General features: G+C 37.7%; 3 protein-coding genes across 7 annotated transcripts in view; 1 reads left to right on the top strand and 2 right to left on the bottom strand.

The window, feature by feature from the left end:
• LOC150086917 (VWFA and cache domain-containing protein 1) overlaps positions 1–56,700 on the top strand; it is a 464,860-nt gene extending 408,160 nt beyond the window's left edge. For all 3 annotated transcript variants that reach the window (XM_090372820.1, XM_090372822.1, XM_090372821.1), the window contains 4 exons: positions 2,683–2,799; positions 17,222–17,367; positions 53,293–53,526; positions 55,568–56,700. In XM_090372820.1, the coding sequence (XP_090228946.1) occupies positions 2,683–2,799; positions 17,222–17,367; positions 53,293–53,526; positions 55,568–56,010 (940 nt within the window). In that variant the 3' untranslated portion in view covers positions 56,011–56,700. The remainder of the gene's footprint in view (positions 1–2,682; positions 2,800–17,221; positions 17,368–53,292; positions 53,527–55,567) is intronic.
• A 35,040-nt stretch (positions 56,701–91,740) lies between these two features.
• LOC150086918 (uncharacterized) lies at positions 91,741–121,838 on the bottom strand. 3 transcript variants are annotated; one of them, XM_090371679.1, is made up of 3 exons: positions 118,575–118,593; positions 104,384–104,513; positions 91,741–91,839 (listed from the first exon to the last, which is right to left on the bottom strand). In XM_090371679.1, exons 1-3 carry the CDS (start codon positions 118,589–118,591, stop codon positions 91,816–91,818), a joined length of 171 nt encoding a protein of 56 aa, XP_090227805.1. In that variant the 5' UTR covers positions 118,592–118,593; the 3' UTR covers positions 91,741–91,815. The 3 variants fall into 3 exon arrangements, with proteins under 3 accessions (XP_090227805.1, XP_090227804.1, XP_090227803.1); XM_090371678.1 differs by lacking the exons at positions 91,741–91,839; positions 118,575–118,593 and adding exons at positions 93,519–93,779; positions 121,797–121,838; XM_090371677.1 differs by lacking the exon at positions 91,741–91,839 and adding an exon at positions 93,519–93,779.
• Positions 121,839–178,073: 56,235 nt separating this feature from the next.
• LOC150086919 (uncharacterized) lies at positions 178,074–468,513 on the bottom strand. Its single transcript, XM_090372322.1, has 14 exons — positions 468,274–468,513; positions 427,183–427,249; positions 371,897–372,118; positions 363,801–364,048; positions 355,756–355,938; positions 331,173–331,272; positions 314,366–314,550; positions 279,858–279,947; positions 254,487–254,582; positions 247,607–247,699; positions 229,039–229,143; positions 214,791–215,639; positions 194,001–194,033; positions 178,074–178,308 (listed from the first exon to the last, which is right to left on the bottom strand). Exons 1-14 carry the CDS (start codon positions 468,511–468,513, stop codon positions 178,138–178,140), a joined length of 2,682 nt encoding a protein of 893 aa, XP_090228448.1. The 3' UTR covers positions 178,074–178,137.
• Between the last annotated feature and the right edge of the window lie 85,316 nt (positions 468,514–553,829).

The raw sequence follows: 553,829 nt of genomic DNA on the forward strand, positions 1-553,829 counted from the left end.
ATTAGAATTTGATATTCTCTTTTGCTGGATCGCCACCTGTATTGGGATCAATGGAAATGATTTGGCAGACTCCGCAGCCAAATCACTGATCCGTTCTAACTGTTGTCTGTAGTCCCCTACACAGACTACAGGCAAGTAATGCAAAAGAAACTGGTTTCCAAACGGCAACACTCTTGGCATGGACAGGCTGAAAATAAGTTATATGAGATTAATCCTGTATTCGCTCTTTGGCCATCTAGTCTGCACAGGGACTGCAAAGAGGAAGGTGTTTTAGCTGTGCTCCGCATAGGACAGTCATCTGTCACATGCTTTTCTGCTGAGGGCTGATGACTGTCCTATGTGTGAGCATTGTGAAGCTATTTTAACGTTGAAATATATCGTTATTGGCTGTCCAAGATTTTTAAAAGCACGGCGTTTGTTTTAGCGCTTTTAACCATCTGACTGAGTCTTATACACGCATTCAGATTTAACTGACAAAGACGATATGTCTGCAATTTTAACTTTTTCAAAATTATAAATCTTAATACACATATGAATGTTTTTATTAGGCGCCAGTGTATTTATTTTTTACCTGATTTTATCTTGGTCCAAATTAGCTTGTTTTTAGCTATTTATAAATATTGATTTAGCAACGTATTTTAACTTATATTTTATCATTGGACTTGGTGCATTATAGCCTTAGCTGCTCAGGCGGCAAAAAAAACCTGAAACTGAAGCAAATTTTATGTGGACAAAAATTTTAAATAATTTTTTAAAATGTTTGACTTTTTTTGTTTTATTTGTTGTGACCTTTTTTTTTTTTTTTTTTTCTTTCCCCTCTGCTAAATCTCTCAAGTTCCTTAATAATATCAATTTGATTGTATAGTTTTCTTTCCATTTCAGTGCTGTTTCTTTTCGTTGATCATTGAAAGTAATAAATCGTACAGTTTCAGGTCGACATTATTCTTACCAAATCTGGAACCAAACTAAACATAATATGAAATGAAAAGAACAAAATGTGTCGTGGAAAATTGGGTTCATGGAAGCAAATGACTAAACTCTATCACTCATGGTTTCTGAGAAAACCCATTAGTCCTAATCTAACACTTCATGAGATATAAGAGAAATAATTACAGATAGAAATACTCTCGTAGCATGATAAACATATGTCTCAAATGCTATCATTAATAAAAAGAAGAAAAATCAGCCTTTCATTCAAATTATTCAGGATAACTGACATTCTACTGTATCTGTACCAGTAAAATTAAATATATTTAGTAAGAAATGCTTAATTTTCTCATGTTCTAGTTTCCCCTTTAAATTTCACATGACTAGCCAATAGTAATAATTTTTTTTTGTTTCTTTGTCAATGTTTGTTTAATATTATACTGGAAAATTGGGAAAAAAATCAACATAATCTTATATATTCGTTTTTGAGATCTTTCTTTGGAGGAGGAGGGGCGTTATGTAAACAGATCATTTTCGAAGTGTGTTCAAGTTATAAGGTCTCCAGATTTATTTCTCATAAAGTACACATGATAGAGAGTTTGACATTTACCTCGCTTTTCAACCCAGTCTCCTAGAAGCTGCACATATTTTTAACACCTGTTCTTCCAAGCTGTGAAGTTTGCTGCAAAGCTTTCTTTGGTAGTAAGTTTGGCTCACTGGTAAATGGCAGAAGCCACTGCTTATTGGCTAGGAAATCTGCCACAAAGAGCATCCTTCATCGTTGGAAACAACCAAAAGTCACTGGGTGCAAGATCAGGTGAGTATGGAGGATGTGGAATAACCTTAATGTTGTTTTCTTTAAAAAAATTTTTTGTACATTTCCAGGTCGATGGGGTGAAGTGTTGTCCAGATGGAAATGAATATGATTCAGTCTGTGTAGATGATTTTTCTGAAGTGCTGGGCAGAACCTTTTCATCAGAACTGCTTCATAATAGTTTCTTATCATCGTAGTGCCCTTAGTTACACAATGTGTAAGGGTTATTCTATCAATATCCCAGAAAACAGGAACCATAATTTTCTCTGCACATACAGCAACATGGAACAGTTTTGGGTGATGGTGAATCAGTGTGCTTCCATTGGGCAGACTGACATTTCATTTGTGGATTGAAGAGTGGAATCCATCTCTCATACATTGTTGACAATCAAGGTAAAGAAAGATCCATTCAACAACTTTACCTACTGTTGATCTTTTGTCAACCACAATCATTTCCTCGACCTGGCAGATGCTGGTCTCGGAGCAAATGGTTTGATCTCTTGGTTCGCATGCTTCATTATCGCAAAACTCCTCTCTTTCACGATACTTACGTACGCAGCTGTGAACATTTTTCATAATCATAAGGCCTATGGGAGACACCTCTGACATTTCCTGATGAATTTCAATTGGACTTTTCGCGGTGAGATGCAAAAATCGGATAAAATTTGGAGACCTTAACTTGAACACACCTCATAAAAAAATTTCATCAGTAAATAAGTCAGATGTTAATTTTACTTTTAGGAAAATTAACATCTGAGTATATACAAAAAATAACAAATTGAGCACATTTAAAAAAAAAAAAAAATTAATATGTTGATCCTTGTTAACTAGTTCCTTGAAATAAATGGAGCAGACTATAATGCGAGAATGATATATGCTTCTCTTCTAAAAAAAAAAAAAAAAAAAAAAAAACAGATTAATTTAATTTATTTGCATTAAAGGAATCCTAGCTGTCCATATTTCCCAGAAGATTCTCATTTACCTATAGTGGAGGCTTCATTAATGGAGTCATTGGAGCCATGCTTCGAAAGCCGTTGTCATTCCCGAGCTACAGAAAGGTTTTGTTTTTTATATCAGTATTATAGATTTTCAGTTATTATGATAATTATACAGGGTGTTCGTTTTAAACGTAAACCAAAAAATGATCAGAAAAGTATAATTTATTATCAGAATAATTAAGAAATAATATTTTATAAACAATTCTGAAGTGTCCTCTGCTGTTAGCAATTTAAATCCACAATTTTTAGTGTGGATTTATAAATTGTGATCATCAGTGAAATAAATTTTATCAAAAATTTCAATACTTTCCCAGTGAATTAAACTTTTAAACTAGTGGTTGTACTGTAATCTTTTAACATTATCTTGAAATTGAAACTCATGCATACAGTGGATTTGGTATAGAAAACGTTTTAGGTGTTTACTTACAGTGAAATGAGCAGCTGGACCAATTGATCTCCACCCTTTTAAATGCTGATTTTCAATAGAGATTTGTTTGGAAATTACAAAATTGTTTGTCTAGTGTTATCTGAAATCTTTTTTGTAAGAAGACTCCTTCTTTCACATTCCTTATATCAAACTGATCTACACTTATGAAACTTCTTTGTTATTTTGCAAATTGCAACTTTGTGTGAACAATTACTGTTAGGGACTTTTTCAACAGTTTTTGTTGACATTCACTGCAAAACTTCATTTCCAGATAAAATTCCACTAAAAAAAAAGGTGAATGATCCACAACATGATGTTTATTCGGCAGCACCAACATGCACAACTTCGAACAAGGATTGAGACAAACTGAACACTTGAAATGCAAAGCTCTCACATCCTCCAGTTAAATGACATTCTCTACTAGTGCTCACACAATTACACCAATGATCGTTACTTGATGGCATTATACTTAATATATATAACATTAGTATTAGTAGTGGCAAATGATGCAAGAAAGCAGCATCAGCCAACAAAAAAAAAATAAAAAACTTTCCATATTACCCTCCATTAGTTTGTCTAGTTCTTCCTTGAATTTATTTAAGCTGTCCTCTTCCACAGCAAAAAAGGGAAGTTTGTTCCAGCAATCAACCACCGCTCGCTACAGGAAAACCTCAGTTTTAATTTATGTCCCTCATGTACTCTGAGCAAGAGGAAGAATCCCATCAACATTGAGTTTGCTAAATCCATTCAAAACCTTAAACACCTCATTCTGGTCACTTGGCAGGTGTCTACTCTCCAGGTTCTGCAATCTGAAGCCTTTCTTGGTAACAGTGTGCTCACCCCCCCAATATCGTTGTCTTTCCAGCAGCTCTACATCCTTCCTAAAATGAGGCCTCCAGACCTGTATCTGGGATAATAAAATGGGATAATCACTCCTTATTCCTGTTTGACAAAACCCCATGAGCTATCCTGGCAGCTTATCTGCACTGCTAAGAAAACTTCATATCTCACTGCACAATTACCTCCAGGTCACTTTCATTTTCCACTACCCTGGGTACCACACAGTCAGTACAATACTCTATGGTTATTGCTACCCATACGCAGTAATTTGCTTCTAAGCCCATCAGCCTGATTTTTCTAGATCCTGTTGCAGTGGCATACTGTCATTATTGTCATTAAACACCCTGCCAGATTATGTATAATCTGCAGACTTGGACGTTAAGCATGATATACCTTCATCGATATAATTAATAAATATACACTGTGCTGCCACTTTATTAGGTACACCCCTTCTGTGCACATAAATTGCTTGTCCCATAATGTTGCAAGTCACATGACCACAGTTGTGGATATAAATGCAGCAGAACAACCTTTCTAGTATCAGTTAAGCGTACAAACCGTAGCAAGAATGGGGGAAAGGAGTGATCTAACAGACTTCGAACATGGCATGGTAGTAGGTGCAAGACGTGCTGGACAAAGCATCTCTGAAACGGCAGCACCTCTGTAGCCAGGTGGGCAGGAGCAGCAGTGCATAGCACACGCTTCTTGATTAGACTGGAGTTCGAGCCCATGACCACCAAATACGGAGGATGTGGAAAGGTCAGGGAATGACCACCGCATATCCCCGGAGCAATATGGCCTTAGTTGCTAATGCTCCTAAAAACCAAACAACAACAACTCTGAAACTGCAGTTCTCCTGAACTTTCACTCACCACAGTTTCAAGGGTGTATCGAGAATGGTGCAACGAACAGAAAACATCCTCTCAATGGCACTCCTGTGGAAGAAAATTGCTTGTTGATGAGAGAGGTCGGAGGAGGATGGCTAGAATTGTGCAAGCAAACAGACGGCCACAATGTCATATATCAAGTCAGAATACAATCTTGGTGCGCAGAACAAAATATCTCAACGGACCACCTAGTCACACTTTGTCGCAACTGGGCTGCAACAGCCGACGGCCACATCGTGTACCTTTGTTATCAATGAAGAACAACAGAGCATGCCTCCTGTGGGCACAGCAACACCAGCACTGGACTATCAAAGATTGGAAAACAGTTGCTTGGTCTGACGAGTCGAAGTTCCTGGTGCATCATGTTGATGAAGGCTCAGAATTTGGCGAAAACAACATGAATCCATGGACCCGTCATGTCTGATGACTACTGTGCAAGGTGGTTGGGGAAGTGTTATGGTGTGGGGAATGTTTTCTTGGCACACGTTGGGTCCATTGATACCCATAGATTCACGTCCGAATGTCATTGTACCTAAACAGCGTTGCTGACCAAGTGCATGAGTTCATGTTGACAGTTTATCTTCAGTCATATGGTTACTTCCAGCAGGATAATGCACTGGTGCACAAAGCCCAAATTACTATGGAATGATTCCAGGAACGTGACAATGGCTTTTCTTTGCTGCAGTGGCCCACTCAGTCTCTGGATCTTAATCCTATTGAACACCTTTGGGATGAGTGGAAAAGGGTTGTTCGCTGCAGGCCTACACCTCTGTTGAATCTCGAGGAACTGCGTGGCACACTCATGTCTGCATGGTACTCCATTCCTGCACAACGTTTTCAGCATCTTTTTCAATCCATGGCTGGCCGAATTCAGGCTGTTTTTGAAGACTGAAGGAGGCTCAACATGCTACTAGGTAGGTGTACCTAATAAAGTGGTAGCACAGTGTAGAAAACAACGAGCCGAACAGCGTCCATTGATAACCACTCTGTCTTCTCCAACTCAACTTTTCTTTTATCTGTAACAGTAACTTGCTCTTAATATTACATGGAACCAATTTGTACAGCAGTATTTTATTTTGCAACAGTAGCAAAAATATTCCAGAAGTCCAAGTATGTGATATTTCCATCCAGTTCCTTTGTGACTGCATCGTAGTATCCAATTAAATTAGTCAGACAAGACTTCCCCTTAACAAACCTGTATAAAGTGGGTTATATTATATAACCCATGTTATACAGGGTTATATAATATAACCCATATTATATAATAATATTAAAATGAACACCCTATATTTCATCACCAGTTTTATATTTCACTATAACTATATCATTAAAAGTGTGTGTTAAAAGGCACATTTCACTGGGAAGAATTAACAACTTCATGAAAGCTCTGTTTGCAGACTTTGTGTCTGAATGTGTTAAAGAAAATTAAATGTAAAATTCATTCAGATCACAAACAGATTATCAATTTCAAGAACATATTTATTAGTTGATGCTCTCACCATTGCCTGATGAAATTCAGCATACTACCTCTATAGCCCAGAAGTATATGATGTAAATCTTTGATGAAGCACTCTGAATAGGATATAAATTTTTTTGAAGTGAAATTTTTCTTTTTTATATATAATTTGAAAAATTTTTGATGAAAACTGATCAAAATAACTAGTTAGCACAATCCAGTACACTAGAGATTACAAATATCTTTGGGGGGTTGAAAACTTTCTTGAAAGAATCATTGGATCATAGCCAAGCATTTCAGATAAAGGACCCTTTGATCTCATAGATAAAAGAGGAGTCTATTTGATCAACAGGTAAACTGACATGTCAGTTTCTTTAAAAAAAATAATAATTTTCTTCAATATGACTATATAAATTTTTTAGTGGTTTCGTATAATAAAGCATTTTGGGGTAATTTAATATAATTTTGTATAATTAGTGCAAAGCATCAATTTCTCTATAGGTGTAATGAAAACTAAAACCAAAATTTTGCAAAGATGGCATTATTATGTCTCATATTTTGAATCTCTCAGTGCTATCACTAAGACAGTATCATTTCAGGGATTGTTCCTTCATCATGGCTGGTAGGTATCCTGAGTATAGCTGAAAACCCAGTTGTAACTTCAATAAACAATATGAGAATTTCAAAAGGTGTAAAACATTTAAATTCTAAACCAATTTAGAGTAGATGCTTCAGGTTATAGAAAATATACAGCTATCCACAGTTAGTGCAAAACATCAAATTATATGTAGCTGTAATAAAAGGAAGCAAAGTTGCATAAATTGCACCATTATACAGCAACTCATAATTGTTAATCTCATGAGTTGCCCTAATTCATTCTAGTTCATACATCCCGTAAGTAGCCCTTCCCAAAAAATAAGTGTATTGTTACCTTATTCTCTTATTTATACAAACTTTTATTGGATTTCATTACCAGTTCATTTAGTTTACTATGCATTAACCATGTAATATTATAGTTGTATAGTTTTTCAATAGTTTTAAGCAGTCTCTCTAAATAGGTTCAGAATTTAAATGTCTTGCACATTTTGGCATCTCATATAGATTAATCATGTCACAACTCAGTTGTCGACTCCTGTATTTAGGGCAGCTGCCTGCCCTCCGTTGAAGCAGCGACAATCCCTGATACAGTGCTGTGTGAGGTGGCATTCAACAGAAGTAACAGTAGACCAACTCATTGGGAAAGGATTTGCAATACGAGGTGTTCCTATAATGATGCTTTTAATGCAAACTTTGGTGTGCTTTCATTACAGCTACATACAATTTGATGCTTTGTATTACCCATATGATAGTTGTATATTTTTTTCTACAGCCTGAAATGTTTGTTGTAAATTGGCTTGGAATTTGCTATATTTAATTATGTAATGAAATTGTATAAATCAAAACTTTTTTTTTTTTCTAAAACAAAAACTTTAAATAATTTAATAAACAATGTTTCCAATGCATTATATGAAAGGACTACTTATAAAAATGCACAAGTATGGCAATGACTCCAAACTTCATAAATTAAAAGTTTATATTTTGAGCATATGCCTCTACATATGAGATCTACTAATAAACATAAGGAACACCAAAATTTTCCAGGCACTTAAAGAATTGGCTATTTTCCAATTATGAAGATTATTGCCTTCCTATATGGACATTTCAGTGGTAATTGGCACACCATCAGTGGCTAACTAGAGATAAAGATGAATTGGGCTTTCACATTTATATTATGCTGAAGGAATTCATTCAGACTTCAACCAGGAAACTTCATTGAAAGTTTGAGGGGGGGGTTAATTAAAACCAGACTTAATTATGTGAAGATAAAACAAAAAAATAAGAACATAAAAAAATCTCCCCCACTCAGGTACTCTTTAAGATTATAATTTCACTCTATTCCTACTATTGAGGACCTTGCAGAAACAACAAAACTTTAACACTGTTTTCGGCGGCAGCAGCATGTTCAAGAGACAACCAGAGAGGATAATACTCTTGATCTGGTTATCAGCACTGATTATTCATGGATTAAGAAGTTGCAGATAAAGGAACCACTAGGTGACAGTGATCACAGTGTATTGATGTGGTATTTACTTAAAGATATAATCACCATTACCATCAGGGGTAAAGGGAAGGGTTTATGTTTTCGTAAAGTGAGTACAGTGATCTCAAACAGTTTTTAAATTCTGTACAGTGGGACCAACTGATGTTGCCAACAGCAAATTCTAAATGGGAAGCATTCAAGGAATTAATCATAGAAGCCACTGGGCCCTTCATACCAATTAAGAAATATTGCTCAAGGTTTAGGCTAAATGGATGTCAAATGAACTAATGAAACTTGTGGCAGAGAAGAAATATGCAAGGGATGCATATAAATTATCAGGCGACACAGAAGCCTATAGCAGATATAAACTGGTCCATAATCAAGTCACAAAGGGCATTGGGCAAGCGAAGGCAGATTACGAGAAATCTTTGGTAAAGGATGCTAAGAAAAACAGCTAGGACTTATTTACTTATGTAAACAATAGAAAGAAGGGGCTGAATCAGATTGGTCCACTTGATATCGATGGTTCAACTGTTGATGATCTTGCTCAGACAGCTGACAAACTTAATGAGTATTTTGCATCTACATTCACACATAAGGAATTCTTTAGGGAAGTGAAGGACAGAAGCTTATTAAACTTTAACAGGGAGATTAATGATTTTGTAATAGCTGAGAGCAGCAAAGTGGGGGAGAAATTGTTGAAGTTAAACATAAAAAAGCACCCTGGGTGGATGGGATCTATCCAGTTATATTAAAGGAGGCAGGAAAAGAAGTAAGCAAACCCTTAGCCATAATTATGAGAGTATCCTTAGACTCAGGAGAAGTCCCCATGGACTGGAGATGTGCAAATCTATCTCCAATTCACAAAGGGGGACAAAAGGTGACATGAGTAATTACAGATATGTTAGTTTAACTTCTGTTCACTATATTTCTTTAGTTAAAAAGTACAATTCAATTGACATATGTGGTATCCCACATCTGCACCATATGTAGCGCCACCTGTGGTATCCCACATCTGCACCATATGTACACTGTGAAGAAATACAGAACACTGTAAATGCCAGAAAAAGTGTAGTGTGTTGAATGTGTAGTATTGTGTTGGGTTCTGTTGTGTGTCCTGGCATTTGGCCGCAGGACCCCAGATGGGACCCCACGTTGCCCGCACACACCACTTGGAGGTAGCCATGCTGGCCATTATTCTCTGGCAGGTCTCCCCGTCAGGGTCGCCTGAGCTTCCTGAACGGAGACCAATATAAAAAAATAATAATAAAAAATAAATAAAATAAATAAATAAAAAAATAATAATAAAAAATAAATAAATAAATAAAAATAATAATAATAAAAAAATAAATAAAAAAAATATATAAAAAATAAAAAAACGATGATAATAATAAATAAAAAATAAGGTAGAGTGCAGCAGAACAGGGTGTACGGAAGAAGATGGGGATGAAGGTAAGAGTAAGGTGATGTAGGTGAAGGCATCCCCTAAATTGACAGTGGAGCATATGCCCCACCAGGAGAAAAGGTGGGAGGGGATAACTCCAGAAGGGTAGAAAAGCCACTCAGCAAGAGTGCTGAGTGTGACTTATATTTTGCGGTGGAGTGGTCAAGACCACTGGAGCCTACCCAACCATATGGGAAGTTAGCAGGTAATCCTACTCTGGATGTTCCAGGGTTAGCAAGTCGATGCTGGTAAAACAGTCAAGTACAGATTTTTTATTTCAAGTTTGAGTAAGTCCTTTACAGGTTTCTATCCCTGGCTTGAGTTGGTTGTAGAGTCCTGCGCCTAGAAAAGAGGTTCTGTGCATACTCCGTTAATGATTTGTAATATTGTTCTTCAGAAATTAGCAGGGGCTCCTGTCCTTGAGGTATGTGTTGGAGTCTGGTGTACAGTGTTCCTCGAAGATCGTTATAAATTGGGCAGTTATAAAGAAGATGGTCCCAATCTTCAATTTCTCCACATGTACAGTAGGGGTTATTGATGATTCCCAAGGTAGTCAACTTATGATTTATAGAGCCGTGTCCAGTTATAATATATGTACAGTAGAGGCCAGGAGAGAACCAAGGCGGTGACTTGGGATAAACTAGTTTGACATCCGGGATGAATTTCTTAGTAGCATGGCAGCTAGTTTTTTCTTTTCTTGCTTACAGTCAGTGCGGGTGTCGATGGTATGTCCAAAGATGGTAGCTGGGATTCCCCGTGACAGGCAGTAGTGCAATCCTCGACGGATAACCTCCAAGTCAAGGGGGAGGACACCTGCAAGAACCTGGAGGGCCGGAGAACTTACTGTGCAACAGGCCCTGGTAATGGCAAGCAGTGTACTTCGCTGAATTGTTTCCAGTTTGCATTTATTGCGAACAATTATTGCTCTATGGTACCAAATCCCGGATCCGTATGTAATAACAGGGAGGAATATAGCGTTATACAGGAGTTCGAGTGTTCTCCGGTTCAGACCCCAGTCACACCTGCTTACTCGGACGATTAAGGCTGCATAATTTCTGATTTTTTCTTGAAGGTATGAGAGGTGCGGGAAGAAGGAGAGCTTTGAATCCAGGATGATGCCCAGGTGTGTTAGGCAAGTTACCAGCTTGATCTGAGGAGGCCTTGATATTTGTAGGGTGCCTTTGAGAAGTATGGATTGTGTCTTCTGTGGAGAAATCCGGAGCTTGTGTAGAGTCGCCCAGTCCTGTAAGATCTGTAGTGCTTGATTTCCAGTGGCCTCGAGAGCTGCTCTGGTGTCCACTGCGATGGAAAACGGTAATATCATCTGCGAGTGCTTGGATAGTAACAGGGCCCAGATCCAGACTAAGTAACTCATCAAGGACGATGTTCCAGAGGAACGGGCCGAGGGCCGAACCCTGCGGGCAGCCTCTGTAGATAGATTTGGTGAGCTTCTGGTATGGTGAGGAGATGGTGATCTTCCTGTTGGAAAGGTAACTTTCTATACACCTGTATAAGTTGGCTGGTATGCGTGCCAATCTTAGCCTGCGAAGAATGCTTGGCCACCAGAGCATGTCAAAGGCCCCGGCAAAGTCAATGGTTATGAGGAGAAAGTACTTGTAATTAGTGTTGGCTCTTGGGTTATTTGGTAGAGAGCATCCTCTGTGCAGCGTCCTGGGCGAAATCCATACTGTGAATTGGATTGTAGGCCAGCTTCTGTGTAGTGTGTTAGGAGTCTGGTACGGAGGAGGCGTTCAAGTAGTTTGCTCAGTGTGGACAAGAGGGCAATGGGTCGGTATGAGTTAGGCTGTTCTGGAGGCTTCGATGGAATTTTCAGTATTAACTTTAATTCAGCTATTTTCCAGCTTTCTGGGAAGGATCCCTGGGTTAGGCATTTATTGAACAAGTTAAGCAGAAATTGGGGATTTACCTGGGCGACCTTTTTTAGTAGTTCTGGTTCAATGCGATCTAGTCCTGGGGATTTTTTATCCTTCATTTTGCCAAGGGCTTGCTGCAGTTCTTCAGTGTTAAATTCTTCCTCCACAGAGGCAATGTGGTAATTGTCATTATCTGGACAAATTTGCTGCTGTTGTGTTGTGAGATGATCGGCGTCGCTGATAAAGAGAGTATCCAAGATATTCATCATGGATTGCTCCCATGACGTTGTCATGATTCCTCGTGGTGTTATTGTGGAATGGACTACTTCTCCCCTTGGCAGTTTGCTGGTAGTAACTCGGTACACCACTCCCCAAGGGTCCGAGTTACCAGTGGTGGTAACCAGCCACTCCCATGTAATTCTTTTTCGCTGCCTAATCATGGAAGTGTATTGATTCCTGGTCCTCTTGTAGTCTCCACGAAGGGCTTCCACATCAGTAGCTGGCCAAGAGGTGCGAGCTCTCTGAAAAGCTTTTCTCTTGTTATGAACAGTCCAGCGTAGACGTTCGAGTTCCTGAGACCACCATGGTACAGCACTTGGAAGAGGTTTTTTCTTGGGCATAGATTGATTGCAGGAGAGGGTGATGATGTTAGTTACAAGCTTTTGATGCTGCTTGGGATTCAGGGAGAGGATATCAGAAGGGTGATCCATGATTGTTGACTGGAGAGAAGTGGTGAACAGCTCCCATTTGGCTTTGCTGATGGCATAGCGGTTGATATCGTAGTGTGGAGTAGGAGTTGATTCTATATTTCTTGCGAGGCTGTATGTAATTGCTCTATGGTCGGAGGTGGTCCAGGCTTCATTTACCTGCCACCCCGACACCTTACTTGAGATTGATCTATTAGCAGTTATGTCTATTGTAGACTCCCACATAGTACTGGAGAATGTTGGGAGGTTATTGGGCCTGTTTATTATATTAAATGGTGAGGTGGCTAGAAAGTCTTCCAAAAGCCGCCCATTATGGCAACCAGGTCAGTCAGCTGTGAGGCTGTGCCAAGCAGGAGAACGGCAGTTAACATCTGCCCCCAGGATTATTTTAGCATTAGGTAGAGTAGTGGTAACAGTTCTTAGGTAGTCAATAGCTGGGCCGATGTTTTGACTGGGTCTACAATAGAGTGATATTAAATAGAAGGCACCTAAGGGGCCAATTACATGGGCACACACTGCCCAACCTGTGCAGAGAGAAGAGATTTTTTGGTGACCATTATGTTCGGGTTCCAGATGACTATGGCAGCCCAGGGAGTATCTTCATCTGCTTGAATTATTTTATATGTGAGAGGATAGCCTCTAACTTTCTTGGAGTGGGTGTATGGTTCTTGCAGTAGTAATATATCAATGTTTTCTTCATCTGCCTTTTTCCTTATTTCCGCCGCTACTGCACGTGCTCGCTGAGCATTAAGTTGTATAAATTTAATAACACTGTTATTGAATGACTTAGGCCTCACTACCATAGTCGGTCTTCAGTTGTTGGTTTCGCTTTGCCTTGATGTAAATAGGACATTTGCTGTCCCTGATTGAATGGGATGCATCCAGTTTTACTGCTTTGCAGTTTGCGCACGTCGGAGCAGATGATTTGTTTGGGCAACTGCTATAATTATGCCCTTTTTGGGAACAATGCCCACAGGTAGGATCCGTCTGTGCGCATGTGTGGGTGGTGTGCCCAAAACGACAGCATCTGAAGCATTTAGGAACAGCCACATGTTCCTTGAAGCGGTGGCTGCTCCAACCAATAAAGATCCTGTCTTGAAGTTTTAGCTGGTTCCACACTTGTGGAGAGAGATATCCACTACCCAATTGCAAAGGTTGGGAGACTTTGACGTGGTGCAGTATTTTGGTTTTATGTGCTTCTTGTCTCTTTTTTTCTTGGGTCGAGTCTCGAATGTTCCTGTGTAAAATTTCTTCAGCGATGCTGTCTGGAGTAATTTCCCTGTCCAAGTCAAAAATAAGAATTTATGGGCATTTCTTCTTGGGGTATTCTGCTGTTAGACCGAGGGAACTAATTCTAGGATTAGAAATTATTGCCTGGGCAATAATTTCTTTGTTGCAGTCTCAATTATGACACCAGTGTTTCTAGTTTTCCTGATGGATTTTATTTTAGTTGTTTTTAAATTGTGAGCAAGCTGCTGAACCACAAGAGTTTTAACTGATTCGCTCGAGTCTAGCGATGAGTTGTTTGTAGCTTTCAATAGGACAAGGTGAGGTTCTTTGAGAAGCATTTTCTTTTGATGATGATCCGTTAGTTTGTTGGTGGTAGTTGTATCTGGTGGAATCATCCTCAGCGCTTGGGCGTATGTAAGGGGTGCTGTAGTATTTTCATTCACCCTTTTATCTAGGAAGGCATAAAGTTTTGCTTTGGTTCTCTCGTGTTCCACGTTCAAATTTGATAGCACATGCTCCATTTTCGACCACACACGGATAATTTCTTCTCTAACTGCAGCAGTGATTTGATTATCCTTTTGGAGCATGATATCCTCCAGGTCCAGGCGCAATGACAATACCTGGTCCGTGATGGTTCCATTTGGTAGTTGGGTAGTAGTTTGGTAGTCATTGTTGGTTGTAATTATCTCTTCATTTTGGCCCATTCCTGAGTTTCTGCTTCGCGTGAGGGCTACAGAGCTCTCACCCTCAACGAATTGTTCCTCAAAGTCAGACATAGTTGGTGTGTGAATATAACTTGGTAATTATGGCTTCCGATTTGCGAGAGTTCGGATTAGCGGGGTTTTTCCTACACAGGTGGTAAGTATACTTCGCAAGGGATAAAGTGGTAGTTCAATTATCTCTTCCAATGTTTAGAAGCCAAGATATGCAGCATAATGAGAGTCAGCACATAGTAGAAAAATTAAAAAGGACACTGTTTTTCTGCAATATGACAGACTGGAATATTTTAACGCGTTCAAATGTTACACATGGGTTGGGGGAAATAAGTCAGATGCAAGAAAACTTCAGTTAAAGCAGCTTGCCGGTCTGCGGTAATTAGCAGTCTTTGCTCCCGTTCATTCGCAGCGGTAACTCACTCCCCTCAGTAGTAAGATTGCATTGACCATGACTGACACATCTAGCTGTTTGGATGTCGTAACTGTACCACTAATAAATACACTGATGAGCCAAAACAATATGATGTTGGTCCTCCACATGCAGCCAAAGCAGCTTGTACCCAGCGAAGCATGGATGCTACAAGATTTCTAAATGTGCCTTGTGGTCATCATCAGCCATTTTCAATCCACTGCAGGATGAAGGCCTCTCCAGCAACTTTCCAGTTCCTTCTGTTTTGTGCAATGGCCATCCATTTACTACCCACAACCTCATGAATTTCAGCTGTCCATCTCCGTTGTTGTCTTCCAGGTTTTCTCTTAGCTCCTCTTGGGTACCATTCTGTTATTTTCTTAGTCCATCTGTCATCATGTCTTCAAGCTACGTGTCCTGCCCAAGACCATTTTAGTTCTTTAGTTTTGATAAGAATGTCCTTTACTTGAGTTTGCTGCCTGATCCATGTGTTTCTCTTCTTATCTAACAGGCTGATTCCCAGTATAATTCGTTCCATTCTTCGCTGTGTAGTTCTCAGCTTCTCTTCCATTCTTTTGGTGAGTGCCCAAGTTTCACTTGTATAAGTCAAGGTGGGGAGTATATGTTGGTGCATTATTTTATGTTTCAGACAAATTGGGATATTGATCCTCAGTATGTGATTATATTTCCTGAATGCTATCCATCCAAAATTTATTCTTCTCTTGACTTCCAGCCATTTATCATTATTACAGCTGATGACTTGCCCCAAATAAGTATGACTCCACCTTTTCAATTAGTGCTCCTTCAATCATTATATCCCTTTATATGGCATACTTATTCATCATTACTTTTGTTTTAGCCATATTTGTCTTTAGTCCAATATCCTTACTAACTCTGCATAACTGATTAAGATTTTCCTCTAATTCTTTGGGATCGTGGCTTATTACCACAATGTCATCTGCAAATCGTAAATGGTTTAGGTACTCTCCATTCACATTGACTCTTTTCTCCTTTCTGTCTTGTGGTATCTGGTACCAACACATAACCAGCAGATCCTTTAACTCCTGTATGGTCTGTGGTTGAGACGCTGCAGATTAGAGTTGCTGTTCCAACACAAACCACATATTCTCAATGGGATTGATGTCTGCGGAATTTGGAGGCTAGGGCAATACCTGGAAGTCTTCCTCATGTTCCGTGAACCAGTCTCAAACAATCCGGGCGGTGTGAAATGAGGCATTATCCTGCTGAAAGACGACACCACCTGACGGGAAGACTGTTGGCACAAAAGGGTACCTGGTCAGCAATGATGTTTAGGTAGGTGGTAGACGTCAGAGTGCCCAGCACATGGATGACTGGACCCAGTGTATCCCAGCAGAACATCGCCCAAACGTGACACCGCCGCCACCAGCTTGTTTTCATCCCACGGTGCATCCAGGCACCATCACTTCCCCAGGTAAACGACACACATGTACCTGGCCATCCACATGGTGCACCAGGAAACGTGATTCATCAGACCAGGCGACCTTCTTCCAATCACTCAAGGTCCAGTTTCAATGTTCACTTGCCCACTAAGTGCTGTTGTCGGTGAACTGTGGTTAGCATGGGCACTCGGAGCAGCCTGTGACTACGCAGTGCTATTTTCAGCAGGGTTTGATGTACTGTGTGTTGTGACATTACTCCTGTCACGAGCATTCCAATTACTAGTAAGTTGTGCGACACAGTTGCCCTTTTGTTGCCACGTACCATCCGGGAGAGCCTTCACTCACCTCGAGCATCGATGAGCCGTGGTTGTCCAACACCTCGCCAGCAATTTGTGGGTTTCCCCTTCTCGGACCATTTTCAGTAGGTACTAACCAGGGCTGATCATGAGCATTCCACCAGCTGTGCCGTTTCAGATATGCTCTGACCCAGTCTTCTGGCCATTACATTTGGCCTTTGTCAAATTCGCTTAAGTATCCGCTGCCTTTTCCATCTGAAGAACAAGAGCAACACTGATTAACGGAGCTCAGTATCGGGTGTTTTTTATACTGTGTGCCGACCTGCGCACGTGCCGTATTTCACCTGCAGTTGCTTCGATTTGTATAACGACTTGCTGGTCGTAATGTTTTGGCTCATCAGTGTAACAGTAAAGTTTCTGCTTAGACTGGTGTGTAATCAGACATTTAACCCTTGTGTCATTTTTAGGAATAAATCCACTTCACTGAAAGTTGAACATAAAAAATAACTTTGCAGGACTTAAATTGGAATGTATGCATAGTCCTAGTAGAATAAGAAGCTTTACAGTCAACTTCCTGCAGGTTTTATTTTAATACAAATAATTTAAAGGCACATTTTTGATTTATTTAATTTTTATTATTGTCGTAGAAATTGTTTTCAGTTTTAGTATAAATCCATAATTCTTATAATTTCTAGTGAATGCTTTGGTGTGTTGGGATGTGAATGGTGCCAATTAGATTCTGATGGTTTAATACCACTGAAGAAAAAATTTTGCACTGATCAAAGAAAGTGTTTTGGAGGTGTTTTAGGTTCAAGGACGCCTTATGCCGATGAAATTATAGGTAAGCAGTATATTCAGTTTTGAATGCAAGTGATAATTTAATATATTTATTCTAACATGGTACTTTTATTGTATCATTAGCATTTTACCTCTGGTAAAGAGAAAAAAAAAAAAAACCTGTATTCAACAAGTGATGTGTATAAGCATTGCAACCTGTCTTCCAGAGATCCCAGTGAATTTTTTCATGGTGTAAATGCAGGATGTAACTTGTAAGGCATGTCTCTAGTGCTTGGAAAGACCTCTCCTAGGATTAGTTAATTCAGATTACAATAAATGCCTTCTGCCCCTGTTTCAGATACAATTTATACTGTAATGAAGTTTTAGCAATAAACTGAAGCAGTATACTTCAGTTTATTATCAAAAACTTTACAGCATGATAAAATAATCCAAACTCTTACCACAAACACATTATTTTACTTACATTTTATACTTGTACTTAGTTGTATGTGCGCACACAGTAAAAATATACCATAAGTAAAACACAACAGTTATTGCATATATGGTGAATGGGGCATATAATATAAACAGTGGAAACAACATAAATCAGATGATTTTATGTTGTTTCCACTGCTTACATTCCCCATTATCTGGTCATTTTTGCATGTCTTGCCAGGGTGTTGTGCCCTTACAGTATTGGATGTGAGCAGCTATCTGGAAGGAGATTACAGTTGATGTTGTCGAAAGTGAAATAGACTGTTCCACTATTGCGTTGTGCAAATGTGGTTTATCATATTACTTGCCCGGATTGTGGGGTTTGTTATATATGTGTGTCAGAACATAGATTATGTGATCATGTCTCTGAACATGAGGAGGTTGATTTTGCGGAATCGGCCATTTCAGAGCGTTATTGGTGTGAGCAACATTTCGATTACAATCTGTGACCCAATGTTGAAATATTAGACCGTGCCCGTGATTCTCTCCATCTTTCATGGTTGGAGATCCTCCATATAGCTGTGGCAGGTTAACAACCATGCCAATGTATACCGCACCATTCCCATGGAGTCTGATGGTTGAGTACTTTTTGTTTCCCTTACCTTCACTGTGCACAATCCATGCTTCTTCTTAATGCATGCAAAAGCTTATACTATATAGTATAAGGCTATACCCCTATACTATACCTGCATAATATAAGTACTTGTTATTGTGTATCTTGTGTACGTTGATAAAGAGGCTCATAGCCTTAAAAGGTTCTTCGTGCTTGTTTTATCACTTTTATTCACTTTATATTAACAGTTTTTCTTTTATTATATATTGGCTGTATATAAGTTTGGTTTTAATTTGTACACAGTGTGTTTATTTTATATTTTTGTCTATCAGCATCCGTGTATTAATTTATTTTTAATAAACTGCTTATTTTGGTTTCATCAGCAGAAGCAATATCTATTTCATTATGACTATTCCTGGCATTCAAAGCCTCTTCTCTAATATAAATCAGATGTTTTTTAAGTGAGATGCATTCCCGTGATCCAGTTTTTTGACTAGACATAATTTAAGTGGATGACAGCTTGTTTAAAAATTAATAATAAATAATATTAAAATTTTAAAAATCAGCATTAAAGCAGTATGAAATAAAAATACACATGTAGTATACCTAATACATAAACATTATTTCCATATTGTATAACTCATATCAAATTATTCACATTTTAAGAAGCTAAAAATAGAAGTCTGAACAGAATTTTTCTGCTGCTTCTCCTGATACAACTCATTATAGCAGTGCAAAAGTTCACTTAATTCCCAAAAAAACTAGCTGCTCTGTTCCACATCTGAGTCATCTTCAATGAGATTGGTGATCTTTGGGGTTGGGGGGGAACAGTGCTCGGTCATCCTTAATTTCATGAACTGTTTTACTTGCAGTGCTGGCTGCATTTCTTCTCTCCCTTCTGCTCCCTTGCCCTTTGTTTGGCAGTGTGCAGTTGAAGCAATCCCACCACATAGCTCTCATACATTGTCCACTGGAGGCTTTGAATTTCATTGTCACTGTATAGTCTGTCAGTTTCAACAAAGATTATATTTGTTGGCATGAAAATGGCTTGTATGTTGTTTTCCAATATTCAGTGTCATTAAGAGGATGGTCAGGCTCATTGTCAAAAACAAGAGATTTTTTTTTCACAATACTTCCTGGCACATAGAGATTAAAATTTTAAAATTAAAAACATTATATCAAAGCAATGTAATTCAGAACAATGTAAATTGCCAACTTGTATTTGAGATAAAGCAGTGAAAAATAAGAGATAAGACAGTGGGAAGCACTAATAAATAAACTAGCATTTATACTGCTTTCCGGATTAATCTCCAAAATATATTTTCAGCAAAAGGTGATGATACATGGAAATTGTCAGGTTAGTGTTGTAACTATAATTTGACATTCCTTGACATTTGCCCGCACTAGTTCTTAATATCAAACTGTTGAAATGTTTTTATGGCAGTTTTTAGCCGATTTTTCTGTGTTACGCCATCTCCAAATACACTGCATTTGGAGATAGCACCACTGATTCATTATAAGCTAGAATCTTTAACCAAAAGAATCTAAAATACTGCACCATTCCAGATAAAGCATCAATTGATATGAAAACAAGTGGTATCTGGCACCACTTTTTTTTTTTTTTTTTTTTTTGTGTGTGTGTGAAAAACTCCATGTTGTGCTGCTTGTCTCATTTATGCTGTGTTCATTTCTCTAGTTGATATTAGTTTGTGAAGTCGCATAGTGTACTATAAATAGTAATTATGAACTTATAAAGAAAAACAAGGTAATTACAGTGTGAGATAATATTTGAGCTACCCTGGCCACCTACTTTGAACCATCCATATGACATTGATGGCCATAAGAGTTCAATATACCAAATAGCAAGTGAGATGTTTGACAGGCTTCTGTAATGAATATAAATCAAAAAACAAGTAATTTTTTGGGGTAAACTTGTTTTTTTTTTTTTTTTTTTTTTTTTTAATTTGCTAATGTAAAAATTTATACGAACAACCAGAATTTGAGTATTTAGTTGGGAGTATATTTTTATAAATTTTAAAATTTTCTATTTGTTAAATGTTTTTTTTTTTATTTCAAAATTGTCATAGTTTACCCGGTTCTGTCTTTTTTCAAAAAAAAAAAAAAAAGTGGCTACTGCTCTTTGTGCCCATCTTTAACACTGGTTTTATAAACAAGATCACAAATCTTTAATGGAATAAACCTTGTCTTATTATAACTTTTCTTAGTATAAGCTTTGTAACAAATATTGCTAACTCTGAATTAGATAAACCAGGTTTTCTCTTTCGCTGTCAGTGTTACTTTTCGTCAAAACTTCAAATTGTATAAATAAAAATCTGCCCTATACACCTGGCGTGGTGCCAATAAAAATTGTTAAACTCTTATATTTTATCCAAAAGACAGCATTCAGTTTAATTGATTCCTCACAAATTCATATTTAAAGGGCACTGTTATTCTAAATTGGCAATTGTAAAACCACCTTTTTTTTTTTTTCTCTTCCCTCCTCTTCTTCTTCCATACTACACTGAAAACATGGCTCAATTAGTCAACATTTTTTCACAATTCATCTCCAGACTCATTGAAATAATTTTTTGTTGTTCTCTTTTATACCTTTAATTACCTTCTATTCTTTGGAGAAATCTCATATATTTCCCAAAAATTACAATATACTGAAATTTAAGGCCTGCATTAACAACAGTGAATGAGGTTATAGATTTACATACATTTCATGCAAAATGTAGATCTTCTGGAAAAGTAAATATCGACAAGGTTAGTTATTGATGAGGTATTCCTATAGAGAATTCAGTTTTGTCAGTTGCAAAGTCTCAATACCAGACATCCATGTGGGGATTTCATAAAGTCACCTATACAGGTGACAAAACTATAGAACATGCTCAAGAATTAAGGAAGCAGAACTGTGGTCTGGATATAAAAACATTCTCTTTTAGCCAAAGGGTTATTAGTATAGTTGTGGCATCCACATTACACGGAGGAATGCCTTTTGCATTTTGCTTATTGGGGGCTTGTAGTGGTCATATGTCACCAGAGTCAAAGCACAGTCAAACCATATCTTCCATCATATGCAGTATTATTGATGTTTTTTGAGGTTATGATAGGCATCATGGTAAGATTCACTATTCTTTACATTTCGAGGGTATAGCTCAAAAATGGTTTTTTGAGCTATAGGCCACCCACCAACCCAATTGATAACTCTCTAGGAGGCATCCAGATCAGGGGGCATTGCTGAAGCAACATTACATCAAGGTGCTCAGTGTATTCTTGCTATATGTACACATATTCAAAAATTTCATTAATTCATACATTCCTCCCACTTTTACTTTATCGGCTGAATGCATCATGAATAGTCAAACTGATAGACAAGCTTTTCTGGAAAAAGATATAAACCTCCCAAAAACCTTTTTCATTTCACAAATATATGTTGAATCAGTTGCAGTTTCAGTGATGCCAAGCCCTACTTATTTTTTTATAGAAAAAATTTTTTTTCCCTTTATTGGAATATTGTTGCTATATCTAGGTTGGGCCAATAAAAATTCTCTTAAACTTATTCATCCAAAATAAAAGGACAGTTGAGTTAATCAATGAATCCTCACAAGTTTACTCTATCCCAATTATTAGTTACTTCAACTACTGCTCATATCAGTTTCCCTAATCATTTGCTTTACAGTTATTTCACTTCAAAGGTGGGACTTGTGCATATGACAGTTCTAATGTTCCTTATCAAAGACTTCCTAATGTGGAATCTCCTCTTCTAGCTTAAAATCTCTACACCATTCTGTCAATTTCATCTGTTGCCTCTATCATTCTCCCAGCTCCAGTAACCAATCTGAACTCTGACTTTTCTTTGAAATTCGACTTCCTCTAATGTAACTACCTAACAACGAGGTAATTTTTTATGGTGATTTTAATGTTTTCACAGCTCCAGATGGCTTCTGTTTTCTATTTTCATAGACCCAGCTGGTTGAAATGTTGAGACTTTTGTAATTAACAATTCCCTTGACCAATAAGGTGAAGTGCACCTTATTGGTCAAGTAAAGTGTCAACAGACAACTAATACACATTTTTTCTAAAACACCTTTAAGAATCTAAATACAGTACATAACAAAATAATATTTAAAAAATATATATGTAAGAAATACAGTAGCCCAAAAAAGTCTGAAATGTTCAGAAATAACAATTCATTATGATTATTTGTACCTGACTCTGAACATCTTTCGTGTTACTCGGGCCGGGCCAGGCCCATGTCCGTGCAGACCTCTACTGCATCCTAATCTCCAGGTTCATTTTCTGCCTACACCAAAGCTCACAATAAATGCAAAACAGTTGTTAATCAATTCAAACTTGGGAACAAGATATAAGAGTAGAAAACTTGCTTCTTATCTAAATGGTTGTCAAGCATTCTGGTCTATTGTCAAAGCTATTGAACACAACTTCTGCCCATCTGTGCTCCCTGTTAAAAACTGATGGCTCTATTGCATTCTCGGCTCGTGGCAAATCCAACTTACTAACATCCCACTTTTCTTTTAATTCTAACTCTTTTCTTTTCTTTTAATTGTTGATCTTGATTAAACACCCTCCTACGGTACCCAGTACACTCTACTCATTGGCTCCTTTGGTTTTCCATCAGAAGGATGTTAGAATCCTGAACAATCTTAATGCTGAGAGAACTCCAGGTCCTGATGGGATTTCTCCATTTGTTCGCAAACATGTGCTTGCTCCTTTTCTGTGTTATCTTTTTACTCTTTCTTATTGTGCTGGTGTTTTGCTTTCTGCTTGAAAAATTGCTGATATCCAGCCAGTCCCTAAAAAGGGTAACATATTTCTCTTATATAGTTATCACCCTATTGCATTTCCTCTACTCTTTTCAAAGTAATCAGAAATCCAACAACTGCTAACTCTTAAACTATCAAAACATTTCATCTGATCGATGATTACCAATATGGATTCCAGCAATCTACAGGTGATCTATTAGTCTAAATTCAATGGAAAAGTTTGTTGAAACTCAAGCAGTTGCTTTTGACATTTCTACAGCTTTTGATTGCGTTTGGAATATATGTTTTCTAAACAACCTCCCATCTTATGGATTGCTGATTGTTTTTTGCAGTTGAATATCCAGTTTATACTCTGCAACCTGCAAGGGATTGTAGATGGCTTCCTGTCTTCTAACTTTTCTGCTAAAGCTGGTGTTTCCCAATGTTCAATTCTTTTTCTCATTCTTTTCTTCTTGTATATTAATGATTCCACTCATTGGAAATCCTGTCCATAGTTTTGCTGATGATAGCACAGTACACTCCACTTTCCAATTTGCAAAGCCTTTTCCTGCACAAAAAACTTCAACTTTTTTAATATCCTCTGCCAAGTTCTTAAATGCTGATCTCCAGGTAATTCTTCAATGTGGCAAAGAAAACTTATAACTTTAATCTGCCTAAAATTGAGTCCTCTCTTATTTCACGCCAAAAAAGTTGGCTGCTCCTTTGTTCTTCCTTGATGACACCCAGATTTTTAGACAAGATCAGTATCTCTATTACTCCGACCTCTAATCTCCCTTGATATAAACACATCACAAATGTTGCTTCGTCTGCATTCACAAAACTTTTTTTTTTCTCTTCTCTCAGCATTACTTTTCTTCCAGACAACTACTGGTCTATCCTGCTGTGGAATATTGTTCCACAGTTGGGTGGTGTTCCCAAAACCACTCTCAGACTTCTAGTCAAAGGAGGACAATCAGGCTAATTAATGACTCATCTCTTACAAAAATCTCTCCACTATAGATAGACAATTTATGCTACATGCCTTTTCTTTAGGTACTTTCATGGATCTGAACACATGCCACACCCAGTTAGCCATATATATCCTGAAAATTACAATATATAGCAATGAAGTCTAATGTCAACAAGTACCTTCTGTCTACTCTACTTCCGAAACATGCACAGTACTAAGTACAGAATTAGTGTAGACAGTAAGATCCAAGGAAACTAGGTTTTTTTACTTATCCAGCTGTCCCTTTAACTTTACCAGGTCATCAAAAACACAGAAACAAATTTCCTAAGTCTATTCATTCTCCCTAGTAGTTTATATTTATGTCTTGTGTTTTTTTTTTTTTTTTTTTTTTTTTTGTCCCATTTCAGTGTGAGAATTCTACCATAATTCAATTTGCTCTATCCATCTTAATGCCCTATACACCTCAGTACCTTCTGCTGAGATGCCTTGTCTAAGCTCTAAACTCTCACTCTTGTAATCTCTCCTTATATGCTATTTTCACTATTTGGGGCATTGGTCTTTGGACTCTTTCAAGATCAGCCATTTTTTCAAATGAAGCCTCCAAACCTGAACACAGTATTCCAAACATAGTCTCATCATTAACTAGTATAATGAAACTATAACTTTTTTCTTAGATGAAAGGTATAATGAATCATTGAAAAAATACTGTATACCTTTCTAGCCACCTACTTTTATTGCATACTAGACTTCATGCTTGACTCCAAAATACCCAAGTCTCTTTCCTCACATACATTTGGGCAATAAAACATGTGTCATTTTTCCAAGCCATTCTGATGACAATCAGCCTTATTTAACTACCTTCTCACTTTTATATCATCTGAAAATTTCAACTTTGCAGATGATATTTTTCCTTCATCTTTGTCATTCAAAAAAAGCAGAAACAAGAATGGCACTAGCAACCGATCTTTACAGACCTCACTTATATAACCCTAGCCTACCCTGAAGAATGACCATTTTATAACTACCCTATTCTTCAGCATTCCTGAATCCACCACAGTATCTTGCCCACGACCACAACAGATTCTAGTTTGTACAGTAACCGCCCCCCCCCCATGTGGAAAGTGTAAAATGCTTTGCTGAAGTCCAATTATATAATGTCAAACTATTTATTACATCCAGCTCCTGTAAGACCAGATCACAGTAATTTGTTTGGTTAGTCAAACAATTTTTCCATTTCCAAACCATGTTTTGGTCCAATTGGTGTTTACCTCTCAATTCACCTTATAATGCATCTATGATTATAAACTTTGAAGTTCATTAGACTTGAACTTCTGTAGATTGTAATTTTCAGGTAATACGTATGAGGGTTCCAGAAAATAGTAGTAGTAGTGGCATGTGATGCAAGAAAGCAAGTGTATGAGCTTATGCAGCATCAGACAAAAAAAAAAAAAAAAAAAAAAAAAAAAACACACACCATTCCCTCCAAATGCCTGTCCCAGCCAAAAAAAAAAAAAAAAAAAAAAAAACACACACCATTCCCTCCAAATGCCTGTCCAGTTCCTCCTTAAATTTATTCAAGCTATCAACTTCCACAACGACAGATGGAAGTTTGTTCCAGCAATTAACCACTCGCTGGCTAAAGGCAAATTTCCGTACATCTATTCTACACCTGTCCTTTCTTAATTTGAATTTATGCCCAGTTAGGTTCGTAATCTGAACAAGTGGAAGGATCCCATCAGAATTCAACGTGCTCAACCCATTCAAGGCCTTATACACCTCAATCAGATCACTGCACAGGTGCCTAGTCTCCAGCCACTGCAATTTGCAGAACTTAAGCCTCTCTTGGTAAGAGGATCCCTTCATTCCCCTCACCAATCTTGTTGCCCTTCTCTGTACACGCTCAAGTAAATCTACGTCCTTCCTAAAATGAGGCCTCCAGACCTGTACGCAGTACTCAAGTCGTGGCCTGACCATTGCCTTATACAGAGGTATAATCACCTCCTTTTCCTTGCTAGCAAAATTCCTATATATCATTGACAAAACCCCATGACCTGCCCTGGCAGCCTGTCTGCATTGCTCAGAAAACTTCATATCTGACTGCACAATTACTCCCAGGTCTTTTTCATTTTCTGCCACCTTAAGTGTAGTACCACACAGTTGGTACGTTTCTCTGGGGTTACTTCTACCCATATGCAGTACTTTGCATTTGTCAAGGTTAAACTTCAGTTGCCACTTCTTAGCCCATTGCCCAAATTATCTAGATCCTGTTGCAGTAGCACACTACCATTACTGTCATTAACAACCCTGCCAACCTTTGTATCATTTGCAAACTTTGACATTAAGCCTGATATACCTTCATTAATATCATTGATAAATATACAAAACAACAGAGGAACCAACACCGAACCCTGTAGGACTCCACTAATAACATTAGTCCAAGAAGAGCAGCACCCATTGATTACCACCCTCTGTCTTCTCCCACTTAACCATCCTTTTATCCATTGTAGCAACTTACCCTTAATACCATTCTGCTCCAATTTGTACAATAGTCTTCCATGCGCAACAGTGTCAAAAGCTTTCCTGAATCCAAATATATGATATCAAAATTATTTTTTGCATCCAGTTCCTTTGTAACCACATCATAATATCCTATCAAATTTGTCAGACAAGACTTTCCCTTAACAAACCCATGCTGTGTCTGAATTATTGCTGCAGTCTTGTCTAGATGATCCTGCAATGCATCTTTAACCAGTGACTCCATTATTTTACCCTGAACAGAAGTTAAACTAACTGGTCTGTAATTACTCGTGTCACCCTTCGATCCCCCCTTTGTGAATTAGGGATACATTTGCACATCTCCAGTCCGTGGGAACCTTCCCTGAGTCCAAGGACGCTCTCATAATTATGGCTAAGGGTTTTCTTAGTTGCTTTGCTGCCACCTTTAATATAACTGGATAGATCCCATCCACTCCAGGTGTTTTTCTTATGTTTAACTTCAACAATTATTCCTCCACTTTGCTTTCAGTTATTCCAAAATCATTAAGTATCCTGCTACAATTTGATAACCTTCTGCCATTTTCAAAACGGCAGTTGAATGAATAAACGAAAAAGATGAAAAGTTGGTTCTGTGAGTTTGAAGTTGGATAGTAAATGGATGTTGGCTCGTGGCGGCACATGTTCAGGCTGTTTTGAAAGAGAGAGAGCGGGAACTATAGAAGCCAATTCAGAGGAACATTGCCCACGGAAGTAGCTGTAGAAAAGGCATTCAGCAGAAACAGAACATCTATCAGACAGAGAGCGGAGAGAGTCTGTTCAAAATGAGTCATTAATTAACCTAACTGCCCTCTTCTGAATAGAATCTAGAAGCCTGAGAGAAGTTTTGGAGGCACCGCCCCCAGATGTGGGAACAAGACAACCCGAGGGGCTCACATTTGGTGAGTATGGGCTTGGCACACCCAGGGTCCTGAGCTGGATATCAATATCATCATTCTTCTTTTCTTGGTGATTTCCTTCTACTTCTGACCATTCTCTCTCTCTCTCTCTCTCTCTCTCTCTCTCTCTCTCTCTCTCTCTCTCTCTCTCTCTCTCTCTCACTCTCTCAAGGGCGCCTCCGTAGCCAGGTGGGAAGGAGCAGCAGTGCGTAGCACACGCTTCTTGATTAGACCGGGGTTCGAGCCCGTCATCACCAAATACGGAGGATGCAGAAAGGTCAAGGGAATGAATGACCACCGCATATTCCCGGAGAAATATGGCCTTAGTTGCTAATGCTCCTAAAAACCAAATAACAAACAACAAACTCTCTCTCTCTCTCTCTCTCTCTCTCTCTCTCTCTCTCTCTCTCTCTCAGGGTAATTCTGAAAATTTTTTTTTTTTTTTTTCCAGTGCAGCATAAACCTCAGGCTTCCTTGCTCCATATGGCTAATAATAATAATATTCCAATGGACATCAGATTTCCAATTTGTACGGAGTGAATAGCTGTTTGAAAGAAAAGTAATGCTGATATTTGTAATGTGCTTGTGCCAAGAGAGATTAGATGTTAGGGTAATCCCGAAAAGAGATATATCATCTTGCTCCTTTTTTTGTGAGATATACTACCACAGGACTGAGTTTTAGAAGGAGTGAAATCAGCTAAGTTGTCTTTGACCCACTGGAGAATTATCTGGGGGTCGGCATTTAAGTAATTTGTAACAGATATTTGAGAGGTTGAAGCTGATTGAGCATGGCGAGGTTTCTCAAACTGGAAAGTGGAATGCAATGTGCTATCATCAGCAAAACTATGGATAGGATTTTCAATCAATGGAAGAAGGTCATTAACATACAAGAGGAAAAGAGTGGGGGGGAAGAACTGAACCTTGGGGGACACCAGCATTAGTTGAGAAGTTAGAAGACAGAGAGCCATCTACCATCACCCTCAGTGAGCAATCAGAGAGAAAACTGGATAACCAATTACAAAAAACAGTTGGTAAACCATAAGATGAAAGCTTGTTTAGAAGCCCTTTAGGCCAAACACAATCGAAAGACTTTGAGATGTCAAGAGCAACTGCTTGTGTTTCACCGAACTTTTCCATTGAATTTGTCCATAAATGGGTAGCATGAGCCAGAATATCACCAGTGGATCGACACTGATGGAATCCATACTGGCAATTGTTGATCAGGTGGAAGGTTTCTAGATAGTTTAAGAGTTGGTGGCTGATTGATTTCTCCATTACTTTAGAAAGAGTAGAAGTAATTGCAATGGGATGATAATTGGATGGGAGGGATTTGTCACCCTTTTTAGGAACTGGCTGGATATGAGCAAATTTCCAAGCAGATGGAAAAACACCTTTGGAATAAGAAAGTGAAAAAAGGCGGCAAAGAATAGGAGTAAGTTCAGGAGCACAGGTTTTGAGAACAAGTGGAGAAATACCATCGGGACCTGGAGCTTTCTTGGCATCAAGATTCGTCAAAATCCTTTTGACGGAAGACCACAGGAGGCATTGAATGGAGCTTGTTGGGAATGGTGGGAGGTGTTTTACCAAGATCATTAATACATGAGTTGGAAGAAAAATGGGATGATAGCAGGTCAGCTTTATCCTTGGCTGAAGTGACAACAGAACCATCTGATTTGGACAGAGTTGGGAGCAGAGATGGACAAAAGTTGGGGCCAATAGCTTTGGTTAGAGACCAGAATGCTTGGCTACCATTAGAGCAAGAAGCAAGTTTTCTACTCTAGTTTGGACTGATTAATAGAGTTTTCCTGGCTACCTGTTTACACTGCTTAGAAAACTTCATATCTGTTCATATCGTAACTCTCAGATCTCTTTCTCCTCTGCCGTTTTAAATTCAACCCCATGAAATGTATAATAAATTTTATGATTGTTGTTCGCCAAGTGCAAGACCTTGCATTTTGCTTTATTTAATACATACCTGCCACTTTTCTGAGCATTTCTGAAGTCTATTCAAACCATTCTGGAGCAACACTGCTTTGCACTGATCATAAACGACTCTAGCAATCTTTGTCTTCTGCAAATTTTGACAGTACAGCTTTCAACCCTTTATCAATGTCGTTTATGAAAATCAAAAACAACATGGTCCTTGGGGGACCCCCTCCTCATATTTATACCAATCTGAAGAATATCCATTATTGACAACCTTCTACCCTGCAGTCCATCTCAGACGACCAACATGTTCCAGTTTGTACAGCAACTTTTCATGAGGGACTGAGTAAAATGGTTTGCTAAAATCCAAAATTGTTCCCTACATCCATCTCATGAGGAAACTGTGTCAAAATAGCCTAATAAGTTAGTTAAACATGATTTTTCCCTTAAAAAACCATGTTGTGTATCCTTCAAAATACCACATCTATATAAATGTCCCTGTATTGCACTCTTAACCATTGCCTCTAAGATCTTCCCTACTTGTGAAGTCAGACTAATCGGTCTGTAGTTACCAACTTCACTCTCTGAATCACCTTGATAAGTTGGTACTTTTTGAGTCTAAAGATGCCCTCAGTGGTTCAATACACTCCCTGGCAGCCTCCCTCAGAATTCCTGGGTATATATTGCCATCAATTCCTGGAGCCTTACTTTGCCTTTAAGCTTGAAAGTTTTTCTAATAAACAGTGATCTTTAATTTCTAAATCACTAATTTTATATGGCTCGGCCTCGCTTGCACAGCGTCTTCTCAGCATAAAGGGTCATCAGTAAAGACAGATGCAAAGTACTTATTCAATTCATCAGCAGGTTATCTAAGCCTTTCCTACACCCAGTGCACAAGGGTTCAATCTCTTCATCATTGTATTCACATGAAAAATTCCTTGTCCCCATTCTTTGCTCTCTTAGCCATGCTTTCTCATATTCAGTCCTGGCCTCCCTAACCTTATTTGTGGTACTATTACAGATCTTCATGCACCTGTTATATGCTTCAACACTTTTTGGCACTCTGTAACTATCCCATGCTATCTTTTTTCTGCTTTATTTGACCGCCCAGCTCTGCATTCATCCATTGCTTCTATGATTTTTGTTTTAAAGGTATTCCATAATTCAAATGTATTTGCCCTTGCTCTGTGGTATGACCAATTAATAGATGCCAAAAAGCCCCTTAAACTGACAAAGTTCCCTCTTCTGAAATTAAACCCAGGTTCCAGGCGTACATCAATGGAATCCGGCGTGTTTGCCGTGCGCTGCGACCCGTGGAAATTCGGAAAGGGGGATCCTGGTGGTTGAGGGGCCCAGCTTCAATACACCACTTTGGCCCCTGCTTCGACAAGACGGGTGGTCCTGGAAGGCCCGGCTAGGATCAATCGGCTAGTAGGCTCGCCTGCGAGGGTCAGCCGTGTCAATGCCATGCCCCTACCCTCATGGTCCGAGGGACAGGATTCAGGCTGGCAGCGGTGCGGGTATAGTGTCTGGGTAGCCCTGGCGTTCCACTCCCGAGCGCATTTATTGCATGCCGGGTAGTGGGCGTCCCTTTGGGCTCCGTGGTGGGTGGGGAGCCCGGGCACTGAACAGTTTAAAAATCTCCATGAATCCTGATAAACTTATTTCTTCAGGGGCCCCAACCCGGTCCCTATCTGAAAATATAGACAATGACAGCACTATTGCGTCAAAGAGGCAGCGGACTGAACTACCATCAGGGCCTATCCCACGGTTTTTAATCATGCACTCCACCAATGAAAAACCGATTGGTAAAATATCACCTTTCTTTATACAGAAAGGGTTAGATGGGTTAGCTGGTTCACCCAAATCAGTTAAGAGGCTTCGTTCTGGGGATCTCTTGATTGAAACTAAAAATGACAGGCAATCTGAACACCTACTCCGAGTAACATCAATCGGAGGAATCCCTGTAACCGTGACACCACACAGAACACTAAATTCATCGAGAGGTGTAATTTCAGAGTGGGACCTTCTCGACGTTACCGAGGAGGAAATCTGCTCGGAATTGAAGTCCCAGGGAGTTATTGCCGTCAAAAGAATTAGTGCACATAGGGATGGGAAACTGGTTAAAACCAGAAATATTATCCTGACATTCAATTCACCTAAATCTCCTGATGAGATTAAAGCTGGATACATAAACTGCCCCGTGCGTCCATATGTTCCAAACCCTTTATGGTGTTTCAAATGCCAGAAATATGGACACTCGCAAATGGCCTGCCGTGGTTCCCTTGCATGCGCTCGATGTGGTGCAAAGGACCACGAAATAACTGGATGTTCAGCTACAAAAGCCGCATGTGTTAACTGCAATGGAGAACACCCTGCATATTCAAGAGCTTGCCAGCGGTGGAAGGAAGAAAAGGAAATACAATGACTAAAGGTAGAACTTAACATCTCATACCAAGAGGCCAGGAAAGCAGTTAAACCAGTAAGTAGCGGCAAAGCAACATACGCCGAAAAGGTATCCAATAAATGCTCGATTGGCACCCAAACGGATATGACTGTGCCACCAAAAGAGTCATTCACGCCCATCGCCCGCTATCTATTAAGTTAAGTAAAACCAGCACAGAAATCTCAGTCAGCTGCCACTCCAATATCGGTACCTCCCAGTGCTCAAGCACTATCAAAAGCGAGCACTAAAGTAACAGTACAAAAAAATCAAGAGCCCATGCCAGGACAGGAAAAAATGGATGTCGAAACCAAGGAGGTACATGATGATTCAGTCTTGGAAGTCTTTACGGAGGAAGAGATGGACACAGGACAGCGCCCTTTCTTCCCCAAAAAAGACAAATCCAAGACTGATAAAAGTAAGCCCTCAGCACCTCGAAAGCCGCCTGATGGACCCACCAAGCCAAAATAATGGCTAAAATCCTACAGTGGAACTGTTGTGGATTCCGACGAAACATTAATGACATCAAGGCACTTCTGCAAAAGTACAAGCCATCGTGCTTTTGTGTACAGGAAACCTATTTAAAGGCGAATGATGACCCCACCATACGTAACATTACGATCATTCGTAAAGACAGAATTGGGGACGGTCCTGCTCATGGAGGAGTTGCAATCCTCGTGAGCAACCAGATTCCCTTTCAGCCTTTGCAACTTACAACCAACGTAGAGGCTGTAGCAATTCGCCTTAAAGTGGGGTTCTTATTAACTGTTTGCTCTCTTTATTTACCACCTGGTATTGACATCCTCCAGGAAGACCTTGATGATCTCGTCATGCAATTGCCTCCCCCTTTATTATTTCTTGGGGACTTTAATGGACATAACACTCTGTGGGGTAGTACTAACATTAACGGAAGGGGACGAGTCATAGAGCGTATGCTCACTGACAATGACCTCTCCCTTCTCAATGTGGGAACACACTTTCTTCCACATGCCTACCCGTACTTTTTCTGCCATTGATCTTTCTATCTGCTCCCCTTCCCTCCTTCCTTCAGCTATATGGGAGGTGGAAGAAAACCCATATGGAAGTGATCACTTCCCCGTGATAACCACCTTAACTAGTGGTAGACCGTGTCAGCCATTTAGTTTACCGCGGTGGAAGATTGATCAGGCTGACTGGAATGCCTTTCAACATCTGGCAAATATTGACATCGCTACAGTCAGTCGGGAACATATCAATGATGCAGTCGCGTACGTTACAGAAAGTATTGTCCAGTCAGCTGCAATTGCAATCCCAAAAACATCCAGCCGATTTCCACTATTTCCTAAACCTTGGTGGAATTCAGAATGCACAACAGCAAAAAAGGCACAAAACAAAGCCTGGGGGATATTCTGTCGATATCCCACGACCGATAATCTAATATCATTTAAACGTGCACGTGCAAAAGCACGTTATATCCAATGTCAGAGCCAAAGGAAATCTTGGATCCGTTTTACATCATCCATAACCCAGACTGCCAACTCAAAAGTAGTTGGGACAAGATCCAGAAAATGAAGGGCAAATACCCACCGTGCCCTTCGGTGATTCTCGAGCACAATGGATGTCTAATTGCAAACCGAACTGCAGTTGTAAATACTCTAGGGGAAACATTTGCGAAAATATCTTCAACAACATCATTCCCTTCAGAGTTCTTGGCCTTGAAAGAAAAACGTGAGAAACATCCATTAAACTTCTCTTCAAAAGGGCTCGAACCTTATAACAAGCCCTTTACACAGGAAGAGTTAAATGCAGCACTCTTTCTTACGCATGCAAGTGCTGTCGGGCCCGATGACATCCACTACGAAATGATAAAACATCTGTCACCACATTCTAAAAATCACTTATTAATTTTATTTAACAGAATTTTTCTTGATAAACAATTTCCGGATTCCTGGCGGAAAGCAATCGTTCTTGTCTTCCCAAAACCAGGAAAGGATCCTAGATATCCAAGTAACTATCGTCCTATTGCTCTGACAAGCTGTTTGTGCAAGGTCCTGGAAAGAATGGTTAATGCCCGCCTTGTGTGGTATTTGGAAACAAATGATCTGCTTTCCAGGACTCAGTGCGGCTTCCGAAGAGACAGAACCACTTTGGATCGTTTAATCCGACTTGAAACATACATTCGTGACTCTTTTATTAAATCCGAGCATCTGGTAGCAGTTTTCTTTGATATTGAAAAAGCGTACGACACAGCCTGGCGATTTGGAATATTAAAAGACCTCTACAACTTTGGTCTTAGGGGTAACCTTCCTCTCTTTATCAAAAACTTCCTTTCGAATCGTCATTTTCAAGTGCGTTTAGGATCTACTCTCTCTCGAGATTTCTGTCAGGAAGAGGGAGTCCCACAAGGATCCGTTCTAAGTGTCACGCTTTTTACAATCAAAATAAACTATCACGGAACAACTTTCGCCCACAATAAACAATGCCCTCTATGTTGACGACTTTACTATATTTTGTCACTCATGCAATATGAGGGTCATTGAAAGGCAACTGCAGAAAGCCATTGACCACCTTACATCTTGGTCATTGGCTAATGGGTTCAGATTTTCATCACAGAAGACTGTTTGTGTACACTTCTCTCGCAAACGTAATCTTCATCCTGAACCGGATTTAAGGCTTGGGCAAAACAACATCCCAGTCGTAGCAGAAGTCAAATTCCTTGGACTTATCTTCGACAAAAAGTTGACATTTCTTCAACATATTCATCAGCTTAGGACAAGGTGTGTTAAAGGGCTTAACATCCTTCATGCCCTTTCGTCAACATCATGGGGCGCAGATCGCTCTACTCTTTTTTGTCTCTACCGAGCCCTTGTCCGTTCTAAACTCGATTATGGGTCCCGGGTATATGGTTCTGCTAGAGATAGTGTACTTCGGTGGTTAGATCCAGTTCACCATCAGGCCATTCGGATAGCCACAGGAGCATTTCGCATATCTCCAGTCCAAAGCCTTTACATCGAAGCAAATGAACCATCCCTATCTTTTCGACGTAAGCAGTTGTCTTTACATTACCCCTTTAAATTGAAAGCCCTGCCTGATCATCCCAGGGCGCCTCCGTAGCCAGGTGGGAAGGAGCAGCAGTGCGTAGCACATGCTTCTTGATTAGACCGGGGTTCGAGCCCGTCACCACCAAATACGGAGTATGCGGAAAGGTCAAGGAATGACCACCGCATATCCCGGAGCAATATGGCCTTAGTTGCTAATGCTCCTAAAAAAAAAAAAAAAAAAAACCAAACCTGATCATCCCACATGGGCATCAGTTTTTGAGCCACGTTGGGAAAATCTCTATAACACCCGTCGGACTGCCAACAGACCTTTTGGTATTCGGATGCAAGGGCTATTAAATGAACTAAACATGACAGTAAACAATGTTGCCCAGTCACCAAGGCAACTCCTTCCACCCTGGTATGCACATTTGCCAATGTGTGACTTCTCCCTCAAGATCATGGAGAAGGCTAATACACCGGCGGCCGTCTATCAGCAACTCTTTGCATCACATAGAGAGCAGTACTCTGACTTTCTGCCAGTCTATACAGATGGCTCAAAGTCAGAATCTTATGTGGGATCTGCTGTTGTATTTCCTCAGAAGACATTATCATTCAATATCCCACAAGAAGCTAGCATTTATACTGCAGAGTTGCATGCAATTGAAATAGCCCTTGAGTTCATTATAAATAGCGATTACCAAAGGTACATGATTTACTGTGATTCATTGAGCGTGTTACAGGCTCTAGTATCGATGAGGTACAACTCTCATCCGGTTCTGTCCCGGATCCGGCAGATGCTTTGTTCTGCCTTTGAATCAGAATTTGACATTCACTTCTGCTGGATCCCAAGCCACATTGGGATCCGGGGAAATGAATTAGCTGATACCGCTGCCAAATCAGCCATTTCCCTGGATAGTCATTGCCTGTCGGTCCCCTATACAGACTACAGGCAAATAATACGATGTAAATTATACTCCCAATGGCAAGACTCTTGGCACGGACAGACCGCGAATAAACTACAGCATATTAAGCCTGTAATTATGCAATGGCAGTCCTGTCTACGCAGGGTCCGAAAAGAGGAAGTTGTTCTTGCTCGGCTCCACATAGTCATGGTCATAGCCATCTAACACACTCCTTTTTGCTGAGGGCGGATGGCCCACCTATGTGTGAAACGTGTAACGTCATTTTAACTGTTTCTCACGTTTTTATTGAATGTCCTGTCTTTAGACAATCTTTTCTTAGAACTTTTAATAATCTGGCTGAACCATTTACACTCAGTCAGATTTTAGGTGACAGAGACAACATGTCTGACGTTTTTAATTTTTTACACTCGATCAATTTATACACAAAGATTTAAGTTTATATTTTATACCTTTCATATAACCTTTAACCACAGTATCATTTTTACTTTTTTGACACGGTAGCCTGTTCTAAGGCTGACCAATATTTTTGTATTAGTTTTATTTCTTGATTTGGCGCATTATGGCCATAGCTGCCAATGCGCCATTAAAAACCAAACCAAATCTGAAATTAAAACCCATGCCTTTATTTTTAACTATTGTTTAATCACTACCTGACAGTGGTTCCTGTACTTTAAGCCCTGTGGAGTCATCTGTTTCATTAGTAATGATGAAGTCAAGAATATTCTCACCCCTAGTATTTTCTGTAACTTGCTGGTAAATAATAATCATCTTGTTTATTTAAAAAAAACTTTTTCTCCATGGTGAGTTTCCTTACCACTTATTCCAATCAATCTGGGGCAGACTGAAGTCACCCATAATGACATTTGTGCTTGCTTGCCCATTCTATCTGCATGTAGAGACTTGCATCATACTCTCCACAATCTTCTGGTCTATAGATTACTCCCACTCTCATTATATCTTTGCTTCCAACTAACTTGCACCACACAGATTCTGTTCTGGCAGACAATACTTGAGACTCAGCAAAAGCTACTTTTGCACTCAGGCTGCTTCTGATAAGCATGATCCCAACACCCTGTGTATATTCCCTATCTTTTCTAAATACATTATACATACCATAGTGGAACTCATCATCCCCAATTTCCTGGTGGCACTACGTTTCTGTTAGCCTTATGTAAGCATTAGTTGTCCTAATCAGAAGTTCACGTTCAGCGATTTTATTGACAGCACTTCTGACTTAACTGTAAACACAGTTAAGACAGTATTATTCTATAGTTTACTACCCTGACACATCCTTTGAAGTAATTTAGGCTTGTTTTCCTAGCTTCATATTCCTGCTCATTTGAAATGTTGCTACCCTCAGAACATCTTGCCAACAGCAGCTAATTGTGCCATGCAGCCTTTTTTTTGCTATACTGAACTTGCTGAATCCTTTTTTCATCCATCTCAACATCCTTCTTGTGTATCTCCTTTATGGAATGAATGCACTGGTGGCTTTGATGATGACTGTCTTCAGAGTACCCCATAGTTTCACTGTACTTTCATTCTTATATATTTCATCTCAAGTGATTAAGCCCAAGAACCTTTTTAGGCTACAGTAATCCTCTTTCTTGAAATTAAAACTCTTGCCTTTACCTTAACTACTGAAACCTCATTAGTTATTTGTAGCACTATGATCATTCACTGCTAATGATTTCTGTGCCATCATGTTTGTGATTAACTATTTGGAATAAACTACCACCTAAACTTATAAAGTTGATGGTTATATTAATTTATGGAAGGGTTGTAAAAATACTTGGATGAAATCATGTAAGTTTTAATGCTTATGCAACATGAATTATAATATTAATACACTCAATGCCCATTTGAGCAATCTAAGGACCCAGGCATGAGCACAATGTTGAGGTACTGAATTATTTTGAATTTTTTAATTTGTGAATTTATCATGCAGCAGGCAAATAAATTTTTTTTTTTTCCCTTCATAGCAATGACAACTGGTTTAAACTGAAAACATTGACATTAACGTGTACAATTTTCTCCGAACAGTATAATGAACTTTTCTCATTTAAAAATATATTTTTAAAAATGTGACAGTTTCTTACACTTGACACTTTTCTTAGCTCTTTCAGACAAATTGAATTAATTTCTGAAAATTCTAAACTTGTAATATCCTCTTCTGAAGATAAAAACACAGTCAGATTATTTTCCAAGATAACTTTTAAAATGACCTTTTGCTCCCCATTGAAAATAGATAGCATCAGGTATAATATTATTGCAGACAAATTTTCATTTCAGAATCTTGCCAAATCATTTAAGATTCTGAGTTACATGTCCAGCTGGTATTGCTTAGTGTCATCGTAAATGTTGTTGTCATCACTGGATATTAAACCTGCCTTGAGCATTTCCAATGTGTGTGGTGATATTATAAACGAAAAAATTAGGGGGGGGGGGAGTTACAGTTCAAACCTGAAATCCTGTTATTACCAGTTCTTACTAGTGAAAACTAGAAGCTCCTAACAACATTCGACAAAACTGTGCCTGCTGGTAAAAACCTGAATCCAAAGTAGAACACCTAGTATTTACTGATATTTTTAATAAAAATTAGTTCCTTCAAGATTTCAGTTAGCAGAAACCACAAGAATACTGTAAAATGTGACAGAGAGGAAGGTTAAACTTTAGAAAAAAAAAAAAAGTCTCTTACCCATGGATCTTTTCAACAGAAAATTATGGCCAGATCTAGCTCTGCCCACTGCTTCATGCTGTTTGGCTACTAATCAGCATGATTTTGTGTTAAGAGTGAATGCTGTTCCATGAGTAGAGCCAGCAGGAATACAATAGGAAACCTCACCTTCGTGGTGATAGTGGTGAACGCTGGCTCTCTCGTTTTTTTTTTGTGAGCTGATGGTTGGAAAACAGTGGAACAGCTTACCATGGCCTGTAACCAGGGGACAACCAGTAGTGTTTCCAAGGCCACATTTAAAACGGATCAGATCAGACCCTTCTATGGTAGGTGTGGTAACATCTTAGATAACTCAGCTGATGAATTGAATAGGTACTTTGCATCACTAATGAAAGATCCTTCATGCTGAGAAGACGCCATATGAAATGTATAATTACAACATTAGTGATGTATAATTACAACAGATGATTTTTTATTAGAAAAACTTTTGACTGTAAAGGCAAGTAAGTCTCCCAGAGTTGATGGCATATACCCTGTAGTTTTGAGGCAGAGCGTGAGGGAGTGTATTAAACCATTGAGGTTAGTTATGGGGAAACTTTGGACACAGGAGATTCCTTTGGATTGCAGAAGTGCCAATGTAATGCCAATAAATAAAAGTGATTCTAAGAGTGAAGTTGGTAACTACAGACTGGTTAGTTTGACTTCAGTGGTAGGAAAAGAGAAATTAAGAGTGTAATCCTGCTACATATAGATAGATATGGCATTTTGAAGGACACACAAAATGGTTTTGTTAAGGGAAAATCATGTTTAACTAACTTATTAGGCTAGTTTGACACAGTTACTCATGAGCTAGATGTAGGGAACAATTTTGACATCATTTATTTAGATTTTACCAAGGCATTTGCATGAGAGGTCACTGTATAAGCTGGAACATGTTGGGATTACTGGAAGGATTCTAAAATGGATTGCAGGGAAACCGAAGGCAGAGGGTTGTGATTAATGGATATTCTTCAGATATTTGCAAAGTCAGAAGTGGGATTATTTTTAGCCCATGACAACAGTGAAATTTTTCAGAATCTCCTGCAATACTAATCAGGTAGAATGATTAAGTGTCAGCTGTTTGTGGTTATTTAAATCTGATTTCAAACTTTTATTAAATTTTGATAATGATAAATATGCTATCTTAAAAATCAGTCTTATTTTAAAATGCTTTAATCAAACATATGATGTACTACATAAATTTTATTTTCTTATAAATGTTTACCACTTAGAGTTTTCTTACAGTCCAATTTGCTTTCCCTCTTAAGAAACCAGCAGTATCCTGGCAACCTTGATACCACTTTTCATCCTGGATATGTCCTGATGAAAACATTAATCTTGCTCATCAGTTGCATCTTGCAAGTTTCGATTAAAAAAAAAATAAATAAATAAAAAATAAAACACTAAGATGGGAATGAAGGAAATGAATTTTCAAAGACATTTTTATAAAATTGCAATGAAGGCAACACCAGAGATTCATAATTGTCTTCTTTCCTTCTTCCAAGAAATCCATATACAACTGCTTCAAATAATCACCCAAGCTTTTAATTCAATATCCTGTAGTTTTGTTGCAGATATGTCATCTTTGAAGAGCTTCTTTATTTGAGGCTTACTGAAAATTCCTTCTTTACCCAGACTTTTAACAAAATTCTTCATTAATCCAAGCTTTATATGCAAAGGTGGAACGTATTTTATATTACTTCTCTCTGGTAAAAATTCCTCCCTCTTTTCCCATTACTGTACAATACAATGTTTCTATTGTGCAACTGTACCAAAAACATAGAAAAACAACAGTGTTTTGTGAAATCTCTAACCAATGAGTAATACAATTATAGTCGATTCTGATTATTTGGGACACATTGGGACTAGTGCATTTTGGCCCTTTAAGCAGCTGCCCCAATTATCTGAAGTTTCACGTAAATAGTTAAAAAATACAATGGACCCCCGATTTACAATTGGTTCACTGTACAACCAAATCACGTTAGTTTGGACTCACAATAGTAAAGTACCGTTCACTATACGATGTGTAGTACGGTCATTGTGAGCACGTTTGTGAATTGAATTTTAATTCTATTAAACAGCGATTCTAATTAGTGAAATAGGAGGAATATTATCCACAGGCTATAAAAGTAAAGTTATATTAGGCACAGATTTACCCTTTATTACCTTACCAATTAAAAAATTAAATGATATGTGAAAATCGGAAGAATGCACATGATAATCGGAATAATTAATACATACTGTAATATGTACATACAAACTAGTTGACATTTCTGTTCACTGACATTTGTGGGTGGGGGTTAAAATTTAAAACAGTAAAAAGATAAGCAATCAATAACAAAGAACACGGCACACACAAATTGCAAGTAACACGGTATGCACAAGTGAGAATGGAGTAACAAGTTACTAAGCTTTAAAAATAAGAATGAAGAGAAGATTCTGAAAATTAATTTTTTTATATGATTGAAGATGTCATGGAAGTGTAAACACATTTCACCATAATAACCCACAGAATTCCAGCTGTCTGTATTATCGCAAATTCAATAAGATAGAGTTTACTATCCGTTTATGATAGATTGCACTAACAGAAAAGCCCAATAAACAAAGACTGCTAATTGTTTTATGATTGTCACCTCCAGAAATCCGGCCAAACCACGTGGTATAGTCGGAGACAATTGTAGGGTAATCTCCGGTGCTGTGGTCTCCTGCCCCGATTAAACGCCATGTTTTCCCAATTAAGCGAAGTAAACCCTGTCTATTTTCTCGATTGGGTTCTGTTTTTTAAGATTTGCCCCAAATAAACGGCTGCTCCGATTAACCGGTGGTCCAGATAACTGGAATCCACTATACTTAAGATCATCTCAGGCATTCCAACCAAAGTTGTGTTACTTTATTGCATTTGGGAACTTCGATATCTTTCAAGCCAGCAGCGGAACTGATGGGATTGTATTTCCATTGTGTAGTAAAACTGCTTTTAAACTTAATTGAGGAATTCATAAATATACACCATTCATTAGAAATGTGTACAATGTCCAGTTCATTCAGAAGACCACACTTATCTTTACAGAAACATATACTGTCTTCCATAATGAAATATTTTGACATTTTCAATTAGCTTCCACCATTATAACCAAGGAGTTCTGCTTGCTTTTTTTACCTAAGTTAAATCACTAACTAAATTGTTTTACTCTTGCTTAAGTGCACCACTAAGGATGCACCGATTAATCTGTAATCGGCTCCTTGGCCGATTAATTGTTAATCAGATTTTTTGTTGATTAATCGGTTTTATTAATCAGCCATTTCCTGCTAACTTTAAGCCAGTTAATCATTGCCAAGAAATTCTTCAGACAGCTTTGACTGAAATGGATTAAGTAAACATTTTTTGAGTTTGGCTGCTACAGCCAAACTCTGGAAATGCTGAAGCTGCTGTTATAGCCAATTTATTTTTATTAATACAGAGAATAGCATTAGCATTAGCTCGCGGGTTCGATTCCCGCTTCGGGCTTGGATCAAAGTACTGCAAAAACCTTGGGAGGTGCAATATGGCCACAGAAGCCGATGCGCCAACAACTACCAAATCAAAAAAAAAAAAAAAAAAAATTAGCATTAGCATTAGTAGAGGCATTTGATGCAAGAAAGCAAGCTTATGCAGCATCAGCCAAAAAAAAAAAAAAAACCCACTTCCACTTCACCCCTCTGTTCGTTCAAAATACCTGTCCAGCTGAGCCTTAAACTTATTTAGGCTATCAACTTCCACTACAAGGGATGGAAGTCTGTTCCACCAACCAACCACCCGCTGGCTAAAGGCAAATTTCCGCACGTCTATCCTACATCTGTCTTTCCTCAATTTGAATTTATCCCCTCTCAGGTGATTATTCTGAGCTAGAGGAAGAATCCCATCAGCATTGAGCATGCTCAAACCATTCAAGGCTTTATACACCTCTATCAGATCACCTCGCTGGTGCCTAGCCTCCAGACACTGTAATTTGCAAAACTTAAGCCTTTCTTCATAAGAGCACCCCTTTGTTCCATTCACTAATCTTGTTGCCCTTCTCTGTACTCGTTCCAGCAGCTTTACATCCTTCTTGAAATGAGGCCTCCAGACCTGTATACAGTACTCTAGGTGTGGCCTGACCATTGCCTTATACAAGGGAATAATCACCTCCTTATCCCTGCTGGAAAAATTCCTGTATATCATTGACAATACTCCATGAGCTACTCTTGCAGGCCATCTGCACTGCTCAGAGAACTTCATATCTGCCTGCACAACCACCCCCAAGTCCCTTTCATTCTCTACCACTGTCAGTGTAGTACCACAGAGTTGATACGTTGCTCTGGGGTTGCTGTTTCCCATGTGTAGTACTTTACATTTGTCAATGTTAAACTTCATTTGCCACCTCTCAGCCCATCTGCTCAACCTTTCCAGATCCTGTTGCAGCAGCATAGTGTCAGTAGTGGCCTTGACAACCCTGCCAACCTTTGTATCATCTGCAAACTTGGACATTAAGCTTGATATACCATCATCAATATTTATAAATACAGAAAACAATAATGGACCTCAGGGCTCACCCTGAGGGACTCCACTAATAACATTAGTCCACGATGAGCAATGTCCATTGATTACCACTCTCTGTCTTCTCCCCTTCAACCACCCCTTTATCCATAGCAGCAACTTGCCGCCAATGTCACACTGCTCCAATTTGTGTAGCAGTCTTCCATGTGCAACAGTATCAAAAGCCTTTCTAAGATCCAAGTATATAATATCCAAGTTATTCCGTGCATCCAGTTCTTTTGTGACTGCATCATAGTACTCAATCAAATTGGTCAGGCAAGACTTCCCCTTAACAAAACCATGCTGTGTCCGAGCTATAACTGAAGTCTTGTCTAAATGATCCTGCAGTGCTTCTTTAACCAATGCCTCCATTATTTTCCTGGAACAGAAGTTAAGCTCACAGGTCTATAATTACTTGTGTCAGCCTTTGATCCTCCTTTGTGAATTGGGGTCACATTTGCACATCTCCAGTCTATGGGTACCTCCTCTGAGTCCAAGGAAGCTCTCATAATTATGGCTAAGGGTTTGCTTACTTCCTTTGCTGCCTCCTTGGCAGTGTTAGGTGGGTCAGAAAACTGCTAGCTTGGGGGGAGACAAAGACCAATAGATTGACAGTAGCCACTGGCAGAGGTGAAAGAGATTCTTGCACTGCTTCTATTAGAATGAGCAGAAGCCTGAAAAACAAGATGCATGGTATTTCAGAGACTGCTGGGAGCCATTGGCGGTACAAGTAAACACATGGGTTGTGTTAGGGTAGCTAAGAATAGAAACAGGTGCAGGTATACTTGCGTGTACACCAATGCTAGGAGTTTAGTAAATAAATTTGATGAATTTGAGGTATTGCTCAAAACATCAAAGGCAGATATTGTTGGGATATCAGAGACGTGGTGTCACACAGATATAAGGGATGCAGAACTGCAATTTGGGGAGTACAACGTCTACAGAAAGGATAGACAGGATAGGAAGGGTGGAGGGGTTATGCTATTAGTTAAGAAACACATAAAAACCAAGGAAGTGAAGCCAGTCGACATCACTGGACAGTGCAGTGTTGAGTCAGTTTGGTGTGACATAAGCATTGGGAGATCAAAATTGAGAGTAGGAGTGTGCTATAGGCCTAATGACTCTGATGATTATAATAAGAAACTGTACAGGGAAATAGAGTGGGCCAGTAAATCAGAGAGTCTTATAATGGGAAATTTTAATTTCCCAGATATTGACTGGAATTTGGGGGCTGGTCACTCACACACTAGCAAGGCTTTTGTGGATTTATTGGATGATTGTTTTCTACATCAGCATGTTCGGGAGGCAACTAGAGGGACTAATACTCTTGATTTGATTATCTGCAGATAAATGAACCACTAGGTGGCAGTGATCACAGTGTGCTGAAGTGGGATTTACTCAAAGAGGTAACTACCATTAGGGGTAAAGGGAAGGGTTATTGCTTCCGGAAAGGCGACTACGATGGACTGAGACAGTATTTAAATTCTATACAGTGGGACCAACTGATGATGTTACCAACAGCAAATTCAAAATGGGAAGCATTCAAAGAACTTATCTTGGAAGCTACTAGGCTTTACATACCAACTAAGAAATATTGTTCAAGGTTTAGGCCAAAATGGATGTCAGATGAGCTAATGAGGCATATGGCAGAGAAGAAAAATGCATGGGATACTTACAAATTAACACATGACACAGAAGCCTATGATAGATACAAGTTGATATGCAACCAAGTTACAAAGGAGGTTAGGCAGGCGAAGGCAGATTACGAGAAATCCTTGGCAAGGGATGCAAAGAAAAACAGCAAAGAGTTCTTTACTTATGTAAACTCTAGAAGGAAGGGGATGAATCAGATTGGTCCACTTGATATTGATGGGTCAACTGTTGATGATCCTGCTCAGGTAGCTAACAAACTAAATGAATATTTTGCATCGACATTCACACATGAGGAGTTATTCAGCAAGGGGAATGCCAGAGGTGTATTCACCTCTAGCAGTAAGCTACAGAATCTTGAAATAACTGGGAGTAAAGTGGAGGAGAAACTGTTGAAGATAAACACAAGAAAGGCACCCGGGGTGGATGGGATCTATCCAGTTATATTAAAGGAGGCAGCAAAGGAAGTAAGCAAACCCTTAGCCATAATTATGAGAGCTTCCTTGGACTCAGGGGAGGTACCCATAGACTGGAAATGTGCAAATGTGACCCCAATTCACAAAGGAGGATCAAAGGTTGACACAAGTAATTATAGACCTGTGAGCTTAACTTCTGTTCCAGGAAAATTAATGGAGGCACTGGTTAAAGAAGCACTGCAGGATCATTTAGACAAGACTTCAGTTATAGTTCAGACACAGCATGGTTTTGTTAAGGGGAAGTCTTGCCTGACCAACTTGATTGGATACTATGATGCAGTCACAAAAGAACTGGATGCATAATGGGAATTATGCATCCAGTTGTACGCCATATCCAAAAATTTCATTACTTCATACAGCATGTCCCATCCACTTTTTCTTACTATTGAATACACCCTGAATTGTCAAACTAATAGAGCAAGCTTATCTGCGAAAATATCTAAACCTCCCAAACACTTCCTAATTCATTTCACAAATATACATGGTCTCAATTCTAATCTCAACAATGTCCATTTCCACTTGCAGTCTGCCAAACCCCGTACTTTTTCTAATAGAATCGGTTATCGGTTGTTTCAACTACTGTTCATCTCAGTTGCCCAAATTGTTTGCTTTATGATTCCTTTCGCCTCAAAGGTGGTACTTGTGCATATGTCCATTCCGATATTCCCTGTCAGAGACTTGGCAATTTGGAATCTCCTCTCTTTGATTTTCTCTGGCTTAAAATCTCTCTACCTCATTGTGTCAAATTCATCTGTTGTCTCTACCGTTCTCCCAACTCCACTAATCACGTGGAGCTCTTTGACTTCCTCTCTTTGCAACTTGACTTTCTCCAGTCCAACTTTCCTAACAGTGTGGTAATTTTCCTTGGTGATTTTAATGTTCACAACTCCAGCTGGCTTCCATTTTCTAGTCACACTCACCCAGCTGTTGGAGATGCTGAGGCTTTTGCAATTAATAATGACCTTGCACAGATTGTTCATTTACCTACAAGAATACCGGACAATCCTAACCATACAGCCAACACGCTTGATCTTTTTCTCACAAACAATCCTTCTAAGGACACGGTCGAAGTGAGAAGTCCTCTAGGCACTTCAGATCACAACTTGGTGATTGTCTCTTCTCCAATGGAGCCTTTATCTCATGGCTATTCCCAACCTCGTGTTGTTTGGCATTACAAGAATGCAAAATGGGATGACCTGTGAGATTTCTTTTCTTTTCCTTGGTTGGATTACTGTTTCAAAATTTCTGATGTCAATGTCTGCTCAGATCGTGTCAGTGAAATTATTCTTGCAGGAATGGAATCCTTTATCCCACACTCCACTTTAAAATCTCGTCCTTTATCTAAACCTTGGTTTTCCAATAAATGTGCTAAGGCTGTTCAAGAGAAGAATGTTGCATATCGTAATTGTCTTGTTTCTAATTCTTCAGTTTCATTTTCTGCCTACACCAAAGCTCGCAACAATTGCAAAGCAGTTATTAATCAGTCCAAACTAGAGTAGAAAACTTGCTTCTTGCCCTAATGGTAGCCGAGCATTCTGGTCTCTTACCAAAGCTATTGGCCCCAACTTTTGCCCATCTCTACTCCCAACTCTGTCCAAATCAGATGGTTCTGTTGTCACTTCAGCCAAGGATAAAGCTGACCTGCTATCATCCCATTTTTCTTCCAACTCACGTATTAATGATCTTGGTAAAACACCTCCCACCATTCCCAACATGCTCCATTCAATGCCTCCTGTGGTCTTCCGTCAAAAGGATTTTGACGAATCTTGATGCCAAGAAAGCTCCAGGTCCCGGTGGTATTTCTCCACTTGTTCTCAAAACTTGTGCTCCTGAACTTACTCCTATTCTTTGCTGCCTTTTTTCACTTTCCTACTCCAAAGGTGTTTTTCCTTCTGCTTGGAAATTTGCTCATATCCAGCCAGTTCCTAAAAAGGGTGACAAATCCCTCCCATCCAATTATCATCCCATTGCAATTACTTCTACTCTTTCTAAAGTAATGGAGAAATCAATTCACCGCCAACTTTTAAACTACTTAGAAACCTTCCATCTGATCAACAATCACTAGTATGGATTCCGTCAGTGTGGATCCACTGGTGATATTCTAACTTATGTTACCCATTTATGGACTAATTCAATGGAAAGGTTCGGTGAAACCCAAGTAGTTGCTCTTGACCTCTCAAAGGCTTTCGATTGTGTTTGGCATAAAGGTGTTCTAAACTTTGCCCTGCTCAATCAGCTTCAACTTCTCGAAAATCTGCTACCAATTCCTTAAATGCCGATATTCAGTTAATTCTCCAGTGGAGCAAAGATAACTTAGTTGAGTTCAACCCTTCTAAAACTCAGTCTTGTCTTATATCTCGCAAAAAAGGATTCTTCTGCTGCTATGCTTATCTTTGGTGACACTCCGATTTCTAGGCAAAATGATATATCTCTTTTGGGGATTACCCTGACTTCTAATCTCTCTTGGCACAAGCACGTTACAAATATTGCTTCCTCTGCATCTAAAAAACTTGGTTTTCTCTTTTGCTCTCAGCGTTACTTTTCTTCCAAACAACTGCTCACTCTGTATAAATCAAAAATCCACCCTTCCATGGAATATTGTTCCCACATCTGGGGTGGTACCCCCAAAACCTCTCTCAGGCTTCTTGATTCCATTCAGAAGAGGGCAGTTAGGTTAATTAATGATTCATCTCTAACAGAGTCTCTCCACTCGCTGTCTCATAGACGTACTGTTTCTGCTGTATGCCTTTTTTACAGATACTTCCATGGGCACTGTTCTCCTGAATTGTCTTCTATAATTCCTGCTCTCTCTTTCAAAACAGTCCGAACACGTGCCGCCACCAGCCAACATCCATTTACTGTCCAACTTCAAACTCACAGAACCAACTTTTCATCTTCCTCGTTTATTCATTCAACTGCCGTTTTCTGGAACAACCTTCCTTCATACTTATTTCCTGAAAATTACAGTCTACAGAAGTTCAAGTCCAATGTCAACAAATATCTTCTTTCATCTTCTTAATCGCCAACCCAAGCACAGTACTAATTACTATAGGTTCTAATACCTCTCGTGTTTGGGGTTTGCATAAAAAATAAAAAATAAGAGTCAAAATTGTAAGAATTATCATTGAAGTAGTAGATTCTCTTTTACTAGCTTCGTTGGTGATTTCTTCAAATGGATCTAGGAGTTGGACAATTTTTTTCTATAGGACCCCATTGGTATGACCTGAATGTCGGGAGAACCTTTCGCTGTTCTGTGTTTCTTTCCAGCATATAATACATTGAATTCCAACGAAGCATATATTAATCTTGAATTAATTTATGCTTCTTTAAATTTAGTTGCTCCTGTATTTCCATTAATTTGTTAACTGCTGAAGCAGAATGACTGAAGTATTTTACAATATTCCTAGCCGACCGGGTAAAGTACCTGCCCGGCAACCCAAAGGTCGCGGGTTCGATTCCCGCCTCGGGCTTGGATCAAAGTACTGCAAAAACCTTGGGAGGTGCAATATGGCCACAGAAGCCGATGCGCCACCAACTACCAAATAAAAAAAAAAAAAAAGAAAAAAACAATATTCCTATTGACAACAGTCCTTACAGCCTGCTGGGAAAATATGGAGTCATTTATTGAAAGCTGTAATGTGTGTATGAAACATGATTGTGACTCTAAACCCTACCAAATGACACCAGCTGCCATATTTGCTCCATAATCGCACAGTATGAGGAAGACTTTGCTTTTTGAGATCTTATATTATTCTAGCACATTGTTCAACTTTTTGCTGATCCGTATCCCTGTATGAAATCACGAAAAAGGCAGAATTCTTAGGACAGCCCTATGTTGTTCAAACTGATTTGAAAGCCAGTGGCTTGTAATACTCAGAAATGGAGAATTCTTGAGAAGATTTAAATTATTTGTATTAGCTGTTCAAATATCAGTGGTTAAAGAAATGTTGGTGGTTTTATCCAGGAATGTTTGAAGTTTTGTTTTTACCTCCTGAAATGTATCTGGAATGATTTCATCAGTGAAATATTTCTTCTTGGAATATTGTAATATGGAAATTTTTTTTTTTTTTTTTAATATCCTTTGGAGTCCAATGTCATGTTATGGAATATGGTTGAAGGTCAAGAGCTATTTCTGCAATTAAATAATGGATCCCTTTGGCCTTTTGGTCATTAATATCCCAAAGCTTTCTTCTTTGTTAAAACTGCTTCTGTAGTAGTTTCCACTTTAGCAGGAGGTTCAATGGTGCTGAATATTCAGCATATGTCCTTTTCAACTTATCCGATGCTTCTGTTTCTGTTGACATTTTTTCTGGATGGAACTTTTTGAGATGATTCATCATATTTATGGTTGTAAATGTTTTGGCTCTTTTACCACCTCTTGGTTTTATCCTTTGGATTTATCGTAAAATTCTTCCATGCAATACTTGATGCCATAATGGTCACCTTGACAATTACTTAAACGTGGCTGTAGTGGAGGGTATACCCTTTGAATTTTTTTAAGTGAATAGCATATACCTTCTAGTTTTTGAATGACTTGAAAAAAACAAATATTAAAATATTTACTGAAAATTAAAAAATAAATTTATTAGAATTTGATTCTTAGGCAATATTTATAGTTTTATGCAACCGAAGCGAATTCAGTTAATAAGCCTGATATGCACAGTATATTCTGCGTTTTGTAACATTCATAGAGTATACCTTCTGCTAATTTTACATCTACAGTACTGCTTAAATCTTAATAAAATTTAATCTGAAAAAATATTAAGAGGATTAGAAACACATTATGGATTAATAAGATATACAAACAAACTGAATACTAATATGGGGCGATGGTAAAGAAAGCCAACACGAGAACTATGGGAAACTAACTGATAACACGCATTATCTGTTTACCGAGAATGCAGTGAGAAACTGCGGTAGTGGCAAAGCAATTTGCTGGGTAAGTTTCCCATAATTTGCTGTGGTTCTCGTGTTGGCTTTCGTTTCAAATTTCCAGCATCCCCCTCGTAAACAACTTTTTCAAGTCCTGTGTTTGACAAAAATAACCATCAGTATTGTATTCTAACATCATTATTAATACTGCAAATAATAAAATATCACGGGGGGGGGGGGGGTGTTTTGTCCACAAGTTGCAATTCTTCCTAACGGATTTAAGTGAGATGGGCAGACTATCAACAGAGGAGTCGCGTGACTGGCATTTGTCCATGTGTATCAGGGAAGTGCCTTTGAAATGCAAATGATATATTGGTGTCACCCGGTGCAAAAAATGCCCACCAGAAGAGAAGGTGGTCTAAAAACTAGTTACAGATATGTAACTAATTCTGTAATTGAACACTCTTAGACACAATCATTGTAATATTCCTTATATTAGTATTATTTAGTTGATATTTGACTGTATGTACTGTAATTAAGCAATAGGCAATTTTTTCAGTGGGCTGCTGGCTATTAAAGTGGGAAATCATTGTAATGATTAATCGGTGATCGGGAAATTTTCTTATCGATGCAACTCTATGCACCACATTATAAATTTCTGGTTTTTAGTCCAAATCTGTTGAGGTGGATAGTCCAGCAAAGTCTGCAACATTAGAATCCTCACTATATTCATCACTGCCTCCTTTATCCCGTGATTTTAGGGGACTGGTGTCAGCAAATCTTCATTACATGGAACAAGCCTTATTGCAGATGATATGGTAGGATATATAAATGCTGTACATTGCTTTCCTGGAATTGCTGATATTTTTGTCATGCAAAAATAGCAATCATCAGAATGGTTGCATGGGTCTTTCCCCACTATAGGAACAGCAGAAGACATACTTTTAATTTTCTCAGTTAGCCACATGCTCAGATTTGTCGCACAGGTAATACCACACATATGTGGAGCCCACGTTTTGATCAAATCACCAATTTTGTAACCAAAGTTTTGACCCAGTCAACAATTTTGCAACCAAAGTTTTGACCCAATCAACAATTTTGCAACCAAAATATAAAGAATTTGCATATTTAGTAATACTGTAGATTTTCTTCCTCAGTTTTTACTGAAAACGATCCACACACTGAGCTGAAATTGTCTGAGTGAGTCAGACACTTCCTTTGCATCTGCTTAAGCATTTTAACAATATGCAGATAAACCGTACACATACTGCAAATGCATCCCCAATTCACAAAGGGGAATCGAAGGGTGACACGAGTAATTACAGACCAGTTAGTTTAACTTCTGTTCTGGGTAAAATAATGGAGTCACTGGTTAAAGATGCATTGCAGGATCATCTAGACAAGACTGCAGCAATAATTTAGACACAGCATGGGTTTGTTAAGGGAAAGTCTTGTCTGACAAATTTGATAGGATATTATGATGTGGTTACAAAGGAACTGGATGCAAAAAATAATTTTGATATCATATATATTTGGATTTCAGGAAAGCTTTTGACACTGTTGCGCATGGAAGACTATTGTACAAATTGGAGCAGAATGGTATTAAGGGTAAGTTGCTACAATGGATAAAAGGATGGTTAAGTGGGAGAAGACAGAGGGTGGTAATCAATGGGTGCTGCTCTTCTTGGACTAATGTTATTAGTGGAGTCCCACAGGGTTCGGTGTTAGGTCCACTGTTGTTTTGTATATTTATCAATGATATTGATGAAGGTATATCAGGCTTAATGTCAAAGTTTGCAGATGATACAAAGGTTGGCAGGGTTGTTAATGACAGTAATGGCAGTGTGCTACTGCAACAGGATCTAGATAATTTGGGCAGATGGGCTAAGAAGTGGCAACTGAAGTTTAACCTTGACAAATGCAAAGTACTGCATGTGGGTAGAAGTAACCCCAGAGAAACGTACCAACTGTGGTACTACACTTAAGGTGGTAGAAAATGAAAAAGACCTGGGAGTAATTGTGCAGTCAGATATGAAGTTTTCTGAGCAATGCAGACAGGCTGCCAGGGCAGGTCATGGGGTTTTGTCAAAATGATATATAGGAATTTTGCTAGCAGGGAAAAGGAGGTGATTATCCCTCTGTATAAGGCAATGGTCAGGCCACGACTTGAGTACTGCATACAGGTCTGGAGGCCTCATTTTAGGAAGGATGTAGATTTACTTGAGCGTGTACAGAGAAGGGCAACAAGATTGGTGAGGGGAATGAAGGGATCCTCTTACCAAGAGAGGCTTAAGTTCTGCAAATTGCAGTGGCTGGAGACTAGGCACCTGTGCGGTGATCTGATTGAGGTATATAAGGTCTTGAATGGGTTGAGCACGCTGAATTCTGATGGCATCCTTCCACTTGTTCAGATTACAAACCTAAGGGGGCATAAATTCAAATTAAGAAAAGACAGATGTAGAATAGATGTGCGGAAATTTGCCTTTAGCCAGCGGGTGGTTAATTGCTGGAACAAACTTCCATCTGTCGTTGTGGAAGTTGATAGCTTGAATAAATTTAAGGAGGAACTGGACAGGCATTTGGAGGGAATAGTGTGATTTTTTTTTTTTTTTTGGCTGATGCTGCATAAGCTCATACATTTGCTTTCTTGCTTCACATGCCACTGCTCCTACTATTACTACTACTCGCACTACAACTGGCTTTCCATTAACTTAAAGATAGGTGGGAGGCAGATAGGCAAGGTTTAACATGTTAACCCTCCCCAACATTACTGCCATCTATAAGCACATGCAAACATTATTATTTTCAGGTAATACAACAGATCAGTGTCATGTCTGCTTCCTTAAATTCACCCATACATATTATGGGTAAACACGAAAACCTGCATATGTAGAAATTGTGATGTGAATTTTTAAGAATTATTTTTGAAATCTATGAATAAAAACTGACTGCAAACAGCAGATAAAGTAGAGATAAAAATTATATTGGCCAGTGTGGTATTAAAAGGCCAACTTACTCTATCACAGATAATATGCGATGATTTGAGGGAGGGGTGACTACATATATTTTTTGTTAGCAAATATTAAAAAAACATTGCATAGCTTTTTTATATGTAACTACCTTTTGATCTTAACATAGAAATGAAAAATTGTTTTGTAATATTTCAGCGTATTAAAAATTTTATTTCTATAATTAGGTCTACCAGCAGAAGAATTCCTTACTATTAAAAGTACTCCTGTTGGTCCAGTAGCAGGAGGTATTATGGCATGTTTTGTGGTGCTGGCACTTGGTGTTTATTGTTATCGTAACCATGTTCGTAGAGGAACTTCAGCACATTTTGTGTCGAGTGCACCTGATACTATGGTTAGGTTGTCTCAGTTAGATAATGAACCAGATGATGTGGAGCGACATGAAGAACCAGTAAACACAGGTAAGAGAAACTGCTTTACTTGAGAGAAATTGTAATTTCAGTGATTATATGACAGAACCATTCTTGGTTACGAAACCCATCCTTGATACAAAATGCTTAAAATGAAAGCAGAAATTTAAATCTCACTTATTTAAATGGCTTTTGAAATAAGCTTGACTTGACTGTATGGTATTGTGCGCTTACATATGTGATTCTGAAAAGGCATAATTGTAATACTTTTAGGTCAAAGTAAGTGGGTGTAAGGCCATTTTTAATTTTTTTTTTTATAGGGAGTTTCAAAAATAAAACTGATTGTCTAGAATAATGCTGGTTGTTGACTGACTGGACATCGTTATATATTTTTAAGAAGTTTTTAAAAAGGCATCACCAAAATGGCTAAAAAAAAACATTAAATATTTACTAGCATATATGTACACATTTGCCAATAAAAAATACATAAGTATATATATACACACACACAGAAAAACTTCATATAATTGTCTATAATTAGTCAATATAGTAAAAGGTGTGCAATTTTTTATGCAAAAATATTAAACTTTGGAGAAATGAAATTCATTAAATGAACTTTATTTTACTCTGATAAATTTATAGTCAGACTTAAAATTAATTTATTATTTTTAATAACTGAATATTATTTCAGTAGTACATGCAAGAGAAAGAGGGGACATTTAAGTGCTTAAAACATTAAAAGAAAGAACGTAGAGGGGGTTCTAAATGCAGATTTTAATGTAATACACTACTATGATAGGTAAAAAAAAAAGAGAGAGGTCAACTTATTATAGTTAAAATGTGATTAAGGGTGAATTTTCAATATAAAAAATAGATTATATTAGTATCAGTCATACAGTGCAAAAAAGCCATAAGCTTTAAATACACTGGCCAAAAAATAAAAAATTAAAAATAAACATAAAATTGAAAAACAACCTGAGTTTCTCTCCTCACATAATGTAACTTATTCCAGTAATTAACAACTGATTAGCTGAAAGAAAGCCTTCTTACAATCCCAGTCTAAATCTCTTTCCCTGTAATTAGAACTTATGCCCCCCCCCCCCCCCATTCTGGAATCATTTACACAGTGAAACTTTTGCCTTCACTTTGATTCCTTCTTAGAGCTTTATAGACCTCAGTGGGGTTCCTTTTAAAGTCCCTGGTTGCCAAACTGTGCAGCCCACATATTGCAAGTCTTTCCTTATACCGATGCCCTTTTGCAGATCTCATCAAGAAAGCTGCCCATTTAACATTTAACCAGTCTGAAGAATAACCATTAATCACACCTGCTCCATCTAGAATCTTACCTATGATTCAACCCTGTTCCAGCTTATACAGTAACCTCTCATTAGCAATTGAACCAAATGTTTTTTTCTAAAACCTAAATAATGTCAATTAGTTTCTACGTCCAGTTTGTGAGTAACCATGTCAAAATATCTAACCAGATTATTTAAATAATTTTCCCTTAAACAAAATTATTTAGCCTGCAGAATCATTTCCTCCATGATTTTCTTTACCATTAAAGTCAGACCGACCAGTCTGTAGTTACCCACTTCACTCTTAGTATCAACTTTACATATTGGTAATACATTATAAGTACTTCTCCAACCCAGAACCAAATCCATTGATGCCCTCGTACTAACCTTAATGGTTCATTGCACTCTCTCACTGGCTCCATCATTATGTCAGAATATATAGTATATAAACCAACAAAAGGCCTAAAAATAAATTTGGATCATGAAGCTTTTGCTATTTAAAATTTGCCATGAAAGATTTCATGTTCGCTATTTATTTTCTTAAGTGCTTGTAGTTTCTAGTTTATATTTTCTGTTAAATGCATTAATAACATTGAATTCTTATTTATTTTTATATATATATATTTATTTTAATCCTCATAAGAAAAAAAAATACAGGATATGATATATAGCCTTGTATGGATATTTAAGTAACTTTTAAAGCACAGGTAACAGGAAGAATAATGCAGTTAGGAAATTTAGGCTGTGTATAATTTTAAATTTTTAGTATCATTAACAAGTTACTTTTTTTCTTTTAGTGGGACATTCCAACATGATGCTACCTACTTTTGAGAACATTTCTGTTTCTCCTTATCGAGTGAACACAGCGTACCGAAGGCCACCAGGAGGAGACAGTGATCATGGATATAGTACTATGACTCCACATGATGATTCTGAGCATATGCCATATATTGAACCTTTGTTAATAGGCAAGGACCGCCACCATATTCCTACCTCTCAGCAATCAGTGAGTAGCTGTAGCAGAGCTTCATCACCTGTGCCACATCCTCATCCCCACAGTGTAACACCACCCATTAATTACCTTACCCAAAGTGCAACCCCTTATCCAAGTGCAGCACTGATAAGTGGAATTCCACCATGGGGTTTAACCTCACATAGAGACTTATCGCAGACTGCTGTTCCTGAGCTTCCACGACACATTTTAGCTCCTGTTCAAGTTCACATGGTGGACACTCACTGATACGTGCATTTTTGTGTATATAGTTTGTACAGTATATGAAGTGTTCAGTTGTATTTGTAAACTCCATAAAAGCACCTGTTAGGCTGCACTTCAGTAGGGTTTGTTATTTATTTATTTACATGTTGTAGAGAAGAAAAATGTCTTGACCTGTAAACTTAATATCATTTTTAGGAAAGTAGAGCATAGATTTATTTGTTCAAAAGTGAATAGAGGAAAGTTGAAACAAAATATTTTGTACTACTCTTTTGATAGTAATCAGTGGCATGTAATATAGATATGATAAAGTAGGTGAGTATAGTTTATATTACTTTGGTTTATAATTCTCAGGTCTACCCAGTAACCATTTTTCGTGAGGATTACTAATGGGTAACATCACTTTTAAGGTACATATCTACTGTCAGTGAATTTCATTAGTGGCTTTATTTTAGTCAAACTGATTTCTCCTAAATCATCAAGAATTTTTTTTGCTTCCTTTTACATGGTGTGTTTTCCTGTGCATTTAAATGTAATACCTTGTTACTTTTATACATATTTTATACTTACTAATATAAATTCAGTGTTTCAGAAGAAGGGGAAGAAACCTTCTGGTATACTGCACCTATACAATATCCTTTAATCAGAGGAAGAAGGTACATTTCTTATAAGCAACAATATCATAATGCATCAAGAGTTTAGTCTGCTGCAGTAGAGTCATGGCCTACTGTCATATATGATGTGTATATTTAATTATATTGCATGTATATTGCAGGTTGTGATATTATATCATGTTATGCATGTTTAATTAGCATTAAACATACATAATAGTATAATGAAATAAATTATTTGTATTTAGTTTCATAAAAACTACATTGAAATTTCTTCCATAAAGGCAGTAAATTTTAAATAAGAAATAATTTTAGATTATCACAATTAATGAAAACTTATTACATTTATAAAAAAAAAAAAAAAAAAAAAACTGTATTTCAAAGAGCTGCAAATGTTTCTGTTACAATCAACAAAAAGAAATTGAGCACTATATGTTAATAAGTTTTCATTTGTTTAGTGAAATACAAGTGTACATTTTCTTTAATACCTTTCTTTAATAATTCTGCTCAGATTTAATGTATAGGCATCCTTATATTGACTATGTAGTGATTCAAAAATATATTTTTCCACCACACTAGTCTTGAGAATAAATTTTGAAATATATTTGTTATAGAAAAAAAATATATATTTCACTGTTAACTGACTGTAGATAGTCATTATTAAACCAACAGTGGTGGGCACCCAACAAACACAGTTGGAAAAGCCTTGACAGGCACACCAATTTATTTTTTAAAATTCTACTTGCAGTATATCAATTTTCTAAATCTGTTATTTTCAAAGTAGCAATATTTTTATCTTAATTCTGTTGCAAAATAAATTATTCACCTCATTATGAAGCTATTAAAATTTTATTGTTATTGGGTATTGTAAAACGGTTTGCTATTTAATGAAGCAACTCAAAGAATTGATCACACCACACTTCAGTAAACCTCCATATGGCTGGCTACTTTTGGTAGTGTATAGAATGTCAAAATAGTAGTTGAATTCATTCCAAGTGTCTTTAAGCATCCCTTGAGAAATGGAAGTCACTGCCTGTTCAATCCAGTCATTTAACTCTGTGATGTTGTTACTTTTGTTTGCATACACCTTGTCCTTTATGTGGCCCCATACAAGGAAATTCATAGGTGATACCTGGTAAAATGAGGAAGTCATGGAATGGGACCATCCAGGCCAGTCCATCAGTTAAGAAATTATGCCCATGCAGCTCCAGTATGGTGATGCCCCGTCTTGCTGATAGAACATGTGGGTGCATATCTTCTAGCTGAGGTGCAGCATGCAATTTGAGCGTATCTAGGTAATTTGCAAAGTTCACAGTGGCCCAATCATCTGCTGAAGGATCGTGCATACCACGCATTTACCTTGGGACTATCACCACTCATATTCACAAATTAAGTGGGGATTTTCAGATCAGCATGTGCAACAACTTTATATGTGAACTTTACCAGACAGGTAAAATGTTGCTTCATTACTGAAAACATTTTCTAGAAAGTGCTCCTCTTGTGGTTTGTCATGAGGCTTATTTGCCTGGACAATTTGCCCAGGCAAATAAGCCTCATGTAAGCATAACAGACACACTTCGTCAGGGCTCCTCAGTTAAGTGGATTGGATTATTTTGTTATAGGTTTTACTGTAACAGTTTGATTTTTATAATATTATAGATATCATTTTTTAAAGTTAATTTTCATTGATATTTAGGTAATTTTATAATGGTAATTACGAGATCTGCCTTAAACACGTCACACGGTATCGTGACTCACACGGAAATAGCCGATGGCGATTTACGGGTGAGTCATGATTTAATCTGTTGCAGAACCTGTGGAATGTTTTCCAGGGTCGATCTGGTGGCTAATCATAGCTCACCTGGGGATTCTTTTCTTTGTGATCGATGTAAGGAGTGCACCAATCTTAAATTACAATTTGGTGCACTGATGGGACAATTTGAGTCACTGAAAAAACGGGTGCTTGTCCTCGAGAATAATGCATCTGGGAGCTTGTCAGGGACTCAAGACTCCAGTAATCTACCAAATGATGCACTCCTGATTCAGGCCTCAAAACAGAAAAACCAAGTGCAAACCACTCTGATTCAAAAGCACCTTGTTTTATTAGGAGACTCTATTGTCAGTGAAACAGGGAATATTTTTTGTAATAAGGATAGGCGGAGTGGAACCACGGTATGTCTGCGGGGAGCAGCTATTAATGATGTCACCAACAGATTGTCAGATTTTAAGGGGGATAAAGAGAATATTATTATTCATGTGGGGACTAATGGCATTAAACGTACATGATCTGACGATTTGTTGGAAAAATACAGGACCATGCAGAGGAAATGCTGCGAGCTAGGCCACAATGTCTATGTGTCTGCAATTCTGCCCAGACACAATAGGAGGGATTATATGTTAAAAGCCTTGTGGATTAACTCAAGACTTGAAGGACTTTGCAAGGCTTTTGGGGAGAAATTTCTATTAGCTTGGCCGACACTTGTAGGTAGAAGGAATTTGTTTTGTAGAGATGGGATACACTTAAACAAAGGTGGTGCAAAAGTTTTTGCCAGTGTTATTGAGGATACCTTAAAGGTTCAGGGAAACTGCTAGTTGGGGGGGCGGGATGTGGGTAATAATGACATGCATTTATCTGATAATATTGGTCAAAGTAACTCTTGCACATACCTCAAGAGTTCTTATCTGTTACTCCAACTGGACACATTATCTAGATGTTCTGGGGACAAACTTTTCAAGTGAGCGGGTAGCTAATGCCAGGGAAGAAAGCCTAAAAAACTTCAAAGGTTGTTAAATATACAAGTCTTAATTGTTTATATAGTAATGTTAGAAGTGTCATCAATAAAATGAGTGAATTCAAACTGCTGGTTAAAACAAGTAACGTGGACATAATAGGGCTTACAGAAATGTGGTGCCACCCGGAAATGGAGGATGATGAGTTTCAGTATGGCTTGTACAGTGTATTTAGGAAGAATAGGGTAGATAGAAGGGGTGGTGAGGTAATGCTTCTTATCAGAATCAGCCTGAGTGCGACGATAGCTTTCTCAGATTCAGACGTTTCACGTGCTAGTATAGAATCTGTATGGTGTGAGATAGTTGGAAACAAAGGTATAATGCGAGTAGGAGTAATCTACAGACCAGGTGATTGTAGGCGCCTCCGTAGCCAGGTGGGAAGGAGCAGCAGTGCGTAGCACACGCTTCTTGATTAGACCGGGGTTCGAGCCCGTCACCACCAAATACGGAAGATGCGGAAAGGTCAGGAATGACCAACGCATATCCCGGAGCAATATGGCCTTAGTTGCTAATGCTCCTAAAAACCAAATAACAAACAAACAAACCAGGTGATTGTGAAGATTATGACGAAAGCCTCTACATGCAAATGGAATGGGCAAGTAAGCATCAATGTCTTATTATGGGTGATTTCAATTTGCCTCTAATTGATTGGAGTAAATGGGAAGGAAACTCAACATGGGGAACAAAATTTTTAAATCAACTAGATGACTGTTATTTGTATCAACATGTCAGGGAAAGTACTAGAGAAAAGAATATCCTAGACCTCATCATCACCCATGAATCAGATGACATAACAGGGCTGACAGTAGAGGAACCAGTAGCAGGAAGTGATCACGGAGTTCTATGGTGGATGATGAAGAGAGAGGTAGCAGTAGTAAAAGGCAAAGGAATGGGTTATAATTTCAGAAAAGGAAATTACAATGCCTTAAGGTACTACATGGCCTCTGGCCTCTATTAACTGGGTAGATATCACACAGAGAATGAATACAATTGAACTGTGGTATGCTTTTAAAACATTAATCACAGACAACTTGATTGTGTGTTTACCATTAAAAAAATACTCCACGAGGAGGGTTCCAAGTTGGATGAATAGTGGCATGGAAAAGTTACAGAACAATAAAAAGTACTGAAGCCTATAACAGCTACAAGATGATCTGTAATAGAGCCATAGAAAAGGTTCGTCAGGCAAAGGCAATTTATGAGAAATCGCTAGAAAACAGAGCAAAAAGGGGAGATAAGGAATTCTTTGCATATATAAATGCCAAGAAGAGCAGGACAAACCAGATCGGACCTTTACGTAGGGAAAGGGGATAGTATTAAATACACCAGCTGCCATTGCAGATGAACTCAACAGTTATTTTGCATCAATATTTACAGATGAAAAACCTTTTGTGACAATGGGAAATTGTGGGAGCGAAGTTAAAAAATATGTAATTAATGATATTGAAATTTTGCAAGATTATTTAATGAAAGAACTTTTGAGCCTACAGGCCAGTAAGGCTCCAGGAGTTGATGGAATATACCCTATAATTTTAAGGGAGGCGGCAAGTGAGTGCATTGAACCATTGAGGCTAATTATGCAAGCATCACTAGACTCGGGGAGATACCGTTGGATTGGAAAAGTGCCAATGTATCTCCCACACATAAGGGTGGTTCTGAGAGTGAAGTGGGAAATTATCGACCTGTCAGTCTGACTTCAGTGGTAGGGAAAATCATGGAGGCAATGATCAAGGGTCATGATTCAGGATCATTTGGATAGAATTGAAATTCTCAAGGATACTCAGCATGGTTTTGTAAAGGGAAAATCTTGTTTACCAAATCTGGTTTGCTATTTTGAAAGGGTCACTCATGAGCTGGATTTGCGGGAATAATTTTGACATTGTTTATTTGGATTTCAGCAAAGCTTTTGACTCAGTCCCACATGAACGGTTGCTTTATAAGCTGTAACAGGTTGGAATCACTGGGAAAATCCTTAGATGGAGAGCAGTATGGCTTCAGGACAGAAGGCAGAGGGTTGTGATAAATGGCTGTTCCTCAGATTGGGCTGATATAAGAAGTGGGGTTCCCCAAGGATCAGTATTAGGACCACTGCTGTTTTTAATTTTCATAAACGACATTGATGAAGATAGAGGGCGTGATGTCTAAATTTGCAGATGATGTTAAAATTGGTAGAGTAGTTAATGATCACTGTCAAGCTGAGCTCGGTGCCTCTGTAGCCAGGTGGGCAGGAGCAGCAGTGCATAGCACACGCTTCTTGATTAGATCGGGGTTCGAGCCCGTGACCACCAAATACGGAGGATGCAGAAAGATCAGGGAATGACCACCGTATATCCAAGGTGCAATATGGCCTTAGTTGCTAATGCTCCTAAAAACCAAATAACAACAAGCTGAGCTTCTTCAGAGAGACCTAGATAGACTTCAGGAATGGTCAGAAAAATGGCAGCTATGCTTTAATCCAACAAAGTGTAATAAATTACACCTGGGAAACAGTAATCCCAAAATAACTTATTCACTTGGTGGAGTTCAACTAAACCCAGTACTGGAGGAAAGGGACTTGGGTGTTACGATACGGTCAGACATGAAATTCTCTAAGCATGTAAACAGGTTGCAAGGAAGGCCAATGGTGTCCTATCGATGATCTATTGAACTTTTGCAAGTAGAGATAGGGACGTGATAATCCCATTATATAAGGCTTTTGTAGACCACACTTGGAATACTGTGCTCAAGTATGGAGACCGCACCTAAAGAAAGACATTGAGCTTCTTGAAAGGTGCAAAGACGAGTAACTCGCCTGGTGAGATCAGCAAAAGGGCATCCTTATAAAGAAAGACTTTGAATATGTCTGTTGCAGAGTTTGGAAACTAGATACCTTAGAGGAGATTTGATTGAGGTGTTTAAGGCTCTGAGAGGCATCAGTAAAATGAATGAGGATGAAATTTTCAAGATTATAAATGTTGCTAGAACTAGGGGAATAGGGGAACATAAATTCAAGTTATGGGGGGGGAGATGTTTAGATTGGACTGCAGGAAGTTGCCTACATGGGTGGTAGAGGCTGACAGTTTGGGGAAATTCAAAGGTCATCTGGATAGTACCTTCAGGTGAGGGAAATGCATAGGATGATAGGTTTAATTTCCTTTTCTTTTATTAATTATTAGTTTTTTTTTGTTGTCATTGTTTTATTCGTTTTTTTACAGCATAAGCCATAGGCTTTCTTGCACCATGCGGACATTACTAATAAAGTTTCAATTTCTTGCAAACCACCTTATGCCAATGCTGCTTGTGGTATATCCACCAGTCAAGTCTGCAGTTGCGGGCTTTCTTGGCAGATAGATTTTGTAGGACTTTGGGTAAATACTTCCTGAATTTCCAAAACTTTATATGCAAATTCTCTAGGCCTACCTGCTTCTTTCTGGTATTGTTCTTGAATACCCATTGAAAACATCTCTTTACAGTCACTGGAGATTTGGTACCAGACAGCCACAACACATACACTACTTTCTCCTGTACTGTCACCATTTTAATGCTGTACTGTTGTGATGCTTGCTGGGATTAAGGCTGCCAACTGCATGAGAAAACAACTCATTGAGTTGCTTGGATAATTGCAGCAAACCATTTTAAGATGCCTATTACAATAAAATTTTAATTTAGTTTCATAATCAGGTGAATAATTTATAGACACCCTGTAAATGTGAAATTATTATCACTTCTTTTTCAAGTTCATGAAAACATTATGAAAATTCAAACTAACACATCTGCATATTAAATAAATAGATAATAAGCAAGATGAGAAACATAGCCAATAATAGTAATAATAAAGACAGAAAAATCATTATTATGCAATAATTAAACATCCAACTACTAATGTACAAGTTAGTGCATTTGCATCATTAAGTATATAACGTTGTGAATACCTTCACAACGAGTTGCCATGATATTGTACTACCTCGAATAAGTAATGCTTCACCATAGGAGAAGACTATTGTTACTTATTCTCAGTGGATACCATCACCCAATAAGCTCCGAAACGGCACCGTTTCGGAGCTTATTGACTCCTCATCAGTGGGTGTGAGGTACCCTGGTGTTGCAGTGATGACAACCCAGTTGCGAAACATAAATACACAATATCAGAGATGCCTGACAGTGTGGAGTAATTTAGATTATGGTATAGTACATATAAAATACCTAATTTTTATAGTGATAGCACAGCTACTGGCGAAAAGCATATTTGTTTACATTAGCCAAAACTGAAAATAACACTTTGTGGAAGGCAACAGTAGAAATGCATTATGGAGTGACTCATCTATCAGGATATTTCACTTAACTTTGCATAAACAAAATCTGGACGAGAAAAGCTACTAACTGCCATTTAAAGCTCAACAGATTTTTTCAGGTGGGTCTGTTAAGCTTAATGGAACTCTTGCAGGGTTAAGTAAATATTTGGCTTTGCTTAAACTATGCCGTCATGATGGTTAGAAACAATCTAAAGTTTGTACTACTTTTCTTAGCTTTCAAGATGGATAAATATATACTTTAACATTCTTTTCTTTTAACAAGTTCTGCTTGTAGAAGTACCAGAAATAGCCTTATTTGTGCAGAAGTTTTGCACTTTAAATCAACAGTTTTTTTACATTTGTCGTGGTTCTTCAACTTAAAAATATACCAGGCGATAAAACTTTATTATGTTGTAAAGAGCTTATAATGAAGTGCCCTCTGATGGTACTATGCCTGGTTATTTTGGAGGTTCCCTAAACAAGTCATTATGCAGAATGCTTTGCATGCACACATATTGGTTATGAATAAATGTGTGTTATAAATTCTAAGCATATTATATGAAAATTGATATTAAATTTTAAATAAGTACACTTAATACTGTAGTTACCTGTAAATCCATGATTTCCACCATCAAAATAATTCAGATATATGGAGAACAAAATGGCATATCTGATTATATGAATAGCAACTTCATGTATTGCTAACATATAACTTCAGCAAAGCCAATTCCAAGGTTAGTCGACACTGATAATATTATGCATAGCTACCAGCTTTCTTGGATTTATGATATACAGTCGATTCCTGTTATTTGGGACACATCGGGACTAGTGCATTTTGGCCCGATTAAGCGGCAATACAATGTACTCCCCCACCCCTTTACAATTGATTCACTGTTCAATCAAATCATGTTACGATGGAGTCACCATTGTAAAATACCGTTCACTATATAATGTGTAATAAGCGCCGGTTATTGTGATCACATTTGTGAATTGAATTTTAATTCTATTAAACAGCGATTCTAATTAGCGAAAATAGGAGGAATATTATCCATAGGCTATAAAAGTAAAGATATATTACATATTTACATTATATATGTACATATTTACCCTTTATTACCTTACCAAATTAAAAAATTAAATGATACGTGAAATTCGGAAGAATATACGTGATAATCTGAATAATTAATACGTACTGTAATATGTACATACTAACTAAACTAGTTGACATTTCTGTTCAATGTCATTTGTGGGTGGGGGGTTAATATTTAAAACAGTAAAAAGATAAGCAATCAATAACAAAGAATACCACACGCACACAAATTGCAAGTAACATGATACAGGCAAATGAGAACGGAGTAACAAATTACGAAGCTTTAAAAATAGGAATGAAGAGAAGAGCCTGAAAATTATTTTTTTATATATGATTGAAGATTCCATAGAAGTGTAAACACATTTCACCATAATAACCAACAGAATTCCAGCTGTCAGTATTATCGCAAATTCAATAAGATCAAGTTTACTAACAGTTTATGATAGATTAACTAACACAAAAGCCCAATAAACAGGTGACTGCTAATTGCTTTATGGTTGTGACCTCCAGAAATTTGACCGAGAACTATGTGGTACGGTTGGGGACAGTCGTAGGGTAATCTTGAGTGCTACAGTCTTCTGCCCCGATTAAACAGCATTTTGTCCCAATTAAGCGAAGTAAATCCTGGCTATTTTCTCGATTGGGTTCTGTTTTTTAAGATTTGCCCCAAATAACCGGAATCCGCTGTAATTTCTTTTTTGACTTATTGTCCTGCTCACCATGCCAACAGTTTTTCTCCATCTTTTTCCGATAATATTATTAAAGCTCCATTTAAAAAATTCTGCATTTTTTAAAAAATTGTTAATTTCTGCTTAATTTTTTTTTTTTTTTTTTTTCTTCTCATATCTAGGGAATGAATTGGATGTCAGATATGCTAGTGTGCAGAGTATAAGTTTTATTCTGTTTTAAATATTATCATAAACTTTAAGCTTGCGTGTGTGTGTGTGTGTGGGGTGCAAAGCTAAATTTAATTTCACAATATCGATCAGTAAGATATTGATCTTACTGATCGCTAAGAAATATGAAATAGCATTTAAAAATAAACAGATTTTCTGTGTATTATAAAATCTGTAAAAAATTTGTTTTGTATAATGTATGTAGATGTGATTTTAAGCAGTGGGAAGTGCAATATAACCATGTAAAATAAGCATAATAATAATGTGCAGTGGGTAAAAAAAGTTCTGGAATGCACTCTCTTGATCCCTTTAGGATTCAATAAAATATATAAAAATTTAATTTTTTTATTAAAAATGTTGGCAAATTAATGATGCCAAATTGAACATTGGCTGTTTTGAGAAGTCACTGTTTTTAATCATCAGGCCTACATAGAGTGGGTTAAAGTGGGTAAAAATAATAGCCCAAGTTAGAAATTAATTACAATTAGTGTAATTACATTAATATCACTGAATTACTGTGTTTTTTTTTGGGGGGGGGTTGTAGTGCTGAAAAAGAAGGTAAATCACATTTATCAACTAAGAACCAGAAAGGTTGGAATAAAGTACTCTCAGTTCTTATTGAAATTACAGGGAATGAATTGCAGTAAATAACTACAAAAAAGCAGCAATTTACAGGAGGGAGGTATAGCTAACCTCAAAAAAATGGAAAAGATCAGCCTTCTATTTTTTATTTTCTGAGGTGGTAAATGTACTTTATACTGTAAACTGCCACTTTTCTCTAGTTATTTACTGCATTTGCTTCCTTGATATTTCAATAAGAACCAAGAGTATCTCATCTAATCCCTCCAGCTCTTACAAGTATAATATAGTGGTCAAATGTTATGTGTAATCTTTTTAATCCCCTCTTTCCCCAACAAGAGTAACTCATTGATTTCAGTAATCTGACCTTGAAAAACAGTGACTCCATGAAACATGAGCGAAATGTTTCTGTTGAAAAATATGTGCTTCTGTTAAGGTGCATTAAATTAACTTTGTAACACTTTCAATAAAACAGATTCATCTTTACACATGTCTAATTACAGTTAGTAACATTATTATTATGGTAAATCAGTATCTCTTATTACATTCATATACGTGAGATGGATAGCCACATAAAGCCTCAAGTCCAGTCTGGACGTTTAAAATATCTGCTTTTATCTGATAAAAGTTACAAAACCTCCAGCTTTCCAAAAGTCAGAGGCTGGTAGCTATTTGCATTCCTACAAAAATAAATTCTATTAAGATGACTTTGGTGATTAAGTCTTTCATAATCCTTGATTATGTTATCAATAGTCAGATGAATCTAAAAAAAAGGTGCAGTAAGTTAATAATTAAAAGTATTAAAAACATAAAATCAGATATCTTAACTTTCAGAAAAAGAATTATTCCATAAAGCTATGTAAAATTAAGTCCTGCCTGAGTTATTTAAATTGCCACAAAAACAGCAGGGCATGACTCCTGTAATTCCTTACAAGATATGTTTCTTGGGAAGAGTGGTGAATATTGTTGATAGCCTGCATCTTCCTTGATTTGATACATTCAGATAGCATCTTTTATCTGGTTTTTTGATAAATAATGATACATTCAGATAGCATCTTTTATCTGGTTTTTTGATAAATAATGATACATTCAGATAGCATCTTTTATCTGGTTTTTTGATAAATAATGATATATTCAGATAGCATCTTTTATCTGGTTTTTTGATAAATAATGATTAAAATTATATTAATAAAACAAAGAACATACATGGGTACCATGCCAAGTACCCATCTTTTAGTTCTATATTTTATTCCACTCACTCACCAAGACTGGGTGTATTTTGATGGTAGAAATGTTTGATTTACAGGTAATCAGTGTTGTATGTAAATTTAATTATTCATTCATATTTTACAAATAATAGGTACATGTAGATAGTTTCTGCAACAAGTAGGACATGACCGGGGAAAGGACAGTTAGTGTTTATTTTATCAGGGATACTACATTACAAATAAATAACATTGTCTTTAAGAAGTACTGTTTATTTAGAGTGAAATACTGAGGCAAGTCATGAGAAATCAGTACCATTTGAAGACTTCCTTCATAAAGTAAGATTTGCTTTTTCATATCCATAGCCATATTCTGTAGTATTTTGTAAGATGGCTGACCTAGAAACCATTAATTCTTGAAAATTTCACCTACGCTCAACCAATGCCAATTGCACTGACATTTCAATGCAAATCTGTTGAAGAGACTCACTTTTAAAACACAACAGCACCAGCACCTGTGAAAATTTCTTTGATTTTTTTTTATGTGATAACTAATACTCTGTAGTTTTTGACACTATAAAATGTCTTATTTATAATCTTAATTAGTTACTTAGTAGTTGTGTAAAAAAAAAAAATCTCTTATTCTACTTGGTTTTTACACTACTTTTTGGAAGTTTTTATAATGATCATCAATAAACATTTTTCTGTTAGATTTTGTTACTAGATAAAATATAGCCCCAAGAAAGAGAATTTTCAAAAAACTTAGTAGCATGCATGATTTTACTTGGTTGCAGTGTAAGACAGACACATTTTTATATTCTGTATGATTTTTGACAGCTTATATTGTGATTTACTGTTGTCAAAAAATATATATTTCTTTTGGTAAAATAATTTTCTAATAGACAAAATACTCATCCAAAATGTTTCAGTGATATCTTTCAAAAACTATTCATTATAAGTAGTGTACTCCCCAGTTAAGACAAGTTATATGTATTGTTCATAATGCTGGAGGACTCTGGGAGATTGATAAAAATGCAGGGTCTGGGTCAGACTGAATTTTCAGTAACCCCCCCCCCCTGATTTTAGGGCAGTTGATCTGGCAGTCAGAAAAGGCTTTTTTCCCATGAGCTGGAAAGTTATATGTCAAACACAGAAAAAACAAAAATCTAAAATCCTTTATTTTATTCCTATATGCAGATCTTCTTGGATTGTTGGCAAAAAATTCCATGTACAATTTGTTTTCCTTGTTCATATTTTTTTTAAACATTATGAAACAATTTTATGGGTAATTTCTTCAATAACTTCACCGCATTTGAGTTTCTCATTTCCAAATCTTTACAAATGATCCAAGGGGAGAAAAATAATAAATAAAATAATAAGTAAATCACATAGAGAAATTGGCAAAAGACACCAGTATGTTCTCCATTTATCTCTGCTCAGAATTTGCTATTTATCTTGATAATTCATACTTCATTGGATTTACTGTCCAAAAAACTGGCAATCTGAGGTTGTTGGATTTCAGATGTTGCACTTCTGCTATGTATTGAACCAGGCAAAAAAAAAAAAAATAAATAAATAAATAATAAACAATGCAAAAAAGCTTTAAAATATAGTTTGTTGTATATTTCATGGTAACATGCATTAATTAATCCCATTAATCTGGGAGAAAAGAGTGTTCTGGAGTGAGTCAGTGTTCTGGCTGGAACTCTATTAAAAATTTTCAATTTTTAAAAGCTTGCAACTATGTATATATGTTTCCAATGTAAAAGATATTATAGATGGCAGTAAGAAAATATCCTTGAAAGAGGGAAAAATTGGTCCCTATTAGCAGTAGTTATCTGATTTTTGGGAACACAAAAGCTAAAATTGAACAAATTCTCTGGAATTCTGATCTGTAACTAAATCATGCAGTGTATAAACAGATATGGAGGGAATTACAGCATCCCCCCCCCACAAAAAATTGATTTGATTTTCAACAGTTTCAATCTTTTCATGCTGTACAGTCAACTCAAACACAGACGTTTAAAAACTTTTATTTGTAAAATAATTAATGTATAGTGAAAGAATAAGTGGATGGAGGTAAGAAATGAAATACAATAGCAATTTTCACTGTTCCTTGTGCCTCATTTTAGCATATTTCTTTTCCTAACTATTAATTTGTCTGGGGTGAAAATCTGTTGCAACTGGTTTTTTAAGATTTTTCTCAACTGCATTATTACAGATTACTTTTCTCTAAAGCAGGGGTGGCCAACTTAATTTGTGATGGAGTTGACTTTTTTCCTTCAAAATGTGCCGCAATCTACCATCTCAAGAAGTTCATTGCACATGGTTAAAAAGGTTAATCAACACATATTGAAAAACGTTGTTTATAAATTTTAAAATTAAATACAACTCAGAATTCTTATTTTAAATTCATACATATTTAAATTTTTAATTTATGTGAAGTTTGTGTCTTAATGTCATCTGCCAAGCTTTCAGAATCAGAGATTTTGTGATTTGTGATAAGGCCAACCATAAAGAATCTTCTGTATGCAAGTCCATAAGAGTAGAGCGATTCTTCGTCTTTTTTTTTTGTTTGTTTCAACTACGAAAAGGCTGATTCACATAGATATGTGGAACAAAACAGTAATTTAAAAGTTCACTGCATTTTTTTACAGAACTTTTCTCGGCAAACATATTTTCAAAAGTCTTTCTGATGACCTGGCTTTTAGGAAGATATCGTTTCGCAATGTAATAATTTCATTTTCAAGTAATATTTTCTCCATGTGAAAAATCTCAGCGATTTTTTTTCTGCAGTTTGTTTCGTATCTAAGTCGACCTTAAATGGACAAGAAATATATTGAACAATGTCTTCAATTGTTTTAAAATCACTGAATCTGGTTTCAAAATCATCCACAACTTTCTCAATTTCAAAAACATATTTCTCACTATTAAATTCAAAAACAGGACATTTTTGTAAAATGATCGAATTTTTTTCTTTGAGATCCTTAGCATTGCCAAAAATTGATATTTATATGCAGAAATACTACTAATCATGTCACCCACATTTTTATATTTTTCCTTGCAATTCCAAATTCAGATCACTTAATTTACTGGTAAAATCTGTCAAAAAAAGCCAGCTCACACAACCACACCGTATCTTGCAGCTGCTGATAATCATCTCTCCTTTGATCAACAAATTTTTAATTTCATTCAGCAACTTTCGAAATCTGTAGAAACTTACTCTGACTCAGCCACCTCACATCTGTGTGTAATATCAGATCTGTTTAATTTTCATCGAGGTGCATTTTGAAAAGTCTCCTTTTAAGAGATTGTCTCTGATGGAATTCACGATTTTGAAAGCTATGTCCATAATACTTTTAGTATTTAATCTTTTGCTGGCTAACACATTTTGGTGGATGATATGGTGGTAATTAAAAAAATCTGGGAACTCGTCATCCTTTTGGCACAATGCGATGAATCCGTTAAGATGTCCCGTCATTGCTTTAGCTCCATCTGTTGTTATTGATACGAGCTTAAATAGTGGTAATTTATTTTTTTCAATAAAATTTTTGAATGCGTTAATATATCCAGACCTCTAGTTCTTTCTTTAACGAAACCATACCCAGCAGTTCTTCTCTAATTGCAGAATCATCGAAAACCATATGAATAACAACGAACAATTGAGCTATATCACTGACGTCTGTAGATTCATCCAGTTGTAAAGAAAAGGACACACAATTACCAATATGAGCAGGCAATTGTTCATTCACATTTTTACTATTTTCGATGCTTCACATCATAGTATTTCGAGATAATTACAGATCTTGAAGAGCACTTTTAATTTCATTTTTGTTCTTAACATTTTCGAAAAGAGAATCTGTTATTCCTAAAAATGCACCTTTGATGAATTTTTGATGACTATCAGAAAATGGTTTGCATATTTTGTAAAAGTTGAAAAAAATTTTGAAAAAGCATCATTTTACTTTGAACGACGCTACAGTTACTGCTTTACATTGTAAATTAGATGTCATGAAGAAATTATGTTGTGCGAATAATCTGGGTTTAAGCTCTTTTAATTTATTTTTTCTAAGGTCACTATTAGACGAAAAATCCGATTAGTATTTACCATAGAGTGCTTTGAAGTGCCTTTCTACATTTCCTTTTTTGGGTATAGCCACAGAAGCATTGCAAATCAAATAACAACATTTTTCTTTTATCATTACAAAAAAGTATTCTAGTTCCCTCTTGATGAAAATGATACATTTTACCCTTTTTCGTAGAATTTATTTTACATAAAAGGGTATTAAATTAACATATAAGCACTGCCCAGTTATTAATATTAAGTAAGCTAAATAAGAATTCGACACATATGCTATGCTTTCCTCAACGTAACTGCGTGAATTTTCACTAGACAAGCCTAGCGGCTGTGCAGCAACGTTCAACGGATTTGTAATAAGCGTATGCATTGGGGCACATAACAATAATAACATTTAGATTTTGACTAATCTATTTTTATATATATTTAAAATCCATCGTGAGCAACCAAAATTAAAGCTGCGATCGACTTGTTGGCCACCCTGCTCTAAAGTACATCAGTACCAGAAGAATATAGAATTAAACTAGCTACTGTGATGAAGATTCTGCTGACTGCCAGCAGTTTGTAAGAAATCATCCAGTACAGCACACAGTGTTCTAATTAAAACTGTGCACTGAATACTGCTCTCAACAATGAAAAAATTAAATTTCTGTATAGTGTTTAATTAATCAAATTAATGTTATTAATAATTAGCACACTATTTTTTATTAGAAGAAATATATATTTTTCCCCTTCGGGTATATTTTCACAAATAGTAATTTTTCTTCAGTAAAGTCTTCCAGAATTATTTATATATACTATCTTATAGAGAATAAAACTTTTATTACTGAGTCCTGTTATCTTTTCTGAAATTCATTGTGATTATTTAAGTCAAGTAAGTTTTACTTTGCCAAAGTATATGATGCAAGAAAGCAAGCTTATAAAGCATCAAGAGAAAATAAATAAAAAAAAAATAAAAAATCCCACATCGCCTATCCATCCCCTCCAATAATTTGTCTAGTTCTTCCTTGAATTTATTCAAACTATCTACGTCTACAACAACAAATGGAAATTTCTTCCAACAATCAGTCACCTTCTGAGCTTACCCAATCCATTCAAAGCCATAAACGCCTCAATCAGATCACTTTGCGCATGCCTAATCTCCAGACACTGCAATTTGTGGGACTGAAGCCTGTCTTAAGACCACCCTTTCATTCCCTTCTCTGCAGTACTCAAGATTGTACCAATTGCCTTGTACAATGGGATAATAACCTCCTTGTTCCTGTTAGCAAAGTTGCTGTTATTGACAAATGATACACAGCAATTGACCCCATGAGCTGTCCTGGCAGCCTGTCTGTATTGATCAGAGAACTTCGTAACTGACTGCACAATTCTCACAAGGTCTTTTTCATTTCCCACTACACTGAGTGTAGTGCCACACAGTTGTAACATTGACAAATACAAGGTTAAACTTCAACTGGCATTTCTCAGTCCATCTGCCTAATTTTTTTAGGTCTTGTTATAGTAGCTCATTACTGTCATTAACAACCCTGCTAACCTTTGTATCATATGCAAACTGAGACATTAAGCCTAATATACTTTCATCAGTATCATTAATAAATGAAGAAAACAATAAGGGGCCCCTGCACAGAGTGTGGTGGGGGAGGCAACTCCAGTAATAACATTAGTCCATGAAGAGCAGCGTCCAATAACCACTCTGTCTTCTTCCACTCAACCATCCCTTTATCTGTAACAGTAACGCCTTAATGCCGCACTGCACCAATTTTTACAGCAGTATTTTATGTGCAACAGTTATCAAAAACTTTCCGGAAGTTCAAGTATATGATATCAAAATAATTTTTTGCATCCAATTTCTTTGTTACTACATCTTAGTATCCAATCAGATTGATCAGGCAGAATTGCCCCTCAACAAATCTATTTTATAACTGCATTCCTGTCTAGATGCTCTTGAATTCCTTCTGTAACCATAGACTGCATTATTTTCTCTGGAACAGAAATTAAGCTAATGGGTCTATAATTACTCGTGTCACCTTTTTTGATCCCTCTTTGTGAATTGGGGATATATTCACACATCTCCAGTCCATAGGGGACTTCCCTGAATCCAATATACTCTCATAATTGTGGTTAAGGGTTTATCTTTTGCTGCTCCCCTTTACTATAATTGGATAGATCCCATCCATTCACCCCAGGTGCCTTTTTTATGTTAAGCTTCAACAATTTCTCTTCCACTTCCCTCTCAGTTAACACAAAATAATTTAGCTTCGTTAGATTTTGATGAACTTTGCATTCCACTCCCCAAAGAATTCATGCATGAATTGCAACTCAGCTTTTCAGCATCCTGAGCAGGATCATCAGTAGTTAAACCATTGACATAAAATGGTCTGATGTGATTCAACGGCTTTGTTTTAATGTTAATTACACTTGAAAGAGCAATGAAGCCCAATATGTCCTATTATTATTAATCTTAAATTATAAGAGAAAACCTCATACCTTTTTCAGTAGGACTGTAATTCTCTCGACACTCAATTGCAGATGAATATATTATTATATGAACCCACGCCACATGCTTAGTGTTAAATAAATCAAATTAAAAATAGCTACTAATTAAAACAGTTTGTGTTATTTCGTGTTTTTAAGATTTTTGCAACACTTGTTTTTCAATTCTCGTGGTAGCATGCGATATTGATTGGTTTTTGGGGGTTGGTGTTAACCGACTTTCCATGGCATCTTCTCGATGTGCTAGGTGTGATATGAGAATTGAATACATGATGATTTTAATTCATGTATTAATTTAACCATAGCTTGCCTAATTTCCTTTGTGACTTGAATACAGACTAGTCTATATTTATTGTGGGCTTCTGTATCACCTGATAATTAATATGCATCCCATGCATTTTTCTTCTCTGCCACAGATCAATTCATCCGACATCCATTTATGTATTAAGCCTAGAATGGTATTACTTAGTTGGTATTCAAAGTCTAGTAGCTTCTTTGATTACTTTCCTGAATGTTTCCCATTTAGAATTTGATGTTTGCAACATCAGATGGTTCCACTGTATAGAATTTGAGAACTGTCTGAAATCACTGTAGTCACCCTTACAAAAGCAAAAGCCTTTCCCTTTACCCTTGATAGTAGTTACATCTTTAAGTAAATCCCGCATCAGCACACTCTGATAATTGCCACCCAGAGGGACTTTTGCCTGCAGATTTTTAATGCATAAAGAATCACTGCTGATAATCAGATCAAGGGTATTGTTTCCTCTGTTTGTCTCTCTGATGTGCTGCTGCTGTAGAAAATAATCATCCAGTAAATCTACTCAAGTCTTGCTAGCATGTGAGTGACTAACCCACAAGTTCCAATCAATATGTGGAAAGTTAAAATCTCCCATTATAAGACATTCTGATTTATTAGCCCATTCTATTTCTCTGTATGGTTATTTGTTATGTTATCACAGTTATTAGGCATATAACATACTCCTACTTTCATATTTATATTCCCAGTCCATATGTCACACCAGACTGATCCAACATTGCAATGGCCACCCATGCTGACTGGATGCACTGCCTTAGATTTCATATACTTCTTAACTAAGAGCATAACCTTTCCCCCCCCATGTCCTGTCCTCTCTGTGCGCATTATACTCACGACATTCAAATTTTGCATCCCTTGTATCTGGGTGACACGATGTTTCTGGTATCTTCACAATGTCTGCATTTGATGACTTAACCAGTACTTCAAATTCATCAAATTTATTTACTGTGCTCCTAGAATTAGTGTACAAGCAAGTATACATGCACCTGTTCTTACTCTTAGTTGCCCCAACCCAGCCATGTAGTTACTTGTTGCATGATGACCCAGAGCAGAGCTTTCCAGAGTGCTACATGTTCTGATAAAAACAGAAAGCTATCAGTTTTCCAACACACCTAGCACTGGCTTAATAGCATCAGCAAATATTCTTGCAACCCTTCTATTTAAATATATTCTATCCCTGGTAAAACAGTCTCCCCTGTTATTTTATATCTAGCATGAATGCATATTTTATTAGATTTGCATTAAAAAGCTCTCTTACATTGTAAAAAGTTTTTACACACATACACACACACACTCTAAGAAACTTAAATCTTGTGCTTCTGACTTCAATTTTTGAAATGAAATAGGCCTATAAAAAAAAAGTACAGTATTTGTAATTGTTAGACTTATGCAGCTCTTGTTTTTCTTAGTTCTTGCTCCTTTCCATCCTGTATTCTTAATAGATTATTGAAATATCTATTACCATAATTTCTGACATCATTAATTATTTTATGTTGCTACTAGCTGTTCGCTGACTTCTTACTATTGACAAAAAAGTTGACATTGCTCTTCGTTTGCAGCATCAAAGTGTACCAACTAAAAAAGTAATTAATACTGGCATGAAATTTGCTTTATTTCTGTTAGAGAATTCTGCAATGTGATACTGAATTTTGTAATCGGTATTCAAAGAATGGTGTACTTGTTAATGCTATATTTTTACAAAATCTTCATTTGTTTTAACGAGCATTATATAAAAACCTTTTTAAAATAGTTTATCATTAATTTTCCTATGCACATACATTGAACTATGCACGTTTTTTGTGACTTACACATCTCAGAGGATTACTTTTTTATTTGAATACAAATATATATGAATTATGTATATTCTGTATGCATTCATTATCAGAAACTACCATCCTTGCCTTGTGCAGTGCAGCAAAGATAGAATGCGATGTAAGCATATATTCATATTCTGCTTATTCATTTTGTTTATAAAATTTGGCTATAGGTTAACAAGTAAATGTCTAACTATTTTGCTGAATGAAGGTAAAATTAGGTAAAGATTTTAGGATAAAACAGACTCGGGTACCCTAACAGCCAAGAGCATTAATTAAATGATCAGCAGAAAGTTAGATATACGAATAAGAATACACTGAGTGATCAATGAATTATGACCATCTACCTAATACTTCGTAGGTCCTCCTTTTGCCCTCAGTACAGCATCTATCCAATGTGGCGTTGATTCAACAAGATGTTGTAAGCGTTTGGGAGGTATGGCCAACCAAGCTGTGCGTAATGCAGGTATGGAGGTGTTTGGTGTATCCAGACGCATGATATGCCTTTCTCTAGTGTTCCACAAGTGCTCTATGGGATTGGTATCGGGAGAGTTCGGAAGCCAATCAATATGCTGGAAGTCAGAACTGTGTTCCTCAAACCATACCTGCACATCAAGTGCCTGATGGCTTGGCACATTTATCATCTTGGAAGACACCATCGCCATTCGGGAAAAAGTGTAACATAGCAGGGTGTACACTGTCGGCAAGCAGTTGACAATAGCAGAGACCACTGATACGTTGTTCCACATGTACCAGGGGTCCAAGTTCCTGCCAGTGAAACATGCCCCACACCATGCAACCCCTTCCACCAGCCTGCACTTTTGATACTATGCATGATGGATGAAGAGCCTCATGTTGTTGACGCCAAATCCATACATGACCAGCACACCTTCTTCCAATCTTCTAATGTCCAACTTGCATGCTCTTTGCACCAGGCGAGTCTTTTAACGCTGATGAACCTTGGTTAGGAGAGGATGCGCGGAGGTTGTCTGCTGGTATAGCCCATACGTGTGAGCACACAATGCATGGTCATGCCATATATTGTTCTGGGTTGGCCATTGTTGTATTGGGTAGTCAACTTTTCAACAGTGCTGTGCCTTTCGCCTGCACGAGTCATCGGACCTAGCACCCACCTCTAACATCAGCCTTTGCAGTTTTGCCGTCGGGTCGTTGTTTGACCATTTTTATGCCAGTCCTGGTACACTTTAACAGCGGTGGCTCTTGAACACCCCACCAGTTCAGCTGTTTGGGAAATTGAGAAACCAGCTCATTGAGCTCCCACAATCTGTCCTTTATCAAAGTCCGATAAACCTTTTACCCATCACACTTGGAATTTTACTACCTACTGAACCACTGACACCTTATCTATGCTACATAGGTCGACTAACTGTGCACTCTCATACCTCATGTGGTCAACATGGGTCACATTCAGTTTCCATGTGGGTGGTCATAATTCAGTGATCACTCAGTGTATAATACAAGCGACAGTCCTGCCTGGAAATTCTAGTTGATAAGGATAGACACTAAAATCTCATTAATTTGTAGGTCACTAAGGCTAACTGCTAAACCAGAAATAGAAGGTAAATGTCAACTGAAGCTAAGAAAGGTTGAAAAAAAAATATAAAATAATATTTTCAATAGAAGTAGAAATAACCACTGAAACAACTCCATTCCTAAAGATTAGACTTCTCTAATCTTTAAGAATGTTGAAGATAAGGTATCAGCAAGTAAAAAGCATTAGAAGTAGTTTATGCAGTATAATGTAGCTTTTACTATTTTTATATTAGGCTATCCAGTTTAGAAAACATATTCAAAATTGTCTGTAAAGAGGAGGAAAAAAGAAGTTACTATATATACAGTATATATATATATACACACACACACACACACACACACACACACCACCAAATACGGAGGATGCGGAACGGTCAGGGAATGACCACCGCATATTCCCAGAGCAATATGCTAATGCTCCTAAAAACCAAATAACAAACAAATATATATACATATATATATATTTTTATGCTAATTGTACTCTATAACTCGTTATATAGAATACAATTAACTTTTAAAAAACATATATATATATATATATAGGCACAGTAAACCCTCGATTTAACAGACCCCGATATAGCGGATTTCGGATTTAACAGACTGGACAAATAATAATACAGTAATGTACATATTAATCTCGACCATATTTTTTTTAGGTATTAATAATAATTACCTATTTCCATTATTGTTTTGATAAATACCTACTTTTATTTTTATAATCAAATTCAGGAAATTGTTTTTTATTCTTTCTGAAAATGTGTTCAAATAGCTGTTTTCCCAGATAACAGATGGCAGTGATTTGTGAGCTGAACATGACTCAGGACACTAAACTGCAGGTCTACCGACTCGCTTTGTTTAGGTCTCAGTCTGCCTCAAGTTATCGTGCAGTTGGATTGTATATAGAGTGTTTCTGTGATTTCTGAATTGTGACTTTATTTATTAAATAATTTTGCAGTTCTTACAATTTAAAATGGCATCAAGCGATAGAGGAGTTAAAATAAAGTGTGTGAACTTAAATGTGGCACAGAAATTAAGAGCTAATATTGAGAAATTAAAACAAGGCATCTCAGTAGCATATGTTTGTGAAATTTACGGCATAAAAAAACAACTGTTTCTGATATCCGTAAATCAAAGGCCAAACTGCAACATAATTTTATATTGTACAGTACTGTATATTGTATTAAAGCTTTTTTTTTTTTTTTTTTTACATTAAAGAACAATAAAAAATGCCCCCACCCTAGGTTACATTCGATTTAACGGATGCCCCTTCTCCCCTATTAGTCCGTTAAATCGAGGGTTTACTGTATTAAGATAAGTTTCTGTCCCCTTCCCATAAACAATTTCTGTGAAGTTGTTTTCCAATTAGTATGGTCTAGTATAGCATTTCCCAAACTGTGTCCGTGGACCCCCGAGGGTCCGTATACCAGTCCTAGGGGGTCCACGAAACGGACCCTCTGCAACTGGTCAAATTATTCGTTCTATGTATAGCAGATTGATGATGAAGTTATTATATATTTATGTAAAAATAAGAATAAAGTTGAGTTGTTTTAAACATAAAACTTTGAATTTTCTTTTCAGAAAACCCAATATTCATACATAGGGGTCCGCAAACTTTTTTTTTTGAAGGGGTCTGTAGATCTCAGTAGTTCGGGAACCACTGGTCTAGTACACTATCTAAAACCCACATGTTATACTGAAAACTACTTTCCAATGTTTTTTGACTTGCTACCACCTTATCTTTAAGCTGATGTTACCCTCTCTTTCTGGTTAAGCAATTAGCTTTGGTGACCTACAAGTGATTTAAGATTATAGTGTCTAACCAAATTCAACTATTTTCCTTATATATTTCCATAACTATAATTTCCAGCACTGTCACTACTGCATACAGGAAATTATATTTCTGTAAAACAAAGTATTCTTCACTCATATATTTTTAACTTTCTGTTGATTATTTATTTCAAAAATTGGTAAATTAAATCACCTGAGGACAAGGGTGTCTGTTGCTATCCTAAAATTTTTACCTAATTTTGCCTTCATTCAGTGAAACTACCTTTTACCTCACAATTTTATAGACAAAATGTATAAATAAATAACCTAGATATGGGATTTTTTTTATGTTTCCTAATAATAGTTCTTTAATACAAGTTATAAGAGAATAAAGTAATAGACAGGTTTTCTTTAAATAAAGTGTTAATAGTAGAATTCAACATCGAGCCATGATGTTGGTTGCACCAACATCGAGCCATGATGATGAAGAGGTTGAAGAAATGTACACCGAAATTGAGAGTCTTCTAGATGAGCAGAAAACCCACTACACTATTATTATGGGGGACTTCAATGCTAAGGTTGGAAAAAGGCAAAACAGCGCAGAAAGAGGAACTATAGGAAATTTTGGAATTGGTGAAAGAAATAAAAGAGGTGAAAGACTTGTGGAATTTGCAGAATCTCAAGGAATGTCAGTAATGAACACTTTTTTCAAGAAAAGGGGGCTTAGAGGGGAACAGGTATCCTGTGTGTTATCAGACACTCAGCCTGAAACACTGATGGATCCAATATCTCTCTATTACAGAAGATTTAGGAGAAGTCCGGTTGGCCTGCCTCCCTAAAATCCACTCATGCACACCTTCTCGATGGTAAGCCCTGTTACGTCACTTAGGTGGCAACGAACGTGTAGAGTGGTTCTCTTCAAGACGCCTGGTCAGCGTGAAGAGGAAAAGACCAAACCCTCCAGCAATGAGAGCACAACAATACAAATGGCCCTCAGTCCCCAGCAGCTTTCACTCTCCCTCTTACGGCAGCGAGAGGATCAGAGTGGAAGCAGAGGGTGCTAAGAATCTCTGGGTACGACCAGGCTGCCATGCACGGAAATTGAACCTGGCATGTTATAACGTACGATCACTCATCGGTGAAGACAGGATATTAGAGCTGGAAAAGGAATTAGAAAATGTGAATTGGAATATCATTGGTTTGGCTGAAACAAGAAGAAGAAATGAATCACTTATAAGTTTATCAAGTGGAAATCTCCTGTACACTAATGGAAACAGTGAAAGGAGTGAAGGTGGAGTTGGGTTTCTGGTTCATAAAGATCTTAAAAACAACATTTTGGAATTCAAAAGTACATCACCAAGGGTGTCAAGACTAATACTCAAGATTTCTAAGAGGTACAATCTAAAGATTATAATGATTTATGCACCAACATCGAGCCATGATGATGAAGAGGTTGAAGAAATGTACACCGAAATTGAGAGTCTTCTAGATGAGCAGAAAACCCACTACACTATTATTATGGGCGACTTCAATGCTAAGGTTGGAAAAAGGCAAAACAGCGCAGAAAGAGGAACTATAGGAAATTTTGGAATTGGTGAAAGAAATAAAGAGGTGAAAGACTTGTGGAATTTGCAGAATCTCAAGGAATGTCAGTAATGAACACTTTTTTCAAGAAAAGGGTGAACAGAAAGTGGACATGGAAGAGTCCAAATGGATTAACAACTAATGAAATCGACTTCATCCTCACTAACAGAAGATATATTGTGAATGATGTTACCGTCCTGAATAAGGTAAATGTTGGAAGTGATCACAGAATGGTAAGATGTACACTTGATATAGATGTAGGAAAGGAAAGGAAAAAACTGACTCGAGTAAATAATACAAAGGTCTTTGAAATAACAGAGGAGGAGAAAAAGCAGTATGTACTGGAACTTAAGAACAAGTTTGAGCTTCTGCAGACTGCTCAGGACCAAGATATCGACGAGGAATATTACAACTTTCTGAAAGTGATAAAGCCCAAGAAACCTATAGGGAAACAGAAATCCAAAGAAGAAAAAATTAGTCAAGAAACACTTGTCATGATGAACCAAAGACGACAAATGAAGAGCAAGAAAAACACTGACAGGGAGAAAATTGAGTATACTGAGTTATGCACAGCCATTAGAAAGAGACTCAGAGAGGACATAAGAAGATTTAACACAAGAAAAGTAGAACAAGCATTAAGGGAAAACAAAGGATTTAAATCAGCAGCCATGAGCAGTAATACAGAAAGACAAATGATACTGAAACTGAAGAATAGCGATGGTGTACTTATAAACAGCAGAGAAGGCATAATTCAAATAGCAGAAGACTACTATAGAGAATTATACAAGGAGCGAGGGAATGATACCAGCAGTGAGGAAGATGGATTGCAAAGTAGCAACACATACGACATACCCGATATTCTTCCTGATGAGGTAGAACATGCATTGAAGAAAATGAAGAATCGGAAAGCCCCGGGGGAAGATGAAGTTACTGTAGAGTTGTTAAAATTGGGAGGAAGAGACATAACACAAAAACTGGCAAGGCTCTTCACAAAGTGCATTAGAAAAGGTGTGATGCCTAAGCAGTGGAATAATGCAATCATAGTTTTGCTGCATAAGAAAGGAGATAAATCAGAAATTGGAAATTATAGACCAATTAGCTTGTTATCCCATATCTACAAGTTGTTCACAAGGGTCATTACTAACAGATTAGAAAGAATACTTGATGAGAATCAACCGAAAGAGCAAGCTGGCTTTAGGACAGGATTCTCAACTATGGATCACCTTCACGTAATATCACAGCTAATGGAGAAAGCAAATGAATATAAAACACCATTATGCCTGGCATTTGTGGATTATGAAAAGGCATTTGACTCTATACAGCATAAGGCAATGTTTCAGGCACTGGAAAGACAAGGCATAGATACTCCATATATTATGATTTTGAAGAAAATATATGAGAGTGCTACATCCTTTATTAGACTAGACAAAGACAGTAGCAAATTTAAAATCGAGAAAGGAGTTCGACAAGGAGACACAATATCTCCGAAGCTGTTTACTGCTGCCCTTGAGGAAGCTTTCAGAAGATTAGACTGGTCGCAGAAAGGAGTCAATGTGAACGGAGAGTACCTAAACCATTTACGATTTGCAGATGACATTGTGGTCATAAGCCACGATCCCAAAGAATTAGAGGAAAATCTTAATCAGTTATGCACAGTTAGTAAGGATTTTGGACTAAAGATGAATATGGCTAAAACAAAAGTAATGATGAACAAGTATGCCACGGAAAGGGAAATAATGATTGAAGGAGCAGTAATTGAAAAGGTGGAGTCATATACTTATCTGGGACAAGTTATTAGCTGGAATAATGATAAATGGCTGGAAGTCAAGAGAAGAATAAATTTTGGATGGATAGCATTCAGGAAATATAGTCACATACTGAAGAGCAATATCCCAGTTTGTCTGAAACGTAAAATAATGAATCAATGTATACTCCCCACCATGACTTATGGAAGTGAAACTTGGGCACTCACCAAAAGAATGGAAGAGAAGCTACGAACTACACAGCGAAGAATAGAACGAATTATATTGGGAATCAGACTGTTAGATAAGAAGAGAAACACATGGATTAGGCAGCAAACTCAAGTAAAGGACATTCTTATCAAAACTAAAGAACTAAAATGGTCTTGGGCAGGACACATAGCTCGAAGACATGATGACAGATGGACTAAGAAAATAACAGAATGGTACCCAAGAGGAGCTAGAAGAAAACCTGGAAGACAAAGGCGGAGATGGATAGATGAAATTCATGAGTTTTTGAGTAGTAAATGGATGGCCAGTGCTCAAAACAGAAAGAACTGGAAAGTTGCTGGAGAGGCCTTCATCCTGCAGTGGATTGAAAATGGCTGATGATGATGATGAGTAGAATTCTGTTCATTCTCTTTAGCATATCTATACATCACCTCAGGTGCATTCAGACAGTAGCTTATATTAAGCCACAATAACTTTATAATTCTTAAATACTTATTTTGACCTATGTAGGTTGTGCTAAATATTCATCTTCTTTGTATGTTAGTTCTAGAACTTAATTGTTACACTTATTTTTTTATAAAATGAATGAAAAATGTGCCACCATAAGGCTACAGTCACATTGTATGCAATTTTTGTCAATCTTCTTATCTCAACATCACATGAAAATGAGATGGTACACTGCAAGTGACTGATCATTATTTTTGTCATGCCTCAAAGAGTCATTCCCACCTGGTTAATGGCCTTGAACTGACAACTTTTAGCAGTCAGTTTGCAATGGAAATGGTGGAAGAAATGTGCTTAACAGAGAATAGTTTATTATTTTAATAATGAAGGTTTCATTACACTGTCAACACGTAAAATGTTACAAAAACTGAAATACCCAATTTTGACTAATTTTATACTGCTGAACATGAAAATCACATTCAAATTTGGTGATTGACCCTTGTTTTTGAATTACAGTTGGGGTCTCATATTAGCAAGTTACTCTACATTATCAACTACAGCTCTATAGCTCAAAACACATGGCAACACAGCAGTCTCAGTACCACCATGCTCTTACCATGTAATCGCCTTGCTTTGTGTCATGTGATAAGTTGTCGCATCAAATGCATTTTCAACTCTCTTGCAGTAATCCTCAAATGTGGCTAAGTACTGGGTGATTTGTTCTCAGTTAACAGTTGTCCTCTGTGAGATTCCTACTTTTTGCACAGTATTTGTGTCGTGTAAGATTAATATGCCCCATAATTGTGTGAATAGCCTGGGTGACTTCTGTTACGTATATGGAGAAATCACATTAGCTTCAAGAAAGCGTCTTTTAACTCGAGCCTTAAAAAAAAGGCCTACTTCTTGTACTTTGGGCGTAAAGTAGGCGACCAGGACAAGAACTGGGCTCCACACATATGCTGCACTACCTGTTCATCAAAACTCAATGCATGGGTGAATTGAAATAGACATTTTATGCCTTTTGCAGTGCCCATTATACAGAAGGAGCCAACAAATCACATCACAGGCTGTTACTTCTGTATGGTGCTTCCTATTAGAAAAGGGATGACAATGGAGAAAAAGTGTACAATGAAGTACTATCTATTCCTGAACCACCTGACCGTTTTTCTGTACACTCTGATGAAGACACTGATGAACATCAACTTGATATACACAAAGAAGTACAGCAGCCATCTATGTCAAGGGATTCACCATTTTGTCCAAACCTTTATCCTTCTAAACTACATAAGATCACAGAAAGTGAGTTTAATGACCTCATCAGGGATCTCAAACTGCCAAAGAATAAGGCAGAGCTTTTTGCCTCAAGGCTACCACAGTGGAATCTTCTAGATCGTTCTGTGAAAGTGACAATGTTTCGTTCTCAAAATAAAGACCATGATAAATTCTATCAAACAAGGTGAACTCGCTGTTCTAATGATGTTGATAGTCTAATGGCATCAATGAACATGAGCCATGTTCCCAAAGAATGGTGACTATTTATAGACGCTTCTAAGGTTAGCCTTAAGGCTGTGTTATTACGGAAATATGCTATGTTATTACAGAATGGAAACATACACAAACATGGAGAACCTCCCCTTAGGTGTACACTATCAGAAGTATGAGTGGCAGATATGTGATAATTTGAAATTGGCATTTTATTAGGACTACAAATGGATCACATTAAGTATTGCTGCTTTCTCTGCAAGTGGGATAGTCATGCCAAGGATATGCACTATGAGAAGAGGAGTTGGCCTCAATGAAAATCATTAATGCCTGGAATGAAGAACGTATTTGAACCTCTGGTAAATCCAAATAAAGTTTTGCTTCCACCACTACACATCAAAATTGAGCTCATGAAAAAAAAAAAAAAAAAATCGTGAAGGTTTTGGAAGTAAACAGTCCTGCATTCACATACTTGCAAGAGAAATTCTCAAGACAGTACAAAGAAGATTAAGGCAGGTGTTTTCATTGGTCCTTTTCAAAGAGAACAGTTCAAATGTGTCCTTAGTGATAGAGAGAAATCAGCGTGGAGAGCCTTTTGAAATGTTTCGGCTGTTTTCTAGGAAATGTTAAAGCTGGCAACTATAGGCAGCTTGTGGAAGATCTCATTACTTACGAAAAACTGGGGTGCACCATGTCATTGAAGATGCATTTCTTGCACTCGCACCTGGATTTTTTCCCACCAAACTGTGATGCTGTCAGTGACGAATGTGGCAGGTGCTTCCATCGAGACCGATGGGACAAAGATACAAAAGTAAATGGAGTACCGCCATGTTAGCCGATTATTGTTGGATGGTGAAAAGGAATGCTCCCGAAGCTGAATACAAGTGAAAGGTGAACAGGTCCTGTGTTTGATACAGGTATATTTGTAGCTACATCTTACTGCCACAAATAAAAAATACCCTTTTATAAATATAAAAAACTACTTTTTTTTTTGAAAACAAGAGCCAACCTGCCATTTTAAGCACTATTTTCATATTTAGCACCCCAAAACCTATAAAGTAAAATTACTTTCATGCCCGTAGCAAGATATGACCCAAAATTTGTTGTTCAGTGTTATTCGGCAAATTTGTGTTCCCTAATGATGTATTCCAATAAAAGCTAGCTACTCATAATACACTGCTATATTACAGTTATCTTTGTTAACATCACCACATTACAGAACTTTTGCAAGTCCCTTGGTCATATTCACTAAGTGATTGATGAAATCAGACTGTGTGTGGTTAAAGTGAATGTGACTAAAGGACTCACAGAAGTTCCACAATGCAGTGCTGTTAACAAAGATAATAATCATTCTGTAAAAGTGTATTAATTGATAGTTCTGTTAACGGAAATTACCCATGAAGGGAAAAAAAACTCTTAAAAATCATGATTATAGAGAAGTATACCAAATTTAGTTCTCTTTATATATACAGTAGAGCATCAATAATCCAAACGAGTCAGCATTTATTTTTTTTTTTTTTTATGCTGGTGCCATAAAATAATTACAGCAAGTGCTGCTGTTTATTGTGTTCAATTTTGTATTTTTGAATTTTTTTTTTTTCCAGTTTTCCACATTTCACATGATTTAGAAAAGGCTGGGTTGGGACAAACGGGAATTGGGCCTGAACAGTCTGCTTGTGTATGGTCTTTCGATCCACAAATGACATCACCTCTGCATGCCTGCCAAGAGTAGCCATATTTCTAGCATTTAAAACAATGGATGAGGTTCAGAATATAAAGGTGGATTCAGAAATTTAAATAGCCAGCCTTTATTGTGGATGGCAATTCTGGAGTGCTAAATGTCAAAATGATGGATCTAGTAGGAATGGTCATTATTCATTTGTCACATTACTTTTTCACTGCTAAGTTCTTTTGCTAATTCTTCCTCAGAGAGACTGTAAGTAGGTCCCACTCTGTGATAATGGAATTTGATGAATTTAAGGTATTATGGGGAGTAACGGATATTGGCAGCCCAACAAATGTTGTTGTTTTTAGCAGCCATTCAGAATGTTTGAGGTAGCTGTTTCGATCAGGAGGTCTCTGGATTGTAGTCATTTCACCATTTTCGGAAAACCAAACAATGGATTCCAAATATCTTTGAATTAGAAATGGTGATAACTTACAGGCTGGGTGGATAGGGAGTGTATTACCAGAAAGTTTGGCAAGTTGTGGCACTGTGCCTTCAAAGCCTTTTAGGTTTGTTCAAGTCATCATTGGATGTTTCATTTAAATCCATGGTTGCTCCTTTTTACCCTGTAGGATAACTTTTGCCCCAGGTTACCGGCCCCACCACATGGAGGCAGGAGCAGTGCCTCCGTGTGGCCCAGCAGCTGTAGAAGTTCGTTTGTTAGTGAAAAAAATAAATATGTTAAGAAAAGAAAGGTGATTTTCCTTTCTGGGTTCTTACTCAAAATCTGTTAAGTACTGAACCACTTACAATGAACTGAGGATTAGAAAGGCACCAGAAATTAATGAAATAATCACTTAGAAAGATTACTCAAGAAAAATCGCTTGGCACTCAGGGCCTATTATGCCATGTTAACCATCCATAAAGTTATTCAATCTATGATTGTCACCCATACAAGATCCACATGGGTACAACAAATTGGTGTAAAGTCTTTGTACTTTGGTTTCTGGCAAGGCTAGAGGGTGATGGCACATATCCAATTTACAGCCTGTGGACCAATGAGGCTCATATCCAGTTAAGAGGCAATATGAATAACCATATGAATAATATGAATAATCGTGCAAGGATTATGGACAAAGAGCCTCTCCATTATCCAAATGTTACTGTTGGGTGTGGATTTACTGTGAATCTTGCAACTGAACTACTTTTTCTTAGAGGAGGTTTAACCCATGTATCACTGCACCCCTGAGCTTACTGTGATTCCTGCACTTCAGAAGAGAGGCAACTCTTTTAATGCAGAATATGGCTCCTCCAGGCATTGTCAGCCAGTAATTCAGCTGCTTCATGACATTTAACATTCACATTTAACCATTAACTTTCTACCATTAATGGTTTTCCACCTACAGCCAGCTGAACTGATGCACTGTAATTTAATAACCTGTATACAACCAACCAAACATACAGATTTTATTCCATTAATAACCATATTGTTCCAACCCAGGACAAGAGTCTTTGTCTCATAGTTAGGGCATCAACATCCAAAAACTCTTAAGGAAAGAATTTGGAGTCTCATCAAATCAGTTCAGACCAAACATCCCTCGTGTGCCACCTTGATATGACTGTGAGACCAACAAAACTGATCTAGATCCAGGCTCATGCCCCCCCCCCCAAAAGCATTAATCAAGGCAAGAGACTGCATCCATACAAATAACATAGGTTATTTGTAGATATGCAAGTGTCTGCATATCTACAAATAACCTTTATTTACAGGAAAACTAATAATGTGCACTGAGACCTTTAGCTTTTAAGACCGCTTCTAGTCTCTGTGGAACACTCTTCACTAGTTTTTGTAAATTTCCTCCAATATTTTTTGCCATTCAACCTTCAAACTAGTTCAGTTCAGTTTTTGGATGGTCTCCTCACATGTACCTGATGAGCCAATTCATCCAAGAGGTTCTCTATACAATTGACATCAGGGCTCTGAATTGGCCCTGATGAGAGCATAAGCATTTTGATGCTTATGCTCTCAAACCAATCCATCAACAACATGAGCTGTATGACATGGAGCACAGTCCTGCTGGTACAGGTATGGGTCTTCTCTAGCATGCTACCACAATGTACAATAATTGTACGTTATTGTCCATTATAGTCCAGGACATGAGGAAATTTACAAAAACTACTAATGGTCCAAAACAACCCAAGGTCCCAGGCCAAACAATGGTCAAAACAATCCCAAACCATCATGCTGCCTCTGCCTTCATTATCAGGACAACACAGTCTCACAGGTAGCTTTTACTGGGCATCCACCACACCCAGGCATGACCATCAGGCAGATGTACTGTGACTTGTAACTCCAAAGCACAGCTTTCCATTGATCTATGGTCTAAGTATGGCAGACCTTCAGCCAAACTAGACAGTGTCTAGCATTAGGTGAGATTGATTAGTAGCTTGCAGACAGCTGCACAACCATTGTAACCCATATAATGCAGTATCTCATACTCTGTACTGGTAGCAATGTGTCCCAATTATTTCAATGAGGGCCTGTGTGTGATGCAAGGCCACCTGAGTGGGCAATTCTCTGCAGAACTCTCCTGTCACATTCCATCAGCTGCAGAGCTTTTTGGTTAATTTCATGAAGGTTGCAGCAATCTTCTTCCATTTGCAGATCACTTCACCGATCACTAGAGATCTTCAGTGCCTCTGAAATGTCACATGCTTATTTGGCACCCTATTATCACTCCATTATCATTCTGCACTGGTCTCAACTCCATTGTGAATTTACAATTGTACTATTGTCTCCCTGAAGGCTTATGAGCATATTTATATGTGTCTGACCTGTGGTGCCAATGCCGGCCCAAAAGAGAAAATGGTGATAACTTGCCAGCCAAAGGTCCCTATTGTAAAAAATTATCACTATGAAATAAACAAAGATAAGAAACAAGATGCATTTGGTTTAATGAGGCATAAAGTTTTCATGTTGACTGTTTCAGTTTATAGCATTTTCTGCTGATGGCTCTGAAAAGAAAGCTGAATTTTACTAGCAGTCAGCAAGCATCGTGTGTCTAGTAGTTGAAGGTCAGTCTTTTATGCACCCCTTCCCCTTCATGGGTAATGAAATGCACAGGGAATTTTAATTGAATTTATTTTTAAGCTTTAAAACTGCAATAACATAATGAACTGTAATTGAACAATATACTACTTTCAATGCATATTCTACCTCATCTTTATTTATTTACTGATCAGAATGTGATTATAAAAATATCAGTAATATTATAATAACATACTCCAATACACACAATCTAATTATTTCCAAGAAGAGAATACAATACACATTTCGATATACTTATTAAAACTATCGACCTCATAATTTAAATGAACATGAAATTTTAATACAACACAATTGAATCATTAATTAATCTTTTCATTAATTAATGCTTTAATCAACTGAAATCAATAACATTTCTCTTAATATATCTTCTTCCTGACTACGCAGGCTGCGCAAACTTCACTGAAACATAATTGCAGATGACTGGAGCGAGAAACAGTTCTAACGGCAACACTACCTTATACGGTAGGCTTTCTGGAAGGAATACTAAACCTCGTAAGATAAGCCACGTTTCTGATATTTCTGAGAAGCACCGTGCCTGGCATACTCTGACAGGACACACCAGTTCATGTGTTAATTTTCAGACAACGAATCGAACAGTCATATAACGCCCCCAAAATTTGCCACCCTGGGTGACCGCTATGTGCTTGGGTCAGTACTGTGTAGTGCTTGTGTAAGACATGACCAACTATCAGTGGAGGGGTGTCAGGATATTAATGGATGGACAGTGTATCTAACCTGAGACAGATAACATACAAACTTGAAGGACAGCAATCAAGTTGTAGTGCAGACTCCTCTTCAAGAAGTCTCGTGCAAAAACCCAACCTTTTGCTGCACCAGCCAAAAATTAATATAATAAAATAAAATATACATACAGGATGATTCTAAGTTAGGTCCCTATTGTAAAAAAATTATCACTATGAAATGAACAAAGATAAGAAAAAAGATGTATTCAGTTTAGTGAGGCATAAAATTTTCATATTGATTATTTTCAGTTTACAGCATTTCCTGCTGATGGCTCTGAAAAGTAAAGATGGTTAATTTTAGTGGCAGTGAGCAAGCATCATGTATGTGAAGGTCAGTCTGCAACCACTATATGGCGACATTCATTGAGAATATAGAAAATAATCACCTGAGTGCAAGACTATTGTATCCTGATATGCATGTTTTGTTGCAACTGGGTGCATGTTACATCTTCAACAAGGCCACCAATCTATTTCTGATGTAACTGTGTTACAAAATTATGAGAGGAGTCCAAGGAAGTCTGCTAGATGTGCAAGCAGGGAGCTACAAGTCCCTCATAACTAGCGTGACCATATGTCCTACTTTAGCTGGGACAGTTCTGGAAACTTGTCCCGGAAAGTTTAGTATATGTCCTGGTTAAAAATATTTTTATTTCAACAGTAAATTTTTTATTAATAGATTAATTAATACCAACTTCCTAAATTTATGGCTTCCGCGTTACTTAATAATAGAATTATTCACAAATGTAGAATCTTGCCCAAACAATAAACATGGAATAAATAAATTATCATGCATACTGAATCAAACTAAGTAGAAACAAATTGTGGTACTCTCTGAATAGAACTGGAAGCTTTAGTTGTAAAAATCTATAAATATTTTCACATATATACAGTTAGTTTAACAGAACTGCGAAGAGGCTGATGGTGATCCTTGCTACCAGCAATAAACAGAATTTTGGAAATATTTGTGCCTTTGAAAAATTACTTTTGAATAAAAGTAATTTTTATTCAAAAATTTAAAGATGAAAATGTTAAATTTTGGTTATTATATGTTCAGAGTTAGCACCATTCATGAGAAACATTGAGAACTTTCCGGTGTGATGTGGTTTTTATATCAAGACAATGCAATAACTTGTCTCCATTTACAATTTTTTTATATTGAATACTGTCTTGTAAAAAAAGTTTGTGGAGGAAAAATTACCAGAATAGAGACAAAATAGTTCTTTTAAAAATGTTTAGTTGGAAATATTTACATTTCAAATACAAGCTAATTTTCTATTGACAATAACAGTATCCCCTGATTTGTGAGTTGGTTATTAAGTTCCGGGAAAACACCGCGCAATCCAAATCCGCACAATGCGAAACATAGTTTATATGACATAATGAGGGTAAACCTGTACACACAAAAAAAAAAAAAAGTGCAAAAAAAAAAGTAAATTGAAAAATAATTATCTTCATTTGGTAAGAAAAAAATTAGAAACATGCCCATAAAATTAATCTTACTTACCTCTAGATTTTTAATCTAAATTCATTGCTTCTTTGTCACTGATTTTCTGTGATAAACCTGCAACAGTATCTGGTACTTTTTTGAAAAAAATTTTTTGCTTAGGAGCATGCTGTTTTTCTCTATAAATTTCTTCATAAGGAACTAAAGCTAATGATAAAGTTCTGTGAAAGTTTAAACTCTTTTCCAAATTAGGATCCATATCCAGAGCTTCTTGATTAAGCTGATTTGCAAGTCTTAAAAACTCAGCTAGTCTCTTCGCAGTGAAATTTTTGTGTGCATCTTCTTCACATTGTGAAAAAAATAGTGTCCACTGATAACTGTTCTCTATGAGATTCAAGGCCTTCTGTGATATCTGCTGGTTCCAGTTCTTCAAATCCCTTTCTCTAACATCTTGCCAATTCTCACAATCTCAACTACCACCGGCATTTCGACTGTGGCTTCTTTAGTGCAGCTTAGTAGCCACAGCTTTTTCCACACTGCATTCATTGTTGAGTTCTTAACTTCACCCCCATGCAAGTTCAATATTTTTTACAGCATCATGAATGTTATAATTCAGCCAATAATCTTGAATTGAAAGACTGCCTACTCCATCAGTAGCTTCAACCAATTGTAAAAAAAAGTTCTTACGTAATAAAGTTTAAATGAAGCTATAACACCTTGGTCCATCGGCCGAATTAATGAACTTGTATTCACTGTGAGAACGGTAACTTTCACAGTTGGGTGCAGATCAGACAAATATGCAAGATGACTGAGTACACTGTCAAGAATGCACAAGATTTTGAATGTTTATGTTCTTCTTCAGGCAATATCTTTTTGTTTTGACGCAAAAGCAATTTAAAAACCAATCCTTGAAGATTTTAGTTGATGATAATATTCTATGCTTCATACTCTAACTACTTTTTATATATGCATAAATAGTTCTGCTAGGATTAGAGTTTGCCTCTACATCACCATATACATAAATATATATATACCTAGTGTTCTTGTTCCATTATGATACTGAATATCCTATTATTTTTAATTTATTTATTTATTATGAAGTAGAATAATAAATAATTCCTTTGAATACTAATTAACTAGCTTTGCACAGTTATTTTACACTCAGTCTTGAAAAATCTGAATACTCCTTCAGTGTTTCAATCTGTATGAAATAATTTTACATGTAGCACAGCCTTTTAATTCAAACAAGACATTTACTACATTCGATTTAACCACTTTATTATGGTAAAATCTGTCTTCAAATCCTATTTGAATTTTTTAGCCTCCCTGTCCCTGTCCCTGGTGGTATTGTTGGAAGACTTACTGCTGTTTTGTTCCCCATGCATTCTTTGAAAAATGCAGACAGCAAATTTAGATACAATCTAACCATTAGTCCAAAATACTTCTGAACAGAGAAAACTTATTATAGATATCTCATATTACCTGAAATATTGTCACTTTATAAACAACTATCACTGATATATGCTCACTTATTTTAATTTGAAAGGAACTAAGGACAAAGTACTTACAAAGAAAATTATATTTATTTCAAACAGTGAAAGAACATAACAGTATTTTGGCGTAGCTTAATGCTTTTAAATTCAGAGTAGTCAAAAATGCTACAGCACTATGACACATGTGGCAGGTAAATCTGACTGTTTAGGCTGCTTTGACTGTGCTCTTTCTCTTAAGTACCTGCTTGCCTTCAAAGTTCTCACGCAGAGTAGCTCTTATGTGGTGGCTGTTTTGTCCTAAATATAGCCATTCCTGTCGTTTGCTATTATTTTCTGTAAGTAATCGTTCTGGTTTGTAGCAAGCTGCTGGCTGGATCTTTTCATTATTGGATTTCTAAAAACAGAATTTGCAAATTCATCATCAGCCAAGCTGAGGTACAAGTAAACTTCAAAATATGGTACATGCACTGGCTTTCAACATACAATGTGTGACCAATGTGAAGTAAGGAAACTACTGCTATTTATAAAAAGGCAAGTCTTTGTTTTTGGCAATGCTTAAGCAATGTCCTCATTTTTGGTAAACAAAGTTTTGGGTACTTCATGTAGTTTCATTTATTTAGTTATGATTAGGATGTAATTAGGATTTTTCATTATAAATTGTCAAAAAAAATAGCTTTCTCCTAATTATGAAAAATAATGTAGTGAAGGCAGTAAGTTCCCCCCACCATTATTTATTCTGGGTTTTTTCAGCCAGCACAACATGCAAATCAGCCCATAAACATGCACTTCTACAAACATAACAGGTCATACGAAATGATGTACTAAACTGGTTGATGTGCTAAAACTCTCCAGCAAGCAAGCCAGGCATAAAGCTTCTACAGATGGCTTTAAACTATATTTTATTTTATTTATTAAAAACTATTCAAATATAGTCAAAGTATAACCTACAGTCAGGCACTGTGTGACTTCTCATAATGCAGTGTTCAAACAACATTGGAATTGCCTATTTCAATATTTGAACCTCTGAATAAAGCTATTTTTAGTTCTGTACAATTAGCAAGTTTCGTCCAACAATATTAACAATGATACTATAAAGGAGTTTAATTATGCATAGGTAATGCACACACATCATTTCTACTACCAAGGTAATTTTAATGCATTGTTTTAATTATATCTCATACTATGTATACCTTCACAATTAGTTTCCATGGCATCGCACTACCTTGAATACGTAACGCTTCACCTATGGAGAAGACTATTGTTACTTATTCTCGGTAGATACCACCACCCAGACGGCACAATTTTGAAGCTTATTGACTTCTCATCGATGGGTGGGCAGATACCCTGTTGTTGCAACAGTGACAACCCAGTTATGAAGTATAACTCCACAATATGAGAGATGCCTGATGGTGTGCATGGTTCTATCTAAAAGATATTTCTTGGCTAAATGCCTAAGGTTATGAAGGAGTTTAATTATGCACAGGTAATGCACACACATATCATTTTTACTACCAAGGTAGTTTTTTTAATGCATCATTTTAATTATATCTCACATTGTGAATACCTTCACAACACAGATGACAACATATTGCAACACAGTTGTGAATACCTTCACAACTGTGCTGGAATAGTGACAACCCATAACTGGGTTGTCACTATTCAACAACAGGGTACCTGCCCACCCACAAATGAGAAGCCAATAAGCTTTGAAACAATGCCATCTGGGTGATGGTCTCCGCCGAGAATAAACAACAATAGTCTTCTCCAGTGCTGTAGTCGAAAATTAGCAGAAGATATACTCTCTGAATGTTACGAAAAGCAGAGAGCATACTGTGCTTATTAATCGAATTCCAGAGGGTATACGGCATATACCTGTGTCTGCATGCACACACACACACTATATTTACTTACTTGTATATATGACATATACATTAAAAATAATAAAACTATAGGTATTGCCTAAGAATCAAATTCTAATAAGTTTTTTTAATTTTCAGTAAATATTTTAATAATATTTGTTTTTTTAAGTCTTTCAAAAACTAGAAGGTATACACTATTCACCTAAAAAAAATCCAGAGGGAATACTGCATATACCCTCCGCTACCGCCCTAGTGTTCTCCATAAGTGAAGCGTTACTTATTCAAGTGTGCAATACCATGGCAACTCGTGAAGGCATTCACAATATGAGATATAATCAAAATGATGCATTAAAACTACCTTGGTAGTGGAAATGATGTACAGTTGAAGAGGTATACTTTATTATACCTTATACTTTATTAGTATAAGGAACCCTCTTGTTTCGGGTTCCTTATACTAATAAAGTAAATGTATTGTCCACCTGGAAAACTGTGACAAAGGTTTATTGAAAACTAAAAATGGGGTAATACAGGCAAAATACAGTAAAATAAAATAAGCCAGACAAACAAAAAGCGTGCACAAGGTTGGTGCACATAATGCTAGGAGCATTCATTGGGTAGAACCAGGTAATTGTATTTCTGAATGTAGGGTGCGTGCATGAGGTGTATGCCAACACTTGTCACATTGTAAGACAACTGCCTCCATGATTGGGATGCATGCACACACCTCTGTGGTGATTGAGGACACTATGGCAACTGGATATATGAAGTGACTTGAGCCACAACCACTGGTGGTAGCAATGTGAGGGGTCCATGACTTCAGTATCACGCTGTGGGTTTAGGTCATACCACATGGACCAATAGTGTTCTTCAACAGCAGAGTACTCAGAGTCAGCAGTCCGGGTGGCCCTCTCACATTCTGAGAGGCAGTCATGGAATCTCCTGGCAGTTTCCCTCACATAGAAGCTGCCACAATCATGGCACGTGATGCAGTATATCGAGCCACGTCATAAAAAGGAGGGGATGGGTGTTTTTACCCTCCAAACAAGAGATCGTAATTTTCAACCAGGAAGCTGCAAGCACTTTATCGGGTACCCACGTAGGATCTTAGAAAGGCATTCTGAAACGCCTGGATAATATGCGTTGTAGGCGGTAGAGATCGTCTCTACAGGGAGGAAGCCCTAGGGTGTGTGGTAAGCTCACGAGCCTGCAATGTGCATTTTTCTAGGGCATAAGCAGGATAGCCACAATTTGTAAGGTCAGCCTTTATTTTCAAAACTTCACTATGTCTGTCATCCATGGAGCTGAAATGGGTCCAGGCACAGGTGAATAGTGCATGTGCGGTATTGAGTAAGTGGCATGGGGCATGCACTGACCTGTAGTTAGTAAACTAGCCAGTGCATATGGGTTTTCGGTAGGCAGAAGTTTTCAAATGTGAGCCTGCACGTTGCACCAGAAAGGAGAGGGTGTTGTTTGATTCCAATTCATTTGTAAACTGGATAAAGGATTAAACTGGATAATTTGCGAAGACATTGTCTACGTACTGACACCAGAGGGTGACGGGGACTGGTAGGCTTAAAAATATGCAGTCCTCCAGTTCTTCCATCACAATGTTTGCTATGACAGAGCTGACTGGTGCACCCATGGCTGTGCCATGAATTTGCTTAACGAGGGAGTTGCCAAACATGACCACGCTGCTGGACAAGCACAGCACAAACATCCTCCATTGATAGTGAGGTTCTGTTAGGTAAGGTGGTATAGCTACTCAAAATGTTGTTGCACCAGAACTGATGTAAACAAGGAGATGACGTCAAAGGAGGTCATGATCTGGTCTTCAGAGATGATGTCTTTCACAAGGTGCAAGAATTCCTCACTGTTGGAAATGGTGCAGATATTTCCTACAAGGGGTGTCAAACAATCGTAGAGGCATACAATGCAAGAAAGTAAGCTTATGCAGCATCAACCAAAAAAAACAGACTAAAAAAAACAGTGGGGCGATATACTTTGATAGCTCGTATGTCGGCAAGTTGCAGCAAGAGACCATGGGCCTTAGAGGGATGCCTGGCTTGTGTACCTTATTAGGAGCCCGTAAAATTGGGGAAGCTGACAGCCTGTCACGTGCAGCTGCCGTGTGGTTTTCGAGATCTTTTTAGATTTGAACTAGCCATTAACCAACTTATTGACCCTAGATTCCAACCACTCCAAGACTTTGATAGGACTCCGGTCATGCACTGGTTCATAAACGTCAGGATCAAGAAGAAGGGAGAAGGCCCTATTCAGATCGATTCATAACTATGGTGCAATGTCCTTTGTCAACGGGCAGAATGACTATGATATCATCTCTTCTAAGTGAACTAAGAGATGCGGGCTGATGCCAGTTTAGGTTAGAGCCAATGGGGCAGGCACATTGTAGGATGGAAGTGGTCTTAAAGCAAATCATGTTCACGGTTTCTTCAAGAAGACGGGTCAGAGATGCCTCTACACTCATGGCGAGCTCCATGATGGGAGGTTTTCATGGTAGGATGGCAAACTTCATTTCAAAAGTTGGAAGTTTGATTTGCTCACTAGATAAGTGTTTACTGCTTAAGTTTAAGATGAAATGAGAGTTACTCTCAGGAGGGTTTCTGTGAGTGTTGTTCGCAGTGTGAGAATCTCAGAATAAGCCATCGAATTTATTTTGTTGGCGCAAGCGGTATAATTCAGTCTCATGGATGACTTGCAAACAGAGTATGAATGACATTAGAGAAGGTTAAGTAAGAAACTAAACCTCTGTGAGTTCCTAGATATGTCTGGACTTATTGATGGTGGCTCATCATAGTTCTTGGTGCAAATAGCCAATCCGAATCTGCAAGGTTCTTCAGGCCGAAATTGAGATAGGCACGTTTCATTTGGCCATGACTGAAGGGTTCCTTGTAATGAAAGCCTTTAGGGATTATACCGCAAGACTTGCATCGGTGGGCAAACCGGAAGTTCTGCCTGTTAAGAAAACTTTCATATCAATGGCCCGCAACAGGCAGCACCTCCAGTTTGCCCACCGACGCAATTCTCACGGTATAATCCCTAAAGGCTTTCGTTACAAGGAAACCTTCAGTCACGCCAAATGAAGCATGTGCATTACCCATACATAATTAAACTACTTCATACTCTTAGGCATTTAGCCAAGAAAAATCTTTTAGAATGATACTATAATTCAACAAAAATTATTTAAGGTTTGTCACACATTAATCTTCTTAATCCAGTATTTTCTAAAATTCCTGTCACAGGATCAGTGAGAGGCAGTTAAAATTGCATATTTCAGGGTTTCTTTTAAAGGTGATCAGAACATGAAAATTGTTCTGATATTGGAGCCTACAGTACTCTAGCAGAGTGTGTGAACTGAAAGTTGTTAAGACGGAAGATAATTTCTGATGCTGAAACTTTGTAGATTGTAATTTTCAGAAAATATGCAGAGGGGAATTCTATTCCAAAGAAAGAGCTTTTATAGTTTGAAGTGCATATGTACTTATGGCAGTTTAAAGTGCTGGCTGACAAACATAAAGGCGCCTGCCTTTATGTTTGTCAGCTAGCACTTTAAAGCTGCCAATAGAATTTTCAGAAGTGCTAACATGAAATATTATTTAACTTCAATATAATGAATTTGGAGAACCAATTTGTCAGTGCTATTCAGAGAATAAGTATTGCATCAAATTGAAATGGCTCAGTTTCACAAAATAAAAAAATATTAGGCAGCCTAATTTTTAACATTCTAGTTGTAACACTCTTGTCTGGGTTAACTTCATAATGGTAGAGGTAAAGGTCTGCACATTGGTCACCACCATTGCTGTTTCCCTATTTTCAATTATTAAAGAACAATCTATAAGCTGTTGTGGCTGATTGGTCAAATGCAATGTTACAGAAGTACACACTACTTCTATAACTTCCATCTTGTGAACTGTTTTGATATTATGTGGTTGTGCCAGATTTAAAACAGAGTATTTATTTAATTATTATAGACAATTACTGAAAAGACATGGTTGTTGTTTTTTTTTCATATTTTAAAACCTTATAAAAATCATTATTAACATTTAAATATTTTTTTATTATCATGTGATATAGGTAAACAGATTATTAAAGTAACATATGCCAAATATGGTAAATACCATTACAAAGAGACTGACCAGCCCTAATACTGGAGGGTTAGGTCCAGTATTTAGGATAATTCAGTCCTCTTCCTTCTAAACACTAAAAGGATGGGGATGAATCAAATTGGCCAACTATCGATGGTTTAACTGTTGATGATCCTGCTCAGGTTGCTGAAAAACTGAATAAGTATTTTATATCTACATTCACAAATGAGAAATATGACAGAAATTTATCAACTTCTAACACAGAGTGAAATTATTTTGTGATATTTGAGATGAAAGTGGAAGGGAAATTGTTAAAGCTAAACATAAAAAAGGCACCTGGGGTGGATGGGACCTATTCAGTTATATTAACAGAGACAGCAAAGAAGGTAAGCAAACCCGGAACCATAATTTTGAGAACATCTCTGGATTTAGGGGAGAACCCTGTGGAGATATGTAAATGTATCCCCAAACTCACAAACAGGGATGAAAGGATGACATGAGTAATTGCAGAACTTCTCTTCAAGGAAAAATAACTGAATCACTGGTTAAAGAAGTAATGCAGGACCATCTGGACTGGGGTGCATTTATACTGCAGTCAGCATGGATTTGTTAAGGTGTGATACTATCTGACCAATTTGATTGGATACTACGATGCAGGAACTGGATGTAAAAAATAATTTGAATATCAGGAAAGCTTTCACTACTGTTGCACATAAAAGACTGCTGTCTGTCTGTGCTGCTCATCATGGACTAATGTTATTAGCATAATTCACTAGGGTTCAATGCTGTTGTTTTCTATATTTATTAATGATATTATTGAAGGTATATTAGGCTTAATATCTAGGTTCACAGATGATACAAAGGCAGAGTGGTTAATGACAAGCATGAGGGTAAGCTACTGCAACAAGATCTAAAAAAATTAGGCAGATAGGCTTAAGTTTAATGCATTAACATTAGGCAGCTGAAGTTTAATGCATTAACAAATGAAAGATACTGCATATGAGTACCAGCAATCCCGGAATAACTTACTGTGTGGTGCCACAAGTACTTAGTGGAAAATGAAAAAGATCAGGAGTAATTGTTTAGTCTGATATGAAGTTCTCTGAGCAGACAGGCTGCCAGGACAGCTAATGGGGTCAATAATATATGGCAAATTTGGTAGCAGGGATAAAAAGATGATTAGCCCAGTGTAGAAGGCACTAGTTAGGTCAAATCTTGAGTACTACATACAGGTCTGCAGGCCTAATTTTAGAAAGGGATGTGGATCTTTTGGAACAGGTGTAGAGATGCAGAGAAGAGCACAAGATTGCTGATGACACTCTAGTAAGAGCACCAAAAGGTGCTCTTATCAAGAAAGGCCTCAGTTCTGCACAGTGTCTGGAGACTGGGTAACTATGAGATAATCTGATTGAGGTGTTTAAGGCTTTGAATGGATTGAGCAGGCTCAATACTGATGTCATTATTCCTCTTGCACAAACTACACATGAGGGGCATAAATTCAAAATTGAAGAAAGATGGTTGCAAGATAGATATTATTATATTATTTCTCCCTGATTGGAGGATCCACCTTGTGATGGGTATTGCTACCAAGTACACAGGGTGGTTGTTGTTATGTCTGGTGTTACTGTTGGTCAAGGAACTCTAACTATCCTACAAGTGTTTAGGATTGCGACTTTCTGGAGTTCCTTGTAGGTGTTTGCTGAGACCTATTGCTGCTAGGCTGTTATGTAGGCTGTCTTTGGCACCATACCAGTGGTTGACACAATGATCATTATTGTTGCATATGCAACAATAATGATCAACAATCTTTGATCTCTTGTCTTAGGTTCATGTACTCCCTGATTTTTTCTCCATGGATTTTCTGCATGTTGCCAGTGTTGGGTACCACTATGTCAATCAGGTAGCCTTTTCCTTCTTGTCTACAAGGGTTAAGTCCGGTCAGTTGTGCTGGACTGTCCTATCCATTATTATGGTGCGGTCCTGTAGGTTGGGGTCTCTAGTACTACCTGGTGTTCGTACTTGTAGTATGGTACACTTTCTTCGGTCAACTGGTATTTCCTGATGGTAGCTTCTGATGTATTATCCTGGCTACCTGGTTGTGTCTATGAGTATACTCAGTCTGGGTGATCACCTTGCACCCCGCGATGATGTGTTGGATCGTTTCTGAGGCCAGGGGGCATCGTCAACATGTGTCATTGAACACTCCAGGCTCCTTGGCGATGTATTTTCTATAGTTCCTGGTGTTGATTACCTGGTCTTGGATGGCAAGCATGAATCCTTCAGTCTCAGGGAAGACATCCCGTTCATGAGCCATGCATTGGAAGCAATTTTATCTATGTGATCTTGATGGAGAATTGTAGTGTCTTCTCTTCCCATCTTTCTAGTTTTGTTTGTACCTCCTGGTTGCGGGGGGGGACTCCTCGGTTAGGTTGAGTGGGGATATACCGCTTGTCTATCTTTCTTATGGCCTGGTGGAGTGCTGCTGTGTGTTTCTGGAAGTAATCCTTCAGGTTAACTATCGCTGTCTTCTGTTGCTCAATGAGGTCTCTCAGGCCCCTTCCTCCTCCTTCCTGGGCAATTGTCAGTCTCTCCACAGCAGATTGCAGGTGGTGTTGGCAGCTCTTGGTCATTATTGTCCTTGTCTTTCTCATGATATCCTCCTGCTCAGTGTTAGTCCAATCTATGACCCCGAAAGAGTGTTAGCACTGGAACTGCAGTTTATGGGTCTAATTGTGTTCCCTCCGTTCAGCTTTGCTTTCAGCAAGTTTCTGTGTCTCTGAATGGTATTTTTCGGTCAGGCAGGCCTTAATTTCCTTGTGCTGTAACTGCTGAGCCTGCATCATCCCCAAGTATTTGTAGGTCTCTCCCTCTGCCATGGCTTCAATCTCTTTACCAGTCTGCAGCTGGTAGTTTCAGTTGACTAATTTTGCTTGGTGCAATCTGTGGGTCTTGCATTTGTCTAGACCAAATTCCATCCTAATATCATTGCTAAATTATTCTGTGATCTGGAGGAGTTGCTGGAGGTACTTCTCGGTTCCCGTGTAGAGCTTGATGTCATCCATGTACACCAGGTGAGTGAGGGTGTACAGGTTCTTCCTTCCTTCTTTGAGGTTATATCCGTACTTGCTACTGTTGGGCATGGTGGATAGCGGGTTAAGTGCTAGACAGAACCACAATGTGCTCAGGGCATCTCCCTGAAAGATTCCTCTCCTGACGGGGATTGGCCCATTATTATTATTATTAGCCATATGATGCAAGGAAGCATGAGGTTTTTGCTGCACCAGCCAAAAAAATTTTTATATTACCTTGGGGGGGGGGGAAGAGAGTTAGAAGTAGAAGGGAATGATGATATCCTTGTAGAAGTTTGCCTTCAGATATGCTATATAAGCTTATGTTTGTGCATAATTTGCCAATATCGATACTAATAATTGTTGATAAAGCTACCATCTATTATTGATGATAACATTGAATAGGTGTTTTTATGTAACTATCCCTACAAGAAATAGAAGGCCTAAATTCACAAGAGGTTTATGAAATTTTTTATTTAGTTGTATATAAATGGGAATTTAATGTTTTATGTTATTTAATTTTTTTATAAGTCGTGTTTAGTAACCACCCACCTCGAAAATAAAGTCTAATATATAAATACCTTTATTAAATAATTATTATTAGTGAGTCAATCATTTAAAGAAAATTAATTTGGAAAACATGAATAATAAAGAAAAAAACAAAAAATTCATTAACTATGCTCATATCTTACACTCAAAATGGCAATATGCATACAGTTATTAAGACTAGATGCCCTTGGCCTTAGCTTTCTTGCAACTTATTGTAAGTAACCAATCATTTACAAAGCTGGTCCTTAGTAAATTGTAACTATTCCAAACCACAAAAATAATAACAATATAATTATTACAATCAATTCTGGGTTGTCAATATCAGAAATTTTATTTTCATCTATTACAACATTGTGAATTCCAAATTTACTCCCACTATAACCATTTTAGAAGCAAACTGATATTGAAGCAGCAGCACTCATTGCTGCCTCTGTTTATAATACTTGTTGAAGTTTTAACCTTTATAGCTTCCCGCCAAATTAACAGGTTCCCTGAACACTTTAAAACTGATGCAACCACTTTTGCAAAAATCCTTGCACCCCTCCTATTCAAGTGGACTCCTATTCTTTGCTAGAGATACTCCTTCCGACATGCATGGGCCAGATGAAAATTCCATGCCATAATCTTTTCCAGACATAAATCTAGAGCTGATAGACAAGACTTTTTCCATATATTCTTATACTTGCAACAGCATTATTTCTCAGCTTAAGGTCCAGGATCAGCGTACAACTGAGCCATGCAATTTTAACCTGTTAATTTGGCAGGGAGCTATAAAGGTTAAAACTTCAACAAGTATTATAAACAGAGGCAGCAATGAGTGCCGCTGCTTCAATATCAGTTTGCTTCTAAAATGGTTATAGTGGGAGTAAATTTGGAATTCACAATGTTGTAATAGATGAAAATAAAATTTCTGATATTGACAACCCAGAATTGATTGTAATAATTATATTGTTATTATTTTTGTGGTTTGGAATAGTTACAATTTACATGCACTAAGGACCAGCTCTATAAATGATTGGTTACTTAAATAAGTTGCAAGAAAGCTAAGGCCAAGGGCATCTAGTCTTAGTAACTGCATGCATATTGCCATTTTGAGTGTAAGATATGAGCATAGTTAATGAATTTTGTTTTTTCTTTATTATTCTTGTTTTCCAAATTAATTTTCTTTAATGATTTACTCACTAATAATAATTATTTAATAAAGGTATTTATATATTAGACTTTATTTTCGAGGTGGGTGAGAAAGCTCTTGCACGGTTAGTCTTGGCTGTGTGAGAGAGAGATAGATAGAATCCAAACTTCATTACTAAACACGACTTACGAGAATGATCATCCAAACAGGCAGCGTCTACCTTTGCAATTTGTCATTCAATTTTTTTTTTTTACAAAATAAAAACATATACAAGGAATTATACTTACTATTGCTGTGACTCGTGGATGACCACACTTGGAAAGTTTTTCCACCATTTTACATATGTTCCACTTCTTCTTCTGAGCTAACTGAGTCAGAAACAGGATATAATCATAGATGGTGAGTACAAGTCTTTTCCTGCAAAAAGAGGAGGGCACAGTTCATTAGTAAAAAAAATATTCTACACCTTACTGTAGAATCTAGATAACATAAGTTTAGATTTTATCAGGTTTGACAAAAATTATGTGGAAACCAGAAAGCAATTATCTGTCAGTGCACTCTGAAAGTATAAGTGACTGAATCAGTTAATGCCTAGAAAGTGTGAAACACAGTCCAGTAAAATAGTGAAAAGTGACAAATAAATGGCTTTCCGATTATAGTTATTCAAACATTTTTACATTACATGTATAAACTGGGCATGAATTCTACACAACAATCAGCTCATAAGGTATGCACAACATTTGGAGAAGAAGATACACAGCCCAAAAATAATTCAAAAAATTGAATTCAGCAGATGAGTCAACTGATGATATAGCATGTGAGGGTCGACTGACCACCAGTGATGACAATGAACTGGTCTCCCAATGAATCAGATCCAAGCTAAATACCCCAGTTGCTTGCAAAAAGATTCAATGTGGATGATGAAGCTATTCATATGGAACAACTGAGTAAGATATATAAACTTAGTTCCATGTAAATTCACAGTCAACAACAAACCAATTTTACTTGCTAGTAATTGCTTGTTTACAGCAACACCAAACAACTGCATCATTGGTGATCATCCTGTAAACCTGTGCCACACACACACACACACTGAAGCTCCCACATCATCAACAGAAGATTTTACTGTGTTTCTGGTGAAATACAACTGGTTATGTCCATTATGAGCTTCTACACATGGCCAAACGATCACAGTGTACAAAGTGTTTTTGTTCATTTCTTTAATATATGTTTTAATTAATTTTAATTTATCCTAAAAATCTGCACAAACTTTTTGATAACCCAATAATTTAGTAGCTTTCAATATGGTAGTTACTAACTAATTAAAATCAAACTTAATCTATTTATGTAGAAATATAAAGAAAGTGTAGTGAAAACATGTTTTGACTGTCTATATTAAAATTACATGATTTAGGGATTGGTACTAATGCTTCTACTGAAGAGTGGGACATGTTGCTATCCTGTATGCATGGAGAGTGATACACAGCAGCAGGGACAACATGATATTAATGGTCACTGGCACATCTACAATAGCTCAATGCAGTGACATTCAGTTTCTTACTCTATGAAGGTATCTCTCCTGCAGAAACTCACTGGTGTATGTTATTGTACCAATGGGCAAATCATTACTATGAAGGAATAATGATTTGCCTACTGGTACTGTCACACTATATCGACAGTCCTAGATACAGTACAGTAACCAGATACAGTAAACCCTTGCTAATCTGGTTAAGGTTAATCTGGATGTTGGATAATACGGATCCAAATATGAAAAATTCTGTTCACATTTGAGTACTTTGAAAGACACATGAGGTTTAGGATGGCAGATAAGTCACTCTGACTGTGCAGAGAGAGAGAGATGGAACATACATTACATTGTCTTCTTGTGTGTGTTGTTCATTTGCGTACTCCTTTCTATGTATATATGTACATAAATTAACATATTTTATATATTTTTTGGTCCTAAAGAATTGAAAAGTGGAATAAAAAGAAAACACGTTATTTTAACTATCATTAACAAGCTCAAAGTAATAGAACAACTTGAAAATTGTGTTCCTGCAAAAAAATTGCTTAAGAATTTGGTATTGGCCAACAGACTGTGTCAGATATTAAAAAACAAAAAAGAATCTATAAAGACATTTGCTTTAAAATTCGATGTGGGAAGTGATAAAAGCAGTGTATCAAATAGACAGACATTAAAAAAGCCAAAAGAAGTGTTGCTGGAAGAAGCTGTATTTAAGTGGTATTCAGAGCAACGATCAAGTGTCATTGGAGTACAACACCAGCGCCACCTGGAAATGTATAAAAAGATAATACATTTGTCCATCTATCGATGAATAAATGTATTGTCTTTTTATAGTTTTTAAGTAAAGGCTTTACACAGTGATATTTTATTTATTTATTTACTTTCATCAGCACTACCTATATTTTATTTATTAAATTTTCCATTTATTTGTGTTCTAAATTTTTGTTCTTTTAAGGCTACCTTTTGCTTCACTAATCCAGGTGACCTCTCCCCCCAGTTAATCCAGATTAGCGAGAGTTTACTGTAGTCTCATCAGAGCAGATCAGTGAACAGTAGATGATGCAAATAGGAAGCCAGATATCATCTTGGGATAAAATGTCTTCACATGTAGTCTACCAAGACGATGTTTTCTTCACTGCCCTGGAAGAAACATCTTCATGGAGAATTAGTGTACGTTGATGTGGCTGGATCAACCTACACCCATAATTCATGAAAAATTATAGTACAGGAAGGTCTGTGGCAAAGTAGATCCCCAAGGATCTCAACAATGAATAGAAAATTTACAAATGAGGTCCTAACACAATATGAAGAGAAAAAAATGCCTTCTTGGGTTGCACAGTGACTATGCAGGAACTTCCAAAGAGCAGGCAAAGCAGCGTACAAGGGCAAAGTCATCACTACGGCCAGAGAGCTTCAAGACTTAAAATTTGTGGGAAGGTTATGCTCATATTGGTCAACTCACAGGCACTGCAGCTATGGAATTTCAAGTACAGAAGTAACAAAGAAAACTGCCAACTCACAAAATTACATAGAAATCCTCAGTGATGATCTGTGATATGCCACAAAATCAAGAGATCCAGACATTTTCCTGATTTTGTCACTTTGCTGCACAACATGGATGAACACAACTGTGTCAACTATCCAGAAACTGTACCAGGAATCGGACTGATCTGGCAGTCAATTGCACACAAACACTGACCTGAAAGAAGTTGACAAAAAAATGGCATAAACAGCAAGCAAAGGACTTTTAAGAGTAAGATATACAAAAATTTTGGTGGAAAGATGGGATAAGTTCTAAACCTGTATTTTAAGTACCAAGAGCAGCTAAGATTATTGTGTTTGTAAATGTGCATATTCTTCAATCAGTTTGCATGTTTACTAGACTTATAACCTGAGTTTTTTTTTTTTTTTTTTTTGGGGGGGGGGGAATTGCAACCATGCCCAAGACCAACTAACTCATTCACTCTGAGAAAAAAAAAAGCCCATAAATATTCTTTGCTTCATTGACAGGATTCAAACACAGATCATTTCCCTCTAGACTGACTGGGAAGGCAGTATTTATAAAAATTGGGCTACCCAAAAGGGATAACAATAGAGGATATTTTTTGAAATATTAAGTATCAGTTATTGGAAATATATATTTTTTTTTCCTTTTAATGTTAGCAATATGATGCAAGGAAGCAAAGGCTTATACAGCATCTTAAAAAAATAAAATAAAATTACTCTTTCCTTCCAACAATTCACTACACTTTTATTTAAATTTATTCAAACTACCCACCTCAACAACACTATAGGGAAATTTATTCCAATAATTTTTTATGCTTTAGCTACAAGCAAATTTCCACACATCTATTCTATGCTTTTCCCAACTTAAATTTATGCCCCTTCTATGTTTAATCTGAGAAAAAGCACAGATGCCATCAACATTTAATTTACTTAGCCTTTTTAAAGCCTTATAAACTTGAGTTAGGTCATCATGCAGATGCCTAGTTCACAGACTGCAATTAACAAAACCAGTCTTTCTTGGTAAGCATATCCTTTTGTGTGCCCTCCCAATTAATCTTGTCCCTCATCTTTACCTTCTTTTCAAAAGAGATATATCCTTCTTAGAATGAGATTTCAAAACCTGTATTCCAGATGTGGCCTAACCTTATACAATGGAATAATCAACTCTTTGTCCCTGTTGGCAAATTTCCTGTATATCATTGACAAAAAAAAAACAAAAAAACTCCATGAATTGTTCTAGCACAGTGGTTTGCAACCGGGGTGCCGCAACAACCATCTTGGGATGCCGTGTAATTTGGGTTTAAGTTACTTAAAGTTATTATTGTTATAATTTTGAAATTTATATATTTATTTCATTATAAAAAAGGTACAATATAAAGGGTACAGTACAATATCCATTGTACCGTATCTTTTTAATTTTGTGGTTATCTATAATTGATCTTTATTTAGTACCTTTATATAAAGAATAAAATTATTATATAGGTATATATATTAAAAGGTTGAAACCCACTATATTAGGTATTTCTTTTGGCCTAGGGGTGCCCTGAAAATATTACTGGGACACTAAGGGTGCCGTGAACCGAGAAAGGTTGGGAACCTCTGTTATAGCAGCTTGCTCACAGTGCATAGAGAATTTCATATCGGGCAAATGATCTTCTCATTTGGCATTTATATTTTTTAGCATCAGTTGGTTCCGCTTATAACTCCACTCCTATCAAGATGACCTTGCATTACTTCTTTAAACTAATGATTCAATAATACATTTAGGGCTAATGCCTCAGGCTGTCAGGAGTTACTGCACCTTTCATTCTTCCACACCGTTTATTTTCCTCTTCCACTCTTACTATTACTTTCCCTCTACTTTTTTGCTTTTCTAAGTCTAATAGGGACAATTGGATAATAGAGTTATTATCCCACACATATACAAAATACCCCTAAAATGGTGCCGTCTGGGTGGTGGTATCCACTGAGAATAAGTAACATTAGTCTTCTCCTTTAGGTGCGTTACTTATTCGAAGTAGTGCAATATCATGGGAACTCTTGAAGGTATTCACAATATGAGATATAACTTAAAACAATGCCACCTTTGCAGATATTTTGCTAATTTAGAATTGGCTGTGTATTAATGATGCATTTGCACTTAACTTATACATAGACTAATGATTTAATTATTTTTATTGTCAGACTGTACAATTACCATCTAAGACCAAGATGATGGTATTTGAGGGCTTCTTCAATATTGGGAGACACCCAAAGCTTTAATTCTAAGTAAGCAGATTCAGTATGTCAAATCTTTTAAATATCTCGGAATTTGGTTAGATAATAAATTAAATTATACAGTTCATTTAGATAATTTATCTGAGAAAATTAAAGCTTTTAGCTTTGTTCTAATTCGAGTTTCTATGTGTAAACAATGGATACCAATTAGTATGTATTGAAAGTTTATGCTACGCTGTAGCTCTCACTCATGCCCATGTTGTAGGACATGAGTGAGGGCTTGAATTTCCACACAGTGTATGTGTATAAGAATTACATTCTCACTTGAGAATGTAAATCACCACCCCCAAAATTACTGTGTCCCCATACCTCAATGTGACAGAATATGTAAATGTCAATTACTATATTGAATGTAAAAATGTATCTTTATCTCCTTGCATATTTGTATATTTGTGTAAATTAATGTATCCCGATTTACTTATATAAGCTATATATTTACATGAGTATGTGCATATGAGGATATGACTGTTCATAGGTATGTGTGTTTTTTTTTCTTTTTTTTTTTGGTAGTAGTTGGCGCATTGGCTGCTGTGGCCATAATGCATCTCCCAAGGTTTTTGCAGTACTTTGATCCAAGCCCGAGGTGGGATTCGAACCCGCGACCTTTGGGTTGCCAGGCAGACACTTTACCCACCCGACGGTATGTATGTATAAAAGTGTATGAGTATCCAGAAGGGTGTGTGAGTGTTAAGTACAAATGTGTGCGAGTATGTGTATATATGATCATTTGCGTGTTTGTGCTGGGTGGGAAATGAGTCCACTTAACCTGCAACAAAAAAAAAAGTTGTCTGTTCCTATCCTATTCAGGGTACTGTTGTACTGAGTGGAATAAATGTGTGAGCATGGGGAGTGTATGAGAATGTCCAACGTTTAATGTGTTAAATTGTACCCTGAATATCTATATATCCATTTATATACAGGTAACCCTTGTATAACTTGGGTTACCTGTATATAAGGTATACTTGCGTGTACACCAATGCTAGGAGTTTAGTAAATAAATTTGATGAATTTGAGGTATTGCTCAAAACATCGAAGGCAGATATTGTTGGGATATCAGAGACGTGGTGTCACACAGATATAAGGGATGCAGAACTGCAATTTGGGGAGTACAACATCTACAGAAAGGATAGACAGGGTAGGAAGGGAGGAGGGGTTATGCTATTAGTTAAGAAATACATAAAATCCAAGGAAGTGAAGCCAGTTGACATTGCTGGACAGTGCAGTGTCGAGTCAGTTTGGTGTGACATAAACATTGGGAGATCAAAATTGAGAGTAGGAGTGTGCTATAGGCCTAATGACTCTGATGAGTATAATAAGGAACTGTACAGGGAAATAGAGTGGGCCAGTAAATCAGAGTGTCTTATAATGGGAGATTTTAATTTCCCAGATATTGACTGGAATTTGGGGGCTGGTTACTCACACACTAGCAGGGCTTTTGTGGATTTATTGGATGATTGTTTTCTACATCAGCATGTTCGGGAGGCAACTAGAGGGAGTAATACTCTTGATTTGATTATCAGCAGTGATTCGTCATGCATTAAGAATCTGCAGATAAATGAACCACTAGGTGGCAGTGATCACAGTGTGCTGAAGTGGGTTTACTCAAAGAGGTAACTACCATTAGGGGTAAAGGGAAGGGTTATTGCTTCCGTAAAGGCGACTACGATGGACTGAGACAGTATTTAAATTCTATACAGTGGGAAAAACTGATGATGTTACCAACAGCAAATTCAAAATGGGAAGCATTCAAAGAACTTATCTTGGAAACTACTGGGCTTTACATACCAACTAAGAAATATTGTTCAAGGTTTAGGCCAAAATGGATGTCAGATGAACTAATGAGGCATATGGCAGAGAAGAAAAATGCATGGGATACATACAAATTAACACATGACACAGAAGCCTATGATAGATACAAGTTGATATGCAACCAAGTTACAAAGGAGGTTAGGCAGGCGAAGGCAGATTACGAGAAATCCTTGGCAAGGGATGCAAAGAAAAACAGCAAAGAGTTCTTTACTTATGTAAACTCTAGAAGGAAGGGGATGAATCAGATTGGTCCACTTGATATTGATGGGTCAAGTGTTGATGATCCTGCTCAGGTAGCTAACAAACTAAATGAATATTTTGCATCGACATTCACACATGAGGAGTTATTCAGCGAGGGGAATGCCAGAGGTGTATTCAACTCTAGCAGTAAGCTACAGAATCTTGAAATAACTGGGAGTAAAGTGGAGGAGAAACTGTTGAAGATAAACACAAGAAAGGCACCCGGGGTGGATGGGATCTATCCAGTTATATTAAAGGAGGCAGCAAAGGAAGTAAGCAAACCCTTAGCCATAATTATGAGAGCTTCCTTGGACTCAGGGGAGGTACCCATAGACTGGAAATGTGCAAATGTGACCCCAATTCACAAAGGAGGATCAAAGGCTGACACAAGTAATTATAGACCTGTGAGCTTAACTTCTGTTCCAGGAAAATTAATGGAGGCACTGGTTAAAGAAGCACTGCAGGATCATTTAGACAAGACTTCAGTTATAGCTCAGACACAGCATGGTTTTGTTAAGGGGAAGTCTTGCCTGACCAACTTGATTGGATACTATGATGCAGTCACAAAAAACTGGATGCAGGGAATAACTTTGATATTATATACTTGGATCTGAGAAAGGCTTTTGATACTGTTGCACATGGAAGACTGCTACACAAATTGGAGCAGTGTGACATTGGAGGCAAATTGCTGCTATGGATAAAGGGGTGGTGGGGGGGAGAAGACAGAGAGTGGTAATCAATGGACACTGCTCATCGTGGACTGATGTTATTAGCGGAGTCCCTCAGGGCTCAGTGTTGGGTCCATTATTGTTTTCTGTATTTATAAATGATATTGATGATGGTATATCGGGCTTAATGTCCAAGTTTGCAGACGATACAAAGGTTGGCAGGGTTGTCAAGGACACTACTGACACTATGCTGCTGCAACAGGATCTGGAAAGGTTGAGCAGATGGGCTGAGAGGTGGCAAATGAAGTTTAACATTGATAAATGTAAAGTACTACACATGGGAAACAGCAACCCCAGAGCAACGTATCAACTCTGTGGTACAACACTGACAGTGGTAGAGAATGAAAGGGACTTGGGGGTGGTTGTGCAGGCAGATATGAAGTTCTCTGAGCAGTGCAGATGGGCTGCAAGAGTAGCTCCTGGAGTATTGTCAATGATATACAGGAATTTTTCCAGCAGGGATAAGGAGGTGATTATTCCATTGTATAAGGTGATGGTCAGGCCACACCTAGAGTACTGTATACAGGTCTGGAGGCCTCATTTCAAGAAGGATGTAGAGCTGCTGGAACGAGTACAGAGAAGGGCAACAAGATTAGTGAATGGAACAAAGGGGTGCTCTTACGAAGAAAGGCTTAAGTTTTGCAAATTACAGTGTCTGGAGACTAGGCACCAGCGAGGTGATCTGATAGAGGTGTATAAAGCCTTGAATGGTTTAAGCATGCTCAATGCTGATGGGATTCTTCCTCTAGCTCAGAAAAATCACCTGAGAGGGCATAAATTCAAATTGAGGAAACACAGATGTAGGATAGACGTGCGGAAATTTGCCTTTAGCCAGCGGGTGGTTGGTTGGTGGAACAGACTTCGATCCCTTGTGGTGGAGGTTGACAGCCTAAATAAGTTTAAGGCTCAGCTGGACAGGTATTTTGAATGAACAGAGGGGTGAAGTGGAAGTGGGTTTTTTTTTTTTTTTTTTGGCTGATGCTACATAAGCTTGCTTTCTTGCATCAAATGCCTCTACTAATGCTAATGCTAATAACACGGTAGTTAGGTTCTATAAAATCTCATGTAGTGCAAAACCATGTTATACAGGACTAAGAGCCAGTGAAAACTTGGGGATTACGTTCCAAGAATCAACAAAAATACATCATTTTGTTAACAAGAGTGACAAAAGTACACCATTCTAGATTTCGTGTATCTTCTGCTCTCTTTAAAAAATCTTTAATCTGGGTTTGTTTGCTTTTGCTTGATAGATCTTTCAAATTTTGTTGTATGGAACTAAGCATTATTGAAGCTCCCTTTCGAACTCTGGGCTCCTTTCAGTCGAAGAATATGAATTCAAAAAATAAGATTCTAATTGCTAGGCTAACTTTATGCCTTTCTGTATACTTTTCAGTGTAAAATTTGGAAGACCAGCATTTTCATCTGTGCTATCATTCTCTGAATTGATTTGCCTCCAATGCCATTTCCACCAAATCCGCTTTGCCAGCCTCTTTTTCTACCACTAATTCTTGAATGTCTTCAGTAATCATATCTTTTTTTTTTTTTAGGAGCATTGGGTGATATGTTACTCTGTGTGTTCTGTGGCCGATTTTCTATTTTTCTGGACGAAAAACCAGAGTTTCCTGGAGGAAAAAACCATGCTACCCTTGCCTGAGACCAATTAACTCAGCCATGTTGTGAAAAAGACCTGTAAAAATTCCTCCTGGCATCGATAGGATTCGACCGGTGTAGGGATGACGACAATTCTACCAACAGTGCTACCCATGAGGGCTTCAGTAGTGATATCATCAAAACCTTCCCCTCCTACCGACTTAGAAAGTTCTACTATCTCATGGATTTCATTTTCTGTCAGTTCAACCATATTTCCTGAATTAACTGACTCTGGCCATACATTTTTCCAAAATGCATTTAATGTTGACAGTTTTACTTCTTTGAGCAATAAAGCTATGATTCTGATACAGTCCACAATTGAAAAATGTTTCCATGCCTTCCATAACTACAATTTTCCATAAATTCAATTTGGAATCAATTTTTTCCAAAATCCATTGTAACGATTTTCTGATGTAGAGTTTCAAAGGTAGATAAGGTAGCCTTGATCTCATTAAAGAAGTTGTATTAGGTGGTAGGAACATTACTTCAACATTTGGATGGCTTGGCACGTTATCCAATAGTAATAAAACTTTAAAATCTAGATTTTTCCACAAGTTCAATAGCACAGAACCTAACATGAGGATTTCCCAATATTTTTTTTTTTGCATAACAATTAGTGAGTCAAAAGCAGGAATTCACAAAAGAGAATGGAAATGTTGAAAAATTGCATCCAACATAATAGCAGAGTTTTCCTGCACAAAAATACTGTGTTGTGCAAGGATTGCTGCACTTTATCTATCGCGTCAGAGCACAGGGCCACCGCAAGGTAAGTGTCGCTTACGGGCGGCAGTTCTTGAGGGCACCAAATTTTATTTTGACATATACAAGTCGAACCTCTGTTTAACGAATTTATTTATAGTGAAATTTTCTATTTGACGATATTTTTGGAATTCCCCTTGGTAATTACATTTAAAATAGTTCCGTAGAATGAAGAAAATTTCACATAATGAACGGATTACGAGAGCCTTAAATGAAAATGCATTGTTCGAACCTCTGGTCTTCAGGCAATTACTCTTATTCATGCTACTAAGCAAGAATTAGAAGAATTTTTTTTTTTTTATGAGAACCCCAAACACAAGAGGCATTAGAACCTATAGTACTTAGTAACGTGCATGGGTTGGAGGTTGAGAAGACAAAAGAAGATATTTGTTGACATTAGACTTCAACTTCTGTTGACTGTAATCTACAGAAAATAGGTATGAAGAAAGGTTTTTCAAGAAAATGGCAGTTGAATGAATAAACGACGAAAATGGCTCTGTGAGTTTGAAGTTGGACAGTGAATGGATGTTGGCGGCACGTGTTCGGACTGTTTTGAAAGAGAGAGCAGGAATAATAGAAGTCAATTCAGAAGAACAGTGCCCATGGAATTATCTGTAGAAAAGGCATGCAGCAGAAACAGTACATCTATGAGGCACAGAGTGGAGAGACTGTTAGAAATGAGTCATTAATTAACCTAATTACTCTTCTGAATGGAATCTAGAAGCCTGAGAGAGAGGTTTTCGAGGCACTGCCCCAAATGTGGGAACAATATTCCATGATAGGGTGGATTTGCAATTTGTACAGAGTGAACAGCTGTTTAGAAGAAAAGTAACGCCGAGAGCAAAAGAGAAAACCAAGTTTTTACGATGCAGTGGAAGCAATATTTGTAATGTGCTTATGCCAAGACAGATTAGAAGTCAGGGTAATCCCCAAAAGAGATATATCATCTTGCCGAGACATCGGAGTGTCACCAAATATAAGCATAGGAGCAGAAGAATCCTTTATGAGAGATATAAGACAGGACTGAGTTTTAGAAGGATTGAAATTAAATAAGTTATCTTTGCCCCACTACAGAATTACACAGAGATCAGAGAAAAGATGAAGCTGTTTTGCACGGAAAGGTTTCTCAAATTGAAAGGTGGAATGCAATGTGCTATCAACAGCAAAGCTTTTGGACAGGATTTCCGTCAATGGAAGAAGGTCATTAATCTACAAGAGGAAATGAGTGGGAGAAAGAACCGAACCCTGGGGAATACCAGCATTAGTGGAGAAGTTAGAAGACAGAGAGCCATCTATCATCACTTACAGTGAGCAATCACTGAGAGAGAAAACTGGATGCCCAATTACAAAAACAGTTGGCAAGCCATAATATGCAAGCTTATTTAGAAGATATTTATGCCAGACATCATCAACAGCCTTTCAAATGTCAAGAGCAGCTGCTTGAGTTTCACCAAACTTTTCCATTGAATTTGTCCATAGATGGGTGACATAAGCAAGAATATCACCAGTGGATCGACACTGACGGAATCCATACTGGCGATCGTTGATCAGATGGAAGGCTTCTAGGTAGTTTAAGACTTGGCATTTAATTGATTTCTCCGTTACTTTAGAAAGAGTAGAAGTAATTGCAATGGGATGATAATTGGATGGGAAGGATTTGTCACCCTTTTTAGCAACTGGCTGGATATGAGCAAATTTCCAAGCAGAAGGAAAAACATCTTTGGAATAAGAAAGTGAAAAAAGCAAAAAAGAACAGGAGTAAGTTCAAGAGCGCAGGTTTCGAGAACAAGTGGAGAAATACCATCAGGACCTGGAGCTTTCTTAGCATCAAGATTCGTCAAAATCCTTCTGACGGAAGACCACAGGAGGAATTGAATGGAGCTTGCTGGGAATGGTGGGAGGTATTTTACCAAGATCATTAATACATGAGTTGGAAGAAACATGGGATGATAGCAGGTGAGCTTTATCCTTGGTTGAACTGACAATAGAACCATCTGATTTTGAGAGAGGTGGAAGCAGAGATGGGCAAAAGTTGTGGCCAATAGCTTTGGCAAGAGACCAGAATGCTCGGCTACCATTAGGGCAAGAAGCAAGTTTTCTAAACTTAGCCTGTTCAAAATCTGGTTACAATTGTTGCGAGCTCTGGTGCAAGCAGAAAATGAAATGGAAGGATTGGAAACAAGCCAATTATGATATTATAATTAGTAGCCATATGGTGCAAGGAAGCCTGAGGCTTATGCAGCATTGGCCAAAAAAAAAAAAAATTCCCTATTACCCGGAGAGAGAAGTAGAAAGGAATCACCGAGAAAAAGAAGAATGATGATATCCAGCTCAGGACCCTGGGTGTGTCAAGCCCATACTCACCAGATGTGAGCAACATTCTTCTCTTGAACAGCCTTAGCACATTTATTGGAAAGCCAAGGTTTAGATAAAAGACAAGATTTTAAGGTGAAGTGTGGAATAAAAGTTTCCATTTCTACAAGAATAAAAATTCACTGACACGATCGAAGCAAATGTTGACATCAGACATTTTGAAACAGTAATCCAACCGAGAAAAAGAAGAAGAAAAATCTCGCGGGTAATCCCATTTTCCATTCTTGTAATGCCAAACAACATGAGGTTGGGAATAGCCATGAGATACAGGCTCCATTGGAGAAGAGACAATCACCAAGTTGTGATCTAAGGTGCCTAAAGGATCACTCACTTCGATCATGTACTTAGAAGGGTTGTTTGTGAGAAAAAGATCAAGCGTGTTGGCTGTATGGTTAAGACTGTCCGGTATTCTGGTAGGTAAATGAACAATCTCTGCGAGGTCATTAGTAATTTCAAAAGTCTCCACATCTTGACCAGCTGGGTCTGTGTGACTAGAAAACGGAAGCCAGCTAGAGTTGTGAACAATAAAAATCACCAAGGAAAATTACCTCACTGTTAGGAAAGTTGGACTGGAGAAAGTCAAGTTGCAAAGAGAGGAAGTCAAAGAGTTCCAATGATTAGTGGAGTTGGGAGAACGGTAGAGACAATAGATGAATTTAACAGAATGAGGTAGAGAGATTTTAAGCCAGAGAAGATCAAAAAGAGAAAATTCCAAATTACCAATCTCCGAAAGGGAATATTGGAACGGACATAAGTACAAGTACCGGCTTTGAGGCGAAAGGAATCATACAGCGAATAATTTGGGCAACTGAGATGAGCAGTGGTTGAATCAACCGATAACTGAGATTCTGTCAGAAAAGGTACATGGGATTTAGCAGACTGTAAGTAGAAATGAACATCATTAAGATTAGAACTGAAACCACGAATATCTGTGAAATGAACAAGGAAGTGTTTGGAAGGTTTAGATCTTTTCGCCGATAAGTTTGCTCTATTAGTTTGACAATTCATAGTGTATTCAATAGTAAGAAATTTTGGGGTGGGCGAGGATTCTGTATCAAGTAATGAATTTTTTGGATATGGCATACACATGGTAAGAATATACCCTGATTCCTGACATAATGTGGACTCGACAATACCCCATTGCATACACACTACTTGGACTCCTTCTAGTCACTATCTGGCAGAGTAGAGGCAGCAAGATTATACACTAGTTGCTTCAGAAGCCTCCTAGAAAGTTACCAACAGGTTCGGTCCGGTGTACTAACCAGCGGCCAGCCTGCGAAAGTTTTAGAGCTGTACCCTCGAAATGTAAGGCAGTTTGGATATCACCATGGTGTTCATCATAACCTCAAAAGACATCAATCATACTAATGGGAAAGAAATTGGAAAACAGCATTCTTCTTGCCCGCCCATGTGCATTAACAACGAGAATTGCTCATGCACGTCAACAGAAATCCTTTTCTTTCATTTTTTTTTTTTTATGTTTTAGGGGCTGCTGTCCCCACACCCTGCTAATAAAAAGAGAACCTGATACTAACAACTCGTACAATTACTGCAAAAAAAAATCAATTGGTTAAGAAATAACTTGAAAACAAACAAAAAAAAACTCACCTCATCAGCCCTCGCATGCCAGCTGCTACACTTCATCACACATCCATACTGAAAACATTTGTACTCCAAAGCTATCAGATTCACACTCATACACCATTCAATTACACTCTTACATCCATCCTTTTGCAAATGGAATAACACGCAATAACTGAGGTAGCGGAGCGGTGTGACGACGACTAAACAACAACATGATAATTTCACATTTGACAGTAAAATCAGAAGCGAATTTGCAACCAATCAAGCAATCGGAAATGCAAAATGAGGTAAATTACGCATTCTCAGTAATCAGCCAATCACAGAACTCCACCGAACAATCACTCCATTCTTCGGCCACACCCGCAAAGGATGAATACCGTAATCGTCAACGGAGTGGAAACAACTGATTGGATTACAACAGTGCAGGCAATAACATCGGAGTTGTTTCGTCGTGAGGAAGAAGGGGGGGGACAACAGAGCAAGAAGGCATCAAGGACTCTAATGTAACATACCTTGGGTCTGTTGATATTAGCTTATGTACTTTAGAGGAATTGAGAGCCGTTTCTAAGAAAATTAACATTTCCAAAGCCCCAGGAATCGATTTAGTAGAGAATATCGCTGTTCTTAAAGTGATTGAGCTTTATCCTAACATCTTGTTAAACTTATATAATAAATGCTTACTTCGAGGTACCTTTCCTGGGATCTGGAAAGTTGGTTTGATCAAGCTGTTAGTTAAGCCGGGTAAAAAACCAAATGACCCAAGAGGGTATAGACCAATTTCGTTATTGGCCAATCTTGGCAAAGTTTTTGAAAGATTGTTATTTTTAAGATTGAACCAAGTCATGGATAAAAATGGTTTGACCCTGCCTTATCAGTATGGTTTCAAGAGAGGGCATTCTACGGAGGATGCCATTAATGATCTCATGAATTTCACCAACCAGGCAGAGGATAAGTATGTGTTAGCCATCTTTATAGATTTTACTGGAGCTTTTGACATGGTGTGGCATGAGAGTGTTCTGTCTGCATTAAGGGGTATGCAATGTCCAGACTTATTGTATAGGACGATACAGAGTTATTTGTATTGTAGGAAAATTATACTGAAAGCTAAGCATCTACAGTTTAATAGGAATCTTTCAAGAGGGTGTCCTCAGGGGTCTGTATTGGGCCCACTTTTTTGGAACCTAGTACTTAATTTATGGCTAGAACAATCAATTGAAAATCTGCATAAGATTGCTTATGCAGATGATTTGGTTTTATGTATTACTGGTAAATCCAGGGCTGTGCTTGAAATAAGAGTGGCTCAGGTATTAGAAAGTCTAGTGTCGTGGACTGATCTGCACAAACTATTGATATCTACAACTAAAACTGTTATGATGCTTCTTAAGGGAAAACTAAATTATGCGCGACTGCCAAAAGCTTTAAGTAAGGGGAGGCAGATTCCCCTAGTATCTGAGGTGAAATATCTAGGTATAAGAATTGACGATAGATTATCATTTTTCCCACATTTAAATTACTTACACGAAAAAATTAAAAAATTTAGTGCAGCAATAATTCGATTAACACGGTCAGATTGGGGTTTGAAAAGGAAAGTTTTAAATTTATACTACAAGGCAGTCTTCTTACCCATAGTTGCGTACGGAGCATCAGTGTGGTACTTCAGAGTTACTAACGTTAAATTTAAACAGAAATTGTTATCGATTCAGCGCTGAATGCTTTATGTTATTTCTAATTTGTGCAGAACAGTCTCAACGAATGCTATGCAGGTTTTGGCCGGACATTTGCCTCTAGACTTGTACATTGTGTATCGGGCCCTTTGTTATTATTTAAAAAAAGGCATAGGAGTTTCTTTTATGAATATTACATCTGATGTCACTACAGAGATAGCTAAAGCTAAGAAAAATGTTCTAACACAGTTGATTGGTATGTGGCAACAGAGATGGGATCTTAGTGTAACTGGGGAGGTGACTAGATTGTTTATTCCAACAGTTAAATTTACTTATGATAGTAACAACAAATGGTTTTTTCCTTCTATGGTAACATCGTTTATTTTAACTGGCCATGGCTCATTAAATTTTAAACTACATTACTTTGGTCTAATCAGCTCTCCTTTATGCACTTGCGGTCAACCTGAGACTTGGAGTCATTTATTATATGATTGTAGTTTGTATGTTCAACTTAGAGAAAGGCTAAAAGTGAAGATTGGTAATTTAGTTAGAGGCTGTGAAAGTGATCTTATTGCTAATCAGGATAAATTTCAAGCACTGTAAGAGTTCTGTGTAACTTTTTCAACGGAGAAAACATTGGAATAATCTAATGATTACTAATTAAGATTTGGTTATATACATTTTGATTATTTGTGTTTTTTTTTTTTTTTCTTTTAGTTTGTTTATATTATGTGTGTGTGTATATATGTATTTTATTTATTTTTCTTTTTTTTTTTTTTTTTTTTTTGCTGGCTCTCAGGTGTGGGCGGCCTGGGAGCGGGATTGCCGGCACCCACCGGTATAGCACTACTTCCGGTGGGTGCGGGATTTTTGTGCATGAGGCACTTAAAATAGAAGACCAGGCCCAGCATCAAGTGAATATGGGCGGCTATTAGGGTCTATTCGCCAACGGGGAGCGGCTGTGCAAGTGACAGCTTCTCCCTGATGTCGAAGAGACCTTCCATACAGGTCTATTTTGCAGAGGTTCTCCACAAAGTCAACTTGATCAGGTGGAGATAGACGGAAGTCTAGGTGCCACCTTAGACATAATAAAAAAAAAAAAAAAAAATCGGAAATGCAAAATGAGGTAAATTACGCATTCTCAGTAATCAGCCAATCACAGAACTCCACCGAACAATCACTCCATTCTTCGGCCACACCCGCAAAGGAGGTACCACGTGCTGTAATTCAGCCAGAATAATATATATGATACTGTTTTTAGCAAGGCAATGTATAGCGTTCAGGGGATCTTCAAAATAATTATATGAAAATGACAATGGTAAATTTTTAAAACTTACTGAAACAATTGCTAAATTTCATAATTGATGCCGCCATCTCTGACCAATCATAACTTTATAAACATAATTAAAATAAAATTACAAATAAAACATATAAAATATATAAAATACAAAGAATCGACTGTGAAATATAATATAATTTAAAATACAATAGATGATATAAATTTCCTAAGAATATAAAATATATATATTGTATTAAAAAAACGTTAAACCCGTATTACTATAAAAACCTTAAAATACCATACATTAAACTCATACTACTGTAAAACTGAAGCTTTCGGCAGCATCTGCTGCCTTCCTCAACAGATGGCAAGGCAGCGGAAATATGAGTTTAACGCTTTTAATGTATAGTATTTTAAAGTTTTTATAGTAATACGGGTTTAACGTGTTTTTAATACAATATATATATATTTTATATTCTTAGTAATTTTATATCATCTATTGTATTTTATATTATATTTTACAGTCAATTTTATTTATTTATTTTTATCTGTGTATTTTATTTATTTTATATGTTTTATTTGTAATTTTATTTTAATTATGTTTATAAAGTTATAATTGGTCAGAGCTGGCGGCATCAATTATGGATAGACTTCCTGACTACAGAGGCCTTTTTAGTGAATTGCTAAATTTGATTCAGTTATGGCAGAACATATTCCCCGTATTCAGAAATCTGAATGGAAAAAATATCGTGCATTATTTGGATGATCAAATATAAAATGAAATTATCGAAATAATTTCACAAAATATAGAAGATAAAATACTAGAAATGACTAAAGAAGCTAAATATTTTGCTATGATTTTACTATAATCACTGAAGACGAAAATAAAGATATAAGGAATCGTTCAAAATCAATAGACTTAAAAATAACATCTTATAAGTTTCTTCGTTCAATTATAATTTGGCATGATGTTTTAAATAAAATTAATCCGGTAGGTAAAATGCTCAAAAAAAAAAAAAGAAAAGGTTTCTGATACTCATGAATGTATATAAAATATCACGGAATATTGAAAATAGAACAGAGGAAGCAGTCCAAACAATTCTTGATTCGTCTAATAATATCGCTATTATCCAGTGGTGAGCTGTGAATATTTTAACAATGAGCTCTCAGTTTTTCCGACTTTCTACCGAGTAAATTTGATCGGTCATTTCAGTGACGTCATCCATGGCTTCCACCAGAGGCGCTTCCCACGTCTCAGTACTAGTGTGATTAGAGCGCGTGACACATTTTTCGTGAACGGTATGATATATCTAGTCAGGAGTGGATTTAGGGGGTGGACAGATGCGGCTTATTACCCCCTTAACCATGCGTATAAGTGAATGTGTAAAACGTTCCTACTTCTATCTAAAAAAAAAAAAAAGTCGTCATGCCTCGCCTTTCGATGATAACTGGATACGACAGTGTCTGGAGCTCTAACTTTTTAGAATTTTTGAATAGTATGACGTCACAATCATGCTTCCTGAAACTACTACTGCAGTAAGTACGATTGCAACAATACAAATCTTTGTCAACAATTTCTTTATTCGTCTCGCATTTTCGTTGCATTCCATCGTTAGGTTCCCCTAACAGCTGCGTATGTCGCTTCACTACAAGATCGGTGCTATTTTACAAAGATATTTAGATACGTTGCACTCGCAAGTATACGTCTCTTACTTTAGTTATCATAAATCTATTGTACCTTATCTTCCAGAAATTATGAAAATGTGTTAATGATCAATAAAATATTTACAATAGAAAAGCTCTTTTATTTCGTAATCGATATATACAAATCAAAATACCTAAAAGAAACGGGAAGAATATTTCCCATAAACCATCTACAACGAGTGCTCGGCACACGCGCAACCATTTTAATCGTCTTTTTTTTTTTTTTAACAACTATGGAAATATAATGGATACTTTTTTTTTCATGATAAAATTTTAAAATTGCGAATAAAAAATAGCATGAAATATTTCCCATATCACAAATAACATTAACTATCACAAAACATTCCACAATATAAAAACAAACTTTCTAGAAAAAGTACACAAAAAATCAGATTACATGAAAAAAAAATTATTTCCCAAATATTCAAGAAAATTTTATTCTAAAAATTGCCATATCTTCTTTATTAATATTTGTTATCGATCTTCTGCTTTGTTCAATAGCTGAGCGATGATTACAGAGGAATGATTTGACGTAGCGATCCGGATCAAACTGAAGCGATGGTTTTCCATTTAGATGTATGATCATCATAATGGAAGTATAATAGAGGAAAAAGAGTGCTCAGCTTCAGCACCGCTAATCGCAATGGTTTTAAAGATATTTCTGGCTTTCTTAATTGAAAAGAGAATTTCACTGGATTTTAAAGATAAACTGTCTTCGAGAAAATCTCTAAAATCGTTAATTTTTATACATTTTATCAGAAAACAAATTTTTTATTCGGTTGCCACCGAGACGAAAGTTCTTTCATATGTTTTCTTTCAATGGTATCATTATTTTCTTTATTTAATTTAAAATCACCTGTTGCATTAATAACTTATCCTTTAAGGATAAAACAATGCATTTAATAACTTGTCACGAGGTAATTTTTTTACTTTCGAATTTGATTCTTCAAATTCTTTCCACCTCAACATGCTCTCAATTTTAGCTTCATAATTTCCTGAAATTCATAATTTTTCAAATTATCAATAGCATTGATAGTTCGAATAATTAATTTATATGCTTTTACCATTGTGATTCTGTAAAGCTTCTGAAAGATAAGAGAGCTCCTGCAGGATGTCGATCATTAGTGCTAAATGGTTAAGAAATTCCAGATTTAAAAGTCGATTTAATAATCCCGAATATTTAACTTCTGATTCAAAATGTTTGCACAAAGCGGGACAATTCCTCCAACCCGCAATTGCCATCCGCAAGCTGCCCATCGTGGCCCGAACATACGACCGATCTTTACAGTTTCCACATCAAGTTTTTTAGCAGTCATCCTTAATTCGCGCTAGTTTTTTGGAGATTGGTAATACAGTTTTGTTTTGTTTGTAATTATTGCATTTTCTGCACAGATAGGCAAGACAAAGTTTCAAAATCTGCCAACATTTCATCTTTGTAAAGTTTATATAATATCTTAGTTGCCTCAATCCCCCCCCTACGTTACTACTCTCACTAGTTCTTTGAATACAGTGCAAAATGTCAGAATCACACGGATATATAGCTACTGTGACCATAGACAGGAGAAATTTACTGGAAGGCGTGGATGACTCACTTCTCCGAAAAACATGACTTCTTGTAGGGGTAAAGGGGAATCACAATACAGGTTGCCCAGAGGCTGTTATTCGTGTCGGGAATCTTCTTAATCCACTGGCTATGGAAAGCAGATTGTCGAGCTTGACTTCTCGGTAGTGACTGCATAGGTTTTATGGACACCACTAACCTTGTGAAACGGTATATACAAATATATTAATTCGCGCTTTCTAATTGTCTAAAGGCCAGAGGTGAGAACAGTGCATACAAAGTTGTCTCTCCTAACCCGTTCGTTATACGTAAATTTTCTTCGTTCAACTGAAACTATTTTAAATGTAATTACCAAGTGGAATAAAAAAATACGCTATCAAGAAGTTCGTTAAACAGAGGTCCGACTGTAATTAAGTCACAAATGAAGCAATTTTAAAATACATAACCGATCGATTGCGCCATTAAAATGCTGGGAATGAGGCACCGCTCGCCCCACCGTAGTTTCGGATCTGGATACTCAATAACTGCATTCAGGATTTCATTTATAAAATAAATAATCGTCTCAACAATGGGCTCGCAAATTTTCAAAAAAAAAATAATAAATAAATAACATTAGGCTCTAGCGAGCCCACTATAGCTTACCACTGGTTATATATAGCCTTACTAGAAGTAAAATTTCTTAGCTAAAAACGAAAAGCTACATGGTAACGTACGTTAGATCCTTTTCGCCAGCAAACAGAGAAAGCAAAGAATACACCACAGAGTAATAAGATATATATTTTTTTTGTACTGGAACAATAATTAATTGTGAATATTTCATACTAATAATCGGTGAATTGATATATTGTCCATCGCAATTACAAAGCTATAGAAAATTCTCCACGAACTTTTCGCAATGTTCCGGCCTGTTTCTTAGGTCCGCAATTGGTGGAGCCACTTTCTATGCGTTTTAACGTGTAACTGGAATTAACATTATCGCTTATGGGATTGGACACTGTATTTTACTACCCTGTTGTACGCCATATCCAAAAATTTCATTACTTCATACAGCATGTCCCACCCAATTTTTCTTACTATTGAAACACCATGAATTGTCAAACTAATAGAGCAAGCTTATCTGCGAAAAGATCTAAACCTCCCAAGCACTTCCTAATTCATTCCACAAATATACGTGGTCCCAATTCTAATCTCAACGATGTCCATTTCCACTTGCAGTCTGCCAAACCCCATGTACTTTTTCTTACAGAATCTCAGTTATCGGTTGATTCAACTACTGCTCATCTCAGGTGCCCAAATTATTCGCTGTATGATTCCTTTCGCCTCAAAGGTGAAATATGTGCATATGTCCGTTCTGATATTCCCTGTCAAAGACTTGGCAATTTGGAATCTCCTCTCTTTGATCTTCTCTGGCTTAAAATCTCACTACCTCATTGTGTCAAATTCATCTGTTGTCTCTACCATTCTCCCAACTCCACTAATCACTTGGAGATCTTTGACTTCCTCTCTTCGCAACTTGATTTTCTTCAGTCCAACTTTCCTAACAGTGAGGTAATTTTCCTTGGTTATTTTAATGTTCACAACTCCAGCTGGCTTCCATTTTCTAGTCACACCGACCCGGCTGGTCGAGATGCTGAGGCTTTTGCAATTACTAATGACCTTGCTCAGATTATTCATTTTCCTACAAGAATACCGGACAATCCTAATCATACAGCCAATAAGCTTGATCTTTTTCTCACAAACAACCCTTCTAAGTACACGGTCAAAGTGAGAGGTCCTTTAGGCACTTCAGATCACAACTTGGTGATTGTCTCTTCTCCAATGGAGCCTGTATCTCATGGCTATTCCCAACCTCGCGTTGTTTGGCATTACAAGAATGTAAAATGGGATGACTTGCGAGACTTCTTTTCCTTGGTCGGATTACTGTTTCAAAACTTCTGATGTCAACGTTTGCTCAGATCGTGTCAGTGAAATTCCCACACTCCACTTTAAAATCTCGTCCTTTATCTAAACCTTGGTTTTCCAATAAATGTGCTAAGGCTGTCCAAGAGAAGAAGGTTGCATATCGTAAATGGCTTGTTTCTAATTCTTCAGTTTCATTTTCTGCCTACACCAAAGCTCGCAACAATTGTAAAGCAGTTATTAATCAGTCCAAACTAGAGTTTGAACAGGCTAAGAGTAGAAAACTTGCTTCTTGTCGTAATGGTAGCCGAGAATTCTGGTCTCTTGCCAAAGCTATTGGGCACAACTTTTGCCCATCTCTGCTCCCACCTCTGACCAAAGCAGATGGTTCTGTTGTCACTTCAGCCAAGGATAAAGCTGACCTGCTAGCATCCCATTTTTCTTCCAGCTCATGTATTAATGATCTTGGTAAAACACCTCCCACCATTCCCAACATGCTCCATTCAATGCCTCCTATGGTCTTCCGTCAAAAGAATATTAGAAGGATTTTGATGAATCTGGATGCTAAGAAAGCTCCAGGTCCCGATGGTATTTCTCCACTTGTTCTCAAAACTTGTGCTCCTGAACTTACTCCTATTCTTTGCCGCTTTTTTCACTTTCTTATTCCAAAGGTGTTTTTCCTTCTGCTTGGAAATTTGCTCATATCCAGCCAGTTCCTAAAAAGGGTGACAAATCCCTCCCACCCAATTATCGTCCCGTTGCAATTACTTCTACTCTTTCTAAAGTAATGGAGAAATCAATTAACCGCAAACTCTTAAACCACCTAGAAACCTTCCGTCTGATCAACGATCGCCAGTATGGATTCCGTCAGTGTCGATCCAATGGTGATATTCTGGCTTATGTTACCCATTTATGGACTAATTCAATGGAAAGGTTCGGTGAAACACAAGTAGTTGCTCTTGACATCTCAAAGGCTTTTGATCGTGTTTGGCATAAAGGTCTTCTAAACAAGCTTCCATCTTATGGGTTGCCAACTGCTTTTAGTAATTGGTTATCCAGTTTTTTCTCTGATCGCTCACTGAGGGTGATGGTAGATGGCTCTCTGTCTTCTAACTTCTCCACTAATGCCGGTATCCCCCAAGGTTCAGTTCTTTCCCCCACTCTTTTCCTCTTGTATATTAACGACCTTCTTCCATTGACTGGAAATCCTATCCATAGTTTTTACGATGATAGCACATTGCATTCCACTTTCCATTTTGAGAAACCTTGTCCCACTCAATCAGCTTCAACTTCTCGAAAATCTGCTACAAATTCCTTAAATGCCGATCCTCAGGTAATTCTCCAGTGGGGCAAAGATATCTTAGTTGTTTTCAACCCTTCTAAAACCCAGTCTTGTCTTATATCTCGCAAAAAGGATTCTTCTGCTCCTATGCTTATCTTTAGTGACACTCCGATTTCTAATCTCTCTCTTGGCACAAGCACATTACAAATATTGCTTCCTCTGCATCTAAAAAAACTTTGTTTTCTCTTTCGCTCTCGGCGTTACTTTTCTTCAAAACAGCTGCTCACTCTGTATAAATCGCAAATCCGCCCTGCCATGGAATATTGTTCCCACATCTGAGGTGGTGCCCCCAAAACCTCTCTCAGCTTCTTGATTCCATTCAGAAGAGGGCAGTTAGGTTCATTAATGATTCATCTCTAACAGTCTCTCCACTCGCTTTCTCATAGATGTACTGTTTCTGCTGCATGCCTCTTCTACAGATACTTCCGTGGGCACTGTTCCTCTGAATTGGCTTCTATAATTCCCGCTCTCTCTTTGAAAACAGTCCGAACACGTGCAGCCACCAGCCAACATCCATTTATTGTCCAACTTCAAACTCACAGAACCAACTTTTCTTGTTCTTCGTTTATTCATTCAACTGCCGTTTTCTGGAACAACCTTCCTTCATACGGATTTCCTGAAAATTACAATCTACAGAAGTTCAAGTCCAATGTCAGCAAATACCTTCTTTCGTCTTCTCAACCTCCCGCCCAAGCACGGTACTAAGTACTATAGGTTTTAATACCTCTCGTGTTTGGGGTTCACATAAAAAAAAATAATACGTTAAGAGTAAGAGTTTAATATCTATATAATACGAGGCAGGTACCCTCGTATAATATCGGTGTTGATGCACCATAGATAACTCTTAAGAAACTACGATGGTAGTGTGGGAGGCATCATTTGCTCTGTATCTCATATTGTGCTCTTCCTTCACAACGAGTTGCCATGGTATTGCGCTACCTCGAATAAGTAACGTTTCACTAATAGAGACGACTACTGTTGCTTATTCTCAGTGAGTAACACCACCCAGATGGCACCGGTTCAAAGCTATTGGCCTATCATCGATGGGTGGGCAGGTACCCTCATATTGCAGACATGACAACCCAGTTGTGAAGATAATCACACAATTTAAAAATAACTAAATGCACGTTAAGAGTAATAGTTTAATATCTATATTGAGTGAGTGCTCTTCCTTCACAAGTGAGTGATATCTGTACTCAGTGTAAGTGAGTAAATGATAATATCTGTACTCACTGAGAATAAGCAACAATAGTCTTCTTTATTAGTGAAGCGTTACTTATTCGAGGTAGTGCAATACCATGGAAACTCGTGATGAAGGAAAAGCACAATATGAGATATAGAGCAAATGATGCTTGCCACACTACCATCGTAGTTTCTTAAGAGTTATCTATGATGTATTTGCACCGATATTATATACATATTTACTAGTCTGTGGAATACACTAAGAAAAATACAATCTACCAAACACGTATGGCCTTATTTTCTTGTCATTTAAAGCGCGCGCGCGCACACACATTGAGCCATTAATGTTTATGCAACAAATAATATTACCCCAAAAGAAGTCATTCCGAAAAGTTCCAAAAAGAAACAGGAAGGAAAAAAAAGAGGAGGAAAATTCATGAGAAAAATTGTAAAATGATATACTTACTTGGCGATCTGAGTAAACGTCACATCGGTATCATACATACATAAATGTATTCCAATTAAACCTGCTTGCCTCAGCCAAATGTCGCTGCATTTCTTCGTAATGACAACGCCCGATTTCTTGGAATTTCCTATTTTCGCAAACATCCGAAACTGTTTCTCAAATGAAGGGGTAATAAGATGAACTGGTACAAGAACAGTAGGACTCAAGCAGGTAACTGAGGAAGACCTCCCTGAATTTCTAATATCTTTGATATTCATTATCGAAGGATTTCGGCATTCCCTTGTGCTCTCAAAATGATGGACCTTGTTTTCGGGAGTGTACATATCAGAAATTTTAGTATCATAATCACATCCTCCCTTTTCACCGCTGGGAAGTGGTCCATTTTCGCTCCTTTTCAAGCTTGAAATTTGGATAACACCGTTTCCTGATGAGCTGCCGTCAACTAATGCGGGTTCCGCGAAAGACATAGAAGAGTGCAAATAGTTTGTAGAAGTTTGAAGATAACCAACGGATGAATCATTTCCCTTACGATCTACCTTCTGGAAAGGTTCTGCTAAAGTTAAATCGAAGGCAGTATAGAATTCTTCGTTTTCTTCCTGATTTCTACTGGAACTTCTAGAATTATCGTATGATGCTTCTGCTAGGTTAACAGTTGTCACAAACCCTTCATCAGTGAAAACACCCATAATCTCGAAAGTATCAGACCCTGATTCAGTCCTCTTATGTTTATCTTTTAAACGTGAGTTACAGGTACTGTTTGGTGTTATGTTATTATACGTGCAACATGTACCCAGTCTTTCACCATCTACAGGCTGGATATTTTCTCTGTTTTTTATTTTCTTGGCTGATTCAGTAGTGATAGCCGGGCTAAAGCATTTGCTAAAACTTACTTCTTGATGTTTTTGTGTTAGTACTGATGGGGCTCGGCGATTTCCAGATAAAGTTGTAAGATGCATATCTGACTCATCCAGCAACTTGCCACAGAGTTGCACAGCTGGAATGTCCTCCATGCAATAGAAATCTTCTCAGGAATCTCCTATTCTGCCTGGAATTTATTAAAAAAAAATTAAATAAACTATATAGTTTAAATGATATATATATATATCATAAAAGGCTAAATTAATTAATATAATTAGGAACTTTGGTTAAATATTTAAATTCAACAGTGCCATAAGAACCGATGGCCAATTTTGGAAGCCTCCAAATGATGTTCCAGTTGGCTAGTGGCAGAACTAGGGAGATGCAGCTGGGATTTAACTCGGGATCTGGGAAGGGGTAGAGAAGAGAATCAATAGTGTCGGAGCGAAGGATAGAACGAGCTATTGTGCTTATTATTTTACCACAGAGAGGTCAACAGTTATAATAAAGGAAACGACATATATGAAGTATATTGCACGCTTCAAGTGGTGAAATCATTATTAGGAGTCATGCATCCCAAATCCATCTGTTGCTCACTATTGTTCCTGTGCTCACTTCAGTTTCTTCTATTCAAAGAAATTTTTACCAAACCTGTGCGGAAATTTCTTCAACCACTAGTAATCCTCCATAAAAATACAGTGAAAACCCACTTTATTTCCGAATTTCTCATTGCAAAAATTTTCGAGAAATTTTATTCTATTTTGAATGAAATTTTATTTCATTTGACTCAGTACAAATTACGAATGGGTTCTTTCTATCTCAAAAAGTTTGTTCGTTAAGTCAACTGTTAATGCATTTCTTCTACAGGTTATAAATAGGCATTAGTCAATGTTATAAATAGTTGTTGTTTGTTATTTGGTTTTTAGGAGTATTAGCAACTAAGGCCATATTGTTATAAATAGTGATTAGTCCTTAGCAGATCACAAGAACCTAATTCGTAATGCAACTAAAATCAGGGCTTATTTAAACAGTATTTTGTAGTCTTTAAATACCTCCGAATATACAGTATACGTAAATTTTGCAGCTCTAATATACTTTTTAGCAGGGGGTATTTGTTTTAAATAAACAAGTGTACCTGAGTATAATACTGCATATTGCAGTAAATATATGCAGTATTATACACAGTTTTCATTTATTTTTATTTCCTTGAATGAGGTGTGTGGGTAGAGATTTCATTGCAGAGCCATAAAGCACGGAAACGCAGAGTTAGTAGGTCTCTGGCGAGGACGTGCGTTTTTCTCCAGGAAACCCCGGTTTTGCTTCCAGCAAAATAGACAGACCGACTACAGAACACACGCAACTTATTGAAATGGGAGAATAAGGGTTGTTTTCGGTAACCCTCATATATGACTCTCTTCTTGTTTTTTTTTAACAGATCGGGTAAGAATCAATTAATCTCACAATAATATGCAAGCAAACGTAGTGGACGGACATGCTACAAATGCAGAGCCAGTCATGGGGTTTGCGAAGCTGTGTGCGAAAATAAATGCGGGGCCGAAAAAAATAAACTTTTTTTTACTCATTAAAGATACATGTTTTTTCAAATCTAAAAATAATTATTAAAATAAAATCACAGAACGTTTTATAGCAAAAGTAACAAAAACAATTTCTATACCTCTAAACAAAACAATTTCTATACTTCTAAACAAATAACAAAATAATATATACTTTTTATTTCAAACTAATTCTACGTGCTTTTTTCGCTGCAAAATCATCTATAATTTGTGAAAAATCCATCCCATTGCAAATGTTTCTTTCAATTGCAACTAGCGATAGCCAACTAGTCTCTGCTACAGGCCTGACGTAGCCTAGTAGTCAGGAGCGAGAGTGCATAGCACGCCCTCCTTGAGTGGACCAGGGTTCAAACCCGTGACTACTAAATACGATAAATATTTGTATTGACGATTTATTGTAAACTCTACTAACTTGGTTGTCGTGCTGGAGTATAAACAGAAAATATACTCGAGCGTAAATATTTTTTTATTTATAAGTTTTAATTTCGAAAAACTACGCTCTGCGGAAGCAACAGTTACTGGAAGGGTAAGAAGAATTCTTACAGCAATGTATGTAGTAGTAGTGGTATGTGATGCAAGAAAGCAAGTGTATGAGCTTATGCAGCATCAGCCAAAAAAAAAAAAAATCACGCCATTCCTTCCAAATACCTGTCCAGTTCCTCCTTAAATTTATTTAACCTATCGACTTCCGCAACGACAGGTGGAATTTTGTTCCAGCAATTAACCACTCGCTGGCTAAAGGCAAATTTCCGCAAATCTATTCTACATCTGTCTTTTCTTAATTTGAATTTATGTCCCCTTAGGTTCATAACCTGAACAAGTGGAAGGATCCCATCACAATTCAGCATGCTCAACCCATTCAAGGCTTTATACACCTCAATCAGATCACCGCGCAGGTGCCTAGTCTCCAGCCACTGCAATTTGCAGAACTTAAGCCTCTTTTGGTAAGAGGATCCTTTCATTCCCCTCACCAATCTTGTTGCCCTTCTCTGTACACGCTCAAGTAAATCTACATCCTTCCTAAAATGAGGCCTCCAGACCTGTATGCAGTACTCTAGGCGTGGCCTGACCTGACCATTGCCTTATACAGAGCGATAATCACCTCCTTTTCCCTACTAGCAAAATTCCTATATATCATTGACAAAACTCCATGACCTGCCCTGGCAGCCTGTCTGCATTGCTCAGAAAACTTCATATCTAACTGCACAATTACTCCCAGGTCTTTTTCATTTTCTACCACCTTAAGTGTAGTACCACAGTTGGTACGTTTCTCTGGGGTTATTTCTACCCATATGCAGTACTTTGCATTTGTCAAGGTTAAACTTCAGTTGCCACTTCTTAGCCCATCTGCCCAAATTATCTAGATCCTGTTGCAGTAGCACACTGCCATTACTGTCATTAACAACCCTGCCAACCTTTGTATCATCTGCAAACTTCGACACTAAGCTTGATATACCTTCATCAATGTCATTGATAAATATACAAAACAACAGAGGAACCAACACCGAACCCTGTAGGACTCCACTAATAACATTAGTCCACGAAGAGCAGCACCCATTAATTACCACCCTCTCTCTTCTCCCACTCAACCATCCTTTTATCCATTGTAGCAACTTACCCTTAATACCATTCTGCTCTAATTTGTACAATAGTCTTCCATGCGCAACAGTGTCAAAAGCTTTCCTGAAATCCAAATATATGATATCAAAATTATTTTTTGCATCCAGTTCCTTTGTAACCACATCATAATATCCTATCAAATTTGTCAGACAAGACTTTCCCTTAACAAACCCATGCTGTGTCTGAATTATTGCTGCAGTCTTGTCTAGATGATCCTGCAATGCATCTTTAAACAGTGACTCCATTATTTTACCCTGAACAGAAGTTAAACTAACTGGTCTGTAATTACTCGTGTCACCCTTCGATCCCACCTTTGTGAATTGGGGATACATTTGCACATCTCCAGTCCGTGGGGACCTCCCCTGAGTCCAAGGATGCTCTCATGATTAGGGCTAAGGGTTTGCTTAGTTGCTTTGCTGCCTCCTTTAATATAACTGGATAGATCCCATCCACTCCAGGTGCCTTTCTTATGTTTAACTTCAACAATTTCTTCTCCACTTTGCTCTCAGTTATTACAAAATCATTAAGCACCCTGCTACAATTTGATAACCTTCTGCCATTTTCAAACCTTAATAACTCCTCATGTGTGAATGTAGATGCAAAATACTCATTCAGTTTGTTTGCTATCTGACAGGATCATCAACAGTCGAACCATCGATATGAAGTGTACCAATCAGATCCATCCCCTTCCATTTAGAGTTTATATAAGTAAAGAAATCCTTGCTGTTTTTCTTAGCATCTTTTGCCAAAGGTTTCTCGTAATCTGACTTCGCCTGCCTAACCTCCTTTGTGACTTGATTACAGACTAGCTTATATCTGCCATAGGCTTCTGAGTCGCTTGATAATTTATAAGCATCCCATGCATTTTTCTTCTCTGCCACGATTCTCATCAATTAATGTAACGTCCGCTGTGGCATATACCTTCAAGAGTATATCTTAGTTGGTATGAAAAGTCTTGTAATCTTCTATTATTAATTCCTTGATTGCTTCCCATTTAGAATTTGCTAATTGGTCAAGATCGACAATACAGGAAAAGAATATTCCGTGGTGTGTGGCCAAGGCCACCACTATTGTAACCTGATCCTGATTAATGCACTCTATTATTCCATTCACTCCAATGTACACGATTAGCCAAAACATTATGACCACCTACCTAATATGATGTTGGTCCTGCACGTACAGCCAAAATAGCTCGTACCCGGTGAGGCATGGACGCTACAAGATTTCTAAATGTGTCTTGTGGTATCTGGTACCAACACGTAACCAGCAGATCCTTTAACTCCTGTGAGGACTGTGGTTGAGATGCCGCAGATCGGAATTGCTGTTCCAACACAAACCATAGATGCTCGATGGGATTGATGTCTGGGGAATTTGGAGGCCAAGACAATACCTGAAAGTCTTGCTCATGTTCCGCGAACCAATCTCGAACAATCCGGGCGGTGTGGCATGGTGCATTATCCTGCTGAAAGATGGCACTGCTAGAGGGGAAGACCATTAACATGAATGGGTGTACCTGGTCAGCAATGATGTTTAGGTAGGTGATAGACGTCAGAGTGCCCAGCACATGCATGACGAACCCAGGGTGTCCCAGCAGAACATCACCCAAAGCATGACACCGGCTTGTTTTCGTCCCACGGTGCATCCAGGCACCATCGCTTCCCCAGGTAAACGACGCACATGTACCCGCCGTCCACATGGTGCAAAAGGAAATGTGATTCATCGGACCAGACGACCTTCATCCAATCACTCCAGGTCCAATTTCGATGCTTGCGTGTCCATTATAGGCGCTGTCACCGGTGAACCGTGGTTAGCATGGGCACTCTGAGCGGACTGCAAAGTAATTTTGTATGTTACTAAAAAATTACTTTGCAGTCCGCTCAGAGTGCCCAGGCTAACCACGGTTCACCGGCGACAGCGCCTATAATGGACACGCAAGCATCGAAATTGGACCTGGAGTGATTGGAAGAAGGTCGTCTGGTCCGATGAATCTCTGAGCGGACTGCGGCTATGCAACCTCATTTTCATCAGGGTTCGATGTACTGTGTGTTGTGACACGTTACTCCCATTCCAATTACCGGAGAGTTGCGCCACAGTCGCCCTGCTGTTGCCAAGTACCATCCGGGAGAGGACTTCGCTCACCTCGAGCCGTGGTCGTCTAACACTTCGCTGGCAGTTCGTGGGTTCCCCCTCCTCGGACCACTTTCCGTAGGTACTAACCAAGGCTGACCGTAAGCATCCCTCCAGCCTTGTCGTTTCGGATATGCTCTCTGCGTGGTAATAAACTAGGTTCATTATTCAACTCGTATAAAGACAAACACAATTACCACATTAGTGACATGAATAATATTGTCTACTTAATAAAATGTCAACATAACTGCAATGCTTGCTACATTGGTAACACCACCACAAAATACGGTTCCATCAAAACATCAACACACGTGCGTACTACCACTACAATAGCTTTAGGACGGGACAGTCCAATTCCGAATTAGCAGCACAAGTTCAATCCCATAACCACACCCCCTTAGTAGATTCGGCCTTTCCTATTATCAAATTAAAATCCAGTTTTAAAATTTTCCAATACGAAGAGGCGCCTCCGTATCCAGGTGGGCAAGAGCAGCAGTGCGTAGCACACGCTCCTTGATTAGACCGGGGTTCGAGCCCGTGACCACCAAATACGGAGGATGCGGAAAGGTTGGGGAATGACCACCGCATATCCCCGGAGCAATATGGCCTTAGTTGCTAATGCTCATAAAAAAAATAAAAAATAAAAATAATCCAATACGAAGCCCCAGTTATAGAATGGTTTCGCCGCCATTCCACTCTTCAAGTATTAAATTCCAAACTACCCTATAACATAGCACCGGCCTGGAATCTCATGGACCTGAGATATCCAGGAGCATCAAGGGAACTTAGTCTTTTTAAATACACGCGTTCATTCTCATTCTACCATTGCCAAGTGAAGACGTGTAAAACGAAAGCTACTTGTTTTGGCATTCTGTTTCCAACCACATAACTTCAATTGTTCCAATTTCAACATTGACAACCAAGGACCAAGACGTGCACTTCTACTTCCTTGCGCATATTTTAATTCTGTATTTAAATCCTAACTTATTCATGCTAACTTAAATTTAAAATTATCATCCATTTTATTCTAACATCAATGCAGATTATAAAAAGGTGAGTACCATAATAAATTAAATTAAGTTACGCTATTATATTGTTTCATTTATTGTTAATTGCAGATGGAAAAACTTAGATTAATTAGGAAATATGAAACCGTTGAGTGTTAGCACTCTTTTTCAAGCCATGCTTTAAAATATTAATGCATTTTTTCTGCACCGCGCAGGCTGAAATTTGTTGTAGAAGGCAAAACAGTAAGAAACGTTTAAAAAAAGCATTTATTTACAAAAAAAAAAAAAAAAAAAAATCAAGAATAATAAATGAATTTTCAGAAACAGAGTAAGTATAAATCTGAAAACTGGAGTAATAAAAAGTTGAATTTTACATATTCCAAAAAATTTTCTTCGGTCATACTGATAAATTTTTGATTTTTTTTTCTCAAGATTTGAAAACAATAAGGAACTGATGGGTATACCCCATCCCAGTACGTTATAATTGAGAAAATTTTGGATATCACAATTTATGTAATGAATTGGAAGGTTATGAAGGGCAATTTTAAATATAGCAGAATGAATCGAGAATCTTATGTTTTAAATTCGATTAATAAAAGCACGGACTTAACGGGCTAATTCTACTTATTTATTAAAAATGTATTATTTATTTACTACTTATTTAGTGCTACTTATTTATTAGCACTTTACAGAAAAATATCAGAAAAAAGAACCATGGTATTCCTGTTTGAATGCAGTTTGACATTTTTGTCCCATATTGTGCATTTTACATAAATCCATAAATAATTAAATTTTCAGTATCCATGCTTAAAACTTTGTAAAGTATTACAAATTTTATTTTCTTCCCATTAATTTTTGCTTTCTGTAGCAAACGCAGTTCTTATAATTGCCAAAAGGCCAGACGTTCGGGCAGTGGAGTAGCCAGGATTTTTGTCAGCAGGTACATTCACAAGAAAAAAAAAAAAAAAAAAAAGGAGCGCCACAATACCAGATTTCGGCGTCAGGGGGGGTACAATGTACCTGCCGATTCTACCCTGGCTACGGCACTGGATACGAGGAATGCGTACCCAGTTGAGTGACATCTGTACTTCCGCTGGCAACCAGCAAGCTTAATTTGTTGAAGTAACTGGTGGATTAAACAAAAAAACGGTAGCCAGTGGCCACACGCTCTTATTATACGCATCCCATTAATTTAAATTATTCATTTAGTTTTAGCAGCCACCTGCGTTCTACGTGTAATCTCCCATATGCTGGAAGGAATTCAAGTTTTCGGGGGGGGGGGGGAATCATGTGACTCATCTCAGCCACGTTGTCAAAATGGTCCATAAAAATTGCTCCCGTAACTGAGGCAATTCAAACCCAAACCTTTTGCATCCGATGGCGAGAGAACGTGATTATATCGTACTATCGCGGGGGTCGAAGTTTAGCAATTCTGTTAGCTGTTGTTGGTGCCAAGACATCGGAAATACTGTGTTACTCACTCATGTGACTCATCTCAGCCACGTTGTCAAAATGGTCCATAAAAATTGCTCCCGTAACTGAGGCAATTCAAACCCAAACCTTTTGCATCCGATGGCGAGAGAACGTGATTATATCGTACTATCGCGGGGGTCGAAGTTTAGCAATTCTGTTAGCTGTTGTTGGTGCCAAGACATCGGAAATACTGTGTTACTCACTAATGTGACTCATCTCAGCCACGTTGTCAAAATGGTCCATAAAAATTGCTCCCGTAACTGAGGCAATTCAAACCCAAACCTTTTGCATCCGATGGCGAGAGGACGTGATTATATCGTACTATCGCGGGGGTCGAAGTTTAGCAATTCTGTTAGCTGTTGTTGGTGCCAAGACATCGGAAATACTGTGTTACTAGCTGGTCTGACTTTGGTCAAAGTTGAAAAACGCTGTGCAGTTTGTTTACCGGCGATGGCGTGCGAGTGTGCGTACGTTTAAGCGCCAAAAAAATTAAAGCTATAAATCGTCAGTGTATTGTCTGTTGACTGCATGTATTCACGGTCGATTGGTGGGCGAAAAAACTCCAGCTTCCAGGAGATAAATCTATGCAATCTCCTGAACAACTAAGTTATGAAAACAAGCGCATGAAAATTCCTCACGTCATTTAAGGGATTGGAATCCATGCCTTTTCTACCCAGTGTGAGGTGGACAGTGGATTCCACCCACTTGCTACCTGAGAAGGCGTGATGGCTCTCGCTATTCAAGAAAAACAACTCCAGAGGCTCCATCCGATGAGTATGGGCTTGGCCCACCCAGCGTCCTCAGCTGGATATCATCATTCTTCTCTTTCTTGGTGAGTCCTTTCTACTTCTGACTCTTTCTTTCTCTCTCAGGGTAATTTTTTTTTTGGCTGGTGCAGCATAAGCCTTAGGCTTCCTTGCATCATATGGCTAATAATAATAATAAAGGTTTTTATTGTTAAACATTACTTCTGTTCATAAGGAGTAGCCAAGCAGGTGAGAGAAGTGTGAAAATTGTACACGAACGTCTTCAAGCGAGAACAGTCTAAGCAGATGGGTTCAATTTTTTCCAGCGTAAAAACAGAAGTGGAAGAAATCGGAAACTCCACAGACAACATGAATGTGGGGGTTGTCTTTAACAAAATTGAACGGTCATGCGGGAGAAACCAGCGACGTCTAGCCAAAGAACTCGGTATGGAAAGAACGTCTGGTCAGTGAATGATTTATCTGTTAGCAGCTTTATCGTATCGTATGCAGGTGAGTCACAAGGTTCCAGTTCGGGATTTGGAAAATAACGTTTGTTCTGTGCTCGCACCCTGGCAAATGTTATGAAAGTGAACATTTATCAGCAATTTTGGTTTCGTGATGAGATTAATGTCGAGAGGACATTATGTGAACATCCGAGAAACCATTCAGGTTTCTCGGATTTGAAAGACCAGTTGAGTGTGTCATGCATTCTCTACACGCGACAAAATTGTCTGGTGTACAGGTTAATTTTTCTGCTGTCACCATGATATTATATTGCTGGGACGCATGATGTGGGAAATGTGTGGTTTGTGTGAGTAGAGGATCATTGTGTTGCTCATCTGACTTCTTTGCCTAGTGGGTCAGTGGACCACCACCGACCCCTAGTTACAGTCCACCAGCACGGGCAGCTGGGCCATGAACGTAGGGCCAACAGCGGAGTAGCCAGGGCTCTCTGGGGAGAAACCGTTGGGGAAAATAAATCATGGTTAGCGCAAGGAGGATAGACAAAGAGTTGGGTGGTAACAGGTGAAGAGTAAAGTGGCAGATGTAAGTTGGATGTATTTGCCAGAGAGAGAGTAAGAAAGGTGTCTGGTGTGCCCATTTCCATGGTTTCATCGGACCTTATTTTGTGGAAGATAATCAGAGAAGGCAAGTTCCTGCGAACCAAGAAAGATATCGCTAGCTGACTGTCTTACCCTTTATTCAAGATGTGCGATTTTTTTTCGCGCTAGTAATGTTTTTCATTGCACAACAGTTCTAACAAGACGGCGCTACACCAAACACTGTTAGGGAAACGCTTAAGCTTCTCGAATGGCTCTTCCAGGGCACGTAATCTCATGGAAAAGGACCGAGTTCGAATCCCGTCAATGACGGGAAGAATTTGAATTTTTATGGTTTTTTTTTTTTTTATGCTTTTTTTCCCCCCACTGCATAGTTAAGTTAGTCGATCTTAGGTGCGGATATCAAAGTTTTCCCCTCACTGGAAACTTTGATTTTTCGTCCAGCAAAATAACAAATCGTCAAGAGAACACGCAATTTGTGGACACATGACAACATATGAGTTGGTTCTAGGATAGCCGTAGCCGAGTGGTCATGCGAGTGGGTACACGTGCCTTGAGTGACCCGGGTTCAAGCCCGTGACTGCTGAATACGGTGCTGTTTCTTGTGTTCTCTCTACCTTGTGAACTCTTTTGACCGTGTGGTCGTTCCGGAGTATAAGCAGAAAATTTATATTTTATTTTAATATGACACTTTACTTTTATCTGTTTTCTTCCGAATTCGCCTGAACAAATACTCCCAAAGCATATTTATGGGACACACTAAAGAAACTCAGTGCTTTGTAATATCATGCAGCTGAGACATCAGAGATGTGCTCCAGTCAATTTCAAGCCTCCATTAAGAAAATGTTTAAAACCTATGTCGATATGAAACATGCTTGGTGCGTAACGGTGCATATTTATACGTACGTTAGAAACTTGTGATATAATGTGTTCTGTATAAAATTATTTAGAAATAAATAAGTAAACTCTCTCTATTCAATTCAGGTAAACTTTATTTTGAGCCATGTTGTACGTGTAGCTAGTTTTCCAGTTTTCGCTCTGTACGCAAGTTTCCGTATGAAAAGTCGCCTCAACTCATATTTGCCGGTAGCCATTTCTCTGTAACCCATAGCTACATCACTGAACAGAGGTAAAATGTTCTTGTTCTTCACTAAAGACTACTGCTAGTTAAGAAACTACTATAGTTCCCCCAAACCTTTCGCGAGGTAGACATAAATAGAGATTCCTCTACCACTGGAATATGCACTCCATGGTCAACAAAATATTAAGCCAGTTAATTTTGATAGAAGCGTAAGAATGAACTACTTACAAGAAAACAGCAGATTCTCTTTGAATTTTCGATTTTTGACAGTCTTCTACTTTCCCCACCCAAAGTAACAATGAAGGTATAATTATTGTTGAAAGCAGTTTCAACAATACATGTTTGCGATGAATCATTTCTGGGACATCAAGCAATAAAATAATCATAAATTACTCTTTGTTTTGTGTTTAAATATAGTAGGCCTACAGTGATTTGGAGATCCACTTAATCCTGAGGACAAATGGTAATATCCCATTAAAATATCAATTTTTACTGTTTACGTATTTATTATATATTTATTCTCTTAACACAGTTAATTATTTTTTTTTCGTTTATATATATATATATATATATATATATATATATATAGAGTCAAGGATAATGATATAGAGAAGCTATATGATATGGGAGGAAAATTTAAGTTTAAAATTAGATAAGTCTGAATTACAATAACATAACTTATGGATCAGGGACACTGCTATAGCAAAACATACCCTACAGCCATAATGTGTACATGTATATATAAAATATTGTAGGTAGAATATGTTAACGAGCTTTATGTAAAAATTAAAACTGATGAATATACAGTATACCCTGGGAGCGATATGTTGTGAAATAAAACGATAAGATTTGCACCGATTGAAACAATACCAAATGAATTAAGATTTTGAACGAACAATCAAGGTGGAAATAACATTGCAAATCTTTCAAGTTATTTTAAATTTTTCAAAATTTATTTGGTATTGTTTCAATCGGTGCAAATCTTATCGTTTATTTTCCTGTTCATTTCACCCCCCCCCCCCCCCCTTTATTTCACAACATATCGCTCCCAGGGTATACTGTATATTCATCAGTTTTAATTTTACATAAAGCTCGTTAACATGTTCTACCTACAATTTTTTATTTATATATATATATATATAGATAATGATAGCTTTATATTTATTTATTTTTATTACTCTTGTCTAACTTTTATATTACATCATATAATTAGTGGCAGTAGTGGGTTGATATGCTAATAAGCAGCGCCTGTGCTGCCATCTATTCTTTTCTTTCTATTATATAAGCTGGTTAAGCTTACATTATGTCAGTGGTGTGGCTCTGATCTAGAGTGCTGTCTGTTCTATAGATTATTTCTCGCTGCATAAGGACCACCGCCATGCAAATCCTTTGCATTGGTTGATCTATCGGAGAATGGTAGGGTGGTATGGTCCTTCGATATTTCCGCCTTTGCGATGGTTTGTATGACGATTGAAATGCAGCGATTCCATGACCATTCCTCGTGGTCCTCTGTCGATATGGGGCATGATGGTCAGTCTATCATTTCGATATTTTAATTTTTTGTAGTTTCTTTAACCCCCATTTTTGGTGATATTTCACGTCTTTTGGAACTGGTACCTTCTGGGGAGGAACCGCTAAATTATTTATAATTGGCATTAATTTAAAATTATATCGTTTTTATTAATTGGGTTTAATGACTAAATTATACAGGGGATTATCGACTACTTTTTTGTCTTATTATTACTTACTTTCCCTTCCCTGTTTGTTTATTTTATATTATTTTACGTTGTTTTTCGCTCTACTTTTTTGCCGTACTACTGGCTGATGTTTTTATTTTATTTTAAATATCAGATTTATTTTAATTATCAGATATAATTAAGCTTCATGTGGAGGATTTGCATTTGCTGCCTCTAATGATAGCTTTATATTTATTTATTTTTATTACTCTTGTCTAACTTTTATATTACATCATATATATATATATAAAATTAAGGATAATGGAAATGTGTGGTTTGTGTGAGTAGAGGATCATGTGCTGCTCATCTGGCTTCTTTATATATATATATACACGCACACTGTATATTTATTTATTATACTGTATATAGTACAGCAATCTCTCGCTGCTCGAGGGGGTTCGGTTCCCAAGAAATGTCGCTAATAGGGAAACCGAGAATAACAAGGTTCGGCGCCCATATGAAATCAGGGATTACATTCTAAAATAAGAATTTAAGAGGGAAACTAGTACAGTGAAATACGGATCATAAATATGTGCAGTTCCTAATTAAAAAAATAAATAATAAGTCAAATATAATTTATTGTAATGTATTGAAATTGTCAAAAGATACATGATGATCGACTAAGCATTCCTGGCATTGAAGAGACTAAGATTTTTGATGCATAATTGTTTTTTTTTTTTCCTTCTTTTCAAGTTCTTTATTAACCCCAGGGGCTCACATCTAGTGAGTATGGACTTGGCACACCCAGGGTCCTGAGCTGGACATCATCATTCTTCTCTTCCATCTCTCTCTCACTCCCTCTCTTGGGGTAGTTCAGAAATTTTTTTTTTTTTTATTTTGGCTGGTGCAGCATAAGCCTCAGGCTTCCTTGCACCATATGGCTAATAACAATAATAAGAGCAACAATAATAATAAGGTGCAAGCACGTATCAAGTTCTCTCCTAAACTTGATTATCCTGTCCATATTTGGACCCAACTCGAACACTTTATCAGAAAGTTGTCCGGATAGCGTCAAAATTTCATTTAACGATTTGATGTTAAATTCCGGTCTAACAACGTCAAGCACTTGATCTTCAAGATCATTTTGGTTCTCACTGGACATTGCGACAATAATGGGCAGCCTGGCTACCTCCTAGTGGTGTGTGCGGGCAACGTGGGGTCCTATCAGGGGGCCTGTGGCCAAATGCCAGGACACACAACAGAACCAAACATAATACTACGCATTCAACATATCACTTTTCTGGAATTTAGTGTTCTGTATTTCTTCACAGCGTACATATGGCGCAGATGTGGAAAACCACAGGTGGCACCCGACCCTAACACTATGGACATTGCAATCATTTCATCTAACTTTTCTATGATGAGCTTTTTCAGCGTGAGTCTCAATCAGTTCCTGAACGTCTTCAAATCTTTTGCCTTCTATTCCTTTTGAGATCGTTAAAATCTCTGCTACTACATCGTCATATTGGAGATTCGTCTGTCATTAATCGCTACTGGCCATAAATTCCGCCAATACGCATTATTGGTAAATTCATTTACTAATTCAACCGACTCCTTTATGTTGATCAGGCAATCAGCATTGTTATAATTTTTGCGTGGTTAAGCGCGCCAAATTTGCAAAAATTTGGATCTGCGCGGTAGAATCCTCCATTTTAGGTAGCAAGGCAATGAATGTTCTTCTGACATAGGTTTTAAAAGCCGTAATCACACCTTGGTCTATCCACACTTGTCATACTTGGCTAAAAAAGTCCAAAACTGTGCCGAATGATTGCCAGAATCAGTCGAGCCGATTGGGGTCTCAAGAGCAGAACCCTGGCACTCATTTACAGAACAGTGTTTTTTACCTGTAATCTCCTATGGTGCTGGCGTATGATTCCATCGCACAGCCATAGTTAGAAACAGAGCAAAATTAAATAGCATTCAAAGAACAGTCTTATTAACAATAACTAGAGCATGCGGTACAGTTAGTATCCCGGCCCTGCAAGTTTTGGATAGTACCCTACCACTGCACCTTGCAATTGTGAAAAAAAGCTATATTAGATTTAAAAAAGGAATCCCCAGGGGTTTCCTAAGTGTAATCCCAAACTTTGCCAATGACATCAAGGCAGAGAAACGACAAATTGCCACACGACTACATCATATATGGCAAACTGAATGGGAGCAAGAGACCAAAGGTGCTACTACCAAGAAGTTTTTTCCACAGGTGGCTATGGTTAGCCCAAAACCACCTAAGTGGTATGCTCCAGGACTTTATACCACATTTCTATTGACGGGTCCTGGATTCCTTAAAGCTAAATTGCACTCGTTGGGACTGGCCGATGACCCTCACTGTACCAGTGGCGAAAGTGAGGATTGGGCACACGTTCTATATGACTGTGTAATCTATGAAAATCAACGTAGACAGTTAATCACAGAAATTGGACCCCTTCCTAGGGGGGGGGGGCAAGAACACCAATTCATCATGGAGGTCTTTTACAAGGGCTTCACCAAGTATGCTCAAACCATTTTTGAAATCCGCCGAACCTTGCAGAGACAGGCTCTTCAACCAGTGCCTGTAGCAAATTAATAGACCAAATATATAATAAGCCCATTTCCTTTCCCATGCCCAGTGAATTAAAAAATCTCTACATGACTGAACATACCTGAATTAACTCAGAAATTACCGGAACTTTACCAAAGTTGACGCCCTGCTCCTGGGGACTCCTTTGGCTCATTGCCGGTGGACCATAGAGGTAGGAAAGTAACTAAATGTTACTGATGGGAATAAAGGCAAGCTGGTACTGCCCTCATCATAGCATACATCCAACCAAAAACAGACTGAGTTCCCAAACATGACAACACTCACGAAAAGGACTTTAAAGAGACTAGTATAGACATGCAGCCAGGGTTAGCTGTCAGCTGAAAAAAACTAGTAAGCTGCAGGTTTCTGAAGTATGCTAGTATGAATGAGGATTGAATGAATGAGAATTGTAGTGAATGTAAAGGCGACAGTATGAAAGGAAATGCTAGGAACGGTGAGTGAATGATAATTTATTCCTCTGGGTGTGTGAGGGATGAATGTGTGAGAAGGAGTGAGTGCTGAAAGAGTAAATGTGGAAATTGAGTAAAATTAGCAAATGACTAGGAGTCTGAGTGAAATGGGCTGTGTGAAGGTAAGGGTGTAAAAACCTGGATGAGTGAATGAATGCGAGAAATAGTGTTGAATGTATAAATGTCAAAAGCAGAATATTCAAGTATGACAGGAAGTTTGTTTAAAAAAGAAAAGGAAAAAAAAAAGGAAAAACTTAGCCATTAGTATAATTGTTATATAAATGTGTGTGTTTTTTATTATTATTTGTATGTCATTTAATTGTGTGAGCTTTCTTTAAATTATTGCTTGTTTAAATTGTTGCTTTGTCTTTAAAGCAATGGTTAAACAAGCATTAAATCATTTTAAATCAATAATTTGGACAGGCGAGATTGCAGCTTGGTGTCAGTTTTGTTTGTTTATTAAGTCACCCCTCCCTGGTGAGAATGATCGATGAATGAAAAAAAAAAAACAAAGTATAAAAAAGTTGTGTAAATGTAAAAACTATAAAAATGTTGCCTAGAAATGTAGGAAAAAAAAAAAAAACAAACTATAAAATGCAAAGGCAAAAAAAAAAAAAAACTATAAAATGTGAAAAAATTTTTTTTTTTGCGTGTGAGCGAATAAAATAAATTGCATGTTCTGTTCCAGCCTCTTCACCAGATGGATGGATGGCCATGGGAACCTTATGGACCACAAGGTCATCCAACGCTGTTGGCTGGTCCTAGCTGGCATGCTGTCCCAGGTGGGATACAACCATCAGCTCAGCTGCTGCCATTAGGCATTCCTAGACACGCTCCCTTACCTTGTCCTTTTCCCCCACTCCCCGGGCGGGAGGGGGAGGCAACCTCTGGTCTCCCCCTCTTGCCGCTCTGGTGGGGCAGGCCTGCTCCATTGATTTGGAGTCATCTTCTCTATGGACCCCATATGTCTTTCTCCCCCCTAACTTACAACTACTAGCGTTCAAATCATTGTTAAATTGCTTGAGCCCTACCCCCAAAAACTTAATGACATCAAATCGCTTAACTAGTACTTCTTTTGGCTGACCCCTGTCTATAGCGGTTTTTATTTTATTTTGTTTTTTATATATATTTTTAAGGTCCTAGCCACTGAAATTTCAGGAAATTAGGTGGCAGGACCTGCCAGAGTAAATAATTGTAATACTCGTGTACCTGGTCTGCCTCCACGGGGCGGAGTGTGAGCAATGTTGGATCTCATTAGGGGCCCAGTGGCCAAATGCCAAATTTTTTATATATATTTTTAAGGTCCTAGCCACTGAAATTTCAGGAAATTAGGTGGCAGGACCTGCCAGAGTAAATAATTGTAATACTAGTGTACCTGGTCTGCCTCCACGGGGCGGAGTGTGAGCAACGTTGGATCTCATTAGGGGCCCAGTGGCCAAATGATCAGAGGAACAACGGTACATGACACTACACATATACAAGATCCATACACTTTTAAACCTCTGGCATTGACAGTGTTCTGTTTCACACCTACAATGTATACTATGCAGACATGGGCCCCTGGTGCCGTTTGACACTAAACATAATCTACACACACACTTGGTCCTAGCAGTTGCAAAAGTAATGATGTATTTGGTGGCAAGAATAAAAAAATTTTGAAGGTCGGGTGATCAAACATTAGATTCTCTAGATGTCCTGGAACATTATCAATTATAAGAACTTTAAATGGCAATGATTTCGAAGCTAAGTAAAGTTTTACTTCATGTAGAAAGCAATCACGGAACCCTTCTGTAAAAAGGAAGCTGTTCTCCAGGCCTTTTGATTTTGTTTCCAATAAGTTGAAAGCTGTTGTTCATTTTTCCCCTTTAATGCACATAGATTCAGCAATTTGTACTCGACCATCGGTTTGATCATGTGGCCTCCCACACCAATGGAAGGAATACCTAGTCAAACAAAGGCCAAAAATTTGAGTTCCACTTGTGAAACACTACAGACCGATCTCAAACTCATCCTGCCTATTGAAACTGCTAGAAAAAACTGAGCAAATCCTGCCAGACAATCCTCCACAAATCCACTATGCACTCCCACACAGATAAACTGTGACCAACCTTCTAGCAACAACTAACAGAATCCTCACAGCCTTTGAGAACAGAGATGAGCTGGCAGCCACCTATGTAGACATTGAATCTGCATTCGAGGCCGTGCACATCTTGTCTCTCCTAAAACTACTAGAAAATCACTATAAGATAGGAGGCGACATTAGCTACCCTCACATCTCTGCTGAATAACCGAATAAGAGAGGAGGACAGTGATATCTGTCTTCCTCTTCACCGCCCTTATTGCTCCACTGGTAATCCAAAAGTTAAATGTCCTAGTATATGCTGACGATCTAAAGGTACTCACGCCAATAAAGGCAAACAAAGACCCTCAACAAATCTCAGAAGAGCTAACTTCCACTCTCTCCTCAATTTGTATCTACCTCAAACAATTTGGTCTGCGTATCAATCCTGACAAGTCAGAAATCATGGTATTCTTGTTAAAGAAACGGCCAACAAAAATCTATACAACCTCAATAGCCTCCATCCGTCTTTTGTCCAACATCACATCGACCCAAAGCTTCTTTTCGGCCAGCATGTAGATGTACTCCTCACAAAAGCTGCCAGACTGAGATGGATATGTAAGGAACATCTGCACCATGTAACAGACCAATCCACCATGTTGAGATACATTTCAACAATAGTGTATCTGCCACTCTTCTATGCTGCAGAGATTTGGGCATCTGCATCTCCCTCTACCACAAAACCAGTTTTCTCATCTGAGTATTGGCTTCTCAAATGGGCGTGCCACAAACTTAGCCTGCCTCCCCAGCTCTGGACCACCGATATGGCCAATGCACTTCACATCCCAACTTGTGACCGGTCTAATCTCCTCCCCTCCTTCTGGGGAAAACTGTGTTGGACCGGTTGCTTCCTCAGCAGATGCTATCTCGATGCGTGCACACACACACACACACACACACACAGAAAACTTATTTAAGTGGAGGTATACCGTGAAATTTAAACAGTGGCAAGAAGATGAAGTATCAGTGCCCATTCAATGCAAAAGGGAAGTGCGAAGCAGCAGAGGGGGGGGGGCTGCTCGAAACGAAGGAAGACAATATTAGTGCCAGTTTAAAGGAGTTCATGTTGACTGTAAGTAGGGGCGTGAGGAAAGTGGATCTGGAGGTCCCGAGGAAAGTTCTAGAAACCTCTGAACATCCGGATGTACGAAAGAAATTTCTGGACACTGGAAGTCCTCGTTACACCGGAAGGAGTGCGACTTACCAGCCGTGGGTTGAGACAATGGGATGTGAAAGGCGCAAATGAGATTGGTGAATTGGAAATTGGTTGGATCATGGGGAAAAAGGGGACGGCTTTAAGAATTTAATATCGTATAACACAAGGGGAAGTTTAAGGTAGTGGAAAAGAGTGGTTAAAGTCCCGATCAAGGGCAGGCCAGCGAAGATGGGTGGTGTGAAATTTCGATGAACAAAAAGGGAGAACGCATGAGAAAAGAGACGGTCAGTCAGTTGAGCAAGTGTTGACAAGATTAAGATGGATTAGTAAGTTGAATAACTTTTGATAAGTTTTAAAAGTCAGAGTCAGACAGTTGAGCAAGTGCTGAAATGGCTACGACAGAGTAATCAGTTGAGAAAATTCCGGTAAAGTTTAAGACAGCTCGGTCTGTCAGTCAGTCGAAAGTTTAAATATGTTTTAAGACAGTCAGTCAGTTGAACGAGTGTTGACAAGCTTAATATGTAATAGTAAGTTGAATAAATTTTGTTAAATTTTAATTGTCGGCAGTCAGTTGAGCAAGTGTTGACAAGTTTAAGATGGAACAGTAAGTTGAATAAATTTTGATGTTTTAAAAGTCAGTCAGTCAGTTGAGCAAGTGTTGATTAAGATGCAGAAATCAGTTGAGTAAGTCCTGATAGAGGTTGAGAATGCAGCCTGTTAGTTGAGTGAGTCCTGACAAAATTTAAGATGGTAGTAGCAACCCCTGAGCCGACTGGAAAGCAGCCACCGGAATTGATGGAGAAACGCTGAGAGTGGGAAAGCAGCCACCGGAATAGATGTGGCAAGGTCGTAAGAGAAATTTGTAGCCCGGATAGACGGAGCCAGCTGCAAATGGCGGAGCAGCAGCCCGAATGGACGGAGAAAAGCCGTAGATGAAACATAGTAGCCCCTTAACCGACGGAGCGGAACCGTGCAAGCAAGGTAACGGCCCGAACCAGACGAAGGCAGTTCCGGAATCGAAGAAGAGTGTTTTCTGATTGATGGTGACCCCCGATGATGAGCCGGAAGTCACAGGCCAAACATTGTATTAGGGGGAGGATTCAAATCCCCAGAAGTAAGTGATTAACCAACGTATGTACCTTTATGTAATTGCAAAGGACTGCAGGGAAGATTAGATAATTATTAAGTGGGATGTTAGGGAAACATACAGTTAATTCAATGCATATTCTATAGATAAGCAAAGAAATATCGTAGAAATAGTTTAACGAAGGAATGTTCATAGTTATGGTTTATTTACTGATCAATTAATGCAGGGGAAAATAATTTTGGACAGGTTAATCTATAGAGCAGGTAGAGTTGTATGTTAACTTGTATAATGTTACTGAAGTAGGGAAGTGGCGCAATTAGTCACTAGATGCTGAAATTTACCTGAGAAAATCAAGAAATAATCAAACAATGTACATTTCATTAACGAGTAATTTGGTTGTGTTAAGGTGAGACTAGCCTAGAATAATTGTGTAAAGTGGACATTTAATCCTAGAAGAAGAATTGTATTAACCATCAAGAAGAATATAGGATTGTGCTAGATAAGTATGAATAATAATGTCAATTGTATTTAAGAAAGAGTTCGGTTAAACTGATCGGGGGAGAGTGTTAGTGGCCCAATAGTAAAAAGGTGCTGTATAGGAAATCCAAGACCTGGAACAAGGTCCATGCCATGTATTTAATACTTGATGACCAAGGTATTATGATTTTTTTCTAAATTATTTTTATTTCCTTGTAAGTATGTATATAATAAACTAATTATATATATTGTAGAGAAACTGTTTGTCATTCTAACAACCAGTCTGAACAAACAGAGGGGGACATAACCACTGCTATTCCCTCTGAGCCAGTTTCTTCTGTGAGACAAGTCAGATGCAAAGTGGGGATAAACTTAAGGGGAAAGTAAACTAGAGATTTCAAAGGGAATACAAGAATAGAATTTAACATTATAAAGATCCAGAGGGAAATTATATAATGGTATAGAGTGAAAAGGATAAAGAACAAAGTTAGATTGTAAGATATACAAAGACAAGGCATAATAAAATAAATAAATAAATAAAAGATAATAACATCGAATACAACCCCCACAATATGAACATTAATTTCAAAAAATGAATGTTAAACATTCATAAATACCGCTTTACGATATTATTCAGTTCCAGAGACATAACATCGTAATATGAACCCAATAACACTGTTTTTTTTGGTAATGTAATTCGTTTCAAATTCTCAAAGTTGAAATTTTCACTGTATAATTAAATTTCAAAGTATACTTATAAAATGTCATTTTTAAAGTCACGAGCGTGACCTTAAGGCCATATATACACTTTCATCGTTATCATATGTTCCCGTTATAAGAACCTATTTTAAACGCCTTTTGTGATATTTTTCGAAGGCACATTTCTAGAGGTCACGACTATAAAATAATTTGCACTTTCTGGTTTATTAGGCTTTTCTGTTACTGCAAGCAATTATAAACGGGTAGTAAACTCGATGTTATTGCATTTGTGAAAATACCGATAGCTGGATTATGTGGTTTTTTTTGTGTTATGGCGAAATGTTTCCCCTTCACTGAAATCTTCAATCGTATAAAAAAACATAAATACATTTTCAGAATCTTCTCTTCATTCCTTTTTTTTTTCCCAAGCTTCGTAAACAAACTCCACACGAATCGTGTTAGTTGCAATTTGTGTGCGCCGTAAAAAATGCTTATCATGCAATTGTGAAATTTATAATTAAAAGAGAAGATTATCTTGGAAACAAACGCCCCTTGAAACAAAGCATTTCTGAAGAAGACTACTCCTTGTGCAACAAACCAGTGAGTGCCGAGTCAATAAGTGATCAACGAGTGTGCATTTAGTCGATGATGATGACGAAGAAAAAATTCTTTATCATTTGTATGTCATAAATAATTTATTATTATTATTTGCTTGATTTTACAGGCTACGTTTAAATTTCTTTACATAAATCAATCATTGTTTAAACAAAAACTAATTATCTAACTAATTTCATTGTTGAGAACGTAACATTATTTTTAACTTAAATTCCCATAGGCTTATGCCTATGGGAATTTATTTTATTTCCCATAGGCATAAGCCTATGGGAAATAAATTCCCGCTTTACGAGTTTTCACTTTACGAGCGAGCGCTAGGAACGAATTAACTCGTAAAGTCGAGAACTACCTGTATATTCTTAATCCAACCAACTATGTACATATTTATGCACTACAACATATATCCTTATAGTATGTATTTCGAAACAAATGGTTGTAGTATACTCAAGTCATTTCTCCATTTTCCTGTACTTTATTTCTCTTATTTATCATTCTATTATTTATTAATGTATGGCTTTTGAGGCAATAATGTCTCTGTAGTACATTATTAACCCCTGGCCACTGTGCCGTGCAGGCTGTTGCAACTACTATTATATAAATTATCATTCTAAGCATTGCAATACAGATTTTTCTTCTCTTGCGTTAACACAAAACGAGGGAGTAAGCCTGTCTTTGGCGTCCAGGAGCAGATTTTTTTGTTTTGCTAGGTAAGTTCTGGAAGGCATTCTCTTCCAAAACAAGCCACTTTCATCTGCATTAAACACTAGCTCGGGTAGATATCCTTTATCCATAATTAACTTCCTTAATTTGTCCGGAAAACTTTCCGGTGCCTCAAAATCTGCCGACGTGCAGTTTTAAACGTATTTTTATTATTATTTTTTTTATTATCCAACCAGCGTTTACTGGCTAAAAAACTTGTGGCACTAAAGATTCGCCAACGTATTCATATAGTTTATTTATTATTAATAGCTACACGGTGCAAGGAAGCCTGAGGCTTATGCTGCACTAGCCAAAAAAAATTCCCGTGTTACCCTGAGAGAGAGAGATGATATCCAGGACCCTAGGTGTGCCAAGCCCATACTCACCAGATGTGAGCCCCTTTTTTTGCATTTTCACGTATGATAAACGAGCTCAACAGAATTATTTTATGCAATATATTTAACGCCTTTTCCATTTTTTTAATTTTAACCGCATGTTATGGTACATATTTTTGCTGCAATAGGCACACTCTCAGAAACACTGCATTGTATTTTTTATTCCGAATTTTTAATGGATCAGACAGTGGATTCATTATTTTATAATGGTTTCAACTGAAACTAAACTCTCACCTTTTCAAAGTTTATCAACTTTATCTAACATGAAAAAGCCACCACCTTCTTCAATCTTTTAACAATTTCCTTTTTGATAAAACTAATGAACGGTAAAAACGAGATAGACGCGCATTTCTGCTACAAATGCAGACTGACAATTCATACTTGATCAACATTAGTTTCATACATGAATCGCATCAGTTACACCCACACTTTGTAGTGACTGTAAGTCACGACGCTTTAAGAATAGAGGGATGGCTGTATATTTATATATATTTCATTTGTTATATCTATAATTTAAATTAAAAGTAAACTTAAGAAAAAAAATAAATAGAGGTAAACATAAGAGGGAGCATTAGAATGTCCGAATTATTGCCTAGAACATAAAGCAAATTAAATTAAAGTAAGCCAGTAAAAAGGAAAAATGCTGCAAAAAGCGAATACAACTAAAACCAATTAACAAAAGAAAGGGGAAAAAATTAAGGAAAAGAATAATGCAGAAAGAATACGCACCAAAAATTTTGAATATTTTAAATGAAAGGCAAATGTACCATAAATTTAAAGCCAAAGGAATAAATTTAGACTAGCGGCCTATTAATAACATCAAAGTCAAATAATGCGAAATATCAAAATAACTTAATGTAAACCATTCACGAAAAACAATAAATGAAACAACCAAAACTAGAGAACAGACGATCATTGAGTCTCTTATCATCAGGCCACAAGACAATAATGGTGTACCATTACAGATTCCACTGAAATAGACTAGGTGAGACATTTTCTAACATCTCAGCAGCATCAACTTACTCCGGACAGTTTCTGGTTTTTAAACACAAGACTCAAAAAGAGGCCTTGAATTTTACATCCAAAGGTAATTGAATTTTACATCCATCCTTGAATTTTAGATCCATCTACCTATATAATGGGCCAATTACCATCCACAAGATGAAAATAGGTCTCGCCCTTAATAAGACTACCGCCGTTAAACCAGTCGCTATCCATTATGAAATGATCAAACACATTTCACCAAAATTCACGGACCACATAATCTTCTGTACAATAGCATCTTCCTTAAAGAGCAGTTTCCAGAAGCCTTGAGCAAGGTAATTATTCTTGCTTTTGGTATGCCAGGCAAGGATTCTAAACTTCAAACAAATTACTGCCAAATTGCTCAGACTACCTGATCATGCAAATTATTGGACAGAATGGTCAATGCTTGTCTTTTATGGTACTTAGAATCAAATTATATTTTCTCACACATTCAATGAGGCTTCCAAAGGAACAGATCCACTCTGGACCATTTAATTAGAATGGAGACATCCATTCGAGATGCTTTCTTAAAAAGAGAGAACCCTGCTATCCATCTTTTTTGATATGGAAAAAGTGTATGACAACTTGGATATTTGGGATTTAAAAAATCTTTATAACCTTAATCTAAGAGGTCACCTTCCCGTTTTTGTAAAACACTTCTTATCCCGTCGCTTCTTCCAAGTTGGAGTAGAATCTTGGACCTTGCCTTGATCCTTTTTGCCAATAGGAGGGAGTATTGCAAGGATCTGTTTTAAGTGTTATGCTTTTTGCCATTACTTTAAATTTCAGTACCGAGCAACTTCCTCCAACTGTAAACAGTGCATGTTGATGACTTCAGCATACTTTCCCAGTCATGCACCATGAGCAGGGCTAGATTTTGCAGTTCGTGAGCCCTAGGCACTTTTATTCCAAAAAGTGCTAAAAAAGGTAAAATGTTTCTTCTATTTTAGCACTTTGACTGCAAATCACGTTAAAGGTGTTTCTAGAAACTAGCCTATTGAATTTTGAAACTGCTAGAGTCGATTGAGTGCATGTTGTCTCAGCTCGTTTTTCATTAGTCACTAACCAGGGTTCTGAGCTGGATATCATCATTCTTCTCTTTCTTGGTGATTCCCTTCTACTTCTGACACTCTCTCTCTCTCTTTCTGGGTAACTCAGGGTTTTTTTTTTTTTTGTGGGTGCAGCCAAAGCCTGAGGCTTTCTTGCACCTTATTATTATTAGCCATATGGTTAATAATAATAGTGCAGCAAAAGCCTGAGGCTTTTGCTGCACCAGCCAAAAGAAAATTTCTTAGTCACACACACACACGAGAGAGAGAGAGAGAGAGAGAGAGAGAGAGACCAGTTATTCAAACCACTACACTGGTTGTTATCCTGATATATTACTCCTACCTCTTGATGCATTTGTTTCAGCATAGAAAATCTTAATTTGTCATTAGCGGAGTTAGAAATCAAATGTTGGCTTAAGCTACTCTGTGGACCCAGGCCAGTCTCCCATGAGCTGGTGAGTCGTACGTTGTGAGCGCGGGAGTACGGTGGGTGGGGGTTAGCTTCACTCAGTCTGCCGCGAGCCACTACAGTGTGAGGTTATTGCAGGCATTTTGTTTCTAATCACTCAATGTTTGAGGTTTTGTTTGTGGCTATTTCAAAGTGAAATACTGTGTCATTTTGCTTTCTAATTTTATACTGCTGCCCAGTTTGTGTTAATGATGGTGTCTACAGGCAAAATAAACCACAATGTGTTGTCAATAGAAGACAAGATAACAATTATTTATAGAGTGGAAAAGGGTGAAACCAGTGTATCTCTTGCTAAGATTTTTAATGCTGGTAAAGCAACTATATATCTGACATAGAGCAGAAAATATGAAATTTTGAATTTTGCTTCAAAGTTAGACAACACAGATGGATCTTAAAAAAAGGAAAACTATGAAAAAACTAGTGATGAAAAATTAGAAGATGCTGTTTATTTTTGGCAAAATTATTGACAAAATAGAAGTCAAGGCGAACCTATTTCTGAACCTATTTTATGCAAAAAAGCATTACAGTTGAATCAAAAGTTTAAAAGCCCATCTGAATTTAAAGCCAGTACAGGAGGCTAAAAATTTTCCAAATCTTGCCATGGTATACGGAGCTTTAAATTCAAGAAGCTTTATCAGGTGATGTTCAGGAAGCAGAAGCTTTTAAAGTCTTTTCTGAAAATGGCAGAGAATGGTGTTTCCAAGGATGAAGTTTACAATGCAGATGAAACTGATCTTAATTGGAAGTCGCTTCCTCGTAAATCACGACACGAAAAGACTGCTCCTGGTTTCAAAGCTAACAAACAACGTGTTAGTTATGGTGCACCATTGAGAATAATAGCAATAACAGCTTAATTGACAGTACTCACCTCAAACACCATACACCCATGCAGATTATTTGAGGCGAGTACCGTCAATTAAGCTGTTATTGCTATTATTCTCATTTAGTCGAATTTCAAATAACGGTATATTAAGAAGCTCTATCAATCAACTAAGTTATGGTGTGTACAAATGCAAGTGCACAGCATGTTTTACCATTGCTGGTGATTGGGAAATCCGAGTTGCTTTAAAGGTGTAAAATGCCTACCAGTACAAAATAAGACAGAAAAAAATGCTTGGATACCAACTTTTTTTTGGATTAGTTTAGCCAAGATTTTTATTCCAAGTGTGAAGAGGAATCAAGAAAATTAGGGTAAAGCCAGTCAAGTTTCACTTATTATCAGTAATTCACCATCCCGCTCACCTCTTGAAAAACTGAATTCAATTGACGAGAACTTCACTGTCAGGTTTTTACCACCAAATGTTACACCCCTGCTGCAGCCATTGGATCAAGATGTTAAAGAAAACCTAAAAAAGATGTACAAAAAACAAGTCTTGTCTCTTGCTGCTACCAGAGGGAGATGAAGAGAGCATGGTTGAGTTTTCAAAGAAGCTGAACATCAAGGATTGTTGCTACATGTTAGCAGATGGCTGGAACATGTTGTTGGAGAGAAATCTGAAAAAGGCATGGTATAAATTTTGGGGTGCTGCTGAAGAGATGTGGAAGATATGAAAGACATTGGTGAGATTGTAATTTATTTCAAGGTATTCCCGGGGTTTTCCGGGAATTCCTTGAAACAAGGTGATCCCAGATCCCTTTATTTCAAGGTTACAAAATAAAGGATCCCTGATGATCCTATTTTAACTGAAGAAATTGTTGCATTAGTCCAGGATGAAGAATGTACTGACTTTAACCAAGGTGATTCTGATGACGAAGACGAAGCAGGTCGATTCATTAGCATTAGTAGAGGCATACGATGCAAGAATGCAAGCTTGTGCATCAGCCAAACCCCCCCTTCAATTTCACCCCTCCATTCGTTCCAAATGCCCGTCCAGTTGCCTTAAATTTATTTAGGCTATTAGCTTCCACAACAAAAGATGGAAGCCTGTTCCACCTATCATGCGGAGGCCTTCACTGGCTAGAAACTGCAATGTCATGGTATGAGCAAGTCTGACTGCAGTTCTACAGAGATACTGCTATTAAAAAGGATGAAAGACCTCTCTGTGGAAAAAAAATACAATCTCCCATGTTTTAAATAAAAATTCAAGATTACATATTTTAAAAAACAAACCTTCCCAAGATTCGTTACTCTTGTGTACAATTTTCTGTTTATGTAAAAAAAAAAAAAAACAAGTGTGATTTATAGTTGGAACTATGTAAAACTATTGTTTGTTTGTTTAGGAGCATTAGCAACTAAGGCCAGTAAAACAATTAGTTTATTTTAAAATAAATGTAATATACAATTTCTTCAAAACGTTTTGGTTATTTACAAACCATTCCCTAAATCAATTCTTCATATTTCAAAATACAGTAGTAATAACCTTGTGTACAATAATTTAATTGTAGGGCTAATTACACTTTGTTTCATATAAACTGGTATTCTTTGTGGTGAATCCACCCCAAACACATGTTTGGGATGGATTCGCCCCTCTCCTGAAAACTACAAGAGATTTGTGGGTGCACTGATAAGCACGGCTAAAAAGCACATCCCCAGAGGGTACCAAAAGGAATACATTCCAGGATGGAATGAGACCAGTGAGAATCTGTATAGGGACTTTCTTGAAAGTGGTGATCAAGAAATAGCGGATAAGCTGTTACACAGCCTTGATGCCAGCCATCGAGAAAAATGGATACAGACGGTTGAAACCATTGATTTTAAGAGGGTCCAGCCAGAAAGCATGGTCTCTTCTATGCAAGTTGGGAAACAGCAACCCTACGGCTCGTGATAATATTCCAATTACACCAAATGTCATTGCAATACATATTGTATCCACCTCTACAGCTCCAAACGACCGAGAACACACAATCCAAGTGAAACAGAAACTCAAGACCCTTAAACATGTAAGTGCTCCAGAATCTGAGCACTCCAGACCGTTTTCTGATGATGAGATCACAGCTGCATTTAAGGATATAAGAGTGGGCAAAGCCATGGATTTGATGGCATCCATCCAGAATTTCTACTTACTATAGAAAATATGCAAGAATATGGTTAGCACGCTTCCTCTCTAGCATACTACAAATGGGTGATATTCCAAAACCTCCCAAACATGTGAAAATTGTCATCTTTGAAGCCAGGAAAGCCAGCCCACCTCCCTCCAAGTTATCGTCTTATTGCTTTACTAAGCGTAACTTATAAACTACTTGAAAGGCTACTCTACAAATCAGCTCCAAAATACTTGAAAATATTCCTATCGAGCAAGCAGGATTCCACCCAAACTGAAACCATGTAGATCAAGTCCTCGCTTTAACAACACACTTCGAGGCAGGGTTTAAAAAACAACTGAAAACCTCAGTGAAACTGTGGAAACACAGCATAATATATAAAATACTCTGTACAATACCCTGCAAAACAACTGCCACTTATTGATAACATGCTCACAAATAGAACTTTCCAGGTGATAATGGGACACACAATGAGCAATAAAAAGAATTCAGCAATGGCCTACCCAAAGGCTCTGTCCTTGCTTCATTACTTTTCAGTTTGCTTCGACCTTACGTTCGTCACAGCTCTTGTCTATGCAGCTGCTGAGTACTGTGCTCCAGTTTGGCTTAACAGTAACCACATAAAAAAGGTGGATGTACAGCTAAATAATACCATGCGCATCATAACCGGAACAATCAGGAACACCACCTGGTTTTGACCTGCCTCGCAGGATAGGGCTAGCATTAAACAGGGCACGAAAATGCCATGGTAGATGTGCAGACCTTCTCTATAAGTGAGGCAAAATTCCTTCCCTGACATGTGACTGCAGAGCTGATAAGACAGACCATCCAATACATAATTAACCCCAGGGGCTTACATCTGGTGAGTATGGGCTTGGCACACCCAGGGTCTTGAGCTGGATATCATCATTCTTCTCTTTCTTGGTGATTCCCTTCTACTTTTAACTCTCTCTCTCTCTCTCTCTCAGGGTAACTAGAATTTTTTTTTTGGCTGGTGCAGCATAAGCCTCAGGCTTCTTTGTAGCTAATAATAATAAAGGACTGTGCCTTGTGAGCCTACGAAGGTAACTCTGGAGACTTCCTGATGGTGACCGATGCGGCAATGGACTATTTAAATAAGTTAAATGTTCATCTGTGAGTCTTGTTCTATATAATTTAACTTTATACTTAATTTTATATCAATCATTCTTGAGTCATGTAATTTGATTCCATATGTACTGTATAAATCGTGATATGTAGGCGTCTTTAAAGATAATGACAAAAATTAACAGGGTCTAATTCTGTTTTGATAAATTATTTGAATGAATATTTTAGGGTTGTTTTTTTTTTTTTTTTTTTTTGTAGAATTTGTATTGTTTCAATAAATTAATGAAAATTGTATTACTTCGACATCCAAAGGTAACACCATGCTGCCGGCACCCAAGAGTGTGCCACATTTTAAAAGTACAGGCTCCATTTTAAATTTGATTCTATTATTTACTTTGTTGACCGAACTTGATTTTTTTGATGGCTATAAGTGAAAATTCGAATCAGGTTATATCAAAAGGAAAAAGATGATTTGAGTAAAATTAAAAGGTTATTGCTGAAATATATATATGTTCCACAGCAGTCTAGCAGTATCATTTGTCAATCAGATTTCAGTGATGGCATTCTTAGGCCTAGCTCTACCGATGAAGGAGCAAGCAAAGATCAAGTTAATACAGAATTAGAATCAAACTGGACAGATTCATCCTGATTTGCATTGGATATAAATGCAAATCAGAATGAATCAGATCCTGTGAGTGATCTAAATCCCCCAAAAAAACATCTCTTACTGTTTCACTAGCAGGTTTCAGCACTGATCCAGCTAAATGAAAAATAAATGCAGATCTCAATCATTACTTTGCACAAAATGTGCCACCTAAAAATTTGGAATGCAATTTGAAATTAAAATCTAAACATTTTGGAGAAAAAGTAAGAGATTCACAAAAATAATTTTCTATAGAAAAACAAGTAATTGCAAGGTCGTTAAAAGACAGACTAATTATTCTCAGAATCTGCAGGAAAAGTGCATTGCTATGTGTGTATGTTATTTGTGGGGGGGGGGGGTTAGTTATCTCATCAATTTCAAACTGGATTTGGCAACTGGAAAAATGTACATGCAAAAATCATTTTGTTTGAAAAATCAAAAGAACATTTCACCTTCCATATCTACTATGCTACAATTCCAAAAGTCTGCCTGAATTGCAAATTGAGAAGAAAAAGAAAGTAAATACTGGACGGAAGTGTTAAGAAGAGTAGTTGTGATACTTAAATTGCTGGCAGAGAAAGAGGTATGACTCCTCGTGGTGAAAACGAAATATACAATAATCTTAACAATGACAACTTCCCCGGATACTTCTGTCCGATTTTGTTCTTTTTCTAAAAGAACATATAAGGAATTCCAGGAAGCGGAAATGTTTCTTACCTTTCTTCAATCACATATGAAGATTTATCAATTTATTCGGCTCAAAAGTGCTGGCACAGATCACGTCTGAAATTAAAAGAGCCAAATATTATGGGATCAGCAGAGATTCAACCCTTTATGTAAGTCACACAGATCAGTTGTCAGTCATCATTCATTATGTACCAAAAGAAGTACAGGGGCATTTCTTACTGTTTGTTCTCATCGAAAAGCACAATGCAAAATATCTTTTTGACACAGTAGCATCATTTCTTGACAAACGTGGAATAAAAGCAAATTGCAGATCTGTCATACGACAATGCTACTAATACGGGCGGGAATTCTGGAGCCCAAGCCTGATTTAAAGAAATCAACAAACTGACAGTATGGGTTCCATGTATTGAACACAGCCTTAATTTAGTAGGGAGTATGCAGAAAGCTGCTTGGCTGCCATTAAATATTTTTTTGTCATTTTACGATCGCTTAAGATTCTTTGCAGCCTCACCACAAAGATGGTCTCAACTGAGTATCATGGAAAATAGTCTCAGTCAAAAGTCTATAAGACACAAAATGTTACAATGATGCAAGATCAAGGAATTATCAAGTTAATACAGAATTAGAATCAAACTGGACAGATTCATCCTGATTTGCATTGGATATGCAAATCAGGATGAATTGCAATGAAATCTGTGCAACACTGGTATATAAGTCAGAATGTAACAAACAAAAATTAATAGCAGTTCATGAAGTAAAAGCCTTGATTAAAAAAAAACTGAACAACATAGAAAGGGCAATGACAGTAATTTAGGAAGAGCTTCTGAAAAACATGCACAGAGTAAATAAGTACTCAAAGAATCTGGAGTTGAGTTGTGGTTAACTGCAAAATTATGCACAACTGAATTCCAGGTTCTTAAAGTGCTCTTCTGGATTATTTGGTTAATGTTTAAGATGAAGACCAATTTGATGATTTTGAAAACATGGCAAAAAACTTTGTTCCAAATTCTGATTCCAGACAATGTGAAGACTGAAAGCAAAAAAGGAAGAGACCCTGAGGAATTGGTACCAGAATGAAGTGCAAAACATGCATTTTGAATTCAGGTTTTTTTTTTTATTGCATTGTAGATGCATTACGATAAGTATCAATTTGTACAGTAGTCTTCAATGTGCAACAGTATCAAAAGCTCTCCTGAAATCCAAGTATATCACCTTTTTTTTTTTGCAATCAGTTCCTTTGTAACCACATGATAGTATCCAATCAAACTGGTCAGACAAGATTTCCTCCATTAATAAACCCATGCTGTGTCTGAACTATAACTGCAGTCTTGTCTAGATGATCCTGCAGTGCCAGGGTATGTCTGCAAGGTGAAAAAGTTGGCGATGTTGTAGAGCATAAGATACATCATGTGTATCTTAAAAGATACACATGATGTTGTGTAGATACATCATGTGTATCTTTTAAGAGCACAAAAGGTGACATTGTTGCACTAATGACATTAAGAGTAAGAGATCTGCAGATTTACTAAACAAGTACAGGTCAATGTTGAAAAAAAGTCACGAGGTAGGGTTGAATTTGAAAGTGTATGCAATTCTGACGAGACACGATAGTAGAGAGTATATGGAGAGACTTGTCAATCAATTTGGCCCTGGAGAGATTGTGCAAAGCTCATGAGGTAGAATTTTTTTTTTTTTCAACATGGTCTGTGCTTGTTGACAGGAGAGACTGCTTCTACAGGGATAGGGTACACTTAAATAGAAAGGGTGCAAGAATATTTGCTGATGCTATCAAGGCAGTCAGACCAAAAGGTTAACAGTGGCCGCAGGTATAGGCAAAAGTTGTTGTTGTTATTATTTGGTTTTTTAGGAGCATTAGCAACTAAGGCCATATTGCTCTGGGATATGCGGTGGTTATTCCCTGACCTTTCCGCATCCTCAGTATTTGGTGGTGACTGGCTCGAACCCCGGTCTAATCAAGAAGCGTGTGCTACGCACTGCTGCTCCTTCCCACATGGCTACAGAGGCACCATATTCAAAAGTGAATCTTGCACTGCTTCTATTAGAATGAGCAGCAGCCTGGAAAGCATGGCAATGGAGATTGCCAGACTGCTGGGAGTCATCGTAGAACAAGGAAATACGTGAGCTGTGTTAGGATAAATAAGCGTAGGAACAGATACATGTATACTTGCATGTACACCAATGATAGAAATATACACTGGTGTGCAAAACTTAAGGATCAACACTATTTCTAAAGATTACACCCACAAAATCAAATGAAACATCCTGTGGCAATTTGCATAACTGTGGCTGTTCAAGTAGAAAGCTGGTGCACAGGCAAAAATTTGAATCGTAATTAGAGGACTCATATAAATAGATTAAAAGTAGCAGTTCAGCAGTTATGTGCAAATTACTGAATGGTGATTGTTACAGACGTTCGATTGGTTTCATACAGTACTACAGACAAAGAAATGGCCAATAGACAACATCTGGATGACTTTACCTGGGGTCGAATAATTGGGAAGCTCAAGGAAGGTCGAAGTGCGAGGAGTGTGGCTGCAGAGTTTCCGTATCACCCATAGCATCGTCTCACGTGCGTAGTCGGCCTTCAGAATGACAGGTACAGCTGTTTGAAGGACTAGTGGTGGTCGTCCACGAAAAACAATGCCCAATGATGACTGCTAATACTACTACAGGTGAAGAGGAACCGACACCAGACAGCGGGATCCATTGCAAACCAGCTACGCAGGATATTGGTTTACTGTGCCAGGCAACTCCACAAAGGTGGACTGTTTGCCCAATGGCCAGTACGCTGTTTCCCTTGAACACTGCCCATTGGAGACACCATTTACAGTGGTGCATCGAACACAAGGGCTGGACAGCAGTGCAATGGGGTAAGGTACTGTTTACTGATGACAGTAGATTCAGTCTCAGAAGCGATGCTGGACGTCAGCTAATCTGGCGAGAGGCTGGCACACAGTATCACCCCACAAACATCGCTGAAAGGGATCAATATGGCAGTCGAGGTGTTCTCGTCTGGGGGAAGTGTCATCTTGGATGGACGTACACAACTCCAGATACTGGAAGGCGTAACTGGTGCACGCTACTGTACAGAGGTAATCCTTTCTCATGTGCATCTGTTCTGAGGTGCCACTGGCCCCAAGTTCGTGTTTATGGATGATAATGCCACACCCCATTGCACTGCAGCTGTTGATATGCTTTTGGAAAGTGAGGACATTGTTCGTATGGATTGGCCTGCCCGTTCCGCCGATCTAAATCCATTGAACACATATGGGACGCTCTGGGGAGATGCCTAGTGGCACATCCACACCCACCAGAAAATCCATCACCAGCTGAAGATGGCACTGACAGAGAAATGGACAACAATACTGCAAGAACTTATCAACAACATTGTTCTAAGTATGGACAGGCAGTGCAAAGCTTGCATCGACATTAGGGGTGGCCATATCTCCTACTGAGGATCACCTCTTCCCTTTGTTCCATCTTTGGCAGTGATGCATCTGTATCATGGCAGCCAGTGCTATGTTGCCATTTTTGAATAAAGTCCTCTGTACCGTTTTGTTTCTATTGTTGTCGGTGTTGTTTCCTTAATCATTTATGTACCTCATGAGGTTCTTTTGGTATGCTTTTCCCATATCCAGGCCACTCCTATGAAAACCTACCAGTCAGGTTTTCCTACAGGTGAAAACCTGACGTCTTTAAGTTTTGCACGCCAGTGTAGTTAATAAATTTGAGTTGGAAGTGCTGGTCAAGACATCAAAGGTGGATATTGTTTGGATATCAGAGACAGTGGTGTAACACTGGAAGGATAGACAGGACAGGAAGGGAGAAGGGGTTACACAGTTAGTTAAGAAACAAAAAATCTAAGGAAGTGCATCCAATTGACATTGGTGGACAATGCAATGTTTTTAGTCAGTGTGGAGTGACATAAGCACTGGGAAAGGGAAAATGAAAGAAAAAAACTGTGTTATAGGCCTAATGACTCTGAGTATAATGAACAGTTGTGCAGAGAAATAGTGGGCAAGTAAATCAGAATGTCCTATAATGGGGTTTTTAACTTTCCAGATATTGACTGGAACTTGTGGGTTGGTCACTCGCACACTAGCAAGACTTTTGTGGGTTTATTAGATGATTGTTTTCTGCAGCAGCATGTTTGAGAGGCAACTAGAAAGAATCTGGTTATTAGCAGTGATTTATCAGCAGTTATCAAGATCTGCTGATAACCAGATCTTCATTTGGTTATCAGCAGTGATTATTCATGTATAAAGAATTTGCAGATAAAGGAACCACTGTGTGACAGTGATCACAATGTACTGATGTGGGAATTAAAGATGTAACTACCATCAAGGCTAAAGGGAAGGGCTATTGCTTTTGTAAAGTTGACTACAGTGGTCTCAGACTGTTTTTAAATTCTATACAGTGGGATCAACTGATGATATTACCAATAGTGAATTCTAAATGGGAAGCCTTCAGGGACCTAATCTTGGAAGGTGCTAGGCTTTTCATACATATTAAGGAATATTGTTCAAGGTTTAGGCCTAAATGGTTGTCAAATGAACTAATGAGACGTGTGGCAGAGAAGAAAATGCACGGGATGCATATAAATTATCAGGCAACACAGAAGCCTATGGCAGATATAAGCTAGTGTGTAATCAAGTCACAAAGGAGGTTAGGCAGCGAAGGCAGATTATAAGAAATGTTTGGCAAAGGATGGAAAGAAAAACAGCAAAGAATTCTTTACTTATGTAACCTCTAGAAGGAAAGGGATGAATCAGATCAGTCCACTTGACAGATGGTTTGAAGGCGCCTCCGTAGCCAGGTGGGAAGGAGCAGCAGTGCGTAGCACACGCTTCTTGATTAGACCGGGGTTCGAGCCCGTCACCACCAAATCTTGCCCAGAAAGGCTTAAGTTCTGCAAATTTCAGTGCCTGGAGACTAGGCACATGCAAGGTGATCTGATTGAGGTGTAAAAGGCCTTAAACAGGTTGAGCAAGCTCAATGCTGATGAGTTTCTTCCTCTTGTTCAGATTAAGAACTCAAGGGGACATAGAATCAAATTGAGGAAAGACAGTTGTAGAATAGATGTGCAGAAATTTGCCTTTAGCCAGCAGGTAGTTGATTGCTGGAACAGAGTTCCATTTCTTGTTGTGGAATTTGATAGCTTAAATAAATTTAAGGCTAAGCTGGACAGGCATTTGGAGTGAATGGATGGGTGAAATGGGAAGGTTTTTTTGGCTGATGCTGCATAAGTTTGCTTTCTTCCATTGTATGCCTCAATTAATGCTAATTAATTAAAACAATATTATATTATTATAACAGTAAAATCCAACAACACATTTTACAAGGTGCATTGAAAGTCTCCAAATTTACTTTTCATGTGCCGACTGGGCTAGCCAGGTGGGAAAAGTGCCTGCCTGGCAACCCAAAGGTCACGGGTTCGAATCCCGCCTCAGGCATGGATCAAAGTACTGCAAAAACCTTGGTAGGTGCATTATGGCCACAGAAGCCCATGCACCAACAACTACCAAAAAAAAAACTTCATGTAACTGCCAATTAGTTCTGAATGTTTTTAGACAATGGCAGCACAATGCAGTATACTGTTTAGGGCACTGATTGTAGTGCCCTAAACAGTATACTATTATACTTAAAATGGTGTCCTTCATACTGTATGAACGTGTCGTTATCCAATTTTTGTATCTCCCTAGTAAAAATCTAATTGAAATCCATTGGAAAATGGCAGAAGTGTGTCCCATAGACCTTATGTATGCGAAAAATGTTCATAGCTGGGTCTGTAAGTTTCATGAAAATGGGAGTCATGCAAGAATGCAAACCAAGACCGAACCTGTTGTTCCAAGGTCAACATCTGGGTTGAGGAAATGATTTTGGATGACAGAAGATCAACAGTTGATAAAATTGCAACAGCTACAGCCATTCCTGTTGGGTCCATGCATACTTACTCCATGAAGAGTAAAGTATGACAAGAAATTATTATGAACAAAGACAAGATATTCATATGAAGATGTCCAAAAAAAAGTTCCTCCCAGCACTTCAGAAAAAATCATCTATATAACTGAATCACATTCATTTCCATCAGGATAATGTCTCACCCCATTGTTCTGGAAATGTGCAAAATTTTTTTAAAGAAAACAATGAGGTTATCCAACATCTTCCATACTTACCTGATCTCCTACCTAGTGACTTTTGGTTTTTCCTAACAACGAAAGATGCTCTTTGTGGCAGAAGATTTCTTAGCCAACAAGTAGCTGCTTCTGCCATTTACCAGTGGGCCAAAGAAACTTTGCCACGGCCTTCACAGCTTGAAAGAATAGGTGCAAAAAATTTGTGCAGCTTCTAGGAGACTGTTGAAAAGTGAGACAAGTGTCATCTCCGTATCTTGTGTAATTAATGAGAAATAAATTTGGAGACCTTATAACTTGAATACCCCTCGTACAAACCCAAAATATTAAGAAAGCAATCTGACTCATATCAATCACATTTGACTTTAAGGATCCATACTACATGGAGCAACATTTCTTTTTTTTTATAAGATTCTCGTGGAACTAGCATTATCCTTTAATGCTTCTGCAGTTTAAATCCTGAGACTAGCAGGATTTAAACTGCAGTTGGGTCTCCATATTTGCAGGATCTGTATTTGTGGATTCATGTTTTCACGTTGCAATTTGCAAAATTTATCACACTAAAAATCTGGCTGCTGCTCATTGCATTCAGCCTGGGTGATGGTGAGCATGTGCATCTTCAGTCTCGCAGTGAGCATCATCCAAGTAGGATGGCTTGTGACCTTTGTGGGTTATGTGTCTGCGTAGGCTACTTGTGCATAAAATGTTACTGTGCTTATGTGAATACCCATGGGTTCTAAACGAAGTGCATCTAATGATGGACAAAAGCCTAAAAGGGCCAAGAAATTGATCACTTTGAATGAGAACGTGAATTCTAGATAAATGTAAAAAAGGGCTCACACATATGCAGCCATAGGCTGCATGTTTGGCCTTAACAAAATTATCATATGAGACCAGAGTGTCAGTGCAAACTGGTGGAATTATTACTGCTAAATATGCGGCTTATGTACATGATAAAATGTGTTAAAAATGGAGAAATGCACTGTTCATTTAGATCAAAGACCAGCACAAGAAATCTTGCCTGTGAATATTGGTATGATTTCTGCTAAGGCCTTGTTTTTTACAACAGATTTAAGCAGGGCTCCTATGTACTAGCACCACTGCAGAAAGCACTTTCATTGACAGCAAAGGCTGATTCCAGAAATTCAAGAGGTGTTATTTACTCCAAAATGAAAGATTATGGGCAAGTCTGCTTCAGCTGATCATGAGGCTGTTAAGGTCTACATTGTGCAACTCCAGAAGCTCATCAAGGAGGATATAAACCTGAACAGGTTTTCAATGCCAATGAGATGGCATTATTCTGGAAGAAGATGCCTCAGTGCACCTTGTTACAGATTGATACTTAATGATTTTGTAATAATTGAGAGCAAAGTGGAGGAGAAATTGTTGAAGTTAAACATAAGAAAAGCACCTGGGATGGATGGGATCTATCCAGTTATATTAAAGGAGGTGGCAAAGCAACTAAGCAAATCCTTAGCCATAATTATGAGGGCATCCTTGGACTCGGGAGGTTCCCACAGACCGGAGATGTGCAAATTATCCCCAATTCACAAAGGGGGATCAAAGGGTGACACGAGTAATTACAGACCAGTTAGTTTAACTTCTGTTCAGGGTAAAATAATGGAGTCACTGGTTAAAGATGCATTGCAGGATCATCTAGACAAGACTGCAGCAATAATTCAGACACAGCATGGGTTTGTTAAGGGAAAGTCTTGTCTGACAAATTTGATAGGATATTATGATGTGGTTACAAAGGAACTGGATGCAAAAATTAATTTTGATGTCATATATTTGGATTTCAGGAAAGCTTTTGACACTGTTGCGCTTGAAAGACTATTGTACAAATTGGAGCAGAATGGTATTAAGGGTAAGTTGCTACAATGGATAAAAGGATGGTTTAGTGGGAGAAGACAGAGGGTGGTAATCAATGGGTGCTGCTCTTCGTGGACTAATGTTATTAGTGGAATCCCACAGGGTTCGGTGTTGGTCCACTGTTGTTTTGTATATTTATCAATGATATCGATGAAGGTATATCAGGCTTAATGTCGAAGTTTGCAGATGATACAAAGGTTGGCAGGGTTGTTAACGACAGTAATGGCAGTGTTGCTACTGCAACAGGATCTAGATAATTTGGGCAGATGGGCTAAGAAGTGGCAACTGAAGTTTAACCTTGACAAATGCAAAGTACTGCATATGGGTAGAAGTAACCCCAGAGAAACGTACCAACTGTGTGGTACTACACTTAAGGTGGCAGACAATGAAAAAGACCTGGGAGTAATTGTGCAGTCAGATATGAAGTTTTCTGAGCAATGTAGACAGGCTGCCAGGGTAGGTCATGGGGTGTTATCAATGATATACAGGAATTTTACTAGCAGGGGGAGTTGATTGTCCCTCTGTATAAGGCAATGGTCAGGCCATGCCTTCAGTACTGCGTACAGGTCTGGGGGCCTCATTTTAGGAAGGGTGTAGATTTATTGAGCATGTACAGAGAAAGGCAACAAGATTGGTGAGGGGAAGGAAGGGATCCTCTTACCAAGAGAGGCTTAAGTACTGCAAATTGCAGTGGCTGGAGACTAGGCACCTGTGCGGTGATCTGATTGAGGTGTATAAAGCCTTGAATGGGTTGAGCACGCTGAATTCTGATGGGATCCTTCCACTTGTTCAGATTACGAACCTAAAGGGGCATAAATTCAAATTAAGAAAGGACAGATGTAGAATAGATTTGCGGAAATTTGCCTTTAGCCAGCGGTTGGTTAATTGCTGGAACAAACTTCCATCTGTCGTTGTGGAAGTTGATAGGTTGAATAAATTTAAGGAGGAACTGGACAGGCATTTGGAGGGAATGGTGTGCGTGTGTGTTTTTTTTTTTTTTTTTGGCTGATGCTGCATAAGCTCATATACTTGCTTTCTTGCATCATACTACTACCTATATAACTGTAGAGAGAAGGCCTAAGGATTCAAGGTGGCATGAGATCTGGTTACGCTGCTAGTTTGCAGCAGGCCATATGACAAAGCCTGGCCTAATTTTCCACATGGAGTACCCAAGAGCTCTTAGTGGGCGTAACAAGAATATACTGCCTGTGTACTGGATGTGGAATTAGCATTAGTAGAGGCATTTGATGCAAGAAAGCAAGCTTATGCAGCATCAGCCAAAAAAAATAAAATAAAAAATAAATAAATAAAAAAAAAACCACTTCCACTTCACCCCTCTGTTTGTTCGAAATACCTGTCCAGCTAAGCCTTAAACTTATTTAGGCCATCAACTTTCACGACAAGGGATGGAAGTCTGTTCCACCAACCACCTGCTGGCTAAAGGCAAATTTCCGCACGTCCATCCTACATCTGTCTTTCCTCAATTTGAATTTATGCCCTCTCAGGTGATTATTCTGAGCAAGAGGCAGTATCCCATCAGCATTGAGCATGCTCAAACCATTCAAGGCTTTACACACCTCTATCAGATCACCTCGCTGGTGCCTAGTCTCCAGACACTGTAATTTGCAAAACTTAAGCCTTTCTTCGTAAGAGCACCCCTTTGTTGCATTCACTACGCTTGTTGCCCTTCTCTGTACTCGTTCCAGCAGCTCTACATCCTTCTTGAAATGAGGCCTCCAGGCCTGTATACAGTACTCTAGTTGTGATCTGACCATTGCCTTATACAAGGGAATAATCACCTCCTTATCCCTGCTAGAAAAATTCCTATATATATCATTGACAATACACCACGAACTACTCTTGCAGCCTGTCTGCACTGCTCAGAGAACTTCATATCTGCCTGCACAACCACCCCCAGGTCTTTTTCATTCTCTACCACTGTCTGTGTAGTACCACAGAGTTGATACGTTGCTCTGGGGTTGCTGTTTCCCATGTGTAGTACTTTACATTTGTCAATATTAAACTTCATTTGCCACCTCTCAGCCCATCTGCTCAACCTTTCCAGATCCTGTTGCAGCAGCATAGTGTCAGTAGTGTCCTTGACAACCCTGCCAACCTTTGTATCGTCTGCAAACTTGGACATTAAGCTTGATACACCATCATCAATATCATTTATAAATACAGAAAACAATAATGGACCCAATACTGAACCATGAGACTCCACATAACATTAGTCCACGATGAGCAGTGTCCATTGATTACCACTCTGTCTTCTCCCCTTCAACCACCCCTTTATCCATAGCAGCAATTTGCCTCCAATGCCACACTGCTCCAATTTGTGCAACAGTATCAAAAGCCTTTCTAAGATCCAAGTATATATTATCAAAGTTATTCCCTGCATCCAGTTCTTTTGTGACTGCATCATAGTATCCAATCAAATTGGTCAGGCAAGACTTCCCCTTAACAAAACCATGCTGTGTCCGAGCTATAACTGAAGTCTTGTCTAGATGATCCTGCAGTGCTTCTTTAACCAGTGCCTCCATTAATTTTCCGGGAACAGAAGTTACACTTGCAGGTCTATAATTACTTGTGTCAGCCTTTGATCCTCCTTTGTGAATTGGGGTCACATTTGCAGAACTCCAGTCCATGGGTACCTCCCCTAAGTCCAAGGAAGCTCTCATAATTATGGCTAAGGGTTTGCTTACTTCCTTTGCTGCTTCCTTTAATATAACTGGATAGATCCCATCCACCCTAGGTGCCTGTCTTGTGTTTATCTTCAACAATTTGTCCTCCACTTTACTCTCAGAGATTATAAGATTCTCTAGCTTACTGCCAGAGTTGAATCTCTGGCATTCCCCTCACTGAATAACTCCTCATGTGTGAATGTCGATGCAAAATATTAATTTAGTTTGTTAGCTACCTGAGCAGGATCATCAACAGTTGACCCATCGATCTCAAGTGGACCAATCTGATTCATCCCCTTCATTCTAGAGTTTACATAAGTAAAGAACTCTTTGCTGTTTTTCTTTGCATCCCTTGCCAAAGATTTCTCGTAATCTGCCTTCGCCTGCCTAACCTCCTTTGTAACTTGGTTACAGATCAACTTATATCTATCATAGGCTTCTGTGTTACGTGTTAATTTGTATGTATCCCATGCATTTTTCTTCTCTGCCATATGTCTCATTAGTTCATCTGACATCCATTTAAGCCTAAAGCTTGAACAATTTCTTAATTGGTACGTAAAGCCTAGTAGCTTCCAAGATAAGTTCTGTGAATGCTTCCCATTTTGAATTTGCCGTTAGTAACATCATCAGTTGGTCCCCACTGTATAGAATTTAAATACTGTCTCAGTCCATCGTAGTCGCCTTTACGGAAGCAATAACCCTTCCTTTTACCCCTAATGGTAGTTACCTCTTTGAGTAAATCCCATTTCAGCACACTGTGATCACTGCCACCTAGTGGTTCATTTATCTGCAGATTCTTAATGCATGAAGAATCACTACTGATAATCAAATCGAGAGTATTACTCCCTCTAGTTGCCTTCCGAACATGCTGATGTAGAAAACAATCATCCAATAAATCCACAAAAGCCTTGCTAGTGTGTGAGTGACCAGCCCCCAAATTCCAGTCAATATCTGGGAAATTAAAATCCCCCATTATAAGACTCTCTGATTTACTGGCCCACTATTTCCCTGTACAGTTTCTTATTATACTCATCAGAGTCATTAGGCCTATAGCACACTCCTACTCAATTTTGATCTCCCAATGCTTATGTCACACCAAAGTGACTCGACACTGCACTGTCGAGCGATGTTGACTGGCTTCACTTCCTTGGATTTTATGTATTTCTTAACTAATAGCATAACCCCTCCTCCCTTCCTATCCTGTCTATCCTTTCTGTAGACATTTTTCTCCCCAAATTCCAGTTCTGCATTCCTTATATCTGTGTGACACCATGTCTCTGAAATCCCAACAATATGCAAAAGCTTGAACGATGAAAAATCTCTTCCTGAACTGGTTCCACCATTGCTTCATTCCCGAAGTCGAGGAATACCTGGAGGAAAAGGAGCTTCCATTTAGAGTACTCCTCGTGCTGGACAATGTCCCAGGACACCCAAGTGATGCACAAGACTATGCAAATGAAGACGTACAGGTGGTCTTTCTACCCCTTAACACTACCTCCCTTATTCAGCCGCTCGACCAGGGGGTAATCAAGGCCTTTAAGGCCAACTAAACAAGGAGTTTTGTACTGACCGAATTGTTGAATAAAACATGCTGGTAGACATCAAGGACAAGTCTGTAAATGCCTGTTGGAAGAACTTGTGGCCTGAGGTTGTGCAGGGCTTCAGTCCAGACGAACAGCACAAGAAAACCAATGCAGAAAGAAAGGAGTTGGCCAGGAGAATAGGGGGCATAGGTTTTGAGGACTTAGAGGAAGAGCACATATACCAATTTAATTGGTGGACAGGTGGGCAAACAACACAAACAGATGAACTAGAGGAGCTTGTTTGTTCCAACTCTAATGATGGAGACGACATTGAGGAAGAACAATGCCAAAAGAAGTTTGACTTGGAAAACCTAACTCAGGCAATGCATGATGCCAAAAGCCTTGCGGACTTCTTCTATGAATAAGACAACGTGATCCATGCAATGAAGTTCAGGGAAAGCCTCTGATATTTTAACACCATACACAGCCATGTTCGATGAGTTCAAACAAAAGAATCAGCTTCCCATCACAATGTTCCTGAAAAGGACAACGTCTACATCGATGCCTAAAACTCCTCGTACCCCCAAACTGGAAGTCTCGACATCAGCCAACCCTGCTTCTTCTCCAGCTTCTGAGATCCCTACTACTGAGGAGTACTGAATCCTGTGGTGAATACCCTGGTACATGCCTTGTTTGTTCTTAACTATGTAATAGAGTTTTGATACAGTAGTTTCAAAACATGGGTCTAAAGTGTTACTCATTATTGTAAAACACAATTAAAACCTTCTAAACATTTAAACATTTTTATGTTAATTGTAAATGGTTGCATAAGTGTTTAGGCATACGCAGAAAACATCTGGGGCTATTTGGGCGAGAGTACAGATTTTTGCGGAATTTCACGTTTTTTCAGAAAGTGTTGACATGTAACTCCCACAAACATGGAGACCTAACTGTACATCATAGATAATGCAATGGTCTTAATTCTCATAATTGAATGAACTTGCTTCTGCAACAAGTTGCCATAATGTGATAGTACACTACTTTCAAGTAGATGGCCACACAAAGAGGTTAACTGGCCATTTATTTAAAAGATGAAACTGATATGACAGCGTTAGAACTGACTGGTCCTGTTAGATAGCAGAGTTTCTGGAGACACTATGCAAACAAAATAGTTAATCTATCAGTTGTTTGATGTGAGTTGCCATGTGGTATACAAAAAATCAATTTTCAAAGTTGTAGTTAAAGTCTAATTACCCTGAACTGCAATGCTTTCAACAGATGGCTAAAGTATCTGTTGAAAGTAGTGCAATTCAGGGTAATTAGTTACAAAGGAAAGTTTATTCTGTGTGAGGTGAGAATTGAGATCACTGCATTATATCCATACAGTTTAAATCCTACTGTCTGCAGAAACATATGAAAGGAAAGACAGTCATAAATATTTACAGATATAAATAAGTTCAGTTGTTTGTGCTTAATATTGATTGAAACATTTTCCTCTAAAACTGCTAAACCACTGGATATATCTCTTTAAAATCTGAAAAATTTTAAATTTAAATGTGGTACCTCTATGCCAAGATTTTAGAATTTACTGTATCAATTTTTATCAATCCATTATTTAATAATTAAATAAGTTATGTTAAGTTATTAAATAATAATTTAGTAAAAATGAATGAAAACCAAAGGGGCATTTTTGATATTTGGTCATCAGTGTCAAAAATCCTAGTCATGCCTCTGGATATAATAACAGGTTCTAGCCTACATTGGCAAACATTAAATCAAACTTAAAAGAGTAGCATTGCTCCTGTCATCTCTTTTTGTGACCTTGAGAGTTGATTTACAGAATCTACAAAATAAACAGATGATCTGACCATTGAGTGAAGTCCATTTGAAGCAGCTGTATAACTCATTTATTATATTAGTTAACTCTAAATGCTTCCAAATTTAAATTAAGCCATCAGAATTGGAATCATTAGTTAGTAAGATTTAGCCATATGGATTAAATACTGTGTGAATTTCAGATGACTACCATGTTGGACCATGATGTAGTGGATGCAGCATGTTCCAAGTGGAAATGCAACCCTTGGACAATACATCCTTTATGATATTGTTATAATGAAGTGGTACTGATATTATAATGTAATATATGAATTGCTGTTATTGTAAAAATTAACAAAATTATTATTGAAACATTACCAGGTATCACTGTTACAATTTCCATACCTGAATTATATGGGAATTTGTTTGGTCAACATGTGGTTTACCAGGAGTACACTGCATATGTTAGTTGGAAGTTAGGTGCATTCCTATTACACCAGCATTAGTTGATTGAACCAGTACCTGGAATTCAAAATTTATTAACTGTACTCCTAAGCACTATTATACAAAGATGTGAGTTTTTCATTTTATGTCAAGGTTTGGCATTGACATTACTATTGATATATTTACTATATTACATTGAAGATAGCAGCTTTTGCAGTGTGACAACAGGTGCCTCCGTAGCCAGGCGGGCAGGAGCAGCATTGCGTAGCACATGCTTCTTGATTAGACTGGGGTTTGACCAGTTACCACTAAATACGGAGGATGCAGAAAGGTCAGGGAATGACCACTGCATATCCCCGGAGCAATATGGCCTTAGTTGCTAATGCTCCTAAAAACCAAATAACAACAACAGCAGTGTGACAACACACTGCAAAAGCTGCTATCTTCAAGTATTTGTTCCTAGTAAAACTGCTGAATCGCAATGTTTCTAGTAATAGAACTGATGAGTCACAAAGGATTCACTCTGATCTTCTACTATGTAAGAAGATCAAGCCTGCATTAGTTGCTTGAAAAAGTCTTGCTAAGTTGTCCTTTGAGTTCAAGGGACCACTAAGTTGAATTAGTGGAATGCAGAGAAAGAGTCAATTCATAAAATTAGCCAAATAGAAACCAATTTGTGCAGGGTCATTGGAAACATGGGCAAAGGTTTCTTGATGGAGGAAACAATTCCTTTATGATAGTGGCAAGTCCATTATCATAAGGAATTGATAACTAAGATCAAACAAATTTGTATGCGTGCTGGAATGACCAACAAGGTCTAAGAACATGTCACCTAGCTATTTCTGAACATCATTAATGATAGCTGAGATGCTATTCAGCTGAACAAAAATCAATGTTTCAAGTTGTCAATAGATACATTTTGATTTTCTACTATGCAAAAAAAAAGGTCACACCTGCATTAACTGCTTGAAAAAGTCTTGTAAATGCTGTTTTTTGCCTGCAAGGGACCACTTTGTTGAATTTCTGGAATGCAGCAAGCCAATGCACAATGTTATTCAAATATAAAGAAATTTGCACAAGGCTATTAGAAACATGGGAAAAGGTTTCTTGACAGAGGGGACAATTTCTTATGATAATGGCAAGCCCTGTACAGCACTAATGACACCCCAGATTTAAAAAACTGGGATGAATGTTGAAATGATCACCATAATTCAAGAATCTGTCACCTTGTTATCTCCAAATGTTATAACTGCAATTACAGAATACAACTATGGCCACTGAAATATTTCTAAGAACATAATGAACAGACTCATAAAAGTGGTATTAATGCAGATGGAATGAATTTTTAAAGAAACAATAGTATAGAAGTCAAATTAACTGAAACACAATGTCCGTAATTAAGTGGTGATTTATGAATTTCAGCATACAAATAGAAATTAAACTAGGTTTTATATTTAAAAATATTGCAAATAATTTGCACACCCGCAAGAAAAGTGACACAGCCAAAAATTTTCGATTTTCAGATTTTCTCGTAAATCTGAAGATTATGTGTTGGACTTATAACAGGAAAAATGTCACAACAATAATACTAAAATCTGCTAGATTGCACAATGTGTCACTTTGGCATTACTGATAATGCAATGGAGACAAATGGAAATAGTGTCGTAGCAGTTTTTGAGTTGTGTTCCTTTTCTTGTGGGGGGTGCGATATAACGTGAGTTTTAAAGGACACCATGAAACCTACTATATTAGTCACACCAATTTTTAGACTAAGCAAGCAAATTTATCTTTTGTTCTTATGCATGTCTTGCAACTGTATCATATTAAACTTCAAACATATGGATTGGATTTCTTTAATATAAACAAATCCATATATTAATATCAAGAGCAAAATTGTTATGATTAACAACAATTTTGCTACTATTCCAGCTAGAGCAGTGTACACTGGTAATTTAACTTTATTTCATTTTATTTTATGTTTACGTCAGTATTAAGAGAGGAACAATAATGAACTTTTCAAAATTTTATTTAAAAACTGATTTACAACGAAAGATATACTGATATTCAAATATATTTCATCTTATTTTTATGAATAATTTAATGAAAATACCTATTTAAATACATACAGCCCAGTTTACAGGGAAAAACTTTAAAATTTTTGACAATAAAATTCTGCATGGACAACAATGGTGAAAAAATATTAAAAACAATAACAAGAAAATCCTTGTCTTTTGTTATAAAATCATGCAAAAATATAGAAAGTTTATAGTTAAATGACTGATTATGGCATGTTAAATAATCAGTTAACTTTAGTACTGGCTTATAAGGAAATATAGTTCATAAATACCAATAGTAAATAATTCCAGGGATATGTTCCATATTTGTTTTATTCATTTATTATTTTTTTTTTACATTTAGGGGGTGGGGAGGAAAAGTAAACTAAAAACAGTTAACTCTTATATAACAATCTTCATATATATTTACAGGAACAGGATTTATTCCATGCATGACTTGTGTTTTTTATTTAGTATATATGAATCTGCATAATGACCTCCAATGCCCTGGGAATGCTGGCCAACATAATCGCTTTCTGGACTTGCCTCTGGGGAGGGTAAAAATGTGTGCAACTTACGCTTCTGGCAAACAGGTGTGTTTAAATTTTCTTGCTGAAAATAAATCCCATTTTAGTCATAGCATAACAGTTTAACATTTCTACTTGCATTTAATAACAAACTGATATACAGATTTCTTTTCATAATCTTATATGGCCCCCAGGGGTGAAAGGCATTTACACCTTTAATGTAACTGCTTATGGCAGGGGTGGGCCAATCCTTTCCTGACATATGCTACATAATATGCTGATATAATATTGGTGTAAATACACCATAGTTTATCCATAAATTTAACTACATAATAGCAACATTGTTTGTTTATATCTTATATTGTGACTACCTTCACAACTTGATACCAGGTATTGCACTACTTCGAAAAAATAATGCTTCTCTAGTAGAGGAGACTACTGTTATTTATTCTTAGTGGGCACCATCCAGACGTGTTTTGGAGCTTGTTGGCTCATTCATCGGTGGGCAGACAGGTACCCTGATAATGTAGACATGCCATCACGGTTGCGAAGTTAATTCCACAATATGAGAGATGCCAAATGATAATGATGATAATATTATTAATGCCCACCAATGAGTGAGCCAACAAGCTCCGAGACACGTCTGGGTGGTGGTGCCCACTGAGAATAAATAACAGTAGTCTTCTCTATTAGAGAAGCGTTATTTATTCGAAGTAGTGCAATACCTGGTATCTCGTTGTGAAGGCAGCCACAATATGACATAATCAAATGATGCTGTTACTCTACTCATGTAGTTAAATTTATGGGTAAACTATGGTGTATTTACACCAATATTATGTAGTTAATTTCAACCCATAACATATGGGTTGAAATTATGCCTTGTGCATTTAATCTTCAATAATATGCTGAAAATGAATCACATGCTGAGGGTGAGTCTAGAAGCTACCAAAATCAAATACCTCCCCAAACGATACACACCAGTGACATCAAATGTGTTTGCTAATTAATAAAGGAATTTTATGCTACGCACTTGTAATAAAAGAATGAAGACAATTTTATAAAATAAATTTAATATAGATTAAGGAAAAAACTTTCATCCAAATAGAATCAATGCCATCAGAAGCCCACTAGTGACCCCACAATGTACCTGCACAAAATTAAAGTAGAAAGACAGTAAATGCAAGCCAATAAATAAGGTCCCATTCAAGCTGAAACCTGGGTCTTGCAATTTCTGGTAATAGCATTAGTAGAGGCATTTGATGCAAGCTTATGCAGCATCAGCCAAAAAAAAAAAATAAATAAAAAATAACCACTTCCACTTCATCCCACTGTTCGTTCGAAATACCTGTCCAGCTGAGCCTTAAACTTATTTAGGCTATCAACTTCCATGACAAGGGATGGAAGTCTGTTCCACCAACCAACCACCCACTGGCTAAAGGCAAATTTCTGCACATCTATCCTACATCTCTTTCCTCAATTTGAATTTATGCCCTCTCAGGTGATTATTCTGAGCAAGAGGAAGAATCCCATCAGCATTGAGCATGCTCAAACCATTCAAGGCTTTATACACCTCTATCAGATCACCTCGCTGGTGCTTTGTCTCCAGACACTGTAATTTGCAAAACTTAAGCCTTTCTTCGTAAGAGCACCCCTTTGTTCCATTCACCAATCTTGTTGCCCTTCTCTGTACTCGTTCCAGCAGCTCTACATCCTTCTTGAAATGAGGCCTCCAGGCTTGTATACAGTACTCTAGGTGTGGCCTGACCATTGCCTTATACAAGGGAATAATCACTGCTAGAAAAATTCCTATATATCATTGACTATACACCATGAGCTACTCTTGCAGCCTGTCTGCACTGCTCAGAGAACTTCATATCTGCCTGCACAACCACCCCCAGGTCCCTTTCATTCTCTTCCACTGTCAGTGTAGTACCACAGAGTTGATACGTTGCTCTGGGGTTGCTGCTTCCCATATGTAGTACTTTGAGAAATGTAATGTTAAACTTCATTTGCCACCTCTCAGTCCATCTGCTCAACCTTTCCAGATCCTGTTACAGCAGCGGAGTGTCCTTGACAACCCTGCCAACCTTCGTATCGTCTGCAAACTTGGACATTAAGCTTGATATACCATCATCAATATCATTTATAAATACAGAAAACAATAATGGACCCAATACTGAACCCTGAAAGACTCCACTAATAATATTAGTCCACGATGAGCAGTGTCCATTGATTACCACTCTGTCTTCTCCCCCTCAACCACCCCTTTATCTATAGCAGCAATTTGCCTCCAATCCACACTGCTCTAATTTGTGCAGCAATCTTCCATGTGCAACAGTATCAAAAGCCTTTCTAAGATCCAAGTATATAATATCAAAGTTATTCCCTGCATCCAGTTCTTTTGTGACTGCATCATAGTATCCAATCAAATTGGTCAGGCAAGACTTCCCCTTAACAAAACCATGCTGTGTCCGAGCTATAACTGAAGTCTTGTCTAGATGATCCTGCAGTGCTCCTTTAACCAGTGCCTCCATTAATTTTCCGGGAACAGAAGTTACACTCGCAGGTCTATAATTACTTGTCAGCCTTTGATCCTCCTTTGTGAATTGGGGTCACATTTGCACAACTCCAGTCTATGGGTACCTCCCCTGAGTCCAAGGAAGCTCTCATAATTATGGCTAAGGGTTTGCTTACTTCCTTTGCTGCTTCCTTTAATATAACTGGATAGATCCCATCCACCCTAGGTGCCTGTCTTGTGTTTATCTTCAACAATTTGTCCTCCACTTTACTCTCAGAGATTACAAGATTCTCTAGCTTACTGCCAGAGTTGAATCTCTGGCATTCCCCTCACTGAATAACTCCTCATGTGTGAATGTCGATGCAAAATATTAATTTAGTTTGTTAGCTACCTGAGCAGGATCATCAACAGTTGACCCATCGATCTCAAGTGGACCAATCTGATTCATCCTAGATGAAAACAGTAAAGACCTCTTTGCTGTTTTTCTTTGCATCCCTTGCCAAAGATTTCTCGTAATCTGCCTTCGCCTGCCTAACCTCCTTTGTAACTTGGTTACAGATCAACTTGTATCTATCATAGGCTTCTGTGTCACGTGTTAATTTGTATGTATCCCATGCATTTTTCTTCTCTGCCATATGTCTCATTAGTTCATCTGACATCCATTTAAGCCTAAAGCTTGAACAATTTCTTAATTGGTACGTAAAGCCTAGTAGCTTCCAAGATAAGTTCTGTGAATGCTTCCCATTTTGAATTTGCTGTTGGTAACATCATCAGTTGGTCCCACTGTATAGAATTTAAATACTGTCTCAGTCCATTGTAGTCGCCTTTACAAAAGCAATAACCCTTCCCTTTACCCCTAATGGTAGTTACCTCTTTGAGTAAATCCCACTTCAGCACACTGTGATCACTGCCACCTTGTGGTTCATTTATCTGCAGATTCTTAATGCATGAAGAATCACTACTGATAATCAAATCAAGAATATTACTCCCTCTAGTTGCCTCCCGAATATGCTGATGTAGAAAACAATCATCCAATAAATCCACAAAAGCCTTGCTAGTGTGTGAGTGACCAGCCCCCAAATTCCAGTCAATATCTGGGAAATTAAAATCCCCCCCTCATTATAAGACTCTCTGATTTACTGGCACACTCTATTTCCCTGTACAGTTTCTTATTATACTCATCAGAGTCATTAGGCCTATAGCACACTCCTACTCTCAATTTTGATCTCCCAATGCTTATGTCATACCAAACTGACTCGACACTGCACTGTCCAGCAATTTCGACTGGCTTCACTTCCTTGGATTTTATGTATTTCTTAACTAATAGCATAACCCCTCCTCCCTTCCTATCCTTTCTGTAGATATTGTACTCCCCAAATTCCAGTTCTGCATTACTTATATCTGTGTGACACCACGTCTCTGATATCCCAACAATATCCGCCTTTGACGCTTTGAGCAATACCTCAAATTCATCAAATTTATTTACCAAACTCCTAGCATTGGTGTACACGCAAGTATACATGCACCTGTTCTTTTTCTTAGCTACCCTAACACAACCCATGTGTTTACTTGTACCCCAATGACTCCCAGCAGTCTCTGAAATATCCTGCATCTTATTTTCCAAGCTGCTACTCATTCCAATAGAAGCAGTGCAAGAATCACTTTCACCTCTGCCAGTGGCTACTATTAATCTATTAGTCCTTGTATCCCCCCCAATCTAGCAGTTTTCCGACCCACCTAACACTGCCTCGATAGTATCAGCAAACATTCTTGTACCCTTTCTATTTAAGTGTGTCCCATCCCTATAGAAGCAGTCTCTCCTGTTAACAAGTACAGACCAGGCTGAAAAAAAATTCTACCCCTTGAGCCTTGCACAATCTTTCCAGGGCTGAACTGATAGACAGGGCTCTCATCATATATTCCTTCCTATCATGTCTGGGCAGAATTGCAGACACTTTCAAATTCAACCCTAATTCACAGCTTTTTTTTTTCAACAGTGACCTGTACTTGTTAAGTAATTCCCCCGGTCTCCTACTCTTAATATCATTAGTGCCAACATGTACAACTATATCACCTTTTGTGCCCTTAAAAGATGATATATGCTCTACAACGTCATCAACCTTTGCCCATGGCAGACATACCCTGGTCCTGTTCCACCTATCCTTTTTACAAAGCATGTTTCCCTGACAATAGTCACCAACAGCTACTAGTTCCTTTGGGACCAGCGCATTCTGCCTTGGGGGCTGCTGCTGTGTTGCGTGATGACCAAGTGCAAGCTCTGGCATTGGTGGGGGTAGCTGAGAGCTTGATGTGCCCCTCACATTTAATCCTTCGAGGGCATCCACCCTGTCCTCCAATAAAAATGGAATGTAAGTTGGTAAGCTGTACATCAATACTTTTAAACTTTTTGGATGTGCTAATGCACTATGCATGTGCCAAAAAACAATTCAATACCTGCTCTTGTTCCTTATTTTTAAGTTGGCAGTAAACTGGATTTTCTTTTACTTAGAAGTCTTACTGACTTCTAAGTATGAAATATGTAAAAAAATGAATGTTGTATATATTTTAAAATTATATCAATACACAGTGAAAAGAAATAAGAAGGAAAATAATGCTGATACGATGCTAAATTTTGGTGACACCCTTTTGGACATGTCGTGGCATTCACCTTGGAAAGCTTTACTGTGTTTAGCTTATTTTTGCCTTTTAAACTGGTTGAATAATGTGGGTTTTTTTTTATATATATATATATATATATATATATATATATATAGATCAAGAGAAGTGGGCCACTCGCAACAGCTGCACAGGCCACAAGTGGCACACATGCATTGGACCAGCCACCACTACCTTATGGCAGTTAAATTAGTGCCACAGGTAACAATACAGTAACATGCAGTTTTTGTAGAAATCTGCAGATTCAATAGTAGATTAAGCACACTACCAAGCACACATGTTACTAAAGAACAAGAGAAATATTTGTTTCAAAAAAAATTTTTGGGTAATAAAATTTCATATTTTTAATAAAAGTTCAAATTTTGTTCATGAACAAAATATTGTCACACTATCATATACTTTGGTTGATACTGACTGAAGAAAACCCTAATTTAATCATGGATGTATTATTACTAATGGAAATAATAAAAGTAACTGATGGCAATTTTTAAAAGTTTTGCTATTCACCTAAAAATATATATTTAATATTTTATCAGATATACAGGATCTGTATTTCTTAGATAAACAGCAGCTTTAAATGTTTTACATACCTTTTTTTTTAATGTTACTGCAAAATGGTTCTTGGGTCAAAACAAGTAAAAAAATAAGATTTTTTTCTGAGTCAAAACAAGCTGTTTGTTTGTTTGTTATTTTGTTTTTAGGAGCATTAGCAACTAAGGCCATATTGCTCCAGGAATATGCAGTGGTCATTCCCTGACCTTTCCGTATTTGGTGGTGACGGGCTCGAACCCTGGTCTAATCAAGAAGCGTGTGCTACACACTGCTGCTCCTTCCCACCTGGCTACGGAGGCACCTCTGTCAAAACAAGCAAAAACAAAAGTTCTTTTTTGGAAAAAACAGATTTTTTAGTCCACACTGCACTAGAAATTGTATTTCCTTAGAAAAATACAGCCATCATAGGATTGTTTACCAGTACAGTATAATTTTAAAAATTAGCTTACATAACATTTTTCTGTCTGTGGATTTCTGTTTGGATATTCTGTTAGACATCAACTGATTCTGACGACTTCAAAAAAAAAAAAAAAAAAATGTTGAATCAAACTTTTGTTCATAATAATGCCTCTGCTTGTCCAGACTTGACTGTTAAAGTATTTCTGAATTTTCACCATAAAAAAGTCAACTCAGTTTTTGGTTTTCTAACCTGGCCAAATACACTCTCTCACATTCAGCACTGCTATGATGCATTGTTAATATGCCAAGCATGACTTTAGATAATTTGTTATTTTTCAAACTTCACTGCACTTGCCAGCAACTCAATCAAGGACCACTGTAGTCTTTCTTCATTGATAACCGTGTCTAGTGGGTTCTCACTGTTTCATGTGACAGCAGAAATAATGCTACAAAACATCTACTGCTTCATCTATTTCCATATCTTTATTGAGACAAGTACTGAAAACTTGTCCACAGAAAACTTCAAATTTGAAAATTAAGCACTGCCAACTGATGAAATTTGTGCTACCTCATCATTTATAAAAACATTATTTTTCAATGGGAATTCATGAACCTTGTAGTCACATGCAGTCATAAAGTACTTCCTTAGTGAGATAAAGAACAGAATCTTCTCCTATAAAATTAGACTCTCCATGACTGTAACAAGTAGAAAGCTGTACCAGAAGAATGAGCCTAAGTCAGGCTCATTCTTCTGGTACAGCTTGCTATGTAAACATTTTCCAAAGTGGAAGTGTAAAATATGAAAACTGTTGGTAAAATATATTTACACATAACATTCTTCAACATGTCTGGGAGTAATGACTTCAATATTATGTTGGCTTGAACAGCTATGTTTGAATTTTCAAACAATGGCATAATATTTAAAAGAAACAAGCAAATTACTTTATTTAAGCCAGAGGAGAGAAACATGAAACAAGAATTATCAGCTTGCTTTGTCTGTTGGATTGCTTTCACCAAAAGTTTGAATTTCAGAAATTCTTTTTAAGTTAATCAATTTGTCTTTCAAAACTTTTCGATTATAAACTGGATTTCAACCTGAGTCGGTGTCAATTACTAGTAATCACTTGTTGCACTTTTCAATTTGTTACTTCTGAAAAGTTCTCATATGGTTTTTCTGACCACTCCTAACCTTTTCTTTAGCCTTGTCAAAGGTTACAGTGTTTTACCACTCTAGTTGCACATTTAATAAAAGACAGCCAAAGTGCACATGCATTACTTGAAATTGCTCAAATCCATCTTTCCTTTAAGCATGTCTTTCTAGATAGTAAATTTCCACCAAGTATTCCTCTACTTTCACTGGAAGGCATGCACATAAATTAATAAGGTGCCACCATTACCACCAAGTGCTCACTCAATCTCCTCTTTTATTAGTTTTACTACTCCAGAGTTTTGGCCTACCATAACATGTGCATTACCAACACTAAGTGCCAGGCAGTGTTTTTTTTTTTTTTTTTGAAGAAATCCCATATTGGTGTTCAGAATCAAACCCTGTACCTTCCAATGCTGGCACAGAGCAGCTGCTTTCAACTTATTGATTATTATTACAATAGGTCACCACAATGGGGAAATAGGAGCTTAGAAGGGAACAGGCATTCTGTGTGTATCAGACACTCAGTCTAAAACGCTGATAGATCCAGTATCTTTCTATTTTAGAAGATTTAGGAGAATGGCGGTTGGCTTGCCTCCCTAAACTCCACTCGTGCACACCTTCTCGATGGTAAGCTCTGTCACACCACTTTGGTGGCAACGAACATGTATGGTGGTTCTCTTCAAGAAGCCTGGTCACGTGAAGAGGAAAAGACCAAACCCTTTAGCACATGACAACACGACGAAACAAATAGCCCTCAGTGGCCAGCAGCTTTCACTTCCCCTCTTGGCACCTCCATAGCCAGGTGGGCAGGAGCAGCAGTGCGTAGCACACACTTCTTGATTAGACCGGGGTTCGAGCCTGTGACCACCAAATACGGAGGATACAGAAAGGTCAGGGAATGACCACCACATATCCCCGGAGCAATATGGCCTTAGTTGATAATGCTCCTAAAATCCAAATAACAATAACTTCCCCTCTTAAGGCAGTGAGAGGATTGGAGTGGAAACAAAGGTGCTAAGAATCTCTGGGTATGACCAGGCTGCCGTGCATGGAAACTGGACTTGGCCTGTTATAATGTAAGATCGCTCACCAGTGAAGATAGGATATTAGAGCTGGAAAAGGAATTTGAAAAAGTAAATTAGAATATCATTGGCTTGGCTGAAACAACAAGAAGAAATGATTCGCTTATAAGTTTATCAGGTGGAAATCTCTTGTACACCAATGGACACAGTGAAAAGAGTGGAGGTGGCTTTCTGGTCCATAAAGATATAAAAAAAAAACAACTATTTGGAATTCAAAAGTATATCACCAAGGGTGTCAAGACTACTACTCAGGATTTCTAAGAAGTACAAACTGAAGGTTATAATGATATATGCACCAACATCAAGCCATGATGACGAAGAGGTTGAAGAAATGTACACTGAAATTGAGAGAGTTATTGATGAATAGAAACTCACTACACCATCATTATGGGGAACTTCAATGCTAAGATTGGAAAGAGACAAAACAGTGCAGAAAAGGAAACTAAAGGAAATTTTGTAATTGGTGAAAGAGGTGAAAGACTTGTGGAATTTGCAGAATCTCAAGGAATGTCAGTAATGAACCCTTTTTTCAAGAAAAGTGGACATGGAAAAGCCCAAAATGGATTAATAACTAATGAAATTGACTTCATCCTCACTAACAGAAGATATATTGTGAATGATGTTACTGTCCTGAACAAGGTAAATGTTGGAAGTGATGACAGAATGGTAAGAGGCACACCTGATGTAGATGTAAAAAAAGAAAGGAAAAAACTGGCTTGAGTAAATAATACGAAGGCTTTGAGATAACAGAAGAGGAGAAAAGCAGTATGTACTGGAACTTTAGAACAAGTTTGAGCTACTGCAGACTGCTCGTGACCAAGATATTGACGAGGAATACAACTTTCTGAAAGTGACAAAACCTGAGGCCTATAGGTAAAAAGAAAAAATTAGTCAAGGAACACTCGTCACAATGAACTGAGGATGACAAATGAAGAGAAAGATACACTAACAAGGACAGAATTGAGCATACTGAGTAATGCAAAGTCATGAGAAAGTGACTCAGAGAGGACATAAGATTTAACACAAGAAAAGGAGAACAAGCATTAAGGGAAAACAAAGGACTTAAATCAGCAGCCATGAGAAGTAATACAGAAAGACAAATGATACTGAATCTGAAGAATAGTGATGGTGTACTTATAAATAGCAGAGAAGGCATAATTCAAATACAGAAGAATACTATAGAGAATTATACAAGGAACAAGAGAATGATGACAGCAGTGGAGAAGATAGATCACAAATTAGTAACACATACAACTTACCCGACATTCTTCCTGATGAGGTAGAAAATGCGTTGAAGAAAATGAAGAATCAGAAAGCCCCAGGGAAGATGAAGTTACTGTAGAGTTGTTAAAATTGGGAGGAAGAGACATGACACAAAAACTGGCAAGACTTCACAAAATGCATTAGAAAAGGTGTGATACTTAAGGGGTGGAATAATGCAATCATAGTTTTGCTGCATAAGAAAGGAGATAAATTGGAAATTATAGACCAATTAGCTTGTTATACACATTTACAAGTTGTTCACAAGGGTCATTACTAAATATTAGAAAGAATACTTGATGAGAATCAACCGAAAAAGCAAGCTGGCTTTAGGACAGGATTCTCAATTATATATCACCTTCACATAATATCACAGCTAATGGAGAAAGCAAATGAATATAAAACACCATTATGCCTGGCATTTGTAGATTATGAAAAGGCATTTGACTCCATTCAGCATAAGGCAATGTTTTGGGCACTGGAAAGATAAGGCATAGATACCTCATATATTATGATTTTGAAGAAAATATATGAGAATGCTACCTCCTTTATTAGACTAGACAAACACAGTACGAAATTTAAAATTGAGAAAGGAGTCTGACAAGGAGACACTATCTCTGAAGTTGTTTACTGCTGCCCTTGAGGAAGCTTTCAGAAGATTGGACTGGTTGCAGAAAGGAGTCAAAGTGAATGGAGAGTACCTATACAATTTGCAGATGACATTGTGATCATAAGCCACGATCTCAAAAAATTAGAGAAAAATCTTAATCGGTTATGCAGAGTTAGTAAGGATTTTGGTCTAAAGAGGAATATGGCTAAAACAAAAGTAATGATTAACAAGTATGCCACGGAAAGGGAAATAATGATTGAAGGAGCAGTAATTGAAAAGGTTGAGTCATATACTTATCTGGGACAAGTTATTAGCTGTAATAATGATAAATGGCTGGAAGTCAAGAGAAGAATAAATTTTGGATGGATAGCATTCAGGAAATATAGTCACATACTGAAGAGCAATATCCCAGTTTGTCTAAAACGTAAAATAATGAATCAATGTATACTCCCCACCATGACTTATGGAAGTGAAACTTGGGCACTCACCAAAAGAATGGAAGAGAAGCTAAGAACTACACAGCGAAGAATGGAACGAATTATATTGGGAATCAGACTGTTAGATAAGAAGAGAAACACATGGATTAGGCAGCAAACTCAAGTAAAGGACATTCTTATCAAAACTAAAGAACTAAAATGGTCTTGGGCAGGACACATAGCTCGAAGACATGATGACAGATGGACTAAGAAAATAACAGAATGGTACCCAAGAGGAGCTAGAAGAAAACCTGGAAGACAAAGGCGGAGATGGATAGATGAAATTCATGAGTTTTTGGGTAGTAAATGGATGGCCAGTGCTCAAAACAGAAGGAACTGGAAAGTTGCTGGAGAGGCCTTCATCCTGCAGTGGATTGAAAAATCTTAATCGGTTATGCAGAGTTAGTAAGGATTTTGGTCTAAAGAGGAATATGGCTAAAACAAAAGTAATGATTAACAAGTATGCCACAGAAAGGAATATAATCACTGGAGGAGCAGCAATTAAAAAGGCAGATTCATATACTTATCTTGGACAAGTCATTGGCTGTAATAATGATAAATGGCTGGAAGTCAACAGAAGAATGAATTTCGGATGGTTAGCATCCAGTAAATATAGTCACATACTGAGGAGCAATATCCCAATTTGTCTGAAACTTAAAATAATGAACCAATGTATACTCCCCACCATGACTTATGGAAATGAAACTTGGCACTCAGGCGCTGAAAACTACACAGCGATGAATGGAACAAATTATATTAGGAATCAGACTGTTAGATAACAAGAGAAACACATGAATTAGGCAGGAAATGCAAATAAAGGACATTCTTATCCAAACTAAAGAACTGAAATTGACTAGGGCAGGACATAGTTCAAAGATATAATGACAGATGGACTAAGAAAATAACAGAATGGATGATGGACAGATGAAATTCACAAGTCCGTGGGTAGTAAATGGATGGCTATTACACAAAACAGAAGGAACTGGAAAGTTGCTGGAGGGGCCTTCATCCTGCAATGGATTGAAAATGGGCTGATGATGATGAATGGGAAATAGCTTGGAAAACATCTATAAGGAGTTTCAGCTGTGTGGATAGAGCAGATAAAGAGAGAATTTGTTATCTGCACTAAATTAAAGCAGAAAGCATCCTAGTAAATAAAATTCCAGTCAAGATGAAACCTGGATCGTGTAATTTCTGGTAATAAAAATGGAATGAAAACTGTACGCAAGTACTTTTCACTTTTTGGATGTGCAAATGCAATGCGTGTGCCAAAAACAATTCGTGACCATGTGTGCTACAAGACTTGGGGTTAAACTTCAACTGTCATTTCTCAGCCCATCTGCCTAATTTTTCTGGATCTTGTTGCAGTAGCATGTCCTGATTACTGTCAGTAACCATCTTGCCAACCTTTGTATCATCTGAAAACTTATACCTTAAGCCTAATATGCCTTTCTCATTTTCATTAATAAATACAACCGTGAAAATTTCATTCTCATTCATTTTCCTTTTGCCTCTCAGAGCCTTAAACACTTCAATCAAGTCTCCTCTGAGGTGCCTAGTTTCCAAGCTGTGCAACCCACATATTCAAAGTCTTTCTTTATATGAACACTCTTCTGCTGATCTCACCAGGCAAGCTACCCATCTTTGGACTCTTTCAAGAAGCTCTCTTTTTTTGGGTGTAATCTCCATACTTAACTACAGTATTCCAAGTGTGGTATAACAATAGCCTTATATAATGGAATTATGACATCCTAATCTCTACTAGCAAATGTTCGATAAATCAAGGCTTCTGAGGACACCATGGGCCTTCCTTGCAACCTGTCTACAATGCTCGGAGAACTTCATGTCTGACTGTATAATAACTCCCAAGTTCTTTTCTTCCACTACTGACCTTAGTTCAACTCCATGTGTATAAACTATTTTGGGATTGCTGTCCCCCAGGTGTAAGACCTTGCATTTTGCTGAATTAAAGATTAGCTTCCACTTTTCTGACCATCTCTGAAGTCTATCTAACTCATTCTAAGAAGCTCTGCTTGGCAGTGATCATTAACTTCTCTACCGATCATTACATCATCTGCAAATTTAGACATTGTCTTCTATCCCTTCATCGATGTCACTTAAAAAAATCAAAAACAACAGTGGTCACAATACTGAACCTTGGGAACCCCACTTCTTACATTAACCCAATCTGAAGAATAACCATTTATCATAACCCTCAACCTTCTGACCTGAACCCATCCTACTATCCATCTAATGATTTTCCCTAAGATTCCAACCTGTTTCAGCTTATAAAGTAACTGCTCAAGTGGGACTGAGTCAAATGCTTTGCTGAAATCTAAATAAACAATGTTGAAAATTATTCTCTAACTCCAGCTCATGAGTAAAACAAAAAAAAAAAAAAAAGTAAACTGCAGCCATTATCAACCCACTGCAGAATGGAAGGCTCCTCAACAATTCATTGCTGAGGGAAATGGACAATAATCTGCCACGCTGGTCCAGTGCGGGTTGGCAGATTGACCATATTTAGCAATTAAGAGCTTGAACCCCGGTCTACTCAAAGAGCGTGTGCTACTACACTCCCACTCCTGACCACTCGGATACGGAGGCCAGTGAGTGACCCTGTCAAAATAGCTAACCAGATTTGTTAAACATGGTTTACCCTTAACCATTGCCTCCATGATTTTCCCTACTACTAAAGTTATACTGATCCGTCGGTAATTTCCCACTACACTCTCAGAACTACCTTTATGTATTAGCAATACATTGGCATTTTTCCAATCCAATGGAATCACTCCTGATTCCAGTGATGCTCTCATAATTAGCCTAAATGGTTCAATGCACTCACTTGCCACCACCCTTAAAATTATAGCGTATATGCCATCAACCCCAGGAGCAGAGCCAGAACCAGGGTGGGGCAAGCGGGGCACAAGCCCCAGGTGCAGCATTTTAAGGGTGCATTCGACTAGTTATATATTTTAAAATTGCTTCATTTTTGATTTAATTACAGTGGGGCCTGTGTTTAATGAACTTCTTTATAGTGAATTTTTTTAATTCCTTTTGCTAATTACATTTAAGTTTCTGTAGAATGAAGAAAATTTCCATATAACAAATGGATTACGAGAGACTTTACCTTGTATGCTTTGTTTCCACTTCTTGCCTTTAGGTAATTTAAGCAATTAGAAAGTGCAAATTAAGGGATTACCATTCCAAAATATAAGTGGATCGTAAAACATATGCAGCCACCTATTCCACATACCAAGAAGTCATGCTAGTCAACTGCTTTCTATAGCCAGTCAAAAGATTAAAGCGTATTCCCGACATGGATAATAGCTTCTGGTCAACTTGTGTTCTTTGTTTAAAATAAAAATTTTATTAAAAGAAATACTGCATTATCTTTGTACATGCTACTTATGATTTTCTTTTTTTTTTTTTTGTGAGAGTGAAAAAAAAATTGTAAATTCGGGATTTATAATCATTTACAGAAAAAAATATCAGGGAGGAACAGTGTTTTACAAATTTTGAAAATAACAGAGAAACTAAACTCCAATTACAAACTTCTATAAAGTATGGCTTTTTCTCTGACGTCACACCACTGAGCTTTTTGGTTTGTCCTCCAATGCTAATCACTGGAGGACAAACAATTTTCAAATATCTGTTGATATTTCAGCATACAAAGGGTACTAGGAAAGTTTTGCAATACAGCTTTGTTTACTTAATTTTTTCAAAGTAATTTCCTCTACATTCAATACACCTCTCCATCCTCCGAAACCAATCTTTAAACCAGTTCTGCAAAGTTTCACTAGGGAGTAAAGCACACTCGTTGTCCCAAGCCCGTAGAAGGTCCTCATCACTGGAAAACCGCCTCCCTTTTAGCTTCATTTTCACATGCAGGAACAGTGCAAAGTCGCAGGGAGCAAGGTCTGGACTGTAGGGAGGGTGCTCGAGAAGTTTCAGTCCTGTTGTGGTCAAATATTTGGTGCAGGCTTTGGCGGGGTGAGCTGGAGCATTTTCGTGATGGAGGTACCAGGTGTCCATTCTTGACTTTGGCCGCAGGTTCTTCATAGATCCAATGACTTTAGGCAGGCATTGTTCAGTATACCACTTAGCTGTGACTGTCTTCTGCGTGTCCAAAACGACACGTTCCACAATTCCACTCGATTTGAAAAATACAGCTATCATTTTCTTCTTTACAGATCGGGATTTTCTGACAATTACGGGTGTGTCGTCATCATCAAAGACCCAAACTTTGTTTTGAGCCTTGGTCGGCAGATCGTAATAGTACAGCCAAGTCTCGTCACCTGTCACTATGTTGTTCACATACCGAGATTGTCCCTTATCAAACTTTTTTAACATCTCCCGGCACCAAGTCACACGTCGTGTCATCTGCTCTTCAGTCAGTTGATGCGGCACCCAGAGAGAACAAAGTTTCTTCACGTGCAAATGATCTTGCAGAATTGAACGAATTGCTGGTGCATATAGGCCCAAAGTATCCTCTATCTGTTGGTAGGTCACTCGCCTGTTTTCGTCAAGCGTTTTCCTCCGTAACTGACGTTCGTGGACTTCCCGGCCTCTCAGAACCCTCCAGAGTGAAATTTCCCCTTTGGAATTCTCTATACCACCTGAATATCATTGTACGATGTGGACAATCATCATCTAGTGCAAGAGTCATTTCTTCTAAGCACTGGTCTATGGTTAAACCACGCACGAAATTATACCGCAAAACTGTCCTTATCTCATTTCGTGACCACGATGCCATCGGAAGCACTTTACACTCTCACTACTAATGAATAACTGAGCCCATCGACTTGGCGCGGCGGCTACTATGCACGTATGAACATGTCTCAACATGCAGCAACAAGCAGCTTCCTGTGATTCATTGTTGCGTCATATTGCAAAACTTTCCTAGTACCCTTTGTATATTTGAAAAATCATGTTTTATCAATTCTGAAGGATATAAAATCTGCAACCCCTTTAGAACTTCTCCAATTCGTTCATGAGTATTGTCTAATAGAATCTTATCTAAATATAGAAATAGTACTATGAGCTTTTCTTACCCTGCCTGTAACAGTAGCTTCTTGTGGAAGGTCCTTCAAAGCAAGAAAAATTCAATTAAAATAATACACCTTTATTGCATATTTTTAGTTTATGTTATAATGTTAAAAGTACATCCTATATTTTGCAATATTTTGTTTCTATGATTTTTATACTAGATATATAAACATAAACTATCTGGTTTTCTAATTTATTTGTAGTATATTTGTAGTTTATATAGAATTAAATTCTCTGTAGATGTAATTGAATATTTAAGTTTCTTTTACTTTGCTATTTTTGTTTTGTTATATTCATTGTATTATTTTATTAATAAATATATGCAAATTGTAGACCGTTGTAATAGTAATTTTTATAAATTCATAAAGATTACAGAGGCGTAGCAAGGGGGGAAGGTTCAGAGAGGGGGGATTTTCCCCAGACACAAAGATTCAGGTGTATAAACTGAAGGAATTATCTATCACAATCAGGGACGCCAGGAAGACGTCACCCCTGAGCACCGGCAGCCCTAGCTATGCTACTGAAAGATTGACTACTTGCATATAATGGGGGTGTACTTATAACACTTTTGCCCCAGGCATAGAATTGCCTAGTTCCGGCTCTGTCCAGGAGCCTTACTTGCCTGCAGGTTAGAAAGTTTTTTTTTTTTTCATTAAATAATCACGTGAAATTTCAATATTATTAATTACATATTTTTCAACTTCATTCCCATAATTTCTCATTGACATAAAGGGTTTTTCTTCTGTAAATATCTATGGCAAAGTAACCATTGAGTTCATCTGCAACATCAGCTGGGGTATCTAATACTATCCTACATCTATTACATAAGGGTCCGATCTGATTTGTCCTTCTCTTCTTTGCATTTATATGTGAAGAATATGCCAGAGATCTCTCGTAATCTGCCTTTCCCAGCATAACCTTTTCTGTGGCACCATTACAGATCAATTTGTAGCTGTTACAGGCTTTGGTACTATTTATTACTCTAACTTTTCCATGCCGTCTTTTTCTGCTCAAGTAATCTGGCTTTTGTTATTTGGTTTTTAGGAACATTAGCAACTAAGGCCATATTGCTCCGGGGATATGCAGTGGTCATTCCCTGACCTTTCCGCATCCTCCATATTTGGTGGTCATGGGCTTGAACCCGGGTCTAATCAAGAAGCATGTGCTACACACTGCTGCTCCCGCAGCAATCTGGCAACTTCATTATTCGTCCAACTTGGAATCCTCCTCACGGAGTATTTTTTTAAAGGTATATACGCATTCAAGGCTTCTGTGATTAATGTTTTAAAGGTATACCATAATTCAATTGTATTTTCTTTCGGTGAGATATCTACCCAGTTTTAACAGGGGCACTTAAGCCATCATAATTTTCTTTCCTGAAATTATAACCCATTCCTTTGCCTTTAACTACTGCTACTTCTGTCTTCATCATCCACTGTAGAACTCTGTGGTCACTTCCTTCTATTGGTTCTTGTATTGTCAGCCCTATTATGTCATGGGCTGATGATCACGTCTAGAATATTCTTTTTTCCCTAGTACTTTCCCTGACATGTTGATACAAATAAAAATCTAGTAATTTAAAAATTTGTCCCCCGTGTAAAGTTTTCTTCCCATTTACTCCAATTAGAGGCAAATTAAAATCACCTATAATAAGACATTCATGTTTACTTGTCCATTCCATCTGCATATAGAGGCTCTCATCATGATCTTCACAATCACCTGGCCTGTAGTTTACTCCCACCCGCATTATACCTTTGCTTCCAACTATCTCACACCATACAGATTCTATACTAGCATGTAAAAAGTCTGAATCTGGGAAAGCTTTCATTGCACTCAGGCTGCTTTTGATAAGAAGCATGACCCCCATCAACCCTTCTGCCCTATCCTTCCTAAATACATTGTACACACCATACTGAAACTCATCATCACCTATCTCTGGGTGGCACCAGGTTTCCGTAAGCCCTATTACAGCAGCATTACTTGTCCTAACCAGCAGTTCAAATTCACTCATTTTATTGACGACACTTCGGACATTACTTGTAAACAATTAAGACTTAGTGTTCTTGTATAGTTAACTACCCTGACACACCCCTTAAAGTTATTTAAGCTCACTTCCCTGACATTAGCTACCCACTCATTTGAAACGTTTCTGCCCCCAGAACATCTTGCTAATACAATCTGTTGCAGTAACAAACAAGAGCTCTCGAGGTATGTGTTTACTTCGACCAATATCATCAGATAAATGCATATATATATTATCCTTGAACCCCCAAAATAGCAGTCCCCCTGAATATCTGATTTATAAAATTTATAATTAGTGAATTGTAAATAAAAAAAAAAATAAAATCCACATAACTGAATCAACTGGTTAATTGAACAAAATTTCAATATCCCAATGTAATTCTAATAAGCAGAACCCAATTTATATTTCGCAGGAATTCCATGCTGTTCTGTGTGCACAATAATGTAGCCTGAGAACCTCCTGAGAGCTATTTGTGTAGTCCACAAGCACTTCTCAAGTTTGACAACCCTGTTCTAGTTCATACAGTTTGACAAGTATTATTTCTGTACAAATGCATACGTTCATAGGTCGACTTTGATGTTATGTAGGCTGAAAACCCAGAATAACTAATCAGGAAGTTATTAATATCAAATAAACTGAGCCAGGTTCCTATCAGTTGAATTTTCTGTGTAAGGCATCTTGTATTCTGGCTGATCCTATGAGGTGCTTATTTTTTATTTTTTAATGTATATAGGTGGCTCCCAGAATATTCATTCAAATCTACCTCATTTAGTTGTAAATTATACAGACTCTGCAAAACACACCAGGCTTGAAGTAGTATAATGTTCGTGTGATTAATGTATGTTGTGTTGGCCTCTTGGCTACCCAGAAGCAGCTATCACCAGGAAGGCTGCTTCCAGATACTCTTCCACACCATAGGAAGGTGGGCCAATTCCAGAAGATGGGATGCCTAAGGTCTCAGATAATGAGAAGAAGAACAACAACAAGAAGAAAAAACAACACTCCTTCACATTCACTCAAAAGCATCCAGAACCAATCGGGTATATGTTGACCTAAGACTCAACTATCTATACAGAGATCTTCTATGTTGAAATACTGCTTTCAAGAACATTTGAAAAGCATCAAATTTATGATGCTCAGAGAGAAATAAAACTTCCTGCCCAGGTATCAAGGATCCAATAATACCACAGTGCCATCCTGTAGGTCTCATAGATAGGACAATCATACAAAATGTGATAGTGTATGTTTAGTGTCAAACAGCACCAGAGGTTTCCTCCATCTCTGCATAGTATACATTGTGGGTGTAAAACAGAACACTGTCAATGCCAGAGGTTTAAAGGTGTGTGGATTTCAAAATGTGATATCAGTCCTCATTAGTGCCACACAGACACGTATCAGTCAGTACAAGTGAAAAAAATATCCCATTCAGAGCTCCAAGAACAGTGCTTCCAAGCCAGGAGTAGACCAACTCGTAAGATGCCTATTAATTTCAGGGATAAATTGCCGCGTAACTCTTCCTGCAGCTCCAGTGTCCCATCGCATTTGCCATTTGTTTATGATTTCATCAAGACACTTCTTTCTCTCACTATTAATACTAGTAAAATTATTAAGCTCAATATCTAAAATTGTAGTGGGTATGTCTCTTTATACAATAACACAATCTCTGGTATAAAAGAAACAAGTCCAACAGAATTGCTCCAGCCAAGCTTGCACAGCAGCTGTTGAAACTGTTCAACATACTCTCAAAATACTAAGGAGCATTAAGTGTTGATTTGAACTTAACTTAGTTTGTATCCTGACAATCGTAGTTGGTAAAACCAGGCTCCAGCAGCATACATTGTCAAGGGGAGGAAAACTGCTGTATAATACAGAAAAAGAGCCTTCTGCAACAAATCACAATCTGCTTTAGACACCCTAACAATTGCACTGGAGAATTTTCCTACTTTATTACTAAGAAATTGTAAATGTGGAGAAAAGTATAACATATAATCAATTAACAAGCCCAAATATTTAGTTTCCTTCACAAGTGGCATTTGTTGTTCGTTAAGCTTGATTTGCTGAGGTCAGTTGAAATCCAGACTATTTCTAAAAAGCATATTAGTCTTAGTAGGACTTATAGTAAGCTTGTAATTTTTTGCCCAGGAGTACAAATTATTCAATACTACATTAGCCTTATTCTCCAAATAAACCCTTGATCTACCAGCAATTATTATTGTTAAGTCATCTGCAACAGCAATTATTTTTGTGTTTGGGAAAGATTGAACTAACCAATTCTGTGGAACCGAACTGTGGAATCCCTTGCAATAACTGCTTTTCAACATAATCATATTGTGATTTTGCCACCAACATATCTGTTTTGTGAAATAACTTCTAAAAACTTATATAGTTTTAAGGGGCAATCAGCAACTCTTAAATTGTTCAAGGGTAAACTCCCACCATAGAGAGTCAAAAGCCCATCAAAATCTATGTAAGTCACTAGTTTGTACTTAGACGTAGAACCTCTAATATGTTATAAAGTCGACCAGAGCATCCTCACATGATCTGTCAGGTGTAAATCCATACTGACATGCAGAAACCATATCACAAGCTGTCATTAACTCAGAAACACGAACTGCCATAAGCCGTTCTAAAACCTTACCAAAATTAACTAAAAGAGCAATTGGTCGATACAACCTAGGTTCAGTCACTGGTTTTGTAATTAACTTCGATAGGTCAACTTTCCATTCATCAGAGAAATAACCCTAAACTAAACACTTATTATACACTGCCAGAAGCAAATGTGGAAACATGAAACCCAAGTATGAAAGTGTTTTCAATGAGATCCATACCAGGACATTTAGTAATGTTAACTAACTTCAAAATGTTTGTTAATTCCTTAGAGGTAAACTGAGCAGCAACTGTTTGAGTTGGATATATTTCATTATCCATCTAACAACAGAAGATATTGGGAAAGGTAGGTATGACCAGCTGACTTGGTCATACCTATCTTTCCCAATATCTTCTGTTGGAAACAATTTAGTCAATATTGCATCAACTGTATCTTCCCAGCCTGTCATCTTGTGAGAATCAACTGTAACTGACCCAAATAAATTCCAGGAAATTTTATAAGACACCCCCCCCCCATTGGTTTGATTGCCTGATTCTTTGACGAATTCCCTCCAAGTTTCTCGTTTACGTGCCGTTATGGTTGTGCAAGTGTTTAACTGTTAAATACGTTTCATGCAACCTATTTACCCCCTCAGGCCTCCAATCACAATGATGCTGATATTGTTGTCATGCACAATACACAGTATGACAAAGGGCAGTCAATTCACTTGACCACCAAGGACAGGATTTGACCAGAACTTCTTCTTAGCTGATTTATTTGCAGCTAAGAAGTAGTTCTGGATTCCTGTAGTTAATACCATACAGGAATAATGGATTCCTGTATGGTATTAACTATAATCATTGCAGATCTTGGTTATAGTTAATACCTGTTATACCCATGGTTGTAGTTTATACATATACCAGTATGATATTAACTATAACCATGGCTGATCTTATGAGGTACTATTCTACCTAATTTTTGGATTGTGGTCAAATGATGGGTTTACAGCCTGGTGACACGTATACTGAGGAATTACCAGCCAAAAAATAAAATAACCTGAGTTTTCTTCCTCAAGCAGGTTACTATCCAAATACAGACTGTCCAAGCTGGCACAGCCTCAACTATCCACAGAGGTAACACATTCTAGCAATAAACTTACTGGCTAAAAGAAAAACTTATTACAATTCGGTTTAAATCTATTTCCCTGTACTTTGAATTTACAGCCTCTGGTTCTGAAATCATAACACTGAAAATTTATTTACTTTACTATTCCTCTTACAGATCTCAAATCAATTTCCCTCAAGAGTGCCTGGTTGCCAAGCTCTATAGCCCACACATTTTCTTAATAATAGGTGATATTTTGCAGATTTCATGAAGTGGGTTACCCATCTTTGGACTCCTTCAGAAAGAATGATATCCATACTTGGACATCTTATCCATGTGTTCTTACAATTGCCACTTTACAGTGGGATAATGATCTCCCTATCTCTATCAGAAAATGTTCAATAAATCATCGATGGACCTTCCTTACCACCTGTCAACACTGTTCAGAGAACTTGATGTCTGCTTGTATTGTAAACTCCCAAATCCCTTTTCTTTCTCTACTCTTTTTAATACAGACCCACCAAATGTATATTATTTTGGGAATGCTTTTCCCCAAGTGTAACATTATAACATAGTCCACTTTTCTGATGAAGACTGTCCAAGTCAGCATAAAGGAGTGCTGCCTTGTGCTGATCATTTACCACTCTCCCAATCTTCACATCATCTGCAAATTCTGAGACCATACTCTCTATCCCTTCATCAGTGTCATTTATAAAAATCAGACCAGGTCTTTAGGGTCACACTTCTAACATTAGACCAGTTTGAGGAGTAACTATTATTCACAACCCTCTGTTTCTTGCTTTGCAATCCACCTTAGAATCTTATCTGCAATTCCAATGCATTCCTGTGCACAGGGTGTGTGGGGAAAGCCATGATCTTAAGTCAAAACTTGTCTTACTAATGGGCAGGACTGTTAAATTTGGGCACTCCTCAATTACTCAATTGTCTGCTATTAAGCTAAGGGGCTCTGCTGAAGGACCAGAATCAGGAATGAATTATCAGATGGAAAATATTCTCTTCCCAAATGAGGTAATTTTAGTGGGTGATTTCATTGTTAAGAAAACTGGGAATATATATGGTAAATGAGACAGAAGGAACAGAACCACTGTATGTCTACAGGTGCTAAAATTTGCAGTGTTAATAACCAGTTGTCAGTTCTTAAGGCAACTAAAGGGCATAATACGGTTATACATGAGAACTAATGACTTAAAACAAAAATGAGCTGACAAACTGGTCAAGAAACATCAGATCATATTAAAAAATGCTGCAAGATGGAGCAAAATATTACTGTGTCTGCAATTGTGCCCACACATGACAGGAAGTACTATACTATTTTATGGGAGAGAAGTTTTTCACAACTTGGCCTGCCCTAGTTAATTGAAGGGATTTATTCTGTAAGGATGGAATTCACTTGAACAGGAGAGTGCAAAGGTCTTTGCTGATGCCATAAGGAGGCCTTAAAGGTTAGGTTCAGAGAACTGCTAATTTTGAGAGTTAGGGAGGTCTCTGGTCAGATTAAGAATATCAATCAAAGTTACACTTGCACCCTCTTCAAGAGTACTTATGGGATACTTTTGTAATTCTATATACATAGAAAGACCTGATGAATTAGACACAATCTCCAGCAATTACACGCCACAGAGAAATTATTTAGGTAAATAACTATAAGGGATGTTATGAGGGTGGTAAAAAGTAAAAAAAATACAAAATTCAACCTGTCTATACAGTAATGCTAATTGTTGTAAATAAAACTAGTACCTGGCATAACATAAGCCATCTTTCTGATTATGGCTTAAATAGTTTAATCTAGATCCTTCAGTCTTCACCATTCTTGTTTAGCGGTGATATAATTCTATAGCAGTCGCCTATGGGATATATGCATATGTCTCTATTTGCAGATGGTTCCCCATCTCCAACAAATATTGCAACAACCTCCATTTTGGATGTAGGTGCATTATATCATCTTTTATCTAAGTCAGGGTCTTCTATAAATGCCATGAGCACATTCATTGTTGGATTGGCCTGGGTTATTTGATGCATTTGTTTATATGACTCAGAAAATGGGTTAACTTGTCGCAGCTGTTTGTTTGTTTGTTAATTTGGTTTTTAGGAGCATTAGCAACTAAGGCCATATTGCTCCGGGAATATGCGGTGGTCATTCCCTGACCTTTCCGCATCCTCCGTATTTGGTGGCGACAGGCTCGAACCCCGGTCTAATCAAGAAGTGTGTGCTACCGCACTGCTGCTCCTTCCCACCTGGCTACGGAGGCGCCTCACTTGTCGCAGCATCTTGTCCAATTGTTACATTACTTCGGCCATGTACCCTTGATTTGATTGTTTTCCAAGCCGTTTTGTTGTGGCTTCAGCAGAATTAAAAATATAAAATTGTCCATATCCTGGCTTATTTGCCTCGTTTGAATATAGTGGTGAGACCAAATGGTAAATCTGGCTGTGTATTATAAAATAGTATGGACCATTTCCAGGCGGTGATTTAATCTCTGCACCCATTGATGCATTGTATCCCCTGTAAGCAGCTCTCGTAATAGAGTAGATGTCTCAGACAGTGGATCGAGTGAAATCTTTCCATCATGACAGCATTTAGTGTATTTATTCAAAGTGTTTAACTCATGTCCCCAATATCTTGCATTGCAATACTCACAGTTGTAACACATTTCCTATGTCATGCTCTTCCACATTAATTACAGCTTGATTATTCGTATCCAGTATTTCTATTTGATTAGTCCTATGGCATTTCATCCATCTTCTTATTTCCAATCTTGATTCCTTCTTCAATGTTTACTGTCCGTCTTCATAGTTTTAGAGCCTCGTTTCAGTCTATTAGATCTCTCCTCTAATGTTTCATTAGCATTTCTTCTACATTTTCTCAAAATTCTTACACACTGTTCAGCCATTTTTACACTTAAAACTTAGAATGGTTTATTAAACTTGAAAACAGATAAAATAAACATACATCAATAGTTTTCAGGCATAGGTCGCCTTTCTTCAGTTGAAAAATATTAGTACAAAAATTAATAAAGAATGCCCAGTGGTCGTGCGAGGTGAACTACATGAACAGGTGCTGGCAACAATTAGCAGTTGGAAAATTTGGGCAGAATACCTAAGTATTTTATATATGAATAAAATGAGTGAACTTGAGCCTCTGGTCAGATAAACTAATGAGGATATGGTGAGAATAACAAACATGGTGCCATCCCAAGATAGAGAATGATAAATCCCATTTTGGTGAGTACAGTGTCTCCGGGAAAATGAGGAGTTAAGGGTGGGGGGTGAATATGTTGCTTATCAAAAGCCTTACGAAGTCCAGGCAGATACTGTGTGGTGTGAGATAAATAGCAGTAAAGTAAAGATAATAGTGAGAGTGCATTATTGGCCAAGCAACTGCATAATTACGAGTGACTTTAATTTCCTCTTACAGTTGGAAATTGCAGACGTGCAGTACACATAGTGAGAATAGTTTCTCAAATAGCAATCATATAGTTTCTCAACTATATGACTGCTATTTATTTCAACATGTTGGAGAAAGTACAAGGAGGGGTCAAATATTCATTTCCTAGTCCACACACCATGGAACCAAGCAGTATCAATAATATGAAAGTTTAAGAAACAATAGCAGGGAGTAATCATGTATTTTTTTTGAGTTATACTAACTGGAGTTATTACTATATGCTATTTTGATACTATGCACTATGGGATATATTTAACAGTTTTAAGCCACAAACACATTCATTCCAGAAAAGTACCACAAAAGGAAGATAACAAAATGAATGATTACAGCTTAAAGATTTAAATTAACAAAAGAAAGAGCATATGGGATAATTACAGGATATCGTGTGACACTGCTTCATATGATAACTATAAGCAAATTTGAGTATGAAAAAGTCTTACTCATATATAAATGTAAGGAAGCAGAAAGTAAATTTGAAAGGCTCCTTGCAAGATAAAAGTAATGGTATAATCAACAATCCAGCTAAAATGGCAGCTGAGTGAATAGGTATTTTGTAACTATTTTACTATTGAAACTACATTAGTGCCAAGGGGAAAGTGAAGTTGAGTTGAAATGTAAAATAAATGACACAATGATATCAGAGAAATGCTTATCTGAAATCTACTTCAGCTGAGGGAAGTATGAAGCTTCAGAGTACATTGGATACATCCAATTCGTTGGATGTATCCAATGTAGAGCGGATATCATCTTTTACGTGCAGGGCGGATATCATATTTTAAGGGCATAAAAGGTGATATAGTTGTACCAGTTGGCACTAATGATATTAAGAGTAGGAGACCAGCGGAATTACTCAAAAAGTACAAGTCACTGTTGAAAAAAAGCCGTGAATTATGGTTGAATTTGAAAGTGTCTGCAATTCTGCCCAGGCTCGATAGGAGGGAGTATATGATTAGAGCCTTGTCGATAAATTCGGCCCTGGAAAGATTGTGCAAGGCTCAAGGGGTAGAATTTTTTTTTTTTTTAGCCTGGTCTGTACTTTTTAACAGGAGAGACTGCTTCTACAGGGATGGGATACACTTAAATAGAAAGGGTGCAAGAATGTTTGCTGATGCTATCAAGGCAATGTTAGGTGGGTCGGAAAACTGCTAGCTTGGGGGGGATAAAAGGACTAATAGATTAACAGTAGCCATTGCAGAGGTGAAAGTGATCCTTGCACTGCTTCTATTGGAATGAGCAGCAGCCTGGAAAACAAGATGCACGGTATTTCAGAGACTGCTGGGAGTCATTGCGGTACAAGTAAACATATGGGTTGTGTTAGGGTAGCTAAGAATAGGAACAGGTGCATGTATACTAGTGTGTACACCAATGCTAGGAGTTTGGTAAATGAATTTGAGGTATTGCTCAAAACATCAAAGGCAGATATTGTTGGGATATCAGAGACGTGGTGTCACATAGATATAAGGAATGTAGAACTGGAATTTGGGGAGTACAATGTGTACAGAAAGGATAGGAAGGGAGGAGGGGTTATGCTATTAGTTAAGAAACACATAAAATCCAAAGGAATTGAAGCCAGTCGACATCGCTGGACAGTGCAGTGTCGAGTCAGTTTATTGTGACACAAGCATTGGGAGATCAAAATTGAGAGTAGGAGTGTGCTATAGGCCTAATGACTCTCAGTATAATAAACTGTACAGGGAAATAGTGGGCTAGTAAATCAGAGAGTCTTATAATGGGGGATTTAATTTCCCAGATATTGACTGGAATTTGTGGGTTGGTCACTCACACACTAGCAAGGCTTTTTTGTGGATTTATTGGATGATTGTTTTCTACATCAGCATGTTCGGGGGGCGACTAGAGGGAGTAATACTCTTGGTCTGATTATCAGTAGTGATTCTTCATGCATTAAGAATCTGCAGATAAAGGAACCACAAGGTGGCAGTGATCACAGTGGGCTGAAATGGGATTTACTCAAGGAGGTAACTACATCAGGGGTAAAGGGAAGGGTTTTTGCTTTCGTAAAGGTGACTACGATGGTCTGAGACAGTATTTAAATTCTATATGGTGGGACCAACTGATGATGTTACCAACAGCAAATTCAAAATGGGAAGCATTCAAAGAACTTATCTTGGAAGCTACTAGGCTTTACATACCAACTAAGAAATATTGTTTTATATTCTAAGAAATATAGGCCTAAATGGATGTCAGATGAACTAATGAGACATATGGCAGAGAAGAAAAATACATGGGATACATATAAATTAATGGGTGACATTAGCATTAGTAGAGGAATATGATGCAAAAAAAAAAAAAAAAAAAACCCCTTCCACTTCACCTCTCTGTTCATTTGAAATACCTGTCCAGCTGAGCCTTAAATTTATTTAGGCTATCAACTTCCACAACAAGGGATGGAAGTCTGTACCACCAACCAACTACCTGCTGGCTAAAGGCAAATTTCTGCACATCTATCCTACATCTGTCTTTCCTGAATTTGAATTTATGCCCTCTCAGGTGATTATCTGAGCAAGAGGATGAATCCCATCAGCATTGAGCATGCTCAAACCATTCAAGGCTTTATACACCTCTATCAGATCAGATCACCTCACCGGTGCCTAGTCTCCAGACACTGTAATTTGCAAAACTTAAGCCTTTCTTTGTAAGAGCAACCCTTTGTTCCGTTCACTAACCTTGTTGCTCTTCTCTGTACTCGTTCCAGCAGCTCTACATCCTTCTTGAAATGAGGCCTCCAGACCTGTATACAGTACTCAAGGTGCGGCCTGACCATTGCCTTATACAAGGGAATAATCACCTCCCTATTCCTGCTAGAAACATTCCTGTATATCATTGATAAGACACCATGAGCTACTCTTGCAGCCCATCTGCACTGCTCAGAGAACTTCATATCTGCCTGCACAATTACCCCCAGGTCCTTTTCATTCTCTACCACCGTCAGTGTAGTACCACAGATTTGATACGTTGCTCTGGGGTTGCAGTTTTCCATATGTAGTACTTTACATTTGTCAATGTTAAACTTCATTTGCTCAACCAACCACCTCTCAGCCCATTTGCTCAACCTTTCCAGATCCTGTTGCAGCAGCATAGCGTCAATAGCGTCTTTAACAACCCTGCCAACCTTTGTATCGTCTGCAAACTTGGACATTAAGCTTGATATACCATCATCAATATTATTTATAAATACAGAAAACAACAATGGTCTGAACCCTGAGACTCCACTAATAACATTAGTCTACGATGAGCAGAGTCCATTAATTACCACTCTGTCTTCTGCCACTCAACCATCCCTTTATCTGTAGCAACAATTTGCCACCAATGCCACACTGCTCCAATTTGTGCAGCAGTCTTCCATGTGCAACAGTATCAAAAGCCTTTCTAAGATCCAAATATATAATATCAAAGTTATTCCCTGCATCCAATTCTTTTGTGACTACATCATAGTATCCAATCAAATTTCTTCAGGCAAGACATTCCCTTAACAAAACCATGCTGTGTCTGAATAATAACTGAATTCTTGTCAAGATGATCCTGCAGTGCTTCTTTAACCAGTGCTTCCATTAATTTTCCTGGAACAGAAGTTAAACTCACAGGTCTATAATTACTTGTGTCAGCCTTTGATCCTCCTTTGTGAATTGGGGTTACATTTGCACTTCTCCAGTCTGTGGGTATCTCTCCTGCGTCCAAGGAAGCTCTCATAATTATGGCTAACGGATTGCTTACTTCCTTTGCTGCCTCCTTTAATATAACTGGATGGATCCCATCCACCCCAGGTGCCTTTCTTGTATTTATCTTCAACAATTTCTCCTCCACTTTACTCTCAATTATTACAAGATCCTCTAGCTCACTGCCAGTGTTTACTTCATCTATAGCATTCCCCTTCCTGAATAACTCATGTGCGAATGTAGATGGAAAATATTAATTTGTTAGCTAACTGAGCAGGATCATGAACAGTTGAACCATTGATATCAACTGGACCAATCTGATTCATCCCCTTCCTTCTAGAGTTTACATAAGTAAAGAACTCCTTGCTGTTTTTCTTTGCATCCTTTGCCAAAGATTTCTTGCAATATGCCTTCACCTGCCTAACCTCCTTTGTAACTTGGTTACAGATCAACTTATATCTATCATAGGCTTCTGTGTCATATGTTAATTTATATGTATCCCGTGCATTTTTCTTCTCTGCCATATGTCTCATTAGTTCATCTGACATCCATTCAGGCCTGAACCTTGAACAATATTTCTTAGTTGGTATGTAAAGCCTAGTAGCTTCCAAGATAAGTTCTTTGAATGCTTCCCATTTTGAGTTTGCTGTTGGTAACATCATCAGTTGGTCTCACTGTATAGAATTTAAATACTGTCTCAGAACATCGTAGTTGTCTTTACGAAAGCAATAACCCTTCCCTTTACCCCTGATGGTAGTTACCTCCTTGAGTAAATCCCACTTCAGCACACTTTGATCACTGCCACCTAATGGTTCCTGTATCTGCAGATTCTTAATGCATGAAGAATCACTACTGATAATCAAATCAAGAGTATTGCTTCCTCTAGTCCTCCCGAACATGCTAATTTAGAAAACAATCATCCAATAAATCCACAAAAGCCTTACTAGTGTGTGAGTGACCAACCCACAAATTCGAGTCAATATCTGGGAAATTAAAATCCCCCATTATAAGACTCTCTGATTTACTGGCCCACTCTATTTCCCTATACAGTTTCTTATTATACTCATCAGAGTCATTAGGCCTATAGCACACTCGTACTCTCAATTTTGATCTCCCAATGCTTATGTCCCACCAAACTGACTCGACACTGCACTGTCAAGCGATGTCGACTGGCTTCACTTCCTTGGATTTTATGTGTTTCTTAACTAATAGCATAACCCCTCGTCCCTTCCTGTCCTGTCTATCCTTTCTGTACACATTGTACTCCCCAAATTCCAGTTCTGCATTCCTTATATCTGTGTGACACCACGTCTCTGAAATCCCAACAATATCTGCCTTTGATGTTTTGAGCAATACCTCAAATTTATTTACTAAACTCCTAGCATTGGTGTACACGCAAGTATACATGCACTTGTTCTTTTTCTTAGCTACCCTAACACTACCCATGTGTTTACTTGTATCCCAATGATTCCCAGCAGTCTCTGAAATATCCTGCATCTTATTTTCCAGGCTGCTGCTCATTCCAATAGAAGCAGTGCAAGAATCACTTTCACCTCTGCCAGTGGCTACTATTAATCTATTAGTCCTTGTATCCCCCCAATCTAGCAGTTTTCCGACCCACCTAACACTGCCTCAATAGCATCAGCAAACATTCTTGCACCCTTTCTATTTAAGTGTATCCCATCCCTGTAGAAGCAGTCTCTCCTGTTAACAAGTACAGACCAGGCTGGAAAAAATTCTACCCCTTGAGCCTTGCACAATCTTTCCAGGGCTGAATTGATCGACAGGGCTCTCATCATATACTCCCTTCTATCGTGTCTGGGCAGAATTGCAGACACTTTCAAATTCAACCCTAATTCACGGCTTTTTTTTCAACAGTGACCTGTACTTGTTAAGTAATTCCGCCGGTCTCCTACTCTTAATATCATTAGTGCCAACGTGTACAACTATATCACCTTTTGTGCCCTTAAAAGATGATATCCGCTCTACAACGATATCAACCTTTGCCCCTGGCAGACATACCCTGGTCCTGTTCCACCTATCCTTTTTACAAAGCATGTTTCCCTGACAATAGTCACCAACAACTACTAGTTCCTTTGGGACCAGCGCATTCTGCCTTGGGGGCTGCCGCTGTGTTGCGTGATGACCAAGTGCAAGCTCTGGCATTGGTGTGGGCAGCTGAGAGCTTGATGGGGCCCCTCACTTTTAATCCTTCGAAGGCATCCACCCTGTCCTTGAAGCTCTCATATAGGCCCATAACAACGCTGAGTTGTCGCCTGACTTCCTTACACTCTTTGCATCGCGCACACACACAAAGACATCCCCACGGCAGTATCATGTCCCGTACTCGACTGGTCATGATATGGAAGTGTATGGACTTGAACCTCCTTGTGGCATTACATTTTCTAGAAGTTTCAACCCATAATGTCCATTGTTAATTATTTTATGATTTGGAAGTTATTCATAGACATAATGCATTATTTGCTTTGTGCGTGTATATTACAGCATATGAGTTTACTTCAAGTATGGTGATTTCGGAAATACAGTAGAATCTCATTAATATGTAATGCATAACTGTCTAGGATGCCCAGATAGACCTCAATATTCATGGTTTTGTCCAAAACAATCAATGGTGGCAGTCCTAACCATGAAAAACAGTCACAGATCATCACATCCTACTACCTCCATCAAACTTCACTGTCATGATAGTGCAGTTCAACAGGTAGCTTTCTCCAAGTATGTGCCACATTTAGGCATGGCTGTCAGACTAATAGACCGTGTACAGGTTCTTGTCACTTGAAAGCACAGCTTTCCATCAGTCTATGCTCCAAGAGCAGTAGACCGTACACCAAGCTACACAGTATCCAGCATTAATCAGGGTGATATTAGTGGCTTGTGGACAGCTGCATGACTGCAGTAATCCATATCGTGTAGTGTCCTCTACACTATACTAGTGCTAACATGTGTCATAATCTTCTCAGCATGTGTGTGCACGTGCACATGCCCTGCAGCAATGTTGACCCAAGTTCTGAGCATAAAATTCTTTGCAGGCCTCTCCTGTCATGTTTTCTGTCAGAAAATATAGGTTTTTCTGGGTCATTTTGTGACCATTTCAGTACCAGTTTGCTTCCATTTGCAGGTCACATCAATTTTCAACCTAGGGATCTTTGGTGCTGTTGAAATTTCACATCATATCAACTACTTACGTGACACTATCATTCCACACTGCTAACTTCATACTGAAACTCAACTCCATTGACCACAGTGTCTTGCATTCCCAATTGCAGTACTGTCTTCTTGAAGGCCAACAAGCATATTTATAGTTTGGTCTGTATTTGCACATTAGACCTAGATGATTTTATCTGTTCTCTTGTGGCAAAGCTCAAAAATCTTGCTGGATACTGTTCTCTAATTCATAGGAGCATGCATACATTTGTTTTTTGGCCTATCTCCATAAAAAAAAAAAAAAAATGGACCCAAATCAGGATTTCTGGTTGACTATTCTACTGGGCCATTGAATTGTCATTCAATCAATCTGTGTACAAAGTGTATGTCTAACCAGTCCTGAACATCAGTTTTAATGGGGATGAGAGTGAAGGGGGTGGAGGATTATCCTACTGCCATAGTTGGGATCAAATGAATGTGTTAAGCATGTTTATGTACTTTTTCCATTCATTCTATCACAATGCAAATATGGGCCAATGAGTTGTTTTTATTCACAGGTGAAACAGCTCTTTTTTTATTTGTATTATTTTTATTTTTTATCTTTTGAATCTGTCCAAATATCACTCCATACTACAGTCAACAGATGTTATGCCTATTCATAAAGAAACTGAAACACTCCCTTATCTGAACAAATAATGTTTTCTAACAAACTGGGTCACTTTTTTGAGCAACTGTAGAAAATTCCATTTAGTGGGTTAGTGTTAGTTTCTGCTGCCCTCCACAAAGGGGAAGGGGAGAGCAGAAAATAATACCAATCCTCAATAAACTAATAGTTTACACAATCTACTAATCCTGCTGCCACCCTTCTATCTTTTGGTGTGGGAATGACTTTCCCTCACCATACAGCGCCAGGACTACTAACCTCCTCTCTAATCACCACCAAATTTGTTACTAACCACACCCCTACCCAACCTAAAAAGATTAATTGTATGAAGGGGGAAGAAGAAGAAGATAGTGTTTTTTCCCCCTCTTTGGTAGTTATTGGCGCATCAGCTTCTGCGGCCATAATGCACCTCCCAAGGTTTTTGCGGTACTTTGATCGAAGCCCGAGGTGGGATTCGAACCCGCAACCTTTGGGTTTCCAGGCAGGCACTTCACCCACCCGGCTAGGCCAGTCGGCAGAAGATAAAGTGCAAATATACATACATTCCCTCACCCAATTAATGTATCCTTATGAAGAGGCAAGCTATAACCCAACCATCCACACACAGACACACAAGAAATGAATGCATTAATGGTACATGTGACTGTGAATGAGTGAGAGGGAGGGTAAAAGTAACAGATATGAATGCATGAGTGAAAGATCTTTGTCTGAGACTGAATGGATGGTTCCATCCCCAAATGCTAACTTTCTCTCTGTTTCCCTGAATAAATGAAATGGCCACAAGGACAAACTAGAAATGATCACCAAATGGTAGCTGTCTTTTCACATGTAATATTTAAGAACTAACAAAAAAAAACTAAAGGTAAGATAAAAAGAAAACAGACTTAGAACATAAAAAAATTAATATCTTAAAACACAGATCATGCCAGAAGCACCCAGCCAGGTTGGGATGTACACAACAGAATACCTGAATGTGGTACAGGTCTGACAGGGAAGATGAGTATGACTCTCTAGTGGTCATCACTTACCTGTGTTAATACCTGTCCAGCAGTGGCTGTCAAACAGCTGGTGACTGGTAACAGAGAAGCAGCAATATTCTAACACCACAATTCCCTCCCTCTGCTGTTCTACTTGAGCTTGCTAGGCTGAAGATGTCACACAATGGGGATGCTGGCTAACTTAAATCCTGAGTCTCCCATCACTGCCTTCTCTAATCCTAATCATAATTCTCCTTACATCCTAGCATTTTTAAATCTTAATTTTTAAACAGAGATCATCTCTTGGACCTCAATCTCTAGAAGCTCAGTAGAGAGTCTCAACAAAAGATGCACACAGCCTGCCTCCTCATGGTAAGGAACAGAAACTAGTCAGCAAAATTCCAGGTGGCAAAATTTTACAAGTGGCCATTTGCACAACACAACAAATTGACAAACATACAAACCTACACAACAAGCATGGCTAGCTATGGAGATGCTACAGCACAAATGACAATGGCGGATTGTATGATGATCCTTGGGGACCATCTAGACAGAAACATATACTTTCATATTCCCTCGGTATCTGATTGACACATGACTGTCTCTGATAGAGTAGTTGATACCATGGATGACAGGTATTTCCTAATGAACTGGTCACACAGTCTGTATATCCTTGTACACATTTATATAATTCATATTTTATTTATTATTATTATTATTATTTTAAATGAGTGCTGAAAAAATACAGTATAAAATAAAAGTGAAACCTGAATTTAATTTAAATTTCACATAAAAACAGCTGGTTGTTAATGAACTCCTACCTACACGACTGGCTATGGAGATGCTACAGATGATAATAACAATTTTTTTTTTTTTTTTTTTTTTTTTTTTTTTTTAATTAATACAAATCATATCTGTAGAAAATCAGTAACATCTAATAAAAATAAAATTTTTAAAATGTATTCTCAGACCACTTCGGCATCTGTCACTTACATGATGGTAGTTATTAAAACCCTCAAATTAAAATGATCAGTTACAAAATTTACTCTTGGCAGTAGAGGACTGTTGACTCTTTTTAAAGAGATCTGAATATCCTTTACTGCCATCACCAAGTTTTTGAATACTCTTTTAGTTCAGTATATGTATCTGTTTCTAATGCACAAAATGTATGGTCACTTTTGATTTTTTGAATTTCTATAAAAATAAAAAATGTATATAATAATAAATAAATAAAATAAATCATTTATTTAAAAATGTAATTTTTACCAAATTCCTGTATCAATGAAACCTTGAGAGAGTCAAAGCATTGCATTTGAATTTTTTTTTTTAAAGCCACTACTAACCATGGATGTTGTATTTCAAATAAACAAATCTTTATGGGAATATATTCTATATGACCAAAAGAATTTGGACATATACTGGTAATTGCAAAAAGGCTTTTAATTTAAATACCCATTTAAATACCATCTTTGCCTGTATGCCCACAATATATATGATAATTTTTTAAAAGTAGAAATTATATCAAAATCTTACCTGAAGTTATAGTGATCTCATTCTAGAACTGTAAATTATTTTCAGAACTAACATTATTTTTCTATAAAACCTGTGCAGTATCATCTGTGGCACTGTAGAAATCTTGTCTGATACTAGAGAACGACACTTCCTTAGACACCCCCCTCCCAATCCTCATGGGGATACTTTCTACTACTTTTGATATGTGTACGCTGGAATTTGCCTCCATTCCTCTTGGAAAACAGCTGCTACAGCATTTGGAAGGAGGCCATTTTGGCTCCACTTAATCTATCTCCACCTGTTCCAACTTCACAATGTCTGTTCACAAACAGTCCTGTATGACCCTCACTGTATCATATAGAGCACTGTTATGCTGACATGAACTGTTTTCATAGTACAGTGTTGGCGGTGCTCACTGTCATAGAGAAAGACACTTCCTTAGACCCCCTCCCAACCCTCATGGGAATACTTTCTACTACTTCTATGTGTCAGCTGGAATTTGCCTCCATTCCTCTTGGAAAACAGCTGCTACAGCATTTGGAAGAAGGCCTCATGGGGATACTTTCCCCATCCAAGCAGATCAGAGACATCATGGTTTCAGACACTACCACTAATGTATCAAGTCCAAACCAACTGGAACAGCCCCATCAGAATGCCTTAAAAAATCAACTTAATAGTTGAGTAAAATGAAGTGATGCAGGTAGGCAACTTACAGTATAGATAATGTATAATTGTAAAAACATTCAAAGTAGGTCATGCAATGGTTTCAGACACTATCACCAACAGCTTGAGTTGGACCAAATGAAAGAGTCCCATACCATCAGAATGTCTCTCACCACAGTTGAGGTGAAACACTAACAGAAAATTCTCTCCGGGCAATATCTATTGTAATGAAACACTATGTGGCAAGATTTGTCACATGACTCCACAGCTTTTCTACAGTTGAATCTAAGACAATGCATCTCTCTCTAAATGATTTTTATACTAATGTGTGTTCCTCTGGCTTCTGCAATCTAAACCAGGTGTTTTCCATGGTCAGCATGCGTGAGGCATGAACTTTTTATGGTTTGCTGACCATATTCTATGAGTTTGTGTCCAGACCTCTTTCTGTCGAGCAGTGGCATATCCAGGATTTTGTCAGCAGGTATATTCACAAAAAAAAAGGTGGCAACTGCCTAATGCTAAAAAGCACCACAATACCAGACTTTGCCGTGAGGGGGTACAATGTACCTGTTGACCCTACCCTAGCTATGCCACTGCTGTTGAGGCTCCACTTAATAACTAAACCTACAATTTTCTTTAATAATATTTTAATATTTTTAAAGAAAATATGAGACAAGTTGCATGCACAGAAATGTTACTTATGTGACATGGAATCATCATCCATCCCATGATGGAAGTTCTATGAATTCCAATCCATGACCCATATACTAGGCAGGCCCATAAGATTTATATTGACATATCTGGGCATGTCAGTATACACATGTGCAGGAACCTTCTGGAATGGTATATGCAATATTTGGAAGGATGCCCATATACTTTTATTATTATATGGTGTATATGTGCACACAATATATAGGATAATTTTTAAAAGTAGAAAGTATATCTATACCAAAATCTTACCTGTGTTATGGTGCTCTCATTCTGGAACTGTAAATTATTTTCAGACCTAACATTACTTTCCAATAAAATCTGTGTAGTACCATCTGTGGCTCTGGAGAAATCTTGTCTGATACTGGAGAAAGACTTTTCCTTAGACCCTGAATTTGAAGACTCACAATTTGTATTTACTGGTGAAATATTTTTGGTTAGGGAGAAATTTCTGTCACTGGACACAAGTGTTCTCTCCACTTTCATATTCACAGTATTATAATCATCACACTTATTTTCTGATAAAATGCTATCTGTAGTTTTAGAGAAATTTGGAAGAACAGGTGCCAATGGCAGTGCTTCTTCAACATGTGTTATCATATAATCTTTAGATGTTCCTTGGCTTTCAAATATGTTTTTTGACAACTCAGAAGTTATAGTGTTATTTCGAGTTTTGAAGAAATGTGGTCTGACAACTGGCAAAGAAAGGGATTTTTCCTCATTTTCTATAGTCCAAGTCCTATAATGTTTGCATTTATCTTTATCTTCAATACCAGTAAAATTTATATCACAGTGTTTACTACCTGCAAGCTCACAAAACCTTTTGCTACTATTCTGCTTTACGTTCTCATCTTGCACATTTTGACATAGTTCAGTGTATGTTTTATCTACTACTGATTCAATCAAACTCTGAACAACATCATAAGCCTGACTCTCATTTTCACAATTATATGGAATATTGGATGTCCTATCTGAATTTAACATGGGAGTCCTATTAGTATCTCTAGGACAAATTACCTTGCCATTTGTATTTAGTGCTGAAGACGCTATGTCTTTGTTCTCAGTAAAACCATCATCATCATCGTGCTTAGTCTTGGGAACCTGGACAATACAGAAATATTTTTTTATTAATGTTATGAATTTTTACTACACAGGATCAACACTAAACAGAATTATTAAAAATGATCTTTCAAATCTGAAACATTATGAAAATAGTATGATACATACCCAATTGCGTAAATAATGAAACATACAATTTCATCTCAATATGGCTATGTAACTAGCATTCAATTAAAATTTGTCATTATACAACCACTGGACTGAAACTGTTCCCATTACTGGGATAATGCAGAATCTCATGATTAGGGTAATGCAGAATGATTCCCTATAATTGCAACGATGCAAGATGATCCATGATTGACAATATAATACTTTATTGTGTTTGATTTTTAATAATGGGGGTTATTCTTTTTCAGTGAAGACAAAGGCCAAGTACTAATCTTGGGCTAATGTTCAACTTGGAGACAAATAACATATGGTCTGGCTGTAGCCCAGTGGTAGGGTGCTTGGCTACAAGTAAGGAGGTGGGGGTTTTAAACCAGTAGGCTGACATAAAAAAAAAATGCATGGCCAGATTGTCAACGCCACATACATGCAGTCACAATGAATTTATAAACTCTTCTAGCCTCAGCCATCTAGAGAATTAATAAAAATTTATTTATCTACAGTTCTGCTTTTTAAACTGTATAGCATCACCTGAATAAGTGAATCAACTATATATTTAAAAATCTGAGACACTTCCAGCTGTTTTCAGGCGTCTGGCTTCTTATCTGCTGGTAGATGTCTATTAATAAACCTAAGCCAAATTGTGGATTTTGTCTAATTTTGTCTAAGTGAACAGCCAAGTGGTGTACAGAAGTTAAAACTAAAATTTAAACACATAACCATTATATCTACTTTTAGCCCCTATAATTCAGTGGTTCCAAAACTGTGTGAACAATTCCCAAGGGATCCGTGAATACTTTTCTGTAACATCTATTTTGAATTTTAATTAAAGGAATAATTTTGTTAAAAATAATTACAAAACTTCTTTAATTGAAACTCCGTAGCCAGGTGGGAAGGAGCAGCAGTGCGTAGCACATGCTTCTTGATTAGACTGGGGTTAGAGCCCGTCACCACCAAATACAGAGGATGCGGAAAAGGTCAGGGAATGACCACCGCATATTCTCGGAGCAATATGGCCTTAGTTGTTAATGCTCCTAAAAATCAAAATAACAAAACTTTTTAATTGAAAAAATATTTATTTTTCATGATCATCAGAACATCTAGTTAAGAAACCCCTGTACCCATGAAGACAGCAACAATCAGTTTAATTAAGGTGACATCATGCAATGCATTATGTATGCTATTGATATATATTCGTAGCTATCTGATTACAAAGTACGTTGCATGTGGACCCAGAAATATATGTGCGTTAAATTAACAAACTTGCATTGTTGCACCTGCTACAGATTTTAGTAATCTCTAGTTGTGACTTCCACCACCACTGATCACCAGTTCAGTTTAGTCATTCATATAGTGTAACATAATTACAAGGGAAGTGAAGTAATTATTTTTATTAGCTACAGTAGTGTCAGTTAAATAATGTGCAGTAACATTAATGTCAATTTGTTTTTTATTTATCACGGATCAGAAGCTAAAAAGAGGTAGTTTAAACAAACAATTGAGTCCTACTACAGTAAGTACAGATCTAACCAACATTGTAAGTGAATCTCAATGTTTTACATTTCCATCCAGTATCTGCAGTACTAGAACTGCAGAAAGTGATAAAAAAACATCTCTGCGGTTTATGTATACAGGTGATGAATTTGCCCTTGATATTCCATGCATCTTGTGCAACAATGTGTTATCAAACAGTCCTATGTTGCATGCCAAACTTCATAGACATCATGATTCTTGCTACCTCTACTCTGCCAGATAGTGACTGGAGGGAGTCAGAGTAGTGTGTATGCGGGGAGCATTGTCGAGGCCATGTTATGTCAAGGATCTGGGTATATTCTTACCACATGTACGCCATATCCAAAAATTTCATTACTTCATACAGCATGTCCCACCCACTTTTTCTTACTATTGAATACACAATGAATTGTCAAACTAATAGAGCAAGCTTATCTGCGAAAAGATCTAAACCTCCCAAGGACTTCCTAATTCATTTCACAAATATACGTGGTCTCAATTCTAATCTCAACGATGTCCATTTCCACTTGCAGTCTGCCAAACCCCATGTACTTTTTCTGACAGAATCTCAGTTATCAGTTGATTCAACTACTGCTCATCTCGAATGCCCAAATTATTCGCTGTATGATTCCTTTCACCTCAAAGGTGGTACTTGTACTGTCCTTTCTGATATTCCCTGTCAGAGACTTGGCAATTTGGAATCTCCTCTCTTTGATCTTCTCTGGCTTAAAATCTCTCTACCTCATTGTGTCAAATTCATCTGTTGTCTCTACCATTCTCCCAACTCCACTAATCACTTGGAGCTCTTTGACTTCCTCTCTTTGCAACTTGACTTTCTCCAGTCCAACATTCCTAACAGTGAGGTAATTTTCCTTGGTGATTTTAATGTTCACAACTCCAGCTGGCTTCCATTTTCTAGTCACACCGACCCAGCAGGTTGAGATGCTGAGGCTTTTGCAATTACTAATGACCTAGCACAGATTGTTCATTTACCTACAAAAATACCAGACAATACTAATCATACAGCCAATACGCTTGATCTTTTTCTCACAAACAACCCTTCTAAGTACACGGTCGAAGTGAGAGGTCCTTTAGGCATTTCAGATCACAACTTGGTGATTGTCTCTTCTCTAATGGAACCTTTATCTCATGGCTATTCCCAACCTCATGTTGTTTGGCATTACAAGAATACAAAATGGGATGACCTGCGTGACTTCTTTTCTTCTTTTCCTTGGTTGGATTACTGTTTCAAAACTTCTGATGTCAACATTTGCTCAGATCGTGTCAGTGAAATTATTCTTGCAGGAATGGAATCCTTTATCCCACACTCCACTTTAAAATCTCGTCCTTTATCTAAACCTTGGTTTTCCAATAAATGTGCTAAGGCTGTCCAAGAGAAGAAGGTTGCATATCGTAAATGGCTTGTTTCTAATTCTTCAGTTTCATTTTCTGCCTACACCAAAGCTCGCAACAATTGTAAAGCAGTTATTAATCAGTCCAAACTAGAGTTTGAACAGGCTAAGAGTAGAAAACTTGCTTCTTGCCCTAATGGTAGCCGAGCATTCTGGTCTCTTGCCAAAGCTATTGGCCACAACTTTTGCCCATCTCTGCTCCCACCTCTGACCAAAGCAGATGGTTCTGTTGTCACTTCAGCCAAGGATAAAGCTGAGCTGCTAGCATCCCATTTTTCTTCCAGCTCATGTATTAATGATCTTGGTAAAACACCTCCCACCATTCCCAACATGCTCCATTCAATGCCTCCTATGGTCTTCCGTCAAAAGAATATTAGAAGGATTTTGATGAATCTTGATGCTAAGAAAGCTCCAGGTCCCGATGGTATTTCTCCACTTGTTCTCAAAATTTGTGCTCACTCAAATTCTTTGCTGCTTTTTTCACTTTCTTATTCCAAAGGTGTTTTTCCTTCTGCTTGGAAATTTGCTCATATCCAGCCAGTTCCTAAAAAGGGTGACAAATTCCTCCCATCCAATTATCGTCCCATTGCAATTACTTCTACTCTTTCTAAAGTAATGGAGAAATCAATTAACCGCAAACTCTTAAACCACCTAGAAACCTTCCGTCTGATCAACGATCGCCAGTATGGATTCCGTCAGTGTCGATCCACTGGTGATATTCTGGCTTATGTTACTCATTTATGGACTAATTCAATGGAAAGGTTCTGTGAAACACAAGTAGTTGCTCTTGACATTTCAAAGGCTTTTGATCGTGTTTGGCATAAAGGTCTTCTAAACAAGCTTCCATCTTATGGTTTGCCAACTGTTTTTAGTAATTGGTTATCCAGTTTTCTCTCTGATCACTCACTGAGGGTGATGGTAGATGGCTCTCTGTCTTCTAACTTCTCCACTAATGCCGGTGTCCCCCAAGGTTCAGTTCTTTCCCCCACTCTTTTCCTCTTGTATATCAATGACCTTCTTCCATTGACTGGAAATCCTATCCATAGTTTTGCCGATGATAGCACATTACATTCAACTTTACATTTTGAGAAACCTTGTCCTGCTCAATCAGCTTCAACTTCTCAAATCTGCTACCAATTTCTTAAATGCCGATCTTCAGGTAATTCTCTAGTGGGGCAAAGACAACTTAGTTGATTTCAACCCTTCTAAAACTCAGTCTTGTCTTATCTCACAAAAAAGGATTCTTCTGCTCCTATGCTTATCTTTAGTGACACTCCGATTTCTAGGCAAAATGATATATCTCTTTTGGGGATTACCCTGACTTCTAATCTCTCTTGGCAGAAGCACATTACAAATATTGCTTCCTCTGCATCTAAAAAACTTGGTTTTCTCTTTCGCTCTAAGCGTTACTTTTCTTCCGAACAGCTGCTCACTCTGTATAAATTGCAAATCCGCCCTGCCATGGAATATTGTTCCAACATCTGGGGTGGTGCCCCCAAAACCTCTCTCAGGCTTCTTGATTCCATTCAGAAGAGGGCAGTTAGGTTAATTAATGATTCATCTCTAACAGAGTTCCTCCACTTGCTTTCTCATAGACGCACTGTTTCTGCTGCATGCCTCTTCTACAGATACTTCCATGGGCACTGTTCTTCTGAATTGGCCTCTATAATTCCCACTCTCTTTCAAAACAGTCCGAACACGTGCCGCCACCAGCCAACATCCATTTACTGTCCAACTTCAAACCCACAGAACCAACTTTTCATCTTCCTCATTTATTCATTCAACTGCCGTTTTCTGGAACAACCTTCCTTCATATGAATTTCCTGAAAATTACAATCTACAGAAGTTCAAGTCCAATGTCAAACAAATATCTTTTTTCGTCTTCTCAACCTCCAACCCAAGCACGGTACTAAGTACTATAGGTTCTAATACCTCTCGTGTTTGGGTTCACATAAAAAAAAAAAAAAATATAAAGACAAAGATATTAGTTTTCAAGCCTAAGCTTGAGGCATTAACAAACTGTCAGAGCCTTATGGTGAAAAATTCAAAACCTGATAACGAAAATGCTACTGAGGCCTCCTACAGGATAAGTTACCATATTGCACTTGCAAGAGAAGCCCATACAATTGCAGAAAACCTAATTAAGCCATGTGCAGCAATGGTAACTTTTGTGCTTGGCGACCGGTTGGAAAAGAAACTTGAAACAGTTCAGTTATCTAATAATACTGTTAAACATTGCATTCAAGATCTGTCAGCAGATATACAAAAACAATTGGTGTCACAATGTAAATCAAGCTTTGCTTTTCCATTGCAACTTGACAAATCAACAGACATCTCACAGCTAGCAGTATTAGTTGTATTTGTATGCTACTTTTTACAGAACAAAATCAAGTAAGATTTACTGCTCTGTGAATATCTTGAAAGTCACACGACTGGAGAAGAAATGTTTAATGTCATAAATAGTTATGATAGAACATGAAACCAGCTAGGAAAAGTATATTGATGAGTGCACTAATGGGGCCAGGACAATGATGGTAAAAACAGCTGGTATGGTGGCAAATATCCAAGAGTTGGCAGCGTCATGTTTGAGTAGTTACTGTCTGCTCCATTGACAAGTGCTTGTCGCCAAAACAATGTAAAGAGACCTAAAAACTGTGTTGGATGATGCTGTAAAGACAGTGAACCACATTAAATCTAGGCCACTTTTGAAGAAATTTTCGCTGCCCATTTCTTCATAAAGAAATGGGCAGCGAACACAAAACGTAGTTGCCTCATACAGAAATAAGGTAGCTTTCCAGGGAAAAAGTTCTAGTTAGAGTTTTGAACTTTGCTCAGAAATGATCACCCATTTTATCTTTCTCACTGTTTGGTAGATACATCTTGGCTGCAGAAATTGGCATACTTAAGACATTTTTACAAGAATTAATGAAATAAATCTCTCGTGTCAAGGGAAGAGTTTGCTGATATTCACATGGGACAGAATTGCATCTTTTCAACATAAACTTGAATTTTGGAAGATGTGTGCAGAAAAAAGGCAGTATGAAAGCTTTCCTACTCTGAATGACTTGTTGATATAAACAAAATTGAGCCTGGAAGAAACTATTTATGGTAGCAATGTCCAACATTTTAAATGGTTTGCAACAGACATTTCAGAAATACATCCCATCTTCTAATGATGAAGCTACCTGGGTCTGAAATCCATTTTGTGTTTCAGAGAAACTGGATGGCATGTCTGTGCAAAACTACAAATTTGATACTAGCTTGAAACAAAAATTCAACGAGCTTCCTCTGGTTGAATTCTGGTATAGTCTTCTTCAAGAATATCTGCAAATGTCTAAATATGCAGTGCTCAACCTTCTTCCATTTCCCACAAATTATCTGTGCGAAGCTGGATTTTCAAGGTATGTGGCAACAAAATCTAAATATCGTTATAATATCATTGATTACTCCTAACTTTGTGAGATGAAGAAACAACACCATTCTTCACACTAGTAGCCAAAGAGGTACAATTGATTGTATACTCAAATAGTTTCAGTTTATTATTTAGTTATGTTTTGTTAGTCTGAAAAAGGTAGACTGTAAACATATAATAAATCAGTTCTGAGATATAATTTTTAATTTCAGATACATATCATCCAGCCACATTATATTTAAGTGAGCAAGGATCTATGGTTATTTTTTTTTTTAAGCCAAAAGGGGTCTGGAAGCAAAAACGTTTTGGAAACACTGCCCCCTAAGTGATACTGAATGATTGCAGGGGAATATTTCAACACAATATATAAAAATCAAATGAAATCTAATATTTTATGTGTAAAGCATACAAATTTCATTTGAATTAGTATTCAATTTTATAGGACTGAACATTTGTTCAATATTATAATACTGAATTATTTTTGCATAAAGTGCACAGGAGTCACATGAAAATAACGCTGTATTTAAAAGGAAAATTTAGGAAGTTTATGACCTGACAACATTAAGTTCCAATGTCACGAAACAAAACCTATGTATATGAAAACAGAGGATGGCACCATGGTCCCTAAAAATATTTATTCTATGCTAAAAACTGTACAGACTGTGCTCATTCATCCATATTATGAAATTTCCCTCTAATTAATAGTTAAGAAAAACCACGGAATAAGTATTTTTAAGCAATATGACGTTGAAATATCTATCAATGTCCGAGTTAATACAGGCCTGCATAGCAAAGGTGAGATTAAAAGTATCTATCATATATCTATATTAAGTGTATATTGTAAGGGCATATGACAGTTAGTATTGGCAACATGATGCAAAGTGTATATAGCACCAGCAAGAAAACAAAAAAAGCCACACACTCTCTTCCAGTGCTTATTCCCTCCAGTAGTTTGTCTAACTCTTCTTTTAATTTATTCAAACTACCCACTTCACAACAAAAAGTGGAAGTTTATTCAAATAATCAATTACCCTTCAGCTGAATTTCATCTGAATTACATTTCAGCTGAATTACACATTTCATCTGTAACCATAATTTTTCAGTTTAAATTTGTCCTCTTTTTCCTGGGCGACATCTAAGAAAGAGTAAAGATGATACCAGCATTTAGTTTACTTAACCCTTTTAAAGCCATATTATATACTTCAATTAGGTCAACACACAGATGCCTAGTTTCCACATACTGCAATTTACAAACACCTCAGTCTTTCTTAGAAAGAATATCCTTCTATGCCCTGACTAATTTTGTTGCTTTTCTCTGTACCTTTTCTGACAGATCATGTTCTTCCTAAAATCAGGTTTCTGAAACTGTATGGAGTATTCCAAAAGTGGCATAACCACTGCCTTATACAACAGGATAATCACCTCTTTGTCCCTGCTGACAAATTTCAGTATTTCATTGACATAACCCCATGAGCTGTTTGAGCAGCCTGCCCCAGAGAATTTCATGTCAGACTGTACAATTATCCCTACCTTTTTCATACTCCACTAGTTCAAGTTTGGTACCACCCACATGGAATGTTATTCTGGGATTACTACTATCTAAATACAGAACTTTGAAATTATCAATGTTCAGCCCATCTACTTAGTTTATACAGATCTTGAAGTATCATACCCTGATTACTGTCATTAACTACTGTGCCCACCTCTGCATCACCATACCTAAACATCAAAACTGAAATGCCTACGTAACACTATTATCAATAAATATTAAAAACAGTAATAAATAAGTTAGCCCATGAAAAGCAGTACCCATAAGTTGTTGTTATTTGGTTTTTAGGAGCATTAGCAACTAAGGCCATATTGCTCCGGGATATGCGGTGGTCATTCCCTGACCTTTCCGCCTTTGATGGTAACGGGCTCGAACCAAGGAATAATCAAGAAGCGTGTGCTACGCACTGCTGCTCCTTCCCACCTGGCTACAGATGCGCCCTTATACATAAGTAACTTTATTCTAATACTACTCTGGTCTAAATATACAAACAATCATAGACATAGTACAGTATCAAAAGCTTTAGTGAAATTCAACTCCATCTTGATAATCTAGAGTAATATTGATGAGTGAAATTTTATGGTTTCAAGCCTATCAAGATGTTCTTGCACTACTTCCTTAACTATTGACTCCATTATTTTCCTCTAGCACAGAGTCAAACTTATAGGTCTGTGGTTACTTGCTTCACCCTTTGAACTACCCTTATAAACAGAAGACACATTATCTCCTATTTGCAATTCTTCATGCCGAGCAGTATCCAACCATCATTAATAGCAGTGCCATTCATATCATGTAATTCGTCCCTTTTCTTCTAGTGTTAACATATGCAAAGAATTCCTTGTTGCCTTTTTTTGCACCCTTAGCCAAAGCTTCTCATGATCTGCCTTAGCTATCTTAACCACCTAGAAATTTATAATCATCCAATGCGTTTTTCTTCTCTGTCACTAAGTTCATCTAGCATCTCTTAATAGGTATAAAACATTTAGTGTCCTTTATGTTCAAATTGAGTTCTGATGCAACCATTCTAATGCTTAAACCATAGCCATTAGCATTAGTAGAGGCTCATGATACAAGAAAGCAAGCTTATGCAGAGTCAGCCAAAAAAAAAAAAAAAAAAACAATTTCACCTCTCCATTTGTTCCAAATACCTGTCCAGCTCAGCCTTAAATTTATTTAGGCTATCAACTTCCACAACAAAAGATGGAAGTCTGTTCCACCAATCAACTACCCGCTGGCTAAAGGCAAACTTCCACACATCTGTCTACAACTGTCTTTCCTCAATTTGAATTTATGCCCTATCAGGTGATTATTCTGAGCATGAGGAAGAATCCCATCAGTATTGAGCATGTTCAAACCATTCAAGACTTTATACACCTCAATCAGATAACCTCACAGGTGCCTAGTCTCCAAACACTGTAATCTGCAAAACTTAAGCCTTTCTTCGTAAGAACAACCCTTTGTTCCATTCACTAATCTTGTTGACCTTCTCTGTACTTGTTCCAACAGCTCTACATCCTCTTAAAATGAGGCCTCCAGACCTGTATGTGGCTTGACCATTGTCTTATACAAGGGAATAATCACCTCCTTATTGTGTACATAATTCTTTACACAATTATTTACTAGAATAAGTTATCCAAAAACTAAAATCTATGAATTCCTTAACTGTTTGCTATGTTATGATTTCCCAAATGAAATCATGATGCTGACAGCAAGGAAGAATTTGTTCTCTGACATTGCCAACTATTTTGGATACATTACCTATTTCATAAAACCTGATTACTGAATGGGAATAATTTTATAAATGCAAGATTAATTCATTATAAAACTGCTACCCTTCTTTTATACACCTGGCCTATTTAACACCTAGCTTTGTTCCAGTCATATAATCATATTATGGGGCTTTTTTATGGTTATAATTATTTCTAGTACTAATAATTTCAAATAGATATTTACAGTATACCCAGTTATAAAATATAAGTACAAATTCAGTAGCTTTCAGAACACGTGTCCCTTTATCAACTGACAAATTTGAATACATTACAAGCAAAGTGTGGCACGTTACTCATGCGTCATTGTTGTAGCACGGACGTGTGCTGCCTTACGCCAGTGATCATCCATCAATAAAACGGTTGTCTCTAGGATGGGATGTATACGCATGCCTTTCTGGCGATTTAATGCCTTAGGGTTGTTTATTATGTTTAGTGACTCTAGCCATAGGCGGTGGCGAAAGTGTCGTGCGTGGTCCACTATCTCAAAGTCGCGTTTGGGGTCAAGATCGTGGTTGGTAGCCCAAAAATGTTCTGCAAGCACGGACTGGTCAGTTTCGGCAAGCCGGATTGCTCTGTCGTGTTCCGTGAGGCGATCCTGGAGACGTCTCGATGTCTCACCTACGTAGCAACTGTTACAGGCCCTACAGGTGATACGGTACACTACATTGCTGCGTAAGACAGGTGTGACAGGGGTCTTCACACTGGAGACAAGTGAACGTAGGTTCCTACCGGGTAATTGCACACATTTGATGTTGTAACTTCTCAGGATCTTCGAGATACGTCCTGACACTCCTGGATAGTACGGAATGTAGGCGGACGATATGCCGACTTGCTTCGGAGGTCTTGGGTTGGAAGTAAGTTCTTGTGCCTGTAACAAGCATCTGTTTAGTACATGGGATGGATAACCGCATCTGGTTAGGTCCGCCTTCACACGGGAGATCTCGTTACGTCTAATTGTGTCGGTGCTGGAATGGCTCCAGGCCCTGGAGAACAGGGTGCGGGCAGTGCTATTGAGATGGCTTGGAGCGTGGCCGGACCCGTAGTTGGTGAATTGACCGGAATACCGACCGCGACTCACCATCTTCTACGTACTACTGGCTGCCAACTACCGCAATTCTACGGATTACCAAAGATCCATAAACCGGGTATTCCTCTCAGACCTATAGTGTCTTGCTGCAGTGCCCCAACGTATGAACTGTCCAAACACATCGCGAGCCTCCTCTCGCCTCTTATAGGTAATACATCTCACACCGTTAAAAACAGCAGTGAATTCATTAACATCATTAAGGACATTTCAATCCCTGATAACTCTGTCATGGCATCATTTGACGTGGTTTCTTTATTCACCTCGATTCCCGTCCAACAGGCCGTGCACTGCGCCAGAAGGCTCCTTGAGAGCGACTTAAGCCTCCAATCCAGGACGTCACTATCCACTGATGACACCTGTACCGCCCTCAACCTATGCCTCTCTAGCAGCATCTTCACCTTTGAAGACTCACTCTACAAACAAGTACATGGCACTGCTATGGGTGCCCCTGTCAGTTCCATAGTAGCTAACATCGCCGTGGAAGATCTGGAGGAGCAGATACACCAGAACCCACCTACACCTATTACAACTTGGTGTAGATACGTCGACGATATTTTTACCATAATACCACGTGGTTCTGAAACGGTACTACTAGAACACCTAAACTCTCTATCCAATTTCATCAAGTTTACCGTAGAATCAGAGGTGGACGGTTCGCTCCCGTTTCTGGACGTGCTAGTGCATCGCGTAGGCCCACGTCTAGAGACCTCAGTATACCGCAAACCCATGTGGTGCGGTCAATTCACCAACTACGGGTCCGGCCACGCTCCAAGCCATCTCAATAGCACTGCCCGCACCCTGTTCTCCAGGGCCTGGAGCCATTCCAGCACCGACACAATTAGACGTAACGAGATCTCCCGTGTGAAGGCGGACCTAACCAGATGCGGTTATCCATCCCATGTACTAAACAGATGCTTGTTACAGGCACAAGAACTTACTTCCAACCCAAGACCTCCGAAGCAAGTCAGCATATCGTCCGCCTACATTCCATACTATCCAGGAGTGTCAGGACGTATCTCGAAGATCCTGAGAAGTTACAACATCAAATGTGTGCAATTACCCGGTAGGAACCTACGTTCACTTGTCTCCAGTGTGAAGACCCCTGTCACACCTGTCTTACGCAGCAATGTAGTGTACCGTATCACCTGTAGGGCCTGTAACAGTTGCTACGTAGGTGAGACATCGAGACGTCTCCAGGATCGCCTCACGGAACACGACAGAGCAATCCGGCTTGCCGAAACTGACCAGTCCGTGCTTGCAGAACATTTTTGGGCTACCAACCACGATCTTGACCCCAAACGCGACTTTGAGATAGTGGACCACGCACGACACTTTCGCCACCGCCTATGGCTAGAGTCACTAAACATAATAAACAACCCTAAGGCATTAAATCGCCAGAAAGGCATGCGTATACATCCCATCCTAGAGACAACCGTTTTATTGATGGATGATCACTGGCGTAAGGCAGCACACGTCCGTGCTACAACAATGACGCATGAGTAACGTGCCACACTTTGCTTGTAATGTATTCAAATTTGTCAGTTGATAAAGGGACACGTGTTCCGAAAGCTACTGAATTTGTACTTATATTTTATAACTGGGTATACTGTAAATATCTATTTGAAATTATTAAACTATGGACCCCAGTACTCCAGGCCCATTTGTCACTATTTCTAGTACTGTTATATTTATTCTATACTAAGTTCTTCTGTGGAAATTTTGTGCTTATCTGATTCCATCAAAGTCATATGATGGGAACATTACAAAATATTAAGAAATAAATGCATGACTAACATTAAATTATTTTTATTGAATAGCAATAACATCACTGTCACCATTGCTAGATAATTTTATTACGAAGGAATTACTAGCTATACAGAATAAAAAACAACTTGAACTGTTGAAATACCCAATTCTGCTGTTACTTGAGTGAACGTTCAAGTTCTATTCACAGTGCTATTACATAATTTTTTTTAGTGTGAAATCACATCCCATCTAATGATAAATTACTGCTGAATTATGCAATAATTTTAAATGAATTCTTGCAATGCAAAATAAAATAATGCAAAAGGTTATTTGCAGAGACTTTCTGTGTAATGGGACTGTACACATGTGATAAAACTGTTTATTTACAAATTCTATACAAAAGTAAATTACAGTTAATGTAATCTTACTGCATGTTTTATGCAGCAAGAGTCAGTTTTGAATGACTCTTACTGCATATATAAAATTTTTATAAATGCTATATTTTAATCATAAATAACCTTTAGAAGGAGCTATATATCTCTGAAGATGTGAATCTACTTTAAAAATCTCATTTGTTTTCTAGTTTTCAGAATAAGGGAAAATTATGCGTTTTATGATAGTTTAATAATAATAAAAAAAAAGATGCTTCTTGGATAATCCAGGAATGAATAAATATATGTAATTTTTTAAGATATCTACAATTTTTTTTTTCACAGATAAGTAGAGCAATTATGCTTAAAGAAAGGGGAGGTAAATATAGGAAAATAAATTAGGAAAGAACCAACTTACCTGTGAAACACTTGGGAGAGCTACAGTTACATTATCTTGGTGAAATGAATTCTTAGGCAGAATTTTCTGCACATTATTCCGATTATAATTAATTCTCTGTTTATTCTGGGAAAGGGAAAAATAATAATAAAGATGTGCTTCACATGTTAAATGTTTACAATTTTAAATGCCATAACCTAATCATCTGAGGTAATAATGTTAAAAATAAAATTAAGACTAAACAAATGAAGTTCTGAATTTGTTTTAAAGAAGAAATATGTCAGGCAAAACACATCAGTATGAAACTGATGACAAGAATAGCTCTTAAAGCACACACATACAGGAAGGGCTGTAGTGGAGGATATACGCTGTATATCCTCTGGATTTTTTTAAGTGACTAGCATATACCTTTTGGTTTTTGAAAGACTTGAAAAAGCAAATACAGGAACTCCCAGACTTATGTAATACTCAACTTATGGAAATTCGACTTTATGTAAATTTTTGCCGGCTGGTGCAAACTTAAAAAAATCGTGGAAACATATTTTGCATTCCATAGGAATAAATGGAGGTATCGTGAAAATATCATAATGTGAACCCAATAACACATTGTTTTTTTTTTTTTTTTTGGAATTCGTTCCAAAAGGTTATTTTTATAATGGAAATTGCACTACCCTTTCATCGCTATCATATGTTCTGTTACAAGAATCAATTTTGAACCCCTTTGTAATTAATATTTTTCTAAAGCACGTTTCTGGAGGTCATGACCATAAAACAAAAACAATTTGCACTTTCCGGTTTATTGGGCTTTTCTGTTAGTGCACCTAATTATAAACGGGTAGTAAACTCGATATTATTGCATTTGCTATAATACCGATAACTGGAATTCTGTGGTTTTTATGTTATGGTATTATGGTGAAATCTGTTCCCCTTCACTGAAATCTTCATTCTTATTTACTTATTACAATGGTGAAGGGAAAGCGACCAATGGAAAGTGCAACTGCTGGTAGTGCTAAGAATACATACAAAATTGATTTAGAGATGAAAATGATTAAGAAGTATGAAGCAGGACAAAGTTTATCATCTATTATACGGAATTAGGTCTCGCTGCTTCAACAGTGAATACTATTTTAAAGGACAGTGCGTTTTAAAAGAACATGTCAAAGGACAAACTCACTTGAGATCAACAGTGATCACAAAACAGCATTCAGGTGTTATATCGAAGATGGAACAGCTGTTAATAATATGGATGGAAAATCAGGTTCAGAAGCGAGTGCCCCCGAGTCCAAAGGCCATTTAAGCAAAAGCAAGAAGTATTTATAAAGATGTTAAGGATAAGTATGGCAAACCCCAAGTCAAGTTCGTAGCAAGAAACGGATGGTTTAATAGGTTCAAGCATCACGCTGGTTTCCACAATGTTAAAGTATGCGGTGAAGTCACTAGTGCTGATTCTGCAGCTGCAGAGAAATTTTGTGATGTGTTGGAAAAAATTATTGATGAAGGCGGCTATTCAACGCAACAAATATTTAACGTTGACGGAACTGCTCTGCATTGGAAAAAAATGCTGGATCGAACATACAATGCCAGGTTTCAAGGCTTCAAAAGATAGGCTCTTGCTAAGAATATGTTACGGTATTATGGTGAAATCTGTTCCCCTTCACTGAAATCTTCATTCATATAAAAAACAATGGGGGCTAAAGCAGTGGGAGATTACAGATTAAAACCACTGCTTGTGTACCATTCTAGAAATCCTCATGCATTTATCAGCATCAATAAAGCCACCCCACCCGGGCATTTCCGATCAAACCAGAGAGCATGGATAATGATATCTCTCTTTGAGGATTGGTTTAAATGCTGCTTCATTCCAGAGGTTAAAAAATATTGTAAAGACAACGAATGTTGTCTTTACAATATTTTGATAGAAGAAAATTTAACATTAGATAGAAGCAAAATCGTGAAATTTTCTTTCACGATTTTGCTTCTATCAGATAATGTCCCTAGACATCCTACACATCTAGATGATTTAAATTTGAACATGAAAGTCATATTCCTACCGCCAAACAAGACTTCACTCATCCAACCTATGGATCAGGGTGTTATTTCGAATTTAAAAGCATTTACACACAACATTTGCTCAGGCATTGTCTGCAGCAGATGATGAGAAAAATTTTACGTTAAGAGACTTTTGGAAATCTTACAATATTTACCAAGCCATCTTAAACATTAATAAGGCCTGGGCGGAAATTACTAAAAGTAGTTTAAATGGCGCATAGAAGAAAATATGCCCACGGCACGTAAGATGCTTCGAAGAGTTTGAAAAGGATGAATCATATGAAGGGGTTACAGATAAGATTGTAAAGGTTGCAGAGCTACTTCACTTGGAGGTTGATGCCAAAGACATGGAGGAGTTAATAGAGGAAGAAAACAAGGAATTATCTAACGAAGAACTTATTGACTTGCAGGCAGCAATAGTGAAAGAAGAAAATGCTGACGAAGCTCAAAACGAACTAAATGAGGAGCCGAGATGCTTCATCACCAGAGAGATGGCAATGGCATTTTGTGAAATTGCATTGGCAATGGCAAGGTTTGAGAAGATGGATTCTCACAGCGAATGATTCTTAAAAGTTAACAGAAGGGTGAATGATATGCTTGCTTGCTTGTTACAAAGAAATCTATGATGAAAAGAAAAAAGCTACCATCGAGTCATCCATTAATATGTTCCTTCGTAAGGTTAAGTGGCCAACCCCTTCTAAATCTCCACAGCGGCTTACCTATCAGCTGAAGATATCGATTCTGGCAACGATGCTCGAGAGATGAAACTTACTGACATTATGTCTGTCTCTCTTTTTTTGTAATTTTATAATTTTGAAATTTTTTTTAAATTGCATGCTTTTGTAATTTTTCCCGAGAATGAGATAAAAAAATTGAATAAATACAATAAATAATTCTATTTACATGTTCGCCAAACATTTCTTTTTTGATTCAATCAATCCAGCGAGCACAGTTAAGAGTGCTGCACAAGCATGGGGGAAATTCTCCGACTTACGTAGTGCTCCGCAGAACATAACCCTTATGTAAGTCAGGGAGTTCCTATATTATTAAAATATTTACATAAAATTAAAAAATAAATTTATTAGAATTTGATTCTTAGGCAATACTTAGTTTTATTATTTTTAATATATGTGCAGTATATATAAGTAAATATTCCGTGTGTACACACACCATATGTTCTCTAAAATTTGAGTAATAAGACTGATATGCACAGCATACTCTCTGGTTTTTGTAACATTTGTAGAGTATACCTTCTAATTTTACAACTACAGCACTATACACAGGTGTTAAAATTTTTAAGAAACAGAACCAGTTCACTTCCTATGCTTGACAGACGTGGAGTCAAGCATAGGAATTGCCAAGGAAATTTAATGACCTTAAAGAGCACAGAGCATGCATAACTGGTACCTGCAACCAGTGGTGAATAAAACTTTTTCAGGACTCTGAGCTAAAATAATTTTCCAGGTTGTTCAAAATACAATTAATATTTTATACGCTCACTTGCACAAAACACAATTGAAGTTTTTGAATGAGTGAATGAATTAACATTGTTGGCTAACTGTCATAACATATTTTATAAATATATATAATCCTTTCTTTTCTTTTTCTGCAGTAACAAATTTTTCTCTTTCTTCCTGTAATTCTATTATGAACAAATGAAGTAGATTTACTTGACATTTAAGGCGCCTCCATAGCCAGGTGGGAAGGAGCAGCAGTGTGTAGCACATGCTTCTTGATTAGACCGGGGTTCGAGCCCATCACCACCAAATACGGAGGATGCAGAACGGTCAGGGAATGACCACCGCATATCCCGGAGCAATATGGCCTTAGTTGCTAATGCTCCTAAAAACCAAATAACAAACAAACAAACAAACAACACCTTAACATTTAAAAGAACATTATGGTTTATCACTTTTTTTACTCTTTAATTATTGAAAACAATTTTTTTTTTTTTTTTTTTTTTATTGAAAACAAAAACAAGTACATAAGTGCCACACTTGAACAAACACAGGATAAAAAATAAAAACATTCTTTGGTCAGTCAGCAGAACTGAATTGAATTTTAACTTCAGTGTTCTGACTAAATGCTGGTTGCAACTAGCTGAGGTAATACTTTAAACTATTATACCATTATAATATACTATCCATTCAAAACGTTATGATTATCAGCCTCAGAAATTGTCCATTCCACCTTACTTGGTGGCATATGTGTCACAGTGAGAACCAGTAAATGTAATATTGCAGGTTCATGGCATGTGGTCCATACAAACTACTTGATAAACTTGAACAAGAACTTTGAAAAAGGGATGATTGTTGGATAATGGTTGAAAAGTGGCAGTATTACAGACACAGTGAACCTTGTGGACTGTTCGCAGAGTGCTGTAGTTAAGCTGCTGCAAGAGCGGATGGACAGTGGGCCCATGCTTCAACAGAAAATAGTGGAATGGCTGACCAACCAGGGAATAATCTGTGTATTTCCAAGACCACAATCCAACAAACCCTCCTCCTCTGTATGGGTCCTCTGGTAGGCATCCAGTTAATTCTTATGGCCACCCATCACCAACGATGCCTAAAATTTGCACCTGAATAAGACATTGGACCACTGATCCCTGGGAAAAAAAAAAGTTGCCTTTTCCAATGAATCAAATTTCTTGCTGTGTTGTGTGAATGATAGATGGAGGGTACTGGTGACAAACTGCATAGAAATCGCTCCAATGTCCTGGTCCAAGAGAAATTGGCAGTGTTTTGGTATTGGGGGGAATGTTTTCAGAGAATTTCTTGGAGCACCTCTACATTCCTAGACTGCACTCTGAATGCTAAAAACTACCTTCCATTGTGACTGATCAGGTACACCCCTTCATGGTAACTGCCCACGTGACACACTGTATTCCTGCAAGATAATGTGCTCTGTCACACTACGCATTGTCTGGGAGTGACCAGCTGAACTTGAGGGCAACTACCAGGTGCTACCTTGGCCACCAAATTCACTAGACATTAATCCCATAGAACAACTCTCAGATTACATGGATTAACAGATCCAGCACTTGGACCTTGCACCACGAACTATCGCTGATCTACAGGATGCAATCATGGAAACATGGTATAGTATAGCTCCTTGAGAGAACATACCTGATTCCAGAATAAAATCTCATCAGCAGTATTGCTTTTTATGTCATTGCATAATGCATAACATGACACTCCACTACACTTTGTTTTTAATGCATAATACATAATGTATGATGGATATAAAATAAAGTACAATGTATGCATTAATTAAACAATGCACCGGTGATACCTTAAAAGAAGACAAAAAAATTTGGACACACATTCTTGATTTACAAATGAATTCTGAGAACTGTGCAGTGTTCATAAATCATGAGATCGCTGTACTAAGATTCAAAAACAATGTGCTTAAAAGTGTGAAAAAATAATCACTGCTAAACATCAGATAATGTGCCCTAAAAAATAGGCAATATATGCATGCACATATATGAAAATATGCACCAAAACACTATTATATGCAATAATATTTTTACCAGTTTAACACAATTAACTGAACTACAGTAGAACCCAGATAAGAAATTCCTGCATAAGTTTTCCCCAGTTAATTCCCAATTTTTACTCTATATATTGTAATGTATTATTTTCCAGGTTAAGAAGTTTTCCCACATAAAAAGTATATGATAAAGAATACACAGATACTGATGTTTTCCCATTTAATGTTTTTTAAATATAGAAATTCTTTATTTTTATATTAAAAAATATTAAACAATATAATAATTTTGGTAATTAAACAAGTTAGTGCATAGCATAATTTTAGTTTGTATTAAACCACTGAAGTAGGTGAAAAGTGCAATATCAGGGCAACTTGTTGTGAATGCCTTCTCAACAAATTACCCTGATATTGCTCTACCTCCAATAAACAATGCTTCATCAGTGGAGAAGACTAATGTTACTTATTCTCGACAGGTACCACTGAAAATCCACTGGCGAAGCATTGCTTATTCGAGAATTCACTTGCAAAGTGCTTATTCAAGGTAGTGCAATATTGTTATTATTATTATTAGCCATATAAAATGCACCAGCCAAAAAAAAAAATTTTCTGAATTACCCTGAGAGTCGGGACCCTGCTCTAGTGATGTGCCAAGCCCATACTCACCAGATGTGAGCCCCTGCAGTTAAATATATGAGGGAAAGTTGTGAAGGCATTCACAATATAAGATGTAACAAAAACAATGCCATTTCGCCTACTTTGGTGATTTACTATGAACTAAAATGATACTACACACTAACTTGTTTGATTAGTGAATTTCCCGTACTCAGAGGCTTCCAGTGTTAAAACCTTTTTTAGTATAAACGTTTTGATATAATGGAAGTGACATATTGCAATTATTTCCATCAATATCCATAATTGAAGAGTTGACCAATTGAAGCATTTGCCGTTAAGTTCTGATGGTTCTGAATGATTTAATTAAATAATTACTGTATTTCCCCATGTATAAGATGCACCTTAATTTTGGGGCCCGAAATTTGAAAAAAATGTATTACATAAAGTTATTGAACTCAAGTTTTATTCATACAACTCATCACTGTCAAAACTCCCATCCATTAGCTTGTCCTCATCTGTGTCTGATGACGAATTACTGTCTTCATATATTGCCTCGTCCTCAGTTCCATCTATGGCATTTGAAATGCCACACTTCTTAAATGACTTGTCAACGATCTCAATCTTGATATTATCCCAGGATCTTTTCACCCAGGTACAAACTTCTCCTATAGTTGGTTTCTTCACTCTTCCTGCTGGTGTCAAATTGTTCCCAGAAGACTTCATCCATTGGTTCCATTCGTCTCTCATGGCAACTTTGAAGGGTTTGTTAATGCTGACATCAAGTGGTTGGAGCTGGGATATCAAGCCTCCAGGTATGACGGCAAGTTTTGTTTTTTGCTCTGCAGCAATCTTCTTTGTATTTTTTGTTATGTGTGCCCTGAATTGATCAAGCACCAATAGGGCAGATTTGCGTAAGAGCACACCTGGTCGCCTGCACCAAACTTTCTCAAACCAGATCTTCATCCCATCCTGATCCATCCAACCCTTGTCATGAACGTGGACAATCATCGAGGAATGTCTTTTTTTGGCATTGTTTTGCGTTTGAAAATCAGCATAGGAGGCAGCTTGGTTCCGTCGGCACAACAAGCTAGAACAACTGTATAATGGCTCTTTTCGTGTCCACTTGTCTTCACAGTTACAGTTTTCACCCCTTTCTTATCAACAGTTCCGTTACTTGGGACATCAAATTGAAGGGGACTTCGTCCATATTTGCAATCTGTTCTAACTCAAATTGATGTGTCTTCCGACATTGAATGACAAAACGATGAAATTCAAGGACCTTCTGCTCATAGCTTTCAGGCATCTTTTGGGCAAGTCTGGTGCATTTACGCATGCTTAGTCCATTCCGTTTCATGAACCTGAAGCACCAATTGTGTCCTCCTTTGAAATCAGTAACTTCTTTTTCATCAGCAATTCTTCTTGCCTCATGCTGAACCATCTTTGTGGACACAGGAATTCCAATTGCCCTTTGCTCCTCAATCCATATCATCAATTCCCTCTCTAAATCAGGCCATTTTGCTGACTTGCCTCTAATGGCCTTCTTCTGCCGTGGCATTTTCAGTAGGGTTTCTTCTTCCCGTAGCCAGTCTCAGATTGTTTTCTCAGTTGGAGGAGGACCAAACTTACGTTCAGCAGCACGATTTCCATTCACTTTTGCAAACTGGATCACTTTTAACTTGAATTCAGCACTGTACGAAAATCTTTTCTGAGCCATTTCTGGGCAGAACGTGGCAAAATATAACGTAATATACCGGTAACAAGTGCAAAACAATGAGCGCAAAGACAACAAGCGCGAAAAAGTGGGAAATGCAAGTAAAAAAAAAAAAATCTACAACCACTGTATAAGACGCACCCAGTTTTTAGACCCCAAATTTTTCGAAAAAAGGTGCATCTTATACATGGGGAAATACGGTACGTAGTAATTAAATAATTACCCAAGGGTGGTAGTATTTGCCAAAAATCCACTGGCGAAGCATTGCTTATTCGAGGTAGTGCAATATCAGGGCAACTCATTGTGAAGGCATTCACAATATGAGGTGTAACAAAAACGATGCCATTTCACCTACTTCGGTGATTTACTACGAACTAAAATGATACTATGCACTAATTGTGAATTTTAGTGAATTTTCTTGTGAGATTAGTGAATTTTCTGTACTCAGAGGCTTTCAACGCTAAAATCTTTTTAGTATAAATATTTTGATGCAATGGAAGTGACATATTACAATTGTTTTCATCGATATCCATAATTGGATAGCGTTGACCATGTCAAGCATTTGCCGTTAGGTTCTGAACAGTTCTGAATTACTTAGTGGATTTGCTGTGTCTTGTTGTAATTGTGACCTTTTAAGGCATATTGAAAGCTGAATTTATAATACTTTAAAGAATAACCATATTTTTGTCTATCTACAGTATTGGCCCTAATTATTCGTTCCTCCTTGGCAGTTTTGTTTTAACACTACAAATATTAATTTTTAATTATATTATACTGATTATATGAGTATCATAATTATTGATTAGATTTATTATACTAATTATAATTATATTATTTTTTTCAAATTTGAAGGGTTATAGTTGGAAGGATGAACTCCAAAGGAGTTCATCCTTCCAACTTAGTAATGAGTATAATAAACAGAATGTTAAGCAATTAGAAATCATCAGTTTAAAAATGTTTCCCCATAGGCAGAGTAAACTATTTATAAATTCTGAAATAGTACTTAAAAATGATCTTTAACTTATGTATGTGTTTTCCCTCCTAAGAAGTTCTAAACCTCCACTCCCTTGGAAAACTTATCTGGGTTCTATTGTATTTTATTGTATTCAGTATTTAAAAGTAACAAACTGAAATAAAAATTTTAGATTATGGATAATTTACAACTCGCATTTTTACTTACTGTAACCTTTGTTACAGTAAGTAAAAATGTACTTATATTTTTCAAAGTGTTCCATTGTTAATTTATGACATTTATTACCCAGAATCATTTTAAAAGCAGAAAACAATCTTTCATTGAAAGATTGTTGTTTTCCACTTTTAAAATTGAGAGCTTTCAAAGCCTGTACTTGAGATGGAAGTTCCTATTCCTTTCCATTAACAAAGTCATCTATTTTCCTTAAAATACAAAATTAAGTTTTTTAAAACATTAACAAACTTATTCATTTATTTTATTTTTTGTCTCCTCTCCAAGGATGGTTAAAATTTGTAACTGAACTTTCTCTACCTCTTCAACCACACTGTTCAAAGAATGTCTCTTATGCTTCAAGTTCAAATCCCGAGAATTGATTTAGCTCCCAGTGAAACTAACTTGTCATTTACTTTGAAGAGAAGACAATTTCTTAGCTTTTTTTTCATCACAATCAACAAATCTCAGGGTTAGACTTTTTGATCATGGGCAAACCTGTAGCAGTTTCAAGGTCAAGATCAATTTTGTGCAATAACTGCAATTTTTTTAAACGTAGATATATGATTAAAGAAGCCTGTGTGCTCTGGATTCATTATTAATATCAAATTACTGTTGCTCAGAGCGAAACGGATACAAAAATAGATTGTGACAAGTTTAATAATAGGAAAATATACATATATTAGATTAGATACATACAAATAAAAGCTTTCGGTTGTTTTGTCAACCTTCCTCAGTTAAACTGACAGTTAAGAATGGAGCATGAGGGCGTATTGGGTGTACTGCCAATCTTGTACGTAAAGTGCGTGATTGATTGTTGGATGTTGAAGCCTGTGACTGTGATGTATGCGGACGTTGCCAGCGTTTGTCAATGGACAGGATTGCTGTTTCGGTGATAGGGTGGACTTGACATCCACTGTTCCTGTTCACTGAGGTATTGGAGCATTTTATGTTTAACGACTCTAACCAGGCACGTCGCCGATAGTGGCGGGACTTATCCACAATCACGACATAGCGTTGTGGGTCAATGTCATGGTGGGTTGCCCAAACGTGTTCGGCAATAGCTGAGTGCTCCACATCCGCTAAGCGGATTGCGCTTTTGTGTTCAGAAAGGCGTTTTTCAAGCTGTCTCCCAGTTTCCCCAATGTGGCAGCTAGTGCAGTCACGGCAAGAGATGCAGTAGACCAATCCGCTTTGTAGTATGGTGGGGACAGGTGTTTTTCCCTTAGAGATGAGGGATCGTAATTTTCTGCCTGGGAGTTGTACGCATTTTATCCCATGCGATTTTAAGATTCTACAAACCTGTTGTGATAGGTTTGGGTAGTATGGGATAAAGGCGTTCGTGGCTGAGTCATCACCTTGGATGTTTCTGTTGGTATACGTGGATATAGTCATACAGGTTATGACTATATCACACAGGTTATGACAATACAGGAAAATTATCAAATTGCATTTGGACCTGATCCTTATTTTAGTTAGCAGTGAAAGGAGCCGAAGGAAAAGCTTTTGTAATTACTTTGATATTAATCTTTACTTCTGAAATAGTTTTGGCAAAATATTCATCACAGATACTTCTGATCTGGTTCCTTTTGCAACAGGTTTTATTTAGCAGTAAAACTGAGAATTTCCATTAAAATTTTCCAAAATATTTTCTGACTAATTTTCAAAATTTCTGTTATTTTATTTTTTTTAATTTTTACAAAACAGAAAATATCAGGAGAAACTGTTTCTCAAAAAATGTCTCCAACAAGCTCAAGAACAAAAGAAGCAGTACAGAGTTCAGCAGAGTGATGAAAAACCAGCTGAAAGTAAAGCAAACATGCAAACAATTGCAAGACAGGAAGAAAGAGATAGATGAAGTGAGATTGAGAAGAAAGATTTGCAAATAGAGTGGCTAATAAAACTGGTGAGCAAATCAAATTAGACTTCAAAGTAATGCTGAAAGCCATACAAGAAAGAGTGAATCACAGATAAGAACAACAAGAAGTGTCCATAGTTGACAACAATTATCAAATTGCATATTTAGTCATTTTATTACCTGAGTCTGTCCACTGACACCTTAGCTAGATGAATAAGCCAAGGAAAAGGTTTTTGTAATTACTTTGATATTACTCTTTACTTCTTCTCTAAAACAGTTTTGGAGAAATAAGTTTTTTTAGAAAGCAAAGGAGACAGTAGTAGTAGTGGCATGTGATGGAAGAAAGCAAGTGTATGAGCTTATGCAGCATCAGCCAAAAAAAAAAAAAAAAAAACAATCACACCATTCCCTCCAAATGCCTGTCCAGTTCCTCCTTAAATTTATTCAACCTATCAACTTCCACAACGACAGATTGAAGTTTGTTCCAGCAATTAACCACCCGCTGGCTAAAGGCAAATTTCCGCACATTTATTCTACATCTGTACTTTCTTAATTTGAATTTATGCCCCCTTAGGTTTGTAATCTGAACAAGTGGAAGGACCCCATCAGAAGATCAAGCAAACACAAAAACAACATATACTATATGGCTTGGATTTTTCGAAAACTTAATGAAGTATCACTTAAACTTCAAGAGAAATTAATTACGGTGATAAACTGCAAATGTGTATTAAAAGCCTTCACTGAAAAAGTGGAAATATTTGAAAGCAATTTAATGAGAAAACAACTTCATGGTATGAAAGAGTTAGCTGAAATCAATGAATCTCTCACTGAGAATGATCTTAAGAATTATTCAGATCATTTGTGTTCTTTAAAAGGTGAAATGAAAAACAGATTTTCAAATTTATTTTATTTTGAAGTGAAGTCATGGATGTTGGATCCAATTGGATGCGATGCCGGGTCTGCTAGTGAAGAAATTCAAGAACTCACTGAATTAAAATGTAACAAAGAATGCAAATATAAATTCGAAAAGGTGGAATGGCTGAGTTGTGGGGATCAAAAACAACAAAACTTCTTTAACCAACAATGTGGTCTGAAATGGCCAAAGTACTTCTTTGTTTTCCAACATCTTATATGGTTGAAAGTGGTTGTAGTTCAGTAAATAAAATATTAACAAAGGAAAGAAACAGAATTGATATGTTCAAGAGAAGAAATTAGAATTAAACTTACTAACATCATACCAAACATTGAACTTTTAGCTAAGAAGCATCAGGCTCTGGGATCTCATTGAATAAAGAGTAAGTATAAAGTATTTTCTTATTTAAAATTTTCAGGTGGAGATTAGGGAAAAAAAATTGTCTAAAAAAGCCTTTAGGGGGTGATAATTAAAAAAAAAGGTTGAAAAACACTGATGTAGTGTAACGTATAAAATTGTGTAACATATATAATACTTGGTGTAAGGTATGATGTAAAACTTGACAGAGTAAGATGTATCGCTGCATTTAGGAATCTATTAGTTTAGTGTACCACTGTCAATTAATCAAGTAATTTTCAATGATGACAAATTAAATTGTATTTAAATGGAAAACATGCCCCAGAGTAGAGCAGCAAAGTAGCAGGAGTGCTGTGGCTCGGGAGAGAACCGAAGAGGATGATTCTCCTACGAATCATAGCCTAACAATATGTGCAACTTGTGCTACATTTGCCAATCTTTCTGGAAAAGGACATGATACAGTCAAGGGTGATTGATGTCTTTATGTGTATTCAGAGATCGTGAAGAAATTAGGCACCAACTCAGCATTCTGATGGGCATTTATGACAGTTTGAAGAGTAGAGCAGAGTAGGGTAGATGCCTTTGAAGGAATTAAAATGGGGCTCATCACAGTCTGAACTGCCCACTCAATGCCAGAGCTCACACTGGTGCATCAGGCAACACAGCGGCAATCTCCAAGGCAGAATGCACTGGACCCACAGGAGGTGGTTATTGTTGGCAACTCTACTGTCAGGGAAAACCGGAAATATATTGTGCAAGAAAGACTGGTGGAATAGGACCAGGGTATATTAGTATTAGCATTAGTTGATGCATGTGATGCAAGAAAGCAAGCTTATACAGCATCGATCAAAAAAAAAACCTTCCCATTTCACCCATCCAGTCACTACAAATGTTTGTCTAGTTCAGCCTTAAATTTATTTATGTAATCAACTTCCACAACAACAGATGGAAGTCTGTTCCAGCAATCAACTACCCGCTGGCTAAAGGCAAACTTCTGCACATCTATTCTACAACTGTCTTTCCTCATGTTCATAATCTGAGCAAGCAGAAGAATCCCATCAGCATTGAGCCTGCTCAAACCATTCAAGGCCTTATACACCTCAATCAGATCACCTCGCAGGTGCCTACTCTCCAGACACCACAACTTGCAGAACTTAAGTCATTCTTCGTAAGAGCGCCCCTTTATTCCTCTTACCAATTTTGTTGCCCCACTTTGTACTTGTTCTAGCAACTCTACATCTTTCTTAAAATGAGGCCTCCAGACCTGTACGCAGTACTCAAGGTGTTGCCTGACCATTACCTTTTACCAAGGGATAATCACCTCCTTGTCTCTGCTAGCAAAATTACTATATATATCAGTGACAAGACTCCATGATCTGGTCTGGCAATCTCTCTGCACTGCTCAGAGTACTTCATATCTGACTGCACAATTACCCCCAGATCTTTTTCATTCTCCAGTTTCCTGAGTGTAGTACCACACAGTTGGTACATTTCTTTTGGGTTATTGCTACCCATATGCAGTATTTTGCATTTATCAATGTTAAACTTCAGTTGATACTTCTCAGCCCATCTGCATAACTTTTCTAGATCCTGCTCAGTAGCATACTGTCTTTACTGTAGTTAACAACTCTGCCAACCTTTATATCATATGCAAACTTGGACATTAAGCCTGATATACCTTTATCGATATCATTGATAATTACCAAAACAACAATGGGCACAGCACCGAACCCTGGGGGACTCCACTAATAACATTAGTTCACGAAGAGCAGTATCCATTTATTACCACTCTCTGTCGTCTCCCACTCAACCATCCCTTTATCCATTGTAGTAACTTGCCTTTTAATGTCATACTGCTTCAATCTCCCCCACCGAATATCTGCAAGGGGCAAAAGTAGATGACGTTGTAGAGCAGATATCATCTTTTAAGGGCACAAAAGGTGATACTATTCTACACATTGGTACTAATGATATTAAGAGGAGGTGAACAGAGGATTTACGGAACAAGTACAGCAGGCCCCCGTTATAACGCAGTTCGCTTTACGCTGATTCACTATAACGCTGTTCATATATTATAATCCGTATCTGACTATAACGCTGTCACAAATCACTATAACGCTCATTTACAGATTGCATTTTTGGCATATTTAACGAAATCGTTTCATTTGATTGAGTCAATAGCTTGAAAATGAATAGCAAAACAGCATTAAAACGTTTCCCATGCCGACTTGAGAAATTTTCCCACGCTCAGTGAAATTTTCTCGCACGCTAATTTAATTGCAGTACAGTCACTTGTTACGTAGTTCTGAGATCAACATTTTAAAAAATGATCAAGTATATTGCTTGTAATATTTGCGTTATATGCATTTATCCGAAGTCCAGTCATCACTCAGTACAGTATTAAGACATCGTGCATAACAGACAGTTTACTTGAAAATTGTATCATAATTAATGCAACCAATGCAGTTACATTTTCGAAGAGTTAATAATGGCCAGTAAGAATGAAAAAGTAACAACGTCTGGATGCAGTATGAAGACTATAAATGTAAGAAAAAGACTGAATTTGAAAATTAAATTAGACATTTTGAAGCGAATCGATTCCGGTAAAATTATGGCACACATCCGATTCCGGATGTGTGCCATAATTTAGGACTTGCAAGTTTAACTACAAGATCAATTATAAAATAAAGAATTAATTTTAGCAGCCGGAAAGATAGCTGTTCCACTGCAAGCAACTAGGGCTAGGCCGGCTATTAGGATTGAAATGGAAAGACTTAACTAATTTTATTGAAGATAATATCCAGTGCAGAATTCAGTTAAGTTAAATATTATAAAAAAAAAAAAAAAGAGAGAGAGAGAGAGATTAGCCAATATAATGATCTGAAGAAAACTCATCTTAAAAAAAAAAAAAAATGTGGAACCATTTAAAACTAGTAAGAGCTGGTTGAATAGATTTAAAATCCAGGGAAAAGCCGCAAGTGCAGATCAAGGAGCCGAAACTTTCAAAAAAGAACTTGTTAAAATTATTGAAGATGGGTATTATGTGTTATACTTATCAACAAGTTTTTAGCATAGATGAAGCAGGACTTTTGTGGAAACGAATGCCTAAAAGAAGTTTCATATTGAAAGAAGAAAAAACATGCAAATTTTCAAAGAGGCAAAGGATCGGTTGACTTTATTGTTGGGTGGTAACGCTGCGGGGGATTTAAAATTAATACCCCTTTTAGTTTATTTGGAAGAGGGCCAAAGTTCAACCCAAAATCGACACATTTTTCATGATTAAATTTATCAATTAAATTAAATTAATTAAATTCATGATTTTAATTGGAATTTTAAGTTTAATTTTGATACGTATGTAGTTACCACATAATTATATACGTATGTAATGCAGATTATTTTATATGTACAAATATTTGAATATTAAATATTTTGACCGACATTTGTGCATCTTTTCACTACCGTTTATTATTGATTAGGAAATATCCTATGGCACCGACCACAACTCACAAATACATATGTTACCTTATGAGAATGCGGCGCTCGCTTAGCGCGGATTCACTTAGCCCTCTGTTTTTCAGGAACGAATTATCAGCGTTAAGTGGGGGCCGCCTGTACAAGGCAATGTTGGGAAAAGATGCGAGATAGGTTTGAATTTGAAAGTGTCTGCAATTCTGTCCAAACACAAGAGGAGGGAAAGATGTTGAGAACCTTGTCAATCAGTTTGGCCCTGGAGAGAATATGCAAGCCACATGGGGTAGAATTTTCTCCTGTTAACAAGTTTATGCTTGTTAACAGGAGAGACTGTTTTTACAAAGATGGGATACACTTAAATAGAAGGGGGTGCCAGAATATTTGCTGATGCTATTGAGGCGGTGTTAGGTGGTTCAGAAAACTGCTAGCTTGGGGGGGATTCACAGACTAAAAGATTAACAGTAGCTGCAGGCAGAAGCAAAAGCAATTCTTGCACTGCTTCTATTGTAACAAGCAGCAGCCTGGAAAGCAAGGTACTGTGGATTTCAAGGACTGCTGGGAGTCATCATTGAACAAATAAATACATGGGCTGTGTTAGGGTAACTAAGAGTAAAAAAAGGTACATGTATACCAGGGGTGGCCAACTTAATTTGTGATGCAATCTACTTTTTCCCTTCAAAATGTACTGCGATCTACCATCTTAAAAATTTCATTGCACATTGTTAAAAAAGTTAATCAACACTAAAAATGTTGTTTATTAATTTTAAAATTAAATACAATTCAGAATTATTTTAAATTTGCACGTATTTAAATTTTTAATTTATGTGATGTTTGTGTCTTCGTGTCATCTGCCAAGCTTTCAAAATCAGGAATATACTGTGATAAAGCCAACCGTAAAGAATCTGCTGTAGAGCAATTCTTCGTCTTTTTTTGTTTCAAATACGAAAAGGCCGATTCACATAGATATGTGGAACCAAAACAAGAATTTAAAAGTTCACTGCACTTTTTTACAATTGGATATTTTTCTTGGCAAACATATTTCTAAAAGTCTTTTTCATGTCTTTTTCAGTCTCAAACATGTTGCTATAGAAAACAGTCATCCAATAAACCCACAAATGTCTTGCTAGTGTGCAAGTGACCAATCCACAATTTCCAGTCAATATCTGGAAAGTTAAAATCCCCCATTATAAGACATTCGGATTTACTGGCCCACTCTATTTCTCTGCACAATTGCTCATTATACTCATCAGATTCATTAGGCCTATAACACACACCTACCCTCATTTTTCCTTTGCCAGTGCTTATTTCACACCAAACAGACTCAACACTGCATTGTCCACTAACATCAATTGGATGCACTTCCTTTGATTTTATGTGTTTCTTAACTAACAGCATAACCCCTCCTCCCTTCCTGTCCTGTCTATCCTTCCTGTAAACATTGTACTCCCCAAATTCCAGTTCTGCACTGCTTACATCTGTGTGACACCATGTCTCTGATATCCCAACAATATCTGCCTTTGATGTCTTGACTTGCACTTCAAGCTCAAGCTTCTTTACCAAATTTATTACCTCTACTCCTAGCATTGGTGTATATGCAGCTGTTCTTACTCTTAGTTACCCTAACACAGCCCATGTATTTACTTGTTCCACTACGACTCTCAGCAGTCCTGGAAATCTCCATTGCCTTGCTTTCCAGGCTGCTGCTCATTCTAATAGAAGCAGTCCAAGAATCACTTTTACCTCTGCCTGTAGCCACTGTTAACCTTTTAGTCTGTGTATTCCACCCAAGCTAGCAGTTTTCCAACTCACCTAACACTGCCTCGATAACATCAGCAAATATTCTTGCACCCTCTCTATTTAAGTGTACCCCATCCCTGTAGAAGCAGTCTCTCCTGTCAACAAGCACAGACCAGGCTGAAAAAAATTCTACCCCTTGAGCCTTGCACAATCTCTCCAGGGCCGAATTGATTGACAAGGCTCTCATCATATACTCCCTCCTATCGTGTCTGGGCAGAATTGCAGACACTTTCACATTCAACCCTAACTCACGACTTTTTTTGAACGTTGACCTGTACTTGTTGAGTAAATCTGCAGATCTCTTATTCTTAATGTCATTGGTTCCAACATGTACAACAAGATCACCTTTTGTGCCCTTAAAATATGATATCTGCTCTACATCATCAACTTTTGCCCCCGGCAGACATACCCTCTGCCATATCCTGGCAGACATATCCTAGTAATGATGTAAATACACTAACTAATGTCATAGTTTAAATTTTACAGTTTGAGGCTTGCCCTAAAATATTATTGATACAGCAATATTTAAATATGTAAATCATTATTTGATTACACCATGTTTAAATTATATTTTAGTGAACTGCAATTATAGGATGGTTGTTTAATTGTCAACAGAGAAACAAAAGGTCAGATTATCTTGTGAAGTACTGCTGTTGAGTCATAAGTTGCCTAAACATGCTGAAGACCAGGAAAAAGTTTTATATCAATGTTATGACTAATTTTCTCTGGGTTATTTTTAATTATTAATTGCAACATATACGTTTTGTTACCAAAAGAAATTTGCACTGAACCGTTTTGTGGGAACAAGAATAATTTTCATATCAAGCAATATTTTTCTGTGTCATCCATTTCTTGTTAAATGAATAACCATATGCAGCAGAACAAATATGGACTTTTTATTAACCAGTATTTCATTTCTGTATCCACTGTCATATTAACTGGTTTCATATGTAATAAATGACTAAAAGGCTACATTATAATTTTCAACAACAGTAACAGTGCCAGGCTTGGAAAATAAACTATAATAGTTTCTTAACTAATTGATTAAAATATAACCAAGATTATTCAAATTTATTAATAACAATAATTTTATGAAAAGTTAATACTATAGAAATTTATATAAGTTACAAAACATATACAAACCTGAAACTGGCATAATAAACCAGATGCAGTCCTAGACAGTAGTTTTTGTCTTTTAGCATTCCACAAATTGGAATTATATAACTGTTTGCTTAACTAAACAGAATAATAAATTAAATCAGCTACTAATTCACTATGTAATAAAAATATGCTAATTCAACAAAAAAAAAACAGAAAAAAGAACAGTTACACAGTGACTATAAGTATCATAAAGGAACAAGGATATATTTGATTTTCCACTTGAAAATATATTATTCTAAAATAACAGTTACATAACAAGAAATACCAACCAATATGGTCATTAAAAGGCATAAAACTAATACAAGTAGCTAAGATCTGAAATTACAAGTATTTGAGAACAATGAAATTACAAGTATTAAAGAACAATGGACTACACAATATACCTAGAAATTATAAATTTTAATAATAGAAACGACATACCTGACTTATTTTTTTCTAAAGTACTTCTAAAATTTGAAGTTGTGCACAATTAAAATTTCTTACAAAGCTATGAATTTTTATGCACTGAGAATTACTACATCTCCTTCCTTCAATTTATAAAACATACTGGTACCCTACTGTCGTATACTTCAGAATATAAAATGCAATAATAATACCAAACAAGATTAAAAGACAAGCTAAAATTTTAAATTTTACTATCTAGACTGAAGCCAGATATGACTTTGACTAAATGTCATTTTCATGGACTGGCTAAACTTCAAACAAATGAAAGGAAACTTTAAAATGACATCAGATGAGAGATTATCATGCATGAACTCATGTGACCAAAAGTCCAATAGTAAGTATACATATTTTGCATTGGTAGACCACAATGTATTTTCACTTTTCCTGCAGTAGTTGCACTCCTAATTGTAACAAAAATGGTGGTACTACACCTGACAGATCTAAACTTTGTTTTTAATCTCTGGAAAAAGTTTATGGGTTTTTTGAATTCTGCTTGGAGTATACCAATATTTCATCATTTCTTAATGGATTTCAAATACTTATTGCATGCTTTTTTTTTAATAAAAAATTGTTTTTTACATCCTTTATTTAAAAAAAAAAACATCTTTTGTTTCCAAAACAAACAAAAATTAAAAAAAAAAAAATTCTCTTGAAAATTTAAAAGTAATAAGCATAAAATAAAGATGAAGCTATTAGCCTCTTCCACTTACCAGCTGTTATTTGGTTTTTAGGAGCTAATGCTCCTAAAAACCAAATAACTAAGGCCATATTGCTCCGAGAATATGCGGTGGTCATTCCCTGACCTTTCCGCATCCTCCACTTACCAGCTTAAAATATGTGAAATGCATGAAATTTAAAACATGCACATATATTTCCGCTTATTATATACATAAATAGTTTTAAAAAATTTTAAAAATATACGTATATTAGATGATATTATTGACTTCAATTTTTTTTTTTTTTTCAAAATTAATTTCAAATTTGGCATGCCATGAGACGCATGAAATCTGATTATTGTGCATGTCACTAACTCTCTATCCCAAGTGATTATCACTTTCAATTTTTTGTTTATTATCCAAAAATAATAACAAATATATCAAATAAATCTTTCAAAAAGATGCAGGTTATGATTGTTAGAAACCATTAATAAACAGAATTATTGAACGAGAATAATTATGTAGTAGTAGTAGTAGTGGCATGTGATGCAAGAAAGAAAGTGTATGAGCTTATGCAGCATCAGCGAAAAAAAAAATTACAAAACAATCCCCTCTAAATATTTGTCCAGTTCCTCCTTAAATTTATTTAACCTATCAACTTCCACAATGACAGATGGAAGTTTGTTCCAGCAATTAACCATCCGCTGCCTAAAGGCAAATTTCCGCACATCTATTCTACACCTGTCCTTCCTCAATTTCAATTTATGCCCCCTAATGGGATTCTTCCACTCGTTCAGAGGGAATTCAGCATGCTCAACCCATTCAAGGCTTTATACACCTCAATCAGATCACCTCGCAGGTGCCTAGTCTCCAGCTGCTGCAATTTGCAGAACTTAAGCCTCTCCTGGCAAGAGGATCCCTTCATTGCCCTAACCAATCTTGTTGCCCTTCTCTGTACACGCTCAAGAAAATCTACATCCTTCCTAAAATGAGGTACTCAAGGCATGGACTGACCATTGCCTTATACAGAGGGCCAATCAACTCCTTTTCCCTGCTAGCAAAATTCCTGTATATCATTGACAACACCCCATGACCTGCCCTGGCAGCCTGTCTACATTGCTCAGAAAACTTCATATCTGACTGCACATTACTCCCAGGTCTTTTTCATTTTCTACCATCTTAAGTGTAGTACCACACAGTTGGTACGTTTCTCTGGGGTTACTTCTACCCATATGCAGTACTTTGCATTTTTCAATGTTAAACTTCAGTTGCCACTTCTTAGCCCATCTACCCAAATTTGCTAGATCCTGTTACAGTAACACACTGCCATTACTGTCATTAACAACCCTGCCAACCTTTTATATCATCTGCAAACTTCAACACTAAGCCTGATATACCTTCATCAATATCATTGATAAATATCCAAAACAACAACAGTGGACCCAACACCGAACTCTGTGGGACTCCACTAATAACATTGGTCCACGTAGAGCAGCACCCATTGATTACCACCCTCTGTCTTCTCCCACTCAACCATCCTTTTATCCATTGTAGTAACTTAACCTTAATACCATTCTGTTCCAATTTTTACAGTAGTCTTCCATGCCCAACAATGTCAAAAGCTTTCCTGAAATCCAAGTGTATGATATCAAAATTATTTTTTGCATCCAGTTCCTTTGTAACCACATCATAATATCCTATCAAATTTGTCAGACAAGACTTTCCCTTAACAAACCCATGCTGTGTCTGAATTATTGCTGCAGTCTTGTCTAGATGATCCTGCAATGCATCTTTAACCAGTGACTCCATTATTTTACCCGGAACAGAAGTTAAACTAACTGGTCTGTAATTACTCATGTCACCCTTCATCACCCTTTGTGAATTGGGGACACATTTGCACATCTCCAGTCCGTGGGGACCTTCCCTGAGTCCAAGGATGCTCTCATAATTATGGCTAAGGGTTTGCTTACTTCCTTTGCCGTTTCCTTTAATATAACTGGATAGATCCCATCCACCCAAGATGCCTTTCTTATGTTTAACTTCAACAATTTCTCCTCCACTTTGTTCTCAGTTATTACAAAATCATTAAGCACCCTGTTACAATTTGATAACCTTGTGGCATTTTCAAAATTTAATAACTCCTCATGTGTGAATGTAGATGCAAAATACTCATTCAGTTTGTTTGCTATCTGGGAAGGATCATCAACAGTCGAACCACCGATATCAAGTGGCCCAATCAGATTCATCTCCTTCCTTTTAGAGTTTATATAAGCAAAGAAATCCTTGCTGTTTTTCTTAGCATCTTTTGCCAAGGATTTCTCGTAATCTGCCTTCGCCTGCCTAACCTCCTTTGTGACCTGATTGCAGAATAGCTTATATCCATAGGCTTCTGAGTCGCTTGATAATTTATATGCATCCCATGCATTTTTCTTCTCTGTCATGAGTCTCATTAGTTCAGTTGATAACCATTTAGGCCTAAACCTTCAACAATATTTCTTAATAGGTATGAAACTTTTAGTAACTTCCATGATTAATTCCTTGAATGCTCTTCACTTAGAATTTACTGTTGGTAACATCGTCAGTTGATCCCACTGTACAGAATTTAAAAACTGTCTGAGACCACTGTACTTACTTAAAGATATAATTACCATCAGGGGTAAAGGAAAGGGTTAATGGAAGCAAAAACCCTTTCCTTTACCCCTGATGGTAATTATATCTTTAAGTAAATCCCACATCAGTACACTGTGATCACTGTGATGTGTCTCGTATTGGTTGTGTCTAATGAGCATTGACAACTGCAGCCATCAAACTGTATGAGCATATTTTCTCATTTAATGAGCATGACATTTTTTGATTATATTTTATTTTTCAGAAACAATAAACCCACAATTGTTACACGAATATTGTTATGCATGTATTCCTTGATTGCAGTTGGTTGTTAAACAGATTTTTGGCAAAACTTTATTTTGCCAGAGTACCTTTAGTTTTGCACTAGAAACATCGTTCTCTGGAAAGCTAGAACAAAGTTTCTTATGGATGTGTATATTTTCCAGCTGGCTTTGAATCATTATAAAATTGCTATAGCAGTCATGACAAGTAACAAATTTAACGAGCAATTTTTATTGGACCTTTGGGTTTCATTTTAACAAAATTCAAACATTTTAAAGTAAAGCAAATACAGTAAACCCCCACTATTCGTGGGGAGTTACGTTCCTGAGAAATGCCGCGAATACCGAAAACTGAGTTATGGCTCCCATAGTAATAAAGGGGTTTCGTTCCAAAGTATGAAATATATAAGAAAAACTAGTCTAAAATTTTGTCTATGTATATAGGTATTATATGTACCTTCATGATATGATTATGTATACATAGACAGTACATAGTGAAATGCAAGCATATGGCATCGAAATGAAAATAAGAAACAATTTAATATTAAATGTAATATTTATTAGAAATTTCAAACAAATCTTTTAAACCAGCGCCTTTGCTAGCTAAAAAACTTATCCCGCCAGTGCTATCACCAGTTTCGCTAAAGTGTTGATAAAGGAGTTTTGCCTTTTCACGAATGATGAGTGAATTTAATGGAATTTTATTTTGAGTTCGGTTTTCTATCCACAGATTTAAAGCTTTTTCCATTTTTTCTAATTTAACATCACAAGTTACAGAGCAAATTTTTGAAGCAATTAGCGCGTTTTCACGGCCACTATGGTGGATTTTTTCTTCCGATTTCTTGATTGATTGTACAGTTGACTCAATGATTTTATAATGTTTTGCCACTGAGGAGACACTTTCACCATTAGAAATTTTGTCTAATAACTCAATTTTATTCGCCAATGTCATCACCTTCTTTGATATTTTCACATTTCCCTTGTTATTCGTAGCCATATTTTTGTAAGGGTTAGAAAGAACCTGTCCACAATAAAGTCACTTTCTTCCATTAACACACTCAAAAAAGTCTGTTTTACACTGCAAAATGGTAGATTTATCACTTATGCAAGCATATCAATTTATAAATTGATAAATTTATTTAATTTATAAGCATATAAATTAAAAGCAAACGACAAAACCTCTCTGACAAGCGCATAACACATACTGAACAAGGATTAGCAAGAAACATCCACGCTTGAGATTTTTTCACCCCTCTCCCCCACTCACTGAGCACTGTTTTGACCAGGAAAGATAATTTTAGCCACGCCCATGTTTTTTTAGGGCAGAAAATGTTCACAGCGCTTTAAAATTCACATTTTTTTAGGTTTCATTTTATATTAAATCAGCGACTGCGAATACGCGAAACCACGAATACAGATACCGCGAATAGCGGAAGTTTACTGTATATATCTTTATTCAAGACAGAAAAAAAAAAACAAGTTGGGCGAAGGTAAAGAAAGCCAACACGAGAACAACGAGAAACGTAACTTACGCGGAAAATTTGTTTCCCGATACAGCACTCTAGTGCTGCTCACTCGGTAAACAGACAGTATGTGTTATCGGTCTGGAGCAAAGTCGAGAATGACTTTGATCCAGATATATTGATTGACAGGTAGGCGTGGCAAACGATGTGCTGATTGGTGCACGAACAAAACGCACGGTAACATTGGCTAGTATCATTTTAGTAGAACTCTGAAGCACTAATGGTAACTAGCCCTAATGAACGCTTTCCATAATGGTGAAAAAAGGTCAGGTTATCTCCACTTGAATCTCATGGGAGCTTGAGCCCCTCCTGAAGTGGAGGGGGTAACCTAACCTTTTTTCTTTAGAATCACAGTCATATTTAGAAATACATTCATAAAAAAATAAATTTTTTTATGACTTTTTTTATTTTCTTGTTCAATAATATGCCCTAATGGTGAAAAAAGGTCAGGTTACCTCTACTTGAATCCCATGGGAGCTTGAACCCCTCCCGAAATGGAGAGGTAACCTAACCTTTTTTCTTTAGAATCATGTGGACTAGCGCATAAATTGTTTATTAACAAAATATTATTTTTTTATTACCGTACTTTTATTTTTAAAGACACTCATGTGGATACACATGTATCATAACATCAATCAACACCTCAACAGCTATTCACTATATACAGAATCTTTATTTCTGTTCTTATATTATATCCTAACCTAACGTTTAAGGTTAGGTAACTAAAAATAAGGAAACCGTTTCTATTATTTCCTAACCTACCCATTTAAGGTCAAGTTATGAAATATAACGAAAAATAAAGAAACCATTTCCTTTTTTTTGTAACTAAACCTAAATCAACAGTATAGTAAAAACACTCATGAACTCCAAAAATCTGCTTTTAATAATGAGAAAAAAACATAATGAAGAACATAAAAATGAACAGAACGAAACTTTTATTAATTTAGTTTTCATCAAAAAATCAACCATATTATTTATTATTATTTTCCTTACAAATTTCTTCCATCTTTAAAAGATTCATCGCTACCTGTTTACCATTCATTACAAAACTATTATGCACCATTCTTTACTCATAAATACATTATAATGCCAACTAATGACTACACAGTAGCTTGTCCTCTGTCATGCCCACCACCAATCATTTCATCGTTTGTCACGCCTACCTATCAATCAATATATCCTTCTCAATTTCTGCTCCAGACCGATAACACCTACCGTCTGTTTACCGAGCGAGCAGCGCTAGAGTCCAGTGTCAGGAAACTAATTTTCCGCATAAGTTATCCGACATTTCTCGTTCTCGTGTTGGCTTTCTTTACCTTAGCCAAAAGTTGCGCTTGTTTAAATAGCTCACCTTTACTGAGAGAGATAAAAGATCCTGCTGCTGCTGTAGATTACCAATATTGGGCTGCAAGTTCAGAAATGGCAGTGGCTTACATAACTGTTGCATCTGTGAAATCGGTAAAACTTTTATTATTACAAAAGTAAAATATTAAACCATCTCATTTTCATAATTTTAAAATGTTAAACTGAGTATAATATAATACTGATATACACAGAGTAACACATAGATAATGCAATATACTGCACATTATTATTTAACTTTTTAATGATTAACTTTGTGTTTTCCTCATATTAATTATATTCTAATAACCACATCAAAAGGAAATAATATTAATATATTGATTTTTTTTTCTTTATGAAAATCTCAAGCACGAGAGGTATTAGAACCTATAGTACTTAGTACTGTACATAGGTTGAAGGTTGAGAAGATGAAAAAAAATACCTGTTAACATTAGACTTGAATTCTTGTAATTTTCAGGAAATATGTATGAAGGGAGGTTGCTCCAAAAAAACAGAAATTGAAGGACTAAATCAGGAAGAAGAAAAGTTGGTTCTGTGAGTTGGAAGTTGGACAGTAAAAGGATGCTGACTGGTTTCAGCACGTGTTCAGACTGGTTTGGAAGAGAGAAAAAGTGGGAATTATAGAAGCCAATTCAGAAGAACAGTGCCATGGAAGTATCTATAGAAAAGGCATGCAGAAGAAAGAGAATGTCTATGAGATAGAGGGTGGAGAGATTTTTTTAGGGATGGATCATTAATTGACCTAACTGTCCTCTTATGAATGGAATCTAGAAGCCTGAGAGAGGTTTTGGGAGCAATATTATATTCCCAGTATGGCAAATTTACAATTTGTAAAGTGAACAGCTGTTTGGAAGAAAAGTAATGCTGAGATAAAAAGAAAAACCCAGTTTTTTAGATGAAGAGGAAGCAATATTTGTGATGTGCTTATGCCAAAGAGATTAGAAGTCAGAGTAAGCCTTAATAGAGACCTAATAGAGGTATTTGGTCCTTGAGGCTGTCGTAGACATTCTCTCAGGTAAGTCAAGTTGGGTTACCTGGGCTACCTGGGAGTATATTAATTCAAAATATACATTTCCAATATAAAAAAATCTATTATTCACAGATGTTTCATAAGAACTGATATTCAGGTGAAAATCAAGTCAAGTGGACCAAATTTTGGTGAAGCCCAGTCATTCTATGACAGCCTAATCCTTTTCACGATGTTATTGTTAGTAACCATGGGTATAACCCCCATGTGCATGTTGGTTGGTTGGTTAGTTGCCATTTTATGGCACATTGACAACTAAGGCCATAATGTGCCAAGTCAAAAAAAAAAAAAAAAAAAAAAAAACATCAAAAATATATTTGGTAACCTAAACAAGTTACCATGTCAAAAGATGGAAATGTATATCAAAATATAAATTAATATAAGTGTATATAAATTCGCAGACTGTAAAAAAATATAAAAGTTAAGACACATCATCTGTCATTTAAAATCTAGCTGAGTGTAAACAGTTCAGCCAGAATAATAAAATGTGTAAAATATAAATGGTGAACACTGGTAAAAAGCAGACATTCAGTAAAATTATGAATACCGGTTAAAACAGTTTTACAGTTCTCACATATAGGTGGATCATCTGCCCTCAGAAAATAGGTGTGTTTCAGATGACTGTGACATATGCGGAGAGCTGAGCAAGAACAACTTCCTCTTTTCAGACCCTGCACAGACTGGACTGCTATTGCATGATTACAGGCTTAACCTGATATGGTTTATTTATGGCCTGTCTGTGCCAATGAGCTTGCCGTTAGGAATATAATCTGGTGTGTTATTCGTTGCCTATAGTCTGTTTGGGGGGAGGGACTGACAAGCAACGGTTATCAAGATGAATGGCTGATTTGGCAGCAGTATCAGCTAATTCATTTCCCCTGATTCCAATGTGGCTTGGGATCCAGCAGAAGTGAATGTCATATTCTCACTCAAGGAGAGAAAAAAGTATCTGCCAAATCCAGGACTGGATGAGGGTTAAACCTCACCGATAAAAGAGCCTGTACCGTGCTCAACAAAGCACTATATATTATATACCTTTGGTAATAGCTATTTTTAATGTGATCAAGGACATTTTCTATTGCATGCAACTCTGCAGTATATATATATACTACATTCTTTTGGAATCTTGTTGCATACTGTTTTGTTTGGAAGGACCATAGCTGATCTTGCATATGACTGACTTTGAGCTGTGTAGGCTGGCAAAGAGTCAGAATACTATGCTCAACGTGATACAAAAAGTTGCTCAACGTGATACAAAAAGCAGCTGGTGGCGTGTTTCTTTCTCCCACATCTTGAAAGAGAAGTCAAAAGTTGGAAGATGGGCATGCCAGGGAAAGGCATTGTTTGGTGAATGGACAACATTGTCTACTGTTGTGTTTAGTTCACTTAATGGTCCTGGATTTCGAATACAAAAAGGTTGGTTGGCAGTCCAATGGGTGTTGTAGAGATTTTTCTATTGTTGTTCAAAATTGCATGCTTACATTGAATAGACCAAGATGGCTAATTTGTTTAAAATTAGAGGCTTTGGACAGGAGAAGTGTTAAATGCTTCAGTGGCAGCCGGAATGGCCTGGTGGTGGATTGGATCTAACCATTGGGGTGCACTGTTTCTAGCAGAAACAAAAACCCAAGGACCATAGTCAAGTTTACAATGGACAACAGCCAGGTAGAGCCAAAGTAGGATACAGCAATCTGCACTCCACAAAGTTGATGAAAGGGACTACAGAATATTAAACCTCTTGGTGCACCTTGTCCTTAGCTGACTAATATGTTGTAGAAATGTCAGCTTCTTGTCAAAAATTAGTCCTGGAAATTTGGCTTCTACCACTGGGATTTTTCTTTGGCCAAGCCTTAATTCTGGGTCAGGATGAAGATTGTTTGTGACAGAAGAGTACACAAACAGTCTTCTGTGATGAAAAGCTGAACCCATTAGCCAAAGACCAAGATGTAAGATGATCTGTGGCTTTTTACAGTCTTCTTTCAATGAACCTCATATTGCATGAATGGCAAAATATCAAAAAATCATCAACGTAGAGGACACTATTTACTGTTTGTGGAATTAGTTCTGTGATAGTTTATTTTCATTGCAAAAAGCGTAACACTTAGATCCTTGTGGGACTCTCTCCTCTTGGCAAACACTTCAGACAGTACAGATCCTAAATGAACTTGAAATCGGCGATCAGAAAGAAAGTTTTTAATGCAAACAAGGAGATCACCCCTGACCAAAATTGTGTATGTCTTGCAATATGCCAAATCATCAGGCTGTGTCATATGCTTTTTCTATATCAAAGAAAACTGATACCAGATGCTCAGATTTAATAAAAGCATCATGAATGTATGTTTCAAGTTGGACCAGATGATTCAAAGTGGATCTGTTTTGTTGGAAGCTGCACTGTCCTGGAAAGCAGACCATTTGATTCCAAATACCATATAAAGCAATCGGATGATAGTTATTCGAATTTCTAGGATCCTTTTCAGTCTTTGCAAAGGCAAAGAATCTGGAAATTTTCTATTAAAAAGATTCTATTAAATAATTTTATTTAAAATTAAATAATTTTATTAAATAATTTTATTTAAATTTTATTTAAAAGGTGATCCTTAGATTGTGGTGAGAGGTATTTTATCATTTCGTAATAGGCGTCATCTGGCCCCAAATAGAAGACAGTCTCCCACTAATTACAGTAGTTATCACAGGAAAGTGATCACTTCCATAGGGTTTCTCCTCAACCTCCCAATTAAGAGAAGGGAGGAGAGCGGGAGAGCAGATGGAAAGATCAATGTCAAAAAACGTATGGGTAGCCGTGTGAAAGAGTTGTTCTATGAATCAGTCCCTTCCATTGATACTGGGCTACCCCCTCAGGGTATTACGTCCATTAAAATTCCCAAGAAGTAAGAAAGGGTTTTTTTGATTTGGTAGTTGTTGGCGCATCGGCTTCTGTGGCCATATTGCACCTCCCAAGGTTTTTGCAGTACTTTGATCCAAGCCCGAGGCGGGAATTGAACCCGCGACCTTTGGGTTGCCGGGCAGGTACTTTACCCACTCGGCTAGCCCGGTCGGCTGTAGTAAGAAAGGGGGAGGAAATCATAATAAGATTATCAGGATCTTTCTGGGGGATTTCAACCCCAGGTGGCAAATAAATAGAGCAGACAGTTAATAAAACCCAATGTAAGATGAATTGCTATAGCCTCTAGGCTGGTTGTAAGTCACATAAGCTCAAAGGAGGTATGGTCTTGTTGCCCATAAGGAATGCAACTTCTCCATGAACAGGGCCATCCACAATTCTATCCTTAAGAATAATAGTAACATTACACGTGCTGGGGTCATCATTTTCCCTTAGGTAAGTCTTCTGTAAGCAAAAGAAGAATGGTTCATGCTTTTGTGGGAGTTCCTTTTTGTCTTCTGCATTTTATTGTAATCTGCTACAATTCTACTGTAGGAATTTAGCCAGAATTTAGGTTTGGTGGATCCATCACTTAGCTTCTCAAGTGCTAAGGGATTATTTTTATCAGTCTTGGATTTACCTCTTTTGGGAAAGTATAGATGCTGTCCTGTGTCCATTTCCTCCTCTGTAATGAGTTCCAAGACTGAGTCATCAGGCTCATCCTTCGTTTCAACACCCATTTTTTCTTGTACCACCATTGGCAGTTGAGTTTTCAGTACTGTTACTTTAATGCTCAATTTTTGTGAAACTGGAGCACTAGGAGGTACCAATATTGGAGTGGCAGCTGACTGATATTTCTATGCTGGTTTTTCTGAACTCAGAAGCAGCAGACAATAGGCATGAATATTTTTCAGTGGAACAGTCATTTCCATTTGGATCTCAATCGAACATTCCTCAACAACTTTTTCAGCACATGTTGCTTTATTGATATTTACTGGTTTAACTGCTTTTCTGACGTCCTGGTATGAGATATTAGTCTTTAGTCATTGTATTTCCGTTTCTTCCTTCTACCTTTTGGCATGCTCAAGAGTATGCAAGGTACTCTCCTTGGTAATTAACGCATTTGAGTTTTGCAGCTTTACATGATAAATAAATTTTCTGTTTATACTCCGGGAAGACCAAATGATCAGAGGAGTTCACAAGATACACAGAATACAAGAAACAGCACCGTATTCAGCAGTCACGGGCTTGAACCCCGGTCACTCAAGGCACGTGTACTTATGCACCAGCATGCCTGACCACTAGGCTACGGCAGCCTCATGGTCCTTTGCACCAAATTTTGCACAAGCAAGGGCACCATAGCAGGCCATTTGTGAATGCCTATATTTTTGGCACTTGAAGCACCTTAACGAGTTTAGGACATAGGGATGTATTGTGCAGTTCAGATAACTAGCCTTAATCTTGTTGGGAGATACTGGCATATTAAAAGTATGGATGAGGTTTCTAGTTGGGACTAGATTCCCATTTTAGCCCAGGGGCTCACATCTGGTGAATATGGGCTTGGCACACCTAGGGTCCTGAGCTGGATATCACCATCCTTCTCTTTCTTGGGGATTCCCTTTTTATTTTTACTCTTGTTTCTCTCTCTCTCTCACAGGGTAACTTTTTTTTTTTTTTTTTTTGTGGTTGGTGCAGCTAAAGCCTCAGGCTACCTTGCACCTTATGGCTAAATATAATATAACATAATATAATCCTACATACAAACATTCTCTTTGCAGCTGTCATTCCTTTGCTCTTTAGTTCTGAACAGATTTCCTCCGCAGACACTTTGAGAAGATCCCATTCCAAGATTACACCTCAGGATGAGTTTAATGTCTTGTGGATGTGTAACTACAATTGGTATTCCCAAAAGATGTTGCTCAGAGGAGTTGTTCAGAGTGCCTATCAACGTTAGTCTCAACTAGCGTGTCACTAGAACAAAGGCATTTCACCAATTTGGGTGAGCCTGCTAGCCCTTCCTAACTCTTCTGGATCTGGATGAAGAAAGTTGATATTTTTCCCAAAGACTTTTCATTGGTGGAATGAACAATCAGGTATCAAGGTGTTGGAACTAACGTATCTTCGGTTCTGGGTATTTTTGCTGACATAGCATTTTCTGGTTCATTTGTATATTTTTCTGGTAGGAGCCTTGTTGAGGTTCTACAGGAAGAAATTTGAGTATCAGGATTCATAGTGGTTTTTTTTTTTATTTTTTTATTAGTTCAGCATCAGGGCTCCCAACCCACAATGGAACCCAAATGGGATGACCACTACCCGACAAGCAATAAATGAGCTCAGGAGAGGGATGCCGGGGTTACTCCCTCCACCAGCCTGAATCCTGTCTCTTGGACCCTGAAAGTAGGAGCATAGAATCAACACAGTTGACCCTTGTAGGCAAACCCAATAGCTGACTGATCCTGGGCCAAGCCATCCAGGAAAACCCATCTTGTTGAAGCTCTTTTCTCACTAGAGAGTTGAAATTTTCTGAATCTGGGCTCTCACTCATAAAGATTGGACACCCCTGATTTAGATAAAGGATGAAATTTTAAGGTGGAGTCTGGAATAAACGATTTCATCCAACAAGAATAATTTCACTGACACGATATGAGCAAAAGTTAACATTAGAAGATTTGAATGATGTATTCTGATCAAGGAAAAGAAGAATAGAAATCTCGCAGACCATCCATTTTGCCTTCTTGTAATGCCGAACAACACAAGGTGGACAATGATCATGAGAAAAAGGCTTCATCGGAGAAGAGACCATCACCAAGTTGTGATCTGGGATGATAAAGGACCACTCACTTGACCGTGTACTTTGAATGGTTGTTCGTGAAAAAAAAATCAAGAGTGTTGGTATTCTGGTAGGTAAATGAACAGTCTGTGCAACATTGTTAGTAGTTGCAAAAGCCTCAGCATCTCGATCAGCTGGGTCCTTGTGACTAGAAAATAGAAACCAGCGGAAGTTATGAACATTAAAATCACCAAGGAAAATTATCTCACTGTTAGGAAAGTTGGACTGGAGAAAGTCAAGTTTCAAAGTGAGGAAGTCAAAGAGTTCCAAGTGATTAGTGGAGTTAGGAAAACAACAGAGGCAATAGATGAATTTGGCAGAATGTGGTAGAGAGAGATTTTAAGACAGAGAAGATCTAAAAGAGGAGATTCCAAATTTATTAAGTATCTTATAGGGAATATCAAAATGACATACACACAAATACCACCTTTGAAGCGAAAAGAATCATTCAGCAAATAAGTTGGACAACTGAGATGAGCAGTGGTTGAATCAACCGATAACTGGAAGTCTGTCAGAAAAGATACATGGGGTTTGGCAGACTGTAATTGGAAATGGACATCATCAAGATTGGAACTGACATCATGTATATTTGTGAAATTAACAAGGAAGTGTTTGGGAGGTTTAGATCTTTTTGTACATAAGTTTGTTCCAGTAGTTTGTATTAATTAAGTATTCGGTAGTAAGAAAGGGGGGGGATGGGTATGTTGTATGAAGTAATGAAATTTTTGGATATGGCACACACATGGCATGACATACCCAGCTTCTTGACATGAAATAACCTCAACAATGCACCCCCCTCTCTCTCTCCCCCACATACATACATACATACATACTACTTGGACTCTCTCCAGTTCCTATCAGGCAGAGTAGAGCCAGTGAAATTATACACTAGCTGATCCAGAAGTGTCTAGAGAGTTATCAATAGGTTTGGCCCGGTGGACTATCTACAGGATGGGCCAAATACTGTTTTAGAGCAGTATCCTCAAAATGTAAGGAAGACTGGATCAATGTGGTGTCGATACTGGATCTAACCACGATGACCATCATAAACTCAAACAACATCAATCATACTGCATGATGGAAGAGATGGGGGGAAGCTTTACTCAGGAGACTAAACATGGGTTCCACTTTGAGCCTCATAAGCAAAGTGGTGGTATTACACCGGCTGATGAGTCTTCTACCACCTAATATTGCCTGGTAACACAGAGGGGTGGCATTCCTCAATGTGGTGTGTGGGTGCTACACCTTGACCCCTGCTTACATTGGTTTGCACATGGGTGGTCGTCTCCAGTACACCAGGTGTTGTATTTCAGGACTTGCACATGGGGATTTTACCCAGGGTTAGTAACAATCCCCTCATCATAAAAAGGCAAGCAGAGGATACGGTTGTCATAGACCGACTGGACTTTGCCGAAGCTGCCACTTGACTTGAGTGTTACCCAATTATCAGTTTTCTCAGAATTTCAGATACCCAGGTAGGAAGCCCAGCTTGACATATCAAAGAGAATGTCAGTGACAATATACATATACACCAATGAGCCAAAACATTATGATTAGCAAGTTGTTATGCAAATTGAAGCAACTGCAGGTGAACTACAACAGTATGAAAAAACACCTGATACTGAGTTCCATTAATCAGTGTTACTCTTGTTCTTCAGATGGGAAAGCAGCGGACTTAAGCAAGTTTGGCAAAGGCCAAATTATAATGGCCAGACGACTGGGTCAGAGCATATCTGAAACGGCATGGCTGGTGGGATGCTCATGGTCAGCCGTGGTTAGTACCTACCAAAAGTGGTCTGAGGAGGGGGAACCCCGAAGCGGTGGCAAGGTGTTGGATGGCCACTGCTCATCGACGCTCGAGGTGAGCGAAGGTCTCTCCCAGATGGTACATTGCAACAGAAGGGCGACTGTGGCGCAACTCGCTGGTAATTTGATTGCTAGTGACAGGAGTAATGTGTCACAACACACAGTACATCGAACCCTGCTGAAAATGGGGCTGCGTAACCACGGTTCACTGATTACAGCGCCTACAATGGGCACACGAGCATTGAAACTGGACCTTGGAAGAAGGTTGTCTGATCCGATGAATCACGTTTCTTGTTGCACCATGTGGACGGCTGGGTACTTGTGCATCATTTACCTGGGCAAATGAAGGCGCCTGGATGCACAATGGGACGAAAACAAGCCGGTGGCAGCGGTGTCAGGCTTTGGGCGACATTCTGCTGGGTTACCCTGGGACCTATCGCTATGTGCTGGGCACTCTGATGTCTTGCCCTTTCATGGCAAAGGTCTTCCCGTCTGGTGGTGCCATCTTTTAACAAGATAATGCGCCATGCCACACTGCCCAGATTGTTCTAGACTGGTTCACGGAACATGAGGAAGACTTCCAGGTATTGCCCTGGCCTCCAAATTCCCCAGACATCAATCCCATTGAGCATCTGTGGTTTGTGTTGGAACAGCAACATCGATCTGTGGCGTCTCAACCACGGACCTTACAGGAGTTAAAGGATCTGCTGGTTACATGTTGGTACCAGGTACCACAAAACACATTTAGAAATCTTGTAGTGTCCATGCCTCGCCAGGTACAAGCTGTTTTGGCTGCACGTGGAGAACCAAACATCATATTAGGTAGGTGGTCATAATGTTTTGGCTCATCAGTGTACATTAATATCACCACGAATAGAATAATATTATACAAACTGTTTGTTTGTTGTTATTTGGTTTTTAGGAGCATTAGCAACTAAGGCCATATTGCTCCGTGAATATGCGGTGGTCATTCCCTGACCTTTCCGCATCCTCCGTATTTGGTGGTGATGGGCTTGAACCCCGATCTGATCAAGAAGTGTGTGCTACACACTGCTGCTCCTTCCCACCTGGCTACGGAAGCGCCTTATATGAACTGTGTTCTCTTCTTATTCGCTAATTCATTATATTAAATAATACTGAGTCACCTACAAGAGTACAGGGACACTATCATGGTAAGGAGAATCTGAGGTTTGTAAAGCGCTAACAGCAATTAAGAAGAAAAATTATGAGGCCACAAAAGACAAAGAGTCGTTCAATTGAAAAGAAGTTGTGCCTAAGGCAGCAATATTTTAAATGATAGGAACCTAATGCAAGTACAGCATGCTTCAATAACTTTAAGGGACATCTCAAAGTACAGTGGATTCTGGTTATTTGGGGCACCGGTTAATCGGGGAAGCCGTTTATTTGGGGCAAATCTTAAAAAACAGAACCCAATCAAGAAAATAGCCAGGGTTTACTTTGCTTAATTGGGACAACATACCATTTAATCAGGGCAGGAGAACACACCACTGGAGATTACCCTACAATTGTCTCCAACCGTACTATGTGATTCGGTTGGAATTCTGGAGGTCACAACCATAAAACAATTAGCAGTCACTTGTTTATTGGGCTTTTCTGTTAGTGCAATCTATCATAAATGGACAGTAAACTCGATCTTATTGAATTTGCAATAACACCGACAGCTGGAATTCTGTAGGTTATTATGGTGAAATGTGTTTAAATTTCCATGAAATCTTCAATCATATAAAAAAATTAATTTTCAGAATCTTCTCTTCATTCCTATTTTTAAAGGTTCATAACTTATTACTTTGTTCTCGCTTGCACATGTCTTGTTACTTGCAATTTGTGTGTGCTGTGTTCTTTGTTATTGATTGCTTATCTTTTTACTGTATTAAATTTTAACCCCCACCCACAAATGTCAGTGAACAGAAATGTCAACTAGTTATTATGTACATATTACAGTATGTATTAATTATTCCGATTATCAAGTATATTCTTCCAATTTTCACGTATCATTTAATTTTTTAATTGGTAAGGTAATAAAGGGTAAATTTGTGCTTAATATATCTTTACTTTTATAGCCTGTGGATAATATTCTTCCGATTTTCGATAATTAGAATCGCTGTTTAATAGAATTAAAATTCAATTCACAAACATGATCACAATGACCGCCGCTTACTACACATCGTATAGCGAACGGTACTTTACTATGGTGACTCCATCGTAACGTGATTTGATTGTAGATTGAACCAATTGTAAAGCGGGAATCCATTGTATTTTTAACAATTTATGTGAAATTTCGGTAATTAGGGCAGCCGCTTAATCGGGCCAAAATGCACTAGTAGTCCCAATGTGTCCCAAATAACCGGAATCGACTGTATTAAGTAATAGAAGAGCACCCCATCTGAACTGTATGTATCTAGAGCAATGGTGGGGGCAGGAGGATGCTGTCAATGAAATGGGTAAATTTGAACTCATGGTTAAGACAACTAGCAGGAGAACTAACAGAAACTCTGTCATCCAGAAAATGTACAAAAAGCAGCATGTGTGACAAGAGTACTCTCAGATTCAGAAGTGATATGTGCCAGAGCTGAGTCTATGTGTTGTAATGTAGTAGGAAGCAAAAGATAAATGAGAGTAGGGTCAATTCATACAATGGATGGCTATGGTAAGAGAATCTATATGCAGATGGATGTAGTAAGTACATGTGAGTGCCTCACTGTGGAAAATTTCAATCTGCCTTTCATTTAATGGAGTAACTGAGAAGGAAACTCACTAGGGGAGACAAAATTTTTATCCATAACAATATGTTAGGGAAAGTACTAAAGGGAAGTATATATTGGACCTGATTATCAAGGGCTAAGGTGGATGATGACGAGTGAAGTCTTAAAGGTAAGGGCAGGGTTTTAATTTTACAAAGGGGATTATGACAGTTTAACATGCTGCATAGCCTCTAAGAAACTGAAAAGACAGTATAGGAAGGAAGGATAAATGCAAATTACGGAATACCTTTAAAGCAATCATAACAGAAACTGCAAATGCATTAGCATTAGTAGAGGCATATGATGCAAGAAAGCAAGCTTATGCAGCATCAGCCAAAAAAAAAAAAAAAACTTCCACTTCACCCCTCCATTCGTTTGAAATACCTGTCTGTCCAGCTGAGCCTTAAATTTATTTAGGCTATCAACTTCCATGACAAGGGATGGAAGTCTGTTCCACCAAACAACTACCAGCTGGCTAAAGACAAATTTCCACACATCTATCCTACATCGGTCTTTCCTCAATTTGAATTTATGCCCTCTCAGGTGATTATCTGAGCAAAAGGATGAATCCCATCAGCATTGAGCATGCTCAAACCATTCAAGGCTTTATACATCTCTATCAGATCACCTCGCCGGTGACTAGTCTCTAGACACTGTAATTTGCAAAACTTAACCCTTTGTTCCATTCACTAATCTTGTTGCCCTTCTCTGTACTCATTCCAGCAGCTCTACACTCTTCTTGAAATGAGGCCTCCAGACTTGTATACAGTACTCAAGGTGTGGCCTGACCATTGCCTTATACAAGGGAATAATCACATCCTTATCCCTGCTAGAAAAATTCCTGTATATCATTGACAAGACACCATGAGCTACTCTTGCAGCCCGTCTGCACTGCTCAGAGAACTTCATATCTGCCTGCACAATTACCCCCAGGTCCTTTCCATTCTCTACCACTGTCAGTGTAGTACCACAGAGTTGATACGTTGCTCTGGGGTTGCTGTTTACCATATGTAGTACTTTACATTTGTCAATGTTAAACTTCATTTGCCACCTCTCAGCCCATCTGCTCAACATTTTCAGATCCTGTTGCAGCAGCAGCAGCATAGCATCAGTAGTGTCCTTAACAACCCTGCCAACCTTTGTATATTCTGCAAACGTGGACATTAAGCTTGATATACCATCATCAATATTATTTATAAATACAGAAAACAATAATGGACCCAACACTGAACCCTGAAGGACTCCACTAATAACATTAGTCCATGATGAGCAGTGTCCATTGATTACCACTCTCTGACTTCTCCCCCTCAACCACCCCTTTATCCATAGCAGCAATTTGCCTCTAATGCCACACTGCTCCAATTTGTGCAGCAGTCTTCCATGTGCAACAGTATCAAAAGCCTTTCTAAGATCCAAGTATATAATATCAAAGTTATTCCCTGCATCCAGTTCTTTTGTGACTGCATCATAGTATCCAATCAAATTTCTTCAGGCAAGACATTCCCTTAACAAAACTATGCTGTGTCTGAATAATAACTGAATTCTTGTCAAGATGATCCTGCAGTGCTTCTTTAACCAGTGCTTCCATTAATTTTCCTGGAACCGAAGTTAAACTAACAGGTCTATAATTACTTGTGTCAGCCTTTGATCCTCCTTTGTGAATTGGGGTCACATTTGCACATTTCCAGTCTATGGGTACCTCCCCTGAGTCCAAGGAAGTTCTCATAATTATGGCTAAGGGTTTGCTTACTTCCTTTGCTGCCTCCTTTAATATAACTGGATAGATCCCATCCACCCCAGGTGCCTTTCTTGAGTTTATCTTCAACAATTTCTCCTCCACTTTACTCTCAGTTATTAGCATTAGCATTAGCATTAGCATTAGTAGAGGCATTTGATGCAAGAAAGCAAGCTTATGCAGCATCAGCCAAAAAAAAAAAAAAAAAAAAAAAAAGTAACATAAATAAATAAAAATAACCACTTCCACTTCACCCCTCTGTTCGTTCGAAATACCTGTCCAGCTGAGCCTTAAACTTATTTAGGCTATCAACTTCCACGACAAGGGATGGAAGTCTGTTCCACCCACCAACCACCCGCTGGCTAAAGGCAAATTTCCGCACATCTATCCTACATCTGTCTTTCCTCAATTTGAATTTATGCCCTCTCAGGTGATTTTTCTGAGCTAGAGGAAGAATCCCATCAGCATTGAGCATGCTCAAACCATGCAAGGCTTTGTACACCTCTATCAGATCACCCCGCTGGTGCCTAGTTTCCAGACACTGTAATTTGCAAAACTTAAGCCTTTCTTCGTAAGAGAACCCCTTTGTCCCATTCACCAATCTAGTTGCCCTTCTCTGTACTCGTTCCAGCAGCTCTACATCCTTCCTGAAATGAGGCCTCCAGGCCTGTATACAGTACTCTAGGTGTGGCCTGACCATTGCCTTATACAAGGGAATAATCACCTCCTTATCCCTGCTAGAAAAATTCCTATATATCATTGACAATACACCATGAGCTACTCTTGCAGCTCGTCTGCACTGCTCAGAGAACTTCATATCTGCCTGCACCACCACCCCCAGGTCCCTTTCATTCTCTACCACTGTCAGTGTAGTACCACAGAGTTGATACGTTGCTCTGGGGTTGCTGTTTCCCATATGTAGTACTTTACATTTGTCAATGTTAAACTTCATTTGCCACCTCGAAGCCCATCTGCTCAACCTTTCCAAATCCTGTTGCAGCAGCATAGTGTCAGTAGTGTCTTTGACAACCCTGCCAACCTTCGTATCGTCTGCAAACTTGGACATTAAGCCTGATATACCATCATCAATATCATTTATAAATACAGAAAACAATAAAGGCCCCAATACTGAACCCTGAGGGACTCCACTAATAACATTAGTCCACGATGAGCAGTGTCCATTGATTACCACTCTCTGTCTTCTCCCCCTCAACCACCCCTTTATCCATAGCAGCAACTTGCCTCCAATGCCACACTGCTCCAATTTGTGCAGCAGTCTTCCATGTGCAACAGTATCAAAAGCCTTTCTAAGATCCAAGTATATAATATCAAAGTTATTCCCTGCATCCAGTTCTTTTGTGACTGCATCATAGTATCCAATCAAATTGGTCAGGCAAGACTTCCCCTTAACAAAACCATGCTGTGTCCTAGCTATAACTGAAGTCTTGTCTAGATGATCCTGCAGTGCTTCTTTCACCAGTGCCTCCATTAATTTTCCGGGAACAGAAGTTAAACTCACAGGTCTATAATTACTTGTGTCAGCCTTTGATCCCCCTTTGTGAATTGGGGTCACATTTGCACATCTCCAGTCAATGGGTACCTCCCCTGAGTCCAAGGAAGCTCTCATAATTATGGCTAAGGGTTTGCTTACCTCCTTTGCTGCCTCCTTTAATATAACTGGATAGATCCCATCCACCCCAGGTGCCTTTCTTGTGTTTATCTTCAACAATTTCTCCTCCACTTTGCTCTCAGTTATTACAAGATTCTCTAGCTTACTGCTAGAGTTGAATACACCTCTGGCATTCCCCTCGCTGAATAACTCCTCATGTGTGAATGTCGATGCAAAATATTCATTTAGTTTGTTAGCTACCCGAGCAGGGTCATCAACAGTTGACCCATCGATCTCAAGTGGACCAATCTGATTCATCCCCTTCCTTCTAGAGTTTACATAAGTAAAGAACTCTTTGCTGTTTTTCTTCGCATCCCTTGCCAAGGATCTCTCGTAATCTGCCTTCGCCTGCCTAACCTCCTTTGTAACTTGGTTACAGATCAACTTGTATCTATCATAGGCGTCCGTGTCACGTGTTAATTTGTATGTATCCCATGCATTTTTCTTCTCTGCCATATGCCTCATTAGTTCATCTGACAACCATTTAGGCCTAAACCTTGAACAATATTTCTTAGTTGGTATGTAAAGCCTAGTAGCTTCCACGATAAGTTCTTTGAATGCTTCCCATTTTGAATTTGCTGTTGGCAATATCATCAGTTGATCCCACTGTATAGAATTTAAATACTGTCTCAGTCCATTGTAGTCCCCTTTACGAAAGCAATACCCCTTCCCTTTACCCCTAATGGTAGTTACCTCTTTGAGTAACTCCCACTTCAGCACACTGTGATCACTGCCACCAAGTGGTTCATTTATCTGCAGATTCTTAATGCATGAAGAATCACTACTGATAATCAAATCAAGAGTATTACTCCCTCTAGTTGCCTCCCGAACATGCTGATGTAGAAAACAATCATCCAATAAATCCACAAAAGCCTTGCTACTGTGTGAGTGACCAGCCCCCAAATTCCAGTCAATATCTGGGAAATTAAAATCCCCCATTATAAGACTCTCTGATTTACTGGCCCACTCTATTTCTCCGAACAGTTTCTTATTATACTCATCAGAGTCATTAGGCCTATAGCACACTCCTACTCTCAATTTTGATCTCCCAATGCTTATGTCACACCAAACTGACTCGACACTGCACTGTCCAGCGATGTCGACTGGCTTCACTTCCTTGGATTTTATGTGTTTTTTAACTAATAGCATAACCCCTCCTCCCTTCCTATCCTGTCTATCCTTTCTGTAGACATTGTACTCCCCAAATTCCAGTTCTGCATTTCTTATATCTGTGTGACACCACGTCTCTGAAATCCCCACAATATCTGCCTTTGATGTTTTGAGCAACACCTCAAATTCATCAAATTTATTTACTAAACTCCTAGCATTGGTGTACACACAAGTATACATGCACCTGTTCTTTTTCTTAGCTACCCTAACACAACCCATGTGTTTACTTGTACCCCAATGATTCCCAGCAGTCTCTGAAATATCCTGCATCTTATTTTCCAGTCTGCGGCTCATTCCAATAGAAGCAGTGCAAGAATCACTTTCACCTCTGCCAGTGGCTACTGTTAATCTATTAGTCCTTGTATCCCCCCAATCTAGCAGTTTTCCGACCCACCTAACATTGCCTCGATAGCATCAGCAAACATTCTTGCACCCTTTCTATTTAAGTGTATCCCATCCCTGTAGAAGCAGTCTCTCCTGTTAACAAGTACAGACCAGGCTGAAAAAAATTCTACCCCTTGAGCCCTGCACAATCTTTCCAGGGCCGAATTGATTGACAGGGCTCTCATCATATACTCCCTCCTATCGTGTCTGGGCAGAATTGCAGACACTTTCAATTTCAACCCTAATTCACGGCTTTTTTTCATCAGTGACCTGTACTTGTCAAGTAATTCCGCCGGTCTCCTACTCTTAATGTCATTAGTGCCAACGTGTACAACTATATCACCTTTTGTGCCCTTAAAGGATGATATCCGCTCTACAACGTCATCAACTTTTGCCCCTGGCAGACATACCCTGGTCCTATTCCACCTATCCTTTTTACAAAGCATGTTTCCCGTTTCCCTGACAATAGAGTCTCCAACAACTACTAGTTCCTTTGGGACCAGCGCATTCTGCCTTGGGGGTTGCCGCTGTGTTCCGCGATGACCAAGTGCAAGCTCTGGCATTGGTGTGGGCAGCTGAGAGCTTGATGGGCCCCTCACTTGTAATCCTTCGAGGGCATCCACCCTATCCTTCAAGCTCTCATATAGGCCCATAACAATGCTGAGTTGTCGCCTTATCTCCTTACACTCCTTGCATCGCACACACACAAAGACATCCCCCATGGCAGTATCATGTCCCATACTTGACTGCTCCGCAAACATCAAGCAAATAGTGCATCTTACAAGGCTGTGATTCAAAGGACAACTGCCCCCCGCAGTTCTCCCCTGGGCCACAGCACTCCCATTAGCTTGAGCCCTCTGCTTTGCTGCTCTGGTTTGAGTCATGATTTAGATTTACTTTCAATAAAATTTCAATTTCTGTACAAAATTAAATCCTAAACTTGTATCCAAACACAGTTATAACGCTATATTTACGTTTCAGTAACGAGTGTTATCTACGAAATATTTACGTTTCAGTAACGAGTGTTATCTGCGAAATCCCTTTATATAACTTTCGTATCAAGTTATGTATTAATTATTTGTTTTTACTAATTATTTATGTTACGTAACCTAAGTGGTTATATGTATAATTAATTATGTTAAATATAATTAATTATATTACGTTTGTAATCTAAGTCGTTATATGTATTTATTTAAACGTACAATTTAACTGCTAACGAAGTTCAACTAACGCTATCTAGTACGGTATATCGTATCACAAAGGCGGGAAAATTACGAACGGTTAGCGGAGTTGAAACACGTGGAACCTTTACCGATACTTTTATGCAATTACAAGGCCGAGTAAAGAATAAATACACCAAATTAATCAGAAAATCACAAAATAATGTTATACTACTAAATTTAAATCAAAAGTTTTAGAAAAACAATAATTTCAAATCAATAAATAAGAAAAATCCACTTAGCGGCTTTGAAAAACGACCGTCTCTAGTAGCCTCGTCAGCAGACTCAAGATTATCTAGCTTACTGCCAGAGTTGAATACACCTCTGGCATTCCCCTCGCTGAATAACTCCTTATGTGTGAATATCGATGCAAAATATTCATTTAGTTTGTTAGCTACCTGAGCAGGATCATCAACAGGTGAACCATCGATGCCAAGTGGACCAATCTGATTTATCCCCTTCCTTCTAGAGTTTACGTAAATAAAGAACTCTTTGCTGTTTTTCTTTGCATCCTTTGCCAAAGATTTCTCGTAATCTGCCTTCGCCTGCCTAACCTCCTTTGTAACTTGGTTAGAGATCAACTTATATCTGTCATAGGCTTCTATGTCACATGTTAATTTATATGTATCCCATGCATTTTTCTTCTCTGCAATACGTCTCATTAGTTCATCTGACATCCATTTAGGCCTATATTTCTTAGAATATAAAACAATATTTCTTAGTTGGTATGTAAAGCCTAGTAGCTTCCAAGATAAGTTCTTTGAATGCTTCCCATTTTGAATTTGCTGTTGGTAACATCATCGGTTGGTCCCACTGTATAGAATTAATGTATGATTAGGATTGTCCGGTATTCTTGTAGGTAAATGAACAATCTGTGCAAGGTCATTAGTAATTGCAAAAGCCTCAGCATCTCGACCTGCTGGGTCGGTGTGACTAGAAAACAGAAGCCAGCTGGAGTTGTGAACATTAAAATCACCTAGGAAAATTACCTCACTGTTAGGAAAGTTGGACTGGAGAAAGTCAAGTTGCAAAGAGAGGAAGTCAAAGAGCTCCAAGTGATTAGTGGATTTGGGAGAATGGTAGAGACAACAGATGAATTTGACACAATGAGGTTGAGAGATTTTAAGCCAGAGAAAATCAAAGAGAGGAGATTCCAAATTGCCAAGTCTCTGATAGGGAATATCAGAATGGACATATGCACAAGTACCACCTTTGAGGCGAAAGGAATCATACAGCGAATAATTTGGGCATCTGAGATGAGCAGTAGTTGAATCAACCGATAACTGAGATTCTGTCAGAAAAAGTACATGGGGTTTGGCAGACTGCAAGTGGAAATGGACATCGTTGAGATTAGAATTGAGACCATGTATATTTGTGAAATGAATTAGGAAATGCTTGGGAGGTTTAGATCTTTTCGCAGATAAGCTTGCTCTATTAGTTTGACAATTCATGGTGTATTCAATAGTAAGAAAAATGGGTGGGACTTGCTGTATGAAGTAATGAAATTTTTGGATACGGTGTACACATGGTAAGAATATACCCAGATCCTTGACATAACGTGGCCTCGACAATGCTCCCCGCATTCACACTACTCGGACTCCCTCCAGTCACTATCTGGCAGAGTAGAGGTAGCAAGATAATACACTAGCTGATCCGGAAGCCTCCAAGAGAGTTACCAATAGGGTCGGTCTGGTGTACTAACTAGCGGCTGGCCTGCAAACACCGTTTTAGAGCTGTACCCTCAAAATGTAAGGAATATTGGATCTCGCCACGATGTTCATCATAACCTCAAAAGTCATCAATCATACTGCATGATGGAAGAGATAGGGAAGGGTTGACCGAAACTTAGCTCTAGAGGCTAAACATGGGTTCCACCACTTCAAGCCTCCAATAAGCAAAGTGGTGGTATTGCACTGGTTGATGAGAGTCATCTACCACCTAGTACTGCCTGGTAACATAGAGGGGCGGCATTCCTCCATGTGGTGTGGACGCCACACCTCGACTCCTGCTTACGTTGGTTCACACCTGGGTGGTCACCCACCACGTACTTGTGCATGGAAGTTATACCCAGCATTACTAACAGTCCCACCATCGTGAAGGTGCAAGCAGAAGATTTTGCTGTCACAGACCGTCCGGACTTCGCCGAAATTGGGTCCACTTGACTTGAGTGTCACCCAAATATCAGTTCCATCAGCGTTTTAGACTCCCAGGTAGCAAGTGCAGCTTGTCTGGCATATCTGAGAGAATGTCCGTGACAACCTCAAGGACCAGCTCAGCCTTAAATTTATTTAAGCTATCAACTTCCACAAGAAAATATGGAAGTCTGTTCCACCAATCAATTATCCGCTGGCTAAAGGCAAACTTCCGCACATCTATCCTACAACTGTCTTTCCTCAATTTGAATTTATGCCCTCTCAGGTGATTATTCTGAGCAAGAGGAAGAATCCCATCAGCACTGAGCATGCTCAAACCATTCAAGGCTTTATACATCTCAATCAGATCACCTCGCAGGTGCCTAGTCTCCAGATACTATTATCTGCAAAACTTAAGCCTTTCTTCGTACGAGCAACCCTTTGTTCCATTCACTAATGTTGTTGTTCTTATCTCACAAAGCAACCACGATGAGTTTTACTGCATGTCATACTACACTGTTTGTTTGAAGGAGGAATAACACTGAATTTGTAAATCATCGACATTATAACAAAAACATGATATGTAACTGCTGATTAATTTCCTTAAAGAATAGCAGAATTTAATGAGTGTTTCTACAGGCTGAGAACATCGAATGAAAGAAAACTAAAGTGAAACTCCAGAATTTCAGCATATACTCTGAAGTGTTCAAGGTGTTCCTACATACATCAGTGTGTTGCAATGACTTTATTAGACAGTGAGACATTATTCCATCATTCAAAGTACAGTGCTGTATACTTTTGAAAGTATACACACTGTACATTGGAACTCCGAAGTCACAGAAAACAGAAAGTTTACTATTTAGTAAGCACACATTTTGTGAATTAATGCAAGTTACTTTGATAAGTAGTGAGTAAAGATGACTATATGAACCATCATCTTTCATTTATTTGCCATGATGGACAAATTTCTGGAGAACTGATGTCACTGCAATGCAAGATTGTTTATATATCCCAGCACATCAGCTAGTAGAATAGTCTGAGTAGCTACAAAAGGAACCAAAGGATGTTGAAGTTGATCTGATTGCTGAAAATATCGTGGAACTTGCTCAGCAGTGAACTCTTTACATGAAAGTTCAGTTATGGATTTTGGAATGATATATATAAACTAACAGGGTAATAAACTTATTTTGGTTTTAATTCTCTAGAACAATCAAGGATACTTAAGCCTTTGCAGTTATTGCCTCATTTTCCAGGAAAGGCATCATTAATGCTGGGAAAAGTGGATGCATATCAGCAAGCTGGCAGACTTGATGACAACATAGGATTTTTTTGGTGTGTGGGGGAGGGGGGAAACGAGGAACAGAGCTACTGCTTTGACTTATAAAAAATATTCAGTTATTTTTGTGTTTTTATTTAGATATGGTATCTACTACTACTTGTGAAATGCATGTGTAACATAAAATTTTTATATAAATTCTAAATAAAATACAGCAGAGCATCAGTTATCCAGAATAATTAATATCTGATCATTTCCGAATAACCAAACGTAAGGTAAAATTAAATTAATTCTGTTATAATGTATTAAGGTAAAAGAAAAAGACTAAATAGCATGAAAAAACCTAATTTATTTAATTAAAAAAATAAATAAATAACAATAACTTACACATAACAATTCGCACATTTACATATGTATTATTTTATTAGATATTTTACTGCAAATTTTATGTGGAAAAGAAATATAAAGTAATTTTTTAAATTTTTTTCTTTCTGCAAAATCTCTCGTTCCTTAATAATATCAATTTGATTATATCTATCACATTCTTCCTAGTTTTCTACCCATTTCAGTGATGTTTCTTTTCATTGACATTTTACCGTAAAAAAACCGAGGAAAATAATAAATCGCACAGTTTCGGGCTGATATTATTCTTATTGAATCTGGAGCTAAGCTAAACATAATATGAAATGAAGAGAACAAAATGTCACGGAAAATTGGGTTAACGGAAGTAAATGACTAAACTATCACTCGTGGTTTCGAAGAAAACCTATTAGTCCTAATCCAACATTTCACCAGATATACAACGTAAAAAAAACAGACAGGAATATTTTCATAGCTTAATAAACATTTGTCTCAAGTACTATCATTAATAAAAAAAAAAAAAAAAATCAGCCTTTCTAATTATTCTGGATAACTGACGTTCTACTGTAGTACCATTGGAATAAACAGACTCTTTGGTATCCCGTTTCATCTTTGCTGGGATAACAGGATACCTAACTCAGAAATGGGACATCTGATCACCCTAAATGTAGAGTATGAAATACCAGGTGGTTATAAAATAACTTTCCCTATTCAGGAGACCCTAGTGTCAAAACGGTTAGAGATAGCGCTCTGAAAATTAGTGGGTATGTCATTTAGGGTATGGAGAAGTGATCTGTAGAAGAAAAAAAAATTAGTTCAAATTTTTGCCACCAGAGGAGAAATTGGCACTGTAAACATCAGATGGAATACTTAACTTAGGATTAGATTTTAATATTGTTCTATGTGCTTTTCTTCACTTGAGATGACATTCTGAAAACAGAGGACTGCGTGCGGACACAAGTTCACATAGCATCTCATCGAGGATGTTGGCTACATGCTGTTTAATGCTTGCTTTCAAATTGACAAGCGTCTGTATGCCACCATGGTAAATTCTGTCTTTCAGGTATCCCCATAGCCAGACATCACGGGGATTGAGATCTGCTGATTGGGCTGGCTAGAACTGCAGAAATTCTCTAGAAATGATGCAATTATTTCCGAACATTGAACGGAGCAGTTCCTTCACTTGTCAACCAAAATGCGGGGAGGGGCACCATCTTGCATGAACACTACAGTCTCCAAGCATTGCCTTTCTTGCAGAGCAGGAATAATGTGATCTCTTAGAAGAGCGCAGTACTGTGCACTAGTTACCACACACCTTACGGGGCCACGAGGTGTAGACTCTTCAAAGAAAAATGGTCCAATTATAAACTCTGCCATGAATCCACACCACACTGTAACGTATGGACTTGGTAGTGGTCTTTCATGCACAGCAGATGAATTTCCCCATATTCAGCAGTTTTGTACATTTACAGCCCCATGAAGAGTGAAATGTACCTCATCAGACCACATGATCATTCGAGCCCGAAATCGTAGAGCAAAGTCAATTCGTTGTTGCTGATCACAAGACTTTAGTTCTTGCACTAAGTGAATCATGTTCAGGAACCAGCATAAAATTATTCGAAGCACTTTACATACAGTATACCAAGGTTCAAGTCTCTGACACACCTCTGGCAGGCACTACTGACTGGTAGTGTTTTGCATTTTGACCATTGCAACCACAACTTCATCCACTGCCTCGATTCCGATACGTGGTTGTCCCCTGCCTGGAATTACACCTAACTCCTCGGTTGCTTCAAATTTCTTTATTAGTTTTCGAAGCTCCACTTACATCAAAGGTCCTTTATGCAAACCTTTAAGTTTCCAATATTCAAGTAGTGCTGCATTAGCATTACTATTATTCTGGTAGAACACGTTACTAAACAAAGAGCACGTTCCTTTTTTGTAAGAGCCATAATGGTTATTGATGGTGGTGTTGCCCTTTCTGCTTTTATCTAAGAGGATGTCATTTGCATAAGCAGTGTCTTGAAGTAAATAACAACTTTTACATACGTGCAGCGCCGTTTCCCCCCTGGTGGCAGAAATTTGAACTAATTTTTCTTCTCTACAAATTGCTTCCCTATACCCTAAAAGACATACCCACTGATTTTCACAGTGCTAACTCTAACTGTTTTGACACTAATGTCTCCTGAATAGGGAAACTTATTTTATAACCACTTGGTATATATATACATCATATTGCCGAAAGTCTTACATGAATGGACCAATATTGGCTTAAAATCTTATTCAAATTATGTAGTTTATTTGTCACAGATAACAGATTTGTGTGACAGTACGGTTTTTTTGCATTTTGAAAATAAAAGTAATTTATGTAGATTTTTCCCCCCCTTGCAGCTCTTATCAATCTACTGCAGAATGGAAGCCTCCACAACGATTCATGTTGAGGGAAATGGACCGTAATCTGCCACGTTGGTCCAGTGCTGGTTGGCAGATCGACCAAATTTAGCAGTCGGGGGCTTGATCCCCCAGTCTACTTGGAGAGTGTGTGCTACGGCACTCCCGCCTCTGACCACTCGGCTACAAAGGCCTCTGTAGAATTTTATTTATCTTTAAAAATGTTTAAGAAAAACACTATAAAATTAGCAATTGCAATTTTATATAAAATTAATTAATAATTTGAAATTATAATAACAACTGATTTCATATTAAAATATTGTACTGTATTAATTTACATTAAAATTATATATTAAAAATTTTTATATTTAATATTCTGTTGAAATTTGGGAGCCATCAAAACCAACTGTGTTATTTGTTATTTGGTTTTTAGGAGCATTAACAACTAAGGCCATATTGCCCCGGGGATATGCGGTGGTCATTCCCTGCCCTTTTCCGCATCCTCCGTATTTGGTGGCTCACGGGCTCGAACCCCAGTCTAATCAAGAAGCATGTGAACCAACTGTGTGCTTGGGCCCCAAGACACCCTTGCGCTGCCCTAGACTGATAATGGGATGGCTACGTGATAGGAGGTAAAGGGTTAGAAATGGGGTTCCACAGGTAGCCCACTTCTAACCCTTGCTTGGACTGTTCCTGTTTCTGATTTTCTCAAATGACATCGATGAAGGATTGCAGAGCATGATGTCAAAATTTGAAGATGTGAAAATAGTTAATGACCAACAGTAAGCAGTGCTCATCCATGATGATTTATATAGACTTTGGGAAGACCTGATAAGTGGAAACTGTTTTAATGCTGAAAAATATTTATTTCACTGAGACATAACAATCCAATGATATGGAGATTACACCTAAATAAGCCAGATATTTGGACTATTAAAAGTGCAAAAAAAGGAAATAAACCTTGGTGAGATTGAAAAAAGGGCTCGTGTGTTCAGAATCCCTCCTCATTTAAGATATTTTGAACATGTGGGCTGGCTACAGCACTTGGTAAATAGATATCTCAGAGGAGATCTGACTGAAGTGATAGTGTGAAATGAATGAAAGTTTCAATGTGATAAGTAACACTAAAACAAGGAAGGTTTATTTTTTAATCACTAGAATAAGTCATCTCTGTGGCCAGTTGAGTCTGACAGCTTTTGGAAATTCAAAGGTCTGCTGGTAGGTATTTACAAGAGGGAAAACATTTTTTTTAAAATTCTATATCACTAGCACAACAAAAGCCTCTTAATTCTTTGTACTGTACAGCCAATACCAAGACTAATATTAAATGTGTGGAAAGTGCAGTATATATAATATAATAAAACAAGCTTCGTCAAGTTGCCAAAAGTTGTGTTATAAGTTTAAGTTGCGACGTCACCTATAACCATAGAAAATTAATATATTTTTAAAAGGACTATTAAAAATATGACTATTACTTTATTTAAAAAAAAATAATAATAAATAAATAAAAGAACAATTAAATTTTGAGGTCAAATTTGAATCCCTCTTCCCCTAATGACAACTCATGAAAAGTTTTGTCACAACAGATTTTCAGGGAGCAAAATAATTTTCATACCCATACTGCTTTAATGCATTCTTTTCACCTGTATAAAAGAGGTAACCTTGAACTATATAATGTCATCTCAAATAGACATCTCAAAGTGTTTTCGACACTCACTTGATTTGACAACATCTGATTTTTGGATGTTTCTGGTGATGAAAACTCTAACGGTTGAGTGAAATTTCCAAACTTCAGAGGATATGAAATCTGCAATTATGAAATTTGTGTAAATCCAATAGACAGAAATGAAAAATTAATTCCTAGAAACTCTATTATCATTTACTAAAAAAAAAAAAATAATATTAATTGTGTGAAAGGGAGAGGGGGGGGGATACGTGGTTAGCCATTAACTATGATTTAAAGGAAAATTAAAAACACTGTAACACCCTATGACAGTTTTAAATGTTTACTGAAGTGAATAATCATTTTACACTTAATACTTTGGTGACATTTCGAGGCTCAACTGAACTCTGTCATTGAGACTATAAGGGAAAGTTAAAACATGAAAGAAATCAAATTAGAATTGTAGGGTTACAACAGGATTGCATTACAAAGTTACATTAATGAATATAAATAAAATATTGGCATTAAGGCATTACGTTAAGATAAATTACATTCTTTATAAAATTATAAAGAATATTTTATGAGAAATTGTCCATAAGGAAACTTGAATTTAAATTGGGAAAATACAAGGTCTACCTGTTGTTGGAAAAAGGAAGTGCACAAAAAAACTTACAGAACTCTTTGGCGTGGAAGTAAAATCAAAAGAAGGATTACAAAATAAGTCAGATTATGGAAAAGCTTGAAGTAAACTGCTAGACTGGGATAGCTGAACTGGCAAGGCACAACTCTTTTCATAGTACAGGAGAGAGAGTGTGATAACCAGAATTAAGAATTATGGACTAGCAGGGTTGACTTCAACCAAAGGGAAGAGGATTAGCTAGATGAAAAGAGCTACAGGATAAGATGGGCAGTACCCACTTGATAAACAGCCTAAAGTGTTTTAGTTTCAAGATTATATGGAGATGAAGCCTGATAATTAGAGAACAAACCAAATTTCAGGAAATTGAGAAAATTAGAAATAAAGAATTAAGGATGTATTTATATGGATTATAGAGAAACATTCGGATCAAAAAGGAGTAGACAGGTTATATATCAAAGACTGTAGCTGTTTCTTTTCTTTTCTATTCTATTATTGCTTCTTGGAACATGATGTAGCAAAGAAGCCTTCTTTATCCAAATGACACTCAAAAACACTGGATAAAGAAGGCATCTTTGAAGGTTCTCCTCGAATGTGACTTGTCTATAGAAAGAATCAAACAGTTTGGTACTCCCACATGCCTATAAGACAGAGCATGAGCTGCTGTTTCAGTTTTGTTGATTCTACCAAACATTATGTCCTTTCTATGTTCTGCAATTCTAGTATGTAATCTTCTGTAGGATTCAGTAATGCAAGTAGAGTTGCATGAACAGTGTAAGAAGTATATGGGGCCTCTTGGGTTGCATGAAAATTCTTTTTTTGTCAGATGCTGTTCTATTGTGGCTAGAACCTAACACTATGGCATCTCTCAATGTTGCACAGAAGGTTCGGATAAAAGAGCAATTAAAGTTCTAGCTGTTTTTACAATCACTCTGATGATTCCCTGCTGTGATGAATCCCTGGAAGATTTCCGGATTCCTCATACTAATTATGGTCTTCTCCATGATTCTTTGTGGGTAACTTAAGTTTTGTGATGGCTCTGATGTTATTCAATTCTTGTGGGAGGTGCTCCTGATAACATACCTGTAGGGCTATCCTAACCATAATATTTGAGGACACCTATTTTTGATATAAATGGGTGAGAGGATGTAAAGTGCAGTATTTTTTCTGTAGATAGACCTTGAGATTCTGTCTTGAGTTCTTAGGAAAAAAACATCTAGGAATGGAAGTTGCTTATTTTCTTAAATTTCAAGTTTGAAGGAAATTTTGTAGTGGCAAACGTTTAGATTAGCGTAGAATTCTATGACAGTTTACTTGCTGTGGCTCCAGACTAGGAGAATGTCGCTGACATCCCTTATTCAGAATTTTTGAAGTTCCTACTTCAACCCCTGAGACTTGTTTGAAATAGGAACTGTTAAAACAGAAGTAGGGCTGTCCTATTAACAAGTCTATGAGTTCCAATATATCTCTTGAGGACAGTGGCTTCGGATATCCAATAGGGATCTGGTGGCAAAGTTGCTCACAATTATTGATATTGTTCATCTAATGGGATGGTAGTGTATATGAGTGCCAAAAGAAATTAGGGGGTCTTCTGGCTGATAGTTCAGGTTCTTGATTTTTTTTTTTTTTTTTTTTTTTGTACAATTTCTGCCACATTCTTGATAGAGTGAGGTCTTCTGGGTATTAGGAATGATAGGTCATTCAGCCACACTGAGATCTGTCCACTTCGGTCGAAATGCACATTGACTATGGGCATTATTGGAAAACCACTTTTATGTACTTTGACACTAGCAAAAAAAGTTGGAGCTTTGGAACTATTAGCATTAGCTGAGGCATATGATGCAAGAAAGCAAGCTTATAACAGCATCAGCCAAAAAAAAAACCTTCCCATTTCACCCATCCAGTCACTCCAAATGTTTGTCCAGTTCAGCCTTAAATTTATTTAAGCTATCAACCTCCAAAACAACAGATGTAGTCTGTTCCAGCAATCAACTATCCGTTGGCTAAAGGCACATCTGCACATCTATTCCACAACTGCCTTTCCTCAATTTTAATCTATGCCCCCTCAGGTTCTTAATCTGAGCAACTGACTGCACAATTACCTGCAGGTCTTTTTAATTCTCCATCTCCCTAAGTACAGCTCCACACATTTGGTACGTTTCTTTTGGGTTACTGCTACCCATATGGAGTATTTTGCATTTGTCACTGTTAAGCTTCAGTTGCCACTTCTCAGCCCATTTACCTAACTTTTCTAGATCCTGTTGCAGTACATATTGTCTTTACTGTCATTAACAACCCTGCCAACCTTTGTATCATCTGCAAACTTGGATATTAAGCCTCATATACCTTAATTGATATAATTGATAAATACACAAAACAAAAATGGGCCCAGCATTGAACCCCGGGGGACTCTGCTAATAACATTAGTCCACGTAGAGCAGTGTCCATTTATTACCACTCTCTACCATCGCTCACTCAATCATCCCTTTATCCATTGCAGTAACTTGCCCTTAATGCCATACCACTCCAATTTGTAGAGCATGTGCAACAGTATCAGAAGCTTTTCTGAAATCCAAGTATATGATATCAAAATTATTTTTTGCATTAAGTTCCTTTATGACCACATCATAGTATCTAATCAAATTGGTCAGACAAGACTTCCCCTTTATAAATCCATACTGTGTCTGAACCATTACTGCTGTCTTGTCTAGGTGATCCTGTATCACCTCCTTAACCAGTGACTTCATTATTTTCCCCGGAACAGAAGTTAAACTAACAGGTCTATAATTATTTGTATCACCCTTTGAACCCCCTTTGTGAATTGGGGACCATCCCTGACTCTAAGAACGCTCTTCTAATTATGGATAAGGGTTTGCTTACTTCCCTTGATGCCTGCTCCATTATAACTGGATAGATTCCATCTGTCCCGGTGCCTTTTTTATTTTTAACTTCAACAATTTCTTCTCCACTTTGCTCTCAGTTATTACAAAAACACTTATCTCCCTGTTAGAGTTTGATAAACTTCTGGCATTCCCCTGCTTGAATAACTGCTCATGTGTGAATGTAAATGCGAAATACTCATTAAGTTTATCAGCTACTTGAGCAGGATCATCAATAGTCAAACCATCTATGTTAATTGGACCAATCTGATTCATCCCCTTTTTTTCTAGAGTTAACATAAGTAAAGAACTCTTTGTTTTTTTTGCGTCCTTTGCCAAAGATTTCTCGTAATCAGTTTTCGCCTGCCTAACCTCCTTTGTGACATGATTAAAGACTAGCTTATATCTGCCAAAGGCTTCAGTGTTGCCTGATAATTTATATGCATCCCATGCATTTTTCTTCTTTGCCATGAGCCTCATTAATTCATCCAACATCCATTTAGGCCAGAACCTTGAACAGCATTTCTTTGTTGGTATGAAAAGCCTAGTAGCCTCCAAGATTAAGTCTCTGATGGCTTCCCATTTGGACTTCACCATTGGTAACATCATCAGTTGATTCGACTGTATAGAATTTAAAAACTGTCTGAGACCACTCTAGTCACCTTTACGAAAACAAAAGCCCTTTCCTTTACCCTTGATGGTAGTTGCATCAAGTAAATAGCACATCAGTACACTGTGATCACTGTCACCTAGTGGTTCCTTTATCTGCAAATTCTTAATTCATGAATAATCACTGCTGATAATCAGATCAAGGGTATTACTCCATCTGGTTGCCCCTCAAACATGTTGCTGTAGAAAACAATTCTCCAATAAATCCACAAAAGTCTTGCTAGCGTGCAAGTGACCAACCCACATGTTCCAGTCAATATCTGGAAAGTTAAAATCTCCCATTACAAGGCATTCTGATTTACTGGCTCATTCTATTTCTCTCCACAACTGTTCATTGTACTCATTAGACCTATAACATACTCCTACTCTCATTTTCCCTTTCCCAGAGTTTATGTCACACCAAAAAAACTCAACATTGCACTGTCCACCCGTGTCAACTGGATGCACTTCCTTAGATTTTGTGTGTTTCTTAACTAACAGCATAACCCCTCCTCCCTTCCTACCCTTTCTGTACACATTGTACGCCCCTAATTCTAATTCTGTACTGCTTATATCTGTGTGACACCCTGTCTCTGATATCCCAACAATATCTGCCTTTGATGTTTTGATCAGCACTTCAAACTAATCAATTTTAGTTACTATACTTCTAGCTTTAGTGTACATGCAAATATACATGCACTTGTTCTTACTCTTAGTTACCCTAACACAGTCCATGTATTTACTTGTTCCATGATGACTCCCAGCAGCTCCCGAAGTCCCTAGCAACCTGTTCTCTGGGCTGCTGCTCATTACAATAGAAGCAGTGCAAGAGTCACTTTTGCCTCTGCCTGTGGCTACTGTTAATCTTTTAGTCTATGTCACAATCTAGCAGTTTTTTGACCCATCTAACACTGGCTCGATAGCATCAGCATTAGGGTCGAGTTCCTTGAATAGGTCTTCATCTATTTTCTTCTGTTCTAGGAGAGATTTGGATTTCTCTTTTCTTTGTTTTCTAGAGAACTTGCAGGGTCCCTTCTTAATAGTTGGTAGATGTGCTGGTCTGTTGGGTGTTCTTTAATTTTGTGACAATATTAATTTTTGTTTATAATCAACAATGAAATTTCCACTTGTTGGACTTGGAAATATGGATTGTAAGATCTTCTTTGAGGGCTTTCTGTGCTGCTGTTTATTCTCTTGTCATGTTGTTTTTCTTGTTCAGGATCTCTTTTATATAATCTGTGTTCTTTAGAGTCTACGTTGCTACCTACAAGGATAATGTGCTCTTTTGCTGCTGGACTTAATTTTCTTCATACTTTCCTCTAGATGTGCCAAAGATATTAAGTGTGGGAACTAATGTGAGGGTGGATCTGAAGTTTAAGCCTTTCTCAAGTACTTTTATTTTTGTTGGCTAAAGTTCTTTGTTGCTTAAGTGAGCTGCAAATCTGCAATGCAGATTTGCAGCTCAAGTTTGCAGCACAAACTTGAGCTGCAAACTAGGGGTATTACAGTTGGTATTGGTTGGGCTGGGGGTTGTGTTGTTTTCAGCTGTTACTCTTGAAGGTGGGTCAGAAGCTGTCGCCCAATGGATTGTGGTTCTCTGGTTGTTATCTAGGGACCGATTTAGGAAGGAATTAAATTTATTGTTTAGTGCTGCAGTCTTACATAGATGAATACTGTTTAGTTTAATCTTGAACTTAATATTAAAGTAAAGTGTTCATAAACAACTGCCTCAATTCATTTTCCAACCAAAGGGAAGTGCTTCTGTTGAAAAAGATATTTTCTTAGTTGGCGGAGCAGCAGAGCTATGAGTTTCTGTTGTGCAGATTGGAGGATTTTGTAAAAATGGGGGTTTTTGATAGGATCTTTTAGGGCAAGTCCTTTCAGGGTGACATAGTTCTGCTAACACAGGTTAAAAAAAATTAAAATGTGTTTTGCAATTGATTTCTCTTATAAGGCTACGTTCTAATTAATGAAAAAGATTGACTGTGCTTTGTCCACATCTAATGCTATGTGAAAAGAAGAAAAGGTGGACAATGTGGTTAGCCACTAATTATGATTTAAAGGAAAATTTAAAACACTGTTACACAATGTGATAGAGTTTTAAATGTTTATTGAAGTGAATCACATCAATTTATACTTAATATTTCGGCAGCATTTTAAGGCTCAACTGAAAGCTGTCATCAGGTCTATCAGGAGAAGTTAAAATGTGAACGTAACCAAATTATCAATTGCATTGTACGGTTACAAGACTGCATTAAAATTGCATTAATGAAACCTAATGCAATATTGGCATTAAGTTAAGATAAATTATGCCATGCAATTCAGCTATCCCAGTCTAGAAGCCCATTTCAAGTGCAATCTCTCTCTCTCTCTCTCTCTCTCTCTCTCTCTCTCTCTCTCTCTCTCTCTCTCTCTCTCTCTCTCTCTCCCCTCCCCTCCAGATAAGCCTTTCTACAATCTTACTTCTTTGATAATCCTAGTTTAAATTTTAATCTTAATTTCAAATTTCCTTGTGGACAATTTCTCATAAAATATTCTTTGTAATTTTGTAAATAAGTTAATTTAAAGTAATTTATCTTAACTTAATGCCAAAATTGTATTAAAATTCTTTAATGTTTAGTTTAGCCTTGTAACGTTGGCAAAGTATTAAGTGTAAATTGATGTGATTCACTTCAATGAACATTCAAAACCCTATCGTGATGTAAAAGTGTTTTTAATTTTCCTTTAAACCATAATATGTTATAAATGGAGATTAAATATGATTCAAACTATTAATTATCTCATTTCTGAATTTAGGCTGATTTTCAGTTTCAGATTTGAAAAATTTTTTTCACTGCATTCAACCCAGCTGTACTGGCACCCAAAATTGCAAAAAAAGCTGTAGTGCTGGCTCTCACAGGTTGAAACTTCTTTGTTAATTTCTAGAATAAGCATTTATTTATTTTTTAAATTCTTTAATTATTGGAGTATACCAATATTTCATCATTTCTTAATAGATTGCAGTATTTATTGTATGTAATGTTTTATTTTTAAATTTAAATATTTAAAATTGCTGTTTTAGACCAATTATTAATCCTACTGAAAATTAAATAAAACATTAAAGACAAAATATAAATACGAATCTTTTAGTCTCTTCCATTTTTGTTAAAAAAAACCATTAAGCATGCAAAAATATTTCTTGAAATATTTAAAAAAAAAGTAAGTGTCTTTATATTTAGGAAGGTAGAAAACATTTCAGATTTTAATCATTAACAAATGTTTAATACAGGATCAATATTTTTGAACAGAACCCCACAGATCCAATATCACCACCAAGTTAAGAGTGTTATTATGAATTATAGAAATTTCCTTAGGAACTTATGCAACATGCTTTTACATTAGATATTTTGAGAATGAGGGTAGCCTGTGCAGGCGTGGCTTTTTTGCCACTCCTGGAACAGAGAAGTTTTTCTGATTTATTTTCTGTTTTATTAGCTTAAATTAGCATATTAACTTATTTTTTAGAGTAGCTTTATATTCTTATTTACGATACTTAGTTTAAAGTAACTTAGATAGAGATTTTGTAGGTATTACTTAGTATCGGTAAGGGTATCAAATCCACGTGTTTACTGTTCGTAACTTGCCGCCATTGTTACGCGATACAAAATATCTCAAACTAGATAGCATAAACTTAATATAGTATAGTATATAATATTGTCAATTAATCAGTAAAATCTATTAATCTTGTTGAACTTCATTGTCAATTAATTTGTACATTTAACTATACATATAACGACTTAGGTTACGTAACATAAATAATTAGTAAAAATAAATAATTAATACTTAACTTGATACGGAAGTTATATAAAGGGATTTCGTAGATAACACTCGATACTGAAACATAAATATAGCGTTATAACTGTGTTGGGATACAAGTTTAGGGTTTTAATTTTGTACTGAAATTGAAATTTTATTGAAATTAAATCAAAATCATGACTCAGACCAGAGCAGCAAAGCAAAAGGTTCAAGCTAATGGGAGTGCTGTGGCTCAGGGGAGAACTGAGGGGGGACAGTTGTCCTCTGAATCACAGCCTTTTAAAATGCATTACTTGCTTGATATTTATGGGGCAGTCGGGTACGGGACATGATACTGCCATGGGGGATGTCTTTGTGTGTGTGTGCGATGCAAGGAGTGTAAGGAAATCAGGCAACAACTCAGCATTGTTATGGGCCTATATGACAGCTTGAAGGACAAGGTTGAATGACCTCGAAGGATTAAAAGTGAGGGCCCATCAAGCTCTCAGCTGCCAACACCAATGCCAGCGCTTGCACTTGGTCATCACGCAACACAGCGGCAGCCCCCAAGGCAGAATGCGCTGGTCCCAAAGGAACTAGTAGTTGTTGGTGACTCTATTGTCAGGGAAACAGGAAACATACTTTGTAAAAAGGATAGGTGGAACAGGACCAGGGTGATGACGTTGTAGAGCGGATATCATCTTTTAAGGGCACAAAAGGTGATATAGTTGTACACGTTGGCACTAATGATATTAAGAGTAGAAGACCAGCAGAATTACTTAACAAGTACAGGTCACTGTTGAAAAAAAGCCGTGAATTAGGGTTGAATTTGAAAATGTCTGCAATTCTGCCCAGACACGATAGGAGGGAGTATATGATGAGAGCCATGTTGATCAATTCGGCCTGGAAAGATTGTGCAAGGCTCAAGGGGGTAGAATTTTTTTCAGCCTGGTCTGTACTTGTTAACAGGAGAGACTGCTTCTACAGGGATGGGATACACTTAAATAGAAAGGGTGCAAGAATGTTTGCTGATGCTATCGAGGCAGTGTTAGGTAGGTCGGAAAACTGCTAGATTGGAGGGATACAAGGATTAATAGATTAACAGTAGCCACTAGCAGAGGTGAAAGTGATTCTTGCACTGCTTCTATTGGAATGAGCCGCAGCCTGGAAAATAAGATGCAGGATATTTCAGAAACTGCTGGGAATCATTGGGGTACAAGTAAACACATGGGTTGTGTTAGGGTAGCTAAGAAAGAGAACAGGTGCATGTATACTTGCGTGTACATCAATGCTAGGAGTTTGGTAAATAAATTTGATGAATTTGAGGTATTGCTCAAAGCATCAAAGGCGGATATTGTTGGGATATCAGAGACGTGGTGTCACACAGATATAAGTAATGCAGAACTGGAATTTGGGGAGTACAATATCTACAGAAAGGACAGGAAGGGAGGAGGGGTTATGCTATTAGTTAAGAAATACATAAAATCCAAGGAAGTGAAGCCAGTCGAAATTGCTGGACAGTGCAGTGTCGAGTCAGTTTGGTATGACATAAGCATTGGGAGATCAAAATTGAGAGTAGGAGTGTGCTATAGGCCTAATGACTCTGATGAGTATAATAAGAAACTGTACAGGGAAATAGAGTGGGCCAGTAAATCAGAGAGTCTTATAATGGGGGGATTTTAATTTCTCAGATATTGACTGGAATTTGGGAGCTGGTCACACACACACTAGCAAGGCTTTTGCGGATTTATTGGATGATTGTTTTCTACATCAGCATGTTCGGGAGGCAACTAGAGGGAGTAATACTCTTGATTTGATTCTCAGTAGTGATTCTTCATGCATTAAGAATCTGCGGATAAATGAACCACTAGGTGGCAGTGATCACAGTGTGCTGAAGTAGGATTTACTCAAAGAGGTAACTACCATTAGGGGTAAAGGGAAGGGTTATTGCTTTAGTAAAGGCGACTACGATGGACTGAGACAGTATTTAAATTCTATACAGTGGGACCAACTGATGACGTTACCAACAGCAAATTCAAAATGGGAAGCATTCAAAGAACTTATCTTGGAAGCTACTAGGCTTTACATACCAACTAAGAAATATTGTTCAAGGTTTAGGCCTAAGTGGATGTCAGATGAATTAATGAGATATATGGCAGAGAAGAAAAATGCATGGGATACATTCAAATTAACACAGAAGCCTATGATAGATACAAGTTGATCTGTAACCAAGTTACAAAGGAGGTTAGGCAGGCGAAGGCAGATTACGAGAAATCTTTGGCAAGGGATGCAAAGAAAAACAGCAAAGAGTTCTTTACTTAAGTAAACTCTAGAAGGTAGGGGATGAATCAGATTGGTCCACTTGATATGGATGGGTCAACTGTTGATGATCCTGCTCGGGTAGCTAACAAACTAAATGAATATTTTGCATCGACATTCACACATGAGGAGTTATTCAGCGAGGGGAATGCCAGAGGTGTATTCAATTCTGGCAGTAAGCTAGAGAATCTTGTAATAACTGAGAGTAAAGTGGAGGAGAAATTGTTGAAGATAAACATAAGAAAGGCACCTGGGGTGGATGGGATCTATCCAGTTATATTAAAGGAGGCAGCAAAGGAAGTAAGCAAACCCTTAGCCATAATTATGAGAACTTCCTTGGACTCAGGGGAGGTACCCATAGACTGGAGATGTGCAAATTTGACCTCAATTCACAAAGGAGGATTAAAGGCTAACACAAGTAATTATCGACCTGTGAGTTTAACTTCTGTTCCCGGAAAATTAATGGAGGCTCTGGTTAAAGAAGCACTGCAGGATCATCTAGACAAGAATTCAGTTATAGCTCGGACACAGCATGGTTTTGTTAAGGGGAAGTCTTGCCTGACCAATTTGATTGGATACTATGATGCAGTCACAAAAGAACTGGATGCAGGGAATAACTTTGATATTATATACTTGGATCTTAGAAAGGCTTTTGATACTGTTGCACATGGAAGACTGCTGCACAAATTGGAGCAGTGTGGCATTGGAGGCAAATTGCTGCTATGGATAAAGGGGTGGTTGAGGGAGAGCAGACAGAGAGTGGTAATCAATGGACACTGCTCATCGTGGACTAATGTTATTAGTGGACTCCCTCAGGTTTCAGTATTGGGTCCATTATTGTTTTCTGTATTTATAAATGATACTGATGATGGTATATCAAGCTTAATGTCCAAGTTTGCAGATGATACGAAGGTTGGCGGGGTTGTCAAGGACACTACTGACACTATGCTGCTGCAACAGGATCTGGAAAAGGTTGAGTAGATGGGCTGAGAGGTAGCAAATGAAGTTTAACATTGACAAATGTAAAGTACAGTAATACCCCGACTTACGCTACCCCGACTTACGCGAACTCGGAGTTACGCGGTTCTTGATTTTTTTCGTTTGGCAACGCTGCCGCCCACTATCTTCAAGGTCGTTTTTCATATGTTATCGATATACGGTACGACGGCGGAGAATGAGAGCGAAAGATGAACAAAATTCAACTTTGCTGCTTTTATGTTTTTTATATCAGTGAAGGGGAAACACATTTCACCATAATAACGTAAAAACCAACACAATTCCAGCTATCGGTATAATCGCAAATGCAATTAGATCGAGTTTACTACCAGTTTAAAACAGATTTCACTAGCAGAAACACAACTGGATTTTTATTGTTTTATGATAGTAACCCCTAGAAATGTGAGGTGTTAATAGTGTATCTCTGCCTTTATGGTGTTGTTTATTCAGTTGCTACATGCGCGCAGCTTTGTTTATGCGTATCCAGCGTGCCTCCTCGTTTTGTAATTGTGCTTTATTCCCTAAAAATGAGTAAAATACTTAATTAAAAGGTGTGAAAAGGAAGCGTCCTGGTGAAGACACTGCACATTCAGAGAGAAAAAGAAAAGCAATTATCGATAAACAGAGGCGGACTGGGTCAAAAATTCTTACCCTGGAAAATTTATAGTGGCCTCATACTATGGTTTATGGCCAAAATCACACTGGCCCACCGGGGTTTCCCCGGTAAGGCTTATGGCCAGTCCACCTCTGTCGATAGAGAAAAAATATGAAATTGTCAAATGCTTTGAGCGAAATGAAAGACCATGTGATATTGCACGTGCTACAGGCCTAAATGAAGCAACGGCGAAAAGCACATGACAATTGCAAACTTGACAGGTTGAAAATTGAAAAGGGCTCAATTGTAAAGGGCTTAAAAATTTTAGAAAACATAGACTCCAACGAAGAACGCGTTATAGCTACAAAGCAAGGAATAAAAAAATTATTAGCTTGCTACGAAGAAATTCTGCGTGAAAAAAAGAACGCGCTGTGTCGTCAGACGAATTTGTTAGATTTTATGAAGCCATCGACATCGAAATAACTTTTTACGTAAGTCATTTGTTTTTTTTTAATACATATTTTGTATTAATATGTATAAAGAACTGCAATTTTATTAATATTTTTCTTCTAAACTAGTGTTTTTGTTAGTCCTTGGTCCAAATTAAGCAAAATTTATATGTATTTATATGCAAAGTTGTACCCCGACTTACGCGAATTCGACTTACGCGATTTTCGTCGGACCCACCTATCGCGTAACTTCGGGGTATTACTGTACTACATATGGGAAACAGCAACCCCAGAGCAACGTATGAACTCTGTGGTACTACACTGACAGTGGTAGAGAATGAAAGGGACCTGGGGGTGGTTGTGCAGGCAGATATGAAGTTCTCTGAGCAGTGCAGATGGGCTGCAAGAGTAGCTCATGGTGTATTATCAATGATATATAGGAATTTTTCTAGCAGGGATAAGGAGGTGATTATTCCCTTGTATAAGGCAATGGTCAGGCCACACCTAGAGTACTGTATACAGGCCTGGAGGCCTCATTTCAAGAAGGATGTAGAGCTGCTGGAGCAAGTAAAGAGAAGGGCAACAAGATTAGTGAATGAAACAAAGGGGTGCTCCTATGAAGAAAGGCTTAAGTTTTGCAAATTACAGTGTCTGGAGACTAGGCACCAGCGAGGTGATCTGATAGAGGTGTATAATGCCTTGAATGGTTTGAGCATGCTCAATGCTGATGGGATTCTTCCTCTTGCTCAGAATAATCACTTGAGAGGGCATAAATTCAAATTGAGGAAAGACAGATGTAGGACAGACGTGCAGAAATTTGCCTTTAGCCAGCTGGTGGTTTGTTGGTGGAACAGATTTCCATCCCTTGTCATGGAAGTTGATAGCCTAAATAAGTTTAAGGCTCAGCTGGACAGGTATTTCGAACGAACAGAGGGGTGAAGTGGAAGTGGTTATTTTTTATTTTTTATTTTTTTTTTTTTGGCTGATGCTGCATAAGCTTGCTTTCTTGCATCAAATGCTTGTACTAATGCTAATATCTTTATATGATCTCAAAGGTAATATTTTTGATATTAAGTTGAATTTAAACCAGCAGCAGTCGTCATGTGGAACCTAACAAATGATCTTCAAAAATACTGAATGCACATTAATTATTGGTTCAAGATTAATTAAGGCTGATTTGTTATTTGTTATTTTTTTAGGAGCATTAGCAACTAAGGCCATATTGCTCTGGGGATATGCGGTGGTCATTCCGCATCCTCCGTATATGGTGGTCACAGGCTCGAACCTTGGTTTAATCAAGAAGCATGTGCTATGCAGTGACGCTCCTGCCCAACTGTCTATGGAGGCACCAATTAAGGCTGATACTTTCAATATCTTCCTAAATACAGATAAAGTTCTATTTGATGCGTTTTATTGCTCATTTGGGATTATCTGTGCAAAGAACCTGTTAGAAACTGTGCTTCATCTGCTACACCTGTTGTACGTTCAATTGTCATACAAAATGCATTTGTCTCAATTATTATTATTGATGTAAAATGATTTCTTCTGTTGATTGATATGTTTTATCTGTTTATTTCATTTATTTATTAGATGCTTAAGCACATGCTTAAGTCTTAATTTTCATGACCTTAACAGTTTACTGAACTGAAAAATGGAAGTGAGTAGTAGTTTCATGTTTATATTTCATGACTGTAACAAGTTTTTTTTTTTTTTTTTTTCAGCAGTATTAATAAGTTTTGCTTCCTTAAAAATAATGTGTATAATATAACAAATTTTTAAATTTTAGAATTTAAAAAAAACGTTTAAAAATTTAAAAATATATAAAAAATCATAGTAAGTATTGCAATCGGTTTTTTTTTTTTTTAAATGAAAACCCCAAACACGAAAGGTATCAAAACCTATAGTACTTAGTACCGTGCATGGGTTGAAGAAGTATGGGGGGAGGGGGATGCCGGAAACTTTGCTCGAGAGACTAAACATGGGTTTCACCACTTCAAGCCTCCAATAAGCAAAGTGGTGGTATTTCACCGGTTGATAAAAGTCATCTACCACCTTAGTTCTTGGTAAAAGATTATGCTTTGGCATACTTAAAACAAAATTTTAAAAAATTAAAAATGTGTTTCAAAAATATACAACTTTGGTCACCTGTCAGATGGCACATGACTGTCTGTTACAATCATGGGTGAAACTGCTGATGGCTTAATAATTTTAAGATATCAAACTCATTTTTATTTTCACTCTTTTTTGGTATGAAAACCTCTTTGGCAGCTCCTACTGAATTTCAGACTGAAGTAAAACCAATTTGCCACAAAAATTACGCAAATAACGTCACTTCTTGATGTGAAAACATCTATGGCAGCATCTACTAAATTTCGGTCCGGCAGTCAGTTCAGTCCTTTGGTGAAAATGTGAAATTGAAATGGCGATAACAACTCAGTGACTAACCTGGATTCAGTAGAGTAAGTAGCAGGCGTGAGCATAAAACATTACATCGTTCATAACTCAGTCTGATTTTAAAATGGTTCTGATTTTCATCAAAGTTGTTTTCACATAAAACATCTTTCGTGTGTACAGGGTACACATGCTCTTTTTTTATTATTATTATGACTTTTTCTCCTTATGGGAGAAAAAGTAATATAATGTAGTACAGTATGCTTTCAAGGATTAGTTTGCCTTAGACTGGCTGCACATCCTGGTTTCCAATGTTTTGTCACAGCATCCAGGAATTTTTTTTTGGGACTCATAAAAGTCCCAGTTTTCCAAAATTAGAACAATGATTTACACAGCAGCTCTTATCATTTCTGTTAACATGAATTCATTTTAAATCTCAAGCTAGATCTATCAAATACAACTTCATAAAAGGAATTTGCATATATAGTACTAGAAAAACCATTTATGTACATAAATTCATTAAGAGCTGATTCTAAGAAAATATTGAGACAGGTGGGCATATCTCCTCCTCTTTCTATCCATAAATTATATAAGTGCAATTATAGTGTCTAAGTGTGCATAAGTGTCTATTAGTTGTGCACATTTTGATTGCATTGTTGCCAGCACCCTCCTGCAGATAAAAAGGAGGAATTCCAAACACTGGAAATATTTGTTGAATTAATTTGGAGTACAAGTAAAATTTTAGTTTTACAACCTGGACAATCAGCTTGCACTCTCCATTGATCTAACTCAAGGATATGATACTATTTTCATTTCCAGTTTGTTGAAGTTTACATTTTTGAAAATGCTGTTCAGCAGATAAAATCAACACATTAGAAGATGCATAAGATGTTATCAACACATTCAAAAACTTGCTGGTTAAGTATGCACTAAGCAACTGATTGAATATTAAAATTTCTTTTAAGTATTCAAACATTTGCTTGCAGAAGAAAACCTGCCAAAATTTACTATAAAAATTTGACTCATCATTAGTAACTGAAGCTTACTTCCATGTTATGCACAGTGCTTTTGGAATATTCAATAAGCAAATACTGAAAAACTGATCATCTTACATATTGAAGAAAAATTTAATTGATCACAATAATCAACAATGAAGAAAAATTTAACTGATCACAATAATCACAATGAAGAAAAATTTAACTGATCACAATAATCGCAATGAAGAAATTAAATCATTTAAATATGAAAATTTTGATATGTAATAAGCGAGTTGTAAATACTTAAAAAAATGAGCTGAACTATTCAATGAATTCAAAGTTATGTACTGAATGCTTTTTAAAAAGTACACCAGTTTGGAAGGAACTGCAAAAATATTATTAATGTGGAATTTAAAACTGACAAAGTAATTTATATAGTCAGCTTTCTTTACTTAAAATTTTCATTTTACAAGAGATGAAAGAGGAGAGGAATGATAACCAAATTATTAAAAAATCTTACTAATAATTGTGTCCAGCAGTCAGTGTTTTTTTTTTTTTTTGTGTGTGTTTCAAAATTTGTATTTCAAGAGGCAGACATCGGAAACTGAAACGTTGAAGAATATTTTCAGTAATAAATGCTTGATAGTCAAATGAATAAAACTGCCATTAATGTAAAAATGCATTAATTCTATTACATTATGGAGATTTAATGTGTATAAAATATTTTTGTAATATGATCAGAATATTAGCATTAGCATTAGTAGAGGCATATGATGCAAGAAAGCAAGCTTATTCAGCATCAGCCAAAAAAAAAAAAAAAACCCACTCCCATTTCACCCCTCCGTTCGTTCGAAATACCTGTCCAGTTGAGCTTTAAATTTGTTTAGGCTATCAACTTCAACAACAAGTGATGGAAGTCGGTTCCACCAACCAACCACCCGCTGGCCAAAGGCAAATTTCCGCACATCTATCCGACATCCGTCCTTCCTCAATTTGAATTTATGCCCTCTGAGGTGATTATTCTGAGCAAGATGAAGAATCCCATTGGCATTGAGCATGCTCAAACCATTCAAAGCCTTATAAACCTCTATCAGATCACCTCGCCGGTGCCTAGTCTCCAGACTCTGTAATTTGCAAAACTTAAGCCTTTCTTCGTAAGAGCAACCCTTTGTTCCATTTATAATCTTGTTGCCCTTCTCTGTACCCGTTCCAGCAGCTCTACATCCTTCTTGAAATGAGGCCTCCAGACCTGTATACAGTACTCAAGATGTGGCCTAACCATTGCCTTATACAAGGGAATAATCACCTCCTTATCCCTGCTAGAAAAATTCCTGTATATCATTGACAAGACACCATGAGCTACACTTGCAGCTCGTCTGCACTGCTCAGAGAACTTCATATCTGCCTGCACAATTACCCCCAGGTCCTTTTCATTCTCCACCACTGTCAGTGTAGTACCGCAGAGTTGATACGTTGCTCTGGGGTTACTGTATCCCATATGTAGTACTTTACATTTGTTAATGTTAAACTTCATTTGCCACCTCTCAGCCCATCCGTTCAACCTTTCCAGATCCTGTTGCAGCAGCATAGCGTCAGTAGTGTCCTTAACGACCCTACCAACCTTTGTATCATCTGCAAACTTGGACATTAAACTTGATATCCCATCATCAATATCATTCATAAACACCGAAAACAACAACGGACCCAACACTGAACCTTGAGGAACTCCACTAATAACATTAGTAGATATGATTAGGACTGGAAAAGTTCACCGAAAATTTTAAAAACTTATTCAATAAACATTCTTCAATAAAACCTCTAGCTCCTGATTTATTCCATTGCAATACTGCTTAATTATTTTTTGATATATTAAACCATGCAAAAAAAAAAAAAAAAACGTACATAAACAATAAAAGAGAGAGAGTATGTTTATCTTTTATACATACAGTCAAATTCAGTTATAACAAGGTATATCTGAATACCTCCAAGTAAAAATAATTTCACATGTACAACAAGCAATCTTCATGGATATATCAAGCAAACCTTGTTCCACTTGTTTCCAAAGTACACACCATTGAATTACTGTTCTCTCTTTCTGTGGTATATTCCCTCAATTCTTAGATAGGAAGCTACAATTGATAAATGATACCATTGTCAAGGTTAATAACAGAATTAATAACCCACGTCAACGTAACAATCATCATGATGGGAAACTAGGAACCCAAGTCATTCTCCCTTACCACAGGCAATTTGTGAAACGTCTTCGGCAAGTCTTTGCAAACACAAGTATAACCATAGTTTTTTTGCCATATAATATACTAGGTTCCAAATTCAATGCATGTAGAACAACACACAAATACAATACACAGGATTTTAATAATATTATATATCTAATTCAATACCAAATTTACTGTAATGCCTGTTATATTGGGAGCACCACGGCTAAATTTGGCACTTCCAAAATCTCTAATATGTGTGCATATTTTCATTTAAATAGTTTTAAGTCTAACCTATCTAGTATGGAGTTAACACAACATGTCCATTTCCACAATCATAATCCACTGATTGATTCAGCTATTACTATAATTAAATTGGAATCTAATTATAAAATTCTCCAAAATGAAGCTTTAGTTGTTTGTTATTTGGTTTTTAGGAGCATTAGCAACTAAGGCCATATTGCTCCGGGAATATGCGGTGGTCATTCCCTGACCTTTCCGCATCCTCCGTATTTGGTGGTGATGGGCTCGAACCCCGGTCTAATCAAGAAGCGTGTGCTATGCACTGCTACTCCTTCCCACCTGGCTACGGAGGCGCCCGAAGCTTTAGTTATTGAATGGTTTCGTTGACACACGTCACTGAACATGTTAAACACAAAACTCCCAATCAACCTCTCCCCTATTTGGGACTTGGCACAAATAAAGTTCCCATGTGCTCTGAATTGCATCTCGGGTAATAGCTCTTCTTATTAATAATGTTCACATTCCTCTTCTCACAAAACTAACTGAAGACGAATATCAAAAGTTGCTTGTGCATAACCATTGGCTTTTTATTAATAATTAATCTATTCGAAGTTATCTCCACCTTTACGATTTTAATTAACAACCGTGGAATGGAATGTGCATTCCCTTCTTATGAGCATATTTTAATGGGTTTAAATTAATTTCATGTTTAATTTTTTTTATTTAAATTGAACCACGACTTCAGTAATGATTTAGTACAAGTAAGTCTCTCACTCTTATTAACTATGTGTCTTCACATCCAAGTGGATTCTTGTTATTAATGATGGTAGCACTATTCAAGACATTTTATACTCATTTAATAATATTCATCCTAGATTCAATTTTACACTAAAAAGGGAAAATACGGATATTAAGTCATTAAATTTTCTAAATTTCATGCTTACTCAAGACACGAATAAAATTCTATTGAACATCTATCGTAAACCAACAAACATTGGTATGCTTCTGCATTATAACAGCTATCGCCTATTCATCTACAAAAGGTCTACCTTTAATTAATTTCTCAATGCATATAATTATGCATTGCATATATATAGCTGGTTCTTAAACGGGTTATCCCCTTGCTACAATAAACTGAATTAGGGTACAAGCTAAGGATAGGATACAAAAAACTACACCAGCCAACAATAGTAACATCAAAAAATACTTTATTTCAGTCCCATACGTTGAACAGTGGAACAAACAGCTTAACATATTCTTTAAAGATACCAAATTTAAGATAGTGGTCAGACCAATATGGAAATTACACGCTATACTGAAAAATCACTCAGTCCTTTCCTCTTTCGTAATACAAATAAATGACCTAGTATGCAATTCTTGCAGTGATTTCGACTCGTCTTATCAAGGATTGACGTGATTTCCACTGAATTTTAGAGTTAAACAGCATGCATCTTCAGGTCGTGCTTCTTGTTCAGCAGCATCAGAATTAGCATTTCATGCCATTAATGAGTCATACATTTTTATTCAACGAGGCCAAAATACTTAGTGTCCAACATAATTAGACGAGATTATTAATTGCGGAAGCCATCAAAATAAAGTTACATGAGACTTCTATTAACGTTCGCCATCCATATCTAATCTCTCTAATTCATGGTCTTTTACACACACATGCGAAAAGACAAATAAAATCTCTATTTAAGAGTCATGCTAAAACGTACTCAGTATTTTCCCTTCCTGTGATCACGACATAAGGTTGAAAAAGCTCTGTCAGTTTCAGGAAGGAAAATTGTTTTTCCAAATTCGCAGTAAACTTTTTTTAATTTTTTAATTGTTTTTTGATTGTGTTAAATTTTTTTTTTTTTTTAATTATTTTCAATTTATTATTTTTTACTGTAATCATTTTGCGTTAATATTACATTCATTTTAATTTCTGGAGAGTAGCATAGGGAAGTGTTCTATGTATCATATTGAGGTAAATTTCTCTTACTCTTATACAAATATTGAAATCAATGTAGAACGTATTGAGCATGGTAGCTCTGGTTTATAATATCAAATTTTGTAAAAAGGGAGAAAACAAAGAAGTTTTTTATGTGAATGTGAAAGAAAGTGCAAAAAAATTATTTGGAGAAACAGAAATATAGATTTACATGTAAAGAGTCTTATGGAAATTAAAGGGAAAAAGATACACAAAAAAAGTCAAAGAAAAAACTGTTTTGCAATTTCCAAAATATTCAAGGGTTGAAAGATGGTAGATGACTTTCATCAACCGGTGAAATACCACCACTTTGCTTATTGGAGGCTTGAAGTGGTGAAACCCATCTCTAGAGCAAAGTTTCCGGCATCCCCCTCTCCCCATACTTCTCCTTCAACCCATGCACGGTACTAAGTACTATAGGTTTTGATACCTTTTGTGTTTGGGGTTCTCATAAAAAAAAAAAAAAAAAAAAAAAGATATCATACAGGATGTAAGCAATGTGCAAAAAATTAGCTCATTAACAAGAATAATTATGTCACAGATTGTGAAGGTGGAACGAAAGTTCATAAATTAAGTACAGTCAGTCCTCATATAACACGTGTTTACACTACATGAATTTGATCATACACGATTAATAAATAGGGGAATGATGTCGTATATAATACGAACCAAATTCGCTTATGCATGATTCGCCTTTGTGTTTACAAGAAATGGCAGTCCAATGGGGAATCACCCCCAACTGAACGCAACACGATAAGAATGAAGAGAAGATTCTGAAAATGTATTTTTGTTTTTTATATCAGTGAAGGGGAAACACATTTCACCATTATAATGTAAAAACCGACAATTCCAGCTATCGGTATTATCACAAATGCAATTAGATCGAGTTTACTACCAGTTTATAACAGATTTCACTAGCAGAAACGCAACTGGGAATTGTTTTATTGTTTTATGGTAGTGACCTCCAGAAATGTGAGATGTTAATAGTGTATCTCTGCCTTTATGGTACTGTTTATTTAGTTGCTACATGCGTCAGCTTTGTTTATGTGTATCAAGCGTGCCTCCTCATTTTGTAATTGTGCTTTATTCCCTAAAAATGAGTAAAATACTTAAAAGGTGTGAAAAGTAAGCGTCCTGGTGAAGACACTACAGATTCAGAGAGAAAAAGAAAAGCAATATGGATAGACAGAGGTGGACTAGGTCAAAATTCTTACCAGGAAAAATTCGTAGCAGCCTCATACTAGCGTTTATGGCCAAAATCACGTCGGCCTCCGGCATTTCCTCGTTAAGGCTTATGGAGAAAAATGAAAGAACATGTGATACAGGCCTAAATGAGGCAATGCCGAGAATTAAAAAGAATGCAGAGAAAATAAAAACACTTTCATAGCAGGAACAACTCAAAGTGTAATAAAATCCATTAGATCAAGATACAAAGAATCGGAAAGATGGAACGGCTGTATCTAGGGATAGAAAATAAAATATCTAAGTATTTTATTACGATTATTTATTGTGTTTGGTAATGTTTTCGTTACAAATGTGTGTTCGAGCTTGGGTAGTCGGCACCTAACCCTATTTTTCCCACAAGGCCTGTTATTTATATTGCACAATTTTGCACTACACGAGGGTTTCTAGGAACATAACTACCGTTTTATATGAGGACTGACTGTATTAGTTAATTGAAAAAATATTGTGATGAAAATCAACTTTGTGGCTATAAAAGAATAAGAAATAGAGAAGCTTTAACTGAATTTATAATGAGTGAAATTGAAAAACAAAAAAGGGGAAAACATGACAGAAGAGAAAGACAAATATTTGCTATAATATTTCGTATACTTGATGCTAATGAACTTTTCTTAAAAGAAAAAATTTTACACAATTCATAAAATGTTAAACTGGTGAAACATATTATAATCCTAATAAAAGTGAACACAACAAATATTTTACTCATAAATCTTCAGTTAATGATTTTATTGAAATTCAAAAAATAGAATCAGTTTATGAAGTAGATTAAAAACTTATTATAAATTCAATAAGTGAATTAGATCCTATGATATTCTTAGAAAATAAAAAAAAAAAGACATTATTATCAAAAAATATAAAAGCAATTTCGCAGCAAATGAGTTCTAATGTTAATATAAACTTAACAGATGAAATCTGTAAACAAGACAAATATGATGTATATTAATTTCAAAATAAAAATCATAGAATTCTGCCAGGAACTAAATTAGGTGACTATTATAATTTACTTTTGAATAAAATGCAAAAGAAAATGATGCGAGTTAACATTTCACAATTCTGGTTGGGTTATATCCAGTGTTGCATATGAAAATATTATATCGTAATATTAATGTACATAATCCTTTAAGAGGAAATTCTTACATTGATTTACCTCAAAAATGAAAAAAGTAAAAAATCTATTGTTAATGTGAAAAATGAAGATAATCAGAGTTTTAAATGGTGTGTATTATCTGCTTTACATTCAGTAGAAAGAAATCTTCAAAGAATTTCAAATTATAAAAAATATGAAAATGAATTAAATTTTAAAGTAATTTCATTTCCCATTTCAACAGATAGCATTACTAAATTTCCAAATCAAAACAATAATTCTATTAATGTTTATCATTATGTGAAAAGTTCAGGTTGTCCTTTACAGTTAACTAAAAATAAACTAGATAAGCATATGAATCTATTCTATATGAAGAAACAAGTTGCAGATGAAAACAACATTATTGCTGGATAAAAAATATGTCAAGGTAAATAGCATTACAACTGACAAAACATGAAGAAAAAATGTATGTACACTATAAAAAATGTATGTAAACTTTCAGATTTTGAAAGTAATACTGAAAAAATACATACTACTAGGCCAAATCCTAAAGCTTCTTATACAGTGAAATATCAAAATAATAAACTTCTGAGTTTCTGTTATTATATAAAATACATTAATGAAATTGAATATGAATATAAAGCACCTAGATTATACAGAGGTGTAGATGCTCCTAAAATATTAGCATTAGCATCAGTAGAGGCATATGATGCAAGAAAGCAAGCTTATACAGAATCAGCCAAAAAAAAAAAAAAAAAACCCTTCCCATTTCACTGATCCATTCATTCCAAATGTTTGTCTAATTTTTCCTGGAATTTATTGGACAGATGGAAGTTTGTTGCAGCAATCAACTACCCACTGGCTAAAGGCAAACTTCCATACATCTATTCTACAACTATCTTTTCTCAGTTTCAATCTATGCCCACCTCAGGTTTGTAATCTGAGCAAGCCCTCAGCATTAAGCCTGCTCAATCCATTCAAGGCCTTAACACTTCAATCACATTGCCTCACTGGAGCCTAGTCTCCAGAAGCTGCAATTTGCAGAATTCAAGCCTTTCTTCATAAGAGCATCCCTTTGTTCCCTTCACCAGTCTTGTTACCCTTCTCTGTACTCATTCTAGCAACTCTACATTCTTCCTAAAATGAAGCTTCCAAACCTGTACACAGTATTCAAGGTGTGGACTGACCATTGCTTTATACAAGGGGATAACCACCTCCTTATCCCTGCTCTCAAAATTTCTGTATATCATTGACAAGACCCCCATGACTTACTCTCGCAGCCTGTCTGCACTGCTCAGAAAACTTCATATCTGATTGCACAATTATCCCAAGGCCTCTTTCATTCTCCAACTACCCTGAGTGTAACACCACATAGTTGGTACATTTCTCTGGGGTTACTGCTACCCATATGCAGTACTCTGCATTTGTCAATGTTAAACTTCAGTTGTCACTTCTCAGCCCAATCTACCCAACTTTTCCAGATCCTGTTGCAGCAGCATACTGTCATTACTGTTATTAACAACCCTGTCACCTTTGTATCATCTGCAAACTTTGAATACACAAAACAACAATGGGCCCAACACCCTGAGGGACACCACTAATAGCATTAGTCCACATAGAGTAGTACCCATTGATCACCACTCTGTCTTCTCCCACTCAACCATCCTTTTATCCATTGTAGCAACTTGCCCTTAATGCCATACTGCTCCAATTTGTACAGTAGTCTTCCATGTGCAACAGTATCAAAAGCTTTCCTGAAATCCAAGTATATGATATCAAATTTATTTTTTGCATCCAGTTCCTTTGTGATCACATCATAATATCCAATCAAATTGGTCAGGCAAGACTCCCCTTGATAAACCTATGCTGTGTCTGAATTATTGCTGCAGTCTTGTCTAAACGATCCTGCAATGTTTCTTCAAACAGTAGTCAAACTAACAGGTCTGTAATTACTTTTTGATTCCCATTTGTGAATTGGAAATATATTTGCACATCTCCAGTCTGTGGGGGACTTCCCCCTAAAATATATTTATAGAATGGTTAGTTGAAGATGAAAAAACAATATTTAGAATCTATAATATTGAAGAAGATATGATACCCCTTTTAGATAAAGAAGGGTTAAACTATGATAGTGAAAAAGTATGTAATATTTGTCACATAGAAATTCCATGTGAATTTAAAAACAAAGAACAAAGACAGTTATTAAAAAAAAAAAAAAAAAAAAAAAAAGTTAGAGATCAGTTTAACCAAAAAATTTAGAGGTACAACTCACAGTTACTGTAATTTGAAGTATAAAAATCCAGATTTTATTCCAGTAATTATGCATAATTTAAGTAATTACAACTCATACACTTATTTATTAAGGAATTAGAAATTAATAATGATAATATTAAAGTTATTGCAAAAATGTAAAAAAACATATCAGTTTTGACAGGGAAATTAAAATTGAAGAAATGAATATTTCATAGATGATGAAGAAAACTCTAAGCAAGACTATCAAAATGTTATATGAGATATATAGATTCATTCAGATGTATGGGAAATAGTGTAGATAAGCTTTCTAGTAATCTTAAAAAAGATCAGTTCAAAAACTATTTCCCATCGTTTCAGAAGAAAAGTTAGATTTAGTGATAAGAAAAGGTGTATACCCCTATGATCATATGAACTCGTTAGAAATATCTGAAGAAACTAAATTACTTGAAAAAGCTAAATTTTATAGCATATTAAACGAAAGTGATATGTCTGAAGAACATTACACATGCACAAAAAGTTTGGAAGGAATTTAACATAAAAAAAACATGGGTGAATATTCTGATTTGTATTTAAAAACTGATTTGGAAAATTAAATGCACTAGGCATAATCCTTATGGGTTTTGATAATTAACTATATAATATCGGTGTAAATACACCATAGTTAACCCATATATTTGAGCTACGATTGTAGCGTAGAAGGCATCGTTTTAAATGTATCTCATAATGTGGTTGCCTTCACAACAAGATAGCTACTATTGAATTACTTCAAATAAATAACGCTTCTCTAGTAGAGAAGACTACTGTTATTTATTTTCAGCAGTACCACCACCCACACGATCGTTTCGAAGCTTTTTGGCTTCGTCATCAGTGGGCGGGCAGGTACCCAGGTAATACAACAAGCCATCTCAGTTGCGAAGTTATATCCACATTATGAGAGATGCCAGAAGGGTGTGGTGGTAATGTATTTGGAAAATTAAATGCACTAGGCATAATCCTTATGGGTTTTGATAATTAACTATATAATATCGGTGTAAATACACCATAGTTAACCCATATATTTGAGCTACGATTGTAGCGTAGAAGGCATCGTTTTAAATGTATCTCATAATGTGGTTGCCTTCACAACAAGATAGCTACTATTGAATTACTTCAAATAAATAACGCTTCTCTAGTAGAGAAGACTACTGTTATTTATTTTCAGCAGTACCACCACCCAGACGATCGTTTCGAAGCTTTTTGGCTTCGTCATCAGTGGGCGGGCAGGTACCCAGGTAATACAACAAGCCATCTCAGCTGCGAAGTTATATCCACAGTTATATCTACGCTACAATCGTAGCTCAAATATATGGGTTAACTATGGTGTATTTACACCGATATTATATAGTTAATTATCAAAACCCATAAGGATTATGCCTAGTGCATTTAATTTTCCAAATACATTACCACCACACCCTTCTGGCATCTCTCATAATGTGGATATAACTTCGCAACTGAGATGGCTTGTTGTATTACCTGGGTACCTGCCCGCCCACTGATGACGAAGCCAAAAAGCTTCGAAACGATCGTCTGGGTGGTGGTACTGCTGAAAATAAATAACAGTAGTCTTCTCTACTAGAGAAGCGTTATTTATTTGAAGTAATTCAATAGTAGCTATCTTGTTGTGAAGGCAACCACATTATGAGATACATTTAAAACGATGCCTTCTACGCTACAATCGTAGCTCAAATATATGGGTTAACTATGGTGTATTTACACCGATATTATATAGTTAATTATCAAAACCCATAAGGATTATGCCTAGTGCATTTAATTTTCCAAATACATTACCACCACACCCTTCTGGCATCTCTCATAATGTGGATATAACTTCGCAACTGAGATGGCTTGTTGTATTACCTGGGTACCTGCCCGCCCACTGATGACGAAGCCAAAAAGCTTCGAAACGATCGTCTGGGTGGTGGTACTGCTGAAAATAAATAACAGTAGTCTTCTCTACTAGAGAAGCGTTATTTATTTGAAGTAATTCAATAGTAGCTATCTTGTTGTGAAGGCAACCACATTATGAGATACATTTAAAACGATGCCTTCTACGCTACAATCGTAGCTCAAATATATGGGTTAACTATGGTGTATTTACACCGATATTATATAGTTAATTATCAAAACCCATAAGGATTATGCCTAGTGCATTTAATTTTCCAAATACATTACCACCACACCCTTCTGGCATCTCTCATAATGTGGATATAACTTCGCAACTGAGATGGCTTGTTGTATTACCTGGGTACCTGCCCGCCCACTGATGACGAAGCCAAAAAGCTTCGAAACGATCGTCTGGGTGGTGGTACTGCTGAAAATAAATAACAGTAGTCTTCTCTACTAGAGAAGCGTTATTTATTTGAAGTAATTCAATAGTAGCTATCTTGTTGTGAAGGCATCCACATTATGAGATACATTTAAAACGATGCCTTCTACGCTACAATCGTAGCTCAAATATATGGGTTAACTATGGTGTATTTACACCGATATTATATAGTTAAAAACTGATGCGTTGTTATTAGCTGATATATTTGAAAATTTCAGAGATGTTTGTCTAGATGCCTATAACTTAGATCCTGCTTGGTATTATACAGCTCTTAGTTTATCCTGAAATGCAATGTTAAAAATGACAAATATTGAATTACATTTACTAACTATATCGAAGTGTACTTAGTGGTAGAAAGAGGAATTAGAAGTGGAATTAATCAATGTTGCACTAGACATGCAAAAGCAAGTAATAAATACCTAAAAATAAAGATTTTAATAATAATGAATTATCAACATTCTTAATGTACTTCGATGCAAATAGCTTATATGGATAGGAGATGAGTGAAATTTACATTATGAAGGATTTAAATGGGAAGATACATGTATAGATGCATCTCAAATACCTGATGATTATAAAATTAGATACATTTGAGAAGCAGACTTGCAACATCCTAAAGAATTAACAATTTACAAAATGTATTTACCTGATACAGTATTTACCTTTATCTCCTGGACATGCAAGTATAAATGAAAAATATTCAAAAAAATGACTACATTATATAATAAAGAAAGTATTACATAACGGAAACTTGAAGTATTCAGCACTATGGCTAAAACCAACAAAAATACATTAGAGTATTAGAATTCAAGCAATCTAATTGGTGAAAATCATACACAGATTTTCATACAGATAAAGGAACTAAAGCTAATAACACATTTGAGAAAGATTTCTACAAGATAATGAATAATTCTGTTTATGGAAAGACTATAGAAAATGTAAGAAAACCAGTTGATGTTAGATTATGTTGTGATGGAAATAAAGTTGAAAAATTAATAGCTAAACCTAACTTCAAGAAACAAGATATATCTGATGAAAAATTATGTCCGGATCATATGAAAAAAAAACATTAGTAACTATAGAAGAACCTATTTACGTTGGAATGTGTATTTTAGATATATCTAAGTTGTTAATGCATACTTTTCATTATGAAGTGATGAACCTTGTGTATACAGGTTTAGATTTTTACGGAAAGTATTATGTTTGACATTAAGACTGATGACTTTTACAAAGATATGAAAGAAATGATACAGTATTTTGATACATCAGATTATCTACAAAATAATAAATATAACATATCTAGATTAAATAAGAAAATAATTGGAAAAATGAAAGATGAATGTAATGGAAAAATTATGAATGAGTTCATAGGTTATAAAGCATTTAGGGCTGAAGCCTCAAGCTATGGAAAAGTCTAGACTATGTATAAGTATAGTGCAAAAGCATCAATAATACATAGCCAAATCTGAATTAACAGCATGTTAGCAAAATGGCATCGTTTTAAGTTATATCTCATATTGTGAATACCTTCACAACGAGTTGCCATGATATTGCACTACTTCGAATAAGTAGCTCTTCATCTGAGGAGAAGTTATATCTCATATTGTGAAGGTATTCACAATATGAGATATAACTTAAAACGATGCCGTTTTGCTAACATTCTGTTAATTCAGATTTGGCTATGTATTATTGATGCTTTTGCACTATACTTATACATAGTCTAGACTTTTTCCATAGCTTGAGGCTTCAGCCCTAAACGCTTTATAGTCTAAACACATCATACACCATCAGACATCTCTCGTATTGTGGAGTTATACTTCATAACTATTCTGCCATCATTGCATCACTTGGGTACCTACCCACCCACTGAAGAAGGGCCAAAAAGCCCTGAAACGGCACCAGGGGAGCCTGATGATGTCCGGAGTTTCCAAGAATAGGTAACAACAGCCTTCTCCACTGGGGAAGTGTTGCCTATTTGAGGAGTTTATGAGTTTTTGAATGGTGTGAGTTGAAGGAGTTACTGTCCCTTTCATTCTTCGACACCGTTTCTTTTCCTCTTCCACTCCTACTATTACTTTCCCCTCTACCTTTTTGCTTTTCTAAGTCTAACAGGGACAACTGGATAGTCGAGTTATTATCCCACACAAAAATACAAAATAGCCCTGAAACGGTGCTATCCACCTGAGAATAAGTAACATTAGTCTTCTTCTCAGGTGAAGCATTACTTATTTGAAGTAGTGCAATATCATGACAACTCACTGTGAAGGTATTCACAATATGAGATATAACTTAAAATGATGCCGTTTTGCTAACATTCTGTTAATTCAGATTTGGCTATGTATTATTGATGCTTTTGCACTATACTTATACATGAGTTCATAGGTTTAAGGTCAAAAGTGTATGCATATAAAATTGATCAGAAAGTGGGGGGAAAAAGCAAAAAGAAATAAAAAAAAGAATAACATTTGATGAATATAAAGAGTGCTTATTTGAGGAAAAAAAACAACAAAGAACTATGAATCTAATATGAAGCAAAAAGCATGAAGTTTATTCGGTAAAAGTAAACAAAAAGCTATAAGCCCTTTTGATGATAAGAGATATACACTTAGTCAATAAAATTAATACATTAGCATGGGAACATTATTCAATTTAAAATTAGACCATCTCTTACAAAGCCTCTCCATTCTCTGTCTCATAGACATTCTGTTTCTACAGAATGTCTTTTCTATAGATACTTCCATGGGCATTATGCTTCTGAATTTGCTTCTATAATTCCTGCTCTCTCTCTCTTTCAAACTAGTCTGAGCATGTGCTGCAACCAGTCAGCATCCTTTTCTGTCCAACTTCCAACTCACAGTAAATTAATCTACAGAAATTCAAGTCTAATGTCACACAGCATCTTCTTTCATCTTCTCAAGCTTCAACCCATGCACAGTACTAAGTACTACAGGTTCCAATACCTCTCATGCTTGGGCTTTTCATTAAGATAAAAATAAAAAATAAAATAAACATTGCAACCTTGTCAATATCCTTTCATTTTTAAAGTCAGAAAACTAACACGTCTTTTTCTTCCTCATACTTCATTCCTTCTACTTCAGTTCTTTGTAATAACCTTCTTTCATGTGTATTTGCTGAAAATTACAGAAACTCAAGCTCAGTATCTTCTGTCTTCTCAACCTTCAATGCATACAAGATATGGGTTGAAAGTTGTAATACTATAGGATCAAATACCATTTACATTTGGGTACACCATAAAAAATAATAACTAAATAAATAATCACTCTGGCAATCAGTTTGCTAATCACACACCATTGTCTTCAACAAGGTTAAACATAGTTAAACTGCCAATTTTTTAAAAAATGTGTATCACCAATGTTCATTTTAAATGGAACATACAATGTTCAATTTAAACAGTGAAAGATAAGTTCCCATTTTACAAAAATGTAATTTTAAAAGACTACATATTCATTGTATTGGGTGTTCATAACTTTGGAGGTTCAAAAACAAAATATTTATAAGAAAGTAAATAAAGTTAAAAGTTCTTTACACATAAAATGTGAAAAGCAAAAAATGCAGGTAGTGAGGTTTAATGCTATGAGGGGTAGATTTTTAGTTACGTATAACTTAATCCTTCCAAACACTCTGTCAGCAAGGTACTTCTCTGCTATGTATTCACCGGTCTTTTGTTCATGTTAGGCACATTGCTAAAATGCACCTAACTGAAGTCCATATGCGCTAATAACTTTCAATTTAGAATTTGTTCATCCCAAGCTTAATAAGTTAACCAATATATATATAATAAAATAAATAATAAATATTAACATAAAATGCTATATAAAATTTTACATATTCACTCAACCAGCTGAATGAATTATTTACAATATATTTAAAATTAAATTATACATTATAAAACCAAATAAATCTAAAACAAAACAATAATAATAATAAAAAAAAAAAATTTGAACCAATGAAGTACATCTCATGAACAGCAAAGAAGAGCTATGGCAATTTAGCCTGAAGGCAATGAACAGTGCACTACACTGTAGTAGTAGTAGTGGCATGTGATGCAAGAAAGCAAATGTATGAGCTTATGCAGCATCAGCCAAAAAAAAAAAAAAAAAAAAATCACACCATTCCCTCCAAATGCCTGTCCAGTTCCTCCTTAAATTTATTCAACCTATCAACTTCCACAACGACAGATGGAAGTTTGTTCCAGCAATTAACCACCCGCTGGCTAAAGGCAAATTTCCGCACATCTATTCTACATCTGTCTTTTCTTAATTTGAATTTATGCCCCCTTAGGTTCATAATCTGAACAAGTGGAAGGATCCCATCAGAAATCAGAATTCAGCATGCTGAACCCATTCAAGGCTTTATACACCTCAATCAGATCACCGCACTGGTGCCTAGTCTCCAGCCACTGCAATTTGCAGAACTTAAGCCTCTCTTGATAAGAGGATCCCTTCATTCCCCTCACCAATCTTGTTGCCCTTCTCTGTACACGCTCAAGTAAATCTACATCCTTCCTAAAATGAGGCCTCCAGACCTGTACGCAGTACTCAAGGCGTGGCCTGACCATTGCCTTATACAGAGGGATAATCACCTCCTTTTCCCTGCTAGCAAAATTCCTATATATCATTGACAAAACCCCATGACCTGCCCTGGCAGCCTGTCTACATTGCTCAGAGAACTTCATATCTGACTGCACAATTACTCCCAGGTCTTTTTCATTTTCTACCACCTTAAGTGTAGTACCACACAGTTGGTACGTTTCTCTGGGATTACTTCTACCCATATGCAGTACTTTGCATTTGTCAAGGTTAAACTTCAGTTGCCACTTCTTAGCCCATCTGCCCAAATTATCTAGATCCTGTTGCAGTAGCACACTGCCATTACTGTCATTAACAACCCTGCCAACCTTTGTATCATCTGCAAACTTCGACATTAAGCCTGATAAACCTTCATCAATATCATTGATAAATATACAAAACAACAGTGGACCTAACACCGAACCCTGTGGGACTCCACTAATAACATTAGTCCAAGAAGAGCAGCACCCATTGATTACCACCCTCTGTCTTCTCTCACTTAACCATCCTTTTATCCATTGTAGCAACTTACCTTGAATACCATTCTGCTCCAATTTGTACAGTAGTCTTCCATGCGCAACAGTGTCAAAAGCTTTCCTGAAATCCAAATATATGATATCAAAATTATTTTTTGCATCCAGTTCCTTTGTAACCACATCATAATATCCTATCAAATTTGTTAGACAAGACTTTCCCTTAACAAACCTATGCCGTGTCTGAATTATTGCTGCAGTCTTGTCTAGATGATCCTGCAATGCATCTTTAACCAGCGACTCCATTATTTTACCCGGAACAGAAGTTAAACTAACTGGTCTGTAATTACTGTCCAAGGCATTCAGTTACTGTGCCAAACCTCGTGGAAGTATGACATTCATAGATAGAATTCTAGTTCTTCTTTTAAAAAACATTATATATAAAATCTGAAAGTAATTTATATAAAATTTTATCCAAAAAGAACTCTGGAAGAGAATCCTCATAAAGTACAAAGGTGCTTCTTTTTAACTTGGATCTAATGTCCTCATAATTGGACAATACAGGGCAACATGAAGACCCGTCTCCAAGTTGCCGGTTCAGCCTGGACCTCAAGCCATGTCCCGTGAGAAGAAAGCACACATTCATACTAAATTGTAGCCAAGGCCATGATTTAAAATTTACTATTGAGACGGAGGACAGAAATACTAACATCTCCCTGCCTTTCTCAGAACAATTCCATCTGTCTTGCAAAATTTTCATAAGTTCATTCAGTATTCTCCGCCTCTCAGCAGACATCTGATGAGAATTTAGTGTGCTCCCCCCCCACACACACACACACCGGGCATGACTGGACACCCAAAATCTCAGTGGAAATGCCTCTTCACAGACAATATATTAATCCTGCTCTTATTACCAACAGGTCAGCCGGCAATGATCTGCAGGGTGTCTGTTGCTACTGTGTAGCAGGCCCTGGTCACCCTCAGAAGAGGGAATCACTGAGTGGACAACAAATGCCTTTTTTATTACAACATTCACTACCCGTTCAAACCAAGCTGAGGAGGCATACATCAGAATGGGCACAAAAACACATTCACATAACATATTTAGAGCATGTCCCTTTATGCCCCACTTAACCCTGATGACTCTCCAAAGCTTGGCATATAATAATTTAATTTGACTTCAAATATTTAATATGATACCTGACATGAGAAACATTCCTTAAGGAGACACCACTTCTAAAACAGGTGGCCTAGTATGACTTAGCCTACCCTTCAATAACATGGTAACTGTTTTTACTTTAGAAATGGCAAGTTTGTGAAGGGCACTCCACTCTAATAACTAGAGTCACCTGACACAATTAAAACCAAATCCGCATAAGCGATGGCTACAGGGTCTCCCAAGTCACCCTCAAGAAACTCATCCAGAACCATTGTCCACATATATGGGCCGAGTATGAATTCCAAGGATAACAACAACGCTGAACTTCATAAATTACTTGCTCGAATTTCGATCTCACTACAACACTGCGGTCTGAAAAGTAATCCTTTAAGATGTTATATAGATCTCCGAGACGTAGAGTGGCTCTAGCCCTGCAGAGAATACTCCACAGGGCTAGAGACAGGTGCTTCTAGACCAGTATTCACTGGTCTAGAAGCACCTGTTAATCAGTTACTTTCAAGGGTCATTTACTACATGTCCACCTGTCAATAAGTTTGATGCATAATCTTATGCTGCCACAATATATAGCATTCTGCAGTTTAACAGCTATTGCCTGTGAGTGTGTAAATTACCGAATCAAGCTAAATGTAAATTCCCATATGTAATTTAAGAAAATGTAAATTACACATGGGAAATTATGACAAAAAACTAAGTTTCATGAATAAATGTATCACAGTTTTTAATCTCTGGAGTGACTATTTATTCGCATTAAATTTAGTTAATACAATTCCAAATTTTAACCAATAGCCAGAACTAACATCCCACAATGTTAATCCTTTGTGTTGTATATATAAAACTGACAGCAACTAAAATCAATGCAAAAAAAAAAAAAATAAATAAATAAAAAAATATTATTTTTATAAATAATCAAACTGCAAAGGAGAAAATACATTGGTATGTTTTTTTTTTTTATTCAGAATATAGTGTAACATGCATTTTCCATTTGTTTTAGCTTAAATGAAAGTGATCATGTAGTTCTGCCAATGGGCACATAGCAGAGAAGCAATGTGTAAACAGTTTTTAAAAATAGCTGGTTTTTGAGTTTTTCAGTAGAGGATCAGGATCTTACAATTTCTCCAGTACAAGATAAAGATCTTATACCTGTATTAAATGGATGAAATCCTATTCACAATAAATTGTCTGCTGTAACATAATTTAAAATTATGTTTGCAGTTGGAACAGAGTACTCAACTTTTATCCCCCTCATATATATATTTTATAATGTAAATTAATATTACCTGATTTGAAAGTAAAAGTGAATTTGGCACTGTGGTATTTATGTGGAATCTTGATGGAGTTACAAGGGGATGCTGTGCAAGTCCACGCGGGAAACAGAAACCATTATTTGGCTGCAAATTTATAGGTTGAGAAAGTCTATTTGGCAAATAGAGGTTGGGAAAATGATTTTGTATTGGCTGTAATACTGTAAAGGAAAAAAGTATCAAAAAAGTTCAATTATTAATGCATTAAATTATTTATATATTAACAGCTACTGAAATAATATTTTCACAATGATAAATTAAAAATTAGCATACCTGTTTCAAATAAGTATATCTGATTTTTAACTACAATGAGTGCTTTAATGCCCAAACACACACGGAGAGTAAAAGAAAAAACATATCACAGTGGCCGTATAATGTGAGTACATGTGTCATACTGTTACTATTTAAGAGTTAAAGAGTTTTAGAAAATATTTATAATAAAATGGCAGCGATTAGAAAATGAAAAAGTTCACCTGATCTCTCTCTCTCTCTCTTTCACCCCATTCCCAATCTTTTTCCCCCCCTCTCCTTCAACCCTCTAACTTCTGCTTCTCATTCACTCTCTTTCTCGACTATTCCTCTCCCTTCTGCCACTTCAAAACTCTTGTCACTCTCCTCCCTGCTTATTGAAAATGAAAAAATTTTAGTTTCTGATTATCTCTAAAAATGAAATGAAACAAAATTTGAAATGAGTTGTAATAAACTGTTTAAATTGAGTACTTTCCCTTTACAAGCCAAAAATTAGAAGAAAAAAACACATACCATTTTTTATATAACTGTTTGTCAGACCAGCATTTCTCAAACTTTTCAAAAGAGACTATAAAATTCATCAAAACCAGGTAATAAAAAGACAGAACGAAGATTTCGGTGACATATAAGTAATAAGTAATTTTGTCAAATGTATCTATATATACAATGGAATATAGGGGTAAAATCGAACAAAAATTAAAAAGTATATTTTAAATAAATCTAAAGTTCAAGAATTTCAAACAAAAAACACCTAAAACACGATAATCACTGGATAAAATCTGATTGAGCATATAAGGCATAGTCAGACAGCCAAAAGCAATAAAAGATATATGGTGTTAAACTGTAAAAAGTGGACACTCAGAACAAATGGTTAAAATGGTATTGTGTTTCTCACACACACAGAACTCAGCCCTCATCAGTAAAGAATGCATAAAGATAACCGTGTCCTATGTAGAGCTGAGCAAGAACTTCCTTTCTGAAGCTGCCCTGCAGACTAGACTGTTGAAATTTTATTACAGGTTTTATCTTAAAACCTGTTTGTGGCTTGTCCTTGCCATGATTCCTGCCATAGAGAGTTTAACCTGTTATATATTGTCTGACTATTGTCTGTATAGGGAACTAGCAGGCTGCGTTTACAATGGAGTACTGCTGATCTGGCTACAGCATCAGCCAATTCACTAACCCAGCTCCCAATGTGGCTTGGGATCCAGCAGAAGCAGATTTTAAATGAAGATTCAGAAAGGGAATATTGCACCTACTGAACCTGGAGCGGACTGGATGAGAATTGTAAGATGAGGTATTTTGTGACTGTACTGCTGTACAGCAATCTTTTTTAACTGCTGCCTCAATATTTTTGCTGCAGATCTTATGCGACTGACAATGTGGCACAGCTGATGTTACCTCTCATTGGCTTTCACTAATCACAGGTATTAGCAAAAAATTTCCTGCTCTTTCTGCATGTTCAAGATGATACACTTTGCTGAAAATCAATGTTTTTACCATGAAATTTAAGGGGAACAAATTCACTGAATGGCTTTTAAAATATCTTCTAAATCCTTACCAAAATTCCTATACACTTTAATATCCAGTATCAAATTAAAACGGGAGCAATAGCAAGAATCAATAATCTTTCTGATTTTTGACTTTAATATCAAACAAAAATAACAATAACAAAAGCCAAACCCTGTATCTATCAAAGTATGATCCGGTATATAAAGTTTGCCAAAAGGCATTTGCTACCAATGTGTTCTACATACTGCCAATTCTACCAATGTGTTCTACATACTGCCAATTCTACCAATGTGTTCTACATACTGCCAATTCTACCAATGTGTTCTACATACTGCCAATTCTGCCAATGAGTTGTCCATTTCCTCTTATTTCTTACTTTCCCTAAATAGCTTATTTTAACAAAACCTATGTCCAGTTAGTTTAGGAAAAAGGGGATCAATTAATAAAATGTTTATTTTGAATTTGCAGCTAAAAGTAGATAGTAATTACTACAATTACACTCAGAACATCCTAAAAGTTTATAAATACATGCTCAACATTCGACTTGTTTTGCTAACCAGCTTTCAAAAATAACATAAAGGTAAAACTGTATATCCAAAAGCCACATTGCATCATGGGACAAATCAACATGTATCGTGCCAATGCACAATCATTCAACCCACTGCAGATTCCTGCTGGACTATCACTGTGACAAATCATGACTTGGTAATCACCAAGCTCAATCACCTCTTTACAACCCATGCTGATTCTGCCCAAGTAGCAAGACCCCTCTGGCTCCCTCAACATCCTCTCTATCTACTGCCAACACAGCCAGGATTTTCAGCCATCCATTAATCCTTTCAGGAATGAGTTCCCTGAACATGTCTGGGCCCTGAACAGTTTTCCACTAGTGGAACTTTGAAAATTCATAAAATGGAAACTTTGTATATAATGCTTTTAAATATTAAGTTTTTCTTACTTTGTTGTCCAATATTAGAGAAAATTAATTCAAAATCCAATCAAATTTCTAAAAATATTGCAAAAAAATCTTAAAAAGACATTGTTAGGGTAATACTATCTTTTATATATTTATGCACCACTTGATTCAATTTTATCAACTTCTGGATCTGAATTTAAGAGAACTGACTTTTGTTAACCAAAATCAGACAATACCAGCTAACAAGCGTGATCCTCCAATCTGAAATCTATTTTCATGCTGCCATCTATTAGAAACCATGTTAAACAATTACTCAGGGACATGGGTAAGAGATGGCAACAATTACTGGAAAATTTTGTTTATAATTCATACATAAATGGGCATATTATTCAACACATATTTGAAAGGCCTTGAAAAATGTACATACACTCAGTCACTATTTTATTTTATACACCTAAGCTTTTTATGAAACAGAATACTTCATTATCCCCTGGCATTTACTGTTGTGAAGGGAATTTGTCACTCACCAATGTAACACTTTATTTATTCTTCAGTAATAGCATCATTTCTTTGTACTTTGTGATATAAAGAGAGTGGGAAAATACATAGAGATGCTGTATTTGCACAATTCAGTGCAAATACAGCAGCGAAATAGGAAAGATAAAAGATTCAAGTGACTGTGAACGTGGCACGGTAGTCGTTGCTAGACACATCAGTCTGAGTATCTTGCAAACTGCAACCCTGCCTTACAACTTTATCTCAAATGTATTGAGATTAGCATTAGCAGAAGCATATGATGCAAGAAAGCAAGCTTATGCAGCATCAGCCAAAAAAAAAAAAAAAAACGCTTCCATTTCACCCCTCTGTTTGATCCAAATACCTGTCCAGCTCAGCCTTAAAGATTGGTTGAATAACCAAACAACAAATGGATCTTGTGGTTGGAAACAGCTCACTGAAGTGACAGGCCAGAGTCTGAGATTTATACAAAGTAACAGAAAGGCTACAGTCAGTCAAATAACAACCCAGTACAACAGTAATAACCAAAGAGGCACTTTAGAACTCATAACACCTTATCACAGATAGAGTACACAAACTAACGGCTGAACCAGGTTCCACTCCTATCAGCAAAAAACAACAAAAATATAGTTACAGTGGGCTCAGGAATGTTTCATGTAGATGAGGAGAGCAGAATATGCCCAAAACAACATCAGTCCGTGGCCACATCCTGCAAGTCGATAATGCAGACTGGTGGTGGCAGTACAACAATGTGGGGAATGTTTTCACTGGGTCTCCCCTTGATACCAGTTGAATAACATCTGAACACCAGAGGCAATGAGAGAAAGCAATAACTCTTGATCTGATTATCAGCAGCAACAATTAATGCAATAAAAATCTGCAAATAAAAGATCCGCTAAGTGAACACAATGCAGTGATATGGGATTTATTTAAAGATGGAACTACTTTCAACAGTGAAGGTATGTGATTTTGCTTTCAGAAAGGTGTCTACAATGGTCTCTGACAGTTTTATAATTCTATGAAGTGGGACCAACTGATGAAATTTACAATAGTAAATTCTAAGTAAGGAGCATGCAGAGATGTAATGTAGAAGCTACTAGGCTTTTTATACCAACTAATAGATACTGCTCAAGGCTTAGACCTAAATGGATATCAGATGGACTGATGAGACTTGTGACAGAGAAAAAAAATGTATGGAGTTCATATAAATTATCAGATGATCCAGATGCCTTCAATAGCCATAAACTAGTCTGCAATTAGGTCACAAAGTAGTTAGGTAAGCTAAGGCAGATTAAGAGAAGTCTCTCGCAAAGAATGCAAATATAAGCAGCAAAGACTATTTTTTACTCATGAACAGTTGAAGGAAGGGGAGATGAATCACATTGGTCCACAAGATATGGCTTAATTGTTGATCTTGCCCAGATTGGACAAAATGAATAAGTATTTTGCATCTACATTAATGCACGAGGTATTTAAGGGATGGGTATGCCAGAAGTGTATCAAATTTTAACAGGGAGCTGAATGATATGATTTTGTGATAACTGAAAGGAAAGTGAAAAAGAAATTGTTGAAGCTAAACATAAAGCATTAATGGCAAGTTATTGCTATGTATAAAGGGATAGTTGAGTGGAAAAAGACAGTGGTTATCAGTGGGCACTGCATTTCTTGGCTAACATTATTAGCGGAATCGCCCAGGGTTCAGTGATGGGCTTGTTGTTATTTTCTAGATTTATTAATGATATTGATGAATGCATATCAGGCTTAACTAATGTCTAAATTTACAGATAATACAAAGGTTGGCAGGGTAGTTAATCACAGTAATCAGGGTCTGCAACAAGATCTAAACAAACCGAGTAGATGGGCTGAGATGTGGCATTTGAAATTTAATATCAACAAATGAAAAGGTACTTCACGTAGCTAACAGTTGGTTGGTTGGTTGGTTTGGATTTTATTGGCGCATTAGCAACTAAGGCTATAATGCGCCAAGACCAGGTACGGGGCTAACAATAATCCCAGATCAGCATACCAACTGTGTGGTACCACACTCAGATAGTGGAGAATGAGAAATACTTGGAAATAATTGTGCAGTTAGATATGAAATTCTCTGAGCAGTGCAGACAGGTTGCCACGACAGCTCACCGGGTTTTGTAAATGATACACAGGAATTTTGCCAGCAGGGATAAGGAGGTGATTATCCCATTATATAATGCAATGGTTAGGCAACCTTGAATACTGCACACAGGTATGGAAGCCTCATTTTAGTAAGGATGTGGATCTATTGGTATGAGATTAGTGAGGGATGCAAAAGGGAGCTCGTAACATCAAATGCTTCAGTTCTGCAAATTGTAGCATCTGGAGACTAGGCACCTGTAAGGAGATCTAATTGAGGTGCTTCAGACTTTGAATAGACTGAGTAAGTCCAATGCTGATGGAATTCTTCCTCTTGTTCAGACTACACACAATTGGACAAATTCAAATTGAGAAAGTATGGTTGCAGGATAGATGTGCAGAAATTTGCCTTCAACCAATGGATAATTGATTTTTGGAGCAAACTCCCATCTAGGGTTGTAGACATGGATAGTTTAAATAAATTTAATAACTAGACAAGATGCTAGAGGGGATAAATGGATGATATGGGAAGTGTTGCTTTTTTTTTTTTTTGGCTGATGCTGTATAAGCTTGCTTTCTTGCATCATTTGATACTACTAATACTAATGTGATCAGCTACTATGACATAGTTACAAAAGAATTGGATGAAAAAATAATCTTGATGTCACATACTTCAATTTCAGTAATTCTTTTGATACTGTTCCATACGAAAAGTACAAACTGGAATAGTATGTCATAATGGAAAGGTTACTGTCATGGATAAATGGATGGTTGAGAGACAGGACACAAGGAGAGTGGTTACTAAACATTAGGCCCCTTATTGTTTTCAATATATAGGGAGTCTCATAAGTTCACTCCTTAATTTTAAATAATCATAAATTCTTTGTTTGAACCGATTTTAAAGAACCAATGTTAACTGATTCATAATCTATTGAGATTTTTGACACTACATTTTAAAATTCGTGTGCTACAGCATATTCCAAAAATTTAATTGGAATGTCCGTGAATGTTTGTAAGCACATTGGTGATAGTTGCTTCCAGTTCATTCAAGTTGCCTGGATTTTTCACAATAACCTGGATTTTTTTTACAGTAACCTCTTTCTTAGCCCACCACCACACAAAAAAATCAGTGTCAGATCCGGGAATTCATGCACACACTGACTGCGATGCCAATCCATTGCAGTCAGAAAGATTATACAGCCACGTATGGATATTGTTTTAAAAATGAGGGTTGCTTCATCCCCATAAAATTAAGAGTTTTAATGCTGTCCCACTATGAAAAAACTGACCACACAAGATCGTGCAACAATTCAAGGTATCTTCTGGTATTCACTGTATCAGCAAAATGAAAAGTCCAACGACTATGGATGATAGGATACTACATCACACTGTTACCTTTAGATTACCCTCAGCTTTTTCAAAACACATCTGGATTTTCTGCTGCCCAATAATGGCAATTTGATTAACAAACCATTTCCCATCATTATAAAGTCCCTGTCTCCCCATATTTATTTTCTATATGTGCAAATTTAAATTTGATACGAGTGTCCTTCAGTAAGATGCCAAAGAAATATGATGTGGTATTTAGGAAGACATATATACAAGATTCTCCATGCATTATAAAAATGAGGAAAAGGTGCATGTGAGAAACATGATGTAATCAGACAACTGCAAAAAAATAAACACAAAATGACAATACACAGTGCATAGAAATAAATGTGAATATAGCTTTATAACATTTCAGAGTGAAGATAATGCGCAGTGATCTTTCTGTAAATAAAAAAGTTTTGTGTGTACCCTGTATGCACAAAAGATGTTTTATGTGAAAACATCTTTGATGAAAATCAGAACTGTTTTAAAAATCAAACAAATCTAGAACCGAAGTCATGAATGGAGTCACAAAGTCAGTGTTTGGCCCATTGGCGATATATGTACAGCGGAGTGCTTGTTAACCAACGGCCAAAGTGATACAACGGTTGTCTATATTTCTCCTAACAGTGATATACACGATATAATTGATTTCATCCCTTTCGTTTTGCTACCATACTCAATTCAAGATGCATCGCTGTTAAAGAAAGATTTATATAAAATACCTATGATCATGAATGGCAATTTCAATGTTGACTTCGGACTAGAAGAAAGTAAAGCATCAATTACTTTCCTGAAAGAAACATTGGATTTCACAATAAATACTAATCCCAATTTCCACTACAAGATCAGGTACATCAATCGACACTGTTTTTAAGAGGTTTTAGATACGTTGCAGTCACAAGTATACATCTCTTAATTCAGTTATCATAAACCCATTGTATCTTGTCTTCCAGCTGAAATTATGGAAATTTGTGAATGATGAATAAAATATTTACAATACAAAAGCTCTTATTTCATAACCAAGGTATACAAATCAAAATACCTAAAAGAAATGTGAAGATTAGTAACCTTAACGGAAGTGACATAAAATGATGTCATTTCCGCATCGCAAAATCGTGACAAATTGGTTTACTACAGTCCGAAATTTAGCAAGTGCTGCCAAAGATGTTTTCACATAAAAAAAAAAAAAAAGAAGAAGAGAGGTGCCAAAATGAACACTTCCAATCCCCCCCCCCCTCATTTTATTTGAACTAGTATCCCTTATACTCCCAATGCGCCAAATGACCAGTTAACAGTACCCATAGATGTACTAGGAAAAAATTTGAATAAAAATTCTTTTTACACTGCATATAGTTGTACTAACCATCAATAAAAAATCTGTATTCACAGTTGCATTATTATTTCCTAAAAATGGACTTCTGTGATAAAGTTAAGTAAAAATTTAAAAAAAAAAAAAAAAAAACATATATAAACATTTATTTTACAATGAAGTTTTTTACTTTATAATGCATATAGCGGTATATGCCTATAAAAATAATAAGAATAATAAAAATCTATTGATATTTGTGCTTAAGGTACTAAATTAGAAAAAATAAAGTTGGAAATATAAATGTTTTATTTATTTATTATTTATTTTTTTTACACTAAACCATTGTAGATATGAATATAATTATTATTAGCAGTGTTGTAGAACAACAAAAATAATAATTTAGTAAGAAATAATGATGCACAACTATATCATTATTTCTCTTTAAATCTTGTGCAAAAACCGTTTAATAAATTTTATAAACTTTATTTATTATTATTTTTTTTTTTTATGAAAACCCCAAACACGAGAGGTATTAGAACCTACAGTACTTAGTACCGTGCTTGGGTTGGAGGTTGAGAAGATGAAAGAAGATATTTGTTGACATTGGACTTGAACTTCTGTTGACTGTAATTTTTAGGAAAGACATACAAAGGAAGGTTGTTCCAGAAAACGGCAGTTGAATGAATAAACGAGGAAGAGGAAAAGTTGGTTCTGTGAGTTTGAAGTTGGACAGTAAATGGATGTTGGCTGTTGGCAGTACGTGTTCAGACTGTTTTGAAAGAGAGCGGGAATTATAGAAGCCAATTCAGAAGAACAGTGCCCATGGAAGTATCTGTAGAAGAGGCATGAGTTCTATGAGACAGCGAGTGGAGAGACTCTGTTAGACAGGAGTCATTAATTCACTTAACTGCCTTCTTTTGAATGGAATCTAGAAGCCTGAGGGAGAGAGAGAGAGAGAGAGAGGTTTGGGGGGCACTGCCCAAGATGTGGGAACAATATTCCATGGTACGGCGGATTTGCGATTTGTACAGCTGTTTGGAAGAAAAGTAACGCCAAGAGCGAAAGAGAAAACCAAGTTTTTTAGATGCAGAGGTAACAATATTTGTAATGTGCTTGTTTTTTTTTTTTGGTAGTTGTTGGCGCATAAGCTTCTGTGGCCATAATGCACCTCCCAAGGTTTTTGCAGTACTTTGATCCAAGCCCGAGGCGGGAATCAAACCCGCGACCTTTGGGTTGCCAGGTAGGCACTTTACCCACCCAGCTAGCCCGGTCAGCGTAATGTGCTTGTGCTTGTTTGTTTGTTATTTGGTTTTTAGGAGCATTAGCAACTAAGGCCATATTGCTCCGGGGATATGCGGTGGTCACTCCCTGACCTTTCCGCATCCTCCGTATTTGGTGGTGACGAGCTCGAACCCCGGTCTAATCAAGAAGCGTGTGCTACGCACTGCTGCTCCTTCCCACCAGGCTACGGAGACGCCATGTGCTTGTGCCAAGAGAGATTAGAAGTCAGAGTAATCCCCAAAAGAGATATCATTTTGCCTAGAAATTGGAGTGTCGCCAAAGATAAGCATAGGAGCAGAAGAATCATTTTTGCGAGATATAAGACAAGACTGAGTTTTAGAAGGATTGAAATCAACTAAGTTGTCTTTGCCCCACTGGAGAATTACCTGGAGATCGGAATTTTAAGGAATTGGAGTTGAAGCTGACTGAGCAGGGCAAGGTTTCTCAAAATGGAAAGTGGAAGGCAATGTGCTATTATCGGCAAAACTATGGATAGGATTTCCTATCCTATTTGCGATATAGGATAGGATTTGCGATTTATACAGAGTGAGCAGCTGTTTGGAAGAAAAGTAACACCGAGAGCAAAAGAGAAAACCAAGTTTTTTAGATGCAGAAGAAGCAATATTTGTAATGTGCTTGTGCCAAGAGAGATTAGAAGTCAGGGTAATCCCCAAAAGAGATATATCATTTTGCCTAGAAATCGGAGTGTCATTAAAGATAAGGACAGGAGCAGAAGAATCCTTTTTATGAGACATAAGACAAGACTGAGTTTTAGAAGGGTTGAAATCAACTAAGTTGTCTTTGCCCCACTGGAGAATTACCTGAAGATCGGCATAATTGGTAGCAGATTTTCGAGAAGTTGAAGATGATTGGGCAGGACAAGATTTCTCAAAATGGAAAGTGGAATGCAATGTGCTATCATTGGCAAAACTATGGATAGGATTTCCAGTCAATGGAAGAAGGTCATTAATATACAAGAGGAAAAGAGTGGGGGAAAGAACTGAACCTTGGGGGACACTGGCATTAGCGGAGAAGTTAGAAGACAGAGAGCCATGTATCATCACCCTCAGTGAGTGATCAGAGAGAAAACTGGATAACCAATCACAAAAAACAGTTGGCAAACCATAAGATGGAAGCTTGTTTAGACTTTATGCCAAACACGATCGAAAGCCTTTGAGATGTCAAGAGCAACTACTTGTGTGTCATCAAACTTTTCCATTGAATTTGTCCATAAATGAGTAACATAAGTCAGAATATCACCAGTGGATCGACACTGACGAATCTATACTGGCAATCATTGATCAGATGGAAGGTTTCTAGGTAGTTTAGGAGTTAGCAGTTAATTGATTTCTCCATTACTTTAGAAAGAGTAGAAGTAATTGCAACAGGATGATAATTGGATGGAAGGGATTTGTCACCCTTTTTAGGAACTGGCTGGATACGAGCAAATTTCCAAGCAGAAGGAAAAACACCTTTGGAATAAGAAAGTGATAAAGGGCAGCAAAGAACAGGAGCGAGCACAGGAACACAATAAAATACTTAGAAGCGCTTTCGACACTATGTGTGTCTCTTCCTCAGCTATGAATACATAAATATGTTATTAAAAATAAAACTAAAAAAATTATTTGCAATATAAAAATATTTTAATTTTATAATGGGTATAGTATTGTCCAGTGCTTTTTTTGTAAAAGAATAGGTGCCGGTACTCATTTTTTTGCTTTCAGGAAAAATTGAAAATTAAAATTGTTTGTTTAAGGGTTTTACGGTGCAGGGACAGCAAGGCCATAATGCGCAGAAAAATAAAAGGACATGAAAATTACAGTACTCTAAAAAATTATTTCCTGATATTGTTACTTTAGTAGTAATGTTTTTGGAATAAGAACAACAAATTAAGTATATTAATACAGTTTATTAAGCATTTATTATAAGTATACTAGGGGGCTGTGCTCACTTCTTTTGATAAAATAAAATACTTAACAGAAGTATTTTACTTCTGTTAAGTATACTCGACACTATGTGTGTCTCTCCCTTAGCTATGAATACATAAATATGTTACATATGGAAATCAAGAATGGTACTGCATGGTCATGTTGGATAAACAAAGCACGTGCATGGGGTTTATCTAGCATAAACACACTTAAACAGAAGCTTGTTTTACCACATAAAACAAGCTTCCGTTACATATTTTAGTATTTGTTGTGTATTACCATGTGCCTGCATCTCTCTTTTCCCATTGGCTAAATAAATATCACTAGGAGGAAAATTATTTTAATGTATAGAAAGATTAAAAAATAAGTAAAATGTGTTTAAAAATAAGTAATAGGTAAAAAATAATAAGTAAAAATTAGTAAACAAAATTTCGTAAAGTTTTTATAGGATATTCCAAATTTTTATTGAGTTGTCATCTAACACACTATGCCAACTTCTTTTCTTGTTTGTGTCTCTTGCTGAATGACATTTCCGAAGCAGCCACGAATCAACATATTTGCCAGATCGAAGTGTGTTAGCAGTGGGTCTACAATTTTAAGAAATAGTAGTGAAAAAATTGTTTTTGTCATCAATGAAGCTCTGATTGCGCTGACAATTAGATTCATTTATGAAAATCCTTGTTCACATTCACTTGATGAAATTGATATCGTACTCAGAGCGCTCATCAAATGCTCTTTAATTTTTCCAAAATTGTCTTTTCGATTTGGTATTCTTGAAATCCACGAATTGTATCTCTTTCATTTAACTGAAGCCTAATTGACAATTTTCTCACTTCATTCTCACCGAATGCCAACATTTCATGTTTAGAAGGTTTAATACCATTGTTGTCCTCGTTTTCCTTCTGTTGTCATTGATATTGTCACTGGTTCTTAAATTTAAACTAGGTCACTGGTTCTTAAATTTGAATTTTTTTTTTTTTCTTTTCTTTTCTTTTTTTTAACTGTCCAAAATGTCATTGTCATTTGGATATTCAGCTACTGTGACCATGTAAACAGAGATAGGGAAAATTTATGGAAAAATGTGGATAACACACTTCTGCGAAACAACAGATGATTTCTGTATTTGTCGGGGTAAAAGTAAATCACTCTCTCCTAATTCTCAAACAGGGCGCTTACAGTTGATTCACAGCGGTGTCCAACCTACAGCCGGAGCAGAAAATCAATTAAAACAGCATTTTAAATTTTGTTAATTATCAAATAGTATGAATCAGAGCTGTAATACTCAATATGTTCTACGTTGATAATAATATTAGTAATTTAATAAGAGGAGTTTACCTCAATATAGTACGTGGAACACTTCCGTATGATACCCTCCAGAAATTAAAACGGAAAAAACGAAAAAATCGACAACTTACCGGTACATTAAAGTAAAATATAAATAATTAAAGGAAATATAAATAATTAAATAATCAATTTAACACAATTCAAAATCAATTCAAAACAATTAAAATTCAAATTAACGCAATTAAAAGAATCTAACGAAAATATTCAAAACGATTTTCCTTCCTGAAAGAAATATGGTAACTTTGGGCCGAGTACCTTAGTGTAGATTTAATGTAATTTTGTACCAAGCCATTCAAAAAATCTCCCATAATTGTGTGTATCGATTGTATACTACTGGAGAGACAGGAAGTGAATGAAATAGTCAATAAGAGTTTGAAAATTAATTAGATAGTATGAATCAGAGCTGTAATACTCAATATGTTCTACGTTGATAATAATATTAGTAATTTAATAAGAGGAGTTAAAATCAAAATAGGTTTTATCAGGTCGAATAGGTTTTATCAGGTACCTGTAAGTTGTAGGATGGTAATCCCTTTAACCCTCTCAATTCTTGCTTGCTTCTTAGCAGCAGCACTATTTCCTAAATGGCCTGAAGGCCAGAAGTGCAAACAGTGCATACCCAGTTAAGTCTCTCCTAAGCCGTTCACATTATATGAAAATTTTCTTCACTCAATGGAGTTATTATCAAAAAAATTTTCTCATTAAATGTTTTGTTTAGTAAATACAATCGTGTATTGTACTTAATAAAATTTTCGAATATTTTCAATTTTAGGTGTATCATTATTTTTATTTATTCCCCTTATATTCATCTTAAGCAATGATCCTTTCAAGTTGTAAATTTTATAGTGAGCATTTAAAGGCATTTTTTTGTAAGGTATTTTTCTGAAAAACAAAAGAAAGTCATATTTTTATAATTTTAATAAAATCTAAAAAGTAAATTAGTGACATAGATTTGTTACACATAAAAGTATTGGGAATTTGCATTTTTTTATATATAGCCTGAAAATAAAAAATGGTAACATGAAAAAAGAAACTTCCTTTTACATGTAACAAGATAGGGAAAATGTAACACACTAAATTTTTCTCAAATCACTCAGTGTGGCCCCCGAAAGAAACCTAACTTTGAATATGGAACCTATACGGGTAAAGGTTGGACACTACTGCAGTAGAAGGCGGCCAGGGCCCATTGGGAATACCCCTTGATCTGCTCACTGTTGACCAGCACAACTTCTCCGTATGTGGGACGTGGTCGAATAGGTTTTATCAGGTACCTGTAAGTTGTAGGATGGTAATCCCTTTAACCCTCTCAATTCTTGCTTGCTTCTTAGCAGCAGCACTATTTCCTAAATGGCCTGAAGGCCAGAAGTGCAAACAGTGCATACCCAGTTAAGTCTCTCCTAAGCCGTTCACATTATATGAAAATTTTCTTCACTCAATGGAAACTATTTTAAATGTAATTTCCAAGGGGAATTAAAAAAAAATTGCTATAAAAGGAGTTCTTTAAACAGAAGTCCGACTGAGTAATTTAGAATTCTAAAAATGGTTATAAAGTTTTATATAGAAAATATCTTAACAATAGTGAAATAATTTATGGAATATTACAAATTTCGGAAGTGTGCTGCATACAAATGTCACAAGCCACTGTTATGGAAGGTGCTGGTATGCCATACCATTGCATATTGCCCCAAAAAAAGCACAGCTATTGTTGATCAAAAAAAAATTAAAGACAAAGCATTTGTATGCAGCCAAATTATAAAATGCTAAATATTACAAATATAAAAGTATTGATTGATCCTGAGATTTCTCCCTGAGGCTTGTCACATGCATTTTCTCAGGTATGAAACTTGCTACCTGAGAGTCTAAAATGCTGATGGAACTGATATCTATGTGACACTTGTGAGTCAAGAAGACTGAATTTCAGCAAGGTCCAGTTCTCCTACAACAACCAAATACTCTGCTTGCACCTTCACAATGGTGGGACTGTTAGTATCCCTTGGTATACGCCATGTGCACAAGTTCTGAAATACTGCACCTAATATAGTGGAGGTGACCACCCAAGTGCGCACCGATGCAAGAAGGGGGGGGGTCGCAGTGTGGTGTCCACACTGTATAGAGAAATGCTGCCCATCTGTCATCAGGTGGTAAATGACTCTCATCAACCAGTGAAATATTGTGCCTGTTCATCATTAACGTATGACTAAATATTTTATATTATAGTTATCAGAGACGATTATATTTCAAAGCATGCAGCACTGCTACTGATTGATGGAGCTTTAAGTTTCAGATCATCATAAATCTGAAAAAAATCGTACAAGTGATGTTCCGCATGCCACGTGTTGAACAATAATGCTGTTGAACAATAACAAAGATACTAATTGGTTGAGAATAATCGTACAAGTGATGTTCCATGCGCCACGCGTCTGAAAATTTCCACTCATATCAGTACAGCTATATCGGAAAGCCATTGGTACCTGCAAATATCATTGGTCCTTAAAATAAAAGATCATATGGAAGGTGTGTTGGTTCCTCACAATATCAGATTTCGATGTAATCATAAGTAGAGGCCCACTGAATTGTCAGTAAAATTCAATCTAAAATTTGAAGTTCAGATTTTAAATCTCCTGTTCTGCCGGCTTTTTTGCTGATAAAAATTATGAAATCACTTGCTTTTCAAAGGTTAGAGGTTTCCAGCTTAATTTCAGACTAAGCATTCATTTGTATTTAATAACCTGGCACATCCCTTGGAATTATGTAAGTTTGTTTCCTAGTATTAGTTTTCTTTTCATTTAGAACACTGCTACTCTCAGCTCTCAGTATATCTTTAATGTCAGCAGACTCTGGCTTCCATTAGTTACCTTGGACAAGGATCTTCTGAATATTATCAGATTCTAGCTTCTGTGACCTTATACAAAAACCCTTGAGATGTAGAAGCATTACTCCTGGCTTCCTTAATTAGAAGTTCCCATGAATCCTTACCAGCACAACTTTCTGGATGCAACAGTTCTTGCACCACAAATCCCTCAATAAACCAACCAATCCCGTGAATCCTTTGTTTCACATGTATTCCACCTCTACCAAACAGACTCTGACTAAAGCAGGCCACACTTATAAATACTCCTGAGTTAATCCACAAAGATTTCACAGCATATAGTCCTTCCTATCGTGCTTGTAGAATTGCAACACAACCACATTCTGATCTGACTCATGGCAATTTTTCTGCATATCCCTATATTTCTTTCCTCAAGAACATTATACTGTAATAAATCTATATTTAATGTAATGAATCTATTTGTATGAAACTGTAATAGATAATATTCTAATTAATTGAGATAATAAGCAGCATCTTATTTAGGCTTGCACAAATGTTTTTGTCAGGATAATATAAGTAAAACAGGCCTCCGTAGCCGAGTGGTCAGGAGCGGGAGTGCAGTAGCACTCACTCTTTGAGTAGACCGGGGTTCAAGCTCCTGACTGCTGAATACGGTCGATCTGCCAACCCGCACTGGACCAGCGTGGCAGATTATGGTCCATTTTCCCTCAGCATGAATCGTTGAGGAGGCTTCCATCCTGCCGTGGGTTGATAATGGCTGCACTTTATCTTTTTACTCCGGGGCTCACATCTGATGAGTATGGGCTTGGCAAACCCAGGGTCCTGAGCTGGATATCATCATTCTTCTCTTTCTTGGTGATGCCTTCTACTTCTCTCTCTCTCTCTCTCTCTCTCTCTCTCTCTCGCTCTCACACACACACACACACACACACACACACACACACACACACACACACACACACACACACACAGGGGGTAACTCGGGAATTTTTTTTTTTGGCTGGTGCGGCATAAGCCTCAGGCTTCCTTGTACCGTATGGCTAATAATAATAAAACTAGTTGATTTTCTTTGACACAAATGCAAACAGAATATTTCCTACAACCATTACTGCCCTTGGCCTTTTATTCACTGTTTCTTTTTATATTGTTTCAATTTGTGTTTTTGCCATTTTTTATACCTCTGTTGCTTTTCCACAATAATTAATATACTGCTATCCCACTCATCTAAATTTCTATGAATGCAGATGACTGGAGGAGCATATTCAAATAATAATCACAATGTGAACACAATTATTCAATTTAGAAGTACTGAAATTACAAATAAACTATACAAAACTGACACTGACTAAAATATCCTCTAATATTCTGAAATGGTACTTTCATTACAAAGTGTAAATTAGACTACTTTAATGGCATACCTTGATTATTTAAAAGAGAGTTGAGCTGCAGCTGCTGTAACAATAGTGGAGTCAGTAGTGGATTAAAGAAAAAGCCTTGCTGGCTTGATTTTTTATTCTGCTGAAAAGAGATCTCTGATCAATTCATTATACAAAAGTAGAGCTACAAACATCCAATGGTAAACAGATAGATATTTTTTTTTTTTTTTTTTTTAGTATTAAAAAAAATTTAAGGTTCAGTTAAAATATGTAATTTAAATCGAAGGTTGCACATGTTGAAAATATTTAAAAACTGATCAATTTTAAAACTAGGAATAAGCAACAACTGAAAATTCATTCTGAAATGTTATATTTATTTTGGAAAATTATATTTTTTTCCAGTAAATAATAATAATTTTCCAACAGAATATCATAACCAATATTAAATTTTTAAATATATCTTTATTGTAATCCACAGAAATAGAAATTAATATATGGTGTTACATAGAAGCCTGATGCAATATCAATAACAGCAAAAAAGCTAGCTGTTACTTTAAGTGTAATACAGTAAAACTCTCCTTGTAGAAATTTACATACTAATGGCATACTGACTTTTTGTATGAATTACTACATCTTTAATCTGACAGTAGTACCATCCCCTTTTGTAAAATGAGTGATGTCAGTCCTGACAGATTTTAACTTTAATATTTGAAAATTTGATTAAATAATATCGGTGTAAATACACCATAGTTTACCCATAAGTTTAACTACATAAACTATATACATATAACTACATACTACATATAACTACATACGTGTAACGGCATCATTTAGATTTTATCTCATATTGTGGCTACCTCCACAACGAGATACCAGGTATTGCACTACTTCAAATAAATAATGCTTCTCTAGTAGAGGAGACTACTGTTATTTATTCTCAGTGGGCACCACCACCACCCAGATGTGTTTTGGAGCTTGTTGGCTCACTCATCAATGGGCAGGCAGGTACCCTGGTAATGCAGACATGCCATCACGGTTGGGAAGTTAATTCCACAATATGAGAGATGCCAAATGGTGAAGATAATGATAATATTTTGTAAGACTAAATGCTCAGGGCATAACATGTTATGGGTAGTAGTCTCCTCTACTAGAGAAGCATTATTTATTTGAAGTAGTGCAATACCTGGTATCTTGTTTTGAAGGTAGCCACAATATGAGATAAAATCTAAATGACGCTGTTACACTACGTATGTAGTTAAACTTATGGGTAAACTATGGTGCATTTACACCGATATTATATAGTTAATTTCAACCCATAACGTATTATGCCTTGAGCATTTAATCTTCAAAATATTATCATTATCTTCACTATTTGGCATCTCTCATATTGTGGAATTAACTTCGCAACCGCGATGGCATGTCTGGTCTGCATTACCACAGTATCTGCATGCCCACTGATGAGTGAGCCAACAAGCTCTGAAACACGTCTGGGTGGTGGTGCCCACTGAGAATAAATAACAGTAGTCTCCTCTACTAGAGAACCATTATTTATTTAAAGTAGTGCAATACCAGGTATCTCGTTGTGAAGGTAGCCACAATATGTGATAAAACCTAAATGATGCCGTTATACTACGTATGTAGTTAAACTTATGGGTAAACTATGGTGTATTTACACTGATATTATATAGTTAATTTCAACCCATAACGTATTATGCCTTGAGCATTTAGTCTTCAAAACTGAAAATTTGACATACAAATACAGTGACATCTTCAATGATGATGAAACTGGACTCTTTTTTTTTTTTTTTTTTTTTTTTTTTTTTTTTTAAATTGCTACTGGATAAAACACTTACATTTAAAGGCGAGAAATGTAGTGGCAGAAAAAAGGCCAAACAATGGATTACCGTTCTCCTAGCAGAAAACACGTCAGGCACAGAGAACCTTCCACTTTTAATCATTGGGAAAGCTCAGAAGCCTCAATGCTTTAAAGGTTTGAAGACATTACCAACTATGTATCGAGCAAACCAAAAGGCATGGATGACATCACAAATCCACAAAGATCAGACTTAGATTGCAGGATGAGTGAGAAGAACAGAAAAATTTTGCTGTTTGTGGATAACTGCATCCCTCATTGTCAAGTAAACAACCTACATGCAATCACTGTCGAGTACCTACCATCACGTGTGATGTCAGTTCTTCAGCCACTTGATCACTTTCAAGTGGCTGAAGAGCCTAATCCAGATGTGATCTAATCAAGCCTAATCCAGGTGTGATCCTAATCAAGCTTAATCCAGGTATAATCCAAATGTTTTAAGAAAAACTACCAAAAAAATGCTATTAAATAAAATTGTGCTGTTTGAAAGAAAAATTCAATGCAAAATCCTGCAAGCAATACATTTGTTTGTTTCAGCATTGGATCAAGTTGATGAAAAAGTGATCACCAACTGCTTTAAACATGATTTACTGCCTTGAATAATGCAATGTGTGAAGTTTCACATGCTTCTTCCTCTATTAATTGCAAAGAACAGTCCAATTATAGGGAAGAAATATTTGCGCATATGCATCATCATCATCAAAGAGGGTGCTGACTCTCTTTAAAAATTACAGCTGTGAATTACAGGCTCAGAAAAAGCGATTCAGTGTTTGCCTTTTTATTTACATAATTGTTATTTTATATTGTACTTTATACGTAGTCTTATAGTTATTGTTACACTGGTTATTTTTAATTTAGATAAAGATTTTTTGTAGATTACTACTTAATATATGTAAAACCGTTATTTCGTTCGAAACTTGCAGCCATTGTTTTTGTATAGAGTAGTAGGAATTCAAATTTTTAATTGTGGTAACTAGGAAGCTATAACGTATAATTATATAGCGTAATACGCATCACTGCATTTAGGATTCTATTAGATAGCGTAGTATTGACAATTAATTAATTAAATTTATTGATCTTAAATTTAAAATATCATGCCCCAGACTAGAGCAGCAAAGCAACGGGCACAAAGTGGCAGGAGTGCTGTGACTCAGGGGAGAACTGAGGGGGACAATTCTCCAACGCATCACAGCCTAAAAAAAATGTGCAACTTGTGAAATGTTTGCCGAACTCTTTGGAACAGAACATGATCTAGCCAAGGAGGATGTCTTTGTGTGTGCCAGGTGCAGAGTGTGTCTAGAAATTAGGCATCAACTCAGCGTTCTATTTGGCATCTATGAGAACTTGAGGTGTAGGGTAGATGCCTTCGAAGAAATTAATATGAGGGGCCTGTCAAGCTCTCAGCTGCCTAACTCAACGCCAGAGCTCACTCCTGGGCATCAGGCAACACAGCGGCAATCTCCAAGGCAGAATGCGCTGATCCCAAAGGAACTAGTTATTGTTGGTGACTCTATTGTCAGGGATATGGGGAATATATTGTGTAAAAAGGATAGATGGAACAGAACTGGGGTATGTCTGCCAGGGGCAAAAGTTGATGACGTTGTAAAGCAGTTTTAACCCTGCTTTATAACGCTTTATATATCATCTTTTAAGGGTTGTTGTTGTTTTGTTCTTGTTTGGTTTTTAGGAGCATTAGCAACTAAGGCCATATTGCTCCAGGATATGCGGTGGTCATTCCCTGACCTTTCAACATCCTCCTTATTTGGTGGTCATGGGCTCGAACCCCGGTCTAATCAAGAAGCCTGTGCTACGCACTGCTGCTCCTGCCCACCTGGCTACGGAGGCGCCACCTTTTAAGGGCACAAAAGGTGATATTGTTGTACACGTTGGCACCAATGACATTAAGAGTAGGAGATCTGCAGATTTACATACTTAACAAGTACAGGTCAATGTTGCAAAAAAAGTCGTGAGGCAGGGTTAAATTTCTGCAATTCTGCCCAGACACGATAGGAGGGAATACATGATGAGAGCCTTGTCGATCAATTTGGCTCTGGAGAGAATGTGCAAGGCTCAAGAGGTAGAATTTTTTTCAGTGTGGTCTGTGCTTGTTAACAGGAGAGACTGCTTCTACAGGGATGGTATACACTTAAATAGAAAGGGTGCAAGAATATTTGCTGATGCTATCGAGGCAGTGTTAGGTGGGTCGGAAAACTGCTAGCTTGGGGAGATATAAGGATTAATAGTTTAACAGTAGCTGCAGGCAGAGGTGAAGGTAATTGTTGCACAACTTCTATTAGAATAAGTAGCGACCTGGAGCGAGGGGTGCTGGGGGTTTCAGGGACTTATGGCAGTCATCGTGAAACAGGTGGGTATATGGGATGTGTTAGGGTAACTAATAATAAGGATAGGTACATGTATACTTGCATGTATACCAATGCTAGAAGTATAGTAAATAAATTTGATGAATTTGAAGTGTTGGTCAAGACATCAAAGGCAGATATTGTTGGGATAGCAGAGACGTGGTGTCACACAGACATAAGGAATGCAGAACTGGAATTTGGGAAGTACAATGTGTACAAAAAGGATAGACAGGATAGGAAGGGAGTAGGTGTTATGCTGGTAATTAAGAAAAACATAAAATCAAAAGTGCATCCAGTTGATATAGATGAACAGTTGACTCAACAGATGACACTGTTGAGTCAGTTTGGTGTGACATAAGCACTGGGAAAGCGAAAATAAGAGTAGGAGAGTGTTATAGGCCTAATGACTCGAATGAGTACAATGAACAATTGTACAGAGAAATAGGGTGGGCTAGTAAATCAGAATGCCTTATAATGGGGGATTTTAACTTTCCATATAGTGACTGGAACTTGTGGGTTGGTCACTCACACACTAGTAAGACTTTTGTGGATTTTTTGGATGATTGTTTTCTGCAGCAGCAGCATGTTCGAGAGGCAACCAGAGAAGGTAATACTCTTGATCTGGTTATCAGCAGTGATCATTTGTGTATTAAGAATTTGCAGATAAAGGAACCACTAGGTGACAGCAATCACAGTGTACTGATGTGGGATTTACTTAAAGATATAATTACCATCAGGGGTAAAGGAAAGGGTTTTTGCTTCCGTAAAGGTGAGTACAGTGGACTCAGACAGTTTTTAAATTCTGTACAGTGGGATCAACTGACGATGTTATCAACAGTAAATTCTAAGTGGGAAGCATTCAAGGAATTAATTATGGATGCTACTAAAAGTTTTATACCTATTAAGAAATATTGTTCAAAGTTTAGGCCTAAATGGTTATCAAATGAACTAATGAGACTCGTAACAGAGAAGAAAAATGCATGGGATGCATATAAATTATCAAGCGACTCAGATGCCTATGACAGATATAAGCTAGTCTGTAATCAGGTCACAAAGGAGGTTAGGTAGGGTGAAGGCAGATTACAAGAAATCTTTGGCAAAAGATGCTAAGAAAAACAGCAAGGATTTTTTTACTTATATAAACTCTAAAAGGAAAGGGATGAATCTGATTGGTCCACTTGATATCGATGGTGTCGACTGTTGATGATCCTGCTCAGATAGCAAACAAACTGAATGAGTATTTTGCATCTACATTCACACATGATTAGTTATTAAGGTTTGAAAATGGCAAAAGGTTATCAAATTGTAGCAGGATACTTAATGATTTTGTAATAACTGAGAGCAAAGTGCAGGAGAAATTGTTGAAGTTAAACATAAAAAAGACACCTGGGGTGGATGGGATCTATCCAGTTGTATTAAAGGAGGCGGCAAAGCAACTAAGCAAACCCTTAGCCATAATTATGAGAGCATCCTTGGACTCATTGGAGGTCCCCACGGACTGGAGATGTGCAACTGTATCCCCAATTCACAAAGGGGGGATCGATGGGTGACACGAGTAATTACAAACCAGTTAGTTTAACTTCTTTTCTGTTCCGGGTAAAATAATGGAGTCACTGGTTAAAGATGCATTGCAGGATCATCTAGACAAGATTGCAGCAATAATTCAGACACAGTATGGGTTTGTTAGGGGAAAGTCTTGTCTGACAAATTTTATAGGATATTATGATGTGGTTACAAAGGAACTGGATGCAAAAAATAATTTTGATATCATATATTTGGATTTCAGGAAAGATTTTGACACTGTTGCCCATGGAAGACTATTGTACAAATTGGAGCAGAATGGTATTAAGGATAAGTTGCTACAATGGATAAAAGGATAGTTGAGTGGGACAAGACAGAGGGTGGTAATTAATGGGTGCTGCTCTTTGTGTACTAAGTGGAGATGTGGACTGTTATTATTGGAGTCCCACAGGGTTCGGTGTTGGGTCCTCTGTTGTTTTGTATATTTATCAATGATATTGATGAAGGTACATCAGGCTTAGTATCGAAGTTTGCAGATTATTATTATTATTATTAGCCATATGGTGCAAGGAAGCCTGAAGCTTATGCTGCACCAGGCAAAAAAAAATTTCCCTATTACCCTGAGAGAGAGAGAGAGAGAGAGAGAGAGAGAGAGAGAGAGAGAGAGAGAGAGAGAGAGAGAGAGAGAGAGAGAGACGATACAAAAGTTGGCAGGGTTGTTAATGACAGTAATGGCAGTGTGCTACTGCAACAGGATCTAGATAATTTGGGCAGATGGGCTAAGAAGTGGCAACTGACGTTTAACCTTAACAAATGCAAAGTACTGCATATGGGTAGAAGTAATCCCAGAGAAACGTACCAACTGTGTGGTTCTATACTTAAGGTGGTAGAAAATGAAAAAGACCTGAGAGGAATTGTGTAGTCAGATATGAAGTTTTCTGAGCAATGCAGACAGGCTGCCAGGGCAGGTTATGGGGTTTTGTCAATGATATATAGGAATTTTGCTAGCAGGGAAAAGGAGGTGATTGTCCCTCTGTATAAGGCAATAGTCAGGCCACACCTTGAGTACTGCGTACAGGTCTGGAGGCCTTATTTTAGGAAGGATGTACATTTACTTGAGTGTGGACAGAGAAGGGCAACGAGATTGGTGAGGGGAATGAAGGGATGCTCTTACCAAGAGAGGCTTAAGTTCTGCAAATTGCAGTGGCTGGAGACTAGGCACCTGCGCAGTGATCTGATTGAGGTGTATAAGGCCTTGAATGAGTTGAGCATGCTGAATTCTGATGGGATCCTTCCACTTGTTCAGATTACTAACCTAAGGGAGCATAAATTCAAATTAAGAAAAGACAGGTGTAGAATAGATGTGCGGAAATTTGCCTTTAGCCAGCGGGCAGTTAATTGCTGGAACAAACTTCCATCTGTCATTGTGGAAGTTGATAGGTTAAAAAATTTAAGGAGGAACTGGACAGGCATTTGGAGGGAATGGTGTGATATATTTTTTTTTTGCTGATGCTGCATAAGCTCATACACTTGCTTTCTTGCATCACATGCCACTACTACTGCTACCTAAACTTACAGGAAAACTTGTTTCAAAAATTATGCAGAAGTGGATGCAGACATTGAATATTTCAGGATATGCACGAATGAAGAACTCATTGTAGACATAATGGAATCTTCTGAAATTTGTGGTGATGGAGATGAGGAACTTATTGTGGTTGAACAAGAAACTTCAGCGAAAAATGCTCATCAAGGATTAGAAATTGTACATCAATTTTTTTTCAAGCACAGACTAACAGTGAAAGTGAAATAAATGCTATCATGCACTTCACAATTCTCTTTTAAAATATGCTCTACCATTGAAACAGTGTGTTTTGACACATTATTTTAAAATATGAAACTTTTCTCTTGTCAGGTCTTGATAAGTACGTAGCCTATGCAGTGAAATTTACAATTTAATTGTAACCTTACTGCACTCTACAATCAATGCAAAATTTACAATCATAATTTTCTTGTTTAATTCTGTAGTATATATTATAAATAAGATTATACTATATTACAATATTAGTATAATTACATTAAATATTTAAACTTTTACTTGTTTCATCACTGATTTTATGAATGATCGATATAACGACCATTTTTTTTCATTCTCCTAGAGGGTCAATTATATAGAGCTTCAACTGTATAATCATCAAAAGAGATGACTTAAGGATCATAATATTTGCCTAACATATCCAAAAGAGTTACGATTTAATACTTATTTGTAGAGCTTTTGTTTTGTTGATTTGGCACTAATATCACATGTAACTAGTTAACATAGTGCATGGTAGTGGAAATGTAGTTATAGGGACAGATGAATTCTTGCTATAACAATATAAATTCTGAATTTGAATGAATTTGGTTATAACAATAGTTATAGGGACAGATGAATTTTTGATATTCATTCCACAAATAAACAGCCACACTAATAAAAGTGCTACTGCATTTATGTTAGGACAGTGGTTCTCAAACTTTTTTAGCTGAGGTACTTCCTGGAAGTTCAGCTTGATAAGATTATTGTAGATTATTGTATCCTAAGATTATTGTGGGCATAGAATGCTAAGAAAGGGGCATTTTTAGATTTTTTGCATATGTGTACTGCTATAGGGGAATCAAAAAATAATCGCTACTCTTAAAATAAAATTAAAAAAAAGTAAGTATTACTTTTTAAAATAATAAAATAAACTTACTCAGCGAATCTAATGAAAGATCTGCTGTGACAGATTTTCTGTGATTTTGATGAAATTAGGAATCAAAACCGATAATTCACAACAAATGTCTGTTGAAGCATCAAGTCTGTTTTTTTTTTTTTTTTTTGATTTTGTGTAACAATATTTGGCAAACCCATGTTCACATAAAAAAATCTTCCCAAATGGTAAAAGTTTAGGAACTGCTTTGTCTGCTATATTAGGGAAAGACTCCAACAAACTAGGACAGAACGAAGATGGTGGAACACTAAAAATATTTTCTTGGAGTGCTATGTCACAAGAGATATCAATCAGTTCTTCTGTTGTGGATAGAGCAGAAAAGTTTTGGTTTTTAAAGAAGGGGGCTCACTATCCACCTGTAATTTTCAATGTCTGTATTCAGAGGAAAATATTCTTCAAAAGAATAATTCAGCAACTTAAATAAGTTCCAGGCAGAACTAGTCTGGAACTTATTTCACCCGCCCATTCACTCCAATATTTGGAGTGAATGGATGGGTGAAATGGGAAGGTTGTGTTTTTTTTTTCTTCCCTTCTTTTGGCTGATACTATATAAGCTTGCTTTCTTGCATCATATGTCCCTACTAATGCTAAGAGATCGACAGCTATGTGTGGTCACTTATTTCTTTCTGTAAATCTGCCTCTGCAGATATTTTTTTCAACAAGACATGTAATAAAAGTATCGAAGGTATCATATTGTCCTGCTTCAGCTCTCTTTCTCCAAAAAATGATTTTTCTTTGAATTCAGAGATTGTTTTATTTTTGCTGATTCGTTGGGTTAAAATATTATCTCACACAGGTCAATAGTATATGGCATTATAAAATTTTCACCAATAGTGTGGGCCTCTCCTTGACAAGCAATGCGACAGTTCACTTTCAGTAAGGTGTTCAATAATTTTTTTTACGACTCACAAACATAGATTTCACCAATGAAGTCTTTTTTATGTAATATGTCCTTTTCTCCTTGAAATAAGCAAGCAACTTACCATTCAAGTCTTGATTCAAGAGACTCTCAAAATGTCTCATCAATAGAGAGGGATATAATTTTTATTTATAGACAGACTTGGTAAATAGTCATGATTACATTCACCACTTGGTCTGTCATACTGAGGTGTTCTCAACTCGCCTTCATATCTTTTCTCAGGATTTTCTGTTCTCTCCATAGAATCTAACTTTCTCTTTCTAAAAATTTGTCCATGATTGGAGGGTGTTGTGAAATAAAAATTTAAAATAGTTATGCAGAAAAACCACCATGTCACTCCAGCATAAATTTGAAACCCTACAAAGAGTTTCTGGGACTCTTATCTACTGTACATCCATATTTCAAAGAGGGGAAAGTAGCTAAAAATTGCTGTATATTCACTTCAATATATTCAGTATTCAGTTGCCTAGTAATTTTTGTAACAAAAGGACTCATTAGTGAATAATTAGTGTAAACAGACAGTTTCTCCCCTCAGCTGGAGATGCAATAAAAGAGTATTTCAGTAGTAGCTATTTGTAATTAGTGAGACTAATTACAACCAGCTACCTCTGGGTGAGAATACAGCGAACATTTGTCATGTTGGGCAAATGGGCTGAAAAGTAGCAACTGAAGTATAACATTGACAAATGCAAAGTACTGTATATGGGTAGCAGTAACCCAAGAGAAACTTACCAACTGTGTGGTACTACACTGACGGAAGTGGAGAATGAAAAAGACCCAGTGGTAAATGTGCAGTCAGATATGAAGTTCACTGAGTAGTGCAGACAGGCTGCCAGAACAGGTCACAGAGTCTTGTCAATGATATATAGGAATTTTGCTAGCAAGGACAAGGAGGTGATTATGCCGTTGTGCAAGGCAATGGTTAGGCCACACCTTGAGTACTGTGTACAAGCTGGAGGCTTCATTTCAGGAAGGATGTAGAGTTGCTAGAACAAGTACAAAGAAGGGCAAGAAGATTGGTGAGGAGAACAAAGGGGTGCTCTTACCAAGAAAGGCTTAAGTTCTGCAAATTGCAGCGTGTGGAGACTAGGCACATGTGAGGTGATCTGAATGCGGTGTATAAGGCCTTGAACGGGTTGAGCAAGCTCAATGCTGATGGAATTCTTCCTCTTGCTCAGATTAAGAACCAATGTTAATGCTAAGTGTGGTACATTAGTTATAAAGTAAATTTTTGTAAACACTAGACATTACCTCCTTCCTTCAACTAAGTTAAACTTAGTATAGCAAAAACTGCTAAGGGCTAAACTAGCCAAAAATATACATGAAATGACAAGTGATTTATGGGGAAATCATGTGACTTCACTTTGGTACTACTTTTTATAGTACCAAAGTGAAGGCTGGACAGTTTGGTTTCAATTTAGTTTTTTCAAAACAAGAATAAAAAAATCTGCAATTTTGGATGCAATGCACAAAGTATCCCTTGGTGCCGCTCGAGGTACCCCCAGAAGTATGGGTTGAGAACCACAATGTTAGGAGATTCTCCAAGGAGGGGAACATTCCAAACATCCAAAGCTGGTATAATGTAATGCCAATCCCCAGACATCCAAAAGTTTCAAAACCCATTTCAACAGAAAGCACATTACTATAATTGTTTGAGATGACCTGACTATCAACACTTAAAACTCAGTTTTTCTCACTGACCTCCTCACATTCGTTCAACTACATCTGGTTGATCCCCCACTGCCAATTTACTGTAAACCCTTTTTTAGGATTCAAATCCCCAAACAAATGAGCAAAGCTGCTTATGACAACATTTTAACCTCAGCACTTTCACAAATACTGGAATGAATCTTATTTTGGCATTAATGGCAGCTTACTTCACATTATTCCAAAACACATTAACAGTTAGCATTTAACCAATTATTAAATGCTACAACTATCAATTCAGTTCAACATTACCTGAGAAGTGCCCCAGAGAAGTATGTTGGCAGCATTGTTTTTCAATGTGGCCTTGGAGCTCTTCCTCCAACAATAACCTAAGTACATATTTTATACTGATATTAATTTGTGTTGTTTTTTTCCCATAGCAGAACATATCCAAAAAATTGCATTTAACATAGTGACAAAATCTGTTAAATCATATTGGCTTAACATATTCACACACAGCAAGACAGTCTTTCTTTTGAGATTTTTTAAATGCTATACTTTTCAACTTTGAAACTGCCATTTCATCTGGAAGGTGATCTAAAAAATAGTCCTATTTCACCACAGTTAAAAATGTCTGCTTTGTTATATAACACACAGATGCTAACTAACTTCTGATATCACTCTGTAACTTGTTTACTCCAAAAGCTTTTTGTTTTTCATTTACAGCTTTAAATGAAATGTCATACTGTTTTTAAATTTCTCAAGCCATCCACTGGAAGCTTTGTAGTCATTCATTTTAAGTCTCTCCTGGCCTACAATACCCTTTGTTAAATTAATTATCCACTTACTGGGTTGTTCTTTGATCAAATAGAGCAAAACCAGTCAAACCTGATCATGCATCAAAAGCAACTGCCTGTTTTTCTCACCTTAATCACCTTAGTAATTTTGTTACCATTTAAAGCCCATCCTATAAATTGTATCCTTATTTCAAATTAAATGGTTAACTTTTGTTTATTCACACTAAATCTTTCAGAAAGTGCATGGACACTTAATTTTTCCTTCTTTTCTAATTCAATACTTTACATCTTTTCTTTAGAGAACATTAAATAAAATAGATACACACTGAAAATAAACTGTAGAATTGAAAAATGATTTTGGCAATGCACAATGAAACTATGTTTAACAGCGCGCATGCAAGCGCGAGCGCAATTTATATGTGGAAACTCTGATTCCCATTTAAACTCAGTGTTCATGGGAACTTTGCCACTTCACGACTTGGCACCAGTATATGTGATCTTGAAATTTGCACATGGCACTACAGCTCCTTTTCACTGTTTTTATAAACATTGGCAAATGTGCTTTCTGCCGCAACTTTTATTATGTTGTTGTGCAAATGTGAGTTTCAACCAAGAGTGACAATCTTTTTTTACAGTTTTATTCCCTTTTTTGTGCAATTGGAAAGTATAGTTTTAAATTATACTTTCCAATTGCACAATATTGGAAAGTACAGCCAAAACTATACTGGGTGCAGTATAGTTTTGGCTGTTATTTCATAAACATTTCCTGCATTGGCCAACAAAAGAAAGAAATTAATCATAATCACATAAACATAGGTTTCACTGCATAGAGAGTATTTTCATATACTTTTGTTTTTAAATTAGCATTAGTTGAGGCATATGATGCAAGAAAGCATCAGCCAAAAAAAAAAACCCTTCCCATTTTACCCATCTGGTCACTCCATATGTTTGTCTAGTTCAGCCTTAAATTTATTTAAGATATCAACTTCCACAACAACAGATGGAAGTCTGTTCCATCAATCAACTACCTGCTGGCTAAAGGCAAACTTCCGCACATCTATTCTACAACTGTCTTTTCTCAATTTGAATCTATGCCCCCTAAGGTTCTTAATCTGAGAAAGCAGATTTCCAGCATTGGCCAACAAAAGAAAGGAAGATATTAATCATATCACATAAACATAGGTTTCACTGTATAGAGAGTATTTTCATATACTTTTGTTTTTAAATTAAATTAGTGTGGCTGAATGTGCCAACTACAGAGAGTGTCCATTAAAAAGAGGTAAATGCATTAAAAAAACCCTATCTTGGGACTGGGGAAAATAAGGCTGGCCACTATTCAGAGCTGTTTATTAATAGAGGCTTCACTATGTTATCCCTTTTTGCCATATATCCTTCTCCCCCTTAAGATCATTTAGAAAGAGCACTCAAAATTAACTACAGTAAACCCCCGCTATTCGCGGGGGTTACGTTCTTGAGAAATGCTGCGAATACTGAGTTATGGCTCCCATAGTAATAAAGGGGTTCAGTTCCAAAGTATGAAATATATAACAAAAACTAGTCTAAAATTTTGTCTATGTATGTATTATATGTACCTTCATAATATGACTATGTACATAGACAGTACATAGTGAAATGCAAGCATATGGCATCGAAATGAAAATAAGAAACAATTTAATATTAAATGTAATATTTATTAGAAATTTCAAACAAATCTTTCAAACCAGCGTCTTTGCTAGCTAAAAAACTTATCCCACCAGTGCTACACCAGTTTCACTAAAGTGTTGATAGAGGAGTTTTGCCTTTTCACGAATGATGAGTGAATTTAACGGAATTTTATTTTGAGTTCGGTCTTCTACCCACAGATTTAAAGCCTTTTCCATTTTTTCTAATTTAACATCACGAGTTACAGAGCAAATTTTTGAAGCAATTAGCGCGTTTTCACGGACACTACGGCGGATTTTTTCTTCCGATTTCTTGATTGATCATACCGTTGACTCATTGATTTTATAATGTTTTGCCACTGAAGAGACACTTTCACCATTAGAAATTTTGTCTAATAACTCAATTTTATTCGTTAATGTCATCACCTTCTTTGATATTTTCACATTTCCCTTGTTATTCGTAGCCATATTTTTGTACGGGTTAGAAAGAACTTGTCCAAATAAAGTCACTTTCTTCTGTTAACACACTGGAAAAAGTCTGTTTTACACTGCAAAATGGTAGATTTATCACTTTTGTAAGCATATCAATTTATGAATTTATTCAATTTATAAGCATATAAATTAAAAGCAAATGATGAAACCTTCTATGACAAGCACATAACACATACTGAACAAGGATTAGCGAGAAACATCCACGCTCGCGATTTTGTCACCCCTCTCCCCCACCCACTGAGCGCTATTTTGACCGGGAAAGATAATTTTAGCCACACCCATGTTTTTTTTATGGTGGAAAATGTTCACAGCGCTTTAAATTCACATTTTTTCAGGTTTCATTTTATATTAAATCAGCAACCGCGAATACAGATACCGCGAATAGTGGGGGTTTACTGTACTTCAAGAGCAGAAACTAGGCCATACAGTAATCAAAGCAATAACATCCGCAGACTTATAGGAAAGACTGCTGTGAAAGCCATGCAACAATTAACAGGTTCAAAAAATTCAAGAACATAATAAAAACTTTTACAATAGAGCCTGCTCTGGATGCCACTCTACACTGATTCTGAGGCACTACAAGAAGTCATGGAAACTGTTCTGGCCACAAGCACCCAGAGATTGTTGGCTGAACAAGGCAATCTAAACTATACATCGTCATTTTCACTGGCTTGGCAAAGTCAACAGAAGCTACTGAAATATTCTGCATGAACTGATAGCCAAACAAGTTCAGCATCACCTACATACAGGTGACCCCCGCTTAACGCTGATAATTCGTTCCGTAAAAACAGAGCGCTAAGCGAGCACCATATTCCCATAATGTAACATATATATTTGTGAGTTGCGGTCAGTGCCATAGGATATTTCATAATCAATAATAAACGGTAGTGAAAAGATGCACAAATGTCGGTCAAAATATTTAGTATTCAAATATTTGTACATATAAATATTCTGCATTACATACATATATAATTATGTGGTAGCTACTTACGTATCAAAATTAAACTTAAAATTCCAATCAAATCATGAATTTAATTGATCTAAATTGATTTAATTGATGAATTTAATCATGAAAAATGTGTCGATTTTGGGTTGAACTTTGGCCCTCTTCCAAATAAAATAAAAGGGGTATTAATTTTAAATCCCCCACAGCGTTACCACCCAACAATAAAGTCAACCGATCCTTCGCCGCTTTGAAACCTGGCATGTTTTTTTCTTCTTTCAATATGAAACTTCTTTTAGGCATTCGTTTCCACAAAAGTCCTGCTTCATCTATGTTAAAAACTTGTAGAGAAGTATAACACACAATATCCCTCTTTAATAATTTTAACAAGTTCTTTTTTGAAAGTTTCGGCTCCTTAATTTGCACTTGCGGCTTCTCCCTGGATTTTAAACCTACTCAACCAGCCCTTACTAGTTTTAAATGGTTCCACATTTTTTTTTTTTAGGTGAGTTTTCTTCAGATCATCACTTAACTGAATTCTGCATCGGATATTATTTTCAATAAAATTAGTTAGTCTTTCCATTTCAATCCTAATAGCCGACCTAGCCCTAGTTGCTTGCAGTGGAACAGCTACCTTTCCTGCTGCTAAAATTAATTCTTTATTTTTTTTTATAATTGTTCTTACAGTTAAACTTGCAAGTTCTAAATTATGGCACACATCCGCTTGTCTTTGACCGGAATCGATTCGCTTCAAAACTTCTAATTTAATTTTCAAATTCAGTCTTTTTCTTACATTTATAGTCTTCGTATTGCGCTCAGACATTGTTGTTGTTGCTTTTTCATTCTTATCCTCCATTATTAACTCTTCGAAAATGTAACTGCGTTGGTTGCATTAATTATGATACAATGTTCGAGTAAACTGTCCGTTTCGCACGATGTCTAATATGTACTGTACTGAGTGTGACTAGACTTCGGATAAATGTATATCACGCAAATATTACAAGCAATATACTGGATCATTTTTTAAAATGTTGATCTCGGAACTACGTAACAAGTCACTCTACTGCAATTAAATTAGCGTGCGAGAAAATTTCACTGAGCGTGGGAAAATTTCTCAAGTCGGCGTGAGAAACGTTTTAATGTTGTTTTGCTATTCATTTTCAAGCTTTCGACTCCATCAAATGAAACGATTTCGTTAAATATGCCAAAAATGCAATCTGTAAAAGAGCGTTATAGTGATCTGTGACAGCGTTATAATCACATACGGATTATAATATAAGAACAGTGTTATAGCGAATCAGCGCAAAGCGAACCGCATTATAACGGGGGCCTGCTGTATTTGTAAAGAAGTGATGGCAATTCTCAGGGTAAATGTTTCATCAATCAAATTGCTAGGTATAATGTAAAGTGGGTCTTCTTCAAAAATCGGAACCAGAAAAATGAAGAGGGGGGTAATTCAAACAAAGCCCCAATTCCAATCCCAATGAGACATCGTTCAAGAACAGGATGTGAAATCCTGATGCATTGGATTTCAAGGGCATAGAACACTGAGTTAGTTACAGATGAGAATGCTACTGAAACAATGCAAAGACAATGACAGACATGCCTTCTTTGCAATGTGAACAAGAGAAAAACATACAGCCCAGACCTGGCACCACTGGACAACCACTTATTTCAGCAAATGGCTTACTTGCTGTGCAAACAGCAGTTCATCAACGTTCATGAAGTCAAAAATGGATGGTGCGAGTTTTCTGAATCCAAGGTTTGTTTGTTATTTGGTTTTTAAGAGCATTAGCAACTAAGGCCATATTGCTCCTGGATATGCGGTGGTCATTTCCTGACCTTTCCGCATCCTCCGTATTTGGTGGTGATGGGCTCGAACCCCGGTCTAATCCAGAAGCGTGTACTACGCACTGCTGCTCCTGCCCACCTGGCTACGAAGGCGCCTCCTGAATCCAAGGAACAAGCCCAATACCACAAAATACTTCTTGTTGTTGTTATTTGGTTTTTAGCAGCATTTTAAACTATGGCCATTTTGCTACAGGGATATGCGGTGGTCGTTCCCTGACCTTTCCACATCCTTCGTATTTGGTGGTCAAGGGCTCGAACCCCAGTCTAACCAAGAAGCGTGTGCTATGTACTGCTGCTCCTACCCACCTGGCTATGGAAGCGCCCACAAAATACTTGTGAAATGATGGATAAAGACCATACATTCAGCATGACAGCTTACAATCTGTTGATTGTTATTGTTGTTTGGTTTTCAGGAGCATTAGCAACTAAGGCTATATTGCTCCGGGGATATGCGGTGGTCATTCTCTGACCTTTCCGCATCCTCCATATTTGGTGGGCATGGGCTCGAACCCCAGTCTAATCAAGAAGCGTGTGCTACGCACTGCTGCTCCTGCCCACCTGGCTACGGAGGCGCCATACAATCTGCTGAATAATGTTCATTATTTGTATGCTATGTTAAAGTAAAGGATGTATTTCATCCAGACAAAAATTGGCATCATTTAACTATATCTCATATTGTGAATGCCTTCACAAGTTAGCATTAGTGGGGGCACATGATGCAAGAAAGCAATTTTTGGTTGATGTTATATATAACATCGGCCAAAAAAAAAAAAAAAAACACACCCTTCCCATTTCACCCATCCATTCACTCCAAATGTTTGTCTAGTTCTGCCTTGAACATATTTAAGTTCCTGACCTCCACTACAACAGATGGCCGTTTCTTCTAACTATCAACCAAACCAACCACCTGCTGGCTAAAAGTGAATTTCCACACATCTACTCTACAACTGTCTTTCCTCAATTTGAATTTGTGCCCCTTCAGGTGAGTAATCTGAGCAAGAGGAAGAATCCCATTAGCACTGAGCTTACTCAATCTTCAAGACCTGATACACCTCAATTAGATCGCCTCAGAGGTGCCTAGTCTCAAGAAGCTGCAATTTTCAGAACTTAAGCCTTTATTGGTAACACCAACCCTTTGTTCTCCTCAACAATCTCATTGCCCTTCTCTGTACTCATTCCAGCAGCTCTACATCTTTCCTAAAATTAGGCCTCCAGACCTCAATACAGTACTCAAGGTGCGGCCCGACCATTGCTTTATAAAAGGGGACAATCACCTCCTTATTCCCTAGCGAAATTTGTGTATATAATTGAGAAGGCACCATGAGCTACTCTTGAAGATTTTTGCACTGCTCAGAAAACTTCATATCTGACTGCACAATTACCCCCAGGTCCTTTTCATTCTCCACTGCACCTGAGTGTAGTACCACCCAGTTGATACGTTACTCTGGGGCTACTGCTACCCACATGCAATACTTTATAATTGTCAATGTTAAACTTCAGTTGACACCTCTCAGCCCATCTGCTCAACTTTTTCAGCTCCTGTTGCAGTAGCATACTATCATTACTGTCATTAACTCCGCCAACCTTCATATCATATGCAAACTTAAAGACATTAAGCCTGATACAACTTCAGCAATATCATTCATATATAGGCAACCCCCGTATAACAGTACTTCTACAACACGGTTTTGCTCTAACATGATTGATAAATTGCGGCAATTGTTGCACAACACAGTACTTATATAACACAGTTTCACTCACACAGTTTGAGAATTGCAGAAAATCTCACATAACACAGTATTTTTTGAGCTTTTGTGCTGAGAAAACCCTACTATTATGTTAGATGTCATTTTCAACATTTTCGTTGCTTTTTTGTGAATCCCTGCTGTTGACTCGGTAGTCTTTATTGCCTTCATGGTATTTTTCTAAAACACATTTCTGGAGATCACTACCATAAAACAATAAAAACAATTTGCAGTTCCCAGTTTATTGGACTTTTCTGTTAGTGTACTCAATTATAAATGGGTAGTAAACTCGATCTTCTTGCATTTGCTATAGTACCGACAGCTGAAATTCTGTGGGTTTTCACGTTATTATAGTGAAATGTGTTTCCCTTTCCATGAAATACAGGAACTCCCTGACTTATGGAAATTAAACTTTACGTAAGTTTTTGCCAGCCGGTGCAAACTTAAAAAAAAGTGGAAACATATTTTGCATCCCGGAATAAATGGAAGTATCATGAAAATATCATAATGTGAATCCAATAACACTTTTTTTTTTTTTTTTTTTTGTAATTCGTTCCAAGTCCTTGGAAGTTGAAAATTTTGCTATATTACTAAGTTATTTATCTCTCTAAAAGATCATATTTATAATGGAAATTGCACTACCCTTTCATCGTAATCATATGTTCTCTGTTATAAGAATCATTGAACGCCTTTGTGATATTTTTCGAAAGCACATTTCTGGTGGTCGTGACCAAATAACAATAAAAACAATTTGCACTTTCCGGTTTATTGGGCTTTTCTGTTAGTGCATCTAATTATAAACAAGTAGTAAACTCGATCTTATTGCATTTACAATAATACCGATAACTGCAATTTCGTGGATTTTTACGTTATTATGGTGAAATGTTTTCCCCTTCACTGAAATCTTCAATCATGTAAAAAACAAAATTATTTATCTTTAAAGTTTTTAAAGAAAATTTCAAATTTTTATTAAGTTCTCATTTGACACAATATGCCCACTTGTTTTCTTACTGTTTGTGTCTGTTAATGAATGATCAAGCAGCCCCAAATAGACATATTTTGTTGAATCGAAGCATGTCAGCGGTGGGCCTACAATTTTAAGAAATAGTAGTGAAGAACTTGTTTTTGTCATCGACAAAGCTCTGGTTGGGCTGACAATCTTCTTTGTGAAAATCCTCACTCACATTCACTTGATGAAATTGGTATCATACTCAGAGCGTTCATCAAATGCTTCAATTCTTCCGAAATCGTCTTTCAATTAGGTATTCCCGAAATCCACAAATTACATCTCTTTCATTTAACTGAAACTGAATTGACAATTTTCTAACTTCATTCTCTCCCAGAGTCAGTCCCAAAACATGCAGGACCCTGTTCAAGAATTACTTGCGGAGTCCTAGGGTTCTGTGCAAAACTTATGCGGGGTGTTTTTGTAATAGTGATTTTTTTTTAATTTTTCAAATTTTACTGTAACTAAAACAATAAAATAATTTTATATTACACTGAACAAAAATTTTAAATACAAATAATATTTAATACATTAATCAACAATACTGTTTTGACCATTTGAGTGCTGGGCCCTGTTCGACAGAACCAGTTGAACGTGATTGTGGTCAGAACTGGTCTCACCAAATATCACTTGAGAGTTGATATCTTCAGGCCAATGTTTCCTATCAAGAAGGAAAAATAAAATCACCCTCTCCTAATTCTCGAACAGGGCGCTTACAGTAGATGGTTGACCAGAGCCCATTGTCCGCATCAGGAATACCCCTTGATCTGCTCACTGCTGACCAGCACGACTTCTCGGTATGTGGGACAGGTGGTTGGATAGGTTTTACGAGTACCACTAACTTGTAGAATGGTAATCCCTTTAGTTCTCTTAATTCATGCTTAGGAGCAGCACTAATTGCCTAAATTGCCAGAAGTAAGAACAGTGCATACCCAGTTAAGTCTCTTCTAATCCATTGGTTATATAAAATTTTTTCTCTCAACGGCAACTATTTCAAAAGTACTAAGGGGAATTCAAAAAAATTGTCTATAAAGGAGTTTGTTAAAAAGAAGTCCGAGTGAGTAATTAAAGTTCTAAAAATGGTTATAAAGTCTTATACAGCAAATATCTTAATGATAGACAGTGCAAAATGCAAATTTAGTTTAATAATTAAGTTCATTTGAATAGAAGGTAAACAGATGAAAAAAATTTACTGAATATTACAAATTTCGAAATGTACTACATCCAAATGTCACACGTCACTATTAATAAAGGTGCTGATATGCCATACCGCTGCATACCGTCCCAAAAAAAGGACTGGGTACATCTACTATCTATGATTTGAGGAAATAAAAAAGAAAAACTGATAAAATTTTCTGGTAATAGTGATTTACCCAAGTTAATGGAACAACACAGGATGACAATACACCAAACGAAGAACACAGAAATAGACAAGGTATTGTTAATGGTATTCATAGCTCTGCCAAAGAAACCAGGGGCTATTGATTGTGAACTAAACACCATTAGCTTAATGAGTAATATTACTAAAATTCTTCTAAGAATAATATTGATGAGGATAAGGAATAAAATAAGGTCGGAGATAGGAGAACAATGCAGATTTATGCAAAATGCTGGAACAAGAAATGCTATCTTCATGATAAGGATAATGTCGGAGAGGGCTACTGAAATGCAGAGAGACCTGTTTATGTTTCATTGATCTTACGAAGGCATTCGACAGGGTGAAACACGAAGAACTCTTCAACATTCTAGATTGTTTAGACATAGATGGGAAAGACATAAGGATACTCAGGAACTTATACTGGGAACAAACAGCCAGCCTGAGAACTGGAAAAGACAGGGATGAGAACATAAGAATTCTGAGGGGAGTAAGACAGGGCTGTGTTTGTTCTCTGGACCTATTCAACCGCTACAGCGAACACATGGAATTGGAGGATTTGCATTTGGCGGACAGAATGTAAACAACATCAGATATGCAGACGATATCCTCTCATTGCCGAGACAGAAGAACTACAGGAACTTCTAGACAAAGTAGTGGAACAAGGTAGAAGGAAAGGCTTAACAATAAACATTAAAAAAACAGTGTGCATAGTTTTCAGCAAAAAGAAAGTGTGCCCAAATGGATACTGAAAATAGGGAACAACATCATAAGACAAGTAGAGAAATACAATTATCTAGGGAGTTGTGTTACACAAGATGCATGATCAGATAATGAAATCAAAAGACGGATTGGTATGGCCAAGGCCACATTTCAGAAACTGGGCAACATACTAAAAGATAGGAAATTGTCATTGAAAACGAAAAACAGATTTTGAACTGTTATGTTATACCTGTCCTTACATATGGTAGTGAATGCTGGACAATCTCCCAAGAAATGGCAAAGCGTTTGGAGGCAACAGAAATATGGTTTTATAGACAGATGCTCAGAATATCCTGTACTGAACATACCATGAATATAGAGGTACTATAAAGAGCAGGAATGCAAAGATTATTACTGAGGAACATAAGGGAAAAGCAGCTGAAATTTTTTTTTTTTTTTTGGGCACATCATGAGAAGGAAGGTTTGGAGGAGATCATCATGACAGGCAAGGTGAATGGAAAGCGAAGCAGAGGAAGACAAAGAATAAACTATATTAGTAGTCTGACCAATTGGATGAACGTACAGAGTCTAGACCTGCTGAGAACAGCAAAAGGTCGAGAGCTGTGGAAGACCATGATCACCAACGTCCTTAACGGACACTGTACATAGAGAGAGAGAGAGAGAGAGAGAGAGAGAGAGAGAGAGAGAGAGAGAGAGAGAGAGAGATTGTTAATGGAATGGATATAACAGCGTCAAAGCAAATGATACCCACTTATTCTCACTCTTTCATCGTGGCCCAAGCAAGCAAAAAATTTTCATAATCAATTAGGCTGAACAACATCATGTGAGTATATATCAGACTGGTAAGAAAAATTTTAAAAGTGGTCATATAGTGGTCTTCGTATCTTGGCAGTTGCCAGTGAAAAAACATCTGCTGTTTATAAAGTGGCAGGAGCATAATTTGAGTGAATTTGCAAAATTAATTGATGAGGCAAAGTTGACTGCAGAGCAGGTGTATAATGCTAGCAATACTTCTATATATTTGAGGTATATTCCTAGAAAACCTGTTTTGCACCAGAGAATCGGCACCCACTAGGTTCAAGGAATCCAAAGGCAGGTTAACAGTGCTAGTGCATGCAAATGATGCAGGAGATCACATAAAAATAAAGTTGCTTAAAAGCCTGATGGAAAAAACAAAAATCCAACAGTTTTCAAAGGAGTTAAAGTCTTCCCATTTATTTAGAGGACAAACAAAGAAGAATAGGTAACCAAGGAAATCTTCCCTGACTGGTTTGAAAACTATTCTGTTCCAGAGGATAAGGTACATTGTGTCTGCTGGGCTTCCGAGTAACAGCAAGATAATGTATTTGCTTTGTATTTGCCACCTAACTATACAAGTCTGATTCAGCCAATGGATCAAGGAATACTGAGGTCATTCCAGTGCATCTATAAGATACACTGTTAAAGGTTACCTGATGCATATCTTGTTATTAATAAAATAAAATAAGGATAAAATGCACATGGAATGCAATAAAGGTGTCGGAATAATAAAATATCAAAGAGATTTTAATATCAAGAATGCAATCTGGATTGCTGCAAAAGCCTGGGACAGGATTACTGAAGACACTTTGAAACATGGTTGGCCTTATCTGCAGACAGCATCAATGTTCTTGGATGAAGATAAAGAAGAACCTGATTTTATTGGATTTAGGATATTTAAAGGGAAGAAAATTGTTAGTGACAATGAATTATGCTACAAATTCCCATTTTGTAGTGAATGACTTGGATGAAAATGCAGTGGAAGAGTGCCTCTATACTGATGATCATGCTCCAGTTATCCTTCAGCTAACAGACAGTGAAATCTGTGTTATGGTAATAAACAAAAATAAAGATAATGAGAGTGATGATGATGATAATGAAACAGTGCTACATTTGAAGAAAGAATCTCTACTGATAGATAAGACTTACAGAAGCATTGATTTGGGGAATGGAGCAGAGCTTTGCTATAGAGCATCACATGTCATCACAGGAATTGCTTATAAAAGAAAGATCAAAACATTTAAAACAACTTAGCTTACTGAAACTGGCTTCGTAGCAACCTCTACAGGCAAAATGTACAGCATTTAATCCTTTAGCCCCAGTCATCAACTTCTGATGTGACTATCACATCAAATCCATCTTTTTCAATCAGTCAAGATATTTCTGAAGATATTCCCTCTGATGATGATGCCATATAACTGATGTGAATCACTTAGGATACATTCATTTTGGAAGCAGAACAATGGAATAAAAATGTTACGGGGGGGGGGGGGAGTCCTTGTTATCTGAAGATAATTGGTTCCAGAAAATTCCACTTAAAACGGGGACCAAATTTTCGTAATGTGTATTATGTATTTGTACATAGTAAAAAATGGATTGAAGGGACTGAAAAATGAGACAATTATTTTATTAGACATTTTTTTATTATAATATGTCGAACAATGTAAGGTTAAAATTAACTGAAGTTCCACTATTTTTCAGTTTTTCGGATAAAGAATGAATCCATAGTTTTTTTTTTTTTTTTTGCCGTATTTTTTTAGATAGTCAACTTCGTACTTAACTTTTGCTGCAAGATCATGAGAGGGTCGTTCTCACAAAAATACTCAAGTGCCTGGTCAATTTTTTCAAGGACTTCCTTTAATTCTTTAATTTTTAAATCCTTGTAACTGTGGGGACTTGGATAATGAGTATTCAGATACTGAGGACCTCCTGTAGTTATAAATATTTATTTTTTATTTACCTGAATTTTTTCATGTGTTTTTTTGTTTTTTTGGCTAACTAAAAATTGAAAAACCCCATATCCGGCACCCTCAGGTCCCAAGAATGTTGGTTAAATAGTTCTATAGTATATATATTTATAAAAATTCAAAATGGAATATAAAAATTCGTAAAATGTGATAACAATAAAACAAAACCGTACAATAATTTTTTAAAAAATCGGTCTTACTAAGTCTCTGATGAGTCTATCATGAAGTTTTACAGCCGAAATACCAGGAATTGCAAGGCATACTCTAATTTTACTGGTTTCAATTTGGAATCCATTTAACTGTTCCTGAGTTAATGAAGCTTCTTTTTCTGAGGCATACTCTAACACACCAAATCCTGCTGGCTGTCCACTGGCAATAGCTAACTACAGAAATCATATCAAAATATAGATCATATATAGTGTGAGTTAATTTTGGCATTAAACTCTTCAGTAAATATATCTAGATTCTAAATATTATATCATATGATATTACAGCACATTTATATATAAAACCCAATTAACCTACTTGGCCACTTCATAAAGATCATGGAGGTTTCACCTATATGTAGCTATCTATGCAAAATTATGTAAGTGAGATCGTGTGTGTGTGTGTGTGTGTGTGTGTGTGTGTGTGTGTGTGTGTGTGTGTGTGTGTGTGTGTGTGTGTGTGTGTGTGTGTGTATGTGTGTGTGTGTGAGAGAGAGAGAGAGAGAGAGAGAGAGAGAGAGAGAGAGAGAGAGAGAGATGCAGTTGTTTGTTTGTTATTTGGTTTTTAGGAACATTAGCAACTAAGGCCATATTGCTCCGGGATATGCAGTGGTCATTCCCTGACCTTTCCGCATCCTCCATATTTGGCAGTGACGGGCTCGAACCCCAGTTGAATCAAGAAGCATGTGCTACGCACTGCTGCCCCTTCCCACCTGGCTACGGAGGCGCCTGAGAGAGAGAGATGCAGTATTGATTTGTTCACTGGCAAAATGTAAATTTGCATCAAAACGTGCCTTGATGCAAAAATGCGTCCATACAATTGCAGTCAATGAATGAGTGCTGTAAAAGGAAAGGCACATGAACTGAGAAATATCAGTGCACTGACTGAACCATGGTCTACTGCATTATGGTGGGATTTGCTGTGTCAATCAAACTATTAATGCTGCAGAGACAGCATTAATAGTTTTAATATATAAAATTTAATGGTAAAATTAAACAAAATACTTAAATTTCAGAAGTATTTGAGTAAATTAAATACCACAATATGTTCAAGATGGATATTCAAACATGAAACACATTTTTTAATAGTCTTCATATTTTATAATAATGAAAGTTTTCTAAATTATTTTTTTCATAAAAACAAATAATTAAATGGAAGTCTAAATATATTTGGCATTAATAAGGAAAAATGATGTAAGGAAGTGGAATTTTCCTTCACAAGTCAAAAAATTTATTATTATTATAAAAAAAAACCTATTTTCTCTTTTTATGGGATTTTGTTCTGCCCCATGACAGGTACTGGTACCAAGTGCATGGGATGGTTTGGTTGTGCCCTGTTACTATTACTATTATTATGTTGGTCGAGGAACTCTCTCACAAGTGTTCAGGTTTGCGACTTTCTGGAGTTCCATGTAATTGTTCTCTGGGAGGCCTATTGCTGCTAGGTTCTTATGAAGCCTCTTTGGCACCATGCTGATGGTTGACACAGTGATCATTACTTGTTTCATATGCCACATATCTTTGACTTCCTGTCTTTAGATTTGAGCACTTCCTTGTATGTTTTCTGGAGGTTGCTGGTGTTGGGCACCACTATGTCAATCAGATGGTAGCCATTTCCTTCCTGCTGATGAGGGTTATGTCTGTTCTACTAAGTGGGATCATCTTGTCCATTATTATGGAACAGTCCCAGAATAGTCCATGAGTAGAGGTCCCTAGTACGGCCTGAGGCTCGTATTGTAATACGGTAAACTTTCTTTGATCGGCTGGTATCTTTGTGCTAGCTTCTGATGTATTATCCTGGCCACCTGGTTGTGTCTGTGAATGTACTCTATCTGAGTGATCACCCTGAATCCTGAAGTGATGTGCTGGATTATTTCTGAGGTGAGGTGGCATTAACAACATGTCTTCTGTTACTCCAGGATCCTTGGCAATGTATTTCCTGTAGTTCCTAGTACTGATTACCTGATCTTGGATAGTGAGCAGGAATCCTTTGGTCTCAGGAAGGAGCCTCCCTTTTGTGAGCCAAGCATTGGAAGCCTATGTAGTCTTGATGGAGGTCATTGTAGTGTTTGCCATGGAATGTATTCTTCACCCGTCTTTCTGCCTGTGTGAGTGTGGTCCCCTTGTTGAGGTTGAGTGCCATTGTCTATCTTTCTTATGGCTCGATAGATTGGTGCTGTGTTTTCTTGGAAGTAATCGCGCAGGCTCTTGTGGGACTTTCTGATTGACTGTTGTACTTCTATTCTGTCATTTCTTGTATGTTCTTGGTTTTCTTCCTTTCTAGATCTATCCAGGGTGCACAGCCATTATAGCTAACTTTACTGCTCCACAGGTTGCTCCAGAACTTCAAGTGTCTTCTAATTGGGGGGGGGGGGTCTGTCGCTTTACTTCTCATCTTGTCCAATTTTCCTGCAGAAGGCTCTCTGGTTTCATCAAATATCCTGTTGTCTGGTTTCCTCTGAGCATTCTACCTGTAATGGCAAAGTGTCTTTCTGAGTGCAAAGAGTTTCTACTTGTGGATGTCAAGGTATTCTTCGATCCTCTGATTATAGGTCTCGTGTTTGCTGTGAATGTTGTCTTTCTTGAGGATGGCCTTCACTTTTCTAATCGGATTCTTACTTCTGTTACTCCATTGGTACTGGGCCAGTTGGCCTATCTTCACTCATCTCTTCTATCTTCTGCTGTAGCCTTCTTTCCCATGCTGGTAGTTCCTTGTCTTTGCATTTTGTGTTATGTTGTTCTCTGTTTCCCTTCTGTTCATCCTGGTGGCTGCTACAGTGGCATAGTAAATGGGTTCTAGTATTAATGTGTTGTTGTTGAGATAATCCAGTATTATTCGCCTACTGAGGTGGTCTGTGACTTGCCATAGGATTCTGCTAGGTCTCTGCTTTGATATGGTATGAGTCTTTGTGGGGTCCATTCCCTTGAATTCTGCCAGGGCTTTCTTCTGCTCTTCTATTCTGGATATCGCAATCTCATCTGTTTCCACTTTGGCTACTCCTGGTTGTAGTTCTTGTATTTGCTGTTCCTCCTCCAGTTCTGGTTCCATTGTGTCCATGTTCGTTGTTTATAGTTGGTCACTCACATCCTGATTGATTTTTCCAATATTGCAGGAGCTACCAGGTCCTTTTTGATGGACCATCTCTGGTCTACTATTTGCTGTTGATGACCTGAATGGTCAGGAACCATTCCAACCACTTGGTGTGTAGTTTCGTCCTGTACATTGTCATGTCTATATCTAACTTTGTTACTTCATAGCATGCTTGCATAATTAATATATATTTGTATCGATGCTACATTAAATGAGTTGGCTTTTTCGTTTCGGGGTGATCAGTAGCATAGTTGTACAGGAGGCACTTCCAGTTGGTTGGGCTGGGTGGTCTTGCCCTTCAGTTGTGGTAGCCATACGGGAGACAGTGCCACTCACTCCACTGTTGTCCATGGGAAACTGTCTCGGACTTTTTTTTTTTGAACTGACCACTCTGCCTAAGGCCTGAACGTGAGTGACTTTATCCCATGCCACACTCAACACAGTATGTTCAATTTTTCTACTTCTCATCTTCATCCAGCTATGTAGGTGAATCTGTTTTAGCTTTGGCTTTTACATCCAGTGGTAGTTATGGAAGCAACACCAGATGGCAACACTCTCTGCTTCAGCTGTCACTTTGACCTTGGGGAAGGTAGGTCACAAAAGTCCAATGAATGGACTTTTGTGATTTTTCCCCCTGCAAATCCCCCCCCATGGTGGGATTTGGACTGGGTTCATGATATTGGTGTCTAGCATTGTAACCACTGGGCTAATCATGCTCCCTTTATTATTATTATTATAAATAAATAAAATAAAACAAAAAATTCATACTATTCCCATTCCAACAAGGTACTCAATCTAATTCTGCTTTAAATTTAGTCAGGATCACTGCCCCTACTATGTTGGGAGGCAATTTATTTCAGTGTTATTACCGAAAATGTTATATTTGTGGCCCATGGTTTTCATCTCACCATGAGGGAAAACAACCTTCCTTATTCATTTTACTCAATCCCTTCAGTGCCTTATACACTTCAATGAGATCTTCCCTTATATGTCATCTATCAAACTTTGCCATCCACACCTTCTAAACCATTCTTTATGTGCCTAATGCATATGCTACATCTCTTTGACTTCAAAGAGATGTGGCATGTGCAACACGTAACAACTATCCCGATCATCATGTCAACCACTGATATGGAGCCAAAGACCCTACATAACAGCCTAGCAGCAATAGGTCTTCCAGATAACACTTACAAGGAACTCAAAAAGTCGTAATGCTGAACACCTGTAGAATAGTCAGAGTTCCTCGACCAACAGTAACACCAGACATAACAACCACCCTGTGTACTTGGTAGTGAACCCCCCTCCCCCAATCAGGAAAAAATAATATAAGAGCAACAATAATAATAATAAACATCTATGCAGCCCCAGTGCTAACATACTCTTTTGGGGTCATAGATTGGACTAACACCGAGCTAAAGAATATCATAAGAAAGACAAGAACAATGATGACCAATAGCCACCTACACCACCCGAAGTCAGACACAGAGAGAGACTGACAATAGCTCAGAAAGAGAGAGGAAGGGGCCTGATAGACTTCATCAAAGTAACAGAAAACAGCAACTGCTAACCTGAAGGATTAATTCCAGAAAAACACAGCAGCACTCTACCAGGCCGTAAAGAAGATAGACAAGCAGTATACCCCACTCAACCTAAGTGAAGAGTCCTCTCCCATCTAGACGGCACAATCAAAGCTAGAAAGATGGGCAAAGAAGACATTCCATGGCAGACACTACAATGACCATCAAGATCACATAATTAAAACTGCACACAAGCATGACGCTCTTCCCCGAGACTGAAAGATTCATGCTCGGCATCCAAGACCAGGTAATCAACACCGGAAATTATAGAAAATACATCACCAAGAAGCCTGGAGTGTCAGATGATACATGTCAACGATGCCATCTGGTCTCAGAAACAATCTAACACATCACCATGGGATGCAAGGTGATCATCCACACTGAGTACATTCATAGACACAACCAGGTAGCCATGACAATATATCAGAAGCTAGCGAGGAAATACCAGTTGATCAAAGAAAGTGTACTGTACTACAAGTACAAACCCCAGGCAGTACTAGAGACACCAACCCACAGGCTGTACTGGGAGACCACGCCATAATAACAGATAAGACAATCTTGCACAACAGACTGGACATAACCCTTGTGAACAAGAAGGAAAAACTACCTATCTAATTGACATAGCAGTGCCTAACACTTGCAACTTCCAGAAAACCCATGAAGAAAAAATCAAGTACACAAAACTAAGACAGGAGATCAAAGAGATGTGGCATATAACACAAGTAACGACCAGCCCAATCATCGTGTCAACCACTGGTATTGTGCCAAAGATCCTGCATAACAGCCTATCAGCAACAGGTCTCGCAAAGAACACCTACAAGGAACTCCAGAAAGTCGCAATCCTGAATACCTGTAGGATAGTTCCTTGACCAACAGTAACACAAGACATAACAACCACCCTGTGTACTTGGCAGCAATACCCGTCATAAGGTGGAACCCCTAATCAGGGAGAAATAATATAAGAACAACAATAAAAAAAAAATAATAATAATAATAAATCTGCATATTTGAAAAAAATGCACAAACATGACCAAAATCTGGACAAAACCCAAACTAATGGGAAAACAGGAAAAGAGATGCCGAATTATCAAAAAACCTCTAAATCAGAAGAGTTGTCAGGTATGCAGAAGAGTTTCAGAAGATGCAGTTATGGTGGTCTTAAAAATGTGAAATAACCTGGTTAACTTTCTCATTTTGCAATCCATGCTGCCAAGCCATATTCTTGTCAAGAGCCTCTGTGAGTTATGCTGCCGAGAAGCGTTGTTCCTAGTGTGTTGGGATTGGCTTAAGCCCTCTTCACTTGAATGTAAAAATTTCAAGGATAAAATGGATACCTTGGTTTCTGTGCAACATATAGTCATGTTTCCATTTTTTATTTATTATTTATTTTTTTTCCAGATTTTCCTGAGAAACCTTATCTCTGAACTCAACCTTTAGTTCAAATTTGACTGATGAAACATGACTGTATCCAAACAAGTTTTACAAGCAGTAACTAAAAAGTTCTGAGTTTGATTATCAAAAAAGCAAGAAAGATAGATAAATACCTGTTTTTTGTTGTTGTTTTAATGATCTCCCTCCTTATTGATACAATTTTGCCATTGTTTCTTTAAGGTTTAATTCAATTCTCAAAGAATGATTTTATCCAAATTCTCCAAAAAATTATCAATAGTGGCCATGAGACTTGCATCCATGTGAAATTGAATCGTGGCCAAATATTTTTTTCATGTTGGAGAAAGGTGGAAGGCTGATAAAACAGGTGACTATAGCAGATGTTCAAAATTCAAACCCAAATTCAGTAACTTGTTCCCACTGCAACACAGACCAGTGTACTATGAGCTTTCCACATTGCTTAGAAATGAGGTTAGTAACCTATGGCACTGGTGTCAATGATAATACCAGAAACCAATTTGAACAGTATAACAAAACAATTTAATTTAATCATTTCAAAAAGGCATTATTAAGCATGGACACTATTAAGCAATAGTAAAATTTTCAAATAAAAATTAACTTGTATAAACAAAGACAAATTACAATTGCAACAATATATTCCCACTCATCAAGTAATCATGAGCCTGACGTAGTCGAGTTGTCAGGAGCATGAGTGCAGTAGCATGCACTACTTGAGTGGACTAGGGTTCAAGCACATGACTGCTAAATATGATTAACATCTGTATTGACAATTTATTGTAAACTCCACTGACCTGGTGGTCATGCCGGAGTATAAACAAATTAAATTTATACCCACCTCACAAAACCTTATAGATGTCTGCAGCCAGAGATACTACTTACAGCTTTGTTGTAACTGTTCAACTGTGGCCAATATACCAGCATATACAAGAGTTAACCTGGTAGTGGTGGCACCCTCATTTATAGCAAAGATGGTGGCAGTACCTGACACATGTCCATTTTCTTATTATAGAAAGGGTTTGGGTTTTTTTTTTTTTTTTTTTTAACTGTGTGCATATGGAAGATACCTTTTATTTTCAGAAAAAACCAAAAAAATATATTCATTTTGCTAAAAATTACAAACCAACATATTAGACATAAAATAGAAACATCAGCCTCTTCCATTTCCAATTTAGAAGACCATTAATTAAGTGTATGAAATTTCAAGCTGTGCAATGCACATATATTTCTACTTTATTACGTATATAAATATTAAAAGAATTAAAACAACATAATAGATTCATTTGATACTATTAATTACTTAAATTTTCAGACTTATCAAATTCAGTGCCCTTCACAACACACTAAATTTGAAACTACATTGAGACTATGTTGATCCCTCAGAGTAGTGGCCATTTTGAAAGAATACTGGTCATATTTCTAGTTGGAGAGGAAAAAAAAGTGACCTGAAACTATAAACAAACACAGCATTGGCACTTATCCAATACCATATAATTCTTCAAGCAAATCCAAATGGTGGTTGGGTGCGTGAGGGTTCTTGCACCCAATTCCTTGAAAACCATAAGAAAATCATTTCATAAACTATTGCAGTAAAAGTTTGACTATATTCAGGAAGGTAGAAAAACTTCAGATTTTTAATCACTGATTAGCAGTTAATAGGAACATTATTTGAAGAGCACCTGTGTGGCATGCCACTGGCATCACCACCAGGTTAACAATAGGCCATGGATTTTTTGGATCAATGTATGGCTCAAATGCTGCAAAATGTTTTCCCACGTCCAAGCACATTACTCCAAGACCACAGCCAGTCCCTGACTTCTCAGAAAAGAAAGAGTCAGGGGCTGACTAAAGAAATAAATAAGAATGTATGTTATTGCCTGTGTTTTCATAGTTCGTGTTAACATGATAACAGAAAAATAAAAACATGCAACAAAGGTTTCTTAAGCACAAAAAAAACTACTAACCTGACAGTAAAGAGGTGTACCTTTACAGCTGAATATTTGTCTAAAGCTGCCCAAGTCTCGATAATTAAAAGGCAAACAATCTACAAAAAGACACTTGGAATAGAGACTAGAATAAGTGGTCAACTTATGATCAAGCCAGTCACAGTGAATTGTGCCAGATGGAAGTTGTTTACCATGCATAAGATTTTTTGCTTGACAGGCTACAGCTCTGCTACAATATTCCACCAAACCATAGCCTTTACTGCTGTCTGTAAACAGAATAATATATTTAGTATCTAATCTTTTCACTATAAGATTTCATAAGAAATTTTCACTATAAGATTTCATAAGTGCCTTAACAAGTTCTTCTTATTAAAAAAAAAAAAAAAAAAGGTGCAGTTCATGACACTCTAACAAAGTGTTCATGAACTACACCTGTATAGTCCAAACAACAAAATGTGGTATTTCCTAATTTAACACATTCTCCTGGGGAGTAGAGGTTTGGGAACCTAAGGACTAGTCTGGGTCAAAAATGCCCAATTAAATGACACATTAAATGCACTAGTTCTTGATATGGGCCCAAAGTCAGGATTCATGTAAGAAGTGAAAAATATGTCATATGTTGTCAATAACGAGGGTAATATCTTTTATAATAAGCAATCAGAATGGGGACCAAATGCATCAACTCATTTCAAAAGAGATACCTCACTTGCTTCAATTCTCCTGGAACAATTATGATGTTCTACTCTGCACTCACTGCCAAACGCTGTCCAGTAAGCATTTCTTGATGCTCTCCCAACAGTCATACAGGTAGATTCCATATGATTTGGATCAGGTAGACAACACCTGCGGTTTGGTTTGAATTTTCTGGTGCATCAGCAAATTAGGCTATAATGTGCAAAAACCAGGTCATATAAAACAAATAAAAGAAATATAAATGGGCAAGGTTTCGGTGACCTCCAATGATAAGTCACTATGCTTGATTTTTTGATTTGGTAGTTATTGGCGCATCGGCTTCTGTGGCCATATTGCACCTCCCAAGGTTTTTGCAGTACTTTGATCCAAGCCCGAGGCGGGAATCGAACCCGCGACCTTTGGGTTGCCGGGCAGGTACTTTACCCACTCGGCTAGCCCGGTCGGCTGGTCACTATGCCTAAAGGAATTTATGATGTGTATAAAAGTAAAACTAAATGAATAAATATAAAAGGTACATGAACATGCATGAATGTTACTAATATGCACTTAATATGGTGAGTTATATCACTTTTCCCAGCACATAATAGTGTAACATCACATCAGCATGAACTGCAAAATGCAAAGTTTTTTCTGACCTAAAAATATAGAGAACATACCAGTATATACACCACTTATATATCCCCTGTATATGCATCCCTAAATTTTTGAAAATGATAACTGCTTTTCTCTAGTGTTTGTATTTCAATTAATGAACCTTTTCTCATTAAATCATGATGGTTATAAGCTAGACCTAGCTTCTTTCACAAACAGGCAAAATATAGTCTAGTCATGATTTAGATGGTCTTATTTGGCAAGATTTTGAAATAAATAACACAAGCTTACAATATATTTAATAATAATAATCTTATTATATGATTAAAAATACATTTTATCATACATTTTTTACATTAATTCTTTATTTTGTTTTTTATGTTCACATTTTTTTTTACTGTACTATATAGGCAGCGGCGTTCAAGTGAATTTATGAAAATAATTTTTCTCATACAATATATGTAAATTCTTATTACAAATTTCACTGAATTTTACATTAATTATGATAATTATAAAAAAAATTGCTATTGATTTTAAATTTATTAGGATAAAATAAGACAAAAAACTGTTACATTGGTGATTTTATGCATCCATGAAATACAATCCCCCCCAAATTTTAATGTATTTATATGGGATAATGGGTCTTAATTTGTGCAAATATTTGTTTATGCGTGCATTCCATAAATGCAATCCATGCTTAAATCGCAACCACCCTGTATTGATAGCAATGAACAAATGGTAGGGCATTATGTGACTAAGAAGACCCATCTTCCTGTCCAGTATTAGGCCTAGTCACCTGTTATGGTCTCTCTCCATCTTTGCAGGGGTCTGCTTCTGTATCTCCTGATAATTATAAAAAAAATTGCTATTGATTTTAAATTTATTAGGATAAAATAAGACAAAAAACTGACTTTATGCATCCATGAAATACAATCCCCTCCCCCCAAATTTTAATGTATTTATATGGGATAATGGGTCTTATTTTGTGCAAATATTGATTTATGCATGCATTCCATGAATGCAATCCACGCTTAAATCACAACCACCCTGTATTGATAACAATGAACAAATGGTAGGGCATTATGTGACTAAGAAGACCCATCTTCCTGTCCAGTATTAGGCCTAGTCACCTGTTATGATCTTTCTCTCCATCTTTGCAGGGGGTCTGCTTCTGTATCTCCTTCCCCAGGGTTTGCAGTTTAGAATCTCTTTCGGATAGCACCCATCCTCCATTCTCTTTACATGCTGGATCCATCTGTTTCTGTATGAGTCAATAAAATTTGGTACTGAAGTTGTCTCCAGTTCTGATAGGATGTCTTGATTTCTTTTCATGTCAAGTCTGGTATAGCCTGCGGCTCTGCACATGAAGTGCATTTCTGCACCAGTCAACCTCCTCCTATCCTCTTTGCTCATTGTCCATGCCTCAGAGCCATAGGTTAAGATAAGGTCTAGCAAGGGTCTTATGTATTTGTGTCCTTGTTTTCTTATGCACGAGATTAGATTTGAAAATATGATTTATAGTTTTAGTTATTCCTATGTAATTGTTTATTTTTTGCTCAATATCTTTTTCTTAGGACAAGTCGTATCCTAGGTATTTGTAAGTATATTAATTTGTTCAATAATATTATTGTCAATGCACATCTTGCTTCTTATTGGATCTCTTCCTTTAAATGCCATTACTTTTGTCTTTGAAGTTAAAATTTCCATATGAAACTAAGAAAATTTTGAATGAAAAATAAATAATGCATTCTCCACACAGAAAAATTAAGAATTTTTTTTTATTCCCAAGTAAATGACAATATTAACAGAGCATCATGCACTGTAACTGTCCAGCAATGACAAAAAAATACAACACACATACGTCTTTATGCCCAAGATAAACATCAGCATAAAGCCTTTATCGAAGGAACTTAACCTAACCATTTTAATGCCACCTATATAACACCCACGCATAAAATAACCAAAGCTTGATGTTCAAAATTACCAACTAGTAACTATTCAGTTTCCAAAATATTTAACACAATTATTCACACTAAACTGTCCTTTTTCAATCCATTATTGGGAATAGAACTACATGTGCTATATAGAAAAATAAATAAATGTTCTATTCCAAATTAACTGTAACAAATAATACTGTATTCAAAAAATATAATAAACTTCATCCCTTTTCCTTTGTTTCATAAACAATATAACAGAAAATTTTCATTATACATTGAAAAAAACTAATGAAGAAAAAGACGTTTGAAAGTTTATGAGAAGAGCACTTGTGAAAAAATTACAAACTATAAGAATATAAAAACCAAACTGTATTCTTAAATGAAAAAGTACTTAAATGTTTCACCATAAGAATTCATGCCACCTATAAAACAATTATTATTAAATTGTTATATAGGTTATTAAACAATTATTAAACACACTGCATTTAAAGTTATACTGCCGCCATGTGATGAAAACACAAACTACTTGTTAGGCTTTGTTATACAGAGGCAGTGATGTGATGCACATTTGATAAAAGAGCTATATTCAGATTTTCAGACCCTGGCATAATGTTTAAAAGAAACAAATAAAATGCTTTATTAAAACCAGAAGAGAGAAACAAGAACAGACTTTCTGCATGCCTGAGATAACCTGCCTAGATTGCATGGACTTAACCAATATGCATGGACTTAACCTTTCACAAGATTTTTTAATGGAATATACCTGCATATATGTCTTCCTAAACATTATACAGTGTATCACTGATATCTTACTGAAGTCCATCATTAAATCAAATTTATTTTTGCAAGATACATGCAAAAAAAAAAAAAGTAACCATTACATCAAACACAGAATATACATGTTCTGTGGGTTCTACATATTTTATGCTATTTAGACTGGCATGTCCAGTGACCAATTCATTAAACTAAAGGCAGAAAACAAAATTTAAAGCAAAAATTCTTCCCAATTTAATGGTGAATTCATGGTTTACTATTGTAATTTTTTTTTTTTTTTTTTTTTTTTTGTGATGAGGAATGCTGCCTTTCTTTCTCAAATCTCAAGAGAGTTAGCAGCTATATACAGGGTGGTTATAATTAAAATGTGTCACTTTATCTGGCTGCTGCAGGCAGGAAAAACTTTTAATAATAGAAAGATGAAATTTGTAATGGATACTATCCAATGCATCAGAAATGAAAAGTCCAAATAAAAAGCTTCAAAAACTGACCAGGAGACAATGGAGATGTGTGTAACTGATAGAGTACTGTCTGGATGAAATGCTAAGTATGAAGATTGAGACGGTCAATGTGGTGGCTGTTTGTGTTCACAGTATGCCGAAATGCAGTATTGCATGATCAACTGTTGCTAAAGCATATCACGGGGAATGTTAAAAAAACATGCCTTTCATTTAAATCAGCCATAGGATGGATATATCCCTAATACACTCTGTCTTTTATATATATCCCATAACCAAGTCGCAAGGATTGAGTGTCCAACATTACTAAAGTAGCAGGATACAATGTGATCATCATTGAATGTTTATGAAGTAGTTGAGTTACTAGCTGACCAATGTGCAGAGGAGTCCTTCCTGCATTAAAACAGTTCTTTCCAAACATCCTCACACCTGAAGAGCACGAATCACAAGATCCACTGCTACCAAGGAACAAGTCACTGAATGCTGAGCTCAAACTTCCTTGAAGAAAAGTGGCCCAATTAAAAAATATGTTGTAAACTCACAACAAACAATGAAGTGGCTCTCCATTGTACATTGCACAACGGAGAGCCACTACCACCTGCAGATGAGATCTCCATGCTGCATAATATATCCAAACTGCCACTGAACTAGAAATAAACCTCATCAGTTCATAAGATGTTCCTCGGCCACATGTCATTGACTTCCATCCTTGCCAAAAAATATAGAGCAAATTCATTATATTATGTGGATCAGTTCTCATTAGCTGTTGCACCACATGGATCTTGTACAGGCACCAATGAATGATGTGTCGAAAAACTTTACAGATTGAATGTTAAGCTGTTGTGATACTGCCCTAGTATGAACAGACAAACATTGATTTTGCTGTACCATCAGGCACAGTAAGAGCACTCTTCAAACAACAGCTGCTTTGACTAGAGTGGGGTGGCAGAGTTAACATCCTCTAATATATGAGTTACAGGTAAACAACCCATTTCATTAGTTTTCTCATCATTTTGAGCAGCCCATTCTGGGAAAGAACTTTTCTCCTTAATCTCTTTAAATGCCAGTATTTTCTAAATGCCGTTTTTCTGATAAAACAACTTTACCAACAAAGCACAATCCTTCTTTTGTAGTACCATTTCAAAATGTGTTAACTGCATTTCCCATTCCAGTTTTTAAAACGGCTCATAAATGGCAGCAACAGTCATGTCATGTCATGAGATAGACAGGAATTATGGCAGACAGTGCCAATTCCTTCCCCACCCCTGGGTGTTTCTGAAACAAATTTTTTTTGCACTTTCCATTTCTTTATGTGCTGGATAGTACCTATTTCCAATTTCATCTTTTATCATTTAACAGTTTCCACCTGACAACCGGGTGAACTGATGCACTTTAATTATAACCACCTTGTATATTATACATATTTTTCATTTTGATGATAATTGAGACAGATATTTGGAAGAAATGTTCAAGAAAAAAAAATTTTGTTTATATACATACAAGCTCATTGCGATGGACTCTTAGCTATATTTGTAATAATGAACTTTTATTTGATCATACAGCACCCTCACTTTTATAGGTTTCTATAACTGCTGCTGTAATGGGACACTTTCTTCAATGAAATGGAATCAATTTTTCTTAAAAAGTGAACTAAATTCAAAATTACATCAGCAAAAACAGCACACATTCTAAGTCTTGTCTTGATATCACAAGTTACAGCACCAGGTCTGGTATGGTATAATGATGTACCCAGTATAATTGTTTGAAGTATATGCTAATTGAGAATGTTAGCGTGGATGCTGTTATTGGTTTTTAAGCACACTAGAGACTCAGGCCATATTCCACAACTGTGTACCATATCCATATAAGTGCGATTGTGGGCAGACTTAAATGTTGTGCAGGCTGAAACAAAGAATAACACAACCCTATTCCCTTCATGTGAGATTTTCTAACTACAGCCACACCCTGACTTACGTAAGGGTTGCGTTCCATGAAACTCTATGTAAGTTGAATGTTTACATGTCGGAATTTCCCTAAATGCTTATGTAGCACTTGCAAATTTGATTGAAGCAAAAAATAAATGTTTGATGAACATGTAAATAGAATTATTTATAAATTTTTTTTTATCTCATGTGTAGGAAAAATTACAAACGTGTACAAAATTACAAAAATTTCAAAATTATACAATTACAAAAAGAGAGAGGAGACAGGCATAATGTCAGCAAGTTATCTTTCGAGCATCGTTCCCAGAATTAACTCTCCAGCTGATAAGTACGCCGCTGAGGAAGTTGAAGGCTGTGAAGATTTAGAAGGGTTTTTTTCCAACACATCACAAAATTTCTCTGCAGCTGCAGAATTGGCACTAGCGACTTCACTGCATACTTTTAATGTTTTGGAAACCAGCATGATGCTTGAACCTATTAAACCACCCGTTGCTTGCCATGAACCTGGCTTTTGGTTTGCCGTATTTATTCTTAATATTTTCATAAATACTTCTTGCTTTTGCTTGAATGGCCATTGGACTCAAGGGTACTTGCTTCTGAATCTGATTTTCCATCCATATTATTAATAGCTTTTCCATCTTCGATATAGCACCTGAACGCTGTTTTGTGATCACCGTTGATCTTAAATGCATTGATCCTTTAAGAAGTTATTTTATATGCACACTGTCCCTTAAAATAGTATGCAATAGATGACTAACTTTGTCTTGCTTCGTACTTCTTAATCATTTTCATCATGTCTACATCAATTTTGTTTTGTTTCCTAGCAAAGCCAGCACTTGCACTTTCCATTGGTCTTTCCCTTCACCATTGTAATAAGTAAATAGGAATGAAGAGAAGATTCTGAAAATTTATTTATGTTTTTATATGATTGAAGATTTCAGTGAAGGGGAACTCATTTCACTATAACACCATAACGTAAAAACCCACAGAATTCCAGTTATCAGTATTATCGAAAATGCAATAAGATCAAGTTTACCACCCGTTTATAATTGATTGCACTAACAGAAAAGCTCAATAAACCAGACAGTGCAAATTGTTTTTATTGTTTTATGGTATTGACCTCCAGAAATGTGTTTTAGAAAAATATCACAAAGGAGTTCAAAATTGATTCTTATAATGGAACATATGAAAACAATGAAAGTGTAGTGCAATTTACATTATAAAAATGACCTTTTAGAGAGATAAATAGCTTAGTTACATAGCGAAAATTTCAACTTCCGAGGTCTTGGAAGGAATTACCAAAAAAAAAAAAAAACAATGTGTGTTAGTGGGTTCACATTACGATATTTTCACAATACCTCCATTTATTCCTACAGAATGCAAAATATGTTTCCCCGATTTTTTTAAGTTTGCACCAGCCAGCAAAAACTTACATAAAGTTGAATTTCCGTAAGCCAAGTATTACATAAACCGGGGAGTGCCTGCACAGCTTCAATTGAAGACTTTGAAAATCCTCCAGTCTACAAAGGGACTTGAACAAAAACCTCTCCAAATGAGTTACAAATAATAAAACTACTAAACTCTCACAGAGGACATGGTGTAGATACAATGCCATTATGTTACCCCTGTATGCTAATAAACACACATTTTATTTATTGATAAGATACATATTAATTTACAAAATTCACAGTTCTTTCCATGATTACTACATTGCATACCTGAATTGTGATCATAAATAAGTAAACTTCTTTCAACTGGCCCAAATTTTTGCACCAAGTTACTAAAATCTTCTTCAGAAAATGTTTTTGATAAATTAGAAACACAAAGAAATGTTTCTGAACTTGAAATGTTTATATTAATTGCTTTGCCATTCACTTTGGTTGGTAAAGGTAAGGACAGCAAAGGATCACAAGATTCTGGTTCATTGAAAAGTATTCTGGCTAAAATTAAACAAAAACAAATTTTTAAATAACTGAATTTGAAAATAATCAATCAGACATTATTTTACTATAAATTAATAACAATAGATAGTGGAGAAAGCGTTAAAACTTTTTTAAACATAAACAGATCAATAATATTATATAGGATATATAATTTTCCTAACTGCATACTTTTGTCAATATACGAGTAATAAAATACATATCAATACAATCAGTAATCACTAAATTATGATCACCCATCCATAATGGACTGCACAGCTGACAGTATAAAAAGCTGAACAGCTTCCTATGCTAGAACAGTGGTAATTTACATCTGATCATGCAACTCAAAGTGATAAAATAGCAGATATGGGATGTAGTACAGATAACACAGTTTTGAAAGGGTATGATTGTGGGAGCACATGCATCAGTTGCTTCCATATCAGAAAAATGGCATGTCATGTCAGTTGCTCACGGCTCTCTGTGGTTAAGGGTACAAATAATGGTGTCAAACATGTCAAACCACCTCCCGCTGACAGAACTGTAAAGGATTATGCAAGGTGGACATTCATGGCGAGGGAAGGGCACAGCACATTATATGGGCTCAATGGCAGGTCACTCTGCAACAGATAACATCGCAATACAATAGGGGGAATGCAAGAACGATATTCCATATAACAATGTGCTACACACTCTCCTGTATGGGGTTTCACAGCAGATGACCCAAGAGACACCCTCTCCTCACTGCTGACCATCATCGACAGCAAATGCTGTGGTATCAACAACACGCTGGTTGGGCACTTGGGCTGGTTGGGCTGGAGGACTTGAAACAAGTGTGCAGGTTGGATGGGTCCAAATAACTAGTGCAACATGTTGCCGGATGCCTTCGTGTGCATGCGTGTGTAGTTCAAGCAACAACAGTCCATGACCCATTGTGCATGGTGCTCGCCCACTATCCAAGCAGGTGGCAGTGGTTGCTTAATATGGGGCATATTTTACTGACAAGAACTACGACCCCTGATGCATATGAACCAATGTTTCACTACGTTTCATTTGAGGTCTACCAGCAGCTATTAGGAGACCATGTGATGCATATGAACCAATGTTTCACTACGTTTCATTTCAGGTCTACCAGCAGCTATTAGGAGACCATGTGCACCTGCCACGTTGCATATTTTCCCAGACAGAAATGGGATCATCCAAGGTGATAATGCGGCTTGTCGTCAGGCCGGCACTGTGCACAAGTGGTTTGAGGAACACAGTAAAAATATCACCCATCTTGATTCGCCTCCAAATTTGCCAGACCTCATTCCAACTGGACACATGTGAGATGTTTTGGAATGGGAAGCGAGGTGTATGAACAGGCTGCAGATCCCTAACAGATGTCTTTAAATATCTGGTGGAATCAATGCCTAGGCAAATAGCAGCTGTTATCCCTGCAAACGGGGCATGACATGGTATTAAGTAGGTGGTCATAATTCAGTGATCACAGTGTATATTGTTATGAAAGTTAATATAAAATAATGAGAACAAGTTTCAAGTGTGGCATGTGAAGTACAGGTGCAATCATAACAGGATATGTTGATGCATATTTCTACAATATTCTGAAGGGTGGCCTGTCAGTTTTGAACTAACAGCAATGCCAAACAGAAGTTATTGTTATTGTTATTATTTGGTTTTAGGAGCATTAGCAACTAAGGCCATATTGTTCCGGGGATATGCGGTGGTCATTCCCTCACCTTTCTGCATCTTCCGTATTTGGTGGTCACGGGCTCGAACCCCAGTCTAATCAAGAAGCGAGTGCTACGCACTGCTGCTCCTGCCCACCTGGCTACGGAGGCCCAAATAGAAGTACTTGTATCTTTCAACAAAAAAATGACCAGCTGTTATCAAAAATCAAGAATTAATATCGAATTATATGTAAAAGTTAAACAAATCTGCAAGGAGACATTCCTTGCAGATTTGTCCAAGGAGACATTAAAAACTGTCGGAGACCACTGTCTCCGACAGTTTTTAAATTCTGTACAGTGGGATAAACTGACGATGTTACCAACAGTAAATTCTAAGTGGGAAGCATTCAAGGAATTAATCGTGGAAGCTACTAAAAGTTTCATACCTATTAAGAAATATTGTTCAAGGTTTAGGCCTAAATGGTTATCTAATGAACTAATGAGACTCGTAATAGAGAAGAAAAATGTACGGGATGCATATAAATTATCAAGCGACTCAGAAGCCTATGGCAGATATAAGCTAGTCTGTAATCAGGTGACAAAGGAGGTTAGGCAGGCAAAGGCAGATTACGAGAAATCCTTGGCAAAAGATGCTAAGAAAAACAGCAAGGATTTCTTTGCTTATATAAACTCTAAAAGGAAGGGGATGAATTTGATTGGTCCACTTGACATCGATAGTTCGACTGTTGATGATCCTTCTCAGATAGCAAACAAACTGAATGAGTATTTTGCATCTACATTCACACATGAGGAATTATTAAGGTTTGAAAATGGCAGAAGGTTATCAAATTGTAGCAGGATACTTAATGATTTTGTAATAACTGAAAGCAAAGTGGAGAAGAAATTGTTGAAGTTAAACATAAGAAAGCACATGGGGTGGATGGGATCTATTCAGTTGTATTAAAGGAGGCGGCAAAGCAACTAAGCAAACCCTTAGCCATAATTATGAGAGTGTCCTTGGACTCAGGGGAGGTTCCCACAGACTGGAGATGTGCAAATGTATCCCCAATTCACAAAGGGGGATCGAAGGGTGACACGAGTAATTACAGACCAGTTAGTTTAACTTCAGTTCCGGGTAAAATAATGGAGTCACTGGTTAAAGATGCATTGCAGGATCATCTAGACAAGACTGCAGCAATAATTCAGACACAGCATGGGTTTGTTAAGGGAAAGTCTTGTCTGACAAATTTGATAGGATATTATGATGTGGTTACAAAGGAACTGGATGCAAAAAATAATTTTGATATCATATATTTGGATTTCAGGAAAGCTTTTGACACTGTTGCGCATGGAAGACTATTGTACAAATTGGAGTAGAATGGTATTAAGGGTAAGTTGCTACAATGGATAAAAGGATGGTTAAGTGGGAGAAGACAGAGGGTGGTAATCAATGGGTGCTGCTCTTCTTGGACTAATGTTATTAGTGGAGTCTCACAGGGTTCGGTGTTAGGTCCACTGTTGTTTTGTATATTTATCAATGATATTGATGAAGGTATATCAGGATTAATGTCGAAGTTTGCAGATGATACAAAGGTTGGCAGGGTTGTTAATGACAGTAACGGCAGTGTGCTATTGCAACAGGATCTAGATAATTTGGGCAGATGGGCTAAGAAGTGGCAACTGAAGTTTAACCTTGACAAATGCAAAGTACTGCATATGAGTAGAAGTAACCCCAGAGAAACGTACCAACTGTATGGTACTACACTTAAGGTGGTAGAAAATGAAAAAGACCTGGGAGTAATTGTGCAGTCAGATATGAAGTTTTCTGAGCAATGCAGGCAGGCTGCCAGGGCAGGTCATGGGGTTTTGTCAATGATATATAGGAATTTTGCTAGCAGGGAAAAGGAGGTGATTATCCCTCTGTATAAGGCAATGGTCAGCCACGCCTTGAGTACTGCGTACAGGTCTGGAGGCCTCATTTTAGGAAGGATGTAGATTTACTTGAGCGTGTACAGAGAAGGGCAACAAGATTGGTCAGGGGAATGAAGGGATCCTCTTACCAAGAGCGGCTTAAGTTCTGCAAATTGCAGTGGCTGGAGACTAGGCACCTGTGCGGTGATCTGATTGAGGTGTATAAGGCCTTGAATGGGTTGAGCATGCTGAATTCTGATGGGATCCTTCCACTTGTTCAGATTACGAACCTAAGGGGACATAAATTCAAATTAAGAAAAGACAGATGTAGATTAGATATGTGGAAATTTGCCTTTAGCCAGCGGGTGGTTAATTGCTGGAACAAACTTCCATCTGTCGTTGTGGAAGTTGATAGGTTGAATAAATTTAAGGAGAAACTGGACAGGCATTTGGAGGGAATGGTGTGATTTTTTTTTTTTTATTTTGGCTGATGCTGCATAAGCTCATACACTTGCTTTCTTGCATCAAATGTCACTGCTACTACTACTACTACTACATTTTCAGGTCATGGTTCTTTAAAAAAAAAGAAAATTTCATGAAAGCCTTGATATTTAAAAATATAACACAGAGTTCAAATCAAATAGAACAAAAGTAATATAATTTTTTAAACAAATATTTTAGTGCTGAAAGCCTCAAACTATATAAAATTCAAACTACAACGTTACTTAGTGCATTTGCATCATTGCTACATAGTTTTGTGCCTCCGTAGCCAGGTGGGAAGGAGCAGCAGTGCATAGCACACGCTTCTTGATTAGACCGGTTCGAGCCTGTCACCACCAAATACGGAGGATGCGGAAAGGTCAGGGAATGACTACCGCATATCCAGGAGCAATATGGCCTTAGTTGATAATGCTCCAAATAACAAACCCAAACAAACAGCTACATAGTTGAATTTTTTAGACAAACCGAAGTTTGTACATTGGCATCATTATTGTAACATCTCATATTCCAAAATCCTTCGCAAGTTGCCTGTCTTATTCTGCAAGTAACGCTTCCCTATTAGAGAAGATTACTGTTACTTATAGTTTCAGCTGAATATCATCATGCAGATAGGACAAGTTGGAAATGTGTTGGGATAATAAACACTCTTATCCACATCTTTGTTCCTATTAGACATAGAAAAGCAAAAATTTGGAGTAAAATGACAGGAGAGAAAGAAGATATGCCATTGAAAAAGGATAGGGGCAGTTACTCCTCAAACTCACACTCACTCAAGTGGGAGTGCTGTCTCGAATAGGCAGCACTTCCCCAGTACTGAAGACTGTTGTTACCTATTCTCTGTGAAGCATACCATCAGGCTCCCCCAGACAGCACTGTTTCAAGGCTGGTTGGTTCTCAACAGTGAGTAGGTAGGTACTCAGAGGTATAAGGGATGTTTGTTTGTTATTTGGTTTTTAGGAGCATTAGCAACTAAGGCCATATTGCTCCGGGATGTGCAGTGGTCATTCCCTGACCTTTCCGCATCCTCCGTATTTGGTGATCACGGGCTCGAACCCCGGTCTAATCAAGAAGCGTGTGCTATGCACTGCTGCTCCTGCCCACCCGGCTAAGGAGGCGCCATGGTATAAGGGATAACAACCCAGTTATGACTTATTTACATAATATGAGACATACCAAAAGGTGTGATTCTTAGATTAATATTTTAGGGCAGAAAGACTCAAATTATGTAAAATTCAAACTATGACATTACTTAGTGCATTTGCATCATTACTACATAGTTGAATTTTATAGACAAACCACAGTTTGTACAATTGAATCATTATTGTAACTTCTCATATTGTGAAATCCTTCACACTCTATAATAATGACAGAACTGCAATAGCTAATGTCATACTTGGAGGCTTTCTTCCATAAAATATTATTAGTCTAAGAAGCACGCACACCTTTAGGCATCTCTCATATCATGTAAATAAGTATCAACTAGGTTATCACCCCTTATACCTCTGAGTACCTATCTAAACACTGATGAGAAGCCAAATAGCTTTGAAACGGTGCTGTTTGCATGGTGATACTCAACTGAAAATAAATAACAGTCATCTTCCCTAATGGGGAATGAAGTATAAGAAGGGCTGTTGTTGTTGATTAATGGTTTTAAGACACAAGGGCATCAACGGCCAAGATGTGTCTTTCCAAGTTTTTAATGTAAATCAAACATTTTTTTTTTTTTTTAGATTTGTTTATCAAATCTGATTTGCCGAATAAAATTAAACAATTCATGTATATTCGCATTATTGTCTAAGATCTGTTGAAGGGTAACTGGATTCTGGTTATTGTATGAACTCTGAAAACAAAGGAATCTGGAATTTCTGAATCGAGGGCATACCAAAAGAATGTGTTTTACTGAAAGCTGGACTTGACATTGAACACAGAGTGGGGGATTTTTGTTTGTCAATAGATGAAAATGAGTAAGATGAGTATGGCCAATTCTCAGCCTGGCAAGTATTACTTCTTCTCTGCAACTCTCTCTGATGCGGGAGTTCCATATTTCTGGATTAGGTTTTATTTCCTGTAGTTTATTGTTGACTTCATTTTTCCATATTTGGGCCCATTCATTTTCACTTTCTCTAATAATGATTGGACTAAAATCAGTGTGTGGAACTATCCTTGTTCTGTTTGGCAGTTCTGATGCTGACTTAGCTGCAATGTCTGCTTTTTCATTGCCTTCTATTCCACAGTGTCCTGGGATCCAGCAAAGAGTTATTTCAGAGTGTTTCTTTTGACAGCGGTTGATTAAAAAGTCAATTTCTTGTAGAAGAGGATGACGAGAATGTCGTTTACCCTGTATGGCTGAAATAGCGCTGAGTGAATCCGAGTATATTAAGACAGAGAGGGACGACTGTTGACATATTTCACTTAATGCATTAACTTAATGCAACTTAACTGTATAGCATACAGTTCTGCAGATAGAATGCTGCACTCAACTGGAAGAGATTTGGAAATTACATGCGAAGGGAACACGACTGCTGCACCTACATGTGACTGGGTCTTAGATCCATCCATATAGATTATGAGTTTTCCAGTGTGTTGTGACGTATAGTTGGCATGCAACTGTTGGATATTACATAGTGGAATGGTATTTTTTGGCCACTGAGCGAAGTAAAGATCAATGTTTATATGATGTCTATTCCATGGAGGTAAAGGCATATTTGCACTTTCCGCAATTTTGTTGAGATCGAGTTTCCACTTTTTTATTACTTCTTGAAGACGAATCCCAGCAAGTCTGGATTCATTAGGCTTGGATTCATAAAGTGTTGGCCATAAAGGTTGGATTCATAAAGTGTTGGCCATAAAGGTTGGTTGAGATATACCCAACAGGGGTGAGTTGGAAAGCTTCTTATTTTGGCAGCGTATTGGCAGAGTAGGCATTGTCTTCTAAGATAAAGGGGAGGGTCGTGTGCTTCTATATACAAGCTTTGTACTGGCAAGGTTCTGTAGGCGCCTAGTGCTGATCAAAGGGCACTGCGTTGAATGGTGTTCACAGACCGTAAGATGCTGTTTTTAGCTGATGCATATACTATATCTCCATAGTCTAATCGTGACCGGATTGAGAACAATATAAATTCAGCAATGACTGTCTGTCAGCACCCCAAGATGTTGAGGACACTGCACGAAGGATGTTTAGTTTCTGGAGGCACGTAGTTCGTAGTAGATAGGTTACATGTTTACGGAAATTTAATTTGGTGTCTAAGTTCAGCCCCAATAATCTTATGGAATCTGTCATCGGTATTTCTCTGCCTTTCAGTTTTAATACAGGTCCGGATGAAGCAATCGTAATTTACAGAAGTGTATTGCTGCTGTTTTCCCCTGGGTTAATTGATAACCATTGCTTTTTGTCCAAGTTTCAATTTTGTTTATTGCTATCTGTAGTTGTCTTTCAATGGTAGCCATGTTCGATGATTGACAGGAAATACTTGGTCATCGCGCAACACAGCGGCAACCCCCAAGGCGGAATGCGCTGGTCCCAAAGGAACTAGTAGTTGTTGGTGACTCTATTGTCAGGGAAACGGGAAACATGCTTTGTAAAAAGGATAGGTGGAACAGGACCAGGGTATGTCTGCCAGGGGCAATGGTTGATGACGTTGTAGAGATGATATCATCTTTTAAGGGCACAAAAGGTGATATAGTTGTACACGTTGGCACTAATGATATTAAGAGTAGGAGACCAGGGGAATTACTTAACAAGTACAGGTCACTGATGAAAAAAAGCCGTGAATTAGGGTTGAATTTGAAAGTGTCTGCAATTCTGCCCAGACACGATAGGAGGGAGTATATGATGAGAGCCCTGTCGATCAATTCGGCCCTGGAAAGATTGTGCAGGGCTGAAGGGGTAGAATTTTTTTCAGCCTGGTCTGTATTTGTTAACAGGAGAGACTGCTTCTACAGGGATGGGATACACTTAAATAGAAAGGGTGCAAGAATGTTTGCTGATGCTATCGAGGCAGTGTTAGGTGGGTCGGAAAACTGCTAGATTGGGGGGATACAAGGACTAATAGATTAACAGTAGCCACTGGCAGATGAGAAAGTGATTCTTGCACTGCTTCTATTGGAATGAGCAGCAGCCTGGAAAATAAGATGCAGGATATTTCAGAGACTGCTGGGAATCATGGGGGTACAAGTAAACACATGGGTTGTGTTAGGGTGGCTAAGAGGAAGAGCAGGTGCATGTATACTTGCGTGTACACCAATGCTAGGAGTTTAGTAAATAAATTTGATGAATTTGAGGTATTGCTCAAAACATCAAAGGCAGATATTGTTGGGATTTCAGAGACGTGGTGTCACACAGATATAAGGAATGCAGAACTGGAATTTGGGGAGTACAATGTCTACAGAAAGGATAGACAGGATAGGAAGGGAGGAGGGGCTATGCTATTAGTTAAGAAACACATAAAATCCAAGGAAGTGAAGCCAGTCAACATCGCTGGACAGTGCAGTGTCGAGTCAGTTTGGTGTGACATAAGAATTGGGAGATCAAAATTGAGAGTAGGAGAGTGCTATAGGCCTAATGACTCTGATAAGTATAATAAGAAACTGTACAGAGAAATAGAGTGGGCCAGTAAATCAGAGAGTCTTATAATGGGGGATTTTAATTTCCCAGATATTGACTGGAATTTGGAGCTGGTCACTCACACACTAGCAAGGCTTTTGTGGATTTATTGGATGATTGTTTTCTACATCAGCATGTTCGGGAGGCAAATAGTGGGAGTAATACTCTTGATTTGATTATCAGTAGTGATTCTTCATGCATTAAGAATCTGCAGATAAATGAACCACTAGGTGGCAGTGATCAGAGTGTTCTGAAGTGGGAGTTACTCAAAGAGGTAACTACCATTAGGGGTAAAGGGAAGAGGTATTGCTTTCGTAAAGGCGACTACGATGGACTGAGACAGTATTTAAATTCTATACAGTGGGATCAACTGATGATATTACCAACAGCAAATTCAAAATGGGAAGCATTCAAAGAACTTATCTTGGAAGCTACTAGGCTTTACATACCAACTAAGAAATATTATTCAAGGTTTAGGCCTAAATGGATGTCAGATGAACTAATGAGGCATATGGCAGAGAAGAAAAATGATTGGGATACATACAAATTAACACGTGACACAGAAGCCTATGATAGATACAAGTTGATCTGTAACCAAGTTACAAAGGAGGTTAGGCAGGCGAAGGCAGATTACGAGAAATCTTTGGCAAGGGATGCAAAGAAAAACAGCAAAGAGTTCTTTACTTATGTAAACTCTAGAAGGAAGGGATGAATCAGATTGGTCCACTTGATATCGATGGGTCAACTGTTGATGACCCTGCTCAGGTAGCTAACAAACTAAATGAATATTTTGCATCGACATTCACACATGAGGAGTTATTCAGCGAGGGAAATGCCAGAGGTGTATTCAACTCTAGCAGTAAGCTAGAGAATCTTGTAATAACTGAGAGTAAAGTGGAGGAGAAATTGTTGAAGAAAAACACCAGAAAGGCACCTGGGGTGGATGGGATCTATCCAGTTATATTAAAGGAGGCAGCAAAGGAAGTAAGCAAACCCTTAGCCATAATTATGAGAGCTTCCTTGGACTCAGGGGAGGTACCCATGGATTGGAGATGTGCAAATGTGACCCCAATTCACAAGGGAGGATCAAAGGCTGACACAAGTAATTATCGACCTGTGAGTTTAACTTCTGTTCCCGGAAAATTAATGGAGACACTGGTTAAAGAAGCACTGCAGGATCATCTAGACAAGACTTCAGTTATAGCTCGGACACAGCATGGTTTTTTTAAGGGGAAGTGTTGCCTGACCAATTTGATTGGATACTATGATGCAGTCACAAAAGAACTGGATGCAAGGAATAACTTTGATATCATATACTTGGATCTTAGAAAGGCTTTTGATACTGTTGCACATGGAAGACTGCTGCACAAATTGGAGCAGTGTGGCATTGGAGGCAAATTGCTGCTATGGATAAAAGGGTGGTTGAGGGGGAGAAGACAGAGAGTGGTAATGAATGGACACTGCTCATCGTGGACTAATGTTATTAGTGGAGTCCCTCAGGGTTCAGTATTGGGTCCTTTATTGTTCTCTGTATTTATAAATGATATTGATGATGGTATATCAAGCTTAATGTCCAAGTTTGCAGACAATACGAAGGTTAGCAGGGTTGTCAAGGACACTACTGACACTATGCTGCTGCAACAGGATCTGGAAAGGTTGAGCAGATGGGCTGAGAGGTGGCAAATGAAGTTTAACATTGACAAATGTAAAGTACTACATATGGGAAACAGCAACCCCAGAGCAACGTATCAACTCTGTGGTACTACACTGGCAGTGGTAGAGAATGAAAGGGACCTGGGGGTGGTTGTGCAGGCAGATATGAAGTTCTCTGAGCAGTGCAGACGGGCTGCAAGAGTAGCTCATGGAGTATTGTCAATGATATACAGGAATTTTTCCAGCAGGGATAAGGAGGTGATTATTCCATTGTACAAGGCAATGGTCAGGCCACACCTAGAGTACTGTATACAGGTCTGGAGGCCTCATTTCAAGAAGGATGTAGAGCTGCTGGAACGAGTACAGAGAAGGGCAACAAGATTAGTGAATGGAACAAATAGGTGCTCTTATGAAGAAAGGCTTAAGTCTTGCAAATTACAGTGTCTGGAGACTGGGCACCAGCGAGGTGATCTGATAGAGGTGTACAAAGCCTTGAATGGTTTGAGCATGCTCAATACTGATGGGATTCTTCCTCTTGCTCAGAATAATCACCTGAGAGGGCATAAATTCAAATTGAGGAAAGACAGATGTAGGATAGATGTGCGGAAATTTGCCTTTAGCTAGCGGGTGGTTGGTAGGTGTTACAGACTTCCATCCCTTGTCGTGGAAGTTGATAGCCTAAATAAGTTTAAGGCTCAGCTGGACAGGTATTTCGAACAAACAGAGGGGTGAAGTGGAAGTGGTTATTTTTTATTTATTTATTTTACTTTATTTTTTTTTTGGCTGATGCTGCATAAGCTTGCTTTCTTGCATCAAATGCCTCTACTAATGCTAATGCTAATAGCAAGATCGTCTGCATACATATAAACTTCTACCGTGGCTGGGATGTCTCTTATAATGCTACTGGTACGTAATGCAAAGAGTGTGGCACTTAAAATCGATCCCTGAGGTACTCCTTCTTCTTGTGTGTGAATTTTGGACAGCTCATTCTGGAATCTTACTTGAAAGGTCCTGAGATGAAGAAAATTCTGAATGAATCTAGGCAGGTTACCTCTCAGTCCAAGTTTGTATAAGTCTTGGAGGATTCCATATTTCCAGGTTGTATCGAATGCTTTGGTAATATCGAAAGTTATCATTACCATGTGCTGTTTTTTAAGAAAAGCATTTCGAATGTGAGCTTCAACCTTGATGTGAACATCAGTTGTACTCCTGTTACGGTGGAAACCAAATTGATGGCATGATATAGCATCTTGATCTTCAACAATCCAGACAAGTCTCTTGTGAACCATCTTTTCTATTATCTTTCCTAAACAGCTGGTCAAAGATATAGGATGATAACTATTGGGGGGGGGGGAGGAAGCATCTTTACCGGGTTTCGCTATGGCTACCACAACTGACTGATGCCATGTATCAGGGTAAACATTCTCCTCAAAGATTCTATTGTAAAATTTCAGTAGTATAGATTTTGAGTTTGAGTTGAGGTGGCGAAGCATTATGTAGAAAATGCCATCTGGTTCAGCAGAACTATTTCTAGAATTCTGGAGAGCTTCATTGAGTTCATTCATAGTGAAAGGAAGGTTATAAGAATAAGATTGTTTTGTAACAAAGTTAATTTTATATTTTTGCACGGACATTTTTTTGCATCTAAATGAGTCTTCATAAGATTGAGATGATGAAGTGACTGCAAATGTTTCTGCTAAAGCCTCTGCAATATCAGTTGGAGAAGAAATATCTATTCCTTTCCAGGATAGGATTGGGGCTTTGGTTTGTTGACACTTTCCACTGAGAATACGGATCTTTCTCCAAATTATTCTGGGGTCAGTGTTTCTGCAGACAGTAGAACTGAATCGAATCCACGCATCCTGTTTAGCTTTTCTACGAATTCGGCGTGCTTCAGCTTTCAGCCGTTAATAGTTTATAAGGTTCTCCATTGTAGCATTTCGGCGAAAAATGTTCCAAGCTTTGTTTTGTTTCCTTTTGGCAAGATAGCAATCCCTTGTCCACCAACTATTATACCTTTGTTTCGTAAGGTTAACTTTTGGTATTGCGCTAACAGCAGCTCCAAGTAGTTCTTCTACTATATGTCTAGTGGCATTATTAATAGGTGCAGTAAGAATCAAATGGTTATCAAATTGCACTGTTTTCGAAAACTTCTCCCAATTAGCTCGATGAAAATTCCATGTAATTCTTTGGTTAGATGTATAGTTTGTATCCGTCTGTATTTTGCAAATTATAGGAAAGTGATCACTGTTGTGAAGGTCAGTTAATACTGTCCAATCAAAGCTAGGATAAATGGATGAGGAACATATGGACAGATCCAGAGCAGAGCTAGAACCTGTAGGCAAGTGGATATAAGTATGCACACCGGTATTCAGTAGTGTTAAGTGATAGTTATCAAGTACAGTTTCGATCATCCTCCCTCTATGATCTATGTTCGGGGAACCCCACAAAGGATGATGAGCATTTAGATCACCTAGAAAGCATACAGGTTGAGGCAGTTGATTAAGTAAGTTGTCAAGTTCGGCAATGGAACATGAAACGTTTTGTGGAATAAAAATGGAGATAAGAGTGAGATTAATTCCAAGAACAATACGAACGGCTACTGCTTCTAGATTAGTGGAAAGCTGAACGGGTTTCGATGGTACATTACTACGAACTTATATTGCTACTCCTCCTCTTGCTGGAGACTCAGAACATCTGTCACGTCTATATAGCGTATACTGTGAGAAGTATGGGGTATAATTTGATGATAAATAAGTTTCCTGTAGACAAATACATGCAGGATCATGCTGGTGCATTAAGTATTTTAATTCATCAAGATTGCTTCTTAGTCCTCTACAATTCCATTGAATAATTTTCTGCATTATTTGGGTTTAGGTTAGGTGGATTGATCTGATCGTTTGTTTTTCCCTCGATCCTGTTTATATTTCTCTCGTTTTGAAAAGACTGGGCGAGTAATATCCATCTCATCATCAGTCCTCTACAATTCCATTGAATAATTTTCTGCATTACTTGGGTTTAGATTAGGTGGATTGATCTGATCGTTTGTTTTTCCCTCGATTCTGTTTATATTTCTCTCGTTTTGAAAAGACTGGGCGAGTAATATCCACCTCATCATCAGCATGAAGCAGGAGAACAGCATCTTCATTATCTAACTTCTCATCGATTTCCATAATTCGTTCGGTTGGTTTATTTTGTGTACGATGAGTATCTTTCTCCTTTGATAATGTGCCTGAGTTGGGAACCTCTTGTGGCTTGGATGGCTTTGTATTAGTAACATTTGATGGACTCTTTGTTGCTGTCAGTGTCTCACCATCCGCAAGGATGGATCTAGCCCATTGAGTAAGAGATAATTTAGGAGGAATAGTAATATAAGTCTGTGTAGAAAATTCTTTAGTGTTTTTGACTGCATTGGAATATGTTTTGGCAGGCATCACATTTAATATCTGTTTACGTGCCTCTTGGTAAGATACATTTTTCTCTACCTTGTACTTCATTATTTTCTTTCCCATTTTCCATAATTCGCAAGTTCTAGAATATGCAGAGTGAATACCCTGGCAATTGGGACACTTTGACGTTGCTGCTGTACATTCAGTTTGGGAATGGTCTGAGGAGCCACACAGGGGACAGATTATCTTACCTTGGCATGCTGTTTGAGAATGACCATACTTCTGGCATTTAAAGCATCTAAGTGGATTTGGTATATAAGGTCGGATCTTACAGGAAAAGTAGCCAGCTTTTACTGATTCTGGGAGATTCGGATTGCTGAAGGTAAGGACAACATTTCTTGTGGGTGTAAGGACACCATCTTGTTTGGTCATAATTCTCTTAGCACCGACAACACGTTGTGTTTTAAGTTCTTCGGCAATTTCTTCCTCAGAAACATTAAGGAGGTCCCATTCCGAGATGACTCCCTTTAAGGTGTTTAAACTTCTGTGCGGGGGTCACCGAAATGGGAAGGCCTCCGAAGGTCATTTGCTTCAGGAGTTGTCTAGAATGACTGGGATTGGAAGTTTCTATAAGATCTCCTGAGCGAAGACGTTTGACAATTTTGGGAGTACCTGCTACAGCCTCTATGCTTTTCTGCACAAGAAATGGCGATAAACTACTAAGAGGTTTCGTTGATAAAGAGTGTAAAATTAGAAAAGCAGGTAGGTCATGTGAAGAATCATCTTTTTTGATTCTTTTTGCTTGAGATGACTCAAGTTCATGCGAGCAAGTAGGCTCTACAGTCGGTGATATTAATGGGTCCATAATTGCTCCTTTTCGCCCTGAGTATTGGATTTATACTCAGACTACCAGCCCCCGCCACATGGAGGCAGGAGCGGTGCCACCAGTGACCAAGCGATACGAGATTAGTGGTTAGTTTGTTAGAGAAATTGGTTATATATATATATAAAAGAAAGGTGTCTTTCCTTCCTTGATACGAAGCTTAGTTCTTTATTTAGAAAAAGCCAAAATTAAATAACTTTAAATAAAGAGGGTTTTAACAATCTCTACAATCTGTCACTTAGAGAAAAGACGCTTTCAAATCACTTTGGAAATATCGCTATGAACACTCGCTTGGCACTCGGGGCCTAAGAAGGGCAACTCGTGAAGTATTTCACAATGTGAGCTGTTACAATAATGATGCCTATGTAAACTTTGGTTTGTCTAAAAATTTCAACTAAAATAAAATAAATAAATTTTCTGTTTATACTCCGGGAAGACCAAACGGTCAGAGGAGTTTACAAGATTCACAGAATACAAGAAACAGCACCGTATTCAGCAGTCACGGGCTTGAACCCCGGTCACTCAAGGCACGTATACTTAGGCACCTGCGCACCTGACCACTAGGCTACGGCGGCCTTTATGAAGTAATGATGCAAAATTTACTAACTAATATCAATTTTTTAAACAATATATTTTAATTGTGTTATACATTAATAACTATAAATTTAACCAGATATACACTGAAAAAGCAAAAATAAGAGTAAAAGTGTGTTATAGGCCTAATGACTCGAATGAGTACAACAAACAATTGTACAGAGAAATAGAGTCGGCTAATAAACCAAAATGTCTTATAATGGGGGATTTTAACTTCCCAGATATTGACTGGAACTTGTGGGTTTGTCACTCGCACACTAGCAAGACTTTGGTGGATTTATTGGATGATTGTTTTCTGCTGCAGCATGTTCGAGAGGCAACCAGAGAGAGTAATACTCTTGATTTGGTTATCAGCAGTGATCATTCGTGTATTAAGAATTTACAGATAAAGGAACCACTAGGTGGCAGTGAACACAGTGTACTGATGTGGGATTTACGTAAAGATATAATTACCATCAGGGGTAAAGGAAAGGGTTTTTGCTTCCGTAAAGGTGAGTACAGTGGTCTCAGACAGTTTTTAAATTCTGCACAGTGGGATCAACTGAGATGTTACCAACATCAAATTCAAAGTGCAAAGCATTCAAGGAATTAATCGTGGAAGCTACTAAAAGTTTCATACCTATTAATAAATATTGTTCAAGGTTTAGGCCTAAATGGTTGTCAAATGAACTAATGAGACTCATGGAAAGGTATCCTGATTGATAATGGCAAAAACCTCTGCACCACATAAATTCAAAGGCATTCAGTCACTTCAGAAAAAAAGTTTCCTTCTACCTACAAGTGTTCCAGGGAAAATAGTAGTCACTGGTTAAAGAGGCACTGCAGGATTATCTAGACAAGACTGCAGCAATAATTCAGACACAGCATGGGTTTGTTAAGGGAAAGTCTTGTCTGACAAATTTGATTGGATATTATGATGTGGTTACAAAGGAACTGGATGCAAAAAATAATTTTAATATCATATACTTGGATTTCAGGAAAGCTTTTGAAACTGTTGCACATGGAAGACTACTGTACAAATTGGAGCAGAATGGTATTAAGGGTAAGTTGCTACAATGGATAAAAGGATGGTTGAGTGAGAGAAGACAGAGGGTGGTAATCAATGGGTGCTGCTTTTCGTGGACTAATGTTATTAGTGGAGTCCCACAGGGTTCGGTTTTGGGTTCACTGTTGTTTTGTATATTTATCAATGATACTGATGAGGGTATATCAGGCTTAGTGTCAAAGTTTGCAGTGATAGAAAGGTTGGCAGGGTTGTTAATGACAGTAATGGCAGTGTGTTACTGCAACAGGATCTAGAAAATTTGGGAAGATTGGCTGAGAAGTATCAACTGAAGTTTAACATCAACAAATGCAGAGTACTGCATATGGGTAGAAGTAACCCCAGAGGAACGTACCATCTGTGTGTTACTACACTTAAGGTGGTAGAAAATGAAAAAGACCTGGGAGTAATTGTGCAGTCAGATATGAAGTTTTCTGAGCAATGCAGACAGGCTGCCAGGGCAGGCCATGGAGTTTGTCAATGGTATACAGGAATTTTGCTAGCAGGGAAAAGGAGGTGACTGTCCCTCTGTATAAGGCAATGGTCAGGCCACACCTTTGGTACTGCATACAGGTCTGGAGGCATCATTTTAGGAAGGATGTAGATTTTCTTGAGAATTAAAGAGAAGGTCAACAAGATTGGTGAGGGGAATGAAGGGATCCTCTTACCAACAGAGGCTTAAGTTCTGCAAATTCTGACAAACATTTAGAGTGAATGGCTGCGTGAATTGTTTTTTTTTTTTTTTTTTTGGCTGATGCTGCCTTGGTCCTTGAGGTTGTCACAGACATTCTCTCAGATATGCCAGACAAGCTGTACTTGCTACCTGTGAGTCTAAAACACTGATGGAACTGATATTCGGGTGATGACACTCAAGTCAAGTGGACCCAATTTCGGCAAAGTCCGGACGGTCTGCGAAAGCTAAATCCTCTGCTTGCACCTTCACGATGGTGGGACTGTAGTAATCCAGGGTATAACCTCCATGCACAAGTACATGGTGGGTGACCCCCCCCCAGGTGTGAACCAACGTAAGCAGGGGTCGAGGTGTGGTGCCCACACCACATGGAGGAACGTCGCCCCTCTATGTTAACAGGCAATACTAAGTGGTAGATGACTCTCATCAACCGGTGCAATACCACCACTTTGCTTATTGGAGGCTTGAAGTGGTGGAACCCATGTTTAGTCTCTAGAGCTAAGTTCCGGTCAACCCTTCCCCATCTCTTCCATCATGCAGTATGATTTTTGACTTTTGAGGTTAGGATGAACATCGTTTTAGAGCTGTATCCTTACATTTCGAGGGTACAGCTCTAAAATGGTGTGCGCAGGCAGGCCGTTAGTTAGTACACCGGACCGAACCTATTGGTAACTCTCTAGGAGGCTTCCGGATCTGCTAGTGTATAATCTTGCTACCTCTACTCTGCCAGATAGTGAATGAAGGGAGTCCAAGTAGTGTTTATGTGGGGAGCATTGTCAAGGCCACGTTATGTCAAGGAACTGGGTATATTCTTACCATGTGTACGCCATATCCAAAAATTTCATTACTTCATATAGCATGTCCCACCCACTTTTTCTTACTATTGAATACACCATGAATTGTCAAACTAATAGAGCAAGCATATCTGCGAAAAGATCTAAACCTCCCAAGCACTTCCTAATTCATTTCACAAATTTACATGGTCTCAATTCTAATCTCAACGATGTCCATTTCCACTTGCAGTCTGCCAAACCCCATGTACTGTTTCTGACAGAATCTCAGTTATCGGTTATTTCAACTACTGCTCATCTCAGTTGCCCAAATTATTCGCTGTATGATTCCTTTCGCCTCAAAGGTGGTACTTGTGCATATGTCCGTTCTAATATTTCCTGTCAGAGAATTGGCAATTTGGAATCTTCTCTCTTTGATCTTCTCTGGCTTAAAATCTCTCTACCTCATTGTATCAAATTCATCTGTTGACTCTACCGTTCTCTCAACTCCACTAATCACTTGGAGCTCCTTGACTTCCTCTCTTTGCAACTTGACTTTCTCCAGTCCAACTCTCCTAACAGTCAGGTAATTTTCCTTGGTTATTTTAATATTCACAACTCCAGCTGGCTTCCCTTTTCTAGTCACACCGACCCAGCTGGTCGAGACGCTGAGGCTTTTGCAATTACTAATGACCTTGCTCGGATTGTTCAGTTACCTACAAGAATACTGGACAATCCTAATCATACAGCCAATACGCTTGATCTTTTTCCCACAAACAATCCTTCTAAGTACACTGTCGAAGTGAGAGGTCCTTAGGCACTTCAGATCCCAACTTGATGATTGTCTCTTCTTCAATGGAACATTAATCTCATGGCTATTCCCAACCTCGTGTTGTTTGGCATTACAAGAATGCAAAATGGGATGACCTGAGAGACTTATTTTCTTCTTTTCCTTGGTCGGATTACTGTTTCAAAAGTTCTGATGTCAACGTTTGCTCAGATCATGTCAGTGAAATTATTCTTGCAGGAATGGAATCCTTTATCCCCACACTCCACTTTAAAATCTCGTCCTTTATCTAAACCTTGGTTTTCCAATAAATGTGCTAAGGCTGTTCAAGAGAAGAATGTTGCATATCGTAATTGGCTTGTTTCTAATTCTTCAGTTTCATTATCTGCCTGCACCAAAGCTCGCAACAATTGTAAAGCAGTTATTAACCAGTCCAAACTAGAGTTTGAACAGGAGGCTAAGAGTAGAAAACTTGCTTCTTGCCCTTATGGTAGCCGAGCATTTTGGTCTCTTGCCAGAGCTATTGGCTGCAACTTTTGCCCATCTCTGCTCCCACCTCTGTCCAAACCAGATGGTTCTGTTGTCACTTCAGCCAAGGATAAAGCTGACCTGCTAGCATCCCATTTTTCTTCCAACTTATGCATTAATGATCTTGGTAAAACACCTCCCACCATTCCCAACACGCTCCATTCAATGCCTCCTGTGGTCTTCCGTCAAAAGGATGTCAGAAGGATTTTGCGAATCTTGATGCTAAGAAAGCTCCAGGTCCCGATGGTATTTCTCCACTTGTTCTCAAACCTGTGCTCCAGAACTTACTCCTATTCTTTTCCGCCTTTTTTCACTTTCTTATTCCAAAGGTGTTTTTCCTTCTGCTTGGAAATTTGCTCATATCCAGCCAGTTCCTAAAAAGGGTGACAAATCCCTTCCATCCAATTATCGTCACATTGCAATTAATTCTACTCTTTCTAAAGTAATGGAGAAATCAATTAACCACCAACTCTTAAACTACCTAGAAACCCGTCTGATCAACGATCGCCAGTATGGATTCCGTCAGTGTCGATCCATTGGTGATATTCTGGCTTATGTTACCCATTTATGGACTAATTCAATGGAAAGGTTCGGTGAAACACAAGTAGTTGCTCTTGACATCTCAAAGGCTTTTGACCATGTTTGGCATAAAGGTCTTCTAAACAAGCTTCCCTCTTATGGTTTGCCAACTGTTTTTAGTAATTGGTTATCCAGTTTTCTCTCTGATCACTCACTGAGGGTGATGGTACATGGCTCTCTGTCTTCTAACTTCTCCGCTAATGCCGGTGTCCCCCAAAGGTTCAGTTCTTTCCCCCACTCTTTTCCTCTTGTATATTAATGACCTTCTTCCATTGACTGGAAATCCTATCCATAGTTTTGCCAATGATAGCACATTGCATTCCACTTTCCATTTTGAGAAATCTTGTCCTGCTCAATCATCTTCAACTTCTCGAAAATCTGCTACTAATTCCTTAAATGCCGATCTTCAGGTAATTCTCCAGTGGAGCAAAGATAACCTAGTTGATTTCAACCCTTCTAAAACTCAGTCATGTCTTATATCTCGGAAAAAGGATTCTTCTGCTCCTATGCTTATCTTTAGTGACACTCCGATTTCTAGGCAAAATGATACATCTCTTTTGGGGATTACCCTGACTTCTAATCTCTCTTGGCACAAGCACATTACAAATATTGCTTCTTCTGCATCTAAAAAACTTGGTTTTCTCTTTCGCTCTTGGCATTACTTTTCTTCCAAACAGCTGCTCACTCTGTATAAATTGCAAATCCGTCCTGCCATGGAATATTGTTCCCACATCTGGGGTGGTGCCCCCAAAACCTCGCTTCTTGATTCCATTCAGAAGAGGTTAGTTAGGTCAATTAATGACATATCTCTAACAGAGTCTCTCCACTCGCTGTCTCATAGACGTACTGTTTCTGCTGCATGCCTCTTCTACAGATACTTCCATGGGCACTGTTCTTCTGAATTGGCTTCTATAATTCCCACTCTCTCTTTCAAAACAGTCCGAACACGTGCCGCCACCAGCCAACATCCATTTACTGTCCAACTTCAAATCCACAGAACCAACTTTTCATCTTCCTCATTTATTCATTCAATTGCCGTTTTCTGGAACAACCTTCCTTCATACGTATTTCCTGAAAATTACAATCTACAGAAGTTCAAGTCCAATGTCAACAAATATCTTCTTTCGTCTTCTCAACCTCCAACCCAAGCACAGTACTAAGTACTATAGGTTCTAACACCTCTCGTGTTTGGGGTTTACATAAAAAAAAATTAAAAAAAAAAAAAATAATAAGCTCATCCTACTGCCACCATATTTCTAAGAGGGGGAAAGTAAAAATTGGCTGTATATTAGCTTTGATATATTCATTATTCAGTTGCAGAGTAATTTTTATAAACAACAGGACTTGTCAGAGAATAATTACTACAGACCCCGAATCTCTTCCCTCAGCTAAAGATGCAATAAAAGAGTATATATCCGTGGAACACTAATTACAAAGTAAAATTTTGTCAACAACAGCACGACATCCTTTCTTCAACTAAAAGTTACACTTAACACAAAACAAAAACTGTAAGGGCTAAATTAAGCAAAAATATACATGAACTGACAAGTGATTTATAGAGGAATCATGTGATTTCACTTCGGCACTATGATAGGCTGGACAGTTTGGTTTTGATTTAGTTTTTTTGAAACGTGGTAAATTCTAGGGCATCAGAAATAAATACAATGCAAAATTAGAAAATCAGTAGGTCTGAAGTAAAAGCCACCAAAAGAAAAAATTATACAGCTGAAGAAAAGTTAAAGATTATTGAAAGCGTTGAGTGGCAAAACAAAATATAGTATATTTTATGATCGGGGAATTCAAAAGGAACATTCTGCGGCTTAATGAAAGAGAAAAAACATTATGTACATTTGCAGACTGTGTGGAAGATGAAGTAGGCATTCAAAGAAAGAAAGAAAACTAGACTTTGTGAAAAGAGTGATGTAGACCAAATGCTTACACAAGTAGTTTATACAGAAGGCGTCTTAAGCATGTTTCAAGTGTATCAACATGAAATCTCTACCTGTGATTTATAAAAATAGCTCCAATGCATTGATTACAAGTGGTATTTTTACTTCACGGTTAGAAAGTGAGTTGGTACCATCGGTGAGAGGCCAACTGCTTTCCAAAAAACTTGAAGAAAAGGCTCTGTTACTGTTAGATCACTGCCCAGCTCATCCTTTGGCTAATGTCCTGAAATCGAAAGATGGCAAAGTCAAGAATTCTTTCTACCAAGGAATACAACTGCACTAATTCAGTCCATGGATCAAGGCATTATTCGAGCCTTCAAAGGTGTTGTAAACTTAGAAATTCAAGTTCTAGAATTTCTGAAAACATTAATACCAAAAGATGTTGCATACAATATTGGATTACAGTGGCAGAAAGTAAGCTCAACAGCAATTTAAAACTGCTCAAAAATATGTATTGAAAAAGATGAGATCACTAATAATAACTTTGAATTACCATCATTTTCAGAATAAGGAACGAAGGCTGCTTGTAACATACTTAGTGGCAGTCTTGGAGCCACCTGTGATTTAAAAAAATAGTTCCAACACATGTATGAAGAGTGATATTTTTGCTTTGTGGTTGAAAAGTAAGTTTGTACCATCAGTGAGATGCCATCAGTGAGTTGCTTTCCAAAAAACTTGAAGAAAAGGCTCTGATACCGTTGAATCACTACCCAGCTCATCGTTTAGCTGATGTTCTGAAATCAAAAGACAGCAAGATCAGAGTCACATTTCTGCCAAGGAACACACCAGCTCTAATTCAGCCCATGGATCAGGACATTATCTGCGCCTTCTAAGCCCACTATCGTGGTGAGCTACTTGGTGCTGTGAACTCAGAAATTCAAGTTCTAGAATTTCTGAAAACACTGACACCTAAAGCCATTGCATATAAAACTGGATTAGCTGGCAAAAATAAACTAATACAACAATTGAAAACTGCTGAAAAAAAAGTATTGGAAAAGAGATCACTAACAATAACCTTGAATTAGCAGCATTTTCATGTAACATACTTTCAGGCAGTCTTGGAGCAAATGACCTGGTTGCTTGGATTGAGGTGAATGTGCAAGCTCCAATTTTGCATTACCTGAGCAAGGAAGAAATCGCAACCTCTGTGAACAGTAAGAAGATACTTGACAAACAGAAGGCCAATGATATAGGGAGTGACTCAAAATACAACATGTATGACTCGTGTAATGAAAAACCACCAGAAATTAACAAGGTGCTTAAAAACATTAATGAGGTGATAGAGTGATTAGAATGTCAAAGGGATAGTGAACATCTTCATTTATTGCATCTGACCACTCTTAAGAATTATATATTGAAAAAAACTGTCAAACTGCTGGAAAACTAAATTACATTATTTCAGAATGGATGCATAAAATGTAATTCCATAATAGCATTGCACATTAGTAGAATGTAAAGAGAATGATACAACCTTTAACACTTTGTCTTTTAGTCTGTATACTCATAAAACACTAGTAAATAAAGTATTTATTTACTAAGTAAAGTGTAGTTATGTTAAAAAAAACTGAGAAAAATAAAAAAAAAATTTCGGCTATAACATGGGTATTTTTGCCTGACACTATCATTATATCAAAGTTGCACTTTATATAGATGTGTATAATGTTCTTAGTAATGCTACATAGTGATGGGCATCATCAAATGATTACCAATTAAAAAGATGTCAATAAATGATTAGTAATAGACAAATTTCAAAAGCTGAAATAATTTTTTTCTAAATTATTTTAATTTAATGATTAAATTTAACAATTTAATAATAACAATCCCCCAAAGATATCTCCACTTTGACATAGTGGTGGGGGCTCATGTGGCCAAATGATCCTGTGGGCTAAAACGGCGGTAGTATAACTACCAGCAGGGCCTCCCATGCCGGACAGGTTACAGGTGATAACTCAGACTAAGAGAGATACCATGGTCCTCCAGGTTGGGCATGGGGCTAACAACCCCACCCCAGAAAACAAACATAATGTTACGAAACCTCAAGGAAATAGCCAGACTGTCTAAAATGGAATTCGACTCAAGCATGCCAAAAGGATTAAAGAGATTTTTGGAGCTACGTGGAACGTCCAAAGTTTGTACCAACCAGGAACAAGCAGGAAATGGGAAAAAGAATTGAAGAAATATAACATAAGCATAGCAGTGTTACAAAGAGATAAGATGGGAAACTTAGAAATTATAGACCTCCGAGAATACACCCTAATAAATAGTGGAAGCAGAGACAACATTCTGGGGACAGACTTTATAATTAAAGACACTAAAGTACGAATGATGAGTTATAGTGTAATTAATGAAAGAATATGTAAGCTAAGGCTTAGATAAATAGTGCAAGGAACCTTGCACTATACGCCACAGGCTTCTGCTGCACCACACAAAAAAAAAAGTAGATAAGAAAATACAAATTATGTATTGCTCTCCTCACGTAGGTAATCATTCAGCTGAACTTTAAATTTTTATTGAAACTGTCAGCCTAAACTACCTGTGGAGGCAACTTGTTCCAGTAATCAACAACTTGCTGGTTAAAAGAAAACTTCCTATAATCTAGTCTAAACCTCTTTCTAGAATTCTCTATAACAGTGACAATTCTACTTTCATTCATTTTACTAACCTTTCTCAGATGCATATAACACTCAATCATTGTACAGGCAGATATGAAGTTTTCTGAGCAGTGCAGATGGTCTGCAAGTGTAGCTCATGGTGTCTTGTCAATGATATACAGGAATGTTTCTAGCAGGGATAAGGAGGTGATTATCCCCTTGTATAAGGCAATGGTCAGGCCTTACCTTGAGTACTGTATACAGGTCTGGAGGCCTCATTTAAAGAAGGATGTAGAGCTGTTGGAACGAGTACAGAGAAGGGTAACAAGATTAGTGAATGGAATTATGAAGAAAGGCTTACGTTTTGCAGATTACAGTGTCTGGAGACTATGCACCTGCGAGGTGATCTGATTGAGGTGTATAAAGCCTTGAATGGTTTGAGCATGCTCAATGCTGATGAGATTCTTCCTCTTGCTCAGAATAATCACCTGAGAGGGCATAAATTCAAATTTAGGAAAGACAGATTAGCATTAGCATTAGTAGAGGCATTTGATGCAAGAAAGCAAGCTTATGCAGCATCAGCCAAAAAAAAAAAAAAAATAAATAAATAAATAAAAAATAACCACTTCCACTTCACCCCTCTGTTCGTTCAAAATACCTGTCCAGCTGAGCCTTAAACTTATTTAGGCTATCAACTTCCACGACAAGGGATGAAAGTCAGTTCCACCAACCAACCACCCGCTGGCTAACGGCAAATTTCCTCACGTCTATCCTACATCTGTCTTTCCTCAATTTGAATTTATGCCCTCTCAGGTGATTATTCTGAGCAAGAGGAAGAATCCCATCAGCATTGAGTATGCTCAAACCATTCAAGGCTTTATACACCTCTATCAGATCACCTCGCTGGTGCCTAGTCTCCAGACACTGTAATTTGCAAAACTTAAGCCTTTCTTCATAAGAGCACCCCTTTGTTCCATTCACTAATCTTGTTGCCCTTCTCTGTACTCGTTCCAGCATCTCTACATCCTACAGATGTAGGATAGATGTGCGGAAGTTTGCCTTTAGCCAGCGGGTAGTTGGTTGATGGAACAGACTTCCATCCATTGTTGATAGCCTAAATAAATTTAAGGCTGAGCTGGACAGGTATTTCGAACAAACGGAGGAGTTAAATGGGAGCGTTTTTTTTTTTTTTTTGGCTGATGCTGCATAAGCTTGCTTTCTTGCATCATATGCCTCTACTAATGCTAATGCTAAAAGAGTGGTATGACCTATCGTGACTTATGCTAGTGAAACATGGGTGCTTAATAAAAAGGACAAAAAATCTTTAAATGTGTGGGAAAGGAAGATATTAAGGAAAATCTTTGACCTGGTAAAAGTCGGGGAAGAGTGGAAAATAAGGACAAACCAAGAGCTGAAGCAACTGTATGGAGAACCTGATACAGTGGGAGTGATAAAGAGCTCAAGACTTAGATGGGCAGGCCACGTGATACGAATGGAAGGAAACAGGTTGCCACAAAAAGCAATGGAAGGGCAACTGGGAGGAAGACCAAGAAGGAGGTGGGTGGATGACATAGAGAATGACCTAAGACAGCTTGGGGTGAGACAATGGAGAACAATGGCCAGGGAAGGAGACAGCTGGAGAAAGATCGTTGAGGAGGCCAAGGTTCTACAAGGACCGTAGCGCTGCGGAGTAAGTAAGTAATAATAACAATGATTTAATAATATTAAATTTAATAATTTATTGAAATAATTATTAGTTTTATGAGTATACAGACTATAATTATATAGTCCGTATATTCATAAAACACTATTAAATAAAGTATTTATTTGCTAAGTAAAGTGTATTTATGTTAAAAAAAAAAAACATGATAAAATTTTTTCGGCTATAACCTGCTTCGCTTATAACATGGGTATTAAAGTTTTCACCTGACACCTGCGTTATACACTTTATATACATGTGTATACTGTTCTTAGTAATACTACGGGGGCTCACATCTGGTGAGTATGGGCTTGGCACACCCAGGGTCCTGAGCTGGATATCATCATTCTTCTCTTTCTTGGTGATTCCCTTCTACTTTTCCCTTTCTCTCTCTCTCTCTCTCTCTCTCTCTCAAGGTAACTAGGGAATTTTATTATTTTTTTTTTTTTTGGCTGTTTCAGAATAAGCCTCAGGCTTCCTTGCACCATATAGCTAATAATAATAAAGTAGTGACATAATAATCAAATGATTACCAACTAAGATTTCAATAATGTGAGTACTGAAGTTGTCACCTGACACCCACAAGGTTGCACTGTAATTAATTTGTTGAAAAAAGGAGAATCAGGAAAGAAAATCACCAAAAGAAATGGTATCAGGTTGGCCAGAATTTCTTTAAAAGGATTACTGAGTCAATTCTTTAGTTCATTTCTGTATTAGAAAGTGAAGATTGGTAGCTCTAGCAAAAAAACAATGAAAGAGGCTGACAACTTAAAAAGTAGAAGAAAAATACAAATAGTTTATGTAAAAAAGATCAGCTTGACAGCCAATTTAATGACCCATTTTATGTGAGAGAGGCAAGGAGTGTTTTAATCTTTCATGTTTAAAAAAAGGTTTTCATCCTGCAAACAAAGAAGGTGCCGCATCTGTGACGCAGCAGTAGCGCATCCATAGCCCCATAGCCCATTGGTCAGGAGTGGGAGTGAAGTAGTACACACTCTTTTAAAGAGGGCGCTGACTCTCTTTAAAAGTTACAGCTGTCAGTTACAGGCTCCGCAAAAACGATAAGTGTTTGCCTTTTATTTACATGATTGTTATTTTATATTGTACTTAATACGTAGTCATATAGTTATAGTTAAGCTGGTTATTTTTTATTTTAATTTAGATAAAGAGTTTTTGTGGATTTTACTTACGATAGGTAAAACCGTTATTTCGTTCGAATTTTGCAGCCATTGTTTTTGTATATAGTGGTAGGGAATTCAAATTTTTTAACTGAGGTAGCTAGGTAGCTCTAACGCATAATTATTTAGTAATACGCTTCACTGTTTCTATTTAATAGTTTCTATTCAAATACTATTGACATTTAATTTATTGATTTTATTAATTTAAACTACCATGCCCCAAACTAGAGCAGCAAAGCAACGGGCACAAAGTGGCAGGAGTGCTGTGACTCGGGGGAGAACTGAGGGGGGGCGATTCTCCAACGCATCACAGCCTAAAAAAATGTGCAGCTTGTGAAATGTTTGCCGAACTCTCTGGAACGGAACATGATATTGCCATGGGGGATGTCTTTGTGTGTGCGCGATGTAAGGAGTGTAAGGAAATCAGGCGACAACTCAGCGTTGTTATGGGCCTATATGAGAGTTTGAAGGACAGGGTGGATGCTCTCAAAAGATCTAAATTGAGGGGCCCATCAGGCTCTCAGCTGCCCACATCAATGCCAGGGCTTGCACTTGGTCATCACGCAACACGGCGGCAACCCCTAAGGCAGAATGCGCTGGTCCCACAGGAACTAGTAGTTGTTGGTGACTCTATTGTCAGGGAAACGGGAAATATCCTTTGTAGAAAGGATAGATGGAACAGGACCAGGGTATGTCTGCCAGGGGCAAAGGTTGATGACGTTGTAGAGCGGATATCATCTTTCAAGGGCACAAAAGGTGATATAGTTGTACACGTTGGCACTAATGATATTAAGAGTAGGAGACCGGCAGAATTACTCAACAAGTACAGGTCACTGTTGAAAAAAAGCCGTGAAATAGGGTTGAATTTGAAAGTGTCTGCAATTCAGCCCAGACACGATAGGAGGGAGTACACGATGAGAGCCTTGTCGATCAATTCGACCCTGGAAAGATTGTGCAAGGCTCAAGGGGTAGAATTTTTTTCAGCCTGGACTGTACTTGTTAACAGGAGAGATTGCTTCTACAGGGATGGGATACACTTAAATAGAAAGGGTGCAAGAATATTTGCTGATGCCATCGAGGCAGTGTTAGGTGGGTCGGAAAACTGCTAGCTTGGGGGGATACAAAGACTAATAGTTTAACAGTAACTGCAGGCAGAGGTGGAGGTGATTCTTTGCACAACTTCTATTAGAATAAGAAGCGACCTGGAGCGAGGGGTGTTGGGGGTTTCAGGGACGGATGGCAGTCATCATGGAATAGTTGGGTATATGGGATGTGTTAGGGGAACAAGGAATAGGCATAGGAGCATGTATGCTTGCATGTATACCAATGCTAGAAGTATAGTAAATACATTTGATGAATTTGAAGTGTTGGCCAAGACATCAAAGGCGGATACTGTTGGGATAGCAGAGACGTGGTGTCACAAAGATATAAGGAATGCAGAACTGGAATTTGGGGAGTACAATGTGTACAGAAAGGATATAGACAGGACAGAAAGGGAGGAGGTGTTATGCTGTTAATTAAGAAAAACATAAAATCAAAGGAAGTGCACCCAGTTAATATAGATGAACAGTGCATTGTTGAGTCAGTTTGGTATGAGATAAGCACTGCGAAAGGAAATATAAGAGTAGGAGTGTGTTATAGGCCTAATGACTTGAATGAGTACAATGAACAATTGTACAGAGAAACAGAGTGGGCCAGTAAATCAGAATGTCTTATAATGGGGGATTTTAACTTCCCAGATATTGACTGGAACTTGTGGGTTGGTCACTCACACACTAGTCAGACTTTTGTGGATTTATTGGATGATTGTTTTCTGCAGCAGCATGTTCGAGAGGCAACCAGAGAAAGTAATACTCTTGATCTGGTTATCAGCAGTGATCATTCATGTATTAAGAATTTGCAGATAAAGGAACCACTAGGTGGCAGTGATCACAGTGTGCTGAAGTGGGATTTACTCAAAGAGGTAACTACCGTCAGGGGTAAAGGAAAGGGTTTTTGCTTCCGTAAAGGGGAGTACAGTGGTCTCAGACAGTTTTTAAATTCTGTACAGTGGGATCAACTGACGATGTTACAAACAGTAAATTCTAAGTGGGAAGCATTCAAGGAATTAATCGTGGAAGCTACTAGACTTTTCATACCGATTAAGAAATATTGTTCAAGGTTTAGGCCTAAATGGTTATCAAATGAACTAATGAGACTCGTGACAGAGAAGAAAAATGCATGGGATGCATATAAATTATCAGGCGACGCAGAAGCCTGTGGCAGATATAAGCTAGTCTGTAATCAGGTCACAAAGGAGGTTCGGCAGGCGAAGGCGGATTACGAGAAATCTTTGGCAAAAGATGCTAAGAAAAATAGCAAGGATTTCTTTACTTATATAAACTCTAAAAGGAAGAGGATGAATATGATTGGTCCACTTGACATCGATGGTTCGACTGTTGATGATCCTGCTCAGATAGCAAACAAACTGAATGAGTATTTTGCATCTACATTCACACGTGAGGAATTATTACAGTTTGAAAATGGAAGGTTATCAAATTGTAGCTGTGTGCTTAATGATTTTGTAATAACTGAGAGCAAAGTGGAGGAGAAATTGTTGAAGTTAAACATAAGTAAGGCACCTGGGGTGGATGGGATCTATCCAGTTATATTAAAGGAGGCGGCAAAGCAACTAAGCAAACCCTTAGCCATAATTATGAGAGCATCCTTGAACTCAGGGGAGGTTCCCACTGACTGGAGGTGTGCAAATGTGTCCCCAATTCACAAAGGTGGATCGAAGGGTGACACGAGTAATTACAGACCAGTTAGTTTAACTTCTGTTCCGGGTAAAATAATGGAGTCACTGGTTAAAGATGCATTGCAGGATCATCTAGACAAGACTGCAGCAATAATTCAGACACAGCATGGGTTTGTTAAGGGAAAGTCTTGTCTGACAAATTTGATTGGTTATTATGATGTGGTCACAAAGAAACTGGATGCAAAAAATAATTTTGATATCATATACTTGGATTTCAGGAAAGCTTTTGACACTGTTGCGCATGGAAGACTACTGTACAAATTGGAGCAGAATGGTATTAAGGGTAAGTTACTACAATGGATAAAAGGATTGTTAAGTGGGAGAAGACAGAGGGTGGTAATCAATGGGTGCTGCTCTTCGTGGACTAATGTTATTAGTGGAGTCCCACAGGGTTCGGTGTTGGGTCCACTGTTGTTTTGTGTATTTATCAATGATATTGATGAAGGTATATCAGGCTTAATGTCAAGTTTGCAGATGACACAAAGGATGGCAGGGTTGTTAATGACAGTCATGGCAGTGTGCTACTGCAACAGGATCTAGATAATTTGGGCAGATGGGCTAAGAAGTGGCAACTGAAGTTTAACCTTGACAAATGCAAAGTACTGCATATGGGTAGAAGTAACCCCAGAGAAAGTTACCAACTGTGTGGTACTACACTTAAGGTGGTAGAAAATGAAAAAGACCTGGGAGTAATTGTGCAGTCAGATATGAAGTTTTCTGAGCAATGCAGACAGGCTGCTAGGGCAGGTCATGGGGTTTTGTCAATGATATATAGGAATTTTGCTAGCAGGGAAAAGGAGGTGATTGTCCCTCTGTATAAGGCAATGGTCAGGCCACGCCTTGAGTACGGCGTACAGGTCTGGAGGCCTCATTTTAGGAAGGATGTAGATTTGCTTGAGCATGTACAGAGAAGAGCAACACGATTGGTGAGGGGAATGAAGGGATCCTCTTCATTCCCCTCAGGCACCTGCGCGGTGATCTGATTGAGGTCTATAAGGCCTTGAATGGGTTGAGCATGCTGAATTCTGATGGGATCCTTCCACTTGTTCAGATTACGAACCTACGGGGACATAAGTTCAAATTAAGAAAGGACAGATGTAGAATAGATGTGCGGAAATTTGCCTTTAGCCAGCGGGTGGTTAATTGCTGGAACAAACTTCCATCTGTCGTTGTGGAAGTTGATAGGTTAAATAAATTTAAGGAGGAACTGGACAAGCATTTGGAGGGAATGGTGTGATTTTTTTTTTTTTTTTTTTTGGCTGATGCTGCATAAGCTCCTACACTTGCTTTCTTGCATCATGTGCCACTACTACTACTACTACTACTCTGAATAGACCAGGGTTCAAGCCACTGACTGCTAAAATACAGTCGATCTGCCAACCCGCACTGAACCAGCGTGGCATATTATGATCCAATTCCCCCAACATGAATTGTTGAGGAGGTTTCCATGCAGTGGATTGATAATGGCTACAGTTTTTTTAGTTTATGTGAGAAAGCTGTAATGTTTAATAAAGAGTTAGGAAGCAATAGCAACTTTAAAGCCAACACTGAATGGTTATGCAATTTTAAATCTGAACGTGGAAGATGAGAGCTTGAAATGCACAGTGAGAAACTGTCTGCTAACAAAGAAAATGCCAAAGGGTTAGTCACTGAAATTGAAAAGTATGATCCTGATTTTATTTATGATGCCAACGAAACAGGTTTAAACTAGAAAGCACTGCCTCAAAACATGAATCTACTTCTCCTGGCTATAAAATGAGTAAGGACCAAGTGACAGTGATGGTTTTTGCTAATTCAAGGGGCAAAAACAGCTTAAATCTGCTTCTATCTGACAAGTTCAAAACGTTCAAGAGTTCTAAAAAATGTGAAAAATTTACACAACATTTGAATCGGACCAGGGCACTGATGATAGCTAATTTATTTGTGGAGTGATATGATAAGGCATTTATTCCCGAATTGAAAAAATACCACGAAATTATTGGAAAGCTTGGGAAAGTATTGCTCATTGTAGACAATGCACCATCCACCCTGGCAGTGAACTTCTGGAACATGAAGATGGAAAGTTTAAAGTCATGTTTCTCCCTCCAAATGTAAAACCCCTATTGCAACCTATGAATCGGGGGATTATTGAAACTCTTCAAAAGCTGTACAGGAAACAACTCTTGAGAACACCTTAATGTGGTGAAGAAAATGAAGTGTAGAGCTATTATAAAAGTCTTAACTTGAAAGAGTGTGCTTACATGCTGGCTGATTCGTGGAGCTCTATTAAAGCCGAAATGTTGCACAAAGCCTGGGGGAAGCTCTTTGGGAAAACTGTTGAAGTCTCTGAAGAAACAAGTGGAACTGAACTTCTTGAAATTATTAACAACATTCCTGGTTGTGTTGTGAAATAAATCATAATTTGTTATGATTGTGGAATCGAAAAAGTGAGAAAACTGAAGAAAAGTGATGCAGATGATCATGGCTTCCAGATTTTGACGGATCAGGAAATTGTTGACAGTATTCAAGAAGAGGATAGCTAAATGAGAAGATATGGAAGAAAATGATGAACAGACACTCACTCACTCACTCTCTCTCTCTCTCTCTCTCTCTCTCTCAGAGTGAAGCCTTAAACTACCTTGAAATAGCAATGAAGTAATACAAAAAGCAGGATGAAAGCAATACTCCACAGCTTTTTAAACTGACATGTTTGCAAGACTGAGCAGCTAGGAAATAAATTTAATCTTCTGAACAAACATCATTGTTTGACTTTTACTAATAAAGTGTTTTGGAAATGTTAATTTATACAGTCAAAGCTCTATATAACGACTCCCCCAAGGGAATAAGAAAAACAGTCATATCGGAAGGACGGTATATTGATTGTTCATAAAATCAGCAACTAAACAAATAAAAGCTAGAACATTTAATGTAATTCTACTAATACGATATAGTATAATTTTATTTATAATATGTAATACCGTATTAAACAAGAAAATGATGATTGAAAATTTGATTGCATAGCATTAGCATTAGTATAGGCATATGATGCAAGAAAGCATGCTTATTCAGCATCAGCCAAAAAAAAAAAAAAAAAAAAAACAACCACTACTCCCATTTCACCCCTCCGTTCGTTCGAAATACCTGTCCAGCTGAGCCTTAAATTTATTTAGGCTATCAACTTCAACAACAAGCGATGGGAGTCTATTCCACAAACCAACTGCCCGCTGGCTAAAGGCAAATTTCTGCACATCTATCCGACATCCGTCCTTCCTCAATTTGAATAATCACCTCAAAATAATCACCTCTCAGGTGATTATTCTGAGCAAGAGGAAGAATCCCATTGGCATTGAGCATGCTCAAGCCATTCAAAACCTTATACACCTCTATCAGATCACCTCGCCGATGCCTAGTCTCCAGGCTCTGTAATTTGCAAAATTTAAGCCTTTCTTCGTAAGAGCAACCCTTTGTTCCATTCACTAATCTTGTTGCCCTTCTCTGTACTCGTTCGAGCAGCTCTACATCCTTCTTGAAATGAGGCCTCCAGACCTGTATACAGTACTCAAGGTGTGGCCTGACCAATGCCTTATACAAGGGAATAATCACATCCTTATCCCTGCTAGAAAAATTCCTGTATATCATTGACAAGACACCATGAGCTACTCTTGCAGCTCGTCTGCACTGCTCAGAAAACTTCATATCTGCCTGCACAATTACCCCCAGGTCCTTTTCATTCTCTACCACTGTCAGTGTAGTACCACAGAGCTGATACGTTGCTCTGGGGTTGCTGTTTCCCATATGTAGTATTTTACATTTGTCAATGTTAAACTTCATTTGCCACCTCTCAGCCCATCTGCTCAACCTTTCCAGATCCTGTTGCAGCAGCATAGTATCAGTAGTGTCCTTAACAACCCTGCCAACCTTGGTATCGTCTGCAAACTTGGACATTAAGCCTGATACACCATCATCAATATCATTTATAAATACAGAAAACAACAATGGACCCAACACTGAACCCTGAGGAACTCCACTAATAACATTAGTCCACGTTGAGCAGTGTCCACTGATTACCACTCTCTGTCTTCTGCCACTCAACCATCCCTTTATCCATAGCAGCAATTTGCCTCCAATGCCACACTTCTCCAATTTGTGCAGCAGTCTTCCATGCGCAACAGTATCAAAAGCCTTTCTAAGATCCAAATATATAATATCAAAGTTATTCCCTGCATCCAGTTCTTTTGTGACTACATCATAGTATCCAATCAAATTGGTCAGACAAGACCTGCCCTTAACAAAACCATGCTGTGTCTGAGCTATAACTGAATTCTTGTCCAGATGATCCTGCAGTGCTTCTTTAACCAGTGCCTCCATTAATTTTCCTGGAACCGAAGTTAAACTAACAAGTCTATAATTACTTGTGTCAGCCTTTGATCCTCCTTTGTGAATTGGGGTTACATTTGCACATCTCCAGTCCATGGGTACCTCCCCTGAGTCCAAAGAAGCTCTCATAATTATGGCTAGGGGTTTGCTTACTTCCTTTGCTGCCTCCTTTAATATAACTGGATAGATCCCATCCACCCCTGGTGCCTTTTTTATGTTTATCCTCAGCAATTTCTCCTCCACTTTCCTCTCAGTTATTAGAAAATAATCTAGCTCACTGCCAATGTTTACTTCACCTACGACATTCCCCTTCCTGAATAACTCCTCATGTGTGAATGTAGATGCAAAATACTCATTTAGATTGTAAGCCACCTGAGCAGGATCCTCAACTGTTGAACCATCAACATCCAGTGGACCAATCTGATTCATCCCTTTCCTTCTTGAGTTTAAATAGGTAAAGAACTCTTTTCTGTTTTTCTTTGCGTCCTTTGCCAAGGATTTCTCATAATCTGCCTTTGCCTGCCTAATCTCCTTTGTGACTTGGTTACAGACCAACTTATATCTATCATAGGCTTCCATGTCACCCATTAATTTATATGTATCCCATGCATTTTTCTTCTCTGCCATATGTCTCATTAGTTCATCTGACAACCATTTAGGCCTGAACCTTGAACAATATTTCTTGGTTGGTATGTAAAGCCTGGTAGCTTCCAAGATTATTTCCTTGAATGCTTCCCATTTTGAATTTGCTGTTGGTAACATCATCAGTTGGTCCCACTGTATAGAATTTAAATACTGTCTCAGACCATCATAGTCGCCTTTACGAAAGCAAAAACCCTTCCCTTTGCCTACGATGGTAGTTACCTCCTTGAGTAAATCCCACTTCAGCACACTGTGATCACTGCCACCCAGTGGTTCCTTTATCTGCATATTCCTAATGCATGAAGAATCACTACTGATAATCAGATCAAGAGTATTACTCCCTCTAGTTGCCTCCCGAACATGCTGGTGTAGAAAACAATCATCCAATAAATCCACAAAAGCCCTGCTAGTGTGTGAGTGACCAACCCACAAATTCCAGTCAATATCTGGGAAATTAAAATCCCCCATTATAAGACTCTCTGATTTACTGGCCCATTCTATTTCCCTGTACAGTATCTTATTATACTCATCAGAGTCATTAGGCCTATAGCACACTCCTACTCTCAATTTTGATTTACCTATGCTTATGTCACACCAAACTGACTCGACACTGCCCTGTCCATCAATGTCGACTGGCTTCACTTCCTTGGATTTTATGTGTTTTTTAACTAATAGCATAACCCCTCCTCCCCTCCTGTCCTGTCTATCCTTTCTATACAAATTGTACTCCCCAAATTCCAGTTCTGCATTCCTTATATCTGTGTGACACCACGTCTCTGATATCCCAACAATATCTGCCTTTGATGTTTTGAGCAATACCTCAAATTCATCAAATTTATTTACTAAACTCCTAGCATTGGTGTACACGCAAGTATACCTGCACTTGTTTCTATTCTTAGCTACCCTAACACAACCCATGTGTTTACTTGTATCACAATGACTTCCAGCAGTCTCTGAAATATCCTGCATCTTGTGTTTCAGGCTTCTGCTCATTCCAATAGAAGTAGTGCAAGAATCTCTTTCACCTCTGCCAGTGGCTACTGTTAATCCATTAGTCTTTGTCTCCCCCCAAGCTAGCAGTTTTCCGACCCACCTAACACTGCCTCGATAGCATCAGCAAATATTCTTGCACCCTTTCTATTTAAGTGTATCCCATCCCTGTAGAAGCAATCTCTCCTGTTAACAAGTACATTCCAGGCTGAAAAAAATTCTACCCCTTGAGCCTTGCACAATCTTTCCAGGGCCGAATTGATCGACAAGGCTCTCATCATATACTCCCTCCTATCGTGTCTGGGCAGAATTGCAGACACTTTCAAATTTAACCCTACTTCACGGCTTTTTTTCAACAATAGCATAGGCTACATACCTATCAAGACCTCACAAGCAAATTGTTTCATACTTTAAAATAAACTGGCAAAAACATGCTGTTTTAATGGTAGAGCATGTTTTTAAAAGAAAATTACGAAGGTGCACGATAGCAGTTATTTAACTTTTGCAATTAGGCTGTGCTTGAAGGGGGGGGGGGCGGGGGAAACTCAGCATACACGTTCTCATTCTTGATGAGCATCTTTCACTGAAACTTCTTGTTCAAACCACAATAGGTTCCTCATCGTTATCACTACAGATTTCAGAAGATTCCATTACATCTGTAATGAGTTCCTCTTCATTCTTGCATATCCTGAAATATTCAATGTCTAAATCCACTTCTGCGTAATCTTTGAAGCTTAAGTTTTCCTGTAAGTTTGGGTGATGATGCACATGCTCAAATATTTTTTTCCCTATTATCAGACTGTTCTTTGCAATTAACAGAGGAAGAAGCATATGAAACTTCACACTGCATCATTCAAGGCAGTAAATCCAGCATGTTTAAGCAGTTGGCGATTACTTTTCATCAACTTCATACTATGCTGAAACGAATGAATGCATTGCCTGCAGGATGTCGATTTTGCATTGAATTTTGCTTTCAAGACAAAGCACAATTTTGTTCAGTAGTTTTTTCTTAAAACACTGGATTACGCCTTGATCGAATGGCTTAAGAAACTGACATCATATGTGGTGGCAAGTAAACGACCTTGCATGCATTAGCAGTGCAGTTATTCACAAACAGCAAAATTTTTCTATTCTTCTCACTCAACCTGCGATCTAAGTCTCTGATCTAAGTCACCATCCCTTAGATCCTGCGATCTAAGTCACCATGTCAGGTTTGCTCAATACATAATCAGTAATGTCCTTCAAACCTTTAAAGCATCAAGGCTTCTCCCAATGATTAAAGAGTCCAGTTTCATCAGCACTGAAGATGTCACTGTGGTTGTATGTCAGCAAAAACATTTTTTAAATGATTTTCCTTCCATTCCTTTGTAGCGTAAAACTTGCACAGCTGCACTTTTTCCACAACACTTTTTTGAAAGGCAGGCCATGACAAGTTTTAAATTTCTGGAACCATCCACCTGAACTTTTAAAATTCTTCAATATAAATTTTATCCACAAACATTTCAGCCTCATCTTACGATCTACGGGAATGTTTTTAGCACACATCATCATTAACCATTCCAAAAGTACCTTTTCAAGATCCAGACACTTTGCCTTTCGTGCTCGAATCCTACCAAGTGCAGCAGATTTCTCTAAACATTCAATTATTTTCCGATCTTTCAGAATAGTGGACAGAGTACTCTTAGGAATGCTGAACTGTTTGACAATGTCAATCTTAGAATGCACACCATTATCTACAGCTTGCAAAATCCTAATTTTATCTGCAATTGGCAAAGCTATCCACTTTCTTGGAGTCATACCAATAAACATACACTCTAGCTAACTTCTAGCCAATGTTCATTTCATTGCTGCACTGCGAAATCTCAACAAATGATTTCTCATGGTCAGGCTGCAAGCTTGTCAATTACTTCAATATAATTCAGAATAAAATTCAGATTAAGAGGTATATATTTAGGGTCATTATTGAGAAATTCTTTTATTTTCAGTCATTATATAATGAAAGTAAAACAGCATTAGGTTAATGAGAAATTGGTCAGGACCAACCACATAGGACATTATAACGTGTTGGGATGTTAAAAAAAAGGGTTGCTATAAATTGACTTTAATTACTGTACATTTATTCATTTTATATGTTTCACGTTTTAAAAGTTTTTTTTATTTTTTATTATTATTACTGTATAAGAATATGTTGTAATATTCAATCCCATCTTAAAGTGTATAATAATAAATAAATTGTTGTTTCGTGGATAAGAGTGCTTTTTTCTTTAATCCAATTACCCAAACTACCTTTGTCACAAATTAATTAGGATAATCGGTGTTCTACTGTACCTGCTAGTACACTAATGCTGGAGGAGTGGAGTCTGGGTGCGAGGTTAGCCTGTGCAGACATTGCTCCTTAAAGCTCTTCAAACAGAGAAGTTTTTCCTGATTTATTTTCTGCTTTATTAGTTTAAATTGTCATATTAACTTATTTTCTAGAGTAGCTTTATATTCCTAGTTACGATACTTAGTTTAAAGTTTAACTTAGACAGAGATTTCGTAGATATTACTTAGTATCGGTAACGGTATCAAATCCACGTGTCACAAATTGAACGAGAGGTCTTTTAACCAAATTTAGTCGATTTATTAACCAATTGTTATATCAAATTATCTTCTATAAGTAGATTATAGACCTAGTCAGGATCCTTAGTTTATTCTAAATTGAGATAGCGAGATTTCGAAGCTAATCAATACTTACGAGTCCGTAGAAATACCGTTCGTGAATTCCCGCCATTTTTACACGATAGCATAAGCTTAGTGTAGTATACTGCATAATATAATATTGTCAATTAATCAGTAAATCTATTAATCTTGATAAAATTTATTGTCAATTAAATTGTATTTTTAACTCTATAAATATATATAACGACTTAATCGTAACAAATAATTAATACATAACTATAGTGGTACACGTGATACGGAAGTTGTATAAAGGGAACACTAGATACCGAAAAAAAAAAAAAAAAAAAAATATATATATATATATTATATAACATAACTGTTTTGGGATATAACTTAAGGATTTAATTTTTGTTTTAAATTTTATTGAATTAAATTGGAATCATGACTCTGCAAAGCAAAAGGCTCAAGCTAATGGGAGTGCTGTGGTTCAGGGGAGAACTGAGGGGGGCAGTTGCCCTCTGAATCACAGTCTATTAAAATGCACTGTTTGCTTGATGTTTGCGGAGCAGTCGGGTACGGGACATGATACTGCCAAGGGGGATGTCTTTGTGTGTGCACGATGTAAGGAGTGCAAGGAAATCAGGCGACAACTCAGCATTGTTATGGGCCTTTATGAGAGCTTGAAGGACAGGGTGGATGCCCTCGAAGGAAATAAATTGAGGGGCCCATCAAGCTCTCAGCTGCCCACATCAACACCAGAGCTTGCACTTGGTCATCAGGCAACACAGGGGCAGCCCCCTAGGCAGAATGCGCTGGTACCACAGGAACTAGTAGTTGTTGGTGACTCTATTGTCAGGGAAACGGGGAACATGCTTTGTAAAAAGGATAGGTGGAATAGGACCAGGGTATGTCTGCCAGGGGCAAAGGTTGATGACGTTGTAGAGCGGATATCATCTTTTAAGGGCACAAAAGGTGATATAGTTGTACACGTTGGCACTAATGATATTAAGAGTAGGAGACCGGCGGAATTACTTAGCAAGTACAGGTCACTGTTGAAAAAAAGCCGTGAATTAGGGTTGAACTTGAAAGTGTCTGCAATTCTGCCCAGACACGATAGGAGGGAGTATATGATGAGAGCCTTGTCGATCAATTCGGCCCTGGAGGGATTGTGCAAGGCTCAAGGGGTAGAATTTTTTTCAGCCTGGACTGTACTTGTTAACAGGAGAGATTGCTTCTACAGGGATGGGATACACTTAAATAGAAAGGGTGCAAGAATTTTTGCTGATGCTGTCGAGGCAGTGTTAGGTGGGTCGGAAAACTGCTAGTTGGGGGGGATACAAGGACTAATAGATTAACAGTAGCCACTGGCAGAGGTGGAAGTGATTCTTGCACTGCTTCTATTCAAATGAGCAGAAGTCTGAAAAACAAGATGCAGGATATTTCAGAGACTGCTGGTAGTCATTGCGTTACAAGTAAACACATGGGTTGTGTTAGGGTAGCTAAGAATAGAAACAGGTGCATGTATACCTGCATGTACACCAATGCTAGGAGTTTGGTAAATAAATTTGATGAATTTGAGGTATTGCTCAAAACATCAAAGGCAAATATTGTTGGGATATCAGAGACGTGGTGTCACACAGATATAAGTAATGCGGAACTGGAATTTGGGGAATACAATGTATATAGAAAGGATAGACAGGACAGGAGGGGAGGAGGGGTTATGCTATTAATTAAGAAACACATAAAGTCAAAGGAAGTGAAGCCAGTTGACATCGATGGACAGGGCAGTGTCGAGTCAGTTTGGTGTGACATAAGCATAGGGAAATCAAAATTGAGAGTAGGAGTGTGCTATAGGCCTAATGACTCTGATGAGTATAATAATATATTGTACAGGGAAATAGAGTGGTCAGTAAATCATAGAGTCTTATAATGGGGGATTTTAATTTCCCAGATATTGACTGGAATTTGTGGATTGGTCACTCGCACACTAGCAAGGCTTTTGTGGATTTATTGGATGATTGTTTTCTACATCAGCATGTTCGTGAGGCAACAAGAGGGGGCAATACTCTTGATCTGATTATCAGTAGTGATTCTTCATGCATTAAGAACCTGCAGATAAATGAACCACTAGGTGGCAGTGATCACAGTGTGTTGAAGTGGGATTTACTCAAGGAGGTAACTACCATCAGAGGTAAAGGGAAGGGTTTTTGTTTTCGTAAAGGCGACTATGATGGTCTGAGACAGTATTTAATTCTATACAGTGGGACCAACTGATGATGTTACCAACAGCAAACTCAAAATGGGAAGCATTCAAGGAACTAATCTTGGTGGCTACCAGGCTTTACATACCAACTAAGAAATATTGTTCAAGGTTTAGGCCTAAATGGTTGTCAGATGGACTAATGAGACATGTGGCAGAGAAGAAAAATGCATGGGATACATACAAATTAATGGGTGACATGGAAGCCTATGATAGATATAAGTTGGTCTGTAACCAAGTCACAAAGGAGATTAGGCAGGCAAAGGCAGACTACGAAAAATCCTTGGCAAAGGATGCAAAGAAAAACAGAAAGGAGTTCTTTACATACTTGAACTCGAGAAGGAAAGGGATGAATCAGATTGGTCCACTGGATATTGATGGTTCAACAGTTGAGGATCCTGCTCAGGTGGCTAACAATCTAAACGAGTATTTTGCATCTACATTCACGCATGAGGAGTTATTCAGGAAGGAGAATGATGTAGGTAAAGTAAACATTGGCAGTGAGCTGGATGATTTTGTAATAACTGAGAGGAAAGTGGAGGAGAGATTGTTGAGGATAAACATAAAAAAGGCACCTGGGGTGGATGGGATCTATCCAGTTATATTAAAGGAGGCAGCAAAGGAAGTATGCAAACCCCTAGCCATAATTATGAGAGCTTCTTTGGACTCAGGGGAGGTACCCATAGACTGGAGATGTGCAAATGTAACCCCAATTCACAAAGGAGGATCAAAGGCTGACACAAGTAATTATAGACCTGTTAGTTTAACTTCTGTTCCAGGTAAATTAATGGAGGCACTGGTTAAAGAAGCACTGCAGGATCATCTAGACAAGAATTCAGTTATAGCTCAGACGCAGCATGGTTTTGTTAAGGGCAGGTCTTGCCTGACCAATTTGATTGGATACTATGATGTAGTCACAAAAGAACTGGATGCAGGGAATAACTTTGATATTATATATTTGGATCTTAGAAAGGCTTTTGATACTGTTGCACATGGAAGACTGCTGCACAAATTGGAGCAGTGCGGCATTGGAGGCAAATTGCTGCTATGGATAAGGGGATGGTTGAGTGGCAGAAGACAGAGAGTGGTAATCAATGGACACTGCTCAACGTGGACTAATGTTATTAGTGGAGTTCCTCAAGGTTCAGTGTTGGGTCCATTGTTGTTTTCGGTGTTTATGAATGATATTGATGATGGGATATCAAGTTTGCAGATGATACAAAGGTTGGCAGGGTCGTTAAGGACACTACTGATACTATGCTGCTGCAACAGGATCTGGAAAGGTTGAGCAGATGGGCTGAGAGGTGGCAAATGAAGTTTAACATTGACAAATGTAAAATACTACATATGGGAAACAGCAACCCCAGAGCAACGTATCAGCTCTGTGGTACTACACTGACAGTGGTAGAGAATGAAAAGGACCTGGGGGTAATTGTGCAGGCAGATATGAAGTTTTCTGAGCAGTGCAGACGAGCTGCAAGAGTAGCTCATGGTGTCTTGTCAATGATATACAGGAATTTTTCTAGCAGGGATAAGGATGTGATTATTCCCTTGTATAAGGCATTGGTCAGGCCACACCTTGAGTACTGTATACAGGTCTGGAGGCCTCATTTCAAGAAGGATGTAGAGCTGCTGGAACGGGTACAGAGAAGGGCAACAAGATTAGTAAATGGAACAAAGGGTTGCTCTTACGAAGAAAGGCTTAAGTTTTGCAAATTACAGAGTCTGGAGACTAGGCACCGGCGAGGTGATCTGATAGAGGTGTATAAGGCTTTGAATGGTTTGAGCATGCTCAATGCCAATGGGATTCTTCATCTTTCTCAGAATAATCACCTCAGAGGGCATAAATTCAAATTGAGGAAGGACGGATGTCGGATAGATGTGCGGAAATTTGCCTTTGGCCAGCGGGTGGTTGGTTGGTGGAACCGACTTCCATCACTTGTTGTTGAAGTTGATAGCCTAAACAAATTTAAAGCTCAACTGGACAGGTATTTCGAACGAACGGAGGGGTGAAATGGGAGAGGGTTTTTTTTTTTTTTTTTGGCTGATGCTGAATAAGCTTGCTTTCTTGCATCATATGCCTCTACTAATGCTAATGCTAATGCTAAATAAATTTATGAAAAAAACTTCATGGATTTGAAGTACTGGTAAAGTCAACAGAGACGGACATTATAAAGATATCAGAAACATAGCAGCACTCAGATATAAGGGATGCAGAATCCGAATATGGTGATATCATGTGTAGAAAAAAAACAGACAGGACAGGAGAGTTTATTGTTATTTCGTTTTTAGGAGCATTGGCAACTAAGGCCATATTGCTCCGGGATATGCGGTGGTCATTCACTGACCTTTCCACATCCTCCGTATTTTGGTGATCGAACCCCGGTCTAATCAAGAAGCATGTGCTATGCACTGTTGCTCCTGCCCACCCGGCTACGGAGGTGCCAGACAGGAGAGTGAGGGAGGATTTATGTGCGGTTGAGAAGCACATAGAAAATAAGGAAGTGGACTCAAATTGATGTGGGTGGCCATTGTAATGTCAGTATGATGTGATGTAGGCACTGGAAAAACAAAAATGAGAGTAGGACTGTGTTTAACTAGTGTCAAGGGTAAAGGAAAGGATTTTTGCTTTTGTAACAGTGACTACAATGGTCTCAAAGTTTTTAAGCTCTATTTAGTGACCGACATGATATTACCAACAACAAATTCTAAATGGGAAGCATTGGGGGAAGAAATCGTAGGAGCTACTAGGCTTTTTATATCAACTAAGAGATATTGTTCAAGGCTTAACCCAAACAATATATGAACTGATGAGACTCACAACAGATAAGAAAAATGAATGGGATGCTTATAAATAATCAGGTGATACTGAAGGCTAGAGTAGATATAACCTAGCCATAAAAACAATTGTCACAAAGGAGGTTAGATAATCTAAAGCAGATTAACAAGAAAATCCTTATCAAACAATTCTTTAATAATGTAAACATTAAGTGAAAGAGGGTGAATCACATTGGTCCACTAGATATGGATTTGACTGTTGATGATTCTGCTCAGGTTGCAGATAAACAATGGATATTTTACATCTACATTCACACCAAGTGATTTTTTTTTGAGATGGAGATCCAAGAAGTGTATTAAATTCTAACAGGGAGCTACATGATTTCATCATAAATGAAAAGAAAGTGGAAAAGAAATGCAGAAGCTAAAATTAAAGTAGGCACCTGGAGCTCATGGAATCTATCCAATTATATATAGAAAGGCAAAAAATGGGGTAAGCAGGCCATTGGCCATAATTATGAGAACATCCTTGTATTTAAGGGAGGTCCCTACAGATTAGAAATTCACAAATATCTCTCATATTCACAAGGGAAGGAAGAGAAATCAAAGGGTGAAATAAGTACCGACCTGTTTCTGTTCCATGAATCCAGTTATACTGCAGTCACAGCATGGATTCGATACTGTAACAGACTAGATACTGTGATGTAGTAACAATGGAACTGGAAGCAAAAAATAATCTTAACATCATATATTAGATTTCAGAAAAGTGTTTGATACTTTACCACATAAAAGGCTACTGTTTGTTTGTTCGTTTGTTATTTGGTTTTTAGGAGCATTAGCAACTAAGGCCATATTGCTCCGGGGATATGTGGTGGTCATTCCCTCACCTTTCCGCATCTTCCGTATTTGGTGGGCACGGGCTCGAACCCCGGTCTAATCAAGAAGCGTGTGCTACGCACTGCTGCTCCTACCCACCTGGCTACAGAGATGAAAGGCTACTGTACAAATTGGAGCATTATAACATTAGGGGCAAATTACTGCTATATATAAGGGGTTGGTTGAGTGGGAGAAGACAGAGAATGGTGAACAATGAGCAATGCTCTTCTTAGACTAATGTCATTAATGGAGTCCTCAAGGGTTCAGTGCTAAGCCCAATATTGTTTTCAATATTAATGATACTGATGAAGGTATACCTGGCATAATGATAAGGCATCACGTATAAAATGATAAGGTATACAGATGATACAAAGGTTGGCAGGGTAGACAATGATCAGTAATCAGGGAATGCTACCACAAAAAGGTCTAGGAAAATTGGGCAGATGGGGTAAGGAGTGTCAATTGAAGTTTCGCATTGATAAATGCAAGGCACTACATATGGGTAGTAGTTATCGCAGAATAGCATACCAACTATGTGGCACCAAACTCAGTGAAGAACAAAAAAAAAAGAGACCAGGAACATAACTTCAGAGTCAGACAAGAAGTTCTCAGAGCAGTGTAGATAGGCTGCATTTGTATAAGGCAATGGTCAGGCCACATCTCGAATACTACACAGAGATTTAGAAGCCTCTTTTTTTAGGAAGAATATTGGTCTATTGTAATGGGAGCAGCGATATTAGTGATGGGAACAAAAGGGTTCCCTTACCAAAAAAGAAATCATTTCTACAAATTCAGCATCTGGAAACCAAGCACCTGAGAGATCATCTCACTGAGGTGCTTAAGGCATCATCCTTCCTCAGACAGCGCGTGCACGCACGCAAGCGCACACACACACACAAACAAAGGAACATAAATTTTAATTGAGGAAGGATAGATGGTAGGAAGGAAATTTGTATTCAGCCAGCAAGTAATTCACTGTTCTATCTGGTATCACAGAAGTGGGTAGTTTGAATAAATTTTAAGAGGAACTAGACAAATTCTTAGAGGAGATGTACAGATGATGAGAGGTTTTTTCTGTTAATTTTAGCTGATGCTGTTTAAGTTCGCTTACTTTTATCATTTGCCACTACTAATACTAAATGAGTGCAATGAGAATAATGAACATTTATACAAATCGATGTCTGCCAGTAAACCAGGACGTCTTATAATTGAGGAACCCTAACTTTCCAGATATTGATGAGAACTTGTCGGTTGGTCACTCTCACATTAGCAGAACTTTTCGAAAACTTTTCAAGGTTTAGATCTAAATGGATGTCAGATGAACTGATGAGACTAGTGGCAGATATATGGAATGATTATACATTATCAGGGAACAGAGAAACCCAGCTGTAAAATCCAGCAGTTTGTAGCGCAAAATTCCTTAAATTCCAGCAAATTTAAAAATAAATAATAATAATAATAATTAATAAATAAATAAATAAAGAAAGAAAGAGACATTTTAAAATCCAGATATATTAAGAAAGCAATCCGGCACCTGTATCAATAATCGTATTTGTCTTTAAGAATCCAGGCAAAAAAGGATGACATTTCTCTCTTCATAAGATGTTTGCAGGACTATCTTGTCCTTTAAACTGTATTCACAACCAGCAAGATTTAGACTGCACAGAAAATGAAATGGCTTTAATTCTCACAACAGAACAAACTTCCCTTTGTAACGAGTTGCCCAGGTATTGCCTACATTCAAACAGATGGCTTCAACTAAAAGGTTTACTGGTGATTTCTTTAAAAGATGAGACTATGATAGCCAGCCTATTTCACTACCAATTGGACCTTATCCGATAGCATTCAGAGGAGGTCCCTAAAGATTGGAGATGGGCAAATGCCTTTCCCTATTCACAGAGGGGGAGCAAAGTGAGTGATTACAGGAGTGAAATTAAGCCTAATTACAGTGAGTAATTATAGGCTTGCAATGCAGGACATTTTTACAAGAATGCAGTTAAACAATAATCACAGAAAAGGGACAATGTTGTCTGACCTATCTGATTAGCTATTATTACAGTGTAACAAAGGAACTGAATGCAAAAAATAATTTTTTCATCACATGTTTAGATTTCAGTGAAGTTTTTGATATTGATCAACATGAAAGACTACTATACAACTGGAGCAGTGTGGCATTAAGAACAAGGAATGGTTTATTGGCAAAAGACAGCATGGTTATTAACAGACACTGCTCTTCTTGGACTAATGTTATTAGTCCAAGCTTAGTTTAATGTTAACCCTGAGAGACCCACTAAAGTCAGTGGAGTCTCAGGATTGAGTGGTGGGTCCCTTTAATTTTTCAACATTTATTAACAACAATGATAAAGGCATTTCAAGTTTAATGTCTCAGTAGATTAGAATAATACTTGGCAGTGATGGTGGCACCTTATTCCAGTAGATCAATCACGATCACTCCTTCTGCATCCCAGAAGTCGGATGCCATGGCTTTCCCAGCCAATGTCTGCGCTTGAAAAATTTTAGGAGGGAGAAAAGAGGGATGCTTCCACTGTTTCAACTGTTTTTTTTTTGTTTCAAGGTTGAAGTGATGTACCCATGTTTTGACCATTGTGACATACCTCCCCCAAAACTGAACTTCTTTAGCTTCAAAATGCTGCACAATCTCATGGCAACACCTCACTCTTTCCAGCTTCTGAGTTGCATTCAGTGCTTTAGGGACCCACCTCGAAGAAATCTTCATTCCTAAAACATTCAACACAATATCGCGAGTTCACTCATGGGAGATATTGAATGATGTCTCAATACGAGGGGGTATCAAAAAGTTTGTACCCTGACCTAGATAAAACATCAGCAGAAAGATGCAGTTTTTAATATAAGTTGTCTACATATTCAATAACTAACGTGTGAAATTTCATTCCCGTAGGTGATTGTACACCAGAGGTGGAGCCCGGTCTGAAGAAGGACACTACAGTTGACAAAGTGGAGTATCGAGCAGTGATCAAGTTCCTGCATTTGCAGGGCAAGAAAACTCAGGAAATTGACAAAGAAATGAAAGCTGTGTATGGGCAGAACTGTCCATCCTATGACACTGTAAAAAAGTGGAAACAGGAGTTCCAGTGCAGTCGTACAGGTGTCTTTGATGAGCCAAGAGAAGGAAGGCCATCAACATCCACAGACAAGTGAGATGGTTGCAAAGGTTGAGCAGCTGGTTCTGAGTGACAGATGTGTGACAATTCATTTCATCGCAAATGCAATGGGAATTAGTTATGGGTCTGCCCACAGTATTTTACATGACCATCTGCAAGTCTAAGGTCCCCGCACAATGGCTTCCAAGATTGCTGATGCCTTTGCAGAAGCAATGTCGAATGCAATGCTCTTGCCAACTGTTGGATTTGAGTAATGCAGATGCTGAGAACTTTTTTGATTGGTTGACATGTCTTTAGTCTCTAGATTATACTGGTACAATATAATCTGGAGACTAAAGACATGTCAAAGCAGTGGAAGCACATCTCCTCCCCACCTCCCAAAAATGCAAAGACCACTCCATCTGCAAAGAAGGTGATGTTGTCCGGTTTTGGGACAGAAAAGGGGTTATCCTGACAGATTACCTACCTAGTGGTTCCACACTTATTGGAGAATATTACAGAAATCTTCGGAAAAAGTTATGCGATGCTTTAAAGGTGAAAAGGCACAGAATGTTAACCAAAGGTGTCCAAATTCTGTCAGCCAATGCACCGGCTCACACAGCTGTTACCACCACCAACTTTGTTGTCCAATGCAGCTTCGAACTACTGCAGCACCCACCCTATTCTCCTGACCTAGCACCATCAGACTTCTTGTTTTGAGAAATGAAGAAACCATTGCATGGACACCGCTCTGATTCATCTCAGGAAGTCATCAATGAAGTGAAATCGTGGTTTCAGGCAAAAAGTGTGGATTCTATGATCAAGGCATTAAACAACTGATCCATATATGGGAGAAATGTGTAACTATACATGGAGAGTACATAGATAAGGATTAAAGTTCCTGTGAAATTTCACCTTTCCAGGGCTATTATTTCTAGGTAAGGGTACGAACTTTTTATACCCTTGAATGGGTTGAGCACACTGAATTCTGATGGGATCCTTCCACTTGTTCAGATTACGAACTTAAGGGGGCATAAATTCAAATTAAGAAAAGACAGATGTAGAATAGATGTGCGGAAAGTTGCCTTTAGCCAGCGGGTGGTTAATTGCTGGAACAAACTTCCATCTGTCATTGTGGAAGTTGATAGGTTAAATAAATTTAAGGAGGAACTGGACAGGCATTTGGAGGGAATGGTGTGTTTTTTTTTTGGCTGATGCTGTATAAGCTCATACACTTGCTTTCTTGCATCACAAGCTGCTACTACTACTACTACCCCCTCATATACTTCAATGTCATTTTGCAGTCCTGCATGATCAGATCATGAATGGCATCCACATTTGCAGGTGTCAACATGGTAACCTCCTAAACCCCCCACTGTAGGGTGAATCTTCAACACTGTCTCATCTACACTTAAATTCTGCAATGCAGTTTTTGGCTGTGGTGTATGAAGGACAAGATACCCCTAATGTTTACTATATGCCTTCATAAATTTCTTTTGACAACATGTCAATCAATGACTTCATGGTGCTAGGTTCTCTCAACAGTCGGCATATTCATTCATGTTCCATACCCTCTGTAAAGGAGAAGAATATAGTTACAAACCTGAAATTTTCTGTGAACACACAAGAGTCACAGAACAGATTGGTAATGTTGCCTCTTACGAAAACCTCTGCAATCTATATTGGGCTAAAAACTTTTCATAAGAGGGGTGATAATAAGGATTTACCCTCACCTAGAAATATTTGAGTTATGGATGTAAAATGCAGCTAGAAATTTTATCCAGTATACATTTTTCCCATCTGTAGATAAGCTCTTTCAGGTTTCTTGAATAGAGCTCCTCTTTTGAACCAAAAACCAGGCATACATTTCATTAATTTCTCCTCATTAATCAGAAATGTGCAGCCACATTATGTTTCTTCATTTTAGGGAAAATGAAGGTGAGAGTTTGTGATAATAAGGCGGGTACAGCAGATCTTTAAAGCCACACCTGATTAAAAAGTCCACTGCAAGAGCAGCCTTATGAACAAAGTACTGCTGGCTAGAAGGTAAACACCACTAGATAGCTTCCTGCATCATAGACTCTCTCTTAACTTAACCAAGAGTACACCCCCAGTGATGATGTTACCTTTTGGGAAATGATCTGTAACAATGATACCTTTAGAGTCCCAAAAGAATGAAAACATGACCTTAATGACAGACAACTGAACATTTGCTTTTTTGGAATTGAAGATGAAGAGGAATTGAAAAACAACAAGATTAGTTAGGAGCATAAAATACCCTTACCAAAAAAGACTTAGGTTCTGTGATGAGACTTAACTGAAATTTTTTTAAGTCTTTAAATGAGCTAAATAAGCTAAATGCTAATGGCATCCTTACTCTTGGATGAACCACACAAAAGAGGATATAAATTTAAATTGTAAATGGATGGACTGGATGTGCAGATTTTTGCTTTCAGCAAGAGAGTAATACACTGATGGAATAAACTTGAACATTCTGTTTCAGAAAGCAGTATAAACAAATTTAAAGATTGGACAAATTATTAGAAAGGAATGGGCAAAAGAAGTGGATTTTTTTCCCTTGCTCATGCCCTATAAGCTTGTTTCCTTGCATCATTTTGCTACTACAAATATTATATGTGAAAACAATATTGCTCATTTTTTTCCAACTTTTAGGATAGTGTTCCTTATGAATTTGTTCACCAATGGTCACACAGTAAACTAGGTCTATTATAAAGAGGTTCTGATTCAACTGAGGGAAAAAGCAAAAAATGCTAACACCTGTGGAAAATGGATGGTTTCTTCACCATGACAATGCTTCTATACACGTACTCTCTGTTCATGAATATTTTGCCCATAAAAACTATTCCTGTAATAATCCATCCTCCACATTCATCTGACCTTGCTCCATGCAATTTTTTTCTTTTTCAAAAACAAAATTAAGTTGAAGAATTGACGATATTCTAACCAATCCAACAGAACAAAATCAGAGATCGACAGGCTCGTGACTGAAGACATCCAAAGATGCTTCCAGAACTGGTAAGAGAACATTGGGAAACTTATATATCAAAGGTCTGGTGCAACAGTAATGATTGCTGTAATGCATCAAAACCAGGTCATTAAAAAAGAAAAAGAAAAGCAGCATTTTAGTAAACTTTAAGAGAAGTTACCTCATGAAAAATTTATGCAAATAAAATTATGCAAAAAAAAATTATACAAGTTTGGTAATGTATACAGTTTATTACTTCACGGGTGCATTCAATTTTTGTTTCTTAAATTAATTGAATCCTTTTTTTTCTGTGATTAATATAAGTGAAAAATAAATAACTATCTTGTTAGCAATTAATTACTAATTAACTGTAATATAAAAAGGTAATTCATTTTGCTTCACTGTGCATACCTTAATGTTACATTCACTCAATTTTTTCACTTTACTTATTCCCTTCAGGATTTTTAAAAGAAATATTGAAATGTAACAGATATTTCATTGATCTCTGATTTAACAGAATAAATCAAATCTCAACACATATCTAAGATCATGCAGTTAACATTTTTGGAATATACTTATTTCCACCTGGATTTTAATAACAATTAAAATATAATATTTATTTCATGTTTCTGCTGTGATTAATATAATAAGAAAATAATAATAATTTGATATTTATATTCAATTTTACTGTCAATAAATTTTTCTAAAAGAGCCAAACAAAAATTCATGAAAATCTGTCCAGTGGGAGTCAAACTTAAATGCAGATGGATGGGCATTTTTTTTTTCTTTCTTTTTGTTAGTTGTTGGCACATCGGCTTCTGTGGCCATATTGCACCTCCCAAGGTTTTTGCATTTTCTACTCTGATTCAAGCCCAAGGCGGGATTCGAACCCGCAACCTTTGGGTTGCCAGGCAGGCACTTTACCCACCCGGCTAGCCCGATCGGCTATGGATGGGCATAGTGAAGGAGCTTTGTGCATATGTGAATGTGCTTAAAAATGGATAAAAAGTGGTATATGGAGTAAAAATAAATGCTCTATTTTATCTAACTGTACAATTAATAATTTGTAAAATCTTTAAAACACCTAACACATGATTATTGCCATAAAGTAAAAAAAGTAAAGTGCAGCCATTATCAACCCACTGCAGGGTGGAAGCCTCCTCAACAATTCATGCTGAGGGAAATGGACCATAATCTGCCACGCTGGTCCAGTGCGGGTTGGCAGATCGACCGTATTCAGCAGGCAGGGGCTTGAACCCCGGTCTACTCAAAGAGCGTGTGCTACTGCACTCCCGCTCCTGCCCACTCGGCTATACAAAACCTCAACAAGGAGAAACTGCTTTGAAGGGTGACCACTTATAAAAACGTAGCACACATGCTAATCATTTTCAGAAAAATAAAGTCTTAGAACTTTTTGATCACAACCTTGTATACTAGAATGGATGAGCACTGTATAATCTATAATAGGGGTTCCCAATGGGGTCGATATCAACCCCCTGGGGGTCGATGAAAATTTGAAAGGGGTCGATGAACCTTTAGGGGTCTTTTGGGGGTCAATGAACTATTAGCGGTCGACTGGGGGTTGATTAAATAAGATCTATGTTGTATTATTGTATTTAATTTTTTTTATACATTTTTCTTAACTAAATTCATTTATTTTAAAATTTTCGTATTGTTCAGAAGTCTGGTTTAGTGTTTTTGTGCAGCTAGAAAGTTGTACAATGTAATACTGGCCCTTTAAGCCTGCCTACTGTTCACGTGAACACTACGTAACAATCATGTGCAATTTCTCTTGTTTCAGTGACCAGAGTTATAGTATAGATTTAAAGTGCAACGAGTAAAGTCAAAATTTAAACATACATTAGTTTTATCATTTATTTTGTGGTAGATGCAGTTTATAAAAATATATTAATTTGTGCAAATAGTTGTAAGTATATATATATAATAATTATTTGTCAGACGTGATTGCTTCATTATTTTTGATTATTTTTATTTAATTTTAAGAAATTTAATAAATATGTTTGTACCAAAAAGAAAGTGCTGGCAGTATTCCCAAGAATATTTAAGCTTAGGGTTTATTTCTACGCTAGGAAATGATACAATGCCTCATTTGTGAAAAAACATTTACTAAAGATGCTATGAAGCCATCAAAGATGAAAGAGCACACTGAAAGAATGCATCCTAATAAAAAAGAAAATAATTTAGAGTATTTTAAAAATTTGAAAGAAAAATTTTTTTTACGTTCAAAACCGGGACTTAAGTCAATTTTTTAAATCATTCACTTCTAAAAATGTTGAACGTGGAATGGAAGAATCTTACAACATATCACTTTTAATTGCAAAAGGAGGATATCTTCATACAGTTGGTGAAAACCTGCAGTAAGAGAGGTAATAAGTACTGTAATGAAGAACGTCGCATCGATGAAATGGCCGAGGATATTAAACTTTATTATTTGATTTACAAACAAATAAATTTGCCATTCAGTTAGACAAGGCAACTTTCAGAAGAATGAGCATATTGATGATTTACATTCACCATTATAGCTCAAGAAAAGAAGAAATAACAGAAGAATTTCTTACTGCTGAGCAATTAGAGACTTACACAACAGGTAAAATTATTTTTGATTTTTTTGAAAAATTTTTAGACAAATATAAAATACCTATTTCCAATAATTGTGGCGGCTTGTGATAGAGCACCTGCAACGATTGGCAAATATAGAGGATTTTTAGCTCATCTGAAGAAAAAAGTCCAGAACGTTCAAACAGTGCATTGTGTTTTGCACATACAACATTTAGTTGCAAAAAAAATTAATGAAAAACTTCATGACGTCTAGATTTGTGCATAAAAACTATAAATATTATAAAATCGAAATCTTTAAATGATCGTCTTTTTGCACAATTGTGTGATAGCAATGACGAAATATATAATAATTTGTTGTTTCAATCAGATGTGCACTGGCTGTCTGTGCAAAGGCAACTGTTTACAGAGATTAGTCGAAATTTTCGATACAGTTGTAGAATTTCTCCTTCAAATTGATTAACTTATGGGAATTCAATTATTAGATTTAAAAAGGCATATGTTTTCCCAATTTAACAATATCCAAAATAAGTTACAAGGAAAAGATATTAATCTTATTCAAGCGCGGACAATTATTCTTGGATTTTTTTTTTTTTTTTTTTTTTTTTTTTTGATTTGGTAGTTTTTGGCGCATCGGCTTCTGTGGCCATATTGCACCTCCCAAGGTTTTTGCAGTACTTTGATCCAAGCCCGAGGCGGGAATCGAACCCGCGACCTTTGGGTTGCCGGGCAGGTACTTTACCCACTCGGCTAGCCCGGTCGGCCAATTATTCTTGGGTTTCGTTCTATGATTGATCTTTTTTTAACCACACTAAATCAATCAGATTTTCGTTATTTTGAAAATTTAAGACAACTGTCTATTCTCAAAAAAGATAAAATTTCTGCTGACAATATACTATTATATACCAATTATTTGAAAAAAATTGAAAGAAGATATGAATGTTTGCTTTAAACATCTCGAAAAGTTGGATGTACCATCGTGGATTGTTGAGCCATTTGGATGTGACCTAACCAGAACAGATATTTCTTTACAAGAAGAATTAATTGAAATTAGAGAAGATCTTGAATTAAAAGTTTTGTTCAAAACAAATGGATAGGCAAAATTTTGGAATTCAAAAAATATACGGCAAAAATGCCCAGGATTAAAACATATATTTGAACTCTTATTGTTAGCCTTTCCGAGTTCTTATTTAGTGGAGGCAGGTTTTAGCCACCTGAATAATTTATTAAGAAAAAGTAGAAGTAGATTAAATATATCAGAACACGGAGATTTACAAATAATATTAAGTAATTTTGAACCAAACATTTCAAACATTATATCTAAACATCAAGCCCAACCATCTCATTAATAATATAAATATGATATTATTTTCTTTTATTTTTATACACTTTTTGTACTATTGTTCATAAATATTTTTTTTACGTTTCCTATTTACTATTACTGACTTCATACTCGTATGTAATATTATTTTGTACAATAAATTATTATTGGAACATTTTGTTTATTTCAATCAGTCGAAAAAAATTTTATTAGAGCTAATATAATACATCACTGATTAAAAAATCCAAACACTTATCATAATTATCTTGAAATTTTTAACAATGTGTTTTGGGTGCTATGTAGAGGGAAATGCCCGCTCTAAGAATCCTGTTTGTTTCCATTGAAGATAATTAGGCATTAAAAAAATTCAAAAATTTTGTGTTGAAGACTAAAAAAAAAGTTTAAAATTCTACTTGTGCATAGATTGTCCTTCCATCTGAACAAAATCTAAATATAACACTGTTTATATAGTATACACATATTGTTTTAGAGTTATAGTAATAATTAAGTTTTAAAGGGGGGGGGGGTCGATGGAAATTTTTTTTTATTGTAAGGGGTCGATGTTTGAAAAAGGTTGGGAACCCCTGATCTATAATGTCAAATGAGGATTTATTGTTTCCAATATTTAAAAAAACACAATACAAAGAAAAATATGGCATACATATATCTGACTCTTAAACAAGAATAACCATTACACTTACCTGAACAGGAATCTTTACTGATGTCAACCTTCTTGAAAGTAAAGTTTTGCATTGAATTCTTGATATCCTAATAAAAATCATAATGAGTGCTACAATAACATTGAATTAATATAATCAGTTTAAATATTGAGGGTTAAGAAAAGTTATATAAATACCAAGTTGCTTTGCATTAGCAACAACCCCTTGTGTAGGAATGGACTGATTTATGATGCTGGAGGCTCAAAGTAAGGAATAGCTGATATAAAACTGTAGTTCATACAAATGGTAATCAGTTTTCAAGTGTCTGTAAGAAAGAACAGGTGAGCAGTAAGTTTTTTCAGACTTCAAATGTGGAATGATTGTAAGAGCAATATGTGCAGGTACCTGTCTCTTGACAACGGTAACATAGTTAAGTGCTCCCATTCTGTGGTGTTGTAAGTCTACTGTGACTAGCTTGACAGCAGTTGAACAACCAGCCACATATAGTTGATGCCTGTGGTGGGCATTGCGCGTCCCGTCTCATGATACAGCAGCAACACAGTGGTCCAGCTAACCACCCTACAAGCAGGAATAGCAAGACTAGTATCCACATGGTCTATGCATAGGACATTAGCTCATATAGGCAATGGCAGTTGACAGTCATCAGAGTTACCCATACCTACTGGACCCTGAATGGGCACGTCAGCACCAACACTAGACCATAGACATATAGAAATCTGTCACCTGGTCTGATGAATTCCATTTCTAACTCTATCATGCTGATGGGCGTATCCACATTTAGAGAACACAAGGCCATGGCACCTGAATGCAAAGTTGCCATTTAGCAGGCTGCAGGTAGTGGTGTTATGTTTTGGGGACAGTTTTCATGGCAAGCCCTGGGTCTTCTGATCTCTGTTAATCAATGCCAACCTTTCTATCACTGTGGAGCAAGAATACTTCACAATGACAGTTTATTCACACAACTCTAGCATCTATAAACAAGGCAATGCACCATGCTACAAGGTCCAGCAGGTTGCTAACTGGGTTCAGGAACACAACAATGAATTCTTAATCCTCCCACAGCCACCCAGTTCATCTGATCTTAACCCAACTGAACATGTTTGGGACCTACTTGAAAAGAACATTCAATGCTACAACCATTCACCTGACAATGTATGAGCATTACTGGACATATTGCCAGCGGGCACACTATGCAACAAATGGATAGCACTACCACAACACCCTGTGGAATCCATGTATGGGCTGTATTAGGAGCATAAGGTGCCCCAAGGATTGGATTGAATCATGATTTTATTGGCGCATTATCATCTAAGGCTATTATACGGACACAATCATGCATATATTAACCCTCAGGGACTCACATCTGGTGAGTATGGGCTTGGCACACCCACGGTCCTGAGCTGGATATCGTCATTCTTCTCTTTCTTGATGATTCCTTTCTACTTCTCTCTCTCTCTCTCTCTCTCTCTCTCTCTCAGGGTAACTCGGGAATTTTTTTTGGCTGGTGCAGCATAAGACTCATAAGGCTTCCTTGCACCATATGACTAATAATAATAATAATATAAGTGTATGTGCATGTGTGTTCCTAGGTCTATCTAAAAAAAAAACTCAATAACTTGGTCACCATGCCCCCCTTATGATACCTAGATACAATGCAAGTCTCAATGCTGAACCCTGGTGGACTCCACTAATAACATTAGTCCACGATGAGCAATGTCCATTGATTACCGCTCTCCGTCTCGTCCCGTCCAACCAGCCTTTTATCCATAGCAGCAACTTGCCCATAATGCCATACTGCTCCAATTTGTACAGCAGTCTTTTATGTGCAACAGTATCAAAAGCTTTCCTGAAATCCAAGTATATGATATCAAAATTATTTTTTGCATCCAGTTCTTTAGTAACCACATCACAGTATCCAATAAAACTGGTCAGGCAAGATTTCCCCTTAACAAACTCATGCTGTGTCTGAACTGCAGTCTTGTCTAGATGATCCTGCATTGCTTCTTTAAGCAGTGACTCCATTATTTTTCCCAGAACAGAAGTTAAACTAACAGTTCTTAAATTACTCATGTAACCCTTTGATCCCCCTTTGTGAATTGGGGATACATTTGTACATCTCAAATCAGTGGGGACCTCCCCTGAATCCAAGGATGATCTCATAATTATGGCTAAGTGTTTGCTTACTTCCTTTGCTGCCTCCCTTAATATAACTGGATAGATCCCACCCACCCCCAGGTGCCTTTCTTGTTTAACTTCACCAATTTCTTCTACATTCCTCTCAATTATTTCAAAATCATTTAGCTCCCTGTATCAAACTCTAAGATCACTGTTGATCTTAGAGTTTGATAAACTTCTGGCCTCCATTTCCTACAGAATTCCTCATGTGTGAAGGTAGATACAAAATACTATTCAGTTTGTCAGTTATTGAAATGCCTAGTAGCTTTCAAGCTTAATTCCTTGAATGATTCCCATTTTCAATTTGCTGTTGGTAATATCATCATTTGATCCCACTATTGAATTTAACCCGTTTATGCCTAAAGTCAGAATTGTTAATTTTACAATTATGTGAGAAATAAGGACAAATAAAACATAATGACATGAGAAATGCAGTTTAGTTTTATTCATCAAAATATGATTTACATTGAAAATACAGAGCGTCCAATATACAGCCACTCCCCGACTTACGTAAGGGTTGCATTGCGGGGAACTCTACATAAGTCAGAATTTCCCTAAATGCTTATGCAGCACTTGCAAATTTGATTGAAGCAAATTTGATTGACTTTGATTGAAACAAAAAGAAATGTTTGACGAACATATAAATAGAATTATTTATTCAATTTTTTTATCTCATGCGTAGGAAAATTTACAAAAGTGTACAAAATTAAAAAATTTCAAAATTGTAAAATTACAAAAAGAGAGAGGAGACAGGCATAATGCCAGCAAGTTATCTTTCGAGCATCATTCCCAGAATTAACTCTCCAGTTGATAAGTACGCCGCTGAGGAAGTTGAGGGCTGTGAAGATTTAGAAGAGGTTTTTTTCCAACACATCACAAAATTTCTCTGCAGCTGCAGAATTAGCACTAGCGACTTCACTGCATATTTTAATGTTTTGGAAACCAGTGCGATGCTTGAACCTATTTAACCACCCATTGCATGTCACAAACTTGGCTTGGGGTTTGCCGTACTTATCCTTATTATCTTCATAAATACTGCTTGCTTTTGCTTGAATGGCCATTGGACTCAGGGGCACTTGCTTCTGAATCTGATTTTCCATCTTCGATATGGCACCTGAATGCTGTTTTGTGATCATTGTTGATCCTGTTCTTTTATATGCGCACTTCCCTTAAAATAGTATTCACTGTTGAAGCAGCAAGACCTAATTCCGTGCAATAGATGACAAACTTTGTCCTATTTCGTACTTCTTAATCATCTTCATTTCTAAATCAAGTTTGTTTTGCTTCCTAGCACTGCCAGCACTTGCACTTTCTGTTGGTCCCTTTCCCTTCACCATTGTAATAAGTAAATAGAAATGAAGAGAAGATTCTGAAAATTTATTTGTTTTTTGTATGATTGAAGATTTCAGTGAAGAGTAACACATTTCACCACAATACCGTAACTTAAAAACCCACAGAATTCCAGTTATAAAATGCAATAAGATCAAGTTTACTACCCATTTATAATAGACTGTGCTAACAGAAAAGCCCAATAAACTGGAAAGTGCAAATTGTTTTTATTGTTTTTTGGTCATGACCTCCAAAAATGTGTTTTATAAAAATATCACAAAGGCGTTCAAAATGATTCTTATAATGGAACATATGATAACGATTAAAGTGTAGTGCAATTTTCAATATAAAAATGACCTTTTAGAGAGATAAATAGCTTAGTTATATAGCAAAAATTTCAACTTCCAAGGTCTTGGAACGAATTACCAAAAAAAAAACGTGTTATTGGGTTCACATTGCAATGTTTCACAATACCTCCATTTATTCCTACGGGATGCAAAATACGTTTCCATAATTTTTTTAAATTTGCACTGGCTGGCAAAAACTTACGTAAAGTCGAATTTCCGTAAGTCGAGTATTACATAAGGCAGGGAGTGGCTGTATATGACGCTAGGAAAATACCTTACAAAAGCAAATTATTTTGGGCATTTTAGGCATTTAGCCAAGAAATATCTTTTAGATTAAACCACGCACACAATCAGGCATCTCTCGTTTTGTGTTGTTATACTTCACAACTGGGGTTGTCACTATTGCAACAACAGGTTACCTGCCCACCCAACCAAAGAGAAGCCAATAAGCTTCAAAACATCTGGGTGGTGGTATTCACCGAGAATAAGTAACATTAGTCTTCTCCATAGGTGACGCGTTACTTATTCGAGGTAGTGCAATATCATGGCAACTCATTGTGAAGATATTCACAATATGAGATATAATTAAAACAATACATTAAATACATAATTAAATTAAAATGATGCATTAATTACATAATCAAAACAATGCCTTGGTAGTAGAAATGATGTGTGTGCATTACCCATACATAATTAAACTCCTTCATACTCTCAGGCATTTAGCCAAGAAATACCTTTTAAATTATTTTATTTAAGTGTTAGTTTGTTTTTGTTTTGTAGTTGTTGGCGCATCAGCTTCTGTGGCCATAATGCACCTCCCAAGGTTTTTGCAGTACTTTGATCCAAGCCCGAGGCGGGATTCGAACCCGCGACCTTTGGGTTGCCAGGCAGGCACTTTACCCACCCGGCTAGCCCAGTCGGCATTTAAGTGTTAGTGGATATGGTAAGTCTTGCCACATTTTCCATGTAACCTTCTATTATATTTCTCGCATCTTGTTGTTGTTGTTGTTTTCATGTAACAATGTGAACATCGTGTTTGATTTTCTTGGGGAACAACCCAATGTGCATGTATATCAAATCAACTTTCATTCAAGTTTTACTATAAACTGGTTTGAGCACTGGCAGGCGCCTCTGTAGCCAGGTGGGCAGAAGCATCAGTGCGTAGCACACGCTTCTTGATTAGACCGGGGTTCGAGCCCGTGATCACCAAATATGGAGGATACGGAAAGGTCAGGGAATGACCACTGCATATCTCCGGAGCAACATGGCCTTAGTTGCTAATGCTCCTAAAAACCAAATAACAACAACAATCCTCACTGGCCTTGTTGTGGTGTATTGCAATAACTTTCTAAATAAAATCTAACTACAGTTCTACAAAAACCTAATAGGTCCATTACATCTTTGCCTTTGCATATTCTATGTAGCTGCCAGGTTTTATTCACAGCTACATTGATCAAATATGTAAGAGGCTAGATTTTTTTAGAGGTATCATTTATTTTTTCTTGAATACCAATTCTGTATTTTTAGATACTGATGAATAGCATGAAGCCTAAATAATAAGTATAACCCCCACTGCATTTGAACAAAGGCTCACAACATTATTATCATTCCATCTACACACCAAATAACCCCAGGGGCTGGGTGTGCGAAGCCCACTCAGGACCCTGGGTGGGCTTGGCACACCCAGGGTCCTGAGCTGGATATCATCATTCTTCTCTTTCTTGGTGATTCCTTTCTAATTCTCTCTCTCTCTCTCTCTCTCTCTCTCTCTCTCTCTCTCTCTCTCTCTCTAAGGGTAACTCGGTTGTTATTTTTTTGGTTGAGGCAGCATAAGCCTCAGGCTTCCTCACACCATATGGCTAATAATAATAATAATAATACTTCATCATTTGCATCTGTTCTAAGGTCAAACAAGCCTCTATCCCTTTTTTTTTTTTTAACATTTTTCTTTTCCACTGCACAATTTTCGAGTCTGTTATCACGACTGGTTCTTGTAGCTTTGATTGACATCTCTTTTAACTTTGCGATTAGCTTTATACTAGTAAAAAAAGTTGTCAAAGGATAAATGAAAAAGTTTTGGATTGCATTTCAATAGAATTTCAGCAAAACTGACAAATGTAAAGTACTACATATGGGAAGCAGTAACCCCAGAGTAGCATATTGTGCAGTCAGATATGAAGTTTTCTGAGCAGTACAGACAGTCTGCAAGAGTAGCTCATGGTGTCTTGTCAATGATACACAGGAATTTTTCTAACAGGGATAAGGAGGTGATTATCCCCTTGTATAAGGCGATGGTCAGGCCACACCTTGAGTACTGTATACAGGTCTGGAGGCCTCATTTTAAGAAGGATGTAGAGCTGTTGGAACAAGTACAGAGAAGGGCAACAAGATTAGTGAATGGAACAAAGGGTTGTTTTTACGAAGAAAGGCTTAAGTTTTGCAAATTACAGTGTGTGGAGATTAGGCACCTGCGAGGTGATCTGATTGAGGCTTTGATAAAGCTTTGAATGGTTTGAGCATGCTCAATGCTGATGGGATTCTTCCTTCCTCTTGTTCAGATTAATCACCTGAGAGGGCATAAATTCAAATTGAGGAAAGACAGCTGTAGGATAGATGTGCAGAAGTTTGCCTTTAGCCAGTGGGTAATTGATTGGTGGAACAGACTTCCATCTTTTGTTGTGGAAGTTGATAGCTGAATTTAAGGCTGAGTTGGACAGGGGCTCACATCTGGTGAGTATGGGCTTGGCACACCCAGGGTCCTGAGCTGGATATCATCATTCTTCTCTTTCTTAGTGATTCCCTTCTGCTTCTCTCTCTCTCTCTTAGCGTAACTCAGGAATTTTTTTTTTTTTTTTTTTCCTTTGGCTAGTGCAGCATTAGCCTCAGGCTTCCTTGCACCATATAACTAATAATAATAATATTTGGAACGAACTGGAGGGTTGAAATCTGAGCTTTTTTTTTTGGCTGATGCTGCATAAACTTGCTTTCTTGCATTGTATGCCTCTGCTAATGCTAATGTTAAATTTGACAAGATCTCCTTCTAACCCAAAGCTAATTTCTTTTCCTGCTCCAGTTCAAACCACATCAAATATCCAAGTGTTGTAGCACACACACACCAAAATATTGTAACTAAAACAAATTGGTTTTCCATGAATGAACTGTTTATATCCATGTTTTCTAAAGTATTCACACACTGACCCATCAAAGCTATAAAATTCTTCCAATAGGGCATACTGAAGAAACTTCATTTAAATGATTCATCAGACATCTGAGTTTAGTAAATTTATCAGAATCATCTAATTTAGTGTTGTCAGCAAAATGTAAATTTGAAAAGAGAACCTTGAATCTATCATGTCTCGTTGCATTGCCAACAAGAGAATGATGAGTATTGGGTGCATTCTCCCAAAACATCCTTTTTACTGACATATACACTGATGAGCCAAAACATTATGACCACCTACCTAATATGATGTTGGTCCTCCATGTGCAGCCAAAACAGCTCATACCATGCAAGGCATGGACACTACAAGATTTCTAAATGTGTCTTAGAAACTCGGGGAATTTTTTTTTTGGCTGGTGCAGCATAAGCCTCAGGCTTCCTTGCACCATATAGCTAATAATAATAATAACTATTGTTAATTCAACAACAAATATTAGTATGGTCTGAAAATAAATATTTATGTATAGCACCGGGTCAGAAATCATCTCCAACAAGTTTCATATTTGATATACATGCAGAAGAACTTTCTTTTCCAGCTATATATATTTGGGATATGCAAGAAAATTTAAAAATGGATTGAAAATTACTCCCTTTATGATGGCAATGAGTGAAATTCGTAGATCTGATTGTCATGGAGTAACTCCCCAACATTTGCTACATGTGGCAATGAAAATTATTTGAATGCATATCGCAGAAAATTTGCAAATTGCATTTAAATCAGTAGGAATAACAGCTAACATTACTCGTTCTATATTGGAATCGAAAGAATTTATAAACATGTCATTAGAGATTGCTCCAGAATTATAGCATTCACTACAATTTCATGAATTAGTACAAGTTGTTTGACAGTCCAATAGTACATTTTCTAAAATTCTCACAAAAACAGGCAATGGAGAAGCGTTATTACCAGATGAACTTAAAATTATAGACTCGAGATTTGTTACCAAAGAAGATGCTACTAATTTATGTCCGCAAAGGATTCGACTATTTCTAAGAAATAGTGATGTAAAATACAAATGCTTTAGTTGCAGATGAAACCCATGAAGTGGTTGCACAAGATTTATACCACGGATATCATTTGAAGAACAATTAGCAAGTATGCGAAATAAAATTCATAAAATTTCAGTGACTGAAACTGCAGGACTTCCGTACATTCTACCATTATTGAAAGGAAAACCGTACATCATTACTACAAATATAGATGCGGTTGATGGATTGGTAAACGGTGCAATCAGTACTTTAGTATATTTCGAATTTGAGGATGACAAAACAGTTAAACGAGTATGGATGAAATTTCCTGAGTCAAAAATGACATAACCTTCAAACTCGTTATAAACAATATGTAAAAGATAAACATTTACCTTATCAATCCGTACCTATTATAAAACAATCAACTACGATTCCATTCAAGAACAATAGGAAATTAACATGTAGACGTACACAATTTCCTTTAGTGTGTGCTTGTGCTTTGACTATAAATAAATCTCAAGGAGGAACCTTCAACAAAGTTGTATATAATTATGAGAAAGATCATCAACAGCAACTTGTATACGTGGCATTATCTAGAGTGACCTCGTTGCAAGGTTTATATATTACAAATCCCCATGACGATTTCACATTTCACCACGGCAAAGCTACTAGTAATATAGAACTTCGTGCTGAACTAAATCGCTTGAAAAATAATAAGCTAGCATCTCTATGGGATGAACTGAAAGATTTCATACAAAGTGGTATATCTATATCGTCAATGAACGTACAAAATTTATGGGCCCATGTTCAAGATATCGAAACAGACGCAATCTTACAGCAATCCAAAATATTGATATTAGGTGAAACATGGTTGGATAATGATGAACATATATTACTTAAACCATTCCAATGTGTGATTCAATTTAAAAGGTCGGATGTTCGTAGTGGTGGTGTTGCGATATATCAACATGAAGTTTCAACTATCATCAGTATACCACACATCTTTGCACAACATAATAGCAGCAATATGACAGCAGTATCAGATGAAATTGGAGACATCTGTGGATCTTTGTGCAAATTCAATAATGAACCTATTTTCATCGTTGCCATATACATCACTCCAGGGATGTCATTAGATATAATTCAAAAATTCATAAACAAGAATTTGATGTCACATTCCATTGAAGGTGCAAAATTATTGGAAGAGCCACTGGATCGTATAACTATAGTTCTCACTGGTGATTTCAATCTAGAATTAAATTCTGAGGCTGGAAAGAAGTTTTGTAAATTTATGAAAGATTTAGTAAATACTACACGTAATGGAACAACAATCGATGGAGTATTCACTTGGGAATTAAAATCATTTGAATGTCAATTATTAATGTCTTATTACAGTTACCATAGACCAATAATTTTAGTGTTCTTATAATATATTTTATACAAATTATTGCATTGTACACTAGTACAATGAAAAATTCCATTCATTGTATTTCATTGTACTGAAATTATTTTTTCAATAAAAATAATGCAGCAATACTTTTTTTTATTTATTTTACTGTACCAGTTTCATAATGAGTTCCTGCAGTAAAGACGTTTTTAATAGCTGCCGCTGTGATATTATCAGTGACACTATCAGTCTCAGAGTACAGCGGCAGCAACTCATTATGTACCTGGTAGATAATGAGTTGCTGCCGCTCATCTACCTAGGTAGATGAATTGGCATCATTTTAATTATATCTCATACTGTGATACCTTCATGAATTGCCATAGTATTGCATTACCTCAAATAAGTAACACTTCACCAATGGAGAAGACTATTGTTGCTTATTCTAAGTGGATACCACCACCCAGATGGCACCATTTCAAGGCTTTCTGGTCTCTCTTTGGTGGGCGGGCAGGTACCCTGGTGTTGCAACAGTAACAACCCAGTTATGAAGTATAACTCCACAATATGAGAGATGTTTGATGGTGTACACTGATTTAGACTAAAGGATATTTTTGCCTAGACTGCAAAGGAATTTACTGACATATGGGTTAGTGCAATTTGCATAAATTTTATACATATAGGTATAAAATGATCATCTACAAAATGTTATAAGATAAGATGTGTATAAAATATGCAATACATTGGCAACTCATTGTGAAGGTATTCACAATATGAGATATAATTAAAATGATGCCAATTCGTCTATCTGGGTAGATGATCATTTTATACCTACACATATAAAAATGATGCAAATTACACTAACCCATATGTCAGTAAACTCCTTCACAGTCTAGGCAAAAATATACTTTATCCTCCTTGATGCTGAATAATAGCCACTAAACAGCATTATTCCTAAAATGCACTTCATTTCTTCGTTAGTTACCTGAAAGTTTTGATTTTTTTTGAAAACCATACTTATTCGTTTCTGTGACAATTACGCTTATTATATCATCATCAAAAAAACAATTCGAAATAATGTGATGGAGACAGATTTTGGTTTTTGAGTTGTTCCATGTAAAAGATTTCTGCTGACCAAGCTGCAATTTTAGGCTCAATGTTTCTCTTTTCCCATTTGCGCTTATGTAGATATTTCTTCCTTTTTGTTTTTGGGAGGGGATTTAGATTCCTTCTCTTCAATTGAAGAATCATCTAAAGCAGCTTAAGCATTAAGCATGCTTCCAGGCTAATTATTTATCATTCTTGAAACATTCTTCACCATAACCTTCATCAGTAATATTCCCAGTTACATTCTCGGTTGGTAAAATAGCAATAATGCGCTGGTCCCAAAGGAACTAGTAGTTGTTGGTGACTCTATTGTCAGGGAAACATGCTTTGTAAAAAGGATAGGTGGAACAAGACCAGGGTAGGTCTGCCAGGGGCAAAGGTTGATGACGTTGTACAGCGGATATCATCTTTTAAGGACACAAAAGGTGATATAGTTGTACACGTTGGCACTAATGATATTAAGAGTAGGAGACCGGCGGAATTACTTAACAAGTACAGATCACTTGAAAAAAAGCCGTGAATTTGGGTTGAATTTGAAAGTTCTGCAATTCTGCCCAGACACGATAGGAGGGAGTATATGATGAGAGCCCTGTCGATCAATTCGGCCCTGGAAGGATTGTGCAAGGCTCAAGGAGTAGAATTTTTTTCAGCCTGGTCTGTACTTGTTAACAGGAGAGACTGCTTCTACAGGGATGGGATACACTTAAATAGAAAGGGTGCAAGAATGTTTGCTGATGCTATCGAGGCAGTGTTAGGTGGGTCGGAAAACTGCTAGATTGGGGGGATACAGGGACTAATAGATTAACAGTAGCCACTGGCAGAGGTGAAAGTGATTCTTGCACTGCTTCTATTGGAATGAGCAGCAGCCTGGAAAATAAGATGCAGGATATTTCAGAGACTGCTGGGAATCATTGGGGTACAAATAAACACATAGGTTGTATTAGGGTAGCTAAGAAAAAGAACAGGTGCATGTATACTTGCGTGTACACCAATGCTAGGAGTTTAGTAAATAAATTTAATGAATTTGAGGTATTGCTCAAAACATCAAAGGCAGATATTGTGGGGATTTCAGAGACGTGGTGTCACACAGATATAAGGAATGCAGAACTGGAATTTGGGGAGTACAATGTCTACAGAAAGGATAGACAGGGTAGGAAGGGAGGAGGGGTTATGCTATTAGTTAAGAAATACATAAAATCCAAGGAAGTGAAGCCAGTTGACATTGCTGGACAGTGCAGTGTCGAGTCAGTTTGGTGTGACATAAGCATTGGGAGATCAAAATTGAGAGTAGGAGTGTGCTATAGGCCTAATGACTCTGATGAGTATAATAAGAAACTGTACGGGGAAATAGAGTGGGCCAGTAAATCAGAGTGTCTTATAATGGGGGATTTTAATTTCCCAGATATTGACTGGAATTTGGGGGCTGGTCACTCACACACTAGCAAGGCTTTTGTGGATTTATTGAATGATTGTTTTCTACATCAGCATGTTCGGGAGGCAACTAGAGGAAGTAATACTCTTGATTTGATTATCAGCAGTGATTCTTCATGCATTAAGAATCTGCAGATAAATGAACCACTAGGTGGCAGTGATCACAGTGTGCTGAAGTGGGATCTACTCAAAGAGGTAACTACCATCAGGGGTAAAGGAAAGGGTTTTTTGCTTCCGTAAAGGCGATTACGATGGACTGAGACAGTATTTAAATTCTATACAGTGGGACCAACTGATGATGTTACCAACAGCAAATTCAAAATGGGAAGCATTCAAAGAACTTATCTTGGAAGCTACTAGGCTTTACATACCAACTAAGAAATATTGTTCAATTGGTATTGGTATGATTATTTCTGGCGCAAGGGCTACTTAGGCCATATTGCGCCTATAAACGAGATGAGGATTTCACCGTGTCTGTAAAAACAGTTAGAAACAGTTATACAGGTTTATTCGTTTTAAGAAGCAGAAAAATTCCGGGAGATTTGCATCATTACCTATGAGCTGTTGTAGTGTCAAAGGTTGTTTAAGATTACTGAATGAAGCTTTTCGGGCATCAGTGTATAAGGTACATTCGATAAGTATGTGCTTTATTGTGAGAACAGAGTTGCAGTGCATACACTGCGGAGGATCGTTTCCTGTAAGAAGAAAAATATGGGTGAGCTGACTGTGCCCGATCCGGGCTCTAGCCAGGATAACTTCTTCCTTTCTGTTTACACAAAAACTGGAAACCCATAACTGTGGTTCAGGTTTTATTTCACGGAGATTGTTATTCAGTTGAGATTGCCATAGAAGTGTCCATTGTTCCTTACATGTATTTCTTATATGGGATCTGTAGTCCATATATGGAACATAGTAATCTGGCGATGCTATGTTGGATGAATGTTTGGCTGCATAGTCTGCTTTTTCATTCCCTGATATCCCAGTGTGACCTGGGATCCAGCAAAAGATGACTACTTGCTGGTGATCATGGATATGCATCAGTTGAGATTTTATTGATTTTATTAAGGGATGCGCTGCTGAGGAGGAATTTTGCAAGGCTAAGATTGAACTCTGTGAGTCACTATATATTACACTTTTTTGGATGGACAGTTGGAGAATGTTTTCTAAGGCAAGCTTGATAGCACATAATTCAGCTGTATAACTGCCGCATTCGGTGGGAAGTGAAACAGAGATAGTGTTAAAGGGAAAGACAGCTGCAGCACCGACTTTACTACCAGACTTTGATCCATCAGTGTATACTTGCGTAAAATTTGTGTAATTTTGTGTGTGAGCAGCATGCAGTTGCTGTATATTGGTATTTGCAAGCGAATGTTTTCCCCAGTTTAAGAAATAGCTGTCACAGGATGCTTTAATAAAGGACCATGGAGGATCTGAACTGTTCAGATCATGGAGGATTTTGTCCAGATGTATATTCCAAGTTTGTGATAATTCCTGTAATCTGATGCCAGCAGGTCAAACTGCTCTAGGTTTATTTCTGTAGTACATTGGGAACTGTGCATTGTTAAGTATTGGCCAATTGGGATGAGAAGGCAGACTTTGAATTTTGGCTACATAGTTCAGAAGTAACATCTTTCTCCTGAGGCTGAGCGGAGGTTCATGGGCTTCGATATAAAGACTTTGCACTGGCGATGTTCTATAAGTGCCTACAGCAATTCTGAGGGCAGAATGTTGAATAGGGGCAAGACGTGCTAGCACGCTTTCCCTAGCAGAATCATACACCGAGGCGCCAGAATCAAGGCGAAATCTGATTGTACAGACAAGTGAAGTAAGGTGTAACGATCTGCACCCCATGATGTAGAAGAGGTAATTCTTAATAAGTTCATTTTTTTCTGGCAGACAGTCCTTAGATGTGTGATATATTCTAAGAAGTTCAGTTTATTATCAAAAATTAAACCAAGGAGACAAATGCTATTCACCACTGTGATGGGATGATTTGTTAGTTGTACCTCTGGATCTGGATGCATCTTTCGTTTATTACAAAAGTGAATGACTCTAGATTTCTGATAGGATAATCGGTAACCATTCTGTGTCATCCATAACTCAATGTTATTTATAGATGTTTGCAGCTGCCTTTCGATAAAGCTCATGTTTTGTGAGCTGCAAGAGACAGTCAAATCATCAGCATAGAGGTAAGAGTTTACAGCTTTTGGAATATTTTTTGTCATCTGATTTATTCTAATTGCAAATAAGGTTGCACTGGGTACAGAGCCCTGCGGGACTCCTCCTTGTATGAATGTTTGTGAAAGTACTTGCCGATAGTGGACTTGAAAGGTCCTGTGTTGTAGGAAATTCTGTATGAAATACGGTAAGTGTCCTCTCAGGTCCACGGAATGAAGATCTCTCAGGATACCAAACCGCCAAGTGGTGTCAAAGGCCTTCTCTATGTCGAGACATACCATTACTAGATGTTTGTTTTGGGTAAACGCATTCCTGATGTCTGTTTCTGCTTTGATCATGAGATCTAGAGATGATCGGTGTTTTCGGAAACCAAATTGATTGTCAGAGATAATATTTTGGGAATCAAGATACCACGTTAGTCGACGGTGTATCATTTTTTCTATGGTTTTACTTAGGCAGCTTGTGAGCGAAATGGGTCTGTAATTGTTCGGAATAGAATGATCTTTCCCTGGTTTGGGTATCGCCAGTACAAAAGCATGACGCCAGAAGCTGGGGAAGGAATGCTCCATAAAAATACGATTGTAGAAGGTCAGTAGCGAAGATAATGATTTATTGTCTAGATGTTGTAACATTATGTAGTATATTCCATCCGGGCCAGCAGCACTGTTCTTAGCGGTGGATAAAGCTTCTTGAAGTTCTACCAAAGTAAGTGGTGTATTGTATTGGAAAGAGGATGTAGTTCTAAATTTCGGATGGGATTTTTCTGTTAAAGCTTTAATCTTTTGAAATGACGGATCATATGCCGTAGAATCAGACAACTGTGAAAATACCGTCCCTAGAGCATTTGCAATCTCTGCAGGAGTAGATAGCTCCTGTCCATTCACGGTGAAAAGTGGGGACGACAAAGGGGGAAATTTACCATTTAATTGTCTTATTTTCCTCCAAATAATTCTTACATCAGTATTTTTATTAATTGTAGTTGCGAATCGAACCCAAGAGTCTCTTTTTGCTTTCTTTCTAATATGACAGGCTTTAGCTCTAATTTTCTTGTAATTTATAAGATTAGTGGTGGTAGGATGTTTGCGAAATAAATTCCATGCACGGTTTTTTTCTTTTTTTATATTCTTACAGTCCTCGTTCCACCAATAATTTCTGTTTCTACGAATGCTTGACTTTGACTGTGGGATGGCAGTGGATGCAGCTGCTAGAATCTGTTTTGTAATACGGTCGGCAACTGTGTCAATCGGATGAGATTTGATGATCTGATTGTCGAAGGATACGTTAGTGGTATACTTTGCCCAGTCTGCCTTGGAAAATTTCCATTTTGTGTGAGTTTCTGAAGGTATGCAGTGTGACGTTTCAATTTTACATATTATAGGGTAGTGGTTACTATTGAGTGGATCATCCAGAGCTGTCCACTGGATACTAGGGAAAAGGATTGGAGAGCAGATAGAGAGATCTATTGAAGAGACTGTTCCTGTTGGGAGGTGGAGGTAAGTTGGTGAACCAGTATTTAATATGGTTAAATTTCGTCTTTCAATAAGCATTTCAATGATTTTTCCACGTCCGTCTATATTGGAAGAACCCCACAATGGATGGTGTCCATTGAAGTCACCCAATAAGCAGAAAGGGGTTGGCAACTGCTGAATGAGATCTTCAAGTTCATGTATGGTACAAGGGTGACTGGGTGGCAGGTAGATTGAAGCAAGTGTTAGGGTAACGCCAATGGCTATTCGTGTGGCAAAAATTTCAACAGTGGTTTGCAACTGAATGCATTTGCAAGGTACTCTTCCATCTATAAGTATCGCTACCCCTCCGTGAGCATTATTAGTAGCAGGTCTGTCTTGCCGAAAGAGAGTGTAATTTTTTATCGTAGTAGACACCTGAGGTGTTAAATATGTCTCTTGTAAACAGATTCCCAATTGGTTTATAACGCTTAATTATCTCATGGATGTCGTCGATATTGCTGCGAAAGCCTCTACAGTTCCATTGGATGATGTTTTTCATTGTTTGAATTTAAATGAAGAAGCTGTGTCTGTCTGCTTCTTGGAAATCTGTTTCTGTCGGTCAATTTTTATTTTATCTCTCTTTGAAAATATTGGTCTGGCCTCTATTACATCTTCTGGATGAATTTCCAGAATGGTTTCCGTTTCTTCATGAGAGCAAGTCTCATTTGTGTCCATGAAGAAAGATTCAGCATGCTGCTTGTTACCGGGATCAGAGTTTTCTGTTTGAGTAGATCTTACAGGAGTTGTAAGAGTAACAGGAGGTATCGTGACTGGTGTGTTATTAGATCTATTAGAAGTCTGTTGCTTTGAGGACTGAGGTACAGTAGAGAGTAAAGTTCGAGCCCATTCAGAAATAGAGATGCTTGGCGGGATTGATGTATCTGTTTGAACTGATATTGAGTGAAATTTTTGAGCAGCGTCGGCATATGTACATTTTGGCATCGGTATTAGTTGCTGTAATTGTTTTCTGGCTTCGGAAAATGAGATTTTCTTTTCTATCTTGTATTTTTGGATTTTCTTCTCATATTTCCACTGATCGCATGTTTTTGAGAAAGCTGGGTGATTGCCTTTACAATTAGGGCAAAGTGAGGACTGTGATTTACAATCGGCTTGGGCATGTTCCTTCGATCCACAGTTAGGGCATACTGCATCACCTCTACAGACAGTTTGGGAATGTCCAAATTTTTGACATTTATAACACCTTAGCGGGTTTGGGATATACGGGCGAATGCGGCAGTTCAAATACCCTGCTTTTACTGATGATGGTAGGTTGGATGAGCTAAATGTCAGTATGATACTGCGAGTTGGAATAAATTCGCCATCTTTCTTAATCATAATTCTCTTCGCTTGTATGACCTTCTGATCCTGCAATTCGTTGACAATTTCCTCTTCTGAGACATTCATTAGGTCCCATTCTGAGATAACACCCTTGGAGGTATTGAGTGTTGCGTGTGGTGACACCTTAACAGGGATTCCATTGAATGTTGTGAGCTTGAGAAGGTACTCTGAATGTTTAGAGCTTGTAGTCTCAACCAACAGATCGCCAGATTTGAGACGGCACACCATTTTGGGGGAACCTGCTACATTTTCCAGACACTTTTGTATGAGGAATGGCGATAGATTGCCTAGGGCCTGGTTCGCTAAGGAATGCAGGATCAGGAAACTCTGATGTTCTATTAGGGAATCATCCCTCTTCAGTCTCTTTCAGTTGGTTTTGTCATCATTAGGTTGATGCAAATCCTTTGGATTTGGATTTGCTGTCTGAATCGGGGGAAAGTTTTCAAAGTCCATGTTTTGCTCCTTTTGGCCCTGGGGGTTTGCTTTACCACCCAGGTTTCCGGCCCCGCCACGGGGGGGGGGCAGGAGCAGTGCCACAAGGTGACCAAGCGGCTGTGTTAGGAAGTTAGTATTAATATAAAAAGAAACAGAAAGGTAGTTTTCCTTTCTGGGTCTTTACCTACTACTTGTAGTGCGAAAGAGCTACTTTGATCGAGAAATCAAGAAAAACGGTTGTTGAAACAAAAATAGAATCTATTCGCTGAAAATCTCTTTAGAAAAAACGCTTTTACAGACGCACTAGAATCGCTTGGCCACGGAACGCTTGGCACCCGGGGCCATATTGTTCAAGGTTTAGGCCTAAGTGGATGTCAGATGAACTAATGAGACATATGGCAGAGAAGAAAAATGCATGCGATACATAAAAATTAACACGTGACACAGAAGCCTATGATAGATACAAGTTGATCTGTAACCAAGTTACAAAGGAGATTAGGCAGGCGAAGGCAGATTACGAGAAAACTTTGGATGCAAAGAAAAACAGCAAAGAGTTCTCTACTTATGTAAACTCTAGAAGGAAGGGGATGAATCAGATTGGTCCACTTGATATCGATGGGTCAACTGTTGATGATCCTGCTCAGGTAGCTAACAAACTGAATGAATATTTTGCATCGACATTCACACATGAGGAGTTATTCAGCGAGGGGAATGCCAGAGGTGTATTCAACTCTGGCAGTAAGCTAGAGAATCTTGTAATAACTGAGAGTAAAGTGGAGGAGAAATTGTTGAAGATAAATACAAGAAAGGCACCTGGGGTGGATGGGATCTATCCAGTTATATTAAAGGAGGCAGCAAAGGAAGTAAGCAAACCCTTAGCCATAATTATGAGAGCTTCCTAGGACTCAGGGGAAGTACTCATGGACTGGAGATGTGCAAATATGACACCAATTCACAAAGGAGGATCAAAGGGCGATACAAGTAATTATAGACCTTTTAGTTTAACTTCTGTTCCTGGAAAATTAATGGAGGCACTGGTTAAAGAAGCACTGCAGGATCATCTAGACAAGACTTCAGTTTATAGTTCAGACACAGCATGGTTTTGTTATGGGGAAGTCTTGCCCGACCAATTTGACTGAATACTATGATGCAGTCACAAAAGAACTGGATGCAGGGAATAACTTTGATATTATATACTTGGATCTTAGAAAGGCTTTTGATACTGTTGCACATGGAAGACTGCTGCACAAATTGGAGCAGTGTGGCATTGGAGGCAAATTGCTGCTATGGATAAAGGGGTTGAGGGGGAGAAGACAGAGAGTGGCAATCAATGGACACTGCTCATCGTGGACTAATGTTATTAGTGGAGTCCCTCAGGGTTCAGTATTGGATCCATTATTGTTTTCTGTATTTATAAATGATATTGATGATGGTATATCAAGCTTACTGTCCAAGTTTGCAGACGATACGAAGGTTGGCAGGGTTGTCAAGGACACTACTGACACTATGCTACTGCAACAGGATCTGGAAAGGTTGAGCAGATGGGCTGAGAGGTGGCAAATGAAGTTTAACATTGACAAATGTAAAGTACTACATATGGGAAACTGCAACCCCAGAGCAACATATCAACTCTGTGGTACTACACTGACAGTGGTAGAGAATGAAAGGGACCTGGGGGTGGTTGTGCAGGCAGATATGAAGTTTTCTGAGCAGTGCAGACGGGCTGCAAGAGTAGCTCATGGTGTATTGTCAATGATATATAGGAATTTTTCTAGAAGGGATAAGGAGGTGATTATTCCCTTGTATAAGGCAATGGTCAGGCCACACCTAGAATACTGCATATAGGTCTGGAGGCCTCATTTCAAGAAGGATGTAGAGCTGCTGGAACGAGTACAGAGAAGGGCAACAAGATTGGTGAATGGAAACAAAGGGGTGCTCTTACAAAGAAAGGCTTAAGTTTTGCAAATTACAGTGTCTGGGGACTAGGCACCAGTGAGGTGATCTGATAGAGGTGTATAAAGCCTTGAATGGTTTGAGCATGCTCAATGCTGATGGGATACTTCCTCTTGCTCAGAGTAATCACCTGAGAGGGCATAAATTCAAATTGAGGAAAGACAGATGTAGGATAGACGTGAGGAAATTTGCCTTTAGCCAGCGGGTGGTTGGTTTGTGGAACAGAATTCCATCCCTTGTCGTGGAAGTTGATAGCCTAAATAAGTTTAAGGCTCAGCTGGACAGGTATTTCGAACGAACAGAGGGGTGAAATGGAAGTGGTTATTTTTTATTTATTTGGTTTGTTTTTTTTTTTTGGCTGATGCTGCATAAGCTTGCTTTCTTGCATCAAATGCCTTTACTAATGCTAATGCTAATAAAAAATTTTTCTTTATCCTTCATTGGTAGAGAGCCTTCTTTGGATGAATCCAAAATGTCATTTAGTTTTGAGGAAATTTTTGATTTGCTATAGAACTTTTTTTATGCAAATGCCTTGCATCCTAAATATAGGATACAGATATGTAAATGCATATAACTCAAGCACATTTCAGTTAGTAAACTTAAAATTTATACTGGTTAAAATTTAATTCTTTTTGATTAAAATAAACAAAAAAAATTATAATTTGAGAACTGACAAATACCGAAACACTTACCTGTGTGAATAGGGCATGTGTGAAAATCAAAACTCAAAAATTTAGCTTATTTGAAAAGCACCAACAACAAACATATCGCTTAAAAGTCGCAAACAACACTGACTATAATTTCTTCAAAGACTCTTGGAACATGTGGACATAGTACTTTTCAGTTTTCTATGTAAGGACATTCATTGTATGAATAGTTTTTTAGGTTGACTATATAAAGGATGCTAGGCATAAATGGGTTAAAAACTTTCTGAGACTACCATAGTTGCCTTTACAAAAGCAAAAACCCTTCCCTTTACCTCTGATGGTAGTTACATCTTTAAGTAAATCCCATATCAGTACACTGTGATCATTGCCAATTAGTAGTTCCTTTATCTGCAGATTCTTATTGCATTAATAATCACTGATGATAATCAGATCAAGAGTATTGCTTGTCTCTCAAACATGCTGCTGTAGAAAACCGTCATCCAATAAATCCACAAAAGTCTTGCTAGTATACAAGTGACCAACTCACAAGTTCCAGTCAATATCTGCAGAGTTAAAATCCCCCATTATAAGACATTCTGATTTACTGGCCCACTCTATTTCACTGTACACTTGTTTGTTCTACTCATCAGAATCATTAGGTCTAACACACTCCTACCTTTGATTTCTTGATTAGCACTTCAAATTCATCGAATTTATTTTCCATACTCCTAGCAGTGGTGTACATGCAAGTATACATGCAACTGTTCTTTTTAGTTACCTGAACAGGTAACTAAGAGTAAGAACAGGTATTTACTTCTTCCATGATGACCCACCAGCAGTTCTTGAAATTCCTCAGCACCTTGCTTTCCAGGCTGCTGCTCATTCAAAGTTATTACAAAATCATTCAAATAAAGGAAATGTAAGAATTACTTTCGCTTTTGCCTGTGGCTACTGTTAATCTATTAGTCTGTGTATCTCCCCCAAGCTAGCAATTTTCTGACCCCCCCTAACACTGCCTCGATAGCATAAACAAATATTCTTGCACCCTTTCTATTTAAGTGTATCCTATCCCTGTAAAAGCAGTCTCTCCTATTAACAAGCACAGACACTGAGAAAATTCTACTCCATGAACCTTGAACAATCTCTCCAGGGATGATCTGATTGACAAGGCTCTCATTATATACTCCATCCTATCACATCTGGGCAGAATTGCAGACACTTTCAAATTTAATGCTAACTTCTGTCTTTTTCTCAATATTGACCTGTACTTGTCAAGAAGGAAGCAGATCTCCTCCTCTTAATGTCATTAGTGCCAACATGTACAACAATATATCAACTTTTGTGCCCTTAAGAGATGATATCTGCTGTACAACGTAGTAGTAGTAGTGACATGTGATGCAAGAAAGCAAGTGTATGAGCTTATGCAACATCAGCCAAAAAAAAAAAAAAAATCACACCATTCCCTCCAAATGCCTGTCCAGTTCCTCCTTAAATTTATTCAACCTATCAATTTCCACAACAACAGATGGAAGTTTGTTCCAGCAATTAACCACTCGCTGGCTAAAGGCAAATTTCCGCACATCTATTCTATTGTCCATTCTTAATTTGAATTTATGCCCAGTTAGGTTCGTAATCTGAACAAGTGGAAGGATCCCATCAGAATTCAACGTGCTCAACCCATTCAAGGCCTTATACACCTCAATCAGAAAACTGCGCAGGTGCCTAGTCTCCAGCCACTGCAATTTGCAGAACTTAAGCCTCTCTTGGTAAGAGGATCCCTTCATTCCCTCACCAATCTTGTTGCCCTTCGATGTACACGTTCAAGCAAATCTACATCCTTCCTAAAATGAGGCCTCCAGACCTGTACGCAATACTCAAGGCGTGGCCTGACCATTGCCTTATACAGAGGGACAATCACCTCCTTTTCCTTGCTAGCAAAATTCCTATATATCATTGACAAAACCCCATGACCTGCCCTGGCAGCCTGTCTGCATTGCTCAGAAAACTTCATATCTGACTGCACAATTACTCCCAGGTCTTTTTCATTTTCTACCACCTTAAGTGTAGTACCACACAGTTGGTACGTTTCTCTGGGGTTACTTCTACCCATATGCAGTACTTTGCATTTGTCAAGGTTAAACTTCAATTGCCATTTCTTAGCCCATCTGCCTAAATTATCTAGATCCTGTTGCAGTAGCACACTGCCATTGCTGTCATTAACAACCCTGCCAACCTTTGTATCATCTGCAAACTTCGACATTAAGCTTGATATACCTTCATCAATATCATTGATAAATATACAAAACAACAGTGGACCCAACACCGAACCCCCGTGGGACTCCACTAATAACATCAGTCCACAAAGAACAGCACCCATTGATTACCACCCTCTGTCTTCTCTCACTTAACCATCCTTTTATCCATTTTAGCAACTTACCCTTAATACCATTCTGCTCCAATTTGTACAATAGTCTTCCATGCGCAACAGTGTCAAAAGCTTTCCTGAAATCCAAATATATGATATCAAAATTATTTTTTGCATCCAGTTCCTTTGTAACCACATTGTAATATTCTATCAAATTTGTCAGACAAGACTTTCCCTTAACAAACTCATGCTGTGTCTGAATTATTGCTGCAGCCTTGTCTAGATGATCCTGCAATGCATCTTTAACCAGTGACTCCATTATTTTACCCGGAACAGAAGTTAAACTAACTGGTCTGTAATTACTCGTGTCACCCTTCAATCTCCCTTTGTGAATTGGGGATACATTTGCACATCTCCAGTCCGTGGGAACCTCCCCTGAGTCCAAGGATGCTCTCATAATTATGGCTAAGGGTTTGCTTAGTTGCTTTGCCGCCTCCTTTAATATAACTGTATAGATCCCATGCACCCCAGGTGCTTTTCTTATGTTTAACTTCAACAATTTCTCCTCCACTTTGCTCTCAGTTATTACAAAATCATTAAGTATCCTGCTACAATTTTATAGCCTTCTGCCATTTTCAAACCTTAATAATTCCTCATGTGTGAATGTAGATGCAAAATACTCATTCAGTTGTTTGCTATCTGAGCAGGTTCATCAACAGACGAACCATCGATCTCAAGTGGACCAATCAGATTCATCCCCTTCCTTTTAGAGTTTATATAAGTAAAGAAATCCTTGCTGTTTTTCTTAGCATCTTTTGCCAAGGATTTCTCGTAATCTGCCTTTGCCTTCCTAACCTCCTTTGTGACCTGATTACAGACTAGCTTATATCTGCCATAGGCTTCTGAGTCACTTGATAATTTATATGCATACCATGCATTTTTCTTCTCTGTTACGAGTCTCATTAGTTCATTTGATAACCATTTAGGCCTAAACCTTGAACAATATTTCTTAATAGGTATGAAACTTTTAGTAGCATCCATGATTAATTCCTTGAATGCTTCCCACTTAGAATTTACTGTTGGTAACATCGTCAGTTGATCCCACTGTACAGAATTTAAAAACTTTGAGACCACTGTACTCACCTTTACGGAAGCAAAAACCCTTTCCTTTACCCCTGAAATAATTAAATCTTTAAGTAAATCCCACATCAGTACACTGTGATCACTGCCACCTAGTGGTTCCTTTATCTGCAAATTCTTAATACACGAATGATCACTGCTTCATATACACGTCATCAACTTTTGCTCCTGGCAGACATACTGTGGTCCTATTCCACCTATTCTTTTTGCACAATATATTTCCAATCAAGTTTACGTTATATATATTATGCTATAACGTTACATTTGTAAATTCTAAGTAGTTATAATATATTTAATTTTATCTATTGCCAACCTACGTGATTCGAACTCTCTAGCAATTTATTTGCGATACTATACTATGCAAATCACCGATACTAAAAGCTCTGGAAATAATAATGTCATACATTATAGACTATGTGATAAAGTTAAATTACTAAAACACGTATGTAGAGCTATAAATTATAGTTTATAAACCTCTTCTGATACTGATTACATTGCTAAAGCTATATAGAAACCTCCAGTATCTGCTATATCAATACTAAAACAATGGTGGCAAAATTCAAATGTTCTTATTGATCCACAGAATGCTGGCAAAAGTCGACTGTGATTTGATTTTTTAAGCAATTGTAAGGGCTAAGTAAAAACAAATACACCAAATTAATCAGGAAATTCAAAACAAACAATACACTACTAAATTTAAATCAAAAGTTAGAAGAAAAACAATTTTAATCAATAAATAAAGATCCACTTAGTGACTCCCGAAAAAAACGTGTAGTTGCATGCAAGGAACATTGGTCTAATGGAAAAAAATGGAGATGTATCAAAACTATCCCATTCACTTCATGTATTTCCATCTTTCCCTTGTATATATGTACTCTTTGCGTTTGAATTGTATCTTGTTAAGTAGTCTGTGACTATACAGGGTTCAAAAGGTGCCCCTTTTGAATGTCCTCGATTTTAAAAGTTGGTTAATATTCATGTGTTGTACATATGGCAACATAATGGGAGCCGGTAGAGGAGGATATGGTCACATTTCATTGTTGGTATTTTGAAATGTGCTGTGATCAAAGCTGTGGTGCTGCTGTCATTTGTGTAAAAATGATGCCTGTGCAAGAGAAAGCACAGGCAGTAGTGTGGTTTACAGAGAAAATCTGTTGTCACGGTTCAAAGGCAATTTTGATATGTGTTCAAAGATGCACCTGACCCAAAGTCTACGTGGAGAATACATGAGACATTTTTGAGCACCAGTAACGTGCAGAAGCAACATGGAGGAGGTCATCAAAGCAAATCAGAAGAGTGAGTTAAAGAGGTATGTGCTGCCTTTGTTCATAGCAACCAGAAATCAATCAGGCGTGCACAAGGGAATTGAACGTGCCCCATGCAACTCTGCACAGTATAGTATACAAATGGCTATGTTTGTATGCCTATAAATTGCAAATGGTTCAAGAAATCAAGCCAAGTGACAACCCATAGCGACAAATCTTTGCTACTGATATTCTTGATTGTATCAACAAAAACCATGTTGATACAATCAAGTTTCCTGGATCTTGTTATGTTTTCCAACGAGGCAACATTTCATATTTCAGGAAAAGTTAAGCTACACAATGTTAAAATATGGGATTATGAAAACCCACACCTTATCCAAGGGCATATCTGATACAGCCCAAAGGTGAATGTGTGGTACGGTCTTATGAAGGACATGATTATCAGACTGTTCTTCTCCTTAGAGGATACCGTTACAGGAATCACATATCTAGACATGCTGGAACAATATGCATTTCCTTAGTTAGTTATTAATTAGTTATGTTTGTTTGTTATTTGGTTTTTACACCTACATGTGTAATCTTTCATGTGTAACAGCCCAACATGTGTAATCTTTTAGCAAGATGGAGCACTACCTCATTAGAGCTTGCAAGTGCACACTGCTATGAACGACACATTCTCGGACCATGGATTGGTGTGGTGGACCGATACCATGGCCCTCTCATTCACCTAACAACTCCCTTAGATTTCTTCTTCTGCACCATGTAAAAGACATGGTTTATTTCACTAAGGTGTCTAACATTGCCACCTTACATACACACACTGTGCAAGCAATTGCCTCCATTAGTGCAGACATGTTGACGCGAACCTGATCTGAAACTGAGTATCATTTGGACATTCCTCATTGCACCAGAGGATTTCATAACATGAACTCCTCTGGTGCAACAAAGTCTGCTGACTTTTTTTTTTTTATTATAAACTGTTTGAGTTTTCTTTCCCAATAAAAGTCACTAACATTTCCTAGTGAACTGGGTTTTATTTTTCAAGACGTTTAAAACTCAGGGATGTTCAAAATGGATACCCTGTATTTTGTTTCCTGGAATAGATGAGACATTTATATAACATATCTCTTATGAGAAGGTTTCAGGCATAGTATCATAAACTTTATAAAGCAAGCTCACTACTTCGAGCTTTACCAGAAGCAGTGTTTCCACAGTTCTTTCATTAAAATCTCTAAAATGCTCATTTTATGCAATGATATAGTCCAGAGGTTTCAGCTTTTCATCTGCATGGGAAATGTTTATGTGAGAATCTGAACAACCTTTTTCTCATGATTAACCCTTAAATACATGTTTTTGGAGAAATGGTTAATAATTCACTGATGGTTAATAATTCTTTTCTTCTTCAAAAAGTTACCTCATAGCATAGTGCTCATTGCAAAACTTTATATAAAAAAATCAGTGTTCATAACAAATTTTAAGATTTTTTCACAATTATACAGAACTGGTGTATTCATAATATAAAAATAAAAGAAAAACAACTTAATTCTGAAAGAATCAAAATCAGTTGAATTCACAAATAATGAGGACTACATCAAAAATTTTAAAGATAATTTTTAGTTAAAACAGTGAAAGTTTCTACAATAAATATTAAGGATTCATACAAACTAGAGGATTTAACAAAGATTAAACAAGCAGTAAAGGTTCTCATAATTTTGAATTGTAAAAAATAAATATTAGTTTAGTTATAAATGAAAAAAATAATCATACCGATACTTGTTCACCAATTAATACACTAGTTAACTTATATGCTTTAACATTAAATTAACTCAACTCAAGAGCTTTACACTGTCTTAAAAAAAAAACAATCCAACTTCTGAACACTTTTTTTTTTTTTTTTTTTTTTTTTTTATAACCATTCTTAACACAGTACAAATCTGATCAAAAGCTATTAGCACCTGATAACATTAATGCAAGCCAGCACATTTTAAATCACATTCAATGCATTTTGAGCATTGGATTTTTTTGGTATTGTGGCATCATCATCATCTTCAATAACTTCATTATTATATTATAATCTTCACTTCTGCCAACATACTGAGTGTTTTATTAGATTTTCTCCTGGTGTAGCTGTAGTGGCAACAGAGTCACCCACGTGTAATTCTTCTTGGAGGTTCATGTGTTTCCTCAATTCATTCCATTCATTCAGCTGATGGCCAGATTCATCTTCTGGAAGAGGGTCTACATCCTTCTTGATAAAGCCACTTTTGGCAAAGCAGTTTATTATGCCATCCACATGATCACAATGCTTCAAAGAGCATTACTGTTTTATTCGGTAGTGGCTAAATTAATGCACAAGGCAGGATCTTCAGGCTTTCTTCAAGCTATGAATGATACCCTGATCCAATGGCTGCAGGACACTTGTGGTTTGGAGGCAGAAAGAGCAATCTAATATTTGACACCCCAATTTATTTATTTAGCACCCCAATATAATGTGCAGTAGAATGATCCAAGATTGCCAGAATTTTCCTTTACTGCATAAGCATTCTTCTCTCCAGTTTTATAATCCCCGAGTGAAATATTTCAGCAGTAATCCAAGATGTTTTATTTGACTTGTGCTCACAGCATAGAGTGGTCACTCCTTTAAAACATCATGGATGAAAAGCCTTGCCAGTGACTAGGGGGGCAAAGCTTCACAGTTTCATCTGCATTAGTATGCAGCAGCACAGTCACCCTCTGTTTGCTCAATTTCCCCATGGCAGGTTTCACCATGAAAAGCAAGTGTTTTATGGGGAAGCAAATTTTAAAAAACACTCCTGTTTCACCCAAGTTGTAAATGTCTTTTGTTTCATATACACCAAGAATTGGTTGCACAGATTTCAACCAATCTAGGGATTTTTTGGTTCACCTTCTATTATACCACTCTGTCTCCAATTTCTGGCTTTTCATCCAGAAAAGCAAACTTTTCAAAATGTACATACAACTGATACTAAGAGCAATGTTTTGTTATACACTGCCATTACCTACAAAATGTAATGGCATATAACAATGGCATATATAAGTGTATAACAAAGCATTGCTGCAGATACAGTAAGTGCTGGTTATATTGATCACTGGTTATTAGAACAGCTACTTTATAGAATCAAATTTCAAAGAACCGATTCAAATCAATAAAATGCACTACACTGTCATCATTTATTAGAATCACATCTTCATTTATAAGAATTAATTTTGAACGCCTCTGATATTTTTCTAAAGCACACAACCATAAAACAATAAAAATAATTTGAAGTTTTCGGTTTACTGAGCTTTTTTTGTTTGTACAATCTGTTATAAACGGGTATTAAACTCAATCTTATTGCATTTGCGATAATTCTGATAGTGGAATTCTGTGTTTTTATGTTATTATGGTGAAATGTGTTTCCCCTTCAGTGAAATCTTCAATCACATAAAAAAAGCATAAATAAAATTTCAGAATCTGCCCTTCATTCCTATATCTAAAATTCGTAAACGTTTTACCCCGTAAAAAGTTGCATGTGTTATGTTAGTTCCAATTTGTGCATCCCAGGTGCTTTATTATTGATTGACGCTTTTCTTTTCTTTTTTTTTTTCTGTTTTAAATTTTACTACCCAAAAAACAAACAAAAAAAAAAACAGTCAGTGAATAGAAAGAGTGAATTTGAGTGCCTGGAATAAAGTTTCCGAAACCTGAATTAGCAACTGTTTCAAAAAATGTGGATTAATTATTCATGATGGTCAACTAAGTCACGGTGCTGATCACGTTGAAAAACCCGAAGACATGTGTGAAGGAGTTTAATGATTGGGTGGACATAGATGGTGATCTATGCATTACTACAGCATTAACAGACGAAGAAATTGCCCAATCTGTTACTGATAATTTCGCCAAGGAGGAGGAAAATGAGGATGAACCCGAAAGAATTCCAGTTATAAAACTGGCAAAATCGTGACGCTACAGCCATCCTCAGGAGGGAAGTGGAAGGAACTGGTGCAAGTGACCATGAATATAGACTGTTATACAATACAGTCTGTCCCCGACATACGTAACAGATACGTTCCAGGACTTCTTACGTAAATCGAGTTTTACATAACTGGGGAATGACTAATAAAATATTGCTACTATATCCCTGATATGCCAAAATTACAAAAACCACATAATATCCTCAAGAAGAATGAAGAAAAATAGTTACATACCATAACAATTAAAAAGTTTATCTGGGTACAGCAGTGAAGTATACTGCTTTCACTTATTCTCTTAGGCAGCACCATGATAACGGTCAAAATGAAATTTTCTTTAAAGAACTTCACAGGATTAAGTTACAAGAGATGTTGTCCCACCTTACGACATGCAAATGAAGCACACACTACACGATGACAGTTTGATGCTAAATTGTTGAAAATGGTTGGACAACGTGAATTTCAACTTCACTACAATAATCCGATGCATAACAAATATTACATACAAAATGCAAACGAAAGCTCCCACTTCGCTCTCAAACAAAACTGAACTGACTCTACAATCTAGAAAGAAAATAAGGAAAGGATATAGAGACGAAGGGCTAGAGTATAATTCTCCTAAGAAATAGCCGATGGGGCACAGTCCATATAGCTTGAATGTTGTGAGGGTTTCTCTTAAGTGCTTCGATGTGGTTCACCTGTCTCAAACATATGCTGAATATTTCTTCAGAATTTTTAAAGCAGAAAACAATATGTTAACTCTAGTTATTTACCTATATTCTAGTTCCACTGCAGGTTATTATCCAACACAGTTTGTAGGGGAACAAAAATAAAAACTTGTACTTATTGTTTCTTCATTTGACTTCAGTCTAAAAGATTATACAGAAAGTTTCTTTACATTTTTACCGAAAAAAATTACGTAACTCGGGGACCAACTGTATAGAAATATCTATAAATAGACTTTGTAGCGAAAATAAAAGCAATCTAAATTAAGTGACTACTTAATTTAGATTGCTTTTACTGTATTTTAAATTATAATCATATTGCAAAGTGTTATGTTTAATTAATATATATATTAATTAAGCTATGTACATAAGTAAAAATTTATTTTTATTTTGCTAACCTGTAGATAATATTCTTCAGATATTCACATATCATTTAATTGGTAATAAACTTTTGGTAATAAAATGTAATTTCATGATTTATATCTTTATTTTTATAGCCTGTAGATAACATTTGTCAATTTTTGATCATCAGAATTGCCGTTTATTAGAATCAAAATTCAATCTGCAAACGTGATCACTATAACCGCTTACTCTATATTATTCATAATTCAAGCCAGCATCTGCCATTCAGAGGAATTGCAGTTGCTGGATGATTATCATTTGTTCACTCCAGCAAATTCCATATTAAAAAAAATAATAAAAAATAAAAAATTCCATTATGTGGCTTGTTTGTTTGTTATTTGGTTTTTAGCAGCATTAGCAACTAAGGCCATATTGCTCCGGGAATATGCGGTGGTCATTCCCTTGACCTTTCCGCATCCTCCGTATTTGGTGGTGACGGGCTCGAACCCCGGTCTAATCAAGAAGCATGTGCTACGCACTGTTGCTCCCTCCCAACTGGCTACGGAGGCACCCCATTATGTGGCTGTTTGTTGTTTGGTTTTTAGGAGCATTAGCAACTAAGGATATATTGCTGGGATATGCAGTGGTCATTCCCTGACCTTTCTGCATGCTCCCTATTTGGTGATCACAGGCTCGAACCCCGGTCTAATCCAGAAGCGTGTGCTACGCACTGCTGCACCTGCCCACCTGGCTACAGAGGCGCCGCCCATTATATGGCATTAGATTACCGGTTTCTGTGGCATCTGAAAGATGCCATACAAATAGTTAGCCTCTTATAACTCTAGTAAATCAAATAAAAGGAGAAAATACTGCATATCCATTTTAGTTGCCAAGAATACGGCATTTGTGTAGTAGGAGTCACATCATAACAAAAGATTTAAACTCATAGTCTTATGCAATACTAGGAGCATGTGGTTATGCACAAGTGATTGCCATTATAAAAATATACAAATGAATGAACCAACATTTGTATCAGACAGAAAAATCTGTACATATCATCAAAGGTAAATTGTATTCAATGTTATTGAACAATGTGATAAATAAGCATTAAATGATAAGTATACCAATCAAACAAACAAACAAATCATGCTATTGTCAGATGAACTAATGAGACATGTGGCAGAGAAGAAAAATGCATGGGATGCATGTAAATTAATGGGTGAGACGGAAGCCTATTATAAATATAAGCTAGTCTGTAACCAAGTCACAAAGGAGGTTAGGCAGGAAAAGGCAGATTACGAGAAATCTTTGGCAAAAAGATGCAAAGAAAAACAGCAAAGAGTTCTTTACTTATGTAAACTCTAGAAGGAAGGGGATGAATCAGATTATTCCACTGGATATCAATGGTTCAACTGTTGATGATCCTGCTCAGGTAGCTAACAAGCTAAATGAGTATTTTGCATCTACATTCACACATGAGGATTTATTCAGTTAAGGGAATGCCAGAGGTGAATTAAACTCTGGCAGTGAGCTAGATATTGTAATAACTAAGAGCAAAGTGGAGGAGAAATTGTTGAAGATAAATGCACCAGGGGTGGATGGGATCTATCCAGTTATATGGGCTCACATCTGGTGAGTTTGGGCTTGGCACACCCAGGATCCTAAGCTGGATATAATCATCCTTCTCTTTCTTGGTGATTCCCTTCTACTTCTCCTCTCTCTCTCTCTCTCTAAGGGTAACATGGGAATTTTTTTTTTTTTTTTTTTTGGCTGATGCAGCATAAGCCTCAGGCTTCCGTGCACCATATAGCTAATAATAATAATATTAAAGTATGCAGCAAAGGAAGTAAGCAAACCCTTAGCCATAATTATGAGAGCTTCCTTGGACTCAGGGGAGGTACCTATGGACTGGAGTGCAAATGTGATCCCAATCACAAAGGAGGATAAAAGGGCAACAAGTAATTACACACCTGTTAGTTTAACTTCTGTTCCAGGGAAATTAATGGAGGCGCTGTATAAAGAAACATGGCAGGATCATCTAGACAAGACTTCAATTATAGCTCGGACACAGCATCGTTTTGTTAAGGGGGAAGTCTTGTCTGACCAATTTGATTGGATACTCTGATGTGGTCACAAAGGAACTGGATGCAAGGAATAACTTTGATATCCTATATATTTGGATCTTAGAAAGGCTTTTGATGCTGTTACACATGGAAGACTGGTGCATAAATTGGAGCAGTGTGGCATTGGAAGCAAATGGATATTTGCTTCCAATGCTTATTATTATTATAAGCCACATGGTACAACGAAGCTTGAGGATTATGCTGAACCAGCCAAAAAAAAAAAAAAAATCCAGAGCCACTCCCTGAGAGAGAGAGAGAGAGAGAGAGAGAGAGAGAGAGAGAGAAAGTAGAAAGGAATCACCAAAAAGAGAAGAATCATGATATCCAGCTCAGGACCCTGGGTTTGCCAAGCCCATACCCACCAGATGTGAGCCCCTGGACACTGCTCTTCATGGACTAATGTTATTAGTGGAGTCCTTCAGGGTTCAGTGTTGGGTCCATTATTGTTTTCTGTATTTATTAATGATATTGATGGTATATCAGGCTTAATGTCCAAGTTTGCAGATGATATGAAGGTTGGTAGAATTATTAATGACACTAATGATAGTATGCTGCTGCAACAGGATTTAAAAAAGTTGAGCAGATGGGCTGAGAGGTGGCAAATGAAGTTTAACATTGACAAATGTAAAGTACTGCATATGGGAAGCAGTAACCCTAAAATAATGTATCAACTGTGTGGTACTACACTAACAGTGGTAGAGAATGAAAAGGACCTGGAGGTAATTATGCAGCAGATATGAAGTTTTCTGAGCAGTACAAACAGTCTGCAAGAGTAGCTCATGGTGTCTTGACAATGATATACAGGAATTTTTCTAGCAAGGATAAGGAGGTGATTATCCCCTTGTATAAGGCAATGGTCAGGCCACCACCTTGAGTACTATATACAGGTCTGGAGGTATCATTTTAGGAAGGATGTAGAGCTGCTGGAGCAGTGCAGAGAAGGGCAACAAGATTAGTGAATAGAAAAAAGGGTTGCTCTTACGAAGAAACGCTTAAGTTTTGCAAATTACGGCGTCTGGAGACTAGGCACCTGCGAGGTGATCTGTTTGAGGTGTATAAAGCTTTGAATGGTTTGAGCATGCTCAATGCTGATGGGATTCTTCCTCTTGCTCAGAATAATCGCCTGAGAGAGCATAAATTCAAATTGAGGAAAGACAGTTGGAGGATAGATGTGGGGAAGTTTGCCTTTAGCCAGCGGGTAGTTAGTTGGTGGAACAGACTTCCATCCCTTGTCATGGAAGTTGATAGCCTAAATAAAGTGTGGTTGATTGCCGGAACAATCTTCCATCTGTTGTTGTAGAAGTTGATAGCTTAAATGGATTCAAGGCTGAACTGGACAAGCATTTGGAGCGAGTGGATGGGTAAAATTAGAATTTTTTTTTTTTTTTTTTTTTGGCTGATGCTATACAGGGTGTTTCAAAAATGATGGTCAATAATTTAAAGGTGAAAAGTACAAACTAAAATAAGCAAAAAAAGTAGCAATGAACATCGGGCAGCAAATGAACCATTTTTGAGATAATGCACATTTTCTGTTAAGATCAACCACTGACTATGGGAGCACCAGTTTAGCAAAAAGCTGTGAATCCTTTGCTAAGGGTGGTTTTATTAAACATAAGATAATACATTTTAATTTTTTGTTTCAACACCACAGGATTTTACAGATGTTACAGGACGTTCTTTCTGACACCCTTTCCTCAATATCAGGTGTTATGCTTCTGGGGCCTACTTGCTCGTACTCCATGTGCAAAGTGGCCATGTTTTCTAAGGCGTAAATGTACTCTGATGAATGTGCACCTGTTGGGCTGCCATCACCAGGGAAATGCTTCTTGGTACAAACATGCTGCCGCAAGTGCACTACCATTGGCTTTACCATACATGAAGTGCATGTCTGCACACTCTTCGTTGCAGTAACCTCTTTCCATGTTGCCTATCCTTTGACAAGTACTAGTATGACTGCTACGTCTCAGATCATTGAGAGAGGGGAAATGGAGAGAATGAGCATAACATAACCTAAACAAACAAATCACTGGTAGATCCCAACTCTGTACAGTTCACCTTGTCAGTAGTGGATCCCAACTAGAAATGTGCAATATCTCAAAAAACGATTCACTTAAGGACCCATGTTTACTAGGTTTTTTTGCATATTGTAGTCTGTACAGTTCACCTTTAAATTATTGACCATCACTTTTGAAACACCCTGTATAAGCCTGCTTTCTTGCATCATGTGCCTTGCTTAATGCTAGGGTAGCAACAGGATTTTAAATACAGCTCATAAAATAAAAAGATTTGAAGTCAAGCAAAATGGAAACGTATTGCCAAAAAAACATTGTGAAAAAATCTTCTAATTGCCAAGAAAACATTGTGAAAAATCTTCTAATTGCCAAAAATTTTATTTCTTATCTTTAAATTCAAGTATGGTCATAGGCTTTTGCCCTTCCAGCAACTAAGAAATATTGTTCAAGGTTTAGGCCTAAATGGAATTCAGATGAACTAATGAGACATATGGCAGACAAGAAAAATGCATGGGATACATATAAATTAATGGGTGACATAGAAGCCTATGATAGATATAAGCTGGTCTGTAACCAAATCACAAAGGAGATTAGGCAGGCAGATTATGAGAAATCCTTGGCAAAGGATACAAAGAAAAACAGAAAAGAGTTCTTTACCGATGTAAATTCTAGAAGGAAAGGGATGAATCAGATTGGTCCACTGGATATTGATGGTTCAACTGTTGATGATCCAGCTCAGGTGGCTAACAAACTAAACGAATATTTTGCACCTACATTCACACATGAGGAGTTATTCAGGAAGGGGAAAGCCAGAGGTGAAGTAAACTCTGGCAGTGAGCTAGATGATTTTGTAATAACTGAGAGCAAAGTGAAGGAGAAATTGTTGAGGATAAACATAAAAAAGGCACCTGTGGTGGATGGAATCTATCCAGTTATATTAAAGGAGGCAGCAAAGGAAGTAAGCAAACCCTTAGCCATAATTATGAGGGATTCTTTGAACTCAAGTGCAAATGGACAGATCTGCAAATGTGACCCCAATTCACAAAGGAGGATCAAAGGCACAAGTAATTATAGACCTGTGATTATACAGTAATTATAGACCTGTGACACAAGTAATTATAGACCTGTGAGTTTAACTTCTGTTCCAGGAAAATTAATGGAAGCACTGGTTAAAGAAGCACTGCAGGATCATCTAGACAAGACTTCAGTTATAGCTCGGACACAGCATGGTTTTGTTAAAGGAGAGTCTTGCCTGACCAATTTGATTGGATACTATGATGCAGTCACAAAACAACTGGATGCAGGGAATTACTTTGATATTATATAATTGGATCTTAGAAAGGCTTTTGATACTGTTGCACATGGAAGACTGCTGCACAAATCGGAGCAGTGTGGCATTGGAGGCAAATTGCTGCTAAGGATAAAGGGATGGTTGAGGGGGAGAAGACAGAGAGTGGTAATCAATGGACACTGCTCATCGTCGACTAATGTTATTAGTGGAGTCCCTCAGGGTTCAGTGTTGGGTCCATTGTTGTTTTCTGTATTTATAAATGATATTGATGATGGTATATCAAGCTTAATGTCCAAGTCCGCAGACGATACAAAGGTTGGCAGGGTTGTTAAGGACACTACTGACAGTATGCTGCTGCAACAGGATCTGGAAAGGTTGAGCAGATGGGCTGAGAGGTGGCAAATGAAGTTTGTAACATTGACAAATGTAAAATACTACATATGGGAAACAGAAACCCCAGAGCAACGTATCAACTCTGTGGTATTACACTGTCAGTGGTAGAGAATGAAAAGGACCTGGGGGTAATTTTTGCAGTTAGATATGAAGTTTTCTGAGCAGTGCAGACGGGCTGCAAGAGTAGCTCATGGTGTCTTGTCATTGATATACTGGAATTTTTCTAGCAGGGATAAGGAGGTGATTATTCTCTTCTATAAGGCAATGGTCAGGCCACACCTTGAGTACTGTATACAGGTCTGGAAGCCTAATTTCAAGAAGGATGTAGAGCTGCTGGTACGAGTACAAAGAAGGGCAACAAGATTAGTGAATGGAACAAAGGGTTGCTCTTACAAAGAAAGGCTGAAGTTTTGCAAATTACGGTGTCTGGAGACTAACTAGGCACCAGCGAGGTGATCTGATAGAGGTGTATAAAGCCTTGAATGATTTGAGCATGCTCTGTGCTGATGGGATTCTTCCTCTTGCTCAGAATAATCAACTGAGAGGGCATAAATTCAAATTGAGGAAAGACAGATGTAGGATAGATGTGTGGAAATTTGCCTTTAAGCCAGCAGGTAGTTGGTTGGTGGAACAGACTTCCATTCCTTGTTGTGGAAGTTGATAGCCTAAATAAATTTAAGGCTCAGCTGGACAGGTATTTCGAACGAATGGAGGGGTGAAATGGGAGTGGTTTTTTTTTTTTTTTTTTCTTGGCTGATGCTGCATAAGCTTTCTTTCTTGCATCATATGCCTCTACTAATGCTAATACTTCTACTACAGATACCAATCCAGATGAGCTTTGAATTTCTCAAACCATAACTTATTCCAGTAATTAACAACTACCTGGCTACAGCAATTAACATGATGAACCCACATGTTGAATTTACTTCCCCTTTTCAGATAACAGAACCGGTTGATTCGATTATGTGCAAAGTGGTTCTGCGGGGTCTACTCATGGTAGTAAGTAATAGAGAAAACTGGTGGGAACAGCATAAGGATATGGTATTATTTCCAAATTTAAAAAAATAAGATTATACAGCATCAACCAAAAAAAAATAAATAAATAAATAATAATCCCACTTCCTTTACCCATCTCTTCTAATAACTTGTCAAATTCTTTAAATTCATTCCACAGCACTACATGGGAGTTTAATCTTATGATCGCTTACTTTCTGGCTTAAGACGAACTTCTGCATCACTATTTGGCAACTATCTATTTTTTATTATTATTATTATTATTATTTAAATGTTTATCCCCTGTGTGTGTACATGTCACCTGAGTAACATGCACACACACAGGTGCCATCACATTTAGTTTATGCAACTCTTCTAGAGCCTAAAGCACCATGTAGGCATTTGTGGCTTTAAGAGTTGAATAACATCTAAAAACTAGCCATCAGCACACGACCAGCTCTGAGATGTTGCAATTTACAGAAGTGAGTCTAAGTTTTTGTAGCCCCCCCCAAAAAAAAACTGTTCATTTGCTCTTCTCCACACTGTCACCATCTCTACATCCTTACCAAAAATGATTTCCAAAGTTGTATTCAATATCAAGATGTGACCTAATAACCATTGATTTATACAATGGAAAAATCACCTTTTTATCTCTACTGGCAGAGTTCGTATATAATTTTTAAAAAAAATCCAGAGAACTAGCACTGATGAGAGAACGTTTATTGTAATTCCACTTAAATTCCATTTAGTCTCTTTATCTTTATGCATTGTATATTCATATTGGCCCTGGAGGGATTGTGCAATACTCATGGGATAGAATTTTTTTCAGTGTGATCTGCTCGTTAACAGGAGAGACTGCTTCTACAGGGATGGGGAAACACTTAAATAGAAAGGATGCAAAAATATTTGCTGATGCTATGGAGGCAGTGTTAGGTGGGTCAGAAAACTGCTAGCTTGGGGGGGGATTCACACATTAAAAGGTTAAAAGTAGCTGCAGGCAGAGCAGAAGGTGATTCTTGCACTACTTCTATTAGCATGAGAAGCAGCCTGGAGCTAGACGTGCTGTGGGTTTCAGAGACTGATGGCAGTCATCATGAAATAAATAAATAGGTGCATGTATACTTGCATGTACACCAATGCTACAAGTATAGTAAATAAATTTGATGAATTACGTATTGGTCAAGACATCAAAGGAGGATACTGTTGGGATATGAGATATGTGGTGGCACACAGATATTAGGAGTGCAGAATTGGAATTTGTTTAGTAGAATGTGTACAGAAAGAATGGACAGGATAGGGAGCAGGGGTTATACTGTTAATTAAGAAAAACATAAAATCAAAGGAATTGCATCCAGTTGACATTGATGGACAGTGCAATGTTGAGTCAGTTTGGTGTGACATAAGCACTGGGAAAGCAAAAATAAGAGTAGCAGTGTGTTATATGCCTAATGACTCGAATGAGTACAATGAACAATTGTACAGAGAAATATAGAGTCGGCTAATAAATAAGAATGTCTTATAATGGGGGATTTTAACTTGCCAGATATTGACTGGAACTTATGGGTTTGTCACTCACACACTAGCAAGACCTTTGTGGATTTATTGAATGATCATTTTCTGCAACAGCATGTTTGAAAATCAACCAGAGAGGGTAATACTCTTGAACTGGTTATCAGCAATGATCATTCGAGTATTAAGAATTTCCAGATAAAGGAACCACTATTAGCAGCAATCAGTGTACTTATGTGGGATTAACTGAAAGATATAATTACCATCAGAGGTAAAGGAAAGGGTTTTTCCTTCCGTAAAGGTGACTACAGTGGTCTCAGTTTTTAAATTCCGTACAGTGGGACCAACTGGTGATGTAACCAACAGCAAATTCTAAGTGGGAAGCATTCAAGGAATTAATCATGGAAGCTACCAGACTTTTCATACCTATTAAGAAATATTGTTCAAGGTTTACACTTAAATGGTTGTCAAATGAACATGAGACTTGTGGCAGAGAAGAAAAATGCAAGAAATGCATAAAAATTACCAGGTGACACAGAAGCATATGGCAGATATAAGCTAGTCTGTAAACAAGTCACAAAGGAGATTAGACAAAAGAAGGCAGATTACAAGAAATCTTCGGCAAAAAATGCTAAGAAAAACAGAAAGGATTTCTTTACTTATATAAACTCTAAAAGGAAGGGAATGAATCAGATTGGTCGACTTGATGTCGATAGTTCGACTGTTGATGATCCTGCTGAGATAGCAAACAAATTGAATCAGTATTTTGCATCTACATTCATACATGAGGAGTTATTAAAGAAGGACAATGCCAGAAGTTTATCAAACTGTAAGAGGGTGCTTAATGATTTTGTAATAACTGAGAGCAAAGTGGAAGAGAAATTGTTGAAGTTAAACATAAGAAAGGCACTTCGGGTGGATAGGATCTATTCAGTTATATTAAAAGAGGTGGCAAATGAACTAAGCAAACCCTTAGTCATAATTATGAGAGCATCCTTTGACCCCGGTATAAGTCAGGAGACTGGAGATGTACTGTTATTTGTTATTTGGTTTTTAGAAGCATTAGCAACTAAGGCCATATTGCTCCGGGAACATGCGGTGGTCATTCCCTTGACCTTTCCGCATCCTCCGTATTTGGTGGTGACGGGCTCGAACCCAGGTCTAATCAAGAAGCATGTGCTACACACTGCTGCTCCTTTCCACCTGGATACTGAGGCACCTGGAGATGTGCAAATGTATCCCCAATTCACAAAGGAGGATCGAAGGGTGACACAAGTAATCACAGACCAGTTAGTTTAACTTCTGTTCCAGGAAAAATAATGGAGTCACTAGTTAAATATGCATTGCAGTATCATCTACACAAGACAGCAGCAATAATTCAGACACAGCATGGGTTTGTTAAGGGAAAGCCTTGTCTTAAAAATCTGATTGGATACTATGATGTGGTTATAAAGGAATTGGATGCAAAAAATAATTTTGATATCATATACTTGGATTTCAGGAAAGCTTTTGACACTGTTGCACACGGAAGACTACTGTACAAATTGGAGCAGAATGGTATTAAGGTTAAGTCGCTACAATGCATAAAAGGTTGGTTGAGTGGGAGAAGACAGAAAGTGGTAATCAATGGACGCTGCTGTTCGTGAACTAATGTCATTAGTGAAGTCCCCCAGTGGTCAGTGTTGGGCCCACTGTTGTTTTGTTTGTTTGTTATTCAGTTTTTAGGAGCATTAGCAACTAAGGCCATATTGCTCCGGGATATGCGGTGGTCATTCCCTGACCTTTCCGCATCCTCCGTATTTGGTGGTGACAGGCTCGAACCCCAGTCTAATCAAGAAGCGTGTGCTATGCCTGGCTACGGAGGTGCCCCCTGTTGTTTTGTATATTTATCAATGATATTGATAAAGGTATATCAGGTTTAGTGTTGAAGTTTGCAGATGATATAAAGGTTGGCAGGGTTATTAATGACAGTAATGGCAGTGTGCTACTGCAACAGGATCTAGAAAATTTGGGCAGATGGGCTGAGAAGTGGCAACCGAAATTTAATATTGACAATGCAAAGTACTGCATATGGGTAGCAATTACCCAAGAGAAACGTACCAACGGTGTAGTACTACACTCGAGGGGAAGTGGAAAAGACCTAGGGGTAATTGTGCAGTCAAATATGAAGTTTGCTGAGCAGTGCAGACGGGCTACCAGGGCAGGTCATGGAGCCTTGTCAATGATATACAGGAATTTTGCTATCAGGAAAAAGGTGATTATCCCTTTGTATAGGGCAATGGTCAGGCCACACCTTGAGTACTCCGTACAGGTCTGGAGGCCTCATTTTAGGAAGGATGCAGTTTTATTTGAGCGTGTACAGAGAAGGGCAAGATTGGAGAGGGGAACAAAGGGATCCTCTACCAAAAGAGGCTCAAGTTCTGTAAATTGCAGCAGCTGGAAACTAGGCACCTGAGAGGTGATCTGACTGAGATGTGTAATGCCTTGAATGGGTTGAGCACGCTGAATTCTAATGGGATTCTTCTACTTGCTCAGATTACAAACCTAAGGGGGTATAAATTCAAATTGAGGAAAGACAGTTGTTGTAGAATAGGAAATTTGTTTTTAGCCAGTGGATGGTTAATTGCTGGAACAAACTTCCATCTGTCGTTGTGGAAGTTGATAGCTTAAATAAATTCAACGAGTGGACAAAGTTTTAGAGGTAATGGTAATGTGAATTTTTTTTTTTTTTTTTTTGGCTGATGCTACATAAGCTGATACGCCTCTGTTACTATATGACAGTGCCAAGAAATAAATTTTCTCTTGAATACAAATTCGCCTATATATATTTTGTGTATATCCGTCCCCCCGCCACCATCAACATTTTCCTCACACTTGTTCTGTAGAAACGTAAAATCCAGATTCCACCGCAATATGTCCCAAGAAACGATAAACTAGTTATATGAAATTAAACTAGATTACCTCTTCTGTTGTAGCTGAAGGCAAGTTCAATATAGTCAAATAGCGACCATAATGAAAACATTTTAAAGATTTCAACCAATTGCTGCATCTTTCATTATTACCGCAAGTAGGCGTTTCGCCAGTGTTTTTATCTAGTGTAGCCAAAACTAAAGAATGAGTATTACAAATACTATCCTTTTCTTCTAAATCGTTAGGTGTATTCTGTTCCTCGCAAATAACACCACTCGAAAGAGCCGCCATTATTATTTTTACCCACGATCCTTTCCCTTCAACTGATTGGATATGACACTGCCAACCCACTGTTTTTTTTTATGAATTCAAAAGTCTAAAAACGGATTATTACAAGTAAATCGTACAAAATTCCACAAACGTTGCGTAATAAAAAGGAAGCAACAGCTGGAAAATTAAGAAAATGTGCTATTTTACTTTATTCTGAATAGATGTCACTTCATTATGCAGGTGAGCAGATAGCGTATTCGCGGTAGCACAGTGATACCATCACCATTAGGTCGAAAAAGATGCAGGTGAGCAGATAGCGTATTCGCGGTAGCACAGTGATACCATCACCATTAGGTCGAAAAAGATGCAGATTCGAATGCGTCGATAATGTGAAGGAATTTTAAGAGTTTCCTTTTCACATTGTGGCTGAGTTAGTCGGTCTCAAGTGTAGAGTTAGGTGTCAAGGTTTTCTTTTCTTTTTTTCTCGGAAAAATTGGGGGTTTTCCTCCACCAAAGCAGGCAAATCGACCAGAGAATGCACATAATTTACAGACAAATACTCATGGAAATAGCTTAATAGGTGACTCTAACATAATAGTTTTTAGCAAATATGCGTAAAGTCAGTGTCGTGAGATATTTCTGCGACCTAGCCTAATCAAGCATTTGGCACCCTTTTTAATTTAAATTTAAATTAAATAATCCAACCGACGGCGAATCGCTCCTACCCAAATGGCGCCGTACTCTAGGCATTTGCACTTAAATTTCTGGCCTTTACAGTGAATCGTTACACCTACAATGAAAGCTAGCCGAGATGCGGGGAAACCCCTGTTCTCCAGAACCGGTCAGACATGAACACACTATTATATTTAGGCCACCAGAATAATGAAATTCATCGGCCGTGCAGTAGTTGTAGTAGTAGTGGCATGTGATGCAAGAAAGCAAAAGCAACTATATGAGCTTATGCAGCATCAGCCAAAAAAAAAAAAAAAAAAAAAAATTACAAAACAATTCCCTCTAAATGTTTGTCCAGTTCCTCCTTAAATTTATTTAACCTATCAACTTCCACAACGACAGCTGGAAGTTTGTTCCAGCAATTAACCACCCGCTGGCTAAAGGCAAATTTCCGCACATCTATTCTACATCTGTCCTTCCTCAATTTCAATTTATACCCACTTAGGTTAGTAATCTGAACAAGGGGAAGGATCCCATCAGAATTCAGAGTGCTCAACCCATTCAAGGCCTTATACACCTCAATCAGATCACCTTGCAGGTGCCTAGTCTCCAGCCCCTGCAATTCACAGAACTTAAGCCTCTCTTCGCAAGAGGATTCCTTCATGCGCCTCACCAGTCTTGTCGCCCTTCTCTGTACACGCTAAAGCAAATCTACATCCTTCCTAAAATGAGGCCTCCACTAAAAACATTAGTCCACTAATGGGACTAATGTTATTAAATGTGGGACTCCACTAATAACATTAGTCCACGAAGAGGAGCATCCATTGATTACAACCCTGTCTTCTCCCACTCAACCATCCTTTTATCCATTGTAGAAACTTACCCTAAATACTATTCTGGTCCAATTTGTCCTGTAGTCTTCCATGCGCAGCAGTGTCAAAAGCTTTCCTGAAATCCAAGTATATGATACCAAAATATTTTTTGCATCCAGTTCCTTTGAAATATGTGAATAGATGAAAGTTTGTCCCAGCATTCAACAACCGCTGGCTAAATTCAAATTTCCGAACATCTATTCTACAACTGTCTTTCCTCAATTTAAATCTGTGCACCCTCAGGTTGATAATCTGAGCAAGCAGAAGAATCCTTTAAGCACTGAGCCCTGCTCAACCCATTCAACCTTATACACCTCAATCAGATCACCTCCTAGGTGTCTAAACTCCAGACGCTGCAATTTGTTGAACTTAAGCCTATCTTGGTATGAGCACCCCTTTGTCCCCTCATTTGCATAAATTCTTAATGCAACTGCTACATTTGGAAAAGTATCTTTAAAATTGTTTTCAAAAATTTATATCGTAACACTTCAGATGAAGTAATATTGTCTTTAATATAAATTTGAAGTACTCTTAAATTCTTGAGTAATGCTAAACCATCAATATCAGACAGATTACGATTAATGTCACTTAATTTAATATGCAAATCTTTGCAAAGATTTAAAAAATCATTATATGACCGGTTTTTTGTTTGTAATTCAGAAATATTTCTACATGTTCTTTCATATTTTTAAAACCTTTCAGTTAACCAGGAAATTGTTGAGTCCATAATTTGAAAGAAAAAAATAATTTTGAAATTTTTTTGCTGATCCTGAATAGGGACATTAATATGGACTGTTGAACTACATGACTCCGAAACATGGACACTGGGAAAGAGATTAGACGCCTAGAAGCTTTCGAGATGTGGGTGTGGAGGAGAATGGAATGGGTGAAATGGGCGGACAGAGTGAGTAATGATATTTGGAGGAAAGTAGAAGAGAGAACGTTAGTAAAGAATTAAGAAAGAGATGAAATAACTTTATAGGACATGTATTGAGAAGAGAAAGCATGCTGAGGAAAGGAATTGAGGGGTAAATGTGTGGTAAGAGAACTGTTGGGAGAAGGACAATTGGAATGATGGATTGGATGAAAAAAAGAAATTATGCAGGAATTAAAATATATAGCACAAGATAGAGAAGCATGGCGCCATTGGAGCCCCGAACCTGCCTGAGGACAGAGAATTTGAAGAAAAAGATTTGATAACTGCAAAATATAAATATAAAACTAGATCTAGATAAGCGCCTTAACATGTCTGCAATTTCGTGTACTGTATTTTTTTTTTCTTTTTTTATGTAAACCCCAAACACCAGAGGTATCAGAACCTATAGTACTACGTACTCTGCTTGGATTGGAGGTTGAGAAGACGAAAAAAGATATTTGTCGACATCGGACTTGAACTTCTGTAGACTGTAATTTTCAGGAAATACGTCTGAAGGAAGGTTGTTCCAGAAAACGGCAGTTGATTGAATAAACGAGGAAGATGAAAAGTTGGTTCTGTGAGTTTGAAGTTGGACAGTAAAAGGATGTTGGCTAGTGGCGGACGTGTTTGGATCGTTTTGAAAGAGAGAGCGGGAATTGTAGAAGCCAATTCAGAAGAACATGGAAATATCTGTAGAAGAGGCATGCAGCAGAAACAGTATGTCTATGAGACAGCGAGTGGAGAGATTCTGTTAGAGATGAATCATTAATTAACCTAACTGCCCTCCTCTGAATGGAATCAAGAAGACTGAGAGAGGTTTTGGGGGAACCACCACAGATGTGGGAACAATATTCCATGGTAGGACGGATTTGCGATTTATACAGAGTGAACAGCTGTTTGGAAAAAACTTGGTTTTCTCTTTCGCCGATAGCGAAAGAGAAAACCAAGTTTTTTTAGATGCAGAGGTAACAATATTTGTAATGTGCTTGTGCCAAAACAGAATAGAAGTAGGGTAATCCCCAAAAGAGAAATATTATCTTGCCTAGAAATCGGAGTGTCACCAAAAATAAGCATAGGAGCAGAAGAATCCTTTTTGCGAGATATAAGACAAGACTGAGTTTTAGAAGGATTGAAATCAACTAAGTTGTTTTTGCCACACTGGAAAATTACCTGGAGGTCAGCATTTAAGGAATTGATTGTGAATATTTGAGAAGTTGAAGCTGATTGAGCAGGGCAAGATTTCTCAAAATGGAAAGTGGAATGCAATGTGCTATCATCGTCCGACTAATCCTGATGCCTACCAGAGAAAAGTCACAAATATAATTATAGAAGCTAGCAACTGCCCCATTCCTGGTGCTGTACCGTGGTGGTGCCAAGAATTCCAGCGCCTCCGGCGGTAGTCAACTTCAAATAAGAGCCTTCCAATTAAAAAAAAAAAACGAATACGCCATGGACTGCACAAAAATTTAACAGCATTCAAAATAATGAATTGGGTTTCTCCCTGGCATTGATGGAGTTGAGGTAGAAATCCTCAAACAAGCTTGGAAAGCAGCAATTCCCTGTGTTCTTGAATATTTCTACAACACACGTCTACAGGAGGGAACCTTCCCTCAGACCTGAAAGAAAGCACTACAGAAAATCCTGATCAAAAGCCCTACCAAGCCTGCAATGGATCCAAATTGGTATCGACCCATTGCCCTGGTGCCAATTTTAGGCACAATTCTTGAAAAACTGATGGCACAAAGAGTACTGACCTATTACAACCCCAGGGACTCACATCTGGTGAGTATGGGCTTGGCACACCCAGGGTCCTGAGCTGGATATCATCATTCTTCTCTTTCTTGTGATTTCCTTCCACTTCTCTCTCTCTCGGTGTAATTCAGAAATTTATTTTTGTCTGGTGCAGCATAAGCCTCAGGCGTCCTTACACCACATGGCTAATAATAATAATAATAATAATTACCATCACAAACATCTTGCATCCCCTCACCAGTATGGGTTCATTAAAGGGAGCTCTGTTGAAGATGCGATGACAACTCTAGTCTCCACAGCAACAAACACCACCAAGAAGTACTTACTTGCTCTCCTTGTTGATTTCAAAGGGGCCTTTGACATCTTATGGTGGCAGAGTGTCCTGGAGTGACTTAGGGAGGTTGACGTCTTGAACACGCTTTATCTGCTGTTTTCCAGCTACTTCTCCGACCGAACAATTCTTGTCAGATCTAACCAACTGGAAGTTCATAAGCCTGTTACCAAAGGCTGGCCGCAGGGGTACATTCTGGGGCCCCTGTGTTGGAGAGTGGTATTTGATACCTGGCCGAGAAAAGAATACCCACTTCCTGGCATGTGCAGATTACCTTACCATGCTTGTAGAGGGAAAATCCAGAGCCGAAATAGAACAACAGATCAATACAATTATGACAGACCTCCAAGACTGGACTACTCAGCATAAGCTGCAGATCTCCCCACACAAGACAGTACAGATGTTCCTCAAGGGGAAATTAGACCCATCAAAGCACCCACTGTTAGGTACAATGGTCATTGGCCAATCCATTAAAAGCATGGCCAGCACAAAATACCTTCAAGTAATCTTTGATTGCAGGCTCTCTTTTCTCCAACTTGTCAAGTATGTCAAAGAAAAAGTCAAGACATATATAAGAAGGATTATTAATATTACTAAAAAGGAATGAGTCCTTAAACCCCGAACCCTAAATCTATACTACAATTTTATTGTGCTTGCAATAATAACAAATGGAGCAGGGGAATAGGACCACTGAGTCAACATACAGGCTGTGAGAAATCAACTACTACAGGCCCAAAGAGCTGCCCTCCTAGCAATGACCAGGACCTGCAGAAACAACCTCCACCTTTGCACTCCAGGCCCTTACCAACAAGATTCCTCTTGACATGGAAGTTGTTTATCACCAGATAAAGTTTCTCCACAATAGGAAAATACAGGACAATGGTCACAAAATCCACATAGACCTCACCATTCCTGCTAAACAAGATCTGAATAGAATAAGAATGCTGTTAGTCTCCAGGTGGAAGGAGAAATGGAACAACTCACAGCATGGAGCAGTCACACGTAATTCCTACCAGAGGTAGCCGAGAACACAAAAACCACACTAAATGGTTCACTCCAGATCTCCATGCCTTATGCTTGTTAACGGGCCATGGTAGTTTCAACGAAAAACTTCACAGCATGGGCCTCACAGACACCCTAGATTGCACCTGCAGAAACAGGGAATCTTGGAGCCACCTGATGTATGATTGTCACCTGTACGTGGACATCCGGACATAACTTGAAATTGAGACTGGCTGCTACACTCAAGATGAAGCGCCCAATTAATTGCACCTCAGGCTAACTATGTAGCCTTCTGTAGGTATGCTAATGCTCTCTTCAAGCATAGGACAACTATCACTCAATAACAGCGCCAACGACATCCTGACGCCTCTAACAAGATCAGATTGATCAAACACATCAATGGAACCAATCCTTCGACTGTGACCTTATAGTTATATCCAGTGATGGACAATTCAATTGGCATACAGAACCACACCTTGGCAGAAAACTCTGCAAACCTTGATCTTCTGATGATGGGACCCTCTGTGCTGAACACTGCCTGAGGTCTATGGTGCTGACCCCCAACTAGATTGGGATCTTCACTGCTGGTCCCAAATGGAGCAGGATCTTTGCTGCCTGCTGACCCATACAGAAGGGTGGGATCTTTGCTGCTGACCCCTACAGAGGGGTGGGATCTTTGCTGCCTGCTGACCCCTACAGAAGGATAGGATCTTCGCTGCCTGCTGACCCCTACTGAAGATTGGATTTCAGCTAAAGACCCTCACCTGGGGTGCAATCTGCACTGCTGACCCCTACTGAGGGATGGGATTCCTGGACCTACTGTCTAGTGCTCTATTCTATCACTTGAACTAATAATTCCTCCTTCCTACTTCTATGTGAATGCCTCTAACTATCATCTCCATCTTTCTATCACTATATTCCTCCAGTCCCTCCTTCCCCATCTTCTCCCTGCTATACATCCACTCTCCTTTCCTATATTTCCATGGGCTTTCCCAGACCATCAGTTCTAGGGATGCCCAGCAGGAGCAAAAAGATGAATCTGGCCTGCTCTGCACAGCTAGAGATGTGAGACAGAGGCTAATAAAACTCGTGTTTGTTGCCCCCTGGTTGCTAAATCGCCTGACGCCGGCCACTCAACACAAAAAAAAAAAAAAAAAAAAAACACCTTCACATATTCCAACACTATGCACAAACAGCCGGCGATGGCGCTTGCTCACCAAAAAGCGGCGAATGGGGGAACTCTAGAATCCGCAAAAAAACCCACTAATAATAATAATAATAATAATAATAATAATAAACACTCATAGACATGACCAGTTAGCCAGGATAGTACATCAGAAGCTAGCAAGGAAATACCAGTTGATCGAAGAAAGTGTACCGTACTACAAGTACGAACCCCAGGCAGTACTAGAGACCTCAACCCACAAGCTGTACTGGGATTGCGCCATAATAACTGATAGGACAATCCCGCACAACAGACAGGACTACCTACGGAAGGAAAAGGCTACCTATCTGATTGACATAGCAGTACCCAACACTGGCAACCTGCAGAAAATTCATAGGAAAAAAATCAGGAAGTACACGAACCTAAGACAGGAGATCAAAGAGATGTGGCATATGCAACAAGTAACAACCATCCCAACCATCGTGTCAACCACAGGTATGGTGCCAAAAACCGTATACATAACAGCCTAGCAGCGATAGGGCTCGCAGCGAACACCTACAAGGAACTCCAGAAAGTCGCAATCCTGAACACCTGTAGGATAGTCAGAGAGTTCCTCGACCAGCAGTAACACCAGACATAACAACAACCACCCTGTATACTTGTTAGCAATACCCTTCACGAGGTGGAACCCTCAATCAGGGAGAAATAATATAACAGCAATAATAATAATAATAATAATAGATCCAAACTCGACAGTTAGCTGACTGCTAGAAGATTCCCTTACTTAATTGAGCAAAGAAACAATAAGGGCGGAAACACACTATTATCACGTCACGTGAATCTCGTTATAAAAATAGTACTCTCTGGTCTCTGTTTAATGTAAACTGCGAAGTCGGTCATAGAAGAAACGTCGTCACTGTAACGTAGGGTGGCCAGATTAAAAATTTTATCTCGAGGTACTAATGCTTATGTTTGGGATATTCATTCCTGGTTTAGGGGTATTCGCATTATATCTTAAATAAGTGTAATTAAATTACAATATTGAATCGGCAGTTGGGGAATAGAGTACAGATGAATACTTTTTTATGAGATTTTCACACTCACTTATATGTCAAATGCTGACATTAATTATTTTTTTCGGTTCGAGTATTGCAAAATAATTTTTTACTAACTTCATACTTTTGAAACGATTTTTCATTTGTATTATAATTTTGGCTAAAACAGTAAAAAACACAGATTCAAAAAAAAAAAAACAAAAAAAACACTAATCTTTATTATCAAACAAAAAATCTGATGCTAATTCATTGTACTGTCTTTTAGTTCTACGTTGTCGTTTGTCTTCAAATTTGGGTCTACCCCGAACTCCTTGGCAATTTGCTGAGGTTTAATTAATTTGTTCGTATGAATTTTGAATGTTTTGTAAATTTTTACTGACTCGGTCCAATACAGAAGTACATTCATCAAGGTATCATGCTTCTGTAGAGTTTTTTAAGCATTAATTAATTTCGCACATCAAAAATATTCAAACGTTATTCAAAAATATACAAAATGATAATAAAATAAATAAAATCAAATGTCATCATTTGCTTCATTATTCTGCGCGCTTCGTCTCGGTCTGCTTTTTTAGTTGATTTAAGATTAATTTCTGTCAAAGCTTTTTTAATATCCACAAAACGAACTTTCATAGCTGTTATAGACTGTAATCTACCAGGCCATCCAGTAGGGTTGAGTTTAGAAAACCCAGTAAATTTAGAAAGAAGATTCCATCTTTTTGTACTATTTCCAAAAAAAAATACAGTATACAAAATTTGAAGAATGTCGAAAAATGGTGAAAGTTATTACAACAATTTACGCTCTCATTAATAACTAAATTTAAATTGTGACTTGCACAATGAATGTACTCTGCATTTGATTGGATCCTTTTAATGCGTGACTGCACACCATTATAAACCCCACTCGTGGCATTAGCCCCATCAAATCCCTGACCATAACATTTTTCAATGGGAATATTTAGTTCGTGTAATATTTTAATTATATTATCCGTCATCATTTCTGCCGAATGATCATTCATGTCATAGAATCTTAAAAACGTTTCAAAAAATTCAAAATCTTTGGATTTTTCATTTTCGTCGCAAATTATGTGAACATGTCGTACAATATCACTTAATTGGTCTTTTTTTTTTTGTGAGATCTTGAGTAGTATCCAAAATTTGTGAATAGAATGGTGCTGAATTAATTTTGAGTGTAACACTTTTCTTTTGTTAATTTGGTACCTAAACATTCTATTAACTCATTTTGGATAGTGGGTCTTAAATAAGTTACTGAACCAGATGATTTATCAATAATTTGTTTTTTCTTTCGTCATCATAGTAGGAAAGTAAACAGACTTGCGATAAAAAAAATTGCCGTTGTAATCTTCCGAAGATCCTTCCCGATGACCACGAAATGCTAAAGAATTTTTAGCCAAAATAAGCGTAATCCGAAATGACCGTTCTAGTACCATTTTCCAAAATGAGGATCTGTATCTTACTTGTTCCTCAAGATTTTTGTCAATCGTTGCGTTCTTTATCACATTTCATGTATGGCACATGCCTCGATATGATGTGAAACACTGAGTGTTTATCCGAAAAGGTAGATTTTTCCAATCTCGTAGTCCGGAGTAGCACAGCCACAAACGAGGAACTGGACCAAACGTTTAAGTAAAATAGTAGTACGTGTCATTAAAACTTCTATTTTGTTGTTCAGGATCCCTTGGAAATGGTCCTTTAGGTCTCTGAGTTGACAAACTCATAATGTTTCTTTTTGTTTCATCGGAAATGTTGATGTCCACGTATTCTCCAAGATCACTTGAGAGAATAAACGGTGCAGTGTGTTCAACACTAATTTCCGACGAAGGCATATCTATGATTGTTGAATTGTTTTCGTTTGATGACCCTGCTTGATTTAAATGATCCGCAGATATATTTACACCAGTAGCATTCTTTTCTGCATTTTCAGATTCAATACTGGTCTTTTCTTTACCTTCTTCTGGGCAGGCGCCTCCGTAGCCAGGTGGGAAGGAGCAGCAGTGCGTAGCACATGTTTCTTGATTAGACCGGGGTTCGAGCCCGTCACCACCAAATACGGAGGATGCGGAAAGGTCAGGAAATGACCACCGCATATCCCGGAGCAATATGGCCTTAGTTGCTAATGCTCCTAAAAACCAAATAACATAACAACAACCTTCTTCTGGACATAATTCATTACTGTGTTTTGTACAGAAATTATCTAATTTAGGCAAGTAATTGACGACTTGTTCTTTTGCTTTCTCCATTGTCCTTTTTTTGGGCTCCACTCTTTTCTTTTTTCTTTTCATCCATTTTTAATTAAATTTTTATTAATTTAATTTTAAACTTTAGATTTTAAATACAAATAGCAATAATAAACAAATACATTTTTGTGTTTCAATTGCTGTTTTGATAATGACTTGAACTTGAACAAACTTGAATTGAAATTAATCAACTAACAACTTTTGATCACCGTATATGGCTAAATGTTCCTGTACGGCGGGGCGTAGTAGTAGTAGTAGTAGTAGTGGCATGTGATGCAAGAAAGCATGTGTATGAGCTTATGCAGCGTCAGCCAAAAAAGAATCACACCATTCCCTCCAAATGCCTGTCCAGTTCCTCCTTAAATTTATTCAACCTATCAACTTCCACAACGACAGATGGAAGTTTGTTCCAGAAATTAACCACCCGCTGGCTAAAGGCAAATTTCTACATCTGTCCTTTCTTAATTTGAATTTATGCTCCCTTAGGTTCGTAATCTGAAGAGGTGGAAGGATCCCATCAGAATTCAGCGTGCTCAACCCATTCAAGGCCTTCTACATCTCAATCAGATCACCGCGCGGGTGCCTAGTCTCTAGCCACTGCAATTTGCAGAACTTAAGCCTCTCTTGGTAAGAGGATCCCTTCATTCCCCTCCTTGTCCTCCTGTCAAGTTGGGGTATCCCGAACACCATACGATACGACGCATAAACGTACAGTAACCGGACGGGTGTCTGATCACTATACAAAGTTCCATTTGTAAAAGCAAAATAAAGACTGCAGCCTCCTGTGGATTGGTATGTTTTGGCGATAAGATATAAGAAGAATTCCTTCCTTTTTCGAGAGGTATAACATTGTTGAGGAGCTCAGTGAGAAAAATATTTTCATTACGTGTTTCGTCTGTCTATAGGAGCAAGCGTAGAAGGGGCCGCCCATACTTGCATTTGGTTATGGACCCTGGTGAAGTAGGGCCCTAGGCTTTGCCTACCTTTGCTATACGGTAGCTACGCCCCTGAGTACTCACAAATCTTTAGAGTTTTCATTACATTTCCAGGAATCCGTCTCCTGGACTTCAGACCACTTCTTCGGCATTCGATTGGTGGGTCCCCTTTGTTCTTTGAAACCTGGTGTCTCAGCAAACCTTTCACAATTCCCTTTTCCCCCTTTTCTTTTTTTTTTTACTGCTGCAACTCCTTCATCATCAAAAAACAATCTCTAGCGCACTATTCACAACAAATAACGGCGTCTCCGTAGCCAGGTGGGCAAGAGCAGCAGTGCGTAGCACACGCTTCTTGATTAGACCGGGGTCCGAGCCCGTGACCACCAAATACGGAGGACGCGGAAAGGTAAGGGAATGACCATCGCATATCGCTGGAGCAATATGGCCTTAGTTGCTAATGCTCCTAAAAACCAAATAACAAACAACACATAACAGGCTTCCCTACTAATTCGGCAACCTCTGTTCCGCACCAACCTCTATTTTTACCAGCACTACAATTCACTCCCCGTGCAAAACTGCTGCTCTCCCCAGAAAACCCGCCAAAATTTTTCAAATTACCACCTTCCCTATTAATTTTCCAATTAATTTACCTTTCCCCCCTACACTTTCATGGTTTCCGTGTTGGTTCAACCTGCTAGACTGTGCCTAATATCGGCCTTTCCAAGGACAATGACAACCCTTGACCTTTGTTAATTAAAATTTGCGTCGAATTCCATACATTCCATAGGAGATTATCCTTTATTTTAAGCGTAAGTCAAAGGCTTACAAAACGAATGTAAACTCAAAACATAAAATTAGTGCCAAAAATATAACTTCAGATTTCAATGCGAGTCTCAGAAATCCAGTTTCCACCAATAACACTTTGGTGAGAACTTCATAAAGCTGAAATTTATGGTAGAGTCACTGCTGCCAAGCCACTCGTTGCTGATAAAGCTAGAAAAAGAAGAAGAAATGGCGTAGAAAGCACAAAAACTAGACACTTGATGATTGGAAAGATGAAAATTTTGACGAATAATTATTCACACTTTTTCTAAGATCAGCGAGAATTTGCGTGGTGAATGCCAAAGGAAGCACATCATCCTTACTGTCTTGTAACAGCCGTCAAACGCAGAGGAGGATTGATAACAGTTCGGCATTCTTTAGGCCCCATCATCATCCAGAAAGGACGAATTACTACAACATATTATTTATTATTGATTCCACTCCGTGACGGGTACTGCTATCAGGTACACAGGGTGGTTGTAATGTGTGGTGTTATTGTTGGTCAAGGAAATCTCAGACTATCCTACAGGTGTTCAGGATTGCGACTCTCTGGAGTTCCTCTGTGAGATCTATTGCTGCTAGGCTGCAATGTAGGGTCTTTGGCACCATACCGGTGGTTGATACGATGATCGAGATGGTCGATACTTCTTGCATATGCCACATCTCCTTGACTTCATGTCTCATATTCGTCTACTTCCTAATTTTTTTCTCATGGGTTTTCTGGACATTGCTAGTGTTGGGCACAGCCATGTCAATCAGGTAGGAAGCCTTTTCCATCTTGTCCACAAAGGGTATGGCCGGTCTGTTGTGCGGGATGGTCTTATCCGTTATTATGGCACGGGAGCAAGTACGGATATAATCTCAAAGAAGAAAGAAAGAACCTGTAAACCCTCACCCACCTGATGTACATGGATGCCATCAAGCTCTGTGCGAGAACCCAGAAGCAACTCTAGCAACTACTCCGGATCACCGAAAAATTCAGCAAGGACATCATGATGGAATTTGGTCTAGACAAATGCAAGACCGACACACTACTCCCAGTACAGCTTGTGAGTTCGGGTCTCTAGTATTGCCTGGGGTTCGCACTTGTAGTATGGTACACTTTCTTTGGTCAACTGGTATTTCATGATGGTAGCTTCTGATGTTTTATCCGGGCAACCTGGTCGTGTCTATGAGTGTACTCAGTCTGGGTGATCACCTTACATCCCGCGGTTATGTGTTGGATCGTTTCTGAGGCCAGGTGGCATCATCGACATGTGTCATCTGACATTCCGTGCTCCTTTGTGATGTATTTTCTATAGTTTCTGTTGTTGATTACCTGGTCTTGGATGGCCAGAATTAATCCTTCAGTCTCGGGGAAGAGCGTCCCGCTTGTGGGCCATTCATTGGAAGCAATGTTATCGATGTGATCGATGGAGGTCGCTGTAGTGTCTGCCGTGGAGTGTCTTCTTTGCCCATCTTTCTAATTTCGTTTCTTGTGCCGTCTGGGTGGGTGGGGGTTCCTCGAGTAGGTTGAGTGGGGTATACCACTTATCTATCTTCCTTATGGCCTGGTGGAGTGGTGCTGTGTTGTTCTCGAAGTAAGTCTTCAGGTTAACTATCGCTGTTTTCTGTTGCTCTATCAGGTCTATCAGTCCCCTCTTTTCCGAGCTATTGTTAATCTCTCCACTGCTGACTTCGGGTGGTGTTGGCTGCTCTTGGTCATCACTGTCCTTTTCTTTCGCATGATATCGTCTAGCTCGGTGTTGTTAGTCCAATCTATTACCCCGAAGGTATATGTTAGTACTCGATCTGCATAGGTGTTTATGGCTTTAACTGTGTTCCCTCCATTTAATTTTGTTTTCCGCAGGTTTCTGAGTCTCTGATGATATTTTTTGGTCAGGCACTTCTTGATTTCCTTGTGCCCTAACTGCTGAGCCTGCATCATCCCTGGGTATTTGTAGGTCTCTCTCCTTCTGTCATAGCTTCGATCCCTTTACCAGTCAGCAGCTGTTAGTTTCGGCCAACTAATTTTCCCTGGAGCAGTCAGTGTGTGGGTCTTGCATTTGTCTAGACCAAATTCCATCCTGATGTCCTTGCTGAATTCTTCAGTGATCCGCAGTAGTTGCTGGAGTTGCTTCTCGGTTGCCACATAGAGCTTGATGTCATCCATGTACATCAGGTGGGTGAGGGTGTAGAGGTTCTTTCTTCCTTCTTTGAGATTATATCCATACTTGCTTCCGTTAAGCATGGTGGACAGCGGGTTGATGCTAGACAGAACCACAGTGTGCTCAGAGCATCTCCCTGAACGATTCTGCTTCTAATGGGGATTAGCTTGGTTGTGATGTTCTCGACCTTAATTAATGGTGGTACTCCATTTCACCATTGTTGCTCCTAGGAAGTTTGTCACTATCGGATTGACCTTGTAGATCTTTACGGTCTCTATTAGCCAGCTATGAGGTACGGAGTCGAAGGTCTTGCGATAATCGATGTAGGCCGTGTATAGGTTGCGGTGCTTCTTGCAGGCTTGCTCCATAACTGTGGCATCTATGGTTAATTGCTCCTTGCATCCTTTGTTCCTCTGCTTCCATCCTTTCTGCTCTTCATCCATTATGGTCTGACTCTCTAAATGGTCTGATATCTTCTTGGCTATGTAGCTGGTCAGGATCTTATACATCGTTGGGAGGCAGGTGATTGGCCTGTATTTCTCCGGGTTTCTTGTATCTTCATCTTTAGGCTTAAGATATGTGACTCCTTCAGTGAGAAATTTTCTCCGGGTGCCTTATCATTCGAGAGAACTGCTATGCTAGGCGCTTGTGTGTACAGGTGAGCTTCTTGTACCAGTAGTTGTGGATGTTATTAATTCCCGTGGTTCGCCAGTTGTGGATGTTATCAATTCCTGGGGTTCGCCAGTTGTGGGTGTTCCTGATCGACTGTTTTACTTCTTCTTCTCGAATCTCTCTCATGTCTTTATGTTCTTCGTTTTTTTCCGTTCTACTGCTATCCAGGGTGCTTTGTTGTTATGCCTTACTTCACTGTTCCAAATATTTCCGGAGAACTCTTCGATCGTCTTCTTCTCGGGTGGTCCGTGAAGTAATCCTTCAAGTTAACTATCGCTGTTTTCTGTTGTTCTATCAAGTCTGTTAGGCCCCTTCCTCCCTCTTTCCGAGGTATTGTTATTCTCTCCACTGCTGACTTCGGGTGGTGTTGGCGACTCTTGGTCATCATTGTCCTTGTCTTTCACGTGATATATTCTAGCTTAGTGTTAGTCCAATTTATTATTATTATTATTATTATTATTAGCTATATGGTGAAAGAAAGCCTGAGAGTTATGCTGCACCAGCCGAAAAAAAAAAATAATTCCCGAGTTACTTTGAGAGAGAGAGAGAGAGAGAGAGAGAGAGAGAGAGAGAGAGAGAGAGAGAGAGAGAATAGTCGAAGGGAATCACTTCCGAGTGTCAGAAAGAGAAGAATGATGATATCCCGCTCAGGACACTCGGTGTGCCAAGCCCATACTCACCAGATGTGAGCCCTTGGTATTCAGAGTGACTATGTTCATCTCATGGGTGAACAAACGACAACATGTTTCTAGATGATAATGCTCCAATACACAGAGCCAGATGTCTCCAATCTCGGTTTAAGGAGTATGAAATTGAGACTAATCGTCTCCTAAAAGCAAAGGGTGGCCCAAAACCTTATGATTGCATACCTGTAACTCTTATCAGAGATGTTTCCATTATTTTGTCCACTTCTGTAATTTTTCTGCAATGTATCACAACTGTTTGCTTTGTGTCCCTTTGGAGCACAATGTCACCATTCTGTTTAAGTAAAACCTGTGATTCATAGCTCTTTGTTGGCATGACTTATTGTTTTATACTTCTGACTGGCAGCGAACAAAGCGATATCATTATTAAAATACAGCACTGATAATAGTAATAGTAATAGAGGCATGTGATGAAAGAAAGCAAGCATATGAGCTTATGTAGCATCAGCCAAAAAAAAAAAAAAAAAAATCACACAACAAATTCCTCTAAATAGTTGTCCAGTTCCTCCTTTAATTTATTTAAGCTATCAACTTCTGCAACGACAGATGGAAATTTGCTCCAGCAATTAACCATCCGCTGGGTAACGGCAAATTTCCGCACCTCAATTCTACAACTGTCTTTCCTCAATTTGAATTTAAGCCCCCTTAGGTTCGTAATCTCAGCAAGTGGAAGAATCCCATCAGAATTCTGCGTGCTCAACCCATTCAAGGCCTTATATAAACCTCCCAGGTGCCTAGTTTCCAGCCGCTGCAATTTTTTCAGAACTTAAGCCTCTCTTGGTAACAGGATCCCTTCACTCTCCTCACCGATCTTGTTGCCCTTTTCTGTACACGCTCAAGCAAGTCTACATCCTTCCTAAAATGAGGCCTCCAGACCTGTACGCAGTACTCAAGGCGTGGCCTGACCATTTCCTTATACAAAGGGATAATCACCTCCTTTTGCCTGCTAGAAAAATTCCTGTCTATCATTGACAAACCCCTACTCTTGCAGCCTGTCTGCATTGCTCAGAAACTTCACATCTGACTGCACGATTTCGCCCAGATCTTTTTCATTTTCTACCACCCTAAGTTTAGTACCTCACAGTTGGTACGTTCATCTGGCGTTACTTCAACCCATATGCAGTACTTTGCATTTGTCAATGTTAAACTTCAGTTGCCACTTCTCAGTCCATCTGTTCAAATTTTCCTGATCCTGTACCAGTAGCATACTGTCATTACAACCCTGCCAACATTTGTTACATGTGCAAACTTCGACACTAAGCCTGATATACCTTCATCAATATCATTGATAAATATGCAAAACATCGGTGGGCCCAACACCGATAACATTAGTCCATGAAGAGCAGCGCCTATTGATTACCACCCTCTGTCTTTTCCCACTCAACCACCCTTTTATCCATTGTAGCAACTTAACGTTAATACCATTCTGTTCTCCACTTTGTGCAGTAGTCTTCTATGCGCAACAGTATCGAAAGCGTTCCTGAAATCCAAGTATATGATATCAGTATTATTTTTTGCATCCAATTCCTTTGTACCCAAATCGGAGTATCCAATTCGATTTGTCAGACAAGACTTTCCCTTAACAAACCCATGCTGTGTCTGAATTATTGCTGCAGTCTTGGTTTTAGGCTGTTAATTAGAAATCTTTTTAAGTACACAGTTATCACAAAAGAAGTTCATATGTTGAATAGGCAAAATTAATACAATTTGTTTCTTCATTTATTGGTGAACCAGCAACTAAAACCCACAGTAAATCTATTATAGTCTTAGGGATAAATAATATTTAACAAATTAAGTTTTTAATTACAAAGTAGTCTTAAAAAAATGAGTATTTTTATTTAAAAAAAATCATCGACTAAAAAAATTTACATTTCACAACTTATCTCCCCTCCAAATTCCTTTTCTGATCTGTGCTTTTGAAATGATGGGAAATTTACTGATACTTCATAGCCTTATTTGTTTTCTCACAGAAACAAACAATTTTTATCATGGATTCCCTTGTATAAATTTGTGTCCATGAGAGAAAGATGTCAATATCCTGCAAAGCAGTCAGTCACAGCAGTATTAAAAACATAGGAATACAAGTTTGGTTAAAAGAGGTTGATTAAAGTGAGATCAAATGCATAGGAGGCAAACTGAGTTGACTCACTACAAGCATAGTAAACTCACCACACTCACCTTCAGTATCACCATGTAACGGTGATACTGAAGGTGCTGACATAGTTAATGAAATAAATAAAGTAACATTATAATAATGAAATACATATTTTTATTTATTTTTTTTTTATTAAAACCCCAAACACGAATGGTATCAAAACCTATAGTACTTAGTACCGTGCATGGGTTGAAGGAGAAGTATGGGGGGGGAGGGGGATGCCGGAAACTTTGCTCTAGAGACTAAACATGGGTTTCACCACTTCAAGCCTCCAATAAGAAAAGTGGTGGTATTTCACCGGTTGATCAAAGTCATCTACAACCTACAAATATAGTTATAAGAAAAGCATAGAATATACAAAAAGAAGAAAAAACTTCATATTTAAATATATAAAATATATAATCTTAATTTGAAAGTGTTCGTTAAATTAATATTTAATCGATAATATGTAGACGTAAATTTCAAATTATTTTTTGTTGTGTCAGTAAAACCGTCAAGTTCTTGATGTCGTTAGTTGCAATTTGTGGCCTATTATGTATTTAATAATGGCTTTCAGCAGAAGCGTAATTAATTTAAACACATTAGTAAATTAAGTAGTGATAACATTTTTTTTCAGGGGATTTTGGTTATATTTATGTTTCTTTACCATAAATAAATTAATACGCTTAATATAAAAGTTATTTGAATGTTATATGCTCATCTTGTTGCCAGTGTAATTTCACCGTTGAGTAAAAACCATGGGTAACAGTGGTTCTAGAAATGAAAGGTCAGAAAATGGTAAGATTCGTTTCATTTTTATTGTATGATTTCGTTCTGTATTTATATGCATGGAGAATTTCGTTCTTCAAATATTTTGTACAGTGTTATAATAAGCCCATTTCTTTAAATTGGGCCTGTTTATTAGACGAGTTTGCTGTCTTCGTTCCGTTAGCAAAAATAATTGGGTAACTTTATTTATTTATATATTTTCGGCCTGATTTATATTATTAAATTTGTACAAAACAGCCTAGGAGAGGAATAATGCCCAGAATTCAGCAGATGATTATGTATGTAAATAGCAGCCAGAACCAATTGGTGTTTCTTCACGAGCTTAGAACTAGTGCAACGTAATTAGTAATTTATTTTTAATGCAACTTTCTGATTTTTCTCTTTTCCTTCTCCCCCTCCGAACTGTGGACCATGGTGCAGTTGCACCGGGCGCCTCCCTAGCCAGGTGGGAAGGAGCAGCAGTGCGTAGCACACGCTTCTTGATTAGACCGGGGTTCGAGCCCGTCACCGCCAAATACGGAGGATGCGGAAAGGTCAGGGAATGACCACCGCATATCCCGGAGCAATATGGCCTTGTTGCTAATGCTCCTAAAAACCAAATAACAATAATAACAAGCAGTTGCACCATAGGATAGATGTCACTGGCCAGAGGGATTATTTTTACAGATATCGAAAAACAAGTATGAATTTACTTTGATTATAAAGAACGAACAATGAAAGCGAATTCACATATTATTTTCTGAACAGTGATCCTTCCGTCCAAGAAATATGCAATAACAGGTTTAATAGTCAGTAAATGACTGTTAACAATGTTACTGCTCTTGATCAAGCATGGAGATTTTGTTCTTAAAATATATAATATATACTATTAATAATATACTGTATAATATTATATATTACATACCACCATTATACACTCTGTGATCATTGAATTATGACAACCTCATCCTTAATTGGATTATGCCGCATAGCTCGCAGTATATAAAAGTCGAATAGCTTCGTACTTTAGAGTAGTGGTAATTTGCATCTGTTCGTGAAAGTCAAAAGTGATAAAGTAGCAGTATGGGACATTGTAAGATTTTATGGAGTTTGAAAATGGCATTATTGTGGGAGCTCATGCGTCAGTGCTTCTATATCGGAAACGGCATATCTTGTCGGCTCACTACGGTTAAGATGTTTCGTAAAAAAAATAGTGTTGAACGGGTAAAACCACCTCCCACCGACAGAACTGTAAAGGATTACACAATGTGGATGTTCGTGGTAAGCGAAGGATGCAGCGCGTTGTACGAGCTCAACAGCAGGTCATTGTGTGACAGTTGACATCACAATACAATATGGGGAATTCAAGAACACCAATGACGATTCACAGCAAACTCAGACGTATGGGGTTCCAAAGAGACACCCTCGCCTGACCATCGATCATCGTCGACGGCAAATGCTGTGGTGTCAATACGCTGGTTAGACACTGGAGGACAGAAAATGAGTGTGCTGGTCGGATGAATTCAAATACCTGGTGCAACACTCCAGGTATTTCTGTGGTGCTAGCAATATGAGTCCATGTACCCATTGTACATGGTGCCCACTATCTAGGCCTGACGTAGCCGAGTGGTCAGGAGCGAGAGTGCATAGCTAAGCGTTCTTTGAGCAGACCGGGGTTCATGCCCGTGACTACTAAATACGATAAATGTTTGTATTGACGATTTATTGTAAACGCTACTGACTTGGTTGTCGTGCCGGAGTATAAACAGAAAATTTATTTATTTTTTAGGCAGATGGCAATATTTCTTAATATCGGGCATTATCATCTTGGAAGACACCTGGTGCACATGGACCAATGTTTCACTAGTGAGATCTGTTGGAGACCACATGCACCTTGCCGTGTTGCATATTTTCCCTGACGGAATCGGGATCTTCCAAGACGATAATGTGCCATGTCATTAGGCCTGCACTGTGCAAAAGTGATTTCAGGAACAGGGTGAAGATATCACCCATCTAGACTGGCTTCCAAATTCGCCTGACTTCAATCCAGTTGAATACTTGTGGGATGTTTTCGAACAGCAAATGGACATACAACCGTCATCTATTCCGACACTCTGGAAAGCCTTTGAGTCAGCATGGCTGCAGATTCCTATGGACGGCTTCAAACAGCTATTGGAATCAATGCCTAGGCGAATAGCAGCTGTTATCCATGTGAACAGTGGCCCTACATGGTATTAGGTAGGTGGTCATAATTCATTGATCTATACAGTGGCGTTTCCAGGTATCATCGTAGGGGGGGGATGGCAACCAGGTGCCGGTAACATCGTAAGGAGCAACATGGCGACCAGGCTTTTGAGTTTTTTTTAGAATGCCTCATGCGTTCTGTTTCTTTAATTTCAAATTTTGGTTAGGGGGCCATATGCGCTCTCCGCCCATCCCTGAATACGCCCCTGGATCCACACACACACACACACACACACACACACACACACACACACACACACACACACACACACACACACACACACACACACAGTGATCACTGAATTATGATCATCCCATCCGTAATGGACTATGCTGCATAGCCTAATGGGCCCTGAGTGGTTGTAGATGTACATATGGAAGTATATGTATATATGTACATGTATATATATACAAGTTTGTTGTTGTTGTTTGCTTGTTATTTAGGAGCATTAGCAACTAAGGCCATATTGCTCCGGGATATGCGGTGGTCATTCCCTGACCTTTCCGCATCCTCCGTATTTGGTGGTGACGGGCTCGAACGCCGGTCTAATCAAGAAGCGTGTGCTACGCACTGCTGCTCCTTCCCACCTGGCTACGGAGGCGCCATATATATATATATATACAAGATGCGGCTAAAAAGAAACGAGAAATATTTTTTAAATCATTTATGATTTTAAATACTACAATTTCAATGTTTATCCCCTTCAAAATACTCTCGAGCTGCGCTCCATTCGCGATTTTCAATCTAAAACATCAGCAGAAGGCCTCGGAAGATACCTCCTTTTATTGCTGGGTTGTGTTCTTCTGAACGTCTGCCTAGTCTTCAAATAGTTTTCCTTTGAGGCGGAATTTAATTTTCGGGAACAGAAAAAAGTCGCACAGCATCTACGATCTGGCAGATAAAGCGTGTGCTCCAATACTGTGATCTTATTTTTCGTTAAAACTCTCACTGCGAACCATTCGCGCACACAGCTTTCTCATGGCCAACTGCTCTTCCAAAACTGTTCTTACCGTTTCTTTGTCAACGTGTTAGTCGAATGCACATTTGACGGTCTCGTCGTACGATCTCTCGAATTTTTTCAACATTTTCGTCTGTTGTTGAAGTTGGCGGTCTTCCTGTCTTCTTTTCGTCGTGGTCATTTTTTCGTCCCTCTCTGAACCGTTTGTGCCATTCGTACACACGTGGCTGACTCTTGGTTTCATCACTGTACACTTTCTGTAACATCTCCAACGCTTCTGCATCATTTTACTAAGTTTTACAAAAATTGAATAATTTAATTAAAATTTTAATTTAATAACAATTTGCACTAAATTACGATCACCCATTTTTCCGGCGAAGGATTAAAACACTGTTTTACAGAAGCACAGTTCAATAACCCCAGGGGCTCACATCTGGTGAATATGGGCTTGGCACACCCAGGGACCTGAGCTGGATATCATCATCATTCTTCTCTTTCTTGGTGACTCCTTTCTACTCTCTCTTTCTCTCTCTCTCTCTCTCTCTCTCTGGGTAACTCGGAAATTTCTTTTGGCTGGTGCAAAGCAGCCTGAGGCATAAGCCTCAGGCTGCTTTGCACCATATGGCTGATAATAATATAAGAGAAATAATAATAATAATAAAACTTAAAGATTGCATCAAAACAAAAACTGATCTGTAAAAAAAAAAAAAAAAAACAAGCTGCAGCACGATATGAATGATGTTGACAATATGCCGTAATAATACGTTATTAAGCAATGATTCTCGTTTCATTTTAGCCGCACCTTGAATATATATAAAAACTATCTCATTAGGCTCACCCGGAAAGTTATTTCATCTACCCATTTTTATTGTCTGTAAATTGTGTGTGTTCTCTAGTCGATTTGCCTGTTTTGCTGGACGAAAAACGTGAGTTTCCGATGGGGGGGGGGGTGTAACCTTGTTATCTATGCCTGATAACTCAGCTACGGAGTGAAAATAAGTCCATAAAAGTTCCTCGCACTTTATGTTTTAAGTAGGGGACATTATATTGTATTGCCGAGCAGTTCTGGTGGTTGACACTTGAAAACGATACCAGAATTGTGCGATATATGACAATATAATTATGTATGTATTTTGTGCAATATTATATTGGCTTCTTTACTTATATATGTATTATTACATATATAAGGAAACATATACACTTTTCTTTCTGCTTTTTCACATTTTGCTTACCTCTCTAATCATTGCTGCCCTTATTTACTTACAACTCTTATCTTATATGTTTAAAACTTTATTTACTGTACTACTATGGTCGTTAGGTCCTTTTTGACTATAACTTGCCTTTGTCCATAATTAATTCCTTTTTCATACGCTTTCCTCTACCATTAATCTTTACTATATATATATATATATATATATATATATATAGTAAAAATTAATAGGAGAGGAAGTGTATCACTTAAGTTATATACATAGTGCTGCCACTTTATTAGGTACACCCCTGCTGTGCACACAAATTGTTTGGCCCACAACGTTGCGAGTCACATGACCACAGTTGTGGATATAAATGCAGCAGAACAACCTTTCTAGTATCAGTTAAGCGTACAAACTGTAGCAAGAATGGAGAAAAGGGGTGATCTAACGGACTTCGAACGTGGAATGGTAGTAGGTGCAAGACGTGCTGGAAAAAGCATCTCTGAAACGGCAGTTTTCCTGAACTTTTTACTCATCACAGTTTCGAGGGTGTACAAACTCCAACCTCGAAATTTCGAGAATGGTGCAACAAACAGAAAACATCCTCTCAACGGCACTCCTGTGGAAGAAAATCGCTTGTTGATGAGAGAGGTCAGAGGAGGATGGCTAGAATTGTGCAAGCAAACAGACGGGCTACAAAGTCGCACATCACACCAGAATACAACCTAGGTGCGCAGAACAAATATCGCAACGGACCACTAGTCGCACTTTGTCGCGAATGGGCTACAACAGCCGACGGCCACATCGCGTACCTTTGTAATCAATGAAGAACATTATTGTTATTTATTTGTTATTTATTTATTTTTTTTTTTTAGGAGCATTAGCAACTAAGGCCATATTGCTTCGGGATATGCGGTGGTCATTCCCTGACCTTTCCGCATCCTCCGTATTTGGTGGTGACAAGCTCGAAACCCGGTCTAATCAAGAAGCTTGTGCAACGCACTGCTGCTCCTTCCCACCTGGCTACGGAGGCGCCTAATGAAGAACAAGAGAGCACACCTCCTGTGGGCACAGCAACACCACCACTGGACTATCGACGATTGGAAAACAGTTGCTGGGTCTGACGAGTAGAAGTTCCTGGTGCATAATGTTGATGGAAGGCTCAGCATTTGGCGAAAACAACTTGAATCCATGGACCCGTCATGTCTGACGACTGCTGTGCAAGGTGATGGGGCCAGTGTTATGATGTGGGGAATGTTTTCTTGACACACGTTGGGTCCATTGATACCCATAGATTCACGGCTGAATGCCACATCTTACCTAAACATCGTTGCTGACCAAGTGCATCCGTTCATATTGATCTTATTAATTTAAAATAGCATGCCCCAAACTAGAGCAGCAAAGCAACGGGCACAAAGTGGCAGGAGTGCTGTGACTCGGGGGAGAACTGGGGGGGGGGGCGTATCTCCAACGCATCACAACCTAAAAAAATATGCAACTTGTGAAATGTTTGCCGAACTCTATGGAACGGAACATGATATTGGCATCGGGGATGTCTTCCTGGTGCGCAATATAAGGAAATCAGGCGACAACTCAGCTGCCCACATCAACGGCAGAGCTTGCACTTAGTCATCATGCAACACAGCGGTAACCCCCAAGGCAGAATGCGTTGGTCCCACAGGAACTAATAGTTGTTGGTGACTCTATTGTCAGGGATACGGGTAACATGCTTTGTAAAAAGGATAGGCGGAACAGGACCAGGGTATGTATGCCAGGGGCAATGGTTGATGACGTTGTAGAGCGGATATCATCTTTTAAGGGCACAAAAGGTGATATAGTTGTCCGTGTTGGCACTAATGATATTAAGAGTAGGAGACCGGCAGAATTACTTAACAAGTACAGGTCACTGTTGAACAAAAGCCAAGAACTAAGGTTGAATTTGAAAGTGTCTGCAATTCTGCCCCGACACGATAGGAGGGAGTATATGATGAGTGCCTTGTCGATCAATTCGGCCCTGGAAAGATTGTGCAAGGCTCAAGGGATAGAATTTTTTTCAGCCTGGTTTGTACTTGTTAACAGGAGAGACTGCTTCTACAGGGATGGGATACACTTAAATAGAAAGGGTGCAAGAATATTTGCTGATGCTATAGAGGCAGTGTTAGGTGGGTCGGAAAACTGATAGCTTGGAGGAATACAAGGACTAATAGTTTAACAGTAGCCGTAGGCAGAGGTGAAGGTGATTCTTGCAAAACTTCTATTAGAATAAGTATAGACCTGGAGCGAGGGGTGTTGGGGGTTTCAGGGACGAATGGCAGTCATCCTGAAATAGGTGGGTATATGGGATGTGTTAGGGTAACTAGGAATAGGAGCATGTATACCAATGCTAGAAGTATAGTAAATAAATTTGATGAATTTAAAGTGTTGGCCAAGACATCAAAGGCGGATATTGTTGGGACAGCAGAGACGTGGTATCACACAGATATAAGGAATGCAGAACTGGAATTTGGGGAGTACAATATGTACAGAAAGGATAGACAGGATAGAAAGGGAGGAGGTGTTATGCTGTTAATTAAGAAAAACAAAATCAAAAGAAGTGCACCCAGTTGATATAGATGAACAGTGGACTGTTGAGTCGGTTTGGTGTGACATAAGCACTGCGAAAGCAAAAATAAGAGTAGGAGTGTGTTATAGGCCTAATGACTCGAATGAGTACAATGAACAATTATACAGAGAAATAGAGTGGGCCAGTAAATCAGAATGTCTTATTATGGGGGATTTTAACTTCCCAGATATTGACTGGAATTTGTAGTTGGTCACTCACACACTAGTCAGAATTTTGTGGATTTATTGGATGGTTGTTTTCTGCAGCAGGATGTTCGAGGGGCAACCAGAGGGAGTAATACTCTTGATATGGTTATCAGCAGTGATCACTCGTGTCTTAAGAATTTGCAGATAAAGGAACCACTAGGTGGCAGTGATCACAGTGTATTGATGTGGGATTTACTTAAAGATATAATTACCATCAGTGGTAAAGGAAAGGGTTTTTGCTTCCGTAAACGTGAGTACAGTGGTCTCAGAAAGTTTTTAAATTCTGTACAGTGGGATAAACTGACGTTGTTACCAACATTAAATTCTAAGTGGGAAGCATTCAAGGAATTAATCGTGGATGCTACTAAAAGTTTCATACCTATTAATAAATATTGTTCAAGGTTTAGGCCTAAATGGTTATCTAATAAACTAATGAGACTCGTAACAGGGAAGAAAAATGCATGGGATGCATATAAATTATCAAGCGACTCAGAAGCCTATGGCAGATATAAGGTAGTCTGTAATCAGGTCACAAAGAAGGTTAGGCAGGCGAAGGCAGATTACGAGAAATGTTTGACAAAAGATGCTAAGAAAAACAGCAAGGATTTCTTTACTTATATAAACTCTAAAAGGAAGGGGATGAATTTGATTGGTCCACTTGACATCGATGGTTCGACTGTTGATGATCCTGCTCAGATAGCAAACAAACTGAATGAGTATTTTGCATCTACATTCACACGTGAGGAATTATTAAGGTTTGAAACTGGTAGAAGGTTATCAAAATTGTAGCAGGATATTTAATGATTTTGTAATAACTGAGAGCAAAGTGGAGGCGAAATTGTTGAAGTTAAACATGAGAAAAGAACCTGGGGTGATAGAATCTATTCAGTTGTATTAAAGGAGGCGGCAAAACAACTAAGCAAATCCTTAGAAAGGGTTTGCTTAGTTGCTGAATAATGAAAGCATCCTTGGACTCAGGGGAGGTTCCCACGGACTGGAGATGTGCAAATGTTTCCCCAATTCACAGAGGGGGGGGATCGAAGGGTGACACGAGTAATTACAGACCAGTTAGTTTAACTTCTGTTCCGGGTAAAATAATGGAGTCACTGGTTAAAGATGCATTGCAGGATCATCTAGACAAGGCTGCAGCAATATTTCAGACACAGCATGGGTTTGTTAAGGGAAAGTCTTGTCTGACAAATTTGATAGGATATTATGATGTGGTTACAAAGGAACTGGTTGCAAAAAATAATTTTGATATCATATATTTGGATTTCAGGAAAGCTTTTGACACTGTTGCGCATGAAAGACTATTGTACAAATTGGAGCAGAATGATATTAAGGGTAAGTTGCTACAAGCGATAAAAGGATGGTTAAGTGGGAGAAGACAGAAGGTGGTTATCAATGGGTGCTACTCTTCTTGGACTAATGTTATTAGTGGAGTCCCATAGGGCTCGGTGTTGGGTCCACTGTTGTTTTGTATATTTATCAATGATACTGATGAAGGTATATCAGGCTTAATGTCGAAGTTTGCAGTGATACAGAAGTTGGCAGGGTTGTTAATGACAGTGTGCTACTGCAACAGGATATAGATAATTTGGGCAGATGGGCTGAGAAGTGGCAACTGAAGTTTAACCTTGACAAATGCAAAGTACTGCATATGGGTAGAAGTAACCCCAGAGAAACATGCCAACTGTGTGGTACTACACTTAAGGTGGTAGAAAATGAAAAAGACCTGGGAGTAATTGTGCAGGCAGATATGAAGTTTTCTGAGCAATGCAGACAGGCTGCCCGGGCAGGTCATGGGGTTTTGTCAATGATATATAGGAATTTTGCTAGCAGGGAAAAGGAGGTGATTATCGCTCTGTATAAGGCACTGGTCAGTACAGGCCACGCTTTGAGTACTGCGTACAGGTCTGGAGGCCTCATTTTAGGATGGATGTAGATTTACTTGAGCGTGGACAGAGAAGGGCAACAAGGATGGTGAGGGGAATGAAGGGATCCTCTTACCAAGAGAGGCTTAAGTTCTGCAAATTGCAGGGGCTGGAGACTAGGCACCTGCGCGGTGATCTGATTGAGGTGTATAAGGCCTTGAATGGGTTGAGCACGCAGAATTCTGATGGGATCCTTCCACCTGTTCAGATTACGAACCTAAGTGGGCATAAATTCAAATTAAGAAAGGACAGGTGTAGAATAGATGTGCGGAAATTTGCCTTTAGCCAGCGAGTGGTTAATTGCTGGAACAAACTTCCACCTTTCGTTGTGGAAGTTGATAGGTTGAATAAATTTAAGGAGGAACTGGACAGGCATTTGGAGGGAATGGTGTGATTTTTTTTTTTTTGGCTGATGCTGCATAAGCTCATACACATGCTTTCTTGCATCACATGCCACTACTACTACTATTACTACTACTGCTACTACAGTTTTTCCTCAGTCAGACTCAGATGGTTACTTCCAGCAGGATAATGAGCGGGTGCACAAAGCCCGAATTACTTTGGAATGGTTCCAGGAACATCACAACGACTCATCTTTGCTGCAGTGGCCCTCTCAGTCTCAGATCTAAATCCTATAGAACATCTTTGGAATGGGCTGTTCGCTTGTAGGCCTACACCTCCGTCGAGTCTCCAGGAACTGCGTGACACACTCGTTTTCAGCATCTTGTTCAATCCATGCTTAGACGAATTCAGGCTGTTTTGAAGGCTAAAGGAGGCACAATACGCTACTAGGTAGGTGTACCTAATAAAGTGGCAGCACTATATATATATATATAAGCAAAGTTATAATAATTAGGCAAGAGAAAAGAAATTAGCTGACAGATGGAAATGTAAAGAGCACAAGGTGTCTCTTTGCATTTCCATCTGTCAGGTGTCATTAGTAAAGGATAGATAGGAAGTGGTACACTATTACAGGTGGATAAAAAGGAAAAGAAGGTGAAAAACCTAAGTGATACAAACTGAATTATATTATTTTAAAATCTGAATTAGAAAACCAAATTAGATGGAATGAAGCTAAAATAGAAAAATAATTGATTAATATTAATGATTATAATAAACCAGCATTTGATAGTATGAACCAGAGCTATAATGCTCAATAGGTTCTACGTTGATATCAATATTTGTAAAATAGTAAGAGAAGTTTACCTCAATATGATACGCAGAACACTTCCGTATGATAGATACTCTCCAAAAATTTAAACGAAAACAATGAAAAAATAGAAAATTTTACATTATAGTAAGAAATAATTAAAAATCAATTTAACGCAATTAAAAATAAAGTAAAAAATTAATTTAAAGAAAAAATTGCAAAACGATTTTCCTTCCTGAAGCTGTTAATGCTTTTCGACCGTATGTCGTGATCACAGGAATAGAAATTTCGAAAAAGGATTGTCAGCTTCAGAATTTTGAATCAAATGTTCATTTGATTTTGAATTATTTCTTACTGTGATGTAAGATTTTTGATTTTTTAATTGTTTTCATTTAATTTCTGGAGAGTGTCATAAGGAAGTGTTCTTCGTATCATATTGAGGTAAATTTTTCTTGTTCTTTTACAAATAAAGCAGCATGCAACAAGAGAGAGGGCCCCTGGGGTTAAGTTTACTAAAGACGAAGGTAGGCTTTTTGATAGAAATGCGGAACAGATGCCGATGATATTATTATCTAGCATTAGTTGAGGCATATGTTGCAAAGAAAGCTTACACAGCATCAGCCAAAAAAAAACAAAAAAAAACCACTCTTCCCATTTTCCCCATCTGATCATTCCAAATGTTTGTCTAGTTCAGCCTTAAATTTATTTAAGCTATCAACTACCACAACAACAGATGGAAGTCTGTTCCAGCAATCAACTACCAGTTAGCTAAAGGCAAATTTCCACACATCTATTCTACAACTGTCTTTCCTCAATTTGAATCTATGCCCCCACAGGTTCTTAATCTGAGCAAGCGGAAGTATCCCGTCAGCATTTACCCTGCTTAAAACTTAAGCCTTTCTTCCTAAGCGCACCCCTTTGTTCCTCCCACCAATCTTGTTGCCCTTCTTTGTACTCGTTCTAGGAAACATTAGCATTAGTAGAGGCATATGATGCAAGAAAGCAAGCTTATTCAGCATCAGCCAAAAAAAAAAAAAAAAAAAACACTCCCATTTCACCCCTCCGTTCGTTCGAAATACCTGTCCAGTTGAGCTTTAAATTTGTTTAGGCTATCAACTTCAACAACAAGTGATGGAAGTCGGTTCCACCAACAAATCACCCGCTGGCCAAAGGCAAATTTCCGCACATCTATCCGACATCCGTCCTTCCTCAATTTGAATTTATGCCCTCTGAGGTGATTATTCTGAGCAAGATGAAGAATCCCATTGGCATTGAGCATGCTCAAACCATTCAAAGCCTTATACACCTCTATCAGATCGCCTCGCCGGTGCCTAGTCTCCAGCCTCTGTAATTTGCAAAACTTAAGCCTTTCTTCGTAAGAGCAACCCTTTGTTCCATTCACTAATCTTGTTGCCCTTCTCTGTACCCGTTCCAGCAGCTCTACATCCTTCTTGAAATGAGGCCTCCAGACCTGTATACAGTACTCAAGATGTGGCCTAACCATTGCCTTATACAAGGGAATAATCACCTCCTTATCCCTGCTAGAAAAATTCCTGTATATCATTGACAAGACACCATGAGCTACTCTTAAACTCTACACCCTTCCTAAATTGAGGCCTGCAGACCTGTATACAGTACTCAAGGTGTGGCCTCGCCATTGCCTTACACAAAGGGATAATCACCTCCTTTGTCTCTGCTAGCAAAATTCCTATATATCATTGACAAAACTACATGACCTGCTCCGACAGCACTCTCAAAGAACTTCATATCTGACTGCACAGTTACCGCCAGGGCTTTTTCATTCTCCACCTCCCACACATTTGGTACGTCTCTCTTGGGTTACTGCTACCCATATGCAGTACTTTGCATTTGTCAATGTTAAACTTCAGTTGCCACTTCTCAGCCCATCTGCCTAAATTTTCTAGATCCTGTTGCAGTAGCATGCTGCCTTTAGTGTCATTAACAACCCTGCCAACCTTTATATCATCTGCAAACTTGAGCATTAAGCTTGATGTACCTTCATCGATATCATTGATTCAATAAACAACAGTGGGCCCCAGCGCCAAACCCTGGGGTACTCCGCTAATAACATTAGTCCACGTAGAGCAGTGTCCATTTTTTACCACTCTCTGCCGTCTCCCATTCAACCGTCCCTTTTTCCATTTCAGTAACTCGCCCTTAATGCCATACTGCTCCAATTTGTACAGAAGTCTTCCATGTGCAACAGTATCCAAAGCTTTCCTGAAATTTAAGTATATGATATTAAAAATTATTTTTTTGCATCCAGTTCCTTTGTGACCACATCGTAGTATTCAATCAAATTGGTCAGACAAGACTTCCCGTTAACAAACCCATGCTATATCTGAAATATTACTGCAGTCTTGTCTAGGTAATCCTGTATCACCTCTTTCACCAGTGACTCATTTATTTTCCGGGAACAGAAGTTAAACTAACAGCTCTATAATTATTTGTGTCACCCTTTGAACCCTGAACCCCCTTTGTGAATTGACGATACATTTGCACATTTCCAGTCCACGGGGGACTTCGCCTGACTCTAAGGATGCTCTCATAATTATGGCTAACGGCTTGCTTACTTCAATTGCTGCCTACTTCGTTATAACTGGATAGATTCCATCCGTCCCAGGTGCCTTTTTTATGTGTAACTTCAACAATTTCTCCCCCACTTTGCTCTCAGTTATCAGAAAATCACTTAGCTCCCTGTTAGAGTTTGATAAACTTCTTTCGTTCCCCTACTTGAATAACTTCTCATGTGTGAATGTACATGCAAAATACTCATTCAGTTTATCAGCTACTTGAGCGAGTGGAACTATCTATGTTAAGTGGACCAATCTTATTCAACCCCTTCTTTCTAGAGTTTACATAAGTAAAGAACTTCTTGCTGTTTTTCTTTGCCAAAGATTTCTCGTAATCTGCCTTTGCCTGCCTAACCTCCTTTGTGACTTGATTACAGACTAGCTTATATCTGTCGTAGGCTTCTGTGTCGCCTCATAATTTATATGTATCTCATGCATTTTTATTCTCAGCCAAGAGCCTCATTAATTCATTCGACATCCATTTAGGCCTGAACCTTGAACAGTATTTCTTCGTTGGTATGAAAAGCCTAGTAGCCTCCAAGATTAACTCCCCGAATACTTCCCATTCAGAATTCACCGTTGGTAACATTATCAGTTGATCCTACTCTATAGAATTTAAAAACTCTCTGAGACCTCTGTAGTCACCTGTATGAAAATTCTTCCCTTTACCCTGATGGTAGTAACAACTTTAAGTAAATCCCATATCAGTACACTGTGATCACTGTCAACTAGTGGTTAATTTATCTGCAAATTCTTAATGAATGAGTAATGACTGCTGACAATCAGATCAAGGGTATTACTCCCTCTGGTTGCCGCTCGAACATGTTGCTGTAGAAAACAATCCTTCAATAAATCCACAAAAGTCTTGATAGCCTGCGAGTGACCAACCCACATGTTCCCGTCAATATCTGGAAAGTTAAAATCCCCCATTACAATATACCTTCTAATTTACTGGCTCATTCTATTTCTCTGTACGCTGTTCATTGTACTCATCAGCGCCATTAGGCCTATAACATACTCCTACTCTCATTTTCCCTTTCCCAGTGCAGTGTCACACCAAACAGACTCAACAGTGCACTGTCCACCTGTCTCAACTGGATGCATTTCCTTAGATTTTTAGACCATTTCAGAGTGGGGCCCTTTTCGACAGAACCAGTTGAAAATTCTTGTGGCCGGCGTTATGTAAATAAAGACAAATGTTATTGGAAAAAAGGAAAATCAAGTGGTAAAGGAGGTTAAAAATAATGCATACAAAGGAGTTGTAGATAGTATAGAGAAAAGGATAGCAATAGTATCCACATTGTTCTCGTGTTACCCTAATATCTCGGTGGACAGAAAACACGAAGTATAGAAAGTAAAAACAAAGAAAACAAAATAATTTTGGAATAATCGGGCAAGCTAACAGCGTAACTTCCTAACCTCATAGAGGGCCCAGGCTTTTCCTTTAACCCAAAGTAAAACTAGATCGTATGTATAGCTTAGCTTAATTTTCAGCACTCACCTCATAGTAATCCGCTTAGCTGGTGGAGAGTTTTACCACATACATAGTGGTTATAGGATTCTAATAAATTACAGGGATTATGGGTTTAAAATTAAGTTATGGGCTATAAAAATTTTTTTAAGAAAGGAAAGTGCACCTTCCATTCTATGGTTGCCTAATTAAATTAAATTAAATTAAGAAAAAAATAGAAGCTAATAATCGCGCACGAGCGACTTTCGAGATTCCTCGTCTTCAGTTAGCTTTAGTGGGGTGGGAAGAGAGCGCGCGCTTGTGTTATATACGGGTTGGGTTCCCGAAATGCATTTCAGTGCACGTGGAAACTTAATACGTGCTAAATTCCAAATGGGGGAGAAATTGGCGGGAATCTTTTTGTTTAACACGTTGAGTGATGTATGGCGCTTAAACCATTCGATGACGAGGGCTTCGTTTTCAAGGATTTTGTAGCTAGAATTTATTTTAACTACTGTGATGGCTGAATCGATGAGTGGGTTGTGATTTTGAGATTGGACGTGTTCTGTTATTAAAGTGGTAGTATGCACGCGTGTTGGAAATTTTTGATGTCCCGAATTTTGCTGTTGTACTGCCTATGTAACATGCTTGGCAAGCTGATCAAATATATAACGTTGTTGTAATCTTGTGTCTCGTACCCGTGTGTTGTCTTGTATGAATTGAATTTGGAACTTAATTTGTTATACGATGTGAATATTAATTTGATATCTGTATTTTTTAAAAAAATACCCTCGAAGTAGAAACCGATAATAAAATTAATTTTCTAAACCTCACTGTATACAAAATAAACACACCTTTAGGCACCAAAATATACAGAAAACACACATACAGGTAAATTCTTACTTTACCACTCACACCACCCTCTATACATCAAAAAAGCAGTTCTATACAACCAGATATACAACACTGTAAAATATAGCCACACACAAAGACCTATCTGTAGAATTACAATACCTCACCAAAAAATTCATCGACAGAAAATACCCACCACAACTAATAAAAGAAACCATCACCAAAGTTCATAATAACACTAATAACCCAAACAAAATTATTAACCATGTGAACAAGAATAAGATACATAAACCCCTTATCGCGCTCCCATATCATTAGCAATACGCTAGAAGAATTCAACAGATTTTAAAAATACAGATATCAAATTAATATTCACATCTTATAACAAATTAAGTTCCAAATTCAATTCATACAAGACAACACACGAGTACGAGACACAAGATTACAACAACATTATGTATTTGATCAGATTGCCAAGCATGTTACATAAGCAGTACAACAGCAAAATTCGGGACATCAAAAATTTCCAACACGCGTGCATACTACCACTTTAATAGCTTCAAAACTAATTCAGGGGTAAAACTCCAGAACACGGTGCCCCTTTGACAATTACGTCGAGAAGAGGGGGAAAGCAGGACGTACGGTTCGTAACTCTGCCCACTCACTGCGTTCCCCCTCTTCTTCTCGACAACTACACGTGGCGAATGACACGCGACATAACAGTATGGCGGAACCGAAAAATAACGAAATTATCGGCAACAGTAATTTTTTCGGAGCAGCAGCCAAAATAATTGCAAATTAAACACATTAATTTCGTTCTTCAAAACGAAAAAAAAAAATAATGAGACGCAGCAAACGACCAATTTCCGACAAATAACTGGCAAAGTCCCGCAAAAAGGTAACCTACCATTTTTAATTAAACACAAAAGAAAGACAATTAAAAACGTAATTCCCAATATACTCACAGCAGCAAAAAACAAAGAAACAGTTTACCAGCAGGATGGAACGGGATAACGACAAACTGAAAACCACGAGGCAATAACCAGAAAAGCAAGAAGTAACAGCTCAGCACCGTACGCACTAAAAACCAGCATTCAAAGGAAAGAATACGCAACGAATTTCGCATTTAGCGCCCCAGTCGATCAATTCGGCCCTGGAAAGATTGTGCAAGGCTCAAGGGGTAGAATTTTTTTCAGCCTGGACTGTACTTGTTAACAGGAGAGATTGCTTCTACAGGGATGGGATACACTTAAATAGAAAGGGTGCAAGAATATTTGCTGATGCTATCGAGGCAGTGTTAGGTGGGTCGGAAAACTGCTAGCTTGGGGGGAGATAAAGACCAATAGACTGATAGTAGCCACTGTCAGAAGTGAAAGAGATTCTTGCACTGCTTCTATTAGAATGAGCAGAAGCCTGAAAAACAAGATGCATGGTATTTCAGAGACTGCTGGGAGCCATTGCGGTACAAATAAACACATGGGCTGTGTTAGGGTAGCTAAGAATAGAAACAGGTGCAGGTATACTTGCGTGTACACCAATGCTAGGAGTTTAGTAAATAAATTTGATGAATTTGAGGTATTGCTCAAAACATCAAAGGCAGATATTGTTGGGATATCAGAGACGTGGTGTCACACAGATATAAGGGATGCAGAACTGCAATTTGGGGAGTACAACGTCTACAGAAAGGATAGACAGGATAGGAAGGGGGGAGGGGTTATGCTATTAGTTAAGAAACACATAAAAACCAAGGAAGTGAAGCCAGTCGACATCGCTGGACAGTGCAGTGTTGAGTCAGTTTGGTGTGACATAAGCATTGGGAGATCAAAATTGAGAGTAGGAGTGTGCTATAGGCCTAATGACTCTGATGAGTATAATAAGGAACTGTACAGGGAAATAGAGTGGGCCAGTAAATCAGAGAGTCTTATAATGGGAGATTTTAATTTCCCAGATATTGACTGGAATTTGGGGGCTGGTTACTCACACACTAGCAGGGCTTTTGTGGATTTATTGGATGATTGTTTTCTACATCAGCATGTTCAGGAGGCAACTAGAGGGAGTAATACTCTTGATTTGATTATCAGCAGTGATTCTTCATGCATTAAGAATCTGCAGATAAATGAACCACTAGGTGGCAGCGATCACAGTGGGCTGAAGTGGGATTTACTGAAAGAGGTAACTACCATTAGGGGTAAAGGGAAGGGTTATTGCTTCCGTAAAGGCGACTACGATGGACTGAGACAGTATTTAAATTCTATACAGTGGGACCAACTGATGATGTTACCAACAGCAAATTCAAAATGGGAAGCATTCAAAGAACATATCCTGGAAGCTACTAGGCTTTATATACCAACTAAGAAATATTGTTCAAGGTTTAGGCCAAAATGGATGTCAGATGAACTAATGAGGCATATGGCAGAGAAGAAAAATGCATGGGATACTTACAAATTAACACATGACACAGAAGCCTATGATAGATACAAGTTGATATGCAACCAAGTTACAAAGGAGGTTAGGAAGGCGAAGGCAGATTACGAGAAATCCTTGGCAAGGGATGCAAAGAAAAACAGCAAAGAGTTCTTTACTTATGTAAACTCTAGAAGGAAGGGGATGAATCAGATTGGTCCACTTGATATTGATGGGTCAACTGTTGATGATCCTGCTCAGGTAGCTAACAAACTAAATGAATATTTTGCATCGACATTCACACATGAGGAGTTATTCAGCAAGGGGAATGCCAGAGGTGTATTCAACTCTAGACAGATGTAGGATAGACGTGCGGAAATTTGCCTTTAGCCAGCGGGTGGTTGGTTGGTGGAACAGACTGCCATCCCTTGTGGTGGAGGTTGATAGCCTAAATAAGTTTAAGGCTCAGCTGGACAGGTATTTTGAACGAACAGAGGGGTGAAGTGGAAGTGGGTTTTTTTTTTTTTTTTTTGGCTGATGCTGCATAAGCTTGCTTTCTTGCATCAAATGCCTCTACTAATGCTAATGCTAATGCTAATGCTAACGACAAACTGAAAACCACGAGGCAATAACCAGAAAAGCAAGAAGTAACAGCTCAGCACCGTACGCACTAAAAAACAGCATTCAAAGGAAAGAATACGCAACGAATTTCGCATTTAGCGCCCCAGTGACGTCGTTTCACGTGACATCCACGTGAAACGAAGAGGGGACGCAGTCAGTAGGCGGGATCAAAACCTGTCAATCACTGCTTTCCCCCGTTCTGACAGCCAATTACAAGGGCGCACCGTATATTGGAGTACGGCCGTCTGAGGCTTATGCTGTGCCGGCCAAAAAAAAAAAAAATTCCCGCATTACCCTGATGAGAGAGTAAGAAGTAGAAGGGAATCACAATGAAAGAGAAAAATTATGATATCCTGCTCAGAACCCTGGGTTTGCCAAGCCCATACTCACCAGATGCGAGCTCCTGGGGTAATTCCGGCATAACAATTGCTATTGGAACTGTGATCCTCTTAAATGGTGCAGATCGTGAACATTTTCTGCTTTAGACAATGTTCTTTAGATTGCCCACAAGAAAAAGTCAAATGGTGTCAGGTAAGGACTTCTTTGTGGCAAAGGCTGATACTGACCAAGTGACTTCTTGGTGGCCATCTTACTGACACTGACTGAGGCGGTGTGCGTAAGAGTCATTCTGCGCACACTCACGGAGCGGCCAAGGTCAAGGTTTCAAATAAAACTTAATGAGTTACCACACTGTTTGGTGCTACGATCACAGCAATCGATCAAATATTTCTGAAGATAATTAAAAGGGAAATCACGGACAACTTTTTCGATAACCCTGTATAATATCAACCGGAGATATGTTTTAAAATTTTCGTTATACTATTGGGTGCGCCTATTGATCATAGTACTAAGCAGTAAAACATAGTGCTCTGCTTTCTTGGGACCTATCACCCACAACTTTTCGGGCATCCCCTTAATGAGGAGTTATTCAGCGAGGGGAATGCCAGAGGTGTATTCAACTCTAGCAGTAAGCTACAGAACCTTGAAATAACTGGGAGTAAAGTGGAGGAGAAACTGTTGAAGATAAACACAAGAAAGGCACCCGGGGTGGATGGGATCTATCCAGTTATATTAAAGGAGGCAGCAAAGGAAGTAAGCAAACCCATAGCCATAATTATGAGAGCTTCCTTGGACTCAAGGGAGGTACCCATAGACTGGAAATGTGCAAATGTGACCCCAATTCACAAAGGAGGAGCAAAGGCTGACACAAGTAATTATAGACCTGTGAACTTAACTTTTGTTCCAGGAAAATTAATGGAGGCACTGGTTAAAGAAGCACTGCAGGCTCATTTAGACAAGACTTCAGTTATAGCTCGGAGACAGCATGGTTTTGTTAAGGGGAAGTCTTGACTGACCAATTTGATTGGATACTATGATGCAGTCACAAAAGAACTGGATGCAGGGAATAGCTTTGATATTATATACTTGGATCTTAGAAAGGCTTTTGATACTGTTGCACATGGAAGACTGCTACGCAAATTGGAGCAGTGTGACATTGGAGGCAAATTGCTGCTATGGATAAAGGGGTGGTTGAGGGGGAGAAGACAGAGAGTGGTAATCAATGGACACTGCTCATCGTGGACTAATGTTATTAGTGGAGTCCCTCAGGGCTCAGTGTTGGGTCCATTATTGTTTTCTGTATTTATAAATGATATTGATGATGGTATATCAAGCTTAATGTCCAAGTTTGCAGACGATACAAAGGTTGGCAGGGTTGTCAAGGACACTACTGACACTATGCTGCTGCAACAGGATCTGGAAAGGTTGAGCAGATGGGCTGAGAGGTGGCAAATGAAGTTTAACATTGACAAGTGTAAAGTACTACACATGGGAAACAGCAACCCCAGAGCAACGTATGAACTCTGTGGTATTACACTGACAGTGGTAGAGAATGAAAGGGACTTGGGGGTGGTTGTGCAGGCAGATATGAAGTTTTCTGAGCAGTGCAGACGGGCTGCAAGAGTAGCTCATGGAGTATTGTCAATGATATACAGGAATTTTTCCAGCAGGGATAAGGAGGTGATTATTCCATTGTATAAGGCAATGGTCAGGCCACACCTAGAGTACTGTATACAGGTCTGGAGGCCTCATTTCAAGAAGGATGTAGAGCTGCTGGAATGAGTACAGAGAAGGGCAACAAGATTAGTGAATGGAACAAAGGGGTGCTCTTACGAAGAAAGGCTTAAGTTTTGCAAATTACAGTGTCTGGAGACTAGGCACCAGCGAGGTGATCTGATAGAGGTGTATAAAGCCTTGAATGGTTTGAGCATGCTCAATGCTGATGGGATTCTTCCTCTAGCTCAGAATAATCACCTGAGAAGGCATAAATTCAAATTGAGGAAAGACAGATGTAGGATAGACGTGCGGAAATTTGCCTTTAGCCAGCGGGTGGTTGGTTGGTGGAACAGACTTCCATCCCTTGTAGTGGAGGTTGATAGCCTAAATAAGTTTAAGGCTCAGCTGGACAGGTATTTTGAACGAACAGAGGGGTGAAGTGATGAAGTGGAAGTGGTTTTTTTTTTTGGCTGATGCTAAATAAGCTTGCTTTCTTGCATCAAATGCCTCTACTAATGCTAATTTAATTCGATTACGTTACTAAAAGTTCTGATGCTGTGTTGATTACTAGGCAGCCGACCGAATTCCCAGGATACAAAGTTTCCCGTAACTTCTAAAGAATTGTTCAGTTAACTGATCCCCGAAAAGTTGTCAGCGCGAAAAGCACAGAACTTTATTTTGAAATAAGGCTAAATTTAGTATCTGGTGCACCCTCTCTACACACGCCGACACGTCAGTGATTGACGTGTGCTGACTCCGCCCACTGTCACGTGATCTGCTGTACATACTGGCACGCGTGCCACGCAGTGCGTGTCAGTGTTTCCGTATGTTCCGGTTATGAACTAACTTGCTGTTAGAAATGTCACTTGAGCCGATTGTTTTATTTTATGGTTAGGTTTTGTAAAAGGCCGAATAATAAGTATATAGGGGTGGGGTTGAGAGCAAAAAAATATAAAACATTATAATTATATATACACATACTAAATCTTAGCCCAAATTTTCAAAAATAACTACGTTTTTTGCTTAAATCCCTCCTGAAGTAAAAAGTAATCTTTGTTATAGGACTGTTTTGAAATAGAGAAGTCGTTTTCCGCTACATAAACAGCCTAAATAAGACTAAGCATAGTGAACGCATTCACAATAATCACCCAATAACAGAACTCGACCGTACAATATCTCAATAAGACAACGCCCACTGCGAAGAGACGACTTGTATCCCAGATCTGGAGTATAGCCCAACAAATTTATGTCAAATAAACACAACACAAAAAATCACAGCAACTAAATAAGGTACTCGTTAGGTGGTACACGGCGAAAATAAATCACTAAAATTTAAAAGGCACGAAAATTTCAAAATGATTAAATGGGCAATATTTCTAGCTGCACAAATTGTAAGTACCACTATTTCAAGTGTCGGCATTTTCATTATATGGTTCCCTTTATTTTCACACAAACGGTCTACTTGCGATTCACTGTTTGTATATAGCAAACAGGATTGCAGGTCTTGAATAGGTCCGCTTGAATCGGTTCCTGACAGATGCTATTGTAATTAGAAAGTGTCCCGCGGCTTTCCGGAAAAGGGCTTAAACGACGTCTGGCCAGAGAGAAGAGTTTACTGTAGCTACTATTTCAATCGTCGGCAGTTTCGCATTATGATTTTCACATTCCCCTTATTTGTTTTTTTCACACGAGTCTACTTGTGGCCTGTTCCTCATTTCTTTACTTCAAACAAGCCAGCTATAAACAACACATTTTAGAAGGCCCGAATGAGTTATCGGAAAAATTAATAAATGAAGCAATTGATACATACGCAAAGAAAAAGAAAAGAAGAATAAGATGGTTATAATTTGTACGATTTTTTTTTTTTTTTAGTTTTAATCGGCGATTTTCATATTATTAAACTGTGATTGTCAGTAATGTGGTTTTTGTGAACTGTCTATTAGTATTTAGATGTATAATAAATATTTCCTTTTGTTTCCCCTGTTCTCTTATTATAACATTCATAAATACAGATTTGTTTGTATCGTATACATATATTGTAAATATTAAAAAATAAAAAATATACAGATATTTACATGCATCCCCCCCAGAAGCTTACATTCTTCTCCCCCAGTGCATGTACCCCCGAAGTTTACGTTCGCGTCTGGGAATAACACTCTGAATTCAACACTGCTGGCAGTGTATGTTTTTCGAATACTGTATTGTGCTTCATCGTGAATCTTTGCGACTAGAAAAGTGATCAGCTTGACTAACTCCGTCCAATTCGTCATGATTGGCTACTAATCATTTTTACTTTGGGTCTTGATTGTTTAAGGAGTCCTTATGTGCTGTAATGTTATAACTAGATCGTACGTATAGCTTAGCTTAATTTTCAGCACTCACCTCATAAAAATCCGCTTAGCTGGTGGAGAGTTTTACCACATACATAGTGGTTATAGGATTCTAATAACTTACAGGGATTATGGGTTTAAAATTAAGTTATGGGCTATAAAAAAATTTTTAAGAAAGGAAAGTGCACCTTCTATTTTTTGGGGGGCAGAGCCCCCCCCCCCCAAAAAAAAATAATTTTGAAATGTCGACTGATGAAAGGCAACACGAGGCACGCTGAGGTTTTTCTGGGTTACGAAACCGAAAAATTAAAAGAAAATGAACTATTGTTTATTGGTATTGTTCTCGCTGAATAATTCCGAGGGTGTGGGGGCTGGAGCTCCCACATAGACGGGGGTCTGGGGGCGGTAGCCCCCAGAAAAAAAAATTAAATTTTTTTAAAAAATAAAGTAACTTAACTCTGTGATTGGCTGATTACGATTGCGTAATCACATTTTGGTCAGTTCTTGATTTGTGCGGGTGCCTGTTGCTTGCTGCGGTGAAATCTCCTTTGTCACAGGTATTTTTCACAGGAATCGGGCAAACACTAACAAAATCGAGGGAACATGGAGTGCTATTAAACGGCAACTGTCATTAAGCAAAGTAAATGATCAGTTCGACTCCTACCTCGAAGAGTATATGTGGTGAAGGAAACATTCCGGCAGCAGCGATTTAACTATGAAATTTTTAAAAGCTGTGAGCTTAGCGTATAAACCTGAAACCGAGGATTGAATGAGGACACCCGACCGATGAGGTGAGTGGTTTTTCATTGTCTCAGTTCAATCTGATTGTTTTTCATAGAAATAGCATAGAAAAACGTGCGTTTTTGTTTGTTTCGTAAAATTTCCCCTAAAATTACCTTTTCTTTTTCAGCCTTTCTCACTGTTAATGCTCGTAAAATAGCATAGAAAAACGTGCATTTATGTTTTTCTTAGAAACGTTTTTGTTTGTTTCGTAAAATTTCGCCTAAAATTACCTTTTCTTCTTCTTTTCAGCCTTTCTCATTGTTAATGCTCGTAAAATAGCATAGAAAAACGTGCATTTATGTTTTTCTTAGAAACGTTTTTGTTTGTTTCGTAAAATTTCGCCTAAAATTACCTTTTCTTCTTCTTCTTTTCAGCCTTTCTCATTGTTAATGCTCGTAAAATTGCATAGAAAAACGTGCATTTCTGTTTTGTAAAATTTCCCCTCTATTTACCCTTAAATTACCTTTTCTTTTTCAGCTCCAATTTTGTGGGGAGGGGGAAATAGCGGGGGTTAGGGGGCAGCATCCCCCACCAAAAATTTAAAAAAAAAAGAAGCATTTGTGTTCACTCGCAAAACAAAAAAGAAGCATATATGTGTTCACTGGCATCAGAAATTATCGTTGTTAATGCTCGCGAAATAGTCTAGTTATGTACGGGGGAGAAGAATTAGTGATTGCATTTCGTGTGAATTTTTGTTTCTTGGTTTTTTAAAAATTGCTTTTTCTTCATCAGTTTTCAGCTGCCATATTTGTTGCTGTGCCAAGTGCCGTCCGCGTGTCATTTCAAATCCACTGGGCGAGGAGAGGAGAGGGAACGCAGTGAATGGGCGGGGTCACAACCCGTCAATCATTGCTTTCCCCCCTCCTCTCCTCGCCGCCATTTTTGGTGGCTTTACTTGAATCTTTACTGAAGAAAAAATAGAAGCTAATAATCGCGCACGAGCGACTTTCGAGATTCCTCGTCTTCAGTTAGCTATAGTGGGGGGGAAGAGAGCGCGCTTGTGTTATATACGGGTTGGGTTCCCGAAATGCATTTCAGTACACGTGGAAACTTAATACGTGCTAAATTCCAAATGGGGGAGAAATTGGCGGGAATCTTTTTGTTTAACACGTTGAGTGATGTATGGTGCTTAAACCATTCGATGACGAGGGCTTCGTTTTCAAGGATTTTGTAGATAGAATTTAATTTAACTACTGTGATGGCTGAATCGATGAGTGGGTTGTGATTTTGAGATTGGACGTGTTCTGTTAGTTCTGTACTTGCTGAATTGGCCATACTCCAATATACGGTGCCCCCTTGTAATTGGCTGTCAGAACGGGGGAAAGCAGTGATTGACAGGTTTTGATCCCGCCTACTGACTGCGTCCCCTCTTCGTTTCACGTGGATGTCACGTGACACGACGTCACTGGGGCGCTAAATGCGAAATTCGTTGCGTATTCTTTCCTTTGAATGTTGGTTTTTAGTGAGTACGGTGCTGAGTTGTTACTTCTTGCTTTTCTGGTTATTGCCTCGTGGTTTTCAGTTTGTCGTTATCCCGTTCCATCCTGCTGGTAAACTGTTTCTTTGTTTTTTGCTGCTGTGAGTATATTGGGAATTACGTTTTTAATTGTCTTTCGTTTGTGTTTAATTAAAAATGGTAGGTTACCTTTTTGCGGGACTTCGCCAGTTATTTGTCGAAAATTAGTCGTTTGCTGCTTCTCATTATTTTTTTTTCGTTTTGAAGAACGAAATTAGTGTGTTTAATTTGCAATTATTTTGGCTGCTGCTCCGAAAAATTACTGTTGCCGATAATTTCGTTATTTTTCGGTTCCGCCATACTGTTATGTCGCGTGTCATTCGCACGTGCAGTTGTCGAGAAGAAGAGGGGGAACGCAGTGAGTGGGCGGAGTTACGAACCGTACGTCACTGCTTTCCTCCTCTTCTCGACGTAATTGTCAAAGCGGCACCGTGTTCTGGAGTTTTACCCCTCAGACTTTCTTGCATCATATGGCTAATAATAATAAATAATAAATGATTAAGCGCACATGGCCAGAGATCGACTACCGTTTGGATGTTTTCTGAGCAACAAACGGTGCTCATATTGAAACATACCAAGGTATGAAGTAAAACTTGAGATGTTCCTGTAGATATTAACAAATAAATCAATTGATTGATGTATTTGTGTTGTTGTTTTATCATGAAATCACGGACACCTTTTTCGATGACCCTGTATTATTTTAGAAAATTTCACATAAGAACCTGTGAAGTTGCTAAGGTCTGCCTGCAGGAATTATCAAGGTTAAACTCATGTCTTGATTTTGCTTCGTAGAGTTCATACGGTTGTCAGTGTTGTTATTCCTTGAAAGAAAGTACAATATCTGTATTCCTACAATAGAGCATTAACCATTTTCTAATTCTTGATTTTAATATTCCCTTTATTTATTTTTAACGATTTTTTAAAAAATGATTTATGTTTAATTTTTGTATGGATTTCCAGCAAGATTACGACAGTGCCACTTTTATTGATGACTTTCTCGAAAACATAGGTTTTAAATTTGACAGTCAAATTGAAGTATTTTATTTATTTCTTGATTTTGATGTTTTCTTTCTGACCATTGGCAGGGTCGTTAAGGACAATACTGATGCTATGCTGCTGCAACAGGATCTGGACAGGTTGAACAGATGGGCTGAGAGGTGGCAAATGAGGTTTAACATCGACAAATGTAAAGTGCTGCATATGGGAAACAGTAACCCCAGAGCAACGTATCAACTCTGCGGTACTACACTGACAGTGGTGGAGAATGAAAAGGACCTGGGGGTAATTGTGCAGGCAGATATGAAGTTCTCTGAGCAGTGCAGACGAGCTGCAAGAGTAGCTCATGGTGTCTTGTCAATGATATACAGGAATTTTTCTAGCAGGGATAAGGAGGTGATTATTCCATTGTATAAGGCAATGGTAAGGCCACATCTTGAGTACTGTATACAGGTCTGGAGGCCTCATTTCAAGAAGGATGTAGAGCTGCTGGAACGGGTACAGAGAAGGGCAACAAGATTAGTAAATGGAACAAAGGGTTGCTCTTACGAAGAAAGGCTTAAGTTTTGCAAATTACAGAGTCTGGAGACTAGGCACCGGCGAGGTGATCTGATAGAGGTGTATAAGGCTTTGAATGGTTTGAGCATGCTCAATGCCAATGGGATTCTTCATCTTTCTCAGAATAATCACCTCAGAGGGCATAAATTCAAATTGAGGAAGGACGGATGTCGGATAGATGTGCGGAAATTTGCCTTTGGCCAGCGGGTGGTTGGTTGGTGGAACCGACTTCCATCACTGGTTGTTGAAGTTGATAGCCTAAACAAATTTAAAGCTCAACTGGACAGGTATTTCGAACGAACGGAGGGGTGAAATGGGAGTGGGTTTTTTTTTTTTTTTTTTTGTTTTTTTTGGCTGATGCTGAATAAGCTTGCTTTCTTGCATCATATGCCTCTGCTAATGCTAATGCTAATGCTATTTCCATCTTTTTATGTACACATTTCTGTTCTGCATTCAGAAACAATACTGAACAACTAAATTCTTGTTCCATCAGTAATTGTTATCAGTTTAGCTATTTACTAAAGTGATCACTATAAGCAGCGTAGTAGGAAAAATTTTAGAGAAAGTTACCCTACATTTCTCTAATCCAAAGGACTCTTTCCTATTACCAGTGCCCTCATAATTAATCTTAAGGATTGGATATATACTACCAATGCTTACTTTCTTGCATGATATGTCTCTACTAATGCTAATATTACTATAATAGCTGGGAATTGCATAGTTATTTTACTACAGTACAAGTATGCCACTTAGCAATACAGTGGGTTCACCCAGTGGTGAGCTGTGAATATTTTTAGCATAGTGTGCATAGTGTTAGGGTCAAATGCCACCTGTGGTTTCCCACATCTGCGCCATATGTACACTGTGAAGAAATACATTACTGCTGTATTTCTTCACAGAAATACATTTTTGAATAGTATGAACCCAACACAATACTACACATCCAACACACACCACTTTTCATGCCAGAAAAGTGGTGTGTGTTGGATGTGTAGTATCGTGTTGGGTTCTGTTGTGTGTCCTGGCATTTGGCCGCAGGGCCCCCTGGTGGAACCCCACGTTGCCCGCACACATCACTAGGAGGTAGCCGGGCTGCCCATAATTCTCTGGCTAGTCTCTGTCAGGGTTGCCCCAGCTTCCTGAGCGGAGACCAAGTTAAAAAAAAAAAAAAATACAAATACAAATAATAAAAAAAATATAAATAAATAATAATAATAATTTAAAAAAGACAAATAATAAAATAAATAAATTAATTTAAAAAAAAGCGATTAGATAGAGTGAGGTAGTACAGGGTGTACAGAAGAAGAGGGGAAATGAAAGTAAGAGTAAGGAGATATAGGCGAAAGCATCCCCAACCAATCAATGGACACTCAGTTCATCAGGCGAAGGGGAAGGAATGGGGTCGAAAGTGACTGTACAAGGGAGCACAGATAGGATCGCCATTTGGCGCTTCTGTCATTGACATCAGGTGGTGTCCAATCCAGGGGTTTAATTCAATCCAATGGTAGCTTTCAAACTCCAATTATCGGATTATTGTTGAGTGGAGAATTTTATGGTCCTGTTGTCGATTTTTATCTGTGGCCGTCTGGCTTCATTGAGACTTCCTTTGAGAAGAATAAATATTTTTAGCAATGGGCTTGCAGTTTTTCCGACTTTCTACCGGGTAAATTTGATCGGTCACGGAAGTGACATCATCTGCGGCTTCCACTAGAGACGCTTCCCACACTTCCTACTAGTAGTGTGATTAGACCGCGTGATGCATTTTTCGTGACCGGTATGATATCTTGAGTCAGGGATGGATTTAGGAGGGGTGGCTTATAACCCCCTTAACCATCCATATAAGTGAATGTGTAAAATATTCCTAGGTCTATCTAAAAAAACTTAAATTGGATACAACAGTGTCTGGAGTTCTAACTTTTTAGAATTTTTGAATAGTATGACATCACAATCATGCTTCCTGAAGTTACTACTGCAGTAAGCATGATTGCAACAATACAAATATAAATATTTGTCCACAATTTTTTTTTGTCTCGCATTTTCGTTACATTCCATTGTTAGGTGCCCCTAACAGCTGAGTATGTTGCTTCAACTACAAGATCAGTACATCAGTTGGTGCTATTTTACAGAGATATTTAGATACTTACACTCGAAAGTATACATCTCGTACTAGGGCGCCTCCGTAGCCAGGTGGGAAGGAGCAGCAGTGCGTAGCACACGCTTCTTGATTAGACCGGGGTTCGAGCCCGTCACCACCAAATACGGAGGATGCGGAAAGGTCAGGGAATGACCACCGCATATCCCGAAGCAATATGGCCTTAGTTGCTAATGCTCCTAAAAACCAAATAACAAACAAACATCTCGTACTTTAGTTATCATAAATCCATTGTATGTTGTCTTCCAGAAATTATGAAAATCTGTGAATGATCAAAAAATATTTCCAATAAAAAAGCTCTTTTATTTCGTAATTGATATATACAAATCAAAATACTTAAAAGAAACGCGAAGGATGTTTCGCATAAACTATCTACCGCACGTGCTTGGCACACGCGAAACTTTTTTATTTGTATATTTTTTAACAACTAGGGAAATACGAAATTTTTAGAAATCTTCAAGTACCGTGTTAATAGACTAGAAAAGAATAGCGAAAGCGGTACTCACCTTGAAATTAATCTGCGATGGTTTACTTAGGTAGCGTGGTTAATGTTTACGTTGAATTGTTAAATTGAAAAATTAAAAGGGAGGGAAGTAAGTAAAAGTTGACCGAGTTAAATGGGCGCAAGGAAACAGAAGTGTACACATCCAATCCTTAGTTGTCATCGAAATAAAAAAGAAGAATAATTAAAAACTATGTAAGTGAATCCGGTGAAGCCAATCTTCAACTAACGAAACTAGCGTTCTTTAACTAACGAAAGTCCTCGTAACGACTATTGGCTTCACCGGATTCACTTACATAGTTTTTAATTATTCTTCTTTTTTATTTCGATGACAACCAAGGATTGGATGTGTACACTTCTGTTTCCTTGCGCCCATTTAACTCAGTCAACTTTTACTTACTTCCCTCCCTTTTAATTTTTCAATTTAACAATTCAACGTAAACATTAACCACGCTACCTAAGTAAACCATCGCAGATTAATTTCAAGGTGAGTACCGCTTTTTAAGCTTTTGCTATTCTTTTCTAGTCCAACTAGGGAAATATAATGGATACATTTTTTTTCATGATAAAATTTTAATATTGCGAATAAAAAATAACATGAAATATTTCCAATATCACAAATAACATAAAAACTATCACAAAGCATTCCACAATATAAAAACAAATATTACATAAAAAACAAACTTTCTAGAAAAAGTTATATGAAATATTTTTAAGATTATATGAAAAAAAATTATTTCACAAATTTCTAAAAATTGCCATATAGAATTTACTTCGTTATTAATATTTGTTGTCGATCTTCTGCTTTGCTCAATAGCTGAGGGATGATTACAGAGGAATGATTTGAGGTAACAATCTGGATCAAATTGAAGACGGTTTTCCATTTAGATGTATGGTCATCATAATCTGCAACATGTTTAATTGTCACAATATTATTCATTATGCTGAAAGCTCACTCAGCTTCAGCACTGCTAATCGCAGTGGTTTCAAAGATATTGGCGCCTCCGTAGCCAGGTGGGAAGGAGCAGCAGTGCGTAGCACACGCTTCTTGATTAGACCGGGGTTCGAGCCCGTCACCACCAAATACGGAGGATGCGGAAAGGTCAGAAATGACCACCGCATATTCACAGAGCAATATGGCCTTAGTTGCTAATGCTCCTAAAAACCAAATAACAAACGTTTCAAAGATATTGTCTGATAAAAGGGAAAAAGGTAATTTCACTTGATTTTAAAGATAAACTGTCTTCGACAATATCTCTAAAATTTTTATTTCATATTTTATCAGAAAACTTAAATTTCTTATTCGGTTTGAAATTCACTGTCTTGTAACAGAGATGAAAGTTCTTTCACATTCCACGATTTCGGGTAGCATATGTTTAAATTTTCTTTCAATGGTATCGTTATTTTATTTATTTTATTAAAAATCACCCTGTTGCATTAATAACTTATCTTTTAAGGATAAAACAATGCATTTAATAACTTGTCAGGAGGTAATAATTTTTTTACTTTCGAGTTTGATTCCTTCAAATTCTTTCAACTTCAACATGCTCTCAATTTTAGCTTCATAATTTCCTTCAGAATTTTTCAAATTAGCAATAGCATTGATAGTTCAAATAATTAATTTATATGCTTTTACCATTGTGAATCTGTAAAGCTTCTGAAAGGTAAGAGAGCTCCTGCTGGATGTCGATCATTAGTGCTAAATGCTTAAGAAATTCCAAATTTAAAAGTCGATTTAATAATTCGGAATATTTAACTTCTGATTCAAAATGTTTGCACAAAGCGGGATAATTCCTCCAACCCACAATTGCTGTCTGCAAGCTACAAGCTGCTCATCATGGCCTGAACACGACCGATCTTTATAGTTTCTACATCAAGTTCTTTAGCAATCATCCTTAATTTGCGCTAGTTTTTTGGAGATTGGTGATAGTTTTTTTTTTTTAATTATTGCCTATATGCCATTATATTTTAGAACATTTTCCACACAGTGAAAGGCTCGACAAAGTTTCAAAATCTGCCAACATTTCATCTTCGTAAAGTTTATATAATATCTTAATTGCCTCAATTCCCCCCCCCCCCACACGTTGCTACTCTCACTAGTTCTTTGAATATTGTGCACAAAGTCGGAATCACACGGATATTCAGCTACTGTGACCATGTAAACACAGACAGGAGAAATTTACTGGAAGGCAAGGATAACTCACTTCTCCAAAAAACATATGCCCGTTTATCGGAGTAAAGGGGAACCACAACACAGGTTGACCAGAGGCTATAATCCGTGTCGAGAATCTTCTTAATCCTCTGACTGGCTATGGAAAGTATATTGACTAGTGCGACTTCTCAGTATATGACTGCATAGGTTTTATGGACACCACTAACACTGTGAAATGGTAATCCCTTTCACCCTTAATTTGCACTTTCTAATTACCTAAAGGCCAGAGGTGAGAACTATGCATACACAGTTGTCTCTCCTAATCCGTTCATTACATGGAAATTTTCTTCGTTCAACAGAAACTATTTAAATTTAATTACCAAGGGGAATCCAAAAAATTCTCTATAAAGAAGTTCATTAAACAGAGGTCCAACTGTAATTAAATCAAAAATGATGCAATTTTAAAATATATAACTGATCGATTGCGCCATTAAAATGCTGGGGTTGGGGCCCACTTGCCCCACCATAGTTTCAGCTGTGGATACTCAATAATTGCATTCAGGATTTCGTTTGTAAAATAAATGATAGTCTCAACAATGGGCTCGCAAATTTTCAAAAAAAATAAAATAAAAATAACAATGGGCTCTCGAGAGCAAATGTGAGCCCACTTAGCTTATCACTGGGTTCACCTATATTTACTTTTGTGTACTGGTAAATGGAAATATCATTTTTGAAAATGGTTTCCACCCTATTGAAGCCACAGGCAGGCACAAAGCATGATTCCGACTGCTAATTTTTCATAGTTTCCAAGCTCTAGGGGGTGTGTGTGTGTGTGTGTGAGTGTGTGTGAGAGAGAGAGAGAGAGAGAGAGAAACAGCCATTTAGGAGAGCAATGAGATAGGTAATAAACAATTTTTATATAACACATTAATATATACAAATTTTTGAATGAAATATATACATGTCCAATTTATACAATCTGTTACATAAATGAACTTTCCCTTTTATTCATATACTGTAATTCTCTATACATCAATTGATACATTATTGAATGAACAAATTATACTATCTGTTACGTAAGCGAAATTTCTCTTTATACACAACATAATTCTTCAACAGTTGACAGATATCCTCTCTGTTTTTAACTAATCTCATTAATATTCATGTATTAACCAAAGAGTTTCCTACGTGAATATTCTTCTAGGCCCTTCCTGCCTTTATGGCCTTTCCACTAGGTTGAGGTGGATATCGGGATGATTATGAAATAAAAAAATTTGCTAGTCAAAATACAACGAGTGATTTCTCAAACCATTCTCATGTCTAGGTTTATAAAGTGTCTGGTGTTTGATATAAACAGGAACACACTTGCTTTAGCTCCAACAATACTTAAGATTGCTAAAACATTATTTTTTTAACTTTTCCTGGTTGGACTCCATTATTGGCTCTGAACTTAGGTTCCTTGGTTGATGAAAATTCTGCATCTGCTTTCTTGGATATCAAACAGTCTATTTTTATTCTGATGGCTTTCAAAGTGGGTTATCTTTCAAGCAGAGACTAAATCCTAGAATACAAGTGCAGTTTCTTACACAGATTTATCCTCAGAATTGCAACGTGTAATTATTTTTTCCTAGGAGGACTGATCAACCCAGGGGCTCATATCTGGTGAGTATGGGCTTGGCAAACCCAAGGTCCTGAGCTAGATATCATCATTCTTCTCTTTCTTGGTGATTCCTTTCTACTTCTCTCTCTCATGGTAACTCGGGAATTTTTTTTTTTTTTTCGGATGGTGCAGCATAAGCTTCCTTCAGGCTTCCTTGTACCATATGGCTGATAATAATAATAATAATAACTGGCTGATAGCTGACTAAAATTTCCAATGCATCTATAGCCTTTCCTTGATCCACACTTAGATTTAATACGATTCTTAAGTAAAGGAGCATATCCCCCCCCCCTGTCCTTTCTGTACACATTGTACTCATGTTCAAATTCTGCATCCCTTATGTCAAAGTAGCACCACGATTATCATTTCAGTGTCTGCATTTGATGACTTAATCAGTACTTCAAATTCATCAAATATATTTACTATGCTCTCAGCATTACCGTGCATGCAAGTATAAATGCACCTGTTCTTACTCTTAGTTACCCTAACACAGTCGATGTATTTACTTGATTCTTGATCCCACAGCACTGTTGAAATCCCTGACACCTTGCTTTCCAGGTTGTTGCATGTATATTCCAGTAGAAGCAATACAAGAATTTTTGCCTCTGCCTGGAGCTCTTTTTAATCAATCAATCTCTGTACTCCCCCAGGCTAGTAGTTTTCTGACCCACTTAACACTGCCTCGATAGCATCAATGAATATTCTTGCACCCATTTTATTTAAGTTATTATTTAAGTGTATTCTATTCCTGTAAAAACAGTCTTGCTTGTTAATAAGCACAGACCATGCAAGGAAAAATTCTACTCCACTAACTTCCACACTTCAGGTTAGAATTGATTGACAATTCTCTCAATATGTACTCCCTCCTGTCTTGTCCAGGCAGAATTGCCGACAATTTCCAATTTAATCTGAATTTGCAACTTTTTCCCAACATTGCCCTGTCCTTGTTAAGTAAATCCTCAGATCTCTTGCTCTCAATGCCAAGCCAACCTCTACAGCATTCCCTTAAAAGTTGATATCTGCTGTACAGCATCATCTACTTTTGCCCCTGGCAGACATGCCCTTGTCCTACTCCATCTATCATTTTTCTACAATGTGTTTCCTGTTTCCTTCTGTATAGAGTTACTGACAATAACAATAACCACCTCCTGTGGGACCAGCACATTCTGCCTTAGGGATAGCCGCTGTGTTGCTTGATGCACATTTTTTATTATTTTTTTATTTTAACTAATTCCCTTGATTAAGTAAAAGGTTAAACTATAAAAATGCAAAAAAACATAATATTACGTACAGACATTCCCCGACTTATGTAAAGGTTGCATTCCATGGAACTCACAACTATGCGTGCTGAATTTGATTGAAGCAAAAAAGAAATGTTCGATGAACATGTAAATAGAATTATTTATTAAATTTTTTTATCTCATGCGCAGGAAAAATTACAAAAGTGTACAAAATTACAAAAATTTCAAAATTATAAAAAGAAAGAGGAGACAGGCATTAACGTCAGCAGGTTTTACCTTTCGAGCATCGTTACCAGAATTAACTCTCCCGCTCATAAGCACACCACTGTGGAAGTTGAGGGCTGTGGAGATTTAGGAGAAGTTTTTTCCAACACATCACAAAAATTTCTCTGCGGCTGCAGAATCGGCACTGGCGACTTCACCGCATACTTAGTGCTTTGAAAACCAGCCTGATGCTTGAATCTATTAAACAACCAGTTGAGTGCCAAGAACTTAGCTTGGGGTTCGCCGTATTTATCCTTAATATCTTCATAAATACTTCTTGTTTTTGCTTGAATGTCCATTGGACTCAGGGGCACTTGTTTCTGAATCTGATTTTCCATCCATATTATTAATAGCTTTTCCATCTTTGATGTAGCACCTTCAATATAGCACAACAGTGATCACTGTTGATCTTAAATGCATTGATCCTTTAACATATTCTTTTATACGTGCACTGTCCCTTAAAATAGTATTCACTGTTCAAGCAGCGAGACCTAATTCTGTGCAATAGATGACAAACTTTGTCCTGCTTCAAAAAAAAAACAATGTGTTATCGGGTTCACATTATGATATTTTCACGATACCTCCATTTGTTCCCATGGATACAAAATATGTTTCCACAATTTTTTTGTTTGCACTGGCTGGCAAAAACTTACGTAAAGTCGAATTCTGTAAGTCGAGTATTACGTAAGCCGGGGAGTGCATGTACAAGGGAATCAACAGCAACGTGCTAGGTCATTCGCTGATGAAATCCCCAACATCTTCAAGGCCCTTGCAGTGCCAAGATTTTTAAGTCAGAAACCATCAATCCCATACAAAGGAGCAAAGATGCAGAAGATTTACACCAAACTCCTCTGTATGAGATTGTTACTGATGATACAATCTGATAAGATATTCCTCTTCTATTAACTTTTTGAGACCCATTTTTATTGTTATAGTCAGATTTCATGTGGTGAATGTGTTCAAGGTCCAGATTGGTCCCTAACATATGGACATTCAAAAGATAGATGGAGCGATTCCGAGAACAAAGGAGGTCTAGTTTCCTGATACACTCATCAATTGAAAACCGAGGTTTCTTTCTAACCTCCCAGTCCCTTGGGCTCAACCGATTTTCTACAAGGATTACTATATGGTCCTTACCATCTGGACATTCAAAATATAGACGGAGTGATTCCAAGAACAAAGGTCTAGTTTCCTGATACCCTCATCAGTTGAAAACCGAGGCTCCTTTCTAACCCCTCAGCCCCTTTGGCACAACCGATTTTCTATAAGGATTACTATAGCATGATGTCTTTTAACTCTAACACTGTGTTCTATGACACTTTTGTGCTATGTGGGTGAGCAACTCGACCACATTGCATCCAGCTCTGCATTGCCTATCTGTACTTCTTGATGTTCTAGAGATGGTAGGAAGGGCATTGATCCTAGTTTCCACTAGGTCAACAAAAGCATGGCTGGATAGCAATTTGGTTCCGTCCCCCAAATTGGTGTTGTGAGCAAACCTGGTTAGAATTTTTGAAACAACAGCCATCATAGGAACCATGCTGGAGATCCCTCCATCTCTTCTTTATGGATGCTTTAGAATCTATAAATACATTTCCATCCTTTAACAAATTCTTAGCCGAGCTCAGTTCATTCTTTATGGATGGCCTTTCAATCAAGTAGCATACTAGGTCAGAAGCAGAGCCCAGATGCTTCGCTGATGTTTCTTTCTTCAATAAGGGAATAAACCATTGTAGTGATGGGATACCTAGCCCTCCATCCACAATGTCAGCATAAAAGTATACATTTACCACCTCATTTGGCAACCTAAACCATTTCTTAACAAGTCTAACCTGGGTGTTCCAGGCATTAAGCCTGGAAGCCGTTACCCTCCCCAGCACTAAACAATGATAAAATCTAGGCAACAAATATGCTTGGAGGATAAACAGTCTCTGCTGGGGTTTTAACGGGGCTTTTTGAAGCTGCTCCAGCAGATCACCCAGGGAGACAGTGGGATAAGATTTACCAGAGGCATTGAAGGCTATTCCCAAATATTTCCAGGTCCAATTAATAATGCCCAAAGGTAACCTGGTTTCACCTATTAGGAAGTTCTTGGGCTCCACTTTGACCTTCTTCTTCCTACCTGAGGCCACAAAAGATAGTGTTTAACTCTTCTCAACATTGATTCTAAGAACTGGCACTGAAGAAATTATTTGCTCGATTTAAAAGGCACTGCAACCTGGATTGTGTGGAAGCCGCCAGGATGAGGTCATCAGCAAAGGCAAAGCATTCACATTATATTGTCCAAGTTTAAAACCAATATATGTGGGAATTTTACAAAATAATTAAATTAAAATCAAATAATTAAATTAAACTAAAATCAAATTAAAAATGAAAGGTGACAAAGGATTATGCCTCCCATTAGTTGGACATAGCTTAAGGCGATCACCTCTGAACATCATTGAGGTAACACTTTAAAAATATAATTAATAAAAGTTACAGGCAAATGTCTCCTCCACAGCACCTCAATAATAGCATGAAAAGAGACACTATCAAATGCTTTACATAAATTAATAGAGACTAATGGAGAGTCTTGAGCTCCTTTCTTGCAACATTGATCAATGATTGTAAAATAACTATTTTTGTCAGCTCCATCAATTAGAAGAAAGGCTTTCTGTCTCTTATTCAACTTCATCATATATCACAGTCTACTTGCAAGGATCTTGTGATACATTCTCAGTATAACAGAAGACACAGTTATTGGTCTGAATTCAGATGGTAATTTTGAATTGACCTTCTTTGGAATAAATATAGTATATGCATCATAAAAACAGTGGAGAATAAAATTGACCCATAAAAATATGTGCATAAGGTCAATCAAAAGTGTTTCCGGAAGGAATCTTAATTGCATCAGAGTCACTCCATCAGGACCAGGACTAGATGGTAGTGCTAGAAAAGCAGATCCAGCATTAGTAATAGGTTTATAAAGATTTTCCCTTATCACTGGATCTTCATCAATAGCCCACTGGAATATATGTCTTCTTCTTATAAATTATCCTTACAAAAGATGTCTTTCCAAAATTTGAGAAACACTGAAGATTCAACCACTTCTTCAGACGTCTTCACTGGGTCCATTCTGGATCCAGTATACATCTTTTCGATTTTTGTGGTAAAGACATTGAGTTTTTGCATACTCCCTTTTCCTCAGATGATGTCTACTTAAGTTGGAAGGATCAACTGGAGTTTTAACAGTAGGTTGAGTTTGAGGAGGCAATATCCCAACAATACTAGATTTAATATAATTGTTCAATTTATCGACATCCAACCTGTAGTGCGCCTCCGTAGCCAGGTGGGAAGGAGCAGCAGTGCGTAGCACACGCTTCTTGATTAGACCAGGGTTCGAGCCCGTCACCACTAAATATGGAAGATGCAGAAAGGTCAGGGAAGGACCACCACATATCCTGGAGCAATATGGCCTTAGTTGCTAATGCTCCTAAAAAAAAAAAACAAAAAAAATACAAATAAATAAACCAACCTGTAGTCTAGAGCTTCAGCCAGAAAGCATTTAACTTTTTGATGGTCATAAGTCAAAGCAGGAATCTCACCTATAGAAGCCAGCATTTTATCGCGTAATAGCTCCTTGGTTATTGCGAATGGAATACTTTCCCAAGTTTCCTCAGAACCTAATCCTTGTAATAATGACCTGTCAGACAGACTGTGGACTACTCCACCAGAGGATGGAGCTTCCTCTGGTGGAGTAGTCCACCAGAGGATGGAGCCACTTGAGGGGATTGTTCACCCCTGGTGGAACCGGCTACCACCTCAAAGTCATCACTGACATGAACCAGGCCCAATCGGAGGTGCACTAGGTAGGTTGGGTAGGATTTTCCATAGACAAGGAGTCTTCTTGGGATATCAGATTGTCTAAGATTTTGGAATAGGATACAAGCTTCCACCTACCTTTAATTGCATCCAGTGTCCTTGATGGAAATAGTAGTTGCAAACGTTGATTCAAATTCTTCACACCCTCTGCCCGAAGTTAGAGTTTGGCATGGGCGAGCATCTGGACTTCTTCATCCGACCATCTGGCCTTTACCCTTGAGGTTACAATTTGGGCATTAGCTTCATTTGGATGGGCTCTCTTCAAGTGGAGATCCCGACCAGATTTGGTAGAAAAACAAGGATGGCAGATGGAGCACTCAAAGGAAGCAGCAGTAATTGGAGATACTGGGGCTCATTAACCCTTGCAGAGGCAATACCAGCTTCCTGCAGTGGAAGATTCTGTTCTAGCACTTGCAATGCCAGAACTTTCACATTCTTATTACTGGGCCTGGGGAAATTCAGAGCCCTGGCAGGGTAGGGAGCCCCGTCAGGGAGGAATAGCGTGCACCACTTTAGCCAGGACTCGCCTGCCCAGCTCACACCACGAGGAGGTAGTGTACTCTGCACTTGTGGCTGATGTTCATTACCACTTCAATGGCCAATTTGTGGCTTAATGCCAAGCCAACCTGTACAGCATTCCCTTAAAAGTTGATATCTGCTGTAGAATATGATCTACTTTTGCCCCTGGCAGACATGCCCTAGTCCTACTCCATCTATTTTTTTCTACAATGTATTTCCTGTTTCCCTTGCTATTGCTATAGAGTTACTAACAATAACCACCTCCTGTGGGACCAGCACATTCTGCCTTGGAGTTAGCTGCTGTGTTATTTGATGCACAAGTATAAGCTCCCCATTTTAATTCCTCAAGGACTATTCTTTATGCTCTCATAAATGCCTATCAGAATGCTGATTTCTTACCTAATTTCCTCGCCCTCTTTTCACTGAACACACACAAGAACATCCCCATTTGCTGTTGCATGTCCCCTTCCAGATATCTGCACAAGTAGCACATTTTGTAAGGTTGTGTGTGATTTATAGGCAAACCACACACTTTTTAACAAATTCTATATTATTGCTTCTTGATATAGGACTTATTCAAAGAAATAACTACATTCACGGGTAAAACATTTTGAAGGTATCTTGTTTTCACAAAGGCTATTATAATGGGCTCAGACATTTAAGCTCTTTTCAATGGGATGAACTAATGTTGTTGAAAAATGTAAATGCCAAATGGATGTGTTTTGATTAATAATCATCAAGGTACCACTAATTATTTTATACCAACTAAGAGATCTTGTTCGACAGTTAGATTAAAATGGATGATAAACTTAGTGGCAGAAAAAAAAAAATGAATTGTTAAGGCAGATTGAGTAGACATTTGGCAAGAAAGTAGTAAAGAATTCTTTGTATATGTAAACACTAGAAAGAAAGGGATGAATCATATTGGTCAACTGGATATTAATGGTATAACTACTGATGATCCTTTACAAATTGAATAAATATTTTGCATGCAAAGAATAATTTTGACATTTACTTAGAGTTCAGTAAAAACCTTTGTTACTATACGATATATGCAGTTGTTGTATAAATTGGAACAGTATGGCATTATGGGAAATTACTACACTGGATAAGGGGATGCTTAAGTGGTAAGAGACAAAGGTGGTTATAAATGGCTGCTGCTTTTCATGGACAAATATTATTCCACAGGGGTTGGTGTTAGGCCCCCCCTACTGTTTTTAACCTGCTAGTAGTATCACCCCGCTTTGTAACATTAGTGATATTGGTTTGTTTTTTTTTTTTGAATTGTGCTTGTAGTATATGAATGCTTGACTTTTACCAGTAGATTGCAATGCTTATTGTTTTGAATAATCAATTTTTTTTAATAATAATTGAAAATTTTGCATATGTTGCATTTTTTGGCTATTACTCATTAGTTTTAGTGAAGAAAAAAGTATATTGATTATGTTTTAATTTTTATAAAATGTCGGAATGCAAAATAGAAACATGAAACAATTAATATTTACAAAATTGAAGTGTGTGGAGGCATTAATTGCACAGTACTTTGGCATTACTCTAGCACAACAAATTAAATCACTATTTATGAAAAACACTTTTATATATGAATCTGTTTCAGTGAAAAAAAAAATCTGTATTACTTCTGTGTATCTAATGAATATTATAAACAAGAAATAGTGACATGAAATCATTCATATCCTTTTCCAAAAGGTTCTTGGGACATTCACTCCTTGAAAATTCAAAGGGGATTAGACCATTTATTATATTACCCCAGGGACTCACATCTCGTGAGTATGGGCTTGGCACACCCAGGGTCCTGAGCTGGATATCACCATTCTTCTATTTCTTGGTGATTTCTTTCTACTTTTGACTCTCTCTTTCAGGGTAACTCGGGAATTTTTTTTTTTTTTTTTGGCTGGTGCAGCACAAGCTTCAGGCTTCCTTGCACCATGTAGCTAATAAAAATAATAATATTCATAGCCACAAACTCTATCAGAATTTCCCTTATATTCCATGGTAATACCCATATAGGTGAGTGTTGAAGAACTTCCACTATCCAAATGCTTGGAGGAGCTTTTGGATAGTGAAAAACATGCCATCGTGATGAAAAGCAGTGTTTCCTAAGAAGTTGAACCATACTTGACTGGACAGAGGGGAGAAATGTAAATGTCATTACATTCACCAGGATTAAATATTTTCTCATTGGGCCTGTCAAGTAACATGATACTTCTGCCAGATTAATGTTTACTGATGGTATTAAAATAGGTATTTCAAGTTTTGTATCCAAGTTTGCTGATGATACAAATGTGGGCACAATGGTTAGTGAAAGCAATCAGAGTATGATGCTTCTAAATAGGATCTAGATAAATTAAGCAGATAGGATGTAAAATAGCAACTGCACCTGTTGGAATAAACTTCCACCTAGCATTGTATGGAGATGGGTAGCTTGAATAAATTTAAAATTAAGGAGATTTGGACAAAGTATTGAAAGGAATGGTAAATGTAAATGAATTTTTTTGCTGGTGTTGTACATACCTTTCTTTAATGCATTGTATTGCCAATAGTGATACTAATTCATTATTAGTCTTTTTTTTTTTAACATTAATAGCATAGTTCACGAAATTGTTGCTTTCCACCTCAGAATTTTTCACTTTTTTTAAATGATCCTGGGGTGGAAAACTTTTGTCATTTGCAAGAGGAGATGCGACAAACCCTTAGCCATAATTATGAGAGCATCCTTAGATTCACAGGAGGTCCTCATGACTGGAGATGTGCAAATGTATCCCCAATTCACAAAGAGGGTTCAAAGGGTGATGCAAATAACTATAGACCTGTAATTTAACTTCTGTTCCAGGGAAAATAATGGAGTCACTGGTTAAAAAAGTGATGTAGGATCACCTAGACAAGACTGCAGTAATACAGTAGACTCTCGATTTTCCGGGACAGATGGTAAAAAACAAATCCCGGATAATCGATTTCATGGGTAATCCAAAAATACAGAAGTTCTTGACATATTAGCATTAGCATTAGTAGAGGCATTTGATGCAAGAAAGCAAGCTTATGCAGCATCAGCCAAAAAAAAAAAAAAAAAAAAAAACCCACTTCCACTTCACCCCTCTGTTCGTTCAAAATACCTGTCCAGCTGAGCCTTAAACTTATTTAGGCTATCAACCTCCACCACAAGGGATGGAAGTCTGTTCCACCAACCAACCAACCAACCACCCGCTGGCTAAAGGCAAATTTCCGCACGTCTATCCTACTTCTGTCTTTCCTCAATTTGAATTTATGCCCTCTCAGGTGATTTTTCTGAGCTAGAGGAAGAATCCCATCAGCATTGAGCATGCTTAAACCATTCAAGGCTTTATACACCTCTATCAGATCACCTCGCTGGTGCCTAGTCTCCAGACACTGTAATTTGCAAAACTTAAGCCTTTTTTTGTAAGAGCACCCCTTTGTTCCATTCACTAATCTTGTTGCCCTTCTCTGTACTCATTCCAGCAGCTCTACATCCTTCTTGAAATGAGGCCTCCAGACCTGTATACAGTACTCTAGGTGTGGCCTGACCATTGCCTTATACAATGGAATAATCACCTCCTTATCCCTGCTGGAAAAATTCCTGTATATCACTGACAATACTCCATGAGCTACCCTTGCAGCCCATCTGCACTGCTCAGAGAACTTCATATCTGCCTGCACAACCACCCCCAAGTCCCTTTCATTCTCTACCACTGTCAGTGTAGTACCACAGAGTTGATACGTTACTCTGGGGTTGCTGTTTCCCATGTGTAGTACTTTACATTTGTCAATGTTAAACTTCATTTGCCACCTTGAAGCCCATCTGCTCAACCTTTCCAGATCCTGTTGCAGCAGCATAGTGTTAGTAGTGTCCTTGACAACCCTGCCAACCTTTGTATCGTCTGCAAACTTGGACATTAAGCTTGATATACCATAATCAATATCATTTATAAATACAGAAAACAATAATGGACCCAACACTGAGCCCTGAGGGACTCCACTAATAACATTAGTCCACGATGAGCAGTGTCCATTGATTACCACTCTCTGTCTTCTCCCCCTCAACCACCCCTTTATCCAAAGCAGCAATTTGCCTCCAATGTCACACTGCTCCAATTTGTGTAGCAGTCTTCCATGTGCAACAGTATCAAAAGCCTTTCTAAGATCCAAGTATATAATATCAAAGTTATTCCCTGCATCCAGTTCTTTTGTGACTGCATCATAGTATCCAATCAAGTTGGTCAGGCAAGACTTCCCCTTAACAAAACCATGCTGTGTCTGAATTATTGCTGCAGCCTTGTCTAGATGATCCTGCAATGCATCTTTAACCAGTGACTCCATTATTTTACCCGGAACAGAAGTTAAACTAACTGGTCTGTAATTACTCGTGTCACCCTTCAATCTCCCTTTGTGAATTGGGGATACATTTGCACATCTCCAGTCCGTGGGAACCTCCCCTGAGTCCAAGGATGCTCTCATAATTATGGCTAAGGGTTTGCTTACTTCCTTTGCTGCCTCCTTTAATATAACTGGATAGATCCCATCCACCCCGGGTGCCTTTCTTGTGTTTATCTTCAACAGTTTCTCCTCCACTTTACTCCCAGTTATTTCAAGATTCTTTAGCTTACTGCTAGAGTTGAATACACCTCTGGCATTCCCCTTGCTGAATAACTCCTCATGTGTGAATGTCGATGCAAAATATTCATTTAGTTTGTTAGCTACCTGAGCAGGATCATCAACAGTTGACCCATCAATATCAAGTGGACCAATCTGATTCATCCCCTTCCTTCTAGAGTTTACATAAGTAAAGAACTCTTTGCTGTTTTTCTTTGCATCCCTTGCCAAGGATTTCTCGTAATCTGCCTTCGCCTGCCTAACCTCCTTTGTAACTTGGTTGCATATCAACTTGTATCTATCATAGGCTTCTGTGTCATGTGTTAATTTGTAAGTATCCCATGCATTTTTCTTCTCTGCCATATGCCTCATTAGTTCATCTGACATCCATTTTGGCCTAAACCTTGAACAATATTTCTTAGTTGGTATGTAAAGCCTAGTAGCTTCCAAGATAAGTTCTTTGAATGCTTCCCATTTTGAATTTGCTGTTGGTAACATCATCAGTTGGTCCCACTGTATAGAATTTAAATACTGTCTCAGTCCATCGTAGTCACCTTTACGGAAGCAATAACCCTTCCCTTTACCCCTAATGGTAGTTACCTCTTTGAGTAACTCCCACTTCAGCACACTGTGATCACTGCCACCTAGTGGTTCATTTATCTGCAGATTCTTAATGCATGAAGAATCACTGCTGGTAATCAAATCAAGAGTATTACTCCCTCTAGTTGCCTCCCGAACATGCTGATGTAGAAAACACTCATCCAATAAATCCAAAAAAGCCCTGCTAGTGTGTGAGTAACCAGCTCCCAAATTCCAGTCAATATCTGGGAAATTAAAATCTCCCATTATAAGACTCTCTGATTTACTGGCCCACTCTATTTCCCTGTACAGTTCCTTATTAAATAATAGTGACGTAACTTCTTACTTCGTCGAGTTTTAGTAACTCGGGAATAACTAATAACATATTGCTACTATATTATTATTGACAAATCTGAATTCAGCACGATACTTGTTAATGTTTGACCATTTTCATACATTCTTATTAGTTTAATTTTCTGATCCAAATCGATCGCTTTCCTTTTCTTGGTAGATTTACTAGTACCGCTGTAATTATTCTCTTAGTCGGCACCATGATAATGATGAAAATGAAATTTTCTAACATGTAGGTTAGTGCAAAAACATCATTTCGAGGTAGAATGACTAACCTACATGTTAGTCATTCTACCTCGTAGCATGAGGCCTTTGCCCATATTTTATAATGAAATTTTCTGTAAAGAACTTCACAGGGTTAAGGTGAAAACTCACTATATCACCCCGTGCGAGCTCACATTTCTGGAGGTCACTGCTATAAAACAAAAACAATTTGCACTTCCCGGGTTACTGGGCTTTCTGTTCGTGCGTCTAATTATAAATGGGTATTAAACTCTATCTTATTATAGCTTCAATTGTGTGGGTTTTTACGTTATTTTGTTGAAGTGTGCATCCCCTTCACAGAAATCTTCAGTCATAAAAAAAAAACCATAAATAAATTGTAAGAATCTTCTCTTTTTTGCTTGTTACTCCGTATCTCACTTATTATTATTATTATTATTATTATTATTATTATTAGCCATATAGTGCAAGGAAGCCTGAGGCTTATGCTGCACCAGCCAAAAAAAAAAAAAAAAAAATTCCAAGTTACCCTGAGAGAGAGAGAGAGAGAGAGAGGAATCACCAAGAAAGAGAAGAATGACCCAGCTCAGTACCCTGGGTGTGCCAAGCCCATACTCACCAGATGTAAGCCCCTGGGGTTGTGTAATTTGTGCGTGCCGTGATTCTTGTTATTGATCACTTATTATTTTTTTGTTTTAAATTTTACAATCCTAAAAAAAAAAAAAAAAATTTGAGTGAAAAAAAAAAAAAACGTAAATCCGTAGTTGTGTAAGTCGGGGACTTACTGTAACAAAAAATGTTCAGCAACCTACGTAAAAAATATGGCGATAGATAAAAAACGAAAAAAACTTACCACGCACTGCTTGCGTGTCCAATACGATGCTTCCCTTTATTTTTTGCAATGTTGATTTTAAATTTAATTGCTTCCCTTCATTTTTTATGATTTGGTCACCAACATTATAATGGTTCATTAGAGATTTAATGGATGCACCGTTTTTTCAAACTTTTGAATAATTTCAAGTCTTTTTGCATTTATCCACCAGGCCTGACCTAGCCTAGTGGTCAGGAGCGAGAGTGCATAGCATGTGTTCCTTGAGTGGACCGGGGTTCAAGTCCGTGACTACTAAATACGATAAATATTTGTATTGAAAATTTATTGTAAACTCTACTGACTTGGTTGTCGTGCCGGAGTATAAACAGAATATTTATTTATTTTCGCGATTTCTCAGCAAAAAAAAAATATTTACTATAAAAAAAAAATTTCGACATCCCTCACATAAATAACTAAACAAAATTTGTTTTTTTTGCGGTGCAATGGAACACAACAATCGACATGACGCGACTCACTAAAACAAACTAAACATTTTTTTTTTTTTTTGAGCAGCAGGTTCTAGTTATTACTTGAATTTTATGATTTTTGGTTTATTTTTTTTTAATTTTTTTATTTGGAGTCTTGAAGTTTCCCGATTAATTCGTAAATCGAGAGTGTGCTGTAGTTCAGACACAGCATGGGTTTGTTAAGGGAAAGTCTTGTCTGACAAATTTGATTGGTTGCCACGATGTGGTCACAGAAGAACTGGATGCAAAAAATAATTTTGATATCATATATTTAGATTTCAGGAAAGCTTTTGATACTGTTGCACATCGAAGACTGCTGTACAAATTGGAGCGGTATGGCATTAAGGGCAAGTTGCTGCAATGGATAAAAGGATAGTTGAGTGGGAGACAGCAGAGAGTGATAATAAATGGACACTGCTCTACGTGGACTAATGTTATTAGTGGAGTACACAAAACAACAGTGGATCCAGTGTTGTTTTGTGTATTTATTAATGATATCAATGAAGATATATCAGGCTTAATGTCCAAGTTTGCAGATGATACAAAGTTTGGCAGGGTTGTTGATGACACTAAAGACAGTATGCTACTGCAATAGAATCTAGAAAAGTTAGGCAGATGGGCTGAGAAGTGGCAACTGAAGTTTAACATTGACAAATGCAAAGTACTGCATATGGGTAGCAATAACCCAAGAGAGACGTACCAAATGTGCGGTACAACGCTCAGGGAAGTGAGAATGAAAGAGACCTTGGGAGGTAATTGTGAAGTCAGATATGAAGTTCTCTGAGTAGTGCAGATGGGCTGCCAGACAGGTCATGGAGCATTGCTAGCAGAGACAAGGAGGTGATTATCCCTTTGTATAAGGCAATGGTCAGGCCACACCTTGAGTACTGTGTACAGGTCTGGAGGCCTCATTTTAGGAAGGATGTAGATTTGCTGGAACGAGTACAGAAAAGGGCAACAAGACTGGTGAGAGGAACAAAGGTGTGTGCTTACTGAGAAAGGCTTAAGTTCTGCAAGTTGCAGCATCTGGAGGCTGGGCATCTGTGAGGTGATCTGATTGAGATGTATAAGGCCTTGAATGGTTTGAGCAGGCTTAATGCTGACGGGATATTTCCGCTTGCTCAGACTAAGAACCCGAGTGGGCTTAGATTCAAATTGAGGAAAGACCGTTGTAGAATAGATGTGGGGAAGTTTGCCTTTAGCCAGTGGGTAGTTGATTACTGGAATGGGCTTCCATCTGTTATTGTGGATGTTGATAGCTTAAATAAATTTAAGGCTGAAGTAGACAAACATTTGGAGTGACTGGATGGGTGAAATGGGAAGGTTTTTTTTTTTTTTTTGGCTGATGCTGTATAAGCTTGCTTTCTTGCATCATATGCGTAACTAATGCTAATGACACAACTGCCTTTGTACAGCTAGGTATTTGCATTTGCTAAACTTGAAAATTTAAAAAGTGACCACCACATAACTATTGTGTCTGTTTTTTCTACAAATAAAATTAGTTTACATTCTTTACATTCATTTCAGAAGCACACCAGTGATGTTTTTAGACTAAACTGAGCCTAAACCTAAAAATGAGTGAGATAGACCACAGTGTGTTGAAACACCCTCTGTATGGATAATCTGTAGTATAAATTGTACATTGTATTGGTTAATTGAATAATTTCTGAAATGGTATCTAGTTGTAATAGTTTAGTTATAACTTAAGTATTTAAGGCCTTAAATTCTTCCGTTAAGCTACAAATGTCCCAACAGAAGCAAAAAAAAAAAAAAAAAAAAATTTAACTCCAGGGGCTCGCATCTGGTGAGTACAGGCTTGGCACACCCAGGGTCCTGAGCTGGATATCATCATTCTTCTCTTCCTTTGTGATTCCCTTTTATCTCTCTCTCTCTCTCTCTCTCTCTTTCTCTCGGGGTAGTTCAGAAATTTTTTTTGGCTGGTGCAGCACAAGCCTCAGGCTTCCTTGCACCATATGGCTAATAATAAATAATAATAAAAAGGAAGAAGGGGTTGGTTGACTTCTATAGTCAACTTCAAGGTATTCTAAAGTAAATGAAAGGTACTATGTTCTAATATTGGGAGTCCTGAATAGGTAGAAACAAAATAAACAATTGCATATGAGTACATGGAGATGTATAATTAATAATAATAATAGTGTAGATTAATAGATTTTATAAAATGCAACAAACTGAGAGCAGTGAATTCATTCTTAAAAATATTGTCATAAATATACATGGTTATAAATCCATTATAGAAACTAATCACATTCTTGATGTAGGGGTTTATCACTGATGTGAACTTGAAACAGATCATTAGCTAGTTACATAAAAAAAAACAAAAAAAAACCCTCCCCACTCCTGAAGTTGTTGAAATCCTATAAACAAATAATTACCCAAACAAGATGAAATATTTAAAACAAACCTAAGCAATTATGTATATAATTTGCTTGTGTCCCTCCGTCCGTGATGCACTTTGAACATGAATAACTCAAAGACTAAATAAACATTTGACCTGATTCCTTTGCAGTAGGTTTTATTTAGCAGTAAAATTGAAATAAAAAAAGAAAATTTCCAAAAAATTTTCTGATCAATTTTCAAATCCAGAGAATTGATTTAGTTCCCAGTGAAACTAACTTGACATTTACTTTGAAGAGAAGGCAGATTCTTAGCTTTTGTCATCACAATCAGCAAATCTGAGGGTCAGACTTACAACAAATTGGTTTTTTTGCTCATGGAAAACTTTATGTAGCAGTTTCCAGGTCCTGATAATTTTTGTGTAATAACTGTAATTTTTTTAAGAGACAGTATAGTTATACATGTAAAAAATGATCAAATAGCATTTTTAGTCTTTTTTTTATTACCCAAGTCTGTCCCAGTGACACTTAGCTAGCAGCAATGGGAGCTGGGGGGAAGGGTTACTTCGATGTTAATCTGTACTACTTCTCAGAAACATATTTGGTGACATATTCACTGCAGGTATTCTAGTCCTATATTAAATGGCCTTTAGAAAGAGGAATAAATAACAAATGTAGAGAAATAGAAAATGAAAGTACTGTATTGAAGAATAGTTAAATTTGTCTAAAATATTAATCAAATCAGCAAATGAAAAGAAAATTATCCCACAAATATCAATAATGAGGCCTTTAAAGGATTAAAGGTCTCATTATTAATATTTGTGGGATAATGAAATTTCAAGAATCATCAACAAGAAAAGAGAGGCCTGTAAGAAATACTTATCAACTTGAGCTTTAACAGATCCCAGAATATAAGAAAAGAGCAGTGAGGAAACAACAGGGAATTATGAAATGCCTTTGTCATAGAACTAGAAAGAGATATAGCATGTCCACAACCAAAGACATATAAAATATTAAACAAGTTAAACAAAATGTTAAAAATAGCGCAGATGTTAATAAAGTACCTATGAATTATTTTCAGGCTCTGCAGATTCACGATAATAGCAAGCCTTCACTTGGCAAAAATAATAATAAATTAAACTGACTATTACTTATGCAGAAGTGCTAAATGGCCACAAGAATGTGTGAAAATGTGCTCTCAGTAATTTGCTCCAGAGAATAATTGATTGTTGGAATAAACTTCCATCTGGTTGTGGATAGTTAAAATAAATTTAAGGAAGCATTAGACATTATTACAGGGGAATAGATTGATGATGTGAGTAGTTTTGTTTTGGTTGATGCTTTATAAGCTTGCATCATTTGCCAGTACTAAGTTGTAACAAAACCTTAATTAATGGCAATTGTCTTAAACTACTAGCATCTGATTTAAATTTTTTTTTTTCCCCCAGTTTCACCACAGAGAGAACTGAAAGTCAACCAAGGTATGAATAGATAAGCAAGATTAGATTTCATCTTTTTGTAACTTGGTACTTATATATTTTAATCATCAGTTTGCCTTCAATGAGGATCATTTGATAAGTTTCTAGCCTATTGTAAAAAAGGGATTTATTTTTGGTACATATACTGTATATATTTTTTAAATAATTTGAATCTTCATGAGCCTGCATAAATGGGAAAAAATTGAGAAAAGAACATAGAGCCATCTTTTCAAAATAGGAATATCGAGCAAGAACAGTTACGTAGATATAGTAATTAACTATATAATATCGGTGTAAATACACCATAGTTGAACCCATAAATTTGAACTACATATGTAGTGTAATAGGCATCGTTTTAATTGTATCTCATATTGTGGTTGCCTTCACAACGAGATAGCTGCTATTGCATTACTTCAAATAAATAACGCTTCTTGGGCAGGGACCCTGGTAATTCCGCTGAAAATAAATAACAGCAGACTTCTCTACTAGAGAAGCGTTATTTATTTGAAGTAATGCAATAGCAGCTATCTCGTGTTGAAGGCAACCACAATATGAGATACAATTAAAATGATGCCTATTACACTACATACGTAGTTCAAATTTATGGGTTAACTATGGTGTATTTACACCGATATTACATAGTTAATTACTTAAAACCATAAGGAATTATGCCTTGTGCATTTATTTTCCTTATACATTATTAAGAAGATATAGTAAATACATTAGGAGAATCTCTTGTCTGACCAATCTGATTATTATTATTATTATTAGCCATATGGTGCAAGGAAGCCTGAGGCTTATGCTGCACCAGCAAAAAAAAAAATTTCTGAACTACCCCAAGAGAGAGAGAGAGAGAGAGAGAGAGAGAGAGAGAGAGAGAGAGAGAGAGAGAGAGAGAGAGATTAAAGGGAATCACCAAGGAAGAGAAGAATGATGATATCCAGCTCAGGACCCTGGGTGTGCCAAGCCCATACTCACCAGATATGAACCCCTGGGATTAACTGCTGTGATGCAATAAAAAACCAATTTGATGCAAAAAATAATTTTCACATTATATACTAATATTTCAATAAAGCCATTGATATTGCTCCACATAAAGGACTTCTGTACAAGTCACAGAAATGTGACATTGGGACCAAATTACTTCTATGGATAAAAGGACAGTTGAGTGGCAGGAGACATAGTTTTGTTATAAACAGGCTACTCTTCTTGGAATAGTATTATTAGTGGAGTCCTTTTGGGTTTAGTGCTAGGTTCCCCTACTGTTTTCAATATTTATTAATGATATCAATGAAGGTATATCAAGCTTACTGTCAAAGTTTTCAGATGATACAGAAGTTGGCAGGGTAGTTAATGACAGGAATCAAGGTTTACCAACAAGATCTAGAAAAACTAGGCAGATGGGCTGAGAAGTGGTAGTTAAGGTTTAACATTGATAAATGCAAGTTATTGCATGTGGGTAGAGTACTCCCAGAATAACATACCAATTGGGTAGTACCACACTGTGTGGTGGAGAACGAAAGATTCTTAGAGGTAATTTGACAGTCATGAGGCTCTCTCAATGATATATGGGAACTTTGACAGCAGAAACAAGGAGGCTATTATCTCATTGTATAAGGCAATGGTTATGCCACATCTTGAGTACTGCATACAGTATGGAAGCCTCATTTTAAGAATGATGTGGACCTGTTGGAATGGGTACAAAGATGAGCAAACAGATAAGTCAGACACAAAAGAGTGCTTTTACCGAAAAAGGATGGCTGCAAGATAGATGTGCAGAAACTATTAGAAGGGATGAACAGATGAGATGGATATATATATTTTTTTTTGGCTGATATTATATAAGCTTGCTGCTTTGCATCATTTGCCAATACTGATATTAAATGTCATTAATTTGGTGGTTGAATTTAACTGTGACAGAACTAGCATCAATGATGAACAGTTCAGTAGAAGACAATGAATAGCAACCACTGTGGAAAACATCAGTATAGTTCATGACATGATGTTGGACAATTGGCAAGTAACTGTTAGAGAAATTGAATGGGTGCAAAACATTCTGTCAGTTGAATTAGTTATGAAAAAGGTTTTTGCACAATGGGTTCCCTGCCCTTTGACACTCAAATAGAAATGTCATCAATGTTATACCTTTGTCACTATAACCAGAGTCAAAACTGCAGTCATATGAATGGAGGCATGCTGATTCACCACCTTCAAGGAAGACCAGGTCAGTCACATTGGCAGGCAGGGTTATGTATCTATCTTCTTCAATTCAAAAGGGATAATAATGATAGATTATCCTCCAAAGAGACAAAAATATGTACGATATTAAGACTATGTCTTGGTAAATTATGAATTTAGTTACTAAGATGGATCCCCTAGATGCGATTTAGGCAAAGAGGCCAGGAAAGCCAACGAAAAGCCTTTAGTGTTTTGTCAGTGATGCATGAACTGGACAATGCACCAATTGGGATATCTTTGGGCTATTGCCATGGCTGTATCAGGCTGGCTATGAATTTTTGCTCCACCCACTGTACCTACCAGATCTAACTTCTCATTTCCACCTGTTCTTGAAACTGAAAACTGACTTGTCTGGAAGGGAATTTGGTGATAGTGGCTGTGCAATTTTTTTTTTAGGACCTTCAGGAAAGAGACTACAAAGTTGTAATTGTGAATAAGGAGCATTGATGGAAAAAAATGAATTGAGTTTTAACTACACTGCATTGAAAAATAGCGAAAATAGTGTGAAGTAAGTATCAGTTAACTCCTGTGCTAGACTAGAAATTTGAGCAAATATCCCTCATAATTTTCATAACAAGTGAATGTGTAGGGTGAATTTTTAAATGCTTATGGCATGTTTGTGTATGAATGTTTTTCATTATTATTATTAATTTTTTCTCTTGTGAATATAACTGTGACTTCTAAAAAATAAGATATATTCATTACAACAATATTTATTATTATGATAAAATTCAAATGTGATGTTGCTAAATGCTGTGGCAAGTTTGGTTCCTGCTAAACAACTATTGGACTCCGTATTTAGGACATTTTACCCGCCTATTCATCAGTTCTGTAGGCCAGTTTTGTTTTTGCGGTTACTGATATTTGTGTGACAAAAAAGTTTTGTTTTCAGTGATTTGAGGAATTTTCAGTAAAAAGAAAAACAAAATCCTTCTTGAATGAAGGAAATTGAATTTATTAATGGACACTGCTTTTTATGGACTAATGTTATTAGTGGAGTCTCCCAGTGTTCAGTGCTGGGTCCATTACTGTTTTCTTTATTTATTAATGATATTGATGAAGGTATATCAGGCTTAATGTTAAAGTTTGCAGATGATACGAAGATTGGCAGGATGGTTAATGATCTTGTTTCTAGATCTTCTTGCAGTATGCTACTGCAACAAGATCTAGAAAAATTAGACAATTGTTTTGAGAAATGGCAATTGAGGTTTAACATTGACAAATGTAAAGTACTGCATATGGTTAGCAGTAATCCCAGGTTAATGTATAAACTTTGTAGTACTACACTCAGTAGTGTAAAATGAAAAAGACCTGGGGTAATTATGCCTTCAGATATGAAATTCTCTGAGCAGTGCAGACAGGCTGCCAGGACCACACCTTGTGTTTTGCCAATCATATACAGCAATTTTGCTATCATTAATCAGGAGGTGATTATTCCATTGTATAAGGCAATGGTCAGGCCCTATCTTGAGTACTGCATACAGGTCTGGAGGCCTCATTTTAGGTAGGATGTAGAAATAAAGGATATATTTATCAAGAAAGGTGTGAGTTCTGCAAATTAGAGAGTAGGCATCTCTCAGGTAATCTGATTCAGGTGTTTAAGGTTTTGAATGGATTGAGCAAGCCCAATGCTGATGCGATTCTTCCTCTTGTGCAGACTACAGAAATAAGGGGGCATAAATTCAAATTGAGGAAGGATTGTTGCGGAATAGCTGTGCAGAAGTTTGCCTTTAGCTAGTGGCTGGTTGATTGTTGGAACTAACTTCTATCTGTTGTGAATGTCAGTAGTGTAAACAAATTCAAGAAAGAATTTATTCCCAAGTGGAGACTCTTACCTTTTGGCAGCATTAAAACATAACAGTCATTTCTCCGGCTACCTATGACACTTGTCCAAATCATTCTGATAATCAGATCAATTTGCACCATTAACTATCCTACCACCTGTGTATATCATCTGAAAAAATTACCCCCAGGGGCTCACATCTGGTGAGTATGGGCTTAGCACAACCAGGGTCCTGAGCTGGATATCATCATTATTCTCTATTTTGGTGATTCTCTCTCTCTCTCTCAGATACTCAAATTTTTTGGCTGGTGCAGCATAAGCTTCAGGCTTCCTTGCACCATATGGCTAAATTTCAATTTTGTACTCTATTTCCTCATCTATGACATTCATGATGAGAAATACAACTGGCCCTAGTGCCAAACCCTGAATAACCATGCTTATAATTTGGTCCACTCTGAATGATGACCATTTATACCCTTTGCCTCCTGTCCATCTGTCAAGGTACCTCAGAATCTTGCTCACAATCCCAGCAGACAACAGCTTGTGCAGTGAACTGCCATGCAGAACCACGTTGATGTGTTGCTAAAGTCCAAATATATAATGTCGAAACTGTTTCTTGGATCCAACTCCGATGTGATCCCATCATAGTAATTTATCAGGTTGGTCAAACAAGATCTTCCTTTTGCAAATCAATATCCATTTAGGATAGCTTCTCAAGATGATCTTGCAATTAATCACTGACCACAGATTCCATGACCTCTGCTATTAAAATAATGCTAATCTTTAGCTCCATCACACTAGGTGCGATAGACTGAAAGGTGTAAACAGAGAAAGAAAGTTGGATGTTTTGATAGCCAGTCATGAATTTTAGCATGTAGTGAAAGCTAATGGCTAGGCAGGCATGTGGTGTTTTATCAATAATTTGCCATATTTTTATTACATCTAAGGGAAGGAGGTTATAGTTCCATTATACAATTTCATCATTAATGGTGAGATCTGATGTGGAATACTATGTGCAGGTTTCGAAACTACATTTGAGAAAAGGTATTGAACTTCTTAAAAGAATTCAAAGGCAAGAGACTTGTCTATTGTGAATAGCTAAGGAAGTATTCATATGAGAAGTGATTACAAAGCTTTCTCAGGGGATCTGATTAAGGTATATAAAGCATTGGGGGGCCAAATTGAATGAGTGGAATTTTAACATTAATATGAGGCACAAAAATGAGATGGCCCAAGTATAAATTATGGGGAAACTAATAGACTTGACCTCAGAAAGTTCATGTTTGATCAGTGTGTTGTTGATCACTGGAATAAATTACCTTACTGGGTGGTTGAGGTTGACAGTTTGGCAAAATTTAAGGTGGCAACTGGATAGGTGTCTTCTGACAGTGGGAAGAGTGTGATAAGTGGGCTTTTGTTTTGTTTGTTTCTGGTGAGCGTGTGGGCTACAGATATTTGCTGTGAAACATAGCTGTAATACGTAGTAGTAGTAGCAATAGCAGTAGTAGTCACACATTCATTCCCTCTAAAAGTTTGTCCAGTTCCTCCTTCAATTTATTTAAGCTATCAACATCCACAACGACAGAAAGAAGTTTGTTTCAGCAATCAGCTACCTGCTGGCAAAAGGCAAATTTCCACACATCTGTTTGACAACTGTCTTTCCTCAATTTGAATTTATGCCCGCTCAGGTTCGTAATCTGGGTAAGAGGAAGAATCACATCAGAACTGAGCCTGCTCAACCCATTCAAGGCCTTATACACCTCAATTAGATCATCTCACAGGTGCCTAGTCTCCAGAATCTGCAATTTGCAGAACTTCAGCCTTTCTTGGTAAGAGGACCCCTTCAATCCCCCTCACATATCTTGTAGCCCTTCTCTGTACTCGCTCAAGCAACTCTACATCCTTCCTAAAATGAGACCTCCAGACCTGTACACAGTACTCAAGACATGGCCTGACCATTGCCTTATACACCTTGTAGCTCTTCTCTGTACTCCCTCAAGCAACTCTACATCCTCCTTAAAATGAGACCTCCAGACCTGTACATGGTATTCAAGGCGTGGCCTGATTGTTGCCTTATACAACGGGATAATCACCTCCTTTTTCCTACTAGCAAAATTCGTGTATATCATTGACAACACCCCATGACCTGCTCTGGCAACCTGCTTGCACTGCTCAGAAAACTTCAAATCTGACTGCACAATTACTCCCAGGTCTTTTTCATTTTCTACCACTCTAAATGTAGTACCACACAGTTGGTGCGTTTCTCTGGGGTTATTTCTACCCATATGTAGTACTTTGCATTTGTCAATGTTAAACTTCATTTGCCATTTCTCAGCCCATCTGCCCAATTTTTCTAGACCCTTTTGCAATTACACACTGTCACCCTGCCAACTTTAGTATCATCTGCATACTTGGACATTAAGCCTGATACATTTTCATGAATATCATTGATTAATATACAAAGCAACAGTAGGCCCAACACCGAACTGCAGGGGACTCCACTAATAACATTAATCCACGAAGAGCAGTGTCCATTGATTACCATGCTCTGTCTTCTCCCACTCAACCACCCTTTTATCCATTGTAGCAACTTGCCCTTAATACCATACTGCTCCAATTTGTACAGTAGTCTTCCATGTGCAACAATATCAAAAGCTTTCCTGAAATCCAAGTATATGATATCAAAATTATTTTTTGCATCCAGTTCATTTGTAACCACATCATAGTATCCAATCAAACTTGTCAGACAAGACTGTCCCTTAACAAACCCATGCTATGTCTGAAATATTACTGCAGGCTTGCCTAGATGATCCTGCCATGCTTCTTTAACTAGTGACTCCATTATTTTACCTGGAACAGAAGTTAAACTAACAGATATGTAATTACTCATGTCACCAATTGATCCCCCTTTGTTAATTGGGAATACAATATTGCACAACTGCAGTTCGTGGGGACTTCCCCTGAATCCAAGAATGCTCTCCTAATTATTACCATTAGCATTACTAGAGGCATATGATGCAAGAAAGCAATCTTATGCAGCATCAGCCAAAAAAAAAAAAAAAAAAAAAAAAAACTTCCACTTAACCCCCTCCGTTCATTCAAAATACCTGTCCAACTGAGCCTTAAATTTATTTAGGCTATCAACTTCCACAACAGGGGATGGAAGTCTGTTCCACCAACCAACTACCCGCTGGCTAAGGGCAAATTTCCGCACATCTATCTACATCTGTCTTTCCGCAATCTGAATTTATGCCCTCTTGGGTGATTATTCTGAGCAAGAGGAAGAATCCCATTGGCATTGAGCATGCTCAAACCATTCAAGGCTTTATACACTTCTATCAGATCACCTCGCCGGTGCCTAGTCTCCAGACACTGTATTTTGCAAAACTTAAAGCCTTTCTTCGTAAGAGCAACCCTTTGTTCCATTCACTAATCTTGTTGCCCTTCTCTGTACTCGTTCCAGCAGCTCTACATCCTTCTTAAAATGAGGCCTCCAGACCTGTATACAGTACTCAAGGTGTGGCCTGACCATTGCCTTATACAAGGGAATAATCACCTCCTTATCCCTGCTAGAAAAATTCCTGTATATCATTGACAAGACACCATGAGCTACTCTTGCAGCCCATCTGCACTGCTCAGAGAACTTCATATCTGCCTGCACAATTACCCCCAGGTCCTTTTCATTGTCTACCACTGTCAGTGTAGTACCACAGAGTTTATAGGTTGCTCTGGGATTGCTGTTTCCCACATGTAGTACTTTACATTTGTCAACGTTAAACTTCATTTTCCACCTCTCAGCCCATCTGCTCAACCTTTCTAGATCCTGTTGCAGCAGCATGGCGTCAGTAGTGTCCTTAACAACCCTGCCAACCTTTGTATCATCTGCAAATTTGGACATGGGTTTGCTTACTTCTTTTCTTGCCTCCCTTAATATAATTGGATAGATCACTTCCACCCCAAGTGCATTTCTTATGTTTAATTTCAACAGTTTCTCCTCTACTTTACTCTCAGTTATTACAAAATCAGCTTAGTTTAATAAGCTTCTGTTCTCCACTTCCCTACAGAATTCTTCATGTGTGAATGTAGATACAAAACACTCTTTCAGTTTGTCAGCTAACTGAGCAGGATCATCAACAGTTGAACCATCGATATTAAGTGGACCAATCTGATTCCTCCCCTTCCTTCTAGAGTTTATATATGTGAAGGTGAACTAGCTCTCCAACTGAAGTGACGAATCATGCCAGAGTTTCACACGTAAAACAGCTCTGATCAAAATTAAAAAGTCATAGTGCTTGGAAATTGCAGCCAAACTGGAGGCATACCTACAGAGTAGGGACACTTAAATGCAACAGTGTGTCCCAAAATATTCTGAGCACTGAGGAAAACCAATCCAATAGCACCAACTATGGTACAATCCCAAAAGAGGAAAACACTCCTACCAAAATCTAGTGTTGGTTTTGGTAGGAGTGTTTGCTCAAAGCGGGTGCACCTGAAGCACCCAACTTAAGTGAAGAAATAAAGAAAGTGGTCATAGCAACCCTCTCAGAAGACCTCAGAAATATGAGGATAAAATTAATCCTTAATGCCCGCAATACTGGAGTCATAATCGAAACAGAGTCAAAGGAAGATGCTCACAAGATCCTAACCAACACCAAAATCCTAATCATGGGACTCCTTGTTGAACCACCGTGCAAAAAAGAGCTGTCAATAAAAATCTTCGACGTTGAAAACTACATCAATCACACCACCCTCTTAGAAAAAATCTACCACCGAAACCTGCAGCAGTACTTCCTGGATGGAAAGCTGGAGGAACTCATCACACCAAAATACCAGACCATATTCAGGACTGGGAATGCCGCAAATTGGGTTGTGGAGCTTGTGCTGCAAGTCTGGCAGGCACTCACTCATCATACAAGAGTTTATATAAATTGGGGCTCACACCGTTTTAGGGAACACATGGCTGTCACCAAGTGTTTCAAGTGTTGCTGCTTCAGCCACACAATACACATGTAAACAGGCAGAGTAGACCTGTGGCCATTGTGCAACAAGGGTCATAGCTATGATAATATGTCCTAATAAAACCAGTAACGCAATCTGTGCAAACTGTCGAAGCCTAAAATTACCACACACCCACTCAATCCGTGACAACAAATGCCCTGTATATGTTAAGGCAAAGAGCACACAGCAACAAAGAACTGAATATGGGGACTATACCTAGACACTATAATAATACCAGGCTTAATTTTTTCCAAATTAACGTCCAGCGAGCTAAGGCAGTAGCTGGCCAAATCAGACAGAAGATCGAAGAAGAAAATATAGATATTCTCCTGATCCAGGAGCCCTACTGCGTTGCCAATGGAATAAAAGACTATCCTCTATCCTACAAGGTGGTCCAGGTGGAAGGAGAGAGATGCTCTGGATGGCCATAGTCGTGCGAAACCCCAACCTCACAGTCACAAAGATTTCCCATCTTTGCATGGCCTGGGCGGTGTGCGCCCACATATTTACAATGCTCGGGGATTTCTATGCAGTTTCCCTATACTGTCGGCCAGGAGAGGATATCCTGCCAGCTATACATCTGTGCGGACTTAATTGCCGCTTTCCGCTCTGGCTGTTTCTTGCCTCCCAGAATGCAGGGGGCAAGAAACGGCCAACATCTAGAAGACTTCATAATAAACAGCAACTTGGTTGTCCATAATAGTCCTAACAATCTGCCAACCTTTTCCAGCACCCTCTGGGAAGCCACCATAGATGTAACTTTATCAACCAGACCCTTTGCAGGCCCCATCACTGATTGGACCGTGCAGGAGGAGTGGACCACTTCTGACCATCATGTCATTACCTTCAATATGAACAGAACAATACCCCATGTCTCGGTCACAGGAAAGAGACTCCAACGCTACGCCACAGACAAAGCAAATTGGAACCCATTTAAGGAGATGCTAACCAAAAAAGAGCAACAATTACTGGTTAAGAACCCCCAAGACCAAGACCCTGACTGGCACCAATGGGCAGCAATGGATGCAATCATGAGTTCAGCTATTGAAGCCATCAGGAAAAGAAATCCCCCTTCCAGGAGCTGTCCCCTGGTGGTCCAGAGAACTTTAGGCACTGAGGCAAGAGGTAAATCGGAAACGACATGCCTTCCAGAGGGCAAGGAGGACCTGGCCACCTGCAGAAGTTGAATACCTGTGGCAACAATACCATGAGATGGAATGACTACACAGCAATGATCAGGCAAGCAAAAAGCAGTCCTGGGAGCACCTGGTCTTGTCTCAACAGTAGGAAACACTAACCCCTGGGCAGTTGTTTATAAAGTGAGGTAACACAGTCAACGAGAACTCCACAAGGGCTAATGACCACCATCTGGAGTGACTCAGTTAGTAACATCCTCAACACCTTATTCAAACAGACGAACAAAATTCTCCTAACCAACAGCAGATTTGCCTGGACAATGAAAATTACCACTCTACCCGGACAGAGGATTCTCTCACCGTAACTGACCTCCGTCTTGCCATCAACAAGATAAGAAACAGAAAACCCCCGGACTTGACTTGATAGAACTGGAAATCATGAAAAAAGTAGCAGAATACACCCCAAACCTCCTTCTAAACCTCTATAACCACTGCCTACAACGGGGGTGGTTCCCATCAGACTGCAGATGGCAGGCATTCACCTAATTCGGAAGAATCCTAAATCTCAAGAACTTCCTGACTCGTATAGGCCTACTCTCGGTGCTGAGTAAGGTGTTTGAACATTTACTCCGTCAAAAAATAGACATCCACTACAGTGTTGCATGGATGCCTGCTCCAAATTAATATGGCTTCAAGCCAGGAAGATCAACTGTTGACGCATTGGAAAATCTCATCAATGCAGCCAACAACTGTGACAAGAAATACCTCCTAGTTATCTCATTCGACTTCGCTGGGGCGTTCAACACCCTTTGGTGGCTGAGCATTCTCGGCTGACTGCGACAAGCGCAACTCCCTAACAACCTCTATAACTGCATAAAAAACTACCTAACAAACAAAAGTGTAGTAGTCCAGGCACCTTATTGCCAAGTGAAGAGGAAAATCTACCAAGGTTCTCCCCAGGGCTCGGTTCTTGGGCTTCTGCTCTGGACCTATGTCCTGGATGAGTTCCTGGGTATGGACCTCAGGGAGGTCCGCACTCAGGCCTATGCAGATGATCTGTCACTAATATTGGCCGCTGACTCGAGGGCTCAACTTGAAACCTATGCAAAATCTCAATCCATCTTGCTAAAAGGCTCCCTGGCACCAACAAAGACCACCACAGATCAAGATCCATGGCATTACAGTCAAACTTGTCACTGAACTAAAGCACCTAGGAATAATAATAGATAAGAACTTATCCTTCCTCCCACACCCGAACTATATACAAAGAAAGATCAGGACCTACACGGCAGTGGTGGCCAGGGTGACCCGCCGAGACTGGTGGTTGAAATAAAATGCATGCTGGCTCTCTTTTATAAAGCCGTATTCATTCCCACGATCACTTACCTCTGGGGCGTGGTTTCACAAGGCCTCCACCGTAGAAGTCAATAAGAGAAAACTGGAGTCCATTCACAGGCCAATTCTTCTTAACATAACCAGGGCGTGTAACACGGTTAGCACACATGCACTGCAGGTACTGGCAGGGGTGTACCCCTTGACCTGGAGGTCACACGTGTTGGAATGCTTTACCAACTCAGTAGAGTAGGGACAAACTGGCTATCTATATTGACCATACAACAGATCCATCCATTAAACAACAGACCTGGTGAGAAAAGAAGACTTCTGACCTACCTACAACAAATTTGGAAGTAAAGGTGGACAACCTCCACCAAAAGAGAAATAACTCAAAAATTTATACCGGGCATCAACAGAGTATTTCCCAAGTCCCTGACCTGGTTTACACCAGGACTACAAACTACCTATCTTCTAACTGGACATGGCACCATCTGCAGCAAACTCACCATGCTAGGCATCGAAAACAACCCTCTATGTGCCTGTGGCTCCCAAGAAACCTGGGACCACTTGATGTTCAACTGCCATCTGTACAAAGATCTCCGAGCCCTTCTCATCACTCAGCTCCAGTACAATCCCAGGAACCAGGAACACTGCCTACTTGATGACAAACAGAACTACAAACCATTCACAAAGTTTGCCCAAGATTTGTTCACAAGGTGCAGAACCCTACCACAATCAAGAAACTTGGCAACCACTTAGCATGACCAGAACAACCTCATCACTATGAACCCTGCAGGGTTCATAGTGCAGGGTTCATCACTATGAACCCTGCACTGAACCTCAGCCTGAACAGCAAAACTGAACAAGAAACAACCTCTATTCTGTTATCGAAAAAAAATCTGATCACAAAACTGAACAGACTCTTCGCTTCCTCTACAGGCACCTCCGTAGCCAGGTGGGAAGGAGCAGCAGTGCGTAGCACATGCTTCTTGATTAGACCGGCGTTCGAGCCCGTCATCACCAAATACGGAGGATGCGGAAAGGTCAGGAAATGACCACCGCATATTCCCGGAGCAATATGGCCTTAGTTGCTAATGCTCCTAAAAACCAAATAACAAACATAACAAACAAGCTTCCTCTACAATGATCTGATGTCTAAATCTGACTCTCCCATCAGGACCAAAACTGCTGCTAACTAACTGTGCTGGTTGAAGCCAAAACTAATGTCTCACCTTCCTCTTATCATGATAAGACAAGACAAACACCGAAACTGACTCTCAAATCAGACCGAAATGGACTCTCCAATCAGACCACAGCTATGCTGCCACCTTGTCAGTTGGCAGCCCAGACTGGACACCTTGTGAAACTCACTTTGCCGGCTAAAGCCAAGACTGAAGTCCCATCTTCTTACCATGATAAGACAAGGAAATCACCGAAATGGACAATCTCCAACCAAGACTTTGAATACATCTAAGCTGCCACCTCACCAGTTGGCGATCTGGGTAGGGCACCTAGCCTTGCCCACTTTTTTCCTCTATCCATGTGGCGGGGAGGGGAGGGGACGATTTGTTGTCTCCTTCCTTCCTTCCCCACCCCTAACTTTCTCCTGGTGGGGCATGGGCATGCCCCACTAGAAATCATTGGGGTCGTCTTCTCTTTTGTCTCCATACTTCTGACTTTTCCTCCCCGCCTTCAGTCTCTCTCTCTCTCTCTCTCCTACTCTGGCTGTACACTAGTGCACATTCCACATGTCCAAATTTAAATTTGACAAATGACAAAATTAAACCATGTTTACCAGGCTTTTCCAATTCTAGTGTTATCTGCCTAATTTTTTTTTTTTTATAGGCCCTAGCCACTGAAATCTCAGGAAATTAGGTGGCAGAGCCTGCCAGAGTAAAACAATTTGCTGGTGTACCTGGTCTGCCTCCACAGGGCTTAGTGTGGACAACGTTGGGACCCACCAGGGTGGCTAAATGGCCAGAAGAATAACAGTACATGACACTACACACCACAATATCCATACACTTTTAAATCTCTGGCCTGTACAGTGTACTGTGTCACACAACAATGTAAACTACGTGGAGATGGGGGAAACCCCTGGTGCCGTTAGACTCTAAACACACTGTACTATACACTATGTGCAACAGTATCAAAAGCTTTCCTGATATCCAAGTATATGATATCAAAATTATTTTTTGCATCCAGTTCCTTTGTTCCTGCATAATGGTATCCAATCAAATTGGTCAGACAAGATTGCTCCTTGACAAACCCATGCTGTGACTATAACTGCACTCCTGTCTAGATGGGGCTGCCTTACTTCTTTAACCAGTGATTTCATTATTTTCTCTGGAACAGATGTTAAGTGACTGATGATGATAACATCATCAGTTGCTTTTATTGCATAGAATTTAAAAACTATCTGAGACCCCTGTAGTCACTTTTACGAAAGCAAAAACTCTTCCCTTTACCCTTGATGTTAGTTATGTCTTTAAGTAAATTCCATATCGGTATGCCATGATCACTGCCGCCTAGTGCTACTTTTATCTGCAGATTCTTAATGCATGAATAATTACTGAAAACAGATCATGAGTGTTACTCTCTCTTGTTGCCTCTCTAACACAGTGTTGTAGAAAACAGTCATCTAATAAATCCACAAAAGTCTTGCTAGTGTGTGAGTGACCAACCCATGGGTTTCATCAGTATCTGGAAAATTAAAATTCCCTATTGTAAGACATTGTAATTTATTGGCCCACTCTGTTTCTCTGTACAGTTGATTGTTCTCATCAGAGTCATTAGGCCTATGACATACTCCTACTGTAATTTTTGCTTTCACAGTGCTTATGTCATACACCAAACTGACTCAGCAGTGCACTGGCCATCCATGTTAACTGGATGTAGTCTTAGATTTTGTGCTTCTGAACATAATCCCTCCCCCTCCTGTTATCCTGTCTGACCTTTCTGTACTCATTTGTCTCCCCATATTCAAATTCTGTATCCCTTAAATCTGAGTGACATCTCTGATATCCCCCGCTGTGTCTGCATTTGATGACTTTACCAGCATTTCAAACTCATGAAATTTATTCATTATGCTCCTTGCATAATTATATATGCACCTCTCCTTTTTCTTAGTTATCCTTACATCCCGGTGCCTCCGTAGCCAGGTGGGCAGGAGCAGCAGTGTATAGCACACGCTTCTTGATTAGACCAGGGTTCGAGCCCATGACCACCAAATATGGAGGATGCGGAAAGGTCAGGGAATGACCACCGCATATCCCCAGAGCAATATGGCCTTAGTTGCTAATGCTCCTAATAACAACAACCCCCCTTACATCCCATGTATTTACCTGTTTTATGATGACTCAAAGCAGGACCCTAGCACTGTGCTTTTCCGCCTGCTGCACATTCCGGTAGAAAAAAGAAGAAGAATCACCCTCATCTCTGCCTGCGGCTATTGTTAATCTATTGGTCCGTGCATCTCCCCCCCCCCAGAATGTGTATACCAAAAGTTTACAATCTGTATTTTTATTTTTATTTTATTTTTTGTTTTTCTTTTTTTCCTGTTTTAGTGTACATGGCTTAGTCCATCTCCTTAAACCAAATAACACGATATTTATTGCTTCCATATCCTGTTGGTCATTTGGGGGGAGAGAAATGGAATTGAAGTAAATCGAAAAAATATATTATTTTTCCCAGTTATTTTTTGGGACTTGTTTTAATAGCAGTTTGAAGGGTATTTGAATTGTTGCAAGCTAATGTTTATTTTACCCATTATCATCATCATCATCATCAGCCATTTTCAATCCACTGCAGGATGAAGGCCTCTCCAGCAACTTTCCAGTTCCTTCTGTTTTGAGCACTGGCCATCCATTTACTACCCACAAACTCATGAATTTCATCTATCCATCTCCGCCTTTGTCTTCCAGGTTTTCTTCTAGCTCCTCTTGGGTACCATTCTGTTATTTTCTTAGTCCATCTGTCATCATGTCTTCTAGCTATGTGTCCTGCCCAAGACCATTTTAGTTCTTTAGTTTTGATAAGAATGTCCTTTACTTGAGTTTGCTGCCTAATCCATGTGTTTCTCTTCTTATCTAACAGTCTGATTCCCAATATAATTTGTTCCATTCTTCGCTGTGTAGTTCTTAGCTTCTCTTCCATTCTTTTGGTGAGTGCCCAAGTTTCACTTCCATAAGTCATGGTGGGGAGTATACATTGATTCATTATTTTACGTTTCAGACAAACTGGGATATTGCTCTTCAGTATGTGACTATATTTCCTGAATGCTATCCATCCAAAATTTATTCTTCTCTTGACTTACAGGCATTTATCATTATTACAGCTAATAACTTGTCCCAGATAAGTATATGACTCCACCTTTTCAATTACTGCTCCTTCAATCATTATTTCCCTTTCCGTGGCATACTTGTTCATCATTACTTTTGTTTTAGCCATATTCATCTTTAGTCCAAAATCCTTACTAACTGTGCATAACTGATTAAGATTTTCTTCTAATTCTTTGGGATCGTGGCTTATGACCACAATGTCATCTGCAAATCGTAAATGGTTTAGGTACTCTCCGTTCACATTGACTCCTTTCTGCGACCAGTCTAATCTTCTGAAAGCTTCCTCAAGGGCAGCAGTAAACAGCTTCGGAGATATTGTGTCTCCTTGTCGAACTCCTTTCTCGATTTTAAATTTGCTACTGTCTTTGTCTAGTCTAATAAAGGATGTAGCACTCTCATATATTTTCTTCAAAATCATAATATATGGAGTATCTATGCCTTGTCTTTCCAGTGCCCGAAACATTGCCTTATGCTGTATGGAGTCAAATGCCTTTTCATAATCCACAAATGCCAGGCATAATGGTGTTTTATATTCATTTGCTTTCTCCATTAGCTGTGATATTACGTGAAGGTGATCCATAGTTGAGAATCCTGTCCTAAAGCCAGCTTGCTCTTTCGGTTGATTCTCATCAAGTATTCTTTCTAATCTGTTAGTAATGACCCTTGTGAACAACTTGTAGATATGGGATAACAAGCTAATTGGTCTATAATTTCCAATTTTTGATTTATCTCCTTTCTTATGCAGCAAAACTATGATTGCATTATTCCATTGCTTAGGCATCACACCTTTTCTAATGCACTTTGTGAAGAGCCTTGCCAGTTTTTGTGTTATGTCTCTTCCTCCCAATTTTAACAACTCTACAGTAACTTCATCTTCGCCCGGGGCTTTCCGATTCTTCATTTTCTTCAATGCATGTTCTACCTCATCAGGAAGAATATCGGGTATGTCGTATGTGTTGCTACTTTGCAATCCATCTTCCCCACTGCTGGTATCATTCCCTCGCTCCTTGTATAATTCTCTATAGTAGTCTTCTGCTATTTGAATTATGCCTTCTCTGCTGTTTATAAGTACACCATCGCTATTCTTCAGTTTCAGTATCATTTGTCTTTTTGTATTACTGCTCATGGCTGCTGATTTAAATCCTTTGTTTTCCCTTAATGCTTGTTCTACTTTTCTTGTGTTAAATCTTCTTATGTCCTCTCTGAGTCTCTTTCTAATGGCTTTGCATAACTCAGTATACTCAATTTTCTCCCTGTCAGTGTTTTTCTTGCTCTTCATTTGTCGTCTTTGGTTCATCATGACAAGTGTTTCTTGACTAATTTTTTCTTCTTTGGATTTCTGTTTCCCTATAGGTTTCTTGGGCTTTATCACTTTCAGAAAGTTGTAATATTCCTCGTCGATATCTTGGTCCTGAGCAGTCTGCAGAAGCTCAAACTTGTTCTTCAGTTCCAGTACATACTGCTTTTTCTCCTCCTCTGTTATTTCAAAGACCTTTGTATTATTTACTCGAGTCAGTTTTTTTCCTTTCCTTTCCTACATCTATATCAAGTGTACATCTT

Source organism: Mastigoproctus giganteus, chromosome 4, assembly GCF_048544385.1.
Source record: "Mastigoproctus giganteus isolate SK-2022 chromosome 4, ASM4854438v1, whole genome shotgun sequence".
NCBI lineage: Eukaryota > Metazoa > Arthropoda > Arachnida > Uropygi > Thelyphonidae > Mastigoproctus > Mastigoproctus giganteus.

Bases quoted from the DNA above. Each gene is read 5' to 3' on its own strand.
- LOC150086919 (XM_090372322.1), bottom strand. From the start codon at position 468,513: ATGGCGGCTCTTTCGAGTGGTGTTATTTGCGAGGAACAGAATACACCT. The intron at 364,049-371,896 runs GTATGCAATGTA...TTCTGTTTACAG, and splicing joins TATTTATGATCACAATTCAG to ACAGCAGTAAAGGCTATGGT. The intron at 247,700-254,486 runs GTGAGCTATTTA...TATTCTGTTTAG, and splicing joins TTTTATCTCTCTCAGTAAAG to TTAAGCAAACAGTTATATAA.
- LOC150086918 (XM_090371677.1), bottom strand. The intron at 93,780-104,383 runs GTAAGTATAATT...TTCTGTTTTTAG, and splicing joins ATCCACGAGTCACAGCAATA to AAATCCAATAATGAAAAGAT.